Source organism: Bos mutus, chromosome 26 (assembly GCF_027580195.1).
Source record: "Bos mutus isolate GX-2022 chromosome 26, NWIPB_WYAK_1.1, whole genome shotgun sequence".
Taxonomy (NCBI): domain Eukaryota; kingdom Metazoa; phylum Chordata; class Mammalia; order Artiodactyla; family Bovidae; genus Bos; species Bos mutus.
The window spans coordinates 29020324-29597039 of NC_091642.1; the positions used below are offsets into that span (position 1 = coordinate 29020324).

The 576716-nt window shown below is 44.4% G+C and overlaps 10 protein-coding genes, 1 long non-coding RNA gene and 1 pseudogene across 40 annotated transcripts in view; 8 read left to right on the top strand and 4 right to left on the bottom strand.

The window, feature by feature from the left end:
* Nucleotides 1-23649, top strand: part of ARMH3 (armadillo like helical domain containing 3) — a 181447-nt gene extending 157798 nt beyond the window's left edge. For all 3 annotated transcript variants that reach the window (XM_005888075.2, XM_070363369.1, XM_070363368.1), the window contains 2 exons: nucleotides 19740-19856; nucleotides 22029-23649. In XM_005888075.2, coding sequence (XP_005888137.1) covers nucleotides 19740-19856; nucleotides 22029-22121 — 210 coding nt within the window. In that variant the 3' untranslated portion in view covers nucleotides 22122-23649. The remainder of the gene's footprint in view (nucleotides 1-19739; nucleotides 19857-22028) is intronic.
* A 1714-nt stretch (nucleotides 23650-25363) lies between these two features.
* KCNIP2 (potassium voltage-gated channel interacting protein 2) lies at nucleotides 25364-44307 on the top strand. 6 transcript variants are annotated; one of them, XM_005888076.3, is made up of 10 exons: nucleotides 25364-25700; nucleotides 39296-39391; nucleotides 40194-40292; nucleotides 40958-41082; nucleotides 41444-41513; nucleotides 41658-41728; nucleotides 41847-41954; nucleotides 42144-42248; nucleotides 42383-42445; nucleotides 42741-44307. In XM_005888076.3, exons 1-10 carry the CDS (start codon nucleotides 25628-25630, stop codon nucleotides 42786-42788), a joined length of 858 nt encoding a protein of 285 aa, XP_005888138.1. In that variant the 5' UTR covers nucleotides 25364-25627; the 3' UTR covers nucleotides 42789-44307. The 6 variants fall into 6 exon arrangements, with proteins under 6 accessions (XP_005888138.1, XP_005888141.1, XP_005888144.1 ...); XM_005888079.3 differs by lacking the exons at nucleotides 39296-39391; nucleotides 40194-40292 and having other exon boundaries at nucleotides 25364-29582; XM_005888082.3 differs by lacking the exons at nucleotides 39296-39391; nucleotides 40194-40292.
* Nucleotides 44308-48172: 3865 nt separating this feature from the next.
* Nucleotides 48173-77059, top strand: OGA (O-GlcNAcase). The gene is made up of 16 exons (XM_005888085.3): nucleotides 48173-48799; nucleotides 52123-52174; nucleotides 52606-52703; nucleotides 54238-54368; nucleotides 59934-60105; nucleotides 61255-61353; nucleotides 62210-62494; nucleotides 63538-63696; nucleotides 64149-64762; nucleotides 65432-65606; nucleotides 68965-69050; nucleotides 70018-70122; nucleotides 70959-71044; nucleotides 71330-71522; nucleotides 73420-73579; nucleotides 74940-77059. The coding sequence occupies exons 1-16, from the start codon at nucleotides 48601-48603 to the stop codon at nucleotides 75074-75076; spliced, it is 2751 nt and encodes a 916-aa protein (XP_005888147.1). The 5' UTR covers nucleotides 48173-48600; the 3' UTR covers nucleotides 75077-77059.
* Nucleotides 77060-78180: 1121 nt separating this feature from the next.
* NPM3 (nucleophosmin/nucleoplasmin 3) lies at nucleotides 78181-80419 on the top strand. Of its 2 annotated transcripts, none has more exons than XM_005888087.2 (6): nucleotides 78181-78337; nucleotides 78653-78738; nucleotides 78945-79064; nucleotides 79183-79276; nucleotides 79860-79981; nucleotides 80060-80419. In XM_005888087.2, the coding sequence occupies exons 1-5, from the start codon at nucleotides 78220-78222 to the stop codon at nucleotides 79970-79972; spliced, it is 531 nt and encodes a 176-aa protein (XP_005888149.1). In that variant the 5' UTR covers nucleotides 78181-78219; the 3' UTR covers nucleotides 79973-79981; nucleotides 80060-80419. The 2 variants fall into 2 exon arrangements, with proteins under 2 accessions (XP_005888149.1, XP_070219861.1); XM_070363760.1 differs by having other exon boundaries at nucleotides 78188-78285; nucleotides 78694-78738.
* A 5284-nt stretch (nucleotides 80420-85703) lies between these two features.
* On the top strand, nucleotides 85704-91531 carry FGF8 (fibroblast growth factor 8). Of its 4 annotated transcripts, none has more exons than XM_070363613.1 (6): nucleotides 85704-85735; nucleotides 85834-85870; nucleotides 86404-86490; nucleotides 86715-86895; nucleotides 90089-90195; nucleotides 91022-91531. In XM_070363613.1, the coding sequence occupies exons 1-6, from the start codon at nucleotides 85704-85706 to the stop codon at nucleotides 91310-91312; spliced, it is 735 nt and encodes a 244-aa protein (XP_070219714.1). In that variant the 3' UTR covers nucleotides 91313-91531. The 4 variants fall into 4 exon arrangements, with proteins under 4 accessions (XP_070219714.1, XP_070219715.1, XP_070219716.1 ...); XM_070363614.1 differs by having other exon boundaries at nucleotides 86748-86895; XM_070363615.1 differs by lacking the exon at nucleotides 86404-86490.
* Nucleotides 91532-115988: 24457 nt separating this feature from the next.
* Nucleotides 115989-155380, bottom strand: LOC138985795 (uncharacterized). 5 transcript variants are annotated; one of them, XR_011462762.1, is made up of 5 exons: nucleotides 155242-155380; nucleotides 150971-151019; nucleotides 133502-133681; nucleotides 132424-132578; nucleotides 115989-118197 (listed from the first exon to the last, which is right to left on the bottom strand). It is a non-coding gene; the product is annotated as an uncharacterized lncRNA (long non-coding RNA). The 5 variants fall into 5 exon arrangements; XR_011462761.1 differs by having other exon boundaries at nucleotides 115989-118200; XR_011462759.1 differs by having other exon boundaries at nucleotides 115989-123188.
* FBXW4 (F-box and WD repeat domain containing 4) lies at nucleotides 154494-238310 on the top strand. Of its 3 annotated transcripts, none has more exons than XM_070363514.1 (9): nucleotides 154494-155375; nucleotides 171960-172055; nucleotides 175133-175318; nucleotides 175752-175884; nucleotides 181676-181770; nucleotides 226608-226673; nucleotides 236236-236376; nucleotides 236881-237022; nucleotides 237227-238310. In XM_070363514.1, exons 1-9 carry the CDS (start codon nucleotides 154582-154584, stop codon nucleotides 237344-237346), a joined length of 1773 nt encoding a protein of 590 aa, XP_070219615.1. In that variant the 5' UTR covers nucleotides 154494-154581; the 3' UTR covers nucleotides 237347-238310. The 3 variants fall into 3 exon arrangements, with proteins under 3 accessions (XP_070219615.1, XP_070219616.1, XP_070219617.1); XM_070363515.1 differs by having other exon boundaries at nucleotides 154918-154941; XM_070363516.1 differs by having other exon boundaries at nucleotides 154987-155005.
* Nucleotides 238311-238435: 125 nt separating this feature from the next.
* Nucleotides 238436-260572, bottom strand: DPCD (deleted in primary ciliary dyskinesia homolog (mouse)). 2 transcript variants are annotated; one of them, XM_070363518.1, is made up of 6 exons: nucleotides 260442-260572; nucleotides 252842-252922; nucleotides 247014-247138; nucleotides 246564-246697; nucleotides 239293-239395; nucleotides 238436-238752 (listed from the first exon to the last, which is right to left on the bottom strand). In XM_070363518.1, exons 1-6 carry the CDS (start codon nucleotides 260503-260505, stop codon nucleotides 238648-238650), a joined length of 612 nt encoding a protein of 203 aa, XP_070219619.1. In that variant the 5' UTR covers nucleotides 260506-260572; the 3' UTR covers nucleotides 238436-238647. The 2 variants fall into 2 exon arrangements, with proteins under 2 accessions (XP_070219619.1, XP_070219618.1); XM_070363517.1 differs by having other exon boundaries at nucleotides 239195-239395.
* Nucleotides 260548-269000, top strand: POLL (DNA polymerase lambda). Of its 3 annotated transcripts, XM_070363512.1 has the most exons (11): nucleotides 260580-260655; nucleotides 260866-260981; nucleotides 261777-261917; nucleotides 262644-262938; nucleotides 263101-263263; nucleotides 263633-263738; nucleotides 263832-263950; nucleotides 264705-264878; nucleotides 265440-265568; nucleotides 267537-267705; nucleotides 268141-269000. In XM_070363512.1, the coding sequence occupies exons 1-11, from the start codon at nucleotides 260585-260587 to the stop codon at nucleotides 268503-268505; spliced, it is 1848 nt and encodes a 615-aa protein (XP_070219613.1). In that variant the 5' UTR covers nucleotides 260580-260584; the 3' UTR covers nucleotides 268506-269000. The 3 variants fall into 3 exon arrangements, with proteins under 3 accessions (XP_005888151.1, XP_070219613.1, XP_070219612.1); XM_070363511.1 differs by having other exon boundaries at nucleotides 260582-260655; nucleotides 263633-263950; XM_005888089.3 differs by lacking the exon at nucleotides 260866-260981 and having other exon boundaries at nucleotides 260548-260655; nucleotides 263633-263950.
* Nucleotides 269001-289521: 20521 nt separating this feature from the next.
* Nucleotides 289522-464149, bottom strand: BTRC (beta-transducin repeat containing E3 ubiquitin protein ligase). Of its 10 annotated transcripts, XM_070363961.1 has the most exons (16): nucleotides 463980-464149; nucleotides 458954-459061; nucleotides 407108-407215; nucleotides 369974-370051; nucleotides 352068-352157; nucleotides 317812-318043; nucleotides 312021-312207; nucleotides 307046-307142; nucleotides 306261-306398; nucleotides 305666-305784; nucleotides 303741-303990; nucleotides 303136-303254; nucleotides 301818-301928; nucleotides 300339-300417; nucleotides 296041-296233; nucleotides 289522-294144 (listed from the first exon to the last, which is right to left on the bottom strand). In XM_070363961.1, the coding sequence occupies exons 1-15, from the start codon at nucleotides 464025-464027 to the stop codon at nucleotides 296072-296074; spliced, it is 1926 nt and encodes a 641-aa protein (XP_070220062.1). In that variant the 5' UTR covers nucleotides 464028-464149; the 3' UTR covers nucleotides 289522-294144; nucleotides 296041-296071. The 10 variants fall into 10 exon arrangements, with proteins under 10 accessions (XP_070220062.1, XP_005888153.1, XP_070220064.1 ...); XM_005888091.3 differs by lacking the exon at nucleotides 458954-459061; XM_070363963.1 differs by lacking the exon at nucleotides 407108-407215.
* On the bottom strand, nucleotides 323045-323701 carry LOC102286525 (large ribosomal subunit protein uL6 pseudogene; annotated as a pseudogene).
* Nucleotides 464150-565661: 101512 nt separating the features above from the next.
* Nucleotides 565662-568102, top strand: LBX1 (ladybird homeobox 1). The gene is made up of 2 exons (XM_005888094.3): nucleotides 565662-566216; nucleotides 566907-568102. The coding sequence occupies exons 1-2, from the start codon at nucleotides 565892-565894 to the stop codon at nucleotides 567428-567430; spliced, it is 849 nt and encodes a 282-aa protein (XP_005888156.2). The 5' UTR covers nucleotides 565662-565891; the 3' UTR covers nucleotides 567431-568102.
* Nucleotides 568103-576716: the final 8614 nt, after the last annotated feature.

The following is a 576716-nucleotide window of genomic DNA, read 5'->3' on the forward strand; positions in this document are numbered from 1 at the left end:
TTTAGTTCTTTGGCCCATTTTTTGATTGGGTCATTTGTTTTTCTGGAATTGAGCTGTAGGAGTTGCTTGTATATTTTTGAGATTAGTTGTTTGTCAGTTGCTTCATTTGCTATTATTTTCTCCCATTCTGAAGGCTGCCTTTTCACCTTGCTAATAGTTTCCTTTGTTGTGCAGAAGCTTTTAAGGTTAATTAGGTCCCATTTGTTTATTTTTGCTTTTATTTCCAATATTCTGGGAGGTGGGTCATAGAGGATCCTGCTGTGATGTATGTCGGACAGTGTTTTGCCTATGTTCTCCTCTAGGAGTTTTATAGTTTCTGGTTTTACGTTGAGATCTTTAATCCATTTTGAGTTTATTTTTGTGTATGGTGTTAGAAAGTGTTCTAGTTTCATTCTTTTACAAGTGGTTGACCAGTTTTCCCAGCACCACTTGTTAAAGAGATTGTCTTTAATCCATTGTATATTCTTGCCTCCTTTGTCAAAGATAAGGTGTCCATATGTGCGTGGATTTATCTCTGGGCTTTCTATTTTGTTCCATTGATCTATATTTCTGTCTTTGTGCCAGTACCATACTGTCTTGATGACTGTGGCTTTGTAGTAGAGCCTGAAGTCAGGTAGGTTGATTCCTCCAGTTCCATTCTTCTTTCTCAAGATAGCTTTGGCTATTCGAGGTTTTTTGTATTTCCATACAAATTGTGAAATTATTTGTTCTAGCTCTGTGAAGAATACCGTTGGTAGCTTGATAGGGATTGCATTGAATCTATAAATTGCTTTGGGTAGTATACTCATTTTCACTATATTGATTCTTCCAATCCATGAACATGGTATATTTCTCCATCTATTAGTGTCCTCTTTGATTTCTTTCACCAGTGTTTTATGGTTTTCTATATACAGGTCTTTAGTTTCTTTAGGTAGATATATTCCTAAGTATTTTATTCTTTCCGTTGCAGTGGTGAATGGAATTGATTCCTTAATTTCTCTTTCTGTTTTCTCATTATTAGTATATAGGAATGCAAGGGATTTCTGTGTGTTGATTTTATATCCTGCAACTTTACTATAATCATTGATTAGTTCTAGTAATTTTCTGGTCGAGTCTTTAGGGTTTTCTATGTAGAGGATCACGTCATCTGCAAATAGAGTTTTACTTCTTTTCCAATTTGGATTCCTTTTATTTCTTTTTCTGCTCTGATTGCTGTGGCCAAAACTTCCAAAACTATGTTGAATAGTAATGGTGAAAGTGGGCACCCTTGTCTTGTTCCTGACTTTAGAGGAAATGCTTTCAATTTTTCACCATTGAGGATAATGTTCGCTGTGGGTTTGTCATATATAGCTTTTATTATGTTGAGGTATGTTCCTTCTATTCCTGCTTTCTGGAGAGTTTTTATCATAAATGGATGTTGAATTTTGTCAAAGGCTTTCTCTGCATCTATTGAGATAATCATATGGTTTTTATTTTTCAATTTGTTAATGTGGTGTATTACATTGATTAATTTGCAGATATTGAAGAATCCTTGCATCCCTGGGATAAAGCCCACTTGGTCATGGTGTATGATCTTTTTAATGTGTTGTTGGATTCTGATTGCTAAAATTTTGTTAAGGATTTTTGCATCTAGGTTCATCAGTGATATTGGCCTGTAGTTTTCTTTTTTTGTGGGATCTTTGTCAGGTTTTGGTATTAGGGTGATGGTGGCCTCATAGAATGAGTTTGGAAGTTTACCTTCCTCTTCAATTTTCTGGAAGAGTTTGAGTAGGATAGGTGTTTCCTCTTCTCTAAATTTTTGGTAGAATTCAACTGTGAAGCCGTCTGGACCTGGGCTTTTGTTTGCTGGAAGATTTCTGATTACAGTTTCAATTTCCGTGCTTGTGATGGGTCTGTTAAGATTTTCTATTTCTTCCTGGTCCAGTTTTGGAAAGTTGTACTTTTCTAAGAATTTGTCCATTTCTTCCACGTTGTCCATTTTATTGGCATATAATTGTTGATAGTAGTCTCTTATGATCCTTTGTATTTCTGTGTTGTCTGTCAGTTTTATAAAAAAGGCAAAAGTAGAACCTTCATTAAGTATCCTTGGTAAAGGTGGGACTCTAGTCTCTGAGCTTGGCAAATGATTTTTTGTCAAAAAAGTAACAGTGAAAGTCACTCAATCGTGTCCGACTCTTTGTGACACCATGGACTATAGCCTTCCAGGCTTCTCTGTCTGTGGAATTCTCTAGGCCAGAATACTGAAGTGGGTAGCTGTTCCCTTCTCCAGGGAATCTTCCCAACCCAGGGATCGAACCCAGGTCTCCCAGTCCCTCCCAGGCAGATTGTTTATGACTGACTCACCAGGGAAGCCCTGGTACACCCAATTAAAAGTGACAGTACACCCAGTTGAAAAAATTTCATGTGACTACTGCCCAGCTGAAAATGATTGCAAACACTGTTGATTGCTACGCAGAATCCATTTAGTTTGTCAGGGAGGATTGCCGTGGTGGAGAGGTGGCGAGAAGTAGCACAATGAGGGGAATCTTTGGAAAATATTAGGAACTGCTAGCTTATGGATACTGATATATCAGTCTGAATCATGCTTTCCCCAACCAAAAATGGAATGGCAAGACCAAAAAAGACTTAAGTTTACTGCTATAACCATGTTTGTTTGTTTTTTTTGCCTCAACATGAGTTCCTGGACTTTTAATTTAACTTTATTGAGATGTAATTAACATATAAGATACATTTATGTAATCATCACCATCACAAGATACAGAACATTTTATTTCCATAATCCATTAAAATCTTTGCTACAATTAGTCTTATCTGCAAATTTGGGCCCTGATTAGGTAACCACTGATTAGTTATTAGGAGACTCTGATGCTGGGAGGGATTGAGGGCAGGAGGAGAAGGGGATGACAGAGGATGAGATGGCTGGATGGCATCACTGACTCGATGGACTTGAGCCTGAGTGAACTCCGGAAGTTGGTGATGGACAGGGAGGCTTGGCGTGCTGCGATTCGTGGGGTCGCAAAGAGTCGGACACAACTGAGCAACTGAACTGAACTGAACCAAATTAGGTAACCACTGATTTAATTTCTATCACTATAGATTATATTTGTCTTTTATGAATTTCACATAAACTCTCTTGTGTCTAAGATTGATCCATATTGTGACACTTCTAGCTATTTACCCAAGAGAAATGAAAATATATATCCACCCAAAGACTTGTATACAAATATTCATACTGCTATTATTCATGATAACTCAAAACTGGTATCTGTTGTTTAGTTGCTAAGTCGTGTCCAACTCTTTTGTAACCCCATGGACTGTAGCTCGGCAGACTCCTCTGTCTATGGGATTTCCCCGGCAAGAATACTGTCATGGGATTTCCCAGGAAAGAATACTGGAGTGGGTTGCCATGTCTTTCTCCAGAGGGTCTTCCTGACCCAAGGATTGAACCCATGTCTCCTGCCTTGGCAGGCGGATTCTTTACTACTGAGCCACAATTAGTAAAACTAGAAACAACCAAAATGTCCCATCAGCAACTAAATATGTAAACAAAACGTGATGCATCCATACAATGAAATATTATTGTACAGCCATAAAAAGGAATGAAGTACTGATACCTGATACAACATGGGTGATTCCTGAAAACATATGCTAAATGAAGGAAGCCAGTCACAGAGACCATATATTGTGTGATTCCATTTATTTTAATGACCAGAATAAGCAAATCTATAGAGACAGAAAATAGGTTAGTGGTTACCTACAGCTGAGTTGGGAGTAAGTTGGGGAATGACTGTTAATTGTTATAAAGTTTCTTTTGGGGTTGGTGAAAATATTCTAAACTTAGATCATGGTGATAATTGTCAACTATGTGAATATACTAAAAACATTGAATTACACACTTAAAATGATTGAATTTTATGGTATATAAATTATATCTCAATAAAGATGTTTTTCAAAAGAAAGAAACTGTCAAAGTGTTTTCAAAAGTGGTTATACCATTTTTAATTCCAACCATCAATGACTAAGTTGTAGCTACTCCATATCTTTGTCACACTTGGAATTGTCTTTTTAATTTTAGCCATTCTAGTGCATATAAAGTGCTTTAGTAATACTGCATACGTTACAGTTCTAAAAATTACTGTTAATTTATTTTGCATGATGACAAGTGTTGACCAGCTGATCATTTGCCTGTTTTTAAATTTGATTATTCATGAGTTTCTGTATATTCTAGATGCAGGTCCTTTTCATATATATTGTGAATATTTTCTCCTATTTTCAGTGGCTTGTCTTTGCAAGTTATTAATGTGATTTTCAAAGTCCAGACATTTTAATGGAAACCAATTTTAAATTAATACTATGAACATGAAGTTATTAATTTTTAAAACAATTTTTGCCCTTGTGTTTTATTTAGTAAATCTTTGCTTCCTCCTAGTTGTGGAAATTTTCACCTGTATTTTCTTCTGGAAGTTTTATGGTTCTGGCTTTTACATTTAGTTCTATGCTCTGTATCAAGTTAATTTTTTTAATGGAATTATTGTTTCTTTTTTTTAAATTTATTTGTTTACTTTTGGCTGCCCTGGATCTTCATTGGTGTGTACAGACTTTCTCTAGTTGTGGCGAGCAGGGGCTAGTCTCTTAATTGCAGCACGTGGGCTTTTCATCATGCTAGCTTTTCTTGCTGTAGAGTATAGGCTCTGAAATGAGGGTTTAGATGGTTGTGGCGCACAGGCTTGGGCTTAGTTGCCCAGAGGCACGTGGAATGTTTCTACACCAAGGATCGAACCCATGTCCCCTGCACTGGCAGGCAGATTCTCAACCACTTAACCACCAAGGAAGTTCAAGTTAATTTTTTGTAAGGTGTTTGGTAATGGTAAACGTTCGTCCAGTTCCCATCCTGCAGTATCCTGTTGTTCCATTGTCATCTGTTGAAAAGACTATTTCTTTCCTCTATTGAAATCTTTGGCACATTTGTAAAAAATCAATTGACCATATATACGTGGGTCTATTTCTGAAATATTAGTTCTGTTCCATTGGTCTCATATATGTCAAAATTTATGCCCTACACTGTCTTGATTATTATAGGTCTGTCATAAATCATGAAATCAAGTAATGTAAGTCCTCTAATTTTGCTCTTTTTAAAAATTGTTTTGAATATTCTATGTCTTTTGCATTTCTGTTCAAAGTATAAAATCAGCTTGTCTTTTCTACAAATAAAACCTGCTAAGATTTTGATTGGAATTGCATTAACTCTGTAGATCAACTTGGGGGAGAATTGATACTTTAATAATATTGTTTTCAAATCCACGACCATGGTATACCTCTCCATTTATTTAGATCTTTAAAATTTTCTCATCAATATTTTGTAGTTTTTAGCATACTGTTTGGAGAAGGCAATGGCAGCCCACTCCAGTACTCTTGCCTGGAAAATCCCATGGACAGAGGAGCCTGGTGGGCTGCAGTCCATGGGGTTGCTAGAGTCGGACGCGACTGAGTGACTTCATTTTCACTTTTCACTTTCATGCATTGGAGAAGGAAATGGCAACCCACTCCAGTGTTCTTGCCTGGAGAATCCCAAGGACAGTGGAGCCTGGTGGGCTGCCGTCTATGGGGTCGCACAGAGTCGGACACGACTGAAGCGACTTAGCAGCAGCAGCATACTGTTTTGTACGTATTTTTTTCAATAATTTTTTATGTTATCTAAATGGTATTTGTATTCCTTTCCATTACAGTTTATTATAGGATATTGAATATAATTCCCTGTTGTATACAACAGGATCTTGTTGTTTATCCATTCTGTATATAGTATCAATAGTCTGCATCTGCTAATCTCAAACTCCCAATCCAACCTGTCCCCCACACACAGAATCACAAGTCTGTTCTCTATGTTTTTTATTCTGTTTCTGTCATACATAAGGTCATTTGTGTCATATTTTAGATTCCATAGATAAGTGTATCATGTGGTATTTGTCTTTTTTTTCCTAAGTTGTTTCAAACTAGTTTATTTAGGGGTTCCATTTTCGCACCTCACGAGATTTTATGGATTTCTCATGCTGCTTCACTCGTTAGTTCATCTAGTTCTGAAGGGTTACTCAGTGTCATCTTGACGAGTCAACCATCTTCGTAACAAGATTTGTTGACAAATCCTGGGTTTTCTGCTAGAGTTTCATTAATTTCAGTTACTTCTGATAAACACAGTAGAGTTCACTAGCAGCTATACTTTACAGTGCACCAAACATAATTTAGGGCTTCCCTGATAGTTCAGTTGGTAAAGAATCTGCCTGCAATGCAGGAGACCCCGTTTCGATTTCTGTGTTGGGAAGATCAGCTGAAGAAAGGATAGGCTACCCACTCCAGTATTCTTCAGCTTCCCTTGTCGCTCAGCTGGTAAAGAATTCTCCTGCAAAAAAAAAATAAAAAAATTAAAATTAAAAAAAAAAAAAAAAAAAAAAAAGAATTCTCCTGCAATGCGGGAGACCTGGGTTCAGTCTCTGGGTTGGAGAAGGGAAAGGCTACGCACTCTGGTATTCTGGCCTCGAGAATTCATGGACCGTATAGGCCATGGGGTCGCAAAGAGTCGGACACGACTGAGTGAGTTTCACTTTCAAACATAATTTACAGTGCACCAAATTCCTTGTTTGTTCAATTTTGTCCCAACTTCTGACAGACTACAGCAAACAACATCTCCCAAATCTTCCTGTGCAAAATTGCTGATTGCCACTGTTCTAACACCATTTTCTGTTGTTACCCATTCATGTTTGTCTGTGAATTTGTGCACGGACAGCAGAGTGGGGCAAGTGTTCAGTGCCCGGTAGGTGCCCGCCTACAGCCCCCAGAGCCCCGGTAGGCAGGGCTCAGTGGGTGCAGAGGTGGTGCACAGGCTGTAGGCCAAAACCTGCATGCTCCACACCACTCTCCTCTCTTTGTCTTTCTCATTTATTTTGCTTGGTATGATAATCTCTGGGTTCACCCATGTCGCTGCAAATGGCATTGTTTCATTCTTTTTAATAACTGGATAGTATTCCATTATATCTATCTACCATGTCTTCTTTATCCACTTATCTGTCAGTGGACATTTAAGTTGCTTCCATGTCTTGACTATTGTGAATAGTGCTGCTATGAACACAGAGGTGCATGTGCCTTCTCTGATTATAGTTTTGTTCAGATATATGCCCAGGAGTGGGATTGTGGGATTACATGACAATTCTGTTTTCAGTTTTCTGAGGTACCACCATACTGCTTTCCATAATGTCTATACCAGTTTACATCCCCACCAACTGTGTATGAGGGTCCCCTTTTCTCCACACCTTCTCCAGCAGTCATTATTTATAGATGGCCATTCCGACCAGTGTGAGATGATACCTCATTGTACTTTCTTTTGTAGTTTTGATGTTGTTTATTTTTTGGCAGTGCCAGATCTTAGTTGCGCTGCGTGGAATCTTTGATCTTCATTGCTCTATGCAGGATCTTTAGTTATGGTGTACGAGATCTAGTTCCCTGATGGTGATCGAGCCTGGGTTCCCTTCTTTAGAAGCATGGAGTCTTAGCCACTGGATTACCAGGGAAATTCCCTCATTGTAGTTCTGATTTGCGTTTCTCTGATAATTAGCAATGTTGAACATCTTTTCATGTGCCTCCTTTGGCTATCTGTATATCTTCCTTGGAGAAATGTCTGTTTAGGGCTTTTGCCCATATTTTGATTAGGTTGTTTGTTTTTTGATGTTGAGCTGTATGAGCTGTTTGTATATTTTGGAAATTAACCGCTTGATAGCTTCATGGTTTGCAAATATGTTTTCTCTTGTTCCATAGGTTGTCTTTTCATTTTGTTTCTGGTTTCCATTGCTGTGCAAAAGCTTTTAAGTTTAATTAGGTTCTATTTGTTTATTTTTGCTTTTATGAAATTTCACTCTTTGTTCCAGATAATATCCCTTGTTTGAAGTCTCCTTATCAGATTATTAATATAGCAATTCAATTTTGCTTTAATTAGTGTTGATACAACACATTTTTCACATCTTTATAATTTCAGCCTATCTGTGTCTTTATATTTTAGGTGGATTTCTTTTAGACAAAACCTGTAGCTGGACACTGATTTTCTACCCAGTCTGACAACCTCTGTCTTTTAATTGAAATGTTACATTTAATTTATTTATTAATATGGTTGTGTTAATATTTGCCATCTTGCCTTTTTTTCCCTTCTTTTTCTTCTGTTTGTTTTTTCCTTTTTCTGCTTTTGTTTGGATTAACTGAGTATTTTTATGATTCCATTTTATGTCCAATATTGACTTCTTATCTCTACCCCTTAGTTTTATTATTTTAGTCATTGCTCTAGGTTTTCAAACATGCATTTTTAACTTACTACAGTATACCTTCAAAATTTGTTATATGACTTCATGTAATGTGTAATACCCTTACAATAGTGTGTTTCCATTTGCCCCACTCCTGGTCTTTGTACTACTATTGTCAAACATTTTTCTTCTAGGTTTCTTTTAAATTTCACATTCCATTGTTATCATTTTTTGATTTGATGAGTCAATTATCTTTTTTCCTAGTTTTCAAATTTATGTGAAAATATTTTACACTTTATCCATGTATTTACCATTTCCAGCGTGTTTTATTCCTGTTGAAAGATCCAGATAATGTAACTTTCCATCTACCAGAGAGCTTTTGTTAACATCTCTTCTAATTGTAGGACTGTTAACAACACATTCTCTCAGATTGTTTGAAAAGGTCTTTATTTCACTCATTTCAGAAAGATGTTTTTCCTGGATATAGAATTCTAGGCTAACTTTTTTGTTTCTTCTGGCACAGATATCATTCCATTGTTTTCTGGCTTGTATAGTTTCTGACAAGTGTGAATTTTTATCTTTGCTCCTTTGTACATGTTTTTCCCCTGTCGAGCTGCGTTTAATATTCTTTCTTTAACATTGGTTTCAGCAATTTTATTGTGATGTGCTTATACCTTCCATTTTGTTCCTTATAATGTTCATGGTTGTCTTTAAGCACTTGAATATATTTATAATAGCTCTTTAAATGTCCTTGCTAATTTCATCATCTCTTTCATTTCTGGGTCTGTTTCTGTTCACTGATGTTTCTCTGGGTTATGAGCTACATTTTCTTGCTTCTTGACATGTCTGATAATTTTTTACTGGATATTGGGTATTGTGAATGTTATATAGTTGAATGCTGGATTTTGTTGTCTTTCTTTATTAAATAGTGTCAGACTTCATTGAGGAAGGTAAGGAAATTATTTGTGGAGCAGCAGTTTCCTTTCTGTAACGTTGTACAGGAGGCAGTGACCATAACCATCCCAAAGAAAAGGAAATGCAGGAAGGCAAAGTGGTTATTTGAGGAGGCTTTACAAATAGCTGAGGAAAGAAGAGAAGCAAAAGGCAGGGGAGAATGGGAAAGATATACCCAACTGAATCCAGAGTTCCAAGAATAGCAAGGAGAGATAAGAAGGCCTTATTAAATGAACAGTGCAAAGAAATAGAGGAAAACAATAGAATGGGTAAGACTAGAGATCTCTTCAAGAAAATTGGAGAGGGACGTCCCTGGTGGTCCAGGGCTAGGATTCCGAGCTCCCAATGCAGGGGACCCTGGTATGATCCCTGGTCAGGGAATTAGATCCCACATGTACAGCCAAATAAATATTTTTTTTTTAAAGATGAAAATTGGAGATATCGAGGGAACATTTCATGCAAGGATGGGCATGATAAAGGAAATGGTAAGGACCTAACAGAAGCAGAAGAGATTAAGAACTTCTTTGTATAAGAATTATACAAAAAGGTTTTAATGACCCAGATAATCACTCACCAAGAACCAGAGAAATCAAGTGGGCCTTAGGAAGCATTACTACAAACAAAGCCAGCAGAGATGACAGAATTCCAGCTGAACTATTTAAAATTCTAAAAGATGGTGCTGTTAAAGTGTTGCACTCAGTATGTCAGCAAATTTGGAAAACTCAGCCATGGCCATAGAACTGGAAAAGGTCAGTTTTCATTCCGGTCCCAAAGAAAGGCAATGCCAAAGGATGTGTACACTACCATACAGTTGTGCTCATTTCACATGCTAGCAAGGTTATGCTCAAAATCCTTCAAGATAGACTTCAACAGTGTGTGAACTGAGAACTTCCAGATGTTACAAGCTGGGTTTTGAAGCAGCAGAGGAACCAGCATCAAATTGCCAACATTTGTTGAATCGTGGAGAACACAATGGAGTTCCAGAAAAACATCTATTTCTGCTTCACTGACTATACTTTGTGTGGATTACAACAAACTGTGAAAAATTCATAAAGAGATGGGAATACCAGACCACCTTACCTGCCTCCTGAGAAATCTGTTCACAGGTCAAGAAGCAACAGTTAGAACCTCACATGGAACAACTGACTGGTTCAAAATTGAGAAAGGAGTCCTACAAGGCTATATATTGTCACCCTGTTTATTTAACATCTGTGCAGAGTACATCATGCAAAATGCTGGTCTGGATGAATCACAAGCTGGAAGTAAGATTGCTGGGAGAAATATCAACAACCTCAGATATGCAGATGACACCACTCTAATGGCAGAAAGTGAAGAGGAACTAAAGAACCTCTTGATGAGGAAAGAGGAGAGTGAAAAAGCTGGCTTAAAATTCAACATTAAACAACCGAAGATTATCTGATCCCATCACTTCATGGAAAATAAAAGGGGAAAAAGTGGAAGCAGTGACAGACTTTATTTTCTTGATGGTGACTGCAGCCATGAAATTAGAAGACTTGCTCCTTGGAAGGAAAGCTCTGACATACCTTGGACAGCATATTAAAAAGCGGAGGTATCACTTTGCTAACAAAGGTTCATATAGTCAAAACTATGGTTTTTCCAGGAGTCATGTACAGATGTGAGAGTTGGACCATAAACCATAAAGAAGGCTGAACGCCAAAGAATTTATGCTTTTGAATTTTGGTCCTGGAGAAGACTCTTGAGGGTCTCTTGAACTGCAAGGAGATCAAACCAGTCAGTCCTAAAGGAAATCAACCCTGAATATTCGTGGGAAGAACTGTTGCTGAAGCTGAAGCTCAGTACTTTGGCCACCTGATGCGAAGAGCCAGCTCATTGGAAAAGACCCTGATGCTGGGAAAGATTGAAGGCAAAAGGAGAAGGGGGTGACAGAGGATGAGATGGTTAGATAGCATCACCATCTCAATGGACATGAATTAGAGCAAGCTCTGGGAGATAGTGGAGGACAGGAGGAGCCTGGTGTGCTGCAGTCCGTGAAGTCACAGCATTGAATACAACTTAGCAACAGAACAACAATATCCTTTTGAAACTTCTTTTTTTTCATGTAGTGATCTTTCTTTTCCAGTGTTATTGAGCTATAACTGACATATACCACTATTTAAGTTTACCACAGTAGGTCTAGTTAACATCAGTCATCTCCTGTAGATGAAAAGGCAGCAGGAGGCTGGGGTGGTCCTTGTGATGAGAACTCAGGATTTACTGTCTCAGTAACTTCTAAATATACCATATGTGCTGTACGAAGTCATTTCAGTTGTGTCTGACTCTTTGTGACCCTATGGATGGTAGCCCACCAGGCTCCCCTGTTGATGGGATTCTCCTGGCAAGAATACTGGAGTAGGTTGCCGTGCCCTCCTCCAGGGGATCTTCCTGACCCAGGATCAAACCTGCATCTCTAGAGTCTCCTTCATTGGCAGGCAGGCTCTTTACCACTAGTGCCACCTGGGAAGCCCAAATATACTAAGGAGCAGTGTTAACTGTGGTCATCATATAGTATGTTACACCCCCAGTACTTATTTATCTTATAATTGGAAATTTGTACCTTTTGACCACCATGTATGAAACTCCTTATCTTTATTAAGATAGGTTTAGAGTGACTTTTAATTCTGTGTGTGTATCTGTGTGTGTGCGTGTTGATCGCTCAGTCGTGTCTGACTCTATGCAACCCCATGGACTCCTCTGTCCATGGGATTTCCCAGGCAAGAGTACTGGAGTGTGTTGCCATTCTCTTCTCCAGGGGATCTTCCAGGGATCGAACCCTGAGTGTCCTACATTGCAGGCAGACTCTTTATCATCTGAGCCACCAGGGAAGCCCCCAAGTTTAGTTCTGCTGTTAAGGTGTTAGTGTTCTGGTGCCTCCTTTGAATGCCCTACACATTCAACAGGTACTTTTCATTCTGGTTGGTCAAAATTCATACACCTCCCAATCCTGTGTGAGCTCTGGGAATTGTTCATCTTACAGATCCTCAGTCATTTTTCTGTGGAAACTGGTTGAATTTTCCGCTAAAAGTGTGATTCTTAGTGTTCAGCAACAGATTCAGTGGGAACCGTACATAAATTTCTAAAACCTTTTTCTTTGCTGAACTCCTTCCTTTCCAGTAACCTGCCTCACAAATGCCAGCCCGCTTTGCCTTTCCAAACTTTAGTGTATCTCCTTAGCCCAGCAAGATTTTCATGCTCACCTTATATTTTCTTTCTCTCAGGATTCCTGTCCTGCACTGCATTTTATACAATGTATAAAAAGAATTATTTCTTCTGTAGCTTTCAGTTATTCCATTATAAATCAAAGTGGAAGTCCTCAGCTACTTCAAAATATTAGAGTATACCCTGAGTTAACCTACCCAGCTAAATTTTTAAAATTTCATTTACTTTTCAGAGAACTGCCACTTGAATTAACTATTCATATGCATTGTCCATTTTACTTCATTTTCTTTCTTCCTTCCTTCCTCTTTTTTTTCCATTACGAGAGAAGAGTCTTGAATGGATTTTGGAAATAGGATGTTATAGTGCGCATTTTCATATATTTTTAAAGATAATACACTAAAAGATCTCTCTTCCCTTTCCCCATATTTTCCTTCTATTCTTGGGCCCAGGTCCAGCCTTTATATTGATCATTTACAAAGGTTCTATCCTCAAATCTCTCAGAACAGCAAGAATTGAAACATGAGAGCTCTTGGATGGCTGATATTTTGTCTGATAGTTAACTATCTGCTTGGAGACCATGAATCTTTTAGGCTATGTCCATCTCAACATGAATCAAACATTGTCCTGAATAAGAGGTTAAGTAGATGACATCTGAAGGAAGCTAACAGTTTTCTCTGGGTACTTGTTAGCCTTGGAGTTCATGGATCTAATTGTTTCTTCTCCTTGTCTTCTGAGATGCAAACCTGTTACTTATGCAAATAAGTGCTAAATATAGTTCAGCACGACTTTGAACCTGGCTATTCAAAGATCACTTTGTGTGTCTGCTTAGATTATTTTGGACAGTTATCTAATGAGTACACTGCACAGTTTAGCTGGATTGTGCAGTTGAAATTTGTTGCTAAATTGAACGCACCTCAAAGGGGCATCTCAGAATGGATCAAACCTGATTTCCAAAAAAGTTGAAACTATGGATTATGTGGAGAGTAAAGTGAAATCCTTTCCCACCCTTTCAACCTTTTGCTCATCTTTTGTGCAGGATTTATTTTTTTCAGCATCTGGGCAGAGCCTACCCTTCAAATAATAGACCCTGAAATCCTAAGCTGTCAGGGCCAGAGTCACAGACCTGTCAACTAATGGCCCTCCTGAGCTGCTATCCCAGGGGCCCTGCCACACTGATGAGAATTTTGCAGTCTGAATTAGCTGAGTAGGATTACATGGTAGGCAAAAGAGAAGAGACTTTGGATTTCTTAATTTTCCCTATCTTAAAAGGTATGCTGTTTCAATCAGACTGCCCATTCATTGATCAGTTAGTCAGCTGACTCCAAACCACTTATAGTTCTATTGGCTCAACTGTTTCTGTGCCTGTGTATGTAAGTGTGCCCTTCAGTCGTGGTTTAGCTTGATTCCTTATTGCTTGTTAGCTCCTTAAAGGTAGGACTTGGGCTTTAGAAGCATGTCAGAGCACTGTGAACAGTGCGCTGGCAGGGTGCACTGTCCAATTCTAATCTTATCACATCACTTTCTCTTTTTGCCAGGCTTTATGGCTAATAGGATCTCAGTTCCCTGACCAGGGATTGAATCCAGGCCACGGCAATGAAAGCTGAATCCTAACCACTAGACCTCCAGGGAATTCCCGTATGATGTGACCTTGATGAGAGACCTGAGTGTTACTAAATTAGTCCACAAGCATGTTGAGTGTTTACTGTTCCTCAAGACTATATTAGGGATTGTGGGAAATCTGTAATGTTGCACTGGGTCCCTTCCTTAAGGGTGCTAAGAATCCAGCTATGATGCAGTTTCAGTGAGGAAATCAGTAGTAATAATCCTTTCCTGCTTTACAGAAGAAATGGGACTGAAAAGTCATATTCTCCAACCAGTGAAATTAAACATCTGAAGTAGAGCAAATGGCCAGAGTCCAGTGGAGAGATGGATGGAGATTATTATGAAAATCCTCTAAAAAGCCTTTATTTTCTTTCCTTCTTTTACCTACTTTATCTCTCTCAAACTATCCAGAGATTAATTTTTCAATGATTAGGGGTTCAGCAGAGTTAAAGCAGGACTGCATGAAAATGAAAACAGAGTGGTTACAGTCTTTTTGGAAGAATGGAAAATTGGTCTTAAAGTAGGATCATTCATTGTAGAGGGATTCACTGTATCCTTTTAACACCCCACCCCAAGCCTGGAAACCGTCTGGTGGCTGCAGCCAAAAAAGCCCAATTAAACCCTAAAGATCAGGAATTCCCTGGCAGTCTAGGGGTTAGGAGTTTGTACTCTCACTGCCAAGAGCCTGGGTTCAGTCCCTGGTTGGGGAACTAAGATCCCACAAGCCGTGCAGTGCAGCAAACAATAAATAAAATAATAATAAACATTGAAGACCTTTGAATTTTAAACTTCTAAATGAGCATTGAGTAATTAGAATAGCAACCAAAGCCAGACTTTGCTAATAATGAATTTGGGGTAGTCTGTAAAGTTTTGTTGGTGGTTTACATTATCAATAGGGTCTTCAGCCGCTGAGCAGGGTCTTCAGCTGCTGTGAGTGCAAACTGACAAGATGTGGAGCCCCGAGGACACGGCAGTCATTAAAGCTCAGACATCAAACCAGGCCTTCACCAGGTTACATTCCCAGCTCTGCACGTGTCAGGCTTCCCACTTCTTGGAGTTTGAGATCCTTGAATCTTTATTCTCTGAAAGATCAGTTAGCCTGTAAACTCAACAACGTACCTCAGGCTAGACTAGCTTGCTAGTGCAGGAGGAGCACTGCATAGGGAGTCAGGAAACTTTGCTGTGTAATCCCAGCTTTGTGTCTTGGGGCAGTGTACAGCCTTTCAAGACGTGTCTTTCTTCATCTGTGACATGAGGGCCATGTACTCGGTAGTTGGGTGATTTCAAAGGTTTCTTCCAGAACTATAATTTTTATGATTTTCTCTCAATGGTAACAGTTTGGTAGAACGAGTTGTGGTTGCCTTTCATGTCACAATCCTCAGGTATTCATGCTATTTCCAGATGCTCCTGCCCACCATTTAACCACCTGATTTGTCTTAGTTTGAATATATCAGATACTTTCTTTTTCCAGTTTTCTTGTTTCCATCTCAGTAGCCTTCATTCATTTAGCACCCTTGCTAGATACTATCACTTAAATATTTTAATTTATTTATTTATTATTTATTTAGTTTATTTATATATTATATATTTATTATTTAGTTTGTTTATTTATTATATATAATTAATTATATATTATTGTTTATTTATATATTATCACTTATCTTCATAGTATTGTAAGAAAATATTATAATGGTAACTATTTTACAGACAAAGAAACTAAAGCTCAGACAGGTCAAGGTTATATAACTAGTAAATTAAGGTGTCAAGATTTGAACCCAGACTTTCCTGATTCCGTAGCCTCTTTCTGTTACACCCCACTGCAGTCTTGATAGGTTCCGTGTTTGTTTCCTATTCTATAAGACTTCTCAGTAGGTTTCTCTACTGGTATCTTGTGGTTTCATCCTCATTTGGCAGCCTGGTCTCTAAGGAAGGCCATACATGTTGCCCTGGCTGGAGTGGGCTAGTGTCAGACCTGTATACTTTCCCCAAATGGGTTATATACTTTAAATGTCATTTCAAATTGAGAAGAAGGTAATGAACACAAATTTGCTGTCAGGTCACATCCTATTACTTAGTTGTCCCCTCATTCTCATTCTCCCAGGAATTCAGTCCAGCAGAGATTTGGACTGAATCTCTGGACTGTCTTCAGAGCCCAGGAAGTACCTACTCCTAATTCAAAATGTCCCATCAGAGACCAGGCAGGTTTTCAGGCACAAGGTAAAGCCCTCTAACATCAGGACTAGATAGCCATCGCCAGGAACTTTTCTAGCTTGGCAGTCCTCCTTTGCTGCTATCTTCAGGCAAGACTTATTTCCCATTTCAAAGGTCTTGCTAAAAAATAAAAAGGTGGGGCACAGGGTACTGAATAGTCTTTTGGGAATGCCTATTATGTGTGCTAGAGGAAGAGGGTGTTTGTATGTGTGTGTGTGCCTGAAACCTCATCAACAATTTTGAACTACATTTTTGCTCTGGGATCTTTTTGCTCCCTGATGTGGCGAAGAGCCTCCCAACCTGTATCATGCAAGGCCAGGCCTCTGTTCAACTTGTCTTTAGTATAACCTGTATCTGCCTAAACTACTAAGATTACTAAAGTTGGCGGTGGATACTGGGCATTCTCTGACTTCTGGTTGATGCATTGTCAGTTACACTCAGGACATGGGGTCATGCCTGCTTTTCTATTGTATAGAGAATACTTTTCACCAGTATGTCCCATAAGCTAATGGAGATGTGTAAGGTTCCAGCTCCTTATTTATGGTTAGAACTACCTGGGGATAAGCAGAACTACTCAATGGCCTGTTGTCACCAGAGGAGGCTTTCATCATAAAATTAGTAACCTTTTATTGTTGTTATTAATGTGCCAGGCATTGGACAATCTTATCTCATTTCATCCTCACATCAGCTCTATGAGGAAGATAGTGTTATCCTTTTACAAATAAGAAAAAGAGATTCAGAGATTAAGTAGTATGTAAAGTTTACAGAGCTACCTGTGGTTGATCTGCGAGTAAAATTCAGGTCTTCCTAACCTCAAAGCCTATGTCTCCTCTGGAGACCTCAAGGAAGGAGTTTAGGTCCTCTCCCTCACTAATTTATTCTTCCCTCACCTGAGGCAGAGTGTTTCAAGATATCTAATGAGATCTTTGAAACTGAGGTCATTTGTGCCTTCCACTTAAATCCAGAAGATGTTCCTTCATGGTGAAGAGTCATTTATGCACGTAAGATCTTTGGGACAGTTTGAAATAGAAGTAGGTACTTCCGGGGCTCTGCAGCAAGTCCAGGAACTATCCAGGTTGCTGTATAGCCATTGGGATGATAATGTTTCCATCAGTTGTATGTTACTTTCAGGAAGTCAGAACTTTTATTCCCATGTCGTGTTTGGAAGGTGAGTTCAACTTTCACCTTTCAGAGAGAACCCCTCTTGAAGTTCCACCTCAGAGAGGTTAGGTGATTGTCTGAGTTTCCACAGTAAGAGTGAAACTCCCCAATTCAGTTTTCTATCAGACCTTTTTGCCAGGACCCAGGTTCCCATGGACTAAGCGTCACAGGTCGGGGAATAAGGACTCCTTAGAGAGCATGTGGCTCATAGGTGATTTACTGCCTTTAGAGCTACGTTGAACTAAGGTGGTGGTCAAGGTTCTAGGAAGCCCACAAGCCCAACAACTGGTGAACAAAGGTGGCTCTGTTAGGGTATAGACTGTACCTGATGGATTAGGGAGAAATGTCCATCTAGGAAGGGCCTTTGAAGTTGCCAGGAAGCCAGAAATTGATGTTGAGACAGCAAATTATGAGAAAGCCTAAGGCCTTTAGGCACAAGGGCTCTGGGAAATTGTCCTCTGTGTAACTACCACCTTCACCACATCTCAGGCCAGTGTTGAGGGTGAGGCCCAAATGGGACATGTTCCTAAAGTCTTGCCAAGGGAACCGACAAACAAAAGCGAAGAAACCAGGGTCTGTGGGACATAGTTTGGCGAAGTGACCTTGAAGACTGTGATGTCTGGAGGAAAAGAGCCTGAATCTGGACCAGAACTTTGACCTGATTGTCCTTCCCAAACTCAGGAACACAAGCCTGTGTTCTCCATCCCTACCCTCTCCTCAGGAATTCTTGGCAGGCAGATATATTTGCCACCAGGTGCACTCTGCCCTGAAATAAGACTGAATTGGTGGAGGGAACAGCCCAGAGGCACCTTTGTACCCCTCAGGAATGCATTCTCAACCCCTCTGATCAGTCCTGACTCTAGCTTACTCCCTTCAGCCCTGCCTTCTGTTAAAGCTCAGCCTCCCTTATCATACTCATTCCTTGCAAGACTCCCGGCTGAGCTGGGAGCTCTCCATGACATCACTACACTTCCCTCTCAGGTCAGACCGAATTGCAGAATAGCTATTGGCCAGATTGTCAGAGTGAAAATTTAGTCACTCTCCTGGTCTCTCCTTTCTACCCAGCTCACTTCTTTTAAGTTAATGGAGAAGATCTACATCTTCTGATGTAACTAATCATTGTATAACCCAAATATGATTATCTTCAAGCTGGCAAGGTAGTATTACACTCTCTAAATACTAGTCTGATCTTGCTAATAATGGGCATGATATATCCAAAATAGTTTTTGTTACAGGGAGTAGCAGGAGCCTGGGCTCGGTCACGATGTAACTAACTGTCCTTGCCTTTGATTCGTGGTCTAATAAGCCAGACTCACATCAGAACTGGCTTTGGTAATCCTTTCCTTCTGGAACCACAGAGATCCAAGGTTCCTGGAGTTAGCGGAAGTCTGAGTCCACCACAGAGACATAGTAGGGGGGGACCCCTCCTCAGAACAGAAGAGGATGAGATAAACTGTAGCTTAGCCTAGAAATGTCTCCTACACTCCAAGGCTTGGATGCTCAAAAGTTCCATCCAGGCAATGGATAAGAAGACTGAGTTGGCATTGAGAGATGAAAACAAGTGGCAGATGGTGCTGAGGAACATCCCAGGACTAAAGAAATGTGGTTCCCAGAAAGGGAAGAGGAGAGATATTGGCAAAGTCTTACTCAGCAACTGTGACAGCCTGGCCAGAGAAAGCTGCACGATACAGCTGAGAATGCATCTGTGGTATCAGGGATACTGAGGGGCTCAGACACTCACTGTTCTGTCACCTCTTCTCATCTCCTTTACCATACCCACAGTAAATAGCCCTGAAAACCAGGCTGGACCGGTCAGGAAAGGCAGGGGATGGAAGAAATTAGAAAGTGGTCCCAGCTACTGTATAGCATAGGGAACTCTACTTAGTATCTTATAATATCCTATAATGCAAGAGAATGTAAAAAATAAAATACACACACACACACACACACACATATATATATATATATATATGTATGTATGTATTTTGGCCATGCCACATGGCTTTTAGGATCTTAATTCCTCACCAGGGATTGAACCCATGCCCTCAACAGTGAAAGCGTAGAGTTCTAAACACTGGACCACTGGGAAATTCCCTATATATTTTATGTATATGTATAACTGATTCACTGTGCTGTATACCTGAAAGTAACACACCACTGTAAATCAGCTATATTTCAATACAAAATTTTTTTTAAAGTCTCAGAAACCTGAGGAATTGCCATGGCCAGGCTTTTTTCAGTAACAAGTAGTGACAGAGTCTCTTGGGTGTATTGTCCCAGACTGAATCCAGCCCAGTAGAGCAGCAGGAAAGGTGTGGGGGCCAAGTGACCTAGGGTTTGTGTGGCCTAAGCCCTGCTGGTTCTTGACTTCCCCAGGTGCTAGAGGTAGTGCGAGCCAACTATGACACACTCACACTGAAGCTGCAGGATGGCCTGGACCAGTACGAGCGCTACTCGGAGCAGCACAAGGAAGCCGCCTTCTTCAAAGAGCTGGTGAGTGAGCCTTGCCTCTGTCTCTGCCTATGTCTGTGGAGGGCCCTTCCCCGCCCCTGGGTTCTACTGTGCAGGTGGGTACAGGCTGATGAAATAAGATTGGAGGGGCCTAATTGGATTGGGTTTGCCACTTCTGTTCCACAACAGTCCAGGAAGGACCAGGTGGTGAGAGATGAAGATAATCACTGGGGTACTGGTGCCAGGCTGGGAAGGGTGAAAAGCCTGAGGCAGCAGTGCCCACCCCTCCTCTGCAGCCATGGAGATAGCCCTGTGCAGCTTAAGCTAGGCCTGAAGTTTGATGTGCATTCCCAGTGGCAGCTCTGGCTCATTGCCCCCCTTATCCTGCCTGTCCTCAGAGCAACTAATGAGAGTAATTGATTCTTCTCCTCCTTATGTAACCACTTTCCTAAATACCTAACTGGGTCCTGGTCTGAGTGCCCTTCCAATCTAGTTCTCCAGTCTTCACTCCCTACCTGCATTCCCACTCTCTAGTCACTCAGCTTCCTGCAGCTCCTCCCTTGGCCATCTGAAGCCAGTGAACACTTGTTCCGTCTCCTCCACCTCCTGGTTGACATCTCCACAGAACTGGACTACCCTGTTAGTGGTCCCTTTCCTGCCCTGCACTTAGAAGTTGCCCTCAGGAAAAGCCCAGTCACTCTGTATACTCTGGTCTGGGGCCTGAGACCTGGACACACAGGCCTCTGTACCCACTTCCCATGTCCTCAGACCTCCCACTGCCAGGGCAGAATTTGCATCAGCCCAGCTTTTTACTTAACCTATGCCTAGTCTGTAAGGAAGGTGCTAGACTTTAGGTCATATGTCTTGTGCTAAACCCAGCCCAACTCTGACCCCAACATGCCATTCCTGGGATTTTGGCCTTCCCCAGGGTGAGGCATATATACTCTGAGCTGAGATAGTGGGGAGCAGGTAAGCCACTAATGTAAGGAGATAGCAGAATACAGTACTTTTATGGAGTGGTCGGCAAGTCTTCAAGTTGATCTAGGGGTCAGGTCTTAAGAGATTAAGTTACTGGGAGAGGAAGAGGACTGAGGAGGAGAAACATCAAAAGCTGTCTTGAGGCTTTGGGGCACTAGTCTGTGCCTTACTTATGTCTCCACATAGCTGTACCACTGGCATAGGGGAGCTCAGAGAGTCTGGTTAGGTTTGGAGCTAATGAACTTGGGCTGCCTGCTGTTTGCCATACTGGCCTTTCCTCTGCTTCCTGCCTGATGACTTCATTATGTTTCCCATAGCACAGCAGAGATGGAAGAAAAGCTGCCTGGGCTTTGGGGCCTAAGACAGATACATGTTCTTTGTCTCCTTCCACCCCTGCTTTGTCTCTAGGCCAATGTTCACATCTATTTCCAATGAATGAATCCATCTGCTGATTACTCTTAGAACCCACTCAGATCAGGGAGTTCGGCCTTCCGACTCCTTTCCCCTGCTGACACAGACAGGACTTCCTGAAAGGTTCTCAGTCTCTGGGTAGAAAGCCGTCAGTAGAGAGAACGTGGTGAGAATACAAGCAGACTTTCCTCTAAAGTGGGCAGGCATCTTTGGGGTATGGAGAGTGCTGGCCTAGGAGCTAAGAAACCTAGGTCCTGCTCCCACAGCTGGGACTTGCTGGCTATGTGACCTGTTCCTGGCTGTTGGCCTCTTTGAGTTGTACTCCTGCCATCCGTGCCAGACAAGGGCTGCATCTCCAAAGTCCTTTTCCAACCAGAAAAGTAGATATATACAGAAGGAGGTTGAGGAGATGTGAAAAACGCCCACAGAGAGGGAGCTCCAGAGCAGGAGTTCTCTGGCCTCAGTTTCTCCTCCTCCATTAGACCACTGACTGGACCAGTCCCCCTCAGCCTGGCCAAGGCAAGGCCAGAGGCCTGACCTCGGCACTCCTTCGCTGTCTCTGCTTGTCTCTGCCTCATCAGGTTGTGTTCTTCTCACATCCACTCGAATTCTTTCTCTCAGCCTCTTTTTCCTTCCTGCCATCACAGAACTATTCGCTCATTTACCTGCAGGGATGATAGATGCTAAGAGTTCATTTCCTGAGAGAGAAATTTCTAGCACTGCATCTTGGCCTTGTGCTTCAGGCACTGTCTCTACTGTTTGTAATGGACTTTTTCCTGTTTTTTCTCTGCCTGTGCCCTCCCATCTCCCCTCACCTTTTCCCAGGTTCGATCCATTAGCACCAACGTCCGGAGGAACCTGGCCTTCCACACACTCAGCCAGGAAGTCCTGCTCAAGGAATTCTCTACTATCTCCTGAAGCTGCCACGCATACCTGAGCAGCCACTGACTGCCCTTACCCACGAGGCTTCTGGGCTGGAGGGCGGGCCAGGGGCGAGGTCCTGTTCCCAAGGTTGGAGAAAAACACAGACACAAGTTCTATCAGTGGAGGCCGCGCTTCACTGGAGCTTGGACAGCAGGGGCCAGGATGGGCAAGCTAGGGATAATCTTATTTGGGGAAAGGATGGGTGGGCACAGGGAGACACCTCCAGAAATGTGGGGATTTCTGGGGTGGGCTTTCTGGACAACCCCTCATATTTCCAATTGAGATTACAAGTTATGGCTACTAACTAATTGTCAGGAGCTGTTGGGCAAGCCTCAGGGTGATGCCCACATCCATGGGGTCAGTGGCTCACCTAGGCTTCTGAAAACAGACTAACTCTCAGATGTAGGTGGAGCCAGTTCTGCTTCGTTTGAGCCCAGGGCTGAGCCAGCCCTGAAATCTGTGTCCCATGCCCCACCGGCACTTTGTCCAGTCATTAGGACCCTTAGCTCAGGCCTTGGGTGGGATAGTTATGGGGTACCTTCTTTCTATTTTCTGAATCCAGAGCTGACTCCTCTGCTGTCTGGCCACCACTTTCTGCATTTGATTCTTGGCACCAGGAATACCTGTGAGTGTTCCCCTGCCTTCCAGCCCATTGACTCTTCAGCACTACAGGGTCACAATCTTAGCTTTTCATTTTCAATCTGGTTTAAACTGTCTTTAGGGTATGTGTGTGAAATAAACATTGACAGGTTTTCTGAAGCCCTCAGGTGCCTACTTTGCTGGTTCCCTTTCCAGCAGTTTCCCCACCTCCTTAGCCACCCCCTCCTCTGGGAGCCTCTCTTGCCTCTACTGAGCTCCCCTCCACGTGTTCCACCCCCTCACCCGGCTGTTGTTTACATCCAGCCTGCCTGAGAATTTCCTCTGGGGAGGAATCTGTTCCTGCGGTGGTCTGGTGCCTGCAAGGGAGAGAGCTTGCCAGGGCCAGGCTCTGAAACAAGCCAGGTGAGCATCATGGAGAGGCCGACCTTTGAAAAGTTGGCCTGTGTTTCCTCCTCTGGACAGCCTCCATGGGACTACTGCTGTAGGCTTTCCCTGCCCCACAGCTGCCTTTGAAGTCGCTGCTCCTCTGAGACCCTCCCTTTCTAAAGCACTTTTTAAAGCCTTCAGGATGGTAGGGAGCAAGCAGCATAGGAAGAATCTGGAAGTAAATGCCAGAATCCAGCTGGGAGAGCAGGTCTGGGACCTCCCAGGCTACTCTTCCACTTCAGGTGTCTTTGGGATACTTGCCCTTCCTGGGAACCAGAGTTCCAGCTCCAACACTGAGCAAGTTCCAGAGAATCCACATTGTGCTGCCGTGAATAATTGTAGATTCTTAAGATATCAGGGGCTGGGTCATCTCTGATGACTAGATGGATAGTTCAGCCTGGGGCATTTTAGTGTTTTCCACATTGATGAACCTCAGAGGAGCAGGAGCTGGAAGCTGGTGGCAAATTGAAGTTATTAAAAATTTATTTGTATGGGACAGACTTTCTAGTGTCTTTTCTACTTCTCCTTAATCTCTGTTACTCAGAACTCCTTCCTCAATGACAGAGTTAAGGTAATCTCCCAGGTGCTGGTCTCACCTGGCTAGGGAACCCCTTATAGGCTCTGTTCCTCAGTCTCCTAGTCTTAGTGGAAGCCAATTCAGTTCAGAAGTTGTAGCCTTCCTTGCCTTTTGAGTGGAAGAAGGAAGAGAATCCCTCTACCTCCACATGTGGTGGTAAGGAGGCGAACCAGCCTATTTGGGCTGCTTCTCGATTCCTTTCAGGCTTCCCTGTGAAGTGAATAAAGGCAGGTCCAGGGCATGGGGCAATAAACAGAGCACTTCTTGCCCTCCATTTTAAGGACCCATCTCTTGGCCCATTTAAATATGCCTATGCTCAGAACGCCACATAAGAGTCCCATCTTTTCCTGGAATTTAACCCCCAAAGGAACTGCCCATGCCCTGTCCCTGCACCCATGTCTGTACCAGGTCTGTGGCAGACCCTCCAGAGCCAGGGGAAAGCCAGGAGTTGGGCATTGCTCCCAAAATAATCCTTCCTTCAGCTACTTGTCCCTTTCTCATGCCGGAACTCTCACCACAATTCCTGCTGGGTTAATTGAATCAAGTGCTTGGAAATTAATCCAATTGAAAAGATTAAATGTGCTGAGGTCACTTCAGCTGAAGCTTACCGTCTCAGCAGGTTACTCCTCTGGGGGAGCAATTGGGTAGGCAGGATTACCTGGGACACTGCCATCATACCATGAAGACACATCAGACATTGCCCCCCACCAATTCTCATGGCATTTGGGGGGTTCATGGGGTTGGAGCCCAGGAAGCATTGTCGGGAAGGTCAGACAAGTAGGCTTAGCCATTCAGTCGCCATTACTGGCATCTGGAGATAGCCCAGCCCTATGCCTGCCCCTTGCTTCAGAAAAGGAGCTAATCTAAGGGAAGGAGCCTCATAACAAGGACATTGCCCCCACCTTTGCCTGCATCGCCAGACCCCTTAATTATTTCCCAGATCCTCTGGAAATCAGAGGGAATCTAGGACAGGGCAGGTGATGGAATAGAGCAGGGCAGGAAAGTTGAAAGAGAAAAAAGGAACAAAAGAGCAAGAAAGTCTTGAGAAACTGACCTGGTTCAGTCTTTATTTTCTTTTTCTTCCCAGTTGGCTAGCAGAGGTCATTAGATCATGGCAGAAGGCACCCTGAGAGCAAATAGGGCCCAGAGACAGGGTTCTGCAGTGGGTGAGGGTAGGGGTCCTTATGAGAGAAAACTATAGCCCACTGGCCTGAGATGAGCCTGCCTTAAAGGCTGGCTGACCTTTACATTCCCATTCCCCCTTCAAGCGGGCTGGGCAGTGGTGGGGGCCACAGACACTCACACGCCAAGAACCATAGAGAAAATAGGGGCTGGCCAGTGCTGAGGGTAGGAGCAGGAGTGCTGAGAATTGGCCGGGGAATCCTCACAGTGGGGCCTTTCTGGCCCTGCACCCTCCTCCACCCCCAAGACCCGGGGGTTCAGGTTTAGGGGGTAGTGTTGCCAGAGAGCTGGTCTCCTTCCCCGCACTTCTCTGCTCACCCTTTCTTTCACCGGGTGCCTCCTCCGAGCTGCAAAGAGGAGGGAGCGGGGGTAGGGGGAACCAATCCCGGCAGCGCCAAAGGGGGGAGGTGGCGGTGACAGCCGCGGGGAGGGGGCGGGAAGAGAGGCGGCTCGGCTCCAGCTCCGCGCTCTTCTCCGCTCTGCCTCCGGCTCTGCGCTCACCCACTGCCCAAGCCTGCCGCTCCTGCCCCAGTACCCCGAGGTGAGCCCTAGACACCGGAGATCCCCTGGCTCCTCGCCCCAGCCCGGACTCTCCGTACCCCAGCCCCCGAGAGCACGCTACGCCGCCAGGGGGCGCCGTGTGAGCTCCCTATCCCTGCCACCCGGCGCCCCCTCCCACGGCCCAGGTGGGGACGGGAGGGGGGCGCCGGGGGCCATGCGGGGCCAGAGTCGTAAGGAGAGTTTGTCCGATTCACGAGACCTGGACGGATCCTATGACCAGCTCACGGGTGAGTCGGTGGCTTGGGGGTCGGGGGCGGAAGAGGATAGATTACATCTCCCCTAACCCTTAAGTTCCTGTGACCCCTGCCAGGCCCTTACCCACACTCTGACCCATTACCAGGCACCCTCCCAGCAGTTCTGGGCAACAGGACACTAAGGTTCAAAACCTTGGGTTCCGCGGGGGATGGGGATTCAAGGGAGAGCAGGTGGGCAGAGGCAGCAGGTGTGGGAATGCGTGACACAAGGCTAGGAGGGGGTCTAGAGTGGGAGGTGTTACATGTGTGAGCACCTGTCATTCTGTGTGTGTCTGTGTATATATGTGTGTGTGCGCCTCCCACAGCTGCTTGCCATGTGCCCTGGGCTTGGTGACAGCCAGAGTTAGTGTGATTGCGTGTGACTGTGCAATTGTATGATCCTGTCAGATGTTTCAGTGAGGTTGTGTAGGACCCAGATTGTACTAATGAAGTTGTTTTGACCATGTATCTGTTCTGTGTGCAACTCTGCTTTGTGTGATTCTGTATGAAATGCCATGTGACTACCAGTTATGTGTCAGGTTTTCACTTTATGGTGGTATGCCTGTTTGTAAGACTTTGTGACTGTGAACCTCCTGGGACAAGCATGTGTTGAAGTGGGCTGTGTTGTTTTGTGATTGTGAGACTGGTTATATTGGTGTTTGATACTGATTGTGTACTTCATGTGGTGATGTCTGCAGTGGGGTTCTGTGTCTATGACAGATCTTACTCTTGCTGCCTCTCTGGCTTCCTAGTGCAAAAAGGGGTTCTTAGTGCACACCATTGCTTCTCCATGTTTTCCACAAACAGCCCAGTGGACCTGAGGAGGGACTTGCATCCATCTACCCAGCCTGGCTTCCAGGAGTGACACCCAGCTCCTGTGGGGAGGCTTTGGTTAATGCTGGGTCAGTTCCCCCACCCAAAGTATTTAGAGGTCATTCTTAACAACTGAAGCTCCTTCAGCCCCCAACAGCCCTCCCAAAACTTCACCCAAACCTGGAGGAAAACACACCCTCTTGCTTCCCCTCCAGACCCAGAGATAGAAGCTCTAGGCCTGGGAAGTGCCATGTGGCCTCTTCTTATAAGTATCTTCCAAACCACTTTGCTGCCCAGGCATCCTCTCTCTCCCACACTGGGGAGATATGTGAGACCAGTACATCTGTGCCTGTGCATATTCCTGGGTTTGGTAGGCAGATCCATGTGTTTGTGTGGGTGACTCTGTCACCTTGTGTACATTTCCATGTACGTGTGTTTCTGTCTCATTGTGCAGCCAACCCAAGAACTCCAACAGAGAACAGGAGGGAGACTGTCTCCCCTGTGTCTGAAGACAAGCTGAGAAGGTGAAGGGAGGCCAAGATCCATGCCTGTCTAGAGGAGTGAGGTTAAGACTTGGGGATGCCAAGAGGACTAGGTGTGACTCACCCACCCTAGAGAGGTTCTAGTCCCTAAGCCCAGACTCCCAGAAGAGGGAGCCCTTCCACTCAGGCAGGCCTCAGATGTGACCTAAATGAGTTTCAGACCCCAGTGGATTCCAAAGGTCCAGCTGACAAACTCTGCTATGAACTCTTGTTCTCAGTAGCAAGGGCCCCAGGGCCCTTATTAGCACCACATCAGTCAGTGTTTGCTTCCTGCTTTAACTGATTCTTCCGCTTCACTTGGGCTTCCCTGGTAGCTCAGTTGGTAAAGAATCTGACTGCAGTGCAGGAGAACGGGGTTTGATCCCTGGGTTGGGAAGATCCACTGAAGCAGGGATAGGCTACCCACTCCAGTATTCTTAGGCTTCCCTTGTGGCTCAGCTGGTAAGGAATCTGCCTACGATGAGGGAGACCTGGGTTCAATCCCTGGGTTGGGATGATCCCCTGGAGAAGGGAAAGGCTTCCCACTCCAGTATTCTGGCCTGGAGAATTCCATGGACTGTAGAGTCCATGGGGTCACAAAGAGTTGGACACAACTGAGTGACTTTCAGTGGAATCATCCCCTCCCCACTTGGCTGTTTGAATCAGAGATTAGGTAGAAGTGGGGAAGCCCTTGCACTGGAAGATGAAGGAATGGAAGTGTGAATGCCAGCTCTGTTTGACTTTTGCTCTCTGGGCCTCACTTCTCTCATCTGTAAAATGGGAAATACTACTACCTCCCTACCTCCCAAGGGAAATACAAAGTTCAAAAGTTGACAAGCATCAAAGAATTGTGTTCCACGTCAACATCCACACGACTTGGAAAGTGGGAATAAAGACTACCAGGAGCTCTCCTTTCGAAGGAGGGCTTATCTTTAGCAGGAGATAAATGGGGTTGGGAAGCCACTATTAATGCTTTGGGTGTCTGGAGACGCTTGAGCTGAAGCCCGAGGGGAAGTCGTTGTCCGCGGTGCTGAAGCGCGTGAAAGGCGGAAGTGCCTCACTGCTATTCGGGTTTCCAGTGTTCCTTGTGCAGGCGGGATTCCTTGGATCGAACCTGGGGGTGTTCTTCGATTTCAGTCATCCAAGCCTATCAGGCTGACAGGGAGGAGGGGGCGCTAAAATCATACCTCAAGGTATTCTGGGTTGCCCCAGCCGCTTTCCTTACCCCACCCCAGGCTCAAAACAAATCTGAGAGATACTTGAGGAGAAACCAGTCTGAGCCCCGCCCTGCATTCAGCCCCTCCAGTCTTCCCAGCCCATCAGGACCGTTTGGCAGTGCGACGAGGTGAGAAAAGGCAGTAATCAGCGGTCGTTCTGTCCAAGCTGGAATCAAGGAAAGAACTGAAGAAGGTGGGAGAGTTGGGACCTGGCTGGCCAAGGCCTGAACTCAGTCCCATTCTGAGATCTTCAGAGTCGCTTCTGTCTGGCCATAAATATTGTTCCGAGATTGGGGCGCCCCCGTGTGGTCTTAGTGAAACCATGCTTGCAGAGCTGATTCCAGATGGGGATGTGGCCAGATTAGGTTCCACGAAGTTCAGAGGTGACTCTCACCTCCTAAATGTAGGATTTTCAGCCAAAAAATTTGGAATCCCAGTCGGAGGAGTGGGATCTCCATAAGCTCTGTTAAATGGTGTTAGTGGACCCTGGAAGGGTTTACTTTGGTTATAACCACATAGGGGTGAGTCTAGGAAAGGGGTCAGGGCCAGGACTTTGGGTAGGGGGCTTTTCCTCGATGCATTTGGCTGACAATCAGCATATGATGGGAAAGTGTGAACCCGCTGAACCAGGACATAGCGACACAGAACAGTTCTATGCCAGACATTCAGAGCCAGAAGCCAGAGATAGTAGGGGCACGTCCCTGCCATCCCTCTGCCATCCCAATACACTGGGCATTTCCTCCTCTTCCCTCCTATTCCCGCACCCATTGGTCCAGGAAGTATGGAAGTGTGGAGAGTTGCCATGACAACTAAGTCCTCTAACCCTTCCCCTTCTCTGTCAAAAATGGGAAGAGGAGGGGGCGACGCGGCAATAAAAGATAATGTTTTCGCTCTCCGGATCCTTTTTCAAAAACCATGGGTGCTCCCTTCCCCATGGGAAATGCAGAAAATGTTCCCAGAGAAGGCTCTGAGGGACAGTGCGTGCTGCCCCTTTCCCGCCCCTCCCCAGTGTGAGAACTTTGGGGGCAGGTGCTTCAGACGATGGGGGCCAGGGTGAGTTCCCCTCTTATGACCTGGAGAGGACAGGAAGTGGAACACGACTCTACTGCCTGAGACTCCAGTCCTTGTGGGTTCGGCCCTCCCGCGCCGCCCACACGGGGCCCACCCCTTGGGGGCGGAGATCAGAACGCCCCGAGCCTTGGGGGCGGAGCTTGGCCACTGTGCTCTCGGCAGGACCATGAACAGATGCCCCCGCAGGTGCCGGAGCCCGTTGGGGCAGGCAGCGCGATCCCTCTACCAGCTGGTGACTGGGTCACTGTCGCCAGGTATGAGGAAGGGAGGAAGGGTCTGGATCCCTGAAAAAGTAAGCGAAGAAGTGAAATAGGAGCCTTACAGAGATGGGGAGAAAAAGGGTCCCTCGCAGAGATGGAAGGGGCAAGATCCCTCAAAGAAAAGGGTTTAAAGGACAACACACCAACAGAAGTGGAGCTTGGGATAGGGTCTCTTAAAGAGAAGGTGGGGGACATAGTAATCTTCAAAGGGGAAAGGACAAGAGGCATCACGGTTCCTTGTGGAGGAATGGTGGAGGAGGGGGCAAGGCTTTTCGATGAGAGCAGAGGTGGGGACCTCAAGCAGGTGGCTGTGGGCGATAAAAGGAGGGAGATAGGGATAAAAGGAGGAAGCTTTCAGCAGGCGGGGAAAAGGCAAAACCCTTTACTGAATTGCTTAGTTTAATGGGATCTTAAGATGACTAGGGGCAGCGTGCAGAAAGAAAAATATCCTGAAGTAGGACTGGACCAACGTGAACTCAGCTAGTTAGTTTATGCATGATGGGATGGATAGACTTGTGTGGCATAAGAATTTCATGTCACTGTTTTGTCTATCTCTGGGAATCTGAATTAAGGGGGTTTGTAGATCACTGGGGTTGTGATCACTGGGGCCATGCATCCCTGGGGTTCCATATCCCTGGGATTCTGTGACACTAAGACTGCACATACTGGAAGTCTGTGCTTTAGAGTTGGGTTAAGGGTTCCTGAGTCACAGTAAGTTAGTTGTGTAGACTTCACAAGGTTGTACCTTGGTGTGGGATTTGTGGGATTTATATGGCATGTGGATTGTGGGTATCATATAAAGGCACTGCTGAGATTATGCACACTGTGGGTTTAGCTGCCTGGGTAGGGCCCAAAACACCCAGCATCCCCTCCTCACCTAGCCTGGGGAGACCAAAACAACCTAGCCTGTGGCATTCTGGGATCTGTAGTTCACTGGCTCTTGCCACAGTATCCTCTTGAGCCCCTGGAGTATAAGCAGGCCTCTCCTTACCATGTGCTCCCAGAAGGAGGGGCCATGGGGCTGAGCCAGAGTCATACTTGGATGTCTCTTGGGGAGCATGTGTCCTCTGAGCCCCTGCTTGGGCCTGTCTCAAGTGACAGATGGCTGGAGCCAGGCAGAGCCAGCTCTCAATCATAGCAGGCATGACTTCCAGGCCCTAAAATAGCCCCAAGGCCTAGGGAGGTCATTAATCACCCGATGCAGCTGGGGTCTGCTGTGTCCTAGCCTGGCTGGGGATGGAGAGGGGCCCCTGGCTGGGGATGGAGAGCCAGTTCTTCACTGGCTGGGTCCTTCACTAGGGGAGAAAGGGCAGATAGGAAAGTGGGCCAGTTACCTAGTATGGACCCCCCTTCAGAAGGCAGTTTTTCTCTGGATTTGAACTTCGTAAAGTAAATGAGTCAGTAATAGGGATATTTCTGTGGTGAGATTTGAGGGACCTAAGGAAGAGTTCACCTAATGCTTCAAGATAATTTCCCTTCAGCCCTCACTCTGCCAGAAGAACTTGCATTAAGACTTCATTCCTCTGGATGAAGAGCCAAGTGCCAGAGGGATGCCTGGGGAGGACAGACCTGGGCAAGTTTCTCACAAGGCTCAGAGCCTTGAGAGGTCTCTGAGTAGGGGGAAGAGAGAGCCTGAAAAGCAACTTGCTCTTTCACTTCTACTAGGTCCTCCCACCAGAGGCATCTGAAGGGTGAGGGTAAGGGTTAGAGGGAAGAGAAAGGTCCATAGACAGGACAACTGGCTGAATGGTTGTCCATCTGTCCATCTGTGAATCAGCAGCAGAGAGAAGAGAGATGCTGCTATGCTGCCTCTTTCAATTCAAATAGTCTGGCTTGGGATCAAAGGCTTCATGGAATTCACCCCCTTTTTGGTCTTATCACTCATAGCTCCCCTAATACTAACTAAGCTGCAGTCACTCAGGATTCCTTGACCCCCATACACGTTGGAGAGACAGACTGAAGGAGCTGGCAGATCACTGGTTCAAGTCTTGGTCGATTTTTTGTCATCTGTATTGTCATGGGAAAGTCACTTCTCTTTGAGCTTCAGTTCCTTCATCTGCAAAATGGGTATAGTTCTACTCTATCTGACCATGTCAACTGTAATAATAGACTGCTAATAGGTCTGTTATGAGAACTAAATGAGATAATATGTGCAAAGTATCAAGAACATAAAGCATGCTCAGTAAATGTTGGGCCCTTTGTTAAGGCAGACTGCTGATCTTTTTAGCCATCCTTAAAGAACCAGCTCAAAAAATACCCTTTTCAGGTTTTTCCTGGCCTCCCAGTTAGAGCTCATTTCATGGTTCTTGAATAGTTCCTTGTGGACACACAACAAATATTTTTTGAATGAATAGTTGCCTTATAGTTCTGTCAATGGCTATCTCTCCCTGCCCAGGAAGCCAGAACCCTGTTTGGTTCACCTTTGTTGCACAGGCACTGGCTCAGAGCCTGGCATTCAATTTGTATATGTCCAATATTTTTAATATCATTGTCCTCTAGGAGCTGAGAATCTAATTGAGGAAACAGGATTGATCCAGAAAGACCTGAGTTCAAATTTGCAGCATCTTTTCTTAGCTAGGTGACCTTGGGTGAGTTCCTTTACTTCTCTGGACCTCATAGTGAAATGGGCACAATACTTTTCATCTGCCTACTTCGTGGGGTTGTCATGAGAAGCCATGGAAGTAACAATGTTTGTGGAAATACTTTATAAGTTGTTAAGAGCTGTAGAAATGTAAGCAGGGGGATGTCTGTTGTTAATAATAGCAGCAAACAATTATAAACAGTTACTCTGTGCTTGGAATTATTCTGACAGCTTTCCATGTATTAGTTCACTTAGGAGGGCCTCAAAACCATATGAGGTAGGAAACTGAGGCACACAGAGATTAAGAACTTGCCCAGTTAATTGCAAGTGGCAGATCTAAACCCAAGGAACCTGGCACCCTCACCCACACTATTTCCTACCATGCTATGCTGCCTCCGACTTCCCTGGTGGCTTAGACTGTAAAGCGTCTGTCTACAATGCGGGATACCTGGGTTCAATCCCTGGGTCAGGAAGATCCCCTGGAGAAGATCCCCTGGAGAAGATCCCCTGGAGAAGGAAATGGCAATTCACTCCAGTACTATTACCTGGAAAATCCCATGGACAGAGGAGCCTGATAGGCTACAGTCCATGGGGTTGCAAAGAGTTGGACACGACTCCTTTTACTGTTCCCACTAATAACATTACAGATTTAGGTTCTGAGTTTTGAGGGTCCAACAGTGAGTACGGTAGAATTTCAGGTAGCTAGGAGCCTGCTAAAATCCCATGGAAAAGGAAATGGCAATCCACTCCAGTACTATTGCCTGGAAAATCCCATGGATGGAGGAGCCTGGTAGGTAGGCTGCAGTCCACGGGGTCGCTAAGAATCAGACACGACTGAGCGACTTCACTTTCACTTTTCACTTTCATGCATTGGAGAAGGAAATGGCAACCCACTCCAGTGTTCTTGCCTGGAGAATCCCAGGGACGGGGGAGCCTGTTGGGCTGCTGTCTATGGGGTCGCACAGAGTCTGACACAACTGAAGCGACTTAGCAGCAGCAGCAGCAGCAGGAGCCTGCTGAGGGCTGGAGGTTCTGAAGAAAAGGGAATTTAAGCTGTCCCTAACAGACAGGTAAGAATGTAGGGCAGGAGAGCAGAGGGTGGGCATTCCAGGCAGAGGGACTAGCAGGAGCAGAGGTAAGAAACAGCAGAGTTTTCTGTGTCTGGGGGACAGTGAGGAGGCCAAGCTGGCTCAAAAAAGAGATCTGCTGATGAGAGTGGAGGAAGGGTATTAAAAGCCATCTATGGATTTTGGATGGTGAGAGGGAGATACTGAATATTTGCTCATTTTATCTGTAAACCCTTCAAAGGTGTGAGAAACCAAAAACAGTCCCTGAGTTGACTTCTTCCTGGAGGAAGGACGGGGGAGGGGCAAGCTCTTGCCCAGTCGTTCCCACACCTTCCCAAGGATGTTGGGAGAAGGAAGGGGTAAGATACATGGTGTGAGATGAAGGCCTGACCCCCAGTGGTGGCCTTGTAGAACTGCAGATCCGTGAACCTCAAATGAAGCAGTAAGGACTGGCACCCATCTCCAAGTTGAGTTCAGTCACTCAGTCCTGTCCGACTCTTTGCGACCCCATGGACTGCAGCATGCCAGGCTTCCCTGTCCATCACTAACTCCCGGAGCTTACTCAAACTCATGTCCATCAAGTCAGTGATGCCATCCTCTGTCTTCTCCTTCTCCTCCCGCCTTCAATCTTTCCCAGCATCAGGGTCTTTTCAAATGAGTCAGTTCTTTGCATCAGGTGGCCAAAGCATTGGAGTTTCAGCTTCAGCATCAGTCCTTCCAATATTCAGGACTGATTTCCTTTAGGATTGACTGGCTTGGTCTCCTTGCAGTCCAAGGGACTCTCAAGAGTCTTCTCCAGCACCACAGTTCAAAAGCATCAATTCTTCAGCACTAAGCCTTCTTTATGGTCCAACTCTCACATCCATACATGACTACTGGAAAAATCATAGCTTTGACTAGACGGAACTTTGTTGGCAAAGTAATGTCTCTGCTTTTTAGTATGCTGCCTAGGTTGGTCATAACTTTTCTTCCAAGGAGTAAGCGTCTTTTAATTTCATGGCTGCAGTCACCATCTGCATTGATTTTGGAGCCCCCCAAAATAAAGTCTGTCACTGTTTCCATTGTTTCCCCATCTATTTGCCATGAAGTGATAGCACCAGGTGCTATGATCTTAGTTTTCTGAACGTTGAGTTTTAAGCCAACTTTTTCACTCTCCACGTTCACTTTGAGGCTGACACACAGTCATCTCAGAGCTGTATAGGGAGGGAAGGGTTCTTCTGGGGTTAATCCTCCTACACTGGGCTTCCAGTGTGGGCAAGCTGTCTATGAAGGGAGCCACTGTAGAGTAGTGTAGTGTAAAGTGCAGGCCCAGTCAGGACGGCTGAAAATTGAAGATCTGACACTTACTGATCTTGGAGATTTGCTTAAACTCCTTTTGCCTAGTTTTCCCACCCATAACAGTACCTCATTCATAGGTTTATTGTGTAAATTCAGTGCAATGATGTCACACTGCACATTATCTACCACATACTGAGTGCTCAGTCCCTCACCAGATGTGGCAGTAGCCCAGAGGCTGGTGTCTTCTGGCTCCTTGGCTCAGCAAGCCTCTGTCCACCTGCTACCACACACCACCACCTGGAGGGAGACCGGAAGATGGGGGAGGAGCTCCAGGAATGCACCCGGGCTGGGTGACTCTCTTGGAAGGTTCAGGTTTCCCTCTAGCCCTGGGTTTCTCCTGTCAGCTCTGTGAAGATTCCCAAAGAGCAGGCAGGACTTTGGCAGCTCCAGAGTGAGGCCCCTGCCAGAAGGAAAGGGAGAGCACACCCTTCCTTTCCCGATCTTCCCAACCCAGGGATTGAACCCAGGTCCCCCGCACTGTAGGTGAATTCTTTACCAATTGAGCTATCAGGGAAGCCCTTCCTCTCCCAAGGAAGTTGATTCTCTGGGTCCTAAAGTCAGCTTCAATGAGTCCCCTCCCCAGAGGGTCATGTTAGGGCTAACCGGCCTTTTTCCCCTGCCCAGGCTATTGGACCTAATCCTCCCTCCCCTGGACCTCAGTTTCCCTGTCTGGGGGGGGAAGAAGATTGCTTCCCACCTCTTAGTCTCCATGGCAACCTCGATCAATGTAGGTGGTGTCCTCCTGACTGGAGAGGTCACTGCCTTCTCCTCCCTTATGTTTTCATACAGTTTCATGTGGATACAATTACACAACCACTGCAGACCCATATTCCTAATTATAGGATACATCCATATTACCAATCTTCAGACCCCCACATAACAACCTTGCTAAAATATAGATACCTCACACTCTGTACAAACTCAGAAATACTCCAACACACTCACACATACCACAGACACCCAGGTTACATACCCACATAGACCACACGCATCCCTAAGACAGGTGCACAATCGTGTAAACACACAGAGACATATATAAGAGGTACACATTCTCTGCACACAAACACAGGAATATATACACATGAAGACACCCAGACACCCATAACATATTCTTACGCATGTACAGTTCCTGGTTTCTCTGTCGTACACACACACACACACACAAACACACACACGCATGCACACACTGCCCACCCCTGACTTCTAAGCGTAAGTCTTCCCTCTGCCCCTTTCTTTGGCACAGAGTAGCCACAGGGTGTCTGAGGGAAGCTGTCCTCAGGGGCAGAGGCAAGTTACTGCTCCTCCTCTGGCCTGGCCTGGGCCGCATCCTTCACACCAGAAGCTCTGGAGGAGATATCAATTTATAGGCTGAAGTGGTCCCCGCGAAGAGGAAGAGGCTGTGGCTGGGAGGCCTGTGGCTGGGAGGCCTGTGGGGAGGCGGGGTAAGGGGGGAGAGGGAGGAGATCCGGGGAAGGAGCAGGAAGGGAGACTGCAGGCGGTCCTGCTCAGTCTGGGGAGCCTGAGGGGGAGGAAGTGTGAGTAGGGCAGGCCAGCCTCAGCCTGGAGGGGCCATGCCCCAGGCCCACCATGAACCTGGAAGGGCTGGAGATGGTCGCTGTGCTTGTGGTCCTCGCCCTGTTTGTCAAGGTCCTGGAGCAGTTTGGTCTCTTTGAGCCTGTCTCCTTGGAAGGTAACGTAGGTATCTGGGCATGTCTGGTCTGCTGGCTAGAGGGACAGTGCCTGCAGGGTTGGGGACTTTATGACTAGGGTGGGGGCTGCAGGGGTAAGCAGGTTAGTGATGGGATGGGGCATCTGGGGGAGGGGAAGAGAGAAGGTGGGGGAGTAGGACATCATGGAGAGGTAAAGAGGGGGACTCAAGGGGTGGATCTGGGGAGGAAGAGAGGGAATCTGGAGGACTGGGTGTCTCAGGGAGGTGAGGAAAGAGGGCCAGGAGGCAGGGAGGTGGTGAGGGGTACAGCATGGGGGTACGGGGACTGGGGATAAGGAGAAACTGGAGGAATGAGGAAAAGTCTGGAGACAGGCAGAGGTATCTGGAATAGAGGAAGGAGGTTCTGGGAATCCTGAGATAACACCAGACTTCTGTGGGGGCGGTCCCCTTTTGGGGTCATGGACCCACAGTGGCTCTGAAGGTGTGTGACTCTCCACACCTCCATCCTTGCAGGTTTGGGTCCCAGTATGTGTGGACTCAGTGTGTGAGAGATACAGGGGGTGGTGTGACTGGGTGTTCATGTGTGTAAGAAAGGACAAAATGTATGACTACTTGAACCTGTGTATGTGACAGGGATGTGATTGTGTCTGAGCGACAGTGTGTGTAGCTTTATGCCATGGCAAAGATACCTGAGGGGCACAGAGTGTGTGGCTGAGCCTCTCAGGGTATCTGTGTGTGTGGCTATTCCCAGAGTTCCTGAGGATATGCCAGCTCCATACCCAAGGCAAAGGATGGGACGGGTTCTGGAGGGACAGGAGTTGGGGATACTGTGACTGAAACATTCATAGATCAACTCTGGTAGGAGGGTGAGGGGTGGATCAGATCAGGGACCCTGTTTCCCAAGACCCCCTGCCTCTCCTAGGTCCTCTCAGGATCTGAGGGCAGAATGGGTTCCAGAGCCTAGACATTGTGGGTGGGAAGTCAGTTCTCCATCTGACCCCAAAGTCAAGTGGGAAGAGTGATACTGAAGGTAGAGAGGGGAACATGTTCTGCCTTCTCCAGGGATTTTTAGCCTCTCATTTTTCATACCAAGAACTGTGCAGCTTCATAGCATGGCTGTTCCCCAGTTCCATTATGGACAGGAAAACAGGCAAGAACCATGATAAGAGGACTGCAGGGTAGACACGTGGGAGAACTGAAAAGATGTAAAGGGAGTTGAGGTCAAGAAGAAGGCTCACGAATTGCCTGCTTTAGGGTTCAGAAAGAGCAGAAAAGTCTTAGTCTACCGTCCATCCTCTGCTGCATTTATTGGAGTGGGGTGAGGTGCAGGGATTGGTGTTGGATGCATTGAGATTCATTCAGTCCTGAAAAGATGAAGTCAGTTGGGATCTAACTTGCCATCCCCTTTAGACTGTTGGTGCAAGAAGGGGGTGGACATCCAAGGAAACGCAGGCATCCTGTCTGCTGAAGGCACCCCCTTTCTCCCCCCAGTTCAGAAGAGCCTAGAGGAGACTGAGTCCTTGAAGCAGGCAGGGGACCGGATGGGGGCATGTGTGAAGAGGGGGAGGCTGGGAGAGGCGTGGGAGCCATCCCCCAGTCCAGAGGCTACTATACTACCGGAGGCCCCCCCGGCACAATAGGCTTTGGGAAACCAAAGTCTGGGCTAATGGAGCCCTGGGCCAGGGGCCAAACCGCCATCAATCACCCACCCAGCTCACTGCCTCCCTCCCTCCGCTCCATAGCTCCAGGGGAGAGAGGACAAATGGGAGAGAGAGGAGGTGCCAACTTCAAGCAGTTCCCTCCTGGGAGCAGAGCGTCTTCCTGAGGGCAGAGCCTGGCTTGGGAGGTGGGGCCTGTAAGGGAGCTGGGGTGTCAACCTACCACTAAAGGAAGTTGGGTCCCTCCAGGAATGGACTGAAGCCAACTTCAGTCAGTGTGCTCCAGTGAGCTCTGACCCTGGAGTCTGGAGGTGGGTGCAGCCAGGAGACAGACAACAGGGACTTGCAGGGTCTCCCTGGGATACAATTGGAGCCACAGGATACAAATGTAAGTAAGGGGAAGTGAGGGGAACTGTGATCTGTGGACTCCGGATAGTCCTACATGACAACAAAATACTCATCTCCAAGGTCTGTCATTGCCTCAAAGTTTGCTATCATTTCACCTTCAAAGAGTAAGTCATACGGGAAGGGACTGGGAGGGGACACACTTTTAGGGTGGATGAATTAGCTGAGAACTCTACTCTGCTGGCATGAAGATTCTAGGTGCCTTGAAATGAGGGATTATAGGAAAGAAAGGTGGGTGTGCCCAGGGCAAATGCAGGTTCTGAGCGTAAGGTGCACCTTAGGTATCCGGTGCCATGGGCACCTAGGTCACAATATGATATGAGCAGGATGACCATACTGTGACATGATGCCCCAGGGTCATTGTGTGTTCTTTGTGTGGTTTGATCAATCATGCTGTGTGTAAGATGGCCTATATGGCCTACATGTCTGTCTGGTTTTTCCTGGGTCAGTCACATTTATGTATGTTTGTATTAAAGAGTAAGTACTAGGTCAAAGTAGGTGTGTGTGTGTGCATGTGTTGGGAGGCCACTGGGTTTGAGTGAGGTGCTGGGTATCAAGCTGTCCCTGTGTGGCATCCATCACTCTGTAATTTATTGTTCTATGTATACACACCTGTCACTGGATATGTGTATGTGTGAGAGAGGTGTCCTTGGGTTGGACATCATCCTCAGAGGTCCAGCTATATAGCACTGGAGCCAAGGACACTGGGTCAACAAAGACTGAGGCCAATATGCCACTTCTCCCTGCCCCCGCCATCTTGCTGTCCCCAGCTGTGTCTCTTTATACAAGGTGCCCGAGCCGTCTTGGTGGACCTTCCGTGCCTGTGAAACCCACTGGACTCCCCTAACCGGCCCCAGCTACTCTCTCCACCCCCCATCTTCCCCCAACACCCACCCCCAGCCGGGGTTGATTTGTGATGATGGGGAGGGTACAGGGAATGGAGGGACAGCGGGGTTAACGTTCCCTCCCGGGGTCTTCTCTCTTCCCAGGCCACCCTCCAGGGCCCACTAAAAAAGCGCTGAAGCAGCGGTTCCTCAAGCTGCTGCCATGCTGCGGGCCCCAAGCCCTGCCCTCAGTCAGTGAAAGCAAGTGCCTCTCCTGTGCTTCCGGGGGTGGGGCCCGTGTGTATCTGGGGTGTAAGGAGTGTGAGAGTGCGTGTGAGCGTGACCAACTTGGCAGAGGTGGGCTGGGCGCTGGCTGACGAGGGGGCGTGATTACCCAGCGAATGTGTGGGCGTGGTCAGCATGGAGGCGGGGCTTGAGTGTGTGGGACATCAGGGTCTGTGAAATGGGCGGGATCTGGATTTGGGGGCGTGGTCAGTGTGACTGGCTGAGGTGTCTCTGATACTGTGAGTGTGGCCACGGTGGCAGAGGTGGGACCAGGTGGCTGTGAGGGTCTGTGCATGGGGTTGTTGTCTGGCCGCCCTCCCCGTCTTTGGGCATGTTTTGGACTTTGAGAGGTAGGTCACCAGTGCCTTGACTAGACGGATACAAGTGTAAGGGCCGAGTCCACCTTCCTTCAGATACCAAGATACGGGAGTTTTCTAGGACCAGCCTGGTCCCCAGTTGAGTGACCTCGCTTTGTCTATAGACCTCAGTTTCCTCGTTTGGGCCTTGTCCACCTCACAGGATTATACATACTGCATTTTGCAAGCTATAAAGACTCGGTTTGTAGTCATTACTTGAGAATATCATTGTGTTTGATTCTGCTGGGTCCCACATGGGGGTAGATTCCGAAAAAGGATAGGTGTGATATGCATAAGGTCCGATTTGTGTTTGTGCTCATTCGTTACGCGTGCCTTTGCGTGCACGAGGAGATGGGGAGTGTGCATTATAACAAGCAGGTCTGTGAGATTTGCTGTGAGTGTGAGGGGCGAGGTGTGTGCAGTTGGCCGGGTCTTCCGCTTTCTCGGTGACAGTTCGCTCCCTTCAGCATTAGCCGCCCCAGCCTCCCTCCGCCCCCACAGACCCCGCCTGCTGGACCCAGGTGACTTATTCTCCTGGTGGGGGCGGGTGCGGGGAACTTTGGGAGCCTGGGTTGGGGGCATCTGCCTGGGGACTGGATGTTGGGAACTGGGGTGGGACTGAGATGGGCCTGGGGTGGTGGCCTTCTCTAAGGCACATACGGGTGTGGCAGGAGTTGGGCTACGGATGGGGCTTGGCTGGAGCTGGGCGGGGCATGGCTGGGCATGGCTGGGATAGCTGAGATGGGGCTTGGCTGGAGGGCTGGGTCTGGGCGGGGCAAGGGTAAGGCTGGGCGGATCTGAGTTTGGTAAGGGAAGGCCCAGAGTTCCCACCCTCAGAAGCCCCTTCTCCAACCCAGTTTTCCTGCTCCTGTCCTGGGATGAAGATGGGACTGGGGGCCTTCCCCTCCAACCAGGGATCAAGGGGCCAGGGGCCAGCGCTGACTCAGACCGCTGGCTCTGGGGCCAGGCCTGGCCCTGGACTAAGCCTGCTGATTAACTTCGAAGCTGACTTGGTGTCTTCTTTCCTTGCCTTGAAGTCCTTGGCTCGGGATCAGGGGAACTGGCAGGCTGGTCTCCTGCGTCGGAGATGGGGGGGTTGGATAGTTAAGTGATTTTGAAGAGGGGTCATGGGGGACAGGCCTGAGGCGCGGCTGTCCCCCTCCGCCCAACCGCCCCCACCCCGCAGACAGCGTGGAGGATGAGTTTGAATTGTCCACCGTGTGTCACCGGCCCGAGGGTCTGGAGCAGCTGCAGGAGCAAACCAAATTCACGCGCAAGGAGCTGCAGGTCTTGTACCGGGGTTTCAAAAACGTGAGTGCAAAACTCAGTCTAACTGGGGAGGGGCGGGGTCTGTGCAGGACTTTTCTCGCTTCTGGGAGTGAGAGCGATGGGGAGGGGAAGGGACAGCTCCTAGATAGGCGTGCCTGCCAGTTTAAGAAGGGAGCCTATAGACTGGCCTGTCTGCTCTGTGCTTTTTATTTGTGCACTTGGGAGAAGTCTTCCCTCCAGTGGAAGAGCTACATGGTGAGCCCCCTAGAGACGCAAAGACATCCCTCCTCTCTGGGCGTCTCTGACCACCGAGAGTCGGGTGGGAACGTGGGTGAGCAGTTGGGTGGTGAGTGGAAGAGGGTTTCTTCCTTCAGTCTGCTTTCCCTCCCCATCCTCCCCACAGGAATGTCCCAGTGGAATTGTCAATGAGGAAAACTTCAAGCAGATTTACTCTCAGTTCTTTCCTCAAGGAGGTAAGGAGATAAGTCCTTGGGGAGAGGTTCTGGAGGGGTTGGAAATGCCAAGTGAATGGGGTTGGCAGAGCCCCACAGAGGTAGGGAGGTAGGAAGTCTGCTCCTGTCTGGAAGCAAGCTTGCTCACCCACACTTATCCTACAGACTCGAGCACATACGCCACTTTTCTCTTCAATGCCTTTGACACCAACCATGATGGCTCAGTCAGTTTTGAGGTGAGCTGGAGGAGGTGGGCCAGGGAAGCATGCTTCCTGGGACATCAGGGCCAGGCCAAACCCAGAGAGGGTTGAGTGAAGGTACCTGAAGACTCATTTTCCCCTGCCCCCTTCCTAGGACTTTGTGGCTGGTTTGTCGGTGATTCTTCGGGGAACCACAGATGATAGGCTGAACTGGGCCTTCAACCTATATGACCTCAACAAGGATGGCTGTATTACCAAGGAGGTGGGGGGCAACTGAAGAGCTGGGGGTGGGGGGTTATATGTGTATGGGGATGGGCACAGGGCCCTCGGGTGGGCACGTGACCCAAATATGCGTCATCAGCAAGGGCTGACGTCTGCCCCAGGCCCCAGGCCTTCTAGTTAGGAGGCTGGAGGCTCTGAGGAGGGATCCTCTTCTCTCTTGGTCTAACAGGAAATGCTTGATATCATGAAGTCCATCTATGACATGATGGGCAAGTACACGTATCCTGCACTCCGGGAGGAGGCCCCAAGGGAGCACGTGGAGAGCTTTTTCCAGGTGCCTGGGACAGGGCAGGCTGGGGTTTGGAGTGAAAGGAAGGAGGCAAGGTCCCAGCAGGGAACTTACCTGAGTTCTGCCTGCCTCTTTCCTGTCATCTCTCCTGTTTTCTCTACCTGACTACCTTTTTGCAGAAGATGGACAGGAACAAGGATGGCGTGGTGACTATTGAGGAATTCATTGAGTCTTGTCAAAAGGTACAGGGCCCTGCCCTCTACATTTCCCTGATCTGGACTCAGGGCCTGATTCAATGATGTAGGAGAAAGCTCCTTTGGGCAAAGTACCATCTCCCTAACTACCCTCAATTCTGAATCCTTTTCCTTCATAACTTGGGGAGGCCTGTCCCTTCCCCACCTCTCTGATTGTCTCCTTCTTCACTGCCTCTCTCTGTCTCTGAACGTCCCTATTTCTGAATCAGTGTTCTTCTCCCTTTCTCTGATAAGCTCTTTTTCTTTCTTTCTCTCCAATTTGCCTCTCCCACCATGGCTACAGGACGAGAACATCATGAGGTCCATGCAACTCTTTGACAATGTCATCTAGCTCCCCAGGAGAGGGGGTCAGTTGCCCTGGGGGGACCATGCTCTAGCCCTAGTCCAGGTGGACCTCACCCTTCTCTTCCCAGGTCTGTCCTCATCCTAGCTCTACCCTGGGGGCTATAGGAACCCAAGAGCCTGGGGATTTGGTGGTCCATACAGCTGGAGCTGAGGAGGGTAGGGAGTGGGCAGAGTGTATCTGTGGGGGTGTTCTCGACTCCCAACAGCTCCCCCTTCCTGCCTGAAACTCAGTGCCGAGGTTGCCCTGTTATGGGAATTGAGTGGTCCTTCCCCTCCCACCCCCCAACTGAGAAACCACAACACTAGGCAAAATTTCTCCTGCTATGGTGCTTCCTCCATCCCTGATCTCATAAACATTTCCCCTAAGATTCCCTTATAAAAAGGCTCTTCTGTCCTTGCCACTGACTGGCCTTTTAGGCCAGGGCCTTTGACAGTGCTGTAGGAGGGGGTCAAGAATGTGGAGGGAGTAACCTTGGGCCTAAGCCAGTGGGTAGGCCCTAGGAGGCAATTGCGGTAGAGAGCAGAAAGGCCTGGGGATTGTCAGTGACAGCATACCAGGCTGTAGCTTTGAGCTCTACAGGTCTGCCACCCCAAGCCATCAGAATATGTGTTTCCAGGCTCTTCAGAAAACCTTGGAAATATACCCAGAAATTTTCCATATACTCCTCAGTATCCCAGGAGAACTTGGGATCTGGGTTTTGGCAGATCCCTGGAATTTCTTCCTCTCCTTCCTTCCTGTTTGGGTAGTGGTGGTGGCAGCAGGGGGAAGATGGGTGGGAGCTGCTTGACTGATACCTGCCAAAGTTTCAGCCTACCTTCTCTGATGACTACAACTTAAGATTTCATTTGCCATTTCCTCTAGACCTGGAGGCATGGAGTAAGTCAGGGACCACCCTGTGGATGCCTTAGGAGAAAAAGGAAGGAAGGAGGCAGACATAGCATTTGAACCCAGTGTGGGGGCATTTTTGAGAATTTTTGATATACCCAGGCTCTATTCCTGCCTCCCCACATAGCCTCCTCATAGCCCACTCAGAGTTTCCTCTTGCTCTAGTCAATCTACCCAGAGATGCCCCTGAGCACACCTTGATGGCAGGGACCATAGGATCCAGGTCCCACCTCACTGTCAGCAGCCCTGCCACACTGCTACCCTTTAATATATCTGCTTGTCCCATTTAGCTCACTTTCCCAGTCAGCTGTGAATTGAGGCAGAGGGCACCCAAGAAGCCCCCTTCCCCATGAGAACACTGTTGACTACTTTGCATTTTTGGTTCCTCTGTAATTTTTGTAAAATAAGAAATCACCAGATCCAATAAAACACAATGGCTATGCACAGGTTGCTGTCTCTGCCTTTTTGTCCCTCCTTCCCCACACATAAACTCACAACCCCTAACTCATACAGCCTTTTAGATCCCAAAGACAATGCCTCCTTTCCTAGAGTATGGCCAACCCTTGGCGGGAGATCAAGTCACATGTTCTGGAAGGGTTGGAAACCTCCTGGACCTTAGAGAGGCTCCTGAATCTCCCTCATCCTTGGAGGAGACAAGGAAGAGAAAGATGATTGATGTCCCAAAGACTATGCCAAGCCAGCTGTCTTTTGGCTAAACATTCTTTCAAGTCAAATCAAGAATTTCTAATTTACATATTAATACATCTTAGTTAATTTCAAAATGCTTTTAAGAGGGGAATTCCCTTTAGGTTCTAATGAAAGTTCCTTTGTGTAAACATTCCAGCTAGTATAGATGTACATTTGTGTCTGTACTCTAGCCAAGAATGATGGGGGAGCAGATGAAGCGGACCAAGGACAGGTCACCACGGAGCAGTTGACACAAAGGGTAATAGAAGCTCCTGTGTGGGGTAGGAACCTTTCTTTGTTCTGCTCCTGGAGAGGGGCTGCCAATGCTAAGTTCCTCCCATCCTTTCTCTAGGGCAGTGTTATGTGGTAACTAAGCTTTACAGTCCATATAAGGGGGATCAGGCCTTCTCTTCCAACATTGTACATGCACACATTGATAAGATCAAGGGAGGGGTGTGGTGTCTAAGAAACAAAACCTTACTTCCAGAGTTCTTCATTTTGTCATCTGTTTTTGCTGCTCACATCATCACACAGCTGTCTGCTCCTTAGGTCCTTGGGTTTCTTTGGGTCACAACCCCTCTGTAGGATCTAATTAAATTTGTGGACCTACTGTCTAGAGGAAAAAAATAGCACAGTTTTCCATATATTTTTGTGTCCCTGAAGCCCATCCATGGGCCCTAATGAAGAACCTATGATCTAGTCCACCTCTCAGTCTTCCATTGTACAGAAGAGGAAACAGGCCCAAAGAGCAGAGAGGACTTGCTCAAGATCAACCGATGAGTTTATAGGAGGGTTGATACTAGACTCAGTCCCCCAAATCTCTGTCCAGGGTGGCCTTGGAGCACAGTAAAAATTTGTGTGTGAAAGATGGATGCTATGCATGTCATGTATTATCAAGACAAGGTAACACTGACAGGCTGTCATGTTGCCCTATACTTTTCCTTCCAGGCACTTATCAGTTTGTAACTGTATATTCAAGTGTATTTATTTGAGTGATTATTTGTCTTTTTTGTTACATTGTAAGCTCCTGAGGACTCCTTGAGTCCCTGGACTAGGTTTTTTTCCCCCTTACCATCCTATCCTGGGGCCTGGCAAGTAATAGGTATTTCATAATTGTATGAATAACTGTATGGTTTGTATAAATGGGCATGGTAGGTGTATGTATATAATTGGCTTAAACATGGAGACGGTCTCTATATTTTAGGGTACATTCAAGCTTGAGGGAAGTTGAAGTCTGGAGCTGAGAATTTCTAGGAACTGAGAAGTACCCCAGAGCTAGGGCAGACAAATGGGAACCAGGGAAAAAAAAAAAAAAGAAAGGACAGGAGGTTGGGATCTGATCATTTTTTTCTGACCACTGATTAGATTCTGAATGTTGTTAGCTGCTCCATCTCAAAACACTCTTCTTTATTGTTTTTCTTTTGCCTTTCTGGCCATCCCTTCTCAGTCCTCCCTTGATAACTCATCCTTCTCATTTGGAATATTAAACATTGGTCCCCACAGCTCAGACCGGAGCCTCTTTTCCATAACACATCCAATCCCATGGCTTTAAACATTATCTATATGCAGGGAGACTCCTAAGTTTTTATCCCCAGAATTCTCCTCTGAGCTCCAAGACCCACATATTCAATTGCCTATTTCACATATTCACGTGGATCTATAATGGTCATACTTAACATGTTCAAAATGGAATTTTGACTCACGCCTTCCTAGTCTTCCCCATCTCAATAAATGACATCATCTACCTAGTTGCTCAGGTCAAAATTTAGGAGTCTTCTTTTCTTCTTCCACACTCTCCCTCTACTCTCCCTTAATTCATCACCAATCCTGGGAATTCCTGGGTAGTCTAGTGGTTAGGACTCTGGTGCTTTCACTGCCCAGGGCCAGGCTCAATCCCTGGATCTCTAGGGGACTAAGATCTCCACAAGCCATGCAGCACAGCCAAAAAAAAAAATCACCAATTCCACCATCAAAGGTTCACCATCTCTCTCTACTGCTGTTCCTTAGTCTAAATCACTATCATTGCTTAACTGTATTACTTTTCTTCCATCTGAAGTAGACCTTCCTTACTGTGGTTACTTTTCATCATATCACTAGATTTCCTCCCTTCATAGAACTTATCACAAACTGAGTTCCTGTGTGTATAACTGAATCTCTTTCTCCAACCAGAATGTAAGCCCTGTGAGAGCAGGACCCTATCTTGTCCATTCCTCAACTGTTTATCACAGGACTGCTAGGCTATGAATTCCTACTGTAGGCGCTGGGGGATAGAGGTGTGTTATGGAGAGAAAGGGTGTGGCAAGAATTGCCCTTTAAGCTTGACAAGTACAGATATGGAAGGTGTATCTTGCCTGGGTCACAGAGTCAGGAAGTGTTGACTATGGAGAGTAGATTTAATTATGGCTGATGACTTGCTACCAGTTGCCACAGTGTAAAGTGTGAAGCAAAGAGGAAAGTGTCATGAGACTGGGGGCTGGGGTCACCTGGAATGCCAGCTCCAAAATCCCCAAAGGACCACAATATCCAGTGAAGCTGCGATGGCCCCCCAGTGTCATCACAGGAAGTCCCCTAAGAAAATACTTGCACCTAATCCCCAGCTTAACACTCCAGGACTAAAAAGAGGGACTATAAGAGTCTGTGGAGCTACAAGTTGGTCTACCCCTGGAGGAGTCTAATATGAAACTGAAGTATAAGACGGACAATGTTAAGTGTTAATAATCAGAATGAGAAGGAGATGTTTATTTCACATTTAAATCACCTATGTAACCACGGATTTCTCAACTACCAAGTGCATTATGACAGGACCAAAGGGAGCCCTGAGAACAAATAGCAAGGAGACCCAGGCCCATCTAGGGCTCAGGGAAGGCTTCCCACAAGGAAATGATATTTATGCTGAGGCTCAAAGAGTCTCACTTCTCCCTTATACACACTTCACACTCCCCATTCCCAAACAGGCCAGGCCTTTTCACCCCTTCCTCCATTTGTACTCCCTTCCACTTGCCTAGAGTGTTCTCTTCTCTCTCCCCAACCCAATTTGGCTAACTCCTATTTATCCTTTATGACCCAGCTCGAAAGTGAAGCCATGGCCGCCGCCTCTACCCAAAGGAAGATGAAGTCAATCCCTCCTCTGAGCTCCCACAACACTTGGGTACATCATGTGGGGATTGTGTGTGTATTCGTTAGCCTGAACCTCCTTGCTGTGAGCTCATAGTGGCCCAAGAGGCAAGCAGGAGGCAAGCTCAATAGGTGTCTGCTGAAAGAAGGAATGATTTAGATTTTAAAGGGGGGTTGGGGCCAAGCTGGAGATAGGGGGAAATGTTTCAGGGCAGAGGAGTGAGCTGAGCTTCTTGGAGTGTTGTCTTCACAGAACCGAGCCTGGGTCAGGCTGATGTAATGAACCAACCTGTCAGAATAATCTCAATAGAAAGTAGGTCAGTTTCTTCCCAGCTCTTTAAGAACCAGAGGCTTGGTTTCCGCGCCTGCGCATTAAGAGAGTAAACACCTCTTTTTTTTTCACCCACTCCCGCCTGCCGGCCCTATCCACATGCCTATTGCCCCAACCCGCTCCAGCCTCCTCCCATTTTCCCCTTCTCCGGGTTGGTTAATGGTCTGTTCTTGGGAGTCTGGCTCGTTCTGGAGGGTGGCGAGCATAAATGGTACATTCCACTGCCTTCGTTACATTCCGCTTTTCGCGGCTTTTCTGTTCTGCTCCCCCCTACCGAATGAAGCTCAATAGACTGGCTCAAAAGAAGGAGGGGGAGCCGGGCTGAAGGGACCGGTCTGAGCCGGTCTCCGGCGCAGGCGCAGTGCGGATAAACAGGAAGCGGGCGGTAGAGGCAGCAGCAGAGGAGACCCAGGGGCAGCGGGAGGAGGCAGCGGGAGAACTAGGATTATCGGAAGGTCAACAGAAGCTGAGAAGGAGAAAAAGAGCCTTGGCCATCTGTCTCCAAAGAACGATACGTCGTGGACTCGATTTTAGGCTTCCGGCATTCCCCAGCTTAGGCTGAGGCAGCGGCTGACAAAGGGCTCGCGCCGGTGCCGCCGCCCTTCTCATCCGGGCATTCGGGTCCCTGCGGAGCGGGAGGGGGAAGGGCAGAGGGGGAAGGGAAGGAGCAGGAAGGGCGCGCGCTAGGAGCCGAGGCCCTCTCCAGGGCTCCGGGCCGGCGGCCCAACGGACGGAGGCCGAGGAGGACCTGCAGAGGTGGCGGCGGCCGGGGGCAGGAGGATGGTGCAGAAGGAGAGCCAGGCGGCGCTGGAGGAGCGGGAGAGCGAGCTCAATTCCAACCCTGCCGCCTCCGCGGGGGCATCGTTGGAGCCGCAGGCAGCTCCAGCCCCGGGAGAAGACAACCCAACCGGGGCCGGGGGAGCAGCGGTCGCCGGGGCGGCAGGAGGGGCTCGGAGGTTCCTATGTGGCGTGGTGGAAGGTGAGAACTGTGGCGCGGGCTGGGCAGGAGTGTCCTCCCCCCGCCCCACCCCAATAGTAATCTGTTCTTTCCTGGTTAGGCGGATGGCGGCGAAGCTTGGGCGGTGGCGGTGGCGGGCAGGGGGGAAGTGGGGGAAGCTCTAAAAGGGGATTATTCCTGTGGGTCTGAAATTTGACCCTGCTGGAACGAGGGAAGAGGCGAGAGGGTGGGCAAGTCTTCTCTCGCGTTCTGGAACGGCGTCGAATTCCCCTCTGGCTATTAACGTGCCTGACCCCACCCGGCTGGGCTTGGAGCCAGGCGTGCTCCAGTGGAGGCGGTGTAGGGAGTCTGGTCTTGGGCTCTTGAGTTTTACATCTTTGTACCTTGGGATCTTGTTTCCTAAGGTGGTTTGGGTTCACATACGGAAAGGCATGTATAGTACTGCTGCCCCTACCCTTTTGAAAGAAGACTACCCATCAGATGTGCTAGTTGTATTCCTGGAGTGAAGAGGAGCACTGTGGGCCTATAGTTTTACAAATTCCTTTTTGCCTAGAGGTGGTTTTTTTTTTTTTTTTTTTTTTGGTTTGTTTCTTTTGTTTATTCAGTCCCCAACTTCCACCCTTTGAATCCAATTTCTTTTGCAGCCTGGAAAATTGCCCTTTGCTAACTACTCTGCCTTGCCTTGAGGGATGAAGCTTTGATTTTAATAGTATTTGAGATACGGAATTTTTAGTTTAATTATTTCAAAAGAGGTTTAAAAATTCCTTTTCACCGCCTCCTTTCCCATTACCATTTAGGAATGATGGACTTTCTTTGGTGGTTGGAGAAAATGAGTAGAAGATTGTATCACAGTTTATGAATGTAATGGACAAATGTTCCACAGATGTGCGTTCTATGAAAGTATAAATCAATATCATTGCTCTTACCTGAAGTATAGCATGTATTCGAACTTTCTAAAGTATTTTGGCTGACCCAGGGTTTCCTAGCTTGTATACTTCATTAGTTTCTTTTACATGTAATGGTGTGCATAGGAGTAACAGTTAAATACTGGTCTTTATTAAAAACCAGAAAGGCATGGAAAAAGAAAAGAGGATTGTCCTCTTGGTTGAGAACTTCTGAACATATGGAGTATTCATTTGAAAGATGGGTGGTGATTATGGTATTTTACATAAAGTTTAATTGTAGGGGAAAACAAGACTAGTTGGCAGCTAGGGTTAGAAATGAAACGGTTCAGTGACGTTAACTGTTGCACAGTTTTGGGGAAAACAGAATGGAAAAATTACCTATGTGTTAGTCCGGAGTCTATGTTTATGAAAACATGATTGCTTTGCTTGACTTATCCATCGATGTATTTATAAGACTAGAATCTATCTGCAGGGAGATACTAGGAAAAGAATCTGTGTTTTGTGACCTAAGATCTTGGGATGGAGGGTGGGAGAGAAGTGCTGGACGATTAGAAATTTTAGAGCTAGACTAACAGTGAGTCGAAGGAAACTTGCCTGTGGATTACACCTTCTTAATAATTACAGAAAAAGTTAGTTGTGGTTAAGATCAGTTGATTTGTTTTTCAGAATAGTATTAAAAGGGAACTAGTCTACTTAAAATTGTTACCTGTTGTCTTTTCTCCTTCCCATTCCCTAGAATATTTCCTTGGTGACTGAGCTCCTGATTTTTTTTTTTTTTTTTTTTGGTGTTTGGTTTTTCTTTCCCTCACAAACCTTTGTTGATTTTATTTATTTACATACTTATGAGGTTAATTTGTGCTTTTATTTGCAAGTATTTAACTACAGTGGCCCACAAAATTTGTTGATTTTAAAAGTACATTTTACACCACAAACCAACACACACATATACATATATAAAAGTGAAACAAAAGTTTTGCCAAAAAGGTCTACCCTGAGTGTTAGTTTTGTTTTTGTTTTTTTTTTTTTTTTACGAGTTGTTTTTTTTTTTAAGCAAGGATGAACTTCACTGACAGTCACCAAAGTTCCCAGTTCTTCTTAAGGTTCACTTTAATGATGTGAATAATGCAGGTTTTGTGGACGAATCTGTGTTGATTTTAACTCGTGTAACAGCCCTCCTTCCTCTTTGTGGTGCCAGTTAACTAAAACCATGAACCTTACTCTCAAAGAGCAAAGTTAGGGTTTCTGAAGATTAAAATGTTAGACCCTTGAAAAAAAATTTTTTTTAATGCTGAGACAGATCTAAAGGAAAGTTTAATGCCTACTCTTTTAAGAGGTAATGATAATGCAAACTGTTGAAGGAAAGCTATAAAGACTTGTAAAATTCACTTAACATTTTAAATCACTTGTAAGAGAGTAACCATTAAATTGTCCAGATTCTACGTGCTACAGTTTCATGCGTTAGTACCTAATGAATTTTTCATTTTTATTTTTTGGTCTGTCTCATTATCTTTGTGCAGAGTAACTATTCTGTTTAGAGTAGAGGTTATTACAGTTCAGAAATTTTGGTTTTGAGTTTGTTAAGTTGTGTGTGTAAGGAGCATTTTCTGTTCAAAACAATATTTGAACCATCTTCATAATACTCTTGAGAGGTTGTCCTTATCTCTGGCAGATGATTAGATTGAGACTGGTGGAAAATAAAGGTTAGGCAAGCTGTAATACCGGTTTGGTGCTTATATCACGAACATCATCCATCTGCAGGTTTGTTTCTTGAATTACTAGTACTGTGCCCCCACATGGGGTACTGGAGTGAGTCACATTCTTGAATTTTCAGTTGTTTAGACATTTGCTCTGGAATTGAGATTGCTTGAGTTTCCAGTTTGGGCCAGTTCCGATGTTGAATTTGCTGTGAGTGTAGTTTAAGGCACTTTTTGAGTCTCTTTTACAATGTAATTTTGGGAAACAAAATCATAAAATTGGGTCAGTCAGATTCTTTACTAATTCTGTTCCTGATTTTTTTCCCTACCTTTTCTACCTCTAAAAGTGGTTTAACTCCCCTCCTAGATAGTACTTGTTATTAATAGCAGCTTGGGGTTACTAGGCTTGCCCTCTTCTCACTGTAAGACTGAGATAATCTTTCTAAAAAGTTAGGTTTAAATATATTTGGTCTTTTTTGACAGTGAAAAGAGATGACATTTAGCTCTTTTTAGATAACTATCACATAAGTAATTAGTGTTCATGGTAGAAAAACCAGAAAATTTGCCTAAGCAAAAAGGGAATTAAAGTCACTATATAATATCACCCCAAAACATGTTAATGTTTTACTAAACATCCTTCAAATTTTTGTATTTTTCACAAATTGACATCATTTGTATTGTAATCTGCTTTTCTCAGTACACAGTTTACCACATTCTTACAATTTCATTCTTACTTTGAATCTAGGATTTTATGGAAGACCATGGGTTATGGAACAGAGAAAAGAACTCTTTAGAAGGTAACTTTTTATTATATAAAGGAGAGTCTTAATTAATATTTCCTTTTGTTTGAGGAAACACTACCACTGAATAGGCCGAATACAGTTTGATGATTTCTCAGTTGCAGAAGTTGTTTTAACCTTGGTCTTCTTCCTCTTCACCTAGGCCAGTGGTTCTCAGACTTTCCTGGGAAAGCTGGAAAGGTTTTGGGCTTCACTTGCTTCACTCAGAGCTGTTGTATTTATATTTAAGACTGTTGGATATGTTAACATTGCTTATTTAATTTTTTTTACAACTCCACTGGACTTGAAAAAGGTTAAAAGCTACTGCCCCAGAATATTAGCTTTTTAAGAGATGGAGCTGCTCCGAAAAAAGGGAAAAAATTGAGGTGTATTGGTTAGGCATGTTGCCTGTTTATATATATATACATGTAATTTTCTTTCCTCTTAAGGCTCCAGAAATGGGAATTAAATACATATTTGTATGCTCCAAAAGATGACTACAAACATAGGATGTTTTGGCGAGAGATGTATTCAGTGGAGGAAGCCGGTAATCTTTTTCTTCTTAATCTGTAAATGTAGAGTATGTGAAGAAAACAGGTATATTTTAAATATAGTTGTACAAGAATTAAATATTCCACTTTCACTTTGTAGGTAGTTTTCTTTTATATAGTAACTGTGTGTGTTAGTGCAGATTGAAAGAATAGCACTAACAGTGTGTAGCCATGGTGTGATTCATGGGTTTGCCAGTCTGACTCCACCTGTTTTGTGGTCATAATGGTACTTTTTAACTTCTGCCAGTAAACAGTAGGCCATTGGACAAAGAGGTGCTGAAGCAAGGCTAGGCCTCGGCAAGGCAAGTGCAAGTTTTAAAGTACTTGGGTGCAAGTTTTAAAGTACTCCAAAAAATCAGTAATAAAGATAAAAAGTATTATCTATTTTTTAAACCAGAACTAATGCAAAAAAATCCCTGAACAAAATACCAAAATCTAAAATAAAGACAGGGTTGGTATTAATGATTGTTTTGCTTCAGGTTCAACCAGGTATGGCTTGGTCTTAACCACTTGATTACTAGTACTGGTCCTGTCTTTATTTAAAGTCAGAACGACCTTACCCTGGTTCAGGCCTATACTGAAGTGAAAGCCATCTCAAACTGTCCTTTCTGTATGTGTTCTTATGTCGAGTTAGCTACATAAAATTCATAAATATAAGTAACTAAGACAAATGGTGAAGTGCTTTGTGTACTTGAGTGAATGGGGGAACATTTTCATACCTGGAATTAAATGATAACTAACAAGTAATTTACTTAATACTTGGTTACAGAGCCCAGCCAAGACAGTGAAGGCAGAAAGTTTTCTTAAATTATGTAAAAAGCAATTAAAACTGCATCTAGTTTGTTGTTTACTACTCTGTATAACTTAAATGTTTCTTCAATTTGATTATTTTCTGGTGATGCTGGTAATGAAATTTAATGTGATCAAAATATAGTTAAATGACTATCTTAAGATACTACTGAAAGTTATTTAAAGATACATCCTATGGTATGGAATAGTATTTCGATTTACTTAGGAAAATTGTCTGTCACATTTTAGAAACTTAAAGCTGTGATAGATTTCTTTGTTGTCTTTACAGAGATGTCAAGATTGTTAAGGCCATCACTTAACCCTGGTTTTTAAGAACACATTTTTCTTTTCTTCTAAATTATAAAGTAGTTATATGTAGAGTTATTTATTTAGGAATTCCAGTCGTACAGAGACAGCAAAAACAAAAACATAACTCTCAAACACTTGAGAAATAAAATTGGTTTGCATTCAGTAAGAGGATTGATGCCTTAATTGAATATTTTTGAGAAATGTCAGTGGAAGGAAGAGAATGCTTTTATTGAGTTCAGGGTGATATTAAATTGTATCAAGTTTGTGCCATTATGTAAGGCCTGTTGTCACATTGGACATGACAGTTTTGTAAAATTGAAGGGACTTTTTTTCTTGACTTATTGAAAATTGGAGAAAAATGACCTTCAGTTTAGAGGTGAAGGCTCTTCGTTTTCTGTGCTGCTTTCTAAAGTCATGGACTCTGTTCTTTAGAGCAACTTATGACTCTCATCTCTGCTGCACGGGAATATGAGATAGAGTTCATCTATGCTATCTCACCTGGATTGGATATTACTTTTTCTAACCCCAAGGAAGTGTCGACATTGAAACGCAAACTGGATCAGGTAATTTCCTTGCTTTTTCATTATTTTTCCCTGAGTCAGCACATGAAACTGAAAAGTTTCTGAGTTGCTTTTATGATATAAAAAGAAAACAAGGTTCATAGTACTTCTTTGTTCCTGGACACATTTTTATTTTCTGTGCAAATTTTTTACTTTTGATAATATTTTCTAAAGAGTGAAAAGAGCTTTACTGGAGGTACCATTGCTTTACAAACTTCACTTTGCATAAGAACTGCCTTAAAAGAATGCTTAGAAGAAATGCTTAAAAGAATGCTCATAAGCTCCATTCCCATAGATTCTTAATGAAGACTTGAGGTGGAGACTTCCCTCACATTCCAGCTGATTCTGAGTCTTCCAGAGTCACATTTCCAGAAACTGTGTATGCTGTTGGGTGCTTGCTTGACTGAGCTTCTGAGTGAGGTTATAGAAATAGGATTCACTCGATTATATGGTTAAGAGACATAATTCAGTCTGGAAATGACTGGCTAGTTTCCCAAAATGAGAAGAAACACTAGGTAAACATGTAAGCTGTTGTTGAACCTGATTGGAATCTACATTCTACTTAACATAAAAGCTGCACATCTGTTTTAGTAAAGTAAGTGTACTATGTTTATTAAAAAAGTTTATATTGGACTTCCCTAGCAGTCCGGTGGCTAAGATTTCATGCTTCCACTGCCAGGGGTGTGGGTTCCATCTTTGATCAAGGAACTAAGATCCCACTTGCCTTGTGGTGCACCTTTTAAAAAGAAAAAAAAAATCTATATATTATTGGTGGTATTGGAATGGCTGGTAAGGAATTTAAAGTTATTAGGTTGTTGCAGAAGTAATTGTGGTTTTGTAATGTTGACATTAATACCCAGCTGTGGATGTGAATGGTGATAGAAGCAAGGTCCGATGCTGTAAAGAGCAATATTGCATAGGAACCTGAAATGTCAGGTCCATGAATCAAGGCAAATTGGAAGTGGTCAAACAAGAGATGGCAAGAGTGAATGTCGACATTCTAGGAATCAGCGAACTGAAATGGACTGGAATGGGTGAATTTAACTCAGATGACCATTATTTCTACTACTGTGGGCAGGAATCCCTCAGAAGAAATGGAGTGGCCATCATGGTCAACAAAGGAGTCCGAAATGCAGTACTTGGATGCGATCTCAAAAATGACAGAATGATCTCTGTTCATTTCCAAGGCAAACCATTCAGTATCACAGTAATCCAAGTCTATGCCCCAACCAGTAACGCTGAAGAAGCTGAAGTTGAATGGTTCTATGAAGACCTACAAGACCTTTTAGAACTAACACCCAAAAAAGATGTCCTTCTCATTATAGGGGACTGGAATGCAAAAGTAGGAAGTCAAGAAACACCTGGAGTAACAGGCAAATTTGGCCTTGGAATACGGAATGAAGCAGGGCAAAGGCTAATAGAGTTTTGCCAAGAAAATGCACTGGTCATAACAAACATCCTCTTCCAACAGCACAAGAGAAGACTCTCTACATGGACATCACCAGATGGTCAACACTGAAATCAGATTGATTATATTCTTTGCAGCCAAAGATGGAGAAGCTCTATACAGTCAGCAAAAACAAGACCAGGAGCTGACTGTGGCTCAGACCATGCACCACTTCTTGCCAGATTCAGACTTAAATGGAAGAAAGTAGGGAAAACCACTAGACCATTCAGGTATGACCTAAATCAAATCCCTTATGATTATACAGTGGAAGTGAGAAATAGATTTAAGGGACTAGATCTGATAGACAGAGTGCCTGATGAAGTATGGAATGAGGTTCGTGACATTTTACAGGAGACAGGGATCAAGACCATCCCCATGGAAAAGAAATGCAAAAAAGCAAAATGGCTGTCTGGGGAGGCCTTACAAATAGCTGTGAAAAGAAGAGAAGCGAAAAGCAAAGGAGAAAAGGAAAGATATAAATATCTGAATGCAGAGTTCCAAAGAATAGCAAGAAGAGATAAGAAAGCCTTCTTCAGCGATCAGTGCAAAGAAGTAGAGGAAAACAACAGAATGGGAAAGACTAGGGATCTCTTCAAAAAAATCAGATACCAAAGGAACATTTCATGCAAAGATGGGCTCGATAAAGGACAGAAATGGTATGGACTTAAGCAGAAGACACTAAGAAGAGATGGCAAGAATACACAGAAGAACTGTACAAAAAAGATCTTCACGACCCAGATAATCACGATGGTGTGATCACTGACCTAGAGCCAGACATCCTGGAATGTGAAGTCAAGTGGGCCTTAGAAAGCATCACTACGAACAAAGCTAGTGGAGGTGATGGAATTCCAGTTGAGCTATTCCAAATCCTGAAAGATGATGCTGTGAAAGTGCTGCACTCAATATGCCAGCAAATTTGGAAAACTCAGCAGTGGCCACAGGACTGGAAAAGGTCAGTTTTCATTCCAATCCCAAAGAAAGGCAATGCCAAAGAATGCTCAAACTACTGCACAATTGCACTCATCTCACACGCTAGTAAAGTAATGCTCAAAATTCTCCAAGCCAGGCTTCAGCAATATGTGAACCGTGAACTTCCTGATGTTCAAGCTGGATTTAGAAAAGGCAGAAGAACCAGAGATCAAATTGCCAACATCCGCTGGATCATGGAAAAAGCAAGAGTTCCAGAAAAGTATCTATTTGTGCTTTATTGACTATGCCAAAGCCTTTGACTGTGTGGATCACAATAAACTATGGAAAATTCTGAAAGAGGTGGAAATACCAGACCACCTGATCTGCCTCTTGAGAAATTTGTATGCAGGTCAGGAAGCAACAGTTAGAACCGGACATGGAACAACAGACTGGTTCCAAATAGGAAAAGAAGTTCGTCAAGGCTGTATATTGTCACCCTGTTTATTTAACTTATATACAGAGTACGTCATGAGAAACGCTGGACTGGAAGAAACACAAGCTGAAATCAAGATTGCCGGGAGAAATATCAATAATCTCAGATATGCAGATGACACCACCCTTGGCAGAAAGTGAAGAGGAACTAAAAAGTCTCTTGATGAAAGTGAAAGTGGAGAGTGAAAAAGTTGGCTTAAAGCTCAACATTCAGAAAATGAAGATCATGGCATCTGGTCCCATCACTTCATGGGAAATAGATGGGGAAACAGTGGAAACAGTGTCAGACTTTATTTTTCTGGGCTCCAAAATCACTGCAGATGGTGACTGCAGCCATGAAATTAAAAGACACTTACTCCTTGGAAGGAAAGTTATGACCAACCTAGATAGCATATTGAAAAGCAGAGACATTACTTTGCCAACAAAGGTTCATCTAGTCAAGGCTATGGTTTTTCCTGTGGTCATGTATGGATGTGAGAGTTGGACTGTGAAGAAGGCTGAGCGCCAAAGAATTGATGCTTTTGAACTGTGGTGTTGGAGAAGACTTGAGAGTCCCTTGGACTGCAAGGAGATCCAACCAGTCCATTCTGAAGGAGATCAGCCCTGGGATTTCTTTGGAAGGAATGATGCTAAAGCTGAAACTCCAGTACTTTGGCCACCTCATGTGAAGAGTTGACTCATTGGAAAAGACTCTGATGCTGGGAGGGGTTGGGGGCAGGAGGAGAAGGGGACAACAGAGGATGAGATGGCTGGATGGCATCACTGACTCTATGGACGTGAGTCTCAGTGAACTCCGGGAGCTGGTGATGGACGGGGAGGCCTGGCGTGCTGCGATTCATGGGGTCACAAAGGGTTGGACACGACTGAGCGACTGATCTGATCTGATCTGATCTGAATGTTGACATTTGCCATTTGATGTTGGAATACATTCTTAAATGTGGATGTATTATTCATCATTTTAATGTGCATTTCTCACTTTGTTTTTTTGCTAATGACTTATTACTTGCTGTATATTTTACATGTATTTGAAACTATGAAAATGATGTTAGACAAAAAAGCAAATACAAGCAGTTTTCTTACTCAAGTTAAAAAAATGGGTCATAAGACAGTGGAGACACAGCATCAACATTTGGCCCAGGAAGTGCTGATGAATGCACAGTGCAATGGTGGTTCAAGAAGTTTTGCAAGGGAGACGAGAGCCTTGAATATGAGCACAGTGGCTGGCCATCAGAAGTTGACAACGACCAACCGAGAGCCATTATTGAAGCTGCTCCTCCCACAACTAGACAAGAAGTTTAAGAATTCATCGTCAGCCATTCTATGGTTGTTCAGCATTCAAAGCAAATTGGAAAAGTGAAAAGGCTCGATAAAAGGGTGCCTCATGAGTTGACCGAAAACCAAAAAAATCATTGTTTTGAAGTGTTACCTTATTCTATGCAACAACGAACTATTTCTCAATTGGATGGTATCATGCAACAAAAAGTGGGTTTCATACTACAACCAGTGATGCCCAGCTCAGTGGTTGGACCGAGCAGAAGCTCTAAAACATGTTCTTAAAGCCACACTTGCACCAGAAAAGGTCCTGGTCACTTTGGTGGTCTGCTGCCAGTCTGACCCACTACAGGTTTCTGAGTTCCAGCAAAACCATTACATCTGAGAAGTATGCTCACATACATCACAGAACTGTGCTCACGATGAGATGGCACTGGAAGCTGCACCACCTGCAGACAGCGTTGGTCAAGTCCCAGTCTTCTCCATGACAGCGCCTGACCACACTCGCACGGCCAGTGCTTCGAAAGTTGAATGAATTGGGCTACAGAGTTTTGTCTCATCCTCCATATTCACCTGACCTCTAGCCAATCGACTACCACTTTTTCAAGCATTTCAACAGCTTTTTGCAGGGAAAACACTTCTAAAACCAGCAGGATGCAGGAAATGTTTTCCCGAAGCATAGATTTTTATGTTACAGAGATAAACTTAACTTTAGTTGGCAAAAATGTGTCGACTGCAATGGTTCCTATTTTAAGTAATAAAAGATGTGTTTGAACCTAATTATAATGATTTAAAATCAACAGTCTGAAATTGCAGTTAACATTCGTACCAACCTAAAAGTTTGGGATTTCCCTGGCTGTTTAAGGGTTAGGACTTGGTGCTTTCACTGCCAGGACTGGGTTTAGTCCCTGGTTGGGAAACTAAGATCCCACAATCTGTGTGCTGCGGCCAGGGGGGGGAAAAGTAATTAAAATTTCTGTGAATAAGCTCCTAGGAGGCTATTTCCCCGCTTGATCATATTCTGCTATTTTGGTCTTTCTGATTGATGACTTAGGTTTATGTGCAAAGAAATTAGTTAGCATCATTGCATCTTGACTAGAGCAAATGACTTGGATTTCTCATGTCTTGGAGTTTATCGTTCATTTTTTTTCTTCTGGTATGTATCTTCTGTATTGAAAGATGTAGAAGGATAAGCCACATTATAGAAGCTTTGTTAGACAATTTGCTTAGTGCATTGAAACCCAAATGAAAATATGGGTACTGAAACTGTAGCTTTTTAACACAGAAAATAGAAAGGGAGTAAAGGTTTGGTGTTGAACATTCTACTAAGGAAAATATTTGACTTTTAAGTATAACTATTAACTATATACTTGAATATTTTAAAGCCTGTATTTTTTACTCTTGAAGATGAGCTGGTAAAAGCATCTTGTTTTTTTTTCCTTTCCTAGGTTTCTCAGTTTGGATGCAGGTCATTTGCCTTGCTTTTTGATGATATTGACCATAATATGTGTGCAGCTGACAAAGAGGTATTCAGTTCTTTTGCTCATGCCCAGGTCTCCATCACAAATGAAATTTATCAATACCTAGGCGAGCCAGAAACTTTCCTCTTCTGTCCCACAGGTATTGTATATAATAGCTTTCTATTTAACTAGTCTTGAAATACGTAACTTTCAAAAGACCATGTATGAATTTTATTGTTGTTCCCTGTCCCTTTGGTATGTAAAGAAAGGTAGGAATTCTTTTTCTAGAAGATGTTTCTCCAGATCTTAAGTTGGAGAAATTTTAGGGATTAATAAATGACAACTGAATAGGAGAAAGATTTTGTGTATTTTTTGGTACTAAAAAGTATATGAACATTACCTTTTCTGGATTAGAGGAAGGGAATAGTATTATCAAAGTGAAAACTAGAAAAAAGCAAATTTACATTGCATTTAACTAAGTCACTTCTCATTTCCCTCCCACTTGTTACTTTTTTCTGCCCTTGCCTATCTGTATCCCTTTTCATTCCTCCCACTCCCATCTGGGCTCTTACTTCTAGTATTTATCCCCCTTTTCCTTTTTTCCCCCCCTTTCTTCTCCCTGGTTCCTTCCACTGAAAATATTTTTTCTCTCTTTTTTTTTTTTTCCCTCTCAAAATTCAGCCTACAAGAAAACTTCCCCGGGCTTGACTTCTTGTTCAGGAAGAGTTTAAATAAGTTCTAAGAAATTTTAGACTGTATTGATTTAACCGTGTGTTTGTCTGTCTTGTTAAAGTATTGTGAACTGTGAACCTTATCTCTTCTGATGCTACATGAATATTCAAGTAATGTTTAATAAGATCATACTTGGTAGTTACTTAATTCATTGTAAATTATAATCAGTTATAATTGAGTTCTAAGCCAGTGGCATAATTTTGCTTTATTTTTATTATGATATCAATCCAGTCTGTTTGGCCTCTGATTGAAACTGAGAAATGTAGGCAATTCAGAGTTTGTAGAAAATGCAAAAAATTCCAATTATTTATCTTTAGTAAACTTTTAGTGACCATAGGATCATAAGGATTGATCTGTCCTACTTTTGGAGGAGGAATATCAGGTTTTAAGAATTGATTTTTTTTTTAAATACATAAATGAGCTAGTTTGTTGACTTCTTTTGGGACATGAGATAGAGGCCTTTTATCATTTGGATGAAAATAGTTTAAAATTGATAGACATTTTTATCCCCATTGAAATACATACTCATGACTATTTCATTCTTGTTTTACTGATTAATTTCTCCCCCTACATTCAGAATACTGTGGCACTTTTTGTTATCCAAATGTGTCTCAGTCTCCTTACTTAAGGACTGTGGGTGAAAAGCTTCTACCTGGAATTGAGGTGCTTTGGACAGGTAAGTCTTAAAGATTTATACAGTAAAACTTTTACTTAACTAGGATGTAGAGAATTGATTGTATACTTTTAAAAAGCTGAGCCTTAATGAGATTCTCTTTCTTTTACACAGTATACATTCTTCACTTGGTATTAAGAATACTTTTTGAGGATTTTGCAGTGAGTCTGAATATCAAAGTAATTTATTAATTTTCATTTTCATTGTGGTTGCACTGCATCTTTGTTGCTGCCCACAGGCTTTCTCTAGTTGCAGCTGCGAGCACAGGCTTGTCCTTGCAGTGGCTTCTCTCATTGCAGAGCCCAGGCTCTAGGGCACACGGGCTTAGCTGCCCTGCAGCATGTGGAATCTTTCCAGCCCAGGGATGTCTCCTGCATTGGCAGCTGAATTCTTATCTACTGTATCACCAGGAAAGTCAAGAATGTTGTATTTTATGAAATGAAAGCCTTAATGCTAGATTGACGGCTAGTAATCGATGAGCTGTATTAGCTTTCATTCTAAGAATTAAGGGAAGAAACCCTCCCAGGATTTAGGTTAATGAGAGTTTGTCTAATTGAGGATATATTATATTGGAAAAAAATTATTTACATGGAAAATTTGTTTCTTACTAATGTATCATTTTGAGGAAACTTGCCCAAACCTTTACTATTTGTGCCTTCTAACCACTAGTTCTAGGAATCTACTCTGAGGAAATACTGAGCGAGGGGAATAAAGCTGAGTAGAAGCACATGTTGCTGTGTTGTTATAAAAAGAAAAATTCTTTAAAAATATAACAAAATAAAAAGTTACATGCAGTATATTACTATTTTGAAAAACCATGTATGAGAGCCTTTTAATAAATGATGGCCTTTATTTCTAGGTCCTAAAGTTGTTTCTAAAGAAATTCCAGTAGAGTCCATTGAAGAGGTTTCGAAGATAATTAAGAGAGCTCCAGTAATCTGGGATAACATTCATGCTAATGATTATGATCAGAAGAGACTGTTTCTGGGCCCATACAAAGGAAGATCCACAGAACTCATCCCACGATTAAAAGGAGTCTTGACTAATCCAAATTGTGAATTTGAAGCCAACTATGTTGCTATCCACACCCTTGCCACCTGGTACAAATCAAACATGAATGGAGTAAGGAAAGATGTAGTGATGAGTAAGTAAATGACTTAATTCTTGACCTTGGGAAGAGATTGGGGTTAACTAGAACCGTTAGTGAGTATATGTTCTTTTGTCATCAAGAATTTTTTTAAAGGTATTGTTTAGTCCTGTGAATGAGATGTAAATGATAGAAAAAGGGTTCCCTGGAGTGGCTTTGGGCAAGTTACTTAATAACTTTTTGGCCTCAGTTCTTTGTTTTTAAAATGTGACTTGGCCTTTGAAACCTGAGGAACTAGACAAAGTAGTCTTAATGTTCCTGTTACCCCTTGAGTAATTCTGATTGAATTTATGTTTTCAGATGATTATATTTAAATGGTGTATTTTAGATGGCTAGATATTCTTATCTGAGTTGCTTACTATGTAATTTCAGTTTAGCTTACATTTATGAAACATATTCTTATTTTAGACATTGGCTTACTGATTTTTATCTATGAAAAATTCTTAATTGAATTCCAGGTAAGAGAATACTGACTAGTTGTTTACTCATTAACATTTAGACACCTATTTATCAGACACTAAGGATTCAAAGAATAAAATAGTCCCTACTTTGAAAGAATTAGTCTGGTGTTGATAAAGCAGGCAAGGAGCTATACCATAGAATGAGGAGTACTGAGAATAATTATCTACAGAGTCCTAGGGGGAACACAGAGGAGGGAGTGATTGATTACCTCTCTTAAGCAAAAATGGGTAAATGACTTCATGGAGAAGGAGATACTTAACACTGGGTGAAAATATAAGTAAAGCCTTTTGGGCATTAAAAGATTGGTGGGCTAGAGATGAAAACACTATCAGTGGACATGTATCAGTGATTTGTCCAGTGATTCTGAAATTAGTGTTTATTATTTCATTTGGGATTTTACATTTGGCAATGCCTTTAGATGACTATTCTAGGTGAAATGGTTCGGTGAAGGGTCTTGGTTGTGTTTGCATTATTATGCTTAAAGTTTGTTCTTACTCCAGTTCTTCGCCTCTCCAGTTTTACTGTAAGAATTAGTGTTTTGTAATCAAGACCGTTTTTGTGCTCTTTCTCTTTTGCAGCTGATAGTGAAGACAGTACTGTATCAATCCAGATAAAGTTAGAAAACGAAGGCAGTGATGAAGATATTGAAACTGATGTACTCTATAGTCCACAGATGGCTCTGAAGTTAGCTTTAACAGAATGGTTGCAGGAGTTTGGCGTACCTCATCAGTACAGCAGTGAGTTTGGTCTTTTTTTGTAAGAGGGTTGGATTACATTGTTTGAGACATAAGAACATTTGTGATGTTCTATTACAGGCCCACCAAGCAAAATGAAATTTAAGAATCTAGAGAATAAGGTTTTTTAAATTTTACTTTTGGCCTTAAATAGGTTTTATCTTCTTGGAATGCTAATTTGTTTTTTTAATTTTTTTTTCAATAGTTGTTCAAAAATATAGATCTTCAAAAGAGAAGAAAATAATTAGGTGTTGCCATATATATGATCTGTGTTTCCCCTCTCTTCCCTTCCTCACATCCCCGGTGGTTTAGAGAAGTGGCACTTTTTCTTAGGGCTCAGATTATTTGGAATCTCAAATTGAGGCCTAGAGATACGATAAGTAGAAAACATTTCTCTGGATCTTATTTGTTCTGTTTGTCATTCTGATTATCTTTCTGGCAATTTGTTTTTATAGGTAGGCAGGTTGCACACAGTGGCGCTAAAGCAAGTGTAGTTGATGGGGCTCCTCTAGTTGCAGCGCCCTCTTTAAATGCCACAACTGTAGTTACGACTGTTTACCAGGAGCCCATTATGAGCCAGGGAGCAGCCTTGAGTGGTGAGCCTACAGCCCTGGCCAAGGACGAAGAAAAGAAACAGCCAGATGAGGAACCCATGGACATGGTAGTGGAAAAACAGGAAGAAACAGACCACAAGAATGACAATCAAATACTAACTGAAATCGTTGAAGCTAAAATGGCAGAGGAATTGAAACCAATGGACACTGATAAAGAAAGCATAGCTGAATCAAAATCCCCAGAGATGTCTATGCAGGAAGATTGCATCAGTGATATTGCCCCTATGCAGACTGATGAACAGACGAACAAGGAGCAATTTGTGCCTGGTCCAAATGAAAAGCCTTTGTACACTGCAGAACCAGTGACTCTGGAGGATTTGCAGTTACTTGCTGACCTTTTCTACCTTCCTTATGAGCATGGGCCCAAAGGAGCGCAGATGTTACGTGAATTCCAGTGGCTTCGAGCAAATAGCAGTGTTGTCAGTGTCAATTGCAAAGGAAAAGACTCTGAAAAAGTGAGTATACTTAATATACTTGCTTCTCTGGCCTGGATGGATCCCCATGCTGATGATATGGAAGAGGTCTTAAATGAGAATTGGCCACATCTTAGAGTGTGTTCTGTAAAGTAGGTACTGCTGCTGCTGCCGCTAAGTCACTTCAGTCGTGTCCGACTCTGTGTGACCCCAATAGAGGGCAGCCCACCAGGCTCCCCGTCCCTGGGATTCTCCAGGCAAGAACACTGGAGTGGGTTGCCATTTCCTCCAGTGCATGAAAGTGAAAAGTGAAAGTGAAGTCGCTCAGTCGTGTCGGACTCTTAGCGACCCCATGGACTGCAGCCTACCAGGCTCCTCAGTCCATGGGATTTTCCAGGCAAGAGTACTGGAGTGGGGTGCCATTGCCTCCTCCGAAAGTAGGTACAGACTGCTGAATCATGCGCTTCCATAGTTTGACCTTACAGTAGTTAAGAATGAAGGAAGGTCAAAGTTGATTAATATTTTAGGAATATTTGTCAGTTTGGAGAGACACAGACTTATATTGCTTATCTTTAAAAGTTTAAGCCCTGTGATTCTTTAATCTTGAGGCTAAATTTGCAGGTACTTGATAACATAAACAGTTTATAACTGTGCTTTAGATTATGTTTTTAAACTTCCAATTTTTTGAGTGTTGTTATTGATCCTCAATAGATTGAAGAATGGCGGTCACGAGCAGCCAAGTTTGAAGAGATGTGCGGACTAGTGATGGGAATGTTCACTCGGCTCTCCAATTGTGCCAACAGGACAATTCTTTATGACATGTACTCCTATGTTTGGGATATCAAGAGTATAATGTCTATGGTGAAGTCTTTTGTACAGTGGTTAGGTAGGTGCACCAGGAATAATCTCTTCTCAGATATATTGTCCCTTAAAAGAAAAAAAAATTATCCCACAGGGAGAAAAACATTTAGGGAATTGGTGAATTTCCAACTGTGTTTAAATTCCTTGCCTAGATTTCAAAGGTGTAGCTGTTGTTACAGACTTGAGGTGCAAGCCTCAGTAAACATAACGAGCACATTGATTTTTCTCCCTTGGGCTAATTCAGCATAAATATCTTGAAAATGTGTTAGAAAGTACTGACTTTAACTTGCTCTGACTGAATGCTTCCTGGATGGAACCATGTATACCACTTTGATCTGATTTGGAGATGAGACTCTATGAATTGTGACTGTGTGAGCTCTCTGCTGCTTGCTGTGTCTTGATAACATTAATGCTGTGTTTAACAGAACAATTGCTGAAATGACCGAAGGGGCCTGGAAAGAGGAAGCATCCTCCCAGCCCTGTGCGCATGCGAGCTTTAGTGGGAGGCTATTCTGGTGCTACCTGGTATTATTTCATAGGACTTTTTCTTTATCTCTCTTCCAAGTAATTGGTTTAGCAGGGGATAAAAATTGCAAACCCCTGAAAATGTTTCATTAAATGGAAGTTCTCCAACAGTGAATTTTTTTTTTTTTTTTTTTAAGTTCTCAAGCTTGGTAAAAAGCACCAGCATGGCCAAGTTTCTCCAGGGAATCTCATTTCATTTCCAGGTTTTCAGTCCAGGTATAAGGAATACGTAATGGACTTACGCATAGTACACAGCAGGCAGCAAGGCTAACTGACACGTCAGCTTTCATAGTAGTCACAAACACTATGACGGGTTACATAGTCTTGGTTGTGAAATAGAAGTACGAAACACTGTGAGCTTACAGTTACTCAGGAGGGTAGCAAAGAGATTTCTCACTGTGTATATACTTTCAGATTCTTAAATATATAAAAAAGTTTTCCTTTGATACAACTAAAAATAGCAGCTAAAAATAGAGGCTGATTGTTAATATGAAAATAGAGGGAATTCCCTGGCTGTCCAGTGGTTAGCACTCCACACTTCCATTGCGAGAGGTATGGGTTCAATCCCTGGTTAGGGCACTTCCCGCAGGGCATGGGCAAAGATAAAAAATAAAATAAATAAATTGGGAGAAAAGGAATATAGAGAACTTTGGGTTCCTGTATATACCGCACAACAGGTAGAAGAGAGAATTGTGACCTCTTCCTGTTAAAAGGCTCCAGGATACCTCTTCTGTGTGATACTTGTCTGCTTTTAGGCTTAGGAAAAACCTCTCTATTGTTTGTTGGAAGGTGGCATTTGCCTTCCAGGGGATATATTAACCTTTATAGGGATTGAAGTCTTAAATTTCCAACCTATAATTCAGATTATTGGGTTTGAGAAAGTGTTGCTTAAAACATTGGCTACTTAGCTTTCAATTCAAAAATTATTAAAAACTCTTGATTATATACAGTATTGTTGCTTTTTCCTCTCAGGCGTTTACCTCTGAACTGTGCAGTTCTAGGGGCAGCTTTCCCTAATTGTATATAGCTGTCATACAGTCTCAAGGTCAGAGATCTTAGAAGTTTTAACTAATCATCTTGGCATCCACATAGCTTCCACAACAGCTCACGACAAAATATTTTCATGGTTCTATAGTAATTTCAGGGAGTTACTGATTAGAACCCTTTGTTTTCCTCCGTCTCCAGTCCAGCTGGCATTCAGTCCTTTAAAGAATGTGGCTATGCAGTACTTTTGATTACTAACGACTTCTATTATCTTCTTCCCCATTGTGTACAGATGGGAGAATCCTCAGCACAAGTTCTACTACTATTGGATGGACAGCGGCAGATGTTCACAGCGCGTCATGATTAATTAGTTTAAATTAAAAGGTTCTGTGAGGTAGCTCAGGTAGATTTAAGGGCAGTAGGCATGAACTGAAGTCACGTTTGCGCAGCGACTGAGGCATTAACCATGTTTTCATTTATACAGCTCTTCGTACATGCAACTTTTTATTGTAATAGTTGGAAGTGCTAGTTATGTTGTAGTCTCAAAGTGGGGGGTAGGGGAAATTGGCCGTTCCTTAAAGTTTAAGAGGTATAGTTTTTTTCCTGCAGTGTAAATTTACACTGAGCTATGGAATGGGGCAGGTTCTCTTCATAACCAAAATTTTTACCCTATTTCATATTTATTTAACAAATACTACATTATATATATATATTTATTTAAGTACCCCTACCCCTGAGAAGTGACAACCCTGGATATAATCTCTTAATGGGTCTGAATTGTCAGCAAAAAAAATTGGTTTGCTTTGGGACTGTCTGACTAGCACACTATATATTGTACTGATGAGATTGTTAACTTGAACAGGAGGTAGAATGCTGTCTTCAGTTGGAAAAGAACTATATTGCGCTGCTTTATCTTGTCAGAAAACTAGGCAGGTGATTGTGATTTGGCCTCCAGAATATCTTTTAATTTTCTCTTATTACTAGCTTCCTTAATTGTCTATGGAAGGGAATTATAATTTGCTTTTAATTCTCTCTCATTATTAGCTTCCTTAATTGCCTGTGGAGTTGGTTAAGTGCTGACCTTAAATGCAGATTTTTGGACCTCAAAGCCTGCCACTCCATGTATGAGCTAAGTGCACCACAAAGATTATAGTGGTTGCTCAGAGGAGCCAGATACTGTCATACTTTTAAGAAAAGTATGTTTTAGTTCTGGACAAATTAGGAGCATCAGTTGGCTCTCTTTAGTTCTCAGAATCTGTCAGACTGGTATTGTTACCAGTTGAGCCAAGTCTGAATTTGGATTGTCCTTGTCAGAAAAAGTACTCACGGTTTTTCATTGTCAACTTACTGAGTAATTTCTTTTATTCTGCTGACCTTAGTTTTCTGACAAGATTAACCCCTTTTCTCCCATTTTTCCCTTCCCTGTACCCTTCCTCAAAATGTAAAATGTGACTTCAGACAAGTTTAATTCCTTGGGCTGTGATAATAAAATGTCATCAATTTCACTTTATTTCACTTTAAAGTTACTGTACTTTTGGTAGAGAGGAAGCAGCTGCCTTGATTTTTATATAGCTGTACCTATGGAATATATAAACATGACTTAGACAAACTTGACACTTTCCTTCCAATAATTTAATAAAGGGTAGAACTCTTTCACTAGAACAGTGATTATTCATTAATCAGAGGAAGGAATGTCAGTATTGAAATTCCATTACAAGTTAAGAAAAAAAATTATTATCACAGCCTTGTCCTGAAACCCTGGATTATTATTGTTAGAGAGCTGTTTCCACAGTGTTTGTTAGTTTGTTGGACATTTGAGACCCCAGGAAATCCCCTTTCTCGTAACGTTCTCCGCTTGGATCTGATCTCAACAGGGTGTCGTAGTCATTCTTCAGCACAGTTCTTAATTGGAGACCAAGAACCCTGGGCCTTTAGAGGTGGTCTAGCAGGAGAGTTCCAGGTATCAATATGAATTCACAACTGAATTGACGTTTTCTTTGTTTTATGAGAAACCTTATGTTGCGCATCAGATGGCTGGAAGGATTGGTCTGCCGAAGGCTTTCTAGTCCCAAATTCAATTTAGTTACATAGCTGGATTTTAAATCAAATTTTCCTCCTCTTTCGCAGTAATTTCTGAAGGAGATGCTGCCAATCCCCCCCGCGCCTGCGAAGCGCAGCGGCTCTAGGTATACACTTCACATTGTTTCTTTGCAGGTCGCACAGCATTTTAATCTGCGCCCGCAATGCACAATGCGCGCATGCTTGTCTGCCAGCGGAAACTCCATGAGCAAAAAGAATGAATAATTATGCAAGTGAATGGTGAAAGGGCTTTGGGGTATTTTCCCAATTATTTTATAAGTAAATTTTGTAGTTGAAAGAACAGTCCAGAAATGAAAATTTAAACAAAATGTGACTTTTTTGGTGTTGGAATTTTGTTCATGGACTTTTCAGGTGCTCTACTTTTCTCCCCCCAACAGGTGCTCTGCTGCGCACAGCAAACTGAAGCGCATTGCTTTGGGGATAAAGCGTCTCCTGGACAGATAACCCTCTTCAGACCAAACCTCTCCTCCTGACATTCTGTTCTGCCATCTTTTAGTAGAGAGATGGTCTATATAAGATTGGTTTAAAAAAATAGATTTGTCATAATTGGAATAGATTTTTTTTTTTTTTTTTTTTTACTGTAAATTTAAATCCCCAGTAGTATGCCACTAAAGCTATGTAACTCAGTTTGGGTAATTTCGATTCAGAAGCATTCCCCTCCCTCAGCAAAGAGGTGTTTATGTTAGTATAGCGTAGTGCTCCCCTCTTCTTTAGGTCTGCCTGCAGTAGCCAGTTAATGTTAAGTTGGTAATCTGCAGTGCACACTCATTAAAAAAAGTGAATGTCTTCCCAGCACTAATCTGTTTCCCTTTTTTTTCTTCCTACAGCGTTTGCTGCCAATTGATGGGGCAAATGACCTCTTTTTTCAACCACCCCCACTGACTCCTACCTCCAAAGTTTATACTATCAGACCATATTTTCCTAAAGATGAGGTAACTGTCTACCTGCCAACTTGGAGTGTGGTTATGGTGAACACTTAATACTTTCTTTTGAACTCCCTGATTAAAAAAAATCATTTTTGTGTCTTAAAATACAAACTTTAGATGGAGAAAGTTAACTGAAACTTTAAACATGGGTAGTTTAAGGAAGAGCCTAAGGAGTTTAGACTCAACATCTTGTGCTTAGTTTTTTAATTATTTATTTGTTTGGCTTCACTGGGTCTTAGTTGTGGTATGTGGTATCTTTAGTTGCAGTGTGTGGGATCTAGTTCCCTGGCCAGGAATCAAGTCCAGGCCCCCCGCATTGGGAGGGTGATGTGTTAGCCACTGGACCACCAGGGAGGTCCTGTGCTTAGTTTTCATCAGATGAAATGTATTCAGAGTTGGAATCCTGAACAATATCTGTGTGATATGTTGTTCTAGCCTGATGTTCTCCAATACATTTTCTGCAGTTTGTAAAGTGCTTCCAGGCTGTTGATAATCAGCTACAGAAAAAGGCAAGCCTGCTTAAAGAAAATCACGTTTTAAATATTTTGGGTGTATAGAAAGCTGAGAGAGAGCCTCATAGTTTGCTGAATTTTGAATCCACTACTTAGTGCCTAAAACTATCCCCTGCAAGGCAGTTCTGTTTACTGTAACCGAGCTGTTTTCTACTGATTTTACAAATATGACTCAATAAATAAATATTTAACAAAGCAGAGGTGATGTTTATGACAAGTCAAACATTTTGTTATTCCCTCTTCTAGAAGTCCTTTATGACTTATGAGTCATACTGTCAGATTCTGTTGCCATTTTTCTTGATGTGTTGCTTAATTAGATTGTATTTTCAGGCTTCCGTGTACAAGATTTGCAGAGAAATGTATGACGATGGAGTTGGTTTACCTTTTCAAAGTCAGCCTGACCTTATTGGAGACAAGTATGTGATGCAGTGTTTGTTGGATTTGGGAGTAGACATTTCAAAGGCAGGATTCTCTGGTTGTGGGGAGATGAAGACTAGAAATACAGATACAGTTTTTTAGAAGTCCTACTTTAGTTGTAATAAAATCTGAGTTATTAATATGTATAAATTTCCAGTTTTTATTTATGTCAAATGTAGTTTCCACACATTGTCAATTGAGTGTATCGGGCTTTATTATATCACTGATTTCTGAAGTTTTACGTTAGTAACTTAACTCATTCTGGTTTCTTTTCTTCTGAGCAGGTTAGTAGGAGGGCTGCTTTCCCTTAGCCTGGATTACTGTTTTGTCCTAGAAGATGAAGATGGCATATGTGGTTATGCCCTGGGCACTGTAGATGTGACCCCCTTCATTAAAAAATGTAAAATTTCCTGGATTCCCTTCATGCAGGAGAAGTATACCAAACCAAATGGTGATAAAGAACTCTCTGAGGCTGAGGTAATACACAGATTTAGAATTAAACAATGGTAATTTTTTAAGAAAGTAAAGTACTTACTAAAGTAAAAAAGCAAGCAGATATATCTTAAAATCCCAGTGCTTTCTACAGAGAAGAATTCTTAGGGCTTATTCTTACTGGCATGGCATTTTCCACTGTTCCCAATATCTTTTGATTTGGAGCTGTTGTATTACTTTCTCAAGTGAAAGCACAGTGTTGACTTTGAAGGAACCTTCTTTTTTCCCTTTCTTTTTTGCAGCACCAAACTTGTATGTTATGGTTTCTTCTTTGGGTACTCAGGGCAAGTTTAGTAATTAAAAATCTCATTTGCGTGCTGATGAAGCTAACATACTCTCTCAGTAACGCATTTCACATGGTAATATGAGTGAAAGTCGCTTAGTCGACTCTTTGCGACCCATGGACTATACAGTCCATGGAATTCTCCAGGCCAGAATACTGGAGTGGGTAGCCTTTCCCTTCTCCAGGGGATCTTTCCAACCCAGGGATCGAACCCAGGTCTCCTGCATTGCAGGCAGATTCTTTACCAGCTGAGCCACCAGGGAAACCCAAGAATACTGGCGTGAGTAGCCTATCCCTTCTCCAGGGGATCTTCCCGACCCAGGAATTGAAGTGGGGTCTCCTGCATTGCAGGCAGATTCTTTACAACTAAGCTATCAGGGAAGCCCTTACATGGTAATAGGAATGACAATAAAAAGTTTCTTCTGGAGGATAATCTTTACTTAAACTCAATAAATACTTTCAGAGAATATACTTGGACTTACATTTGTGACATTGTCTTTTTTCTTCTGTATTGCTCCTCCCCCTTTTCTGAAATTCTCTACCCCTCTTCCCCACACCAGTGTACTCAAATTCTATTACTATTTTTTACCTTTTGCCTCTAGCTAGATGGCAGTGTAATAAGAGGCTGGTTTGGAGTAGGCTCCTTAGAATTACATCAACATGACTGCAGCATGCTGGTGATTGAGCAGTTGATGTGTTGCTTTTCCATATCCAACGGTTCTCAGCCTAGGAACATATGAAGAATAACCAGTGTGTCTATTACAAACTTTTTTTGTAAAAATTGTAAAGTATACATAAAACTTAACATTTTAACCATATTCTAGGGTATAGTTCCGGAGAAGGCAATGGCACCCCACTCCAGTACTCTTGCCTGGAAAATCCCATGGACGGAGGAGCCTGGTGGGCTGTAGTCCAGGGGGTCACGAAGAGTCGGACACGACTGAGCGACTTCACTTTCACTTTTCACTTTCATGCATTGGAGAAGGAAATAGCAACCCACTCCAGCGTTCTTGCCTGGAGAATCCCAGGGACTGGGGAGCCTGGTGGGCTGCCGTCTATGGAGTCGCGCAGAGTCGGACACGACTGAAGTGACTTAGCAGCAGCAGCAGCAGGGTATAGTTCGGTCGTGTTAAGTACATTCACATTTTTGTGCAAGCAGTACAAACTTTAAAAACATTGTTTTATTTTGAATTATTTAGTTTTTATTTTGAATAATTTTAGATGTACAGAAGTTACAAAGATAATAGAGTTTAGATATACCCTTCACCCACTTTCTACATTTGTCCTTGTCTAAGAAACCAACTTTGGTGCATTATTGTAAACTCTTCACCTTACTTACAGTTTTTCCATTAACGTCCTTAATCTGTTCAGGATCCAATCCAATATACTACATTACGTTTAAACAAACTTAAAAAAAATGAGAACATGTCAGCCAGAATTATAAGCTAATTGATTTTGCATGTGGTAATTTTCCCATTACCAGAAGAGTTATTATTGAATACTGCTTTCCTTTTCCTGTTTCTAAGTTCTGTAGTTGGGATATGTAGATTCATAAGAAGTAGCTACTGAAAGTCAAGAGATTCATCCTAATTTTTACAGAAAATAATGTTGAGTTTCCATGAAGAGCAGGAAGTACTGCCAGAAACTTTCCTTGCCAATTTCCCTTCTCTGATAAAGATGGATATTCACAAAAAAGTAACTGATCCAAGTGTAGCCAAAAGCATGATGGCTTGCCTTCTCTCTTCACTGAAAGCCAATGGTGAGTAGATATTGTGAAGTTGCTGGTATTTGGGCTAGGTGAGGGCAGGACTCTTATTTTAGGATAAAAAAAGAAGTAAATTTACACTCCTTTCTCCACCACTGAACGGTTTTGCTTCTGAATTAGTGCTGTAAGAAATGCATGTGTATTAACCATTGAAAAATGCTGCTCTTTTATACTATGAATGCTTGTATTAAGCCCCAATTAAATGAGAAGTGAACACATGAATTTATGTTTATTTTGCCAGGAGATTTATAAATGATAGTTGAAAATTAAATGAACCTTGGGAAGATTTCATTTAGGAATGCAGAATCGCTGATACTTTGTCTTCTTTGAGTTTGTTTCTTAAATCTTCAAAAATACTTTGCCATACATTCAGTTCAGTCCACTTTGTCCAGCTCTTTGCAACCCCATGGACTGCAGCACGCCAGGCTTCCCTGTCCATTACCAACTCTTGGGGCTTGGTCAAATTGATGTCCATCGAATCCAGCAACAACCTTTAAAAACTTCTTAGCCTTTGGGCAAGACAAAAATGAACATACAGAAGCTGAGCACTAATTAGAGAATTGTTGATGAATGAGAATGCACTTTGTTGCATCTTTGTATCATTTGATTCAATGGTGTCCCCTTTGTGGGATCATTGAAACAACTCTGAGGAAAGTGTAATTCTCAGAAGTGTTGTGCTTGGAACTGAATGGTACAGGTGTGAGGTGTGTCTTAATATAAAAACACATTCTGGTTGTGTTGACTTGTGACATAGGTTGGAGTAGGCTCTGCTCTGTGGGTCCTTCAAAGGTACTTTGTATGTGTGTGTATGTATAACATTTATATATTCATCTATACATATTATAATTATACGTTCAGCAAACCTACTGTTTGCCTTGAGGTTTGTTCCATCCAAGGCTGGTGCCAGGCCCAACCCTACTTAGCTTCTAAGACAGGATTGGGCAAGTTCAGGGTGGTATGGCTGTAGACACTTAGGGTTTTGGACAACTTCTTTGCTAAAATATACTCTTTCTGAGGAAGAGTTTTACTTGCTGTTCAAAAAAAAATTTTTTTGACGTATATTTGACAAGGATTATCTGTATTTAAAGTGTACAATTTGATGCCTTGAAATACATTGTGAAATCACCATATTCAAGCCAGTTAACATACCCATTACTTTAAGATAGTTATCATTGCAATATTGATGAATTTTAATATCCATTGACTTTATATAAATTTTAAAAATGTGAGATTTAGGGACTGGTATAAATAATCTACTATGATCTATTTGAAATATGTAAAAATTAATCACAAGGTCATAATTCTACTAATTCAGTAACATTTATATTGTGAATGTTTTGGTTTTTTCCCCTAGGGTCCCGAGGGGCTTTTTGTGAAGTGAGACCTGATGATAAAAGAATTTTGGAATTTTACAGCAAGTTGGGCTGCTTTGAAATTGCAAAAATGGAAGGATTTCCAAAGGATGTGGTTATTCTTGGTCGGAGCCTGTGACATTTGTCGGCACTAAGAACTGTCGGAAAGTCTTAACTTCACCTGGTGGGTGGTGGTTGGGGTCTTCATCCAGCTCAGCCTCTGGAGCGGCAATGAATCAGCCAATTCAGATTGGAAACAAAGAGGACTGTGTAAAACTCACTCACTCATACTTAGAGACTACTTACTCACTGGTTGGAAGAAGATGATACTGCTGCGAATCCTGTAGGAAAGAGATTTGGGCCTCCTTGTTGGGTTTTGTGTTCGGTGCCAGGACCTCTTACACGGGCTTACAGGGAGGGGTCTTCAATAAATGTAGTCAGCACTGTTTTCTGCATCCAGTGTGGTCGCATTTCTCACCTAAGAGCAATCAATCATTGTCATCCTCCTTGGCTTATTGACTGAAATGCATCTCATGCTTTAGAGACGTGGCAAAGATGAGAAGGATTTGGGTTCAGAGGCCTCAGGGTGGAGAGTCCAAGTGGATGGTTATGGCAGTAGTTTAAGCTGAGGAAAGGATTTCAGTTTGGGCGGTTTTTCTGCTTTTTGTAAAGCTTTGGCCAGTTGTCTCCTAGTGACCATTGGTTCAGGCAAGTTGTGATTTGTAGGGACAGATGTGCAGTTGTTTGTGGCAAAAGCCTAAAAATGACAAACTTGTAAAAAAAAATTTTGTATATAAACTAGCTGTAACCTGACTATCCTTTGTTTTTGTAATTTTCCTTTGAAAATGAAAGGGTGCGGTTCAGGATGGCACTGTGAATAATTAATGTAAATCAGTGGGTTTTCTTTACTTTTGTCTTTGGTTTGGTTTTGTTTTCAAAAGAAGTTATTATTTTCAAAGTGCCTCCCACCTAGAGCTAGGCCATGACCACTTTGGGTACAAGAGCCTAACTTCATAGGATTCACAGTCTGTTGCAAAGTGCAGTCATTTCTGGAAATTAACCTCAGTGCAGGTCAGCATGTGAAATGTTAATTTTGACATCTGGCAACTAGGGTTTGGGGACTGATTGATCCCATTTGCCCACAGGTCAGTTGTCCTTTAATTTCAAGACGTTACTACTGGTTTTATTAAATCAGTCTTTAGTTCTTGCATGTTTGTATCTAATTTTTAAAAGAATGAGTACACTTTAACCAGTGACTTATGGTTACCCTTTTCTCTTTCCTTTAACCGCAGGTTCTGAAAGCTTCAAGTATTTTAATTTAGATTTGGTGTTTTAAGGGTTCTGAGCAAATGCTCTTGGCATTGAATTTTGCTCTGCAGGATTCATTTTCTTTTTTATCATGGCTTGCTGGCTTCTCTGTAACTGTTTTGTTACCTTGCTTCCCAGCAGTTTTGTACCAGCAGTTTAAGTTTGGGCTAAGAGGGAAGAAGGTCAAGAAGAAAATTTAAAACGTTTTCTTTCATAGATTTCCATCAGTGTGGCTTTGAAAAAAGTCTTTTAAGGGATTGTACCTCCTGACTTTGAACCAAAGCCTGTGAGTGTGCACTGAACAGGTGAGACGAATGATGGAGGATTACATTCGGGGTTAGAAGCCTGCAGCTGGCAGCGGGATATGGAAGATGCGTTGTGCAACTGGAACCAAGTTTGCATTTTCAGAGGCTGAGATGAAGGGAGGGTCTCTACTGGCTTAATGTCACTTGGTTTTTCTCTTTTAAGTGCATTTTGTACACTAGTGGACAGTTCTAGCATTTTATCTGGTGGATTCCATGGTCATCCTCCAGTGGAATCAGGATTTTCAGCAAGTTTGCTTGCAGCTTTATCTTTGCTTTTAATAATCAGTTTGGCTGGTGTTCTGATCACAGAGCTAGCTATGAAACAGAAGTCCAGGCCTCTAGGATCATAAAATGCTGTGCTGTCTGTCTTCTAATGGTTATGGCTATTTATTATGGTTGGGGTGATATTTCATTGATTGTTTAGATCACAGCTCAGTTCCTGTAGAAAACGAACTGTAAAACTATCTGAAGACCATACAAGAGGCAAAATAAAACTTGAAGTGAATGTGTGTGGTTGTGTACTGTGTAAATCTCCTCCTTGTTTCTGCCTCCTGCCTTCTTTCTCCCACTCTTGCATTCCCAAGCAAGTATTCCTCCTCTCCAAAGTTGTTTGAACTTAGGGACTGGGTCTTAAAGGCAGTTTTCTCCCACTTCTATCTCTAGTAAATGATTGCCTTCCATATTTTCCTCAAGGCAAGGCAAGATAAAAATAGACTCGTTTTGGCCAGGACACCTTCTTGACATAGTTATAACCTGGGGGTAAATGAAGGCAGCTAGTTGGAGTGAGTTCATGCCACCTAATAGAATAAGGAAAATTGCCTTATTCTTTGGTCAAAAGGTGAAATTTGAAGGCAGATCGCGGATTATGAGATGGGACTCTAAGGCGTCGGTGTTAGGCTGGACTAGCCTGTCTCTTGACAGGAGCAGCAAATTAGCTCCACACTATAGCTGTCTTTTCTGCTAGCAAGTGCCATCATCTGAAGTTCAGTGTAGGTATACAATCATGTGGATAGTGAGCCGCCGGGTCATTAGAGCAGAAGCATATCCGGGAGTGGACAGAGTGGTTTGGGTACTAAGTAACAGGAGCTCAAAGTCTGTCTTCATGCTCCGTTCCTTTGGAGGGACGGTATATCTGAGTGTATTCGCTTTTTTAAGAAAAACGATGCACATTATCTCGCCTTTGCTGGGAGAATTGGGAAGGTTGCATTTTCATGTATTTAATGAAAGCTTAACCTGGGGTGGGTGAGAGGATCACGTGGAGTACAGAACTAGAGGAAATGGAGGCAGGAGCCACCCTCAGAAAGTCTTGGTTCTTGAAGTGAGCAAAGACGTTAACATTAACGCCAAGCTGATGCTTTGCACTCTGCAAAGATGTGCAAAGCAGACGCGACATAATGCGAGACTGCTTGAGATGGTTGGATGGCATCACCGATGCGATGGAGAGGAGTTTGAGTAGGCTCCGGGAGTTGGTGATGGACAGGGAAGCCTGGCTTGCTGCAGTCCGAGGGGACGCGAAGAGTCGGACACGACTGAATTGAAGGAGATAAGGCAATTAAGCCCTGGACCCAGGGTGCCTCGCCAGCGTCTCCTTTAATAGGCGGGGCCGGAGCCGCTGCGAGTCTCAGGCTTTGTACGTGTCGGAGGCGGAGCCGCAGAAGGTCCTAGCAGCATGGCAGCTGGCGCAGCGGCCGCCTTGACGTTTTTGGATCAGGAGAGCCGAGTCCGAGCTGGGGGGGTAGGCAGTCTGCAAGTCCCGGCCCCGGTCACTATGGACAGTTTCTTTTTCGGTATTGAGGAAAGGAGAGGCTGAGGGTGGTGCTGGGGCAGAAGCAGGGCTGAGGAACGGGAATGCAGACATGTGCACGACGTGGGTGGGGGCGGAGGAGGGCCTCGCACGCGGCAGCCGGAGCCGGAGAGGAAAGCCAGGCCTCTGCCCTAGTTGTACGGGGTGGGCCCGGGCCAACCGCTCCAGTTGTTCCTGACACGTGGGCGTGTGAATGGCCCGTTAGTCCATGGCTGCAGGTGAACGGGATTTGGTGAAATGCACCGCCCCCCACCCCCACCCCCAACACTGACGCACACTCACAGTTAACCTCTTCCAGGCTGTGAGCTCTCAGGCCACACTCGCTCTTTCACCTTCAAGGTAGAAGAAGAGGATGACGCGGAGCATGTGCTGGCTTTGACCATGGTAAGGGGCGGGGTAGGGGGAGTGCCTGTGTATCCTCCTTCGCCGCTCTACTGGGAGTCATCTACTCTGCTTAATCCCCACATGGGGGCTCCCCTGGCCAGGCGATCCAGGGACCTCGGAGGCTGGGCAGGTTGTAGGGCAGATGCTTCCACTTGCGGTGTCCACCCTTACTGGGCGAGACTCCGAGGCCCTGTGTACCTTCCCAGCTCTGCCTCACCGAGGGGGCCAAAGATGAGTGTAATGTGGTAGAAGTCGTGGCACGGAACCATGACCACCAGGAGATCGCAGTCCCTGTGGCCAACCTCAAGTTGTCCTGCCAACCCATGGTGAGTTCCCTGGCCATACCTTGGGAGGCTGGGAAGTAGGAATTGAGGACTTCAGGACTTCTCGCAAGGTGGGGTGGACTGGGAGTGGGCTAGGCTTTCATCCTTGTCTTCCTCCCAGCTCAGTTTGGATGACTTCCAGCTCCAGCCACCTGTAACCTTCCGCCTGAAGTCAGGTTCTGGCCCTGTGCGCATCACTGGGCGGCACCAGATTGGTGAGAATTTTCTCCTTTGCTTCCAGTAGACTCTCCATCTGGACTCCTACCCCACCCCAGCCATATCTCCCAGTGCAGTTCCCATACAGACCCTGGATGCAGTGCCCTCCACTTTACTACTCTAGCTGTTCTTCACGCAACCTACCCCAGCTTATCCAGCTCCACTAGTGTGGACTCCTTTGAAAGTGAAAGTGAAAGTCACTCAGTCCTGTCCGACTCTTTGTGACCCCACGGACTGTAGCCCACCAGACTCCTCTGTCCATGGAATTCTTCAGGCAGGAATACTGGAGTGGGTTGCCATTTCCTTTTCCAGGGGATCTTCCCAACCCAGGGATCAAACCCAGGTCTCCAGCATTGCAGACAGACTCTTTACTGACTGAGCCACCAGGGAAGCCCTTTGACTCTTTGTTATCTAGTTTAGTATATGAAGTTTTTCCCACCTAGGCCATAAGCTTTGGGAGGTCAGAGTCCCTGCAAGCCTAGAGCCACAGGGCATTAATAAATGACATGTATGAAGTATGTATGAAGTATGAAGGGGGTGTGGCTTTAACTCCTCTTCCTCCCTTGACTGCTTGTGTACCAGTTACTATAAGCAATGATCTTTCTGAGGAAGAGAGCGAAGAAGACGGGAGTGAGGAGGAGGAAGCTGAGTTGTGTCCTGTCCTTCCTGCCAAGAAGCTGGGGCGCAGGCTCTAACCCTCCCTGGTGAGTTGGAGGGACCTGGGAGGGAACACAAGGAACATGTTTGGACCTCGATGCTGACGGGTGATTTGCTCTCTTCAGGTCAGCTAGCTGCCTGCCACATACACCAGGTTCCTGGACAAGTTTCAAGAACTTTGTATCTTCTCCACTGAAGAGGGTTGGGGCGGGGGCGGGGGTGGGGGTGGAGGGGTCTTGGTCTGGTGCAAGGAGAACGGGGGTCCCATTCTCCAAAGGACCCTGGTGTTCTAATCCTGTACCTCACCCCAAGCTTCCCTTTTCTCCAGGAGTGGGAGGAACTCTGAACTTCTATCCTGACCTTCTCTCCCCACTTGCCTATGAGGTTGCAGGTCAGCATCTGAAGCTCAGGACTACACATTTTTAATGTTTTTTACATTTTTGGATAAAGGTTGAAATAAAATGTGGATGAGGGTTTTTTTGCAACTCATTTGTGTGGCTTCTTTCCCTCCTGGGGTGGCATTCCCCTAGGGACCACCAGGTGGCACTGTGGCAGCACAGAGGGTGGCCCTGGACCTGGGGAAGGGTGAGGAAATGTGGGATCCTGCTACTCCCAGAGCGCTGTGACTGGCCCAGCTCTGGGCCCCAGCTGCCTTCCTAGATGAGGACCTCCCAACACCAAGCCCCTTCCCAGTCCCTTGGTGGGGGAGGGCCATCCCAGGAGGTTATCAACATCTAAACAAGGGGTCTGGGCCTCTGTCACCACTCAGGCTGATGGGCAGGGGGGCAGATAAGGGGGCTTAAGCAGCCTGAGGAATGTGCATCCCTGGCCCCATGAAGGGGGCTCAGGCCCCAAGAGGACCTGTGAGGGGTAAGGTAGAGGCCAATCTTTGCTCCTCCTACCAGTCATGCAGGCCATCTCTGAGCCAGCCTGGACCCTTAGAAACCTGATTCCAGGGGCCAGATGGAGGGGGCTGGCCAGATTGGGTGACAGGGAAACCAGAATCCGGGTGGCCTGGCATATGGGGGCAGAGAGGAGCCCCTGGGATTCAGCCTCCTGGGCTAAAGGGTTCCAGCCCCCTAGCCCTCCACCTGGTCTGGGGGTGGGGGGCGGACCATTCTCTGGTGCCTGAAATCAGGTGGTTCTGGGGATTGGCTGCTGCTGTACCAGGAAGAGAAAGGGATGTACCTAGTGTGAGCATGAGTGTGTATATGACCAAGTCTGAGGTCAGTAGTTCAGCAGCTGTGTTGATGGGGCAGGGGGTCTCAGTGCCCTACAAACAAACAAACAAAAGGTTACCTCCTGAGACAGCCTGGGGCCAGACATGCTGAGGAGGGACACAGAAGAGTGCCTGGTGGGGCCAGGCCCACTCCCTCCCACATTGGCTTCTGGGCAAATGAGTGAACAAGTGGGAGGGGTCCCTGGATAACCAGAAGAGGTTGGCATTGGAGCAGGTGTTTGGAAAGAGTGTTTCCACAACACAGAAAAGCACTCCCTTTTCAACACATCTCCGAAGGAGGTGCCCTTCTCCCTATGGTGAGGAGCAAACAGGTCCAGGGTTTAACCTCCCCTAGTTGAGGATAAAGGAAGATGATCCCTCTCTGCGTCGCAGTGATCAGGGTCGCAGGCCTCTCTCTTTGCTGCAGGACTTTCCTGAAGTGCTTCCACCAAGAACACTGGGATGGAGAGGGCAGCCAGGATGGGACCATTCACCAACCGCAGGCAAGGGGTCAGGAGACAGAGGAGAAGGTGGAGTTGGCGCCCTCTGGTGGGCGAGGTTGAAACCGCTTGTGGCTGTGCAGCTTCCCACGCCGCCTCTGTAGCGGCTCAAGGCCGGCGCCGCGGTGCAGGGGCCTACATGCCCCGCCAGCGGTCTGCGCGACTAAGGCAGACTTCATTCGTTGGTTCGTTCATTCATTCACTGGAAGGGTTCCTGTTAGAACCCTTCCCTTCCTCCTCTCGTCTATCGCCTCCAAAGTCCTCGGCACGTGTTCGGTTGAAGGCACGGTAGTCTGGCTGAGTGTAGGGAAAAGTTGGGGAATCCTTCCCAGCCGACACTTCTACCCCCCGCAAGTAGCCCCGCCCCAATATTTACCCTCCTCGACGCCGCTGATCGCTCATTGTGAGCCCTTCTAGTTTCTTGGCGGGTCTGCCCGCGGCCCTGGCCGGCGCCAAGCGCGCTCCTACCCGCGGTGGGGGCCCAATCCACATCCGCCTCATCCCGGAGTTTCTCGACCCGACAGGGCGCCCACGGACTGAGCCGGGAATTGTTTTTTCTCCCTCCCCTCCCTCGTCTCTCCTCGATCCCCCTTTCTGCCCTCTCAGCGCACAGTAGGAGCGTTGCCCATTCATTTCGGTCTCTGAGCCCTGAGGGCTTACGCCGGGGTTTGCAGACTGCTGGAGGAGGGGCAAGACTGTATTTGGGGGGCGAAGGGGGACGACCAGACGGGGCCTAAAGTGCTTAACACAGTCTATGCGATTTACATTTGAACAGTAGGCGGAGGGTCTGCGGCGCTTTGAACGCCTGGCGCAGGCTGCGCGTGTTGGAGCGCAGGCGGCCCCCGCCGGTTGGTGTGGATTTGAGGGGCCCAGGGTGGGCCAGGGGCGGTGGGAGGGGGCGACCGATGCGTTTGGAAAGAGGCTGAGCGTGTGTGTTTGGGCCCTTGCAACGGTGTATTTGCAGAGAGGGGCTATTTGTGTTGGCGAGAGGTGTGTGTTTGTGTTTGCAGGAGGCGAGTGACTCTGTGTGTGTGTATTTGTGTTTGAGGAGTGTGGGGACGGCCGGGAAAGGTGGCCGGGCTGTCACTCAGCGATCAGGTTGACAGGCGCTCCCTCATCAGGGCCAGGGAGCTCTGATTGCAGATTCGAGGAAACAAAATAGCAATTGTAATTACGGGGCTTTGATAAGATAAAGGAAGGAGCAAGCCGGCCGGGAGGCGAGTAAGAGCAAGGGAGGAGAGAACGGCCTGCTGGGGCCCCGATGGAGTATTTACATCTGTCATTCACGGGGGTGTGTCCTCGCAGTACCCGGCGCCTGATGCGGGGGTGTCCCTATTGACACCCCCTCCCCCATCTAGGGACAGGGACTTTTGGGGATATGAGAAGAATCTCCTCAAATGGACGAAGACCCAGTTGGGGGAAGTTCTCAAAATGTAGAGGAATTCTGGTCTGTATAGGCCCCCGGGGTAGAGGTTAGGGTGTGGGACTCAAACCCTGATTGATGGTCCACACGTTTAGGCCGGGGATGGCCCATCTCTGGGGGAGAGTGAAGAGGGTGGATTAAGATCATTGAGGTTCAGCCCAGCATCTTCAGAACCTTTTGGGGGCTCCAAACCAGGGTTGAACTCTGGTCTGAGCCAGGTGCTATAGTCTCCACCCCCCACTCTGGGGAAAGGCAGGTGCCCAGAGTGACTCAGGTTGTGACTCCAGGACTACACACGCTAAGGATGGGCTGGATGATGCCCTGACCCCTGCTTGGGTCCTGCTCCTTGCTGTTCTCATCAGACTGTTTTCAGAGGGCTGGTCCCTGGTGAGAAGACCCTTTTCATCTGCTGCCTCTCATCTCTCCACTTATTTATTAATGCATACAAATAATAAACATATTCAAGGGCCTCCTATGTGCAGGGCATGAGGTTAAGATGGTGAATATTTTGCCTGCTTGAATTAGTGTACCTGGGGATGTAGACACCCAACAACTTCTAAGACAGAGGAGCTCAAATGAAGGAGAAATGCTGGTCTAGGCAGTGGGTACTGGAGCCCACTTCACTTGTCTTCCCCCAGTGCCCACCTCCCAGTGGGGTTGAGAGGAGATGGTGCAGACAGCCTTTAGCAAATACAAGTGCTCAATAAATGGTGGTGCTTATGATTCTTATCTGTTGGGAGGGTGGTGAAGGCAAGGCCCCGCCTGCACTGAGGTCTAAATGCTCAGTCAGTTTCCCCATTATTCATTCATTAAATACAGAATTGCAGAACCCTGCCCTGCTCTCCTGAGCTAGTAAGATGTGGTCCTTGCCTGGAGGTCTGGGTGGGAAAGAGCCACTTGAGGGAACAGACTCAAGTGGGTAACAGGTGAGCTCAGGGAGTCTGCTTCTCTGGGGAGGGATGAGATCTTGGGACAAGTCTCCTGATTCTGTTTCCCCATCTAGACCTTGCTCAGTATTAGCACTATGGCTGGGAGTGGGAAAGGCAGGCCACAGAGAAAGGGGAAGAACTTGGCTGTGCTGCCTCTGGTCTCTTGGTTTCCTGAGGCCATCCCAGCCCCTCCAGCCCAATCCCCAAGGACATGGGGGCTGGCAGTAGGGCAGGGGAGGTCTTGGGCAAGGGCAGCAGCTGGGCAAAGCATCAGTGGCTCCACCTGCTCCCCAGAATTTTCTGTCTCAGGGCATCTCTGCCCACCCAAGCTGCTCTCAAAGAAGCACCACGCCTCGCGGGTTCCTGAAGCCCCTGGAGGAAGCAATGGGCGGCTGGGAAAGGCTTAGACAACTCACTACCTTCTTTGATACTTTCCCTCCCCCAGGGTTGACAAATCACCAGTCCAAGTTTACCACACAGTAGGTGTGTAAGTACCTGTTCATTGCACAAATAGTGGGACTCTGAGCGAAAAAGACTAGGCAACCTGGATCTAAGTCTCTTTCCCAGGAAAAGCAGCTGAGGTTATTTTGCGCCCACTGCCTGCTGCTTTGGGGAGAGCATGGTGGTGGCAGTGACTGGGGTTTTCCGTATGGGTGGGCTCTCTCCTTTTTGGGTGGTGTGGTCAGGCTTCAGTCTAGCGTGTTGGGGGCGGGAGGTCGGGGGGCGGACAGGAGCAGGGGTGATGGTGATAATGAGAGCAGGAAGCAAGAAAGGAGATGTTCCTCGATCTCAGGGCCTTCTTGGTGACTGAGCGATGCAGGAGAGACCGGCAAGGCAGGGTACTCAGCAGAAAGATGGGGGTGGTTGTCGGCTCCCGGTCGCACAGGCACGCACTGCCAGAGGAAAGCGCACAACCGTTCACCCCAGAGTTAGAGGCTACTTGCAGGCGGCAGCCCCAGACAGACAAAGCACACAGTAGGTGGCTCAGAGAACCGCTGTCTAGCTTGAGGCTTAAGCGGACCGGGTCCCACGGTGGAGACAGGGCGCCTTCCCACTCGGGCGCCGGGGGGTCCAGGAAGCTCCAGCAGAGGGTCTCGGGACTCCACGGGGTGGGCGGCCCGATGGGCCCCCATCCCCGCGTGCCTGGACCCCAAGAACGCGCAAGGGGACAAGTCCGGGATGCGGAGAGGCGCCCAGACGGGCCGCCCCCGCCCCTTGCAGCGGGTCCCCAGACCCCTCCCCTCACCCAGACCCCCAATCCCCGACCCTCCGACCGCCCCGCCCCGGTCCGCCCCGCCCCCGCCCCGGGCTGCGTCCGGGCCCCCGCTCCCAGCCGGGGGCTGCGGGCTCCGGCCGCCCGCCCCGCGCTCCCCCCTCGCGCCCGGTGCGGCGCCCCCCGCCCCCACCCCTCCCCCTCCCTTCCCACTTACCCACCCCCCCTGCCGGCCCGTTACCCTCCCTCCCGCTCCGGCTCCTCAGCAGCCAGCGGCCAACGGCTCCGGCTGCGGCGCAGAGGCACTCGGCGCGGCGCGGCGAGCTCGACATTCCCTGGGTCCCGCGGAGCCGCGTCCCGATCGCCCGGGCTGCCACCCTCGAGCCCCGCTCCGCCGCCGCCGCCGCCCTCGGCTCGTCGGTCCGCTGCCTCCCGCGAGCCGGCGAGATCCCGCCGGGGCTGTGCGTGCTCCCCGGCCGCGCGCCATGGGCAGCCCCCGCTCGGCGCTGAGCTGCCTGTGAGTACCGCCGCCCCGCGCCCCCGGCCGCGCGCCCGCCCGCCCGCCCGCCACTCACCCCGCGCCCCTCTCTCCCCGCCCGCTTTTGTCTCCCACAGGCTGTTGCACTTGCTGGTTCTCTGCCTCCAAGCCCAGGTAAGGCGCACTGCGCCGGGGCCGGAGGGGCACGCCGGGGGGCGAGGTCGGGCAGGCCGGGGCAAGGGGACTGACCCCGCGGCCGCGCGGCGGGCTGGAAGGGCTGGGAAACATCTTAGAACTGCAACCCTTAACTATCCGGAGGAGGGGTTAAGGACCAGAGAGGTAGCGCCGGCCTCAGGTCACACAGCCTGTGAGCGGCGCGCGGCTAGAACCCGAGGTTTCGGAGTCCGGCGCTGTCTCCCACGCCTCCCAGCCAGGTGGGGGTGGTTGGGGAACTCGGCGGGCAGCCACTCCCGGCCGCGCCGAGGAAGGGGGCATTCGGAGCCAGGGGGCGTTCGATGTCAGAGGTCCGGTTACTGCCTCAGGGACCCGCTCCGCGGCTCTTTGGGGAGACTTGGCGGCGGGTCTGGCCGAAAGATCAGGTGCCCGGGTCTTCTGTGGTCTCAACATTTGCTCCGTGAATTTGTCTTTATAAATGTCAGGGGTCGGGCCGCTCTGCCTCCCGACTTAAAAGCGCCCTGCTCTTCTAGGAAGGCCCGGGCGGGGGGCCTGCGTTGGGCAGGGAGCTGGCTTCCCTGTTCCGAGCTGGCCGGGAGTCCCAGGGTGTTTCCCAACAGGTGGGTCCAGATCCTTCCCCATCCCGGGCGCATCCATACTAGACTGGGTCTGTCCGACTTCCTTGGGTAGGGTGGGGGTGGTCCGAACTGGCATGTTGGGGGGACCCCAGCCCCTGCCGGCTGCCTGGGGCAGTGGAGGGAGGTGCCGGGTGATGGGGGCCACTCGGGCCCCTGGGCAGGGTAGCATTATAATGGCGTGTTGTGTATTTTTCAATTTCCTAAAGGTAACTGTTCAGTCCTCACCTAATTTTACACAGCATGTGAGGGAGCAGAGCCTGGTGACAGATCAGCTCAGCCGCCGTCTCATCCGGACCTACCAACTCTACAGCCGCACCAGCGGGAAGCACGTGCAGGTCCTGGCCAACAAGCGCATCAACGCCATGGCAGAAGACGGGGACCCCTTCGGTAAGGAGCTACACTGCACTGGGGTTAAGGTAGTCTGCGGGGCGCGCCCCTCCTCCCCAGGCTGGCCTGCTGTGACGGGACCTAGCAGTCGCATCTGCGCTGAGCTGAGGCCTGCAGGCTCCCCAGCTCAGAAGGGAAGGAGTTAAGCCGACAAAGCATCTTGGGGGTCAGCTGGAGAAGAGAGGGCTGGGGAAGGGACCCTGGGGAGTACTTGGCCCATAGGTGCCCTTTCCCTGCCCAGCAGATGAATGAAGCCAGGAATCTCCCTTTCCACCTCCCCCTCTCATACCCCTCCCCACTGCAGGTGGAGGCAGAGGGTTCAGGGGGAGGGGGCCCAGGTTTAAGGGAAGCTCTTGAAAGAGGATATGTCACCAGGGCCCACAAAAGCAGAGTGGGAAAGAGAAGGGAGAGAAATCCCCTCAACTCTCCCAGGTTTGGGGGGCAGTGTACTGCGAACCTTAAATACTTTGATCAGGAGGGTCAATTACACATGGGGACTAGGCTAGGAAAGGGGCCTTCCCCACTTCACTTGTCCAGGAACCCAAGCGGTTGGTCAGAGCGGGGCTCCTGGCTCCCGGTGGGGTGGTGAGTACAGGGAGCTACTGTGGGGTGGAGAGGCTGAGGACTGATTGATTTCTAAAACATTCAATATTCCTGCCTTGAAACAAGGCCAATTTCCAGAGTCCTGGATGTACCAAGAGAAAAGCAAGTCCTCTGGGCGGCTGGTGTTGTTTTTAGAGAGCGATTATTGTGAGTTTAAAAACCTTTAAATAATGACCAAGTTAAACAAGCATGAAAGGAGAGGGGAAGACTCTATTAAAATGTAATAAAAAGGTGAAGCATTTTAAGAGCTAAGAAGAAAGATGAAGAATGATATAAAACAGAAAAAGAACGAGCCTTTTTTTCAGATGTGGAGTTTGAAAGGAGTTGCAAGTCTGTAAATGTTAAAAAAGAGGTTCAAGATTGTTCTCTATGAATCTCTGGAGAGACCCCCGCGTCTGGCAGAGCGATTAAAACTCTTCTTACTTTCACCTTTTTTAACATTTCCTGAATACTTTCTCCTCTTCTCGAGCCAGTTTGGGGGATCGAGTATGTCTCGCTGCATTTTTTCTGCATCGACGTAGCTGACTTCCCTTCAAAGCTGGAGAAGGAGACATAATTTTCCTGGGATAAATCTGTCACTGGGGTGGAAGAATAGGTTTGAAAATGTTAAGCTTTCCAAAAGCCCGGTCGGGAAAGCCGCTGTAAACTGCCGCCCCAGCTCCCCAGCTCCATCCAGGAAGGAGAGTGGGGGCTTTCTGCAGTGGGGGTGGGGGTGGCCTGCCCGGTGGCCGAGCTCCCCTGCTGGGCTGGCAGGGCCAGCCTGCCGCCCCTTTGTCCCTTCAAACTGGCTGCTCGTTGCCCTTCTCAGCTTCCAAGGAAAGGGAATGAATGCCTGGCTCCTCCTGGGTTTGCTCCATTGGAGCAAATGGTCCAGCATCCTCCGGGTTTGGGGAGCGAAGAAGACGCTAAGCTGGTCATGGGGGGATTCATCTTCAGACATCAGAAGTCTGATGCCCACTTCTCTTCTTACAATTATATGAGGCTTCCCAGGTTCCCTGGTCCCTGCCTGGTGGGCAGGAGCAGGAGCTGGAGGGCCCAAGAGCAGAGGCTTAGGGTGTATAGCCAGGACAGGTAGAATCTGGGGAGAATGGCAGAGAAGTCTCAGGGGCTTCCTTATGGGTCCCAGGAAGGGACAGAGGGCTCCATTCCTGTCTGCCTTGTTTGGCAGACTCCCCTCTTCTCCAGTTGATGTCCTTCTTAGCCCTTAAAAAATAGCTGCTCCTTGCCCTGAAAAGCAGAACAGGAAAGGGATGGGCAGACTGGCTGGATCCAAGAGGAGCTGGGTGGGAGGGGAGGTGACAGCTGCATTTCCCTGGCTGACTTGGAGCCAGACTGGGGACTTGGCTACTGGGTCCCAGCTCTATGCTTCTGCAAAGGGAGGCAGGCAGTCACAGGCTGGGCTGTGAGGGCTGCCTTGCTGACCTGTGCCCATCACCTCCCATTAGTTTCAGGGTCAGAGAAGGTGCCACCTTGTCAGAATAAGCTGGGAGGTAGCCCTGGGAGTCACCAGACTTCTTTGTCAAGGAGGGAGAAGGCTGAAGGAGGGAGGGCAGGAGACCCAGCCCCTTTGGTTCCATCCCAAACAGCTAAGTCGGTCCTCACTCTCAAAGGGAGGAGTTGTACAGAGAGTGGGCAGGGGCCAGGGCTTCTGTGGCAAGCTGGCTGTCTAAGGGAAGGGGTAAGAAGGCACAGGATTCAGCTCCCTGTCTCCTGGCTCTTGAGTGAGAGGCAAGCACACATGATTTTCTCTTCTCCTCCCCTACAGAAAGTGTTTGCTCACTGGGGTAAGAAGCCCAGTGCTGCTAGAGGGGGTGCAAGAGAAAAGACTATTGAATTACTGATTTCTGAACACTGGAGCTGGGGTCTGGAGTGACTGGGAAGTATGGGGAAGAGACAGTATCCTCCTAGCTGGTGTCTGAGTTTCTAGGAAAGCAGCCAGCCATGGGCTGTGTGTGGAGGGAGAGCTGTCCTCATCCCTGTCACCTTTGCAGCAGAGCCGGGGTGGAGGGTGGAAGATGTGGGGTGGGGTGGAGTGGGTTGGGGTGGAGGGTGTCGGGGGGTGGCCAAGGCTGTGGGTTGGAACCCGAGGTATCAGAAGCAAGAGAGAGTGCTTTTATGTTTGACCTCAGGAGTGGAGGTCACCACTGCACCTGGATGTTTGTAATAACCTGTGAGGCACGTGCATATAATATTTTGAACTGGAAGAATCCTCATAGATCTTTTGATTGGTAGTGGAATTCTAGTCAAATTAAATTTTACTTGAAGCCTCAACACAAAAATCATTGCTGTCTGATTATAAAAGAGGGTCTTCAGTTTGATGGCTCTAAGACCCCTCTGCATAAACCAGTTCAGACACCATGATCTCATCCATTCCCCCTCTGTAAACCCAGGCTAGGGGCCTGAAGCCCAGAAAGGGGACTTGACCTTTCCAGGGTTGCACAGCATATTAGTGGTTGGAGCCCACAGCCTGGGCATCTGGCCCTTGGAGCAGCTGCTTCTGGGATGGGCCAGCTGGGGTAGGGACATGGAGCACTGGAGGTCAGGAAGCTGCCAATAACCACCCCCACCCCACCCCAACCTTTCCTGACAGCAAAGCTCATCGTGGAGACAGACACCTTCGGGAGCCGGGTTCGAGTACGAGGAGCTGAGACAGGCCTCTACATCTGCATGAACAAGAAGGGAAAATTGATTGCCAAGGTGAGGTCCTAGAAAGAAGGGAGGGACTGGCTGGGGCCTGGGGAGCAGGCTGGGCTGGCTGAGCTCCTCCAGGATACCAACTAGGTGGGCAGAGAGGCAGAGGGCCACCTTGGGGTTACCTAATGATTGGGTGGGGGGTGGAGGAGGTGAGGGAGGAGGTAACTGAGAGATGAAAAGCTATAAAGGCAAAGGAGGAAGAAGGAAGGCTAGGGAAGGGGCTGGGGAGGGGGTGTCGGTAAATTCCATATATCTTTTTAACAAATCACCAAATTGCTTTGCTATTATGTCCAATTACATGGTACCAGCATTTGGAATGTTCAGTAAGCCGAGGGCCCAGCCCCTCAGCCGAGCTCTGAAATGGCCCCATTAGTCACGGCTCCTCTCCAGCCTCGAGCTCCCCGCTTCCCTGGCTTCTGGGGCCCGGGGCTCAGCATCTCCTCACCAGCCTTCCCTCCCCCATAGGGTGGTGGCCCTGGGGCTGCAGGTTAGCGTCCTGAGATGGCTGAGGTGGGCAGGTGGGGAAACGGGTGCTAGCAGCTTGGGCCAGACTGGTGGGCAGGAGGCCAGGGTGGGCAGGGGCTGGGCCCCCTCTCTGCCCCTCTGTGTTGGGGCCCAGCCCCTCTGTAGACAGCCATGTGTCACTGCTACCCAGGAGGACAGGAAGTTGCCGGGTGGGCTGTGAGTTGTGAGGGATTAGAGAGCGGGTGCCCACCCTGCCATCTGCTGGGGTGCCCACCTGCTGTCTGGGGCCGCCTGCCCTCTGCCTAGGATGGGAGGGGGCTCCGGACAGAGCCGGGTGACACCGTGTCTGCCCCCCACCCTGCAGAGCAACGGCAAAGGCAAGGACTGCGTGTTCACGGAGATCGTGCTGGAGAACAATTACACGGCCCTGCAGAACGCCAAGTACGAGGGCTGGTACATGGCTTTCACCCGCAAAGGCCGACCCCGCAAGGGCTCCAAGACCCGGCAGCACCAGCGCGAAGTCCACTTCATGAAGCGGCTGCCCCGCGGCCACCACACCACCGAGCAGAGCCTGCGCTTCGAGTTCCTCAACTACCCGCCCTTCACGCGCAGCCTGCGCGGCAGCCAGAGGACTTGGGCCCCTGAGCCCCGATAGGCCCTGCCGGCCCCTCCCCGCCGCTCCCCCGCCCAGGCTTCCTCTTTGCAGGAGGAGGTCTGCGCTACTGAAGGCTGGGGAGGAGCCGGGAGAGCCCCGGGCTCTAGTTGTGGATAATTGTTTGCTGTTGGGTTTTTTTCTGTTGTTGTTTTGTTTTTTTTTTAAACAAAAGAGAGGCTCTATTTTTGTATTCCACTCAGCTGTGGTGTCTGACTTCTTCACTCTCACCTAGGCTGGTGAGTGGCCTAGACTGGGATTCTGGCGGCGGGGGGCGGGGGGGGGGGGTTTCCTGAGGGTGGAGGGCCTTTTCTCATCCCTCAGAGGCACTCCTGGGACCCCAGCAGCTGCAGGGCAAGACTGCTAGACTGTCGGGCTCCACTGTACCCCTAGGTGGGGGCAGAGAGGAAAGGGACTGGAACTTTAGGTCAGGTCTTTCAAGAGCAGGTGTCAGTGGAGGATGGTTGTATACTGCTGCTGCTGCTGCTGCTGCTGCTAAGTCACTTCAGTCATGTCCGACTCTGTGCGACCCCAGAGACGGCAGGCCACCAGGCTCCCCCGTCCCTGGGATTCTCCAGGCAAGAACACTGGAGTGGGTTGCCATTTCCTTCTTCAATGCATGAAAGTGAAAAGTGAAAGTGAAGTCGCTCAGTCATGTCCGACCCTCAGCAACCCCATGGACTGCGGCCTACCAGGCTCCTCCATCCGTGGGATTTTCCGGGCAAGAGTACTGGAGTGGGGTGCCATTGCCTTCTCCTGGTTGTATACTAGTTGCTATTAAATGACTGAAATATTTATTTAATTGAATTAAAAACGTGTGTTGGTGAGTGGGTCCTGCCGGGGTCAGGCCCCTCCCCCTGTGCTGCCCCAGGTGGCAAGTGGCTGAGACCCGCAGCGAGTCAGGCAGCAGCTCTGACTGGAGCTTCGCTTCCACCTAAGGATCCACACCTGTTACTGGAGGGGCTTTCCTGGGAGAACAGAAACAGAGAAAAGGGCAAGAAGGGGTTCTTAACTGGTCTTAGGGCCTCTCGGTCATGGACTCTTAATCGAAGTTGATGGTAACACTTCCCCAGGCCATCTCTGGGTCAGAAATGATGACTCTGCTAGGACTGGAGCTAATCATGGATTCAGTGGGTCCTTTAAAAAGTACCTTTCTGTGTGCCTTGGTGTGTGGGGGAGACAGGTCAGAGATGCCTGCTCTAGTTCTGAGTATCAGACTCCAGAAGATGCAAGAAAAGAGCAACTGCCAGGGTCCAAGGTGGGGGTATGTTGTGTGGGGGCGGGGTGGGTGGGGTGGGGCACCACAAAGCTGGTGTTGTCATTTGCAATCTGAAACAAAGTGTTCATTTTGGGATATTTAGTTAGAAAGCTGTGAAGGTGCTGAGCAGAAGGTGCTGAGTTCAGATGTTGCAAAAGAGCCCAGGAGACTGAGGTCCAGGGAGAGGCTGCCAACCTTGGAAGACCAGGCCTAAAGGGAGATGAACTGGGATTGTGGGGAAGGGAAGCTACAAACCTAGAGCAGAACTCTAGTTTGAGCAGAACTCGAACTCTGGGCAGGAGGAGAAGCAGCAGGTGCTGTGTCAGAAGGACGAGCCTGTGAGGAAGGAAGACCAGGTCATGCCATGGCAGTGGTAGAGCAGGTCATTCAAAGCAGGGTAAGAGAATTGGCCTGTGTGGGTGGAGGGGTGAGTTCTCAGAGGTGCACCAGTGAGATTGGCATCCCACCACTCTGAGCAGAGCCCAAGCCCAGAGGCAGCAGATCTCCTGAGGTCAAAGCTGGCTCAGCCATCATAACTGAGGCCTCTCATTCTGGCTACTTATGCTGCCCTCTTCGGGCTGGTCCCACAGCCCAGTTACTGGACCAGTCCAGAAACCTCTTTCTTCTGGGTCTCGGTTCTTTGATGCCTTTGGTTGGAGGGCAACCCAAGGCTTCCTGACCATGTGGGTCTCTCAGAGTTGCCTCTGCAAGTCCCAGGCTCAGGCCATCCAGGTGGATCAGGAATCCCAGGGCTCAGTGGGAAGCCTTGGAGTAGAGAGGCTGGGGTACCATGGGGCCTCTTCAGACCTGCTATGAGGGTGCAGGGTTCTGGATAGAGTAGGTTTCTCTCAGTGCACAGGTACCAGGGGCGTGGAGACCTCTCTTCCAGCTCCCTCAGCTCTTAGTGCCTCCCCTTCTGCTCTATCCCCTCCCCTCCCCCTTTAATTAATTCTGGGTGAGCAGCCTGGCTTTATTGTGCAAGGAGCTGGGGTCTCACTGTGGGAAAAGTCACACCTTCTGAGCAGCTTCTGATGCCATGCAAATGAAGAGACCGTCCAGGAAACGCTTTCATCTGCACGGCCGCCTGTCCAGCCCCCAGCCCAGTGATTGCCCACATTTCATTTGTTTGAGAGCAATTCCTGGGGGAAACCACAGGGTGGGAGGGAGTCCAGGGGGTGGATGAAATGCCAGGCTCTCCCTGCCTGTGATCCTGGGACGAGGATGGGCCAAGGTGGTCACCAGCTAGGCCAAAGCTACCCTGAAGCCCCCTGGCTAGGGATGCCTGAGTGCTCCAGGGTTGTGAGGTGGCACTGTGCATGGTTGTGACTAGGGAGAAGTGGGTTGTCCAGAGAGCTGGACCTGCCTCCTGGAGAAGGGAGAGATGACTGGTGGAGGAGTAGACGTGGACAGGAAGGTGGTGATCTGATCCTCGAGGTGGCCTGGGGCTTTGGGAAGGGGTTGACTCCCAGCAGGACCCCTGACAAGGGACCCTGGGAAACTGATGCCAGAGCAATGAGGGCAGAGATGGGCCAGAGCACCCACCACCTTGTTTATCTTTGCATTGCTGCCTCCACAGAACCCTCACTAATAGGGTTTTACAGCCCACTCAAGCTGCAACTGGCCAAGAATCAATCATTACCGGCACTTAGTGGTTTGATAGTTAACAGCCTGAACTGAAGCCAAACTGGTTGTTAACTGTGATAACAACTGATTTCAAGGGGTTATTGCCGGCCCAATATGCTCAGCCCATTTATTTCGGGGAAAACAAGCAGGGAGCTGTTGCAAGGCCCAGAAAAGGGAGGAGGAATGGGCTTTTCCGCAGCCAAAAGGCCTGATGCTGTCTCGGAGTGGGTGCTGGCTGTGAGAGCCCTGGGGCCTGGCTGAGGCATGCGTGGAGGCCTGCCAGCCAGAATTCACTGAGGATCTATGCATGGGTCTGGGTGATCCCCTCAGGTTCCTCCTTCTTTCCAGCTTTCACCTCACCCTGATTCCCCATGTCCCCTTTCCTCCTCTTCTTACAGCAGTGATCCCCATGAGGCCCTCACATGGACAGCTCTCCATGAGGAGAAGCCCAGGCCTAGTGGCCAGGCCTCTGCTTGTCCCCACTCAGCAGGCAGGGCTGGACCTCTTTACCCATTCCTTCCTACCTGGGGCTTCCAGAGCCTAGCCCAGTCCAAGCTAGAACTTTGCCTTTCATTTCAAAGCCAGTGTTGACTCCACCCAAGTCTTGACTAGAAAGGATACATGAGAGGCCTCTCCCCTCACTCCGCCAGGTCTTGTCCATCCCCACCTGCTACCCTCAGCTGAATGGCCACCGGTGAGGCTATGGCCAAGCATCCTTCTAGAAAGCTGCTGCAGCAAAGGACCCCAGGAGTTCCCCACCTTCTACATATAGACAACCTGAGACCCAGAAGTCACAGAGCCAGCGTGAAAACTAGTATGAAAAAGTCAGGTTTTAACTCCCAGACCCAGGCTGCCTCTTGAGGTCTGCAGGTCTTTCTCTAATTCATTTATTCCAGTCACTATTCATTGAGTGCCTATTACGTGCCAGGCTCTGTTCTAGGTAGAAGGGACAAAGCTGGAAATAAGAGACAAACCTCTGTTATTATGGAGCTTATAGTCTAGTAGGAGGGTAGAGGGTGGGGTAAGAACAGACAGTCTATAGTTTATCAGACCCTGACAACCACCACAGAGAAAACCAGAGGGAATGCGTGTGGAAGGCCGGCAGGGTCATGGCAATGTTAAGAGGGTGGTCAGAGAAGACCTCGCTCAAAACCTAGTGCTTAGGCAGACACCCGATGGCACTCAGACCTGCACCTATCTGGGGCGGAGCCATCCAGGTGGAGGGGCCAGCAAGCACAAGCTTTGAGCATTAGGGGGAGAGGAAGGAGGCCTGTGGGGCTGGAGCAGAGTGAAGGCAGGATACAGGTACACGTGTGGAGCGCGAGTGTAGTGGGGCAGGAGGATGACGGAAGCCGCGCTGAGACGTACAAGAGGTGGTGGTGAAGGCAGGTCACATAGGGCCCTTGAAAAGACTTTAATCTTTAGCCCACATGAGACAGCAAGCCACCGGTGGGGTTTTGAGCACTAGAATGACACGACCTGAATTTTTAAGAATACTTTTTATTCGGGTATAGTTGCTTTACCATGTTGTATTAGTTTCTCCTGTACAGCAAAGGGAATCAGCTATGTGTGTGTGTTAGTCGGTCAGTCTTGTCCGACTCTTTGCTACCTCCATAGACTATCGCCCGCCAGGCTCCTCTGTCCATGAAGTTCTCCAGGCAAGAATACTGGGGTGGATAGCCATTTCCTTCTCCAGGGCATCTTCCCAGCCCAGGGATTGAACCTGGGTCCCCTGCATTGCAGGCAGAATCTTTACCACCTGAGCTACCAGGGAAGCCCCTATGTGTATACATATATACCCTCTTTCTTATATTCCTTCCCATTTAAGTCACCACAGAGCATTGAGTAGATAGAGTTCCTGTGCTTACACAATAGGTTCTCATTAGTTATCTATTTTAAACATAGAATTCATAGCGTATGTATATTGACCCCAAGCTCCCAATTCATCCCACCCCCACCCCCTTCTCCCTTGGTATCCATATGCTTGTTCTCACCGTCTGTGTCTCTGTTTCTGCTTTGTAAATAAGAGACATGACCAGAATTAAGTTTTATTAGTAATAAGATTACTTTGGCTGCTGTGTTGAGTATAGATGGTAGGGGGGTAAGGGATATTAGTTATGAAGTTTTTGCAGTAATCTTGGCGAGAGATGATAGGGGATTGGAGGTGTTGAGAAGAGGCTGGAATTTGGGACTTTTTTTTGCAAGTAGAGAAGTGCTGATGGATGTGGTTTGTGAGAGAAAAAGAGGAGTCTAGGGGTTTCCAGAGTTTCTAACCTGAGTGACTGAAAGGATGGAGAGGCCCTTTATTGAGATGGAGGAGATTCTAGAAGGGGATGATTTTGAGAGAAGAGGAGTTTAGTTTTGGATATGTTAAGTCTGAGCTGACTAGGTAAATATTCACATGGAGGTGATGAGCAGGCAGTTGTATGCGAGTCTGGAATTCAAGGGGGAGGTCTCATGTGAAGATATAAAGTTGGGAGTATTCAACACACAATTTTTGAAGCCAGGGGATGGAATGGATTTCCCAGGGAGTGAGCATAGCTAGAGAAGAGGAGAAAGCCAAGTCTGAGCTGCGGTATCCTCCAAACATTTAGAGGTCAGTGTGAAGGGGAGAATCAGCAAATATTGTGGCCCCTGAGGTAGGTGGGAGGAAAACCAAAAGGGTGTGTGTCCTGATGAAATAGGAAGAGCACAACAGTTTCTGAGCCCAAAGCTTTAAGTGGGGTTTGGATAGAGTTTTTTGTCATCCACTCTCTCACTTCCCTCCTATCCCCGACCAGTCACAGGGCCAGGAGAAAGTGGCCAACCAACAAGAGGGTGTCGGTTTCACCTGGGGGTCTCCTTGACTCTTCTTTTGGCCTCCCACTGCCTCTCATCACACTGCCGTTACCTCCTAAACACATCTTAGAGCTAGCCCGTCTACTCTCCTGCTTATCCGCTGCCGCCTCCCTGCTCTAAGTCATCATCAGCTCTTATCTGGCTTACGGCAACAGCCCCCTAAATGCTCTCCTTGGTTCCTCTCATCTCCCTTCACAATCTTTTCTGTACTCAGTAACTAGAATTTCCAAAACACAAATCTGATCATGTTACTTCTTCCATATCAAGAATTGAATTCAGACTCCTTTCCATGGCCTTCGTGGTCTCCACGCTCTGGCCCCAGTCTATCTAGCCGAATGACTTAACCTTTCTCCCTCTCACCCACTGCATCCTGGTCACACCTCCCACTAGCTTCTCAAACAAGCCAGGCTCCCATCTGCCTCAGAGCCTTTGACTGCTGTTCTCTCTGCTTGGAATACTTCTCCTCTAGGTTACTGGAGGGTTTACTGCTCATTATATAGGTCTCTGCTGTCCTTCTCTGCTTTCTCTTCTTTATTACACTTATTACTATCTGACATTCTCTTGTGTTTTATTTATTTACTCACTTTTGGCCAGCCTATTCCTCCCAGGAAACCAGGGACTTTGACTCAGTTCATGATGAATATCTACTGCCTAGAACAGTGCTTGGCACATTGTAGGTGTTCACTTAACATTGGTTGAGGCAATCACCTAATAAAGTAGGAGGAGATGTGGAGGCTGTTGAATGGAGAAGGTGGGTTGGGGGTCCTCTGCATCCGGGACTTGAGTCAGGATTTAGGAAATGCCTGAAGGTCAGGGAGACCTGAGGATGGTCCTGGGACGGGTGACCCTCTGAGGCCATCTGGACATCATAGTCCTACTAAAGAGAGTCCAAGGCTTCCAGTACAAGCTCACCCCCATTTTCTCAAGCTGAAATGAGTATCTCCAGAACCTGACAAACGAGCATCTAAGGGGGCCTGTTGGGATGGATGTCTCAGAACCTCCCCAGATTCTGCTTCCTTCCCTGCTGTTGGGTTTCCATAGCAACCAGAGGATTTAAAAGGAGAGAGTGAAGGGGAATTAAAAGCCAGAGAGAGCAGAGGAGAGAGGAGGAGTAAGTGGTAGCAAGACAGATGGGGAGCTGGCAAGAACCCCAAAGGATCCCCAAGTCCCATGTTACTGTGGGAGATTGTGCTGATAGGGTCCCTTTGGTTGCCCTGCTTCCCCATCTGGATCTCTTGCTGACCCTCAAGAACTAACTGTCCATCTGGGAAGGCCCTAGAACTGACCCTCATGCATGCCCCTCTTCTCCTGGTTGGCAGATGCTAGAGGAAACCATGCAGATGACAGATGTTAGTGAAGCAAGTTGGGCTCACTGGTTGGGTTTTTGGATCTGCGTTCCTTTCCCCTCCCTTATGTATGCTAGGGGGAGGACGTTCGGGGAGGAGAGTCAGGGCATGATCCTATGCCAAGTGAGGTCCCAAGCTTTGGCACTTGGGGATTAAGGCCAGGTCACCCATCATGAAGAACCAGATGGGCTCTAGCTTGGGCCTGGCTGAAGATGCTCAAACAAGAGGTCAGCCTGGAAGAAGCCTGCACAGAACTCAGCACTGTTTGAGGCTCCTCCTACCTTGAGTTCAGAGGACCAGAAAACACCTGGGCCTGGAGCCTGGGAGCGGCGGAACGGTGAGCCCTCGAGGAGCCGGGGCACTGGGCCCTGAGACCCAAGCCAACTGCCTGGAGAACCAGCCAGTGACTTTCAAGGGCAGGAGTAGCCAGGGCCAACCCTAAATTCCAGCTGCCCCTCTGTCTGCCCGCAGGCACACAGCTCCCAAACAGCCAGGCTCAAAACTCTACCTTCTTGGACTCTTCCCTGTTTCCAGCCATCGACATTTAATCATTTCAATTGGACAGACATGAACATGACCAACTTTCGCTTAATCTTTCTTCATAGAGAAATCCCCATCCCATCATAACCTGCACTGGGCCTTTTCACCCCCTCCCACTTTCTCTCCCTGCCCAGCCGCTGCCTGGGTTTTCTGTATCATTCCCCTCTTCTGCCTGCCTCCTGCAGCCTTCAGTAATGAAGAGTAAGCTCATAAAACATTCACCGTGGGTAATACACCATGTAGGATCTGCCTGATCAAAGTTCTGATAGGATAGCTGGGTCAGTAGGATGCTGGGACTTAGGCTTCCGAGAGTTGGGGCAGACTTCTCTGCCTTGGGCTCAAGTTCCAGTCACTTCCATTAATCCAGGCTCAATCCTCCATGGTGGGGTGAGGGGTCCTGGGCAGAGTAGAAGAGGGGTTTCCTAAGAGGGAGTAACTTCTAGGGGTACTCCTGAGATAGGCATGACTGGTAGCTGGAGCTCTGGATAAAAGCTGAAGACAAGGTGAGCCATGACCAAAAGGCTAAAGGTTTGTGCTGAGTGAGGAGGGTCAGGGCCTAAGCAGTCAGTGTCTGGATGGTTATTATTGCCCCCCGGGAGCCTGGTAAGATGGGAGTGTGCACAGGTGTGTGAGGGTGGGGGGGGTCTGGTGTGGTGGTGGGCCCTTTCCAGGAGCCCGCCCAGGAAGCAGGCCTCCGGGGGGGGGCAGTTTCGTCAAAAGCAAACAGAGAGAAAGGGAAGGGAGCCTTCTCTTCCTCCCCTCAACACCCCTGGAGTTTGCACTGACCACTAACACTAATGAGGCACCTGCAGCCCCACCCCACAAGCCTCAGCACAGTCGGGGAAGGAATGTGCAGAGATGGCACTGGGACCAGCCAGAAATCAGCTGTGGTTTTGGAGTCAGATGGAGAGAAGTTAAATCCTGGCCTTGCTGCTCCCTGACTGTATGAACCTCTCTAGGCCTCAGTTTCCCCACTTGCAAAATGGGAAACAGGCTCCACCGTCTAGAATTGTCACTTGGAGTGTGTAAGGGGTCCTGAAGAGTGTCCTGATACATGGTGGCTGCTGTGGGGACGGGCTCTGGGGGAGGGCCCATTGGGCTAAAGTCCTAGGAGCCCAGATGTGCACCACAATGTCATCCAAGCAGCACCCTGAGGGGCTGGGGGGAGGAGGCAGAATCTACAAGGGCCCGAGATAGCCATGAAGCTGGGTGAGATGAAGGGTGAGGCCTTCAAGCATGTGCACCTGGCTTCGGTCTCCCTCTCACCGCAGCAGGTGTGCCAGGCAAAAGCCCGGGACAAGTGAGGGCGTAGAGACGCTGGTGTCCTGCAAGGTGGGGTGTGCTTCCCGCCCTGCTTCTCTGACTGACCTGGCCTCCCTCTCCCAAGCCCCAAGGCAGCAAGCTGGAGAGAGAGTCAAATCTGAGTTGTCTGGAGTTAGGAAGAATTCAAAGAGAAGCACACGGAAAACCCAGAGCGCCAAAAATCAAGGCTCCTTATCTTGGCTCCGGCCTCTTTCCCTCCCCAGGGCCTCTCATGGATACAGGGCCAGTCCACTGGGCACTTCCTCTGTGCCAGGTGTTAAAGCGAGAGTTGGGAGGCACTGGTGAGTAAAGTTTCCCTTCCAGACCCGACAGCTGCTATTAGACAGTCAGCCCCAGTGAGGTGTGGGAAAGGCTGAGATAGAGAACAGCGGGGGTTGGGCAAGGAAAGGGGTTCAGGGTGGAGGGCTAATGGTTCGGGGTTGAGGCCATGCTAGCTCGAGATTCTGATGGAGCTCAGCTTGACTCCTCTCAGCCCCAACCCTGTCCCATGCAGACCGACTGTTGAGTCGCTGGAGCTCAGAGAAGGACAAGGCAGCCCCCGGATGTTGGCGTCCACAGACAAGTAAACCTGGGTTGCCATATCGTGGGCTGAAGGGGGTCAGCACTGAGTCGTAAAAGGCCCACAGAGAACCTGGGAGCTGAGAATGAGTGTCTGTGGGATCCTCAGGGAAACTCCTCTTTCCTGAACCTTAATTTCTTCATCTAGAAGGTAAAGATTTGACCTAGATTATTTGTTTTCAAAAATTCTTTAGTGGCAGAACCTTATTTCCTGAGGAAAACCTGTATAGAGGCATACTCATAAAATGGGTGTAAACGATATCTGCTTTGGTCAGCTCAGGGGCTGGGACCCCCTCAGATTCCCCCTCCATACCTGACATTCCCACTGGGGCAAGTGGTAAGGGAGATGGGGGCCCTGAGCCCAGCAGGGTCCTCTGTGGCCTTCAGGGCAAGATGGTGGCAAGGACCCTCCAGAGAGAAAGGGCTGGGTGGGCTCAGGCCACCCCCTCAGCCCTGCTCCCCTCTCAGAGCACCTGGACAAGCGGGCCTGTTCCCACAGCCTCTCAGAGAGGCTCCTGTCTCTTCCTGCACTGACCACTCACACCCAGGGATTATCCCAACCAGAAACTTCCATTTGGAACAAAGCTCCCAGGAATGAAACCCGAGCTGCCACGGAGAGGCTCCCAGGCTAACCGGGAAGCCGGCCGGGGAAAGGGAGGGAAAACTTGCAAAGCACGGGGAGCCTCAGGGAGGCCGTGAAACCTGAAGACGAACGGCCAGCCAGCGGACTGGTGCTGGGGAGCTGCCACCACCGGCTGCAGAACCAGAGGTCAGGGAGCTGAGTGGGAAAACGAGGGGGAAGGGCACCCCTAGGCTTTCCAGGGGAGAGTAATTGGTGCACCTGTGGCCAGGGCCAATATCCCCTGTGAGGCCCTCAGGGCTGGCCTGCAGTTCCTCAAGCGGCCCCCTCCCCTCCCCACCTCCCCACCCCCCTCCCAGCTGCTTCCACTTACTCTAGGGGGCCGCTGGGCTGGTCAGTGGCGGGCTTGCCAGCAAACCCAAGGGACGGGAGGGAGGCGTAATAACCACAGTGACCATTTACTGAGCATCCATCAGGTGCCAGGGTGCTGCAGGTGTTACTTCTCAACCTCACGATAGCCCTGTAAGACCAGTATGACCATTGCCATTTTCCCATTAGGGAAACCAAGGCTGAGACGAAGTAAGCAATTGGCCCCAAGGGAAAGAGCTAGTTAGTGGTTAACCTAGGATCTGCCCGGGACTCTTGGACTCTGAGGTGCTTAAGTGCTTTCTGCCATACCAGGTTCTGAAGTCTTCAAATCTCTTGTTTGTTCGAGCTCAAGAACTCTGCTGCTGCTGCTGCTAAGTCGCTTCAGTTGTGTCCGACTCTGTGCGACCCAATGGATGGCAGCCCACCAGGCTTCCCTGTCCCTGGGATTCTCCAGGCAAGAACACTGGAGTGGGTTGCCATTTCCTTCTCCAATGCATGAAAATGAAAAGTGAAAGTGAAGTCGCTCAGTCGTATCCGACTCTTCGTGACCCCATAGACTGTAGCCTACCAAGCTCCTCTGTCCATGGGATTTTCCAGGCAAGAGTACTGGAGTGGGGTGCCATTGCCTTCTCCGGCAAGAACCCTAGTGAATTTCAAAATAAACTTTCTTCCCCCTGAAGCCACTGTGTATGATAGTGCAAATGCAATGAGAGGTCATATCTCCAGTTTGGATCCTGGTGACCTTGTGAAAGTGATTTCGCTGCTCTGGGCTCAGTCTCCTCATTTGTAAGACAGGATTCATAGCAGTGCCTACTTACAGGTGGAGGGCCAAAAGGGTTACACAGATAAGGTACTTGGAGCAGTGCTGGCACAGAGGAGACATTCAATAAAAGGCTCCTCTTGTTGTTAGGAGGATTCTTCCCCAGCTCTGTCTGGAAGCCCAGAGTCCTGAGGAAGAAGCCCTCAGTGGGCCGAGTGGATCATCGCAAGCTCACTCGCCTCTGTGCCTGTCTCTAAGGTTTCATATGTAGGTTAGAAGGCACCTCAGGGGGCCAGGGACTTGGCATGTTCTGGGAGCCAACAGGAGGTCTTTTCTCCCACCTCCAGAGCAGCTCCAGGCCGTCCAGTGACTGTGCCACCAAGTCCCTTGCAAAGGCAAGGCTCTCGGCTGAGCTACCAGACTGCCCTGGTGTGGCTTTGAAGGCTGACAGTGAATCCCAACCCAGCAGGATGTTTTGTTTTGGAGGAGCCTTGAAGTCCATCCAGCCTGGGAAAGAGGAAAAGGTAAGGTGGTTGGGCAGGGTTCTGGGGACTGGGTGGTTGTCGGGTACTGCCAAGTGGCAGGTAGCTTTAGGCTCTGAGCAGGAGTCATTTTGCTGTGCTGAAGGCCAGAAGCTTGGTCAGAGGCTGTGGGCTTGCCATTCACCTGCAGCCTCCCTAACTCAGACTTCCAAGATGACTGTCCTCTGGGGTCAACACCAAGGACTGGTTCTGCCCTGAGGTTAGAGAGACCCTGCTTGTTTCCCCGACATCTGGGCATCTGAAGGCCTGACTTCTGGCTGTCATTAGTGACTGGGCCTTGGGCTAAGATACTGTGTTCAAGGACAAACTTGAAGTCAACTTTTGTGATGCCTGTGTTTGAGCCTGTGTAGTCAGCAAAGGAGGCAACTGAGAATGGGTGGTGGACTGGGCCGGAGGGCACCTCCCAACCTGGGGACTGGCTTCAAGTGGAATGTGGGCCTTAGAAAGGATTATTTCCACTCCCTGGGACCAAGTCCTGGGCTCCACTCCACCGCTCATCCACAGGGAAAGCAATGATTTTGTTCCTGTTCCTGAGGACTTCATGGTCTGGTAGGAGAAACTGCATACAAACAATAGTCAGATATCAAACAAGCAATTACAAATGGGTGCGCTTTTCAATTTTACTCCAACTGTTCAGTGCAGATGAGTCAAGATAGCATCATTACCTTTTAAAGAGAAGAAAATCAAGGCATAAATATAAATTGTTACTGAGCCCATATTCATAAATGTTTTAAGATAACATATTCATAATGTTTAAGCCCACAGTACACTTGTGGGTGTATGTGTGTGTAGTATGTTCACATAAATATTCTTTCAGTTCAGTTCAGTTGCTTAGTCATGTCCGACTTTTTGTGACCCCCTGAATCACAGCACACCAGGCCTCCCTGTCCATCACCAACTCTCGGAGTTCACTCAAATTCATGTCCATCGAGTCGGTGATGCCATCCAGCCATCTCATCCTCTGTCGTCCCCTTCTCCTCCTGCCCCCAATCCCTCCCAGCATCAGGGTCTTTTCCAATGAGTCAACTCTTTGCATGAGGTGGCCAAAGTATTGGAGTTTCAGCTTCAGCATCATTCCTTCCAAAGAACACCCAGGACTGATCTCCTTTAGGATGGACTGGTTGGATCTCCTTGCAGTCCAAGGGACTCTCAAGAGTCTTCTCCAACACCACAGTTCAAAAGCATCAATTCTTTGGCGCTCAGCTTTCTTCACAGTCCAACTCTCACATCCATACATGACCACTGGAAAAACCATAGCTTTGACTAGATGGACCTTTGTTGGCAAAGTAATGTCTGTGCTTTTGAATATGCTATCTAGGTTGGTCATAACTTTCCTTCCAAGGAATAAGGGTCTTTTAATTTCATGGCTTCAGTCACCATCTGCAGTGATTTTGGGGCCCCCCAAAATAAAGTTTGACACTTTTTCCACTGTTTCCCCATCTATTTACAATGAAGTGATGGGACCAGAAGCCATGATCTGAATGTTTTCTGAATGTTGAGTTTTAAGCCAACTTTTTCACTCTCCACTTTCACTTTCATCAAGAGGCTTTTTAGTTCCTCTTCACTTTCTGCCATAAGGGTGGTGTCATCTGCATATTTGAGGTTATTGATATTTCTCCCAGCAGTCTTGATTCCAGCTTGTGCTTTTTCCAGCCCAGAGTTTCTCATGATGTACTCTGCATAAAAGTTAAATAAGCAGGGTGACAATATACAGCCTTGACATACTCCTTTTCCTATTTGGAACCAGTCTGTTGTTCCATGTCCGGTTCTAACTGTTGCTTCCTGACCTGCATATAGGTTTCTCAAGAGGCAGGTCAGGTGGTCTGGTATGCCCATCTCTTTCAGAATTTTCCACAGTTTATTGTGATCCACACAGTCAAAGGCTTTGGCATAGTCAATAAAACAGAAATAGATGTTTTTCTGGAACTCTCTTGCTTTTTCGATGATCCAGCGGATGTTGGCAATTTGATCTCTGGTTCCTCTGCCTTTTCTAAAACCAGCTTGAACATCTAGAACATGGTTCACGTATTGCTGAAGCCTGGCTTGGAGAATTTTGAGCATTACTTACTAGCATGTGATGCTGTTAAGTCACTTCAGTCGTGTCCGACTCTGTGCAACCCCATAGATGGCAGCCCACCAGGCTCCCCCCTCCCTGGGATTCTCCAGGCAAGAACACTGGAGTGGGTTGCCATTTCCTTCTCCAATGCATGAAAGTGAAAAGTGAAAATGAAGTCACTCAGTTGTGTCCGACTCTTCTCGACCCCATGGATTGCAGCCTACCAGTGAGATGAGTGCAATTGTGTGGTAGTTTGAGCATTCTTTGGCATTGCCTTTCTTTGGGATTGGAATGAAAACTGACCTTTTCCAGTCCTGTGGCCACTGCTGAGTTTTCCAAATTTGCTGGCATATTGAGTGCAGCACTTTCACAGCATCATCTTTCAGGATTTGAAATAGCTCAACTGGAATTCCATCACCTCCATTAGCTTTGTTTGTAGTGATGCTTTCTAAGGCCCACTGGACTTCGCATTCCAGGATGTCTAGCTCTAGGTGAGTGATCACACCATTGTGATTATCTTGGTCATGAAGCTCTTTTTTGCACAGTCCTTCTGTGTATTCTTGCGCCTCTTCCTAGCATCTTCTGCTGCTGTTTCAGTGAGGGCTCAATGTCTCAGGCACTGTGTTTAGATGCTTTATTTCAATTATTCTTTCTATTGACCTTCTAATGACTCGCTGTGTTAGGTATCAATATTCCAAATTTACAGAGAAGGAAATTAGAGTTGAGTAAGGTTAAATAACGGAGAAGGCAATGGCACCCCACTCCAGTACTCTTGCCTGGAAAATCCCATGGACAGAGGAGCCTGGTAGGCTGCAGTCCACGCAGTCGCTAAGAGTCGGACATGACTGAATGACTTCACTTTCACTTTTCACTTTCATACATTGGAGAAGGAAATGGCAACCCAGTCCAGTGTTCTTGCCTGGAGAATCCCAGGGACGGGGGAGCCTGGTGGGCTGCAGTCTATGGGGTCGCACAGAGTCGGACACGACTGAAGTGACTTAGCAGCAAGGTTAAATAATGTCCCCAAGCCACACAGCTGCTCAGTGGCTGACCCAGGATTTGAAGCCAGATCTGTTGACTCTAGTCTTTCCAATCTGCAAAGCACACCAATGACTAACAATGCAGAGCAGAACGTAATGGAAAAAGTGACTTAAGACAGGTTCCAACATGGTGCTAGGGAATTTCTGGGGTGGAAGAATTGAAGGTTGAAGGCAAGAGGCACTAAAGAATTGAGTCTTGCCCAAGGTCATACGTCTGATTGACCAGGAGTCTGAGGTAGAACTCAGGATTCTTGATTCTAGGATCAATACCAGTTTTGAATACTACTGACAATAAGAACTTTGAGAGGCATTCACCTCAACCCTATTTTGTTAACGATAAAATTCTGAAGTCTTCGAAAGTCCGTCAGAACCTGTGTGATATTTGGATGAACCAAAAGCATACGCAAAAAGTGGGGAGGAAACCCACTCCTCCTCCTCTTGGAATCCAGAGCAGCAGCAGGCCAGAACCCTCTACCCTGTCCCCTCATTCTGCAATCTTCCTACTACAAGGCAGCCAAAACAAAAATTTCTAAACAAAGCCAAAAATTGTCTCAAGTCACCTGCATGCTCAAAAATCTCCTGTTTCCACTTGCCCGCAGAATAAAATTCCAGTCTGACTACAACTTTCCAAACTTCTCTCTTTCCACTTTTGTGGGAGAGTCTAGTGATACATATTTTTTGACCATTTCCCAAGTCCTCCATGCTTTGCCATGCATTCATCTTCTCGCATGCTGTTTTCTCTACCTAATGAACTGCTCTATGCCCTTCAAAGCCTGAAATTGCCTCCTCCCTGTCGTATCTCCCAGGCAATCCTTTGTGGACTCACACATTATTCTGTTGATAACACGAGCTATAACTACTTATTGATAACTATAATTCCTTAATTAGTCTTGGAATATAGTAGGCGCTTCATAATTTTGGTAAATACATGAATGAAGTCCAACCTGGGTGCCTTAGTGTTTGACCTTACTGTTATGGGTCAAATAATAGGTCTATAAACATGAGGAGACTTGACCAACAATCTTGAGTTTTGAACTCTAAAGATTTAGAAGTAATTTTAGAAAAGAAAATAGTAATGATAACTACCAAGTTATCATTGATAACTAAGTGCTTACTATCTACCAGGGACTGTTTAAATAAGCCCTTTACATACCTCACCTCAGGGCTTCCCTGATGGCTCAGCGGTAAAGAATCCACCTGTAATGGAGGAGACGCAGGAAACACAGGTTCAATCCCTGGGTCAGGAAGACCCCCTGGAGTAGGAAATGGCAACCCACTCCAGTCTTCTTGCCTGTAAAACCCCATGGATAGAAGAGCCTGGTGTGCTACAGCCCATAGAGTCACAAAGAGTCGGACATGACATAGCGACTGAGCACGCACGCATGCCTCACCTCATTTCATCCTCACGACACTACTCTGCAGTAAGGGTTATCCCCAGGAAGATTTTATTCCCTAAATAAGTTACCTCCATTCTCCAACTGGAGAAACTGAGATTCAGAAAAGGAAGGAACGCCTTCCTTCAATTTAAGCCCAGGCTTGTTTGGCTTTAAAATCCAAGTGCTTAACTTCCCAGGTTTTCTGCCTCCAACTCCTCTGAGTGTGAACCTTTCTTCCGTGTTAGGTGGGAACAAATCCCATTGTTCCTTCTGCCTAGTTAGACGCACCATTGGCTTGTGGGTTCTGAGCCATGTGGCACAGGGACTAGTGTTACACATGCAGGCTATGAGTGATCAGAAGTTCCAGCTTGATGTTTGTGCTGAGACCTTGACATGCACCCTGGTGGGGGGGTTGCTAATCACTTACTGAGGACCACCCTGACACCCCTGGATTGGCCTAGGTTGAAAGCTAAAGCGAAAACATAGAAAAACAAAACAAAAAACTGACTTAGGATTGACTGGGGTTTCCCTCTCCTGGTTAAAGGCAATTTGTTAGGAAAATAAAACCCCTTGCTGGAAGCTCAGAAGGACTTCACTTTCAGGACTCAACCTGGGTTCTAGCCTGGCTTTTGTTATTAAACAGCTGTGTGACCTTGGTCAAGAGGCTTAACCTTATAAGCCTTTGTGAGTGGGCAGAAAAGTGGGCAAGAACACAATGCACTTAGGAAGGAAAGATCCAGATGACATCCCAAGAATGGGAGTCTGAGTTGGAGTTTGGGTCAACCCCAGGAGAGAGGCCCAGATTTGTGAATGATAGTGACCCAGTGTGCTGCTGGGGGCCAAGGCCCACCCTGGGGCAGCAACCAAGGAGAGGGGGGGATGTGGGAAAGGAAACCTAAGGCAGAAAAGGCTGCTTTCCTCATGTGGGGTGCCACATGCAGGCCCAACCCCAGTGCCTCTGGGGAGTCAAGTGGTGGGCATCTAGACACCCCCTGCTTCGGGAAGAGTTAACTGTCCCCTTCTTTGGGCCTCCTTGTACCCAATACATTCTTCTATCTCATGAGTGGTTCTACTTCCTTTCACTTTAATGTCAAGCTTCTCAGTAGAAACTGAATTCTTGGAAGCAGGGAAACTTGAATTTTTCATCTCTGTTCCTGGGTCGCGTTACTGACTGCCTGACTCAGGAGGTACCATCTAACTGATGGATGAATGGATGAGAGGATAAATCTTGGGTGAGATATCACAGTAGAGAAAACCTTTAAAGCTTATTATGAATGAGGAGGGACATTCAAGAAGAAACAGAATCTCAGATGGCCTAGGGAATTTAGGAGCAGAAAAGCTGAGAATGAAAACACCAATTCACATGGTCCGTGAGTGCGTGGTGGTCTAGGTAGACTCTAGGCCACTCTTAAACTCCTCGGGGAAGACGTAAAGGCAAGTGGCACCCAGAGATCAGGTTGATTATCTCTAGATGGACTGATAATATATCCTGGCTCATGCTATATATCCTAGAGTAGTTATTAATACCTCACAATGTCTTGACAGTGGTTTGGATGACAAACTCTCTCTTTTAGGCGGAGATATAATTTATCTTCCCTTCCCCCATCTTTTCTCTTTAGTTGAGATACAATTCATATACCACAAAATCTATCCCTTTAAAGCATACAATTCAGTGGGGTTTTTTTAATATATTATTGACAAAGCTGTGCAATTATAATCACTATCTTTTTCTATGGTTTTTAGTATATTGACAAAGTTGTGCAATTATTACTACTATCTAATTCCAGAGCATTTTCATCACTCTAGGAAGAATCTCATACCCATCAGCTGTTCATTCACTTCTTCCTCTCAACACCTGGAAAGTGATAACTTACTTTCTGTTCCTAGAGGTTTACCTATTCTTGACATTTCATATATCTGGACTCATGCAGTATGTGGCCTTTTGTGTCAGCCTTCTTTTACTTAGCATAATGTTTTCAAGGTTCATCTATGTTGGGACAAGAATTAGTACTTTGGAAAACAAAGTATTTGGTCACTGCACTCATAGATGTTAATACTGTAGCTATTGCATCGTGGGTATTGCCCTGGAGCCAAAGAGGAATTGAGATGGAGGATCCAGACTCAGATTTTCGTACTGGAAAGGCCATTCTGTGGACTCTAGGCACAGAAACACAGATGGGGGATAAAGCCGAGAAGGAGCCTCATTTAGGATTCTAGATTCTTGAGCTGGTATTTTTATTGGTTTTGGGCTCCTTGACTCCCTGACAGTAGTTAGAAAGAACTGGTGACAATCTCATCTATTACCAGCTTCTTGGAAAAAAGCAGAACTAGTCGGACACGACTGAGCGACTGAACTGAACTGACTGAATTAAAAAATTAACTGCAGGCTGTAGGTTTGAGTATTTCCTCAGCCACTGGCTTTGCTTGAGTCCCTCTGTGTCTCATCTCTGTACAATGAACACAGTGATAATAAGGAAAATCCCAAAGTGATTAGGTTTTAAGATGTTTCACAGAATCTTCCAGTGTTCTCTGAGCTGTTCTGCAGATGTGTAAGGCTAAGATCCACACACTAGGGCAGCCTGGACCTTTTGAAAGATTCATAGCTCACAATTATGTAGTTTTGAGCATTACCAGTTGGGTAGTTTGTGTGCTAAGCAGTTCGGCCAGGATAGTCTGGGTATGAAAGTTAAAGTTGCTCAGTCGTGTCTGACTCTTTGTGACCCCATGGACTATACAGTCCATGGAATTCTCCAGGCTAGAATGCTGGAGTAGCCTTTCCCTTCTCCAGGGGATTTTCCCAACCCAGGGATTGAACCCAGGTCTCCTGCATTGCAGGCGGATTCTTTACCAACTGAGCCACAAGGGAATCCAGTTTGGGTATACCTCACACTGTGTTAATGGCACGGCGTTAATAATGAGAAAATGTGATGGTTGTTTCTGCAGATACATGTCTACTTGTCTCATTTTCTCTGATGTGTTGAGTTCTCAGGGCCAATTTTTATATAGTTCATCTCTTGTACAATACCCAACCCAAGGCCTTACACATACAGGGGCCGTGTGTACTGGAGGGAAGGAAAGGGAAGACCAAGCAAGTACTGCTTGCTAGTGTGCGGAAGTATTTCCTCATCTTTAGGGGACTAATTAACAATCTGCCAAAGACTTGGGGGCCCCACCACAGGAAATCAAAAGCAGTCCTGGGGTGCCACCAGACTCTATACCAGGAGGCCCAGCACAAAGCAGCTGGGCCTGTGAGTTGGCAGACCTGGGGAGGCTGTCCTCAAGGGGAAAACTGAGGAGGGCAGGGCATGCGAGCCAGGCCTGCTGCGCTGAAAGCAGCAGACGGGTAATTTCCAAATGACCATTTCAAAGGAAGGTTGAATTTCTCCCAGATAAGAGGGAGAGCAGAGAGCATGCCTATATCTCTAACCCCCTGAGCTCACGGCCGTGATAACAGCTGTGGGGTTGGAAACCTAATGCTGATGAAAGAGTTAAAGGGTGGCCCGGGCAGCTATCGGTGACAGTGCTAGGAACTGAGCGCGCTCCTGGAGCGCGGCTGGGGACTGGTGTGACTCCATGAATAGAGGCCACTCTCAGGGAGTTTTTCCTGGAACAGAATGGGGTCAGGGAGCCGCTTGGGGAACAATGGTTGCCACCGACTAGCTGAATTTCTTACATTCACACACCATACCCCCTGATCAAATAGCTCCTTTGTCCGCCTGATATAAAAACATGTCATACAATGATGATTTGGAAGAATGACACGGGTTTGCCTTTCACAGAGATCAGAAGGGCTTGTTGTGCAGCAGGGGGAAAAACATCAGAGTCAAGGAAAACCTGGAGAATAAAAGGAGCAAATGGAAACAGACAGCAACAATAAGAAAGGGCTGGGTGGCTCGAAAGGCAGACAAGGGCTTGGTTACCAGCAGGGAGACGGGGCAGCTGGGCAGCTCCAAGGAAGGGAGAGCTTGCTGGCTGCCTGGTAACCAGATTCATAGCGCCCCCTTGAAACTCTTGAGAAACTCAAGGAATTAAAGAAATGTTCAGAGGAAGAGATGGTCCAGGGTGCTTGGTGTACACAGGGCTGTGTATACAGAATGGAGGGAACACCTGAGCGATCAACCTACTCATACTGTTATTTTATTTTATAGATGGGGAAACTGATATCTGGGGAAGTATGGGGGCTTAGTCATTTACTCAGATTGTCTAGATTCGGGTCTTGTTTTACAGCTGGTTTTCTTATTTTCTTGACTTTGAAGATGGAAATACAGGAATTTCTCAAGCATTCTCTGTTCAGAGAGTAGAAGAGATGAACCGGGACTCTTGCCTTAACCAGTGATTCATTATATAATGGAACTCATGCAAGGCGGTGTGTTTCTGTGTGCCTCTGTTTCCCTGTCTATAAAGAGAAGGTACTCTCAAGTCAGCCAGCCAGCCAGCCCTTAGTTCAGCCATTCTTTGTTAAATACCTTCTGTGCATCCCACCCTGGATGAGTGCACTAGAGAGGGGAGGAAGGGAGAACCTCAACGAAAGATAAGCCACAGTCACCCGACCTAGTTAGGCAAACTCTATCCAGGTAGACTGTGTGGACACCAAACCCTGCTTCTCAGCTGAGACCTGTAATTGAGGTGGGCAGGTTTCCTGTCTGTTTCAGGTAGGTCACACCGAGACTTTGTTGTTCAAAGCGAGAAGGCTCATATAGCAAGATTCCTGCAACTCCCAGTCATCAAGTAGGTTTACAAAGAAAATGACAATTGTCAGTGTCACTAATTAACATTCATCTTTAGTGCAGCAACTGTAAATGGATCTGAAGCCTTTATATTAGATTTCCTTAGAACTTTGTGGGGTTAAAAAGCAAAGACCATTTTGTGTTAATCTATTCTCTTTCATTCCCAGATCCTGAAATCCTTTACCAGTAGATAGCCAGCTCTCAATGCTTGCCCTGTGGGGAATGTGGCGGGTGCCACTCTCCCTGTTCCCCAGCTGGGAGGCTTGGGTCACAGAAAGGTTCAAAGCCCTGCAGTGGGAGATAGAAACCAAGGCTGTCACCTTCTCATTCACTGCTGTCTTTGGACTAAACAAGACACTGGAAAGTAAAACTGGAGGTTAAGCCAGCAGTGCACCTGGTATACCTCTGTTTATAGAAAAGCAGGAATGCTTTTATATTTTAAAATTTTAGTTCATTTGTTTAAGTAGCTAATACACATCTATGGTTCTTCAAAAGGTACAAAAGAGTAGGAAGTAAGTCTCCCCCTAACCTCTGTCTCTACTCACACCATCACCTGTCCTGGAGAAGACCAGTTACTGGGCTCTGAAGAGTTTTTCTATGCATTTATAAATATAGTGGAACTGACCTGCCAATGCAGGTTAGATGTAAGAGACATGGGTTCAGTCCCAGGGTTAGGAAGATTCTCTGGAAGAGGGCATGCTAACCCCTTCAGTACTCTTGCCTGGAGAATCCCACAGACACAGGAGCCTGGCAGGCTATAGTCCATAGTGTTGCAAAGAGTTGGACACAACTGAAGCGATTTAGCACAGCACATAAATATATATGTAAAATATTTTTCCCTTTCTTATGTTTGATATGTAAACTATTCTGCACACACAGGCATATTAAAATGAATGTGAAATTCACAGAAACTCGGGGTTGGAAGGACTATATAAACTCACAGTTTGTCACCAGGTCCTGGAGAAACTGCCCAGCAATCTCAAAGTGAGCTGCTGGTTTTCTGTCCTCAGAGAAATCTGTACATAGTGCCAGAGGCAGGTGTATGAGTTCCTCTGCTCTTCTTAAAGAGAACTCCACTAAAATGTGGCTAGCTGTGGTCCCACAGTGATTTTTTCACATTAAAAAAAAATGGAAATTTAGAGTTAAAAAATAGGAACTCAGGCATATCCCACTCCAGAGATTCCTCCTTCACATGGCACTGAGAGCCCTTTGATGTGACCTGTCATATACAGGTGTTAGAATTAATATTCTGAGTGCTTATTTTGTGTTGCTGCTGCTGCTAAGTCGCTTCAGTTGTGTCCGACTCTGTGCGACCCCAGAGACGGCAGCCTACCAGGCTCCCCCGTCCCTGGGATTCTCCAGGCAAGAACACTGGAGTGGGTTGCCATTTCCTTCTCCAGTGCATGAAAGGGAAAAGTGAAAGTGAAGTCGCTCAGTCATGTCCGACTCTTTGTGACCCCATGGACTGCAGCCTACCAGGTTCCTCCATCCATGGGATTTGCCAGGCAAGAGTACTGGAGTGCCTTGCCATATTTTGTGTTAGGCTCCTAAAAAGTGATACCTACTTTTAATACATTGTTTTGCTTAATCCTCATCACTTTATTAACTCTGCTGTACTTCTGAGGCTTAACTAATAAATGGCAGAGCGAGGAAGGCTTGACCTTAAGTCCATACTCTCTACCTTCCCACGTATTCCCCTGATAGACTTACCTCTGTCTGGTACCTGAAGAGTCAGATCCAAGCTCCCCAGCCTGAATCTGAATCTCCTCCAGCATCTGTACAATTTCTTTCATAGGCTTATCTTTTCTCACTCCTTGTCATGCACTACATGGTTGAGTCATACCAGATCCCTCGTGTTACTGGTCCTTGCATTCTTCCAGGCCCTGCACAGCCTGTTCCCTCCACATGGAATCTTTTTCTCTCCTCTCTGCCTGGCAAACGGCCAATGTGATTTTTCTAAACCTCAGTCTGACTGTTACTTCATTGTGTAAAACCTCTCTGTGTTTCCTCACCACCAAATGTGATCAAGACCAAGTTTCTCAACTTCAAACAGAGGATCTGCATGTTCTGGGTCCTACTGACCTCTGGGCTCACCTCTCCCACTTTCATCGCCTATTTAATGCTTCACCCCCGTGATCTACTTACAGTTCCCTAAGTATTTTGCACACTGTCGGTTCCAGGCCTTTGCACAGGCTGTTCCTTTTTCTTGGAACACTTTTCCTACCTTCTCCTTAGTCTTATGTGGCCTTTGGATCATTGATTGGGTCACACCTCCTAAGAAGGTGTGACCCTTTCCGTTCCAGTGTATCTGTTTATATATATATATATTTTTTTTTCATGCTATGAGTTCCTCAAGGTCAAAGACCAAATTAATATGGGCCTGGTTGCCCAGAGCCTCACATAAGACCTGATGCCCAGACTGTCTTAAGAAATGAGTGATGAGTGAAGGAGCTGATGCGTGTGTAGATGGATGAGCTAGAATGCAGAGTCCTTGCACAGGGTTTTGGTACTCAGGCTGGCCTTAGACCTGTCCTTTTTTGCCAGCTGTGGCCTAAGAGTCTTGTAGTGACTCCCATTATTTGGAACCTCTTCACTGCAGTGTGACCTTATTTACTCGCGTTTACCTCTTGGAGACTCAGTTTCCTCAAAAGTAATATGAGAAAGTAGGAGTACATGATCCCTGCTGTCCCTTCCAGATCAAATGTTATGTGAATCCATGCTGCTTGCAAAGGAGAAGGAATTTTCCAGGCACCGTGCGCGCGTATGTGGGGAGAGCGCCAATGGTGATGGTGCTTGCAAGAGATTTTCAGAGACTTCAGCTTAACTCTAACTCAGAAGTGGGTAAACGATGGCTCGTGGGCCGCATGCCTCTCACTGCCTGTTACTGTATGGCCCACAAGCTAAGAGTGGCTTTTTCATTTTTAAATGAAAAAAAAAATCATAGGAATAATACTTCGTGACATGTGAAAGTTACATGAAATTCAAATTTGAGCATCCATAAGTAAAGTTATGTTGGGATCCAACCAGGCTTATTTGTTTACACATTGTCTATATCTGCTTTTACACTTCAATGGTAGCATTGAGTAGTAGTGACAGAGACTGTATGGCCCTCAAGAACTAAAATACTTACCATCTGGCCTCTTACAGAAAACATTTGCCAACCCTTGTTCTGACTCAAACCCTCAATGGCTTCCCACTACTTGTAACAGTGCTGTCTGTTGTAATGTGAGCCACATATGTAATTTGAAATTTTCTAGTAGCCATGTTAAAAAGTAAAATAAGGTTAATAATGTATTTTATTTAACCCAATACATCAAAAATATTATTTCAATGTGTAATAAATTTACAATTATTAAAGCAGTTTTACATTCTTTTGTTCATACTAAGTCTTCAAAATCTGGTGTGCATTTTATTCTTACAGCGTATCTCAGTTTGCAGCAGCCACATTTTAAGCCTCATATGGCTAGTGGCAACTCTAGTGGACAGCTCAGGGCTCTAAGACCAAGTGTAAACTCTTTGACATGAAGTTCTAGGTCCTTTGTTATTGGGCCTCAGCTTTATTCCTAACTGCTTCCTTAAATGCCAGCCAGACTGATCCATACTATGCCCCCTACATCAGATACAAAATACTTCCACCTCTACTTCCTTGCTCTCTCCTTTTTCTTCTTTCCTTTCTTTTTCTTTATGGGAACAGCTTTATTCAGATATAATTCACATTCCATACAATCCATCCATTGAAAGTGTACAATTCAATGGTTTTTAATATGTTAAAATTAAATAGAGTCGTGCACCATCACCACAATCAATTATAGAACATTTTCATCACCCCAAAAAGAAATTCCATACCCTTTAACAATCACCTTCATTCCTCCCAGCCTCCCCCAGCTGGAGGCAACCACCAATATATTTTTTGTCTCTAGGAATTTGCCTATGCTTGACATTTCATAGACATGGAATCACACAGTGTATGGTCTTTTGTCCCTAGCTTCTTTCACTTTGCATAATTTTGCAAGATTCATCCATGTTGTAGCATGCAACAGTTCTTTCATTCCTTTTTTTTGTTTTGTTTTAATTTATTTTTTGGCTGTGCTGGGTCTTCGTTGCTACACCCAGGCTTTCTCCAGTTGCAGTGAGTTGGGGCTGCTCTTCACTGTGGTGGGCAGGCTTCTCATCGCGGTGGTTTCTCTTGCTGTGGAGCACAAGCTCTAGGCTGTTGGGCTTCAGTAGCTGTGGCTCATGGCTTAGTTGCTCCAAGACATGTGGGATCTTCCTGGATCAGGGATCGAACTTGTGCCCTGTGCATTGGCAGGCAGATGCTTAACCACTGGACCACCAGGGAAGCCCTCTTTCATTCCCTTTTGTTACTTATATTCTATTGCTCTTTCCTTTCTGGAATGCCTTCCTCCTCCAATAACTTTCCTTTTAGGGACTGAAGCCCAGGGCCTCAGCAAAAACCAAAAAGAAAAAGAAAAATCTGCTTTTCCGAGTTTACAATTTTAAGATCAAATGTAGGATCTGAGACACCCACAATAGAGGCCATGAGGAGTCTGACCTCAGTTCCAGTTTCCCTCCAACAGACACTTGGCTGAGCTGACTAGTCTGTTGACAGCTCCATAGGCAATGATCCCCACACTCCATACTTTCACAGCAAGGAAAAAAAAAAAAAAAAAACCACAAACACCTACTAAACTCCAGCCCTTTTCCTTCAGCTCCTAGGCTTATACTCCAGGTGATTCTGACTCCTCCAAGACCCTACCCCAATCCCTCTCCCCCTTCCTCTGGCTCAACCTTCTGTTCCACTACGGCTCCATCTTTTTTCCTCTCCTGGTTCTTCCTTTCCTATTGTTCCCCCTTACCTTGCCCCTTTCCTCCTCACTCCCCATCCTTTTTTAGTCTCTTATCTTTCCTATCCCCTTCCTGTTCTCTTCTTTTTCCATATCTTGGTTGCTCCCTTCTTCCCTCATCTCCTCGCACTGCCGTTTTTCTCCCCTTCTCTCCTCTCTCAGTGCACCCCTTGTACAGGTGTGGAGCTGGGAAGGCCCTTAGGCTCATCTCACGGAAGACAGCCAGGCATCTAGAAGTCAGATCTGAGGTTGAAAGTTGGCTGCATCAATTAATAACTGTGGAATTTTGAGCAAATTACTCAACCTCCCTTATAGGATTAAAGGTATGTAAAGTAGCACCCAGTGAGCTCTCAGTCACCATTCCTTATCCTTTTCAAGCTCACCCTGGAGAAGAGAGGAGGAGCCCCTTCCCCACAGGTTCCACAGAACCCCCAATCCCCTCTGTAATCTTTCCTTCATACCTTCTTATCTGGCCCCACCCATACCTCACATGCCATCGCTCTCATCCGGAGGCCACCTGATGCTGTCCCCCCACCTTTGCTGTCCCCCGATCCTTTCTACAGCTTTGCTACTCCTCTCCCCGCCCCACCCCACTTTTGCAACTCTTTTCCAGGCTTCTCCTCAGGGAAGAGCCTTACTGTGCAGGTACTGGGGCTTCTGTGTGACTTTAAGTCATGCAAATCCTCAGGGCCTGGGGTGGTCTCAGTGGCAGAAAGACCCAGCTCACCTGAGTGCCTTCTGATGGGCTGATTCTCTCAGATGGGGCTTCTGTGGTTCCACTGAGTCTAGTGGAACTTCCCAGGTGGCGCTAGTGGTAAGGAACCCGCCTGCCAATGCTGGAGATGTAAAGAGACATGGGTTTGACCTCTGGGTCGGGAATAGGGCAGAGGAGCCTGGGGCATAGGGTCGAAAAGAGTCAGACACGACTGGAGCAACTCAGCATGCACATACACACTATGCCTAGTGGGCAAATGTCACAGGCACGTCTAGTCCTTGGAGCCTCAGGACCAGTTCTTTCTGATGGGGCTGGGCTCAGCTTGAGTTTTAAAATTTCTCTTCTTCCTCCTCCTCTTTGTTAAGTTCTCCATGTTATCCTAGTTGTGAGAACCTGCTAAAGAAAGTTTTGAAAGTACATAAAAGTGAAAACAGGCAATTTCTTCCAAAATTGTGTTGCCCCTCTCTGACCATATGGTCTAGGTGAGAATGTGAGCTGCGCATTGTGTTGTTTTTAAAATACTGGAATGCTGCTCTAATGACAATGGAAGTAGTGATAATAGGTGAATCAACATTTTCTATGTGCACTATTCTAAATGCTCTTTATGTTTAGCTCTGGTATTATCATTATTTCCAGTAACAACTGAGAGACACTGGCCTTACAAAGGTTGAGCATTTGCCCTAGACCATGCTGTTGGTAAATACGTGGTACAGCCAGGATTTGAATCTGAGTTTGACTCCAGAGCTCCTGTACAGCCTCTCCTCTCTACTGGGTGTTCTTTACACGCAGTGTCTGTGTTCCCTCTGACTTGGGAGACTAGATCTCCTGTCATTTCATGGCCTCTATACAGCATTCTCCATTGGTGGATCTTTGCGTGCGTGCTAAGTCACTCAGTTGTGCTCGACTCTTTGCAACCCTATGGACTCTAGCCAAGCAGGCTCCTCTGTCCATGGGATTCTCCCAGCAAGGATACTGGAGTGGGTTGCCATGGCCTCCTCCAGGGGATCTTCCTGACCTAGGGATCAAACTCGTGTCTCTTATGTCTCCTGCATTGGCAGGGGGTTCTCTACCACTAGCATCACCTGGGAAGCCTTGGTGGACCTTTAGGAGACAGGAAACCAGTGAAGCCTGGGTTAACTCTTTGGGAAAAGTCCTATCAGGCCTGAGAGCCAGTCATCCTCACCTGTTTCTAGGGATGCTAAGGGCTGGACCACAAAGGGGCTGATCCTGAGGATGCAGTGTTCCTTCTGAAAATTAATAATTCTGCAGCCACAGCTGTAAGTATTCAATAATAACCACAACTATCTGTAGGGCTTGGACTAGAAGTCAGGCCTTCTTTAGACACTATTTTGTAAAGCCATTTTATTTTGGCTGCTCTTGGTCTTTGTTGCAGTGTGAGGGGCTCCTTGTTGTGGTCCAGTCTTCTCTCTTGTTGCAGTGTGGTCGAGGGTGCGGGTTCCCGAGGGTGTGGGCTTTCTAGATGTGGGCTTAGTGGGCCCACAGCAAGTGGGATCTTAGATCCCCAACCAGAGATGGAACCCACCTCCCCTGCATTGGAAGGTGGATTGTTAACCACTGGACCACCTGGGAAGTCCCTATAGAGACTTTCAGTGAGCCCCCACAATAACTCTACAAGGTGGGTGAAATGATTTGCCCAAAGTAAGTGTTAGGATTCAAATCTAGGCTTATCTGGGGCTGGACTATTTCCATCTTGCCCTTCTCTTTTCTGTAACAAGGGTAAACATTCACTAAGAGAGAGCCTGTGTCCTGTGCCGGGTGCTCTGCTGGAATTCTTCCATATATTATTATCTCCTTGAATCTGCACAGTAATACCTTCAGAGAGAGATGATAAATATTCCAGTTTTACAGATGAAGAAGCTGAGGTTCAGAAAAGTTGAACCCAAGCTCAAAGTTGTACTCAAGATTTCATGGCCAGTAAGGAGGAGAAACAATATTCACCCTCCCGTTGCTTGACTCCTGAGCTTATGGCCTGTTTGCAACCCGGGATTAGAGGGCAGAGTTTTTATCTGGATTGAAGGTTTGAACTACAGCTGGTTCAGCCCAAGCAGGCCCTTGTTTAGGGAACAGGTAAGGGCTGAGATCTGCCTGAAATTTCTTCAGGACCCCAGGTTCTTCCTCTGACACCCTCTATGGGGTAAATCAGAGAGGAGGCTGGCTGCTCTTTCTCTTTCTGTGAGGGGGTCATAAGGAATCTCTGTGATGTTTTCATGGTTGTGCTTTAGTCCCCGCATCCTGTACATCTAGTCCCTGCTGAGCTTTTGGCTTTCTTGATTTTGTTTAAAAGAAAAATAGCCCATGCCTGAGACTCACAGACTGGAAAGAACTTTGAAGGAGATCTACTCATGCAACCTTCCGTTTGATGCCTCTCCGCACCCCAGATTCTTCCTCTCTCAGGATTTCACATGGTCTTGGATAGGAGAGGGAAAAGAATGAAGGTGGAAGCATAAGGACTGGAATAAATCCTTCATGGTTCTGAACATTGTAGATCAGCAGTTCTCAAAGTATGCTCTGGGACCCCATGGGTCCTCCAGATCCTTTCAGGGGTCTGCAAGGTCAAAATTATTTTCATAATAATACTGTTATTTGCTTTTTTCACTCTTATTCTCTCACCAGTATATGGTGGAATTTTCCAGAATTATGTGATATTGCAACAGATGAAATATAAAAGCAAATATGAGAATTATATCTTCTATGAAGCCAGAAATTAGATTTACAAAAATGCAAAGCAATTCTACTCCTTTCACTGATTTTTTGGAAAATATTTATATGTAATGAGTTTATTTCGGAGAAGGCGATGGCACCCTACTCCAGTACTCTTGCCTGGAAAATCCCATGGACAGAGGAGCCTGGTAGGCTGCAGTCCGTGGGGTCGCTAAGAGTCAGACACGACTGAGCGACTTCACTTTCACTTTTCACTTTCATGCATTGGAGAAGGAAATGGCAACCCACTCCAGTGTTCTTGCCTGGAGAATCCCAGGAACGGTGGAGCCTGGTGGGCTGCCGTCTATGGGGTCGCACAGAGTCAGACATGACTGAAGTGACTTAGCAGCAGCAGCAATGAGTTTATTTATTTAAAACATGAGTTAACTATCTATAGAACTTCTCAGTTTCAATTTCTAATATGGTAAATATTGATAGCTATAACCCACATAAACAAAAACTCTTTGGGGTCCTCAATACTTCTCAAGAATGAAAAGGGTCCTGAGAGCAAAAAGTTTGAGAACTGAGCTTTAGACCATCACTAGCATCACACTGACATTATCTTAGGTCTAATTGTGAGTGGAGCAAAAGGTTTCTAGAATCACAATCCTGACAACTGGCATTTCTTATGAGAAGAGCCAGTAATAGCTAGGTCCTCTAACCCCAACAGGACCCAGAGATGATAGCATAAAAATCTGAACCAAAGTCAGGCTCAGTTCAGTCCAGTCACTCAGTCGTGTCCGACTCTTTACACGGACTGCAGCATACCAGGCCCCCCTTCCATCACTATCTCCCGGAGCTTACTCAAACTCATGTCCATCGAGTAGGTGATGCCATACAACATCTCATCCTCTGTCGTCCCCTTTTCCTCCCACCTTCAATCCCACCCAGCATCAGGGTCTTTTCAAATTAGTCAGTTCTTCGCATCATGTGGCCAAAGCATTGGAGCTTCAGCTTCAGCATCAGTCCTTCCAATGAATATTCAGGACTGATTTCCTTTAGGATGGACTGGTTGGATCTCCTTGCAGTCCAAAGGACTCTCAAGAGTCTTCTCCAACACCACAGTTCAAAAGCATCAATTCTTTGGCGCTTAGCTTTCTTTATAGTCCAACTCTCACATCCATACATGACTACTGGAAAAACCATACCTTTGACTAGACGGACCTTTATTGGCAAAGTAGTGTCTTTGCTTTTTAATATGTTGTCTAGGCTGGTCATAATTTTTCTTCCAAGGAGTAAGCATCTTTTAATTTCATGGCTGTGGTCATCATCTGCAGTGATTTTGAAGCCCAAGAAAATAAAGTCTGTCACTATCTCCGTTGTTTCCCCATTTATTTGCCATGAAGTGATGGGACTGGATGCCATCATCTTAGTTTTCCGAATGTTGAGTTTTAAGCCAACTTTTTCATTGAACAGTATGAAGAGAATCAGGCTAGGCCCTATAATATCAACTATATCAAAGAGTAAATACATTTGTGGAAATGACTTAAGAAATGAGATTTTTGGCGATATTTTTTCTTCAATTTCATTGAAGTACACTAACCTGCACATATTTAAAGTGTACAATTTGGTCAGTTTTGATATATGTGTACACCTGTGAAAATATCACCATAATCAAGATTACAAAGATTTCCATCACTCCCAAAGTTAGTTTATGCCCCTTTGTAATTCGTCCTTCCCTCCACCCCATCCCCAGACAACTGCTAATATGCTTTCTAACTCTATAGATTAGTTTGTATTTTCTGCAATTTTATACGCATGGAATCACACAGTAAATACTTTTCTTTTGGCCTGGGTCTTTTACTCTGCATTGATGATTTTGAGATTTATCCATGATATTGTGTTGGGGATGAGATTTGAACTCTAGTTCTGCCATGTATTAACTCCAATGAGTTTGGGGAAATTACTTAAACTGTTCTTCACAGAGGAAACAATAAATAAAATTCCTATCTTGCATAGTTGTGGAGATAAAATAAGTCAATATAAGTAAATAAAACACTTAGTTCAGTTCCTGGTACTTACTGGGTAGTTGATAAATAATTTTTTTTGAACATATGTCTGGGGTAGGAATTAAGGAGGGTAACTAGCACAGCATGGGGATGGGGGAGAATCCTGTTTAGACTAACTTGATTCATAGCTCAGGGGTAACTATTTGTTAAATGTTTCTCACTTGCACACCCCAAACCTCCACACGTGCCAAGTTAACCAGGAAATTTTCCTTTAGCAAGGGCTGGGAACATGGAAATTTGTAGCTTTGAAAGTCCTGCCAATTTGGAGTCACCCTGTTGGGGAAAAAAAGAGTCCCACTAGGTTGCTTTGAAATGGAAAAGGCATATTCCTTCTTCTTCATTGATTCCAGGTCCAACTGGCCTGATTTGCTCAAACTTGGGATGAAAACCCCTTGTCTGGAGATGGAGGTGGGCTTCAGAAGGTACTTGGCCAGAGGAAGTGGGGGATTGAGGTTTCTGTGTGACTCACTGCAGCTGAGCCTGAGTCGGGACAGAAGTGGTTGAGCTGAGGAGTTTCTCCGAGGATCCAAACGGGTTCCATTGCTTCTTGGCCTTTTAAGCGCCGCAATCATGTTGTGCTTGCTACTGGCAACTGAAGCTTGTGTCCTCATGCTACTGAGAATAACTGCTCTTTCCTAAGCCTGAAGACATAGTCTGAGAGGGGAAAAAAACCAAACACAAAGAGGACAAGAGAGAAGAGAGGAGGGCGGGTGAGAGCAGGCTGAATTGATCGATGTCTGTTCAGGTCTGGCTGGAAAACACAATGAAGTGAAAAGGCTTCTTGGCTGGCGTGCTTTTCTTCATCTTCTTCCCCCAGGGTTGGAAGTGGGAGGGAGGGATGGGAAAAAAAGAAAGGAAGAGGTGGAGGATTGGCAAGGCCTGAGCAGAAGCAGCGCACCACCCTCAGAATTGGGGAGGGAAAAGTAACTTGGTGATTCTGGAACCCTCTCGGGGCACCCACTTACTGGTCAATCCTTTCCTTCCAAAGGAGACTGTGACTCAGGGCAATGCTGCCAGGAGGGCATTTTGAATGATGGAAAGTTAAAGTATCAGAAGCCAGCCCATCCCTGCCCTAGAAAAAACACCAGATAATTCCAGTTGGGGGTGGGATGGGTGTTGATGTTGGTATTTTTCCAGTTTAGAGTATCTGCAAACTTTTATTGCGTTCTTACTTTGTGCCAATTCCTATCCTGAAGTACTTTGTAGCAGTTGTCTCAATCCTTCCAACAGCTTTGTGAGGTGAGGGTTGTGTTATTATCCCCATTGTACAGATAAACAGAAACTTACAAAGGTTAAGTAAAGAACCTAAGGTCATATAATTAGTAAGCGGCAGAACCAGGCTTCCTTATCAGGTCTGTTTGAACTCTGAGCCTGCATTCTTGAGCACCTCTCTGTGCAATATGTTCAGATATTGTTTCTTAAACAGTTCACAGTTTACTATTTTTCTGAGAGGAGGAGGCTTGGAGCTGGGAAGATGGTACCTGGATAGTTATGTGTGAAATTCGCTACAGTACAAAGTTGAAATAAATGCTTCAGCAGGCCAAAGAAGAGAATACTTATTTCCATAGGCCTGGGATGATGAAATTAAGGAAATCCTTTTACTTGAAAAAAAAAATTGAAGTATAGTTGATTTACAATATTATATTACTATAGTTTCAGGTGTTCAATATAGTGACTCAGTATTTTTGTAGATTATACTCCATTTTAAGTTATCATGAAATACTGGCTATATTCCTTGTGCTGTACAATATATCCTTGTAGCTAATTTATTTTATACATAGTAGTTGGTACCTCTTAATCCCCTACTCCTATCTTGTTCTTCCCTACTTCCCTCACTCCACTGGTAAACGTTAGTTTGTTCTCTGTAGTGTAAGTCTTTTTCTATTTTGTTATATTCATTCGTCTTATTTTTTAGAGTCCACATTTAAGTGACAACATATAGCATTTGTCTTTGTCTGACTTATTTCACTAAGCATAATACCCTAATACCCTCCAGGTCCATCCATATCATTGCAAACGGCAAAGTAAAATTCTTATGACCAAGTAATAGTCCATTTTAATATATATCACATCTCTATTTATCTGATGATAGGCACTTAGGTTATTGCCACGTCTTGGCTAATGTAAATAATGCTGCTATTTAAAATAATTTATTTTCAAATCAGGGTTTTTGTTTTCTATTTTTTTTAAATGTGTGACTTTTTAAAAGGTTAGAAGCTCAAGCAGCAGCGCTAACTGCCTGGCGTCATCTAGGACTGTGACCTTGGTTAAATCACTTGCCCTTTCTGAGATTTGAGTTTGTCATCTGGAAAATGAAGGTACATTCCTTAATTCAACAAATGTTTGCTGCTGCTGCTGCTGCTAAGTCGCTTCAGTCGTGTCCGACTCTGTGCAACCCTATAGACGGCAGCCCACCAGGCTCCTCCATCCCTGGGATTCCCCAGGCAAGAACATTGGAGTGGGTTGCCATTTCCTTCTCCAATGCATGAAAGTGAAAAGGGAAAGGGAAGTCGCTCATTCGTGTTCGACTCTTCCCGACCCCATGGACTGCAGCCTACCAGGCTCCTCCATCCGTGGGATTTTCCAGGCAAGAGGACTGGAGTGGGGTGCCATTGCCTTCTCCACAAAAAATGTTTACTGAGAGCTATTTTGTGTCAGGCATTGTCCTAGGCAACAGAAATGTATTGGTGAATAAGACAGACAAGGACCCTGCACTCACAGAGCTTCCATTCCTGTGGGGACCTACTTCTTCCCTGATCTGCTTGACCAAGTCTGTTTCCATGGGACCATGGGCCTAACCTTTATAACACTTAGCAATTGTTGTAGTTTTTTGACCAAAGTCTAAACTCATTGAGGGCAGGCACAATGTCTGATTTTTTATTTTGTTTTTAGCTCATCAGCCACTGGTTCATATTAGGCGTTCATTAAATACTTGTTGAATAAATAAATGAAATGAGATTGTGTATATAAAGGACCTGGCATAGTGAGACTCAGTGAAACATTATCTTCTAGTATGACTTGACATTTATGCTTCTCAGTTTGAAAAATGACATAAGCCACATCTATACCTACCTGCCTTTGACATCTAGTTCTGCGTAAAGGACTCTGCTGTTTGCCTACTTAACTGTCGTTGCCCTTTCTCCTTGTTGGCAGACCCCAGAGTTTTTGATTGTTCACCCTTCCTCTACCTGTAGATCTGTAAGTGGCACATCTGGGATTTGAATCTAAGCAGTAGGTTTCATGGTATGAGCTTTTAACCTTTAAAAAAAAAATCACATATTGGTAAATATTTGCATATCATAAATCTGACAAGGAGTTAATATCCAAAAAATATAACTTCTACAAGTCAACAACAGGAAAACAAACAACCCAGTTAAAAACTGGGCAAAAGGGTTTAACTTTCTCTAAAGAAGGTAAACAAATGGCTAGTAGGCACATGAAAGATATTCAACATCACTAGTTATTAGTGAAAAGCAAATCAAAGCCATGATCGGAATCTTATCTCAAACCCATTAAGATGGATATAACCCAGAAAATAACAAGTATTGGTGTGTATGTGGAGCAGCTGGAATGCTTGTACACTGTTACCGAGAATTTAAAATGGTACAGCCCCTGGGACTTCCCTGGTGGTCCAGCCATTAAAACTCCGAGTTCCTATTGCAGGGGGTCCAGGTTTGACCCTTGGTCAGGGAACTATACCGTGTATGCTGCAACTAAAGGTCCTATGTGCCACAAGTAAGACTCGGCACACACACACAAAATATCTGTAACTTGAAATAGTTTAGCCAGTAAAACTTTTTTTTTTTTTAAGTGATGCAGCTACTATGGAAAATAGTGCGATGGCTCCTTAAAAAAGAGACAGCATTTGATCCAGCATTTCCACTTTTGGGTATATACCCAAAAGAATTGAAAATAGGGTCCTGAAGAGGTATTTATATACCCATGTTTGTAGCAGCATTATTTGCAATAGCTAAAAGGTGGAATCAACCTGTGTCCTTTAGTGAATGCTTGTTCATTTGCTAAGTCATGTCTGACTCTCTGCGACTCCATGGACTGCAACACGCTAAGCTTCCCTGTCCTGCACTATCTCCTGGAGTTTGCTCAAACTCATGTCTATTGACTTGGTGATGCCATCCAATCATCTCATCTTCTGTCACTCCCTTCTCCTCCTGCCCTCAATCTTTCCCAGCATCAGGGTCTTTTCTAATGAGTCGGCTCGTCACATCAGGCCTTTGATGATGGTTAAATAAATAGTGGAATATCATCCAGCCTTTATTTTTTATTTATTTATTTTTTCTTTTTTTTTTTTTTCATCCAGCCTTTAAAAGGAAAGAAACTCTGATATATGCTACAGATGCATGAAACTGAAGACATGCTAAGTGAAATAAACCAGATACAAAACGATAAATAGTATATGATTCCACTTCTATGAGGTATCTAGAGTAGTCAGATACACAAAGACAGACAGTAGACTGATGATTGCTAGGGGGTTGGGGGTAGTTATTGATGAACAGGTACAGAGGGAGGGCAAACCAGGATGAGCAGCTTGGAGCTGGGCATGGCAGCCCCAGAGTGAATATCCTGTGGGGCTGACCTGCAGTGTCAGCAGCATGAGTGTCCCATAGCCCACCATGCAGAGATGAGTTCAGCCGAGGAGGCTGGAGGCCCATCAGGAAAGGCTCTGTAAGTGCCTGAAGAAGGGCCCTCGGCTGGGCCAGCAGCTGCCCTTGACTGTGGTGGAGTCCGTCAAAGTGCGTGCTGTGGAGAGTGGGGAGCTATGTTGGTCCCTCTCAAAAAAATAGGTGCAGAGCTTTTATTTTGTAAAATGAAAAGAATTCTGTAGATGGATGGTGGTGATGGTATCACATCAATGTAAATGCACGTGAAGCCTTTGAACTGTATATTTGAAAATGGTTAAGATGATAAATTTTATGTTATGTGTATTTCAATTTTAAAAAAGTTAATGATCAATTTTTTTTCAGCTAAGATTGTCTATTAGTATGAGGATTATATTTCAATATAACTGATGTATATATGTGTATATGTATATGATGTCACGACTGAGCGACTTCCCTTTCACTTTTCACTTTCATGAATTGGAGAAGGAAATGGCAACCCACTCCAGTGTTCTTGCCTGGAGAATCCCAGGGACAGAGGAGCCTAGTGGGCTGCTGTCTATGGGGTCCCACAGAGTCGGACACGACTGAAGCGACTTAGCAGCAGCAGTAGCATAAAGCCACATATTAAAAATGAAAATAAAAGAACTTTCTTAAGTTCATTATCTCAGGCCTGCAGGCCCACCAGGTCTGCAAGTTATGGCAATCACATTGGTGTTACTGGTGATGTGAGTACAAGTGGAGATGAGATTCTAGCCAGTGGGATATGAGGATAAGTCCACTGGGGGTAATTCTGAGATGAATTTCCTGATTAAAAAAGACACATGGAAAAAAAAAAAAAGACATGGGAAGATAGGGCCTGTCTGCTTCTGCTTCTTATGTCTTCTTATCTTGTCCACCTAAGATGCCTAGAACCATAGCAACAATCTTGGAATCATGAATGGTGCTAACGGAGACAACTGAGGATTTCAGAATTAAAAACTGCTTCATCCAAGATGGTGACTCGATGACATCATTTAATTCTAAACTAAACAACCCTGGAACCCTCTTTCCTCCAGACTTACTGTATGGTATTATAAATGTTCTTTATTGTTCAAGCCATTTTGAGTTGAGTTTTCTGTAACTGGTGGTTACAGGCATCCTAACAGATGCAGACTATTATAAAATCAGGCTTAGGGTTTTCTGGCCCTTTGATTGCTTTTCTTTTGTGCAACCTTCCCTGAGTCAGAATAAAACTCACTTTCCTCTCCCAAGGAAGCACTGTTCTTTGACAGCAAAAAGTCTTTGGTGCGAGGCTGGGAGTCTGTGGCAGTTGTGGAGGTGCACCACCCAGACCTCCCTTCAAGGAGGAACTTGCCGCGGCTGTCTTTTGGAGCCAAGTCCTCACTCTTCACAGCCCTGGCTAATGACTGAGGGTAACGGGAGTGTGAGGCCTGGCCACTTCCACTCAGTGGAGGGCTCCTTTGACCAGCGGTCTTTCCTCCAGAGCCTTTTCCTGCCCACTGCTGCTCTTCTCCTTTCACAGACACCACCGCCCCCCACCCCAAACGGCTCCCACACCTCACTTGGGGTCTGCTTCTCAGAGGACCCAGCTGGCACAGAGTAGATCACGAATAACTCCTTTTGAGGGGCTTGTCCAGCCTGGTCTGAAAATAGGAGACCTACTTTCTCCTCCTTGTCATTCTATCTTTCTAAACATATTCCTAATATCTCGAACAACAGATCAGTAGACACTCAATTATTTAGCAATGAAGTGCCTCTTAATGCCAGCTCAGCTTTGTACTGGAGGCCTTGAGTTCCTTATCTCAGGCAAGATAATCCTCAGGGAAATCCCAAGAGATGGGTACAGGTATCCTTATTTAACAGATGAGGAAACCGAGTCCTGAAATGTTAGGTGATGTTGCGAAGGTCACATTGTCAGAATGTGGCTGATCTCATTTTATTCAGATCTGGTTGTTAGCCCCTCAGAGAGCCCTGCTTTCCTACCTGGAGCACCTTCTCTACCTCCGTTGTTCCCTATGACTCTGCCCCACTTTACGGCTCTCAGAAATCACTGTTGTATTTGGTGTCTCTCTGTCTCTGAAAGGGAACCTTTCCATGGCAGCAGTCCTGTCTTATTTACTGCTGTAACCCCAGAATCTAGAACCATATCTGACATTAAGCACTATTCAACTAGTCACTGAGTGGATTAATAAAGGAAACTAAGCTCAGTATATTTATTTACATATATATTTACTGTGAGATAATGAGTGTTTGTTGTTTTAAGCCACTAAGTCATGGAGTAATTTGCTAAGGCAGTGAGAGAGAAAAACATTGTGCAGATATTTTATATTAAACATTTTAAATCAAGCCATTTCTGCCAGTTACTGGGAGAGCGCCTAAATTTGGAGTTGAAAGAGTTCCCCGGTGACCCAAGCCCCTGGGACTGCAGTCAGGGTAACCAAGTCCCAGCATGAGCTTGTCCCTGTGGGCAGGTTTCAGAGCAAGGTTTAATGCTGTGTGTGTTCACACACCAAAGCTATTTTCACACAGAAAGTCTAAATCGTGCTGTGGATTTCCTTGAGGGCCATCCTGAAAGACTAAGCTGTTCGAGGTTCAGCTGTTCAGATGGAAGGAGGCAGTACCACCAGATGCCAGAGGAGGGGTCATTTTCATTCATCGTTTTTCTTAAACTTGCCACTGAAGTAGGGTACCCGGTCCAGAATCAGCCCCTGTAAGTGGCCCACACAGGCCCCTTGGTGCCTGCTGTGGGAATCCACTTTTGGGCCAGCTGTCAGTCGTGGGGGCCCAGAGGCCTGCTCAGCATCACGGAGCTGCCATACCAGCCCAGGGTGACCCTCGACCTGGTGGCTGCCTGCTGAAACTAAACTCATATATATATGCGTGTGTGTGTGTGTGTTTAATTAATTTATTTAGGCTGTGTCGGGTCTTAGTTGCAGCCAGCGGGATCTTTCATTGCAGCCACGAGGGCTTAGTTGCCTCATGGCATGTAGGATCTTAGTTCAGCAACCAGGGATCGAACCCACATCCCCTACATTGGCAGGTGGATTCTTAACCACTGGACCACCAGGGAAGTCCCTCAACTCATCTTTAAGGCATGTTTATAATCACTGTTTTAAATAATAAGCCACCATATTTGAATAACACTCCATAGTTTACAAAGTGTTCCCATGGTCATCTCACGTGGTCTTCATAGAAATTGCTGAGGTAGAGCTGACATTGTTCAACCTTCAGGTTCTTCTCACACTTACTGGGCCTTCTGCCTGGAATTCTACCTCCACCCCATCCCCACCCCCATTCTTTGCCTCCATCCCTCTCTGCCCCCTTCTCTGTCACTTCCTTAGGAAGGCTGGCTCTGACCCTACAGCCCAGGTTATGAACCTGGTGTTACATACACTCTTCATACAATGGTAAACAGTTATGTAATTATTTTATGACTGGCTTCCCTGCTAGCTGAGGCTCGAGGAAGACAGGGCCTTGTTGTCCCTGGATAGGTCATATGCCACTGTGCCTGACACTGTGGTGCCCATTATACATATATGTGTGTGTGTATGAATATGACTGTCTAGATATGTATAAAATGAATGACTTTGATTCATTAGATGAAGAAATCAAAACCCATGGTCTAAGCCACTGTGGGAAGCTCTTTTGTTTGTTACCCACAGTAGGAAATTTTTATTTCTCATGACTCCAGAAAACATGCGTCCACACACACATACGATGGAGCTTAACTTATTGTGGACTAAACACTGATATTTTCTGTTCAGCTTGACTTCATTAAAAAATATTTAGTTCTAGTCTATTTCATTGATTTCATGACTGACTAATGTCTGAAGAACCTTGGACTAATGGACTTGCTCAAGGTCACCTAACTAGTATAGAGGTGGGATCAGAAGAATAATCCAATATTTCCCACCTATGACTCTTAAGTGGTTTTCTTGCGCTAAGGCAAAACTATCGCAAAAGTCTTGTGTCAGTTTTGATAACCAGAGAACAGATTTGTCCTTCTGATTGTTAGTTGCAGTTTAGGCAATCCTGGTCTCACTGTCTGCAGGCATTTCAGTTTGGTTTGTCCAGGCACTTTGGCTCTCTGCAATGCAGCTGTCCATAGGTTTCTTCCTAGAAGCTCCAAAGGGAGAGATTTAGCCCTAATGGGTGGCACACCCAGACTTGCTGGAATTCTCATCCGAACATGAACATATGGACAGAGGCACATGGCACATTAAATGATTTACTGGGGTCAAAGATCAAGTCAATGGCAGACATCCTCAGGGTCTGTAAGGCTAAGACACGGGGAAGCCCCCGCTAGGCAGGGCTGTCAGCCTGGACCTGGTCAGCCGTCAGCCAGTTAATCTACAACGGCACCTTCTTTTCCTACCAGAGGGAGGTTTGACTTGAACTCCTGGGAGACCTGCCTTCTTGGAAGCTAGATTTCTCTGCTTCGGAGTCTAATTTAGCTGGTATTGGACTCAGAAAGCCTAGAGAAAGCTGAAACTTGTTTATTTGTTCTTTTATTCCTGGATTTATAATTTGACCTAATATACTGTATGTCTGTACATGTGTTGATCTCAAAAAATGTTTGAGCTTGCCTGCTTCTCAGGCCATGTTGGCAGGCAGCTGTTAAAGCCATCAGTGATGTTTGCTTCCAGTTACAAAAGAAAACATTCTCTATTTGGGGCTATGTTGTTGTTTTTTTCTTTCCTGATTTAAAAGGGGGAAATATGTTTCCCAGTAGAGATGTAAGGCTGCCCCCACCCCCTTCTAGGGCCCAGAATGACTGAGAAACCTTTTCGGCACACCTGGTTCATCATCTTTCTAATATTCATACTCTTTTTCTCTCCCTGAGGAAATATTCTTAAGGGATTTGGTTTAAAATTATTTGAGCAACTGGGCAGGTTTCTATCCCTTCCCTGGGGACACCAGTTTATAGCTCAACATCTCCCTCAAACACTGGTGTGTTTCTAGCTCAGAATGAGCCAGGTTGTGTCCCATTATCAGCTGTACTGATGAAATAACTGCTGATGGGACCAAGAAAACACAAGTAATTCTAACCTCTGCCCAGAACCTTTGAAGGAATGCATAAAACCCTGACCTTGCTTTGGTGCTTTAGAGAAACCATCTGGGGAAAACTTCATTTCCCAAAATATATATGAAATTGAGAGTTCCACTGGCTGGGAAGTAGGAAAAACCATATGGCAAATGTGGGGTTCACATATGCAAATATTTGTTTCAGAGAAAACTAAACACGGTAAGTACACTGTTGAAGGACTGACCTGCACCCTGGGGAAGAGCATGAGAGGAGCTGGAGGTGGAGAAGAGTGAGGGATGGAGAAGCCAAACTTCAGCTGGGAAACAGGACACAGGGCAGGATGGCTTGCTGGAGGGTGGAGGTGCCTTTGGAAGTGCTGGACCAAAGTTCAGGAACCAGCTGGAGGCGAGAGAGGCAGGGAGATTTGAAAATGAGGAATGGGTGCCTGTGGGGAAGATGTGGCTGCCTAAATGAAAGAGGCTTGGAGGGGAAAAACGACTTGACAAATAGTGCCTCAGAGGAATCCAGGGATGATTAGAATCCCTCAAAGGACAGCTTTGACTCAAGATCGAAGATGAGATCTGGGCTGTTCCTTGAAAAGTCTCTATAACCCCAGGATTTCTGACTAAAGGACACAGTCAAGTTGAAATTGCTAAGCCACCAATTTAATGAGCTCATCACCTGAACCAAGGGACTCTAAGAAACAAGACTCTTATGTATTTATTTGTGGTTGTGCTGGCTCTTCACTGCTGCTCGGGCTTCTTTCTAGTTGCAGTGAGCAGGGGCTACTCTCTAGCTGTGGTCGCGGGCTTCTCATTGTGGTGGCTTCTCTTGTTGTGAAGCGTGGGCTCTAGGGCGCTTGGGCTTCAGTCGCTGCAGCACGTAAGCTCAGTAATTGTGGTGCACAGGCTTAGTTGCCCCACAGTGTGTGGGTTCTTCCCAGATCAGGGAGCAAACCTGTGTCTCCTGCATTGGCAGGCAGAGTCTTTACCACTGAGCCTCAGGGAAGCCCTGAAACAAAACTTTTAAATAGTATCTTTTGAAAAATTTCAGATTTCAATTGTTCATTCCTGGCATATAGGAAAGCAATTGATATTTTATACTGACTTTCTAAAATGGAATCTCACTCCATTTATTTAGATCTTCTTTTATTTCTTTGATCAGTGTTCTGTGGCTTTCTATAGATCCTGTACATGTTTTGATAGATTTTATACCTAAGTATTTGTATTTTTTTTTTGGTGCTATTGTAAGTGATAGTTAAATTTCAAATCCCAATTGTTCATTGCTGGTCTCTAGCAAAGTATAAGAAATTAGACTTTTACCTTAATTGCTGCTTTGAGCTTGTATCCAAAGCCACTCTGAGGGAAAGCTGGGGCAGGATGGGTCAGTAATCACAGCTGTCCCCTTCCCCATCTGTCTCTCCTTCCTCCTCTGTAAATATTTGTTGATCTCATTTGACTGAGTTGATGTTATGCTAAAGAACATCTAGGGAGGCGTGGGTACTGTTGAGAAATAAGGGGAAATGTGTAAGTCTTAAGGCTAGGATCTTTGGAGGAGAGATCTTTGAGGTCTTGGTTTTTGAGACAGAATGATGGGTGTGGGAGAATTAGAGGTAGCAGCATCATGAAAAGGGAGAGAGGGCTTTACCAGACAGTGTGGATAAACATGTAGGCATATTATGCCTGATGTTATATGTAACAACCTACCAGAATAGTATGTGAATTGAGATCAAACTCCTGTTTTTGACTCAGAGAAATTAGATATAATTAAGTCATTGCTGTGTTAATGTTAATGCTCCTGTTGGTTTCAGAAAACAGCAAGATTACAAACACAAACTGCCTCTGTGTGACTTGGGGTTCATTGCTGACTTGATGTTTGTTGGTTGTAACAAAGTGTGGCTTTCAGTGAAAACAGTGTTGAGAAAAAGATTCTAGCGAGGGATAAATTAGGAATTTGAGATTAGCAGATACAAACTACTATATATAAAATAGATAAACAACAAAGTCCTGTATAGCTCAGGGAACTATATTCAATATCTTTTAATAACTTATAATGAAAAAGAATATGAACAATTTTATATATATATATATGTATATATATAGGTCTCCTGCATTGTAGACAGATGCTTTACCGTCTGAGCCACCAGGGAGGTCATATATATATACATACATATATATATACACACACACATATACAGGTGTGTGAAACTGACATTGTAAATCAACTCCAGTTAAAAAAAAAAAATTAAGTGAGAAGATTCTATCCCTTATCTTTTTATCCCCTAGTGCCTAGCAAGGTACCTGGGAAGTAGTTCTCAATACACGTATATTGAACAAATCTGGAAGCAACTGGCAAATTTAATGCCCAAGTGCCCAAGGCAGGAGCAAGGCAGAGATGAGCAACTGCATTCAACATAACTGACGGAAACAGACCAATCAAGATTCATGTGGCTTCCAGGGATTTTTGCAATAAGTAGTCCAACACTCTGGATGGAAGGCTGTTGCTGACCTAGTGATGGGGTATTTTGAAGACACGTCTCTGCTTTGGATTGCAGGTAACTGGGGACTCACACTTTCCCTAAGTCTGCAGAATGTCTACTGAGCTGTCAGAGAATGAAATGTGTAGCTAGGGAGATATGCCGGTGTGCAGGAGGACCATAAAGTGATAGGATAGCCCTTACAATCTTTTCTAGTCAAGATCACCTGTGACTCCCTTGAGCAGAAGCTCTTGAACCTTGAGGGGTGGGGCAGGGGGGAATTAAGAGGCAGCAAGTGCAGTGGGGGAACCACTTCTAAGAGGGCTGCTCTGAGTTGCAAGTACTTGCTGTATGAGGGAAGAGATATCCTCCCACCAAAGTCCCAGTTTTCAGTCTGAGTCCCAGGGAAATAATTTATACAAAGTTTTCACCTGGGACATTTCCCTGAGAACTGGCATATCATGCACATGTCTTTCATGCCTCTGCAAACACTAAATAAATTTCTTTAGGTGGTTACTCTGCCCAAGAACACAACCATTTTCTTTTTAGGCAAGGACCTAAAATTCAACAGTAATACTACTTCAGAGAGAGACAAATGTCCATTAACAGTTAAAGAGATAGGACTGGAAAAGGTCAGTTTTCATTCTAATACCAAAGAAGGGCAATGCAAAAGAAAGTTCAAAGTACTGCACAATTGCACTTATTTCACATGCTAGCAAGGTCATGCTCAAAATCCTCCAGGCTAGGCTTCAACAGTATGTGAACCAAGAACTTCCAGATGTTCAAGCAAGATTTAGAAAAGGCAGAGGAACAGAGATCAAATTGCCAACATCCACTGGATCACAGATTAGGCTAAAGCCTTTGACTGTGTGGATCACAACAAACTGTGGAAAATTCTTCAAGAAATGGGGATACCAGGCCACCTGACCTGCCTCCTGAGAAATCTGTATGCAGGAGAAGAAGCAATAGTTAGAACTGAACATTGAACAACAACTGGTTCAAAACTGGGAAAGGAATATGTCAAGGTTGTATATTGTCGCCCTACTTATTTAACTTATATGCAGAGTACATCATGCGAAATGCCAGGCTGGATGAATCACAAACTGAAATCAAGATTTCCAGGAGAAATATCAATAACCTCAATAAGCAGATGACACCCCCCTTATGGCAGAAAGCAAAGAGGAACTAAAGAGCCTCTTGAGGAAAGTGAAAGAAGAGAGTGAAAAAGCTGGCTTAAAACTCAACATTCAAAAAACAAAGATCATGACATCTGGTTCCATCACTTCATGGCAAATAGATGGGGAAACAATGGAAGCAGTGACAGACTTTATTTTCTTGGGCTTCAAAATCACTGTGGACAGTGACTGCAGCCATGAAATTAAAAGATGCTCACTCCTTGAAAGAAGAGCTATGACAAACCTAGACAGTGTATTAAAAAGCAGAGACATTATTCTGCTGACAAAAGTTGGCATAGTCAAAGCGATGGTTTTTCCAGTAGTCATGTATGGATGAGAGAGTTGGACCATAAAGAAGGCTTAGTGCTGAAGAATTGACGCTTTTGAACTGTGGTGTTGGAGAAGACTCCTGAGAGTCCCTTGGACTGTAAGGAGATCAAACCAGTCAATCCTAAAGGAAATCAACCCTGAATATTCATTGGAAGGACTGACACTGAAGCTCTAATACTTTGGCCATCTGATGCAAAGAGCCGACTTGTTGGAAAAGACCCAGATGCTGGGAAAGATAGAAGGCAGGAAGACAAGGGAACAACAGAGGATGAGATGGTTGGATGGCATCACCAACTTAATGGACATGAGTTTGAGCAAGTTCCAGGAGATGGTGAAGGACAGGGAAGCCTGGTGTGCTGCAGTCTATGGGGTCACAAAGAGTTGGACATGACTGAGCGATTGAACAACAACAACAAAGAGACAGGATTTATTGTGTGAGGTCAAGGGCATGAGCTTTGTTTTTCTTTAAAAATATATTTATTTATTTAGCTGTGCCAGGTCTTAGTTGCGGCATGTAGAATCTTTAGTTGCAGCATGTGGGATCCAGCTCCCTGATCAGGGATCGAACCCGAGCCCCCTACATTGGGACTACAGATTCTTAGCCACTAAAGTACCAGGGAAGTCCCAAGGGCGTGAGCTTTGTAATCAGTCTAGTTGAGTTCCGTTTTTTCAGTTCTGCCTACACTAGCTTTGTGGCCTCGGACAAATTGCTTGATTTCTCTGAATCTCTGAGAAACAGGGATGATGATAACAATAATATCCATTCTGTTGACGTTATAGGCTATTGTTGTAGGCATAAAGTAGTATGCATTAATTATGATTGTTGTTGGGGCAAAATTGGCATCAGTAGTCCCTGAAAATTGCCCCAGGAGAGAGTCCATTTAGAAGCACTGACATGTGGAATGAATAGTCTAATCAGGGAGTCTTACCAGCTAAGGATTTTCATGGGAGGGCTTGCAAGAGGGCTAAAACATGAGTTTGCTTTGAGGAGTGGGTGGGATTCAGATGTGAGAGAACTTTTCTAGAAAGAGAATAGGTGGGAGCAAATGTTTAGAGGCCAGGATAAACAAGACATTTATGTCACCTATCAAATTCTGCCCACTCCACATTGCAACTTCTCTAACATGCTGGTATCTAGTTTAACATACAACAGGCTTTGCCATCCCTAATTTACAGATGGTGAAACTGAGACTCAGTAAGATTAAATGTGTTGCCCAAGGTCACCTAGAAAAGAAATGGCAGAGCCAGGGCTCAAATCCAGACTATCTGGGCCAAACTCAAAGGTCCTTCTGGAATATATGCTGCATGTTTGGAACACAGCACATAGTTTCAGTTTGGATGGAAAGGAAGGTTTCCTGCTTGGGCACTAAGGGTGGAGAGAGGGCTGGGTAAACCAGAATATTGAGTGCAAGGCAAAGGGGTTTGTATTGACCACAAAGCCTAGGGTGGCAAAGTATGTGAGCAAGCAAGCCACATAATCTAATATTTATCCAGGATTTCCAAGGCATAGGCTATACCAACTAATAATTAGGCAGTTCAGAAGGGAGAAAGCTACCCTTCGTCTTTAGTCCTGAATGATTCCTCCTCTTGAACTTATTTTCTTGATTGTTATTCCTCAGCAATTTCCACCCCACAGATAGCATCATATTTCAATAATGAGCAAGGTGAAAGAGATCCTGATTGGTTCTGGATCCAGTAGTGAAGTACAGTGATGAAAGTGCTCACACACCGACTATTATAGCACCCTGAGTACCACTGAATCAAGCCTTCCGTAAGAGCCGTCTACATTCTTTTCCTAAGCTGAAGGTTTCAGTGTAGGTCAATGGTGAAAGGTGAATTGCTAGAGAGCTAATAGACAATGCCCACTCCTTCCTTACATTGTGTGAGGGAATTTCTTAACTGATTAAGTAGAAGTTTGCTTGGGATCTTAAGTGTGTAGCTGCAGTAGCAATTCCTTCTGTCCTCCAATCCCTTTTTTTAAGGGAATTTTAAAATGAATGCTGATCTTCAAAGCTTCAACAAATGTATACGCCCTATGGCCACATTTTCACTGTTAGGAATTTATCAGCAAACTCAAGAATGTGAGTATGGTGTGCTCTTTATAATACCAAAACATTGGAAACACCTATTTTCACTACTGGGGACTTGGTTGAGTAAATTGTGGTCCATCTTACTCAGTAGAATGCTATGCAGCCATTAAAATGATATTGTTGAAGAATATTTAATGGCATAGAAAATGTCAACCTCCCGTGGCACATCAGCATTCTTAGGTAGAATTGATATAATTTGATCCCTTAGATAGGCAACCACATTGGCTCTGTCACCACCTGATCTTCAACTCTTAGCCTTACACTTGGGATGCTGGAGATGTTGGAATTAATGAGCAAATCAGCAAATTCCAGCATCTTCTACTTAGTGCCGTGTCATCTTTAACCAGTGCAACTGAGTGTAAAATAAGTTCTTGAGTTTGTTAAAATGAGTTACAACACAAAGGCTCTCCAGTTTAAAAAAATAAAAAAAGAGAAAGGAAGGAACTCCCCTCCTTCGAGCTCCCCTCAAGTCTCTAATCTCATCTATGAAAAAGAACTGTACTTTACTGTCCACAAAACAGTCTGTTTTCAAAGTGAGAGAACTGCTCTGTGAGGGGAGCCATCAGTAACTGCGGTTCATGAATTCCTGCTTGTTTATAGAAAGCAGGGGCTAAGGATAGACACTTTGAAACCACCTGTGAAAGAATTAAAGACCAAGGGGGGCAAAACCCCCATCACAAACCGAATCTCACTGATCAAGTGTGAAAGAAAAGGAAGAAAGAAAAAGCCAAGTAGATCTTTGCAGGCAACCACTAGATGGACATAGAATTCAAAAACATTCTTTAGTGAGATCAAGGATAACAGGCTTTGAAGCCTGGAGGGCTGGCGAGTCTCAGGACCAGCCTGGCCATGGCAATCCCCACACCGAAGCATCCACAGTCTTGCACTTGCTGGAGTAAAGCATTTAAATGGGAACAATGTCAAATTTCACAGCTATCTTATGGCCAGTGACCTTACGGGACCCCAAAGGAAAGACAGATAAAAAAATGATTGTTCTCAACAAGTTCTTGAAAGCGGAGAAATCACATAGACAACCTCGAGAAACAACTTCAAAATGAAAATGTCCACAAACTGGCAGGCAAACAGTGCTTATTTATTTATTCACCTATTGATTCTTTTTACCGAGGACTCAACCGTGTGTTCTGACTCTACAGAATACACACACAGATAAAGTCCATCACCACAGGTCATTTGTTTATGAGGATGATATTATTGTGGGAGAGGAAGAGGTCACAACTATTCTGAATTATTTAATCAATTTGAAACAGGTTTTATTGTTATAGAGACATAGTATCAGACCAAAAAAACCCCCATACATTAGGCGTGTCTTTTAGACCAGAATTTCAGTGACACTTCTCATGCCCTAACTATGTGTAAGTGAATCATCTTAATTTTTTAAAGAGAAAATTTAAAAGAAATAAACATTACACATGTGGTGAAAATTCCCTCTCATCATGGCCCTCCAAATCTCCCACCTTCCTTCCCAGAGGCAGCTATTACCATGAGTTTGAGGTGTATAATTCTGTTCCAATTTTTTACCTTTACCTGAATATATATGGTCCCTAAAGAATTATGATACTGTTTTGTTTGTAAATTTTTTGGTAAATGGTATCATACTATATATATTGCTCTGAATTTATTTTGCTAGTACATTCAACTTTATGTTTTTTCTACCTATCCAGGTAATTGCTTTATTCCTTTTTTAGACTTAATTTTTTTAAGTCTGTATTGAATTTGTTACAAATATTGCTTCTGTTTTATGTTTTGGTTTTTTGGCCAGGAGGCATGTGGGACCTTAGTTCGCCAACCAGACATTGAACCCATACCCCCTGCATCGGAAGGTGAAGTCAACCACTAGGCTACCAGGGAAGTCCCTGGACTTAAATGTTTTAGAGGAAGAAACCAAGAAGGAAGAAAAAGTTTATTCATACAGAACAGTTACATGTACCTATATGTTTCTGCCTGACTCTGACTGGGACACTAAAGTCGGGAAGACTTCTTGGAAGAAGGGAGGCCTACATTCAGCTTTTGAAAGAGAGAGAGGAAAAAAAAAACAAGTGGCAAAGAATGTCATAGTACATTTCAGAGAGACCCCTTAAAATAATATCCTAAACTAGGAATTGTTGAGGTTTGCTGTGTGATCTTTCTTTCACTATTTAGAATATGGGTTCTATGGCTTTTTTTTTTTTTTTTCTATTTTTACATTTTGGTTAGGTGAAAGTTTCAACTGTGAAAGTTCCTTTAAAAAGTAACGTAATACTAATCAAGATTTACTAAAACCAAACAACTTCAGAAATTCAATAAAACACTAGCACTGAAGTCCAACAGGTGACACACAAACCAATTACAAATGAAAGAGTCTTTGGTCAATGGGGTTGCTGGTGTGTGCTGAATAAAATACATTCAAAATGTATTTGCAGTGTGAGATAAAGATATGGAGGTCACAAGTAAGTGCTACTTGTGTTAGTAGTTTTAATTTTACCTTGTCAGCGCCCCATGTACAAAACTTGAGAAAGCGAGACTTTGATTTGTTCAGTTTCCTTAAGGAGGGGCCACAGAATCCTTGAAGCATGATTTGAAAAAGATGGATAAGATATTCCACCCAAAATTCAACATCACCTTTAATCTTGCCCTCTCCTCCTCTAATCCCTAGGTAATGTTTTGTGCTTCTTTTGCAGGAAAGCAATTTTGTTAATCACTTTAGCACCAATTCTTGCATCCCTGGCAATACTCAGAACTGCTTCCATCCAAGTCTTTGATGTGGGAAAGAAACACACACACTCTTTCGCATGTAATCTGAAAACAATTCACCTCTTGCCAATGAATGCACAGCACTCCACTTTAATAGAGAGCAAGTTCTGTGGAGGTTTCTAATCCTTTCTGCCAAAGAAGAGAAGAGAGAGAATCACTCAGGTAGCCCAACCTCATTCAGAAGTTAAAATCACTTGGAATGTTTTGTGGTGTGTTTGGGGCTTTTTAAAAATATCACTTGCTGAAGATTACTGCTCTCAGGGGAAATCAAAACAACTCAAGATCAAAAAAAATAAATAAAAAATAAAAAAATAAAGGTTCCTCAGCCCCAACTCAAACAGGATATTCTTCTCAACTCAGATAACTCTTGATCTAAGTGTATTACAAGAAACCTGCTTTAATCCCTCAAAGCAATGGTGTTATAGATAAGTAGCGGTAACATAGGTGGCTTAAATTCCAGAAGTGTACAAAAGACTTGGTTGGAAACAAAACTAAAAAAGAAAGAAAGCTCAATTCTGCATTGCTGTGACTTGAAGAGGGAAATTTAGGGCAGTAAAAATGCAAAGAATGACCCCTAAAAAATAAATCTCTATAAAAGTCTAGATTTGTCTTAATGGTCTTGTGTGTTGCTTACAGTATGTGTCTGAATTTGTGTGTGTTAGGGGTATGTTTGTGTAAGCATTTTAAGACAGGGAAATTGTTTTACTGATTTCTGGATCTGATGGGGTTCATTTGACAAATCTCTTTATATATTTTACTATGATAGTACCACATTCTGAAGCTTTGTTTCACAAAGGACTTTTAATAACTTAACCAATTTTAAGTTTAATTTAAAAATTTTAAACATTCCAGCATTTTATCTGTTTGGTCCTTTTTCCTAATGTATCCCTGCTTACTTAAATGCAGTGAGTATTCTTTTTCCTTCCATCAGTAATTGAAGTATTTTCACAATCTGGGTATTAATTTTGATCTACCTTCTGACATCCTAGTTAACATATCTTCTCCTCGGAAGCAAACACTGGTACTAGGTTAACATCCTAGTTAACATCTCCTCCTGCCCCCAACTCCTTCACTGTAGCTTTCTGAGGCAAGGTAGCAGTAATTTTTTCCATTATTCCCGAAATATGCTTGAAAATGTATAATCACTTTGCTGTATACCAGAAACTAACACAACACTGTAAATCAACTATACTTCAGTTTTTAAAAATCTATAATTTCTCAGGATCTCCATCTCTCATACCACTCAACAGAAGAAGAATCACTGTGATCAGACCCACAGCTTCCCTAGCTTTTTAAAAAGATAATATTTATTATTCAATAGGCAATCCATAGTTAATAGTCTAAAAATTCAAAAGGTATGAAATAGTGTATAGTGAAAAGAAACCCTATCCTGTACCCAACCAGTCCTCCTTGGAAGCAAACGCTGGCACAAGGCTTTGTGTCCTTGTCCAGAGAGAGCTGGCACCCAAAAAGTCGAAGCAGGCCAGCGTACTTTCCCACCCACCCCTCAGTGGTGACATGGATACACTCCTGCATTTTGCTTTTTCACTTAATGTTTATTAGCTACCCTTCTGCATCTGATCCTCCTCATTCTTTTTCACAGCTGTTTGTTTACTGTTCTGTTCTACGGGTGTTCGGTAATGCATTTAAACAGTGTGAAATACATTTGTCCCAAACATTTCTATTCTCTGTCAATAGCTTGTTTCTTCTCCGGTTGTTTCTGTGACTCTGCTGCGGGCACTGCTGAATAAGTAACATGGGTTTTAATTAACTGTATCATGGAAGGCTCTTGAAAAATGTTTATTTTTGAAAATCTTTAAAATTAAAAAAAATTTATCTAAAGGGATATGAGTTTATAATTTTAAGAAATCTGGACTTATGGGAGTTGTGTGATACCAAGACTTTGTTAATTTTCTTAACCTACAAAATGTTAAATATTGCTTTATATACCTTTAATTGAATACCAGTTCAACAGACTATCTCATATATGACTAAGGACTCAAATCAAGGAAACTGTAATGCAGTTGACTTTAACTCTTGGGAGAGCTAGGGAAGTTGTGGGTCTGATCACAGTGATTCTTCTCCTGTTGAGTGGTATGAAAGATAGAGATCTTAAGAAATTACAAATTTTTTAAAATTGAAGTATAGTTGATTTACAGTGTTGTGTTGGTTTCTGATATACAGCAAAGTGATTCATATACATATATATATAAAATATTCTTTTCTGTTATAGTTTATTACAGGATACTGAACATAGCTCCCTGTGCTATACAGTAGAACCTTGTTGTTTATCCTTTTTGTATATGGTAGTTTGTATTTCGGAGAAGGCAATGGAATAGAAGCCTACCAGGCTCCTCTGTCCATGGGATTCTCTAGGTAAGTATACTGAAATGGGATGCCATTTCCTTCTCCAGGGGATCTTCCCAACCCAGGGATTGAACTCAGGTCTCCTGCATTGCAGGCAGGCTCTTAACCATCAGAGCCACCAGGGAAGCCCAGTACAAATGATATCATGATATTTATCTTCTCTGTCTTACTTCACTTAGTATGATAATCTCTAGCTCCATCCATATTGCTACAAATGATGGTATGTCATTCTTTTTGATGGCTGAGTAGTATTCCATTGCATGTATATATCACATCTTCTTTACCCATTCATTTGTCAGAGGACATTTAGGTTGCTTCCATGTCTAAATAGTGCTGCTGTGAACATTAGGGTGCATGTATCTTTTCAAATTAAGAGCTTTCTCCAGCTATATGTCCAGGAGTGGGACGGCTGGATCATATGGCAACTCTTATTTTTAGTTTTTTAAGGAAGCTCCATGCCATTTTTAATAATGGCTGCACCAATCTACATTCCCACCAACAATGTAGAAAAGGTTCCCTTTTCCCCACACCCTTCCCAGGATTTGTTATTTATAGACTTTTTTGTGGGGCCATACCATGCAGCTTGTGGGATCTTAGTTCCCTGACCAGGGACTGAACCTGGGCCCTTGGCAGTGAGAGCACAGAGTCCTAACTACTGGACCACCGGGGAGCTCCCTATTTGTAAATTTTAAAAGTGTTTTATTGATTTGGCTGTGCTGGGTCTTAGTTGTGGCATCTTTAGTTGAGCAACTAAAGTGCACCATTTAGGTGTGCTCTTAGTTTCAGCATGTGAAATCTAGTTCCCTAACTGGGGATCAAACATGGGCCCCTGCATCGGGAGCGTGGATTCTTGGTCACTGGACCACCAGGGAAGTCCCTGTAAACACTTTTTTTTTTAAAGATGTATTTTTTTTTGGCAATAGTGGGTCTTCGTTGTTGCACGAATTTCTCTAGTTGTGGTGAGTGGGGGCTACTCTTCCTTGTAGTGGCTTCTCTTGTTGGGGAGCATGGGCTGTAGGCACACGGGCTCAGTAGCTATGGCACAGGGGTTTAGTTGTTCTGTAGCATATAGGATCTTTCTGGATCAGGGATTGAACTGGTGTCCTTTGAACTGCAAGGTGGATTCTCAACCACTGGACCACCAGAAAAGCCCCCTGTAAACTTTTAATGATACCATTCTGACCAGTGTGAAGAGGTACCTCATTGTAATTTTGATTTGCATTAAGAGATGATAAATGAAGGATCCTGGGTTGTGCCACACATCCGCTGAGATTGGTCATGCTTGAGGAAGGCATAAGCACCTGGGCAAAATTTCCTTTCCACTTCCTGTTGGCTCCCATAGCACCCGGAGGCCCATGCCCTGGCCAAGTGGGGATCTGAACTCCTCACTTCATCTTGCCAAGGCTGGTATCTGTGCAATTAATGTTTGGTTCTACTGTCAGACTGACTTCCATTTCAGGTTTTTCATTTGTCCATTTTACTCCTAATTTATGAGCTTCTAGCACATATATGAAGTTAAATTTCTCTTTCCGCCCTTTTTTTTTTTTAAATGAGGAAGCTCTTCTAGCGGAAAGCCTATCATCTGTTGTGAAGGAGAGCTGGTGTTGACTTGAGGCAACAGAGTTGGTGGTCCAGTGGCCATTGTCTTGTGTTAGAAGCAGGTGGTCTTGCTAAGCTTCATGTGTTTGGAAACTTCTCTGATTGGAGCTTGTGTTGTTAGAGGAGGAACTCAAGTTGTACTCCTTTTTCAGGTCAATCTGCTGAAATCCCCAGGGGCTATGGACTTCTTCCTGCTTTTCTCTCCCTGGTAGGTTTTAAATGTAGGGGATTTTTCTCACTCATCTTTCCATTTGAAAGATGCCATAAGAAAGGGGAAAACAGCTGCCACGAGAAAGGGCGAAAAGCAATTATATAGAGTATATAATTCTTTAGAAGTAGTGACATAGGTTCTCAAAAGATAACAGTTAAACATGGGCCTAAAAGTCATAATTCTCTTTACACAGTATGTGTATGTATATATATATGTGTATATGTGTGTGTGTGTATATACACACATACACACACACATTTTTAAAAACTAAAAATCCCCCAAATTAAATAAGACCAATATTTATTCCACTCACATCCAAACTTTTGTTTGTATTTAACAGCTGAATACAACCTACCATCTGTTCAAAATAATGTAACTGAATGCTATTTCAGAAAAGTTGTCTTTTGTGTTTTTCACATTTTTAACAGGACCCCAAACCTAGGACAAGATAAATAAATTATATCCTGTGGTTTTAGTTACTGTAATGAATGCCTCAAATGAAAAAAATTTACCTGAAGTTTAGGCATTCCATTAGTATAATTATAGAAACAGAAACAAGGTTATATTTGACCTTGTACTTTCTTCCAGAAGAGCTGAAGATGCTTAAGAGAAATTTTTTCCCTAGAACTTATCATCTTCTTCTTGAAAAAGAACTCATTTATATATATTCTATCTCAGTGGTAGCTTTATTTTTATTATGTATCTATGTATGTATTTGGGCTTCCCAGGTGGCGCTAGTGGTAAAGAACCTGCCTGCCAGTGCAGGGGACATAAGAGATGCAGGTTCAGTCCCTGGGTCGGGAAGATGCCCTGGAGGAGGGCATGGCAACCCACTCAAGTATTCTTGCCTGGAGAATCCCCATGGACAGAGGAGCTTGGTGGGCTACAGTTCATAGGGTTGCAAAGAGTCGGACATGACTGAAGCGACTTAGCATGCACAAACCCATGCATGCACATGTATGTATTTAAAGAAATTCCCAGAACATTTCACAAGATTTATGGTTGCCTTTATCTTCGTTTTGTATCTTTCATCATTTGTTGCCAAATGACTCAGTCTTCTGACAGAGATCAGAAAAATCACAAATTCTGATGTCAACATAAATTATCTTAGATCCTAATGCTGATGGTGTGCTCTCCATTTTGTTCAAAATTTCTTTGAACACCACTTATTGACATAAGAATGCTATCTCAGACTAACTAATGGTAGCATTACTGAACTGGCAAATCTAGAAATTTGCTTTCTTATTCCCACAGTCCCATTTGATATTTCTATTTTGCCCACCCCCTTACCTTACTTGCCATATGGTCCTCAAATTTTGTGTACATGTGTGTATATCTTTCACACATAAATTGGTGCTTGGAAATGTCTGTTTCTCACAGTTGTAAAGTCAGAACAGTATCTTAGAATGACATCTACCCTCTGGAAAATCAATCTTTTTAGTATAGCTATAAGTTTGGATAATTAAAAGTCTTAAGTAGTTTAAATTTTGTTGGAGATGACTTATGGGACATTATTTTTATGTCTTTCTTTTGCATTTGGGATGACAAGATAGGGTTTCATAATATCACAAATTTCTAACTCAGAAAACACAGCCTTCATGTGCATTACAAGTTTTGCCAAGATTTTCTCTAAAAAGTCACAAAAAGGTAAAATAAATTTACACACACAAAAAAAACACCTTTATTTTTGTATAATAGATTTAGATTTACAGAAAAATTGTGAAATCAGAATAGAGTTCTTACATACTACCATTATCAACATTTTATGTCAGTATTGTGCATTTGTAATGATTAATGGACTAACCAGATTTCCTTGGTTTTTACCTAATATTCTTTCTCTCTTCTGCTCTAGGATACCACATTCCACTTATTTGTCATGACTCTTGTTTCCTCTTGGCTGTGATAATTTCTCAGACTTGCCTTGTTTTTGATGATCTCGACATTTTTGAGGAGGACTGGTCAGGTAGGTTCATAAACCATCCTTCAGTTTGGATTTGTCGCATGTTTTTCTCATTATTAGACTGGGATTATGGCTTTTGGGGAGCATGGCCACAGAGGTAAAGTACCATTTTCATCATGTGTATCAAGGGTACCTACTATCCATGTGACTTACAGCTGATGATGTTGAACAGGTGTTGATCACCTGGCTGAAATAGTGTTTGTCAGCCTTCTCCACAAAAAGTTACTCTTTTTTCCTCCTCTTCTTTACATACTGTATTCTTTGGAAGGAAGTCACCGCATGCAGTCCTCTTGGGAGTATGTGTGTATGGTGGGGGAGAGCAGTTGTGCTCCATGTCCTCGAAGGTGAGGTATAACAAATTGTTTGGAATTATGTGGGAGATTTGTAAATGGACTTTTAAATAAAATATTAAAATTAGCTTAAATTGAATGAAATGATTTTGTACATTCAGGTACAAACACCTCTTAGGTTTTTTTCTTTAAAAAAAATTTCATTATCTATGTAATATATGTTCACTGCAGAAAACTTAGAAAATATAGAAAAGGGTAAGGCAACAGCAGAAAGAACTTTCCATAATTCTACCTCTCATCAGCATCCATTTCTAGAATTTGAACATATTTCCTTCTAGTCTTTTCTGCATAAAGTAACTATTTTTAAACAATATTTTAAATTGTTTCATATGAAATAAAAATATATTATCTTTGAATATGACAAAGACAGTGGATTCATAGAAAAACAGATCAGATCTTGGGGTTTCTAACAGGATTTCAGAATATAAACTGCCAACCTGACAGAAATAGAGGAAAACAATAGAAATAAAAACAATAAAATGGGAAAGACTAGAGATTTCCTCAAGAAAATTTGAGCAGATATCAAGAGATACCAAGGGAACATTTCATGCAAAGATGGGCACAATAAAGGACAGAAATGGTATGGACCTAACAGAAGCAAAAGATATTAAGAAGAGGGGGCAAGAATACACAGAAAGATATTAATGACCTAGATAACCACAATGGTGTGATCACTCACCTAGAGTCAGACATCCTGGAGTCTGAAGTAAAGTGGGCCTTAGGAAGCATCACTATGAACAAAACTAGTGGAGGTGATGGAATTTCTGTGAAAGTGCTGCACTCAATATGCCAGCAAATGTGGAAAACTCAGCAGTGGCCACAGGACTGGAAAAGGTCAGTTTTCATTCCAATCCCAAAGAAAGGCAATGCCAAAGAATGTTCAAACTACCACACAATTGCACTCATCCCACATGCTAGCAAAGTAATGCTGAAAATTCTTCAAGCGAGGCTTCAACAATATGTGAACTGAGAACATCCAGATGTTCAAGCTGGATTTAGAAAAGGTAGAGGAACAAGAGATCAAATTGCTAACATCTGTTGGATCATCAAAAAAGCAAGAGAGTTCCAGAAAAACATCCACTTCTGCTTTATTGACTAGGCCAAAGCCTTTGACTGTGTGGATCACAACAAACTAGAAAATTCTTCAAGAGATGGGAATACCAGACCACTTTACCTGCCTCCTGAGAAATCTGAATGCAGGACAAGAAGCAACAGTTAAAACTGAACATGGAACAACAGACTGATTCAAAATTGGGAAAGGGATATGTCAAGGCTGTATATTGTCACTCTGCTTATTTAACTTTTATGCAGAGTACATCATGCAAAATGCTGGGTTGGATGAAGCACAAGCTGAAATCAAGACTGCTAGGAGAAATATCAATAATCTCAATAGGCAGATGACACCACCCTTATGGCAGAAAGCACAGAGGAACTGAAGAGCCTGTTGATGAAAGTGAAAGAGGAGACTGAAAAAGCTGGCTTAAAACTCAACATTCAAAAAACGAAGATCATGGCATCTGGTCCCATCACTTCATGGCAAATAGATGGGGAAACAATGGAAGCAGTGACAGACTTTATTTTCTTGGGCTCCAAAATCACTGCTGATGGTGATTGCAGCCATGAAATTAAAAGATGCTCGCTCCTTGGAAGAAAAGCTATGACAAACCTAAACAGCATATTAAAAAGCAGAGACATTACTTTGCTGACAAAGGTCCGGCTAGTCAAAGGTACGGTTTTTCCAGTAGTCATGTACGGATGTGAGAGGTGAACCATAAAGAAGGCTTGAAAGTGAAAGTGAAGTCGCTCAGTCATGTCCAACTCTTTGTGACCCCATGTACTGTAGCCTACCAGGCTACTCTGTCCATGGGATTTTCCAGGCAATAGTACTGGAGTGGATTGCCATTTCCTTCTCTAGGGGATCTTCCCGACCCAGGGATCGAACCTGGGTCTCCCACATTGTAGACAGACGCTTAACCATCTGAGCATCAGGGAAGTCGCTTAGTGCTGAAGAATTGATGCTTTCGAACTGTGGTGCTGGAGAAGACTCTTGAGAGTCCCTTGGACTGCAAGGAGATCAAGCCAGTCAATCCTAAAGGAAATCAGTCCTGAACATTCACTGGAGGGACTGATTCTGAAGCTGAAGCTCCAAAATTTTGGCCACCTGATGTGAAGAACCAACTGACTAGAAAAGACCCTAATGCTGGGAAAGACTGAAGGCAGGAGAAGGGGATAACAGAGGATGAGATGGTTGGATGGCATCACCGACTCGATGGACATGAATTTGAGCAGGCTCCAGGAGCTGGTGATGGACAGGGAAGCCTGGAGTGCTACAGTCCATGGGGTCACAAAGAGTCGGACATGACTGAGCGACTGAACTGGACTGAACCTGACGTATAATTTCTGAAAACAAAACTTTAGACTCTATCTTTCTATTTATGTGATGCCCAAATGTTTATACATTTATCATTAGTCCTCATTTCTTCTTTCTTATACTCTAATTCGTTATCTTACTATTACATGAGACACATTTTAAATGAAATAAAATTTGAAGAAACTTAGGTGGCTAGTTAAAACTCTGGCAATGATCTAGGGTTCTCTAACTGTCTTGTTGCATGGTGTGTCTGGATGCATAACAACTATAACTTTATTTTGGGGAGACTTTATTGATTTCGTAAATGTGATCCATGCTTCTTTAAAAAAAAAAATCAAGCAATAGGGAAAAGTACAAAGTAAAATTCCATTACTAGAAGTAACCATTATTAGCATTATTCTACAAAGTCTCCTTTTGAATATATATAAATAGGGACAAATTTACAAAAAAGGCTCATATAATACATACTATACACACACTGTTATTTAACAAAAGAAATTGAAGCTGAAGTAAAATAATGAAATTACTAAACTTTTGTTATATGTTCTTTTGCAAGACAGTAGTTCCTACAAATCCTTTTAAAGTTTTGCAAAAAGATTATGAAAAGCATAAGAGGCTGTGGATTCTACATATTAACCCTTAGAAAGTATTAACAGTTGAGACAAGGACAGAATCTACTTTAATTGTTTAGAAGCAGCTTTTATTTAGATACCAGACCTGCCTGATGGTCAGAGGAAAAGTATATTATTAGGTGTGGCTATATTAATCGAAAGGGATCCTAGAAGACTCTGAATTCAATGCCTTATTCCTATTCCATTTTCTGTTGTGTATGGTGAAGGCTTAGGACTTCCCTTGTAGCTCAGTTGGTAAAGAATCTGCCTGCAATGCAGGAGACCGGGGTTCGATTCCTGGGCTGGGAAGATCCCCTGGAGAAGGAAATGGCAATCCACTATAGTATCCCTGCCTGGGAAATCCCATGGACAGAGGAGTCTGGTGGGGTACAGTCCATGGGGTCGCAAGACTTGGACACAATTTAGTGACTAAACCACCACCATGGTAAAGACACAGTTCAGAGTAAGAGCTTTGGGGTTAGAATGTCTAGATTTGATACCTGTTCTGTTATTTAGGAACGGTGTGACCATATGCTTCAGTTTCATCTTCTGTAAAAAAAAAAAAAAAAAATAGGTTAATCGTATCTTCCTTATGTGGTTATTGATAAGAATAAGTGAGACAATACATGGAAAGCTCTTGTAATAGTGCCTGATACACAGTCAGTGCTCAATAAATATATGCTATTATTATTATTATAAATTGTCATTCACAAAATAATCTCATTCTTTCTCATTCATCTCAGAATAATTCCCCTGCTAAATCTGCTTACTTTTAAAGTTAAAGGCTGGGGCCCTGAGGGCTTAAGAGGCATGCGGGCACTGGCATATTGGATGTGGGAGTAGTCTCCTGCCTAAGATTGTCATCTATGTTTACGAGAATGTACAGAACACACAGTTCTAGCCTTTTCACAATCCTAAACATATAAAATACCTATTAACAATAATTACTACTATGCAAGTCAGTTACATGGACATACACAAAGAACTTTACATCTGAACTTAAAAATCCTCTCTAAAAGTGAACTAATATTAGTATTTCTCAATTCCCAGTGAAATTCATAAAGTCTCATACATTTTACAGCATAGGAAATATAGGCAATATTCTATAACTTAAAATGGAATATAATCTATAAAAATACTGAGTCTCTGTGCTATACACCTAGAACTGATATTGCAAATCACCTATCTTCTATTTAAAAAGTAGAAAAAAGAAATTGAGTCTTATGTTTTAAAATATTATGAATTTCATGTTTTTGGCATTCTAAGTTAAAAGTAGTCCAATGCTTACAGTTTACTTATTATGCAAATTCTAAATTTAAAATGCCTTATAAAAACAAAGTAAATTTCAACCCCGCCCCCCCATAGTATTTCACTATGTTTCCTGGATTTGAACTTCAAGGGAGTGGATGACTTTTCTAAAGATATTCTGAAGTCCAGTGTACTTTTTATTTTCTTTTTTTCTAGCTATTAAGGTGTTTATTTTCTTTGATAATAAAACACCATTAAGTATTCCATGAAGATATGCATTTAGTTTTGTTACAAATCATTTTTTTCAGTCCCAGCTGATTTTTTATCTTTTTTTTGGCTGCACCGTGCAGTGTGTAGAATTTTAGTTCCTCAACCAGGGATTGAACCCAGGGCCTGGGCAGTGAAAGCACGGAATCCTAACCACTGGACAACCAGGAAATTCCCATCCAGCTGATTTTTTTAAATAACCTGTCTCCAAAAAGAATTTTAAAAGTGCTTGTTGTGATGTTTTTTTTCAAAGTTTTTTTCAAGTTTGTTTTAAATCCCACATTGGACTTTTTTTGCTTTGTTTTGTGAGGGAGGGAGGGTTGATGAAAAATTCTAGGTGCTTCTCTGAGTTGAAACTAAACTGTAGGGTTTTTTTTTTTTAATAGCTTAGAAATTTAGAGACACACCAAATCACCACCAAATAACAGAATATATGCCAATTTTCCATTTTGGCTTTGCCTTTCTGCATAGTGAGTATTTTGGCTTATTTTGGAAATCAGTAAACCATAAATTTTAGTTCACTTGATCTCCAGTTTGGGTGCAAAAGAAGGTGATATTTTTAAGTGATGGTTTAATTTCTCCAATAATGAGGGCAACATGGGATAAAGAATAAGTTGCATTTGTGTGATTGTGGATTTTAGTACTTGATTTAATTAAACAATTTTCTGCGCCTTCAAGTCCTCTACTGAAAACTAGGTACAGTGTGGATGAATTACTTAGTTTTACTCTGTGTAAAGAAATGGTTAAAAAAAAAGTCAAACAGTAAGAAATTACAAACATGTTTAACACAAATCAGAAGACAAAATGTAGGAACCATATGCTATATTCATCTGCTTTCCTTCCAGAGTGGCTCACAGTATACAACTGTAGCAAAATCAATAAATGTTGAGTTGATGATATTACCTCAATATTCAGCATTCCTACCTCAACAGCCTTCTAACAGTATGAAATAAGTAAATATCTTTATAATGATTTCTAAGAGATGGTCTAAATTCTTTAGTTGTACTGAAATGTCATGTCAAATATTGTTTTTAATAAGTAAATCACTGGCTGGAGTTTGGAAATCTTTTTCTACACAAAGCCTTTGTTGTACCTCCCCCCCCCCACACCTTTTGTAGGGTATTTTTTTGTAACAGGATTTGACCTGTAACTATTATTGAGAATTTTCTTAGAGGAGTTCAAAGCATTTTACAGGGATCATCTCATTTATCCCTCGAAAGTAAGGCAGAGGCATTATCTCCACTACAAACTGAGAACACTAAAAGGCCAAGATAGGTGGGGTTTTTTGTTGTTGTTTTGCTAAGATCAAAAAGCAGTTCTAGGGCAAAGCCAGATTCTGGTCTGACCTTGTTACATGATGCTTCTGCGGTGACATAATGCAATATCCTTCCTCTCTTGGGTCTCTCCTTATGCTACCTGTTGAATAATTTCCAGAGTTGATATTTCATTCATTCTTGCTTCTGAAAATGGATCTTAAGGTGTAAAAACAAAATAAACCCCTAAAACTTTTACTATTAGGGTTTGGGGCACAGGATACTTAGGGATAGGTATCTTTCTCCCCCACCTGCAAATCTTACTGCCTCCACCAGTGCTGTTCAATAGAAAAAATGTGGGCCGCAAATTCAAGTCACATGTATAACTCTAACCTTTCTAGTAGTTACAAAAGTATATTTAGGCCAATGTATCAAAAATCTTATCACTTCAACATGTATTTAATATAAAACTATTAATACGATAATTCACATTCTTTATCTTGCATAAGTCTTCAAAATCCGGTGGGTTTTCACACTTACAGCACACCTCAATTTGGACTAGTCGCATTTTCAATGCCCCTAAGCCATGTGTGACTAGAGGAGACAGTATGGGACAGCATGGGACTTCAGTAGACTTTTCTTAGCTCTCCCTTCAAAATGGTACCTTTGTGAATGGGATGGGGGAGCCTGGTGGGCTGCCGTCTATGGGGTCGCACAGAGTTGGACACGACTGAAGCGACTTAGCAGCAGCAGTAGCAGTGTGAATGGAATGAATAGTGTGGGGAAGGGCTCCTGGATGACCTTGGAGAATCCACTTGCACTTGGGTGGTGACTAATAGCTTTACCACTTGATTATCCATGACCAGGGAGTGGATGCAGGATCTAGAGGACTGCAATCTTCCAAAATGTCAAAAATACCAGCTCATTGCTAGAACTGAGGTATATACACCATGTGAGATCCCGGCCTAAGGAACCTGCCGACTTCTAGAGGTGCAGTTCGTGAGGCCCTGGTATATGGCCTGTGGAAAGCAGGCATCAGACGAGGTAGAAGAGGGGTATGAGAGGGGGAAGGCCACCCAAGTGAGCGCTTCTTGAGGGCAGGGCCTCAACCTAGCTGCTGCTTGAAGGCAGACGCTCCTATGGCCGTCCTAACCAGGCGCTTGGTGGGCCTCACGTGCTAGATGAACGCACGCTGTGTTTCCGGCACACACTCCGGGCGGCCCGGGGCATGGGAGGGGGGCGCTCTACGGCCCCCGCCCGCACTACGAAGCCGCTCCACGGCCTCGGGTGTGAGGGGCGGGCCCAGGCTTCGGCCCGCGCCGCCCCATGTGACCCGGTCCGGCATGGTGTCGCCTCCTCCCGGGGCGGCGGCTGTGGCGGCGGCTCGGGCTTGGCTCCGCGTCGGGCCGGCCCCGCGGCCGCTCATGGGTAGTCAGGGCGGCGTGGGGCCCCCCGGGAACGGTGGGCCCGGCGAGGGCGAGAGCGGGGAGACGAGAAAACTGCAGGAGGAAGGGAGAGCCGCGAGAGGAAAGCGGAGGAAGGGGAAGGGGAAAGCGGGAGCAGGGCAAGGCGGAAAAGGAAACGGGGCGGAAGGAAAGCCGGAGCCGCCACAGGCGAAGGAGGAAACGGGGCTGGGGGCTGAGGCGGGACCGAGTGCAGGCCTAGGAAAGGCAAGAGAGAGAGGCGGAAGCGTGAAGGAAGGGGTGAGAAGGCTCGTCAGGGGAGATGAGGGGAGCGCAGGGGCGCGAAAGGAGGCCAAAGGGAGAGGTGAGGGGAAGAAGGAGGAATGGAGGGTCAGGACTGGTAGGCGGGAGAGCGCCAGGCCGGCAAGAGCACAGGGACGAGGGGGTCAGGCTTGGGGCCGCCTCGCGGGGACACGGGCGGCCATGGCGACAGCGGCTGAGGAGGAGGCTGCGGCGGCCCGGGAGCCAGCCTGCCGCCCAGCCGCGGGGCCCGCACTCCTGCGCCTGCCGGAGGAGCTGCTGCTGCTCATCTTTTCCTACCTGGACATGCAGGCCCTCGGCCGCCTGGCTCAGGTGTGCCGCTGGCTGCGGCGCTTCACCAGCTGCGACCTGCTCTGGCGCCGGATAGCCCGGGCCTCGCTCAACTCCGGCTTCACGCGGCTCGGCACCGACCTGTAAGCGCCCGCCCGCTCCCCGCCCCAGGCCGGCCCGCGTCCCGGGAAAGGGCGGGGCGCCGCGGCCTGGTCGGCCTGGGGCCGTGTCGTACCCTGAATTCCGAGGTCCAAACCCGGCCTCCTCCGACCCCTTCCCGAGCACAGTTCCTCTCGGAGGCCTCCATGTGAGGAAACCTCCCTAGAGCATCTCCCTTAGTCAGCACCCTCTCTGTGGGCAGCTCCTCACAATTAGCCATCTTAAGCACTCTCTTCAGCTGTTAAATGTGTCTTTTCGCAGAGGTTGACTGCCTGGGTTCCTCAGGCGGAACTGTGGCTGGTCTGTGGCTTTAGAGGCCTCCTCCCATCCAGGTGTAGGACCCATGTCCCCTATGTGGTCTTTCAGGACGTTTTTATGGACATTCATCCTCTCACTCTCTTCTAAGGATCGTTAGGCTTCTGGGCTCTGATAAAATCAAATATGGAGAACAGGGCTCACACTCCCAAAAAAAGGTCCCTTGGTCCAAGTGTCAGCGATAATTTATGACTTGATGGAGGCAGAATGACACGCAAAAAGGGTACCTGCTTATGGCAGGGAGTTGGATGATGTATACAGACTGTACCTGAAGGCATGGTATTGTAATTTGGCCTGTTCTTGGTAGGATCTGAAGCCTGTGAATGCAGAACTTAATCATGTAAGCTGTTACATAGGAAAGGGAGAAAATGTGTGGAATTGGAGTAAAAACTTTCTGATAGCACCCAACTCCATCCAATTTGGATTAAAGACATTTAAAAAGATAGTTTTAACACAATATAGCAACATTAAGGAAAGTTGGTTTAAAACATAAAAAGTTATAATATCATCACCTCTAGGCAGCTGTTCAGTTTTAAAAATTGCTTTTCATTTGCACACTTCTTCCCCCACTTAGTTGCTATCCTACTGATCCTAGCAGAATAGGTACATAATGTTTGTGGGCTGTACTATGAGATTAAAAACTTTCCTCTAATATTAGACTTTCATGTTGTATCCAGCTTTTTGCTATCATAGACAACAAGGAAATGAATAATTCAGTGCATTTTTTGGTAACAGCTTTATTGAGATATATCAGAGACTGTATAATACATGTCTTTTTGAATTGGTTCCTTAGAATAAATTCTCAAGATTGGCATTATTGAGTCAAAGGTTATGGTTTGTAAAAAGGCAATGTACCAAGTTACAGTGGCACTAGCAGCGATTTCATATAAGAATTTAAAAAATCTTTGCTATTTTAGTGGACATATAATGATATCTCAAAGTTTTGTTATTTTGCCTTCCTTTAGCAGGATAAGTATTTTCCCCTGTGTTTGTTTCACCTATGAGATTGTCTTTTCCAAGTCTTAGTCCATTTATTATTGGGGTATTGACACTACTCTTAGATTCCAGTCCTTGTGGGTCATAGATATTAGGATCTAATCTGTCATCTTTGATGCAAATATCTTCCCCAGTTTGTTCTTTTTATTTCACTGTTTTTAGCCTATAGAAGTTTTAGATTTAAATATATCAGAATATGTCAGTTTTTGTGTGATTTTTTAAATCTTTCCTTCCCCTTCCAAAACTGAGAAATTTGTGATTTCTCCCACAGACATAATACATCTTCTCTTTGACATTCTGCTGGTTTTCCTATAATTTGATTTTTAAGAATTGTCAACACTTTCATCAGTATCACTTTTCTTTTGGTGTAAGGGCCCTGAATTCAACTTTCTTTTTTTCTAAACAGTTACCTAGTTACCACTAAACTTTTTGTTACGTAATTCATATCTTTCCCTTTAGAAAGACAAAATAATTTGTTTTAGAAAGCTTACTTTGTATGATACCATGACGAAAATCTTTCCTGAATTGTCTTTGTAAAAGTATTATTGAATTTTCAATTTGTAATTTCTTTTGAAAATGACCATGCTCGAATAAAAATGTAGCCAAACTAGAAAGCTTACTTTGACAGATATTAACTTTATATATCTATGTGTATATATAGTCACATATACATACATATATGTATGTATGTATATTGGGTCTAAATCTGAACTCTTATTTTGTTCCACTGATGTATTTTTCCATTTCCATTCTAAGTATTGTTGCCTTTGATAGAGTATAATATCTGTTAGGGTTAAATTTTCCTTGTTGGATTTGTGATTTGTGTGTGTGTGAGAATGTGACATCTCCATTCTCATTCAGCCCCCTAGCAAAAAAAAAATTCTGTGCCTTTTCAAAAGTTTCTGTGGATTTCACTGTAAAGTAACTACATATCTATTATTATTCCTAAATATGCTATTCTTTTTTTTTGGTGTAACTGCAATCTCTTTTTTCAGTATGTTTTCCAGCTGGGTATGATTAATAATGTCCAGGATTGCTAAAATCTTTTGGAAATTTTGAACCTTATTGTTTTAACTTTTATTATTTCTAGTATGATTTTGTTGTTGATAATAATGATTTTCTGGGATTTGGGAGGCATATAAGTCTTGTTACTTTCATTTTGTTAAAAGAATTTTTAAAAATATACATATATTTGTTTATTTTGGCTGTGCTGGGTCTTTGTTGCTGCATGGGCTTCTCCTGTTGGAGAGCACAGGCTCTAGGGCTTTTGTAATTGTTGCACGGGGCCTCCAGAGCAGAGGTTCAGTAGTTGCAGCACACGGGCCTTGTTGCCCTGCCAGGTTTGGGATCTTCCCAGACTAGGGACTGAACCAGTGTCTCTTGCATTGCAAGGTGGATTCTTAACCACTGGACCACCAGGGAAGCCCATCTTCATTTCTTATAACGAAAAACTCTTTCAGAGAACATAGCAGTTGACCTAGAAGAGCAGTTGTCTGAAATGCCTAAACCCAATCCAGCCACGGCAAAATTTGGCTTTCTTGCTCTCCTTATAGATGAGATTGGGCACTTTCAAGGTGGTATGGCCATAGACTGCTCTCCTTATAGAGACTGAATGAACAAATGAAAGAATTTATGTTTATTTTTCTTTCCTTTTCAAGTGCTCTGGGAGATAATGTGAATGAGTGTGCATTCTGTAAGTGATAATAACAAAATGAAAATGAGTTTACAGTATAAAGTGCATCGAGACTGCCAGGTGATTTGGCTTTGTTATTTTTTAGCCACATATTTTGATTTCCTGCCTGTGTCCTAGGATGTGGTATCGCCAGCCTTCTAGGAAGTTGTTTTACCATAACACTTGATAAAGAGCAGGGTCATGCTCATGTTTTCTGAGTTGAGGGGGAAAGTTATGCGTGTTACAGCAGGTGGAGAGAATGTTTACCAGTGTGGTCTGTTTTTGGACAGCTGCAGAGACATGATAACCCACCAAGAGGGGTGGTGATCATCCCTGGAGGGAGATGGCGTGTGCCCCAGTCATCTTAGGGCATTAGGGAGCCTGGGCCCAAAGTTCAGTGAAAGTATGGCTGTTCGGATTGTGGCAGGGCTGTAGTTCGTATTTTTAATTAAAAAATGTGCTAATTAACTGCACACTGGACAGTAGGACAAGTTTTTATAAGCACAAAACTTCATTTTATGAGAAGCCACACTTCACTGCCCCAGAGTTTTATTATCTATAAAGAATGAGAGTAACATAGCCAGTAAAATGAGGCTTAACCATTGTAATGTGTTAGTGATAGCACAGAGTTCAGCACATAGTAGGCACTCAGTAAATTGTTGTAAAATGGAACTTTCAAGTTGTGTGGCTTCACCTCTAGTCAGTCTATATTTAGCAAAAGTGGAGATGGTTTGACATAGAGAGGCTGCCTAAAGACAGAAGGTGGGGGGAAACACATACATGGCTGAATCTCTCTCACCTGTCCTGAATGTTTTTGGAAACATGACAGCAGAAGCTGTGGGCTTTAGGGTCTGCTCTCCCTGCCGAAGAGCCTCCTGAATTCTCAGAAACACAAACTGCTAAGGTTTACTGACCTTCCGGCCCAGGGCAAGTCCCATTCAGTTTGGCTCTTCCTAACTGATCATAGCTTTGTTGAGTAAGATGAACTGCTTTGGTTCCTTGTGATTTGTTAATGGTCTTATACTTGTGCTTGAAGGCATTTTGGCCACTTTGAAACCACAAACAAATAATTTGCTTCCCTTTAGGCCTCTTGCCCTACCAGTGAACACTGGGAGGTTTCCTGAGCTTTTTTTTTTTTTTAAGTGGACACAAAGACAGTTTAAGTCAGTCATCTGGTTTAAAATCAGTTTTATTTGAAAGTTTTATGAATCCTGGGGGAATAGAAATATCTTTAATATAAAAATCAAGGAAATGTTTCATATAGCAATCTTTTAAGTTTTCCCTAAAGAGTAGAGGCAAAACTAAGCTAGTTCAGTCTTCAAGAACAAAACAATGAAATTTAACTCTGTCAGTTTATAATATAGGCTAAATGCAAGAAGTTAGAAAGTATGACAGGTGGAAGAGCAAAGGTGCTAATTGTAAATTCAGACACTGTAAGTTAACAAAAGCTAGGAATGGAAAGAAAAAAGTATACCCGTGTATGTAAATTATTAAAAAAATACTTTTGCTGTCTTATATTAAATACTTTTACCTCTCTTGATCGTCTCTCTCCTAAAGTAAGTCCTGTATGTTTTCAAACTTGAGTTTTATTTCAAATATCCCTTGAGCATTACCTGGGTTCTTTCTTGCGTTTGCCTGTCATAGATTTGCCTAGAATTAACAATAGATGTTTAGGGAGTCAGGCTCTGAAGTGTTTGCCCTGGCATGTACACTCATTCCTTAGCCAGGGTCTTGTAGGCTTGGAGCTCTTTGAGGCCGAGGGACTGGGGTATCTATTTCAGTGATGATTAACGTCCAAAGTGGTGAGATGGACACAGATAAGCAGAGTGTGTTTGTTTGTTTTAAAATGATTGCACCTAAGAGCATTTTTTTGACCCAGAAAGCATAAAGTTTCCTAACTGAACAGAAAAGACATTGCTCACTGGTTACTTTCAAGGCCTAAACAGTGATTTTCAGAAAACAATTAGCAACTTAAAGTAACTTCAGCTCTCTCTTTCACCTTTCTGCGGTACCTAGAAAGCAATCACTTACTTGTTCTCCAGTTCACTGAAAGGTTTCATATATGAATGTATTTATTTTCAACTTTTTGGAAAGGCCTTGTTTTGAATGGTTTTGTGAGTTAATAAAAGTGAGTTCAGTTTACATATTTGAAATAAATAAAGCAATACACCTGTGGAAGCAGGAAATGGTCTAGTGCAGTCAGTACCTCCAAATGCAAACTGGAGGACTTTCCTTCAAGACTGAGAATATGGAAGCTGCTTATCTCCTTTCCAGTCTTGTAAGACTCGAACAGTAGGGGATGACTCTCCTAACTTTCAAGGCAGAATCATGGAGAATCCCAAAGTCCTCATAATCTACAAGATAAACAGTTCATGTTGGAATGAAATCTCTGCAAGTATTTCAATACTCTGTTTCTCACTTTCAGTTTTCTATGTCTAGCCCCTTCATCTTAGGTAAAGATTGTGCTTGAGCTGCTTGAAATCAGACTGGCAACGAGGTTACTGATGAAGCATACACATTTAAAAAAATTATTTTTAAGTGTTTGACATAGAAAGGAATTATCTTTGTGTGGCAGCTTAACTTTAACTCTGGAGTAACCCTGGCACTGAATTAGTTTCTGGTCCTAACTGAGAACCATGGAACAGGGAGAATTTCAGGTAGACTCTTCTTGAGGCCAGGCTCTAATAACTTTTGAATATTGAAGATGAGATTGACTGTTTGGAAAAACAAGGAGAAAGTTGAGTTTTGAATTTTCAGTGAAAATTGACATGCCCCCACACTCTGATCTACAGAAACAGATTTTTGATCAACTCCAGAATTTATCTCAGGTGTGCCGGCCATCAGATGAAGTTGAGAATCCAAAGATTCGGTTTATTCTTGAGAAAAGTCCTTTTTATTTAGCAGTCTTGCTCAGATTTGAACAAGTATTAGAATTTAAAGTGTAATCAGTAGAGGCAAGATGTTTGTTCTAATTAAGAATATGTTTATGAATTTTGAATCATGTAAAGGTTTCACCTGTATCTAAAACTGAGTATGAGACTGTCTGGAGAAAGAATTTATCTCTTGTTAGAGGTTTGACTCCCTTGTCTCAACTTGAAGTCAGTTTTTCATTATATCCAATTGTCCACATTGCCCTCCCTGAAAGTCTGGGCCACCCAATGGGCCCCTGTGTCTGGCCCTCTTTAGCCCACAATTAATTGCCAGTACATTCTTTCTTCTTCTCCTTCTTTTTTGGTATTTGACATGAGCTCAAATTGCTGAGAAAGGTGACAACTGTGAAATGAAGACAGGGCATGGAGACACCTTAAAAAATACATGCAAAGGCCACTAAATGACAAGAGCAGACTGCCAGGCTCTTTCAAAACATCACCACGTCTGTTGACTTTCCATTCCTTGTTCGCAGCACAAAATTGGAGGTCAAAGAATCATAGGAGTTAGAGATGGAAAAGACATTTGGGGTCAGCCAGTTCATGCCTCCACCTTCTCCTGCCCCTGATTCCAAATCATTCCTTGCATTATATTTTCTCCCCCAGCTCTTGTACAGTTTTCACGGTCTTCACTCAACCCTGGCTGTCACCTTTGGGGAATGATGCTGGAGGCTCTGTCCAGTTTCTCCTCAGCAGAGAGAGATATTGCCTGTGCCCCCAGTTGACATTCATGAACTTCTTTGTTGGTGGTCTCAGCTGAGAGGCTGAAGGCTAACTGGAAGTTTCTCTGCTGCCTGGCAAGGGGGCTTTTCTAGACAGAACTGAGGTGTATTTAGTGTAGATGACGTTGGGAAAGGGGAAAAGGGCTGGGGTACAGTGCAACTTTACCATTGCTGACTTTGTTCCTTGACTTTTTTGTAGGAAGGTTCTTGACCTGAAAGGAGATGTGTGTGTGTGTGTGTGTGTGTGTGTGTGCGCGTGCATGCACGTGTGCTGTATGCACACCTAAGGAATGTAGTATTTTGGAGGTGGACAGAGACAAGGATATATTACTGAGTGGGAGTTTGATAAGAACCCTAACTTGGATATTAGCAGGTTAAACTAGCCAAAAATGCTAGTGAAGAAGTAGATGATTATTTTAAGAACATGTTAAGAAAGAATTAGGTATTAGAAGTGCCAGCTTAAGAGTCAAGTTGAGGAGGACAGTTGGGCTGGAGACCAGTATTTTGGGCCAGGGAACACTTGCTTTTGGGATCTCCCCTTTAAGAAAGTAGAAAAAGGGCTGTCTTGTGTTCACTGACTGCATGGTTTGGCAGGGGGAATGGTCATTTTTAGAGGCAGCTTTGGAAGGTTACCCCCAGCTCCCCCTCTTATTCCAGCAGCTGTTGGGAGCAGTCCGAAGGGGGTATTATATTTCTTCTGGTAACTCTGCCAAGAATGAGAGGAAATCCACAATCTGTGGGCTTTTTGCGGGGATGGGGATGGGGTGGCAGGTGATGGGACAGGGAAATTAAATTGTTTTATAGTAAATATGTTGAGATACTTTTCCTGGAAAGCTGTTGCACTGAAAGGAAAGCTATTTCCCCTGCTCACTAGCTCTGTAATGGGTTCTTTCTCTGTAGAGAAAGGGAAATAGTCTTCTGCTGGTGCTGCCTTTTCTTTCTTCCCTGTAGATCCAGGGAATCGTCCCTGACCTCCTATGTTTCTTTGAATTTCATTTAGGAAGTCCATGTTGAAAAGGTGAGTCAAGATTCAGATACAGGTGGTGTGTGTGACTAACGGGCCTCCCTCCAGAAGTGAGTTACTAAAGGAGAGCCTCTCTTCATCCGTTATCTTGGCTGCGGTCTGACTTTATCATAATGGCCTAGCAACTGGTGATGTAAAAACATTCTGGGTGGCGTCTGGTTCATGTTCTCTCCATCTCTTCATCCAGGCTGCAGGGGCACCAGCGATTTTGAAGCCTGGCCACTTGGGCTGAGAACCTGTTTTGGTGATTAATATGAAACACAATCACAAGATTAAAAACAGTAAAAAAATAACCCTGGGAAGCAGAGCAGTATAATTATTCCTCGCATTTCAGATGGGGAGCCCAGGGAAAAGTCATTGTGATGATATGAGAACCAAGTTCACTTCTGAGTCTGGTAGTGCCTGATTCATGACTCAGAAGATGGCCTGTTCACAAAAAATAGTGGCATCTTTCTTGCTGTTGTTTATTGTTAGAAAGTGCTAGATCAGCCTTTCTGAAAGCTGTATTGTGGGATTCTTAAAAAACTGATTCTGTGATTAAATGAGTGTGGGAAATGCTGTGCTCCATATCCCCTCTTTTGAGAGCTCACAATGCCCACTGGTAAGTTAAAGGAAGTCCTGTACAAGAGAGACCTGTTTACTTTTGTTTCAGCATTGTCCAAAATGTTTTGGACATCAAATTCTTCTTTCTCCCGCTTAATATCTTCTAATGTCTTGCATAATACAAACACTGATCAAGTGCCCTGCAAATTTAGATTTTGACCAATAGCAGAAGGAAATGAATGTGAACACGGTCTTAAATCCTAAACCCACATAAAGAATCAGGGTTATGCCCATTGCTTTGGACAACTTTGACATGTGAGTGCCACATTAAGATACTTCATCTGCTCAGATTCCTTTCCTTGAGCCTCTCTAGCATAAGAATTTGGTGGCCTTGGTTGAATTTCTGAAGATGTGGTATTTTGTACATTTTTAGGAAAGGCCTTTGGAGCTTGAAGGTAGTGTGTCTAGGCTCTTGAAAAATCTGTAAGTCTTGTTGAAAGTGTGACTTGCCAAAGGGAGAACTGTACTTTTGAGAACTTGCTTAAGCAGTTCCTAGGCAGTATCTATCAAAATACCTATTATACTAGGAACAAGGTTCTTACCTTTTGTGTCTAAGACATATTTTTGTGTGATAGAACTTTTGATAGTACATTAAAGGATTAAAAGATGAACGTCTTCTTTTAAAAAAGCTGGCTTCAGAAAGTTGAAAAACCTGTCCATTTACTTGCTTTGGTATGTTAATGTCTGAGTAGAACTGTTTACTGCCCTGACCTTGTACTCTTATATCTTTAGAGGTTAAGTTCATGTATATTGCTCTGAACATGCAGTCTTTTTTTTTTTTTATGTAGCAAATTGTGTCATAAGCTGTATTGTGGCTCAGCAATTTGTCTGACAGATGTTTTCATAAAAATGTGGATCTTTGGTTGAGTGAAAATAAGGTCTATAAATCATTAAAAAATTTATAGCAGACTTATTTAAGGTTCCTGGTATATCACTGCTCTGAAGCATACTAGTTGAGATCCACTTTTAGAAGTACTGAGAGTTTTAAGACTCAATTTTGTGGAAATTATGACTGTGTTGGACAACTGAGGCATACAGCTATGCAAAGCTAACAATGCCATAGTTTACGGTAGGTTCAGTCTAAGGGTTCACATGAGAGAGAGAAGAATGTTGGAGGAGTCAGAGAAGTAGCGGCTTAAAGCTGGATTTTGAAGAATGAATGGATTTGACTAGGTCCCAAAGTGGGAAGTAAGCATTTGTTGGGGACAAAGGTAGGCTGGTCTGGCAATATAGGAGAAGATATGGGGATAGGAATGTAAAAAAGAGATATGGCTTGGTGGGAGTTCAGTTGTGGAGTGTGAAGCCCTGGGAGATGAGGTTGAACAAGTATGGGGAGCTGACACTTGGAGGCCTTTCAAGGGATATGTGGGTCTGCTCCATGCTCTCCTTGTGCTCTCTGTCCTGTCGTCGTGCTGGGCATGTTCTCTGTAATCTCACTTCACCTTGGGTCTTGAGGCTGTTCCCTATTCCTGGCCTGAAGGATAAGAGTTTAACACAATATATGGTTTTTCATTGATTTAATTTGAACCTTAATTATAGACCTCTGCTCCTGAGGCCATTGGAGGATTTAGTGTAACATATGTATGAAGGAAGAGTTAGAAGCTTCTTGTCTTGGACTGTTTAAATACTTGTGTATACATTAAAGCGAAAGTCTTAGTCTTGGTAGCAGCACTGGTAGGCACAGGCTGTATGGGGGAAATCTGCTTACCAGTGAGCAAAAAGAGCAAAGAATTGAGAAAATGTTGAATTAAAACTCCAAGCCCCAGGCATCATTTTGCATAGTCCTGTCCCCGCTCCTTAGCCCAGTGCCCCTTGAGATGGCCTTGTTCTGTGCTTGTGGACAGATACCCTCCTCTCCTGAATTCCCAAGGCAGCAAGATGTTATATTTATGGAAATCATGTCAGTCAGCAGCAGGTAGGTAGCATGCATGGTATCAAGGGGAATCAAACTTCCAAGGTGAGCCAGAGAGGGAAATTGATTTGTGATCCAGGAGGTTTCTGATCTCAGAGACTGTGTGGATATGACTTCTCTAGTATACTCACACCTCCCCCCTTCATCCCTCAGCCATTTTTCTTCAAATTCGGTTTATTTGTTTGCTTTTGGTTTGGAGTGTGAATGAGGAGAGGTGAAATGAAAGGGAACTCTAGATAACTGCCTAGATTAATTTCTGTCTCTCTGGACTCACTGTTGCCAAGATTCTAAGGGGCCTGATAGCTTACTGTGGGTGCATGTTGTGTTGTTTTTGTTTAAAATAGGTCATGCACCCAGGAATGCAGTCGAACTATAATGGTGACTAAGTGCCGGAAAGCTGAGAGGGAGGGGGGCCAAGTGGAAAAATGAGCCTGAGGCAAGAGAAAAGAGGGCTGGGAAAATGGAAGTTCCACCAGGCCCACGGGCCAGGTTAGAGATTTCTCCATGCATTAACAGCTGCGCCAGAGGTTTATTTACAGGGCACTAATCATTTTGGGGGGAGCACCCCCACTTTACACCACTGACTGTCAAAGGAACAGCCAACCGGAGAGCGTTTCTGGGATGGGAAGCAAGAGTCCCTGCTGAATTGCCAGGGGCACGTGCTCCTGTCTTTTCCATCTCTTTGGATGCCTTGTTCTACCAACTCCCTTTAACTAGGCTGTGATAGGTCCCCACAGGGAGGGAGGGCTACTTGTTTTCAGAGAGAGAAATTTTTTTTTTTATTCCTCCTGATTTTTCAAGTGCTAAAGCCAGTAAGAATATACATATGATTTGGCCACCAACTAGGTAGGGAAATTAACCATCAGGAAGAATCGAACAAACAAAAGGGATTAAAAAAAAAAAACTGTGTTAAGCTGCTTTTAGCAGAGTGGTACTGTTTCTCACTATTTCTCAAGTGAAAGCCAAGTGGAACATTTTTTTAGAGTTGAAATTTGTTTTGAAGGGCCAGAGCCAAGTACTTTGATTATGTTGTTGTTTGTGGGAGAGGATGCCTGCACCTGCCGCTTGATAGCAGCTTCTAAAGTTCAACTTTGAAATTCTTGCTGCTGTGATCAGGCCCTCAGGGCAGTGTTTTGTTTGACCTTTAGTAAAGTGTCACCAAATGGCATTTAAGTGACCAGGGAGATGAGAGAAATATTGTCCTTATCCTACTTCAGGAAGTATATTGATTCTTTCCCCTTTATTTCCTTCTTGTATGATCCAGAATATTCAATTTTTGGTTTCACCTTTACCTACTAACTTAGAGCTAAAACTGAGGACCATAAAAGACAGTTAACAGGATGGACCAAAACAATTGAAGTGTTAGTGAAAAAGATTAGACTTGCTGTTAAACTTTATCTCCAAGTCTGTCCCAGATATGAAAGAGGAGATTGTTCATGGCTAACCTCAGTTTTCTAACCATCTAGCAGTAGTGTAGATTGCTATGTAGAGACGTGAGACTGAAGACTGCGTTCACCCAGTGGAAGAACTCAGTAATATATTTTAGCTTTAACATGTGTGTACCCAAATCCTAATCATTCAGCCTGACTTTAAAAGAATAATTTCTAAGAGATGTAATTAAATTAGAAAAATAAATGATTATTAGATTAGCTATAGTGATGTTACCATTTGTCAATATAAACTACTACCGTATATAAAAAATAAATAACCTTTTTCATAGTGATTTGTAACTTATCTGTTATTTTGTGTTAGTTGTCATTTTAAAACATCACAATTGCATGAAATACTGTCCTTATTTCATATGTGCAGAAAATGGACAATAGAAAAATTAGGTAACCAAGGTTGTAAGAGGCAGGACTGGGGCTCGGGTAAGTTTCCTACATTTGCATACTGTGCCTGTCTCACAACTCATTTAATCTATTAGTTAAATGAAACTCAATAAAAAGGTTAAAGGTAAAATGAAAAGACCAAACTATCAACAGTTATGTGATGCATATTAAAAAGAAATACTCACTTCCTAAAACTCCATCTGTTTACCTCTTCTGAGCTATTTATGGATACATAGTTTTATGTAGTGTTTTTATAAATTAGACTTTATTTTAAAATTACCACTATTGTTATAGTAATATCCAAAATGTTTTGCAGTGTTCACATTTGTCATTTCTCATAGCCATATTTATTCTATTGCATTAGTATACCATTTTCCCCCACAGATAGACATTTGGGCTATTTCTAGATTTTAGCTATTTCTAGATTTTAGCTCTTAATATACAGCTATAACTACAAATATCTTTGTAAAAAATATTTTTCTTTTGAATTATTTCTTTGTGAGACAGTGTTGGGAATGCTGGGTCGGAAGCTGTCCTGTAACAACTTTTCTTGACAGAGTTCCTTTCTGAAAGACTGTATTAGCAAGCCACCAGCAATATGTAAACAAACCCAAACCCTTTTATCAAACCAAAGCTAGCATGTGATTTTTCCACTTAATAGATGTGAGGTGGTACTTTATTAATTGTTTTAATGTGCATGTTTGTAAACTCTTATTGTTTCAGGATGTTTCTGCAGTGTTTATCATGTGAACACTGTGTGCCTGTTCTTATCTGCTATTGGATATTGATGACTGGGTATCGGAGACAGGCTGTTATCCTGATAGATTTTTATCAGTCCCCTAAAAGCTTTAGGGATAAAACTTGTACTCATAGCATTAATTGTTAGCCTTCCCCTACTATGTTACTTTCATTTTGTTCTTTTTTTTCCTTCTTTGCAGTATGTAAAATTTAAATACTTAAAAACCTTCTAGTTAAAATCTTTTAAATTTACTCTTTCATTTTGGGAAAATATACATATGAGATGAGAATTTTTGCTCTATTGATATCTATCCAGTTTTATCAAGAGCATTATTATTTTAATGAATGTTTTTATCTTTACCAAAATATTACATTGTAGAAAAATTGGGAAATAACATAAAAACACAAAGAAAAAAGTAAAAACACCCAAAGTTGGCTACCCAAAGTTGACTACTTTGGAGTCTATTCTAGGCATGTATATTTTTCTTCTTTCCTTTCTTTCTAGTAAGGCTGGGAGATGTTATACAAACCCAACAGCCCTAATTAAGTAGTGATTTCTTTCCTTACTTTACTTTGTTGCATTATTAAATTCATATCAGTTTGGATCGTTTCTGGCAAAGATTGACATGAAATAATGGATATATAAAAATCAAAATGTCTACATGGAAAAAATACTATGAAGTAAAATAAAATAGTAAATTAGGAAAAGATTGACATCACAGAATATATAAAGAGCCTTTACAAACACACAAGTAAAAGACCATAAGCCTAATTGGAAGAGGAACAAAGAACATAGATGAGCATTTCGTAGAAGAAATGGCTTTCAGACATGACCAGATATATTCAGTCTTAGCCATAATTAGAAAAAATACATGTTTGAACAACAGGGAGGAATCTTTTTTTGCTTCTTAGAATGGCAAAAGATAAAAAGAAATTTTAAAAGTTTTAAAGGAAAGATATACACATCTGAATGCAGAGTTCCAAAGAATAGCAAAGAAAGATAAGAAAGCCTTCCTCAGTGACCAATGCAAAGAAATAGAGGAAAACAATAAAATGGGAAAGACAAGAGATCTCTTCAAGATGTTAAGAGATACCAGGGGAACATTTCATGCAAAGATGGGCACAATAAAGGACAGAAACGGTATGAACCTAACAAAAGCAGAAAATATTAAGAAGTGGCAAGAATACACAGAAAAACTGTACAAAAAATATCTTAATGACCCATATAACTATGATGGTGTGATCACTCAGCTAGAACCAGGCATCCTGGAATCTGAAGTCAAGTAGACCTTTGAAAGCGTAACTACGAACAAAGCTAGTGGAGGTGATGAAATTCCAGCTGAGCTATTTCAAGCCCTAAAAGATGATGCTGTGAAAGTGCTGCACTGAGTATGCCAGCAAATGTGGAAAACTCAGCAGTGGCCACAGGACTGGAAAAGGTCAGTTTTCATTCCAATCCCAAAGAAAGGCAATGCCAAAGAATGTTCAAACTATCACACAATTGCACTCATCTCACATGCTAGCAAAGTAATGCTCAAAATTCTCCAAGCAAGGCTTCAGTGGTACGTGAGCTGAGAACATCCAGATGTTCAAGCTGGATTTAGAAAAGGCAGAGGAACCAGAGATCAAATTGCCAACATCCATTGGATCATAGAAAAGGCAAGAGAATTCTAGAAAAACATCTACTGCTTTATTGATTATGCCAAAGCCTTTGACTGTGTAGATCACAACAAACTGTGGAAAATTCTGAAAGCGATGGGAATATCAGACCACCTGACCTGCCTCCTGAGAAATCTGTATGCAGGTGAAGAAGCAACAGTTAGAACCGTATGTGGAGCAACAGACTGGTTCCAAATAGGGAAAGTGGTACATCAAGGCTGTATATTGTTACCCTGCTTATTTAACTTCTGTGCAGAGTACATCATGTGAAATGCTGGGCTGGATGAAGCACAAGCTGGAATCAAGATTGCCGGGGGAAATACCAACAACTTAAGATATGCAGATAACACCACCCTTATAGCAGAAAGCAAAGAGGAACTGAAGAGCCTGTTGATGAAAGTGAAAAAAGAAAGTGAAAAAAGAAAGTGAAAAAAATGGGCTTAAAATTCAACATTCAAAAAATGAAGATCATGACATCTGGTCCCATCACTTCAGGCAATTAGATGGGGAAAAAATGGAAGCAGTGACAGACTTTATTTTCTTGGGCTCCAAAATCACTGCAGATGGTGACTATAGCCATAAAATTAAAAGACACTTACTCCTTGGAAGAAAAGCTATGACCAACCTAGACAGCATATTAAAAAGGTCTGTCTAGTCAAAGGTATGGTTTTTCCAGTAGTCATGTATGGATGTGAGAGCTGGACCATAAAGAAGGCTGAGTGCTGAAGAACTGATGCTTTTGAACTGTGGTGTTGGACAAGATTCTTGAGAGTCCCTTGGACTGCAAGGAGATCAAACCAGTCAATCCTAAAGGAAATCAGTCCTGAATATTCATTGGAAGAACTGATGCTAAAAAAAAAAAAAAAAAGAACTGATGCTGAAGCTCCAATGCTTTGGCCTCCTGATTCAAAGAACTGATTCATTGGAAAAGACTCTGATGCTGGGAAAGACTGAAGGCAGGAGGAGAAGGGTATGACAAAGGATGAGATGGTTGGATGGCATCACTGATTCAATGGACATGAGTTTGAGCAAGGTCTGGGAGTCGGTGATGGACAGGGAGGCCTGATGTACTGCAGTCCATGGGGTCACAAAGAGTTGGACACAACGAGCGACTGAACTGAAGATCATGAAAAATAAGGAAAGACTGAGAAACTACTGTTAGACCAGAGGAGACTCAGGAGACACAACTAGATACAATGTGGGTACTAGATGGGATCCTGGGAAGATCTGTCCTGTGACTAGTCTTGTGTAAGTCTTCCTGTGAGCATATGTTTTCAGTTCTTTTGAGTAATGGACTGTAGCCTGCTGGGCTTCACTGTCTGTGGAATTCTCTAGGCAAGAATACTGGACTGGGTAGCCATTTCCTTCTCCAGGGTATCTTCCTGACCCAGGGATTGGATCCGAGTATCCTGCATGCAGGCATTCTTTACTATCTGAGCCCCTATGAAAGCCTCAATTGCTAGGTCATAGAGTAGGTGTATGTTTAGATCAATAATAAACTGCCAGACCTTTTCCCAAAGTGGCTGTACCATTGTCATCTCTCACCAAGAATGTAGGAGAGTTCCTTGTTAGACTTCAAAATATATACATATACAAGGATATTTGGGGGGTATAGTCCTCTCAGTCAAATATATGTTTTATGAATACTTTCTCCCAGACTGTGGCTTGTGTATTCATTTTGATGGGCAGAAAATTTTAATTTTGATAAAATCTAATTTGTTGGATATTTCTTTTGTATTATTGCTTTGTGTGTCTTAAGAAACTATTGTCTACTTTGACTCACAGAGCTATTTTTATATTTTTTTCTCTGACAGCTTTATAGTTTTAGATTTTATGTTTAAATCTGTGATCTGTTTTTAATTAATTTTTTTGTATGGTGTGAGGTAGGGATATTTTCCACATGGCTAGCCAGTGGTGCCAGTCCTTTCTGTTACCCTTGCTCTGTTAGATTGCTTTGGCATCACTATGGACACTGCAGAGCACAGGCTGCTGTTCTCGGCTCTCTTGATTATCCTAATGTGGGAGAGAAGAGTTATCTCTTTCATATCTCCTAACCTCTTCACTTCTATCCAGATATTTTCTGGATGTTCCTGAGTCCTGACTCATAAGCCCAGGGAGTTTTTTGTGGTTGTCAGTGTAGTGACTGGATTATCTCCTCTGTCTGGACATAGGATGGCCAGTGTACCAGTAAAGGAACGAGTGAAGATATCTCAGAACTGGAGGTTGGGGCGCTGCCGAGAGGGGATTCTGCTGAAGTGGAGATGCAGGTAAGTGGCCTCTTGACTCCTTTAAAGCTCCCTGGGACATAAAAGCATACTGGGAATGAAAAATCTAGTCCGAGCTGGAGTATAAATGTGCCTGACTTGGGTGATGAGCCAGTGGTGATTCTTTAAACACCATGAAGGGGGCATCAGAAGGACAACTTTTTTTTTCACATTTGAAAAAAGATTACCCCCCCAAAAATGTACTTTAATTTAACAGAGCCTGTATTTTTATGATTATAAAAATAATAAATGTTTATTGTAGAAATTTGAAAAGAAAAGAAAAAGTTAAAGAAGAAAATAAACTTATCTAAATCCTACCACTCAGAAGTAACCTCTGTTAATACACCTCATCAAAAGAAAGAAATGAAGCCAATACTCCACCTCATCTTGTTTTATAATTTTTTTTTTTAAATGTTCTACTCTAGGGAGTTACACCTTCCCTCTTGGCTTCCTGTAGTGCTCTCCCTTACTTTTATTAAAAAGCTAAATAGGATCTGAAGGTTTGGATATATATGTTATAGGAGGCAGAGCTTAGGAAAAAATGGCAGGAGATTTAAATAATGGCTTTGGCACTGCTGATGCCACAGATTTTATACCTCACTGATGCTAAATTATTCCAGTTATTATTTGATTACCAAAAAGTACTCCTTGTTAATTGGTTGGAATGGACAGGGAACAGCATGATTCCACATTCCAGTTGACCTGGAGCTCTGCTCATAGGGCCAGGCAGGCTTCTTTATGTGATGAAGAAGTGTCCAGTTTTGCTTGTATCCAACTTCTGCTGCTTTCACTGACACGAGTTCCTGTGAATTATGTGGTAGTGGTGATGGTAAAGAAACTTGGGAAGAAAGATGAACTTGTATGAGAAAGGGCTTTACCTTCTGCTTCCTATTTGCCTTTTGTTGCCAGAAGGAAGAGTTTATTTCTCTATCAAGGTTTTGTTCCTGATGTCTTTTTGGGCTGGTTTCAAGCAGTGTGGCAAATAAATACGCAAAATGGTTACTAGGCTGCCCCGGGATTCTCCACTGTTCACCTGGCATGAACCTGGTTTCTTATTCTGGGCAAATGGCTATTTACCAGATGGCTCTAAACACATGAATTCCAAACCCTTCTGTTTGTTGCCCACTTGAGTATGCCACAAACTTGTGCAAGGGCATGTTGAAGAGGAATGTGCATAATGAATGAGAGTGCAGGCATTTGTACACTATACATGTTCCATATAATATATGCACACACTTGTTAAAATCTCATGTGCAGAAACTAGTTGCTACAAAGTCCAAGCTGCATTTAATGGTCCGTCAAGTCAATTTGCAGAACTTTTGTACATTCCCATGACGCTTGTATTAAGGAGTCCGGGGAAGAAACACAGCCCAGTTTGCTCAGACATACTTGGCAGTGGAAGATGGTTTCTCTATAAGTGGGGATGAATCATCTGTCCCTATGCTTTGCTTGGGACATGGTAGCTCCAGGACCCTGCTGTGGTGTAGGACAGTCTGTGGGGATGTACCTTGGGAAAGGAGCTTAGTCCCCACCAGAGAGCATGGTGTCTGGCAGAGTCCTCTTTGTTTTTAAGGCTTACTCCATGCCATGGGACTGGTCTGTGGCTTCCAGTGTTTCTTCTTCCTGCCAGATTGTGGTTAGAATCTTTTAACTGTTTGTGGATTTCTCTTATCAGCTTTCTGTGAGAGCCAATCATTTCTCTGTAGTCACTGAACTGTAGTACACTGCTCTGCAGCTGTGTTTTGCCATTGCCACACTTAGCCTCTAGTACAGAAACTTAGATATCCTCTGAGAGGATCTAGGTATTTAATCAGTACATTAGCATCCTTTCCTAAACGGCTTTATTCCTTTCACTTAAAAGTGGCCCCTTTGCTCTAGTAGGACAAGGGAATGGGGCTTCCCTAGGCTCACTCTTCTCTTTTCTCTATCACACCCTAATTGATCTATTGGGAAAAAGGTGTGTATGGGAGTCTTAGAATCTTGAAACTTACCAATTAATCTTCAGATCAGTGAGGACACAGAATGAAAATTATTTCATCTGAGTGGAAGGTTTCTTTTTGCTCTTCCCCACCCCTCAATTATTGCTTTTTTTTGGTGGGGGGGGCGGGGCGGTGCTCTGTCTACTCAAAAGAAGTCTGTAGGTAGCCAGTAATTCAAGTCTTAAACATTCTCCATTTATTTATTTAGACATCATGGGTAGCTGGGCTTCCCTGGTGGCTCAGACGGTAAAGAATCTTCCTGCAATGCAGGAGACCTGGGTTCCATCTCTGGGTCGGGAAGATCCCTTGGAGAAGAGAATGGCTACCCACTCCAGTATTCTAGCCTGGAGGATTCCAAAGACAGAGGGTCCTGGCAGGCTACAGTCCATGGGGATCACAAAGAGTCAAACACAACTGATCAGCTAACACTTGATTTTCACGTGGGTAGCTAGGGGGATAGTTCCCTGACCAGGGATTGAACCCCAGGGCCTTGGCAGTGAAAGTACCGAGTACTAATCACTGGACCACCAGGGAACTCCCAAGCATTCTCCTTTTGAAAGTGACTATTTAATGGGTCTTTTATTCTGACTTTGCAAAGAAGATAAGTAAGTAAATGAAAGTCGCTCAGTCATGTACAACTCTTTGCAACCCCATGAACTATATACAGTCCATGGAATTCTTCAGGCCAGAATACTGGAATGGGTAGCCTTTCCCTTCTCTAGGGGATCTTCCCAACCCAGGGATCAAACCCAGGTCTCCCACATTGTGGGTGGATTCTTTACCAGCTAAGCCACAAGAGAAGCCGAAAGAAGATAGGGTCACCACAAAGCTTAATCACTCTAGTTTTCTAGGGAGATAATGATAAAGAAGATATTTCTAGGGAAATAGTGATAAAGAAGATAGGGTCACCACAAAGCTTAATCACTCTAGTTTTCTAGGGAAGCCTAAGGGTAGGTGTTAGTTTTGAAGGAGGGGAGTGAGATATAGACTTAGCCTTACAGGTAAAGCTAAGTTGGGGATTGGTCAGCCTTTCTAAAGACTGAAGTTGAATTTTCCTGCTATATCTTGATGATCCTTAAATTTTGTTTTTCATCTCTGCAGTCAGATGCCCTGGATGCAGCTAGAGGGTGATTCTCTGTACATATCCCAGGCTAATTTCATCCTGGCCTATCAGTTCCGCCCAGATGGTGGCAGCTTGAACCGGAGGCCCCTGGGAGTCTTTGCTGGACATGATGAGGACGTTTGCCACTTCGTGCTGGCCAACTCGCATATTATCAGTGCAGGGGGGTAAGTGCTGCAGGCTTCTCCTTCCTTCCTCCTCAATATTCTTCAGAGACCTTCTGCCTGCCTCTGACTTTTCTGTCTCTACTCCAAAAGGATGAGTAGGGAGACTAGAAGAAGGGGTAATGTTTTTTTTTCCATTTAAAGCGGGTACTTAATAGGGTAAGCTGGAAAAGGAAAACAGGAAGAACCTTTAATGAAAAGGGAGCTGGCTTTGATACTCTCAAGGGGGAGATTTGTTTTGTCTCTCAGCTTTCTTCAGCCCCAAGTGTACTGAAGAAGTAAAGGTATCTAGAAACTCAGCACCTTATTGGGCTGAATTGCCTAAAGCTTAGCAAATTGGAAGTCATTGGAGATTTGGGCTGTTTCTATAGACTTGTTCTCTTCCTGCAGAGAAAGTAATTGGCTCTCAGGGGTTGGTTTCTTATTTTTCTCCTAGAGATGGGAAGATTGGTATTCATAAGATTCATAGCACCTTCACTGTCAAGTACTCAGCCCATGTACAGGAGGTGAACTGTGTGGACTGCAAAGGGGGCATCATTGTGAGTGGCTCCAGAGACAGGACAGCCAAGGTGAGAGCTCCTCCTTACATACTGCTATTCCCTCCTGTCTATAGGGAGTGGGGAAGGAGGGGGTGGATAGGAGCTTGAGTTTCAGGATTGGCGGAAGGCATTGAGTTGGGGCAGCAGGGGAACGGCACAATAAAGAACTCACTTATGTGCCTCTGGCATGCAGCTTGCCATGCCAGGCTGTGTCCCTGCCAGCTGGCCTGGGAAAGGAGTGGACAGTGGCTGGGAAGTTTGCCACTCACTTGAAATGTGGCGTGAACTCAAAAACACAGGGCCTGGCCAGCTTTTCCTCCCTGAGCTGAGTTTCCTCAAGTTTGTGGGTTGAGTTCTAACCCCAATATTTTATTTTAAAATCTCCCACCTTTTGCTCACTCTGTGTTTGGGAAGGTTAATTTTTTACCACCTTGTTTATAAGGAATCGGGCTGATAATTAAAATGTGTTTTTACTGCTTCTCTGGAGAGTGATGTGGTTAGTAAGCAGTGGAAAGACAATGAGAGGAGGGCATTGTTTGTTGTGTCATTGCCAAGTTGCCTGGTCTAAACTCAGACATCTGCCGAGGCCCAACAGAATGAGACTGATAAGTAGCATGACCCCTGCTTTATGGACTCAGCTCCTTCATGTCTGGGTTAAATAGGCTTCCATATGTGAGACAGAGAAGAACTTTCTCCATCTCTGTGTCCATCCCTTGCCAGGGCTCATATATGCCTGGTCCTTTGGGGAGGCTGTGGGAACTTTGCTGACAATTCAGGTGATGGTGCAGGAAGCTTGATAGGTTCTTGCTTGTGTGGTTTCCCAGCGTCTGGAGACTCCACATTGCTAACAGGAGCAAAATGCTTGTCCATGTCAGCTAATGGGGCTCTAAGACACATGGGGCAGAGGACTCAGGAGAGAGAAGTTGCAGTCTTTACTAATTTTTCTGACTCCATGTTCTCTTTACTGATTATACCTTCATGTAAAAATGTTGCTAATTTATGTAAAAAGGACTAAATATGTTCCTTTCTATTTATGGAAGTTTCTCCTCCCTTTGCTCATTTTTTTCTTATACTTTGTCTTCTGTCCGAGAAATGTGCTCATCAGCACAGGGAGCCTGAGAAAAATTCAGAAAATCTTTCAAACCAACACGGAAACTGAATTTCTTTTATACGAATCCTCCACCCCAAACATTTCACATTTCTGATTGGTCACCATCTTTGTACCATTCCTTGCAAAAAAACTAGCCTTAATTTTGCTATACTTCTCAGAAGACAGTTTTCTTAGAAACCTTTTGTACATGTGTGACCTAGATATTCTTGTCTCATTTTAGCATTTTATTGTCATGGCTTCAAGGTTCTCTGTGAAACCTTCAATGATATCTCTTTCTTCCATCCATTTCTCTGTAGTCTGCCACCCAGAGCAGTATACAACTAAGTTTTATGACCATATGTAGCAATTCATGGTATAGACTGATTACAGTTGAAGATTGACAGCAATTTTACTTGGAATATTGGGTTAGTTTCATGTTTTAAGTACAACTATTTAGTGTTTTAGAGTTTTTAAGCATTAAAATCAGTACTCTCTAATTCTCAAATTATCACTACAGTACATTCTTATTCCTTTTGAAGATTTCTTTTTAGTCAGTGACAGAATTCTTCCCTTGGTTCAACTCCAGGAAGCTAGTCGGCTATTTTGGGGGTTCCCAGTGACCTCTAGGCCAGCTCATCTTTTCTGGCTTTCAATAGCTGCTTCTGTCCCCTCCTTCTATTGTTGTCTTTGCATTTAGCCACCTTCATCTTCCTGGACCATTTTCATGTTACCCACAGTTAGCCTTTTATAACTGACTCTCCATTTCTTTTTGGTGACATCTGTAATTCTCCAGCTGCTTCTACAGGTTTCTAAAACCTGGACCTACATAAGAACTTAGTCATGTTCATCTGTAAACATCTGTAGACCCCTGACCCTGACCCAAGTTTCAGAATTACTGTGACTTAGCTTGGATTGCCTCTCTGGACTGACTTTAGTGAGACTGGCTCCATCCTGAGATGTGATAGAATGGTAGCTTACATTCCTGCTGGGTCTGTGCCAGGACTGATCATTTGTTCATTTTTTTCCCTTTTTTCTTCATTCTGATAAGTGCCTACTCTATGTGAGGCTTCAAAGGGGAAGAAGATAGTCTTTCTTTAAGGGGAACTGAGACTGCATGCACTAGCTATGAAGCTGGTTGGAAGTGGCCAAGTTTATGAAGTTGTAAGGCTCTGGGGAAACGGCCAGAAAGTTTTGAGTTTAGAGGGTTCACATCTGACTTGGAAGGGAAGATTTTATGAAGGAGGGGACATTTGAACTGTTGTTTTTATTTTTTATCTTTTAGGTATTTTTCAGTGCATAGGTTTGCTTTTTTTGTTTTATAATAACACAGAATGTACAGGTACTGTGCTAATAAGCCCTTTACATTTATTCATTTTCTCATTTTATTCTTTAGTGTAATTTTCCCCCACATAATTATGGTCATAATATATCTATTTTTAAAATTAATTATTATTGGAGTATAGTTGATTTACACTGTCATGTTTCTGCTGTACAGCAAAGTGAATCAGTTATACATATACTTATATCCCTCTTTTTTTAGATTCTGTTCTCATATAGGTCATTACAAAGCATTGAGTAGAGTTCCCTGTGCTATATATACAGTAGGCCTTTATTAGTTATCTGTTTTTCTTACAGTAGTGTGTATGTGTCAGTCCCAGTCTCTCAATTTATCCTCCCCTCCACGTCCCCCTTGGTAACCATTAGTTTGTTTTCTATGTCTGTGACTCTATTTCTGTTTTGTAAATAGGTTCATTTGTACCATTTTTTAGATTATACATACAAGTATTATCATATGATATTTGTCTTTTTTCTGTCTGACTTACTTCACTTAGTATGACAGTCTCCAGGTCCATCCAAGTTGTTGCAAGTGGCATTATTTCTTTGGGTATTATGACTGAGTAATATTCCATTGTATGAATGTACCACATCTTTATCCCTTCCTCTGTCAGTGGATATGTTGTCTATTGTGAATAGTGTACAGTGAACATTGGGGTACATATCTCTTCAAATTATGGTTTTCTCTGGGTCTGTGCCACAGTGGTATTGGTAGATCATATCATAGCTCCATTTTTAGTTTTTTAATGAAACCTCCCTACTGTTCTCCATAGTGGCTGAACCAGTTTGCATTCTTACAAAAGTGTAGGAGGGTTCCCTTTTTTCCATACCCTCTCGGCATTTACTGTTTGTAGATTTTTGATGACAGCCATTCTGGCTGGCGTGAGGTGGAACCTCACTTTGTTTTACACTCCTTCCCTGATAGCTGGGCTGGTAAAAAATCCACCTGCAGTGCAGGAGACCTGGGTTCGATCCCTGGATTAGGAAGATCCCCTGGAGGAGGGAAAGGCTATCCATTCCTGTATTCTGGCCTGGAGAATTCCATGGTCTGTATAGCCTGTGGAGTTGCAAAGAGGTGGGCAAGACTGAGCGACTTTCACATAGTGTATCTTATGTATACCCTGTTATGTCTACTTTATTTTTTAAGGTTTTCTATTATTATTATAAATTATTGGTCATCTTTAATGGCTTCACAATGGAACTTACAATTTAATTATTATTTTTCCTATTGGATGTTTATATCTAGCTTTTCCTGTAGTAATAAGAACCACCATTATTGATGCCTAATGCCTGCCAAATACTGTGCTTCTGTGCTAGGTGCTTTACACTTAGCTTCACTTTTCCACACTGCAACCCTAAGAGATAGGCATTACCTCCTGTTTTATACTTGAGGAAACTGAGGCTAAGAAGTTATAAAATATTCCTAACATCAGAGATACATAAGTAGCAACTAGGGTTCAAACCCAGATTTGTCTAATCCTAAAGCCCTTATGAGCTCTTCCTGCTAATGGAGCTGCAGGGAATATTTTTATCATTAGGTTTTTCTTCATTTTAGGATAATTTTCCTAGGATAGAGTCTCAGCATTAGAATTACCGGGTTCAAGACTTTGGTCCTTTTAAGGGTGTTTATACATATTGCCAGTTATTTTATAAAATGACTGTATATATGTCCACTTCCACTGAGTTACATCTTCTCCAGGGATGAGTCTGTTTGGATTTGAGCACTGAAGGTTAAGATGTGATCAGAATGCTCATGTTTTGGTGGATGGTGTGCTTCTGCAGGTCAAGAGGCCACTTTCCCTAGATTGTGCTTGAGAAATTGCAGCATGCTTCTAGAGCCACTCCTGGGAACCAGGAACTTTGTTCTGTGTTTTTTCACAGTGGGATCCATCAGCCTGTTCAGTGAAGGACTCTAGTGAATTCTGGCCTTGAGACATACTCATAGATTTTATAATCACAGTCTTTAGTGTCTCCCCACCCACCCCCAACAAGAACCTGTCTCCTCGGTAGTTTGCATCAGGGAAGAGGCAAACTTCTCTTCCAAGCTGAGCCAATCTGAAAGAGGACATTAAATGCATTTAGTTACTACCAAAGTGACCTGATCCAAAAGAATGAGCCAAAATCATGACATTCCAGGAAAAGTTGTGTTATTGACCATTGTTTTCTGCCCTTCTTCATTCAGTATCTTCTTATTAAATTTATTTTCTTTTCCCTATGTTGGGAAAAGTAACTCACACCCTCCTCCCCCTATCATAGACACACAAAACCTAAGAAACACTTTCTCCGTTTTAGAGAAGAGATACGTGATCCTAAGAAGTCAGGACCACCCCCACTCCATCACCTACCCCTTAAACTTAAGGAATGTTTCCTGAGAGTTCTTCCATCTAAGGTCCTGACTGACTTTCGTGTGTTCCCCTTATAGCACCACAGGGACCTTGAGAGGTCACTGATCCATCTGGCTGCCTCAGGATCCCTCCTCGGTTGCTGTCTGGGGACAGCCGTGTACATCTGAGGTTTCCTCTCTGTTTGGTTAGAGGCTTAGTCCCCTGTGTGTGTCATCTAGGGTAGGGTGCGGTGAGCGGGCCTTGTGCTTAATGGGAGATTTCTAAATGCACTGACCACTGAGAGGGCTCTGTGAGTGTTGATTAGAGTTAAGCCCAGAGTGGCTGCTAATGTACATTCCTGACTGATAGGGACCAGATAATGTGCTCCAAGCAATATTTTTAACCTGTAGGAGATATGGAAGCTTAAAAGAGTTAAGCTTTTTTGCTACTTTTGGTGACACTAGGTGCTAAATTCCCTGCTGACATGAATAGCACTGGATTCTGGGTATTATCAACAAACAAACAACAACACGCCACCTTCCCACTTTGAAGTCCTCTTCTTCCATTCTTCTTCCGTTGGATCTTTCTCTTTTATTCCTGTCTCTCTAATTCTACTCTAATTCTGTCTCTGTCCTCTCTTACTGGGCCTTGATGTTCTTCCGTCTGTCTACCTCTCTAAAGTAAAATCTTGGTGATAGATAGGAAAAGGAAAACCCACAAACACAGGGAGGTTACTGAGAGAGGTGAGCCTCCCCTGCTAATGCTTCTCAGTCGGATTCCAGTTGAGGAATGTGAAACCGATTCCCTAGTATAGAACTGGCTGCTGCTTAAGGGTTCTCAGGTGGAAGTGAGAGGGTGGTTAGGATTCGGAGCTGGTGTCTGTCCAGGTTAGGTAGGTAAGGCAGAAGCTGGAGAGGCCCCTCTGTGCTCCCCAGAGCTCTGTGTGTGCAGGACACAAAGATTCTCCATTCCCCCACCCGCTCGGGACAGGGACTCCACCTGGTGCATCTTTCCAGCCCCCCCACCCGATCCCAGGCAACGCCAACGAGAGCATCTCCTCTCCTGTTTCCAGGTATGGCCTTTGGCCTCAGGCCGGCTGGGGCAGTGCTTACACACCATCCAGACTGAAGACCGAGTCTGGTCCATTGCTATCAGCCCATTGCTCAGGTAAGGGAGATGTTTTGGGGTATGGTTTTGTCTTGTGAAATAATGCTTTTATTTTACAAGGCAGGTGGGCGTCATCAGGAGAGGCTTGGGGCCCATGTCCACTTGGGCTTGTGTGCAAAGTCATGTTTGTGGAGTAGATTCATTGACAACTGTAGCAGAAGTGCCGGTTTTGATGGTGGCTTTATCCTACCCTTTGGCCTAACTGGTGTTTGTCTAGTTTTACCCGTGACTAAGCATCCTGACTTCTGCTTTCTAGACTTTCTTAAACCGAGGCAGAGCCTCTCCCCAAGCAGGGTACATAGACACCCTATCTGCACCTGCTCTATCAGAGTGTTTACCTGGTGTCTTCTCCCACTTCCTTTACCCTTCACTCCCCTCCGAATGATCAATGGGACAGCTGTAGGGCTGACACCCTCCAGCGTCAGGTTTAAGTCAGTCACTTGTTTTAGGAGAGAGTTGGTCTCCCTCTTTGCTCAGCCCCCTTCAGCCTTTTTCTTCTCACCCCAAGGAGCCTGCACCCCTCCTCCTGCCCCTTCCACAGCTCTCTTTCAAACTTTTTTTCTTCCTAAAGAATTAGAGCCGATTAGCCACGTCATTAATTCTTCAATTTGACGGCTGATATAGCAGGACCTGAAACACATTGCTGACCTCAGAGCATGGAGACCCCGTTCCTTAGCATATTGATGATGAGAGAAGTTAATTAAAATTCCACAGAGCGAAGGTGTCGGCTAACCTATAAACCTGTCGCTGTTTGGAACAAATCATTCTAGCAATCCTCAGAAAAAGGGAAGGAAAGAGCAGCGGGGAGTAGAGAGGCCTAAGTGTGTGGGAGCCAAGGGTGGAAAATGGAGCTGCTGGGCTCTGGCCCCTCCTCAGTTTCTTCTTAACGCTGCCCCCTTTAAAGCCAGTTAGCCAAGCTTGTGTGTCTGTGGGCTGGATATTTATAAGGGCGGGAAGGGACAGGTGGGCTGGTGACTTCATCTTGGTGCTTACCTGAGGACTTATGCTGGCTTCAGTAGATGGGTGGGCTAGGGTGTGATTGGTGGTAGAGGGATGCTCTTCAGGATGGAGATGGCCCATGTGCTTCCTGCATGTGAATTCAGGCCAAAGACATGTACAGGCTCCTCAGCATCCCCATCTTCGTGTTCCTCTACTTCTGCCACCTCCTCTGGAGTGTGTTAGGCTACCTGTTAACAGGATAGAGCGTGGTAGCTGTTGAAGATGATGTTGATAAGAGAGGTTGAGGACAGAGTCTGCCTTTGTCACTAAGTAGTTTTGATCACAATAAACTGACTTTGGGTTTTGTTTTTGTTTTTTTGGCCACAGCTTGGAAGCTGGATTTGAGGAAAGATCTAGCTTCTTAATATTACTAGTTCTGCTGTATAACCACCACTGCTACCAGCAGCTAACATTCATTAGTCATGTGTTCTATGCCAGACCCTCTGCCAAGTCCTTGATAGGCCCCATCTTTGAAAACTGAGGTCTCATGTTTTCCTTACATTCTCCCTAAGAGTCTTCTTGGTGTCCTTACATCTTGTCTTCTTGGTGTGCTTTCTTGCCCCGGGATGATTCCTTCATTCACTATTGAGATGAACTTTTCCCCAAGTCCACAAATGATGTTTTGGACTATTTTAAAAAGTAGTTTGCATTTAGGATATTGTTGTTGTACTAAATGACCAGAGTATATGTTGGTATTCTCTCTGCTGCTTTTTGTCTTACCCCCAAAATATATTGGGATAGGGATTTTTCATCTTACATTAGATCAATTTCTTCTTACTATGTCAGTGAATCTGAATCTTTCAGTAAATTCATCCATTTTCCCAATCTGGAAAGACATTGCCTCCTAGGTGGAGGGCCTGCTCTGCGAATCTGGAATTCTGCTTTGCCACCGGCAGAGTGGCCTTGGGTAAATGCTTGAAGCCATGGTTTCCTCATCTGTTAAATATGAATACCATTTCTTTCATAATCCTTACTAGGTTATTGTGAAGATGATCTGAAATAATGAATGTGAAAATACTCTACAAAGCTTAAAGGGCTAGAGTCTTATGTCAGCCAGAATATCTCCTGCCTGGTAAAGCATTTATTTAGCGGCTTTGACTGCTCTCATGTCTCACCCTTCCCTTGGGCTTCTCCTGGCCCTCATGGAGTCACACTGCTCTTTTGCAGTCTTCTTAAGGTGACAACTCAGCAGGAATCTCTTTCCTCTCCTTTCCCCCCTTGAGTTCCTGCTCTCCATGGCTGCCTTCTGTTCCCCTCCCGGCCACCTTTCCTATTGAGTGTGGTCGTCAGTGTCACTCATGTGATGTGGCTATGAACCCCATGTGAGGAGCAGGTGGGCAGCAGCCGTCCTCCAGGACAGGTGCTCCTCACCTGCCTGACAGCGACTCATTCCCCCACTGCTCCTTGGTGTAGTGAGAAGGAACCTGGTCATTTGGGAGACCCAGCACATCTCATTCTCTTTCTTCTATTTAAAATAACTTGTCAGAGCTATTCATCATGTTTATCTTTGATGCTGGGACTTATCTGCCTTCTTTTCCTGTGTGTGTACTTAGAAACTTGTAGTATGAAATGTGAAACCTCAAGCCCTAGGCTTAATTTGAGGTGTTCATGCCTGAAAGAAAGCGGGTATTCTGTCCTGTGTCCAAATGTCAACGTCTCCTTCCTTCCTTGACATTGAGTTCTTGATTTGTAAACACTCTTGGAGGATGATATTTAATACCAGTCATGTGCTTAGAGCCACATTTAGGTACTCAAAAAACACAGAAGGAAAGCCAGTAGGCTTCAAGATGGTAGGCAAAGACCTTTCCCTCTTCCTCCTACATGCCCTCCTTGTACCAACATCTAATAACATCTTCTTGCACCAACACTAATGACTCTGTTTTTAGGATTTGTGACTTATAGATGGCAGCCCTCTTCCGGTAGAGGAGGCCTAGTCTGGAGCTGTGTGATGAGTGTGAAGAGGACAGGTTGAGATGGAACAGAAGTGAGATGCTGGAGGTGGAAGGGCATGTGTCTGGGTGTAATTGTGGGGCCCAGCTGGTCTCAGGATATATCTCCTGAGGTCACATGGAGTTCTGAGCACTTTGCCATGAGTATCACAGAAAAGCAGAGTTTTTAAAATGTGCAGTGCATTATATTGCTATTAAAAGATTATTTCTAGCTGGATATAGTAAATACTCAGAGTAGGGAAATGAATAACTGTTAAAGACTCGATTTCATCCCTTCTACTTTCCATCACTTTTTTCCTCACTCCCTTTCCTCTATGTGCCCTGTGTACAGACTGAACACTTGCTGTGGGGTGACTCTCCCAAGGATCTTACTCAGTAGTGGGGAAAGATGGGAACACAACTGCGATGGTCGCTTGACAATACTAAGTGCCTGAAACTAGTGTGTCTTGGTTGAGGAAGAGAGAGGGGCATCCCCTTCCTGGCAGATGGAGAAATTGAGGCTCAGGGAAGGGTGCATGTGGGATAGGGCTGAAGAGGCTCAGGTCTCCAGCCTATTGCCACATGCTGTAGTGCTCAGGGAGGGCCATGAGGCAGGCCCCTGGGTCACTGCAGGGCCTTCACCCACCAGAATCTTGCACAGTAGCTGTGGCCCTTGAAAGGCTCAGTGGGGACCTGGGAACATTCCATTTCTGGAGGCTAGAGTTGCGATAGAGAGGGCAAGGGGAGGAAGACAGTATGCAATCAAGGCTAAGCTCACTCACGTAGCTGTGAATGCTCACCACATCCCAGGAGTGCCAGTGCATGTAGATCTTCAGTGCGCAGGGCCCTTGCAAGCTGGCTGGGAGGGGCCTGGTAGTGAAATGAGTCTGGAGCCCTATCGCCCTGTTTGCCTAGGAGGGGAAGAGACAGGCTCCTCCTTCCTCTGCAGACACCATATTTGTTATTGCCCTCCAAGAAAACGGAGATGCTCAGCAGAATCCTTTCCCCATCTCCGAACAACTCTTGCTATCATGTGAGTGAGTGTGGTCAGGAAGGCTTCCCAGGACACTTGGGTTTTAATCCCTTCTCTCTTGTTTCTGTCATTAGGGAAACATATGAGTGGTATAGGCGTAGAAATTTGACATAGCTGTGTTATTAAATATACAATATAATTTTGTGTAACTTTGCTCGCTGTGGTGGCCTGTTTGTTTTTGGGGGGATTAGTCCAAGTCTGCATGAAATGTACCGATTCAAATTTGTAAAGTGAGTTGTGGCCTCTGGGGGCTTTTGATGGAGGAGCTGCCCCTTCTTGCTTCATTTCTCCCAGAGGTGAGGGAGAGTCTGGAAGGAAAGCCATCACTGTGTACTGTTCAGCAAGGGGGTGGATTTCTGTGGAGAGTGGGTGTTTGTTCTCAGTGGCTACAGGGTTTACTGTGTGTTGTGTGTGTGGCAGACACATTCACCAGCCTGTTGAAATACGCCCTTCTTTAGTGAAAGGTAATTGCATCTGGAGTTTCTCTGACAGAGAGGTTTGAAAGATTGGGAAAAAAAGGCAGCCAACTTTCAGTTTAGATTCTTTTGGTTCCCAGTGGTTCAACAATCCGTTGGCCCTAGGCTTCCTAACTCACTCAGTGATTTTAGGGGAAGACAAATCAAAAGTAAATGTTGTGTCCCTGAGTTTTGCTTTTGCTAGTTGGTGATAAAGAGCTGGTCCCGAAGGGGATCCCTAACCTTGCTAACCTGAAGAAAGACTGATGGATGACTTTGTTGTGTTTTACACTGTAGCTGATCATCCTGATGGTTTGGCCCACAGCTTTCAAGATCTCTCTCTTCCCCCTTCCCAGGGTCAGGGCCTTGCTCAGGAAAGGGCACCTTCTGTCAGCAAGGAGGAGCTCATTGTCCCCCTTTGCCAGGCTGAAGAGCATACTAGAGGGAGTCTCCTACAAGTGTGCCCTGGATGAGAATGTCAGGGACACAAAGACAGTGTGGACAGGCCAGAGCCTGGCATGGCTGGAAGGGGTAGCAGGTTGTCTGGAGAAAGATGGGAACTCTGTGATGCTTGGTGGGCCCACTGGTCCAGCCTAAGATGACCTAATATTGGAAAGAGATCGGCATAAGGAAACAACTGAATTGAAGTCTCGTCCTGCTGAATCTCAGGGCACTGCCCGCCACCCTAGAGTTCATTGCCTGTGCTAAGCCAAGCCTCTCCGACAGATATATCCATCAGTAGCATAGATGAAATGCCACAGGGGTGGGTTTCACTTCCTCATGACCCTGGATTTCTGCCACTACCCAGGGCATATTGGGCACAGAGAGACTCATGTGCTGAGCTGCTGGCCTGAGAGCAGCAACCCAACCAGCCCTGGCTGGCCCAGACCCCATTTGTGGGAGCTACTCCTTCCCTGGCCAGGAAGGTTGGCTCAGTTGTGAAGAACTGAAATGAAACACTGCAGCTAGAAGCAGAGGCTGCTGCAGAAAGTGGGGTGCTGTGGGTACCAAGCCGGTGCATTGAGACCCTGCCCCTGCTACAGATACATTTCCATCCCTCAGTCTCAGTGTTTCCATTCTTTCTTTCTCTGCTCTGTCTCCGTTGCTGTCTCTCTCCTGTCCTGATCTCTCTTTCTCTCCAGATACTTCTTAAGCATTATAGCGTGCTAGACCCTGGGGAAACAACAGTGAACTAGACAGCATGGTCTGATGGAGAGACAGACCAGTCCAACTTAGCAAAGACGGTGTGCCAAGGTCTAAGTGGGGAGCACAACACGTGGGAGGGATCAGAGTCTTCCTGCACTGCTACTGCCTGCAGCTCCCCACTTCAGCCCCTACCTGTACCGCTATTGCTCCTACCCTTCCTGCATCAGGGAGAAAGATGGCAATTTTCCTTCCTTAGCTGCGGCTGACTTTTCTGGGTTATGTGTGCAATGTGCCTCTGTTTTTCCACCTTTGATCAGTGTTCTGCCGACAGATAATTTAGCAATCACATCCCAAGGTGGAAGCACGGAGTTAATGTTAAAATTAGTTGGTTTTTTTTTTTTTTTTTTTCACTCTTTAAACTTCAGTGGGTGATGAGGCAGAGAGGGAGGCAGGAGGGGGAAGGGGAGCCATAAATCCTGGGGCTGGTGTTGCTGTTCTCTGAGCAGCCGGGAACCCTCTGATGTCCCCACAGCACTTTCATTAACATTTAAATTAAGGGTTTGTTTTCCAGTCTGTTTTACAGGCAGGGACCTTTCATGGCCCGTCAAATGCAGAGTTCTCCCCCACCCCCGCCCCCACCCCCTTGCAAGCAAGTTGTAATTGTAGCCACTGCTCTATCCTAACTCTGGGTTGCAGCCGGGAGTTCAAAGGGAATTCTTGGAGATGGAGCTCTGGAGGTACAAGGTGTAACAGTCAGGATGTGGGTGTTTCTCTTCAAATGAAGGCGCTGTGTAGGAGCTCTTTCTCCTCTTATCTGACCTGTGCTTTTTCTCTGCTCTTTTAAGGGATACACACTTCAATCTGACTTGGACCTCTCCCACCCTTCCTTCCCTGGGGCATGCTGCTGCTAAGTCGCTTCAGTCGTGTCCGACTCTTTGCGACCCCATAGACGGCAGCCCACCAGGCTTCCCGTCCCTGGGATTCTCCAGGCAAGAACACTGAAGTGGGTTGCCATTTCCTTCTCCAATGCATGAAAGTGAAAAGTGAAAGTGAAGTCGCTCAGTCGTGTCCGACTCTAGCGACCCCATGGACTGCAGCCTACCAGGCTCCTCCGTCCATGGGATTTTCCAGGCAAAAGTACTGGAGTGGGGTGCCATTGCCTTCTCCCCCTGGGGCATGAGGCAGGTGGAAAAGGGTGCATCCATCCAAGTGGCCTCTCCTTATATCACAAGTTGGGGCCTGGGACAGATCGTTCTAAGATAACAGATCTTTGGGCTTCTCTTCCTCCTTTTGATTTTCTTTCTTTCTTTTTTTTTTTTTTTGAGTCTCAAGAATACTTTCTCCTACCCCAGTAGACTTAAGAAGCAACAATATAAAACAAATTGCCTTCTGAGGAGAATATATAATATGGTCCATTGGTCCTGAAAAGTATGCTCTAGCATGAACAGACATGTGTACACACATCACACTTAGTCACTAGCTGTATGTGAACATGTGTTTGAAATAGTGTCCTGATTTAGATCATTTAAGGAAACTGTTCTGTGAGGTCTTGGCATTCAGAGGAAACTCTCCTGCACCCTCACAGGGTGAATTTATTTATGTCTAAGCTTCCTTCACATGGGCATATTGGTAGCATTTGCGGATGTTTTGAAAAGAAATCCCTCTTCTGTTCTCCCTCCCTCCTGTTGGTCTATAAATGATGAGAATGTGCCCCAAACATGAAGCATCTCATTAGTTCATAACCTCTAAGGGCTTAGTTCGCTCACCACTGGTCTCAAGCTAAATATTCTCCCTAGATAGTGGTAAGAGGGGGATTGAAATCTTTCTCTTCAGAGGCTGAGAATTTTCTTTCTCTTGGAGCCGTGACTTCACTCCTTGAGTCTCTGCATCTCTCTTCCTTCTTGCGCTAACTTGAACGGCCTGTGACTTACCTGTGGGGTTGAAGATGGCTAAGTGTCTGGCCTGCCTTTCCAGGTAGTGTAGTCAGCAGGTGGATACCTTCACGCCCTGGAGTCTTGCCTGAGGGGATGAGGGAGGTGCCAGGGTGACCCTGTGCAGGTGCTGCTGGGCTCAGATTGCAGCCTAGTGTCCAGGCCCCTCCTGGTGGTGATTAATCTGGGACACGGGCCGGCAGAGGCCCGGCCAGGGCAGCTTTGGTCCCTCACTGTGAAGACCTTTGGCTCGGAGACTGAACTGATCTCTGTAGCCTGCTTCGGCTTGAGTTTGATCTGTCAAGGCTAAAGAGGAACCTGATGGTAGGGCGGAAACTTCTAGCCCTTGTCTGACTTATAGCAGTGATCCGTTCCAGTGGTCTCGTCATGATAACACTCGTATATTTAAGATTTCCCCACCTGTTAGCTGCAACACTCAGGTCAGTCAAAAGAGGGATCTTCATGAAATATCTGTCCTTTTAGTTTTTTGAGCTGATGGAGCTCACTCTTGTAAGTAGACTAGGGGGTGGAGTGGGCTTTGCACTGGGTCTGAGTGAAAAAGGCAATGATGGGAGTGTGGCTGGATTAGTAATGTGTTTTTGTATATTGGGGGGGTCATGTCAGAAGTGGAGGGATTACCCCATCCTCCTGTAATTATTCATAGGTGGCAGGCCATTTGGGGCAGATTTCATTACATAAATTTGGAGTCAAGACTTAAGTTCCTTGTTTTCCTTTTCATTTTAAAGCATATTTTTTGAAAAGATATCTTCTCCCCATCACTTTTCCATCCACCAGAATCCCGGTCCCTGGGACTTCAGGTGGCAGTCCACATAGTCGGTTGTGTTTCTTTCCCTCTCTGAGTTCAGGACAGTCCCATGTGACTCTCCTTGGTCATGGGCTTAAGACCCAAGAACATGCATTCTGCTATCCATGACAGTTGCCAGCATCCGTGAGTCTCTTGAGTTTCATTATCAGAATGAACTTCATTATTAGAGCCCTCTTTGAGGGGTTAGGAGCCTGGAACTTAACTGGAATATTTTCCTCACACCATCCTGTGTACCACTAGCAGTGAGATATGTTGACAGTATTGATGTGGAAAACTGCTTATAAATATTCTATGATTCATGGAGTTCTCTGGTGGTGCAGTGGTTAGGGCTCCCCTCCTTCCACTGCAGGGAGTGGGGGTTCAATCCCTGGTTGGGGAACTAAGATCTCACTTGACACGCAGTGAGGCCAAAGAGGTTAAAAAAAAAAAAAAAAGATGCTATGATTCAGAAAGATCTGTGCTGCTTCTGAATTTTGCTCAGCTGAATTTCTACATAGGATAACAATGAAGGATGCATTTATACCTCAGCAAGCCAACAAATATTTTTGCTCTTCCTTCACACTGATACTAAAAGATCTCAGTTGTGTGGAATGGATATCTGCTAATCCCTGTGCCTCTAGTAGTTTCTTAAGCAGGACTTTTTCGAAGTTTCAGATTGTTAACTTTTGGGAGCAGGGTCTTTATTTCCTGTTTTACGTAAGTTATGAGGCTTGTACTACAGACGACACTCCTGTGCTTCTGGGGTGTTCTGTTAAGCTGACTACCCAAGATCCTTGCCCCCTTTCCCAGCTGGTTCTTGCTTCTCTGTCCGGCCAGGGCATTTTCATAGAGGGTAGCTTGTAGCACTGTCTGTGGTGCTGGTCAGATAGGCTTGGCTCAGGCAGAAGGTGCTGGCAAGGGAGGGGGGAGGTAGAGGAGAGGGTGGGCTGGTGGGAGGAAGGAGGGGAGCACGCACATGCAGGAGCCCTGGTAATTGCAAAGGGAATATCAGTCCAAGAGCTGCTGGCCCAGGAAATTGCTTTCTGCGGAAGCTTTCCTTTTTCATAGTTTGCAATGCAAATTTAAAACATGAATGGGGCACAAAAAAGCATAGGAGGAGCAAGTGGGGTGCCAGTTGGGATGTGATAACATCCAGAATCTTCAGCAGGGCCTTAATTTGCAAAAGAGAATTTCAATATTGAGAGAGAAGCTTTTAGGAGATTAAAATAACTATAAATCATATTTTGTTGTGATTTCCCTCCCCCCGCCACACCTTTTCCATGTTCTTGGATTCAGACTTGTCTCTAGCCCTGCTCAGCTGCACTGCTGTCTCCTCCTCTGCACCGTCCGACAGCAAAATCATAGTCCAGCTTTTCGAACAATGGTCATAGTGGTCACAGTGGAGTATTAATATTTTGATTTTCACAGGATACTGGAAGCAGCAGCCCTATCTAAAGTTAGTGCACTTTAGGCAGTGTGCACACCAGTCATGGAGCACAAAAAAGCACACCTACTGAAGGCAGGAGCTGGCCTGCTCTGAGGCGGCGTGAAAGCCAAGGCCCTGATCCTCTTAATACCAGGGGTAAGCTTGGTGACGCAGAACATGGGGTCCCCAGGCCTTGTTCTTTTCTTGATTTTCCATGCTTAATCTGTCCCATCTAGAGAGGTGTGACTTTTGGCTTCAGGATGGAGATATTTATGTCTGTGTTGCTTCTTGATGCTTCAGTGGTGCTAGAGGTGGGGATAGGCAGGTCATTATGCTAGCAAAGTGTGACGCTTCATACTGGCTTCTTTCTAGGAGCTGAGCTAGACAGGAAGACACAAAGAGAGGCTGGAAGGCAGTGTGGAGGATAAGCTTTCCACGTATAAATATTTCCACAGGAGGCCACTGTGCACCTGTGGGAGTTGCTTCTCTTCCTTTGTGTGTGGCTTGTTGCACATGTGACGTGTGTTGGTTGAACAGAGCGAGAAGGAAAAGCTGAAACCTGCAAGGTAAAGTGGAATGGACCCCTTTCTGCTTGAGGCCACCAGAAGTGGCCATCTCTTCTTTCTGTGTTGATTGGGGAATTTTGATAGAGATTATCTTGAGTCTGACCCTGGATGAGTCCTGTAGTGCCTGATCAAAACTCTGTGGAGTCTCAGAAGCACTGTTTGCATATGGGACGCTGTCCAGGTTTACTCAGCCATCGCTTAGCACATGCTCCTCACCCTGAACTCACTGCTCTGTGGCCTGCTGGGGCTGTAGAGGAGCCTAGCTCAGAGCATATGACCCACTGTCTCCGTTTCTCCTGAGGGCTCTACTCCTGCAGAATGCTTCTCTTGTTATTTTTTGCTTTGTTGCAGTGATAGCATTAGTTTTCCTGGCCAAGCCTGGGCCCCTTTCCTCTTGGTCCTGAATGAGAGAAGACCAGGTGAGGGACTGGAGTTGGGGTACTATGGTAAATGACCCAAGAGAAGAGAAGGGTCAGCTGGGCATGAAGGTGAGATTTGTAACATTTGCCAAGAAAGAGGGACACATGGGTTAAAGTGTTTGAAGCACTCTACTTTTCCTGGCCAGTTTGAGTCTCCGTACTATCCAGGGCAAGCTGTAGTTGAGAGTAAAAACAAACAATTAGCACAAAAATAAAGATTACTGAAAGGATTCTTCACTTATTAGAGATTTGTGGCCAAGAAAATCCTTCTTTGCCAGCTGGTAATGCCAGGTCTAGGGCTAAGGAGAGGAAAAGTTAGTTTTAAAATTACATTAGTTTGGGGACTTCCTTGGCAGTCCAGTAGTTAATACTCTGTACTTCCAATGCCGGGGGCATGGGTTCGATTGCTGGTTGGGGAACTTCGGTCCCACGTGCCACGTGGTGTGGCCAAAAAAAGAAAAAAAAAATACATTGGTTTGGCAGTATCAAAATAAAAATGTGGATACTTTTACATAAATTCCACTTCTTGAAATTTATCCTAAGGCAGTAATCAAACAAGTATGTAAGATGTATACAAAAAGATTTATATTAAGAACACATAAATATCTATTAATAAATGTGAGGTTGAATATTTTATGGTACATTAACCCAGTAATACTATATAGCTATTAAAAGGATGGTATAGATGAATATATTTCTTGACTCCCAAAGATGTCATAGTGTTGAATGAAAAAAAAGGTCACAAAGTAGTATGATAATTATTTGACTATCTTTTCAGTTATTTCTTATGTGGTAGATTTCTGCTAACATTTACTTTCTTTTTATTCTTTTGCATTAAAGTTTTTTTTGTTGTTGTTATAATGAGCCTAATAGAAAAAAACAAGTGGATTCTTTATCGTCTTAGTCACCAGAGAAGCCCAGAAAAAACATAAATTGCATTTAAATGTCTGTTTCAGTATCAGGTAACAGTAGAGAGAATCCTTCCTTTTCCCCTTACACAGTTCTTAAATTAAGGATGTATGAATCTGTATTTATTATTTTAAACAGTTTTATTGAAGTATAATTTACATACCATAAAGTTCACCCATTTTAAGTGTACAGTTCCATGAGTTTTAGCAAATTTATAGAGTTGTGCAACCACAGTCATTTTAGAATATTTCCATCTCCCTGGAAATGTCCTTCCTTGCATTTACTTTTGCAGCATTAAACATGGTTTCATACCTGGGACCTTTTGTGGGAAAAGAAATGTTAAGATACTGAATATTAAAAAAAAAACAACAGTGTAATATATATGGGGCTTCCCTGGTGGCCCAGCTGGTAAAGAATCTACCTGCAATGTGGGAGACCTGGGTTTGACCCCTGGGTTGAGAAGATCCCCTAGAGAAGGGAATGGCTACCCATTCCATGGAATACTGGCCCAGTATTCCATGGACTGTATATCAGTCCATGGGGTCCCAAAGAGTTGGACACAAATGAGTGACTTCCACTTTCACTTTCAGTATACGTATGGAATTTAGAAAGATGGTAATGATGACCCTATATGCAAGACAGCAAGAGAGACATAAATGTAAAGAACAGACTTTTGGATATGAGAGAATAGCACTGAAGCATGTATATTACCACATGTAAAACAGATGACCAGTGCAAATTCGATGCATGCTTTGGGACAACACAGAGGAGTGGGGTGGGGAGGGAAGTGGGAGCGGGGTTCAGGATGGTGGGATACATGTACACCCATGGCTGATTCATGTTGATGTATGGCAAAAACCACCACAATATTGTAAAGTAATTAGCCTCCATTTAAAATAAATTAATTTTTTAAAAAGTGTAAACTTGGAACTGTTTCTCTATGTAATGCATATCACTGAGTGTCCACCTTGTAGATGTATCAAGAATACTGCCATGTGCAAGATACATGGGGAACATGAAGCACAAGAAACAGTTTTTACTATTCAGGGACTTATATTCCAGTTGGGAAAACAATGCATGTACTCAGCAGCTTATTCCAGTATATATGCAGTGTGAGTGCCATCAACTGTCAAGATTATTGATAGGAAATCAGAGAAAAGCAGGAGCTTTTTTGTTAAGTCAGGAGAACTTCCTGGATGACATGGAGTTTGAAGTGGGATTTAACCAATGGCTGTATTAAGTGGCAGAAGGGAACTTGAGGCAAGGGGAGTGGTATGAGCAAAGACATAATCAGGGATGGGGAATGTCGTTCAGAGCAGACAAGTTTGGCTGGCTAGGGTGCAGGATTTGTGTAAAGGAGTAGTGGCTAGTATGGCTGGAGGGGAGCTTTGGGGCCTGGTTTTGGAGGCTTTGAAGAGCAGGGTTTAACTTTAACCTGAGGATAATAGGGAGCCATGAAAGATTTTTTGGCCAGATTGAAGCAGTTAAATGATTAATGTGGTGGTACACTGTATATAGGATGGGGCTTCCCAGCTGGCTCAGTGGTAATGAATCCACCTGCCAGGGCAAAAGACATGGGTTCGATCCCTAGGTCGAGAAGATCTCCTGGAAGAGGAAATGGCAACCCACTCCAGTATTCTTGCCTGGGAAATCCCATGGACAGAGGAGCCTGGTGGGCTATACAGTCCATGGGGTCGCAAAGAGTCAGTCGGGACTTAGTGACTAAACAACAACAGTGTATAGGATACTCTGGAGTGGGGGAGACTGAGGCTGTTTGAGTACTTTCTGGGAGTGCACTTTGTGAGCAGTGAGGGGCTGGTTTCCTGAGGACACTGAGAAGACACCCTTGGATTCAAGAGAAACAGGAAAAACTCTGTAGGTGGTTGTGACTGCTTGTGGGAGAAAGACCTGCAGGAGGACCTGATGGCAGGAGGGGGCTAGGGCTTTGAGAAGATGGAGTTCCATTTGAGGCAGTGAAGGGATAGTCAGTAGCCTTAGCCAGAGACAGCCAGGAGTGGCCTGGAGCTCAGACACAGGGTTAAGATGTGGGAGGCTTCAGCATGGAGACCGCAGTTGAAATAACAGGAGGGATTAGCACCAAAAGGGGAGCTCAGAGAGAATTAAAGACAGCTGGGCAGGAGGAAACGAAGAAGCAAAAGGTCTGCTCACAGAGGCAGGTGGAAAAGTAGGAGCAGAGGGAGAAGGAGCGGGACAAGGCATCCCCAAGAGTAGATGGTAGGCACCGGAAGGTTTGGGGGCAACTTCTGTAAATGCTCCATATCTCGCCTGTGATGCCGCCTCCCTGTTCTAAGTGACAGAGAAGAGAGAGAAGAGGAAAAGGCATAACTTGATATTGATTGATGGAGATTTGCAAGCAGTTTATTCTCCTTGCTTGATTTAAGCCTTTTGTAGTTTTCATCCCACAAAAAGTCCTAAGTTTTGCTTTCTCTCAAGTTCTTTCCTCCGGTTCCTGTTCTGTTCTCTATTGTTCTACCCTGTGGTTATGTTTTTTCCTTAAGGGTTGTCTACTTTGGGCATGGTAATATTTTTTATCTCATTTCACAAAACCGCTCAGTGTAAGCTGAGTTTTGGGAGGGTCAGCAACTGAGCTGGTGATGCTGAGTGACGTTGTGAGAGAGTATCCTGCATCCCAGTGTTTTTCTCCATGTGTAGTAGTATTCTGGGCAAAGCAAGACAGGCTGATTTGGAGAAAGAAGAAAGCCAGTCGACCACTTGGCCATTTGGAGAGATTTGGCATTAGAGCTATGGGGACTGCCCAGGCTCTGGTCTTGCTTGGGCAGCTACGCCTGTCCAAAAACTTTTTCTTTAAAGAGAATTAAATAGAAACTTTCAAATCCTCCTTGGGTTTTTGAGGGTAGTAATTCCAGGGGCTTGTCAGTTGTGTTTGAAGCTAGTGGTGAAGAGGGCGGAGTGAGGAGAAGCGAGGGGGTGGAGATGGGAAGCAGAGTAGGAATCAGAGAGAGAAATTTTATTGAGGGAGAGTTTGCTGGGTTTATGGGAGGGAATCTCTCCCCTCCTCCCCAGTCGGGTTTGAAAGGGCCGGTGAATCTTTGATTAGGTGCAGGTCAAAAGAATTTACACATTGTGACCTTAATAACTAGAGGTGATTGGCAGGCGGGCTGTGGGGAGGGGGCTGCGGGCCCCTTTCATCTCACTTAGCACAGAGGAGAAACAATGGGCCAGCCGATTTTCCTTGTTGTCCCTTGTTTGAAAAGGTCTGGTGTCTCTACTAGGTACCTGTGACATGGGGGTCTTGATTGGGGTCTCATAAAGGCCCCTGTCAGTGTGTCCAAAGGCCAAGAATACAAAAGCAAGCAGTGGGTGGGGGTCTCAGCTGACCACTGAAGAAGGGAGGGGAGGGCCCGGGAGTCAGTGGAGGGAGAAGCAACCCCCGAGGGGAGCCCTTATAGAAGGAGGGGAGGAGGAGGGTAGAGAAGGGCCATTTTTGTCCCTAACTCATCAAGCACATCTGCAGAATTGTCCAAGCTGCTGCCTCCCAGTTTCAAAAGAAAAAAATGATCGTTTGATAAACCGTCTCCGATTCACCACTTTCTCACAAGGGTGGGAGACCCAGCCCTGACCTCTGTATGATTTCACATCAGGACCAGGCTTTCTTTCCCCCACCCCCAAATTGCTAGAGAAACTTTGAAATGTATCCTGTGGCTTTCTCTCTCCCTTCTTCAAGCGCCCCCCCCACCCCCATTTCCCACCGTCTCCACCCCACTGGCCTCTGTTTTCTCCCTGGGTGCTCCGGAGTGTAGGCGAGTAATTAGTCCCCTCTTTCTGGGGCACAATGAAGCCAGGGTGTTTGGTGGGCCCCTTCCCACCGCTCGCAGGGCCGGGGGCCTAGGGGGAAGAACCAGGTGGCATGTGCAGTGTATTCCAAGCCTGTACAATCGTGGGGGCACGGGGCTGGGGGGCTCAGGGACTAGTGTGCGCCTGCTTCTCGAAGGAATGTGCAGAGGCGTATGCATTAATGGTCCCCACACAATGCTTGCATTTTTTTTCCAGGCAGAGGCATCTTCCCCGTGAAAAGGCCACCGAACCTGGAGCCCAGGCGGGCACTCAGGCTGCAGCAATGCGTTCTTTCCCACCCTGCGCTTAGTCACTTGGAGCTAACATGGGAGACCAACAGGCCGCGTCTCCCGAGAGCCCGATCTTTGTATCCGATGTGTGCTCCCCCTCTGCCCTGTCAGTTTTGTGTGTTCACGGAGTGTTGATTTTAATGCGGGCCTGTGTTGGGCTGGGAGGCCAGACTGGGGGGGGCTCGGGTCTTTGTCTTGCAAGGCCTCCTCTTCTTGGAGGGTCTTGGGCCCTGGAGGCTAGTGGCAGATTTGGGAGGTAGGGTGAGATGCCAGCTCTGGCTGGCAGAGGATTCCCCCATCCATGTGTCTGTCACAGACCACCGTGGGGTGCCTGGAAAACAAGAGTACAACGGGATGCTCAGGCACATGCTTGCTTGCCCTCCCCCCACCCCCAAGGGGGGTGGTTAGTTCTACCACGTAAGGCTGCCAGTTTGAAGTGAGTTATACCCGCCTTGTGACAGCCTGGCAGAAGCACAGATTGTGAGTCTCAGGGAGCCAGGGCAGGGCCATGTCTTCAGGGGTCAGAGGAGGTGGAGGCAAGCACAGGGGTGCTCAGAGAGCACCAGGCTGCTGCAGATGACGACCCAGCAATTGGGAAGGATCAGGGGCGAAGAGGTCTGGGCAGAAAAGAGGCAAAGTGTCTGGGGGAGCATCAACAGATCTCAAATGCTCATCTTCAGCAGTTAAGGGGAGAATCCCTAGAAACCAAGGACAGAATGGAGGCATTTTCTCCAGTGAGAGGGCCTGGGCCCTTATCACAGGTAGACGCCCTAGGGATGGTCCACCAGGATGTCTTTGGTCTTTACCATTTGCCTCGCTGAGTATAGCCAAGTGCCGGGAGCTGGGGGAGAAGGTCTTTACCCATTCTGGGCTCCTCACTTGGCTGGATGCCTATGCATAATGTGAAGAGAAGAGACTCTGGGAGCTCAGCCTGGTTGCGGCATGCTGTACTTCCGGGGAGAGGGAAACTTTGGGGTACCTTTGAGTCAGGGAGCTGGTGGGGGAGGACCTGTCCACCCCACACCCATGGCCAGGCCGTGGTCCTGGCATCTGGTATGGCCCTGAGGGTGTGGCCTTCATTTTAGAAATCAAGTTTTTAGAAAGGGACAGTGTCCTCACTTTCCATATGATCAGAAGGCAGAGATGTGGTCTGGCCACTGAGATGAGGTGGCCCTGGAGAGGCATCCTGCCAAGGTTCCCAAGCACAGGGACTCCTCTGTGCTACTGTTGGCAACCCATCGAACTGTCTCGGGGATTGGTGCCAGTCACACGCCAGGCCTGATGAGGGGAAAGAAGCTGGAGCTCCAAGGCCTTTGAGGGGCCTGAGTCCCAACGGGGCCCATCACTAAGGAGCTTTGGGTTACTCTGTGGCAAAACATTTATTTCATTGAGAAACAGACACTCACAGCAATACGTACCCCCTCTCTTTTCCTTTAACTCTTCTTTTCTCTTACCCAAATGCTGTTTTTCCCTTCCCTTCTCTTCTACTTTGAGGACAGCTCATAAAGAGCCTGAAGGAGACAGAGTGTGTGTATGGATGTGATGATGAAGGGAAGGGGTGTTAGGGATGGTCGGACTGGGGCTCCATGGTTACAGAAAACACAGTCACTTCTCCCAGGTTGTCCTGCCAAGGCCTGGCTGGGAGGCACCAACAGATTATAACCTTTAAATGCAAACTCGATGGAGGAGAGAGATGGAAGCATGGAAACAAATTAGATATATCTATAGGGGGTGTTCAGTTGGAGAAAATGAGCATTTCTTACTAATTGGAGCACAGGGCATTTCATTATTAAGTTTCATTATAAAGGGAAGAGTTGCAGCAGGCCTCTTTGGGGATTCCCTGGGCTGTTTTTTCCCCTTTAAAAAGTATAATTGTATTTAGGTTGAAGGCAGAGGCAAGAATTGCTCTTAATAACTTTATAGAGTGCTGGAATTTCAAGCAGCATTTGGAGCAAGGTGGAGGGAGAGATGGACCAGTGGAGGTTGCTCAGAGTCTTCCCTCATTCCTTGACAATATAAGGCAAAAAAGCCCTGGTCGGCGTCGGGACCTCAGTTCTGGAACTAAGACTGAAGAATTTGGAATGACAATAAAAATGTTGATCAGAAACCCTGCTGTCCTGGGAGACCTGATATTTGATCATCTTAACTTTTGTACTGAAATTACAAAATGGCCGAATGCAGATGCAGTGCAATGGTTTAACATAACTGCTGTTCCTAGAAAGCATAGACCCTTCCCCTCTGGGGCCAGGGAAGGAGTGGGTTGGGCTACGCTGGCCTTTAACTGGTTCTGGTTCGATGCACAGTAACTTCTGTCTAGGCAGGTCCTCCCTGGTCCATAGAGGATTATCTAAATCAGTCAGCTTGGTCTTAAAGTTCCAACTCCTTTTCCTACTGCTGCTTCCCCAGGGCTCATGTCCAAATTTCGATCAGTCCCCAAGAAAACTCTGGTCTAGGGTGCTTATTAAAGACACACCTTGTCTAGGTTCTGGGTAGTCAATCAGATTATCTGGTGTTCAGTGTCCTTAGGGAAGCTGAGAAAAGGTATTGTTGGTCATGGGAGACTTTTTCACAATGGCTGGGGTCCTAAGAGCAGGAGTACAAAAATCTCATTTAGAATCAATGCTGCTTGTGACTTCATCAAAGGACTAGAGTTTTTGCTTTTTTCCACTCAAACCATCTTTTGCTTTTAATCCACAGGTTTCTGCCTAAGCTCAACCTCCCTGAGGTTCCTGGGACTTTAAATACACAGGATGCCTTCCTGTGATGGGTAGACCTGATCCCTTTCTCCAGGTGACTGGATAATTTTTGAGCTCATTGAGCACCTGTAGGAGGCAGCTTATTTCTATCTTCTCTCCCCTCCCTTTTCCCCCATTCCTCCCCACGAAAAGGGAAAAGTTTCCCTCTGTGTACTTTCCACTTTTCCAAAGAAAAGGAGAGGAGATGATCAGAGAAATCAATTAGCCCTTAATGAAAATGAACTGAATAGTAGATAGCCAGTGCTAGGTTTTTAATTTTGGGGCACAGGTCCAGTGCCCTTCTCTCTGTGGTGCTGTTGTATACCTCTGCCAGCTGTCTCTGAGCCTGTGCATCTGTAAAGTGTGTGTCAGGGTGTCAGGCAGGTTCCCTGGTCTCTGGGAGCCCCCACCCGCAAGCACAGACCACCTGAGATGATCCATGGGGAACCGTCTGCCTTAACCTTCATTACTTTGTGTTGATGTCACTGCTTCTCCTGGGCCAGAGTCACCTCAAGAAGACAGCTCAACATAAGCGAGTGTATGTTTATGTGGATTCTGGTTTTAAAACTTTATTTTTGTCTGCCCTGGGTCTTCATGGCTACTCATAGGCTTCCTCTAGTTGCAGTGAGTGAGCGCTACTCTCTAGTTGCGGTGTGGTGGCTTCTCTCATTGCGGAGCGTGCACTCAGTAGTTAGAGGCACGTGGGCTTAGTCACTACATGGCATGTGGGATCTTCTCGGACCAGGGATCGAACCTGTGTCCCCTGCATCGGCAAGTGGATTCTTATCCGCTGTACCACCAGGGAAATCCTATGTGAATTCTTCAAGCCACTGGGTTTCATCCTTTTCTCTTCCTTAGAGCATCAAGGAGAAGCTCTGGACCTAGTTATTGAGTTTCTGGCAATCGCTGTGTTTCCTGAAGTTTTTATTTTTTTGTTCAGGTTATCTTTTGCCCAGTCTTTTTGTTGTGACTCTCCTTCTCTGTGAATTTTCCTTCTGTTGATGGTGGAGTGCAAGGAAATGCTGTTTTCTGGAAGAAGATGTGTGCTTCTCAAGCAAGTCACAGTGGATGCTTGTGGTCGTGTGGGAGAACACGGCTTGAGCACAGAAGAGGCAGGAGCTGTTGAAGTAGCAGAGGCCCAGGACTGTACTGGTAGCAGCTGACCTGAGGGTTCCAAGCAGCCTCATCAAAAGGGTCTAGACTCCTTGGCTGTTCCACAGAAGGAGCAAGGAAGGGGAGGGGAAATGGATTCTCTCGAAACCTTTGACTTGAGAATACCTCAAGTCAGCCGCAGCCAATAGTACCCCATATGTGGCACAGGTTCCATGTAGCAGTGAAAGTCTGAAGTGAGGTGGGTCAGCCAGCCAGTAAATCTGGAACCCATACCTCTGTCAAATGTGTTTGCAAATCTGTCTCTTGTCTTTGCATTCGTCTGAAAGGTTTTTGTCCCATCCCAAGTAGCCTAGTGGGAAAGAGGAAACTTCAAATCAAATGAGCTTTTTAGAATCCTAACTAATGTTTTTCCAAAGAGAAGAACCCATAGTTTTTATAGTTTGTGATTTCAAAAATGCATGAAAAAAACATGCCACCAGAAAGAAATCTGTTCCAAAGCAAGAGTTGGGCATGTGGTATGAGTGGGTTGAGCTTAACTTCAGGAATCGGATGGGATAGCAGGCAGCGGCTTGGGGAGGGGATTCCCAGGCCCAGTGTCTCCTCAAACTCCTGTGTGAAAAACTCTCCTTTGTCAAAGACCCAGTGAGAACAGTCCCTCCCTTCTAGGCTGTAGGACTAAGGAAGGCCTGGAGTCAGGACTCTGGGGCCAGGTGGAAGGGAGCCAGCAGAGGCAGAATGACCTGTGAGTGAGGGCTCCTTTCTTGGAAATAATGAAGGAAGCAGATAAGTTCAGGTCCCCATTGGAATCTTGAAATATCCTGTGTCCATTGCCCAGGCGTGGGGCCAGGAGGACATCATTCTTAGAAATAAGTGGGCTCTGCAGTCGCTGGTGTCATACCTCCACCTGGAAAGCCACGTATACCCTTGATTAGGAGGACTGCATGGGTGTTTGTGGACCTGGGGAGCTGAAAGTCCCCGAGTTTTGTAGTGGGGTTGACTGTGCCCCAGCCCTAACTGTGCCCAACCAGGAGGTAGAAAACATCCCTCCTAGCCTCTTGGGACCACCTCTCACTCCACTGGGACTTCAAGTCTCAGAAGAGGGATAATATGAATTAGGTGCTGTGGGATCACTGTTGGCTATTCATGATCTGTATCCTGGGTTTGAAATTAATTGGATCGCAGAAAAAACTTCTATTATTTTTTAAAACCACGTAAATACCCCCAAACCAAATTAACCCCCATACCTTTCATCCTTCTCCTTCTCCCTGTGTCTTTATTTGCTGGGTAGTGAAAAGTGCTTTCCCCAGCCTCCTTTGGGTTGCCATGCTGAACAAAGTGAGAAACCCAGGGAAGGAGGCAGCTGGTGCCAAAACGGCTGGCTGACCTGCTCCCCCCCAACAACCACCGCCACACACACACCCTGCAGCCCTGAGTCCCCTGGCCTGCCCCGACCGCCTCACCGTCTGGGCTGCAGCCCAGACAAGCAAAGGCGCCTTGACCAACAACAAGCCCCAGCTTTGTTGGGCCTGTGGGGGAAATGCTTTCTGGAGCTCAGGGATCTCCTCTGAGAACCACCTGTGCCTCCCGGCCTCCTGCCTGGCCTGGGCCTTCTGGCACAGGGGCCCCTGCATTCCAGCCAGGAGGCTGGTGGTAGAAAGTGAGGGGGAGCGAGGGAGAGACTAAGGGGGCTGTGGTCAGTTTGAGGGTGCACAAATTCCAATCCTTCCCTTTAAGGCCCCTGGTTGGATCAAGGTCTCCTGCTGCCCTGGCCAGGTTAAATTTTGTCCTGTCTGTCATCAGCCTTGATGGTAGCTTTCCGGGGTAGTCTGTAGGACAGGGACAGGGAACCGGAAGTCTCTCTTCTTACCCAGCCTCTGGTGTTTCTGGATGGAAACGATACAGATTCCTTTCATTAGGCCATTTCTGGACCAGGAGTCCCCAGTGCCTCTCTAATGCCTAGCTGATGACGGCGATAATGATGCAGACAAGGGTGACTGACATGCTTGCCAGCTGAAATGCCAAGCACTATGCCAAACACTTTATATCTCACTTAATCCTTCCAGATAGGTACTGTCACCATCATCAGGCAAGGAAACTGAGGCCTAAGAGAGGTTATTAACATGCTCAGAGTCACATCCGGTAATTAACTCAAACCCGGGTTTGAGTCCCAGCTTCTGACTCTGGAGCTCATGGCCTTTAACTACTCTGCTACCTTGTCTGCTTCCTGGCCCACAAGGATCTTGCTCTCATTTGGGATTAGAATTTGTTGATTGTCTTGAATTGTTTCCAATTTAAATAAAAAAGCGAACTGAAGACTTAACTCTCTGACTGGACCATAAGTTTTGGGTTTTTGGTTTTCTTGAACATCCTAACTCCTAGCACAGGGCTGGCTTGGATAGCCTTCAGGTAATTGTTGAAAGAATGAGGCCCCTATCTATTCCTGCCTCCAGCTTAGGAAGTGCCCATGCAAGGCCTTGTTGAATGAGAGTGCTGGTCAGTCTCAGGGCAGGAGCATCCATCCAGAGTGGGGTTGGTGGCTGTGCAGGTGGGACACCAGACTGATGCGGAGGAGAGGAAGATACAGAATCTAGGCCTGATGTGACTGGAGCTGAGCCAGTTGTTTTGCGGAAGAGGCCTGCTTGTCCCCTGTAGGTCATCGAGATGGGCTGCTCCCAGAAGGCGGAGGCTGTTGCAGGGGTGGTAGGGTGTGAAGAGGGTCTGCTTTCATGTTTCTGAACCGCAGGTGTTTGGACTAGCCACGCTTTGCTTTGGAGACTCCTCTGTAGAGAATCACTTGGAACTTCTTTCGGCAGGGCTGGAGGCGGGAGTGAGGCAGGAGCTAGCTCTAGTCCCTAAGAGCTAGTCCAGGCCAGTGAGGGAGCACGGTGGGGGTGGCATTTCACATGGTGGTAGTTTTTATGGCTAGGTCTCAACGTTGAATAAATAGGTAAAAAGTTTGACCTGACTGCTGCCTAGAAGCCACACGCTGAACTGCTCCAAGTGCCCCAGACTGATAGCCACTGAATGTAGTTTGCCTGGGTTCTTACAGGCTGTGAACTGAGGTCGTTGATGGCAAATCCCCATGGACCACGATCCTACTTCTGTGGGTATGACTGGAGGGAGCTGGGAGGCAGGGCCACAGAGAGCAGTAGCCTATGCTATGGGGAGCTCGTCAGTCCAAGCTCTGCTGGGTCACAGTGTTTGTTACTAGTGGAGGGTTCCTAGTGCAGCGGGCCTGCAGAGTATCTGGTTCTGGGATTTCCAGGCAAGGTTCTGAGGTCTGCATCAAAGGCAGGAAGGTTGGAAGCCACCTGGTTGAGGCTCAGCCCCTACCCCTCACCTCTGTTCAACCAGAATAGCTTCTCTGGTTCCTGTTTAATACATCTATTAGAGATGCTAACTCACAAACGTTTTGTGTTGCTTTTGTAAAAAGTTAAACACAACACTGTAGGATAACTGTTACCCATTTTACAGACAAGAAATGTGAGGCCTCCGGAAGGTACAGGCTTGCCGGGTCGAACAGCTGATCTGGTCCTGAATGCGGGCCTGCTCAGCCCGGCTCTGGCCTTTCCCCGGTCCCACAGCGCTGCCTGCCCTGGCCTGTGTGCTCTTTCCTGTGTGTATCGCAGCTCATCTGTCACCCAGACCTTCTGTTTCTAGTTTTCATTTTTTTTGTTCTTTCAAGGAGGACTGCTTGTCTCTCTCCTAGGTCTGGGGTCAGGGCTGTTTTAGGGCAGGTTGTGAGAGGCTGGCAGGCCTGCGTCGTTACTTCCACTGCTAGAGCCCACACTCTGGCCTTTGGGTACCTTGGCACTGAGCTTCTGCTTTCACCCTGTGCCTCCTTAGCCTCAGAGCTACCCGCAAGTAGAGGACTCTCTCCTCTGCTTAGCTGGGCTTGGGTAAGGGCTGCTGTGGCGGCAGTAGTGGGCCTGAGTGTTAGAGGGAGTCCTAGGCCTCCCATCTCCTGGAAGAGTCTCTCCCTAAAGCCGAGGTGTCCGTGAAGACCCAAGATCTAATGTGAGCTCCAGCCCCGGGCCCTCTGAGAAAGCCGGACAGACACAGCACTGCAGCCCTCTGGCCCCTCTTGTCCTGCCGCAGGTCAATCCACCACCTTTTTTCCTTCTTCTTTGCTTCATAAATGCAGAGCTGTGGTGCCAGTCTTGCATGCCTCTGCCTCCCAGAAAGCTACTTGGGGCCACTGGCCCTGACTGGAAGACACAGATAGGGTGGTTGATGATGTGGGTCCCTTGTCCAGGCCCCAGTCCCAGCTGCCCCCACAGCCCTGGTCTGGCTCACTGCGGGGCTCAATTCAGAGGCCTCTTTTGTTTAACTTGCACAGAGCAGCCCCAGCTCACCGTTCCCACATGCCGAAAGTTTCCCCACCATTCAAGGGGAAGGCTGAAAAGCCCTCAGCTAATTGCGTTGGGCTGAAAATTACCACTTCCCTGCGTTCCCCTGCTGCTGAGGACATTTGTGTCACTGCTGTATTTAGGGGGAACAAAGGCCCCCTGTGGGGAGAGCCCAGGTACGAATGTGGGGTGGGGGGAGTAATTGCAGTCTCTCCAGGTGAAAGCCCCTGTTAAACTTCAGTAAGTCAATTAGGCTGGGGGGGAGGAGGGCAGAGACCCCCACAATAAACTGTTCCCACCAAGCAATTAAAGAAAATCATTTTAGCTTTGAGGAGAGAAACTGCTTATTAGAAATTTTGTGGGTCCCCCTCCTCTCCTACCCCAGCCCCGCTTAGGGATGAAACAACAAAACGCCTTCCTCAATAGAAGTGTTTCTCCTCCTCCCACTCATTGTGTGGCCTGAAAGCACTTACCGTGGGAGGGCAGAGGGAGGGACAGGCCCAAGAGGGAAGAGAATGGAAGGGGCTTAACACCTGTGCCGCCTGAAAATCACAAGTACCCAGGAAGACTGAGGAGAGAGGCTCCTGTGGGGCGCAGTGGGCACACAGGGGTATTTGTATGTATGGGGTGTGCCTGTGCCCGTGGACCATTCTCGTCAGGAGTAGAAACACCAAACAGTGGGTGCAGCTGTGTGAGTATGTGTGCAGCATCTTGGGTGCCTCCTTACCAAAAGGAGCAAACACAGGCTGTGTGTGTGTCTGTCTGTCTGTCTACGTGTGTGTCTACCTCTGTTGGCAAGGCCAAGGCAACCCAGCTGGGCAGGCACCTCTTCCCAAGGCTGTGACTGGGCCCATGTTCTCTTTCCTCCCAGGAGCCAAATACCAGCACCTGGGAGTCGAGCCACAGAATAGCTTTCCGCCTCGGATAGTCGGATAGTCGGCAACTGAGGGCTGAATGGCCAGCAGCCACCCACTGGCCCTGGGCTAGTCAGAGCAGGTCAGAGCAGGGGGTGAGGGATAGACCCGCTAATCTCCTCAGTGTTCTTCCTCGAGTTGCTTGGGTGGGGGTGAGGTGTGGTGACTCAGCAGAAAAGGAATCGGTGACCTGGGCTGGCACATGCTTTCTGGGTATCTGGCTTGGCTGGTATGGCTTATAGTGGAGTCTCCAGGTGGCAAAACCGCTCCCCTCAAATTTCTTCTTCCAAAGGAGAAGCCCAAGTTGGAAAGATAAGGTGATCTGATCTGGGGTGGGGGGCGGGCAGCAGACTTATACATCAAAAGTGTGTAATTTGGTAATTTACAGGTGTGTGTGCACACATATATGCAGAGATTACGTGTGGCTTAAGTGGGTAGGTACTGTACCCCACATCTTGGTACTTTAAGGGCATTTCTGGTGGCGCTGATGGTGGGCATGGCGTTGAGTCAGGTACTGCCCTGGCCCCAGTGCTTCGCTGTGGCTCCTGATGTGTTTGGCCTTTATTCCAGTGTTCCAAAGAGGTGAAATGAAACATTGAGGGGTTGACTTTTCTCAGAAAACAAATATGCCAAGTTATTTGCCTAGCATGGGGCCTTAGGAAGTAGAATTTGGTGCCTAGAGGCTGTTGACAAAGTCCTAAGCAGGAGCATGGAGGTGAGGTCTATGGAGAGCCAGGGCTGGGTGGAATTTGGGGGTCTTGGGTAGGTGTGAAGTAGCTGGGAGAGGAGCCGGAATGAGAGGCTGCTCACTGTGTCTGACTCCACCCAGTAACTACCTGTAAGGAGATGGGTCTTTGGAGGAACCCGAAGCTCAAATGCTTGTCATGTTTTGCTTCAAATTTCTTATAGGTATACATAGAGAGAGTGAAGAAGGAAATGGCAACCCACTCCAGTATGTCTGCTTGGAGATATCCCATGGACAGAGGAGCCTGGTGGGCCACAGTCCATGGGGTTACAAAAAGTGGGACATGACTGAATGACTAATATTACTATATATAGAGAGTTAAATAGATAGATATAGATACACATAAACGTGCACATATGTGTCTATTTATGCAATATTTAGTGATGTTTATAACATTTTTATACAACGTATGATATCATTTATTATTTTATGCTCCAGAATGTGGTTGACCATGAATGAGCTTTGGTTTCCTGATATGTAATTTCTGACTAATGACTTCAAATGCCTTTCTAAACCTAGGGCTAGCTTCATTAAAAAGAGAGAGAGAGAGAGAGAGAGAGAGGGGAATTCCCTGGTGGCCCTGTGGTTAAGGCTGAGCTTCCACTGCAGGGGACATGGGTTCAATTCCTGGTTAGCGAACTAAGATCCCACATGCTGTGTGGCATGGCCAAAAGAAAAAAAGAGTTTTAGGAGGACTACTTTATGTATACGTGGGTTTAATTTTACATGTGTGAGTTTTCTGCTTGGTTCCTTCTTCATTTTTTGGAATTTGTCACTCAGAGGGATTTAACAGTGGAATATACGAGATTGCTCTTAGGGTCAGATTTATCTTTCCTTTGGTTTTAGGACTACTGGTCCTGGGTCAAGATGGGAAAGGGATTAAAAAAAGTTGTAACAAAGGAATTGCTGGTGGTTTCAAAGTTTTAATTATGGGTGTGTATATTTTTTAACTTTCAAAATTTCAAACATATACAAAGAAAATAGTAAAATTGACTCCTATATTTTCATCACTATTTCAGTCATTTTGTGTGTCTTTATTCAAGTCAGATAAGTGCTGGGAAAGTATTGTTAGATTGCTTATTTCTCAGACGCCTGGCCCCATAGTTGTTGAAAATGGAAGGGTCTGAGAGTGGCCCAGACTCTGTCCTGGCAGAGTGAGCCTTGTGGTTTCCAACAGAATTTTTACTCTCATCAGTTTGTAAAAAGAAATCCCAGAGGCCCAGTCTCTGAAGATAGGGCTTTCTTCCTTAGAAACTATAACCCCCTGCCTCAAGCAGTATCCTTGTTATCTGCTGTCATGCAGACAGTCTCCCCACCCACCTCTGCATGGAGTGTAATTTTTTTTCCCTGGCACTCTCTTTGGGCCTAAATGTAGGAAAACACGTCATACCCTTTCTGAAGTTCGAGGCCAGACTATGCTGCTCTGGTCATCTGCTCTCATAGGAGGCCTACCAGCTATTGATTTCATGGACGAGGCGTCTCTTCTTGGCTAGCCCTCAAGGTGTCCAGCGGGTGCCTGGCAAAGCCCTTTGCTTATTTGTCAGTGAGGACATTGAGGTGGATGAGAAGCCCAGTGGCTACTGAATTGAAGTTCTATAGCAGTCAGGATAAATTGTTTGTAAGTGACAGAAACCAAATTCCTGTTAACTCGAATAAAACTGGAAATGTTTGGCTCATAAATCCAAGGGCAAAGCTGAGCAATCAAGTAAAGGAAGAGCAGGAGTCCAGCATCAGGAGTCCTGGACCCAGAGCCCACAGTCTGCCAGCACTTAATGCCTCTAGTGCTCATCTCTGTTTCTGGATCTCAGCTCCTTTCTTTTTCCCAGTTGACCAGCTTATTCCAGAGGCTGCCAAGAGCTCCTGAGTTTGGCAGCTCATGGATTAAGTCATGGAGAAGGACTGGCATCCAGAAATCTCACTGGCCCTGCTTGGGTCAGCTGCCTACCCCTTGACTGGTTAACTGGCCAAGGAGGGAGATTATGTAAGAATATAGGAAGTCTCGGAATCAGCTGTGTGGAAGGAGCGTATAGGGCAGACAGAGCAGTTAGTGTCTGCTGTTTTCATAAAGGGCAAATTACTCCTTGACAGCCCGTCCCAAACGTCTAGGTGATGGCGCTAGTACGTATGTGGATGGTAGCAGCTTAGCACCTTGGCCGGCAGCTCTCACGGTCAGTCAGTCTGGAGGGAACTGTGGCATTATTGGCTTTCACCTCCTCTTTCTCACTTCATTACTGCTCTGCTGATTAGACATTCCTCCCTCTGTAAGCTGTTGATGGTGTCCTTAGAAAAATCTGCCACTTTTCTCACGTGTTCATGGGGGAAAAACCGGACTGCAGACACATGAGGTTGGACAAATGTGCAGTGGCCCAGGACCCTTCCAGTGGGGCAGAGAGAGACGGGAGCCGAGTCCTGGGATGGCACAGACCTGACTGGGCCGCCTCCGGAGGAGAACGACTAGCAGGCGGCCAGAATTAGACTCCAGGACTTCAGCGGAACAGGATGGAACACACAGACTCCCGCCTCTCTCTTCTCAGTGCCATTGTCTAGAGGGCAGGAAATCTTGGAGAGGAGCAGAGTTCAAGGTCAAGATTGCTGGTGCTGCCCACTAATCTGGAAATAAGGAAGTCCCTTGGGATTTCACCTTCCTGAGAAGCCCTGTAATGAAAGACTTGCAGAGAAGGACCTCAGTATTCTTACTTTTCTCCTATCTCTAGCTGTGTAATTTTTCCTCCTCCCCCTGTACAGTAAGCCTCAGTCTGTGCCAACCTGAGGACTCTGGGGCCCTTAGTGTCTCTCATCACAGGGAAGGAGTTGACATGAGAGTTATTGCTTAAATCTGCACACCAGGGTTTACTGGTGGACCTCCTCTACAATAGAGACTTTCTTGAGGAATCAGTTTTTCCTCCTGTGTACATAGACATAGTCCTCTCCTTTCTTCTTTTCATGGATCCCATTTCTATAGCCCTGTTGTGTATAGTTCATGATGCATAGCAGGCCCTACTGGTCTGTCCACCTCCATGATAGAAGGAAAATTCCCTTCCCACTCCTTGACCACTCCTCCATCACCAGTAGCCTTCGGGGGTAATGGTGGAAAATGCCACAGCAATCAGGCTAGGTGGAGGAGTACAGAGCTTCATCTCCACTTCTCCTCTCCCTTTTTGATGGAAGAAAAGTGGTCCAATGATGCAGATGGTAGTAGTGAATCCATAAATCAACTCTCACACACTCTGTCTCCCTTCTTCTCAGCTTACTTGATGTCACTGTGGGCCTCTCTTTGGAAAGTCATTAGGGCCTCTTTCGTTTTAAGCTCTGTCAGAGTTATGAGGCCAGGGGATGAGGAATGCCATGCAGTCAGGCGATAGGTAGTGTGGGTGGGCTCTCTTGCCCTTTGATTCCTCAGAGAGAGCCTCTTTCTAGAAGGTCTTGATTATACTTTGATGCTTGCCACATGAAAATACCCCACATTGGTGCTTATGTGATGTTGAGAATAAAAATAAGAACCAGGCCAATCAGTCTCTAGGGAATGCCATTGCTGGGCTTAAATGTGACCGTGGGTCAAGGACAACACCACAGAGTCCTCTTTGACCTGTCCTCATCTCTCTTCTCTCTTTGTGTTGTAAACACTTAATGTTCCTGCCTACATCTGAAGTAAGTCTGAGTTTCAGGGTCCCTCTGTGGTTTGTTAACATGGGCATGTTTAGGAAGAATCAGATTTTAAAATGAAACTGTTGAGTTGGTATCTGGTTTATCTGTGTAGCTCTCCAGTTGAGCTCTGTTTTCCTCTCTGGTTCTAGGGGTTCTTGTCTTCCTTCCATCTCATCCCCCTACTCAAATGCCAGCTACTTATGTTTATCAGTTAGTTCAGTCGCTCAGTTGTGTCCGACTCTTTGCGACCCCATGAATTGCAGCATGCCAGGCCTCCCTGTCCATCACCAACTCCCGGAGTTCACCCAAACTCATGTCCGTCGAGTCGGTGATGCCATCCAGCCATTTCATCCTCTGTGGTCCCCTTCTCCTCCTGCCCCCAATCCCACCCAGCATCAGAGTCTTTTCCAATGAGTCAAGTCTTCGCATGAGGTGGCCAAAGTACTGGAGTTTCAGCTTTAGCATCAGTCCTTCCAAAGAACACCCAGGACTGATCTCCTTTAGAATGGACTGGTTGGATCTCCTTGCAGTCCAAGGGACTCTCAAGAGTCTTCTCCAACACCGCAATTCAAAGGCATCAATTCTTCGGTGCTCAGCTTTCTTCACAGTCCAACTCTCACATCCATACATGACCACAGGAAAAACCATAGCCTTGACTAGACGAACCTTTGTTGGCAAAGTAATGTCTCTGCTTTTGAATATGCTATCTAGGTTGGTCATAACTTTCCTTCCAAGGAGTAAGCGTCTTTTAGTTTCATGGCTGCAGTCACCATCTGCAGTGATTTTGAAGCCCCCAAAAATAAAGTCAGCCATTGTTTCCAGTGTTTCCCTATCTATTTCCCATGAAGTGATGAGGCCAGATTCCATGATCTTAGTTTTCTGAATGTTGAGCTTTAAGCCAACTTTTTCACTCTCCTCTTTCACTTTCATCAAGAGGCTTTTTAGTTCCTCTTCACTTTCTGCCATAAGGGTGGTGTCATCTGCATATCTGAGGTTATTGATATTTCTCCCGGCAATCTTGATTCCATCTTGTGCTTCATCCAGCCCAGTGTTTCTCATGATGTACTCTGCGTAGAAGTTAAATAAGCAGGGTGACAATATACAGCCTTGACATACTCCTTTTCCTGTTTGGAACCAGTCTGTTGTTCCATGTCCAGTTCTAACTGTTGCTTTCTGACCTGCATACAGGTTTCTCAAGAGGCAGGTCAGGTGGTCTGGTATTCCCATCTCTTTCAGAATTTTCCACAGTTTATAGTGATCCACACCATCAAAGGCTTTGGCATAGTCAATAAAGCAGAAATAGATGTTTTTCTGGACCTCTCTTGCTTTTTCGATGATCCAGTGGATGTTGGCAGTTTGATCTCCGGTTCCTCTGCCTTTTCGAAAAACAGCTTGAACATCTGGAAGTTCACAGTTCACATATTGCTGAAGCCTGGCTTGGAGAATTTGGAGCATTACTTTACTAGCTTGTGAGATGAGTGCAATTGTGCGGTAGTTTGAGCATTCTTTGGCATTGCCTTTCTTTAGAATTGGAATGAAAACTGACCTTTTCCAGTCCTGTGGCCACTGCTGGGTTTTCCAAATTTGCTGGCACATTGAGTGCAGCACTTTCACAGCATCATCTTTCAGGATTTGAAATAGCTCCACTGGAATTCCATCACCTCCACTAGCTTTGTTCATAATGATGCTTTCTAAGGCCCACTTGACTTCACATTCCGGGATGTCTGGCTCTAGATGAGTGATCACACCATCATGATTATCTCATTAGGAAACTTGAAAAAGCAGCAGAGCTTGTTTGGCCTTAGTCTCCCCAGGAATCACCAGACCACGTGGGCCACCTAAGCCCAGAAGATGTTAGCAGCCTGGTGACCCTGTCCTGGAGAAGGCAATGGCAACCCACTCCAGTACTCTTGCCTGGAAAATCGCATGGATGGAGGAGCCTGGTAGGCTGCAGTCCATGGGGTCGCTAAGAGTCAGACACGACTTCACTTTCACTTTTCACTTTCATGCATTGGAGAAGGAAATGGCAACCCACTTCAGTGTTCTTGCCTGGAGAATCCCAAGGACGGCGGAGCCTGGTGGGCTGCCGTCCATAGGATCGCACAGCGTCGGACACAACTGAAGTGACGCAGCAGCAGCAGACCCAGTCCTTGGGCCTGACCACTACCATGATGACAAATGGACTGCCTAGAGGAAAGAGGAAAAAGTGGATCTGTTTTAAAGCTGGAAATAATTCTGTGCTTAGCTAGCCTTAGCACTGTTAGTCATTTGAGTACCTAGTAAGTACGGGGCACTGTGGTGGAGTAAGCCATGGCTTTGACCACTGATAGGCTCCCAGCAGAGTTCAGTAGCTCTCCTGCTTGAAGAAACTGGTTCTTAACCTCTCTACAGAGAAAGTGCTTGTAAAACAGAAGTTTAGGGGGTATATACTATTATATGAGAGCAGAGAGGAAACTGTGGAATTCTCATAGGCAACTGTTTCAGGCCTTAATCACTCAGAAGCCCTCCAGGTGAATGGTCCCTGTCAAAGGGCGTCAGCTAGGTTTAGGAAGGAGCCATGGGACTGTGTGGTTTGTGTGGGGTTCAGAATCACATTGAACTCAGGCACCAGCAAGATGCAGTCCTTTCAGGCAACTTCAAAATGAATATTCTTTGTTATCATCCTCCTTTTAATCTCTCATTTCCTATGTTATTTTTTAGATAAGTAATATATAAATATGTTCCATTTGTAAAAAGCTTAAAAATATGTAAATTATAAAATTATATAAAAATATATGAGAATATTAAAAAGGTTCTTTTTCTGTGGCCCTTCCCCTCATTCTTCTCCTTTTTGTAGGAAGTCTGTAGATGTCACTCCAGATCTTTACACAAATACATGGTTTTGCTCAGTTTTAGGCTCACAATATGCATGTATTCTGTAACTTGAATTCTTCCTCTGGGACCCATGTGGCTCAGAGGTCCTTTGATGTCAGAATGCATTCTTTTTACTGCTGCATTGTAATTCAGAAAAATATGGTTGCACCGTTGTTTACTTAGCCATCCTGCTATTGATGAACACTTAGGTTATTTCCAGTGGTTTGCTATTACAAATAGTGCCTCAGGAAGCATCTGTTTACTTGCCTATTTGTGCATATAGTAAGATATTTTTCTAAGGAAGATACTTAGGAATAAAGTTGCTGGATTGAGGGGTAAGTACATTTAAAAGTTTTTGGATGCTGCCTAATTGCCCTCCACTTGGACTGTATCAGATTCAGTTCAGTTCAGTCGCTCAGTCGTGTCCGACTCTTTACATACCCACAAACAGTATATACATATGTATTTCCTCTTATACTTATCAGTACTGGATAATATCAGATTAAAATTTTTTTTTTGTTTCTCTGGAGGGTAAAAAATGATATCCAGTTCTGGTAGTGAGTATAGAATAGTGATTAAAAACTGGACTCTGGAGCCCAGCTGGCTGAGATCAAATCACAAGTCTTCCCACCTGCTAGCTATGTGACTTGGTGAGTTACTTAACCTCCCTATTCCTTAATTTCCTCATCTGTGAAAGGGGGATGATAATGGTAGTACATACCTCATAGTGACTTAATTTTTTTGTTCTTATGGAAAATTTCAAAATATGCAAAAGTAGAATAATTAATCAATTCTTGGCCAATTTTGTTTCATCAATATTGCTCACACACTTTGCCCTCCAATATTATTCTGTAGCAAATATCAGGCATATAAGTAAATATTTCAGTGGATAGTCTAAAAGATAGTGATGGTTTTAAAATGTGATTATAATACCATTATCATATCTAGAAAAATATCACCAAAAATGTAGAATGTGGGTTTGTTGGGCTTTTTTGCCACCCTGTCTGGCATGCTGGATCTTTGTTCCTCTAGCCGGGGAAGGAACTCATGCCCCCTGCAGTGGAAGCCTGGAGTCTTAACCACTGGACCCCCAGGGAAGTCCCTGTAGGAATGTTTTGAGGGTTAAATGAATTAATTATATAGTACCTGGTGTGTGGTAAATGCTCTAGGTATTTGCAGCTATTTTTCATTGTTTTCTGATTTGCAAATCTTTGATTACTAGGAGGGTTAACATTACTGCATGTTTTTTTTTTGCCAGGTATATTTTTTTTGCTATGTATTACTTACTGAAAATTTGTGCTCATTCATCTGTTTTTTCCCTCTATGGTTTATAGAATATCTTTGTATTTTTGGGGTATTAATCTTTTGACTACTACATATATTTGGTAATTCCTTTCAGCCTGTTGTTTACAGTGTCTGCTGTTGGGTAGTTTTTTGTAATTTGGAGATTAGTTCTGTCATCTCTGCCCTATGGCTTCAGAGTTTTGTCTTATGAATGCCTTCACTACTTCGAGATTATAAAACTATTTTACCTATATTTTCTTCTAACACGTTTATGGGTTTTTGTGTAGTTTTTAAAAATGTTTATGTCCTCAATCCATCTGGAATTGATGTCTGCTGTGAGTTAGGGCTCTAATTTTATTTTTGCCAAATGCATGTCCTATGGTTTCTCTACCATTTATTGATTAGTTCATCCTTCATCCACTGCCTTTAAATGCCACATTTAGGATCTGCTGATTCCCTACAAATATATGGGTATGATTCTGGATTCTTTATTCTGATTCATTGATCTAGTTGTCTATTCTAGCACTGATATTTAGTCAAGTGATTTGTTTCTCATTGTTCTTGTAAAAATATTTCTTAGCTCTTCTTGTTTTCTCTTCCCTATGAATTTTAGAATCAACTGATTAAATAAAAAATCTTGTTTGGATGGGACTGTATTGAATTTATGGGCTAATGATGGGAGAACTGACAGTTGGAGACTTCTCATCCAGGAACATGATGTACCTCTCCACTTACTCAGCAATTCTGTGTCCATTAGTAAAGGATATAGTAGAGTTTTTTTCATATGGGGCTGTCTTAGTTTTTTGTTTCTTTTTGTTTCGCTTTTTTTGGTTAGATTTATTCTTGGCTATTTTACAATTTCTTAATTCTTTTTTGCAAATGGATTTCTAATTTCATTTTGTTTGGTGATTGCTGGTGCATAATAGTTTACATCTGTGGGGATTTGCTGTGTGCCATACATTGCTCTAAGCATCTTATCCCATATAATTTTCTCAGTAAGTCCTAATATTTCTGTTTTATTGTTAAAGCAACTGGGCTTTGTAGCACAGTTAGTTGCTCATTCAAGATCCCATGGTTACCAGGTGGGAGAGCCAGCAGTCCTGAGCCCCCACTCCTTTCTCTCTCTCTGTCTCTCTGTCTAATATGTATTTATTTGGCTGTACTGCACCTCAGCTGCGGCTCATGAGATCTTCAGTCTTCATTGTGTGCGAGATCTTTAGTTGCAGCGTGTGAACTCTTAGTTGTGGCATGTGGGATCTAGTTCCCTGACCAGGGACGGAACCCCGCCCCCCACAGCTGAGTTGTAGAGTCTCAGCCACTGGACCCCCAGGGAGTCCCTACTCTCCCTTCCACTGTCATACACAGTGTGCCATCCACCTCATCCTGCTCTGAAATTGGTTGCAGTACTTTTAGTTGAATCTTTTGGATTTTCTAGGTAGACAGTTTTAGTGTCCACAAATAACGACCATATGTATTTCTTTTTTTTTCATGCCTCTTGTTAGGTACATAGTTTTGTGGATCTATATTCATCATTTCTCAGGAAGTCTGACCCAGTTAGTTTTTCCTTTAGCACTGGAATATAGTGCCATTTCTTCTTGGGGGTGGATGGGAGGCTGTACAGATAGAAAAGAGAGTGTAGAAACGTCTCCAACGTGTCTTGTTAATAAATTCAGTAGATTGAATGTATGTTATTCCATTGTACTGTGAGTCTTTGTTTTTGATGTAGTTAATTTTTTCTGTTAATTCTGCCCTTCCATTGCTCAAGTTTGTAAGTTTCTGTTTCTTGAGTGGAATTGGTGCATTTGGGAAGAGCAGCCTCTATACCTCAAGCCTCCTCTTGTTTAGCCTGGGCCAGGGTCTTATATCCTTGGCCAGGCTGCCCTTTTACCACCGGTTAAAATGGAAAACGAGCATTATGTGTTTCCATAGAGGAATTTCCTCCGTGGGAAAGCAGAAAGCCTGTTCTGTTGCTGTTGTTAGAGTCTTTATTAGGAGGGTGAGCCTGGGGAGCCCCAGCCCCTGGACACTTTGCAGAGCCTGACCTAGGTGGCTTACTTGCACCATCCTATCCGGATGCACATGGGCTGAGAGGGGTCTGAGGGGTGTGTGTGTGAGAGAGAGGAGAGACACACAAGACAGGCAGGCAGATAGACACTGGCTGGGACAGGTGTTCCAGGCCTCTGCCCACAGTGGGAGTCAGGGCCAGTCTTGCTCTCTACTGGCCAGTGCTGAGTTGGGAGAAAGAGGCTAGTGGAGCCCCTCCCTGCTGACCTGCGGCTTTCTGTCCTAACCTTGGGCTACTGATCAGTTCCACAGCTTCAGCCCAAGGTGTGCCAGGGCTGCCACTGCTGACACCTGTTTAAGCAGGCAGCTCATTATCGGGTCCACTTGTCTTTGGCCATGAGTCAGTGGGCAGGAATGTTTGGTTATGTTGTGTTTTCTCTTATAAAATGTAAATAATATACTTTTCCCTTTAAAAAGTAGCACATACTCATTAAAGAAGATTTATAAAATAAAATTTAAAAGAAGAAAGAATTGCTAATTACTCTGTTGCCCACGTGCAGTCACTTGAAGCATTTTAGTGAGTTTCATTCTACTCCTTCCTTTTCTAGTCACAGGCTGTTTTTCTAAAAGTTGAAGTATAACGTTATATTAGTTTCACATATACTACATAATGGTTTGATACTAGAATGCAATGCAAAATGATCTCTATCATAAGTCTAGTTACCATGCATCACCTTACATAGTTACGATTATTTTTTTCTTGATGAGAATTTTTAAGATTTACTCTCTTAGCAACTTTCAGATATGCCACACAGTATTATTAACTGTAGCCATCATGCTGTTTATTACATCCTCATACTTTATCTATTTTATAACTGGAAGTTTGTACCTTTTGACTCCCTTGTTCCATTTCTCCTGTCCCCTACCTCCTCCCCTTTGGCAACTACCAGTCTGTTCTTTGTATCTGTGAACTTGGTTTTTCATTTGTTTTGTTTTGATTCATTTTGTTCTTTCTTATATTGCACATATAAGTGAAATCATATAGTATTAGTCTTTCTCTGTCTTACCTGTGTCACTTAGCCTAATGCCTTAAGGCCTGTCTGTATCACAAATGGCAAGTGGGTGTGAGTCGCTCAGTCATGTCTGACTCTTTGGAACCCTATGGACTCTAGCCTCTCAGGCTCCTCTGCCCATGGTATTCTCCAGGCAAGAATACTAGAGTAAGTTGCCATGCCCTCTTCCCAGTCCCAGGGGATCTTCCCAATCCAGGGATCAAACCTGGGTCTCTTGCATTGCAGGCAGATTCTTTACCATCTGAACCACCAGGGAAGCCTCAAATGGTAAGATTCCATACTTTTTTCTGACTGAGTGGTATTCCATTGTATATATGCACACCACATCTTTTTATCCATTCATCCACCAGTGCACACTTAGGTTGTTTCCATATCTTGGCTATTTTAAATAAGGCTCCAGTGAGCATGGGGGTGCATGTATCTTTTCAAATTATTATTATTTTTAAAAAACAAATACTCAGAAGTGGAATTACTTGATCATATGGTAGTTCTTCCTTCAAGCTAGGCTTCAGCAGTACTTGAATTGAGAAATTCCAGATGTACAAGCTGGGTTTAGAAAAGGCAGAGCAACCAGAGATCAAATTGCCAACATTCATTGGATCATAGAGAAAGCAAGGGAATTCCAGAAAAATTTCTACTTCTGTTTCATTGACTACATAAAAGCCTTTCACTGTGTAAATCAAAACAAACTGTGGTGGAAAATTCTTAGAGATGGGAATACCAGACCATCTTGCCTGTCTCCTGAGAAACCTGTATGTGGGTCAAGAAGCAACATTTAGAACCTTACACAGAACAACTGACTGGTTCAAAATTGGGAAAGGAGTACAGCAGGGCTGTATATTGTCACCCTGTTTATTTAAATTATATGCAGAGTGCATCACGTGAAATGCCGGGGTGGATGACTCATAAGCTAGAATCAAGATTGCCAGGAAAAAGATCAACAACCTCAGATACGCAGAGGATAACACTCTGATGGCAGAAAGTGAAGAGGAACTAAGGAGCCTCTTGATGAGGGTGAAAGAGGACAGTGAAAGCTGGCTTAAAACTCAACATTTAAAAAAATGAAGATCATGGCATCTGGTCCCATCACTTCATGGCAAATAGAAGGGGAGAAAGTAGAAGCAGTGACAGATTTTCTCTTTTTGGGCTCTAAAATCACTGCGGATGGTGACTGAAGCCATTAAATCAGAAGACATTTCTTTCTTGGAAGGAAAGCTGTGGCAAACCTAGATAGCATATTAAAAAGCAAAGACATCACTTTGCCAATGAAGGTCCATATTGTCAAAGCTATAGTTTTCCCAGTAGTCATGTACAGATGTGAGGGTTGGACCATAAGAAGGCTAAGTGCCGAAGAATTGATGCTTTCGAACTGTGGTGTTGGAGAAGACTCTTGAGAGTCCCCTGGACTGCAAGAAGATCAAACCAGTCAATCCTAAAGGAAACCAACCCTGAATATTCAGTGAAAGGACTGATGCTGAAGCTGAAGCTCCAATACTTTGGCCACCTGATGCAAATACTTTTCCACAGGTGCCTCATTGGAAAAGACTGATGCTGGGAAAGATTGAAGGCAAAAGGAGAAGAGGGAGGCAGAGGATGAGATGGTTGGGTGGCATCACCAGTTCAATGGACATGAACTTGGGCAAACTCTGGGAAGTAGTGAGGGACAGGGAGGCCTGGCACGCTACAGTCCGTGGGGTTGCAGAGTCAGACATGACTTAACAACCGAACAACAAATGGTAGTTCTATTTTTCACTTTTTTGAGGAAACTTCACATTGTTTTCCATGGTGGCTGCACCAATTTACATTCCCACCAACAGTGCATGAGGGTTTCCTTTTCTTCACACCCTCTCCAGCAGTGGCTATCTCTTGTCTTTTTGATGACAGCCATTCTAACAGATGTGAAGTGATATCTCATTGTGGTTTGGATTTGGATTTTTCCTGATGATTAACAATGTTTAGAATCTTTTGATGTGCCTGCTAGCTATCTCTATGCCTTCTTTGGAAAAATGTTTGGGTCCTCTGCCCATTTTCTAATCAGATTGTTTGGCTTTCTGCAGGGGAGTTGTGTGAGTTCTTTATATATTTTGGTTATTAGCCCCTTATTGGATATATGCTTTGCAAATACATTCTGCCATTCATTAGGTTGCCTTTTCATCTTGTTGATGATTTCCTTTCTTTTGCAAAAGTCTCTTAGCTTGATGAGCTCCCACTTGTTTATTTTTGCTTTTGTTGCTTTTGTTTTGGAGTCTCATACAAAAAATCATTGCCAGGAGTGGTGTCACTACTAGGTTTTCTTTTTAGGAGTTTTATGGTTTCAGGTCTTACATTCAAATCTTTAATCCATTTTGAGTTAATTTTTGTGTACAGTATAAGATAGTTGTTTCATTCTTTGGCAAGTGGCTATCCAATTTTCTCAACACTGTTTATTGAAGAGACTGACCGTTCTCCCATTGTGTATGCTTGCCTCTTTTGTAGTTAAAAATAATTAATTATTCTTTAGTTCGATCAACAAAGTTGTATTTAACTTCCCCACTCAGCTATTTTAAAATAGTTCCATTAATGCTGCTTGTACCCTACTTTTTTTTTCTTATAAAACATCTTGTCTATATTCTTTGGGAATATCATTTTAAATGTCTGTTTAATATTACATTAAGTAGATAGACCAGCATTTATTCAACATATTTTTGGTCTTGACCCCTTGAAGACAAGGCACATCCTTCTTTCCCTGTTAATCCATTTTGGTTCAATCACCCATGAAGTTGGGCTAACCTTCTTCTGAATTTTTGTTTTCTGTCTGAAGCATCTCTTTGAGGTAATGGTATGCCAGATGCTATGTGAAATGGACCTTCTTTTTATTTGCCTTAAACTTTACTCATTCAAGTTTCAGAGAGGCATCTTGGTCTTGTTATCCTTTAGTTTGGTGAACGAAGTTGTGTTTACCTTCTCCTCTGTGGTTAAGCTTTAGTTCTGGGCACTCCCTCCCCAGCCTTGATAGGCAGGCACTGCTATAGATGGTAGGCCCCACATTGTGCTTCTGACCCCATCACTGATGGGACACTCAGCCTTCTGGTCTGTAGAGAGCATTCAGGTGTATGTACCCCCACTGCAAGGTGGATGTTTGCTGATGAGAACAAGATTTCTTTGTCTCTCTTTTTTGTTCCTTCCCAAATAACATCTATTTCCCTTCCCCTGGGGTGCCCTGTTGACTGGATCTTGGGAACTGGCTGCCTCATCCTTCACCTGCCCAGGACTGTGTCTCTCCTCTTCCTGACTTCTGTTGACCTCCTGTTCCCACTCCGCTGGTCCCTCCCTCACAGTGCTGTCACTGCACTTCTGCCTCTGGCCTAGCCTCACCCGATGAGTTTGTGTGACCTTCGCACTGCATTCATGCTTTGGGACTTAGCCGCTATAATGATGTCCATGGCGCAGGTTAGCAGATGGCGGCAGCAGCAATGAGACCTGACATGTTCTAATGACTCTCTTCTTCCCACCCTTGCTGGCCGAGCTGATGGAGGGGCAGGGGTTTCCTTGAGGCGTTTTAGGAGGGGGCCAAGGGAAATCGGGGGGCACCCAGGTGCCGATGAAGCCTGTGACCTTTGCTGCTATAATATCAGTGTTTCACAAGCAGGGCGGTTCGGGAGCCCACTTGCAGCCCATCAAAAATTGATTTAATTGCAATTTTTCCTCCAATTAGGAGCACTGGAGCCTGACTAATTGGAGTAATAGAGAGTAATAAGGCTCAGATAAAAAGCCTTCCTCGGCGGCCTTTGTATCTCGTGTCAGTGCCTGTCAGAGGTCAGAGAGCTTGCATATTCTATTAGGCAGCCCGGCCTTCATTTGTACAAATTAGTTTACCCAACAGTAATTAAAATGCCAATGCGGGTTGAAGAGAACTGAATACACTTGATGGGCATGTTGGTGAATGATGTGACAGCTCTGGTGGCCTCCCTTGCCAAAGTGTGTCAGCCCAGCTCAGAGGCGGCTGGGGCCTGGGCCAGCTGGGCAGCTCCAGGCCAGCCACGGGGCACAGCTGCCGAGCACACCCTTCTGCTGCCCCTCCTCAGAGCCCCTCCATCGCTCCTTTCTTCTCCCAGGTGGAGTCATTTGTTCACTTGTCCATTCGTTCATTCAATAAGCATTTGAGTTGTCAGTATGTGGCAGGCATTATACTAGGTGCTGGGGAAAGAACTTATGGGGCACAGGGTGTAAAATCACTTGGGCTCTGGAATTAAGACTGCTGCTGCTGCTGCTGCTGCGGGTTCAAATTCTAGTCCCACTGGTTGCTCCATGTGTGAGCAAGATCAAGGTTGTTACTTCTCTGTGTCTCAGTGTCCTCGTCTGTCAGACATGAGGGAGTAGACAGAGTAGTGCTTTGGAGACTTTGTTTGCAGACTCTAGCACACAGAAAGTGCTCAGTCACTTCCTAGGGTAGTGAAGAGGGTCCAAACAAAGGCAGAGGCAGCATGTATATACCTTCTTTTCACCCTGCCCACACCTGACTGATTTTCCTTCATACTTTCCTCTCCTCTGTTATGTATCTTTGTTATTTTCTATTCCTCAACTTGACTACCAGAACTCCCAACTCTCTTGGTCTCTCTGATGTGAGGGCTCTTATGTCTTCTTCTTGGGCCTATGGATGATCTCTGTGAGGCCAGGTTTTCCTAAGTTGGGACCAGGGGGCCAGTAAGGTAGCTTGGGCATCTGGGCAGGGTGAGACTTCGTAGAGTGGATGAGAAATTGTAGAAGGCTAGCTTCTGATAAGGACTTTCTGGTCCAAAAAGAGAAGAGTTTGTGGAGTCAGAATGACTTTTAGACCCTCAGGGTGAGAGAGTGTATGCATTTGTGTAAGAGCATGTGTGTGTATGTGTGTGCTGACATTTTTAGGTATTGCTGGTTATTGTTACTGCTCAGTTGCTAAGTCGTGTCTGCCTCTTTGTGACCCAATGGACTGTAGCATGCCAGGCTTCCCTGTCCATCACTATCTCCTGGAGTTTTCTCAGATTCATGTCCATTGAGTTGGTGATGCTGTCTAACCATGTCATCCTCTGCTGGCCTCTTCTCCTTTTGCTTTCAATCTTTCCCAGCATTAGGGTCTTTTCCATTGAGTCGGCTCTTCACATCAGGTGGCCAAAGTATTGGAGCTTCAGAATCAGTCCTTCCAGTGAATATTCAGGATTGATTTCCTTTAAGATTGACTGGTTTGATCTCCTTGCAGTCCAAGGGACTCTCAAGAGTTTTCTCCAGCACCACAATTGAAAGCCATCAATCTTTGGCACTCAGCCTTCTTTATGCTCCAACTCTTAAATCCATACATGACTACTGGAAAAACCACAGCTTTGACTATATGAACCTTCGTTGGCAAAGTGATGTCTTTGCTTTTTAATATGCTATCTAGGTTTATCATAGCTTTCCTTCCAAGGAGCAAGCGTCTTCTAATTTCATGGCTACAATCACTGTCTGCAGTGATTTTGGAGTCCGAGAAAATAAAATCTGTCAACTGTTTCCACTTTTTCTCCATCTATTTACCATGAATTGATGGGACCAGATGTCATGAACTTAGTCTTTTGAATGTTGAGTTTTAAGCCAGCTTTTTCACTGTGCTCTTTTACCCTCATCAAGAGGCTCTTTAGTTCTTCACTTTCTGCCATTACAGTGGTATCATCTGCATATCCGAGGTTGTTGGTATTTTTGCAGGCAATCTTGATTCCAGCTTGTGAGTCATCCAGCCCGGCATTTTGCATTATGTACTCTGCATATAATTTAATAAACAGAGTGACAATATATAGCTTTGTCAATGCTCCTTTCTTCTCATCTGTTATCTGGTTGTGCTTCACTGTACAACTTCACTGTACCAACACTGTGTCGTGTGTTATTCAGGTCTGAGCTTGCAGATTTGGGAATTAATCCTCTAAGAAGCAGAAGGACCCCCTTCACAGCTCCTATGACTAGCTTCCTCTGCTGTGTTGGCTGTGAACTCTGGAAGGCCCTTTCAGTTGAAGTCTGTAGATTTGTTTTGGGCATCTCTTTGGTACCAGACACTGTGCTGGGCACTGGAATACACAAGAGCCACCAGACAGTCCATGATCTCAAAAAGAAGATGAGAAGACAACCCCTCAAATGCCATTTGTCTCGTGCAGGCAAGATCAGGGTGTGGCAGGACTTAAGAGGAAGGCCTGTCAGGCTACTGAGCAGCCAGCAGATCCTGCTTCTGCCTGTTGAGTAGGGCTGACCGTCCCTGTCCCTCAGGGGGCTGACAGTCCCTGTGGTTTGGATGTGAATCTTGGTGAACGTTCCAAGCAGGACCTGGCTCCAAATCTGCTTAACTGCTGCTTACATGGTTGTTTTTGTTTTGTTTTGACTGAGTGTTAAATTTGATTAAACTCTTCAGATCCGATCAGATCAGTCGCCTTAGGCCCTCATAAATGCCAGAGGGACTCTCTACTCTCCCTCCTGTATCTGCTTCCTGCTTTACATGGTTAAACAAGGGAAAAGGGCAGCTTTTGGAAAGAAATGTTCACAGTTGTTATATCCAGGCAATTAAGAAAGATCCTTATGGGCATGAAGGTGAGAGGCATTCCTCCTGGAGGCAAAGGGTGAGGGTCAGGGGTGGGTGGGCAGGAACAGAGGACAGGAATCCAGGGGCAGGGGTTCCCATCGCTGCTGGGAAGTCAGAGCTGTGGAGGCGCCTCCCCTCTTTCTCCATTGACTGACCTTGATGCTAATTTAGGCCTGTGGCCAGTCAGAGGTCTGCCACAGGCCTCCTTAAGAGTCTGTGTGTCTGTGCTGGTGCCCCTCACCTGGCTCCCTACTTCTCAAGTCTGGAGAGCCCTATTGCCTGCATGAATGATTTCTAAGGGCTATTATGTTTCCAACCCAAGGTAATTAGCTTTACCAGTTATTACTGGATTGCCCTCAAGAGAAAAATGTTGGTGGGAGAGGGAAGTGAGGATAACACCTCCTGGCTTTGTAGTTTGGGGCTTCAGTGTCCAGTGGCTGCATACCAGGCTGGGTGTCACCAGGAGCATGACAGAGTGACTGTTTTAGAATACCATTCTAGTTTAGTGGCTACTGGCATGCCTATAGGTTGATAGGAGGCTGGGAAGACTGAGCATGTCCCTAGAGAAGTCTTGATTTGAGGCATGGATGCTCCAGGGTGGTTTATGTGGCCTTTTTGTCTGCCTTGGGTTGAAACATAAACCCCTGCCCTGCAATTTTGATTGTAAATCAGTGGCTTGCCCAGTGCCTGCCCTAACATCTCCTCTATCAGCAACTAGCAGGCCAACCCCCCACCAAGCCAAAGCCATCGGCTTCTCAGAGCCCCAACTGCGGAAATCCATCTCCCCACTGACATGCTTAGGATCAGAGAGCCACAGGTGCTGGGCAGGGCCAGGGCCGATAGGCTGCTGCCCCACAGTGCTAACGTGTCATTAATATGTCCAGGCCCTCCCCCCAAGCCCAGACATGTAGGGACTTGGCCCTTCCCTGCCCCAGGGCTCCTGAGTGACATAACTGCTTTCAGCTCTCTTGTTCCAGTTTAGATTTTCAAGCCCAGTGTTCCTGCAGGCTCCCCCTCCCAACACCTTCCAAATCCTCTGACAAAGGAGTGGTCTGGCACATGGGTTCAAGTTCTAGTCCTAGGACTGTGGCCAGCCTGGCTCATTGAATGGATTCTTCTCACTGGGTTTGGGCCTCCACTTAAAATGAAACTGCAGATTATATATGTTGAACTTTTTAGGGGTTTAAGAGAGGCTCTTAAATATGGGCAATATGGTCAGAGTGTTCCTTCTCTCTCGCCTCTTGGCAGTGTCTGTCATTGTCCTCTAAACTCTGACTTTCATCCCACTCCCACAGCAGTACTGACTGCCCTAGGCCCTCACACTCCCTGCTCTCCCACCCTCACCTTTTCATGCCATCACCTGCCTTTCATCATTGGCCTCTTCTCACTTTGGTGCCTTTATGCCTGCCCTGTGCTTGTATCATGTTGCCATATTCCCCAGCTCTTACAACCTTCAGTAAAGCCGCCCAGCCTCCCTCACCGCTGACCAGGGTAGCAGCTTCCAGCGCCCAACAACCTGTTATGGGGAGAAGTTGGTGTTCATACAACTGAAGACCAACAGGCTTGCTCTCCCTTGGCCTCAGTTGCAAATCTAGAGATCCATTCTTATGCTGCCATTGAACCCGTGGGTCCTCTGGCCAAGCAGCTCTGGGAGGTTACAGCCGTCACTCTAATTCCATATGGTTTCCCACAACTTCTCTGATGGCTCTCCTGGCTGCTTCTCTCAGCTTGGCTTAACCTCATGGTACCCTGGAGAATGAGCACAGCACTTCCAATTGTGTAGCCATTTCCGCCACAAGTTCTGACAAGCCAGACCTGACTCTGCTCTCCTTTTGTTTGGCAGCTCCTTTGTGACAGGGACGGCTTGTTGTGGGCACTTCTCACCCTTAAGAATCTGGGACCTCAACAGGTAAGAGATTCCTGAGCCCACCATGGCTTCCAGGGTGGGTGGGGCTGGAACAGCTGGGAGGCCAAGGAAAGAGCTGCCCAAGCCAGCCCATTTCAGTTGCCTGAGTGGTCCAGGAGGAGGTTGAAAGTAATTAAAAAAAACTGAGAACGTGTGCCCACACAAAAGCCTATATACAAATGTTCAATAGCTTGATCCTCAACAGTCAAAAAACAGAACAGCCCAAATGTTCTTCAGTGGGTGAATTCTGACTGATGGGGAAAGAAAGTTTGGTATATGCATGCCAGAGAACACTACTGAGCAAGAAGGACAAGAACAGTACTGACACATGCAGCGACTTCTGCGACTCTCAAGGGAATTACGCAGCATAAAGGGAAAAACCTCCAAAGTCCGCACAACCCGACTGGCTCCACTGTGTCACCTTCTCACATAAGATCAATTGTTAGCTTATGGAAACTGTTGAAGTAATTTATAATAGGTGCCTAATTTCATGTAGAACTTATGATAACAGTTAGGATTTATGATACTTCTCTAAGGAGTGCCTTACTGTGTGGCTATAAAAAATTTTATCTATCCTTAGAGATGATTTTTCTAAAAGAAATTTTAGAAGTGCCCACAGATCCTTAAGAAGAACAATAAAGAACAGTTAAAATACACCTAGGTTTTATTTACAATTCTCTGCCTTGGCAGGCTTGACACATTCCCATCTGATTACCTGCTATTCTGTGTTTTTTTTTTTTTTTTAACTTTTCATTATTTTAGATTAATAGGAAGTTACAAAAGTAGGAAGGCAAGGTACCTGTGTAACATCTTATATAATATCAAACCTAGCAAGTTGGTAGGTACAGTTGGTACAGTCTACAGACCTTTAACTGATTCTACTTATTTTGTGTATATAAATTTCTTTGCAGTTTTATCCCATGTGTAGAATCATGTGACTACTGCCCCAATAAAGATACAGAACTGTGCTGTTCATTAGCACAAAGACCCCTCCTATACACCTTCATAGCTGCACCCATCCTCTGCCCCTCCCTCTTGCTCCTAATCCCTGGCAAACCACTTAGGTGTTCTTCATCTCTGTAATTTCGTTATTTTGAAGGTATTATATAAATGAAATAATGTATGTAGTATATACGTAATATGTAATCTTTGGAGGTTTTTCCCTTTATGCTGCGTAATTCCCTTGAGTCACAGAAGTCGCTGCGTGTGTCAGTACTGCTCTCGTCCTTCTTGCTCAGTAGTGTTCTCTGGCATGCATATACCAAACTTTCTTTCCCCATCAGTCAGCATTCACCCATTGAAGAACATTTGGGCTGTTCTGTTTCTTGACTGTTGCGGATCAAACTATTGTGTATAGGCTTTTGTGTGGGCACATGTTCTCAGTTTTTTTAATTACTGCCTGGGAATACAATTGCTGGGTCATTTGGTAAGTATGTGCTTAGTTTTTTTACCTGCCAGCCTGTTTTCAGTATCTTACCACTTTATGTTCTGACTCCAGTATCTGAGAGATCTAGTTTCTGCACGTTTCCAACAGCATCTGGTAGTGTCACTAGTTTTTATTTGAATTATTTTAATGGATGTGTTACTTGTGGTTTTGATTCAAATTTCCCTAGTAGCTAATGCTGTTGAACATCTTTTCATGTGCTAATTTGCCCTCTATAGATTCTCTTTGGTAAAATGTCTGCTCATGTTTGCCTATCTCTGACTAGATAGTTTGCTTTTTCACTGACGAGGTCACAGAGATAGGCATTTCTGCTGAAAGTCAGTTTTATTTAGTCACGTTGTTGGGTATGCTTGGCATCAGTACTGACCCAGGCCTGGGATGGTAGACGAGCTGGGGCAGTGAGGGTGTGCACCACCCCACTGTGGTCCAGCTGTATCCTGAAGGCTGAGTAACCTTTGAATGGTCTCTTCTGCCTGTGGTTGCCGTGGTGGGGGTATGTTGGGGCACAGATTAGTGGTCAGAATGGAGTTCTAAGGCACCAGCTCCTTCAACAGCATTCTCGTATGAAACCCCTAGACCTCACTAACACTAAACACTGGCCTTTATAGAACCCAGAAAGGACCCAAGTGAGAATGGGTACAAGACAGCTATGGCCTCAGTTCTCACTGGAGCCAGACAGCAAATAGCCACTGCACCCTCTGGCCAGCCTGAGGCTAGGCTGCCCTGGGCATTGCTTGGCTTCACCTGCCTTCTCTCTGGCTCCCAGACTCCTCTCCTCACCACTGAGGAGCCAGGCCTCACTTAAACACCTCTTCCGTCCTCAGGGAAGCTTGAGGACCAGTGGTGCAGGGACTGAAGGGGAATATGCCCTGATGGAGGCATCCACTTTTGGTGGGAGGAAATGGATGGACAGGACAACTGTCTGTAGCTTCTTTCCCAAAGAAGCCCAAGCAGATAATAAAGCCATGTAGAAAATAGGATTAAGGTAATGAACAGGCAGGACAGAGTTTGATCTTTCAATAACAGCAAAGCCTGACTGACAGGCCAATCTGGAAGGTGGAGCAGCATCGAAGGCAGGACTCGGTGGCGGGGCGGTGCTCAGTGCTGGGTGGATTCTTTGCTTTTAACCTGTCACCACTGAAACCTGAGGAGGGCCGGGATTTTCTTTTATGTGTGTGCTCAGCCTGGGGGGAGGAGCACTGGAGGGCAGTTTTGCTCAGAGCATGGCCCCTCCAGAGGCTGCCCTTAGGGTGGTGGTGGGGGCTGGGACACACCTCAGAGGCATAGGCACCTGCTGGGCACCAGCGTGCCCTCATCCATCTGTGCCTCAGGAATGGGTCCTCAGGCAGCCTAGGCTGCTTTTCAGTGTCTGAGGACCTCTTTCAATGTCATCATGGCTCCCTCAAGCCCTCTGTGCCTCAGGATTCCTAGAGCCTCTGTTCTCCCTCTGAGGGCACGAGGAAGCGAGGTGCTAGCTGGAGCATACCGGTCTGAGAGCGGCTGTGGGCACCACGACATTGCCTGGATGGCAGGGAGCTTGGCTGTCCCCAACTCTTCTTCCTCTCCTGCCTCTCTCTCAGAGCTGTGGACCATGGGCTGGGCCCAGCGGCAGGGGACTTCTAACCTGTGTAAACCAGATGGGAAGAAAGATAAGAGTCCTTCCCCCAGTTTGGATGTGCTGGCGTGTTCCTGTTTCCAAGGGTTGATGGTGTTCAGGCCATCCCTGGCCCCCAGGAGCTGTATCTTGACCCTGCCACTCACCCGCCACTGAGGTATTCCTAGTTAGGCCCTGCGGAACTGTGCCAAAGTCATCCTGTTCCTGACCTTGAGTCTGGAGAAATGAAGGCCCATGTAGTGTTCTCTGTCTGCATTTGCTAAGGACCCTTGGCTCTGCCCCAGGAATGGTGGTGTCTGTGTGGGGCACACCTCCTGCTGCTGGAAGACCCTGGGGTGGGTGGGGGTTCTGATTGGCCTGACATCACACACAGAGCTTCCCCTGGCTCTGTCCTTACCAAGGTGCATTTGAGCTGGATCTAGCCTTGGTGCCCTGAGATGAGGCAGTGGGGACGTGGGCACCAGAATGGAGAGGCCTGAGGTCTCACTCGGCTCTGGAGATTTCCCAGGGGGCCAGCTGTAGCTCCAAGCCAGCCAGGAACTGCTGGGTAAGGAAGAAAGGAGGGGTGGGTTTTGGTGCCTTGGCTCCTCCTAGGGTATTGAGGGTTTGAGTCCTTGGCTAGGTAGTGCACTGCTCAGTATGTGTGTGACTCACACCCCTGCATAATCCCACCTCATCTCCCCTTCTTCCCCTTCTGGCCAGCATCATCCCTGGTGCCCCATGACTCCTCCATTTCCATCCTAAAGCCCCTAAGTCTCCTCTTTCTCAACAGAGGCAGGGGCAGAGAAGCTTCTCACATATTCTGACAGACACCATGTATTTTTCCCTTGGGCTTCTGCTCTACTACCTGACCCCTGTGCCTGAAATACCCCCTCTCTGCCTACTGAAACACTGCTCGTTCTTTAGCATGAATAGACCTCTACCACGAGGCACTCCCTGATCCTCACCCCTGTGGCTGGAGATGGTGACCCTTAGAGCATTCATGGGGTCACCCTGTGGGCCACCACGTGGCCTGGAACTTATCTTGGAACCCTGGACCGAACATGGGAGATACATGTCACGGCATCCTACAGCATTGGAATGACAAAGGGTGCCCGGCTACACCCCTTTCTGTCTGCAGAAAAAACTGGGGTCCTGACTTCAGGCTGGGCCACTCTGAGGGCACTGTTAGTGCCCATCCCGCCCAGGTGTGGATTTGTCTCTGCCCCTGACCCTCCACCTGGGGCGGGGGGCCTGGTCCTCAGTCAGGGTGATTATGGGAATTGCCCCTCTTTAAGTATGTGCCTTCTCCTTTGAAAGTATTACTGACAGCTTTTTTCATTTTCTTTTTTCTTTACCTCTTTAAGGAACCCTGTAATTTCTTTCTCTTTCTTTCTTTTTCCCCCCACCCCTTTCCTTTTTCTTTCTTGTCCCCTCTGTCCCCCTGAACTCTTTGAAATTGGCTCTCTGCCTGCTGACACCAAACTGATACTTTGCGTTTCACTTCTCCTTATCCCTTTATGGCAACAGATGTTGAAATTTTGTATCCTTTTATCTGCCCGGCTGCCCCTTCCTGTAATTCCGGTCCTCTTGTTAGCAGTACAAAGTGGGCTGCCTGGCTGCCTGGCCTTTGAGCCATTGTGTCTGAACACGTGTGCGCAGGCGGGTGCTGGAGTTGTGCACGCGCACACACGTGCATGTGAGGGGCCTGTGCTTGGAAAGGGCCCTTCCCACTCACTGGACAGGGCTGGGGCCGGCGAAGCCTTAGTGGGCTTCTCCTGGTCTCCACGGTTCTATCTGGGACCTCGGTTACAGAACTGAGGTTGCCTCCTAAAGTCTCTCACCCTCCTCACCAGAGGGCTGGACAAGGACGGCCACTCCTGCCCCTCACCCTCCAGCAGTGAGCACCTGGAGGCCCGCGGTGGTCAGCTTATTCCCTTCACATACCCACACCTCCCGCCAAAGCAGGTGGCCCAGGCCTGCACCTCTGCAGTTGTTGGTCCTTCACCTGTGCCATCTCCCATCTTCTGTCCCTGCCGGTCACTCACTGCAGAAATGTCCTTTTATAAGTCCCCTTAGTAAACTCCCTTTTATCTCTCTCCTGGTACCAGCCAAGCCACCCCCTGTATTGTCAGTCGGGTAGATGAGACTTGTTTCCCTCCATGGAGGAAGGGAGCATGTCCCTCCCTGCCCAAGTCTCAGCTCACATCTCCCTGCAGTCTCCATTAGGCACAATGACTTGTGTACAGAAGGCGCTTAGTAAATGACTATTGATCAAAGAAAGGAAGAGGAGAGGGTGGAAAGAAAGGAGGGCACACTGTCCTATTTTCTCAGTGACCATGTTAGGCCCAGCTTGTATTACACCTTCAGGGGAAGCGAAGGTAAGGTAGACTGTCACTCTTCCATCCTTTCGTTTCAGAAGCCATTGTTTTATTTTTGTGGTTGCACATACTGGGTGAGGTATCCTCACACCCAAACAGATGCAGGAATTAACACCCACAGAACCTCCAAGGACCTGTGTTCTGTCTAGTCAAAGCTATGGTTTTTCCAGTAGTCATATATGGATGTGAGAGTTGGACTATAAAGAAAGCTGAGTGCCAAGAACTGATGCTTTTGAACTGTGGTGTTGGAGAAAACTCTTGAGAGTCCCTTGGACTGCAAGGAGATCAAACCAGTCCATCCTAAAGGAAATCAGTCCTGGGTGTTCATTGGAAGGACTGTTGCTGAAGCTGAAACTCCAATACTTTGGCCACCTGATGCGAAAAACTGACTCATTGGAAAAGACCCTGATGCTGGGAAAGATTGAAGGCAGAAGGGGACGACAGAGGATAAGATGGTTGGGTGGCATCACCGACTCAATGCACATGAGTGTGAGTGAAGTTCGGGAGTTGGTGATGGACAGGGAGGCCTGGCGTGCTGCAGTCCATGGGGTCGTAAAGAGTCGGACACGACTGAGCGACTGAACTGAACTGAACTTCCAGGGAGCAGCATCAGGAACCCAGTGTGTTAAGAGTGGCTGGAAATGGCGTGGGGGCCACGGGCATTCTTACATGTGGGTGAGGCAGTAGAGCCTGGGTGTCTTATCTCAGGGTGGTCAGCACAGGAGGACTTTGTATGGGTCACCAGGGAGGTGTGTGGAGGCGGGGTGAGGGAGAACACGGGGTGAGGCGGGGCACCTGGCTCCCTGGCCTGTAGGGCCCCGCCTGGGGTGGGGGGCTTCCAGGGACTGCCTCCCTGCGTCCAACTCTGGCCTGGCGCTCAGGGCCTCGCCCAGACAGGGCATCCGGTCTTCAAGGCTAGTAACTACTTCCAGTCAGCTGTCCGACAAAGATGGTGATGGGGGTGGTGGTGCTATTAGTGCCTTATTTAAATTTTTTCCTCCCTGTCAGGAAGTTCCTATGGTCCCTCTTCCCTCCAGCTTCAGTGGAGCTGCCTGGGCAGCAGGGTAGGTAGGGCCCTCACCTGAGCCCCGCCACCTCAAAGTCTGGGATCCAGCCATACTCTGCTGTTTTTCCTACCCAGGTACTCTGGGGCTCCTCTGGGAAGCTGCAGACAGCCCAGCCTGGGGAACAGATCTCCTTCAGGCAGCCCTCCCCAGCCTGTGTCTCATTCATCAGGCTCACAGGGGCGGCCCCATCTGTCTTTATCTTTCCCTGGATCGAGAGAGAATTGCTGGAGTCAGGCTAGGGGGAGGCTGGGGTAGAGACCCCCCAGCCTTCAGTGGCTCCTGGCAGCCCTGGCTTTGTGCACAGGAGCGGGAAGGGAAGGACTTTTTGTCTGGTGTCTATAGTGCAGACCTGGCCCTTGCTCCTGTCTTGGCCTGAGGCTCTAAGCGGCAGCCCCTTTCCCACACAAGTTGTGCGACAGCCAAGGCTCTGCACCCCTCCCTCACGCCCCCCACAGTGAGAGGCCGAGAGGCATTCTTAACATTCTTTCCAGAGAAAAGGGGTGAAACGTCTGAATTTGGGGGTCACCACGTTATACAAATTGCAATCTAATCGTTTTTACAAGAACACACTTGCAGTAAGAAAAGGAGCCCGGGAGGAGGGGCCCAGGAGACAGACAGCTTGTTTTGTCCCCCTTCCCCCCAAAGTTTGGGGCTATTGTGGTGCTCATCTTGCTCCCTCCACCAGAGCGGTTGAGCTAGAGTTTTCTAGTTAAATTGGTCCTGTGGTGGGGGCCACGAAGGGCCCATGGTGCCATTTCTGTTTGTTTTCCCAAATCAAAGCCCCAGCAGGGCTTCTATGGCACCGCTGGGCTGCTATTTGAAGAGACAGGGCCATTTCCCAGAGCCTGGTGTGTCAGTTTATGCTCTGAACTTAACCTCACGGGTACTGCACAACAGAGCCTGGAGCGTCCCAGGCCCAGAGGCAAAAGAAACTGTATCTTTTTATTGGCCCATTTAAAGTGTGTGTGGCCATTTCAGGGAGTCAGAACTAGTGTGGCAGAAACTCCTCAGGCCCTGACCAGGCCAGGCCGGCAAGACAGGGGCTTTTGGGCCTTGTCCTGGTCTCTGGGGGCTGGTGCTCGCTCAGCCTTTGGGTCTCCCCAGAGGGTAGGGTTGGAGAAGGAAATGGCAACCCACTCCAGTGTTCTTGCCTGGAGAATCCCAGGGACGGAGGAGCCTGGTAGGCTGCCGTCTATGGGGTCACACAGAGTTGGACACGACTGAAGCGACTTAGCAGCAGCAGAGGGTAGGGTTATGTGTTTCTTATTGCACAGGCTGGCAACTCGGTGTGGGTGTGGTCATTCTGCTGCCGACCTTCTGTCCACGGGTGCCTGGCTCTCCTTCATTCCGAACCCTGGGACCAGGGGTGGGCAGGTGGAGCCACGCTGGGCTTCATGCCCCCAGTCTCCACTGCCTTTCATCTTCTATTTCAAACAGACAAACATGAAATTACTTCTATAGATTAAAGGGGAGAGCTCCTCAGTCAGTCTTGGAGGCCTCACTAATGGAGGGGGCAGGGCCCCCAAATCTGGGGGGGCAGAACTGTGGAGCAAAGCAGCCTGGACCCAGTGGACGACAGAGACAGAAAGCCCAGGACCCCAGCCCCTCTGACTTGCCCAAGAGTGGTGCCTCATGGCTGGCGGGCCTGCTTCGGCACTGAGGTCCGTGATGTCTAGGAGATGCTGATGTGGGGAGAAGGCTTTCTGTCTGAGCCCTCAGCACACAGAGAGGAAGAGCACTTCCCTGGGAAGGAGGCTGGGGGCAGAAGTGCCAGCTTAGGGCCTACCCCCACCCTGCCCTGACTGGACAGCAATAGTGCTGCTTGCTGGGGGTCCCCTCACCACTCAGCCTTCTCAGGGAAAGGCAGAGTTGGGCAGAAAAGAACCTGCGGCTGCCTCCTTTCCTCCTCCAGGGAAGGTGGCGGCTCCACTGAGGAGAACGGAGGTTGAGGGTCGGGGTCTGTGAGGCGGAAGGACCAGAGCTAAGGCCCACGTTCACACACGTGGCTTCTGGCTGCTTTGGTGAAACCTGGTTGGCCAAGGCTGGGCTGGTGAGACCACAAAGTCTTCCCCAACCCATGCCGGGCCTCTTACCTGGGTGTCCCTGTGTAGTGTCCACGGCCCAGTTTTTCCTGTCACACCATGCAGGAGAGCCCAGCATGTCCCGAGTGAAGGTGAGGGGTCGGGCCTGGAGCATGCCCCCTTCTTCTTCATTGCCCCCATTCTGAAGAAACTCACCGCTTCTACCCATCCCATAGCCACAGGGATTAGCGGGTATACTTGATGTTGAGGGGTAGTTGCTAGGGCCAGGAGGCCCCCCTAGGTGGTTGCTAGGGGTCTGGCATCAGGGCGAGGGGTCTGCCCACTGCCGCGGTCACGGAGGGAATTACACAGTCACAAAGAAATTGTTCTTCTCAGTAATCTGCTCTTGGCCACCGGGAGGGGCGGCGGGGCAGGCTGGAGCCCAGCAGGCTGGGGGCTGTGATCACAGAGGCGTGCTAGCCCCAGGCCGGGGGCCAGCCGGGCCAGGAACACCAGGGACCGGCCTGCTAAGCTGCTTTCTCAGCGATTTCTCTCCCCAGACACAAAGGTGTTTACTTGTTTTAACATCTCCTGGGACTCCCCTTCTCCCTTTGTGTGGTCTTTATCCCCAATGAGGTTTGAGCCCCAGATTACAGGCAGGAATTAAGGCATTGGACTCAGGCAGCTCAGAACTGCATGACCTGCAGGATCAAGGCATATAAAGTAACCAAATGTGTGTGTGTGAGGGGGCCGACCCCTTCGGCAAGGCCCATTCATTGTCCCAAGGAGGAGTGGCTGGGTGGCGGGTAGCCAGCGTGCAGGTGTGATGGAGAGGCTGCTGATGGCTGACTGAGGCCTCAGCTGGGGGAGGGGCAGGGGCTGGGAACAGGGGAGAGGGCTGGAAGTCCAGGGCATCTCCTCCTTTGGCCCCTTTCCTCCGAGGGTCTTAATTCTGGCTCAGGAAGGAGCCCAGGGACTGATGCCACTTGAAGGTTAAAAGCATGTGTGTGGGCCAAGGCAGGACAACCTCTCATCCCCTGCCCCGCCTCTCTTCCCAGTGGGCAGCTGATGACGCACCTGGGCAGTGACTTTCCCCCAGGGGCTGGGGTGCTGGACGTCATGTACGAGTCCCCTTCCACGCTCCTGTCCTGTGGCTACGACACCTATGTTCGCTACTGGGACCTCCGAGCCAGTGCCCGGTGAGTGTGTGGGGCAGGACAACAGGCGGTGGGAACGCCGCCCCTGTCCTGGTGCCCCAAGGATAGGGACAGAGACCCCATAGCAGGGACTGGGAGAACAGCTGGCAAGGCCAGAGTAAGCTTAGACTCCCTACCTCGGCAGCCCTGGTCCCGTGGCCCAGGAGACTGTAGGCACCAGGCCCCAATAAGAGCCTTGGGAGCCATCAGGGTGCTGTCCTTCAGCATTCTGTCCCAGCTTTCTTGAGGCCTTCCTTGCCTCTGAAATCTGGTGACACACAGCAGCCACGTGATGCACAAATGAGGCATGAGCCTGCCTGGGGTCAGGGACTTGGTGAGAAAGAGATCTTTACTGAGGAGGCTTTCCCCCATTAAGTTGGTTTTAAAGGAATGTGGTGGTTTGGCATCTTTCTCCCAACTAGAATGGCTTCCTAAGGCCTCTGGGGAAGCTGGGGTGGAGGCGGAGGGCACCCCCAGACACCCCCTGCATCACCTCCTCCTGGACAGGAAGTGTGTCATGGAGTGGGAGGAGCCCCACGACAGCACCCTGTACTGCCTGCAGACGGATGGGAACCACCTGCTGGCCACTGGTTCCTCCTACTACGGTGTCGTGCGACTGTGGGACCGCCGCCAAAGGGCCTGCCTCCATGTAAGTGTCCTGCGCACCGCAGGCAGGCCTCATGGATGCCAGGGCTCGTTACCAGGGTCTGCACTGGGAGTGGGTGTGCCTGGGGAGGGCGGGAGGAAGCCTAGAGTAGCCCCTGTCCCTTGGCACCAGGCCGGGGAATCTTGCATTTGGGCTCCCCCCGCTCCCAGTGGGGATGTTTTTGCCACTCTCGTCCCTCCCCTGCAGGCCTTCCCACTGACGTCGACACCCCTCAGCAGTCCTGTGTACTGCCTGCGCTTCACCACCAGACACCTCTATGCTGCACTGTCCTACAACCTCCGTGTCCTGGACTTTCAAAACCCATGACAAGGCCAACCCAGCCTGTGGGCCAGGGAAGCCAGCTACTCAGGGACCTCTCCTGCCTGGAGGGTTCAGTGATACCTCCTCCCCGGCCTCCCTGTGTTCCTAGACCTGTGACCACAGTGCTCAGGCACCTAAGATAAAGGCTGCTGACTCCTGGGCACTGGGGTTACCCAGGGGTGCAGTCTCTCCCAGGAACCAATTGGAGAGATGGGACCTACTGCTTCTCAGCTGAGTTAACTCAGCTGGGCCTTGCTTCCCTGTCGGCCAGAGCAAGAATCTGGCCTGGAGACAGAGAGGCCCACCCCTTCTTAGAGCCAGGCCAGCTCAGCACAAGTGTGAGGTGAGGTGCTCCAGGCTTCCCAGGTGGCCCCTTCCCTAGAAGGACGGGGGTGGCTGCCAGTACCCTGTGGTACCAACCTCAACATCAGTCAGACCCCACCTTTGACCAAGGTCTCGGCTGGAGTACTACGGCCTGGTTTTGCTTTGAAACCAAGAAAGGACAAAGGCAATCCCCAAATTCTGAATTCTGAGCCAGCCCAACCTCAGGCTAGCTGTTGAGACATGTTACAACCTTCATTTTTATAAAAATAAAGCTCGACTCTTCACCAATCTGATTCCTCACTGGTTAGAAAGACCACAGGGAGAAGGAACAATAGACTCAAACTTGGGGCTGGGCATGCCAGGGAAGGGTGAGACCAGCCTCACGGCTCAGTGTCCAAAAGAGCAAAGGTTTCTTCTTCCAGGAAGGCCTTTCATCACCCCTCCACCCCTGGCCCTGGTGGTGGGGTGGGCGTCTTATGGTAGGGGGCCTGGAAAGGCTCCCGGCGGCTGTTGGCCTGCAGTGACTTCCTTCACCCCACTCCAGTGCTCTGCAAGCCTTATGCTGACTTTACACCCACAGTGTCATAATATCCTGGGCTGCAAACAGGTTGGGGCCCTGCCCTGCTGGCGTCAGGCTTCCCTGATCCTCCTCTCCATCTAAGACCCATACCTTTACGTGGAAGGTTCTACACTGAAGGTCCAGAGGCTAGCGAAGAAGGAAATGTCCTCGCCAGCCCTCCCTGGGGGCAGAAGCACCAGAGGACACGGGGGTAGCACACACAGTGACTCAGAATTGCTTTACTCAGGAGGGAAGACCACGACCTAGGGCTAGGAACGCCCTGAGGCCCAGTTCTTACAAAGCTTAGACAGCTCCTGGGAGGAGAGAGGCTGCCCCTGTGCCAGAAAGGCCCAAGCCCAAAGTCTCACAGGCCTACAGCAAAAGCCTCACCCACCCAGTGTCAGAAGTCAGGCTCAGGCGTCAGCTACTGAGTCTTGCAGTCCCCGTCACTGCTGTGGGCTGTCTTTACCTTCTTCAGTTCCTTCTGCAGCTCTGACTCAGCTACCAGGACCTCCTTTGGCTTCTGGTACTGAGGATGGAGCGAGGAGAAGACATGAATCAATCATATCACCCCTTTCAACACACAGCCTCCACCCAACACACTCAGGGCCCCCTGCCCCATTTCTGGCCAAACCACAAGGCATGTCGGATCTTAGTTCCCCAACCAGGGATTGAATCCATGCCCCCTGCATAGGAAGGCAAAGTCTTAACCACTGGCCCACTAGGGAGATCCTCCTTCTGCTCCCTTTATTCAAAGACGAGGGAATTGAGGCCTACAAGGTTGAATGATTTGCTTAAGGTCACGTGGGGGTACAGGTAGGCTTTTGGACCTTCTAGAGCTCCAGTTCTGTGGATCTCACCCCTCCCCATCACCCTCTACCCAGTTCTAGCTGTGATTTTAAAATCAGTCTCCTGAGCCCTCGCCTGGTCATCCCATTCTGTTGGAGAGGCCTGTTCCCTAGCAAGCATACCCCAGGAGTTGTTGGGGCTGCAACTGAGTAACTGGGAAGTGGGCAAAAGAAGGAGCCTTTCCCTGACACAGTGGCCAAGAAGTCTGAACGAATCTCACAGAGATAATGAGAGTGGAGTTGGCGTGAGCAAAGCTCAGCAAGGATTCATCCAGAGGTAGCTGGTATCTTTCTAGGTCAGGAATGGAGAACTTCTTGTAGTACCTGTGGGGACACCAAGAGGCCGTGAGAACACCCAGCATGGGGACCCCCACAGATGGGCATCAGGCCCTTTAATGCCAAGCTTCTATACAGTCCTCCCCACCCCCCAGCCAAAGAGGAAGAAGGGAAGCCAGTTAGAAGGCCAGTATTTTAGAGCTTAGTGACCCTGGAAAGAAAAGAATGAAAGGCCTTCTGGCCAGTCATAATTCCTTGATTAGACCAGGGGTTAGAGTGACTCATATTTCAAGTTCATCAATCCCAGAGACATGTGGAAGAAGCCTCCCGGGAAACACAACTGGGCCAGGCAAGCGCTACCTCCTCAGCACCCCAAGAAAACAGCTATGTCTGCAAACAAGGACAGAATAAGGACACCTAAGGCTGTCTTCCAGAGCTGGGGACTGACAGTGGCACTTACATGGCACTTTACTGAGGCCCTCTGCTACCTCTCCCTCTTTTAGGGTTAGCCTGACTCCACTTATAGGCAAGAGAGGGAAGTTAATCCACAAGGAGAAATCTCCCTAAGAGAACAAGCCGTGTGACTCATCACAGAAGCCCGATCTCTGGGGTTCTGGCCTACTTTGCTGACCATAAGACCCTACTCCATTTTCACATATCACACATGGTCCCCCTCATTTGCAGGTGCCAGTCCAGAGATTAATGATCCCTTTCAGTTCAGTTCAGTACAGTCGCTCAGTCGTGTCCGACTCTTTGCAACCCCATGAACCACAGCACGCCAGGCCTCCCTGTCCATCACCAACTCCCACAGTCCACCCAAACCCATGTCCATTGAGTCAGTGATGCCATCCAGTCAGCTCATCCTCTTTTGTCCTCTTCTCCTCCTGCCCTCAATCTTTCCCAGCATCAGAGTCTTTTCCAATGCGTCAGCTCTTCACATCAGGTAGCCAAAGTATTGGAGTTTCAGCTTCAACATCAGTCCTTCCAATGAACACCCAGTACTGATCTCCTTTAGGATGGACTGGTTGGATCTCCTTGCAGTCCAAGGGACTCTCAAGAGTCTTCTCCAACACCACAGTTCAAAAGCATCAATTCTTCGGCGCTCAGCTTTCTTCACAGTCCAACTTTCACATCCATACATGACCACTGGAAAAACCATAGCCTTGACTAGATGGACCTTTGTTGACAAAGTAATCTCTCTGCTTTTTAATATGCTGTCTAGGTTGGTCATAACTTTCTTCTAAGAAGTAAGCATCTTTTAATTTCATGGCTGCAGTCACCATCTGCAGTGATTTCGGAGCCCCCCAAAATAAAGTCAACCACTGTTTCCCCATTTATTTGCCATGAACGATCCCTTTAGTTGGGGCGGCGGCGGGGGGAACCCTGGGACTCACCTGGCAGTTTAGTGGTTAAGACTTCGTGCCTCCAATACAGGGGGTGCAGGTTTGATCCCTGGTCAAGGAACTAAGATCCCACATGCAGAGCAGTGCACCCAAAATTAAACAAAAACGACCACCCAGATAGTAACATCCAACCCATAATGTCTGTAACCGGATTTTGCAGGAAATTTGACCTCCTTTACCAAAGAGGAAACTCGGGCTCAGAGAGGTGAATTATCTTGCTTGGTTTCACAGCCAGTTAGTAGGGTCAGATTAAAGTTCCCCAATCCTGGTCTGGAGCTTATTACATTGGAGCACTAAGAATGGCCTCCTCATCTCTAGCAACAGGACCGTCTGGCATTTTCCTTGGTGGAAGTGTCACCTAGGCTCTGGCTGGTGGCTGCCAGACCTGTCACCCAGGCATGGCATCAGTGCTGCCACGAGGCTGTGGCCTGCGCAGAGAACACTGCAGACAGGCACAAACACACACAAGTGAGGGCCTGGAGAGGACTGGCTTTTAATACTTCAGAGGGGCCTGGTCCTATGGCAGCTCCCCCCAGTCCACTTCAAAAGCCCTGATGCCCTGGGGACTCAGAGTTGACATCAAGGCAGCATTTCTGCCCTGTTCTCCCTGCTGAAATCCCTTGTTCAGTGAGGACTCTCAGGGCCCCCTCTCCTCCCAGGTTCCTCACTCCCCGCCAAGGTGCTGGGACCCACGGCAGGAAAAGAATGTTTACTTAAAGGCTGACAGTTCAAAAGGAGTGGGGGTTGGGGGATCCTAATGGCACCACAAGTTTGCTTTATTTTCCAAAGCTCTGCCCCAGGGAAAGGCGATCCATCTGCCTGCAGACCGGGGTGGAATGTCGGCCTCATCCTCCTCCTAGCCAGCCCAGGCTGAGGGCTCTTCCTGGGGCCCTTGGTCTGGCCAGCAAAGGTGGCAGACACTGATAATAGGGAGGGAGTCAAAGGTTAAACAGCGGAGATTAGATGAACACAAAGGCTTGTTAGGAAGTGTTAACATCTTCCCTGCAAATATACACAAGCAGCAGAAGCGGGAGAGCAGCAGCCTGGCACACACGGCTCAACTGAACCCAGTGGGCCTGTGTAAGGCCTCGCTGTGCAGAACGTGGCATGTCCTCAATGCCTACCTGGCTGTGTGCTGGGGAGGGGGGACAGGGACACACCTGTGTCCCACGCTGTCAAGGCACATGCCCCAGGCAGGGGAGGTAGAGTCCAGGGCTTGGCCTCAACAGCAATGACAAGATCAAAGGGAACTCGAGTTGCACGACTTGCCTCAGCGTCCCCGTGGTACTCCCATCACCTCTCACATGGCAGGGAGGTGGTGGCAGAGTAGGTCTGGGGGCTCACTGTTTTGAGTCTATTCTAATGGATTTAGTTTATTGGTTGAGGTTAAACCCATCTTTTCAGGGGCTCCTGATGGGCAGCCTTCAAGGGAGCATGAGGCATCTGCTTTCTCTCCTCAAGAAACAGCTCACACCCCCTTATCTCTATCCCTGCCTTGGGATTTGCCCTGAGAATACCATGGTTCACCTTCTCACCAGCGCCTGGACTAGAGACGGACCCACTGTGCTTCCAGGCAAGTCCAAACGCCCAGCCTCTGGCAGCCCTAGGCAGGCAGCAAACATTTCTTAGGCATCAACTCTGTCCAGAGCTGTGACCTGGGGCTTTAAGGATGAAGAAGAAACAAGGCCATATCGCTGCCTGAAATCTTGTTTCTGCTGAAAGCTAGGCCTTTATAGTGGGGTAGTCCCTGGGCTTTTAGCTGATGTGCAACAACCCCCATTCTCACCTGCCTTCACTATCCTCAGTCTCAGCCACACAGTGAGAGGTGACATTTATGAATTCTAAATCCGTGCCGGGCACTGTTCACACACTGACTCCTGAAAACAGCGCTCTCAGGTTGGCTGCTTCTGTCATCCTCTTTTATAGAAGAGGAGACTGAGGCATAGGCAAGTCAGGTATCTTGTCCACGTCATAAAACTGGTAAAGGGAGATGCCCTTATTACAGTGATAATCCCCTCAATCTCCTGACTCCTCTATCGCTCTCCATTCTCACCTCAAAGGATCAGACCATCTAGGTTCCAAGGATGGGGCAGAGATGGGGGGTGGTCTCCCCCAGGATTCAACCACTATGCAGGTCTCCTGAGCACTCCCTCTAACACAGAGTGGCCTTCCTTTCTGAATGTAAAAGCGTGCAAAGATGTGTGTGGAAGTAAGGGCTCCCAGGAGGACCCCTGGCCCTGCCCTGTGACTCTGGGCAGGCCACTTAACTCCAGGATCTGTTTCTTCCTCCAGATTCCTTTCTCAAATAAAATAGCTGCCCCAGATGAACTTTTAAGTCACTGGGAACAGAACAGGCTAACCTGGTACCTGTCTCCAAGCTGTGCAAAAAGACAGCTCCTTCACTCTTTCAGAGATGACCTACAGCACTGCATCACTCTCTTTCTCTGCTATATTCCCTTCCCCATTCCCAGTCCTTTCCCAGCTTGTTCTCCCTTCGCATTGAACTGAGAAAGGGCACAAGAGAGCAGGCCTAGAGAGAGCGGCTCTGAAGGAAGCTGATAGTAGAAGCAGGACGGCTGTGGAGTCACATGGGCTGGGCCCACAGACCTCCCGTGGGTGCTCTGCACACAGGCTTGGCCAGAGTGGTCGAGGGAAGCCTGTAGTCAGTCTGTCCCTTAGACGATCAGTAGGCCCATCTTCCTTCTTGCTTAAACATCAACACTCCAGACAAACTGGTCACCTCTGCCTATAATGCACATTCACATATTTCAGGCTCTCAGAAGTCCTACCAAAGAGAAACCCATTTAATTCAGTTTCCTAACCTTATTTGACCACAGAATCCTTTTTTCTAGAGATGCCTATTAACACTCCCACAGAGTTAGTATTACCAATGTCAAATCAGCCAAACTCTCTTTAGGCTCTAATTTCCTCAGGCCGGCCACAGGGCTGAGTACAATATACAATTTTCTAATTCCCCAAACAATCTATGATGTACGCAGGAGTATTCTCCTGTGATAGATGAGGAAACCTTGCCCAAAAATGCCATGATTAATATGTAGCAGAGGCCAGATTCAAGCTGACATCCTCCTACTCCACGCCCAGCTCCTTCCACTCAGAGCTGCCAGCTTCTAAGGCTGAGGCTCAGAACCTTCTCTCTGCACAAGCATTCCTAACAGATGATGGGAACAGATGACGCCACAATCAGATCCCAGAAAAGCAGCTTCTTCCTTCCCTGGTTCATCTCTTGCTATTACCTGAGGCCAAGGACATAATTCACTGGAATCAATTCTATCAAGAAAAGTGGCAAACCCAGTTTTTCAGGGACTCTGGCTTTTACTGATGACCATATTCCAGAATATTAGAATCAGGGCAGACATGGAACCTTCAGGTGAAGGACATCAAATCAGAAAAGCCACAGTGTGGTGGAAACTGCAGAGGCCTGGGCATGAAAACCGTCACTATCCCCTCCAGTAAGTCAAGCGCATCACGCTGACTTTATAGATGCTCTCACGGAATCGTTCATATACAGCACGAGAATTATACATACCCTGTCCACCACTGGGTGGTATGATGATCAGAAAATAGTTTTACAGTACCTTGAAAAAGTTAAACTCTGCTCAAAGGAATAGCCACTGAGTTGTGTATAGTTAGAGGAAGTAAAGGTACAGGACGTGTTACTACTCCAAGTAGAAAATGAACATGCCACTAGGCTCAGGAGGAGCCGGTTGAGGGCTTAGCAGCCTCTCCCGCCTTCCTCCCAGCAGAGGGTCCCGAGGCTGTGCTGCGCCAGGCTGGGCCGCACTGACCCTGAGATCTCAGTGCAGGCCCTGAAGTGAGCACTCACATACTCTCCCCTCGGTGGGAATCCGATCCTGGTCCTGCTCCCTCTGGAGGCACGACTCCATCCCACCTGGCCTCACCGGGCAGTTCAGCAGCATCTCCCCTTGCCCGGGGCGCTGGAGTGGAGCGCCTGGCCAACAGTGCCACCTATGGTTGGATATGCGCAGGAGATGGGACCCAGAGGACCGGCCTGCAGATGAATTTTCTGGTGAGCTAGCTAGCCTCTCTTCTCTCGCTCCTTGGTAATCACATTTTTGCTTGATATCTATATTCGACAGTGACCTCTGGGGGACAAAAGGGAGGCAGCAGCCAGCTCCACAAACTGCTGGGCTGCAGATTCAAGCGCTATCAGAAGCACTTTTGTTCCTAGTTTGGGCCCAGGGCCTCTGACGCCAGGGAATGCTTGCTGAAGCATGGAGTTTGTTTTCCTAAAGGCAATTTCTCTGTTGTCTGAAATTGCTAAATTCTACTTTAGGCACTGACTCCTGTTAATGATGAGAACAATAACGGGAATAAACTGCCTTTTATCTGAGGGCTATAACGTGCTTTACAAACGCAAACCCTTATTATTATGACTTTATATTTATAGACAAGTCTCACTTTAGGGGCTGCTGGCTGCATGTACAGCAATAATCCTGAAATTAATTCATTCATCTCCACCCCTTCCCCACCCCTTAACCCTGCCAAAGTGACAGGGTGTGGGGGTCAGAGAGGAGGGTGAACCCAGGGTTGCACCAGGGGAGCCTGGGAGCCACACTGCTTCCCTGTGGCATCATGGACCTGAGAGAGATGGTGGGAGGCTGGCACCACACCGCCTGAGAAGATGGACCAATACTGGGTCCTCCTTACTCTAGGTAAACTGGAGGGGGCATCTCTGGCCTAAGCTGAGCACCCCATGAGACATGCTGGGTAGCTTCACCGTCTGTGGACTAGTAACTCATAAAACCTCCCATCTCAATGCCCTAAATCTATTTCATGGGAGTTGGTCCTACACTGCAATCCCTCTGATTCAGTTCACAACCAAGTCATTACGGGGCTCTTCTCTTCTGTGGTCAGTCAGAGTTCCAGAAACCCAAACGAGATCAGTGCATTTCCAAGATAATCAGCCAAGAAGCAGTCCCGCCAGGATCAGATCTCCACCTCGGTCACCTTCTGTCCCCTCAACCCAACTGAGCGACTGAACTGAACTGAACTGAGCAGGCCATGAGAAGAGGAGGAAAAGGGATGTGAGCACACTCTTTGAAACATCATGCAGGAGACTTCCAAGAAGCACTCACCCCCTGTCCCTCTAGGGACACCCCTACCCCCAGGGGGGTTGGATCAAGTTTGCTGCTCCCAGACACCTCTGTAACTGCCACCTCAGACAGGTGTGCCTTCCAGGCTCTGGCTCCCTGCCAGCTCCAAGCTCATCATGGACTGGAGCCAGCCAGAGGTCAAGGCATAGTAACCTTACAGCAGAACCACCTAAGATCGCAAGTCAGTGGCTGGGTGATTTCCTCATCCCCTCATTCATCCAACAAATGTTTACTGAGCTCCAGCATATGCCAAGTACTGGACCAGACACTCATTGTTCAAATTTCCCTGCCCTGATGGAGCTGAGTACAATATTCAAGCTGGTTCTGATTACAGTATTCAAGGGCCGAAGAGAGAAAGCCCTTCAGCTTTTAGTACCTACTCTGCTGCTGCTGCTGCTAAGTCGCATCAGTCATGTCCGACTCTGTGCGACCCCATAGAAGGCAGCCCAACAGGCTCCTCTGTCCCTGGGATTCTCCAGGCAAGAACACTGGAGTGGGTTGCCATTTCCTTCTCCAATGCTCTAGGGCTGTAGTAAAGCCCTTCTGCCCCTCTCAGCCCTGGAAGAGGAGGCTGCTCTACCCTCTGGGGTGGGGAACTGTCTGAGTCCTAACCCTAGGTCAAACCCCACCCCCACCTTGTTCATACACAAGTAGGCAGGTGCCTACCATGCCACTTACTTTTTGTTGGTTGTTCTGACAACAACACAGCGCTCCTTCTGGTCCACACAGACATTGTAAACATCCTTAGGGTACGGGAGGTTTCGAATTCGCCACTGGAAACTCATCTTGGTGTCTTTGCGCACGAATATGGGCTGCAGAAGGCAAATCCAATTCAAGGACTATTCTTGGAGAGGGGTAGGAAGGGATGGCTCCCCTCCACAAAGCTCTACCCGGGGACAAAATGGGAGCTCCTTAGCTCTCCTCTGATGCTTCCACTGCTGTGACCTACGAAGCCTGGAGCCCCTGCTCTGGGATGACTAAGCCAGAACCCTTTGGGTATCCATTCAAGGGAACTGCATCCAGGTGGGCACACTGGAGATGAGGAGGTGAACAAGACATGGTGGCTGCCCTTGAGGGCTAGCAGCCCACTCCCCCAGCCTCCCCAAGACACCTGACAGACAGACATACATTGGCATTGCTTTCCGTGATGAGTTCAGGCCCCAGGCTCCCTGCTCCTGGGAGTGCTGGCTCTCCCACCTCAATCTGCCACTGGCCCAAGGCTCCCAGGGCACTCTTCACACGCCACTTCCTCACTGAGGAGAGAAGGAAGCAGTGGGATTACGGGGAGGAAAGGTGTTCTGCTCTCTTCTGCTGAATCGTTGACATCACTTTAGGTACAGGAACAGGATAAAAGTGGGAGCGACAGGCCTTCATGGACTAACTTTATCCATCTGAGCAGGGACCTCACAACCCCTGAAATCTCAGGACAGCATTTTCAATATTAGACAGTTTGTAAACAACAGATCAGGGAGCCCAGACAAAAAGAATTAAAGCTATGAAAGGCACCAAGTGAAGTCAGAAACCCCCAGGTATGACTTCAAGCACAGGGATGATGTGAAGGTTGGGAAAAGGGTGGCTACTAGTAACAGGGAAAATATGGATCCCAAGAAGCCTGAGTTGATGTGCATTCTTCCTTCTAAAAATAGGCAAAGGAAGAATGAGTTAAGAGTGTGAAAGCTGATAAGCAGATTTGTCTCATGACTCAGAAGTCCAAATTGAGAAGTTTACTCATTTCAGGTGTACCTGGCTTAAAATAACACCCCCACAGTTGTATTTACAGGAAACGTGAGGCACACACCATATTTTAAGTGTATTATTTATAAAAGATCTAACATAAATTTCTTATAGAGTGGAATCATCCTTTTATAATGCAAATAATCGTTTCTATTTTACAGCCCAGATGTTTGCGTAAGAATTTTTTTTTCCGGTAAGGCCCACACTTTTATGGAAATTTTAAGTGAAAAGTCTAGTGCAGTAGACACTGAGAGCCCCACTGGGATGCTCAGGGACCCCACCCAGCCCTGTCACGGCCGACTGCTGTCAGCAGCCCGTGGCCACAAGGGGCTTTCCCAAGCGCGAGCGCTCGGCTCCTTCCCTCCCTGAGGCAATGGGGGTCTCCCAGGTGGCGGCTCAGGCGCTGCTCCAGGCCAGCAGCCTTCCTGGAGTGGCCGTGAGGAGCTAAACAACTCAGAAAGCACCCGGTGTCCTGTGGTGGTTGCTCCTTTTCTGGGCCGGGGGGTGAGTGTGATTCTCAGGATGGGTTTCTTCTGAGTAGCTGCGCCAAACCCCAAACACCCTCCCTGCTCTAAGTAAGGCACACAAGCTGAACACAAAAGTATGCTGTAAAATGAGGATTTTCCCTTGAATATGTGCTTTTATAAGGTCTGTTGAATTCTGCAATGTGATTTTATTACGTCTCAGGGCCAGAAACTCTCCCTAGAAACACATTTCCAAGTTTATAATGAAAATTAATAAGGAAGAGTAAAACTTGGAAATATGCTTTATAGGCAACTTTTTTTTTTTTTCTCACAAATACTTCTCTCTTAAGTGACTGGACTGTGACTAGAAGTACATCCAAATCTATTCTCGTAATACCTTGCTTAACTAGGAAGCCAGTCTTCTGGGTTACAGCCTTCACAGCTACAAATTCAGAAACGACAAACGCCTCTAAGCTGCGACTTACTGTGACAGACCCGTGTATCTCACTCTACTGTAGAAAAGATCACTCCCAGATTCTTACTCAGACACGTGTAAAATGCGATGTGTAGAATAAGGCAGGACATTATTTTTTCCCAGGCATACTGACAACAGCACGATGGGGTAGCTCACACTGAGTGCAGGGTCAGAACTAAAAAGCGTGTGGGACCATTTGGTGTGAGGGCAAACAAGCATCCTTAGACCCTGATGGGATCCCGAGGTGAGAACAGTCAAAACAGAGCTTAAAGGTGGAGGTTCTTTTAGAAAGCGTCCAGTCCAATGCTTGTATCTTTCAAATGAGAAATAGCATTCTTCCCTGCCTGCTCTCCTTCAACCCCTGCTACCTCTCTCCAAGGAAGAGTATAAAGAATTACCAAGGCTCAGAAAGAGACACTCACTTGCAAAATCCACAGGTAAAATTCATGTCTCCTAACTCCAAGACCAGAATCTGAATCACTAGTAAATGGCTAACTTGTATTCTATAAATATTTATCTGTGCTAAGTCTCTTCAGTCGTGTCCAACTCTTTGCGACCCTGTAGCCAGCCAGACTCCTCCATCCATTGGGATTCTACAGGTAAGAATACTGGAGTGGGTTGCAATGTCCTCCTCAAAAATATTCAATAGCATATATAATATTTTTAGTTTTTTTTTTTTAAAGCTCTATTTCTTTTTAAGATTTTAGCATTTAAAAGAAAAGCTTCAATTATTTGAAAATTTAATTTCTGAAAAACACTTAATTATTTGAGGCTGGACAAGTGAGGTGTCCGGTGATCACGGGCCTTGTTAAATCATGTGTCCTGAAGCACAGTGCCAGTGTGGCCAGGAAAGCCAATTTTGATCTACTCTTTTCTACTTATCTATGGAATAATTGGGTTTGGAACAGAAATGTTCCCCAAAAGGACCCTAAGGAGATGGAAAGTTAGCTACTGGTTTCCTTACTGCTGGCCTTAAAAGCCACTCAGGTCACAGAAACTTGGACCCTTGGCTGTTTCACCATTTTTAACACCTTGGGGTTAAATTCTTTGTTAGAATATGAAGAAGGTCTCTGTATTCATTCCCCTGTGAGATAAGAGCCAATAAATGATTTTGGTGAAGTCCTTATTATTTCTCCCATGGATGTGGGCATGGATGCACACATGCAAATACACGCTTCGTCTTGTCTTTCTTGTCCTGTCTTTGTTCCTGAACTCAAGGACAGCTCCTGCGGCAACAGAAGACTGTTTCCACCTGCTGTCACTCTGATTTGATTATATGTTAAACCCAAACTGGTGTGTGCAAGGCAGCTCCCCGGGACGCTGTCATATCTTCCTGGCTGAGCCAGGGCCAGTCCTTGGAAAGGAGACTTTCAATGACCCTGTAAAGGGTCTGATGGGGAATATATGAAGGAGGCAGCGCCTGGGGCCTTTTTCCTAAGTCAGCAGGAAGCAGGCTGATGTCCCTGACTGCTGAAAGGAGGCCCCATCTTTCAGGTGGGCTGGAAAGTAGAGGTCCTAAAGGCCTCCTTCCCCAGAGCTCCCAGCCCTGGCCCACTTCCAGTGTGGGTAATTACATTCCCCTTTCCTAAATACTCCCTGCAGCTTAAACTGGATGCAGGATTCTTCTTTTCTGCCCTAAAACACTGCAACATTGCTATGTGGCTATTAAACAGCTGCCACGTCCCATCCCTGAGGAGGCTGAAGGGAATCGAGTGGGTCATTTATAAAGCCGGTGAAGTGCTTGGGGATGAAAGTGCTCAATATCCTCCAAATGCAGCCTGGGGTGGTTAGGCTGGCGGTCAAATACCACAGCAGATTAAGCCGGTAATCCGAATGTAATCGCTGGGGGATGGCCTGCCCTTCAGCCTCGGCCCCCCTGGACATGCTGTGTTCTTCTAGGGCTGGTTTGATGTTCCGATCATTGTTATGGGGCCCTTCAGTTTTTTTTTCTCTATGAATACACATACAGCATTCATTGTGGGGGGTGGGGATGAATAGCATTGAGCGGGCAGGAAAAAAAATATGACACTACTATGGTTATTAACACCGACTGGAAGGGCTCTGACCCAGACAGATGCACTATTGGTAATTCTCTCTATAAATTACTTTCTGGGTTTTTCAGACAGAAAACCAGTTTGACCAATTATCCAATTTGTATAATTAGCTGGAAAAAAATAAAAAATGGAAACCATTCCCATTTACACCACAAAAACCCTGTCCATATTTTGCTTCAACGAATGCACAAGTGAAAGTCAGTTCAGGCCCTGGGATTATTTATACTTAAAAATTAAAAACAAACAGTATTTTGCAAGCTGGCCGGCATGGGGTGGGGTGGTTGGAGATGAATAAGAAAAGGGTCAGCTGTTCAAAGGGCCCACTGGTTTGAGTGGAGTGTTCCCCTCTGTCCTGCTCCCACCAGTCTCTACTTGGGCCATTCTGAGGAGAACAAAATTTAGTTAAAAAAACAAAACAGGATTAAATATTCTCAACTCCCAACAGTATGTTGTTGTGGATTAAAAGCACGGGCTCTTCATCACACAGACCTAGGCTTAAACCCAAGCCCTGTAACTAACCAGCTATGTGCTTCTGAGCAAGGTGCTTAAGCTCCTGAAACTTGCAGTTTTCCTGACTGTAAAATTAATGCAGCAGCACCTACCTACCACGCTGAGCTGTGACGGGGCTGGTTGGTGTAAAGCACTTGGCATGGCGCCCAATAAAAGGTACAGTATTACTATCCTTAGGTAGACTTTTTCAAACAACATTCTCCTATGAACCTCCATTTCTGCTTTTAAGAAAAAGGAGTTGGGAGGCCCCTGTCTAGTCTTGACCTGCCACGAGGGAAAGTAACAGGTTCACATGGGATGTTACCAATGAAGTAACCTGGGCTTGTTCTTCATTTCAAGTTTGTGTCCAAGCACAACCAAGAGGCCTTGGGGTTTACTTGTTTGTTTTTATAGCCACAGCAGCAATTGCTGTATTATTCGCTCTGTGAGAAGAAGAGAGTGCCACTGGGGGCTCAGCGAGAGGAGCTGTGGCGAGTCCTTGGCCTGGTGATGGTGCTGGTCAGCCCACGTGACCTCTGCTTTCATAAGCTCACCCCATTAGGCATCCCAAGGCTGTCACCCCCTGGGAGTGCTATAAATTACCATGCATTGTGAGGATATTACTACTGTACTGGTTTCCACCAAATCAGTGTCATATGCTAAACACATCAAGATTTTTTAATAGCACCATATTAAACCAATTGGGACTGGAACCCAAGCAGCTCATAATAAGGAAGGATCAACACTTCACTTTGCGGCTGAGCATGCGCAGGACACATGTTTTAAGACTGGAGATGAAGAGAATGCAAACCCATGTGATCCATGTTGTCAGTTCTAGACATTTATGAGCTGTCAGAAAAAGGGAAAAAGAAATTCCCTCAACAGTACTACCTGTCCATCAGGCCCAGGAAGAAATTAAAGTCAAGAATAATGACAAGAAAATAACCTAGCCCATGATTCCATCATTGGTCTTAGCATTTCAGGTGAAACTTAATAAAAAGAGACCAACTCCCACTGCTGACAGCCTCAGGCCCTGGGTCAAAGAACCAGCCACATAACTTCGGGAAGTCAGTTCATGCTGATATGCATACCTGAGAACAGAGAATGAGCAAATCAAATAATTTCCAGAAATCTGAGCTGGAGCCTCTATTCATGAGCTTATTCTTAGAGAAAAAGGGAAAAGGGCTGCAGGAATGAAAGTGATGATGCCGCAAAATCACCATTTCTCCTTCCTCCTCCCTTTGATTCAGACGTTCTCCAAGACAAGGGGTATATTTAACAGAGCTGCCTCTGAGGCAAGGTCAGAAGCTGCTGCCTCTGATTCTTGCTTGTTCCTGATATGGTTTCAGAAAACAAAACAAAAATTAAGCCAAAAAAGTGCAGGGAAAGCTGCCTTCACCATGACTTAGCCCACAAGGCTTACTTTCAATTCTACCTTCTCTGTGAAGATTTTCCCAGTGGTTTCTCTACACCCCCAATCACACCTTAGAAGAGTTAACTCTCTCATTTGCCTGGGGGTGGAGTGAGGTTCACTGGCCAAGTGGACACCCATTGCATCTCTGGTGTCCGGCCCTGACCTCGGGTTATTCTCAGGAACAATTCTGCCTCAAGGGCCTCAGTCTCGCCGAGCTCCCACGTGTACTGCTGAGCTTCTCCATGAAGCCTCAGCTAGGCCTGTGTACCTGTGCTCAGGTCACCCCAAGTGTTCCTAAGGGCCCACCGGGGGCCCCTGTCACTTACCAAGTAGTTCGTTTGTCTTCTCATCATACTCTTCGGCCATTTCCTTCCCATTGGGGAACAAATAGTGCACCTTTCTTCTCCCTGGGCACAAAGCAAAAGAGAGTCTTACCCCTGGCCTCCCCTTGCCATGGGCCTTCAGATCCAGAGATCTGCCTGGGAAACACTAACAGCCATGGGCATATTAAAAATCTTCCCAGAGCCTCCCACGAACTCCTTGACAACCATCACCCACCATTACTTTAAGACAAGTCCTGGGACTCATTTGCTTTCCCTGAACGTGTCTTTGTTCTGCTGATTATTCTACGAACAATAGCTCTAAAAAAGTGTTAGTTGCTTAGTCATGTCTGATTCTTTGTGATCCCATGGACTTGAATTCTCCAGGCAAGAATACTGGAGTGGGTAGACATTCCCTTCTCCAGGGGACCGTCCTGACCCAGGGATTGAACCTGGGTCTCCAGCGTTGCAGGCAGATTCTTTACTGTCTGAGCCACTCTTCCCAACTGTTGAACTCCTCCTTGCCCTTCAAAATCCAACTGAAATGTCACTTCTACTGGGAAGTCTTCCTAAAACTATCATTCCTAGCCACTTCGGCAAAATTCATCACTTATTTCTTTATGCCTTCCTGGTGCTTTATTCATGTCCACAGTGGAGCGTTTATCTCATAGTATGATACTTTTAAAAGTATCTGTTTCAAGAATGATATCATATTTACCTTTCTCTCCCCAGTTCCTAAAACCAAGCCCATGTGCTCAGATTACTGAACTGGGTTTCCCAACCAGCAACTCCCTCCAGCTGTGCCCCTCACTCTGCCTTCTTCTGCACATCTCTATGCCATTCCTGTCACACAGCACCTGACATGAGTGCCCACGTATTCTCCCTATGGCATTTTCCTTGGTTATGGTTTTACATTTGTGTGAATTCTGGATGATGAGTGCCTGTCTCTTTACTAAGATAAGAAGGATTTTATCCCCTCTATCTATGGTTTCCCAAACACTAAGCATAGTACTTGGCATATTTTAAGAGCTCAGCTAAATATTGATTGAAAGAATGAAAGAACATCACTTCATCTTTCATTGAAAGAAGAGAAGAAATGGATAAAGAAGATGTGGAATATTAATCATAAAAAGTAATGAAATTGGGTCATTTGTAGTGGCCTAGACAGACCTAGAGTATGTCATACAGAGTGCAATCAGAATTAAGAAAAAATAAATACCGCATATTAACACATATATGTGGAATCTGAAAAAACTGATATAGACAGTCTTATTTACAAAGCAGAAATAGAGACAGAGACATAGAGAACAAACATGGATACCAAGGGGAAGGGGGGATGAGATGAACTAGGAGATCGGAATTGACATATATAAATTACTGATACTATGTATAAAATAGATAACTAATGAAATCTATTGTACAGCATAGAGAACTCTACTCAGTGCTTTGTGGTGACCTAAATGGGAAGGAAATCCAAAACAGTGGAGATATAGGTAGCTGATCCATTTTGCTGTACAGCAGAAACTAATACAACAATGTAAAGCAACTACACGCCAATAAAAATTTAAAAGAAAACAAATGTTAAAACAATTTCATACTAAAACAAAAGTAATGTATGTTCAAAGGATAAAAAAGGAAAGAATTCAAGGGCATCTCCGAGACCAACTCTTCCATCTCAGTAGTATAATCCTAAGCATCTTCTTAAAAGTGGCTAGATAATTTCCCATTTTTACAGACAGGTAAACAGACAGGTAGGCTCCTTAGTGAGACAGTACCAATGCCCAGCAATCAGGTACCCAGCGTTTCCCTGATGAATAGAGCCCCAAGGCCCTTAATCAGCTGAAGGAGCCACTAGCCAACACTTGCAACTGCATCCAATCTACCAAGCCTTTTGCTGTCCACTCACTCCCCGAGACCTTGTTCTTCGCGTCATTCCGAATTTGTACTCTGGGGACACTCACCCCCAAATTTGCAGGGCCTCTCCATAGGCCCCTAGGTTACACCACCCTTAATCATTTGTTTGGCTCACAGAGCTGGCAGAGGCTGTCCTGTCAGGAGGCGGGTACAAGGGGCTGCCTGTGAGTAGCTGAGGGTGTCGGGCCTGACCGTCTTCTTCCCTGGAGTCTGGTCGTCAGTGCAGCAGGACACAGTGCTTACTATGGGCCAGGCGCTTTACATACTTTATTGCATTTAATTCTCACAATAATCCTCTGTGCCTCCAGTACTTGTCTTTCACAAATAAAGAAAATTGAGGCTTAAAGATCATGTAACTGGTTCAAGGTCATAAAAGCTAGGAAATGATAGCCTGGGCTTAAACTCACTTGAGGCCAAAGTTGAGGCTCTAATAACCATACTAGGGTATCTGTATGGCTTTAAGGTTATAAGGATGAACAGTATTCTAAGGGTTTATTGCTCATACTTCTAGTGAATTACATGTTTAGGCCTTAGCCTATTTTATTTCAGTATTCATCTTTTTCTTACTAATCTGATTGAGCTTTGTATATAGTAAGCACATGCCACACATGTTGCAAATAGTCTGTTTTAATTGCCTTTTTGTTTAAAGTAGATTTTCTCAAACAAATGTTTACTTTTTATATAGTCAATTATTTTTTCCTTTGTGGTTATTATCCAGAAGTTGTGCTTAGAATATCCTCCCTTACCCAAGATCATAATATTCATCTATACTTCATTCTAATACATATTTAGGGCTTCCCTCATAGCTCAGTCAGTTTTAAATGTACTCATGTATGTGTATATAAAAAAATTTAAGTATATTACTATGATATTTTGGTGAAAGAAAAAATGTATGTGTGTGAGCTTGTATGCATGGAAAAAATATGGATGTTTCTGTATGAAAATGTCAATTGTTATTATCGCCACATGGGAGGATTATGGATGACTTGTTTATTTATTTTTCATATTTCCACAATGAAAATAAATTATTTATGAAAGATACCACATAGCTCACAAAGAGTCAGTTTCTCTAGACCAATGATTGTCAAACTTTCTGAATGGGACCTAGGGTAAGAAATAAGATATAGATCACAATCCAGTATATATGTAATCGATCATATGTGTATTTGTGTGTGTCTATACGTATGTGTCTGTGTGTTGTATGTATCATATCAAGTCTCATAAAACACTGACCTCACATACAATGTACTCTTTACTTTTTTCTGGTTTTAATTTTTCTAAAAAACTTGTTAACATACTGATGTCCCCCTCCTGCAAATAATGGGATTACCAGGAATAGCAATCATTGAACAAATCAACAATTCGCAACAGAAAAAATAATGATTTATGAAAAAGTGTACTGAGTTGTCATTATCAAGAGAAGTGATTCTTGGTGGGCAGACAGCCACATTCTCTGCCCACTCACATACACATCAGGAGGGCAGATCTCCAGGAGTGGTTTAACAAGGCATAGTTACACATTAGGGTTTTTTGTTTCCTTTTTTAGGTTTTGATTAGGGAGAGAAAAAACTAACAATGTTGTTTTGTGATATCACTAACAAAAAAACTTACCAGAATCCTGGTTGATGAAGTATTTGTTTGAACACTTCCAAAGGAAGTGAAAGGCGGGGACTAGAATAGATACTTGCACATCTGTGTTCACGGCAGTAGTTATTTAGGGTTAAAAAAAAAAGCAGAAGTAACCCACTTCCTTGAGTAATAAGAATAAAAACAAAAATAAGAACAAAAACAAAAACCGAAATAAATAAAAACAAAAAGACCCAATTAAAATTAAAAGCTTTTGCACAGAAAAGGAAACCATAAACAAGATGAAAAGACAACCCTCAGAATGGGCGAAAATATTAACATTAGCAAATGAAGTGACTGACAAAATAACTCCAAAATATATAAGCAACTCATGCAGCTCAATAGCAAAAAAAACAACCCAATCAAAAAATGGACAGAAGCCCTGAATAGATATTTATCCAAAGAAGGCACATAGATGGCCAACAAACACACTCAACATAACTATGAGAGAAATGCAAATCAAAGCTACAATAAGATATCACCTCACACCAGTCATAATGGCCATCATCAAACAATAAATGCTGGAGAGGGTGTAGAGAAAAGGGAACCCTCATGCACTGTTGGTGGCTCAGAGGATTAAGTGACTGCCTGCAAGCCGGGAGACCCGAGTTCAATTCCTGAGTCAGGAAGATCCCCCGGAGAAGGAAATGGCAACCCACTCCAGTATTCTTGCCTGGAGAATCCCATGGACAGAGAAGCCTGGTAGGTTACAGTCCACGGGGTCACAGAGAGTCGCACACGACTGAGAGACTTCACTTTCACTTTTCATTTCATGCACTGTTGGCGGGAATGTAAACTGATACAGTCACTAAGGAGAACGGTATGGAGGTTCCTTAAAAAACTAAAAACAGAGCTGCGATATGACCCAGCAATCCCATTACTAGGCACACACCCGGAAAAAACTGTAATTCAAAAAGACACATGTACTCCAATGTTCATTGCAGCACTGTTTACAATAGCTAGTACATGGAAGCAACCTAAATGTCCATCAACAGAGGAATGGATAAAGATACGGCACAGGGGCGTCATTGGTGGTCCAGTGATTAAGAATCTGCCTGCCAATGCAGGGGACACAAGTTCGATCCCTGATCTGGGAAGATTCCACACTGTCGCAAAGCGACTAAGCTCGTGTGCTGTAACTAATGAAGCCTGAGGGCGCTAGAGCCTGTGCTCCACAACAGAATCTAGGCACGAGAAGCCTGTGCACCGCAACTAGAGAGTTGCCCACGATCGTCTAACTATCAACAGAGAAATCTCACGCGCGGTAGCAAAGACCCAGCACAGTCCAAAATAAATAGTTTCCAAAAAAAAATTTTTTTTTTAAAACAGATATGGAACATATATACATTGGAATATTAACCACAAAAAGGAACACAATTGGGTCATTTACAGAGACATGGATGGAGCTACAGACTGTCATACAGAGTGAAGTTAGAAAGAAAAAAATATGTATATTAATGCATATATGTGGAATATCGAAAAATGATATAGATGATCTTATTTGCAAAGCAGGGCTTCCCATGCGAATCAGTGGTAAAGAATCCACCTGCTAACATAGAAGACACCAGTTCAATCCTTGGGTTTGGAAGATCCCTGGGAGGAGAAAATGGCAACCCACTCCAGCATTCTGGCCTGAAAAATTTCATGGACAGAGGAGCTTGGTGGGCTATAGTCCATGGGGTTGCAAAGAGTTGGACACAACTGAGCCACTAAGCATACACACATGCTTTTGCAAAGCAGAAGTAGAGACACAGACGTAGGGAACAAATGTACGGATATCAAGGGGGGACTGGGGAGGAATTGGGAGGTTAGAATTGACATGTATATAATACTATGCAAAAATAGATAACTAATGAAAACCTACTGTATAGCATAGGGAACTCTACAGAATGCTCTGTGGTGACCTAAATGGGAAGGAAATCCAAAAGCGAGGGAGTACATGAATAGCTGATTTCACTTTGCTGTACAGCAGATACAAATACAACGTTGTTAAGCAACTATACTCTAATAAAAATTCATAAAATTAATTTTTTAAGAAGTGGAAGCAACTCAAGTGTCCACTGACACACCAGTGGATAAACAAAATGTGGTATATTCATACATACAATGGAAGAATGTTATTCAGCTTTAAAAAGGGAGGAAATCAAAATTTCCTCATGCAACAAATGACATTTCCTCATTTCCACATGCAACAACATGGATGAATTTTGAAGACATTATGCTAAGTGAAATAAGCCAGTCACAAAACAACGAATATCATATACTCCACTTATATGAGGTCCGTGCTGTAACCAAACTCATGAAGATAGAAAGTAGAATGGCGATTGCCAAGGGCCGAAGATAAGGAGACTGAGGAGTAGTGTTTAATGGATACAGAGTTTCAGCTGAGGAGTTAGTAGCTAATGGGTATGGAGTTGCAGCTGAAAATGAACCTTCTGGAGATGGATAGTGGCAATGGGGGCACAACCATGTGAATATACTTAATGCCACAAAACTACACTTAAAAAAGGCTAAAATGGTGACTATATGTTATGTACTTCTTCCAATAAAAACAAATCTCACCGTCCTATGAGATAATGTTCAAAATCTTTAGTTTGGCAAAGGAGATCTATCACAACTCCAACTTCTCTGCAATTTCTTTTCATGTTCTACCATTTCCCCTTAACACTCCTCGAGAAAAGGGACCTTTTATTCACTCTTGCATCCTAGCACCCAGGACCTGACAGAGTGTAGGTAGATATTAGGACTGACTGGGTAAAGGCTTGAACCTCACTAAATGTTTTGTTATGCCCCTAGGAATCATCCACACACTTTAACACCTCTGTGTCTTCACGTGTGAGTTACTCTTGGTGGAATAACTATCCCCTCTTCTCCACTTAGCAAACACCTATCTATCCTTTAGGGCCCATGAACATCACCTGTTCTGTCAGATCTTCCTGAAAGAACCATTTCCACCTCTGTGCTCTCATGGCATTCTATAGAAAAGTCCAACTTCTACTTAACACATACTCTCTCATTTATTTACCTTTTTTTTCTTGACCACTATGGGAACTCCTGAAACATGTCGTTTTCTATCTGCTCTAGCACACAACTTAACACACAGTAAAAGCATCCCTAAATGCTGCCTGAATAAAGGAGCAAATGACCAGCTGATTTCACTTTCCAAGCTTTCTTGACTGGCCTCTATCTGTGGATTTCAGTCCCTGCCAGTTTCCTGAAAGCTACAAGGAATTCAGACCGAATTCATTCTGGCTGCCAAGTGGGTCCAGGAAGGGACCGTCAAGCACTGGCCAATCCTAGGGTGTTAGAAAGTCAGAATTCCATACCCCTGTGTCTACCTCTTCCAGAACCAGCAGGAATGGGGGAAGTGGCGGGGGAGGGGGTGGGGTGGGGCGGGAAGCGTTGCTTTGTCTCCTTTAAAGACCCAAGGAACATGTAGAAGTTCACTTACAAACATAACATTACAAGTGCAAAGGACCTCAGAGATAACAGAGATAATCAATTCACCTCATTTTACAGATGAGGAAAGTGAGGTTCAAATATAAGAGGCCGACTGGGGAGCCCACGCTAAATTAAAGGCAAAGTCCTAACTACAGCGCAGGTGTCCTGCGTCTCTTATGACACATCTCCAGACTGGGGTTCATGGGATCCCAGGTCAAGATCCACTTTTACCACTGACTGGGGGAGCTGCAGCCAACCTAAAATCCTGGATTTCAGTTTCCTCTTCTGTAAAACAGAGTGGAAAACAGCCTCTCGGGGCTGCGGTGAAGAGCAAATGACATAGTGAACATGAAAAGAATTATTTATTAGTAACAGAACGCAGAGAGGAGCGAGGTAGTGTGGAGGAAACTAGGGGTGTTCAGAGAAGGGTGTTCCAGTCGCCTCATCTATATGAGCCTCGGTTTCTTCATCTGCAAATGCAGAACTTGCCCTGGCAGGAGGCTGCGACCTTCCAGCCTTACCCTCAGGGCTGGGCCCGTCCCGGGGCGCCAGCGCGGAGGGCTGGACCCTGGTGGAAAGGAACAAGGTGCTCGCGGATTGGGGGTGGGGGGGGGGCTCGAGTTACCGTCTTGCAGCAGCGCCGTCTTCTCTGCCGCCCGCAGACTCTCCAGCCAGCCGGTCACCGCCATCTTCCCTCCAACGAGCCGCGTGCCTGGCCACTGCCATGGCAACCGTTCCGCCCAGGGTCACTTCCGGATGACCCGGAAGATGTTCTGGGCATTGGCCTGTTCCCACCCCGCGAACCCCGCGCCCTCCGTCTGCTCTCATTGGCTGCTCTGGTAAGTAGTTTATGCCTGTCCATCCCCGGTGACCCGTCGGGTCCGGAGTTGACCCTATTCTGTACCAAATCTGGGGAGTGGGGAGGAATCCTCAGGACAGGATCCGGACAGTCCAGCGCTCCCCTAGCCCCACCCAGGGAGTCCCTGGCGCGCGGCAGCTGCGGTACGCGGCGGGTGCCTCACACCTGCCAGCGTCTTCTCCACCCCCAGCTGTGAGGCCAAGACTCCACAGTCCCGGAAGGCGCCCCACACCTGCTGCAGTCGTGCGTCTCCCTGCAGCTGCGGACCTGCGCGTTCCGGTGCCGAGAGGTCCAAGACCAGAGCAGGTGCAGGGCGTTCCTCACCCCGGCTCCCTAAACTCCACCAGCCACCCCAACCCTCCCCGTTTTCCTCTGCGGGCCTGTGATGCGGGTAGAGAAAGATAAACAGGTTCCCCCTCGCCCCCACCACCAATCCCCACTCCCTAAAGATGGAGCCGGTTCCTAGTCTGGTATCCCATTTTCGTAAAGCTTTTTGGAAGTGGAATGCAGCAGGAGCAGATACTGCACAGTTAATCTTCAAAGCAGCCCCCTGAGGAATGATACCCTTTGAAAGTGAAAGTGGGAGTCGCTGAGTCCTGTCTGACTCCTTGGACCCCATGGACTGTAGCCCATCGGGCTTTTCTGTCCATGGAATTCTCAGGGGAAGAAGTGGATAGCCATTCCCTTCTGGGGATCTTCCGGACCCGAGGATCAAACTCCCGTCTCCCACATTGCAGGCAGATTCTTTACCATCTGAGCCACCAGGGAAGCCCATGATGTCATTTGTTCCCCCTTCAAAAGTTCCCTGGATATTTCCACTCTTCTTATTTTCCCCAGTATTCTGAAAGACTGGTGATTGTGCATGCTAAGTCACTTCAGTAGTGTCTGACTCTTTGTGGCCCTATGGATTGTAGCCTACCAGGCTCCTTTGTCCATGTGTAGAGCTAGGCTAAGCCAAGTTTAGTTGGGTTTTGTGAGACTCCTGGGAACTTGGCTACTGTCCCCAAACTGTTGTCAGTAGAGACCCCACCTTCATAGAGGGGTTGGGGAGCCCCAAGTCTGGGTTGCACATGACAACTGCCCTGATCAACCTTCCAACAGAAAGGCTTGGGTCCAGCCATACCTCAATGGACCCCAAGGGCATCTTGAAGGCATTTCCCAAGCGGAAGAAAATTCACACCAATCCATCATCAACAGCTCTTGCAAAGATTCCCAAGAGGGAAGACAGAGAAGCAGCAGGAGGTGAGTGGACCCACCCTTAGGGCCCTCATGTGCTTGAGCCTCAGGCTTCTTACATCTTTCATGCCCAGAATCAGATACGACAGCTAACTCTGCCCACCCAGAGCCTGCAGGTTTGTTTGTACCTCCCTTGTCCTAAACTTGGTCCCCAGTCTTCGACAGGTGACTTGCTCTTTCATCTTCTACCACACGCCGAGGCCTCTATAAATCAGAAACTACCCCCTGGTCCCTAAGGAAATGACCGATACAATCCTTTCCTCTAGGAAGCTGCCTGCTGGTGAGGGGAGGGGATCCTTCTCAGGTCCCCAGAGTTATGCTATTTTGCAGCCAAAGTGACAAATAGATGGCAAAAACTTACATGGTAGGCTGGGTTGGGAGAGGGGAATATATTAGACTGTGAGGCCTACTATAGTAGCAAAGCATGTGCCTTGTGCCTGATACATAATAAGTGTCTATTAATATGTGTTGAAAGAATAAATGATCAAATGAAGTGATTTATAGGCTCCCTGCAATGTGCCAGACACAGTTCTAGGTTACATCAGGGAACAGGACGTATCAGAATCTTTGCCTGTTATATCAGGCGATGGCCCATGAGGAAATTAACTGTATACTGTGGTGGAATGCCCAGAAGGCAGGGTGGAGGAAAATGACTGGGGGAAGGGGACTGTGAAGGGTTCATTTGGATCATGTCTGAGTATGACAGCAGGCGTCTGGATGCCCCCTCCACAGAGTGGCTGAGCTCCGTGCGGGTGCATGTTCTGCCCACCGGCATTGGGAGAGCCCGGGCAGAACTCTTTGAGAAGCAGATTGTCCAGCATGGTGGCCAGATATGCCCTGCTCAGGCCCCAGGGGTCACTCACATTGTGGTGGATGAAGGCATGGACTGTGAGCGAGCCCTCCGCCTCCTTAGACTGCCCCAGCTGCCCCCAGGTGCTCAGCTGGTGAAGTCAGCCTGGCTGAGCTCGTGCCTGCAGGAGAGAAGGCTGGTGGACACAGCAGGATTCGGCATCTTCACCCCCAAGAGGTGGGCTGGTCCAAGTCTTTCCTCAAATGTTTTCTTGAGCTATTAAACTCTCATTGTCTTAATTAGACACATTAAAAAAAAAAAGATTTCAGAGTCGACAAGGATTGGAAACAGATATGTGGTGAGACTCTGGTGTCTTAACCTGCCATCACCATCCTGCAGGTACCTGGATCAAGCACAGCTCAGCAAGACAGACCAAGTCTCTTTTACGCCTCCTGGAGCTGGTGAGGCTCAGCCCAGGACAGCCCTGTCTCCTTCCCGACCTCCCACCAGACCTGTATCTCCTTCCTGGAGGGCAGATGCGGTTGCAAGCATCCAAGCCCAGGTCAGGAGTCTCCCAGCCCCCACGGCTCCCTTCTCCTGGGAACTAGATCACAGAAACAGGGAGGGCCTGGTGTTCAGAAAGTTTCAGGCCCCTGAGAGAGGACGGCTGTCTTTATTGAGAAGTCTTTTAATTCTTCCCAGCGTTCATCACTCCTGTATTTGCCTATCTACCACATTTCACTGGGGATCCTAGGGCTGGGCACTAGGGGAAGCCAGGTGGAACACGGCCCCACACTTAAGGAGATCCAGGTCTGTTGCAGAAAACCCAGCATCATACTTGGGTCTGACTAGGAAACTCAGCCCCCACCTCGAAGGAGCCCTCCTCATGGGCGGCATGAACTTACTGTCTCTTCTCCTTCCCTATCTCAAGACCAGCTCTGATGGTGAAGCCAGTGACGGGGAAGAGACCCAGGTTAGCGCTGCTGATCTGGAAGCCCTGATCAGCGGCCGCTACCCCACCCCCTTTGAGGGAGATGGTGAGCCTAGCCCAGCCCCCGAGAGCCTGGATAAGTGGGTCTGTGCACAGCCTTCAAGCCAGAAGGCAATCAACCACAACCCCCATATCACAGAGAAGCTGGAAGTACTGGCCAAAGCCTACAGCGTTCAGGGAGACAAGTGGAGGGCCCTGGGCTATGCCAAGGCCATCAATGCCCTGAAGAGCTTCCACAAGCCTGTCACCTCCTACCAGGTACCTGGGGGCCAGGGGAGGACATGTGGGGGGCTGGGTGGGGGTCTTCTGTAGTGGGGGTCAGGTGGAGGGCTTAACATTTTCTGATGTCTGGGACTTTCACAAAAGAAAACAGGGAGATTAATGAAAGCAGCTTGGCAAAAATCTTGATAATTACAAAAGCTGGGTGTTGGGTCTGTGGGGTTCAGTATACTCTTTTACTTTCGAGTTTTTCCGTAATAAAAAAGTTGCTTGAAAGTTGAGTCTCTGAAGATCAACAGGCCAGGGTTTGAATTCTGGTTCCCATTATTCACTAACTGCCTGACTTTAAGCCAGTTATTCAAATCCTCTGAGCATCAGTCTCCTCATGAGTAAAAAGGGACTAAGAATAGTAACAAACACAGTGTTCCCGTGAGGACTCAAAGGGATGACCCATGTAGTGCAGGACCCGATACAGGGTAAAGCCTCACACGGGCCCCCCTGCTGTGGTGATGCTGCCCAGTGTCATCACCGCTGCCCTTCCTCTGCTCCCTGTGCTGAGCTCCATCCTCTGGGAACCAGCAGACAAGTTACTCAGCCCACTCCAGCCAGACTTCTCATCTTCAGCTGTGCCCAAGCTTTACACAGCTATCAGTTGCCCACCAACCAGACTGGCTTTCACTCAAGACATCTGCTAAAGGAGTCAGTTTCCCCACTGCTGAATCTGCTCCTCCCATCTTCTCACCTTTCCTTCCTTCTCACCTTTCCTTCCTGCCTCTGCCTCCTCTTCCCCTAGGAGGCCTTTGGTATCCCTGGGATTGGAAAGCGGATGGCTGAGAAGATTGTCGAGATCCTGGAGAGCGGGCATCTGCGGAAGCTAGACCACATCAGCGAAAGCGTGCCTGTCTTAGAGCTCTTCTCCAACATCTGGGGAGCTGGAACCAAGACTGCCCAAATGTGGTACCATCAGGTCACATCCTGTCCTAGCCCCCACTTCAGTTTTACTGTATCTTAGAGCTCCTGTCCCACACTTCTCTCGCCCTATGCTTTGATGAGAATGAACCCAGACTAGAGAGGGATCACTTCTCAAAGGGACCAGGGCCCATGCAGATCCTCCCTTGGCTCTCAGAACTACCCTGTTTGGTATCTTTGAGGCTTAGTCTGTGGTGTAGGCAGAGATAAGAAGTATATTTCTCTGTCCCCCAGAAAAACAAGGGCCTTCCTGAGCAGACCAGACCTGGGGGCTGAGAATCCAGAACAGTGGTTCCCAAACCCAGCCATGCCCAGAATCACCCCCAGATTGATGAGATGATGAATGAGTGTTTTAGGATAGGGGCAGGGCTGGGTTGAGGTGTGTCTTCCATGCCCCGTGCCTTTCCCAAGTCCCACTGATTACAGACCCTGGGCTTGCTCCTGCCTCATGCTTTCCTTGGAGTCTAGAGATGATGAAAACCTTGTGTGTCTGCTTATTCACTGTCTCTTCGTTGGTTCTGGATCCTCATAGCCTTCCCATCTGGCTTCTTTATTTCAGGGTTTCCGGAGCTTAGAAGACATCCGAAACCAGGCCTGTCTGACTACCCAGCAGGCCATTGGCCTGAAGCATTATGATGACTTCCTAGACCGCATGCCCAGGGAGGAAGCTGCAGAGATTGAGCAGACAGTAAGCAGGTGTCCCAGGGCAGTAAGGAGAGCCACTGCTATAGGGTCAGGGCCTGGCTCAAAGCCAGGAACTCCTGATCCCTCAGTGGGGGAGCCCAGCAGGCAGAGGAAGCTGTGGGCCGCCAGAGACTGGAACTAGTGGGCAAAGAGCAAGTTGGCTTAGGTAGGGAAGGGTTGCAGCACTAGCTCTCTGGGGCAGGGGTCTCAGTATCAGGCAGAGTTAGCCCTGGCTTAGGTGCTAGGATGGTGTTAGGACTGGGTTAATGTCAGGGCTTGATCAGAGCTGGATTATGGTCAGAACTACTTGAAGATATTGGGATTTGAACTGGGCTAGGGTAGGGTGGATCAGGGCAGAGGTTCTTAACATTTTTTGACTCACAAACTTCTTTGAGAACCTAATGAAAATCATGGACTCTTCTCTGTCCACAATCTGTAAAAATGCACAAAGTTGTATATCTCTTTTCAGAAGTACATACCTTCTGCAGCCCTCTGAAGGCTGGTTCAAGGTTTGGGTTAGAATTGGTGTAAAGGCACAGTGCCAGTAGGATTAGGTTTGGGGTTGGAGGAAAGCTAGATCCAGAGTCAAGTTAAGGTTAGACCTGAATTAGTAGAGTTTTCTTAGTGTTGGATGCTTTTCGTTAAAATTTATGATTGTCCTAGAAATAAGGTTTGGCCAAGATTAGGGTTTGGTTTACAGTTGGGTTAGGGGTTAAATTCATGTAAAACCTAGATTAGAGGGAGACTAGGGTACATTTAGGGTGAGATGTATCATTTGTTCAGCTGGCATTAAGGTTAGGGACTGGTTTGCTCACTATGGCCTATGATGCTAATATGGCAGGACTCCCTGGAGACTGGCCCAGCTTAGCTAAAATCACCCTCCAGCTCTTCTCCCAGTCACGTGACTATGAGGCTGGTGTGGGATGGACAGGCAAGCGCCTTTGTCCACCCATCACTGGGCCTTAGTGCCAGTGATGACCTGTCTGTCACTCAGCCACGGTGTCTGGGCACAGAGAATGCCCCAGCGAGCCTCCAGCCCCAACCCACTGGAGCAGAAGGGTCCACTCTCCCCATTTAAGTTCTCCAGTTTTAGGAGGTTTTGATGGGATTATCCATCCTAGGCCTCCTCCCACACTCTCAAGAAGGGGGTTGAGGGGATTAGCAAAGCCTGCCTGTCAGGAGAATTGAAGTATCCAAAGTCCCAGAAATCTCAGTGTCCTGCGGTAGAGACTGGGAAGCTATCCGCATATGAAAGGCCTCAGTGTTTCTGGTGTGGAGACTAATGGGCTTAACCCACCCAGTGCACCCACCCTCGGCCCCACCCACTCAGTGCACCATGATCCCTCTGCCTCAGCTCCCTCCACACCGAGCCCCATTCCTCCAAGTAAGGATGTAGCCACTGGCTCAGATTTCCCTCCCTCTTTGCTCTCTCCTTTCCTTCCCTACACATGCAATTATATTTCTGGGTTCTGTCTCCCCAGAGGCCTGGACTAGGGGCACCCTGCCAACCACCTGTCAGGCTTCAAGCCCCAACTCACACACTCTGCATTTAGCTCTGAATCCAAAGATACCTGGGGCTGCTAAGACCTGGCTGAGGGCTCCTTGGCACCTGGCCCTCTGTACTCAGTGGAGCTTCACACACTTGGGTGTATGGGTTGGGGCAGACCCCAGAGAAGGTATGTCTGTCTGCTCTTGAAGAGCTCTAGAGGGAAAGAGCCACAGCTTCCCTCAGAATCCGAGCACAGCCTTCTCATCTCTCCCCAGGCTGCACCCAGTGGTGTGAGCGCGTTTTCTTCTCTTCTGTCCCAGCAAGGCACGCTCCCCAGGGTGGATGGAGCTCCTCTTCTGTTCCTTGAGGCTCTCTCTCAGGCTGGACCTTGCATCCAGGGATTGGCTTGGAACCCAAGGGGTGTGTGGGCTCCTGGGACAGGGAAGGCCCACAGCCCTCACCCTCCTCACTGTCCTCTCCCAGGTCCGGAAAGCAGCTCAGGCCCTCAACCCCGGGCTGCTGTGCGTGGCATGTGGTTCATACCGTCGGGGAAAGGCAACCTGTGGTGACATGGACGTGCTGCTTACCCACCCGGATGGCCGCTCTCACCAGGGCGTTTTCAGCCGCCTCTTGGACAGCCTCCGGCAGCAAGGTATAAGCCCCACCCCCAGGTGAGCAGGTGGGCAGGGGCAAGGTGGCCCCCAGGCTAGAGAGCCTCAAAGTTCCACCCCTAGGCAGGAAGCAGGGGAGGCTGCTCCACCAGAACCCACCTCTCCCCTGGGGCCAGAGCCACTGCAGGGAAGAGATGAATCAGCTCCTCACACCTCCCAGAGGTGCTACAGGTCAAGGGTTCATCGGATCTTTCCATGCCCTCAGTGTAGCGGGTGGGAGTGGGCCATAGGAGGAGTTACTATGCATATTCTATAGAAAAGGACACAGGCCTGAAGAAAGCCTGCAAATAAATGGACAAGCTGGGGACAGAGGACCCAGGGATAATCAGGAGAGGCCTGGGAGGTCAGACGGCCCTGGGCTGGGCAGCCCAGGCCCTGGCTCCCCACCCTGCCAGCGCCCTCCTGTGTTGGGCCAGGGTTCCTGACGGATGACCTGGTGAGCCACGAGGAGAATGGCCAGCAGCAGAAGTACCTGGGTGTGTGCCAGCTCCCGGGGCCAGGGCGGCGGCACCGACGACTGGACATCATTGTCGTTCCCTACAGCGAGCTCGCTTGCGCCCTGCTCTACTTCACCGGCTCTGCCCACTTCAACCGCTCCATGCGGGCTCTGGCCAAGACCAAGGGCATGAGCTTGTCAGAGCATGCCCTCAGCACAGCTGTGGTCCGCAGTGCCCAAGGCCTCAAGGTGGGCTCTGGCCAAGTGCTGCCCACCCCCACTGAGAAGGATGTCTTCAGGTTCTTAGGCCTGCCCTACCGAGAACCCGCCGAGCGGGACTGGTGACCTGGCTGCCCCTCTTGGCCATTCAGCCAGCCTCAGCAGGCTGAACCTCACTGCGTCAACCACTGGCTCCTCTGGGCTTGGGAAGGGCCAGCCTGGCTCCCAGGATGGCCTGGCGCTCTCTGCAGCAGGGTCAGGTGTTACCCTGTCTACCTCACCATTGCCCTCGAAGAGTTGTGCACATGGCCCCCTGCCCATTTTAGGCAGGAACTGGTACCTGGCTTGGGGCCAGCTTCCTGCTTTGGAGGCCCAGGCATCCCCACTTCTCTACCCCAAGGAGGGTCTAGCTACTGGGGGTGGGATGGGGGCTGCAGGGGAGAGGCACAATACTGTGGCCCAGCATCACCCAAGACCCTTCAGAGCAAACGAGCCGCTCCGAGATGCTTCCTCCACCCACCTCCCTAGCAGTGCAGCTGGCAGTGTGGGGCGGGGGCGCCCCAGGGTCAACGAGGACAGCATTTGAAGGCCAGGGGCCCAATAAAGTGCTCTTGAGATTCAGCCTGCCTGGTGTGTCTGTGAGCTGCTGTAGCCTCTGCCTGCCTTTCTCCTGGGAAGGGACAGAGACTGGAGGTGAATGGGAACCCAGGCAAGTTAACAGTTCTCCAAACGGGCCAGGCCTGAGTCAGCTCCTGAACAACTCAGAAAGGAGTAGGGGTGGACATTAAGAGGGAGGATTCGTGGAGCCGGGAATTAGGCCTGTCTACCCATCAGCATGTCCTAGAATAGGCAATACCTAAGGATGTGAACAAACGTAACAAGGCTCGGTGAAAGTGAACAGTTTCAAATGTAACAAGTGACCTGTGTGCCATTGACAGGGCTGAGACAGTCCGGGAACGCTGTGCTGCCTGGAGGAGGCAAGGGGCAACTTGGCAGGAAATAGCCTATTTGAAAAGGGTAAACCGTTCTCTTTGGGGATAACTAAACCTGCTTTAGAGAGGATGCTGTGTGCCGGGTGGGAATCAGAAGGCCAGGCTGGTAGAGGACTGAAAGTCGAGCTGAGGGGCTTAGTTTGAGCAGCTCGGAGAGGCCAGCTAGGGGTATCAGGGTGGTTTTGGAGGCCGGAGCTTACAGGACAGGAAAGATTTGGTGAGGGGAGCAGTCGGGTGGGAAGGTTTGGCATACCAAGTGTAATACGGCTCAGAGGCAAGAGAAGGTGGCTTCGAGGAGCCTGGGCCAGAGTTGGGATCCGCCAGAGTGTTGGCTGTGCAGCAGCGAAGGGGCGGGCCCCGAGTCCTGCATCTAATTGCAAACTCCTAGAGCTGGCGTTTATTGGCCTGGTCTCAGTCAGGGGATCCCAGCAAGCTTAGAATGGGCCCAACTCTCGCTCAGAGCCCTGAAGTCCAGCTGCTGGGTCATGTCAGGGAAGGAATCAAAAGCCACGGAGGCTGGGGGGCCCCTTTCACAGCTCAGTACCAACCAGAGAAGCCACATCAGAGGACTAGAAGGCTTCATAAGGGCGACTTCCCCAGTGGCTCAGTGGTAAAGAATCCTCCTGCTAATGCAGGATGCAAGTTCGATCCCTGGTTCAGGAATATTCCCTGGAGGAGGAAATGACAACCCACTCCAGTATTCTTGCCATTAAAATCCCATGGAGGAGCCTGGCGGACTGCAGTCCCTGGGGTCGCAGAGCACACGCACACAGCACAAGCGTTCGTGGCAGGTGAGCCTCTCGGAGCTTTTCCTACAGGGAGGTGTAGCTGCCTGGGCCCTGGAATGGACAAGAAGAGCTGGGACTCTCTGGGCCCCCCAGGTGTCAGGGTTGCTTTCGGCCCCTTAGGAGCTCAGCTAGTCTACTCTGGACTGGGGTCTCCGTGCCCGCCACTATCCCTAGCAAGGGGTGCAGCTGGTAGAAGCCCAAAGCCTGGGGTGTCTGCATCCAAATGTGGATGCTGCTACTTCCCTCTTGAGTGCCCCAGCCTGCTCAGCAGCCTCTCCAGCCCCAGAGGAGCAGGGCCTCCAGAACAAGGAGAAAGAGGAACCCGTGGGTCCCAGGATAACTTCCTGCACGCAGGAAGTCTTCAGAACCATAGGGAGGGATGGTGCTGGTTTCTGGGTCTGGAACCAGGGGCCTGGCCCCTCATCCTGCCATCTCTTAGAGGAAGGAAGGGGAGGTTCTCCCCCACCCCCAACCTCCCTGAGAGTCAGAATTCTGGAGACCACCTTCAAACCATGCAGATTCCTGGTCCTACATCCTGGCAAGGGCAACAGGAAATCATGGGTTAAAAAGAGTACCCACCCCCTCCAGAGAGACCCACCCTCAGGGCAGTGTCCTCTGGGCTTCTCAGGGACACTGGAGCCGGGGAGAATATCTAATGCAGGGACTCTGGTCCTGAGAAAGGCTGCCCAGTTAGGCAGAGGGGGAAGTTCTCTGAGTCCAAACTAAAAAAAGGGTACGACCAGCCACTTGAGAGCCTGAAATGGATTCCTGGGCAGACTTTCAACTCAGTGCCCCATCCTGCTGGAAGGGAGACTGGATTGTGGAGCCCTGGTGGGAACCGAGATACTGTCTTACAACTGAGCACCCCAAAACCACCACCCACTTACCACCTGGTCCTAATGAGGAGGAAGGGCCCCGCGGGCCTGCTTCCTGCCTCCAGCTCAGCTCATCATTGCTCTCTCCCTGAGCTTCAGTGGTCTCTGGCCAGACCACAGGTGTGGTTGGCAGGGTAACAGTCTCCCAAACTTATCCACAGTTTATTCTCTGGAACCTGTGAATATATTACCCTACTTGGTAAGAAAGGGATGTTGCAGATTTAATTAAGAATTTTGAAATGAGGAGATCAGCCAATAGGCCCAATCTAATCATGAGTCCTTAAAAGTGGAGAACTTTCCTGGCTAAGATTAGAGAGCTGTGATGAAGGAAGGAAGGTCAGAGAGATGTGATGTTTCTGCCTTTAAAGATAAACGGGGCTACCAGCCATGGAATGTGGGCAGCCTCTAGAAACCGGAAGAAGCAAGGAAACAGATCCTACTCTAGAGCCTCCATAACAGAACGCAGCCCTGCCAACACCTCAGTTTTATCCTGGGGAGACCTGTGTCAGACTGCTAAACAATAGAACTTGGTGGTGTGTTAAGCCATCGGGTGTGTGGAAATTTGTTACTGCAGTGATAGAGGACCAGTACACAGAGTGTGTCTTGTTCTTTCCCTGTACAAAGTGAGTGAAGGGATGGTGGGTATGAGCAGGCCCTGCTGTGAGGTAGAGGAGGTCCCTGGAAGTGCAGTAGGGTGTGGGGAAGGGGAGGGGCCTCCCCCCATGCCTGGAGTAGGGGAAAGGCAGGTGGTAGGCAAAGCTGGGGGCCCAGTCCTCATGGACGGGCTGCCCTGTGCTCAGTCTGAGGCTCCCAGTTTCCCTCTGACACTTTGAGCCGAAGGCACAATCCTCTCTGAGCTGCTTGGCCCCAACCCTGCCAACCTGGGAGCCTCATCTTTTCCTGACTTCCCTTGTAGCTCAGTTGGTAAAGAATCTGCCTGCAGTGCAGGAGACCCAGGTTCGATTCCTCGGTTGGGAAGATCCCCAGGAGAAGGAAATGACAACCCACTCCAGTATTCTTGCCTGGGAAATCCCATGGAAATCCCATGGACAGAGGAGCTTGGGGGGCTACAATCCATGGGATTGCAAGAGTCAGACACAACTTAGTAACTAAACCACAACCATCTTTTCCCAAGGCCTGGGTTGATAACATTGCCACTGAAAGGGGAACAAGACCAGGGCATACTTTCCTCCTGGGTTCTGGCTGTTCCTCATGAAGCAAATGTGGGCACAGGGCCAAGGTTTCCCAGGCCTAGAGTGGACATGGCGAGGAGGGCAGGCCCAGCTATGTCCTGTCCTCCAGGAGTAAAGGAATGGGAAACCCAGGCCCTTGGTCCTGCTTCACCACAGGGGAGTTATGAGTTCATGTCCCTTTGAACAGAATGGGATGCCTCTTGCCCAGACGAGGGACGACAGCTTGGAGAAGACGTTGGCCTTACTCCCTCTCCACTCCCCCAACAGGAGAGCCCCTTTCCAGGCCCTCCCCACACGGCAGCTACAGCTGTTGGGGCACCTGCTGCCCCAGGCCTAGGAGGGGCTCAGCCACCAGACCTTTAGCCCTCTGTTAGCTCTGCCCTTTAGTCCGGACTCCAGCCAGACAGTTTTCCAGAACACCTGAGCAGCCCTGCTTCTGAGCTCTGGGACTGGGGGACCCTCAGGCCTGAAGTCCCCAAACTGGCCTGAGACTCTGGGCCTCGCCCCTATTGTCTGAACCAGGGGTGCCAGCCTTGGTCCCCTAAGTGGGGGTAAGTACAGAAGCTGAGCTCCAGTGAAAAGCCTAGAGGGAACATCCTGAAAGACATCCCAGAGGTAAGGAGAGGACCCAGTGGTGGAGGGACTTTCGGCAGGGCTCTGGCACCAGGCCATGGGCCACTGCGTGGTGCTTGAGTGACTATGGAACCTCTGTCTGACCCTTCACTCTGCTGGACCTGGGGGCCTGGTGCTGATGGAGCGGGCAAATGGCCCCAGACATCGTGTTCCTCCAGCAGCAAGACACCCTGAGCCCTACCGCCCTCACCCACCGGGCTCTGTCTGGTTCCCTCAGCAAGGCTGCCACTGTGCCCTTGTCTAACTGCGGGGCCATTTGCCTGTGTGCCTAAAATACATCGCTGGGCCCGTGTTTGGGTGCTGCAGGCTCATGACTCTACATTTGCACATGTGTGTGGACAAGCCGGGTGTGTGTCAGTGTATCCACCAATCTCGACCTCGGTGTGCATGCCCCAGGGTCCTTAAAGGCTCTGGGCAGGGCTTGGGGCTGGATTGGGGGTCCCCAGAGTCCCTGTGGTGCTGGGTAGGGACTGCAGAAGGTGGTGGAGGCCCGATGGGCTCTGGACTCTGAGTTCTTGTGTCCTGGAGGCGGCCGCAGGGTGGGCCGCCTGCGTCAGCCTTGAGCGGCCATCAATAGCACGCGGTTAATTAATTTGATGGGAACAGCAGGGACCGCCGTTTGCATTTAGTGAAGTTCCAGGAACTTCCAACCTCATCTTCATAATTGGCCTCATAAATTGTAAGAAAGAGAGAGATCAGCAAAGCGGGAGGGAGGAGGGGCCGCTCGTCCGTCCTTATTTAATTTTATTGCTGAAATTCATCTTTTTAGCCTCCTCCAGAATCGGCTCTCCCTGCCGGATTTGCCTAATCATGATAAATTAATATTCATTTCCCCGCCTCTTACCCAGCTCCTGCGCTCGGATAGAGTTGGGGTGGGTCTCCTTCCAGCCCCTCCACCACGCCTTGGTGGGAGCCTGAGAAAAGAGGGGCTGTGTTACTACAAGGGGTGGAGGGTGTGGGGAATGTGGGATGATTGATTGGGCTCCTAGAGGACACACTCCTGAGACCCCAGACCCATCCCTGGGCAAGAATACTCCAGAGGGTCTGGGATGCTGGGATCAACTACCCCTGCCCAGCAGGGTCTGGGCGGGAGGGGCAGGAAGAGGCCACGAAGGCATTTTGGAGACCCAGAGGCTGAGACTGGGAGCAGTTAGGATGGATCTGGGAGGTGGATTCTGAAGGTCGGCACCAGGTGAGAGGTGGGGGGAAGGGACCTGGTCTTTGCCCCTCTTCTCCATCAACTAGGTGTAGGCTACCTTGCCCTGTGAAGACTCCAGGGGGGACCCACTCTAGTCTGTGGGGCTTCACAGACACCCATAGTCTCTGGCCAACAGAAGTGGCTACTTCCCAACAGCCCAGCCCAGCTAGGTGGCTGGGCCTCTTACACTGGGCACCTTGGCTCTGCTGTGTGTGCGTGTTAGTTGCTCAGCCGTGTCTGACTCTTTGTAACCCCATGGTCTGTCTGTAGCCCACCAGGCTCCTCTGCCCATAGAATTCTCCAGGCAAGAATATTGGAGTGTGGTTAGCCATTCCCTTCTCCAGGGGATCTTACCAGCCCAGGGATCGAACCCAGGTTTCCTGTCGTGTGGCTGTACTGCTTTTCCCAGTAAGGCCCTTTCGCAGACCTGCAGGAGTGTTTCTGGAAGGGTTAGGCAAATCCTGAGCAGTGGGGCCCCTGAAGTCCAAAGGGGCAGATGCTCTGTCTTCTTGCCTCATAATCAGTATGTGAGATATGGGAGGGATTTAGATTTTATCCACCACCTTACCCCATTTTACAGATGAGGAAACTGGACCGAAAAGAGGAGGTTACTGACCCAAGGTCTCACAGAAGTTGGGGCAGGGGGCTGTTTCTATCCCATCTTGCAAGATGGGTGTGGTGGGTAGGATTCTCTGAAAAACCCCAGTGACTTTTGCCCTTGTGCAACTGTCTCCCTTTTGAGTGGGAGTAGAGGCTTCAACTCTGAGGAGGTGCTACTCCTGCAGTTACGCTACCTCATATGGCAAATGGAAGACTATATGGGTGGGTCTGGTCTAATAATGTGAACCCTTTAAAAGGAGTTTTATTAAGCTATTAGCAGAAGGGGTAAAGAGATTCAAAGCATGAAGGCTCAGCATGCCTCTGCTGGCTCTGAAGATAGAAGGGGACTTGTACAAAGAGCAGGGAGCAGCCCTCAGCTGATACATAGCAAGGAAATGGGGACCTCAGTCCTACAACCGTAAGAAGCCAAATTCTGTCAACAAAGAGAATGAGTGTGGAAGCTGATCTTTCCCAGAGCTTCCAGATAAGAGCCCAGCCTGGTTAACACCGTGATTTAGGTCTTGCGGAACCCTAATCAGAGAATTCAGCTGAGCCTGCCTGGACTTCTGGTCTACAGGATTCTGAAATAACGGGTCTTGTTTTTAGGGGCTAAGTTTGTGATTTGTCATCACTTTTGTGCAGCAATAGAAACCTAATATGCAGGGCTTAGGGGAAGGGTATCTTACGAGGGTCCTACGATGGGGGAGGGAGATGAAGTTGGGGGAGGTCTGAGGCTCTATCCTAAAGCTACTTCCCTCTCTGCACCAGCATTCCGACAGGGCAACAATTGACTGAAGCTGCCGCCTAGTTCCAAAGTTCTCATAACTCCCTGTTGTTTCACTTGGGACCAAACCCTCATAAGCATTGAAATTTGTGAGTCCTTCCAGGTGGAGTCTGGACCCCTGTGTAATGAGGAGTAGCAAGTTCACCTCACAGGAATGGGTCCTCCTGTGAGGAGAACAGGAAGAGCCTCTATGGAATTGGTTCGGGCAGAGGCTTCTAGGATGTGGGTAGGGGCCAGCTGGTAATTTAATGCACTTTCAAACCAGAGTTCCTCTTCCCCCGAAACCAGTTTTCAAAAACTATCTATTCATGTGTCCTAGGTGGGTGCTGGCAAAAGATGGTTTTGATTCCCACTGGAAGATCCCAGCATCAGTGGATTTTGAGGAAGACCAATTGACATTTTGAAAGTTATGGAAAGTCTCCAGCGAGGAGCCCTGGGTTAGCTGCACCTTATTTCCGGGGTTATTCCAGCAGCATTTATTGATTAACTCTGAGCCTGGCCAGTCCACCCTTAACCCAGCCCTGCTTGTGGACTTCCCAATAGCTTCCCAATAGCCATATTGGTACTTGTATTATCTCCATTTGGCAGATGAGGAAAGAGAGGCCCAGAGAGATTCATTCACTTGTGCTAACTCACACAGCATTGAGAACAGCTGGGTTTCATCTCAGATCTCTGTGATCCAGGGAGCCCAGCTGGTTTTCCTGGCTCCCGCTCTGGAAAAAGTTCTAGCCCAGTTCTAACTGGACTGTCTGCTAGCTTCTCTCCCTCCTTCTCCCACATGCCCAAGGAGAGAGTCCTGAGCTTTTCAGAGTCTGTGGAGGTTCCTGATGCTTATATTGAAGGACACAGTCCCTAGCCCTGAGAACTGGAGTTTTTGACTTTTTAAAAGGTATCTATTTATTTGGCTGTGTCAGGTCTTAGCTGTCGCACGCAGAATCTTTAGTTTGTGGGATCTTTTATTAATAATTGCAGCGTGAGGAATCCTTAGTTGCAGCACGTGGAATCTAGTTCTCTGACCAAGAATTGAACCCGGGGCCCCCTGCACTGGGAACATGGAGTCCAAGCCACTTGACCACTAGGAAAGCCCTGAGAACTGGAGTTTTGAATCAGCAAAGGCCCACTTGTCCTGAGATGGAACCCCTCCCCCACAACATCCCACCTCCCTTAGGGAATTAGTAGTATGAAGACACTGACTCTCAAACTCCTGCCCTGCTAGAGGTGAGGGTCCTGGCTCTATAGCTCCCATCTATCCCTACATGCCCGGCCTATCCCCCTCACCCCCCAACACCGGACCCCTCCCTCATAGCTCCACACATTGGTGACTTATTCCCACATGACTCTAGGCAGGGCTTGACAGGGGCCAGCCTGGCTTGAGAATCTCCTCCTCTCTGCTCCAGGCTTCCTCTGTGGAATTCTCTCTCTTCACTATGACCATGGGCTCTGCTCTCCTGGAGAACTTCGGGGCCACTGTGGCAAGGGCCTCCCTACCTGCCAGGCCAGACACCCCATTGGAAAGTATCACTCACTGTCCTGCCCCTCTTCCTTGAAACTGCCTAATGGGGAGAAAGCCCAGGATCCTTAGGCTCTGGCTCCACGAGAGAGGGACCCAGAGGTCACGCCCTCTACAGTTCCACTCTGTGCCAGGAAACAGTCCCGGATTCCCACCTCTGGGGCCAAGGACTGCAGGCCCCACCTCAGAGCTTCTGCGAATTAAGGTCCCCCGACTTTGAGGGCCTCCCCCGCGCTCCCCCACCCAAGTACCTTTGGAAGTTGCAGGGCCAAGTGGAGGAGGGCTCCAGAGAAATGCCCTGAAGGAGCCCCATCTGTTGCCCCGTGAGGTATAGACTCGGACTTCAGATGCCCCTCCAGAGCCTGGCTCCACAGCAAGAGAAACGCTCTCTCCGCTCCAAGCTTCAAGTTCTATCTTGCTGGTGGCCCTCACTCCCTTCACTCCTCTGGATCTGACACACAGGCCTCTCTGGGATCTGGAATGGGAGCTGCTGCTCCGAAGCAGAGGATGGCGAGATAGAGGAGTGCTCCATGGCGCCTCCTAGTGGGCGGGGGCGTCACCGCGAACGGGTATCTGGCCGGGGGCGGGGTTTGGACAGGGTGGGGCCGGCGCCGCCGCCAGGTGTGATGGGCTGAGGATGGAGCGGGTATAGAGGCCGACAGGCGCTCTTCCCGGAAGGCGCCAGCAGAGGGCGCGCGAGGACCGGTCAAGAGGCCCGGCGCTTGCGAAGGCCTGGGATGGGGGTGTGGTAGACAAGGCTGCAGGTGCCCTGGAGGAACCGCCCAGGGGCTTCTCTCCGACTCCCCCGGGTGGGAGCTGGGGCTGGAAGTGTCCGGACTGCGCGGCCCTTCGCTCCTCAGGCAGAGGTGGCCGATGGGGATGTGGCCTAGAGTGGGAGGGTAGACCTTCCCTATTACCGGGCAAGGGAGTAGGGTCTGTAGATTCAGGACTGGTGACCTTGATGCTGAATCTGGTAGGACCCCCTTCCTCAGACACCTCAGGTCGAAATTCTGTGCCTCAGTTTCCCCCTGCGCGAGCTCTGTCCTTGTTCCCGGAAGCTCTAAACTGGGGCACCAGGTGGGGTGACCCAATGAAAGGAAATTAGTATGCCCCAGTTCCCGCCCCCCACCTCTTCCCGTTTATTACCCTGACCTCGCCAACCTTGAACCCAGAGCTTGGGGGAAGTAGAAAAAGATGGGAGAGGAGAAGAGTGAGTGATGGAAGAAGTGACACTGTAAAAGCAAATGGAAGGGGAGGATGGAGGAAGAGGAAGGGGAGGAAGAAGGGAAGGAGGAGGGCGTGGGTCGGTGGGTGGGTACGAAGAGGGGCTTAGCCCTCTTAGCGGAAGCTCTCCCGAGACGGGCTAACTGCGCCTGCTCTCAGCTGTGATGAGGCCTGAGCTCTCCGCTGCATCCCGGAACCATCGCTCTGCCAGTTGCCCGCCTCCAGCCTCCATGATTTATAGCTGGGCCAGGCCGGGCGACCTTGGATGGATAACTAATGAGGGGTCAATAACGCTACAGAAAAAGTGAACTGGTAAGGGAGGAGGAAGGAGGCCCGTTAGCCGCCCCATCTCTTTCCTCCCAGCATCTTCTCTCTAAATCCCTGGGCCTCTCATTCAGGCCCCTCACTGGGAGGGTTTCCCTAGGGACTCTTGATGGGGTCTGAGAGGCGATGGTTAACATAGCTGAAATAGGCCAGGTGGACCAGGACATACTGGAGAGACCCAAAGTGCCTCACATGAGGGAGAGGAAGTCTGGAAATGCCCCCTGCCCCCATTCGGTGGCCCAGAGACAGTCACATATTAAGGAGCCAAAGTTAGTAGGTAGGGTTCCTGTGGGGCAGAAGACAGGGCACCCTGGGAAAAAAACAGAGAGTAACCCCAGCACCCTCCATTCCCCCTCAGCCATCTGCATCTGGCTCTCTCAGTTCATCTGTATCTCAGGAAACACATTCTGCTGCTCTGCATCCAAGTTACCCAGTGTCAGAATGTTTACCTTAGCCGTCAAGGGCACCTCCTGTTTGGCCTCATTTGGCATTGGGCCCTGAAAATTATATAGCCAGTCTTGGAGCTAGGGATCTCTCAGGTTGATAGAGTAAGACAGAGGAGCAGGTGGGGGAAGAAGGCAATGAGTTTGGGGGATCAGGGAGTATATGAGAGTCTGGATGTGGAGTCAGGGGTTGAGAAGATGGGTAGTGTCTCCCTCCCTGGGGTGGGAGTTAGTGCCTTGCATATAGGAAGGTGGGTTGTGGGAGGTAGAGCCTGAGTCTCAGCATCTCCATCATCTGGCTCCTACTGAGAGGAGACCAAAACATCCTTCTTCCAGTCTGCCAATTCCCCTCCCCCTATTCAAGGTCACCTGGGTCATCCTCTGGATCCCCAGTCCATTTTTAGCACCACAGGGAACCGGAGTTGGGGGGAAGGAAGCAGCTCTCTCAGTACCTGGCCTAATTGAATGTATCTCCCTTAATTATCTGTCAGCATCGAGGTGCTGGCCTAAGCGCTTTTTCACCTTATAGTCCCATTTTGTGGATGAAGAGTTAAAGCTCAGAGAGAGGAGCAGTCAGCCAAGGGAGGAGCTGAAACTTGAATTCAGATCCTCTGGCTCCAAATCAGAGCCCTTCCCTGCCCATCATCTCAGGGTCCTAGGCTCACCATTAACTCCTGCCCAGCTCAGTCTGCAAAGAAGACATCCAGTGAGGGACCCCTGGAACAAGGGCACTCTTTCCCCAAAGTAGACATAGGGTGACAGAAAAACCCTGGAGGAAATACAGGGCAGTGGTAACGGGGTAGGGCACCATGTTAGGGCTTGATTGTAACCTCCCACCATGGTGGGGGACCAGATGCCCAGTGCACATATGTGGACTTGCATGTGCTCATTCACACATGTATTCACTTATTCTTGCAACAAACAGGTATTGAGTGGCAATCATTTTCCGTGCCCTGGGGATATGGAAGCAACACTGGGGATCTTATATTCCAGCTGCTGCTGCCAAGTCGCTTCAGTCGTGTCTGACTCTTAGGGACCCTATGGACTGCAGCCTACCAGGCTCCTCCATCCATGGGATTTTCCGGGCAACAGTACTGGAGTGGGGTGCCATTGCCTTCATCAAGCGGGTATAAAAGCGTGTTTCAGGAGGTACGCCTATGGCATGCGGCAGTGTGTAGACTCACTGCTGAGTAGAAACAAGCATGGGCAGAGGCATATGCAAGGCACTAACTCCCACCCCAGGGAGGGAGACACTACCCATCATCTCAACCCCTGACTCCACATCCAGACTCTCATATACTCCCTGATCCCCCAAACTCACTCACTGCTGTCTTCCGCCAACCTGCTCTTTCTGCCTTACTTGATCAACCCGAGAGATCCCTAGCTCCAAGACTGGCTATATAATTTTCAGGGCCCAAAGCCAAATGAAACTTCAGGCTCCTTATTATAAAAATATAAAGAATTTCAAGACAGAGCATTAAACCAAGCACACAGGGCTCTTCTAAATGCACAGCCCCATGGGCTGGCCCATGTCACACACCTAGGAAGACAGCCTTGCCTGGTACCTCTCATTCTCTTACTTCCCCACTCCTTGACGTCCTGGTCCTCTCCTTTTTTATGTCAGCAATTAGCTCAAGCCTCCTGGGTCTTTCAGGTGGTACTGTCACAGCCTCTTCCCTGCTCCAGCCTCTTTATAACCCCAGCCGTTCTGGGAAGTTTCATTCCTACCACGCTCACTCACTCACTGGGCCCCAAACAATCCCTACACTTTCCGGTTTCCATGCTTTTTCCCCCAAAATTCAATTCCTTTGGAAAATTTATTCTTCTTTTATTCACCTCTTCTGGGAAGACTTTCTGATTTTCCTGGAGGAGATCTCACACTTGGAAATTTCACATCACAAACAATGTTCTTGGGTCAAAACACAAATCATCTTCTGCCTTTGCTCACAGCCGTTTGTCTGCCACGCCTAGTAGACTTAAAATTCTAGAAGCCAAGGATGGTGTCATATTTGTCATTGTAATTCCACAGCACCTTGCTGACGCTAGCGTGGTAGGGGCTCAGTTAACATTTGTTGATGCAGCTGTGGGCATCTTTGGCACGTGGGTATGCTTGGAGTTATTGAATTGTGTGCACAGTGTAAGGGTTTATGTCAATGCATGAGCGTTTCTGCTTCTGTGTATGCATATTTTCATATCTATCCACGTGGAGGCATGTTAGCTGCATACGTGTGCACAGACATAGTGGTTTCTGTCATTGCGTACATGAACTGCTGGTGCACGGGTCTGCATGGCTGTGTGTACGTGGATTTGTGTTAGTGGGTGCACTTGGTTCTGGGTGGCAGACGTCTGCCCATGCACAGCATGAAGGCCATGACGTGGAGGCTGTGCCTAGACAGGAGCTGCAGGTGTACAGTGCAAGGACGCAGGCGGCTGGCGCGTGTGCAGACCATGTGTGTGCACAGCTGCGTGTCCTGGCCGCGGGCAGGCCGGACACCCCGTGCACCGCTTGCTTCCGCCGAGTGAGCCGCTTTGTTCCTCCGCCGCAGGCAGCCTCGTGGGCTCCCGGCTCGGGCAGCCTGGGCCTGGGCTTCTCGGCCCGTCGTGATTGGCGGCCCAGCGGGCCGCTCGACTCCCTCCCGGGCGGGCGGAGCCGGATCGGCTCCCGTTACCGGCGAAGGCGGGTAGGGGTGAGGCGGGAGGGGGGCGCTAGGCCATCCATCTTCTGTTATTACAGCGTAATGGGGCTGCTCCGGCGCCCGCCCATTTGTCATCGGCCTCGTTCGCTGATAACGGGCATTTGTCATCACTTTCCTCTGAGCCAATGTCATCAGCGCCGCTGACAGGCAGGGATGGGCGGGGGGGAGGAGGTGGGTCGCGAACAGGAGCACAGGCGCGCACACGTGCATGTGGGCCTGCTGGACACACACTCCTGCACATACACACAGGCACACCGAACCTGGGGAGACACATGTCCCTGTGTGTGGATTGAGGCTCCCTGGAGACGGACACACAGGCAGACACACGCTCAGAACAGCCTCATCTGTCAAGCAGATACTCCCAGCTGGAGATCCTCTTCCCCACTTGAGGAGGCGAGTGCTGGGGGGAGGGGCTGGTGTTCGTGGTTAATGGCAGCTCGAGTGCAGGTGGCCCTCTGCCAGCTCCCTGCGTGCACACGTGTGAAAGGAGCCACCAACATTTATCGAGCCCCCACAGGCTCTACAGGCTTACATGTGACTGTGCGTCCCAGTGGCAGAGTGTAGAGCGCAGGGAAAGCCAAATGGTCACACTCAGGCCTCCCAGGCCTCTCAGACACGGGACCTTGAGCAAGTCAGCAGGGCTGAGTGGTGGGGTCATGGGGTGGTAAGGGTGGTGAGTAGTGGGGTGATGAGTAGTGATCCCCACCATGCCTGCCTCCCAACCTTCCAGAGACAGTGTAGCCTGGGAATCTCCCTTCCACTCCTGACCCTACTCAGGCTCTGAGCCCAGGATGATCTGAAGCAAGAGGGACTCAGGAAAGACTTCAGAAAGAACTTCCTGCCTGGAAAGAGTATGAAGCAATTTGGGGTAGGGATGGCACTAGTAGCCAAGAGGGGAACTTGGAAGAAAGAGAAGATCCCTTGTTAGTGGAGTGTCCTGAGCCCCTTGGGCTGAGCGAGGTACCAGCCCCCCCGGGGCATGCATGACATGTCTTCCTGATGTTGCTTTCCAGCACATTCACTTCAGATGGCAAAGGGGACTCCGGTAGCCCTTATTATGGAGGAAGATCCCCCCAGCCCCACCCCGCTCAATCTGTTTATGGCTATCTGGCACTTATTAGGTGCTCAATAAATAACTGTTGAATGAATAAATGATTGATGACAGGGTGTGTGGAGGAGGGACAGGGTGGGTCTTTCTAGTCCCTCCCTGAACGGCCATCAGCCACTGATGGCCCAGATCTCTTGTCCTCCCCCAACTCCCTTCCTTCCTCCTTTGTAGTCCCCCAAATTCCTCTTCTCCCCCAGCCTCTCCCTCCTGGGCTGAGGGGGGATGGGTGGGGGAAGGTCCCCTGGCAGAGCGGGGCTCGCTTGTTCCTTGTAAATGAAGACCATAATTAACATTAAATTAAGGTAATACAAATGAAGGCAACATAGAGGCTGACAAGATGAGCGTTTGGGGAGGCAGTGGGGAGAAGTGATTCATATTTTTAATTTACTGTACGGATGGGCCGTGTGGCTGGGGAGCGGGCGGCTTGCATGGAGGGGGTGTCGCCCCGCGATGTTTGCTGGGCTCTGAGCGAGCACACAATGACTATTAAACTCAACTGTCCATATAATGGGACAGATTTGACATGACGCCCACCAGAGCACCAGGAGCTTGGCCGGCCAGGCTGTAAATCCTGTCCACACAGCACCCGCCTGCCCACCTGCCCAGCTAGTCCATTTGGTCTAGGACTAGGGTAGGGTAGGCACAATCCCCAAGGGGTCCATGAAGAGCCTTGGACTTCGGAAATGGGGGGCAACAAGAGGGTCCAGGCTTTTTGCCGCAGCTGAGCTCAGGATTGGGGGCCTTTGGAAGGTCAGGTCTCACACATGTAAGGGTGAGACGGGTCCTGGTCAGTGCAGGACCTCGGTACCAAGATAAGGAACTCTGTGACCCCACGTGTGGTGTGTTCTAGGAGTTGAAGACACTGGTGTCCCATTCCAAAGAGGGGACTGTCATCTTCATCATCATCACAGCTCCCACTTACCAAGGACTTGCTCTACACCAGACCCCACTTGTGACCCATTAAACTGAGTCCTCACAACGAGCCTAGGAGGAAGCTATTATCATCCCCATTTGCAGATGGGGAAACTGAAGCTAAAAGATAGGGAGTAGCTTGGTCACAGAGCTTGTAAGGGTATAGTGATCCACCCCGCTTCCATGCCCCAGGGCCTGGGGTGACCCCTTGATCCTATAAACTCTGTACATGAAATGAAGGGCCAGCACCCCAGGTGGCCTTCACACACTGGACCCTGAAGCCTTAGACACAAAGTTCTCTAGGGAACTTGGTGTATGTGTGTGTGTGCATGTACAGGCATGCGTGTGTACATCCTCGCTCCCTCCCTCCAATCTAAGAAAGGTGCCAACAAATCCCAGGCAGGCAGGGAGGGATCCCTGCTTACTCACTCTGCAATTGGAGCCGAAAGATGCTCATCCCTGGGATGAGAGACGCAAGTGTAATTTAGGTTTTGATATTATGAAAGTCTCGCTGCTCTAAAACAGCAGGGCACTCGGTGCCTCATTAATAAAGGATAAACTTGGAGTCTATTTACAAGGCGCTTTTTGGGGTTATTTACTCTCCAATATACATATGTAATGTTGCGCATACTTACCGCTAGGTACGGCTCATCCTTTCAGCCTGGGCCTTGGAGTCACCCTGGGGAAGGTGGGCCCGGTAGGGTGGAGAGGGTCACTGGGGAAGAGGGAATGCAGACGAGGTGAGCCCTGGAAGTGGGGAAGCTCTGTGGGAGATGACAGGGCCCCAAGGGGGGATCATAGAATTTTAGAGCTAAAAGGTAGAAGGGATAGAGGCCCCACCCTAGCTGTCTCCCATTTCCACCTTTCTGAAGCGCAGTTCCCTTAAAGATTAGGTACAGGCTAAGCTCCCCTGCTGGGCCTGCAGTCTCAGCCTCTCTGGCTATCAGGCTCTGAAAGGAGGTCAGCCAGTTCCTATCAGTATGCATGTCCTGTGAAACTACCGGGCACCTAATCTTACACCAGCCTCCTCACAGCCCTGCCCACCCCCGCCATTGTGCCCAACAGTGCCTGGAATGGGCAAGGCCTTCCTCAAACCAAGATGGAGGCGACCTCCCAGCTCCCAGTGCCGTTAGCCTGCCACAGTCAAGAGGGGTTCCCCTCAGCTGCTCAGCCCCTACCTTTCCCTGCAGCTGCCACCACCTTATCCCGGGCTCTTCACTTTACATGCAGTGTCTCTGGGAATCCGCAGACATCACACGAGGTAGGTACCACCCTCATATCTGTTCTATAAATGAGGAAACTGAGACTTAAGTGAGGAGACTCACCCCATGTCATACAGTCAGTCAGGAGGTGCCAAGCTGGGATTTGAACCCACATGAGGGTCTTACCCATAAGGCTTCCTAGAGGGTCCTGGGCCTTCACTGTCCATGCTGGCCCCTCTGCTCACCAAGGACTCCCACCAGCCCATGGCCTCCAGTGAGGAGCTCTGAGCCCCACCCTCTCAGAGCACATCTCCCTTCACTGATGGACCTGTTCATTCACTGAACACTGTCATGGAACAGCCACCACATGCGGATTTGGACCTGGGCCTGCAGCCTGAGTGGGTGCAAGTGTATGGGAGTGGAGATCTTGCCAGAGACCCTGGTTAATGCACCGGGAGCTTGGAGTTAGGGCCGCCCACTCAGACGTCGTACACTTAAAGTTGTGAGATTTTCTGTGCTTGTCAGCTCCTTGGATGAGGAGTGTGTGGCTCAGGGCCCAGCTTGGGGTGGTGATGGTGGCATGTGTGTGTATGGGGGCAACATTGGCCTGCCCGCCCTCCCCCTCCCCCAGCCACTTTGGGCCAAGGAGACATCTGGTGGTCCCTAGGAGAGGGCAGGTTCTTGTGCATCCTTCTCGGCCCCAGCACTGGGGGAGAGCTGACCTGGAGGGTGCTGGACAGAGGGAGGAAGGCAAGCAGGAGGATCTGATCCATCATTGTTGGTGAACAATGAGCCATCATCACCCTAATTAAAGATGTAATTACAGCAAATACATTCTGGGCTGAGAATGAATGACGGATAACAGGAAGGCACCTTGTAGGCATCAGTGAGGAGATGATGCTCTCTAAAGTTCCCACTCGGAGCTGGGGAACCCAGCATCCGGTCACAGGGCGCCTTGGTGCCTCCCAATAGGATGGTGACAGACAGGCGCTGGGCCTGTGGGGGCAGCAAAGGGCCAGGGCCTGAGGCTTTGCTGGAGGAAAGGGTGGGAAGGAGGCAGGGAGGCCAGAGTAAGAAGGACGGGCTGTTGTGTCTGTGTCAGGCGGGGGAGCAGGGCCAGTACAGAGTAGGTATCCCTGTGACTATATCACCAGAGCACAAGGCAAGGTTTCATAATACAACTGCTTTGGGAGTAACCAGGCTCCTGTGAAGGCCAGGACTGACTGACCTTTGGCCATAGAGGGTGAGTACAAGGGCCAGGCTGAGGTAGCTCAGTCTGCAGAGGGTAACCATAGCAGGCGTCTGGTGGAGATATGGGCTTTTAGGCCTGGCTCAGGCTCCAGGGATTGGGATTGTCCTGAGCGCTGGTTTGTCTTTACCTGGGGATTAGGGTACATGGCAGGGCACCGACCACATGAAGGGAAGAGAGATGGACCCTTCCCACCACCCTGGCTTCTGCTGCTCCCGCCTTCAGCAGGAAAGGCTCTCAGCCACCCCCATCCCTGTCCTGGACCCCCTCAAAGGTTGTGGGCTCTGGTTGTTCAGGGAGGCCTGAGCTTGGGACATCTTCCTCTACTTGAGATCTGAGCATCTGGATTCCAAGGACTGTTTGCCAGGGGCCCCCACCTCCACTTACCTTCAGAGACTAGGAAACCCTGAGCACAGCGTCAGGTCACTCTGAGGCCAGCCTGAGCTGTGATAATTCCAGGGCCAAGGCAAGAAGGCGAGCCTGGATGGGGAGCTTGGTGGCCTTAGCCTCTTGGCTTCATCTGCCATGGTGGCCTCTGGTGGTCCCTCAGGGTGTATGGGATGACCCCAGGGGAGAGAGGGCTGGGTGAGGGGCGGTGGGGAGCCCAGGCAGGCAGGCAGAGGGGAGGGAGGGAAGGCTACTGACAGCAGAACAAATGCTTGTAATTTTATAACCAATCTCAGTGTGTCCATGGGGGGCCGTTTGTGCCTCCACTCAGGACCAATCAGCCTGACAGAGCTATGAGTCTGCCTGAGTGAATGTGAGCAGCTCCCCTCCACCCCCAGCACCACTTACTGCAATCTCATTACCCACCCAGCCCAAGACCAGCCAGAGCTGAGGTGCTGCAACGAAAGAAGACTCAGCCCACGCTGAAGACGACCCAGGCCAGAACCAGGGCTGGGCTTGTGGCCAGGAGGGCAGCATGGGCACACCTTAGAGACTCAGGGACTCAGATGGAGGAGGCAAGGAGATGGGCCCAAAAAACGATAAACATTAAGCACCCTGGTTGCTAGGCATGCTGGATACAGGTAGGACACAAACCCCTGCCCTCAAGAGGCTTGTGGTCTGCTAGGGGCCAACAGAAAGGTTGCAGAGGGATGGGCCCTTGGGAAGGCAGAGGAAATAAATGTGATTGGAGGTGAGGAGGGGCAGAGCCCCAGAGCTGAGCTGGAGGGGTGGGAAGGAGAGGGTAAGAAATGCAGGGAGAATGAACCAGAGAAACCTCTGGAGTACATTTAGAGCCTGGGCAGGGAGATACAGGGCATGGGAGAGAAACACCCAACAGGGGAGAGAGGAGGGTGACCAGGGAAGGGCTGGCTGGCCAGTGGTGGATATTAAAGGATGGCCTTGCTGGATATCTGGCTCTGGGGATGGCTATGTGCCCATTAGTCTCTCTAATTGTCAAAAATCTAATTTAGTGTCTGAAGCCCGGGCAGGCCTGGGGTTAAATGGAAGGAGGCAGGCCCAGCCATAAATCTGCCCTCCCAGCTGAGGCTCGTGCTAATTCTGCAGTTAAGTGAGGGGGTGAGGAGGGCAGCAAGATGGGACAGGGAAGGTCCTGGCTAGGGGGTAACTCTGACCCTGCACACCAGCCCCTAGGTGCTAAGTCATAGCCAGGCCCTCCTCCTTTACTGGAGGAAGGAGACTTTCCTGGCACTGAGCTGGGCCAGGCAGGGTTAAGTGTCTCAGACCAGGAGTCTCAGGGTCTGCATGGCTAGGCTGGAAAAATCCTCAGCCCCTCTTCCTGGACCCACTCTGGGTCTAAGTGGGCTCAGCACTTGCAAAGTGATAGGAAGGTCACATTTCCTAGCCACCTGCTGAGACTTTGGTGAGGAAGAGGGCATAGAGAGTCACACCATGTGACCAAGTTAGCAGTAGTCTTGAGTGATGGGGACCCACGGGCCACTCCTCAGTGGGGAGAACAAACACAATCTGTGGGCTTCTCCTTTCTTGGGCCCTGACTCCAAAGCACCAAAGGAGGTACACAGGCACGTGGGGACTGGGACAGCCTCCCCTACCCAAGGCCTATTTGGCCTGAGGCAGGGGAGGGCTCTCCACCTGGGCTTGGTAATGACCTCACTCCCCTCAGAGCCACTAATTGAAAGCAAAGGGTGTGGCGGGCGCAGCGGGAGAGGCTGGGGGACCGAGAGGGTTCCCTGAGAGGCTCTGCTTCCGTCGGGGTGGGGAGGAAAAACGATTTCTCCTGGCTTCTGCTTCGTCTCACCAGGCACCCACCCGGCCTCTCCTGCTGCTAACAAAGTACCTTTAATTAGCAGCCTAAAAAAACGCTCTTAATTGGCAAGAGCCAATCAGGATGAAGAGAGGTCTCCTCTCTAGTCATTGCTGATGGTGGCAGAGCTTTACGTTTTGAAGGGGAGAGGGAGTCCAGACCCAGCACTGCTTTAGGAAACTGTGATTTCAGGGTGTTTTCCAAAGTGTGCCCTAGACCCGTCTTCCTGTGGGGAATGATCTGACACTGGCTTTCAGGGTGAGACCCATAATCCTCGAGGCCCAGCCTCTGCCTAATTCTGGGCTCAGAAGTCCAGCCTACAAGCGACCACTGAGCCAATGCCAGTGGCCCCAGTGGTCTCTGCTGACTCCTCCCCTTCTCTCTTCACCCTCAGGGAGGAGACTCCAGTGTGGTCTCGGCAGTGTGGAGAGCCCCTTTTCTTGTTCCTCACATTCCTCATCTGCACAATGTCAAGGTGCACCTGATGCTCTGTTCTAGCTCCTGACGTGCTCCTGTTCTAGCAAGGATAGTTCGGCACCAGGGTCCTGTCATCTAACAGCCCGAGAAGGCTGTAATGACCGCAGCTGTCAATCCAGGGACCACAAGCCAGGGAGCCTGGTCAGGCAGGAAGGATCACTACTAAGAGCCCATAGATAGCAAACAAGGATGGGTTAATTTTGCCAAGGTTCTTGCTTGTGACACCAGAAGGGAGGGGTCTAGTTGCAACCTGGTACCCACTCCCCTAGGTTTGATTCAAGCAGGGAAGAAGGGTGAGTTTCCTCCCTTCATTTTTATAGCTTGTTGGAATCTCTCTGGAAATTGGTCCCAAATGTGAGCTCTCCCATCTCAAAATTGATCAAATGGGATGCAGGGGAAACCCAAGTCTTTTCACCTGATAAGGAGGCAGAAGAAAACTTAAGCTCTGGGCTCAGGTTGGTTGGGCAAGGCTATGGTGACCAGTTCCCAAATTAGACATCACCTTGGCTTTAATTCAACATGGAACACTTAATTGTACGCCTGGGTCCCCACATTTACTCATATCATTTGGCCCTGACTCTTCTCAATGTTGTTTTTTCATATCAGATTTTCTTTAAAAGGTCTCTGTTTACTCCCTCAATTTCTATATTGAAAAAGTCATTGTCCTCTTGATGTTGGGGTAAAGAGACAAGACACCCAGAAAATTCACTTTAATCTTATATTTGTAATTAAGTTACCTTTTTTTTCTGAACAGTTAAAAAAAAACACACTATATTATCATGATTCTAGGTTGTGAACATATCGGTACATTGACTACACATCACCATGACATAATCACAAAAGTCAAAGCAGTCGTTACTGAAGAGTCTAGAGAACAAAGGCTGAGCAAAAGCTCTCAGGGAGGCTCCCACTTGTTGCCAGGCCTGCCCCACAGCTGGAGTCAAGTGAACATCCCTCAGAACAGTCTGCATTGGGCTTGAGTGATCACTGATTTGGGAAAGTGTTAGTGTCCTTAGTACCCAGAGATCTAACCTTGTATTTCCGCCCCCCCCCCCATCAACGTTCAAGAAAGGGAAAGGGACAGAGGGGAGGTGATGCTTTATAATGCTGTTTACTGCACTGACCTTTGAACACACAACCACAGAACCAATCGGAAGCTAAGGGTGGGCTGGAGAGATGCTGGAAGATGTCATCCACCTCCAGGAAACTTTAGATCATAGGTACTCAATTTCCAACAGAAGAGGTTTCTGGATATCAATGCATTAAGTTCCACCTGAAATCAGGTAGCCATAATCACACTTTTTTGGTTTCTCTCCTCAATTTCAAGGATTCTGAAGTCACAAATGAACTACAGGTAAAAACAACAAGAAGCAAAACTCAGCTTTATTCTACTAAGAGACGGCTGTCTTTTTGGCACAGATTATGTTGAGTCTATGGATAATGGAAGGGGCTTGTGGTCTGTCAGCGATCAGCTGTGTGGATGAAGTCTGGGGAGATGAACTCAGCCTGCAGGTTTGGGTACATTTGATAGAAGTGAGGGTTACTCTAGAAGGGAAGAGAGGAAGGCAAAGAAAAGCAAGGGCACCCTTTCATGTTGTCCAGATCGTGGGAAGTCTGTTGAACTCAGAGAAATGGAGGAGGAGATCAGAAATGTGGATTAAAGTCATATGGCAAACCTGATCATCAGACAGGTGGTGGGCATCTAAACAGCCCCTTTTACACCTGAAGTACCTTGGATTCCTCCAGAACCAAGTTTGCAGCCTAGCCTCTCTGGCCTGCACTATTCTAGGCAGGAAGGTGTTACCATGTAAGATGCCAAGAAGTTCAGCAGTACCAAAGTGTATAATTCTAGGGAAGAAAACGTTGCCCTAGTTATTAATATTCTATCTCCCCGACCACTCCACCCAAAGCCCTGAATTTCCACATATGACCAAGTGCTAAGTAACCACAGCTGTTCAGACCAGTGGGTACCAGGAAATGGCAGAGTGCATATTTTCTTCTCTTCAACTTTTGGTTTTACAAAATAAAAATAAAAAGGAGTTTTCTTACTCAAGCAGAAAACAGAATGATTTAGGGGTCCCAGGATCCTTCCCCAAAACAAGTTATGAGGGCCAGACTTTATTACTTGTCAGTAGAATTCCAGAGAGTCTGTCTCTGAAATTTCTGGTAAAGAGTCGTTGGAAAGAATTTTGCTAAGAGACAAGTGTAAAAGGCCTCCCATTCACAATTCATGTCCACTTTCAAACTGCACATAGGGAAGTAAAAGGATGTTCTCAGCAGTGGAAATACACACACGTAGCAAGGCATGCTGGTTTTGTCCAAGAAGCCCCAGTGTGAACAGAGAACTCACAAGTGCCCATAGAGCAACCGGGTGCAGGGGCATGCACATGCTCCTCACCTGCTTTTGAACACGATTCCTCTATCTTTATGAAATGTTTCTGGCAGGCCCACACTGGAATTTTAGTGAGAAGAGACTAATCTACAATGGGGAAGAGCCCAGAGACACCTTCACTTCCTTTTCTACCATTTCTTTGGAGGTGTTAAGACTTCTTTGTTTCTCTTTTCTTTTTAAAAAGGTCAAACTTTACATTTATTCTAGCCCAGTTGGGGATTAGTGATAATCAATTCCCACTGAAATCATGCAGAGATGGTAAGTGGGATTTACCTTCTCTGGAAATGAACTTCTACTTACCTGATTATTTCTTCTACAATGAACTGGTAAATGACCCCCAGAGCTGAGAAATGTGACTGACTCAAGTTTTTCAGACCACTTAACTCCATTCCCATTTCCAACAGGAGCAGAGGACAACTTGCAGAATATCCTTGATGGAGCTGATGGGCTTCAGACTGCAGGGTCCACTCTTGATCTCATTTATGATGTACTGGACAAGCTCTCAAAATGGTCTTAGAAACAACACAGCTTACACTGAACCTCTAGGGGCGAGCAAAACCCCGGGCACCAATGACTATTCTGCAGTTCCACTTCTGAATAGCAGCATATAAGAGAAGGGCTGGTAAAGTTATGGCTACTGGACAATATTTTGAAACAGTTCAAAATCCATTGCCTCTTTAGTGCCTGACCTGGGTGTTTTTCAGGGTGGTCAACCCTCTGCCTCATCTATAGAAAATCCTTAACCAATCAAAATCCATTAAGTCAAGACAATAGACAAGGAACCCTGATAGTGGCTAAATAGAAGACATTTCTCTAGCATGTGGGTAGTTGGTAAGGGTATTATACTCAGAAAATATTTCCCTGGCAATGACATATCATTACATTGGAAAATATTTTCTCTCTATAACCTGTTACTAAAAGCTTAAAAGCACTCATAAAGCAGGAAAGGACAAATGCATATGCACAGTCTGCCTCTCACTACACAAAAACATTCAGTCTGAGCACATTTTGGAAAGAGGATTCCTTCTGGCAAAGCAGAGGGAAGAGTGAGGATGGCTTTCTCTCTCCCCACCTCCCTTGCTGAACTAAAGTGGCCTGGCTTTGAGGTCACCTGCTACAGGCTCCCACTGAAATTTTACACCAGCTGGTTAAGAGAGGCTTTTCTTTTACTCAACTGCGTTGATTAGTATGGAAACAATGGGCCTGTCAACTCAGCTTCCAAGGGACCCTTGAGACTGCCCTGGGCCTTGCGGCTACTGATGGGTGTGTCTGTGTCCCATGAGATGGCTGGTGCAGGCCCACTCCTGACCTGGAAAACAAGTGGGGCACACGTGGATAGTACTCCCTGTGCTCCCAGGTTGGGGCACACATGCCCTCACCTGAAGCTCCTACTGGTCAGCCTTGGCCCTTGCTGAAGTTCATTTGTTTATGTTGTTCACCAACTGCCAGAGAAATTTTATTGGCTGGGGAGAGTGGAGAGTAAAATAAGGCCAGGAGGAGGAAGAAAAATAAAGAGAAGGCAGTTTCTGCACCATTAATAAACCCTGTATGCCAAACTTCACCCTGATTCTCTCTCTCTGGCAGCTTTGCCTTTTATATATACCAGGTTTGGAAAAGCAGAAGGAAAGTTCTGCAGTGCAAGGCTGAGATGATTAGCTTGGTTTTTGAGGGACGATATTTACTGGCCTAAGTGAAAAAGACATCACCTTTTAGTCCTGACCACCTGGTAAGCTAGTCTGATCATGGTCTTGGCAAAGAGACAGGTGCTTTGGGTACTCGCAGGCCCTGATGAAGAAATCAGAGACGCGAACCATTATGCAAAGTACCGAGCAACTGGCTCCGGCCATTTCAGTTCTTTCTGTAGGCTGAGCCTTAGCAGTGATTTAAGATGAAGTACAATGCTTTTTATTACACATCTAATTGTTAATGAGAGGAAATGCAATCAGCAACTCCTTTCCACACTCTACATGGAATCCAGGAGACTGCTGAGTCCAGAAAAGATGTGGCCATTGATGGAGCCCAGGAAATTTCTGCCGCCTCCCTTCTGGGGGTAGGGGTGGGCTGTGTAACAAGGGGAAGAGAGAAGAGTTGCAAATATGATGAGTCCCATGTTTGAGAATCCATTGCTGCCACAAAGGGTCACTTGCGGCCAAAGCCTAGGTTTGAAATTTTGACTGAAGAGGATTTTAACTCTTCTAAGTATTGCATTTCCTCATTTGCCTCATGATAACTGAGGATACTTTCTTCATAGTTGTTCTTCTCAGGTGGAGCAGAGAAACATGTTGAAGGCGAGTGGGGCAGCAAGGGGCAAGAGGGACAGAAACAGAGAAAGAGATGGAAGGAAAGAGGCCCAGATCTTCCAGGGCATATATTCTTGTTTTCTTTCTTTCTTGCCCCAGAGGCTAAACAGACAGTTGCCTCCTCCTAAGCACAGTGGGGCTGGGGCAGGTCCTGCTGGGTGCTGGGCATGCCTGCAGTTTACAGGGAGACACTGGGTGCTGTCTGGCTTGAAGCTGCGTTTCCTGTCCCCTAGAAGTGGCTCTCTCCCAGTAGGCTACACAGGGAAACTAGTTCTTCTGCTTAACAGCAAAGCAAGAGAGATTCTGGCAAAACACTAAATATATTTATAAGTCATCTTTGTCTGGAACCAAATGAGGAAAAAACAGGTGTGGAGGGGAGAGGAGGAGGGGAGGTGAGGTTTAAAAGTTCCAATCATTCACAAAAGATAAAAGACATCTTCTGATAGCAGCACGGAAGCAGTCAGCTGTGCTGAGTAGACCATCCTGGGTCGACTGCAGACCAACTGTGTCCCAATAGGAGTCTTAAAGCCCCGCTCCTCGGCTAGTCCGGGGAAAGTGGGTGGTGGTTTGATTGTTACTGTTGTTGCTCATCCTGGTATTGGCAGATATGTTAAATACCGCAACTTTAATGAGTCCTGTGTGAAAACAGAGCACAGAGTCATTAGTCCCTTTTCCTGTATTTCTCACTTTCTCTAAGAGAATATTAAAATAGCTGTCAATTGGGAGAAAGGCTCAGAGGTCCTTCCTAATACCTGCTCTCTGTCCATGCCACACAGGAGTTTCTGTCAAAGGCTACATGGCCTGTTTGGGGGCTCAGCAGGGCTCACTGACATGCTTAGGACTCTAAGTGCTCATGCAGAGTGACTCTGATGTCTAGAGATTAACAATGACTATGGTGGGTGTAGCACTGAGCTTTCACCTGATTCTTATAATGGTAGAGCAGGTGAGGACAGCTCTGAGTTTCTGGCCTTAGTGGCCATGAAAGCAGTATGCCACTGAAAAAAAGTGAGGGAGTAGGGGGAGGCTCTCTGGCTGCTTGGCTGGAGGGCACTGGTAGTGTAGATGAGGGGAGAGCCTGAGTGTTAAATGTGTGCTCCAGAAGAGCCCCTGGTACCGTCAAGGACAGGTGTGTAGGGAGTGATTGGAAATGTGGCCTAGAGATTAAGGCAGAGGTTGGGACTACACATACAAATTGGAGATGAGAGCTGAAGCTTTGGGGAGAGATAAGGAAGCCAAAGAAAGGAACTCAGATAAGGAAGAAAAGCCTGAGACAGACTCTTAGTGGATGTCTAAGTTTCAGGAGTGAGACAAAGAAGAAAATGTAAACAATCAGAGAGCCAAAATGCCATTGAAATCTGAGGAGGACAACATTTTGGCAAAAGGAGGGGATACCTATATGACAATTTCAATATTGATACTAATTAATGGTTACTTTTTTTTTATTGAGGGTCTGTTATGTGCTAGGCGCTGTGCTAAGCACTAAGATTTCTACGCATAACGTTTGATTCTCACAACAGCTCTGCGTCGTAGGTATTACAATTCTCAAAGAAACTAAGGCTCGGGGAAGTTGTTTGCCCAAGGGCACATGGCTAGGATTCTCATCAAGCCTGTCTCTGTGCCTTGGCTGAGGAAGCAGCACATCCTCTGTGAGAGAAGTGAGTGCTGAAGCTTGCCCAACAACACCCTATTCAGAAGAACCACTGCAGAAAGATACGCAGAAGAGTGTACCGAATGTGTGCTCCTGCCACAAGAACAGAGGCAAGTATAGGAAATGAGAAATCACAATAATGGCAATATTTCCCAGTAGCTGGTACAGTTTTTCCAAACTAGTGTTGACCTATATCTGATCTGCTCAGGACCATCAGGTATGATCTGAGTATCCCAGGGATATAGGTTAAGATGAATATTAGGATCTTCTTCTGCCCTAGAGACAGGATGGAGATTTGAGTGGGAGGGTATCGGAGTTCTCACCAACTCGAGCTACTTTCAAGGTCAAAAAACAGTTGGAGGGGGCAGGGAATGCAGATAAGGGGGACAGAGAAAAGCTACCTTTTATAATCAAATGATACTGATAAGAGCTATGAGAATGCAGCCTTGTGTGCTATTTTGCCAAGAGATTTTTTTCTTTCCAACATCAGATTATCTACTTGGGTTAAAGGGTCTCCATTGTAGGTACTAGTTTGATCTGGGAATTACAAAGCCACAGGCTTTGGGGTCAATACTCTTAGTTTTGAAACTGATTTAAATCTCATTTCCTTAACAATCCGACTAGGTGACTGAGGCAGGAATATTAGTTCTACTACACAAGGATCATCGAGACCTAGCTCAAGAATTATCTAAGGACTGAGGCTGGTTACCTCAGTCAAGGGCAGCATCCAGGGTGCAGCCCAGCCCTGTCTCGTGGTGTAAGTTTCTGTATCACAGGACTTGGAGTTATAAAGGGCATGAGAAGGCTCCATGAACTCACAATACCTTACCACCAGTGTTCCATCGCTTACCCTCAGTGCTATGTACACAATTCTTTTTCATACCTGGGTGAGTCTGAGGTCAGTGTATGAGTATTTATCTGGAGATATAGGTGTATGTTCGAGAAGGGGAGTGGGGGGGTTCAGCTTGGGCAGCTGGATCATTTAGGAAGTCCCAGATGAGGATTGTGTCATCATGTGAACTACTGACAATCTGGAATTCATCAAACTGGAGTCGGAAAACTCTTCCAGAATGCTCCTAAAGAAGCAGAAACAGAACTTTTGAACTATTCAAAATCAAAAGAACACAAATTCAGCAACATGTCAAAAGGACTCTATGGAAAGGCTAAAGCTGATAGTCTTCTTGACCATTTCAAGAATACAGATAAAAATCTTAATCTGGATTAAAGGCAGGATATAAAAGCCAAATAATGGGTAGTTGATTTCATATACAGTCAAAGTAATATTCCCCGGAGCTGACACATGTCAAACAGTACACGAGTTTCTCATTGCTAACTCTCCTAGACTTAGCCTCAATGAGAACATTCCTCAGTACCTCTCAGGCTTTATCCTCTTCTATGTATCTCTAGGATTCTATTACAATCATAGGCCAAGGGCTGATGAGCAATAAGCAGTACTGTGCTGGTATATATTTATCAATTAACTATCCCCAATTTGTAAAAGCATTTCCACATTTTATAGTTTAAAATTTTCTATCCTAGCCAATTTCAAGCTATCCATCTGAGTTCAACCAGCTTGCAGAATTCATGAAAATCTAACAACTGGTTCTAAAAAGCAGGTATAAACCTGTTTCACTTAAATAATGTCAAGTTTCATCTATGTTGTAGTGTGTGACAGCATTTCCTTTCTTTTAAGCCTGGATAATATTCTATTCTATTCTATTCTCTCTCTCTCTCTCTCTCTCTCTCTCTCTATATATATATATATATACACATACACACACACACAGGAACTGGGCTTCCCTGGTGGCTCAAATAGTAAAGAATCTGCCTGCAATGCAAGAGACCCAGGTTCGATCCCTGGGTTGGGAAGATCCCCTGCAGAAGGGAATGGCTACCCACTCCAGTATTCCTGCCTGGAGAAGCCCATGGACAGAGGAGCCTGGTGAGCTATATAGTCCATGGGGTCACAAAGAGTCGGACACGACTGAGCCACTAAGCATACATACACATACTGTTTTCCATTGAGGCTGCACTATTTTACATTCTTTACAAGATGTAAATGAGCTCATTAGATACATGATCATCTGTGTTCATAAGACATATTGGTAGACATATCTGTAGTTTTCTTATCTTTGTTTGGTTTCAGGATTACTGTAATGCCAGCCTCACATAATTAGGTAGGAAATATTCACACCGCTTTTATCTTCTGGAGGAAAGGATAGAGCATTGGTATAATTTCTTCCTTAAACATTTGGTAGAATTCATCAGTGAGCCCATATGGGCTTGGTGCTTCCTGTTTTGGACAGTTATTAATTATTTATTCTATTTCTTTAATAAGGTTAGGTCTATTCAGAATGTTTATTTCTTCCTAAGTTGTGGAATATTGTATCTTTCAAGGGATTGGTCCATTTCATCTGGGTTATCAGTTTGGAAGGCACAGAATTGTTCATAGCATTCCTTTATTATAATCCTTTTAATGTCTATGGGATCTGTACAGTTTAATATTCAAAACTCAATGTATTCAAAAACATAACAATTAACAGAATAAAGGTGAAAACCACACTGACCAACTTGACAGATGCAGATAAGAGCATTTAACTAAACCCTAATAAAAGCTCTCTATTCTAGGAACTGAAAGGAATCTCCTAATCCTAGCTAACATGTATCTATATAAAATGGTAAAAGACCAATAAGGATATCCATTCTTACCAACTGTTTTGAGCACTGTACTGATGGTCAGTACAACAAAATAAAAAAGAAAAAAGAAAAGTATGCAGATTGGAAAAGAAGTGTATCTATATATCTTGCAATGAACAATCCAGAAATGAAAAATCTTAAATATAATTTATAATAGCATTAAAAATAAGAAATACTTATGGATAAATATGACAGAAGACATATAAAATCTTTACATTGAAAGCTATAAAACATTGCTGAGAAATTTAAAAAGGCCTAAATAAGTGGTCTTTATTTAGAAGAAGATTCAGTGTTGTTAAGGGAAGGAGGGATTACTATGTAATTGTGGGCATGAGGATATAGTCACTCTTTGGTTGGCATGATGTCGCTGTTTTGTATATATGTCAAAATTTATTAAGTTGCATTTTACTTTAAATATGTCCATGTTATTGTATGTCAATTATATCACAATTAATCTATTAAAAAAAACAGACAATTCAATAAATAAATGAGGATGAGATTTGAAGACACTTCAAAAGAAGATAAGCACAGGAAACGATGTTCTATACCATTAGGTATCACAGAAATTCAAATTAAAACTACATACCCACCCAAGTAGCTGTAATGTTTTTAAAAACAGATAAAACCAAGTCCTGTCAGGGATGTGGAAAAATAGGTCATTCACACATTGTTAGTGGAAATGTGAAATGGGTTTACATTTGCAAACTCCCCAAGTGCTACTTTGGGAAATAGCTTGGTAGTTCCTTTTAAATTTCAATGTATATTCAGAAATCATACTTCTAGGTATTCACCCAAGAGAAATGAAAGAAAAAAATGTACACACAAAAGCCTATATTGGGATGTTTTCAGTATCACAAAGACTGAAAACATTCCAAAAATGTCCTTAAACTGGTAAATGAAGAAAGAAACTGGTTCATCTACACAAGGGAATACCACTCAGCAATAAAAAGGAACAAAGTATTAGCACATGCAACAATGTGAATCAATCTCAAAAGAAGTGAAAAAAAAAAAGAAAAATGCAAAAAGCTACATAAATATGGGCTTCCCTGGTAGCTCAGCAGGAAAGAATCCACCTGCCAATGTAGGAGACATGGGTTTGATCCCTGGTCTAGGAGATCCTACCTGCGGTGGAGCTACTAAGCCTGTGTGCTGCAACCACTGAGTCTGTGCCCTAGGGCCTGGGATCCGCAACTACTGAGCCTGCGCATGGTGACTACTGAAGCCCACCTGCCTAGAGTCCATGCTCCACACAAGAGAATCCACAGCAATGAGAAGCCTGAGCACCGCAACTGGAGAGCAGCCCCACTCGCTGCAACTAGAGAAAAAGCCCACGCAGCAGTGAAGACCCAGCACAGCCAAGATTAAATATAAATAGAAGTTTTTTCAAAAGCTACATTAATATAATTTTATATGACACTTATAAAACAGCAAAACTACAGGGATAGTAGCTAGGGGTTGAGGAGAGGGGATTAATATGAAGGGGTATCATTTTTAAGGTGATGAAACTGTTCTATATCTTGAGTGTGGGGTTTACAAAACTGCAAATTTCTATGCAAAATATATAGAAGTACATGAAAAAAAGGAACAAATTTTCCTGTATGTAAATTATAGTTCATATACATTAAAAAAAACCGTGTGTGAAACATGCAGGTAAAACAGGTCTAGAGCTAAAAGAATGAGCTTTACATCCAACAAGGAAGACAAAAGTACAGCTCTCTTCTCCAGAGCAGAGGCTGCCTAAAGTGCTGAGAGGCAGGATTCAGGATAGGCTTCAAATCCTTGCTCTCATCTTTTCCTGAGATGTGCAGAAGATTCTGTCCTCCATGATACCCCACCTACCTTTCTGTCATGGAAGCAGCTTTCAAACCTTTGGGCCATTTTCTGATCTGGGCCTTTGGCTAACACCATGATAAAGAATTTGGTGCTTTCGAGATGACATTCTTCCTTCTAAGTCATGTCTTTCCCCAAATGTCAAGATGTTTGGGCCACGGGGTATAACAGAATAAAAGAGACAGGATTCGAATTGCTGGAGGCAGCATTCCTTAAATAGGAAGCGAACTCAGGGGCGGAGCAGGGGGTTCATGCAGGCTCCCGTGGCACTTTTTGCAGGCACAGGTGTGCAGGTCCTCAGATTCTGGACAGGTTCCAATTTGAGTCATTATGTTCTCTCTCCCCAAGTACCCCCTACTGTTTCTAGTGGATACAGAATTCTTATTCACTTCCTGTACTAAACTGTTGTGTAGAGTTGCTGTGCAGCTGCTGAACAGCTGCCACATTCTTCTCCATATACAGTCTCTAAAGCACTTTTGGATGAAAGGCAGCTATATAAACATATTTTATTGTCAAGTACTGGTTGCCTTTCCACTTAGTAGTAGACTTTGTGAGGTTCTAACTATCAAATCCAGATCTGTATTCCACAGCACATCAATGTTAATTTCTTCCCCTTCCTGCTCCTCAAACCCCTCTAAACAATAAGGCTCTTACCACAAGGGTCCGTAGACAAAGAGTTCCTGCAGGCGCACGAGGGTCCAAGGCAGCTACAAGATCCCACACTTTAATTTTTCTAAAGATCAAAAAGGGGACCAAAATCTTAGTAAAAAGCAAAATTAAGGGGACACAAGAAAAATAGCAAGAAGTCACGGTAATAAATATATATGGTGTAGATAGTTTTATGATAAATGCAGCTCACAAGATATATAAAAACGTTTTTGATTTGGAGACTCAGTTCATGTATTCATCCTTGGGTAGAGGTTATTAGTCTTAAAAGGGGAAAATGTATGTGATTAACCTAAAAACAAGAAATAGGTTAGCTTTAAACAAACTGAAGAGAGTGAACAGTGAAGTCACACCATACGTTGGGGTCAAAAGGGGTTCTTATATATTAGAACTCTTAATGGTAGATGAGATCACTTAGACCTAGAAACCTGTAACTCTGAGGCATTTTTTTTCTGGTCAATTCTGACAGTGGCGCAGGTCACACATATCAGAGGACTGGGGTCCATGTAAGACTCTGAGTTTATATAAACAATATTTAAATAAGAAAAGTTTAGCCCTTCTATGAATCAATTGTATGTCCTGTCTCCTCAAGGTAAGTAACAGACAAAACCCAAGAAAAGGGTACATCAAAACCAGGGCAGTAAGAAAAATACAACCTTGGACTTAGCTGAAACATGTCGTCATACCCCCAACAACTTCCCAAGGGTCTGACAGTGATGGGTGACTCAAAGCAGAGGAAATGGGTCTGTTAACACTTACTGCTGCTTGAGTTGTCTTAATGAATCAAGTACAGCCAGCTCGTAAACTAAGAAAAAGTTGTAAGTTAGTTTCTCATATTTTTAAAAAGTTGCCAATATTTGAACTATGGCCTTCCCGTCCTCCACATCAGGCACCCTGATGAGAAGAAATGGCAGAGAGAATTTCATAAGCGAGTTCACTCTTGTAAGAATATACGATGTGCTTATTAGCGTCACTGGATGTGGGATCCATCCACAACATGAACGGAGTCTGTAACCACTGGAAAGTAGACTGAAGGAAAGTAAAGATTATTTAACGCACTGTGACTGAAATGCCAACAGTGAAGACAAGACCCTCCCATACTAAGCCCCCTCCAAAGATACTATCCTCCAACATTTCAATTTTATTAACAAGTCACTATTTTATATCCATATCCTGATATACTAGGGTTTATCCAGTTCTCTGCTTTATAGGGAAAAAATAAATATATGAACAAAAATCCAAAATACTAATGAAAATCATGAGCAAACAAGTATAATTAAATGACTGGAAGATTATTTGGAAAAGGGTGAACAAAAGAGATGTGAATATATGGATTAGACACAAGAATACTGTATCAGATTCTTTCTGTGATATCTATAATCTTATGGAGACAAGGAAAAGCTATGTTTAACATTCTAAGGCAGGGGGGATTAAGAGAACTTTTAAAAACCCTGTCAGCACGCTCACCCATCATAGGCTCCACTGACTATCCTCTTGTTATCAAATCGAATACAGCGCACCAATTCCTCATGGCCTTCTAACACTCGTAAGCATGCACCACATTCTATGTCCCATAATCTGAAAGAGAACATTGAGTTGAGTGAATTTCCATGCATTCTTTCCTAAGCTTGGAATGTTATAACATATATCATATGTCTTTTAAAATATCCAAAATATAAAAACCAATCAACACTCATATACAAATGTATTACTTTCAGTGTAATTTATTTACTTTCTGCCATATAAGCAGAAAAATGTACGATTTAAGTTCAAATATGTTGTGAATATTTTTAAAGCATCAAGCTTCATATAAACCTGTAATCAGGGTCACCAAGGAATATAAAAGATGAATTTAATGTACACAGTTGCCTAAGAAGGAAAGGGCCAAGCCAAGAAACACAATGTTTTCGGAAACCACAATTGAGTAAGAATGAGATGCAGGAACGGTGACATCCTGCTCTCACAAAATATGTGTACCTCTGTCACTGAGGACACCCTCAGCTTTCACCCCACTGTTCCGGACAGTTTTCTCATATAATAGAAATGCAAAGTAAGTTCTCAAACATTTTTATATACTAATTTGAATTATGTATGCCTTCTGACTAATCCACATGATTTCTAGGAATGCTAATCTTAGATATGACAATATCTGTCTGTCGTTATTTCAATGGCTTTTTCATTCCTTTAGTACTTGCTTTGAAGGAGGGGAGAGGGTTGATAAATCTTTCAAATTCTATGCATTTGTGCATCATTCATTTTCATGAAGGGAAAACACAACAAAAAGTACTTCAATTTATGGATTCTTCATAATTTGTTCATAATTTCAAAGACTGGTAGCTCCCTGGCCCATTATGTAATGCTAAAAAACCCAAAATTGTACAACTTCTAGTAGGGGAACAAATCTTTTTTCTTTTTTTTAAAACACTGGCAAAGAGAAAAGCCCTTTAGCTATTTATTAGCACTTATCAACTGCAGACAGGAGAAATTTAGGGAAGAGCCTTCAACCTCCATTTTTATTTCTCTCGCTCACTTCCTCATTCAAGCAGTTCATTTTAAATAGGTCTATCTGGTGATAAAACTATTACAGGAAGGAAACACATCAACAAAAGACTTTGCTGTGCTGTCTCTCTGCTTGGGGCAAACTTTTAACCTGTAAGAAGCCACAGAAAACTAAAAAATGTTTTATTATAAACAGAACACAGTCGACAATTCGTTTGGTCTGTGCACAAACAATAAACGGCAGGATAACAGTGATCCCTTCTGGGCAAGGGCACCTGCTGCTCACCTGATTGTGTTGTCAGATGAGCCACTCACGACCAGCCTGTCTCTGTACTGCAAACAGGCGATTCCACGTTTGTGTCCGTTTAAGGTCCGTACAAATTCACAAGTACTTGTGTTCCACACCTGAAACAGAAATGGCATTGGCTGTTGATTTGGTGCTTTTATTAGTAAAATCTATGGCAAGTGCAGTTTTAGGGAAGCAGGAAATGGGACTGAACTAGTAGGGGAAATTCAACGTCTTAAACCAATCCAAATCAAACCCCAAATGACAAGTTTAATTCACAGTAATATAGGGCTAATTTATAGCTGGTTGCTATCATATGAGAAATCCTCAGATTGATGTACTCTTATGGGGTTAGTCTCGCCTTGCAGACAAATCTTGAACCTAAAATTACCCCTGCCTTTTTCATACTCACCATTATTTACAGGAATAAAAACCTAACCCAAATTGTCACATGATCTATCTCATTCATTACATAAACTAGTATCTGATTTAAATAAATATTAAGTATTCTACAGTGAGGGTTAAATATAAAATTGTCCTTGAGAAGATATCCATATGAACTCCCCTATTCTAAGGTGGGGACTTACTGAAAAATGCCTCATTACCTTTATAGTCCTATCCCCAGATGCAGAAACGATGTACTTATCATCAAAGTCTACAACATTGACTGCAGCTCGGTGTCCGACAAGCACCCTGCGGAGGGTGATGTCAGTTGGGGAGGCCATATCCCATACTGCAATGGAACGGTCTTTGGAGCAGGTCACCATCATGCCATTATTGAAACGCAAGTGCAGAACTGCTTCACAATGGTGAATCAATGTGTTCAGCATTTCACCTGTATTTACATCCCACACCCTGGAACAAAAATATTACGGTTATCTGAGATTGTGGTGAAATTCATGCTACAATCTATTTTAAGTACTGGATTACCTCACTGCCCACCCCTTCCACCCTATTTCTCACAGTTAATGGTATACCTTACTCTCCTTTTGTAGCTCTAAAGTTGAGCTGAGGTAAAGTCTACTGATGGGCCATGGGGAAGTGGTAGTTAGAGGACTGGACTAGGAAAGCAGGAAGAGGAAGGGGATGGGATACTGCCAGTATGCCATCCTTAAGACACAGAACTTGAAATCTGGGCTAGTTGCAGGGTGCTGAAATGAGGGTGCAGCGACCATCACCAGCAAATTGGTCCCAAACTGCAAGATTATCATAAACCTTCTGACATTTAATCTGATACATTTTAAACCGGTGGGAATTTTGCTAATAACTGCAGCGTTGGTGGTCCCACAGATAGCCCTCGGGTCCTAGAACTGATTCAGGCCAAGAATTTTCTGTAATAGACTGACTTAGTACTGTGGATTTGAGCTTGATGATCTTGGGCCTTAGTATTCACCACACAGATCAAGGCGTAAAATTACCTAGACTCTAAACATAAGGCCCGATTTCTGTGCTCTGAATGAGTGTAGGGATCAAGACCAGCCACCCCAATATAAATACGGGCTTCACAGCAGAGTGCAGGACCCTTAGATAGCTTGAGAAATTTTTGTGAAGGTGTATTTTACTTTCATCACTCATTTTGTATACTTACTTTGTTTTTTTACAACATATTTTATTTTTTTCCAATTTAACCCTCTCTCTTTAAAAATAATTTTTTCCCTTGTCCAATAAATGATATTAGCCTCTACAATCTTTAAGCTTCCTTGAGGCACTCCACAAGCACCAATAAATGTTAAATGCTGATAACTCTATGAACTGAATTTGCTATGTCTTTAAGTCAAAAGACAAGAAAACGCGAATAGCCTTTTCTATTCACAGAGGATAATTCGGAATGGTAAACATTTAACTTCAGAGAATCTAACAATGCAGTTAACTGCTTTTTTTCTCCCTATTTTTTTAAAGTTACTTTTGATGCATTATGTTTGCTAAATCCTTTAGCTCAAGGCAAAATTCCTAACAGAGGTTTCCAGCAGTTCTGCTGGTACCCAGAACTCAAGCTACACTGGACTCCAGCAGCATAATGGCTGTGTCATCAAATCACTAACGCCTCTGGAAATTGAAGGCCCCTCCCAGAGTGAAGCTTGCAATTAAAAACTGCAGGGACAGCAGGGGAGGGGCTGGCAAGAGAAAGTATTGCTCACCTGTACACATTTTAAAGGAGATAATGCATGCCTGTACTACAGTTATAACCACCTGAAAGGAAGGCTTCATTCCATTCATGTCATTCCCCTGTGAGGTAGTTTTTGTAAAAAATGCAAAGTTTACCAAGTTTCTATAATACATAATTCCCCCAAACTAAAACAGAATATGTAGTTTCTTAAATGTACAAAAATGTAAACTTACCATAACCATTCCTAAATCAAGTCTTCCAGTTCTAGACTGACACAGTGATGGGGGGAGCTGATTGCTTATTCTTCTTTGGTTATGAAGTTTCATAATTGTGTTCATGCAGATACAAACAAAATCACTATCTAAGGCAGAACAGAGTGAATCTGATATTTCAGAGTTCAAAAGATCATTTGAAAGTTTCTACCTGACCGTGGAATCCGACGACCCAGTTATGATCACTCTCTCGTCATACTGGAGACACAGGACAGAACCTGTGTGGCCTGTGAGAATCCGCTTGCATTCCAGTGTGCTTTTATCCCAGATCTAGGATGGCAAACAAGATCCTTTTGATCACCATGATAATGGGGTGGTGCAGAGACTTGCAGGCCCTATTATGTATTTGATTCCCCCAAAGAATCAAAGCCCAGAGTAGTGTGGAATGCACTCTTTTCTGCAGGTAGAGCTAAACACTTCTACATATGTGGCTTCAGTATAATGCAGACTTGATCCTTTTCATTCAGGAACAGGGTTGGCCTATAATTATGTGAGGGCCCAAAAGAGTAACAGCCCATTCAGTGCACTTCAAGGAGAGAATTTAACCCTAGCACTATCCATATGTATGAGCTTCTGGGGAGAAGCAGGCATTTTTCTCTTAAGGAAATGATTTTGGCTTTCGGACTAGAAACAATCTAAAACTTTCACTTTCTGGAAATATCGTTTAGAGTTTTTGCTTTGGGTTGCTTTACACTGTGGTCATCCTTACCCCTTCAGCTACCTCCCCATAACTGAAGAGACCTCACCTTGATTGTGTTGTCTCGAAGGCCGCTTACTATCTTCTGATCATCATACTGTAAACAGTAAACTCCTTTGCTTGTTTCACTTCGGCAGTGGATTCTCTGTAAGCTATGTCTTCCACATCTCCAATTAGATTCTATTGTCTGAGAAGAAGGAATGGTAAAGAAGTAGTAATTAGGAAAGGACTAGAACTAAACTCTTTTCTGATTTTCATGGCAACCAATGATAAATGCTCAGTGCTTTACTGGATAAACAGAACTTAAGGCATTTTTTTAAAAAAGCTTCTATTTAATGTTTTAAAACATTTTTTCATTTGCAAAGTAATTAAAGATTTATTTCCTAGAACTCTCCTGTATGTAACTCGTTCGACTAAATAATAAACCTTCTGGAGAGAGACTGTTCACCAACAGAGGAGAAGCTATGAACCACATGAGGTTACCTACTCAGTGCTCATCTTACATCTGAGGTGGCATTTCTACCAGTGAACTTCCACAGAGACTCAATTCAGAAGATATTTGAATAATGGTTTATAAGTGCAACTTTTAAACATTTCCACTTCTGTTATCATATTTTCTCTCTTACCTATTTATCTATCAATAAACAATTTTCAAAAGCTTTAAATTTCTTTGCCTGGTTATTTACTATATTTTACCTACCCTATTCACTTGTAAAGAAATTGATTTTTAACCCACATCAATAAACCCTAATGGATTTGTTGTAACAATGCTGTTACTGAAGAATGTTGATGATTCTCTAGTATTTGCAAATACCCAAATATACAGATTCTTACCTCAATGTCTTGTATAATTTTAGGATAAAGTGCTCTATAAAAAGAGTTGGGAGGCGCATTTCCATCAGGAGGTTTGTTTTTGAACAAATACTGTCCCCTAAAAAATAACAAATATTTCTCAGTAAAAATCATATCCAACCCCCCCCCCAATACATTTACAAGGAACCTCCTATTTCTTCAAAGCATTTTCACAATTACCATTCCATATAATCTCCATAACTAGCCTAGAGAAGTGCGAAGTTAAACCTGATTTCAGGAGCAACTCCCTGAAAGTTGCTCCCATGTTAACGAGCAACTTTCTGGGCTAAACGAATTCTGCCAACACTGATTTGCTTTTGAGTAAAACATGATGATTTCTAGTGTAGGACATCAAAGTGTCAGGCCTTCAGGAATATTATGTCAATAGACAAATGGAATGTGTATAGTCACAATTCTGACTAACTGACTAACAGACCTCTGCAGAGACAGACTTATTGGCCTTACCTTATGAAAATTTTGTTAGTGGTGATAACTACAAACTCTGAACTAGGCACATGCCCCACAGACTTCCCTTCATTGAGTAAAGCTGTGCCAGTGTAGTGGAGCCTAGCATTGTGGGCAGCAGGAATGCCTCTGTCACAGAGTTAACTTTTACCAGTCTCCAGTTATATGTGGAAAGGTGTATTGGCGACTCAGGCACCCAGGCTGCTGGTATGTTTTAAAAGGAGCAATTTCAACAGAAAACAAAGGGATCACAGGAGTGTCCAGCAGCAAGTACGAAAGCAGAAAAAAAAAATAAAAGAAATGCCTGACAGCACTGTGCTGTCAAATCTAAGGCATAAAATCGACTTTCACAGGTGTGTTCCTGGCTATGTACATACATACATGGATTTTATTGCCTTTCCTTGACTCCAGTGAGCAACATTTGTTAGGATCTCCTTCCTTATGACAGCACATCTCTGGAATACTCATATCCCAAGCTAGATCTTTACTACAAAAAAAAAATCAGTAAATGGCAATCACTTCCTGCTGGGTAAAAAATTTAATTCCTCATCCTGAAGTTAAGAACCCACCAAACACGGTGTGGAAGCTAGTAAACCCCACTATGGGTGTACTAACTGCTGTTCTCACTGGCACTGTGCCTTGCAAAGTGGAGACAGGCAGAAATGCCTCTGAGTGTAATCCTGGCACCAGAGAAATCATGTTTTCTCTGGGCCAGTCATCCACGCCTCCCTCTATAGCTCCATTACAATATAATTAATTGTTCAATGTCTCCAGGAGCACTTCTCCCCTGCCCTCTTCCTATTATACACCTTGAAAATTAGTTGAGAAAATTTCCTATCAGGAAGGTAGCTGGCTCTGACTTCTGTGTTGATACAGAAAGGGAAATCCACAGCAGAGAGGCTAAAATAACTGTCTTTTTAAAGGGACTATAATAGGAGCAAGAAGCATGATACACCAACACAAAGAAAGGGACAAACAAGACACATTTGGAAATAATTCGGGCTTAAAGATACAGTTTTCTAAACAATAATTATTCTATAAATACATTGTAGGCAAACAAATTTTCAATGAAGAGGTCCTAAATCTGGTTATTAGGGAACTCCTTGGTGGTCTAGTGGTTAGGACTCAGTGCTTCCACAGCCAGAGGCCCAGGTTCAATCCCTGGACAGGGAACTAAGATCCCATAAGCCACCATAGCAAGGCCCCCCCCCGCTCCCCCAAAAGATCTGGTTAATAATTAAATTTAATAGTTTCAATGTTGACATCCTTTAATGAGGTTAGGAATAACTATATTCATTTGGCAGGTGAAGAAATCAAATGTCAGGGAAGCTAAGCAACTTGTCCAAGGTCACACAGCTAGTGAGAAGACCTAGGGTTTGAATCTAAGTCTGACTTCAGAGGTCACACTCTTAACTACTGTATTGTCTCTCAAAGCTCACCATTCCTCATTCTTATCCTCTTTTTAACCTCTGGCAATTGCACACAGGGACCCCAGGACTTTTTTTTTCACATACAATGAAACTATCTCTACATTCTAAGGAAAGAGAAATCATGTAAACCTCTGATCTCATTTTCTATCCCACAGTATTTATCTTGCCATGCTAAAGCATCTGAATTTCTTCAAGTTACAGGTGCTACAAAAAAGGATGGCTAAGTGTTGAAAACTGGTTTTTCAGTCTGTATCTATTTTATAAGTCAAAACCTTTCACGATAGAAGCTCTCTGACAACAGGGACTTCTATGTGAAATGCCTAGTACTTTTAAGAGTGTGAGGACATGATAAATGCTAAATATTAAATTCAGAATGTTATCATAAAATGTGATCTGCTGATTAAGAAAATGGACTTATCCCAAGTGGTCTTTTATTACACTTTAAGAGTTACCATTACTAAGCGGAGAGAGCATCTTCAGTATTATTCAAGAGAGAAAATAAGAGTTCATGTCCTAGGGGCAGACTGTCAAATTCATCTAGATATAAAATACAACTGTAGAGTGGAAATTAAACTCAAAGCTTTTTTAGAAAACTGTATTTATTTATTTTTGGTTGAAGGAAATGGAAGAAGTTCTCAAAGACAGCATTTGGGGAGAGGCAGTATAACAGAAAGGCTTTATTGACAAAGGAGACTTAGTAAGACAACTTGCAAGAGAAAAATGAAAAAGTGATTACAGACTATTGTTTTTTAAAGTGAGGAAGAACTACTAACACAGGAAGAAAGGCAACACGTAAACATAAGCAGCCACATACTGTCAAGGGGATAATAAAGGCAGTCTTCATGGGGTGAACAAATATTTGAAATCTCAGGGATCTGTATCAAGCTAAGGTGATATATATGGCCAAAGACAAAGGAATACAGTCAGAACTCTAAAGGATACTCAAAAGGGCAGGAATGGGTTTCTGTAGTTGAAGAAATAGGAGAAAGAGTGATAATTAGTGCTGATCCTAAATTATTTCTCAGCTATACCTTCACATACCCTTTTAAAAGGCCAAGAAGCCACCTGTTCGATGATCTTTTTTTTTTCTTCTGTGTAACTAATACAAGAGATCTTTAACCCTCTTTAAGGATTTAAACCCTCTTTTAGGGTTTAATTAACCCTAAGCATAATTCTGGAGCCTTTTATCTTTGGTATTTTCATACATATCTGTCAAGATTTGCCCATCTACTTCTTACTCTCCCTGCCTTCAAAAAGAGACTGTAAAGTCCCAACATCTGATAAAGGTTTATTGTCATTTACAGTCCAAATGGGAACAAAGTACATTTTAACAGGGAACAAAACCTTTATAAGCTATGAGAATGCATCTCTACAAGTGAAATTTTGGGTCAGGAGTTATTTGGAGAAGATTTTCTTTTCTTTTTCCCCCCCCTGAAGGGTAGAGGAATATTCCTAGCTGCCCTAAAATTTTCCCAAGCAAGCAACTGCCTCCTCTATTTCTAAGGCTAGTCCTAACATGCTTAAGAAAATGATGGACTTTGAATTCCATATATCTATATAATCTTTTACTTTATTATACAATATAGTTTATTTCCAAAGTATGAAATAAGTTATCAAAGATCAGGTTTCCATTCTTCCATACAGTGAAATTAGTGAAAGTAAGGGAAACATACTTGGAAGAAGAAATAATAATATATTTTCATTTATGCAATTTTTTATAGCCAAAAATTCCCTGGTATTTGCTTCCTAATTTAATTGAATTTGGGAGAAATTTTAAAGACCTTCTAATAGCCAGAATAACAGAAATCTCTTGAATTGCTTGGTATAATATTTGGAGGTCATTATATTTATTGTACATTAATGAATTGAAAAGATGCAAAAAAAGGGAGCCAACTATGCTTTTATGAAAAATTGTTAAGAAAAGCTGATCCTCCATTCTTAACTGTTCTGTATCTCTTCATGATCCAAGAAAAATGATTCATGAAATTAATTGCTCAGGATATCACTGAGCATACACATGCCTGCTGGTGCATCACTATCAACTAAAATATTTAATATGTCACCACCTTTATTTTATTTATGAAGTATTCACACCCAACTTTTTAAAAATGACATTATAGAGAATCATCCAAGAGAAAATTATATATAGAAGACCTCTTCCAGATGTTCTAAAGAAATGGTACCATTACATTAAAAGAATAAGAACAAAACTGGTAAATTCTGTTGCTCTCAGGCTGGTAACTACATAATGTCTTACAGGATTCAGGATTAAGCAGTAAAAAAATCTTGAGAAAATTTTAGAGTCTTAAAAAGAAACAATGATTTATACTAAATTCCAATTTCTTCTCTTTCTGAAGGCTTGAGTTCTTATTCTAGATGGGCATAAAAATAATTTTGATTAAAAAGTTGATAGAACACCACAGGCTAAGGCTAAAGACAAAAAAATCTGAAAAAGAAAATAGTCAAAGAGGAGGGCTGGTAGTATTTTTTTTTAATCATTGTTTGCAAAGCAGCATTAACACATTATTATATCACTTATGCAAGGAGATCCAACCAGTCCATTCTGAAGGAGATCAGCCCTGGGATTTCTTTGGAAGGAATGATGCTAAAGCTGAAACTCCAGTACTTTGGCCACCTCATGCGAAGAGGTGACTCATTGGAAAAGACTCTGATGCTGGGAGGGATTGGGGGCAGGAGGAGAAGGGGACGACAGAGGATGAGATGGCTGGATGGCATCACTGACTCGATGGACGTGACTCTGAGTGAACTCTGGGAGTTGGTGATGGACAGGGAGGCCTGACGTGCTGAGATTCATGGGGTCGCAAAGAGTCGGACACGACTGAGCGACTGAACTGAACTGAACTGGTATCACTTATGAGTGAGTGGTCAGAAGAAAAACTGCCAAGTACATGAACAACTATTTAACACTTTTTGCTATAAAAGAGCAAAATCAGTGTATCAAAAGATAAGTGGTCTTGCTGGTTCCCAATAATACTGTATTCCAGAGAGTGAAAGGCCAGATCCTGCAGCTCTCTAAAGAGTTAGAATGTTAAAAGGCTCACCAGCCTCTTCGTTCTGCCAGGCCTCTCCACAGAGAATCTGTCCTGACCATTCTTTCAATGAGCTTCTTCCATAACATGCCATCAGACGTCACTCGGTACCATTCTTTGCACACAAGTTCAGCAGCACATAGTGATCTGGCATCCAAGTATGACAGGATGTTCTCAGCAATGTGATCTAAACCCCGAGCTTTTGGTGGGGAGAGGAGGCAAAGAAAAAAAAAAAAAAGACATGGATGGTGGTGAATGATTTTTTTTTTTAACAGAAAGTCCTTTAAACAGGAACAGCATTTATTCCGCTATGAAGGCACATCACTGTCCCTAGTGTGGTCCAGTTTCTTTTTCAAACAGACTTGGCTAAAATGAGTGTCAATAATTTTTCTATAAGGTTACAGAAATGAACAGTATTTTCCATCTTCCTTTAGATAAGGAAGTGAAAACTAACAACCAGCAAACCCCCCAAGACATTAAAAATAAAAAGGATTCCAGAAAACAATTCACATCTATCTATATGGATTTCAGCACTAGGGGATGTTCTATGGATGGCATCTCAAACTCTGTGATTCAGACCCCCCCATCTCTACCCCAATTCTTTATATTAGGTCCATTTCTCATTCTGTTTCTATTACTGCTGCAGTTCCAAAGCTGTTCGGTAAAAGAAATATCCTTTAAATGTACTGTGGGAGAGGCACTAAGTCAGAATGTTCTGGACTATAGAATTCTGGGCATGCAGAAAGGAGAGAAAAAGAAAATATAGGTTGGTATAGGAACATCCCAAGAGGAATGACTGAGAGGTATATTCAAGTTCGAGTTTAATTTTAGATGTTTAAAAAAGTATATTTGAGAACAGTTGCGGCTATAAAGCCTAAATGACAGTTGGCCAAAAATGAAAAAAAACAAAACAAAACAAAACAAACCCCAGACCAATAGACAACTTAGAATTTCAGAGACTATTTTTGTAGGATATACAGAGAAAAACAGGGTAAGTAGATCTTGGATTGTGTAAACTGGGTGGGCTTCCCAATTAAAATTCTCTATCACCCAAATCTGTACTGGGGCCTCAGAGGAACAGATCCCATAAAATAGGATGTTCATATTAACAGACCTTTTGGCTGCTGTTTTAATTCACAGTGAGACAAAAAATATTCAAAGTCATTTCTCTTTACAGGTAACGTATCAGAGATTTGCTAAAGACTTAAATAGTGCAGAAAGATTCCTTGATACTCTGATTACCTTAGGCACAAACTTAACAAGCAAGAGAGATAATATCACATTTCATTTTGTTTCTTTCCCCTGAATCATACAAAGATACATTTGGACGCCATTAGCAACAATCTAAATGTGCTTAAACATTATTTTAATTATAAAAATTATATGGATGTCAGTCACATTCTTCAACAGATTTGGAAAAGAAAGCATTAAATGGATCTTGTTTGGCTGGCATCACATGTTCATATTTAAGCACAAGCAGATGGAGGCATTCATCACCTAATTCTTATTAAAGAAACATGACTATAAGCCAATTAAAGATATAATAATTAGTTTGTCATACAAAGTACAGTAATGGTTCAATTTCTCCATCTTTATACTGAACTTTCTATACTATCAGAAGTTCCCAAAATGCATTCCTGTGTTTTTAGTGGCCAGCATCAAATTGCTCCTGATCTTTCACTATGTCCCTATAATAAGTCTTTGGAAGTAATTTCACCTAACACTCCAAACAAACCCATTACATTAATGGATTACAGGCATTTTTTGAAGTAGTTTGGTTTACTAAATGTAGCCAGATGGTGTAGGTTCATAAGTTAAAGTGGCCATAAAGCATTAGACTGATGATTTAGTATCTTATAAAGTGGTCAGCAGATATACATCAGAGATCAGTATTAGGCAAAGAATACACAAGTCTAATCATCTCCTGCTCAATTCTTAGTGGTATATGCTAGAGATTGTAACATGTCTCAGTGATTGGGGAGAGCACAATAATGAGGTACACACAGATTGCACAAAGAAAACTGCTTGCCTATGGCTAAAATAAAATCCAATGAGTGAAGAATGGGCAGAAATCTATTCTATTTAACAAAAGATGTAAGTACAAATTCAGCTTAAAAATGTTTATTTCAAAGATATAAATAGGCATTTCTTTTGTTTTAAAGGGCAATTTAAATTCCAATTTTGGAAAAACAAATTTTTAAAAAGATATAATTGGCAAAGATTAAAAAAAGTGGTAAAATGCTTTGAGGGAGGGTTTAAGTTGGTATAGTTTTCTTAGAGGACAGTGTAGCACATGTATTAGAAGCCTTAAAAATGTTCGTAATTCTTTAACATAGGAATCCCACTTGTGGTATTTTTTTTCCTAGAATGCCCAAAAGATGAATAAGAATGTCCACTGCTGCTGCTGCTGCTAAGTCGCTTCAGTCGTGTCCAACTCTGTGCGACCCCACAGATGGCAGCCCACCAGGCTCCTCTGTCCCTGGGATTCTCCAGGCAAGAACACCACCACAGCATAGTTTATAATGGAAAAAACATTTTAAACTACCTAAATGCTCCAAAATCAGATTGATTATATTCTTTGCAGCCAAAGATGGAGACTGTATAGAGCAGTCTCCATACAGTCAGCAAAAACAAGACCAGGAGCTGACTGTGGCTCAGATCATGAACGCCCTATTGCCAAATTCAGGCTGAAAATGAAGAAAGTGGAGAAAACCACTAGACCATTCAGGTATGATCTAAATCAGATCCCTTATGACTATACAGTGGAAGTGAGAAATAGATTTAAGGGACTAGATCTGATAGACAGAGTGCCTGATGAACTATGGACGGAGGTTCGTGACACTGTACAGGAGACAGGAATCAAGACCATTCCCAATAAAAAGAAATGCAAAAAAGCAAAATGGCTGTCTGAGGAGGCCTTACAAATAGCTGTGAAAAGAAGAGAAGCAAAAAGCAAGGGAGAAAAGGAAAGATATACCCATTTGAATGCAGAGTTGCAAAGAATAGCAAGGAGAGATAAGAAAGCCTTCCTCAGCGATCAATGCAAAGAAATAGAGGAAAACAACAGAATGGGAAAGACTAGATATCTCTTCAAGAAAGTTAGAGATGCCAAGGGAACACTGTATGCTCAATAAAGAACAGAAATGGTAGGGACCTAAAAGAAGCAGAAGATATTAAGAAGAGGTGGCAAGAATAAAAAGAACTGTACAAAAAAGATCTTCATGACCCGGATAATCATGATGGTGTGATCACTCACCTAGAGCCAGACATCCTGGAATGTGAAGTCAAGTGGGCCTTAGAAAGCATCACTACGAACAAAGCTAGTGGAGGTGATGGAATTCCAGTTGAGCTATTTCAAATCCTGAAAGATGATGCTGTGAAAGTGCTGCACTCAATATGCCAGCAAATTTGGAAAACTCAGCAGTGGCCACAGGACTGGAAAAGGTCAATTTTCATTCCAATCCCAAAGAATGCTCAAACTACCGCACAATTGCACTCATCTCACACGCTAGTAAAGTAACGCTCAAAATTCTCCAAGCCAGGCTTCAGCAATACGTGAACCGTGAAATTCCAGATGTTCAAGCTGGTTTTAGAAAAGGCAGACGAACCAGAGATCAAATTGCCAACATCCGCTGGATCATGGAAAAAGCAAGAGAGTTCCAGAAAAACATCTATTTCTGCTTTATTGACTATGCCAAAGCCTTCGACTGTGTGGATCACCATAAACTGTGGAAAATTCTGAAAGAGATGGGAATACCAGACCACCTGACCTGCCTCTTGAGAAATCTGTATGCAGGTCAGGAAGTAACAGAACTGGACATGGAACAACACACTGGTTCCAAATTGGAAAAGGAGTATTTCAAGGCTGTACATTGTCACCCTGCTTATTTAACTTCTATGCAGAGTACATCATGAGAAACGCTGGGCTGGATGAAGCACAAGATGGAATCAAGATTGCCGGGAGAAATATCAATAACCTCAGATATGCAGATGACACCACTCTTATGGCAGAAAGTGAAGAAGAACTAAAAAGCCTCTTGATGAAAGTGAAAGAGGAGAGTGAAAAAGTTGGCTTAAAGCTCAACATTCAGAAAACTAGGATCATGGCATCCGGTCCCATCATTTCATGGCAAATAGATGGGGAAACAGTGGTAACAGTAGCTGACTTTATTTTTCTGGGCTCCAAAATCACTGCAGATGGTGACTGCAGCCATGAAATTAAAAGATGCTTACTCCTTGGAAGGAAAGTTATGACCAACCTACACAGCATATTAAAAAGTAGAGACATTACTTTGCCAACAAAGGTCCATCTAGTCAAGGCTATGGTTTTTCCAGTGGTCATGTCTGGATGTGAAAGTTGGACTATAAAGAAAGCTGAGTGCAGAAGAATGATGCATTTGAACTGTGATGTTGGAGAAGACTCTTGAGAGTCCCTTGGACTGCAAGGAGATCCAACCAGTCCATCCTAAAGGAGACCAGTCCTGGGTGTTCATTGGAAGGACTGATGTTGAAGCTGATACTCCAATACTTTGGCCACCTGATGCAAAGAGCTGACTCATTGGAAAAGACCCTGATGCTGGGAAGGATTGAGGGCAGAAGAAGGGGACGACAGAGGATGAGATGGTTGGATGGCATCACCAACTCAACGGACATGGGTTTGGGCGGACTCTGGGAGTTGGTGGCGTGCTGCAGTTCATGGGGTCGCAAAGAGTTGGACACGACTGAGTGACTGAACTGAACTGTTCAATAAAGGGTTTAAATAATATGTGTTTCAACCATCATAAATAATATACAATACTATAAAAAATTGTTTTTTAAAAGAACCAACACTTAGGAAAACACATTAAGAGGATATAGTAAGAATAAAAATGTTGCAAACACTTATGAGGGAAATATATACACCTAGGAAAAATATTAAGAACACACTAGTAGTTCTCTCTGAATGGCAGGGTTCTGGAAAATGTTTTTACATTTTGAACATTTTTGAATTTTATAAATTTCTGGTAAGTGCTACAATCAGGAAACTACTGAAAAAAAAAAAAAAGATAGACTATATTTTAGAAATTCACTCATTTTTGTACTACTTTTTTAAAAAACCAGACTTTTAACATGGGTGAGAATCTTGTATTTTCCTGATACATCATTTTCCCCAAATACTGATGCCTACGGAGTATCCCAAATCACCATTAAGCATTCAGTGAAACAACCACGGCACTCTCAAAAGTGTGTGTGTGTGTGTGTGTGTGTGTGTGTGTGTGTATGCACAAATACATTTTAAAAAACATACAATAAAAAATATGCAATAGTTTATAACAGCTATTTAGTTACTGAGCAGTGAGATTGTAAAGCCTGGAATTTACATACTTAATATCACAACAAGGCTCCTGAGATACACTTCTTTCTAAAATATTCAATAAAAAATGCTTCTTATTCATTCATGCAAAGTAAATATTCTATTGATAAATTCCCAAAGAAATTCAAATATGTTAACATACCTTAAAACTAAGACACTATAAAAGACACATCTCAAACCAGATAACACCTCAGAAAAGATGTTATTTAAACCTACATGTGAGTAAAAATAGGGTGAATAGAGACAGGGAGAAGAAAGGGGGAAAAGGAGTCTCTTTACAGACTTGGATTTTTTTGTACTTATATCCCAAGAAGGTATGATTAAAATAGTTCATAAAAATCAAGCCAACAAAGATTTTTTAAAGAGAAACAGAACTGAAGATTCAGTATGATTACTAGTGTAACATATCTTTCAGGCAAATTAACGCCTTACAAACACCTGTACACATACCTGGCAGAGCAGTTATGAAATCCCTCTGCAACATAGGTTTAAGATATGAGTTTATGTGCCCATGTTGGTAATGACACATTTGGGATATAAGATGTTCCACAAATTCCACTTGATCGGATTCTGACCACTGCTCAAAATATTTGACACACAGTTCCTTTTCCTTCTCATAGCTTGCTGAGAGTTTCCGTTGCTTGGGCACAATCATACTGGAAGTGCCATTGGCAAGTTTTGTCTGCAGAAGAGGTGGATTGAAAGAAACATATAACAGTCAGTATTGAAATAAGGGAAATTATATGATTTTCCAGTCTGGCATGCTATGTTATGTATGTCTGTTTGATGGAGCTCACTCTGTTATTTTATTAGTAACTGGATGTTTGCAAACAGCAATTATATGGAAAAAGCCACAGAAATAACCACAGTAAATTGGTAAATCAGGAATACTGTTGGATGACAAGGCATCCATTTCCAAAAGTTCATAGGAAAACATTATTTGGAGATATATAGATGAAAACCAATGAAAGCATGTTATGACTAGCAAGCAAAAAAGCTAATTTGCTTATCTTGTATATACCCGTTACTGTGCATTTATACAATTACTTACTCACAACTTATTTTTTAATAGTTAAGTAAGAAATCCTCCATGCAAAGAAAAGCCAATGAATAATTTGAGACCCGGGTACCTTTAGAGATAAAGCTTAAATAACATCAATACTCAACATACCCTTTTCTTCTCCCCACTCCTCCCAAATCCTGTTGTCATCAAAATTATATGCCATAAAGTCTTTAATATTAACTGGTTCATTCAATAAATATTAGTTGAGCATCTATAATGTTCTAAACATTGTCCCAGGTGCTAGGAATACAACACTTAACAAAAATAACATAGTTTCTACCACCAGTTATTCACAATACAGTAGGTATAGCAAGCTAAAAACATTACCATACAAATAATGAAGAAAAATAACACAGGAAAAAGGGATAGAAAAGATAATGCCATTTTGACAGGCAAAGAAATTCTTCTCTGTTATTCAAACCAAACATGTAGGTACTGCTGTGATTTAATTAAGGTCCCAAATCAGGACCTTAAGAGGGAGATTACCCCAGTGGGCGTGACCTAATGATATCAGTCCTTTAAAAGCAGACTTTTTTTTTTTCCCCACAATTGGTTGCAGAAGAGAAGGGGACCACCAGACTAGGAATTCGATCACCCTTAGGGGCTGAGAGCATCTCCCAGCAGACAGCCAACAAGAAAATGGTGACCTCAATCCTACAAAGGCAAGGAGCTGAATTTGCCAACAACAACCTGAGATTTCTTTCCCTAAATGAGAACTCAGCTCAGACCAACACATTGATTTCCGCCTTGTGATATTCTGAGCAGAGAACCCAGTCTTGCTATATCAGATTTCTGACCTAGAGAACAGTGAGCTAATGAACAGGTATTATTTTAAATTGTTAAGTTTGTGGTAATTTGTTATGTAGCACTTAAAAAAACCACAATGTAACAATTTGGTCACAAAGGACTCCATTCCTCCCTGAACATGAATTCTGTTTCTACCCCCATCAAGAAATAGTTTGTCCCAGCCTTTGAATCTGGGCTTTGACTAAAAGAATGCAGAGAAAGTAACATTCTGGGACTTCTAGGCTTAGGCAACTTCTGCTTACTCTGCCTTAGACCCTTGAGCCACTGTGTAAAAACTGAGGCTACTCTCCTGGAGACGATGAGAAGCTATGCAGGAAGAGATCACATGGAGAAGCGCCTAGAAGCCTGAGCATTTTATGATCTGAAACCTTTTAAAAGGATCATTGCTATGTGGAGAACAGACTGTAGAGGACATGAATAGAAATCAGGAGACTAATTAATTACCTGGCTACGTCACAGTAGTCCACGGAAGAGACAACAATCTTTTGGACTAAGTGGTAGCTATAGATGTGGTGAGAAATAATTGGGATTCAATGTATATTTTGAAGGCAGAGTCAAGTGAATTTGCTGATCAACTGGATATATAGGGTATGAGGTTGGGGTGGGGGGAGAGACAAAGATTATATTCAAGTTTGAAGCTGGGGAACACTAGGAGAAGATTCAGAAATCAACTGAAAATTTTGCTACTCTAAAGAAAGTTGATTTTCTTTAGAGGATAACCACAAAGTGGCAGGTACAGCTAGGTACTTATACTTTTCAAACTAACTTGATGGATCTTTGGCATATTTGTCTGAAGAAGTCCCAATGTGGCAAGAAGACCTGAGTTACTAGGGAGTTCTTGCCATATTGAATATGCCATCAAACTGTACCAAATTTGGAGAATCAACTTCTGCTATTAAAGGCACAGATTTGGTTTAATTTCTACAGGTTAACTCCTACACGTAGGCCTCTCTACAAATGATTCCCAATATATAGCTGAAAGTATATTTCCTTTTTTGGGGGGTCTAGATTATATTACTGATATATTTTAATAAACCACAAAGAACCACCACAGATTCTAGAAGCTGTCTGTCTGTGCTTAAATAAACATCTCCTGTAGCATCTGTTTTATTTTTAAATTTATTTATTTTTAATAAAACTTTTTTTTTTTAAATTGGGATACAGCCAGTTGACAATATTGTGATAGTTCAGTTGAAAGTATATTTTCAAGAATGGCATTAGCAGGATTTCCCCGGTGGTTAAGTGGTTAAGACTCCACATTCCCAATGCAAGGGGCCCAGGTTCAATCCCTGGTCAGGGAACTAGATACGACATGTTGCAACCAAGAGTTCCCATGCCGCAACTAACGATGCTATACACTGCAACAAAGATTGAAGATCTCTGAGTGCCACAACTAAGGCCCAGCCCAGCCAAATAAATAGAAAAATGTCTTTTTAAAAAAGGAATGGCATGAGCCATTCTATTTATACAGAAGGAACAGACACTATGAACAGCAAGCCCTGGTGTAGACAGAGCTGGATGTTTTCTAGCATAAATACCATTTTTATCTATGATATAAGACCAAAAATGATTAATAACAACCTTGTTGGACACAGGCATTGGGGGACTTCTGGGCTGTTTTGTGTAGGCTATTTGTTTGCATCTCAGAAAAGGAAAACTTGACCAAACACCACTTCTCATTCCAACAACCAAAACTTCTCATCATCTTTTATATATTTGTCTTTTAAAGGAAGAAATAGACTGGAGTTGGATGCCAGAGTATTGTATCCTGGATAAAGACCAGAAATGTCAGTCACAGAGAACAATAATCAAAAAGGTAATGAAAGTGTTCTATTTATACTGTAAACAAATCAGATATTACTAAAATAAGGGGATTCAGGCTTTGATCAGTGGCTATTAGACTATTAACAGATAAAAGTGCTGAAGGATTTCACAAATTGATTATCCCACTGCAGGAGTTAAAGCTCAGTCAAGACTTTCTCATACTTTCAATGATTCAATCATATACAGGAGATAAAACACTATTAGAAATGAACCATAAACTGAGAGTTCATGTATTTGCAAACTGTCCACTGGTAATACACTCCAGTCACCGCCCCTCAAAACAGAGTATTTCATTGCAGGCAGGCATATACCTTAGATCCATCATCACTTCAAATGAGTTACCCTTTACCACTACACCATACCACATTGTTTTAAGAGCACTGGCCTTAGAGTAGAAAGACGTGGCTTCAATTTAGCTCCCCAATTACCAGTTATGTGACATAGAGTAAATAACTTGATTTTTTCTCTGAGTCTCTGTTTCACTCATCTGTAAAGTGGGGCTAATTACAGAATCTATTCCATTGGGATTTTGTGAAGTTCAAAATCATCTACGAAAAGTAAGCTTAGTTCACCACATGGCACAGAGTAAAGTGCTCAGTAAATCGACACTCTTCATGAATTTATGACACTGCTGGACTTATGCTTTCTCTTTTTTGAAAATATATCATTCTATTTCACTGGGTAGTATATCTTTTCTATTTTAATTTTCAGTGAAGTATAATATATAATATACATAGAAGTACATAACCTTAAGTGTATAGCTTGATGAATTTCCACAAGGTGAGCATACTGTGTAACTAGTGCCTTGGTCACAAACTCTGCCTTGTGCTCCTTTTTTCAAGTCACTAGCCCCTCTAAGGGTAGCCACTATACTAATTTCATTAATATATATATATATTTTAAAAAACTGCCTATACAATTTATAGTAGCATTAAAAAATGTGTAATTCTCAGGAATAAATCTGACAACATACGTGTTGCTGCTGCTGTTGTTCAGTCGCTCAGTTGTGTCCAATTCTTTGCAACCCCATGAACTGGAGCATGCCAAGCTTCCCTGTCCTTCACTATCTCCTGGAGTTTGCTCAAACTCATGTCGCAAAGAGTCAGACATGACTGAGCGACTGAACTGAACTGAATGTCCATTGAATCCATGATGCCATCCAACCATCTCATCCTCTGTTGTCCCCTTCTCCTCCTGCCTTCAACATATCCCAGCATCAGGGTCTTTTCCAATGAGTCGGCTCTTTGCATCAGCTTCAGCATGGGTCCTTCCAATGAATATTCAGGGTTGATTCCTTTAGGACTGACTGGTTTGATCTCCTTGCTGTCCAAGGGACTCTCAAGAGTCTTCTCCAACACCACAGTTTAAAAGCATCAATTTTTCAGTGCTCTGCCTTCTTTATAGTCCAACTCTCACATCTGTACATGACTACTGGAAAAACCATAACTTTGACGATATGGACCTTTGTCAGCAAAGTAATGTCTCTGCTTTTTAATACACTGTCTACGTTTCTCACAGCTTTTCTTCCAAGGAGCAAGCATCTTCTAATTTCATAGTTGCAGTCACTGTCCTCAGTGATTTTGAAGCCCAAGGAAGTAAAAGTCTGTCACTATTTCCATTGTTTTCCCATCTATTTGCCAGAAAGTGATGGGACTGGATGCCAGTTTTCTGAATGTTGAGTTTTAAGCCTGCTTTTTCACTCTCCTTTTTCACCTGCATCAAGAGGCTCTTTAGGTCCTCTTCGCTTTCTGCCATTAGGGTGGTGTCATCTGCATATCTGAAGTTATTGCTGTTTCTCCCATCAATCTTGATTCTACCTTGAGCTTCACCCAGGCTGGCATTTCGCATGATGTACTCTGCATATAAGTTAAATAAGTAGGGTGACAATATACAGCCTTGATGTCCTCTTTTCCCAATTTGGAACCAGTCAGTTGTTCCATGTCTGGTTCTAACTCTTTTTTTTTCTTTTTCCAAATCAAGAGTTTTTATTGCCTCTTTAAAATATCACAACGGAGTCCACAGAACCATTTGCCATCTTTGTGGTTTCTGCAGCAGGATCACTGAGATCTTATTCATCAGCCTGCTGAACTGTTCCTTTTTCAGAAACATAGACACCATCCAAAATTTTTCTGATATCCTTGTTTTTAACTGTGGTGGCTTGCTGAATCAAAGCAGCTGAATTTGACACAAATGCAATGTCATTTCCTTCAAGAATCAACTCATCTTTCTGGGCTTGAGATACTGAATAGGCAACCCCTGATCTCATTCAAACCCTGCGTATGTATTTTTCACCCCCAAAATTTTGGATTTCCAAAAGAGAACCGTTTTCCTGAACAACAACATCGATGGGGAAGTGGGCATACACCGACCTCATCTTGTAACGGAAGCCCAGTGTAACACCTTGATCATGTTCTGTACGTGACTACAGATTGTGCGAACAGTGGCCAGTTCCTTTCTGTTTCCCCACCGTTTGTCAACATGGAGCCTCTTCTTTTTCTTTCCAAGGAGACTGAGTTCTACATTGATGTGATTGAAGTCCCCCTGCAGGGTGCCTCTGGGGCCCTTCACAATAATTGTCCGTCCCTTCAAGGTAATGTCAACATTTTCTGGGATGTCAACAGTCCGATTGCTGAGAATGGTCTTCATTCTCACAGTTGACGTGGCAAAGACTGGTTCTAACTCTTGCTTCTTGACCTCTATACAGGTTTCTCAGAAGGCAGGTAAGGTGGTCTGGTATCCCCATCTCTTTAAGAATTTTCCACAGTTTGTTGTGATCCATACAGTCAAAGGCTTTAGCGTAGTAAAAGAAGCAGATGTTTTTTCTGGAATTCCCTTGCTTTTTCTATTATCCAACAAATGTTGGAAATTTGATCTCTGGTTCCTCTGCCTTTTCTAAATCCAGCTTGAATCTGGAAGTTCTTGGTTCACATATTGTTGAAGCCTAGCTTGAAGAATTTTCAGCATGACATTGCAAGCATGTGAAATGAGAGCACCTGTGTGATAATGCCACACAATTCTCTGCCAACATTCTTTGGCAATGCCCTTCTTTGGGATTGGAATGAAAATTGACTTTTTCCAGTCTGTGACCACTCCTGAGTTTTCCAAAGTTGTTGACATATTAAGTACAACACTTCAACAGCATCATCTTTTAGGATCTTAAATAGCTCAACTAGAATTCTGTCACCTCCACTAGCTTTGCTCATAGTAATGCTTCCCACAGCCCACTTGACTTCACAATCCAGGATGTCCAGTTCTAGGTAAGTGACCACACATCTGTGGTTACCTGGGCCATTAAGACCTTTTCTATATAGTTCTGTGTATTCTTACCACCTCTTCTTCATGTCTTCTGCTTCTGTTAGGTCCTTACCATTTCTATCTTTATCATGCCCATTCTTGCATGAAATGCTCCCTTGATACCTCCAATTTTCTCAAAGCGATCTATAGTCTTTCCTATTCTACTGTTTTCCTCTATTTCTTTGCATTATTCATTTAAGAAGTCCTTCTTATCTCTCCCTGCTACTCTCTGGAACTCCGCATTCAGTTGAGTGTATCTTTCCCTTTCTCCCTTGCCTTTTACTTCTCTACTTTCCTCAGCTATTTGTAAAGCCTCCTGAGACAACCACTTTGCTTTCTTGCACTTCTTTTTGTCTGGGATAGTTTTGGTCACTGCCTCCCATACAATATTATGAACCTTCGTCCACAGTTCTTCAGGCACTCTACCACATCTAATCCCATGAATCTATTCGTCACCTCCACTGTATAATCATAAAGGATTTAATTTAGCTCATACCTGAAAGGCTTAGTGGTTTTCCCTACTTCCTTCAATTTAAGCCTGAATTCTGCAGTAAGGAGCTCATGATCTGAGTCACAGTCAGCTCCAGGTATTGTTTTTGCTGACTGTATAGAGCTTCTCCATCTTCTGCTGCAAAGAATATAATCATTCTGATTTTGGTACTGACTCTGATTTTGCTACTGACTCTACGGATGTCCACGTGTACAGGCATCCCTTGTGTTGTTGGAAAAGGGTATTTGCTCTAACCAGTTTGTTCTCTTAACAAAACTCTGTTGGCCTTTGCCCTGCTTCATTTTGTACTCCAAGGCCTAACTTGCCTGTTACTCTGGGTATCTCTTGACTTCCTACTTTTATATTCCAATCCCCTGGGATCAAAAGGAAATCTTATTGTGTGTGTGTGTGTTAGTTCTAGACAGTGTTCTATGTCTTCATAGAATCAGTCAGCTTCAGTTTCTTTAGCATCAGTGGCTGGGACTGATAGACTTAAGGATTACTATAATGTTGAATGGTTTGTCTTGGAAACAACTCTGAGATCATTCTGTCGCTTTTGTGGCTGCACCCAAGTACTGCATTTCAGACTCTCTTGTTGACTATGAGGGTTAGTTAGTTAGTTAAGTCGCTCAGTCGTGTCCGACTCTTTGCGACCCCATGGACTGTAGCCCACCAGGCTCCTCCGTCCATGGGATTCTCCAGGCAAGGATACTGGAGTGGGTTGCCATTTCCTTCTCCAGGGAATCTTCCCGACCCAGGGATCGAACCCAGGTCTCCCACATGAGAGGCAGACGCTTTAACCTCTGAGCCACCAGGGAAGCCCATGAGGGTTACTCCATTTCTTCTAAAAGATCCTTGCCCACAGTAATAAATATACTGGTCATCTGAATTAAATCTGCCCATTCCCATCCATTATAGTTCAGTTTAATTCAGTTCAGTTGCTCAGTTGTGTCCGACTCTCTGTGACCCCATGGACTACAGCACGCCAGGCTTCCCTGTCTGTCACCAGCTCCCAGAGCTTGCTCAAACCCATGTCCATTGAGTCGGTGATGCCATCCAACCATCTCATCCTCTGCTGTCCCCTCCTCCTCCTGCCTTCAATCTTTCCCAGCATCAGGGTCTTTTCTAATGAGTCAGCTCTTTGCATCAGGTGGCCAAAGTATTGAAGCTTCAGCTTCAGCATCAATCCTTTCAATTAATATTCAGGACTGATTTCCTTCAGTATTGACTAGTTTGATGTCCTTGCAGTCCAAGGGACTCTCAAGAGTCTTCTCCAAAACCACAGTTCAAAAGCATCAATTCTTCGGCATTCAGCTTTCATTATAGTTCACTGATTCCTAAAGATGTCAGTGTTCAATCTTGCCATCTCCTGCTTGACCACGGCCAATTTACCTTGATTCATGGACCTAACATTCCAGGTTCCTTTGCAATATTGCTCTTTACAGCATCGGACTTTACTTTTACCACCAGATACATCTACCATCAGATACATCCACAACTGAGCATCATTTCTGTTTTCATCCAGCCACTTCATTCTTTTTGGAGCTATTAATAATTGCCCTCTGCTCTTCCCCAGTAACATATTGGACACCTTTCCTGGGGGGCTCATCTTTTGGTGTCATATCTTTTTGCCTTTTTGTGCTGCCCATGGGGTTCTCCAGGCCAGAATACTGGAGTGGGGTTGCCATTTCCTCCTCCAGAGGACCATGTTTTGTCAGAACTCTTCACTCTGACCCATCAGTCTCGGGTGTCCCTGCGTGGCGTGGCTCGTAGTTTCACTGAGTTACACAAGCCCCTTCATCAGGACAAGGCTGTGATCCATGAAGGGGACAAAGGAACAGTACTCAATGATAAAAGGAGCAAACTACAGATATACCAAATGACAAGGATGTATCTCAAAAACATGCTGAATGAAAGAAATCAGACACAAAAAGAGTATATACTTTACATTTCTACTTATATGAAACTCTAGGATTAACAAACCTAATTTATAATGATAAAAACAGAACAGTGGTTGCTTGGGACTGGATTTGGGGATGGGATTGACTGGGTAACGGCACCAGTAAAGTTTTGAATGGAATGAAAATGTTCCATAGATTGACTGTTACACAGGTGTATACATTCACCAAAATTCATCAAACTGATTATTTAATATGAAAATAGACTTTTAAAACTTCTAAGTATAGGGTATTCCTAAGGATAAATGCCATTGTAATATTAACTTAATTCATAATGAAGGTATTATATTTGTAGAGAATTCTGGAGATAAAGGCCTTTGTTATCAAGCCTCCTCTCTCTCTATCACTCTCCCTTACAGATTTTTCTACTAATGCCTAAAGTAAATGCAGCAAAATTTCAATTTGGGAACCTCAGAAAATCCACAAGGGTACAGTGAAAAAGTTCAATTATTAAAAAATCAAAAGGTTGTATATTAGAGTGGGAGAGAGGGCAATGGTTACTTGTGGCAATAGAATTGATTTGGCTTTCCCAGCAAAAGCCTGATGACTCAACCACTACTGTTCAAATGTCTAAGAAAGCTGACAAACAATCTCAGTTTAATGGTAATACTAACTTTCTGCCAACCCTGCACATCTCCTGTTCTGCTATTCTGTTCACAATGAACAGTTATCTCCAAAAGAAAGAAAGAAAGAAGCTGTCAGGTGACAAGCACACAAAATGAAAGGACTTAAGTATTTATACGACTGTTCTCAGCTTAGTCCTCAAAGGCCAAGGGCTAACATTTCCTTCCCTGAAAATATATTAAAGCATCACTTTCAAAATTACCATGAATTTCTCTGAAGCTTCTGCCTGGGCCAGGAAGGAAAAATACACACTTGCAGATACCAACTAGCCTAACCACTGCCTTGGCAACATTAAGTGTGCTGACTTTGCTAACTGCACTGGGTGTGTGCTGGAAGATACAGCAGACTGGCTGAACTTAATGGTAAGATGACAGATGTTTTTAGTTTGCATGTAAACTAAACTGCTTTAATCACAAGGGAGGGTGTATATTAAGTAGAGAAAAGAAAATGTTTCAGTTATAGGACAACATTTGGAATTGTGGGTACAAGGACTAGATAAAGAGAATAACATTGACGACTAGAGAGATGCAAATGATATTTAAGGATTCTGTTTGGTCTTCAGAAGGACTCCAAGGACAGACTCTGGTATTGAAACCCTGGGAACCCTGGGTGGAGGGGTGGGTGGAGTGAGGGAGGGATATAATGATTAAGATGATGAATGAATGAATATAAGTATAAAGTGGGCAACAGTTGTGCTTGGGTTCAGGCTATAGCCTAAGAGGGACAGGACAAGAATTTTGACTAAGGCTGGAACTTCAGAGTTATCAATCAATCAACAACCTTTAAAAAAACAAAAACAAAAACAGAAAATGTTTAAAATTTATTGCTTTACACTTAAAACATAAAGAACAGAGTACCGTACTAGAGTTCCCTGTGCTATATGGTTAGGTCCTTATTAGTAATCTATTTTATATATAGTAGTATGCATGTATCGATCCCAATCTTGCAATTTATCTCTTTCCTCCTTTACCCCCCAATAACCGTAATTTAAACAACCATTTATTGGGTGACTGGTCTGTGCTGGGCACTTTTCTAGGTGCTAGCAAAACCAGTGAACAGGTAGACAAAATTTTTCTTTACTTTCTCTGGCAAGAAGTAGAGGGAGAATATGTAATACATATTTTAATCTTGAAACCAGTTAGTATTGTGAAGAAAACAAAACAAAGTAACAAAAAATACCCTAACTGAGGTGTTTATGCAATGACACTGAAGTAGGTAATGTCTGAACTGTGATTTGAAAGATGAGAGTCAAATCTTACGAAGATATAGGGAAAAAACCTTCCAGACAGAAGGAAGAACAAGTCAATGGTGTGTTCAAATGAAAGAAAGAAAGGCAGCTGGTATGGATGGGACAAACTGAATGAGGGAGAAAGTGGTGGGAAATGAGGTTAGTGAGGTGACCTGGGGCCAGATCATGTAAGGACTTCTGGGTCACAGGTAAGGAGTTTGGACTTCTTGTTAAGTGTAAAGGAGAGCCCCTGGCAGTTTTGAGGTAGTTAAATATGGCATCATCTGATTTACCCTTTAGAAATACACTTGGAGAAGGCAATGGCAACCCACTCCAGTACTCTTGCCTGGAAAATCCCACGGGCAGAGGAGCCTGGTAGGCTGCAGTTCATGGGGTTGCTAAGAGTTGGACGTGACTGAGCGACTTCACTTTCACTTTTCACTTTCACGCATTGGAGAAGGAAATGGCAACCCACTCCAGTATTCTTGCCTGGAGAATCCCAGAGACGGAGGAGCCTGGTGGGCTGCCGTCTATGGGGTCGCACAGAGTCGGACACGACTGAAGCGACTTAGCAGCAGCAGGTACCACACAGAGAAGGGGGCGGGGCATCTGGGGCAGTGAGGAGAGACTAAGAAGAGCAAGTTGAAAGCAGAGGAAGGAAGACCAATTAGAGCTGATAACATAATCAAGGCAAGAAGCAGTCATGGCTAAGGTTAGAAAAGGCAGATTAGGAAGTGCTTAGAAGAAAGCTATTTTACCCTTACAAGAGAGGAAGAAGGAGAAAAGCCCTGTTGAGAATTATAAATCTGGGTTATAATACACATTTACTTCAGTATAGTGATTTACTTCTTCAGTAGGGCCAATCCTTCAAATATTTAATCTGGTACATCAACCTGGATAGGAACAAAACCAGGGTTCTTGCTCCTTGTGGGCAGAAGAAACAAGATAAAAATAAAATAAATTCAAGAGTTTTGCAGGGGATGGTGGAGAGCGGGGGAGGATTTTTTTTTTTTTAAAGATCTATACTATTCTCTATTGGCTATTGCCAGGCTTTAGTTAATAAGGATATAAAAACATTGGTTTAAAGTTCTTTTTCTTATTGTTTTCCCTTGATTTCTCTGTAAAAACAGCTCTTAAAAAAGTCAACACTGTCTTGGTTAAATTAAGAGGAAATGATATTGTCTACATTTTGATTAGAACTGAAAGAATAAGTAAGTATACCTAAGGATGGAGATGGTGACAACACAGAGATCCACAACAGTTCTAGAATTTACAAAGAGCTAGGGTAGAAAACAGAAAGGGACCCTTAGAAGGCTCAGTAGAGCTCTCTGGCACTTGAGCATCTTTTAACAAAGAGTTTCAAGTGAAACGGAGAGAATCTGGCCATAAATTGAACATGCAGAGTAAAAGATAATGAATGCTCAAAAGTAGAACCATCACTTTGAACATTTCCACTTAAAAAAAAAAATCTCTATAACTTTCAGTGACCAAAGAAGTAGTCTACTATCTTTTGGGGCAAGGGGTAAGGGTGCAAATGAAAAGAAAATGGTGACTATAGGTACAGAATGGGACAAACATTTCAGCAGGAGTAAACATCACATTTCTCAGTAGGATTATTGCATTAATACTTTAACAGCTTCTACTAAATATGATTACATATTGGGTGAACTCATAAATATGTCAGATCTGATTAGTGAACATGGAAGACAGGAAGGGGCAGATTTGTCAGCAGAAGGAAGTTCACATTATGAATTTGACTGGTTTCTAATAACCAACAAGAAAAGCTTGCAATCACTCCAATTCTTTTAAATAAAACTCACCAGAAAATGAACTCACAAATGCCCCAGTATAAACGATTAAAGACTGGACACTTAGCAGTCTTTTTTTTCCCTATTAATTATAGGAAAAGCCATATAAAAAAATCTACCAAAACCACAACAAAGCCATTTTTATTATTTCTGGATTTCTGAGGAAGTTAAAGGGATAGGATAGTCACTTAACATCTTTAGGTTTCAAACAGGGGCTCTTGTTTCTGCAGTGGGTTCTCTCATGGAACTTCATAGCTTCCAGGGTGATAGGTTCTTTTGTTCTAAACCAAGAAGCTCACAGCAGTTTAATTTACAGCTGCATTATTATAGCTACTAACTACGCACACCTCCAAGGCTGGTAAACCCACTGATGTAGATAGTGCCACCTTAAAAGGATTTTTGGATGGGTCTTAGTGATGAGAGGGAAAAAAGGACATAATGTTTAATTATAAGAAATGATTGAAATAGGCACAGACATACCCCGGGTGCCTCTGCACTGCAGCAAGCTCTAAACTTGTTATCGTTAATGGTTTAAATTTCACTGTGCTAATCATTTCAGGACACAAGCCTTTCTTGATAATCTAATGAATTATTCCAACATCCTTCAGCAAAAAAAAAAAAAAACCTCCATGACAGCACTAATTACAAGACGTTTTCCCAGTGCTTATGTAAAATATGACAGAGCAGCAGCTTAGGGAATTGCAGAAAACTGCTTCTAATTTCCACTGAGAAACTGACAAACACCTCTCTTTCATCTCTCCCAGCTCTCAAGTAAGATTTAACTTTCTCATTTAGTTAATTACCGAGTGAGGATCATCATTTCCCCGGATCGGAGCGGCACAGAGCCTTTATCGTGTTAACTTGTGAACTTGATCGATGGCTGCTGCTAAAACTTAATAACTTCACCCCCTGGCAAATTGTAAGATAAATATAATAGGAGAAACTCTGACAGTAAAAACCTGCCAGAAATGAGCGCTGTGTTTATGTTTCTTCGCAGGCAGCAAAAAAAAAAAAAAACCCACAACAACCGACAGCTTATTACTGGTTGCGTGTTACTTATATTTAAAAGACTCCAGGCAGTTAACTTTCTACATACTGTTAAAACTTTGCTCACAAGATGGGGAAAAATGAGAAAAAGCCCCAGTGATGCAGACTTGGGGAAATGAGGGAAGAAGAAAAAAATAGGGAGAAGGGCAAAGCAAGGGAATATACTGTGTAAAATCTTTTAAAATGTCATGTTTATCATATAAAATGTTCAACCAGCACAAATAGGCATAAAATTCTTAAAAAATAATAAAACACTATATGAACTATATCTAGGAGCAAAGCGAGAGAATTTCATTCACTCAAATTTTTTCAATGACCATAAGTCCATGCCTGAAGAATCCAATTAACTGTAGAATTCCTAGATCTCTTCTCAAAAACCCCTGCAGCTAGAAAACCATTTACTAAATACACCATTTAACCCTTTCTGAAACAAGTACACTATAGCTAGGAAATGCATAACTCTGTCTAGAGCACTTCATCTAGTCTTATTCACCTTCCATACCTCAGCTAGCCAATTGAGAAGCAAACAGTCTGGATTTTTTTTTCCCCTTTTGGTCCAGTTTGAATTTGAATTTGGAATTTTAACATTTAACTGAGCAAATTGGTACCATGGCCTAGTACAGTATGAATTTTAAGCCTTTTATAACCAACAGTAGCAAGGAAAATAGACAAGGTATAACAATGAGGTATAACAATAATAGAATACCTGCTCATGAATGTCAGTCCCCTCTATCCCTCAAGACTGAAAACAAATCTGTATGTAAATTGCTAAGTCTATTATACTGACCACCCTCACATTACAAAAATATTACCAATAAAACAAAATATGAACTAAATTCTGGGAAAAGTAGAGAAAGGCACAAAAGGTCTTATAGAACTTATGAGTTTAAGCCTAACTTGTGAGATAGTTTTTAAAATCCATTATCTGATATGTTATCGCCAAGAGTTGAAGGCTACATGCTGCAATCAAGGGGCCACCATTTTGAAAGTTGAAAGGAAGACTGACATTAAAACGGCAAATTCACATTCAGCAGAGGATCAAATTTGATTCCTTTTTTTTTTTTGGTTTTTACTTTCTTTAAATAAGGATTATTGGGGTCAAGCAAAGAAAGACTGATTTTTTTTTAAAAAACAGCATTTATAACAACTTTAGAAAATATGAAAAATACAGAAGCACAGAGAACATAAAAACTGCCTATAGTTTCCATCATCAACAAATAAACAATATGCACATTTTGGTGGGTATGTATCTTTTCAGTCTAAAAAATTATTAGTGCATTATTTGATTGAGAGAGTGTTTCTATGTCACCTAGAGAATTCTTTGTCTATAACATCAAATCAATCAGAGTAGGCAAAATTTATCTCCTTTGCTGAACACCTCAGAGAAGTCAAGATCTGATCCCATAGGATACAGAATTGTAGTGACTACAAGTGTGGGAAGCAGGGGAGAGGAGAAAGAGGAGGCGAGAGGAGGGAGGGGTGAGGAGGAGTGAGAAGGATGGGGAAGGGTGAGAAGAAAGGGAAGGGAAGGAGGGAGACGAGCAAGCAAGGAAGAGAGGAAAGGTGAGAAAGGAGAGGAATGAAAGTGACTGGGGATGGGTAGAGAGTGGGTAGGAGAGAGGAAAGAAAAGGAAAGGTTAGGCATGGGTAGGAAGAAATGGCTAAGGGGAAAGAGATGAGGGGCTAGGGAAGATGGAGGGAGAGATGGAAGGTAGGGATGAGATGAAGAGAGATGAGGGGAAAAGGAATGAATATAACTAAATGCAAAAGGGGCCTAGCATTACCAAGTTCACCTGCCCTAAGAAAAACAATATGTCTATCAGGCAAAAAGGTCCTCTCCCACACAATAAAAATCAAGAGGCAGAGGGGATGAAAAACTATTTTTCTAAACCGCTACTTAATGTTTCAGGCAGAGTAATAAAGTTTAACTGTCTGGAATCTTGTTGCTCTTTCTGTAAACTTCCTCAGATAGAGGTTGCTTATCTGGATGTTAAATAATGTTAATAGTACCAAAACAAAATTTCTGTGATGGAGAAAGTTTTAACTAAGAGTCTTCTCCCTGACTTTCCCCTCATATCCTCCCTTTATTTTAGCATCAGAAAGCTAAGTTCTACCAATAAATAACAGGGAATGACAGAGGCACTGGCTGCCAGAGAGAAACACAGAAACACACTTAAAATGCAATTAAAAAGGACACAGGGAAATACAGTTAATTTAAAATAAAGAAGAAAAAACTATCCTCCTCCTCTTTGTGCACTAATCCTTACATTTTTTTTGTCCAATAAAAAGGTCTCAATGACTTGGTAAAACTTGCTCCTGAAGAAAGCCTTTGAGAAGCTACATCTAAAACCTGGATTAAGAAAATACAAGGCTTTTGGGGATAGGATCTCAAGAAGCCAACTCAGCTTTCTAGAAGAAATTCAACTCCTTCCAAATGCTTGTTAATGCACGTTAAATGCAGCAAGAAATAATCCTATGAGGCAGCAGCACAGGCCTCTCTTAGCTGCAGTGAATGAAGTAAATGACTTGTAACTTCTGGAAGTCTTGGTTATCTGCAGGTAAAACTTTAATAACCCTTGGAGCATCAAGGGACAAAAGACATTTCTCTCTGGAATATGTGGGTAATTGTCTTCTTAATTTATCCAGAAAAAGCTTAGTTTGGATGTAGCATCTGCTTTTTTTTTTTTTAAGCAGAGGTGATCAAAATAACTTGCTCAAATTCACAGAAGTTATTAGATTTCAGATCAGACTGCAAAATGCAGTTGTTAAGTGTATAGTTTTTCTAAACTGATATTTTGGACCTGCTCTTACCAATAAGAATGCTACTATCACTACACTGATGCTTTGCTGTAAGTACTCTAACTTTAATCCACTATTTTCTAAGATTAGTTTCAATATTTTTAATGTAAAAAAATACATAAAATATAACTGTAAAAATTCAAGAATGAGAGTAAAATTGAACTTACAATGAGTGACATTTAACAATTGGAGAAGACTGGAAAGAGCAAAGGAAAGACTTCGAAATATGTTTCATGATATGAAATAAAAGACATTTGAACATTTGACTTTTTTTTTCATTTTCAATCTTTCAGAGCAATTGCCAAAACATACTCCCACAACACTCAAATCTAGTGAGGGAAAAACAATAAGGAAGTTATTAGCATGGTAACAAGATTCTCAACACAGTACCCTAATTTTGAAAATCCACTTTTCTGATTTTTAAATACAGGATGATTCCTCCAATCTGTAAAGTATAGAGTACATTTTGCTTCCTTCAGACTTTGTACTTCATTTTAGTTATCAGCAAAGGCAGGGCAGAAACCAGATTGAAATTCCAGCTGTCATCAGCATTCACCCTCCTTTTCTTTCAAAAATTAGCAGAAAAACAATTACTCTTGTGATTTTGTCTGAAGGTTATTTATATTTCTCCCACATGGGCACTATTTTTATGGTGTTTCATGGGCCAGAGACTGCAGACTTTTGGTGTTCTGGAGAAAATACTGAATCTTGAGTGTCCCAAAAAATTCTCTTTTTCTAAATGGAACAACCCTCTACCAGGAATTTTGTGTTTGTTTACTAAGAGTGAAGGTGGGATGAGAAAATGAAAATCAGGAAGATAGTTACTTCCATACTGTTTACGAGCTTGTTTAAGAAATAGAACTGTGGTCTTTTCTTCGCAGAACTTGGCTTTTCTTAAAGGATGAAACAGTTTCTGTAAAGACACTTCCTGGTTTACTACCCAGTTTTTCACTTCACCTAGGTGTGGCTTAAGCTCACATGTAGCACCATAAATATGAAAACAACTTTTTACAGTGAAGTTTTCCTATGAGCCAAATACACTCTACTTCCATTTTCTGTTTAAGGAATAAACAGAGGCTTTGGAAATTTCATGCTTTGGAAACAAACCACTACAAAAAGTTCTCTTATAGTTGAGTCACATGTAAACAGCTCTACAGCAAAAGTTAGACAGCACGGTGGCCTAGTCCCATCACTAATTAGCTATGTAATCTTGGCTAAGTCTCTACTATTTGGGATCTCCTCTATAAAATGAGTGGGTGGATGGAATAATCTGAGGCTCAGTCTGGCTTTTATATTTTGAGTTTATGGTTCAGTTCCATGTAAATTAAAATAGAGCTGAGGGAATACATTTACAAAGAGAATCATTCTCCACATTTTCTTACTAGAAAATGAACATATTAGAGTTTAAGAAAACACACCTCAAGCAAAAAGAAGTATTTTTCATAATATTATTTGGTCAAGCAATATATTCCAAAATCCCAAGAGTAAGTCAAATTTTCCTGCAACAATTGAGCTTTTAATGCAAAGAAATGCTATCATTCTGACTGTAACTGTTACACAGGTAACATTACTATTCTTTTACTTTACTTAACCATAGTTAAGAATTTAAAACTTTATGGTATAACTTTTCTCAGGGCTGACACAGATCTGAAGACTTAATGATACCGTGACACTTTGTGTCTCAATGTGCCTCACTTCTTTCATAATTTACTCTCGTATTTCCCCATCCATCTTCCTCTATGCTGCTGCTAAGTCGCTTCAGTTGTGTCCGACTCTGTGCGACCCCACAGACGGCAGCCCTCCAGGCTCCTCTGTCCCTGGGATTCTCCAGGCAAGAACACTGGAGCGGGTTGCCATTTCCTTCTCCACTGCATGCATGCATGCTGAGTTGCTTCAGTTGTGTCCGACTCTGTGCGACCCCATGGACAGCAGCTCACCAGGCTCCTCTGATCCCGGGATTCTCCAGGCAAGAATACTGGAATGGGTTGCCATTTCCTTCTCCATCTTCCTCTATAGTTCCCGGTATTTACGGTGTTCAAGAAAATTGTAAATAAATAAATGTATCTATTAAAAATTCCTTTATTTCACAAGGAGATAAAATCGTTTATCAATTTAATATATCAATTTGTCTTATTTAGGGCCAAATCAAAATAGTAGGGCTACATGAAGAGTCTGCAAATAGATATGAAAAAATTACTGGGATCCTCTTAATGCTTTCTATCCAGATTATAGTGGTCATGATCTGATGGCTGCTGCTCTCTGCTGGTTTAATTTTCACCCTTATAGCCCACAGCCAGTTCTATCTTAGAGACCTTTTTCTGTTGGATTCCAAAGGCCATCAAGTGTCCTCAAGGACAAAGTGATATATTAGCTACTGTAATAAAGGAGACTATGTATAAAACACTAAGCACAGGGTCTGGTACATAAACGCCTAATAAAGGTAATCATTATCATTTGCTGGTATGTAGAAACCATCTCAGCAATTCAGCCTGTATCAGGACCCGCCCATTAAACTTTCAAAGTAAAATTTTAACTGAAACTCCATACCAAATTCCCCAGGAAAGGGAAATATGAATAAGAATATTTTAAAATATGCTAACTTGTCTGGCCACCATTAGCTGATGTGATTGGGGATAGAACTGTGAAGAAAAAAAAGAAAATTTAAGATGTGATTAGACTGTAAGAACAGCTCAAAGGCTCTGGGTGAGAAAACTACAACTTAGGGAATTTTTGTGTGTACTGAGTTATCTCATTTAAACAAATATATTGAGGACTTCCTATGTGTAAGTGCCTAACGGAACTCTCATTAACTGCTGGAGAGAATATAAATTGGTACCACCAGTCAGGAAATTCTAATTTCCCTACTAGTGACACATGCAACAGAATACATGTATTCATTGCACATACTGACCAAAAGATATACACCAAAAAATTTTGTAGTTATCAAAATCTGAATGGACATATATATTTGGTATATTTACATAATGACATACTACACATCAATGAAAATAAATAAATTACAGCTATAAGCAATAATATGATTCTCAAAAACATTATGTTGAGGGAAGTAAGTTAGATAGCAAAGAATATACACTGTATGATTCCATTCACACAAAGCTCAAAGCCAGGCAAAACTAACACATGATGTTAAGCAGTGAGGAGAATGGCTAGCCTTGGGAGGGGAATGACAAAGAAGGCAGGAGTGGGTTTCTGGTATGGGTTTTTTCCTTTCCTCCTCCTTTTTTTAATCTTGCTAGTGGTTACACAGATACATTCACTTTGTGAAAATTAGCTGAGCCAAACTCAGGGTCTCCTGAATACTGTATTGGAAACAGCTTATTGTATTCATAAAAAGAGAAATAAGAGTGGATAAAGTCCTGTTTGGTTACAGATACATAGTCCTAACCCTTATTTTCTGATGTAAAGGAAACAGGGAGTTCTATAAAAAAGATTTAAAATTTTGCCACGGCACAGCTTTAGCCTCTATTTTCACTTACGACCCTTTGGCCACATACAGACAACTGTTCCCATATGCCACTACTCTGAACAAGGTTAGAGCTCCCTCTAGCACTTTTAACTAAGTAAACATCACAGGCCCTTACAGAGCTGACACAGTTTGGTGCTGCCCACGGTTAAATGCAATATGGCGATTTTTATTTTTAATTTGCTTTAATTGTTGCTATGGTATGAATAATTAATAGGCTGCCTAAGCCAGTTTTGTAAAGTTCACAATACAGAAAGCCAGGAGAGAAATATCTACTTAGAAAGGAGGCTTAAAAATGGTTATAACTGCTATAATATTAGAGAATTTGGAGCATTTATTCATAATTTGTGGCAACATTTATGTCTCACCAACAAAGAAGCATGCTACCAAGCACTTCCTACTAAAAAATTCTTCTAATTTTCATCAATTTTTCTCTTCATGGCTTCACAACCATTGTATGTATAGTACCAAATAAGAGCAAAGTAGGTCAGTGTTAGGAGAACCTTGCTCTTCAGTGGAGGAGAAGAGTAAACAGAGTAAACAGTAAAAAGAGTTAAGTGTAAACACTTAACCTAGTTCCATCCATTCTAAAACAAGTATTTATTAGCATTAAATAACCCCCTGGACAATAGAGGCTATTCAAATTAGCCTGTATTCTTTTCCCATGCTTGTAAATTCCCTTCTCCACTGAGACCTTAACCAATGGAAATTATGTTATCAATGTTTCCACTCAGGAATGTCTGTTTCATGTTTGGATATGCCAGAAAGTATAATTTAGTTATGATGTTGCAATCCTACACATTTCAGGAGGAATTTGAGCAGTCTCTGAAAGTTCAATGATTATAATACACACCATCTGGGAATGTAGCCAGAAATAAAAGGGGCTTCGTTTTTCATTGTTGGATTTTAAATCTTCCCCTCCCTGAAAGAAACACTGCTTATCAACACTCTGGTTAAAATTAATACACATATAAAACCAGTTAATAAGTTCCTTGAATCAAGGACAGAGAATTAAAAAGAAGAGAATATAAAGAATTAGAGTAAACTCATTTTAGCCAAGACTATTATGTGTTATTCATTATTTTGCATACTAAAGTTAAGAAATAACATTTTTGAGCTATAATAAATAAATATTTCCTAGCAACCTTTTTTTAGCATACAGATCCCTCAAAAAGTATGTCTAAAGTCATAGGAAACTTTAGCAATTTCCAAGGGAAATTTTTATCATTTTTTTGGTTAGCATTTTAAATGGAGATTAATACAAGTCAGTACGACTTCCTCTCTCATGCTCTGGTTACACACAAGCACTGCTCTGCCAAAGACAGTAGTGCGGCATGGATGTCAGCACTGGATCTTTCCTGCACATACCACCACAAAGCCACGATGCCAAGTTACCACTTACTTTGGTTTTGCATCATGTCTGCTGGTCACATAACACGGCCACATTCACTCCAAGGGCAGCTCAAACTAGGGGTGAAATATTATCTGAAAACAGTGATTCATTAAGCTACTGAGAGCTTCAATCATGAGTTGTGTTTTTCCTAAGATAGGATCCACTACTGCTTCTCTTTTAATTCACCTAGTATCTGCTGGGAGCCATGTATCATGAACTAGAACAAGAATGACAGATCTAAATTAACACAACAGAAAAGCTATTTGATGCTGCCTCCTGGTTTCTGTGCTTCACTCTCTTTCGTGGCATCCAAAGGCTTCAGAACCCTGGCATTAATTAAGCCACAGTTTTATTACACACAATCAAAAGCCTGAAAAGAAAAGCTCAGATAGTAAGAGGAGATTACAAGGTTCACTTAATAGTTTTATTTTTTTTGTGGTTGCTAATTGATGTATTTTAAATTTTTATCTCATATGGAATGCTGAAAAGGAAAGTATCAGTACTGTAAGTGTAAGAGGAGAACACAAACCTAAAATGTATTACCGTATCATGATTTTACAGAACCAATTTGCATAGTTGTGTTTTCCAAATCATGGCTACTTGCTAATAAATTGCTAATACTTAGTAGGCACCACAGAGAACTTTTTAGAAAATCCCCACACATTTGCTTCATCTGGCCTAATTTCTATGTACTAAAACGCTAAACACAGTGACTGAAAACACACAGATATGGGGTCAGATAGTCTGGGTTCAAATTCTAGTTTTGCAACATATCTTGGGCAAATTGCTTAATACCGCTCAGTTATAGTTAATCTGTATATAAAATGGGGTTGTGTATGCTTAATGAGATCGTCATCTGGATTTGAGTTAGAGTGTATATAAAACCCTTAACCCTTAGTGTCTGGCACATCGTAAACATTCAATAAACAATGGTGCAAAAGGCTGTCAAATCTGACGACATAATATCTGGATTTTAATACTTTAAATAATATATATCAGACTCAACAAATATAAGTTGAGAATCTACCTTCCGCAAGTTAAAATTAGTTCTACTCAAACTCTACACCGATGGCAATTGATTTTTGCATACAATTTGCCTTTTATAGGTAACTTCTACCATATATTTTCAACCGAGGAGAAGCAGAGTAAAAGCCCTAAAATTCAAACTTCTAAAGTTTCAAGAGAACTAAATAATAGCATTAATTGGAAACCAAGAGTAGCCTAAATAGCTGACTAAAAGATTATTTGCATAAGCAAACAATTATATATAGAATGAATAAACAAGGTCCTTCCATATAGCACAAGGAACTATATTCAGTATCCTGTGATAACCATAATGGAAAAGAATATGAAAAAGAATGTATATTTATGTATAACTGGATCACTTTGCTATCGAGCAGAAATGAACACAAACTTGTAAATAAACTGTACTTCAATAAAACAAATTTAAAATATTAGTTATATAAAGCTCTCACTTGGATCTACTTTTATTGCATGTTCTCATGTTATAATGTTGAGAAAGTGGCTCCTACAGTGTACAAGCTAGATGTATTCAAATTTACATTTCTCAGTACTCAAATCTTTGTAAAACATCCCATATCCTTTTATTATTGCAAATGGAATCTACTATAATCTGTAATATGATGTCTACACCTATTCCTTATCAAAATGTAAAACATAATAAATAGTTGTATTTCTTGGACTTATATTCAGAACCTACCTCTTCTCTAGAATTACCTAGAGGAAAAAGAAAATTCCTTCAACCTATCAAATTTAAAGTAAAAAAAACAAAAACAAAAAAACACTATACTAATCCTACCAAAAAAAAAGCCCCAAACCCACACATATTAAGATTCAAGGAAACTGTTTTTAAGTTCCCTAATCCATCAGGTTTTAAGTATGCCAACTATAAGAATAAGAAAAAATACACAAACTGGAAATGAACCTCACACATAGATGTAAATAAAGCCACTCTTTAGGTTGCCCATTAATCCACAAGTGGCATATTCATCTTATTTACAGTATTATACCCCCTGCCATGATATTCCATTACAGAGTCACGCTACACACTCCATAGTTAACACTGTAGGAACCATCTCTCTTTAAACACGGTTTTCTCTCTATATTTCCCTTTAGGCTTGCTCCCAAGTTTTGTTTCTTCCTTCTTTTAATCTTTACAATTAAATTTCTTATGTTACTCGATATTCCAAGAAAATGTGGATAAAGTTAAAGAAGTGCTGTCCGAGGTATAAAACATAATTAAATTTATGTTCATTCTTCTAAAAGTATTTCAACATTTCTGTTTATCATGGCCCTAGTGCTCCACGTGACCAAGTGCTTCTTATATATATTTATATGTCAATCTTAACTATCAAAAACTTCTATCCTTTCCATCAGAGAATACCTAGGGAGATTTTATATACACATACACACACAGAATAATAGTCACGTTTGTTTGCTTTTTGCTTCATTTGCTTTTGATGAACCTGTTTCTTAATTACTCACTGTCCCAAGCCTCCTCTTTACTGTCTGAAACATACAAGAGATTCAAAGTCCAACTATTAATTCATATACCCTCATCCTGTCTTTATAATCACCCAACTGTCTAAAAGCATGCATGCTTACAAAAAAAAATTTACTGAAGTATAATTACACAAAGCCTGGCTTTGAAGGGACATTTTTTTTCTAAAACTGATTAAACTAATTACCAAGTTTAACCAGGAAAAATAAGTTCTTGGTGTAAAAGGACTGCCAATATATGTTTACACTGTAAATCCTGACGCAGAGATTTGGATGAGATTTGTATTCCAAAACAACTTCTATTGATAAAACAATTACTAAGGTAAGGTTACCACCTTCAACTGATTGTATCGGACTCATACTAAGGTTACCACACCGATACTAAGTCCAATGACATGAGCTCATCTTCAGTCCTTTAAAGACCAGTATTTATAAGGTAGGTGATTATTACTGAGTAATAAGCATTTACATTTGCATAGAGTAGTACAAAAGTAAAAATATCTTCATTCTGAAGACATAAGAAAAAGAAAATGTATCTTTAAAAACTCCTTATGTAGGAATAAATCCCAAACTAATAACTGAGGGTGATGAGGAATTCAGAAAAGCTTATCGTAGCATCAGAGATACAACTGGTTCCATACATAAGAATTTTAAATAAGGGTGTATCAGGTGAGCTCCAAAGGACTAGACTAATGAAATTTTCTCTAAAGCAAACCCTACTGATGAGATTTGGGATTAGTAGAATTTAAGGTGACTTGGCAACTCTCTGTAAGGAAATTAAAAGAGAGTTTCTTGGTCATTCAGTCAGTTAGAAATTTCTGTTATTACCAGTATAAACAAACAAAACAAGATGCTCTCAAAAAAAAAAATCTATTTTAACACTGATCTTAAATAAATCTTACTGGAAAAGAGCTCTAACAACAAGAACAAATATGGCAAGATCATTAGGTCAGATGGAATTCCACAATTGTAGGAAAATGGAAAAATACAATTTAATTTTTGTAGAAACTTAGTACAGTCATTTAAATTCATAGCTCATTTGCCTTACAAGAAACTGAAGTCATGACACAAGAATAAAATTTTGCATGTATGAATACTGAGCTCATGAGTACTGGAAGGTTCAAAAGGAGAGCTCGAGTTTCACAAGCTTTATAAGTGATCTATTTACACCATATGACTAAGAACATACTTATTCATGGAGAGCTTATGAACCTAAGGCTTCTGGAACTGTCAAACTAGGAGAAAGGAGAATGAAAAGCCACAAAAATCCATAAAACTATAATAAAAATCTCTCTTCTAGATTAAGGAATGCAGAAAAGTTATCACGCAAAATTCTAACAAGTGGGCTGGACATGAGTCTGGGTGAACTCCGGGAGTTGGTGACGGACAGGGAGGCCTGCCGTGCTGCGATTCATGGGGTCGCAAAGAGTCGGACAGGACTGAGCGACTGAACTGAACTGAACTGAACTGATACAGAGTAGCAAAGATCTCTTAGACAGTGAAGGGGGGAAGTTCTAAAGACTATTTAAATATTAAGCGACTAATCCTAAAATACTGATACATTTAAGTCTTACTGAATATGTTCAGGAATAGCTCATTATTGGTTAAAAAAATAAAACAAAAAACCAAGTTTCTGACAGAATTGCAAGAGCAGTACTGAAGATTTTTAGAGGGGGAAAGAAGGTAGGGAGATGGGTACTAGGAGGAAGTGAAGGGCCTTGTTTCATGAGTTTTGCAAAGAAGTAGAATATCAGGGACTCATTCTGCAAGTACAGTATTACAGGGCTGCAATAATGAATTTCCATTAGTTATATATATATTTTTAAAAGTCCTATTAACTACGTCCTAAAAAAAATTGTTTACGCCTAACCTGAATATTTCATACTATAGGCTCTTTTCTGTAAATTCTATACTCAGACGGGTACCTGTTAACTTGTTAACTAGTTTTTACGTATTATTACTTTAAATAAATCCCTAAAACAACTGACTATTACTATCAAGAAAACAAATTTATGTATCTTTGGGAGATATCTGGATTCATCTATATCGACTATATTACTTGCTTTTTACAGTAAACCACTAAACTTAAGATACAAATTCTAAAATACTGCAAATCCTGGTTGCCTTGTTTATTTTCCCAAAGTCAAAGCCTGCCAAAGGCGCCAAGAAAATGGGCGCTGATTTGGTAGAGAAAATATGGCTCATTAATGTCTTCTGTAGTCTTATACCATATTTCCTAATATTTCAGGGATGATTAGCAAGGTTACTATTTTAGTAAAAGTGAGAATTAAGTGGATGAACTAGCCTTTAGTTTCAGTTACTACCTGGATTTTTTTCTCCCTCTTCCTCTTATAAACACCATTCATTGATATTCAATTCTCAATTATATACATTGAAGTAACACAGTCCCCTACACGAAGATGTCAATGGCATAGTGAAAAAAACCAAATAGTGAATTTCCTAATAAACAGAATCAGGAAAGGAATAAAAATTTAAACATTCCATAGCTTACACCTGGATAAGGGTCCTCTCATAAACAATTAAAAATGACAAGTCCTCTAAATCAGAAAACCCATATGCTACTTGCAAAGAAAACTCTATATTGGAGGGGTGGAATGTTGGGAGGCTGACAAGGTAGACCTTTTAAGTTTTAATTTCTCTGGTTACTTGATTTTTTTTAAAAAAATCAAAGGTTAAAAGTCAGAGTGAAATGCCAGAGAAAGTGTACTGGTAATCAAAGTTCTCAACGACCCCTGATAGAATTACCATCTATAAATCATTAATATAGCAACCATATTTGTGACAATACTTTGGAAAGTAGGCAGCCTTTTCGTTCTTTCTTGGAGTTGAAGTAAAATTGGCATATACTATTATATTAGTTTCACATGTATAGGTAGTATTTCTTTAAGTTTGTAAACCAGCTCTAGAGTAGAAACACAACGCCTCTATATACTGCAACAAATGTGTGATGTAAAACCCAAAGTTTTTTTTTCATTTCCTCTTCAGGAATTGTGCCTGGCACTGTGAAGCTGTGGTGTTGCCTTCATCACTCCCTCGGTTTCCAGTCTTGCTAATTAAAAGGTTGATCACAGAACAATGCTCTTCTCATTAATTTCAGTGTTCCGATTGGGCAGGATCCCTGCTTACCCCACCTGATCTTTTCACACTGCTGAAGTTAATGTGACAGGAACCCGAAGATGGATTACCTGCTGCCATATTGCCCATCGCCTCCAATCAGGAGCTATCTGTGTAAACTGATTGTTCTAATTTGCTCTCATTATTTTTACAATATCAGGAGAAAATAACGCACACAGCTCACTGTCAAAGCCATGAAAATCAGCCATTAGTTAAACTCAGACACTGAGTGGCTTTATTAGAGGCACTGCAGTTTATTGATGTAGCTCCATTCAAACACGGCAGCATTTGCTTCACTAGAAGGAAGTGTTTATACTGAAAGTAAATATTTATTGTAATAATACCCACAGCAACATGATATTTTGAAGAATCCTGTACTTATTTCATAAGCTTGGTTTTGACACAAATTAACAACAGTGAAGAGTTGGGCTGGCACAAGAAAGTAGATAACATTTAATACACACACAGTATGAAAATCTATTAACTCGAATATGTGAGCACTCTTCACCCTCCTATACCCTGTATAATAAGAAACTCTATTCTGTGACTACAAATGCTCATCAATCAATAAATAATAGAGCTTCTACTTTGCACAACACAACAACAAATATTTTTCTAAAACAGTAATTTTATCACTTAGGAATCAAAATGATTTCTATAATGATCATCCAGGTATAGGTCTAAACAATAAAAACTATTCTTACACAATGTAAGTGTTCAACAAGAAAGATTACTAATCCTAGTATCACAGAAATTCACAATATATTTCAGAATTAGAAAATAAGAAGCATAATAAAGCCAGCTAAGCAAACAATTATCTGTGTTTTAAACCCTTCATTAAGAGATGTTTCTTAAAGCAGAAGACAGAATTCTGTACAAAGGTTTGATAGTCAATGAGATAATATCTTTAAAAGATTTGTCCTGGACATAAAGAAAATATATTTTCTGTTGTAAAGAAAATGCTAAACTCTAGAAGAAAATATATTTTAATTTGGCATTTCTAGGCTTGCCTAGCTAAGAACATTTTGTAAAAATGTTATCTAAATGCTGCCTGAAAGGCATTTGGTGGGGGGAGGTGCTAGAGAAGGAGCGTTTAAATAACAGAAACTGATGCCTTTTAAATAAAGGAATTTAATCCACACATTCTACCCCCCTCTCCCCCATTTAGTATTAGAAGGAAACATGGCCTCCTCCTGTTTTCTTTCTATACCAAGATTCCTAGGTAATGTGAAGGCAGGAGTATGCCCTTCTTGCTGCTCCCCTTTTAATGGCCACTTTTCTTTTTCTAAGAAGCGTGTGCCATGCTTTTCTCCTTAAAATTCCTGCACTAAAAGACTGCACCATACTGCACTCCGCAAAACGTGCTGATGGCGCCAATTACAAGCCCCCAGCCGAACGCTCCAGCCCCCACCATTCGGGCAGATTTATGCGGACTCTTGCCGACGTTATTACAAGTCAGAGTTTATTGGGAAATTGTTACATTATGCGGAGTGTCTAACAAATTGCTTATGCTGCTATAATTGGATTACAACAGCCGCTTGCTCCCACCGGTAAGATTAGGCAAGTAGGACTCCTGCCGATCTCTGAGCGTTAGCAGTAATTTTATTTGCCTTGCCTCTCTCTTTCCTAACAACATGCCTCTCTCCCTGCCAGCTGTCTGCTGAAAAGGCACAGGCTTGTTCCTTGGCCCTAACAATGCAATTACAGCCCCGCAGATCGCACTGTTTGTGCATTAAGTACAGAGCCAAAACGAGGCGAATTGATCGTTTGACTTTTGGAGAAGCCATGTGATCTCTCGGTGCGGGTGATCCGACATGCATCAGCAGGCAATACTGCAGTCAGTTCTTGATGAAAAACTTCCTTCCTTCCTCCTGCTCTCTCCCAACCTTTCCTTCTTCACTGAGGGAGACACTGACTGGGCTCATCTCATGCTAATCTAGATCAACCCACAAAGACAAACTCAATCTTATTAGCACCCTGGCTAGATAGAAATGTGAATACGTTCTAGCATCTTGAAGTGCCTCAGTCAGATATATCAGTGGTTCCCAACAGTTGAGCCACTGCTGCTATCTAAAAAATGGTTCATAAACAATTCACTGAAGGGAAAAAGTTTACAGAAACACTCTACTTCAAAAGAACTACAGAAAGCTTAAGTTCTGGCAAACAAAACTGCCTTGGAAAAGCTCTGTTATAAGTTCTGTCTATTCAAGGAGCCATCAAGAAATCGGCTCTTGAAACCCCTATCCTGCTTTTCTCTGCAGCTCTGCTCTGCTGAAGATGCTGGTGGCCGATGTGCAGAATCAACGCCTCTGCCTTCAGGCTTAAAAACAATCAGGCTGATCCACAGTCAGGGCAAAGTTTAACATATTTTGTTGACAGCTTTCAGTTTCTTTTTCTTGTGTGTGTAACAATGAGTCCAGGTAGCAAGTAGCTACTGTTACTCTAGACCATAATGCATGAAGATTCTCACTGGGGTCTTGACTTTTTTTCTTAATTAACTTTCTTGAAATGGTTGAAAATGACTTAGAATTTTACCAATTTTAATACAGATCAGGATTCCTGTTTACAGTTTCTCCTCCAGTGGCATATGCTACTTAGGATTCCTAAAGCTGATTACACAGCAAATGCGCAGTCAATCTGCTGATCCATTTTGGTGCCCTCTGTTTGTATTCTTAAATATCATGCACATCTAGAAGGTTACATATTCTCATATCTTTAGTCAGACCAAATACACACACTCTTTATCTATAATGAGGGTCCTTGATATCATTATTACTTCAAAGTGAGCTTGGAAAAGTCACTGTACTAGTATTTCTCAGCACTTCTCTGTCACCCCCATTAGCATTCATTAAGTTCATATAAATATTTAAAGACAAAAAAATATTACTTCTGAACATAATTCCTGCCTCTTTAAAACAGCAATGAGCCTAATGTGTAATGCTTATCCTTTACTTTATAATACTTCACTTATATGTATATCTTATACTTTTTCCAATCACATCAGCCTCAGTGATATGGTTAAATCTTAATATATTCTCCACAAAGCTACTCTTTAGACCCAACAGAGGAGCTTGTGCATAGAACAAACCATCTGACATGCTACTTGTGGAACAGTATATTAAAGAAGCCTGTTAACATGTAGTTTAAAACTCAAAAGAAACTCTGAACAGCTGAAATGCCTTATAAATAGCACAGACCCAGAGGAAGTGCAAACGTCTGCATTGTGAATTGTAGATCTTAATTACCGACAATGGCTGGTACAGCAAGTAGCACAGAAAAAAAGTGAAACAGTTGCACTGTTCATGGTTGGCAATAATTCTTCAGGAAAATATTTACTATCAATCAGTTATGAGAAAAGGGACTCGGTGCTCGTAAAACAGCACGTTGCTTCTCATACCAGGACCATTTTGCTTCAGCATAATCTGAATTTAAACAGCTTGTTTCCTGCGGATATAATTTTGGAAATAAATAAAACAAGTCTTCTATCAAAATCTGGAGTGAGTGGAAAGGAACATCACATTTTTCTGTCTCAGTCAGTTGCAAAAAGATTATTAGTCTGAAGTAAAAACAGTAACAAGAAACAACAACTACTATAATACAGAACACATCTACAAAGGACTGTGAAAGGGTTTATTTTCTAAATACAGAGGCAGAACTTCTCTGACCTAGGCAGAAATCTAGGCAGATGGTTCAAAACAATTCAGTTTTAACTGTATGTGTGTGTGGAAGGGTGTATTATGGAAAAGCCTGAAACCAAAAAATTTCAATAATTAAATAAAGTCAATAAAAAGATAAAAATTAATGCTCTTTATTTTTCCAGTCAGCTTTCTTTACCAATTAAAAAACACCACAAAGGCTGACAATTAGGTACAACATGATTATTGATTTTAAAGACTAAGTTGGCAGTCAATAATGACTGTCCATTTAAAGCTACAATAAATACAGAGCTTATCATGTTCCAAACACAAATCTCATGAACTACAGGGCTATAATTAGTAAGAAGGAAGGCTATGGAAGAAATAAAAAACATCTCAATGCCTCCAAATATTACTTGGATTGTTATACTATGAAATGTCTCTTTCCCCATTTTTATCTTAAAATATTTTCTTAAGACTCATTCTTAAGAGATTCAAAGATTATGATTAACCCAAAGTAGCTGTAGTTTGCCTTACAACTTTACTTTCTTGTATTCTAAAGAAGACTAAGGGTCTCTTTTCATAGACCTATTATAAAACATGTATTTTAAGATAGCCCTGGCAAAGAAGAGTCGCATACATAGGTTAGGTTAGGGGTCCAAACCTAACAGTATTGCTATATTTAAAGGGACTAACTGGTATTAATATCTTCTCTAAAACTCATATAAACAGTATTCAATAAGATCTTAGACTTCAATTACCATCTCCACCCAAACCAAAGTCACTCCTATCAGAATTAGTTGTTTTGAACTAGAGGACAAAAATGGTTAATATCACTGTGTTATAGCTGCTCTCCATGGAGATGACTGGACATTCAAGGCCACTGTGGAGCACAGTCTGAATCAATAATAGATACCAGTACCAAGTTAAAAACCACAGCCATATGAAGTACAGCAGGTGAAACTATCCAGTTAAGGGCTAAAGGTGAAGAGCATGAAATAGGGACAAGCTTACAGACCTACAAAAATAATGGTAACTCATTATTTTTCAAAGGGCAAGCAATAAATGAGGCCAAGAGCAGCAGCACAGAATCATGAGATACACATAATATATGTAAATAAAAAAGGGAAAACTCTTTTCCTATTCCCATGTTATTGCACCTCACTGGAAACTGCTGCAAGAAAGAAATTTTTTCAGCTACATGTTTTTATTTGCCTTGACCAACTGATTATTTGGTTCAAATCTGAAGCAATGAAACAAAAGATGAAGATGTGTGTCAATAAAAGGAACCAGAAAGTTAAGTGGGTTCCATCAGGAAATAAAGAAACCATTATTAAACCAGTATATTTAAGGAGATGATGAAAGGATATAGGTGGCAGAATAATGTTAAGAACAAGCAAGAATGGGATGAGAGGGTCACCATCTGGGAGCAACAAAAACAGACTGATGAGAAGCAATGAGCAAACTTATTTCCTCACCCAAGAGCATAGAAGAAATTATGCCATTGTGCCTATATGCACCACTGAAGTAGAGGATAGGAGTTGGGGGGAAAAACCATCATACAGACATACACCAACATAACTATGTAGCTTAGAGATCCTGGCTTACAAAGTAGTGAGAAAACAAAAGGAACAGATGCTCACTTGGCCAGCTCTCAATGAAACTCATTAAAATCATGACCCTGTCCTTGGATCATTGCTCATGCTAAGATTTTACCTTGTTTAGCCAGAAGTCACCCAGTTGTGATGAAAACTGAAAACACCATGGCCCAAAGATAAAAAGATTATTTTCAAAGGCCCAAATTATTGGTCCCCCATCTCAATGTACAAATGCTGGATATAAAACAGGGTCAATCAGCACTTGATGGCTGTGACTATATGACCAAAAAAATAAATATGTTAAACCGTAATATTCAGATTTTGAGGTAAATCATTAAGATGTTCTAATTTATGAACTTAACTGATTAATTCTACCTATTTCACCATAATTTTTAATAAATTTTGACATTTCTCTATGGATCATTCTCAAAGGTTATATTTTGTATGATATATTTCCAGTTGATAAAGTAGGTCCTTTACCAACTGAAACTACTTCATGTTTTAAGAAATAAAACAAAATAAAAAATATTGCCATCCTTCGAGTTTTGTAGCAAAGAATGCAGACACATGATACAAAGCCTGGCTCTAATAATAACAGTAACAGACAGCCTGAATGCGTAACACAATAGATTAAACTAGTTAAAGTTGGGAGTGTTGTAAAAGTGACAAATTCCTGAATAGTTATAAAAGGCAGTAATTTTGCAGATATACAGAGTAAAAGTCTGGAAACAGGGCCCATATGGGAATTTCACTTAACTTCTGGAATAAGCAAAATGGTTGATACCTAAATTTAGGTCAAAGTTCCTGAGTAATTAGAGATGGAAAACTTGAGGCAAAGTTGTTACAATTATTAGATTGTAAGATCTCTAATACCTAAGATTATTTTTTGTATCTAGTCTATTGATACAGCAAACATTTATACATGAGAAACAAGTGGTTCCATATGCATGATTAAACATACTTGTCCAGTCAGATCAAGACCTCCAAAGCAATATATTTATCAATAGCTACTCAATAAATATTAATAGTCAAATAAAATAACTAGATTTTCTATAGTATATTTCACAATCCTACAAAGGTATACTCTATACTCAATTACATTTTAAAACCACCAATGGACTTATGAAAATAATTGTATTTTTTTAAACACAAGTCTTTTTTTTTTTCTGGCCAAAGGTCCATCTAGTCAAAGCTATGGTTTTTCCAGTATTCATGTATGGATGTGAGAGGTGGACTATAAAGAAAGTTCAGTGCTGAAGAATTGATGCTTTTGAACTGTGGTGTTGGAGAAGACTCTTGAGAGTCCCTTGGACTGCAAGGAGATCCAACCAGTCCATCCTAAAGGAGATCAGTCCTAGGTGTTCATTGGAAGGACTGATGCTGAAGCTGAAACTCCAATACTTTGCCCACCCGATGTGAAGAGCTGACTCATTTGAAAAGACCCTGATGCTGGAAAAGACTGAAGGCAGGAGAAGGGGACGACAGAGGAGGAGATGGCTGGATGGCATCACTGACTCGATGGACGTGAGTTTGAGCGAGCTGCAGGAGTTGGTGACAGACAGGGAGGCCTGGTGTGCTGCAGTCCATGGGGTCTCAAAGAGTTGGACATGACTGAGTGACCAAACTGAACTGAACTGACACACAGAATGTTTAGTTCCCCAACTAGCGATCGAACCTGTGCCCCTTCAGTTGAAGCTTGGAGTCTTAAACACTGGACTGCTAGGGATATCCCACACAAATCTTATTTGTAATAAACCGTAATTAGTGTCAAGCAACAAATGTGAATTAGACTAAAGTGTGACCAGAGAACACAATCAAAAAATTCTGCTGCGACTGAAGAGATAGAAACTCCAACTTGCAATCTGCTTTGAACATAATGATGCCTGCTGTATTCTTTTTAACAATTCTATAATACTCTTTAGTTATTGAGTAAAGATATCTATAGATAAACCATTGTTATGATGTGACATAACATATATTAATGTGTAATATTACTTACTTTGGCCACACAATTTTCAGTCTTCATAGCAGTGCTTGCTAGACATACTGTCTCTTGATTTAAGCAGAGTCTGGCACAGCTGTTGTATGTCTGCAAAGAGAATTTTTTTGAAATAAGTTTAGGTACTGAAATACTGTCATGCAGTTTTCAAATTCTGCCCCATTTCTAAAAATCAACACACAAATAGATCCTATGTGTAAATTCTACATTTATGGGAGCTGAGGGACAAGGCAGACATGGGGAAGAAAGCGACAGCCCAAAAGTGCCACTGATGTGCCATGAACAAGTGTGTGAGCAGTAGTGACTTCACCGTATATATGAAAGGTAGAGGTGTCAACTATTCAGAATGGGCAAAGGACTTGAACAGAGATTGTGCTGTGCTTAGTCAGACCCCCATGGACTGTAGCCTACCAGGCTCCTCTGTCCATGGGGATTCTCCAGGCTAGAATACTAGAGTGGGTTGCCATGCCCCCCTCCAGGGGATCTTCCCAACCCAGAGATCAAACCCGGGTCTCCTGCATTGCAAGCAGATTCTTTACCATGTGAACCACCAGGGAAGCAAAATAGAGATTATCTGAGAAGATATACATATGGTTAAAAAGCACATGAAACGATGCTCAACATGACTGATCATGAGAGGAATGCAAATCAAAACTACAATATGTTACCACCTTATATCCATCAGGATAGTTACTAATAACAAAACAAAACCAGAAAACAAGTGTTAGTGAAAATGTGGAGAAACTGGAACCCCTGTGCACTGTTAGTGGGAATGCAAAATGGTATAGCCAAGGTGGAAAAAAAAAACAACAACAATACAGTAGCGATTCCTCAAAAAATTAAAAACAGAATTACCATATGATCCAGTAATTACAATTCTGGGTATATGAAGAACTGAAAGTGGAGTCTTTATGAGATATTTGTACACCCACATTCATGGCAGCATTATCCACAATAGCTAATATCCACAAATGTCCACTAACAGATAAATGCATAAGCAAAATGTGGTACATACATATAGTGGAACAGTATTCAGTCTTAAAAAGAAATTCTGACATACACTATAACATGGATGAAACCTAAGGACAGTATGCTATGTGAAATAACCCAGTCACAAAAAGACAAATACTGCATGATTCCACTTAGTCAAAATCATAGAGACAGAAAGTAAAATAGTGGTTTCAACTAGCTGGGAGAAGGAGGGAATAAGGAGTTACTGTTTAGTGAGTACAGCATTTCAGTTTTACAAGATGTTAAAAGTTATGAGGATGGGTGGTGCTGGCTATTATACAACAATGTGAATGTATTTAATACCGTGAACTGCATATTTAAAACTAATTAAAGTGGTAAATGTTACATGTAGTTTACCATAATTAAAAAAAAGCAAAAACGTTGGTTAGCAAAGCTTCAATAGTACATGAACCGAAAACTTTCAGATGTTCAAGCTGGACTTAGAAAAGGCAGAGGAACCAGAGATCAAATTGCCAACATCCGTTGGGTCATAGAAAAAAACGAGAGTTCCAGAAAGACATCTACTTCTGCTTTATTGACTATGCCAAAGCTTTTGACTATGTGGATCATAACAAACTGTGGAATATTCTTAAAAGAGGTGGGAATACCAGACCATCTTACCTGTCTCCTGAGAAATTTGTATGCAGGTCAAGAAGCAAGTTAGAACTGGACATGGAACGATGGACTGGTTCCAAATAGGGAAAGGAGTATGTCAAGACTGTATATTGTTACCCTGCTTATTTAACTTATATGCAGAATACACCATGTGAAATGCCGGGCTGGATGAAGCACAAGCTGGAATCAAGATTGCCGGGAGAAATATCAATAACCTCAGAAATGCAGATGACACCACCTTTATGGCAGAAACCAAAGAGGAACTGAAGAGCCTCTTGATGAAAATGATAGAGGAAAGTGAAAAAAACTGGCTTAAAATTCAACATTCAAAAAATGAAGATCATGGCATCTGGTCCCATCACATCATGGCAAATAGATGGGGAAACAACGGAAACAGTGAGAGACCTTTTTTCTTGGGCTCCAAAATCACTGCAGATGGTGACTGCAGCCATGAAATTAAAAGACGCTTGCCCCTTGGAAGAAAAGCTATGACCAACCTAGACAGCATATTAAAAAGCAGAGACATTACTTTGCTGACAAAGGTCCGTCTGGTCAAAGCTATGGTTTTTCCAGTAGTCATGTATGGATGTGAGAATTGGACCATAAAGAAGGCTGAGCACCAAAGAACTGATGCTTTTGAACTGTGGTGATGGAAAGGATTTTTGAGAGTCCCCTGGACTGCAGGGAGATCCAACCAGTTCATCCTAAAGGAAATTAGTCCTGAGTATTCATTGGAAGGACTGATGTTGAAGCTGAAACTCCAATACTTTAGCCATCTGATGCAAAGAACTGACTCATTGGAAAAGACCCTGATGCTGGGAAAGATTGAAGGCAGGAAAAGAAGACGACGACAGAGGATGAGATGGTTGGATGGCATCACTGATTCAATGAACATTAGTTTGAGCAAGCTCCGGGAGTGGTGATGGACAGGGAGGTCTGGCATGCTGCAGTCCATGGGGTCTAAAAGAGTTGGACAGGACTGAGCAACTGAATTGAACTGATACTTTATTGTAATACAACTGGCCAATATATTGATTAAAATGTTTCCTTCTAGTCTTATGTTTTTACTGAAAGTATAAGTCACAGCTCTCAAACATTAGTGCCCATGGGAATCATCTGGAGGACTTCTTAAAATACAGATTGCCGGGTCCCATCCCCGGAGCTTCTGAGAACTTGCATTTTTAACAAGTCCCCAGCTGATGTTAACGTTACTGGTCTAAGAATACTCTTTGAGAACTCTTGATATACACATATGTGTTGAAATTAAAGAGAAAAGTCTTAAGACACAGGTGATCTCATAACCAATAATAAGAAAATATCAATTTTCTAAAATTCTAGATTTATAGAACAGTTGCAAAATAGATATGAGTTCCTGTACAGCCTTTCCCAGCTTCCCTTTACATTGAAGACTTACACAACCAGAGAATATTTATCAAAATAAACCAATTAACCTTGGTACAATACAAAGTTAAGAACTTACTTGACTTTCACCAGTTTTTTCACTAACATTCTTCTTCCGTTCAGGATCTAATTCAAGATCCCATATTGCATTTAGTTGCCAGGTATCCTTAGTCTCCTCTAATCTGTGACAATTTCCCCGTCTTTGTTTATCTTTCATGATTCTGACACTGCTGAAGAGTACTGATTAATCTATAGAATGTCCCTCAGTTTGGGCTTGTCTCATGTTTCCTCAAGATCAGAATGAGGTTGTACATTATTGGGAAGGATACCATAGAGGTGAGGTACTGTTCTCAATGCACCAAACTGCTGAGTATTCAGAAATACTGATGTTAACCTTGACCATTTGCCTAAGATTGTGTCTAACAAGATTCTCTATCATTAGCTTAACATTTTTCGTCTAGAAATTACTAAATATACTGAGGAAAATACTTTAAGACTATGCAAATATTTTGCTTCAATTTTTGCTGCTTCAATTTTTGCATACTAATATTAGCATATTGTTAGATCTTGCCTATGGTCATTTTTACTGTTGCGTCCTAATGGTGTTCTCTTTCCTTCTACATTAATTAATTGGGATTCTTCTGAAGGGAGAGCTATGAGTTCTTCCGTTTATCTGCTTATTCATTTATGTACTTATTTATATTTGCAATGGACACAGATATTTTAAATAATTCATTTTTGGTCAACTATCATTCTTTGGAAAAGAGCAGATAGATAAGAATAAAATTTAAGAAAATAGAGAAAATGACATTATAAATTTGAGTTTCCATTTAAACAAGTTAAATTTTTAAAAATTTATCCACTTAATTGTTTTATTCTTATATTATTTAAGTTGAAATTATTTCAAACACATATTTTAAAAGAATAAACTGGATCATTTGACATTAGTGTACAGGCACTATTGGCACATGTACATCTGGACTCAGGGTTCAGTACTTTTTCACAATTGCTAATACCACAAACTATTCATGTACAGACAATACAATTTTTAAACTGTGTTCTTAAGACATTTATGAAGCAATTGGTATATACTAAATAAAATAAAACTTTAAGCCAAAGAGTACTAGTTCCAATAATGGCAGAGATGTTTGTTTGTATTAAATTAACTCTTCTCAGATAACAATTATAAACCATGGAAAAAATATTCAAAAAAAAAACAAAAACAAAAAACAAAAGCACTACAGGTTCACCAAAAGTAGGCAGAAATTGGGGGAAGAATAGGACTGAGAAAGAGGAGAATCACACTTAGTAAGATCCATGTTTACGTGCTTTTTCCATGAGGGTACTCACTAGGCTATTTGATGCAGGATGGCTAAAACTTCAATTAGAAAGACAGTCTATTGGCTTGGGGAGTTCAGGGCAGCCGCAGTGGCTCGAAATTGAGAAGAAAAATAGAAAACAGAAAGAGCCAGTCCTTCCTCTGGCAAGGAGGAAGCATCAAAACATGCATATAAATTTCTCTCAAATCTACGGCTAACCTTCAAATTACTTACACGAATGAGAGACTCCAAATATTCCAAAATAAAGTAATAGCTAGAAGACTGAAAGATATGAAAAGAGATTCCAGCTGCTGCCCATGAGGAGACACAGGGTTTTGAATGTGAGTTTAGAGGAGCTTCATAAGCACATCAAACTTTCTAATGAAAGCTTAGAAAGACCCTGCATTCAGACTAAAGAGTAAGTCTTGAGGACTAAGGGATAATGCCTCAGGACTAAGGGCAAAACCAAAACACACCTGCCCTAACAAACATAAAACCAGACTCTATGAAGTCACAGTGATCAGCCAGTAAGATAAACAGAGGAAGATAAAAGAAACCAGAGTCTCCACAATGTATTGTTTATAATGTCCGGTAAACAATAAAAACTACTAGACATGAGAAGAAGAAAAGGGAGCCATAGTAAAGAGAAAAAGAAATCAACAGAAAATGACCACGAGATGATCTAGTGATGGCAATCAGTTCATAAAGGTTCTACAGAAGCTATAACAAATATGTTCAACAACTTAAGGAAAAATACAATCACAGTGAGTAAACAGATGGAAATTTTCACCATTAAAATAAAATAAAATAAGCCAAACAAATTCTAGAATGGATGAATATGTTACCTGAAATTAAAAATTTACTGGATGAGCTTAAAAGCAGGTTGGAGATGGCACAAAAAAAGGCCAATGAACTTAAAAAACAGATCAACTGAAATAATGTGAAGCATAGAAAGGGTAAAAGCAAAAAAAAGAACAGAGTCTCAGTCACCTGTGGGGCAATTTTCAATGATCTAATATCATGGAATTGGAGACCCAGAAGAGAGGCAAAAATGGGGCACAGAAAGTTATAAAAATAGTGACCAACTATTTCTCAAATTTTGGTGAAAACCATTGGCTTGCTACTATAAGAACAGTAAACCCCAAAAGATTAAATACAAAAACCCCTAAATATCAGAAAATAAAACCTAGGTCCAAGACAGTCAAAACTGCTGAAAATCAGTAACAAAAACAAAACCTTAAAAGCAGCCAAAGAAAAAGGGGATGCCATATATATGGGAGCAACAATGTAAATAATGGCAGATTTTTCACCCAAAACAGTGAAGTCTAGAAGACAAAGGAATAAATTTTTTTTTTTTTTGCAGGGGGTGCTGCACCTCGTGGCAGGGATTGAACTGAACCCTTGGCAGTGAAAGTGCCAAGTGCTAACCACTGGACCACCAGGGAGCTCCCAAGGAACAGGATTTTTTAAAGTGCTAAGAGGAAAAAACTCAAACCGGGTTTCTTATCATTAAAGGAGAATTACAAATATGAAAAGGGAAAAACCTAAAACAAACCCTGTTGACACTGTATTGGAACTGGAGCTATCAATGTGAACTCATGATTTTCAAAATATATAATACAGATATAAAATAAAAGTTAACATTTAAATCCTGGCTTCTAAATACAATTCTGCACTACAAGGAGCCATAGCTCCCTGGAGAAATGGTTGATTACTGGAATGGACAGAATAAATACAAAACAAACCTGGAAATACTCAGGAAACGATGGACATATATCATAGGGGCACAGATGCCAGCCTAAATGGGCTCTCATTTGACAAAATGGATGAGTATTAAAATAAAATAAAAGATATTAATAGATTACAATCTGTTGAATAAAATAGGATACATTTCTTGAAAGATACAAATGACCAAAACTGACAGAATAAGAAACAGAAAATCTAGACAGTTCTATAGGGGCTTCCCTGGTGGCTCACTGGTAAAGACTCTGCCTACCAATGCAGGAGACGCAGTTCAATCCCTGGGTCAGGAAGATCCCCTGGGGAAGGAAATGGCAACCCACTCCAGTCACAGACAGAGGAACCTAGTGGGCTATGGGGTTGTAAAAGAGTTGGACATGACTTAGCGACTAAATTAACAACAGACAGCTCTATAACTATTAAGGAAGTTGAAATTATTAGAAACTATTACACATAAATGGCTTCCCTGGTGGCTCAGGCAGTAAAGAATCAGCCTGCAATGTGGGAGTCCTGGGTTTGATTCCTGGCTTGGGAAGATCCCAAGGAGGAGGGCATGGCAACCCATTCCAGCATTCTTACCTGGAGAATCCCCGTGGACATAGGAGCCTGACAGACTGTAGTCCATGGTGTTGCAAAGAGCTGGACATGACTGAGCAATTAAGCACAGTACACTACACATAAAATTTAAAAAAAAAAATCTTCCCACAAAGAAAACTTCTGGGCCAGACAGTGTTACTGGTGAATTCTATTAAACAGTAAGGAAGAAGAACATCACAACAAAGATATCAGAAAAAAAAAAAAAAAACTACAAACTAATATCCCTTATGGACAGAGACACAAAACTTCTTAACAAAGTCAACTGATGTCATTCTCCATATTAACAGAATGGGAGGTGCATTTAACAAAATTAAACACCAATTTATAATTAAAAAAAAAATACCTCAGCAAGCTAGAAATAAATGGGAACTTCTTCAATCCCATAAAGGGCATGTAAAAAATTTCAACTAACATCATTCTTAGTGGTGAAAGACTATTTAAAACTCTCACGCCTGGGAACAAAGCAAAGATGTCCTTTACCACATCTATTTGACATTATATGGAGGCCTTAGCAATTCAAATAAAGAAAAAAGAAACAAAAGGCCAAGTTGGAAAAGAAAAAAATTCTCTTTATTCATAAATGATAGGAAACAAAGACAACTGTCAAAAACCAACTGCATTTATATACTCTAACAACAATCAGAGAACGAGAAAAGTTTATAATAGCACTGAAAAACATTAAATACTTAGGAATAAATCTAACAAACTACATACACAAAATGTACACTGAAAACCGAAAAAAAAAGGCTTAGAAAAATTTTAAAAGACAAATGGAGATACAGACCATGTCTGCACACTGGAAGACTCTTATTATTGAGCAGTTAATTCTATGCAAATAGATATTTGAGTTTCAAAAAAAATCCAAATCAACACCCCACAGACTTCTTTTTAATAGAAATTCTAACGATTCTAAAATTTATATAGAAGTGTAAAGTAACTATAGCCAAAACCATATTAAAAATAAAAATGTGGAGGACTCACACTACCTGATTCCAACAAAGCTACAATAATCAAGACAGTGCAGAGTTCAGTGCAAGGATAGACACCTCTAAAAAACAGAAGACCTTGAACTCATCTTCTGTGTCAAGCAGGGACATGAAGTAGGAGTTGGTCAGGGCCTCAGCCACTGATACCCTTTGCTCTGCATACAGCAGCAAGCAGCCTCCTTTCCAGGAGGTTCAGAAATAGACTACATTTGTTCAGCCAACTGATTTCTGACAAAGGCACCCATGTAATTCAATGGAGGAAAGGAAAGTCTTTTCAGCAATGGTTCCAAAACAAGTGAATAAAAAAAGTATGGGGATTGTACAACACAGGGAATATAGCCAAAATTTTATAGTAAGTATAAATGTAGTATAACCTTTAAAAACTGTGAATCACTATACTGTACACCTGTAACTTATTATAGTATGGTATGAAATACATCAACTGTATTTTAATAAAAATATAAATAATAATTAAACAAATAAATACTAAAATCACTAGCCAAGCAAACAAATCAGAAAGTAAGTACACTAAAATGTTAATAATAAACTGAAGGAAGAAATAAACTATCTTAATAATTTTCAGTCCAAAAAAAGTATGGGAAAATAATGAGCCTCAAACTTTATCTCACAGCACACTTAAGAATTAATTTGAAATGGGCCAGAATTCAAGGTAAAAGCTAAATTTTATAAAGCTTCTGGAGTAAAATCTAGAAGGTACGGGTTAACTGACTGAACTTCATTCAAAAATCAGAAACTTCTCATCAAAAACACACCATGAATAAACAGGCAACATACAGATTGTGAGAAGATATTCAGAACACATATCTGACAAAGGTCTGTTATCTAGAACTAAGATAGACAAAAAAGATCTTCATGACCCAGATAATCACGATGGTTTGAACCTAGAGCCAGACATCCTGGAATGCGAAGTCAAGTGGGCCTAAGAAGCATCACTACAAACAAAGCTAGTGGAGGTGATGGAATTCCAGTTGAACTATTTCAAATCCTAAAAGATGATGCTGTGAAAATGCAGCACTCAATATGCCAGCAAATTTGGAAAACTCAGCAGTGTCCACAGGACTGGAAAAGGTCATTTTTCACTCCAATCCCAAAGAAAGGCAATGCCAAAGAATGCTCAACTGCTACTGCTGCTAAGTCGCTTCAGTCGTGTGCAACTCTGTGCGACCCCATAGATGGCAGCCCACCAGACTCCTGTCCCTGGGATTCTCCAGGCAAGAATACTGGAGTGGGTTGCCATTTCCTTCTCCAATGCGTGAAAGTGAAAGCGAAGTCACTCAGTCATGTCCAACTCTTCGCAACCCCGTAGACTGTAACCTAACCAAGCTCCTCCATCCATGGGACTTCCCAGGCAAGAGTACTGGAGTGGGTTGCCATTGCCTTTTCTGAAGAATGCTCAAACTACAGCACAATAGCACTCATCTCACACGCTAGCAAAGTAATGCTCAAAATTCTCCAAGCTAGGCTTCAACAGTACGTGAACTGTGAACTTTCAGGTGTTCAAGCTGGTTTTAGAAAGGGCAGAGGAACCAGAGATCAAATTGCCAACATCCGCTGGATCATCGAAAAAGCAAGAGAATTCCAGAAAAACATCTATTTCTGCTTTATTGACTATGCCAAAGCTTTTGACTGTGTGGATCACCATAAACTGTGGAAAATTCTTAAAGAGATGGGAATATCAGACTACCTGACCTGCCTCTTGAGAAACCTATACGCAGATCAGGAAGCAAATTAGAACTGGACATGGAACAAGAGACTGGCTCCAAATCAGGAAAGGAGTATGTCAAGGCTGTATATTGTCACCCTGCTTATTTAACTTATATGCAGAGTACATCATGAGAAACACTGGGCTGGATGAAGCACAAGCTGGAATCAAGATTGCAGGGAGAAACATCAATAACCTCAGATATGCAGATGACACCACACTTATGGCAGAAAGCGAAGAACTAAAGAGCCTCTTGATGAAAGTGAAAGAGGAGAGTGAAAAAGCTGGCTTAAAGCTCAATATTCAGAAAACTAAGATCATGGCATCTGGTCCCATCACATCATGGCAAATAGATGGGGAAATGATGCAAACAGTGACAGATTTTACTCTTGGGGGGTCCAAAATCACTGCAGATGGTGACTGCAGCCATGAAATTAAAAGACGTTTACTCCTTGGAAGGAAAGTTATGACCAACCTAGATGGCATATTAAAAAGCAGAGACATTACTTTGCCAACAAAGGTCCATCTAGTTAAGGTTATGGTTTTTCCAGTAGTCACGTATAGATGTGAGAGTTGGACTATAAAGAAAGCTGAGCACTGAAGAACTGATGCTTTTGAACTGTGGTGTTGGATAAGACTCTTGAGAGTCCCTTGGACTGCAAGGAGATCCAACCAGACCATCCTAAAGGAAATCATTCCTGAATATTCATTGGAAGGATTGATGTTGAAGCTGAAACTCCAGTATTTTGGCCACCTGATGCGAAGAACTGACCCATTGGAAAAGACCCTGATTCTGGGAAAGTTTGAAGGCGGAGGAGAAGGGGACGACAGAGGATGAGATGGTTGGATGGCATCACCCACTCAATCAATGGACATGAGTTTGAGCAAGCTCTGGGAGTTGGTGATGGACAGGGAGGCCTGGTGTGCTGCAGTCCGTGGGGTCACAAAGAGTCAGACACAACTGAGCAACTGAAGACAGACAATGCAATTTGTTTAATGCAAAAAAACCCCCAGATACTTAAGAAAATATATTAATAGCCAATAAATACATGAAAAAGTATTTAACACATGCTCACCAAAAAAACTTAAAGGACATTCATAACAACTTCATTTTAAAAAAATGAAAATAGCTCAAGTGTCTATCAAACGAAGAAAACAAAGTGTAGTATATTTATTCAATGGAATATATTGTACAGTAAAAGAGAATGAACAACTGGATAAACACAGCAGTATAGTGAATCTCATAAACATTATGCTGAGTGAGAGTGAGACCCCAACATGTATGATTCTATTATACACAATTCAAGCAAGGTGAAACTAATCTATGACAGGAAGCTGATCAATGTTTGATTCATTGTGGACAGGGAAACTGGTTGGAAAGGAGAATGAGGGAACTTTCTTGGGTAATGAAAATGTCCTATAGCTTGATTGGGGTGGTGGTTACATAGTTGAAAAGATGTCAAAAATTCAGTGACTTATGCAATTAATATATATGTAATTCTCTGTATGACATCTTTATTTCAATGAAAATACAAAAGTATGCAGTTAACATTTCGGGGATAAAGCACCAGAGGTTTGAACAGTTAATAAAAATGTTATTTTATTTTTCTGAAGAAGAAAAAAAAAAAGTCATGGCAGGTAGAAAACGAATTTTTCTCCAAAATTTTTTTACCCTCAGAAATGAGTATAATACAACTCAGGGGAACATTAGTTAGATTCAGGAACTTGTAGGAGTTTCCAGAGTAGGGATGTGCATGCATGCTAAGTCGCTTCAGTCATGTCTTACTCTATGCGACCGTATGGATTGTAGCCTGAGAGATTCCTTTGTCCATGGGATTCTCCAGGCAAGAATACTGGAATCTTCCTACTTCAGGGAATCTTTCCAACCCAGGGATTGAACCCATGTCTCTTAAGTCTCCTTCACTGGCAGGCAGGTTCTTTACCACTAGCGCGACCTGGGAAGCCCAAGGATATATACAGGTTTTTATTTTTTAGACATTTCATCTGTAAAATGGGTATATGATCTTCTTTTTCTCCAAAGGAAGTCACCTAGATTAGTAAACTAAAACTGGTCAGAGTCCTTAGATCAGTATGAAACAAAAAGGCCAAAGAATCAAATATTTTACTTTCAGTATTTTACTATTGTAAGACTCCTTTCAGCTAAAACAAACTAGTGAGTATAACAGCCACAGGCAAGATAGGTTCTATCTCCACACAACATCTGAAAAGGTAGCTTCATTGCTAAACCAGAGGCAGAGAGCTTTGCGTTGGAGTACTTTAATACGTTTTTATATAGCATATAAAGCACATAAGCATAAACCAGTAAGATGCCTTGCTGAAAACTACCTGCTTTGTAAAAGCAGGCTGTAATTCTGAACAAGTTTTCAATTTTCACACTGCTGCTAGGGTAAAACATTTTAAAGAGTTTAATTTTTTACAATGGATTCAATGACATAGGATTATCTAACAAAGTAATGGCTAATCAATAGAAGGTTTAGTTGTCAGGTGAAACATATAACACACTAAAAGGGATTGATGGCCAGACTTCTCCTTATTTACTAGAAGGTATATATTTAAAATGACACAAACTTGTTACCAGGCTGCATTTTTTTTAACCTTGCAAAAAGCTGCTTAAGAAATCTGTTCAGCAGCCCTATAGCAAAACAAGATATACTATAATGAACATGGCTAGTGACTGGGGGGTGGGAAGGAGTATACAGGGACCTTCAGATATATATATAGAAATATATATATATATATAGCACAGAGAAAGCAAACTAAAAGCAACATCTAGGAAAGGTGAAACTGAGCTTTAAAAATGCCACAATGATGCTATCAAATCTCATTCAATAGATGCAAAGCTGTATCTGATCTCATTCCATGTTGCTCTTATGGCAGATTTTTTTTTAAGGACTCATGCAACTGGGTACAATAGCCCCTCCTACCTTTTTAATGGTACATCCAGATTAAGCACTGAACACAAAATAAATTGGGCCCATATGGACTTCAACCAGCATATAAACTGTTTCCTTTATAATTTATTCACAGTATCTTATGTCTCTATATGAAAATATACTTTTTATGGTCATTGCAACCCAGGAGTTCAATAATATTTTTTCTACTAAGTCAGTGATTACACAATTTATCAAAGAATGATTACACTGAAATAAAAATAAAACAAAATGCCAACCCCCTATACAGTCTTCCTTCCTCAAAGTAATTTTAAGACTGCTGATTATTAAATTGCTTCTTTTTGAAAACGGGTTTTTGTAGCGAGACACAAATTGCAAAAGCCATGTTTAAAAAACAAAAAAGTTATTAGACTCTAAAGGATTCAGCCAAAGTGGGAAGTTAAATAAACAAATCACTTCATCAGACTTGGAAAGATGACTTTTGTCTTACTTAAGAGACCTACATTAATTACCTTTAAGGTCTTTTACATGGACTATTTAAAAGAAGTACAATTTATTTATTTATTTCAAATGAGGTGCTTCTTCTGAAGTATTAAATAATGTCTACAAATGCAAAAGCATTTTTATAAATAGGTAATTAAAACAGATGACTAAAATTAAGTCAAGCTGCAAAACATTACCCAGGATGCACTATGTTTTTGTGTTGTTTTTTTTTAATAAACATCTCAGGCAATTTTTTTCCATCCGAAGCCCAAAGCACTTCAGGAGAAAAAAAAGAAGTAGGAATTTCATAGGGGAAAAAACATACATATATAATGAAATAATGCCAAACCCCAAACTAAAGTATTTACAAGATAGTCCCTGAAGCACAGTTTGTCATATTGCAATTACACCTTGCCTACTGCCAAGCCAAAGTGCTTACTATTTCCACTAGAGGGAGAAATATCTTAACACAAAACAACGGCAGATATGGAATGGGTTTTCTTGAGCAATTATCAGAACAAAGCTCCCTTGGCTGTGTGTACCTTCTAATTACTCAATACAATTAAAATGACTAACCTAAAACAAATAGGAAAAAAAACCCTGCCAGCCTGATATGGGGGACTTCATTAAACCTTTCCCCCTCATCAATCAAATCAGAAAGAAGGGAATGCCATTACATATTATACAAACACTACAGAGCTATTAAAGGAAGTAAATTCAGTGAGTTTCTCTCTCTTTTTTTTTTATAAAGGAAGTGGCTCTCTTGAAAAAGAAATGTCGTGGTATTTACCCATCTGGATGCTGCTTGAAAACAAATTGTCCTCCTAAGAGCAGAAATACAGTATGTTTTCTCTCAGTTCACTGGCTTATGAATGACTTTTTGTTGTTGTTGTTGTTTTGTTCAAACACATGATAATGTCATTTTCTGTGTCAGTGATGTGCTTGTTCCTCCTACTCATCCAACTGTATAAAGGACCTATGCCAATCAGACCTCCATGCTTACACTGGATTGTTTTAAGTTCTTTACCGCTGGTTTCTGTGCATCTACTCCAAGTTAATGTTTAGAACAGCATAGGAATTTAGGGGAGGGGTGGGGTGGTAGGAAAACAGCTACTTATTCCTTCTAAAAGGCTTATGCAGTTCCTTTTATAAGGCCCAGTCATTAACAGAAAATGACAACAGAGTCATTTTTCTTCAGCTGACAATTGCGACATTTTTCCAGCAGCATGCAAGGTGTTGAAAACCTGGCAGCTGTTACCTCCTGGGATGAAGATACTTTTTTATCCTCCCTTGACAGTTTAACTCAGTGGGTCAGCACCTTTAAAGACTGCAAAGTATCCTTGAAGAGGATGGAAGCTTGAATTACTGCTCCCTCCCTAATCAATGTAAACCCTCACTGCAGGTGAAGCCTCCATCTATAGAGGTGCATGGGGGAGGAAAATGTAATGCCCTGAGCCAGATGGTTTTTATCTTGTTTTTAAAGAATAAAGGAACAAGCTAACAAGGGAGACAGCTACTTTGTTAGCTTCTTGGCCTCTCTCATGGCTTTGCATCCCCAGGGTTCCAGCTACACAAGAGAAAGAATACCGAAAAACGTAAACACTTAAAGAAATATAACTAGAGGGCTGGCATCATGCTGCTTTCAAAGAGTTGAGACGGCTCTACTCAATGCTTTATTTATCACTACCCACGTTCTCAGGATGGTAAGTGGACACATACACAAAAGGAATGGGGGATGGGGGAGGGATTAGACCGAGGTCACAATTTACTCAATTACAGAGAAAGGCAGGGTTGACAGATCCTATTAGCACCAATGTGAAGCTAAGAAGGAGTATGCATGTTGTAAGGCTATGTTTTCAAAAAGGAATGAGTACTTTCATGTATCCTCTCAGGCCTTTGCCCTTGTTTGCAGATATGGGTACTATGAACACAGTTGCTATGGTTTTCTGGGCTTCACATTCTAGGAATAAAAGTAAAAAGAAAACTGTAGCTACTCTGTACAACTTTTAAATAAAAGTTTACACTTAAAAATAACAAGAGATCAGAAGATTATTCAGAAATTTAGAAAATTAAAAGAATAATTACATCCCCCCACCCACCCCCCCACCTCCCAACTCTACTGCCTTCTGATGTTGGATATAAAATGGAAAAGCAGGTATACAAAACAACTTGGTGACACAGGGAGTAATGTCTTCCGACTTTCTCTTTCAATATTTTTTCTGCTAATGTCTTTCTCAAGTCTTAGAATTACGGTTATGGTAACCTCATAATACAAGTCAGGGAGTGTTCTTTTCTACTCTGTTTTCTATTTTGGTGTTATTTATTCCTTAAATGTTTGATAGAGTTCACCAGAAAACTATGTGGGCCTTTTGATAATTCAGTTTTTTCAACAGACATAGGGCTCTTCAAATTTTGTTTCACCTTGTTTTGGTATCAGTAAGTTGTGTTTTTCAAGGAATTGGTCCATATCATCAAAGATGCCAAATTTTTGGTATAAAGCTATTTATAATATTCCCTTTTACCTTTTTAATTTAAGAACTGTAGTGATAATACTTCTTCCAGTTCCTCTAACAGTTAAATAACTCTAAATTAACAGGCGTGTTCATATCCTATCAACAATGATTAAACTATACTTTAGAATATATAAGCTCTAAAATTAGTTTAAAACAACACTAAATTTATTAGAACATAACAGTATTTTAAAATCAGTGGTTAAAGAGTGGTAAACCCCATTAGAAATAGTATGCAAAAGAATGTCACGTTAAGGGACTAGGCCACATGATGCAAATCCTGCTTATATAGACCTGAGGTAAAAGGCAGCTCTGACATCTTTTTATCTATATAACTTGACTAAAGGTGGGGTAGGGAGAGCAAATGGCATTTCATTATTGTCCTATGCATGGAGAAAAGAGGGTGTTTAAACAGCTTCTATACTATACCCTACATTAAAAAACTCGGTGATGGGGTAATCAAGTTCAGAGTAGTCCTGGACAGCTGCCCTGTGACCCGCTTGTATTGACCCCTGTTATTCATCACTCATCCCTAAGATTGAGAGGGCAAGCTCCTAGGGAGTGACCACCACAATAGACAGACACAAGCCAACAGTAATCTGGTTCCAGCAAAAAACCAGATGGCACTGCAATAAATTTACAAATCTGCATTCATGGGGCTGTTAAAACACCCAGAAGCTAAAAGACTCTGAGGGCCCCAGGAGGATCTCTTACTTCCCCATTTCTAAAGGCCATTTCTCTTTCCAAGAACAGAGTTCATGCTCTTCACAAAGAGAATAGAGATAAAACCCTTTACAAAGAAAGAAGGGGGGAAAGCCTCATGACCTAATTAATCTCCAGAGCTTGGATCTCAACACTGAATGACATATATTAGAAAAATAATTTTGGAGTACTAGGAGGATAAAAACAAACCTAAAAAACGGTTGTTAAATTAAAGCAGATGGGGTAAAGAGAACCTGCTAAAAAAGCAATGAAAAAAAAATTAATTTTTTTTCAAACACTGCACAAAACAGATCTTGCAAGTAGAAAATGATTCAATAATGTATGCATTTATTTTTTAAATGAATCAGATTAGTCCCATGTGTGACCTGCTGGTCCATCTGTATGTGCTGGACTTAATAGGCACGATTCTCTCTCTTGCTTCAGTTTGAAGTATGAGAGAGATAAATTTAGTTTAATTTTCAACAGATCAGCCTATCCATTTTCCAAATGGACCATCTGGATCAGCCTATTAAAATTAATTTATAACTTTGCAGAGTGAAAATTCGTTTGTTAGCTTAAATAAAGTTGCCAAAACTTTTTGTCATGTCATTGTTTTCTGACAGTTGTTTCTGTATAGTGGGCAGAGTGTTTCCACTTCCAAATTTATCTTATTCAGTTTCATCCTATATATTTAGATTTACAGATCAGGTGTTTATCTCCAAGAGTTAACGCTCTAACTAAACAATATCAATGCTTGATGATCATCTGGCTATTTACCAAGGCTTCCTGAACTGATTCAATTCTACTTACAATTATTTTTATAAAAAAATTTTGCATCCAAAATTGTTTTAACATAAATAAAAGAACGATGTGTCACGATTTCAAATACTTTTCCCCTAAATTTACATTGTCTACAGATTAGAGGTAGAGGGCTGAAGTAAAAATGCTTTGGCAACACTGAGATCTTTCAAATCACTGACTTGCTAATTAAACAAGTCATCAAATCTTTCTCGGCCTCCATTTTCTTCATCTATAAACTGGAAATCATATCTAGCAACTTTACACGGTTCTTGTGAGGGTTAAGTAAAATTAAGTATCAGGTTCACAGTGGGCACGCAACAAATATTCAATCTCTTCTTTTTCTTAGAATAATGCCATAGATGCAAGTAAATTAAAACTATTTTTACTACTGCTGGTGCTCATCTACTCCAATTTTATATTTAAAATAAATATTTGTGCATACCTATTCTTTGGCAACACTATAAGAACTTGTTTTTGCTGCCAGTGGGAGATGGAAGATGTTAGAGGTTGCTACAGGCAGTGAGAAGAACCTATTTTTTGACCAAATGTTTTTTAACATTTTAGTTTTTAAAAACAGAGCACCACAGAATTGAACTTTCAAAGAATGTATGACCTTTGAGGAGTCGGGGCACTGTGGTGAGTAAAAATTATTTTAAAGTTGTCATTAATATTGTCCTTTACTTCCAGAAAAAGCAAACAAATTTGCTCAGACTTTAGGAGCTAACTTAATTACCGGTAGATCCCTTTTGGTTTTTATTATTTTTTAGCGTATGAAGAATCTTAATAAAAAAGTAAGGTTTAAACTATCTACTATCTGCATTTAAGATACATTTCAAGTTATTTTTCCCTGAATAAGAAAACTTTCCTTTGATTTTGTTTTCACTATGTGTAAACAAATGACTGCCCTGTACTTGTACAACTAGGATATTTTTTAAATGACTGGGAAAACAATGTTAACTGATTGAAATTGATGGCTTGAGAGCCAGACCAACTTCAGAGTATTCTTAATTTAAGCTCCAGTACTTAACAAATGGCAAATTGAGGGTTTCCTGTCTTTTGTTTTGTTGTTGGTAGCTTTTTATTTTAAGTAAGACTGAATTTCATACCTGTCTAAGTGAATTCTTCTCTGGTATTATCTTCCTAGGGGGTTCGCCATTATTACAGTCTTCTCTCTCTGAGGAATTCTGTGAAAGAAAGTAAGCTTTAATTCAGTTCTCATTATCTTCAATCTTATTCTGTGGGAGTAAACTGAATTACATTTCTAATTCTGTAAGCTAGAATACCGTGTATATTTATGTATTTGTTCATATGAAGATTTATATACATATAGACATACACTTATGTAAAGGAAAACATATGCCCATGTATATAAATAAATGTATGTAGGGACCTAGGTGGGAAAGTATTTCATCTATATTTAAGCACTGCCCAGCAGATCATATTCATTATAAGTCTAGTTTATCGTTCTTTAGAAATGCAGGTTGGCACTGGACACAAAAAAGCTCCAGAGGATAAAGCATCTGCCTGCAATCCCGGAGACCTGGGTTTTATCCCTGGGTCAGGAAGACTCCCTGGAAAAGGAAATGGCAACCCACTCTAGTACTCTTGTCTGGAAAATTCCATGGACGGAGAAGCCTGGTAGGCTACAGTCCATGGGGTTGCAAAGAGTCGGACACGACTGGGTGACTTCACTCATACTTAGCTGGTAACAACTTAAGCCAGGATTACTGCCTCCTCTTAATTAGTTTTAAACCATAGTAAAGTTTGATTGATCCAAGTTCTCAAAGTCAGATCCTAGAAAAAATTTAGTTATTTCTCTTCCTCTCTTCTCAGATTTGATTTTATTAAAAATAGTGCTTAGTTAGCTCAAAGCAATAAAATTTAATCAGGGTTTAACAGTTAAAATCCACTCTTGCCACTATAAACTCAAAAAGCAGTTAGAAGACCCTAAAATGTCAATGAGATGTTTAATACTTAAAAAGAGGGAAATAGATGCACGATACTGATACTGGATGCTTGGGGCTGGTGCACTGGGACGACCTAGAGGGAGGGTATGGGGAGAGAGGAGGGAGGAGGGTTCAGGATGGGGAACACAGGTATACGTGTGGCAGATTCATTTCGATATTTGGCAAAACTAATACAATATTGTAAAGTTTAAAAATAAAATAAAATTTAAAAAAATTTTTTTTATTTAGTTCTAAGTATTTAAAAAAAAAAGAGGGAAATACTAATTCAGTTAGAAGCAAGTTCAGAGTTCTAAATATCAACAGAGTAAAAAGGCAACCCATAAAATGGGGGGAAGATTGCAAATTATTTATCTGATAAGGAATTAACATCCAGAATATAGACAGATGTTGTAAAAACTCAACAACAAAAAACAGAACCACCTGATTCAAAAGTGGATGAAGGACTTGAATAGACATTTACCCAAGAATATATACAAATGGTCAACAAGCACATGAAAGGATGTTCAGTATCACTACTCATTTCACAAATGAACAGCAAAACTACAAGGTACCATACATTCATTAGGTAGGCTACTATCAAAAACAAACAAGCAAAAAAACAGGTATTGATGAGGCTGTTGAAAAACTGGAACTTTTGTGCATCTCTGGGGGGAATGTAAAATGGTATATCTGCTATGGGAAACATTATGGTTTCTCAAAGAATTAAAAAAGGAATTACTACATGATCCAACAATTCCATCTCTGAGTACATACTCAAAAGAACTGAAAGGGGAGTTTTAAAGAGATATTTGTACATCTGTGTTTGTGGCAGCATTATCCACAACAGCTAAAACATGGAAGCAATGCAAGTGTATGCTGATGGATGAATGGTTAAGTAAAATGCAGTATATACTTACAATGGAATAATATTCAGCCTTAAAAAGGAAGGAAATTCTGACACATATCACAAAATTGTTGAATCTTTAAGACATTATACTAAGTGAAATAAGCTAGTCATAAAAAGATAAATACAGTATGATTCCACTGACATAACACACTTAGGAGTATTCAAAATCATACATACAGAAGATACAATGTTGGTTACCAGGGCTATGAGAAGGAAGGAATGAGGAATTATTGTTCAATGGGTAGAGTTTCAGTTTAACCAGATAAAAAGAGTTATGGAGATGAATGGGGGTGATGGTTGCACAACATTATGAATGTATTTAATATCACTGAACTCTATACTTTTAAAATGGTTAAGATGATAAATTTTATGTGTATTTTACCACATTAAAAAACTGAAAAAAATCTGGTAATCAACACATGTAAATCACTATCTGCAAGGCAAAATACAGAAAACTGAAATACACACTATTTGGGCTCTATTTTCCACAATTACATGTATGAGTGTGTGCTAAGTCACTTCAGTCATGTCTGACTGTTTGTGACCCTGTGGACATAGCCCGCCTGGCTCCTCTGTCCATGGGATTCTCCAGACAAGAATACTGGAGTGGGTTGCCATACTCTCATCCAGTTACGTGTGTAATGTTAGTATTTTAGAAAGTGCAGCTGATTTACTCATTATATTACATATATTCATCATATTCTAACTGAGGAGTTACTTTCAGATCCAAAAATTATATCCAACATGAGTTTATCTGAAAAATTTCATACAAGTATGAAATTGAATACAGGATCATAATGGTGTTTTAAACTTAGATAGTATACATTTTTTGCATTTTGTATCAAGAAGCCCTCTATGGCTAACATCTGTGTGCCTTCTGTGTCACACCTTGATAGGCCAGCACACTAAGGTGTTCCTTCTGGCCAGAAATCTCCCATGAGGTTTAACTTGATATTTTACATTTGTAATGATCACTTTACATTTAAGGTCCCTAAAATCAATACAAAGAAAAAGAAAAAAAATGTTATGTTACAAGCTAGGGATAGAGGCTCAATAACTTCAGAATTCTAACTGCTTTAACTCTCCTATACAAATGAACTGTATTCAATTAAGCCAGTATTCAATTTTAAACTTATAATCTGTTAAGTAATTACTTCCCAGTCCATGAAGTTACACACCCTCCTTTAAATAAAATACCATTTCAGATAACCTAAACCTGTTTAATTCAACGTAAGGTCCTATATTTAAAATTAATTTTTTTAAAATGTCATCATAATAAAGTTGGAAGCTTAATTACTTTCTGGTGAAAGTCTGTTATACTGAAGACATTATAAATCACATTTTTACTCTACAGGTGCTTTGGATGAAACAAAATTGATGGCAAACTCTCTACACTAAATTACATAGCAAAAAAACCTGTGATCTTAACCTAATACGATGAGTCAGTTCAGTTCAGTTGCTCAGTTGTGTCCGACTCTCTGAGATCCCACAGACTGCAGGACGCCAGGCTTCCCTGTCCATCAGTGAAGCCATCCAACCATCTCATCCTTTGTCGTCCCCTTTTCCTCCTGCCTTCAATCTTTCCCAGCATCCGGGTTTTTTCCAAGGAGTCAGTTCTTCCAATCAGGTGGCCAAAGTATTGGAGCTTCAGCTTCAGCATAGTCCTTCCAATGGATATTCAGGACTGATTTCCTTTAGGATTGACTGGTTGGATCTCCTTGCAGGCCAAGGGACTCCCAAGAGTACTGTCCAACACCACAGTTCAAAAGCATCAATTCTTCAGTGCTCAGTGGCTATCTAGCCCAAATCAGCAATTTTCTTCCTCCTGACCCTCTATTTTTTTCTGATTTAGATGGGAAACTATTGAGTGAGCATTATAAGAATGTCTAAGGTATTAAAAGATAAAGGGAGCTAAAGGATGATTACTACCTTAGAGCAGAACACAGAGCTGAAGAGGAGCTCCTTTCCCTTCTCCATTCAATCAGGGCAAAGGATATACATATTATTTATTTTGTTGTCTAAAAAAAAAGGTAACTTTAACATTAACAAGCAAGAAAAGGAGAAAAACACTGTTACAGCTAGTTCTTTTTTACATAGTTTAATAACCCAACATTTTTTGCTCTTTTTCCCGACTTCTTTTAATCATTTTTTACTTTTACTAGACCATCCACCATGAGAAAACAAATCAACTGAATTCAGTCAATTCAAAAAATTCAATTATGTTGTTGCTTAAAACAGAGGTAGTGACATTAAACAGTCATGTTATCAGGAGCAAGGAGTAAGGTACCCTCCTCAAAGTGAAGAGGAGAGCCAGAAAGCCAGTGAATAAGAAATTAATATCTCTACAGTCTTGAGGATGGCCGGGAATGATTAAACAGCCAACATACCTGATAGTCACTTTGGTGGTTCTCAAAGACTGTGCTCTCCAACACCACCCAGTTCAGTAGCACAGTTATTCCTTGTATCTTTAACTATGATGCATTCCAATAAGCAATATTCACAACTGCCCTTGGTCATATCAAGCTAAATTATGTCCAATTCTAAATTATGTCCAAGTGTAAATTATGTCCAATCAAGCTAAATTAAGTTCTACTTATGGGTAACTAAAAGATGTGGGTAAGACTCATGATACAAATTCAGTTCAGTTCAGTTCAGTCGCTCAGTCGTGTCCGACTCTGTGACCCCATGAATGGCAGCACGCCAGGCCTCCCTGTCCATCACCAACTCCCGGAGTTTACCCAAACTCGATGATGCCATCCAGCCATCTCATCCTCTGTCGCCCTTCTCCTCCTGCCCCCAATCCCTCCCAGCATCAGGGTTTTTTCCAATGAGTCAACTCTTTGCATGAGGTGGCCAAAGTATTGGAGTTTCAGCTTCAGCATCAGCCCTTCCAATGAACACCCAGGACTGATCTCCTTTAGGATAGACTGGTTGAATCTCCTTGCAGTCCAAGGGACTCTCAAGAGTCTTCTCCAACACCACAGTTCAAAAGCATAATTCTTCAGTGTTCAGCTTTCTTCACAGTCCAACTCTCACCTTGCCCAAAACATATAACCTCAATCTGCTCATGAGAAACAACAGACTAGCCGGAATTGAGGGAAATCTTAGAAAATTTCTAGTCTGTACCTAACAAAAAAGCGTCAAGGTCATAAAATACAAAGAGAGACTAAGAAACTGTTACAGGTTAAAGAAAACTAAACAGACAAAACTGAATGCAGCCTGTGATCTGAAGTTATTTGGTGGGGGGAGGAGCTGAAACAAAATTGATGGTAAACTCCTCTGCACTGAATTATATAGTGAAAAATAAGTGATCTGAGCCTAACGGGGTAAGGACTATCGAGCCCATATCCACAATTTTCTTCTCCACCCTTTACTTCATCTGTTCTTGATAGGCAATTATTGAGTGGGCATTATGATACAAGGTTTGTATAAAGAACAATATCAGAATTATTGGAAAAATTTGAAACAAGTCTATAGATGAACTAATAAGATTGTATCAATGTTAATTTCCTGACTGTTTCTCTACTTTTAAAATTAACATGTGGAAAAACAAATTTTTGGGAGGGTATAGTTCTATTGAGTTTTGAGAAAACCATAAAGTTATATAACCACTACCACAATCAAGATGTAAAGCAGTTACATTACCTTCCAAAATTCCCCTTGATAGAGTAAACTCCTTTCCCTAGGGATCACTGATTTATTTTTTGTCTCAATAATTCTGTCTTTTCTAAGGCGTCATACAATGAATCATATAGTATGTAACCGTTTGAGTCTGTCTTCTCATCTAACATAAAAAATACATTCATTTGTGAGATTCATTTGTGTTCTTTCGTATTTCAGCAGTTCTTTCTTTTTTATTGGCAAGTAGTAGCACTGTATGGATGTACCAAAGTCTATTTATACACTCAACTTCCTGACTTCGACAGTCTGTACTGGGTTTTTTTTTTTTTTTTTAAACTGAAGTATAGTTCATTTACAGTGTTTCAGGTATACAGCAAAGTGATTCAGCTATACATTTATATTTACTCTTTTTCAGATTCTTTTCCATTACAAGTTATTATAAGATATTAACTATAGTTCCTTGTGCTATATAGTAGGTCCTTATGTTTATCTATTGTATATACGGTAGTAGTGTTAATCCCAAATTCCAAATTTACCCCTCCCCCTTTCCCCTTTGGTAACCCTAGGTTAGGTTTGTTTTCTATGTCTGTGAGTTTATTTTTGTCTTGTAAATAAGTTCATTTGTGTCATTTGTACTGTGGTTATTTAAAAGAATGTCCTTGGTCTTAGAAACATACAATGAAAATATTTAGGGGTAAAAGGACATGTGTCTGCAACTAACTTTAAAAGAGCTCAGAAAAAGTAATAAATAAATTGATGTTAATATATAAATGTGCATGCTAAGTTGTTTCAGTCGTGTTTGACTCTTTGGAACCCTATGGACTGTAGCCTGCCAAGTTCCTCTGTCCATGGGATTTAGCAGGCAAGAATACTGGAGTGAGCTGCCATGCCGTCGTCCAGGGGATCTTCCCAACTCAGGGGTTGAACCTGCACCTCCTGCATTGCAGGCAAATTCTTTGCCACTGAGCCATCGGGAAGCCCGTTAATATATATGTGTATGCCTGCAATGGACTGCAAGGAGATCCAACCAGTCCATCCTAAAGGAGATCAGTCCTGGGTGTTCATTGGAAGGACTGATGCTGAAGCTGAAACTCCAATACTTTGGCCACCTGATGCAGAGAGCTGACTCATTTGAAAAGATCCTGATGTTTGGAAAGATTGAAGGCAGGAGGAGAAGGGGATGACAGAAGAGGAGATGGATGGCATCACCAACACAATGGACATGGGTTTGGGTGGACTCCGGGAGTTGGTGATGGACAGGGAGGCCTGGCTTGCTGAGGTTCATGGAGTCACAAAGAGTCAGACACAACTGAGCGACTGAACTGAACTGATTGCCTGAAATGTGGGAGACCTGGGTTCAATCCCTAGGCTGGGAAGATCCACTGGAGAAGGGGTTACCCACTCCAGTATGCCTGGAAAATTTCATGGACTGTATAGACCATGGGGTCGCAAAGAGTCAGACACGACTGAGTGACTTTCACTTTACTTCACTTTATGTATAAACAGAGATCAAGCAAATGTGTTGACATATGGAGAATCTATGTAGAGTATAAGGGGATTTTATTTATTTATTTTTACTATTCTTTTAACTTTCTGTACATCTGAAATTATGTCAAAATAAAAATTAACCAAACAGATGAAATCCAGAAGAAAATATGTTAATAAATGGAAAAACAGAAGTCAGATAAATGAAAAATAAACTGAGGGAAAAAATTCCTTCAATAAAAATAAAAGTTGTATTTTACCACTTAAGCTTGAGCCAACTAGAAAAACCTGACTGCTCAAAACAACTCATTCACAACACTCAGATGGAACATTTCGTTATAGTAAATTATTTGCAGAATGTATGTGTAGCCCTGGAGTAACAATAGTGTATAAATATTAGCATTAAAATATTTCTACTACATAACTTGTTACCTTTTATATTAACTTGAATATTTATGCCTTAACCCAGCATTCACTAGTTTAGAATTTTTAAGGGCAGAATAAAAGCCTCACTGACAACTTTGGATTTAACTTCAAACTGGAAGCATTAGAGTTATAACAGCTGCAGACAAGCAGACTTAGTAACAGAAAGGGTAGGTAAAACAGACTTGGTAGGTAAAAGTCAAATGAAATACTACTAAAGCTCATGTGTTAGATCTCAGGGATGTTATGTATTTTGGATAAAATGTTTCCAGAAGTAACCCGGAGATGAATAAAAAAGAAAAAAGGAATCACATTAAAAAAAAACTGTCTCAAAATCAACATATCCAAATTTAAAGCACTCTTTACCATCCTCACCCATTTTAGGCTAGCTCTTTCCTTCTCAACTTTCTATCCCAGACTTAAATCCTCAGAGTCAATTTTACTCATCCCTCCCATCCCCACCTTTTCTTTTTTTTTCTTTAAATAGATTGAAGCCAATTTTAGGTCTTCAATTTTTCCTTTGAGTCATGTATTTTAATAGATCTAACCTTAGTTTTGCATTTTACTCTAATCTAGACCACCAATACCTCTTATCAGTGTTACTACTGTTGAGATCGTCTTCTGACCTCCTTGCCTAAATCTGTATCTGCTCCATTTCATATACTACTGTCGGAATCATTGTTCTAAAAAGACTACTCCTCTGCTAAAAACCTTTTATGACTCTCTGTCATCTACAGGATAAATCCAAACTTCTTAGTACAGATAGCATCCACAATTAGGCCAATTTCCATTAAAGTCTCCTGCACCATTTACATGTTATTTAGCATTCTTCAAAATAAGAAAAGCACTCAAATTAGCACTTTACTTCTATTTGGAAACACTGTTTCATTTCTCTGTTTTATCTCCATATGAACAAGCTTCCACCCCAGCCTTGCAGTGTAGGTTTCTTCGGGGCAGGGCCAGTTGCTTTTCCCCCTTCACTTTCCAGTAGTTGTTGTTCAGCTGCTAAGTCATATCTGACTCTTAGTGACTCCTTGGACTGTGAAGCATGTCAGGCTCCCCTGTCCTTCATTATCTCCCGGAATTTGCTCAGATTCATGTCTGTTGAGTTAGTGATGCTAGTCTAACCATCTCATCCTCTGCCACCCTCTTCTCCTTTGCCTTCAATCTTTCCCACAAAGCTTGAGAGCATAATATGAGTTTTTAAATGTTTATTAGATTGAGTACTATTGCCAGATTAATCTTTCTTAATCACCACTAATTTTTTCTTCAAAAATGTATAGTGGCTCTTGGTTTCCATGAAATCAAATATAAAGTTCTAGGCCTGGTTTTCAAGATCTTCCAGAATTTTCTGCTACATTATATCAAGTTATTTCCCTCAACGTACTTTTTTTTTTTCTGCCCTAGTTAAGCAAGTCTCTTCATAGTCTCATAAACATGATTTGGTCTTGAAATTTCCAAGCTAGAAGGATCTTTATTAACGCTAGTCTAGAATTATAAACACAATTACTTAATCAATTCAAGTCCTACCCATTCTTAAAATGAGTTTCAACTTCTTCTCCTCTAAGAAAGTATACAACTATTCCATCTTATCTTACTGGAAATTTCTTAACATTTTTATTTGGTCCACACAGTTTGGCACTTAAATAGATGAATGTTTGTATCTACTCTCAAGTACCCAATAAGACTGAAAGCTTACTGGACAGTCTTTGTGGTTCCCTCTACCTCCCAACACATTACATAATATACAGATAATAAGGTCTTAATAAATAACTGAAACCCTATACCCACACCATCCAGATAGCTTTAAAAATGGTTTCCACAGCAGAGAAACTTCAAAGTGAAAGCCAACTACAGTGTTATCATTCTATCAATTTAATGCCAGTATAATTTACAGGAGGAGACTGTAAGCCCCTGCTCTAAATAAAGTTTTATTGAAACTTGCTGCTGCTGCTGCTGCTGCTAAGTCGCTTTAGTCGTGTCTGACTCTGTGCGACCCCACAGACGGCAGCCCACCAGGCTCCCCCGTCCCTGGGATTCTCCAGGCAAGAACACTGGAGTGGGTTGCTGTTTCCTTCTCCAATGCATGAAAGTGAAAAGTCAAAGTGAAGTCGTTCAGTCGTGTCTGACTCTTAGCGACCCCATGGACTGCAGCTTACCAGGCTCCTCCATCCATGGGATTTTCCAGGCAAGAGTTCTGGGGTGGGGTGCCACTGCCTTCTCTGTTATTGAAACTAAGCCATCCTCATTTATTACCATTTATCTGTGGCTGCTTTTACACTGCAATGGCAGAGGTGGGTGGTCAGGACAGAGATCCTATGGACTACAAAACCTCAAATGTTTATTATCTGGTCCTTTACAAATAAAGTTTGCCAACCCTTCATTAAGAAGGAAAAGTTCTTTGGTTGGTAAAGTATTCCTAGCTTTTCAGAGGTTTATGGATGGAGCAATATTCTCCACTACCTAGTAAGTGGCTTATTTACTGTTTTCAGTTATCTATTCGAACACACAACTCCTGATGACATGGATAATTAAGAGTTGATTATATAATCAAATAAAAAACTAAACTAATTTACACAGTGATGAAAAGTCAAGCCACTCATAATGACTCATAATAATCTTTGAGTAAGCATCTTGCTCAAGGTTGGATGGTGCAACAGCCTAAGCCTGTTTGAAAAGACATCTGCTATAAATAAAATAACCAGCTCTAAAACTAGAAGTAATGTTTTCCACCTATGCCACAACTCTTCACTGGGAGAATTAAATGGTCTCTGTAGCCAGGAAAAATTGTATCATTTTAGCACAGCAGGCAAATTGTGGTGAATTAAAACTCTGATTTTGAATCAGTTGTTTATCATTATATAAAATGACAACCCATGTAAAGAGAAAAATCTTGAGGCCAATTTCTATAGCTAGTTGCAAACATCATATTATGCATGGGCTTGATCTGTAAATCAGTAATTGGATTCATATTTTTCTCATTACCTTATTATATGATTTGGAGCTAATTATAACCTCCAAAAATATATATGACCTGCAATTTTCAAAAATAGGAACAATTATTATTCTGCAAGTTTAAAAGGTGAGTTAGTTACACGGATAAAAATCTTTCAAACTATTCAATGAAAGGTGACAAAAAAGTGTGTCTGGGGGTGGGGGGAGTAGTGTGTATACTGTGTGTTTAAACAAATTTTAATTAATTCTTCTAGGATACAATGGAGAAAACTTAGGTCAAGTTCAGAAGTTGAAGAATACTATTCTAGGATCAGTTTTAGGGAGGGCCTCAAGTGTCCTCATAAGATAATATTCTCTGGCATGTTCTCACGCACATTGCTTCTCCAGCATGTTTATCATTTGACATATTCTATTAAACCACAGCCACCTCAAAGCCTCCCTATATTGCTCAACTTCAACAAGATCCACCAGTTAAAGTTTCCCAGAAGTGATATTTTCTAGTAATACACCAATCCAAGCACAGTATTAGGAACTGGATGGAATGGAAAGCACTCTCGGGGGCAACCAAACACAGAACTTCCATTAGTACCACCTTACTCCCTGTGACAAAAGTCCAAAAGACACCAAGTAGGTTTTCCCCTCTGCTACACTGTCCAACACTAATTATAAAACACAGATGCAGCCTTTCTCAAAATGCAAAGGGATTGTGTATATTTGCAAAGAACAACTATTTTTTTATGCTTCCAAATTCTTAATCCTGTTTGGAGCTGTCAGTGGGGGTTAATGGAAGCCTTGGATAGGAGAATTCCAATCTGGTTGGCAGATGGATAGGTTGGTTATAGCTGCATAACTATGTCTTGCCTGCAGGCACAATTCAAAACACTGTTAAAGCAATATAAAGTCTCTGTCAAGCTGAACCATTTGGATCAGTGGCAAGGAGAAATAATAATAAAAAAGAAGTTCATTTCTGGGCCTTGTGCATTTATGCTACTATGCAGAAACTGATTAATTGTCATAGTGTGCTGGTCTTCTATACCTCAGATTTCTACTTCTGGAGTAGATTTTGCATGCTAATATAATCATTCTCCCTCTTGAGACATTAGCAAATAATCAAATGAAAAACAGGATCATAATTTACTGAGATTCGAGCAATTCTCTATGCAAATTTGACTTGTTATTGCTGCTGCCTCGTTAATCTGAATGCCTTTGACAAACTCCTTTGATTTATGAACTCGTGACAACTCCAATGTGTATATATTTTGCTAGATTGACATTATCATTAAGAGTGGGTGGACTGAGCTCACATGAATGGCTGATTTTATTCGCTGGTGTCTGCTGCTCAACAGCTGAGCATCTCCTCCTCACAAAGCCCCTGAGCGTCAGGCTCTTCCCATCTTCCCATCCATTCATCATCTCGATGTTAATTGGCCCAGGCTTTAAGCAAATTTTCAACACGATTTAAAGGCACGATGACACTGATTACTGACCCTCTGCCATACGGTGCCTATTGATTAACCTGACAGAGATGATGAGCTTGAGGGAGACTAGGTGTGCGGGTACCTCAAGGGGAAAAATATATTGTCTATGCAGGCAAACACTTGTCATTACCTCACAAGCTAGAATTTGCACAGCTCACATTCTTAAAACACACTACTGCTTCAACACCTACAGCTAACGCAAAAAGTGCTTTCTGTATTCAGATGTTACAGATATGTCATGTCAAAGCACATGACACATTCAGTATTTAGAAGAACTCCTCAGATAGATGGCTGCCTTTCAACCAATTATGCTTGTGCTGGCTGATATATGTATATTTTAGGTAAAATGCAAAGAAAGGGCCGGGTAGCCTGGCAATGCTGTATCATATGAGAAATGAATTAGAACAGGGAAACAAACTAGGTTCTTGAAAACAGATAGATAGAGGAAGGAGAAAAGGAAGGAGTAAACTGTCTGCGGCCATTCCACCACTACTACAATAAGCTGCCATTCTATCGCTGTTACAATGTAAGGTACTCTTAAAAAGAGAATAACCACCTGATTTTACAAATTTTATTTTTCGTTCTTTAAATACTGCTACCTGATTCCAACCATCAAACAATCTCTGGCACAGAAATTACCAAGAACTGAATATTTTAAAATAAAACTATATAATATTTAAGTCTAATAAACATACCCCTTAAATTCTTGCTTGCCCATTTTCAACAATTGCTGCACAAACTGCTGTACTTAGGGAAAGTGTGCAGGATTATTTCAAGTTAAGCTTCATGAGAAAACTAAATGCTTCATTATTTGAGAAAAATATTAAAGTTCATAATTAATAGTTACTGAGCACACACATTAAAAACCAAAAAAGATCTGTTTAAAGATACACAAATTTACAAAAGCAAAGTCATGCCACACTATCAGGGACCAGACAAAAACCACCTTTAAGATAGGGAAAGTTCTTATTTAAAACAAAGCTAACAAAATATGTTGCCTCTGGCCACACACATCACCTTGTTTACTTACGAGTCCTGGAGGGACAGCCAATATATAATTTTAAACACGGAGATTTTGGAGCAGTTCTAACAGTTATTTCAAAGCTAAAATAATAGAAAACTGAACAACAGCCCAGCTGTAGTCCTATTACAGTGACATGGGCTGTTAATGTAAGAGATCAAATGTTTTTCAAGTCAAACAGCATTGGTGCCTGTTATACTGGAACATGCAGCTTTTACTCCCTAAAAGCCTGCCTCCTGCTCTTTTAAGATAAACAAGCTCAACTAAGCACTGAGATACTCTGATAAGAAGGATGGAAGAGAGAACTGCACCAGGGAGTGACAAGGCAAGGAGATGAAGGAGCAGAGCTGCTTTTGTTAACTTTCAAGTTACAGAATGTATCATAATACAGCATTTTAATATTTCACCATTAAAAGAATAGCTAGTATAGGAGGAGAGGTTTCTATCAATAAATGAGAAACAGGAAAAAAAAAAAACCAGAACAGTCCTGTTTTGTGAACAGGAGAGATATTACACAGCTGTCTGAACACATTCAGCTTTGTGACTTCTTAATCAAAGGTTTGAACGTTAACTTAGCAATAACTATGAGTACTATATAAAAGAGTCTGTAATTATGTTAATATGCTCCACATCAGAAGCAATAGTCCATTTAAACTCTAAAGGATTTTTTGACTCTAAAGGCCTGATTTAAAAACAAACAGAAAAACTTCATACCTTGCCTTTTCAAGTGATTTTTTTATACTTTATTCTGCTTAACATGCAGTCATCAAACCACATCTATTTCTAACAATGCGGCTTAATATTTTTAAAATCCCAATAGGCTTGCTAAGGGTGCATTTATATACTACTGCAACCAAGATGACTATCATTTGTTCAGAAAAAAATGAGTTTCATGCATATGTTTTTACTGTTTAAAACACAATGAAAAGGTACAAAGTAGCTAAACAAGTACAGTAAAATGAATAAAAATTCAGCAGGGGTATTTGGCATAGAAAGGCATATAATAATAATAATAATAATAATAATAAAAACAACCCCACCTATCATGGTGAACAAAAGTATAAACAGTTTAATTTACTTCTCTTACTTTTAAATCTACATGAATCTGAAAGAATTTTTTTTCCTTTTCAAGATAGAACCTTTATGCTTATATGTTTAGGACAGATACTTTCATGCCACAATTTTCTTTGCTGCCATATTTACACAACATTTCATCCAGAGACCCTATGCATATACTTTTGTGTGAATTAAGAGGCAAACATTTGCTTCTACTAATAAGGACATCTGGTTATTTTTGTAACTCAAGGACATCTGCATTCCGCAGATCTTTCTGATTTCTCAAAATGGGATTGAGAACTATAGAACCCTTACGATGTATGCCAAAATCCCTCTCTCTGCAAAGTTATTTCTGTCATTCCTGTTCCTGAGTTTTTTTCCTGCTAAATGACTTTCATCACCTTGGATGTCTTCCCTGTTTTAGTATATTCTCATTTTATTACAATTCAACAATACTGTAAAACAAATTTAGGGCTCCTTTAAAGTTGATAAACTGTAATATCCCCAAATGTCTATCCATTTTGGAGTGAAAATAAAACCATCCCAAGTATATAAGTAAATCTGTGGAAACCACAATGGGCTAGGTTAAGATTTATATTTAGGTGTATATTTCTATTGTGCATTGTCCCTTATTTAATCACTCTTTTTTCCCTTATTATTAAGAAATTATTATTATGTGGGTTTGTTATGTTGTGGGCTTTTCCACTAATTATACGAATGAATGTTCAGGTCTTTAAAATTACAAATATCATCTCCACTCATTGACTTATATAGATTTTTGGTTTCCAACGGTGAATAACATGGTTCAGCACAGGTCCTGAAGGGTATGCCTTAAAGAACAGAAACTAACCAATAAGAAATCAAACATCACATTTTGCTTTATAGCCCTTGCTTTCCTTTTAAAATGCCAAGTAGACAAACTATACTCCTTATTCGGATACTTGAGTTTAAGCTCTAACTTTTGTTTTAACTGTAAATTCTGCTTTTCATTTTCTGCTCATCTCCATTACAGGAATATATATACACACACACACATATATTAATATATAATGAGGAAAAATGTTTTTAAACAGAAAAAAACTAATATAATTTACAACAACTACCTTCGTACAGGTCTTTAGCCAGACACCAAGGCAGTATTGGTCTAAAGGATTTAAAATTTAAGTGAGAAGGCTTCTATTTCTGAAGGGTCAAAGGTTATAAACATCAATTCATGTCTCAGTTTTTTATTTGTTAATATTACCAAACAACAAAATAAAAAGCTGATTAACCTGGAGTGAGTACATGATAAATTTGGGAAGATAGCAAATTTTACTACCCCAGGGACAAACACATATATATATTGTTGAATTGTTATTGTTAGTGTTGTTGTTTTAAACAATGCTCTTTGATGTCTAACAAAATTTTAAAGATTTTTCTTTTTCTCCAATAGAAAACTATTCCTATAACAATGCAAATGTTCTCTACTTAAAGGATATGGTTATATGTTATTCTAACAAAATTATTTTCTCTTAAGCCTACGGAATGTTAGAGAATGGGGGAAAAAAAAAAAAAGTCAGAAACATTCATCTAAATGTTCCAGAATTATTCTGTCTTGGATCAGCATCTAAATTTTAAAAATCAGATAATCACTTAAGCATGATTTTTTTTAATTGAAGAGCAGTTGACTTACAATGTTGTTAGTCTCACAGTACAGCAAAGTTCTTCAGATACAGCTATAGATATATAAATACACACATATAAATGTATAGATATATATTCTCAGATTATTTTCCATATAGTTTATTATAAGGTATTAGATATAGTTCCCTGTGCTATATACAGTAGATCCTTGTCATTTATCTATTTTATATATAGTAGTGTGTATCTGTTGATCCTGAACTCCCAATTTATCACCACCACCCTTTCCCTTTTGGTAACCATGAGTTTCTTTCTATATCAGTAAGTCTACTTTTGTTTCACAAATAAGCTCATTTGTATCTTTTTTTTTTTTTTTTTAGATTTCACATAGAAGCACGATTATTTAATTGAATAAATAATGATTAACCGATTCAGACCAGGCTAATTTAATCAATGGTCTCTTAAATCTGTTATTAGTATTGTCAATGGTATTTTGTCGAGCTATGGAATGAAAAAATCACCAGAACTTCGGAGTTTTGTAATGAATAATTGATTTGACAAATACTAAACATTAGTTTTAATACTGCAGTACTTGTTCTTGTAGTACAGAACCAGTACTACTCTGTAAACCATCATATTCTGTATACTGAATACCATCATAGCCAACTTTGGTATTAAAGTTTGCTTGCCACAATTGCCCTTTGTGGAAACCAATGTAACTCGTGCTCCTGCAGACAAGGAAGGAACAACAGACTTCAAAACCAGCTGCTGATCACTGACTGCAATACAAAGAATATTCTGGGCAGTGATTGGTAAAGAAAGCACAGCTATTTCTAAATCCCGGTAGCTCCCAGAATCTCTTTTCCTTTTGAGTGGTATAGTCTGCAAGCACTGACTGGTGGGTCATTCGACCCACGGGGGCCTGGAAAGGTTTCAGGAATAACAGAGGTCATGTAATTGCCAAAAGAGCATTAGCTACTCAATCATAATGGATAATTAAATGACCTACATGATTCCTGAAATAGCTGTTCTATATTTGGTCTATTACTTGTGTCCCTTAAGATAAGCTACTCGTCTGGTCTGTCTTGACCTGCAAAAGTCCAAACTGCGCCTGAAAACTAGCTGCATGCTTCTGTTGCTCAGTAAATCCCACCCCCCACCGCCAAGTAGTCATGCCCCAGACTATGCTTTCAAGAGGACACATACACACACAAAAATCAATCTTGTATCCTTCTCCCTATTGTGCTCTCTGGAATACAAATGACTAAAGCAAAGAAAAAAATTAGTAAATTCCTGGCTTAGATCTTCAGGGGATAGAAAGAGGATACATAAGAACTACAAAGAAGGAAAGTCATGATAAAATTTTTTTTAAGTTTTGCTCAATATGCCTCCAAAGAATTTTACATTGATTACAAAGCTAGTCAGGAATTTTTTGTGGGCAGCAAGTCATTAAAACTCCAATTGCCTGAACTGCATTTTTGATGTGTGGACTATCAGAATCCTTCTTGGCCTAGATTTTAGTCCATACAGAAAGCAAACTGCTTCTTAACAGATAAAACATACATGGAACCAACTGTTTTATAATAGCAGTAGCAAAGGGAACAACAATCTATATGCTTCACATTTTCATCTCTTTAAATAGTTCAACAACCTCGCTATAATATTTGATCAGAAATATAACCAAATAGAACCCAACTGCATGAACGGCAAAAAATGTACTGGAGAATAAGCTTCTTTAGGAGCAAAAGGTCTGCCTGTGGCCCTAGAGGAAGCTGCACATGAGGCAAACACTGAAGACAGAGGCAAGAGACAAGTGACCAAAGACAACTCCACAATAATGGCAAGGGACAAGGGATGTAAGGGACAAAAGAGTTCACGTTTAGAATACCTTGGAGGCTACTAGGATTTTTCCGTTTCCATGGGAAATTATGTAGCTTGAGGCTACTGACTACCCTGGTCTCCTACTAGTACACGAATGGCTTATTAAACCTAGAACATATCTGTTTTAGTTAACTTCTGGGCAGGGGGGGTTAGAGTAGGAGAAGAGAACAAAATGTACTTAAATGCCGAATTTTTTCTCCAGGCTGAATGCCTTTCATCCAATAAGACATTCAAAGCAGTGACCCAGCAAATGGATTGAAAAAGCAATCTTCCATCCCAGTGCCACATTATCATTTCTATTCAGTATTCTCCATGAGATATCTCAATCAGCTGTGTGTAAGTGACAACGCAGCCCATTGCTGGGTTAATTAAACATTTGACTTTAACACCCTCCCCGTCATTAAGCAAATAAAAACAGATAATTCAAACTGCACTTCATCCTCAGGGTACACAACACACATGTCAAAATTAAGAGAGTCCAAGGCCTCTGGGGAATTCTGTTGGGGCTATAATCAGTTTAAATCTTATCTGGTTTATCAATTATTCTATTGATTAAACCAAAGCGGTTATACACAACTCCTCTGCCGCATGGGATTGATGTCAGCAGAGCAAGAAAATAACTCCAGGAGGTTCCAAACTGATTTAAAAAGAGACCAACAGACAGACCAATAATAGTCGATTATTATGTACCAGTGATCCATATACTGAAGAGTTGATTCTTAGTTTCATGCGGGTGAAGTGAACTGTTTCCAATCACTATATCCTCCTGCTATATACCTCACCACTGGCTTGAGTAAATTTATGTCTTGGAAGATCAACATATTTTCTACTGATTTAAACAGAAGCTAGCATGCTCAGTGATTGAAATATTTTATAGATACAGACCCTAAACTGTAACAGAGTCTCAAACAGGGAAAATCAAATTTTTTTCCTAAAAAAATCTTACCTGTCTGCACATCACTGGGAACATGCAGGGATGAAAGGGGACATACTTGAGAACTGATTCTCCTAAAAATATGTAATCGCACAGTTACTACAATGTATTAAAACACCAAATTCTTGAAAAAGAGAATCTAAGAAATCTGAGATCTTACCATAGATTCAGACTCATGACTCCTTTTATCAATTCTAAGGGCAAACATCTTCAAAACCGTTAATAACAATGAAAATATAGTGCTCCATCTTCAAACAAAATGTTGATATTCAAGCTCTAACATGAAATTCCTATTGAATTTTTTAAAAACAATTCTGATACTCTCCTACTCAATTCATTGTATAGAAGACTTCAAATGTCCAGAACCCTTATCACCTCAAGGCCACGCTCTACAATAATACATATAAGAAAAGCACTAATAAAGCATACTAACAAAAATGGGGGGATGGTGGGTAAAACTACTCCTCACTTTATATTTGTACACACATAGCTGTGCTCTTCAGAAACAGAATTTTTTCACTGCTAATCCTGGCACCACGTGTGCAACCAACCGTAATTTAACTTACCTCCTTCAGATTTTTTGTTTTCAGGCAGACTAAGTAAGAAACCTGCATTAGCATGCTGTATTCTACACTCACCACTAGAAATACTGAGGGTGCTATTTGTAATTGTATTCTTTTTAAGAGGTTTGTTCTCTGCAGCTGTTTTCTGCTTGCAGTGTATTTTGTGTAATCAGCACATCATCATAAATACATTGGCTGTTCCCCTGAGGGTAGCTGTCAGTGTTTAATTTACAGAACAACCTGGCCAATGTGAATTTTAACACTACAGTACTAGGCAAGGAGTTACCACACTCTGTGAAAAACAGGCTTCTATGAATTTTTATATCAAGACCTGGTCCCAGGACAATTTAAGTTCTAGAAATAGACTGTTTAAAGAAGCACTTTATACCTTGTATGCAACAGACTCTTTCCCACTTAAGGGCCTTAGAAGAAGCCCTGAAGTAACCAAACCACAAGTGAGCACTACAAATTCTAGAGACAACAGGATTGAACATCTATGATCTACCAGCAGGAGGCACTGTTATAAATGTTACCCATCTCTTTTTAAAGCTACATGTAAAGCTATCAAAAACATCACTGCTCCCTTGGAAGGTGTGTAAAGGCAGAAGAGAAAATCATTTAAGATGTCTATTTTTGCTGACATGAGCTATATCTGATATGAAAATAGGTATACTGCTTCCTTAGAGCTGCTACTAAGCCAGACCTTATCTAGCTCAATGAATGAGAAAAATACATGAAACAAATGATTATTCATAGCAGTGCATGCCATTAAGTCGCTTCGATTGTGTCTGACTCTTTGCAATCCTATGGACTATAGTCAAGTTCCTCTGTCCATGGGATTCTCTAGGCAAGAATTCTGGAGTGGGATGCCATGCACTCCTCTACGGGATCTTCCTGACTCAGAGATCAAATCCAGTCTCGTACGTCTCCTGCATTGGGAGGTGGGTTCTTTACCACCAGTGCCACCTGGGAAGCAGCAGTAGTCCCCACAAATTATACGCATAGTGCCTGGTACATAAGCTCTCAATGAATGTCTAAATAACTATAAGCTCCTTGAGGACAGGGTCTGAATCTTAATTTATGCCCAGCAATTTGCACAGTACCCAGCACACAGAAGGTATTCAATACATGAATTAAACTGAATTAAAGCTAGTTGTGAGTGGCAATGTTATTTGTAAAGATTTAGATCTACATGATGTCAAAATATATTTTCTAACTCAGTAAAATGCCCTTAAAAGCAGATATAGAGTGTCTATCATGTATTGTAGTCATTTTAATTAATGCTATTTGTATAGCTCAGAAACCTAAGTAGCTCAATCTTAGAGCTACTTCAATCTTAGCTCAATCTTACAATAAAACCAAGCTAGCCTACAAAATATTGGAACAGTAAAACTTACTTTTTGTTTTAATAATGAAGACCATATATAAGAGATTGAAACTTTTATATAGGAAACGTATCCAATAGCACTCTTCCACTGTTGAAGTGGCATTACAGGTACACATACACACTCTACAAATCAAGTGATCAAACATGTATTTCTGTGTGAGGCAAAATTGTATAAGTTAGAATGCCTAACAGAAATCAGTCCTGAATATTCACTGGACACTGAAACTCCAATACTTTGGCCACGTGATGCGAAGAACTGTCTCACTGAAAAAGATTCTGATGCTGAGAAAGATTGAAGGCAGGAGGAGAAGGGAACGACAGAAGATGAGATGGTTGGATGGCATCACCAACTCAATGGACATGAATCTGAGCAAGCTCCAGGAGTTGGTGATGGACAGGGAAGCCTGGCGTGCTGCAGTCCATGGGGTCGCAAAGAGTTGGACACAACTGAGCGACTGAACTGACTGATGCCTCAAGTTACACTGAATCAAAATACAGTTCATTCTTGCAGAGGTCTCCCCCGTGTATTTGCTTTATATAGTTGTGAAGAATTATATTTTCATGATGTTTTACAAAAATTAAATTGTGATTAATGAGTTCTTTGTTTTTAAAAAGGAAGAGAATTGCCTATTTCACTTCTGAGAATTTCAAACTTGCCCAAATTTATAATAAAGTTAAAATTTAAACAACTAACTAGAGCAGCACAAATTTGAAGAACTTACTCTGAAACTACAATTAAAATATTTCCTATAATAATTTTAAAATTTTATGTAAGCATAATTATATATAGTAAAATTTGATAACACCCTTAAATTGACTGACCTCAGTATTCTGACAACTGTAAAGAAGTTTTATTTAAGAACACAAGCCCTATTCATTACTTTCTATAATGCTTTGTGTGTGCTCAGTTGTTCAGTTGTGTCCAACTCTTTGCGACCCCATGGGCTACAGCCCTCCAGGCTCCTCTGTCTGTGGAATTTTCCAGGCAAGAATACTAGAGCAGATTGCCATTTTCTTCTCCAGGGATCTTCTTGACCCAGGGATCAAACCTGCATCTCTTGTGTCTCTAGTATTGGCAGGTGGATTCTTTACTACTGTGCACTGTACCACCGGGGAAGCTCCTCTGTTATGCTAAGACATTTTTAAAAGGTAATTCTTTTTTACATTTATGTCACATGAAAGGCAAACTGAGAAAGAACATGACCCACTGACTCAGGACGTTTGGATTTGTTTCACCAATTATATTAGCTTTTAATTCAATTGAATATTTGAGATAATATTTTGTAAAACAAACAAACAAACAAACTTTATGCCTAACAAATATATCTTAATTCTTAATAGGTTAATTAATCACATCCTTTCTTCTTAGATTAAGAACTACAAAAATACATCCTGGGACCTTCTGAACTAAACTGGATGGGGTTAGACTAAGGTCACGCTAGATCAGATGACTGCATTCTGTCTTCCCTGGAGACCATGTAGTAGTTCCATGTATTGCCATTAGATAGCAGCACAGTACACACCATCAGTCATATCTCACAGTCTCTTCCGTTAAGGTTGGAATTATCTTGGCTACACACACACACACACACACACACACACACGGATTCTAATTCAATTAGTGCAGTCGGCAACTCCAGAAAAAAGTAATTCAATTAGTGCATTGTGGAGCTCTACAATACCTCTAAGCAGATGTTCACCATCTTCAGGAACTGGAGCTAGGTTTAAAATACCTGTATCACTCAGATATGCCACTACATTATGTCATTTGTCAAAGTGCTTACATATGCTTTTCTGACTTCAAAGAAAAGGTGAGGAAACACACTCAGGCTAAGTTCCTAGAGATTTTTCCATTATCTACACCAAAGAAGTATATTCAATTTTAGGCTGCAGTAATTAAATTACATAATCCAAATTATGTTCAAACTGTATACTACACTATTACTTATTTTTGCAGTGCTGTCTCTAGTTATGCATGCCACACTGTTACGAGGACACTGTCAAGGTGGAATGCATTCACAAGGAGGGACAATCAGAATGATTAACACCCTCCCCATCAAAATACAGGGTTATGAAAATGGCAGGAATGATTATTAGCATTTTCCAAAGAAATGCTATCAGAACTGGGAATATTCACTCTGAGAACAGCAAACATAAGCAACATGATAGCTATCCTCAAACACAGAAATACATGAAGGAAAAAACACAGAAATACATGAAAAAAAAAAACACAGAAATACATGAAAAAGAAAACACAGAAATACATGAAAAAGAAAACAATTACTTTATATTATACAAAAGGTAAAATTAGAATCAGCAGGTGAACAAGAAGTTTGACTCCTTGAGAGAAAATTTTCTAACAGAACCAACAGTGAAGAAGAAAGCAAGATGACTCAAGAAATTCAGCTTGCCAATAATGGCAGTGATCAAGCAGAGATTAGATGACCCTTTGCCAAAAAAACTTCATAAAGGAGTCCTGTATGTGACTGGATGGTTTCCTGACCTCACTTTCAACAGTGAAATTCCATGGTTCTATGAATATACTGATTTTTGCTTATAAGGGAAACCTGGACTTTAAGTAATAAAGATAATCATTAAGGAGGAATGGCTATACAAAAGCCCATGGGCTGTGAGGCATTTTGATAGTGACTGCTGCATAATAATACATGGAAGGAAGAAGAAATTTGTTGTACTTTCTCTCTGCTAAGATTTAGGAGGTGCCATAATGTACATATTTCTAGTCTTATTTCTTAGCTAAGCACTTGCACTTCTCTTGCTCTTTCAAGACTGGAAAGAATGGTTTGTTTTTACTTATCCTCAGGAAATCAGCCAATGAGAAATCAATTTCTAGAAGACTGATTTTTTAAAAAATCCTCCATTGAGTCAAGATATTGGGTTCTCATAGCTTAAATGAAAATCTACATCAATATTTATGCTTTAAAAATACAGAACAATACTTAAAACAACAGTAAGTAATTCTCAATATCCCTCCCTTTTGTCTTGCTCTCTCTGCCCTGTACCTTGTGAAGACATAATTTTGGGTACAAGGGAGCAGGACATTATTTTACAAATATTATCTCCTCTCTTTTAAGCATGACCTCAAAGCAGGGAATTAAGAAATGTCAGGAATGATTGCCACCATTTTTCCAGAGCATTTCACTATGTATTCATGATAGAGAATAGCTCCTGCCTTTCACATCTGCATAGGGAGAGGACTAAGCTAAATGGCTGTGCTTTAAAAGCATCAATGAATTAATTCAAGTACTTTCCACACAAACTCCTACTTTTTCATATTCCACAAGAATTTCAAAAGGTCATTCTCACTTAAAACCTTACCTGTAAGGTCTATGTCCCCAAAACAAATTAAGATAAAATCACATCATGTATCTGTCAAAAGAGCTGCTTTTGTAGAATGAAAAAAAAACTTGTTTCTGTAAAATGTTATTTTAAGATATACTGCAACTTAAATAGCAATAGGAAACTTTCTATTAATAGAAAATATTTTCCAAGAAATCTATGGTTTGGCTTTTTCAACGAAAATTTTCTTTTCATGTGCCACTAACTTATTCTAATACAAATGTAATGGGCTCTTCCATATTATCCATTCATGAATTCTGCACTTAAAAAAAAAGAAAAGTATTTTCTTCTTCCCAAAAGTTTAAGGCTTCCATTAATGAACAAAAACTTCGGATAAACAGAGCAATAAATAACATAGCTGGGTTAATTTTTATTTGACCAGCAGTACTGCCATACAGTGGGCTATCAGCCTAACAAGCTATGTCACTCCATTTCTTATCTTTACACTACTACCTTCCAAACTTCCTGCCTCCACAAAAACAGAACCAGGACCTAAGCTGATTCCTCCTTAGAACTTAGTACATTCCATAAATCTCCAAATTAGTTAACTAACCCAACTCTAGTCTCCTTTGTCCACACCTCACAGCCTGCATTTATGTTCTAGTGTTAAGTTTATTTGTTGGCTCCATCAGCACCACTTCTCTTTAACATTGTCCCTTTTCATGCATTTAAGGCAACTACTTCCAACCCTATCAATGAAAACAGACAAATGGGGGATAAAGGAATGAACTGCAAACACCTCAAACAAGAAAGGTTGCTTAAAAAACCAAGTGTCACATTCTGACAGTTCAATATTTCATAGCCAATACAAGGAATGTGCAACGACACTGCAACTTTAAATCTTTTCCTCCTATGTCAGTCTCTCTTTCTCTCATTGTAATGCCAAAGGGAACAGCAATCAGAGTGGAGATGTTCAACGTGATAGAGGTCAGGACACCATCGGATCAACGTACCAGAAACACGACCTTGTTTATTTTTTTTTCCACAGTATTATTGTTTACAGGGTGCTTTGCTCATGTACCTTGTGGTTCTTAGCTAAAAGATGAAATTACAGCCCAGGATGAAGCGCTCAGGCACACATCCAATTTGTGTTTCCATCTCAGAAAACAAAAAGCTTCTAAGGCCCTCAGGCTGCCATTCAAACTTGGAGGCTGACATTTTTAACAGCATGAACCAGAGACTGGCAGAGAGAATGATCTAATGCATTTCTGACTTGTCAATCAAAGATCTCACCTCTGCTGTCTTGTAAACAGTTGGGGGCCATCTAACTACATTCATAAACCTAGGGAGAGCTTACTGCCAGCTGGGGTGCTGGAGCCACATGCTCTGGCTTCTATTCACCAAAATCATGATTCAGTTTTATAATCTCACTGTAAATAGTCCATAGGCACATTTCCAAGACTCCTGGAATAGAACCAGAATGGGGAATACAAAAGAGATATTGGTCAAATACTGTGTTATTTTCAAGCTGTTGGAATCCTGTACCCATTTTATCCTCATTTTACCAATTCTCCCCAAAGGACTACACTATTCTGCAACTAAAATGCTTAAAAAAATTAATGACCTGACAATGTAAAAGTCTAGAGGAAATATACTAATTTATACCAGAAATTTCCCTTGTGTTTTATTACCAGTAAAGAAACAGGCTCCCTAAACATAGCTCATGCAAAGGACAGAAACTGGAGTAAACAATAGCAACTATATTTTAGTAAAACTAATCATGTGCTTTCTTTCCAATATAAAATTTCTCATGTTCATATGCAAAAGCTTTGTATAAACTAGTTTAAAATACTGAAATGTATATTTGTGTATATGAAACATGAGAAGAGTAGTTATCCCTCTACTCCTTCTGTTTATGATTTCCAACATCCACAAAAATTAGACCAAATCAGGCTAAAACATGAACTTTTTGCTAAAGGATCACATATAAAAATAAATTTACTCTTTTTTATGCCAATTTTACTGCATACAGAATTCCAATTTAATTCATACCAAGCCACACATACTAGATTTGCAAGAAAGGTCTTGAGAATTTGAATGGTACACCTGAGAATGTTCAAAGGCAAGTGACAGATAACCTAGCTGGGGAAGGTACAATGCAAAATCCCATTTCTTGATGATCTACAACATCCTAGGCCCAAATAACTATTTCAAAATATAGACTTGGTTTCCAGAGGACTGGGCCAGAGAATATAGAAAAGCTCACAGCTACTGAACATCATTCTTAGGAAAAACAGAACTCATGGGTGTCACCGCCCATGAAGAAAGCACTGCAATTCTTAGAGGCCTGAGCAGCTAAATAGTCAAGAGATTGGTCTTTTTTTCCCCCAATGAGGCCAACACAAAATGACAAAGAAAAGAGTTTCTTAAATGATGCCTATCTACCAAGATTCCATATCCTGACAGTCTACACAAAATAGCAAACCTAGAAATTAACACAGGGAAGGACAGCAAGACAATAAAACACTACCACATAAAAAAAGCACAATGGTAAAAGAAGGTACAAATGGCTGTGCAGTCACAAAACCACCAACAATGATTCCTAAATAACATATAAAGAACTCCTATGGTACTTTGGCCTCTACTCAGCACAAAGATTGCAGGAACAAGAAAGTAATCTTGGAATATAAAGAAAGTAATATGTACCTCTCCAGAGGATACAGGTGAACCTTAACTGCCCACAGGAAGAATTTCTCTGGTAAGGACAGTACCTCCATAAAGGCTCCCATCACCCGTAGAAGTTTTCATCAATTTGATGACATGATCCTCTACACAGAAAACCCTAAAGACACCACCAGAAAATCAGTAGAGCTAATCAATGAATATAGTAAAGTTGCAGGATATAAAATTAATACACAGAAATCCCTTGCATTCCTATACACTAACAATGAAAAAAACAGAAAGAGAAATTGAACCATTCACCTTTGCAACAAAAAGAATAAAACACTTAGGAGTAAATTTACTTAAAGAAACAAAAGACCTACATATAGAAAACTATAGAACACTGATGAAAGAAATCAAAGATGACACAAATAGATGGAGAAATATACCATGTTTATGGATTGGAAGAATCAATATAGTGAAAACGAGTATACTACCCAAAGCAATCTATAAATTCAACACAATCTCTATCAAGCTACCAACAGTAATTTTCAGAGAACTAGAACAAATAATTTCACAATTTGTATGGAAACACAAAAAACCTCAAATAGCCAAAGCAATCTTGAGAAAGAAGAATGGAACTGGAGGAATCAACCTTTCTGACTTCAGACTATACTACAAAGCAACAGTCATCCAGACAGTATGGTACTGGCACAAACACAGAAATATAGATCAATGGAACAAAATAGAGAGCCCAGAGATAAAATTCATGCACTTACGGACACCTTATCTTTGACAAAGGAGGCAAAAATATACAATGGAGAGAAGACAATCTCTTTAACAAGTGGTGCTAGGAAAATGGTCAACTACCAACTAAAAGAATGAAATGAACACTTTCTAACACCAGACACAAAAATAAACTCAAAATGGATTAAAGAGCTAAATGTAAGACCAAAAACTATAAAACTCTTAGAAGAAAACATAGGCAGAACACTCCCTGACATAAATCACAGCAAGATTCTCTATGACCCACCTCCCAGAGTAATGGAAATAAAAACAAAAATAAACACATAGGACCTAATTAAACTTAAAAGCTTTTTCACAATGAAGGAAACTATAAGCAAGGTGAAAAGGCAGCCTTCAGAACAGGAGAAAATAATCAAATGAAACAACTGACAAAGAATTAATCTCCAACATATACAAGCAGCTCATGCAGCTCAATACCAGAAAAATAAATGACCCAATCAAAAAGTGGGCCAAAGAACTAAATGGACATTTCTCCAAAGAAGACATACCTATGGCTAACAAATACATGAAAAGATGCTCAGCATCACTCATTATCAGAGAAATGCAAATCAAAACCACGATGAGGTACCATCTCACACCAGTCAGAATGGCTGCCATCAAAAAGTCTACAAACAATAAATGCTAGAGAGGGTGTGGAGAAAAGGGAACCCTCTTATACTGTTGGCAGAAATGCAAACTAGTACAGCTACTATGGAGAACAGTATGGAGATTCCTCAAAAAACTGGAAATAGAACTGCCATATGACCTTGCAATCCCACTGCTGGGCACACAGACCAAAGAAACAGAACTGAAAGAGACACATGTACCCCAATGTTCACTGCAGCACTGTTTACAACACCATAAAACAGGAGACTATTATACAGAGTGAATTAAGTCAGAAAGAAAAACACCAATACAGTATATTAACGCATATATATGGAATTTAGAAAGACAGTAACAATGACCCTATATGTAAGACAGCAAAAGAGACACAGATGTAAAGAACAGACTTTTGGACCACGCAGGAAAAGGTAAGGGTGGGATGATTTGAAAGAACAGCATTGAAACATATATATTACCATATATACAACAGATGACCAGTGCAAGTTTGATGCATGAAGCAGGGCACTCAAAGCTGGTACTCTGGGACAACCCAGAGGGATGGGGTGGGGAGGGAAGTCGTACTGGGGTTCAGGATGGGGGGACATGTGTACACCCATGGCTGATTCATGTCAACGTATGGCAAAAACCACCACAATATTGTGAAGTAATTAGACTCCAATTAAAATAAATTAATTTTTAAAAATTAAAAATAAAAAGCAAAAAACAAACCTAATATTCAGGTGAACTAGGTCACTAACATGCGAAGAGTTGACTCATTGGAAAAGACTCTGATGTTGGGAGGGACTGCGGGCAGGAGGAGAAGGGGACGACAGAGGATGAGATGGCTGGATGGCACCACTGACTCGATGGACATGAGTCTGGGTGAACTCCGGGAGTTGGTGATGGACAGGGAGACCTGGTGTGCTGCAATTCATGGGGCTGCAAAGAGTCGGACACGACTGAGTGACTGAACTGAGGTCACTAACCTTGATACACCCTAGTTTCCACTTTAGGAAAAGGCAAATGTAAATATCTACCTCAAACACTGTTAGAAGGCTGGAAAGAAAAATATTTCTTAGTAGGGTATTCTACATATATCTTTCACTTTGGTACAGATTTATGTGACATATACTACTTACAATGAGTGAATTAAGGTTCAACTTAAAAAAAAGTTATCACTTTTTTTTTTGGCTAAAGGACAGAGGAGACTGGTAGGCTATAGTTCATGGGGTCGCAAAGAGTCGGACACAACTGAACAACTTCACTTTCAATAGAAATATTTGAAGGTACAGAAAACTCCACAAATCCCATTTGCTTTAAATCCATGTGCCCAGAGACTACATATAAAGCATTTTAATGTTTATCCTTGGACAATTCTTTGTATACTTACATTTGAAAAACAAAACTCTATGAAATTAAAACAAAAAAAAGTTTTCATCAACTTGATTTTTCCAGTCTGTGTTACTTATATTGGGGTGACCCCAGGCCTCCTTGGGTACCTATATTCTCCCTTGTGCCATGGGGTCATGTTGAAGTCAGGGCAATTAGGTAAAATCCAACATTATTCAACATAAAAGCAATAAGCCCTTTTGGTGGAATGAAAAGTTTAATTTTTCAGATGCATCAGGAAAAAAAAATTTTTTTAAGGAAATCTGATCATCTCACAATAAGATGATCTGGATTAGATCCCTGGAGTAGGAAATGGCAACCCACTCCAGTATTCTTGCCTGGATAATTCCACAGACAGAGGAGCCTGACAGGCTACAGTCCATGGGGGTCTCAAAGAGTCGGACACGACTGAGTAACTGAGCATGCACACATGCAAATACTAGACAATGCTGTGCATTAGCCTGTAAATGAACATTACCTGCATCACAAACATGTCAAAATACTTAGCAATGGAAGAATCCATTATTCTTGAAACAGAATATTAAAACAAACTTGAAACAGAATATTAAAAACAATCAAGTAAGCATCTTGAAAGACAAATCAGTCCTAATGGTGTCATTCTTCCCAAGATAGACTTTCTAGCATAAAGTAAAATACACCAAATTCAGGTCATCTATAACTTTTCTGAGTTATATATATATATATATATAAATTGAAAGGGCAGAAGGTGAACAATGAATTTCAAGGTCAGCTAAAATGTTTTAAAATTCATAATTGTACTTTCTTTTAAATAAATGAGCTTCAATAATATATAGTATAATAAATATCCAACACTTTGCACATACACTTTAATTTGTTCCTAATCAAGACTAAAGGGTCACTTTCAGTATTATCTCTAATGATTTCTATCCTTTCTGTAAACTATTGTTAATCCCTAACTATCATTTTAATTTTCCCTGTGTCTATTCTGGTATAGAATAAGGGTAAAATGCAATAAAATAGCCAAACAATTGTACAAACCCACACTGCTGTGAAGATAAAGATGCTGACATCACTGAAACTGAGCTCAGCTGGCTGGCAGTGCCAGTATTCAATAGCCTGAAATGTGCATTTTTGTCCATCAACAAGAGTCCAAATTCAGTATACAAAATCTAATTCAGAAGGGATCATCATAGTGTGAGTCATGTAAAAGTCAAATGTATAAAATCTGAGGCCTGCCCATAAATCAGATTCAACAAATTTTCCTTTATTCTGTGTAAATATGTAGTCTTTGGAATGACTGTTTAATTATCATAACTTCTTTTTGAATATAGAAAACTCGTGTGTATGTATGTACAGGTACTCTGAGCAATTCAAGGCTTTCTCTTTCCCATCCTATCAATGTTAGTTAATCTTTTACATTTCAAGTGCCAAGCACTTGATACTGTGCTTGACACTGGAAATGTAAAAATGAACAAAAACATAGTTGTACTCTCAAGAAACTGAACAATTACAATAGCATATCAGTGTTTATGACAGAGGTATCTATTGCATGTCCTTGGTACATATGCTCTGACTAGGTTAAGGGAGTGGGGAGGGGTAAAAAGATCAGTAAGGGCCTTTATTCTAGAGGTGAAACAACTTAAGCAGAACTGTGGAATTTAGGAATTAGCCAGGTTAGATAAAAGTGGGAGGCAAGGGGAAAGGGATGATAGGTGTTTTCAGTAGTAGCATTCTCCAGGTAGAGAAAGGATATGCCAAGACACAGAGCATGACACAGTACTGCTGGAGAACTATGAATTTGAAATGGCTAAAAATTATATGGAGTAAAGAGGGATAACGGAGAAGGCAATGGTACCCCACTCCAGTACTCTTGCCTGAAAAGTCCCATGGATGGAGGAGCCTGGTGGGCTGCAGTCCATGGGGTCGCTAGGAGTCGGACACGATTGAGCGACTTCACTTTCACTTTTCACTTTCATGCATTGGAGAAGGAAATGGCAGCCCACTCCAGTGTTCTTGCCTGGAGAATCCCAGAGACGGGGGAGCCTGGTGGGCTGCTGTCTATGGGGTCGCACAGAGTCGGACACGACTGAAGCGACTTAGCAGCAGCAGCAGCAGCAAAGAGGGATAAAAATTGATATGACCAGGTGACAAACATAGAATTTAATAAAGCATAGAACAGAGCTGAAAATCAGAAAGTAACAGTATCAGTAAAATAGTAATATCTGAGAGGACATTTAAAATAGATCCTTTCTTTTTCTATTTCTCTATATTTTTTATAATTATTAAATTTTTACTTTTATAATTTTATAATAAAGTGGTAATACTAAATATATTTTAAAACAAAATTATATTTGTCTGGGCATGTCTATGTGTGTGTGTGTATGCATGCATGAATGGATAAGTCATTCTAGACTGAAGGAACTAGCATGTTGATTTATGATTATCGCAGGAATATGAGTAATACTTTTTTGTTTACATATTTACCAAATAATTTATATATTCTACTACAAACAATTAGTTTTATTAGCAGACAAAAATGTAGGGTTCCCCCCCCACCAAACAAAAACATTTTTGATTTGTCACTATATGCAAATTCCTTATGTAAAGGGTATAGCTAGGATAAACATAGGTCATATGTCAACATATGCACTGAAAACAAAATCTTATTGTAGTTGATTTAGAATGTTGTATTAATTTCTTCTGTACAGCAAAGTGACTCAGTTATGCATATATATATTATTTTTCATATTCTTTTTCATTATGATTTGTCACAAGATACTGAATATAGTTACTTGTGCTATACAGTAGAACCTTCTTATTTATTCACCCATATCTGTAGTTTGCCTCTGCTAATCTCAAACTCCCATTCCTTCCCTCCCCTACCTACACTTCCTGGCAACCACAAGCCTGTTCTCTATACCTATGAATATGTTTTGCTTCACAGATACGTTGATTTGTATTATATTTTAATTTTACATATAAGTGATATCATATGGTATTTCTCTTTCTCTTTCTGACTTACTTTGCTTAGTATGATAATCTATAGGTCCATTCATGTTGTTGTATATGGCATTATTTCATTCTTTGTGATGGTTGAGTAACCTTCCAGTGTGTGTATATAATACATATATATACATATATATATTCTTATATACCACATCTTCTTACAATTCATCTGTCAATGGACATTTAGGTTATTTCCACACTTGGCAATTATAAACAGTGCTGCTATGAACAAAGGGGTACGTGTATCTTTTTGAATAATAGTTTTGTCTGGGTATATGCCCAAGGGTGGGATGGCTAGATCACATGACAATTCTATTTTTGGTTTTTTGAGGACCCTCATACTGTTTTCCATAGTGGCTATACCAATTTACAATCCCACCAACAGTGTAAGAACATTCCCTCTTTGGCATTTGTCATTTGTAAATATTTTAATGGTGGCCATTAAATGTGAGGTGGTACCTCATTTTAGTTTGATTTGCATTTCTCTAATAATTAGCGATATTTTCAGCTTTTCACCATTCACTCAAATACTGGCTGTCGATTTGTCATAAATGGCTTTTATTATGTTGAGACATGTTCTCTCTACACCAATTTTCATTAGAGTTTTTACCTAAATGGATGTGATTTATCAAAGGCAAATTTTTCTGTGTCTATTGAGATGATCATGTGGTTTCTATCCTTTCTTTTGTTGATGTGGTGTACCCACTGATTGATCAGTGTATGCTGAACCATCCTTATGACCCTCAGATGAATCCAACTTGGTTGTGGTTTTATGCATTGTTGGATTTGGCTTCCTAATATTCTGTTGAGAATTTTCGTGTCTATGGTCATCAAAGATACTGGCCTGTAATTTTCTTTTTTGATACTCTGTGTGGTTTTGGTATCAGGGTGATGATACCACAGAATGTCTTTGGGAGTGTTCAAAAGGAACTGAACTTTTTATTAAACAAAAATTGCACACTACTGAGATGATTTGTATATAATGGGGGGCATCAGTTATGATTTGATAAGTGAGCATTTTTGACATGGGGTAATTTTCCTATGGTAGTGTTTTGTAAAAAAAATTTGTGTGCTCATTTACATTCAGTGTGATAATCCATATTCCTCTAAAACCTCAAATGTAAAATAAATCTTCCATATGTATATATACCTATACTCTGAATAATGCTTAACTTCCCTAGCATTCTTCCATGTTAACACTTCACATAATAGATGGTAAGATTTAGTAGACTTCAAGTATTTTTCTTTTTAACTTTACTAAAGAATAATTGATTTACAATGTTGTGTTAATTTCTGCTATACATCAAAGTGACTCAGTTATGCACGCATGCATATATATATATATATATTCTTTTCCATTATGGCTTCTCATAGGATATTGAATATAGTTCCCTGACATCATTAAGTATTCTTAAACAGTAAAACACATTACATTATCTCTCTTGAAGTCAACTCTCAACAATTTCAACCTTTGGACACTAGATTTCAAATAATGGACACTAGATTAATATTAAAATATTACATGGTTCAAGCTCAAAAATTCCTTAAAATTACTAGCTATACGTAACACCAAAAACATTCTAAGGTCATATAAATCTACCTAAATTATTATTGTCAGAATTTCTCTTCTTCTTTAATGTCTAAAGAAAATAAAGGATCCGAATTACTCAGCTATTTTTAAACACTTGCTATTGCTCAGTCTCATTTAATAGTACAGATTATAAGACTACCAGGTGCTGAGGACAAACATGATTCCACAAAATACACCCACTGTTAATCAACAGAAATCCTCTTAATTACCTATAGACTTTCCAGGACAAAGCAAAATGATGAAAATGAAAATATGTTCAAACTATAAACAAGTCCTCAAAGAATCTACTGTATTTAAACAATATTTAGAGCATCTTTTCTGTAGTAATTTGAAATGTGTGGATTGGAAAAGTCAATAATCAAACCATATCAATGTTGCCATTTCCATCTGAGTTACTGAGGATAATCCAACAAATTAAGCAACAGCTCTTCCTTTTATATTGTCAAAGAATTTTGATTTTGAAGCTGCTTCAAATTTGCTAAAGGAATGCAATAATTTCAAAGAAAAAAATGTCATGAAGCTATTACTAAGTCACCTCCTCAAAGATGTTTGGCAACATAAGTAGAAATAAGTATTCCTACTGGGCAACCACTTTGAAGAATTACTTGAAATGCATCTCTTAAAGTTAAAAATACTCTACGACCCAAGCAATTCCACTCTTAGGTATTAAGCCAAGAGAAATAAACACCCATGTCCACAAAAAGATGCACAAACTGTACACCATAGCTTTAGCCATAGTAGACAAAAATGGGAATAATCCAAATGTCTACCAATAGACGAATGGAAAAACTGTGGTATATTAGTACAATGGAATTTATTTAGCAATAAAAAAAGAATAAGTTACAGATAAACATAACAAAATGGATAAATCTCAAAAACATTAGCTGATCAAAACAGAACAGATATAAAAAATGTATACTATATGACTACATTTATATGAGGCTCAAGTACAGGCAAAACTGATCTTTGGTGGCAAATCAGAACAGTAATTGCATATGGGATATGGGTGATAACTGGAAGGGGGTACAAAGGAACTTTCTCAGATTGTGGAAGTGCTCTATATTTTGAAAGTGAGGTTACACAAATGTTTACAGTTATCAAATTCATCTAAGAGTACACAAGATGTGTACATTTTACTGCATGTAATTTTTACATAAACAAAAATCTAAATAAGCAAATAAGGTAAAACCCAAACCAGAAAAATGCAAATGTACTGAGATTGTTATAGTTCTAGTAGTGAAAACAGGAAAGACTAGACTTAAGTCTATATCTGCCAATTAGTCAATCAGCAATTTGGAGCACCTGTGTATAATGAACCTGACGGAAAAAAACCACTGAATTAACAGAATGCCAGCAGATAACCCCATTTTTTTCCATTTTTACTACATAAAACTTAATGATTTTTCTGAAGATAAGAAAAGAAAAATAAACATTCATACTTATAGCAATACTGGGGAAAGCAAAGTTTTTCATCAATACCTGAACCCAGAGTAGGCTTTGCTATGATACAGAATTTGGTTAAGGCATGAAAAAAAAGTAAGATTTCATTTCACAGTGTAATGTTATATAGCAAGGTGAAACAGTATTTGCTGAAAGTTTCCAAACCTAGTCCTTCGGGCATGTTTCTGATAATATAGAACCCATTAATCTGCCAGACCCTGTTCAAAGTGAAACAAGAAGGAAAGGGGGGCAGGACACAGCCTTTAAAAGAATGACAGATATTAGGACATGACCAAAACTGATTAGAACTAACTAGATCCAAGATGGTGGAAGATCTGGTTCCCTCCAGATTTTTGTTCTATATGTCCCTTTTTTGGATAATTTTAACCTGTATCTCTTCCTTGTAATAAACCTTGAATATAATAGCTTTCAGTGAGTTCTACTGAGTCCTTTCTGGTGAATTATCAAATCTGAGGAGAGGAGCAGAGGGGGAGGTGTCCTTACAACTGGTATCTGATGTGACAGCAGTCTTATAGGGACTGTTCTCTCAGACTGCACTCTGGTGAAACTCACTGCAACTCCAAAAAGGTTTAAAAAAAGAATATGAGTTTCTTGAGAGCTGAAAGTTCATCAATGATACATAGTAAAAAAGAAAAAATATTTGAAATAGATACTCAGGATATTAATATTTTCTAACATTAACAGCAATAATGTTAATGATGATGAAGATAATAAAAACAGCAACTATTTACTGCATGCCCTAACTATAGTCTCCATTTATAGATGAATTTAGAATGAAATGACTTGCTTAAGATCATACCACTAGTGACAAACAGTATGTGAGTCCTGATTTAACTAATTTTAAAGCCTGTACAGCATCATATTGTATCTCATAAGACAAAGAAGTTTAATATATTTTGCAAAGGACAAACAAATATCCAGTAACTTCATCACTAAAATAGTATCATTAAAGGTAAGTAACTGTTTGTTAGCACTGGTCAGGAATGTAGAATACTTAAGTTCTCCAACCTTTAACTAAGACTCAGTCATAAGCATTCTGATACTTACAACTTGTCTTTGAAATTATTAATAGAACATGAGCTACATAAGTTAAAAACAAATTTAAATCACTAGTTTATTACATATTACTAAGTAAATGTTCATTGCTCAACTATGTCTGACTCATTGCAAGCCCATGGACTGTATCCCACTAGGCTCCTCTGTCCATGGAATTCTTCAGGCAAAAATACTGGGGTGGGTAACCATTCCCTTCTCCAGGGGATCATGTCAACCCGGGAATCGAACCAGGATCTCCTGCACTGCAGGCAGATTCTTTACCATCTGAGCCACCAGGGAAGCCCAAATGCTAGATACAAATTCCAAATACCTAAGGTAGATAAATGACACTTCTACCAAGAAAATCACCATGTATCATACCCTAATCTGTAAAGAATGGGCATCGAGCTCTGTCTTACATATTTCTCTACAAGTTTTCCTCTTTCCTTCTATAGTTTTCTCTCACATCCTGGAACTGCCCTAGTGGCCTCTAAGAAAGGCCAAAGGGAACTAGGATCTGATGGTCCAAGCAAGACCAGCTGGACTGTCTCAAGCTGAACACTATACTCAAAGGTCATGAAGGCCTTTCCACCTTGAAACTAGACCTTTTAATCAGGATATAAATAAACACAGTTCTTATATATGTAAAATACACACATACAGATACATAAACATATACATACACCCACACATAAATAATAGTATAGTAGCAAGGAGACACTCTGAATTGAGCACTTTATGTTTTTAGTAATCATAAGAAAAACATAAGAAAGTGCCCAGGCAACTGGTTGCAATTGATTGATTGATTATATTAATTGGTTTTATGTAGGTCCAGAGCAAACATTACATATTGAATGCTATTTATTGAGATTACTTTAAAACTCATTATCATACTTCTACTAAACATGAAAACCAACAAATCAAGTTGTGCTCTGTCAATTTTGGCAAACCAATCATAACAAAAATGTCTCAAGAGTGGATCAGTCTGGATCTACATTAAAAATTAAAGGAGAACTGAGTGACGTGAAATACAGGCAACACGAAGGAGAAAAGCGAACTTAAGTAAAGGATGGGAAAGAAGGAGAGACACACTAATGAACTAACACACACATACTAATGCCCACAAATAACCCACAGAGACAGAGAAAGTACCTGGAAAGCTGTGAGTGCGCCAGTCCCTGGGTTATACAGGCATCGCAGCGAAGGCATGCTGTCCGCCAGGCTGGAGCAGCCCAGCCACAGAGACCTGGGCATAGAGCACTGCAGAGAGAGGACAACTATGAGATGGGACAGCATGAGACAGGATGACACAGATTACAGGAATTCTCAAAGCTTGGCTAAATACAATATTCCAGTTGCAGCTTGCCTTTATGACAGAAACATCTTCAAGAAAATACTATTTACTAGTTCTAACCCCAGATGGAAACTCAAAAGGAGCACTAGTGCCCAAAAAAGGAAGAAAAAAAAGTTATAGGTCAAAAAGCAAAATATTTAATTTAAAAATTTATTCCTGTTCTTCTGTGTATGAAACTAAAGGAAATCTACTTCTTATTCCAATTAATCAATTCTTTTCCTCTACGCACCTCAACTCATCTCCCATAAACTCACCACAAAAGTGAAATATTGTGCAGACTAAGCAGAAAAAAGAAATCATTCATAGTAGCACTTCAACACTAGAAACGGTAAATTAGAAAACAAAATATCACAGGAAACTTAAAAGGATTTTAAGAAGGTGGGAAGAAGGAAAAGAAAAAGTATTATACCCCTACAGTTTGACAGCAACTAATGCCGCAAAATTTGCATACGTTTTATGTATCTTGTTAGTCTGCTATTCATTAACCAAAATGCATAAGTTACCATAGCAGCTGCCTCTTTATCTTTCCAGATGGATTTAGGGGGATGTGGGGGATGGCAGGAGGAGGCAAGAAACAATCCAAACAGAAGGGAAAACAACAACAAAGCAAGCAGAGACAGGGACAGAAAAAGAGGACCCCAAAAAGCTGCTGGTCCTAAAACCTTGTAAATAAACAAACAAGTAACGTGTAAGTGTAAATATACATACAGTATATTCAAAACAAAACAAAACAAAAGGTAGAACTTATGAGTTTTAGTATTACTAATTAAACAGTATTAGTGGTACTGCTCCTGTACCTTATAAACACTATATCTTTTAGAAGAATTTTTACAATCTTTAGATTTCCCTAAATGTATCCCAGGTTGAATCTTTGTCCATCAACTTGGGTGCTATTACAGTCTAGTAATACTAAAAAACTAAATACCTGATCATAGCACATATAAAAACAGAAAAACATTTTAAAGCACAACAGTCAGTGCACATAATACTAAACTTTGAATTATAAGCTTTGAACTATTTATTATCATCATGGGACTTTTTTCTTCTTAAAACACTTTAGTTGGGGAAATATTAAGGAAACAAAATATGGTATTCACTGTTCACTATCTATAACTGATACAAGGATGGTATACTGGAAAGGCCTTCAAAAATTGGTTTAGACTCCAGCTTTCAGATCATTATTTTCTTATTTTTTAGTTAAGGTGATTGATGCCCAGAAGAAATTAAGCATTTATCCATGATCATAGAATTTAGAAAGTAGAGAAGTAAGAACTAGAATCCTGGCCTACTGCTTTTCAGTTCAGAACTCTTCTTGCCTCTATCCTCCCCTAGGTCATAAAGTGGAAGCATCAGACTTCAAAAACAGGTATCTACTAAAGGCATCACTGGATAACTTAACAACCAAAACAGCTAAACTGCTTTGAACTACTACAACAATCACGTAATTTTTTTGTTTCAAAGTTTCTTCTCCTCAAACTACAATCCATTTTACAAACAGCCACTAAACAGAATTGTCTTCACTTTGTGATCGTGTCACTCTCGTCAATAATTCACAAGGCTCCCTAGAAATTCAAGCACTCTATTAATCTGACCTTTCCCCACTGCCTACATCAACTCACCCTCTCTGTCCTTCCAGTTGGCCCTGGAACTCTAATGAATTACCTTGATATTTTGTTCAAATATACATCTTACCCCCATACTTTTGAACTTGTAATTTCCTTCTTCCTTTCACCCTAACCATACACGTGCATGCTTTCATCTACCATTTACTTATTTGTCTCCTAAGAATTTTGGGGCTTTCCAGGTGGCACTAGTGGTAAAGAATCCACCTGCCAATGCAGGAGATGCAAGAGACTCAGTTTGATCCCTGGGTCAGGAAGATCCCCTTGAGTAGGAAACGGTAACTTGCTCCAGTAATCTTGCCTGGAAATTTCTATAGACAGAAGAGCCTGGCAGGCTACAGTCCATGGGGCTGCAAAGAGCCAGGCATGACTGAGCATGAACTCCTAAGAATTATTTAATTTCAGTCTCATCCAGTGGTTCTCAGTAGCAGATATTCTCATTTTGTGAGAAGGCAGCTGGGAGAAGAGGACAAGGAAGAGCAGGATAAAAAAAAAAAAGTTTCTTTCCCCTTGAGAACCACTGTTCTATTAATATGACTCTATACTGCTGCTGCTGCTAAGTCACTTCAGTCGTGTCCGACTCTCTGCAAGCCCATAGACGGCAGCCCACCAGGCTCCCCCGTCCCTGGGATTTTCCAGGCAAGAACACCAGAGTGGGTTGCCATTTCCTTCTCCAATGCATGAAAGTGAAAAGTCAAAGTGAAGTTGCTCAGTCGTGTCTGACTCTTAGCGACCTCATGGACTGCAGCCTACCAGGCTCCTCTGTCCATGGGATTTTCCAGGCAACAGTACAAGAGTGGGGTGCCACTGGCTTCTCTGGACCCTATACTGGAAGCACCAAATTCTTAGCCAAAATAATTTTTGTTAGGAAGATGACATTAAAAGTTTCTAAATCTAATGTTTTGGCCATTTATCTGACAAGTACTTGTTGAGTATCTTCTTTGTGCTGGGCACTGTCCTAGGCACTAGGGATAGAACAATGAACAAAAGAAACAAAAATACTTTATATTCTGGTGATAAGTCTCTCAGCCATAAATTCTTCTATATTTAAAATCTTTAATGGAAAAGAAATTCACTGGTAGTGACTTTCTCTCATTGTTAATGAGACAACCTATATGATTAATCAAGTGGTTAAAAGTTCTGTGTATCCTGGGTAGAACAATGTTCACGCTGAAGGGACTGAATTTGAGAAAAGAGAGAAATAAAGCGAGAATTTTTAAAAGCCAAAATGAAAACAGGGAAAGAAAATGGAGTAGGCACTGAAAAATAGCCTGTCACTTTTCTGACTTCCCTTCAGAAGAGGTAGATGGCTCATATACTTTTGGCAATAACTAAGTGCATGATCTCCACTTTTTAATTAAAATATACATTTTTATTTATATTTATGACTGCTCCCTGGTAAGCTTTTAAGGCATTCCTCTTTTGAATGTTTTGTCTCCTTCATTTTATATTAGGTTCTGCGTTATTTTTGCAGTATGTACTTGGTTAATCATTATCTAACTGTCCTTTCTGTTACTCATTCTAATGCCCTTCTCCTCATTCATTCATTCCTATCGTCCATCAAAACTCCTAAAAACTAAGAATTTGAAAGGGCTTTATCCCACCTCCCTAAACTAAAATTCCCAAATAAAACTATAATCAATAATAAGCCACATACACCCAGGAAAGTCACTAGATATACTGGTGTGATTTCTAAAATAGCATTAAATTGCAAACACCACACAGAGGATGCATTCCCGATTATTACAAGACAATTGGTGTGGGTATGATAACCACACTTGAATATAGTCTGATCTGCACATTACCATAAGATTTTATATATTATAGCTCAATTTAAAAACCAATTTTCAAATTGGTTTGTATTGTAACAATTAATCTTACCCATACTGGTAAATGCCACTTTAAAACACTGAGGAAAAAAGATATAATTACAAAATTAATGGAATAGGCTATAATTTCTAACTCTACCTCTTTCCCTTCTATCTTCACATTTAGCAGCATTTTCTAAATGAAAAAGGAAATCAAAAGAAATTTAGGCAATAAGCAACAGAGTGGAAAAGGGTGCCACTGCGGTTACTGTTCCTTATGTAGTCTAAACATTTCAGGGTCATCCTGATTGGTCAGTTTTCTGACAAAAATGTATGACTTTCTCTGTCCTTCAACAATGAACAAATAATCCTCCTTAAGATGCCCAAAACCCACGTAAGTTTTCTACTAAAAGTTGAGACAGTAAAAGTTTGTTTCTCCTTGCAAACTAATATGGGAATTCCTAAGACTTTCCTTCTACACTTAAAACAATTTTTTAATAAAAGTAGGTTCCAAACTAAACTGCAATCTAGCAACTATATTCTCACTTTTAAATATTTAACTTCCATTATCTGTTAAAGAACTTGTGAAGGACCTATTCCTTAAGTATTTCTCCTCTGCAATCTCAAAAGCTACAATGAAGTTTGAATCACACATGGGTCTCCCTCTAACAGAAATCTAGCCTTACATAGCACAGGTTTATTTCTTCAGCTCACTTTCTACTTAACCTCACCCCAAATGGCTCTCCACTGCAACTCTCAAAATAAGGTTGAAAACTACAATAATTTATTACAACTGAAGTTTGTTACTCAACTGAATGAGTTTACCAGCTTTTAAAAAACATACACAGCATTTTTTTAAATGCTTAAAACATGTTTCTACTACTTGAAAGAATCAAGAAAAATCAAAGAAAAAGAGATTGAAACGCTGCACAAGGGGCCTGCAGTGCTTTGAGGAGGAAGTGTCTAAGGTCCATCAGGTTCAACAGCACAAACTCATTTTCACAGAGAACACTGAAAATCTTGACTCTTCCCCTTATTTGGCTGCCTGGAAAAAGCCACAGTTTCTCTTCACTGATAGAACGCCCTGCAGGCAAAGGGCTGGCCTTAGCATTTACTATATGAAAGCTGAATGACAAAACCCCTTAAACTCAGGTCCCTGGTTGGTCAACTTCTAGGAGTAATAGAAGCTATAATAATCAACAGTAAAAAGATTGCTGCATTGAGAGTTTATGTATCCTTAAGCCATGAAATAGAATTCCCTTTTCACAACTATATCAACTAAAAAATTCAGGCCAAGAGAACTATAGTATTCCATAGATCATGTATATTCAGTCTCTACCTATACAAATTCATTGACCTGCCACTTAAGAATCCCAATTTAGTTCACTTACCAAAGTGTCATATATGATAATCATATCTGCCTACCCTTAATGCACAAGGTTTTGGTAAAGTTAAAATAAGGGATCTAAAACTTCAAGTACGAAAGAAAAAATATAAAGTGCATCATTACCAAGAACAGGATTCCATGAATGCCACTTGCATTTCAAAATGTTCTGAGAAGCCATTAAGAAGTGTAGATCATGGAATCAATAAGTTCACAAACAGTAACTACAAGGAAAAATACAATAATGTACTAAATTGTGTCACACAATTGCTGCTATATAAGTTTAAAGTTCTAATTTTTAGAAAAGTTCAGACACAGGCTTTAATTTTTTTGTAGAACTTGTTACTGTATGTAAATTTATTACGTTTGCCTCCTCTATCAGACTGTATTTCTTAGATATGAGTCATGTCTTTTTTTTTTTTAACTCTCCACTGTCTGATCAGAGTAGATGCTCAATAAAAGTGCTTTTAATGTCAAGAGATCAGCAAAAGCTACCTATCATAAAGAGAGAAGTAAGGAAACAGTTTTTGCTTATACAACAGTGAGAATACCGGTAAAATAACACTGGTTACTTTACTGAGATTGATCTTACCAGGCTGGAAGGTATGTGTGTTGGAAAAATCTCTTTCATAATTTATCATCTTACTCACCTGTAAGACAATCTAGTCAGCAAGTAAGATCCAGAGAGGTTAAATAAATTACTGAAAGTGAATGGGTATCACACAAGTGGTAAATATAGGATTCAAAGCTAGATACTCTACTAGGATGATGCCACACAAAAATGGCATTTAAAAAGTCAGACATGAAGTTATCTCATTTATTAAGAAATACAGAGCCAAAGGTGGGTTTCAGGGCACTGAAACTAAAGAAAAGGAGTCCCATCCAAGAGGCCATGGTAAGTAACAATGTGGTGGCCCCAACTTATATAAAGCAGAAGATCAACAGGACTTAACAACTAATGAAAGGAACGAAGAAAGTAAGTCAGAAATAAGCCCCTAGATTTCAAAGGAATGACTCGAAGAAGGATGGTAGCACTGACAGACACACATAAACTAAAAATGCTCTGTGGGTTCTGGGGTATTGGGCTGGGAATGGAGTAGGTAAGGTCAGAAAGCGTAAATATAACATGAAAATAAACCTCTTATATGTGAGTGAAAATATGGCATGGGCAGAAAGCTGTAAGTGCTACACAAATACAGCATCACTGGCTTCTGCATAAATTATAATCCACTAGGTTGCAAGCATTTGTTGTAAAAATACTAGTGAGACTTTTTTAATTTAAAAAATAAATTGATTCCTCTTACCCCTCAACTCCCTTCCTACCTGAAAAACTCAGTTCGACAGACATTGAGTGAGTACAAGCCAAGTGGGCATCAAACTGATTGGTATAAATTAAATGGCAACAATGGCCCAATACAGGTTTTTGGAGTCCAAGTGCGTGTGAGAGAGGTGTCCCTGAGGGGTAAGAGAGTTTCATAGTCCAAGTAGAATGAGGGAAAAAAACTTTACAAGAGACGGGCCTGTCATGGAGTTCTATAGCTCGAGTTGAGTGAGGAGAGCTTCTACATGGGGGACTGAAGTGGCAGTGAGCAAGATGATGACGTGTCCACATGACGGGGAAGGGCAGGGTAGTAAGAGTTCCCAAAGCAAACAGAAGAAGACATTCACAGAGTAGAGGGATAGTGGCCCAGCAAAGAGTTTCTGACTCAATGGGGAGAAAGGGTAGAAGGGGCAGTCCAGTGCAAATAGATTCCAAAAGGTTGGGGAAAGCATCCATACAGAGTATTGGGTGAGAAATGGAGACAGAGCTATGTCACCAATGGGAGATGAGTTATATGGGAAGATTCACTGAATCAAGTGGGTAGAGCAAATATTAAGGATAATAAGAGCAAATATTAAGGATAATAAAAAACCCAAACTTCTCATCAGAGAAGAGTTACAGATAAAGAAATGAAGAAAGCTAGAGTGAATACTATGCTGCTGAACTAGATATTATGAATCCAAAGCTTTGTATCAGAGACAGAGACAATTCTAGGTTAAGTGATGTATGTATAGGTATATACACATACATACAAACAAACATACCCCCTGGCTCTATCAAATGACAGGGTGTAGTAACAGTAACACCTTAATAGTAATGAGTACACTGATCACACACACACACATTTAGTGATTCTAAATATCACCCTCCACTAAAAAGAATCAGAGCTCCTTAGAACAATGGCTAATTCCAGAACTTGGGCAGGAAAAGTTTCAGATAAGTGCAGAGTACCTTATTGTGGTACTCAAAGAAAGATGGAGACATGGCAAGATGATACAGGGGCCAGTGCAAAGGCTCTCACAGGCTAATTCCAGGACAAACTGAACATCAGAACAAATAATGATGATAATGGATTATAATACTGGCAGATAATACCAGTATTACAACATGCCCCTCAATGATTCCTAACTCCTGATATTCATGAAACTTGTAAGTAATCCTGTCTCCTTGAGTGTGGAATAGCCTAATACCTTGCGTCTAGGTTATATAAGACTGTAACTTCTATCTTGCTAAGAGACTCCACTGTCTCCTTGGCTTGCATACTTTGATGAAGCAAGTAGTCACACTGGAGAGGTTCACATGGCAAGGAACTGAGGGTGGCCTCCAGTCAACAGCCAGCTAGGAACTGGGTCTCCAGTAACTCCCGAGGAAAGGAATTCTGCCAAAAACCATGTAAACTTGAAGTGGCTCTTTCCCCAATCAAGCCTTCAAACAGGACCTCAGCCCTGGCCAATACCTTCATTATAGTCTTGTAACGGATCAGATCAGGCATGCCCAGACTCCCGAACCAAAGAAATCATGTGATAATAAATGTGTGCTCTATGCCACTAAATTTGTGGTAATTTAGTATGCCACAAAAACTAATATAATAACACACTGAGTAAAACAGAAATCCAAATTAATAATACACAAAATAAACTGAAGAGTGTGATGGGGAATATGATACTTAAATGGTCTCAAAATATTTTCCCATATAATACTTATTTCAAAAGGGAAAACAGTAATTTTACAGTAGAAAAACCTAACACCTTAATCAAGTGATAATTATTGTTACCAATAATGAAACAAATTAAAATAATGTGTCACCTGATAGACTGCAATAAGAACACAGCATCACCTCTGTGATATTTCTGCCAGTGATATACAGCCTATATCTAATTATAAGAAAACATCAGAAAAACCCAAACTGAAAAATAATCCACAAAATAACTGTCCTGTAATCCTCAAGAATGTCAATGTTAGGGAAGTCAAGGAAAGACTAAAGAATTGTTCCCTTCTGAAGGGAGACTAAAGAAGACATGATAACTAAATCCAACATGTCATTCTGGACTAGATCCTTATGTATAAAAGGTCATTTATTGCAGTTGATAGAAAAACTTGGGAGTCTGTGGATTAGCTGGCAGTCATGTATCAATACTAATTTCCTTATTTTTATGGTTATTATTGGGTTCTACAGGAGGATGTAGATTTAGAAAAGGCAGAGGAACCAGAGATCAAATTGCTAACATCTGTAGGATCATCGAAAAAGCAAGAGAGTTCCAGAAAAACATCTACTTCTGCTTTATTGACTATGCCAAAGCCTTTGACTGTGTGGATCACAACAAACTGTGGAAAACTCTTTAAGAGATGGGAATACCAGACCACCTGATTTGCCTCCTTGATCTGTATGCAGGTCAAGAAGCAACAGTTAGAACTGGATATGGAACAACAGACTGGTTCCAAATTAGGAAAGGAGTACGTCAAGGCTGCATATTGTCACCCTGCTGATTTAACCTATATGCAGAGTACATCATGTGAAATGCTGGGGTGGATGAAGCACAAGCTGGAATCAAGATTGCCTATCAATAACCTCAGATATGCAGATGACACCACCCTTATGGCAGAAAGCGAAGAGCTAAAGAGCCTCTTGGTGAAAGTGAAGAAGCAAAGTGAAAAAGTTGGCTTAAAACTCAACATTCAGAAAACTAAGATCATGGCATCCGGTCCCATCACTTGAGGCAATTAGATGGGGAAACAATGGAAAAAGTGAGAGATTTTATTCTGCTGCTGCTGCTGCTCAGTCACTTCAGTCGTGTCCAACTCTGTGCGACAGTGGGGTGACTTTATTCTATTGGGCTCCAAAATCACTGCAGATGGTGACTGCAGCCACGAAGTTAAAAGACGCTTGCTCCTTGGAAGAAAAGCTGTGACCAACCTGGACAGCATATTAAAAAGCAGAAACATTAATTACTTTGCCAACAAAGGTCCGTCTAGTCAAAGCTCTGGTTTTTCCAGTAGTGATGTATGGAGGTGAGAGTTGGACCATAAAGAAAGCTGAGCGTGGAAGACTTGATGCTTTTGAACTGTGGTGTTGGAGAAGACTCTTGAGAGTCCCTTGGACTGCAGGGAGATCCAACCAGTCCATCCTAAAGGAAATCAGTCCTGAATATTCATTGGAAGGACTGATGCTGAAGCTGAAACTCCAGTACTTTGGCCACCTGATGTGAAGAGCTGACTCTTTTGAAAAGACCCTGATGCTGGGAAAGATTGAAGGCAAGAGGAGAAGGGAACGACAGAGGATGAGATGGTTGGATGGCATCACTGACTCAATGGACATGAGTTTGAGTAAACTCGGGGAATTGGCAATGTAAAGGGAAGCCTGGCATGCTACAGTCCAAGGGGGTGGCAAAGAGTTGGACACGCTGAGCAACTCAACTGAAATGAACTGACAGGAAGATGTTCTTGTCTATAGGAAACAAATCAAAAAATTTAGGAATGATTAGACATCATGTCAGTATCTCACTCTCAAACGATCTATGGAAAAAATGATATTTGCATTTTACTTGCAACTTTTCCTTAAGCTTTGAGAATGCTTAAAATAATATGAAAAATTAGTTAATGAAAATTATATTGGGATTTTTGCCTTTGACAATGATGTGGTAATTGCCAGACTAAATTCCATGCAGAAAAAGACAACTATAAAAGCTACGTAAATACATTAATAAATAAAATTTTAAAAACCTGAATACAATAGAGAAAATGATTTGACAGCATCAAAAACAGCAAATGCAGCCAAGAGTTTAGGGGCCCAAATTTTGAGCAGGAGAAAAATGTGGTTAACCTGACTCACGATTCCCCTTGAGGCATTTGCTGATTCCTAGGGTTTGCAATGCAAAGAGCCAGATACTGAAAAACCAAGTTGAAAGCACATTTTGGCAATCTCATGGAGCTAAGGAGCCAAAAATTGGAATACAAACCCCTTCAAGGACAAGGTGCCCTGGTTAAACAACAACAAAAAAAATTAGGCTTTCAGTCAATACCAAGAAGGGCAGCAGAAACAGACCTGCTTCAGTTGAATCAAAGGGATATACCCATGAAAAGAATATTAAACCCTCTCTGAAGGAAGATATCATCTAAATTCTGTATGATTCTCATTTTTAAAAATGTCTAGCATTCAATAAAAATAATTAAGAATTCCAGTAAAAAAGATCAAATGTCCCCAAGACAGGAGGGTGGGGGGAAAGACCCAAACAGCCAAAAAACCAGAAATAACTCAAGTGTAGTAATCAAATTCAATCGGGGGTGGAAGTGGGAGGGTGTTGTTTAATGAGCACAGAGTTTCAATTCTGTAAGATGAAAAAGTTCTGGGGACTTCTCTGGTGGTCCAGTAGCTAAGACCCCTGTGCTCCCCCGTGCAGGGAGCCCAGGTTTGATCTCTGGTTGGGGAAGTAGATCCTCCATGCCACAACTAAAGATCTCACATGCCACAACTAAGAACCCGGCGTAGCCAAGTAAATAAATATTTTTTTATAAAAGAATTATTCACATTGGTTTAGAGCAGATTAGACAATGGCACCCCACTCCAGTATTCCTGCCTGGAAAATCCCATGGACGGAGGAGCCTGGAAGGCTGCAGTCCATGGGGTCGCTGAGGGTCGGACACGACTGAGCGACTTCACTTTCACTTTTCACTTTCATGCATTGGAGAAGGAAATGGCAACCCACTCCATTGTTCTTGCCTGGAGAATCCCAGGGACAGGGGAGCCTGGTGGGCTGCCATCTATGGGGTCACACAGAGTTAGACACGACTGAAGTGACTTAGCAGCAGCAGAGCAGATTAGAAACTCCAGTACTGTTGCCTGGAAAATCCATGGACGGAGGAGCCTGGTGGGCTGCTGTCCATGGGGTCGCTAAGAGTCGGACACGACTGAGCAACTTCACTTTCACGCATCGGAGAAGGAAATGGCAACCCACTCCAGTGTTCTTGCCTGGAGAATCCCAGGGACGGGGGAGCCTGGTGGGCTGCCGTCTATGGTGTCGCACAGAGTCGGACATGACTGAAGCGACTTAGCAGCAGCAGAGCAGATTAGAAACAAAGCAAGTGAAAATTAGTGAACAGGAAGATAGGTCAGTAGAAAATCACAGAATTAAAGCAGAGATAAAGGACAGAAAAATACCAAAATAAGGTCAGAGATATAAGTGACAGAGTAAACATACATGTGTTTGGATTCCCAGAAGGAAAAAGAAAAAATGAGGCAAAAGCAACCTTAAAGAAATATTAAAATTTTTCAAAAACTGATACAAATCATCAAGCCACAGAATTCAAGAATTTCTACAAACATACAAAGCAAGCATCTTTTCTATGCCTGTCACTCTAAGTTTGGATCAGTTTTATCCTTTGCACTTTCAATGTTGTGAAATATGTCTGAAAGTTCCTTTAATGTAAACTTCTTTGCCCTTCATGTGAAGTTTTTCTCCTAGGACATCTTCATCTTTTTTGGCACAACTACCTTCCTCATTTATGTTGATAAGTCCACTTTCGCTATGTTCCTCTGGCTGCATATCTAGAGTTTATCAAATGGTGTCAATATCAACATTTCTACAGTCAGCTATTTCTTCTATGACTCCATTTACCTTCAACTCAAATTTCAACTAATGTCCAGGTTTCAGGAAGATGGAAAAAGCACACTCTTTCCTCTTATCTCCCACTGAATTTAACTACTAAAAATGGACAGAATGGATAGTGCAGCTATTTGAGGACTCCTTGAAAAGTAAACAGGAGTAGGCAGACTGGGGAAGATGACTTCATCAAGCACCGATCTCAACAATGAATTTTCCTTTAAAAATTTTTATTTCTCCAGTATCCATGAGCCTAGATTGCGTTCTGAAAACCAAAAGTAGGTTATTATTAGTGTAGACAAAGAAAGACCCAGGAGAAGCACTCTAGGTCTGGTCCAATAAGTATAGAAGGGCTATCCTAATACTCAGGGAGAGTAGTGGAAATCTTCCATTCTTCTTTCTTTACAGTTCTGTTCTCTCCAAGCAATACGATGATGAAAACCACAGGAGAAGCAGGGCCCCATAGTAGTCTAAAGTTGAGTTAAGAAAACTCTTTTTGATCAGAGGAGTTTTGATCCTAAAAGACTGAGAAAAAAACCTCACTGCTCCCCGACCCTACCACCTCCATCCTCATCAGTTAGGTTCAGATGCAGTAACATACTCAGGTAGAGAAGCTTAAATGAAGCTCCAGCTTTCTGGCAGGAGGACTGAAAAAGGAAATCCCAGAGAACCAGATAGTACCAGGGAGATAATGGAGAGGGGGCAGCTCAGAAAAACAAGCCCATAAAGTGCTTTACGAACTCCTGTGCTCACCTGCAAGCTTCACATACATGGACATGTGACCAAAACAGCAAGCCACAGACTCTAAGAAATGAACTGCAAGACAGACTATCATCCAGATCCCAGACTGGCCACTGAGTGAGTGGCACACGCATGGAACAGATTTTAAGAACAGTGTAAAAGCTTTAAAAATGGAAGAGATATTGAACTCACGACCCTTAATATGGCTATTTGAACTAGTAGGCTGAACTGAACAGGGTTGAGAGTCTGATAAAACAAAAATATCAATATTAGGATTTAAATAAACTCAGAGTCTTATAATATTAAAAATGTCCAAGATACAACCCCCAAATTACTAGGCATACAAAGAAGAGTGTGGAGGATCTCAATGCACATCAACAGATGCCAATAATAAACGACACAGTTGTTGAATTACCTTTAAAGACAAAGACTTTACATAGTATAAAAATGTTTCAACAACTCACTGCAAACACTAGAAAGAAATGGAAAGACAGAAAGTATCAGCAAAAAAAAATACATATAAAGAAGAACCAAATGGAAATATAAGAACTGAAAATAATAAAAATTTTAACTCATTGTATAGACTCAGTAAAAGAATGGCTATTAGCAGACCAGTATTTTCCAAGAAGGGTTTCCCTGGTGCTAAGCAGCAAAGAATCTGCCTGCCAATGCACAAGACTGGAGTTCCATCCCTGGGTCAGGAAGATTCCCTGGAGAAGGAAAAGGCAACCCACTCCAGTGTTCTTGCCTGGGAAATCCCATGGACAGAGGAGCCTGCAGGGCTACAGTCCATGGGCCGCAAAGTGCTAGACATGACTTAGCAACGAAACAACAAATTTCTCATGAATATATAGGCAAAAATCCTAAACAAAATACTAGCAAATAAAATCCAGCAACATATAAAAAGGACTAACATCATGCCAAGTGAAATTTATCCCAGGAGTACAAAGTGGCTGCCTTGAGCCCTAAAAGTGTTTCAACACTGGCTCCATATCCTTGTTGCACTTTATTCCCGTGAGCTATCTCTGTACCCTTAAAATAGGTCCTCCTTCTTGCTTAAGGACAAAAAGAGACAAGTTGTTACTGGAAACCAAAACTATCCAATGAAGACAAAAATCGATGTCTAAAATGAGTATTATCCCCAGAATAAACACCATGGGAAGCCACAGTTATTTCAACAATGCCATCAGTGCTCAAAAAATAATGTTTTTTTAATTTAAGCCTTCTAAAATGAAACTGGATTAACGTTATGAAAAGTGAATCCCTGCCTTAAAGGAGATTATAATCTAGTAGAAAATTTAGATTTAAGTGCTTAGGCACTTTTAAACATTTATAAACATTGAAAAACACTACATAAATCAGAATTTAAATGTAAAGTATTACTAGTCTGATATCATTATTGCTAGCCCATATAAACTCACAATATTCTCATAGTCTTTGGATACCAAGTCCACTGCCGAGTGCAACAGAAGTGTTCAAGAAATCCCTGGTGAAGTGAACTGTTGAATTATCGTAACAACTGAGAACAGGTGTGACACTAACTGAGGAATTAAGACATTAATCCAGAAGAAGGTGCAGATTCATCATCAAATCAATTGTAAGATCCTGAGCAGTTCACTTAATTTCCATGTGCCTCACTCAGTGTCTCCACTGGTAAAATGGAGTAGATTAAAATATTTCTACCGATACCTTGCAGCAACAAAATTCTAAAAAATTCTTTTATTCAAATCCATCTGCAACACATCTAAATATGGATTTTTTAAAAAAGAAATTATTAGTTTCACCACAAAATGTGGCCTAAAGGGATGGAAATTCCTTTAAACAATATGGTGAAGGGGGAAAGAATAAAGCGGCTTTGATGCTTATTTAGAACTATTAGGATTCAAATCTGGCTGCTTTCTAAAATAAATTTTATTCATTATTATTTATTAAGTATGCAATTACTCAAATATAACACTCTGATACACTAGAATTTTGAACAAACAAATGCTTTAAAATTCTAATAACTATGCATAAGCAGTAAATTAGTCTTACTTGAATTTCTACTGCTGTGTAGCGCAGGGTTACTAAGTACGTAATTACATAAGAGAGCCACCCAACTTCCAAAGGAGCCATTCCAGTGAATTGTGTAAATAATATGCTTTAAAAAAACATAACCTCCTCACATATGAATTTAGATTCACCAGATATGGAGTAGCTGTGTACCTGTGAGACTAGAACACAGTCTTTAAAAGGCCTTCCTAATTATGAATTTACCAGAGAGATTAGAATGACCCAAAGCAAATTAATACATACTTTTTTCTTCATAACTTTCTATAAAAACATTTTCACTATTCTGCTTCACTACAGAAAACAAAAGATCTTAAAAGCCACTGATTTGAGATAAGATCTCCAGAGTACAAGACTATGATCAAATTTCTAACATTGACATTCTGGTTTTCCTAATTACCAAATGCTTGTGTTGTGTTTTTCTTTCATTTGTATCAAGATAAGTCCTAAATATTTGGTCTATGGCTCACTTAACCATAAGATTATTGAATTTGAATAAGGAAATTTTCTTTTTAAAAAAATCACACAAAATATTCAACATTAGCAGGCAGCATGCTGCTGCTGCTGCTGCTAAGTTGCTTCAGTCGTGTCCAACTCTGTGCGACCCCATAGACGGCAGCATAGCCTCATAATAATACCTAGATACCACATGTTTTCTGTACCAGAAAAGTCATTTTTAATACCCATTACAGAAAATCAACCAACTTAGTAAACAAATTTATGCATACAGCCAGGTGGTATTTTTATTCTCCCCATAACAGTACAAAAAGTAAGGTTGTTTGCCTACATTTTCTTTGCTACATTATTAAAAATCACCTTATGCTAAGTAAGGAGAATTCCTACATTTTTGAAGTGCTCATTTATTCAGTAAGAATAAAACTGCAATTTTCTCAGATCAGGTTTTACAAACTCAATCTCCTATACCTGTACTTAAAGACCTTTTAAATCATGCCACAAAGAAATTATTTGGCTATACTGGAATTTTATTTTATTAAAATCAAGTCAAATCCCACTGCAATAAACTCAAAGGTACTGTCCAAATTCCTTTATTGCACTAGAATTTATTGCATTAAATATTATTTGAAATAACTAGGCCACCAACTAAGGCCTGGGAATCACACACAACAATTTTTGATGATATGGGGTTGGCCTATACAACGACTTCAAATGAGCAGAGTCCTCATTGGGAGTATTAGATTTTATGTATTTCTGAAAAAGGGAGGGAGGGAGAAAGAGAAAAGAGAGGAAAAAGAAAAAAAAAGCTTGGTTGCAACTAGAGGAGTAAAGAGAAGTTGAAGCAGTCTTCCGTTTTGATGAAAGGCATTTGCAACATTTTTTTCAATAGGAATTTATACATGTGTTCATAGCAGTTGCTATGACTCAACAGAGGCCAGTATCATGTCAATAATCCATATATTAGGGCAGACTGGCTACCATTTGACCAATCCAGTCTAACCTCTCCCTTGCTAGGCAAAAACAGCAAAAGCAGCCACAAAGTAAAATCGTTTGAATGGGAAGTAGGGGGAGAGGAGACAAATCTTCACACTGGACTTCTGGAACGTCCCCTTCTCTACAGATGTGTCTGCTATAGCAATGAAATCAGGAGGGAGTGCTATCTGGAGCTTTCTTCTTAAATGAGAGGGAAACTCTTCATGAAAAGATCCCCTGATATCAAATGGTATTTCAACTACTACAAACCAAGTATCACAGCCCTCCTTGCTGCTACTGCTGCTAAGCCGCTTCAGTCGTGTCCGACTCTGTGTGACCCCATAGACGGCAGCCCACCAGGCTCCCCCGTCCCTGGGATTCTCCAGGTAAGAACACTGGAGTGGGTTGCCATTTCCTCCTCCAATGCATGAAAGTGAAAAGTGAAAGTGAAGTCACTTAGTCATGTCCAACTTTTATCGACCCCATGGACTGTAGCCTACCAGGCTCCTCCGTCAATGGGATTCTCCAGGCAAGAGTACTGGAGTGGGTTGCCATTACCTTCTCCAATAAAAACCTCTAGTAAAGAGCAAAAGGGCAATGGCATTCGTGTACTCATGCTCAGATAGTGTTCAACTATTTGCAATTAAGTGTGGAAGAAATACGGGAATTTCAACAGCACAGTTTTTAGATCAACCTCTCAGTTTTATGGATATTTTAGCACGTGTCCAATCTTGCAGAACTCCATCTTCCTCTACTTTATTTGTAATATACACTGCTCTTAAACCACTTTAACACATTGTTACTGAGATACTTCTCTTACACAGTACCTACCAAGCAGTAGATCAATATTCTTCACACAGAGAGGCTGATTCCATTGCCACAAAAACCTGTGCAAACAGCCAGATGCTGAACAAAGAGCACAGCTTTCATTCCTAACATGTCTCCACTCCCCTGGGAGGAAATATTTTGCTACGGTGGGCAAGTAGAAGTTGAGAAAGAAATAATGGCATTTAAAATAATTAAGAAGCTTTGATTAGAGAGAAAGTTTGAAGGATATAGCTAAAATAAATTTCACCTACAAGATGCTTATCATTCATCAAACCCATGTGTTCACCTGCAGTCACAATGCTACATTTGATGCTTTACAAACTGCCATGCTGCTGCTGCTGCTAAGTCGCTTCAGTCGTGTCCAACTCTCTATGACCCCATAGACGGCCTCCTACCAGGCTCCCCTGTCCCTGGGATTCTCCAGGCAAGAACACTGGAGTGGGTTGCCATTTCCTTCTCCAATGCATGAGAGTGAAAAGTGAAAGGGAAGTCGCTCAGTCGTGTCCGACTCAGCAACCTCATGGACTATAGCCCACCAGGCTCCTCTGTCCATGGGATATTCCAGGCAAGAGTACTGGAGTCGGGTGCCATTGCCTTCTCCGACAAACTGCCATAACATTAGGTATTTATGTTGCACTTCAACACTTAAGACTAAAATGATACAGAAACAAAATAAAGAATTGGGTGAAAAATGAAGGAGAGGAGAAAACTGAAATATTCTACTGTTCCTTTAAAGCCACTTTCAGTTAACAAAATTTTGTGACTTCAATTTCTTCTTAAATGTACACCAAAAAAACCCTTTATTCACAAGCTTTTCATATGGTTATTTCATTTCTCTCTCCTTCATACTATTGTTATGATCTGAGGCAATAAAACTGAGTTGAAACATAATTAGAAAGGACAGAGATCTGTCTACATGCAGTGAGTGATACTAGCAACTTATGGCACCAGAGGGATTTAACTTTTGTCTAATATCAGTTCTCCCTGTCCTTTCTCACACTACTTACTTCCGATGGATTAGGCTGCAATACATCCTTTCTAGACCAGCTTTAATCATTTTCACAACTATGGCTGCTATGACAACAGGATGCAGCTTATCTGTGCTGTTTTCATTTTCTCCATTTGAGTTGCCATAACAACACAATCATTCTGCCTTTCTCCAGTATGTAACAACTTTCTCTAAGGATTGTATTCTTTTTTTTTTTTAATTTTATTTTATTTTTAAACTTTACATAATTGTATTAGTTTTGCCAAATATCAAATAAGGATTGTATTCTTAAGGACACTGGATTTCCCTATAAAGAAACTAAGCAACAGAATTTACATAAAAATGCTATTTAAACAATAAAACTCCAATTTTAAAACCTTTTGAGGGAAGAGTTATTTTTGATAGGAACTTTCATCATACAAAAAATAAACTTAACCCCCCCTCAAAAAAAAAAAAAACCCCGATACCTGAAACCTGAAATCCAAAAACTATCTACCATTAGCAGTGACTTACTTTTATACAGACTTACCGAAGCAAAAGATAGCAATATCATCATAATTATGAGCTACAGTAAAGTGTCCATTAATACCTGTCCCAAGTAGAACAATCAAGAATGAATACAGTTCTATACTGAATACTTTGCCATAGTAATCCAACATCATTTGTTAGGAATACCAGAGCTGGGAGTAGTGAGCTTTATATTAGGCAAACGCCATTTAAAAATTTAACCTTCAATTCAAGGCTTTCTATGCTAATAGAATCCTGAAGAAGTTCATACAGTTCAAATTCTCTTATAGTATAAATTGTGTATTTATAAAAACTGATATCCATAGAAAAGATCAAAGAAAAGCATTTATTGTTCTAAACAGCAACATAAAAATTTTTTAAAGTATTTTGGCTAGTGGATCACCATATCCATTACTAGGAACATCATGCCAGGACATAAGTGTGTTTTTAAAAAAAAAACTATCAACTGTTACTACTCCTCGTTGTACCAGCATTTGCAATAACAGGACTCTGTATATTCAAAAGGTTATCTTAACTTAATAGATTAAATAACTAAATTCAGATCTTTTAAGTCCTTTGATCAGCTGACTAAGCTACATTAAAATTTTTCACATAGTGGGGATTCCCTGGTGGTTCAGTGGTTCAGACTCTGCACTTCTACTGCAAGGGCACACGTTTGATCCCTGGTTAGGAAACTAAGATTCCCGCAAGCTGTGCAGCAGTGCAACTAAAAAAAAAAAAACTCGCCCATAATATAAATATCCATGAATACATATACATATTTATTGCTTACAAACAAAATATGGAAATATTACTATTTGAGGGGAAAATATGCAAATGTTAGTAAGTTCCCCCTTAGTTCCCTACAGGCATATAAAAGATTATTTATAATATTGTGGTATTTTTACAGGATTGAACTAATTTTCACATATTAGTGTAACGAGACACACTTTAATTTTAATCACAGTTGAGATAATTCAATAAATTTTGTAGTTTGCAGTGAACTGAAAAAGATGATTTATTTAACCAAACCTGAAGATCATAGCATGATTGTTTTCTTAAAATCCACTCTACCAAATTCTGAAATAACAGCTTAACAATTTAGTTTTTAGTCAGTTTTTTTTTAAGACTAAAGAGGAGAGGGTTGGCAAATATAAAGAGCTAAAATAATGACAGAATCAAGATCTTTTCTTTAGAATCTTTTCCACACAGGAAAATGAGAAACCCAAAACAATGATAATTTTTTTTAAAAGCAGCTAGAGCAAAAGGGTGGTTACACTATTTTTAGAGGAGGGATGAGAGAGGGGGAATGGCAACATAAAAGGTATGGACAGAGAAGAAGAGAATCTAGGACCAAATGGATTCCAATCCTGGGCAACCTGGATAGACACTCAAGTGAAAATGAAACCAACAAATGGGCTAAAATCATACACAAAAGCCCATCTCTAACTCTGCTTTCTTCTTTCCATAGTATTGGTTGCTGTTGTTCAGTCACTAAGTCGTGTCTAACTCTTTGTGACCCCAAGGACTACAGCGCTCCAGGTTTCCCTGTCCTTCACTATCTCCTGCAGTTTGCTCAAATTCATATCCACTGAGTCAGTGATGCTGTCTAACCATCTCATCCTCTGCCTCCCACCTCTTCTTTTGCCTTCAATCTTTCCCAGCATCAGGGTTTTTTACAATGAGGCTTCTGTTTGCATTAGGTGGTCAAAGTATAGAGCTTTAGCATCAGTCTTTCCAATGAATATTCAGGGTTGATTTCCTCTGGACTGACTAGTTTGATCTCCCTGCTGTCCAAAGGAATCTCAAGAGTCTTCTCCAGCACCACAGTTAAAAAGCATCAATTCTTCTGTGCTCAGCCTTCCTTATGGTCCAACTCTCATATCTGTTCATGACTACTGGAAAAACTATAGCTTTGACAGTATGAACCTCTGTTGGCAAAGTGACGTCTCTGCTTTTTAAAATGTTGTCGAGGTTTGTCATAGCTTTCCTTCCAAGGAACAAGCATCTTTTAATTTCATGGCTGAAGTCACCGTCCACAGTGATTTTAGAGTCTAAGAAAATAAAATCTGTCACTGCTTCCACTTTTTCCCCTTCTATTTGCCACAAAATGATGGGACTGGATGCCATGATCTTAGTTTTTTTAATGTTGAGTTTTAAGCCAACTTTTTTCCACTCCCTTCTTTTACCTTCATCAAGAGGCTCTTTTTTCCTCTTCACTTTATGCCATTAGAGAGGTATCAAATCTGCATATCTGAGGTTGTTGATATTTCTCCCAGCAATCTTGATTCCAGTTTGTGATTCATTCAGCCCAGCATTAGGGAACCTCGAGAAAATGCTCCTTTCTAAGGCCTGAAAAGGTGAAAGTGAAGTCACTGAGTCATGTCCGACTCCTTGCGACCCCATGGACTGTAGCCTACCAGGCTCCTTTCCAGGCAAGAATACTGGAGTGGGTTGCCATTTCCTTCTCCAGGAGAACTTCCCGACCCAGGGATTGAACCTGGGTCTCCTGCATTGTAGACAGACACTTTACCATCTGAGCCACCAGGGAAGATCTTCTAAGGCTTAAACTCCCAAGAAATTGCTACCTTGCAATGACTCCTCAATTAGCTGAAGCCACTAGGTCCTAGGCTGTAAGCAAGATGATATAATTTTATTATAGAGCAAAATGTGAATTTAGGAGCTAATGCTGTTGGAATCATGGAATCTTGAGACTGAATTTTTGTGATGCCCTTTGTTGACAGGACTGGTGAATTACCGGTGCATGTGTGGCCTAGCATTCTTGTTAACAGCTATGAGTCATCCAGAATACCCTTCAAAAGAGAGCCTCTGGCCTCATCATCAGGACAGTCTGTTGTGAGCCGACATGCACTCAGATCTATGCTATTGATGTCACATCTGCTGGAACTCACTGGTGGAACTACTATTCCTGCCCTCATCTGACATGTTTAGCCACACACTCCATTAGGGACTTGCAGGCTACTGGAACAAGCCCCTACCAACTCTTCTCAAGAGTATGTTACATCCTGTCCAAAATGATTGATTTTTAGGGTAAGAGTTTTATATATACACAAGAGAATTAAATGTACTTCTACACTCCAAGGTATAATGTACTAATTTTTAAAGATTGATTATATCAGTCATTGGTAATTAGATATGAAAGTTCCAATTACCAAAACTTTAAAATAATTTTATTGCTATTTGAACCATTTCAAGTTGAAAGAAAACATTATAAAAAAAAAAGTTATCAAAGAATCACTTTCTTTAGTAAGAAATTATAATGTATCTTTAGTCATCAATCTCCACCTCTAGCCCTACAAGAATATTAATTTTCCACAGAGAACTGACATGGAACTATTTGCCAACTAAACAATCCATACTTTATAAAGCCTTTAATTTAGCTACTAAAACCTTGGGATAAAGGAAGACCTAGGTATGGATTCCAGGGCATACATTTAGTTTTAGAAAAATATGATATACAGTATAAGAAGTCTGCACTACACTGGCTATGCTTGTTTTAAAGATTAGTTTTCTTATGTAGATGCCTTTCAATGATGTATGAAATCTGAAGAGAACGTGAAAAAAAGGCAAAGAACTCAATTCTACCAAAGGGCATCTTACTCCTATGTTAGACCAGTTGGTTTCCAAAGTGGGATGTAGGTATTACGCCAGGAGGTAGGTAAGATGATCCTTTGGAATGCCAGGAAAAAAATTAAACTTTTATTAAAATTAATTTCAAAAAGAAATTAATGTTTTCTGATTTTTATAATATAGATAAACACTGGTTCCCTCATTAAAAAACAAGTTCATTTCTATCTTTTTTTTAGATTCCACATATAAGTGGTATCATATATCTATCTTTCTCTGACTTACTTAGTATGGTAATTCCCAGGTCTATCCTTGCTGCAAATGGCATTATTTCCTTCTTTTAGTGGCTCATATTCCATTGCATATGTGTACCACATCTTCTGTATCCATGCATCTGTTGATGGACATTTAGGCTGCTTCCATGTCTTGGCTATTGTAAACACTGCTGCAATGGTACATTCCATGTATCCTTTTGGACCATGTTTTTCTCTGGATAAATGCCCAGGAGTGGGATTGCTGGATCATGTGGTAGCTCTATTCTTAGTTTTTTAAGGAACTCCATATTCTTCTCCATAGTGGCTGTACCAGTTTACATTCCCACCAACAATGTAGGAGGGTTCCTTTTTCTCCACACCCTCTACAGCATTTACTTTGGTAGATTTTTAAAATATGTATTTATTTGGCTGTGCCAGGTCTCAGGTGTGGCATGGGGATCTTTAATCTCTAGTTGCAGCATGAGGGATCTTTTAGGCATGCAGGATCTTTTAGCTGTGGCATGCAGGATCTAGTTCCCTAATCAGAGACTGAACCTGGGACCCCTGAATTGGGAGCGCTGAGTCTTAGCCAGCGCTAAACAAGGAAGTCCCTTGTTTGTAAGTTTTTTGATGATGACTATTCTGACTGTTGTGAGGTGATATCTCAATGTAGTTGTGATTTGCACTTCTCTAATAATTAGTGATGTTGAGCATCTTTTCATGTGCCTCTTGGCCATCTGCTTTGGAGAAATGTCTATTTAGGTCTTCTGCTCATTTTTTCATTGGGTTGTTTATTTTCTGGATATTGAGCTGCATGAGCTGTTTGTAAATTCTGAAGACTAATCTCCTATCAGTTGCATCATTTGAGACTATCTTCTCCCATTCTGTGGGTTGTCTTTTGTTAGTAGTTTCCTTTGCTGTGTAAAAGCTTTTAAGTTTAACTAGGTCTCATTTGTTAATCTTTATTTTTATTTAAACTACTCTGGGAGATGGATCAAAAAAGATATTGCTGTGATTTATGTCAAAGAGTGTTCTGCTTATGTTTTCCCCTAAGAGTTTTATAGTATCCAGTCATATGTAGGTCTTTAATCCATTTTGAGTTAATTTTTGTGTATGGTGTTAAAGAATAACTCCCAAGACTGAACCAGGACAAAATAGAAAATATGAACAGACCAATCATAAGTACTGAAATTGAAACTGTGATTAAAAAACCCCCAACAAACAAAAGTCCAGGACCAGATGGCTTCACAGGCGAATTCTATCAAACACTTAGAGAAGAGTCAACACCTATCCTTCTGAAACTACTCCAAAAAAGTACAGAGGAAGGAAAAGTCCTAAACTCATTCTATGAGGATACCATCACTATGATACAAAAGTCAGACAAAGATACCACACAAAAAAGAAAACTACAGGCCAATATCACTGATGAACATGCAAAAATCCTCAACAAAATACGAGCAATCCAAATTCAACAATACATTAAAAGGATCATACAGGTGGGATTTATCCCAGGAATGCAAGAATTTTTCAATATTCACACATCAGTGTGATACACCACATCAACAAACTGAAGAATAAAAACCATATGATCATTTCAAAATTCAACACCCATTTATGATACAAACTCTCCAGCAAGTAGGCATAGAGGGAACATACCTCAACATAACAAAAGCCACATAAGACAAATGTATAGCTAACATCAAACTCAATGGTGAAAAACTGAAAGCATTTTCTTTCTCTAATTCAGGAAAAAGATAAGGATACCCACTCTGGCTACTTTTATTCAACATAGTTTTGGAAGTTACAGCCACAGCAATCAGAGAAGGAAAACATAGAAAAGGAATCCAAATTTGAAAAGAATAAGTAAAACTGATGACATGATATACACAGAAAATCCTAAAGATGGTACCAGAAAACTACTAGAGCTCATCAATGAATCTGCAAGTTGTAGGATACAAAATTAATACACAGGAATCTGTTGCATTCCTATATACTAACAACAGAAACAGAAATTAAAGAAGCAATCCCATTTACCACTGCATCAAAAAGAATAAAATACCAAGGAATAAACCTACCAAATGAGACTAAGAAATTCCCTGGTGACTCACTGGTAAAGAATATGCCTATCAATACAAGAGACTGAGGTTCGATCCCTGGAGAAAATCCCCTGGAAAAGGAAATGGCAACTCACTCTATTATTCTTGCCTGGGAAATCCCATGGACAGAGGAGCCTGGCGGACTACAGTCCATGGGGTCTCAAGAGTTGGACACGACATGGTGACTCAATAACAACAACAAGGAAACAAGAGACTTGTATTCCGAAAACTGCAAGATGCTAATGAAAGAAATCGAAGATGATATAAACAGATGGGGAAGATATACCATATTCTTGGATTAAAAGAATCTACATGGTTAAAATGACTATACTACCCAAGGCAATCTATAAATTCAACGCAATGTCCTTATCAAATTACCAATGGCACTGTTCACAGAACTAAATCAAAAAATCTTAAAATTTGTATGTAGACACTATAGACCTCAAACTGACTTGATGAAGTAGGATGTGTGATTTATCATTACCCTCATTTTACAAGGTGAGAAATAGGAAGAAAGTGCAGACAAGAAACAGAACTAAAGGCTAAAAAAACTCCAGCATTTGTCTAAGAATCAAATGCTTATTAAATTATCTGGCTCAAGAGAGTGCTCTTTCATTATACACTACTTACTGCCTCTTAACATTAAAAACAAAAAAAAAAACATAAAAAAACAGAAACCAAAATCATTTTCCCTAGCCAAAGGTTTTCAAATTTTAGTATTTAATCCATGGTAGGTGTCTTCTTGGTGGGTCCTAGAAAAACTCTTTAAAGTATCTAATTTAAACTAATCTCCAAGAAATAAGAAAAAGTGGTGGCCTCTGGGGAGGGAAAATAAATGCTAAAAAGACGGATAAAAGAGATTTCTTTATATATACCCTTTTGTATTTTTTTAAACTTTGTACTGTGCTACATGTTTTACATATTCAAAAACAAATACTTTAAAAATAACCCCATGTTTTGATTTCTATCAAGAGTTAAATACTATATATCAAGGCTTATTATAGAGCTATGTGACTAAGGCTGCATGGTACTGATACAGGGATAAAGAGAACAATATACAGAATAATGTACCCAAAATCAAACCAACGCACGTAAGGACAGGATTTATGATGGAGGCAGCCCTGCAGATCAGAGAAGAATACATAATCTTTCAGTAGATGATGCTGGGGGACACTGGAAGTCCATACGGAAAAAAATGAAATGAAATTCCATCCTCACAAACACAAAAATCAATCCTAAAGTGAGGGAGACTAACATTCTAAAATGTAAAAGGCAAAACAATCAAGCTTCTAGTGGAAAACATGAGACTATTTTCATAAACTTAGGACAGAAAAGGCTTTCTTAAAAAAAGTCATTGGAATATTGAATATTCATTGGAAGGACTGATACTGCAGCTGAAGCTCCAATACTTTAGCCACCTGATGTGAAGAGCCAACTCACTGGAAAAGACCCTGATGCTGGGAAAGATTGAGGGCAGGAAGAGAAGGGAGCAATAGAGGATGAGATAGTTGGATGGCATCATCGACTAAATGGACATGAGTGTGAGCAAACTCTGGAAGATAGTGAAGGACCCCCTGGTGTCCATGGGGTCACAAAGAGTTGGACACAACTGAGCAACTGAACAACAACAAAGTCATAGATTAAACACACAAACACACTTCAATTTATCTATCAATCACATCAAATGGAAGAAACATAAGCTCAGCCACAAACAAAACAAAGAGTCAAAAGAGTACCAACTGGGGTTTGAATAGGGAAATGTGGGCTCTAGTCAACTGTAACCTTGAACAAGTTACATGACCTCTTTTAGTCTCAGTTTGCTCATTTATAAAAGCAAGAAGTCAGACTACAATCCAAACAAGGTCTTTTGCCCAAAGTGTATGACTACTAAAGTGACTGCAAACCACTGTTTCTTGAATGAGCTAAGTAGGCAGACAGATATCTGGTGTTGATACTTAAAAGGATGAAGAAAAAGGGAAAATGATATTTCCCAGCCCTCTGAGAACTGCAGAGTATAAATAACTAAACATGCTGACAGTGTTTAAGGTCCACCTTGATAGAAAAGAGTGTATTCCAAATCTACATGTAACGTGCACTTTCTAGGGCACACTGACCTTGCTGGGAATTTGCTTGGTCATGATATTTCTTTAAGAAAACTGATAAAAGTAGAAAGAGCCTGGGAACATCAGTAGGATAGCAATTAAAAGATTTAAGTATATCTATCCATATATCCTTGACAGGTAAAATTCCATCATCATAGACAAGGATAAATTGTCACTGCTTGTCTGGGTGGTTGGGGGAATAAGAAAATTAAGAACAGGAAATTCCAGTAGGATTTTTGATAACCACCAGTCAAGTCATTTCTGTACCATTTTTCCTAACACTACCAAATACTATACTCGATATTTCATTAGCTTCTCAAAATGACATTTTATGATGAAGCTCAGACCTGACAGTCACATCCTTATTAAAAGTCACAACTAGTTATGTTTAAATGATAATCAACAACAAATTTTAAATTAAAATACATTATGTAAAAATTAAAATAAGTCTAGATCAGGACACATGGATAGGATTCAAGGATGTCTGAACCTCTTGAAATCATGTAGAAAAGGTATATACATGTGTATGTCCAGGGGACTATCTCATGACATACAAAAGATTTTCAGTGAGATCCATGAACAAGAAAAGTTATGAAGCTTTCAGTCATATGACCCCTCCAGACACAAAGCCCACACAAATTTAGTGATATCTCAGCTAAAGCAAATAACTGAGCCACTTATTAAAAAGTAGAACTTTGCCTCCTTCTGACTGATGGCATTTTTTCTTAATCAAAGTTTAATAAAAGTCTCACTTTAAAATAAAAATATTTTAACTTAATGGCCTCAATTAAGCAGTTAAAAATTCAGTTCAATAGTGCCTTCCAATTTTAAAACTCAAATGTTAACTACAATATATTCTATTTCTCAATACAAAAGAGAATTTTTCTTCTTTACTCTTTTACACCAGGAATCACTCTTTCAAGATTCTGGGCACATTTTCACATCAACTGAAAATAAGATCTCACTCTTTCTAACCAGTTTACATAATTAATTAGAATTGTTAGTCCAAATTCATCAACCCTTCAGTTTTCGAAAAAAACTACTAGTCAAATCCTAATCTGGCCAAAGTTTGTTGACTGATTCCTACTCCTTCTTCATAAGCACATACTGAAAACACACACACACACACACACACACACACAAAACATACTAATAAGAACTATAATTTACTACCAACTACTCATAAGAAATTATAGCTCTGCTGACTGGCAAGTAATTTGCAAAAGCAGATCAGTTTAGCTGCACATCTACCTGCATGTACTAGCACTAATCAGGGCGTGAAATTAAACTTTTTATTTGGAAGGAAATAACTGCTTCAAGGCTGTGATTTAGTCTGGGAAGCAAATATTAAGGTCATCCTTTTATTAAGCTGACGTTTATAGTATTTCTAATAGGGGAAGAAAGGGAGGAGGACCATCTGGCCAAATTCTGTAGAAGCAACACTATCTCTATGACATACGAATGTGCCACTTGCTTTACTAATTGCACAGACTTAACAGGACCAAGTTGATGAAACGTATGGAGGGATCACTTGAGTCCTGAAAGCCCAAAATGACCATGATGGACATTTCATTCAGTCAGAACTAAGGAATCAGCGTTTCATTAAGTGAAGTGAAGAAAATTCCTACAAACATAAATGCCACAGTAAGTTTTAAAACAGCCTATAGCCATTTTCATTATAACACAATTTTGGATAAGTCAGATTAATGAGATCCTATTCAGTAAGATCACACTAGGACCACAGCCTTGTCTAACTCAATGAAGCCATGCCTGTGGGGCAACCCAATATGGGCGGGTCATGGTGGAGAGATCTGACAGAACGTGGTCCACTGGAGAAGGGAATGGCAAACCACTTCAGTATTCTTGCCTTGAGAACCCCATGAACAGTATGAAAAGGCAAAACGATAGGATACTGAAAGACAAACTCCCCAGGTCAGTAGGTGCCCAATATGCTACTGGAGATCAGTGGAGAAATAACTCCAGAAAGAATGAAGGGATGGAGCCAAAGCAAAAAGAATACCCAGCTGTGGATGTGACTGGTGATAGAAGCAAGGTCCGATGCTGTAAAGAGCAATATTGAATAGGAACCTGGAATGTCAGGTCCATGAATCAAGGCAAATTGGAAGTGGTCAAACAAGAGATGGCAAGAGTGAATGTCGACATTCTAGGAATCAGCGAACTGAAATGGGCTGGAATGGGTGAATTTAACTCAGATGACCATTATATCTACTACAGCGAGCAGGAATCCCTCAGAAGAAATGGAGTGGCCATCATGGTCAACAAAAGAGTCCGAAATACAGTACTTGGATGCAATCTCAAAAATGACAGAATGATCTCTGTTCGTTTTCAAGGCAAACCATTCAATATCACAGTAATCCAAGTCTATGCCCCAACCAGTAACGCTGAAGAAGCGGAAGTTGAACGGTTCTATGAAGACCTACACTAACACCCAAAAAAGATGTCCTTTTCATTATAGGGGACTGGAATGCAAAAGTAGGAAGTCAAGAAACACCTGGAGTAACAGGCAAATTTGGCCTTGGAATACGGAATGAAGCAGGGCAAAGACTAATAGAGTTTGCCAAGAAAATGCACTGGTCATAACAAACACCCTCTTCCAACAACACAAGAGAAGACTCTATACATGGACATCACCAGATGGTTAACACCGAAATCAGACTGATTATATTCTTTGCAGCCAAAGATGGAGAAGCTCTATACAGTCAGCAAAAACAAGACCAGGAGCTGACTGTGGCTCAGACCATGAACTCCTGATTGCCAAATTCAGACTTAAACTGAAGAAAGTAGGAAAAACCACTAGACTATTCAGGTATGACCTAAATCAAATCCCTTATGATTATACAGTGGAAGTGAGAAATAGATTTAAGGGCCTAGATCTGATAGATAGAGTGCCTGATGAACTATGGAATGAGGTTCGTGACACTGTACAGGAGACAGGGATCAAGACCATTCCCATGGAAAAGAAATGCAAAAAAGCAAAATGCCTGCCTGGGGAGGCCTTACAAATAGCTGTGAAAAGAAGAGAAGTGAAAAGCAAAGGAGAAAAGGAAAGACATAAACATCTGAATGCACAGTTCCAAAGAATAGCAAGAAGAGATAAGAAAGCCTTCTTCAGCGATCAATGCAAAGAAATAGAGGAAAACAACAGAATGGGAAAGACTAGGGATCTCTTCAAGAAAATCAGAGATACCAAAGGAACATTTCATGCAAAGATGAGCTCAATAAAAGACAGAAATGGTATGGACCTAACAGAAGCAGAAGATATTAAGAGGAGATGGCAAGAATACACAGAAGACCTGTACAAAAAAGATCTTCATGACCCAGATAATCACGATGGTGTGATCACTGACCTAGAGCCAGACATCCTGGAATGTGAAGTCAAGTGGGCCTTAGAAAGCATCACTACGAACAAAGCTAGTGGAGGTGATGGAATTCCAGTTGAGCTATTCCAAATCCTGAAAGATGATGCTGTGAAAGTGCTGCACTCAATATGCCAGCAAATTTGGAAAACTCAGCAGTGGCCACAGGACTGGAAAAGGTCAGTTTTCATTCCAATCCCAAAGAAAGGCAATGCCAAAGAATGCTCAAACGACTGCACAGTTGCACATGGGGTCGTAAAGTAATGCTCAAAATTCTCCAAGCCAGGCTTCAGCAATATGTGAACCTTGAACTTCCTGATGTTCAAGCTGGTTTGAGAAAAGGCAGAGGAACCAGAGATCAAATTGCCAACATCCGCTGGATCATGGGAAAAGCAAAAGAGTTCCAGAAAAACATCTATTTCTGCTTTATTGACTATGCCAAAGCCTTCGACTGTGTGGATCACAATTAACTGTGGAAAATTCTTCAAGAGATGGGAATACCAGACCACCTGACCTGCCTCTTGAGAAATTTGTATGCCGGTCAGGAAGCAACAGTTAGAACTGGCAATGGAACAACAGACTGGTTCCAAATAGGAAAAGGAGTTTGTCAAGGCTGTATATTGTCATCCTGTTTATTTAACTTATATGCAGAGTACATCATGAGAAACACTGGACTGGAAGAAACACAAGCTGGAATCAAGATTGCCGGGAGAAGTATCAATAACCTCAGATATGCAGATGACACCACCCTTATGGCAGAAAGTGAAGAGGAACTAAAAAGCCTCTTGATGAAAGTGAAAGTGGAGAGTGAAAAAGTTGGCTTAAAGCTCAACATTCAGAAAACGAAGATCATGGCATCCAGTCCCATCACTTCATGGGAAATAGATGGGGAAACAGTGGAAACAGTGTCAGACTTTATTTTTGGGGGCTCCAAAATCACTGCAGATGGTGGCTGCAGCCATGAAATTAAAAGACATTTACTCCTTGGAAGGAAAGTTATGACCAACCTAGATAGCATATTCAAAATCAGAGACATTACTTTGCCAACAAAAGTTCGTCTAGTCAAGGCTGTGGTTTTTCCTGTGGTCATGTATGGATGTGAGAGTTGGGCTGTGAAGAAGGCTGAGTGCCGAAGAATTGATGCTTTTGAACCGTGGTGTTGGAGAAGACTCTTGAGAGTCCCTTGGACTGCAAGGAGATCCAACCAGTCCATTCTGAAGGAGATCAGCCCTGGGATTTCTTTGGAAGGAATGATGCTAAAGCTGAAACTCCAGTACTTTGGCCACCTCATGCGAAGAGTTGACTCATTGGAAAAGACTCTGATGCTGGGAGGGATTGGGGGCAAGAGGAGAAGGGGACGACAGAGGATGAGATGGCTGGATGGCATCACTGACTCGATGGACGTGAGTCTGGGTGAACTCTGGGAGTTGGTGATGGACAGGGAGGCCTGGCTGCTGTGATTCATGGGGTCGCAAAGAGTCTGACATGACTGAGCGACTGATCTGATTCAGTAAGTTAGCCAATTCCCACAATTTTTCCAACATTAACCAAAATCAACTAAAACAAACTTCAAATAACTCCACTATTCTATATTCACACTACTCTCATGTCTACCAGAGAAAGCAAACAAGTGGGGGGAAGCCCAAATAATTACAAGCAAATTGCCGAGAAAGGCCTAAAGAAGCCACACACAGAAGTTGCTCAGTCATGTCCGACTTGTAGCCCACCAGGCTCCTTGGTCCATGGGATTTTCCAGGCATGAATACTGGAGTGGGCTGCCGTTTCCTTTCTCAACCTGTGATTCCAGAACCAGACGCATCATCTGAAACTAGTGAGAAATGCAAATTTTCAGTCTCTACCCCAGACCTATGGAATGGAAAATACAGGCCCTCCAGGAACTTCTGATACAGCTTTTATACCACAAGCCTTTAAAAATTAAACCCAATTATTTAAGCAGCTTTGGCAATGTTTTCCACTAAAGATAAAAATTACAAAGTATATAACCTATAAATTAGAATGTTAAAAGTATGTTTTAATTAGTCTAGGTTCAAAAGCAAAAATAAAATGACAAAGTTTACCCAACATCTTCTCAAAACAGGAAACGGTCACCATTTCAAACTCAAGAAGGAAAAAAAACCACTTAGATCTGCCTAAAAATAAATGGGCAGATTTTAAAACTTCTACAGAACAATCATCATCGGTAGATGCCATAACTATTGGGGGAAACAATATTGGAAAACAAGTTATTTACAAAATTTCCAAGTTTCGCTCCACTGGGCATTTATTAATTTCAAATACACCATTACAATGGAAAAATCTGGTGATTTCATAATAAAATGATCAAACAGCAACACCAATAAAGGAACAAAATGACATTGTTAGGTAGGTAGAATAGGGAAAAGGAGTCCAAAATGGCGGTAACACTTATTTGCCTATGAGTTGTAGCACAGTTTGTCCAAGACCTGAGAGCTGTGACAGGCCGAGGGTTTTAACGTCTGTCACTCCAAATCTTTGTTGTGACAAGACAAAGAAATGAGGAACATATACTCGCGTGACAACATCATGTACTTTCTGATGTAATGCAATGAGAAAGAAACCACATGTATTTCCTGCCAATTTTTTTTAACCTGAATCTAATCATGGATAACAATCAGACAAATCCAAATGAGAAACATTCTGTAAAACTAGCCTGGACTCTCCCAAAATGTTAATTTCAAGAATAAAAAGACAATTATACTCCAATTTAAAAAAAAGTTAAAACTTTTGAAAAAGAATAAAAAGACTAAGGAACTATTGTAAATTAAGAGACTTAAGAGATATAACTATATGTAACATGTGATTGGATCATGGATTTTAAAAAAGGAGGCTATAAAAAATGCTACTGAGACAGTGGGGGAAATTTGAACATAATATACTGACGGTAAAAGCAGAAGGGGGCGACAGAGGATGAGATGGTTGGATGGCATCACTGACTCAATGGAAATGAGTTTCAGTAAGCTGCAGAAGAGAGTGAAGGACAGGGAAGTCTGGAGTGCTGGAGGTCATGGGGTTGCAAAGGGTCAGACACGACTTTGTGAAGGAACAACAGCAAATATATTGAATAACAAAATGTTAAACTGTTAAATCACCTCAGTAGGGTGTTGCTAAGGTGCATTGTGGTCATGAAAGATAAATACTGTGTTCCAAGGAAATACAAGCACAGTAGCGACGAAATATCATGATGATATCTACAAGTATAGCTGTACAGAGAAGCAAAAAATGTGGCAAATGTTAACACCTGGTCAATCCAGGTGAAGGATATATGGAGGATCATTACGCTTTTCTCAATTTTTCTATGGATTTGAAAAAAGATTGATACCACTCATTCTACTCTTCAAAGCCATATTTCTCCAACTGTATGCTATTAGTTCAGTTCAGTCGCTCAGTTGTATCTGACTCTGTGACCCCATGGACTGCAGCACATCAGGCTTCCCTGTCCATCACCAACTCCCGAAATTGAGTAAAACTACTTAGCAGCAGCAGCAGCAGCATGTCCATTGAGTCGCTGATGCCATCCAACCATTTCATCCTCTGTCATCCCTTTCTCTTGCCTTCAATCTTTCCCAGCATCAGGGTCTTTTCAAATGAGTCAGCTCTTCACATCAGGTGGCCAAAGTACTGGAGTTTCAGCTTCAGCATCAGTCCTTCCAATGAATATTCAGGACTGATTTCCTTTAGGATGGACTGGTTGGATCTCCATGCTGTCCAAGGGACTCTCAAGAGTCTTCTCCAACACCACAGTTCAAAAGCATCAATTCTTTGGCACTCAGCTTTCTTTATAGTCCAACTCTCACATCCATATATCACTACTGGAAAAACCAGAGCTTTGACTACATGGACCTTTGTTGGCAAAGTAATGTCTCTGCTTTTTAATATGCCATCTAGGTTGGTCACAGCTTTTCTTCCAAGGAGCAAGCGTCTTTTAACTTCATGGCTCCAGTCACCATCTGCAGTGATTTTGGAGCCCCCAAAAACATAAAGTCTGTCAGTGTTTGCATCTTTTCCCTATCTATTTGCCATGAAGTGATGGGACCAGATGCCGTGATCTTAGTTTTCTGAATGTTGAGTTTTAAGCCAACTTTTTCACTTTCCTCTTTCACTTTCATCAAGAGCCTTGATTCATGGATCTAACATTCCAGGTTCCTACGCAGTATTGCTTTTTTACAGCATTGGACTTTACTTCCATCACCAGTTACATCCACGGCTGGGCGTTGTTTTTGCTTTGGATCCATCTCTTCATTCCTTCTGGAGTTATTTCTCCACTGATCTCCAGCATAAATTGGGCACCTACTGACCTGGGGAGTTCATCTTTCAGTGTCCTATCTTTTTGCCTTTTCATACTGTTTATGGGGTTCTCAAGGCAAAAATACTGTCAACCAAAAAAAGATGTACAACTTGAGAGTTGTGAGTTAAGTTTTATTTGGGGTAAAATGAGGACTGCAGCCCAGGAGACAGCATCTCAGATAGCTCTGGGAGACTGCTCCAAAGCGGCAGTGGGGGAAAGTCAATATATAAGGTTTCAGTGAAGAGGGAGTTCAATACCATGAAGCACTCATTTTACAAAGGTTTTTTGTTAGTCATGAGGATCTAATGTCACCATGAAGGGATTTAGTGCTTCTCTAGATATGAGGACATGAAAGGACTGAGATCATAAAATCTGTTTCTAAAAACATCCAACTATCTAAAGACCTGTCCCACCAGATTCCCTGGAGCAGAGTGCCTCACTCTACCCTGAACTCCCTCAGGGATTGTTGAAGGTCAACAGCTATAGCAGCATGGGGTTCAGTCTCCACAGAAAGTGAAAGTGAAAGTTGCTCAGTCCTTGTCTGACTCTTTTCGACCCCATGGACTACACAGTCCATGGAATTCTCCAGGCCAGAATACTGGAGTGGGTTGCCATTTCCTTCTCCAGGGGGTCTTCCCAACTCAGAGATTGAACCCAGGTCTCCTGCACTGCAGGCAGATTCTTTTAACAACTGAGCTATAAGGGACGGGTGCATTTCCATAGAGGCAGACGGAAAATGCCTTTGCTGTTCAGTCATTGGCAATGCTCTTGGTAAGTGCCAATTCGTAGTTGACAATACTTAAGTGGTTTGCCATTCCCTTCTTCAATAGACCACGTTTTATCAGAACTCTCCACCATGACCCATCCATCTTGGGTGGCCCTACACAGCATGGCTCATAGTTTCATTGAGTTAGACAAGGCTGCAGTCCATGTGATCAGTTTGATTAGTTTTCTGTGATTGTGGTTTTCATTCTGACTGCCCTCTGATGGAGAAGCATAAGAGGCTTATGGACGCTTCCTGATGGGCGAGACTGATTGAGCAGGAAACTGGGTCTTGTTCTGATGGGCAGGGCCATGCTCAGTAAATCTTTAATCCAATTTTCTGTTAATGGGCAGGGCTGTGTTCCCTCCCTGTCATTTGACCTGAGGCCAAACTATGGTGGAGATAACGAAGATAATTGTGACCTCCTTCAAAAGGTCCCATGCATGTACTGCTGCACTCAGTGCCCCCAACCTGCAGCAGGCCACCGCCCACCCACACTTCCACCAAAGACTCCTGGACACTCACGGGCAAGCCTGGGTCAGTCTCTTGTGGTGTCATTGCTTTTTCTTGGGTCCTGGTGCACACAAGGTTTTGTTTGTATGCTCTTAACAAAATAATTTAACATCTCTGTGTCTCAGTTTGCAGGTATATAAATCAGGGATAATAACAATACATACTTAATAAGGTGAGAGGATCAAATGAGTTAATGTATGTTAATGCTGAGTGCCTAGAATTGTACATTGTACATACTGAGCTCTAAGTGTTTTCTACCATTGTTGTTATTTTACTATTACTATTAATAGTACTACCAGAACTGTTAAAGAGATTAAGAAAGGTAGCTTGAATGTTCACAGTCTTATATATAACTTCCAAAAATTTTCACTGTGTGTAATTTCACCTAGTCCTCACAACAGCTTTTTGAAGCAGGAAGAGAATTATTATCACTAATTTCCAGATGAGGAAAATAAGACTCAGAAGTTAAGTAACTTGCCCAAATTTTTTCTGACTTCTAGAAAGTAGTATAAGTGAGATGAGAACTAGGTCTTGTTTTCACTATTGCACAATATAAAATTTACATCCCCATCTTAACTGATTAGAATGTATTTCAAAGAAAGCACACAAAGAAGACAGGTAGAACTCCTGTATTATCAGTTAGAAACAAAAGAAGTTCTCACTAGTCCATTCAGCAAAACAGATGTCACTTTGCAGAGCTTTCCTTAAATACCCTTGAAAACAAGGATCAAAAAATATGAACTCTTATAAAAAGAGATTTATTGTATTTTTATAGCTTATTACATACCTTGTAACAATCATTTTGTTAAATGTGAATGTCAGTTTTATCTTCTGTCCCTTTTTTCCTGGCTATTTACAAGCTTTGTAAGAATCGTTCCTTAATTAAGTCTAAACATAGTTTTATATAAATGGATTCCTGGAAATAAAACGTTCAGACTTAAGAAATGATTGTTACAGAGACTGTAACAGGCCGTAAAAAAAGAATGCCACTTTAAACAAAGATTTCTCATTTTAATTAAAAAGATAATCATCAGAACATTCCTACACTTAACAAAACCATTTAAAGAAGCTTCTTTGGGAAAAAAAACAGTATGTAGTATCTTATGCAGGCTTCCATATACAATTTGTAATATACTTAAATCAAAGTCTCAGTTGATCCTATTGTATGAATTCTTATTCATACCTACACTTTAAAGATACACTGAAAGAGAATGAGTTCCAAATGAGATAAATATCCGTTTCTAATTCTTTTTAGCATGAATGCTGTCAAAAGATTATGAGTATTTTTCCATAAAATACTGGTAAAAATATTTAAGAATATTTAAGAAACAATTCTTAACATGACCACATACAAACACATCAAGGATCACACAATTTATTGATGCAGCTGGTATGCATCAAGTAGAGGAAGATATCCAGAAGACTACCATATAATCAAAGATGATACATACCTGCATAAAAGGAGTTTCTATTCTCAAACTCTGATAAAAAATGAAACAATCATTCTTATTTTCAAAATGTCACACCTGAACATGATTGGACGGTATGAAAAACCTTTAGAAGCATGATTTGATAAGGCAAGATTCTTTTCATTTAATTCATCTAACTTTTATACTGTCCATTTCTAACCTAAATCATGTAAAATTTGTAAAGTTAAGCAAGATTCCAGGAGACAATGAAGTAGATCTTATAAGCTGTCACTATAATTAACTGCAATTTGAAAAAACAGATGTATCAATGTCCCTCTACTTAAGTCATCTTTTCTCAGTTACACTCAACACTAAATCTGAGTCACTACTTGACTATTTTTGCAGCATATATTACTAGAAACTGCTTGCAAGTGGACTATATTTTCCTAGGAAAACAAGTTCTAATCAGGAGGCTATTTCCTAACTGAGGATTTGGTATCAAAGTAAAGTACTGACTCACCTAGTATCAAAACAAAGATTCAATAATTATAAACATATATGGTCATTAAAAAAATAAAGAAATTACATTCCAGCTTCATAAAATGGGAGTGGCATGTCAATGATCAGTAAGTATGTGTTCAAAGTGTAAATAAAGTAACTCTTCCACATTTACTCATTAAACAAATTTGACCTTAAGCTAATAACTAACGAAAACACTAAACATTTTGGGACTTCCCTGGTGGTACAGTGGATAAGAATCTGCCTGCCAATGCAGGGGACATGGATTCGAGCCCTGGTCCAGGAAGATTCTGCATGCCATAGAGCAACTCAGCATGGGCTCTAGAGCCTACAATTGCAACTACCAAGCCCACATGTTGCAATTACTGAAGCCCGGATACCTAGAGCCTGTGCTCCACAATAAGAGAGGCCACCACAATGAGAAGCCTGAGCAGCGCAATGAAGGTTAGCTGCAACTAGAGAAAAGCCTAGGCGCAGCAACGAAGACCCAGTGTAACCAAAAATAATACATAAATAAAATTATTAAAATACTAAACATTTAACTAGCAATCATCTGCTTTGCTTCTTATAATACAAATTTCTGCTTGCGATGATTTATGAAAAAGGGAGAAAAAAAGTAGAAGGGGGCCAAACAAATACATTACTAAGGAAATGACCTTCTTTCCACTATCTAAATTATTTCCCTGAATAAGCAAGTTTTTCAAAATTATACCAAGAACAAGAGATCAGTAAATCTCTTTACTGATAATGACTGATAATGATCATGATCATCATGACTGTTTATCACTTACTTTGCTTTATTTTTTAAAAGTATATGGGGAGGGAGGTGGGAGGGGGATTCAGGATGGGGAATACGTATACACCCGTGGCAGATGCATGTTGATGTATGGCAAAACCAATACAATACTGTAAAGTAAAAAAAATAATAATAATAAATAAATAAGTATAGGGTAGGGATGTCTCTGGTGTTCCTACCCTAGACTCCACACTTTCACTGCAAGGGGCACAAGTTGGCTCCTGGTTGGGAACTAAGATCCTGCATGCCACAACTAAGACCTGACACAGCCAAATAAATAAATATTAAAAAAAAAAAAAAAAGAACTGAGGCATGCACTAGGGAAATGTAAATTAAAACCACAGTAAGATACTACTATATACCTGTCGGAATGGTTAAAACAAAAAATATTAACAATCCCAAATGCTGGCAAGGATGCAGAGCTAGAATTCTTATATACTGCTTGTGGTATTGCAAAATGGTACAGCCACTCTGGAAAACAGCTTGGCAGTTTCTTACAAAGTTAAACAAACACTAACCATATGACCCAGCAATTCCCCTCCAAATTTACCCCAGACAAATTAAAATTTATGTTCAAAAAATTAACAGCAGCTCTATTTATAATAATCAAAACCTGGAAACAACCCAAATGTCCTTCAACAGATGGATCAACAAAATATGGTACAATCCATTCAATGAACTACTACTAACCAATAAAAAGAAATGAACTATTGATACATACAACAGCCTAGATGAATCATCAAAAAGGCATTATGCTGAGTAAAAGAAGTCAGTACCAGAAGATTATATATTGTATGATTCCAATTAAATGGCATTCTCAGAAAAATAAAACTAAAATGAGGTAGAACAGATTACAGTTTCCAGAAATTAGGGAGATGGGGAGATAATACAGGGAGTTTTGGGGGAAATGATGGAGCTGTTGTATATCCTGAATGGATATACAATTGTTATGGATATACAGTGGTTATATGAATATGTATGAATCTACATGTGTTCAAATTTTGAGACCTGTACACTAAAAAAAAAGTTAATTTTACTAAGTGTTAATTTTTTTAAAGAAAGAACTAAGACCAAAAATGTTCTTTGGTCATACACAGCAGACATGAAAATATACATGTTTAAACAGTAAAATGGTATGGGGTAGAATGTATAGTCAACAAACCTTGGGAGTCTGTGTGAATTATTGTGTTAGAGTTTTGTGGTAAAAGTATCACTACCACCATATCCTTAAGGCCTAGAAAGTCCCTTCACATTTACTCCTTTACTTGTATCCAATTACACATCTTCCTCTATTTTAAAGATGCTGTGGCTGATGGTGCTTATAATCCAAGGGATGAAGATAAAAGGACATTTTTAGACAGAATTCCTCACTACTCAGCAAGCCTGTGGCTCTGTCCTCAGCCTGAGGACCCTGCTCAAAAGAATAACTCTGATCTATGTAACTGTACAAGAGACTAATGTTTCATCATAAATCTCCCTACCATTCAGTTATGTCTATTGCTTTAAGGAACACTTCAGTGATTCCTCAAATTTCTTCCTTCATTCCTTGACATTACCTCAAGATGTTATCTTAAGAACTGTATAAAACAGTTGTTGAAGTAGTCTGTTGTCATTTATCTTCACATGTGACAGGGTCATAGGATATTAACAATGAAAGTAATGTTAGAACGATCTACAACCAGTTTATTGTGATGTGATTTTAACATGCCTAGAACAGCCACGTTTGAGGATGTTGCTATTGTTCTTCTACTAGATATAACTCTTATAAACGGTATTATCTTGCTAATTTTTCTTCCCTTATGGTTCACCAACTACTCCAGCTGCAAACAGTACCCAGAAGTAAATTCTTTTTAGAAGCCAACTTAATACTAATCAATTAGAATTCAAAAAGATTTCAAGCCTCTACCATGAAGTTTGTCTCATTCTGTCTTCACTCTTTTTTTCCAGCTTTATTGAGATTTAATTGACATAACTAGAAAAGGTCAGTTTTCATTCCAATCCCAAAGAAAGGCAATACCAAAGAATGCTCAAACTACTGCACAACTGCACTCATCTCACACACTAGTGAAGTAATGCTCAAAATTCTCCAAGCTAGGCTTCAATAGTACATGAACTGTGAACTTCCAGATGTTCAAGCTGGATTTAGAAAAGGCAGAAGAACCGGAGATCAGGTTGCCAACATCCGCTGGATTATCGAAAAAGCAAGAGAATTCCAGAAAAATATCTATTTCTACTTTATTGACTACATCAAAGCTTTTGACTGTGTGGATCATCACAAACTGTGGAAAATTCTTAAAGAGATGAGAATACCAGACCACCTGACCTGCCTCTTGAGAAATCTGTATGCAGGTCAGGAAGCAACAGTTAGAACTGGACATGGAACAACAGACTGGTTCCAAATCAGGAAAGGAGTATGTCAAGGCTGTATATTGTCATCCTGTTTATTTAACCTATATGCAGGGTACATCATGAGAAATGCTGGATTGGATAAAGCACAAGCTGGAATCAAGATTGCTGGGAGGAATATCAATAACCTCAGATATACAGATGACACTATACTTATGGCAGAAAGCAAAGAAGAACTAAAGACCTTCTTGATGAAAGTGAAAGAGGAGAGTGAAAAAGTTGGCTTAAAACTCAACATTCAGAAAACTAAGATCATGGCATCTGGTCCCATCACTTCATGGCAAATAGATGTGGAAAAGATGCAAACAGTAACAGACTTTATTTTGGGGGGGGTCCAAAATCACTGCAGATGGTGACTGCAGCCATGAAGTTAAAAGACCCTTGCTCTTTGGAAGGAAAGCTGTGACCAACCTAGACAGCATATTAAAAAGCAGAGACATTACTTTGCCAACAAAGGTCCATCTAGTCAAAGCTCTGGTTTTTCAGTGATGTATGGATGTGAGAGTTTGAACTATAAAGAAAGCTGAGTGCCGAAGAATTGATGCTTTTGAACTGTGGTTTTGGAGAAGACTCTTGAGAATCCCTTGGACAGCAAGGAGTTCCAACCAGTCCATCCTAAAGGAAATCAGTCCTGAATATTCATTGGAAGGACTGATGCTGAAGCTGAAACTTCAATACTTTGGCCACCTGATGCAAAGAACTGACTCATTTGAAAAGACCCTGATTCTGGGAAAGATTGAAGGCAGGAGGAGAAGGGGACAACAGAGGATGAGATGGTTGGATGGTATCACTGACTCAATGAACATGAGTTTGAGCAAGCTCCAGGAGCTGGTGATGGACAAGGAGGCCTGGCATGCTACAGTCCATGGGGTGGCAAAGAGTCAGACACCACTGAGCAACGGAACTGAACTACAGAATAATTACCAGCTGCCTCCACACTTGAATTCAGTTAGCTCAGGTGCTTCCTGCTACGTTCCCCATGTACAAGGCTTCACCTTTTACGCTGGTTGTAGTCACAACATTTCCCCTACTGCCTCTGTGTTGATACACTGGACAGGACACAGTGGTCTGGACGTTTTGTCAAAACGTGATCAGAGAAATATCTCTATCAGAAACACCGAGATGCGTGTTAAACATGCAGATTCTTGAGGCCTACAAAAGTGGATGGAAGAGGAGCTGAGAATTTGCAATACATATTAACATACTCTCCAAATAATTCTTACACTTAATAAAGTATAGTGCTACTGCAGTGGGCACTAATGAGTAGGCCAACTTCTTCAGTTCCTTGCTGGGTATTCCAGTTCTATTTTTGAGCCCAAGCTTGAAAGGGGGGACTTGCTGCCTCTTTTCAGTACTCACTGATGCTGTCTGCCTATCTGGATCTCCCCAGACTATCTGTACCCAGATTCCTTGTCACTATTCTCTCCCTCTGAAATTACATCCTGCCCTTATAAACTTCCCTGGGTCCCCAGATCTGCTTCAATTGCCCACAGATACCATGTTCCATGTGTCTGGCTAAATTTCCTTTCCTCAGCTCCTAGCTATATCCAAGCACTTGGCCTACCTCAACAAGTAAAGCTTCCGTAGCTTTGTGCCTCCTTATCTGGCTGACTTTGATTTAAAATGTTATTCTCAGTACAACAGGCAATGATTATGAACTTACACGACATTTAGATGAATCCTGATCTTTCTATCATATAGGAATTTGAGAGGTGGTCCAGAGAACTTCAGTTCTATTTAGATACATCTTTCTTTTCTAACTTCTTCTTATGGAAAATTTCATATACTCAGAAAAGTATAGAACAGCATCAAGTAAACCCCATCATTCAACTTTCTACCTTCTAAATCCCAGAAATCGTATTATTTTGCCCATTTTTATCTATGTGAATATCTTAAATTTAGTCTCATTATTAAAAAGTGAAGGGCTACTCCAATATTTTTACCCACCAAAATAGCTGTTTTGCCATACCTACTGCTATGACAAGTCAAAGTGTTAGTTGCTCAGTTGTGTCTGCCAGGCTCCTCTGTCCATGGGATTCTCCAGGCAAAGAATATTGGAGTGGGTTGCTATTTCCTTGTCCAGGGGATCTTCTCGACCGAGGTATCAAACCCAGGTTTCCTGCATTGCAGGCAGACTGTTTACTGTCTGAGCCACCAGGGAAACCCAACCTTCCCTTTAACTAATCGCCCTAAATATACCTGAAATGAGGGCTTCCCTAGTGGCTCAGACGGTAAAGAATCCGCCTGCAGTGCAGGAGACCCGGGTTCAATCCCTTAATCGGGAAGATCCCCTGAAGAAAGGAATGGCTACCCACTCCAGTATTCTTGCCTGGAGAATTCCATGGACTGAGGAGCCTAGCAGGATACAGTCCATGGGGTCGCAAAGAGGAGCACAAAACTGAGCAACTAACACTGCCTGAAACAAGTCTTATTTTACTCTTCTCTTTTTATTCTTTTCTCCTATCCTACTCCAGGCAACCTTATTCAGTCTATCTCCAGAATATTCCTTGAATATCTTTCCTTCTTTCCATATTGACTGCCCCGGCTTAAGCCCACATAGCTTCTTGCCTAGACTATTACATAGCCTTTAAGTAGCCTCCTTGCCTGTTTGCTCTGTGTTCCTAGTCTGCTGCTGCTACTGCTGCTAAGTCGCTTCAGTCGTGTCCGACTCTGTGAGACCCCATAGACGGCAGCCCACCAGGCTCCCTCATCCCTGGGATTTTCCAGGCAAGAATACTGGAGTGGGTTGCCATTTCCTTCTCCAATGGAGGAAAGTGAAAAGTGAAAGTGAAGTCGCTCAGTCGTGTCCGACTCTTAGGGACCCCATGAACTGCAGCCTACCAGGCTCCTCCATCCATGGGATTTTCCAGGCAAGAGTACTGGAGTGGGGTGCCATTGCCTCCTCCTAGTCTAATCTACTCTAAGTCAAATAACTAAAGTGGTCTTCTAATTTTCTTTGCTGTATTACCCCCAGTAGGAATCAGATTCAGATGTAAAGTATAGACCTTTCAGAAAAAAGTACTCCCATGTGTTTATATTGAATGGAGGCCATGGACTTCAGATTTAAAAAAATTTTATACTCAGCAAAAACAGAAAATTAAATTTAAAAAATAGCATCTAAAAACACCAAATACCTAGGAATATGTCTAACAAAAGATGTATAAAGACCCCGACAGAGAAATTACAGATCCCCAAAATAGAAAGATATACCATTTTCATGGATTATAAAACTCAATAATGTTAAGATCTCAATTCTCCCCAAACTTATATACAGATTCAGTGAAATTCCAATGAAAGTCACAGGAGGATGTTTTGGATATTATGTTGATTCCAATATAGATGGACATGCAAAAGCTGAGGGACATTCCGTATCCAATATTAAGAACTGATATCAAAACAGAGTAATTAAGGAAGTATGATACTGGCAGAAGGATAATTAGACCATTGGAGCCGAAAAGTCCTGGAAACAGCCCACACACATATATAGACAGGTGATATATGACAAAAGTAACCCTGCAATACAACAGAGGAAAAACAAAATAAAACAGAATTCTATCTTCTACCTCATACCAAACACAAATATTCCAGACAGACTGTAGATCTAAATGTAAAAGGTAAAATAAAGCATTTCAGGGTCTTGAAAAGGTATTTGTAGACCCATGTTCACGGCAGTATTATTCACAGATAGCCAAAGGGTGAAAGTATGCCAAGTATTTGACAAAAGATAAATGGACAAACAAAATGTGATGTATACATACAATGGAATATTATTCAGCCTTAAAAAGGAAGGAAATTCTGACACATGCCTTAACATGTATGAACCTTGAGGATATTATGCTAAAAAAAATAAACCATTCACAAAAAGGCAAATGCTGTATGGTTCCACATAAATGAGGTATCTAGAATAGTGAAATTCACAGAAACAAAGTAGAATGGTGATTGCCACGAACTGGAGGAAAGGGAAATGGAGAGCTGTTTAATGGGTACAGAGTTTCAGTTTTGCAAAATGAAAAATCTGTATTCAGTTTAGTTAGGTTCATAAGATGTGATGGTGGAATCTGTAGTGACCTACAGAAGGATGTCAGAACCCCAGCAAGATAAAGAAAATGTCTACACAGGAATATGGCAGCTTTGGTAGCCCTGCACAGGGTGCTAGAGTCCAAATGGAGTGAGGAGAGCAACTTAGTGCATAGTACCAGAGCCTGAAATGAGAAAGGTGTTCAAACAGGGAGCTAGGGACAGCAGCCTAATATAGAATCTTGGAGCCTGATAAGGTAAGGATGGCATTCACATGATGGGTGTCAGTAACAGCAGCAACAGAAGAGATTGGTCACATACAGGGGAGATTAAGAAAATATGTTGAGGATAATGAGAGCCAACTTACTATCAGAAAAGGGAGTTACAATTATAGAAAGGAAATTATTGAATGAACCCTGTTGTGTTAGACTAAAATTGGAGATATCCACGTGAACTCATGGTTTTAAATATATAAACTTTAAAAAGCAATATAAATGTGTGTGCACATGTGTGTGTATGCATGTTTACACATACATATATTCCCTACCTCTGTCCAGTGAGAGGACTTGGAAGCAGTGACATTCCCACAGCAGTGTATATACCTAACACCCAGATACTGACTTCTGTATATCATTCTCTACTAAAAGAAACCAGGGGGAAAGAAGAGAGAAAACACTGATTTCAGGGCTGGGGCAAAAAAAAGTACAAGGTAAGCCTAAAATATCTTATATCAGAAAACAATGACATGCTCAAAGAATGATAGAATTATATCAAAAAGACAAAGAAAATAGTTTGAAAGCACTCTCACTGGCCAAACAGGGAACAATTTGTCAAAAGAAATAATGATAGTATTATAACCCATCAAATAAAACAGGAATTCATAAACCCATTCTGTTAGAAATAAATAGGTTGAAAATCTGATGAATAAGATAGTTACATGGTTTCAAAGTACTTTTCCCATAATATGCTTAATACAAAGAGAAAAACATTATCTTTAAAGAAGAAACTGCCAGAAGCCACTTTAATCAAGTAAAAAAAGTCAGAAGACAAACAAACGTTATGTGTCACCTGCAAGGAGGCCATCAGTAAAACAAAGCAACACTTCTGTGGTATTTCTGACAGAAATACAGGACCCAAATTTAATAATAAGGAAACAGCATCAGATAAACCCAAATTGAGGAATCATTCTACAAAATAGCCTATAATCTTCAAAAGTGCCATAGTCATGGAAGGTAAAGACGACAGGAACTGTTCCAAGACTGAAGGAGACTAAGACATGACAACTAATTTCAGTATGTGACTCTGGATCAGATCCTTTTGTTACAAAGAACATTATTAGAACAACTGGCAAAGTTTGAATGGGTCTAAGGGGTTAGATCTGCAATTAATTCAGAAATATATTAATTTCTGAATTTTGATGGTTGTGTTATAAAGAATGTCCTTGTTTGCAGAAAATATACATTAAGCATTTGGTGATGATGATGTGACAACTTACTCTCAAATGGTTCAGGAAATGTCATTTGTGTTGTACTTTAAACTTTTCGTAATTCTGAGTTGATTCAAAATAAAATATTAGGAGAAAGAGAATGAACTGCACTGGTAGTTAGCAAACACTAAAAATAAAGATAGTGGTATTATATATATGTATACATATATACTCTTGCCTGGAAAATCCCATGGACGGAGGGGCCTGGTAGGCTGCCGTCCATGGGGTCGCTGGGAGTCGGACACAACTGAGCGACTTCACTTTCACTTTTCACCTTCACGCATCGGAGAAGGAAATGGCAACCCACTCCAGTGTTCTTGCCTGGAGAATCCCAGGGATGGGGGAGCCTGGTGGGCTGCCGTCTATGGGGTTGCACAAAGTCGGACACGACTGAAGCAACTTAGCAGTAGCAGCATACATATATGGAGTGTGTATACACACACTCCAATTAGGGTAACTATCAAAGATGTATTCGTTTGCCGTGTGTGTATGTTTGTGTGTATGTTCGCACATGCGCACACTTAGTCGCTCAGTTGTGTCTGACTCTTTGTGACGCCATGAACTGTAGTTCACAGCTCTGTCCATGGGACTTTTTGAGCAAGAATAATGGAGTGTGTTGCCATTTCCTCCTCCTGGGGATCTTCCTGACCCAGGATTGAACCAGTGACTCCTGCACTGCAGGCAGATTCTTTAACCGCTGCACCATCAGGGAAGCTCCATTAGTTCGCCATGGCTGCAGTAAAAAATTACCACACACTGAGTGGCTTACTGATGCTGCTGCTAAATCACTTCAGTCATGTCCGACTCTGTGCGACCCCACAGACGGCAGCCCACCAGGCTTCCCCGTCCCTGGGATTCTCCAGGCAAGAACACTGGAGTGGGTTGCCATTTCCTTCTCCAATGTATGAAAGTGAAAAGTGAAAGGGAAGTCGCTAGCAACCCCGTGGACTGCAGCCTACCAGGCTCCTCCGTCCATGGGATTTTCTAGGCAAAAGTACTGGAGTGGGGTGCCATTGCCTTCTCCGTGAGTGGCTTAAAGCAACAGTAATTTTTTATTTGACAGTCCTATAGTTTTGAAGTCTGAAATGGGTCTCTGAGCCAAAAATCAAGGCCTCAGCAGGCCTATGTTCTTGTCTGGAGGCTTATCCTTTCCTGCTTCAAGAGGCTGCTCACATTCCTTGGCTCATGGTTCTCTTCCCTCCTCTTCAAAATCAGCAACAATGGATTGTGTTCTCACATATCATCACTCTGACCTCTTCTTCAGCCTCCCTCTTACATATTTAGGATCCCTTGTCATTACACTGGGTCCAATCTGGATTATCCAGGATAATCTCCCTGTTTTAAAGTCAGCTGAGGGACTTCCCTGGCAGTCCAGTGGTTAAGAGTCTTACTTCCACTGCAGGTGGGAGCACAGGTTGGATCCCTGGTCCAGGAACTGAACTAAGATCCTGCATGCCACATGGTATTGCAAAAAAATTAAATCAGCTGATTAGCAACCAAATTTCATCTGTTAAATCCCCTTTGCCCTGTAATTTAACATATTCACAGGTTCTTGGGATTCAACTGTTGTGAATGGGGGCTCAGGGGATGGGGCATTATTCTCCCTACCTCAGAGAGTTTCCTTTACTCTGAGATTATGTGTTTTCTATTTCTATGGCATTAAAAAGCTCCTTTTTTCATTTATAAAATGATGGTGCTGACAGTGGTGCAACTTTTTCAAGCACTGGTGGTACAGCGAAAAAAATTGGTAATTCTATAAATCCTGTGTAGATACTTTGTAGCCACAAAATCTTGTGACTACTTTTTCTTTTTTTTTTACTGATTCCTTAAATGAAAAAATTTGAAAACAAAACACATTGTTTTCCCACAAAAGAACCATATATTTGATGAAAGATCCGTACTGTATTTTCCAGAATATAGGGAATAGATCAATAAGAAAAAGGCAATTAAAAAGAAAAAATTAGACCAAGCCCTGAATAGACAGACCCAAAAGAGGATATCTGAACAGCCAATAAACTTAAAAAAGTTAAGAACCTTCTTAAATAATTTTTTAGGTACTTGACTACAGCAGCTATTAAAGAAATGCAAATTAAAAGTCTGACAATATCATTCACCTACTAGTATGGCTAAAGTGGAGAGAGACAACAGCAAGTGAATGTTACAAGAATGTACAGCAACTGCAACTGTCATATGGTGCTGCAGAAAGTATCAAATGGAAAAAATTCACAGAATCTAGTAAAGATAAAAATACCCTATGATCCAGCAATTCCACTTCTAGGTATATACCCAACAGAAATATGTACATATTTTCAAGAAAAGACATGTACAAGATTACTCACAGTAGCCAAAAACTGGAAATAACCCAAACGTCCATCAACAAGAGAATGGCTAAATAACTGAACTGAATTAACACAGCAGAACACTACAGAGCAACAAGAATGAACACACTACACTTAAGGTAACCTGAATGAATCTTCTTATGAGGGACAAAAGATGCCAGACTAGTATATACACTGGAAAGATTCTACTTATATGAAGTTAAATATCAGTAAAGGCAAAAACTAATCTATAGGTATTAGATAATTGTTATGCAGAAGTGACCACTGTGTAAAAATTCAATGGACTGTATTCTTATGATTTCTTTAAAAAGTGTATTTATTTTACTTCAGCAAAACCTTATACAGACATATACCAAGTACACTAGAATATTATTCTTGACTACAAACTGGATTCAATCGAAACTCCCTAGCCTCCCAGTTTATCTTTTCCTTCTTGTCTGCTATGCACCTTATGTTCAAATCACGTGTATCTACTCACTGTGCTGACCATCTCCTGATCTTCTGGCCTTTACCCAAACTACTCCCTGTTCTTGGAACAGCCACTTCAGAAACAAGTCTGCAAAATCTATATATTCCACAAGACCCAATATGAAGCTTTCTTCTTCAAACCTTCCAAAGCTCTTTCCAGTTAAGGCTAATTTCCCCTCCCTTAAATTCTATAGCACTTTGCGCCTCTACTTTGGCACTTACCAAAGTGTGCCTTAAGAGAGATTTATAAATGCTTGTCTTCTCAACCAACTGTGAAGTTCTAGAGAAGACAGACGTTTTACTTAACTTTGTGTCTTCATCTCCTCCTGCCCCCATAACCACCTCCCTCCACACGTAACATAATGTTTTGCACTCAGATTATGTTTATATTTTTATCAAGTCATGGTGCAGGCCAACTACCATGGCCTCATTTCCAGTTGTCAACTTTTTGCCAAGTACTTCTAAACAGGAAAATGCAGTGCTTCAACACAGTTGAGAACCACAGAGTTCTAAACTTCCAGTGAAAACTTTAGATACATACAGTGGTTTAAGTAATATAATTTATCAATTGTGTTAACATATTCATGGAAGTTTACAATTTAAAATGAGCTTGGGGGTATGGAATGGGAGAGAGAAAGATCCTTATTAAGTAGGCAAGTCCAACAGTTAAGACTTTTCAGTTAACAAAATGAGGTGAGTGAGATGTCTATTCAAGCCATCACTGCCAGTCCACTGGCCAGTACACCTGCTACACTGCGCTCCATGACAAAGTGCAGGTCTTCGTTTGGGGTACTTGTTTTATAAACATATACATTTTTTAAAGTTTAAACATAAACATTAAATATATTAAGTTTTAATTTATCTGATTAAAAACAATACATATTCACTGTCAAAATGTAGAAAACATTAAGGAACGTAGGAAAAAGAAAAACAACTAAGTAATGCTTTTTGTGCTGTGTGTTTCCTAATAGATCTTCAGATGCCATTAAATATTTTGAAATATTACCCATAATCCACCATTTCACAAGTAACCACATTAACAGTTTAGTGTCATACTTCCTGAGAGGTACAAGGATTTATGCATCCATGCTGCAAAAACATTATCCACACGCTACAACTCTGTTTCCACAATTTTTCAGAGAAAGCCTGAAAGTCTTCCAGACATCAGAAAATATCCTTGCTCCCCTAAGAGTAGGTGCAGAGAAGGGGTTATTAAGAGCTCTAAACCTAGCACCAAGGGAGTTGCTAAGGCGCTATGTATGACCTTGGTTCAAATTCTGTTACAGTTCAACTTCTGTTACAAATGCTGTTGGAGCCACATCAACCTTATCTTTCCCAAGTACAGAAAAATAGTATTGTGATACTGATGAACTTTTCAGGTTATCACTGTGGATTAAAGTCAAGATTCTGATTACTTCTTTTTTTTTTTTTTTCCCAGTCTCTGCTTTATTACAAACTCGGGCTGCGTGGTAGACAATACACTGGACACCGGGAAGAGCCTAGGCCGAGGAAGGGACAGGGCTCGAGGGGTGCGGGAGAGCATTCTGGGCCAAAGGCGAGGGGCTCAAGGGGAGGGCCTTGGCCAAAGGTGTGGTTGGGTTGCAAGAGTGAAGTGAAGTTGCTCAGTGGTGTCTGACTCTTAGCTACCCCATGGACTGCAGCCTACTAGGCTCCTCCGTCCATGGGATTTTCCAGGCAAGAGTACTGGAGTGGGGTGCCACTGCCTTCTGATTATTTCTTTTAACACTTTTTTTTTCTACATAACATAATACAGAGAGACACACTACATTAGGTGTCATTCGGCAACCAAAATGAGAAAGTGCTAGTCAGAATAGCACCAGCACAGTAGTTGTAAGAGTAAGCATTTTACCATTCTTCTACAAATCGAGTATATTAGATTATTATAGACTATTATTACCATAGTAGATTATTGTGCAAGTTGCTCTCTCTTCCACTCCTTCTATGGGCAACGTATACTTTCCCACCTCCTCACTTGACCCTGTGACTTACTTTGGTTAATGGAATATCAGCAGGTACCATACAACCAATGACTGAAAGGAATCTGAACCAGTGGTCTTGCTCTCTTGCGCCTCTACTATAGCTATGAGGACAGCTCAGCCTGGGAAGTCACTGTCTCTTCAGTCTCAGTCTCAGAAAAATATGTGAAACAGTCCTGAGTGAGCAGCCAAATCCAGAGAAACCCAACAAAATTCAGCCTATGTCATCCAATGTTCAGCAAACCCACATGTTCTTGAGAATAAATATCTATCATTATACTGCCATGACATATTGTGGGGTTTTATCACTCAGCAATAGCAATCGATACAATGATACTGTGGCAACTTCATTTCCTAATAATTCAAATCATCAGAAAATCTGTATATAAATCCGGACAGTAATTCTCCACTCTGGCCCATTTGGCCAGGAAAGAAATATGCCATCATATTCCACGGTTTCTCTGAGCCTCAAGGATGAAATACAGTGTAGGTCTCAAGTCAGACTGCCAGGATTTGATCTCAGGCTTCTTGCTAAGCAGAGTGACTTTGCACAAGTTACTTAACCTCTCTGGAATCAGTTTCCTTATCCAAATATGGGAGCAACAATAGTACTGAATCTACCTTACAGAATTATTGGGAGGATTAAATTAAACAACAGTATATGTAAAGAATTTAGAACAGCAACTAGTAAACACTAAATAAATACATATTAGCTATTCATAGCTGATCATATTTTTCAAAAACAAAGAAAAATAAACAAACAAAACCCTCCCATTTCTACCATGTTTATCCTATAATCGACACAGACAGAATCAGGTCACAAGCCTGGGAATAGGAAGACAAATGTACCTGAAGGGAGAGCCAAATCTCAGAAAGGAGAAAGAAATCAAGAAAAAATTCCAACTCAAAATGTTTACCTTAAGCAGCCAGGAATTCTCTCCCAGTTCTGTGACTTTTGCTCCTCTGCTCCTCATCCCCACCCTGGCCACGTACAAAGGCAATCCAGGAACTATGGTGGTATGGTACTGCCCCAGAGAACAAATCACATTCTTAGTTCAACATTACTCTCAGTATCTAGTCCACTGTTGCTATCTCTGAGTCTTCTATAAAATGTTCTAGTTTAGTTTCAATCAGACTTCAGAAAACTAAAGGAAATTATCCAGTGATAATTCCCTCAGCACAAGGTGAATCTAGTAGAATACTAGTTGAAGTGGTAAGATCAGGTGGACCTCTCCCATAGAGATGGTCTCCCTCCTCCACTGCTGATGTTAGGATGATGGATTTGATTTATGAAGAAGGCAGTTTTCTTTATAGTGACCAAGACTGTTAAACACTGGCAAATATTTACTACTTCATCCACAATGAATTCTTATTATAAACATTTAGAAAGCACTTTCATGCTATATTAAAATACTGCTAGAAAGCACATGGTATCTTAAAATATTTTATACCACAAAGATTATTTTTTCTTTATTTCTTCTTTTTATAAATTGTAATGCCATTTACCACAAATAATTTTATCTATACATGATCAAAATCTTACATCATGTCTCATTTCCCTTTAGAAAGGGAAAAAAATTCTTAACTGCTTCCTTCCTTAAGGATTTAAACAATACATAAATAATATAGAATAATAAGTAGTCTCCTTTGAAAGTTCACTTTCTAATTTAGCAATAAAAAATTTCTGGCATTCATTCAAAGTAGAAATTTTACTCCACATTTAGTAATTCACTTCCAGTAACTTACTATGTACATCTATCATAAACATGAATCAAGAAAATGAGCACAAAGAATTATCATTAATTTGTAATTTCATACTCCAATGCCTATATAAGAGTATTCAGAAAAGAAACTGAAGGCTAATTTAAATTGAGAACAGGTAAGAATCCACTTGGCAATGCAAGCGACACAGGAGAGGCAAGCTTGATCCCTAGGCCAAGAAGATCCCCTGGAGTAGGAAATGGCAACCCATTCCAGGCTTCTTTCCTGGAAAATTTCATGGACAGAAAATACTGGTGGGCTGAAGTCCATGGGGTCGCAAAGAATTGCTGAGCATACATGCAAGAGAGATTAATATACAGAAACTCTGACAAACTAAGAACTAGCTTCAAATGTTATCCAACCAGCTGGTAATCAATCTGATTTAAAAAAAAGTCCATCACAGTGAAAAATCTGAATACTTATTTTAAAATGCAATTTCTTGTTTTTAGATATATATAGTTCTCAAGCAAATAAAAGTTCCTGAATCATATCAATTCATCCAGTATTATCTCTACAGTAACATTATTAAGACAAGTCATGCAGGAGATCACAATAGTTTTTTAGGAAATTAATCTCAAAAATGAGATGTCTCCAAAGCATTCCAAGTGTTAATAGCCACAAATGTGGCTGATCCCATCTGTATTTTCAGCCTGAGCATCCAACTAGAACAGCATCTATGGTAGCCAGACTCAAAAGGTCCTGGCCCCCAGCAATTTCCTTCTCTCTGTTCCTGCATGCTACTCTTTTTGTCTACAGGGAGAGATTATTTTCCCTCCTTCTGACTCTGGGCCAGCCTTTACTGTCTCTGACCATAACAACATTCTCAACTTCCAAACCTAGGACTTAAGAGAATTGGCTGGCTTCTATTTCTTATCTCCTGGAATGCTCCCCTTCTTAGAACCCAGACACCATGCTTTAAGGAAATCCAAAAGAAGGCCATGTGGAGAAAGGAGGACAAGAAGGCCTTGGTGCTAGCTGAACTTGCAGACAGTGGCCAACGTGAGAAACTGGCCATTTTGGGCCAGCCATGAGAGACTGTGGCCATTTTGAACATTCCAGCCAACACCAAGCGAAACAGAAAATGCACCAATCAATGAAAGATTTATGTTTGTTACACAGCAAGTTAACCTTTACACTGTTTCACTTATCTATCAATAAAAAAAACTATTCTATACATCCTGAAATTATTTCATCCATGTGTCAAATTTCCCTAGTTCTAAGATCCTGAGACCAGTTTATCCTGTCCACTTAAAAATAAATTTCAAATCCATCCTTCAACTTGTCATATAAATAGATAAAATACAGAAGGATAGACAGATATAGATATAGTACAGATAGTCAAAGATAAAGTTTAAGTCTAGACCATGTGTGAATTATGGTCAAATCTGAATCGGTCTCACTGATAAGGTTTTATTATAAAAATTAATCAAATTACTACATCAATACAGTAATGAGCAAAATTCATAAAAGAGAATATCCATTTCATGTTATTTTAAACAAAATTTTATATTTTCTTAAACTGTAGAAATCAGGGCATCCTATACAAAAATTGTCATTCACACCTCAGAATTGAGGGAAAGGATAGGACAAAATAAAGCCAAATACTATATAAAAATTTCAATATGATTAAAAGGATAGTCTTTTCCATGTGTACTGTGCATTAATTACCAGGTGCAAGCACAAATAAAATATCTTCCTATCTCAAATGACTAAGTAAACAAACATAACAGGGTAAATGGGACCAAAGGCAGGTTGTGACTTAGATTCATAATAAGACTGTTACTGAGGTGAAAAGCGCTTCCCTGGTGGCTCAGATGGTAAAGGATCCGCCTGCAATGCGGGAGACCTGGGTTCAATCCCTGAGTTGAGAAGATCCTCTGGAGAAGGAAATGGCAACCCACTTCAGAATTCTTGCCTGGAGAATCCCCATGGACAGAGGAGCCTGGGGGACTATAATCCATGGAGTCTCAAAGAATCAGATACAACTGAGCAACTAAGCACAGCACTGAGCTGAAAAAGAACACCAAATCTTTAACTCTCCATTCCGTTTCAGTTATTAAGGTGTCATTCTTGGTGACCCTTTTCCAGTTGGCCTTCTCGCAAACAGCAGCCATTAACAGCAGGCAAGGTCAAAAATGAAAGTAACTAAAATTGAAGAAAAATTGGTTTCTCCTTATGGAAACTGACTCAACATTTAATAATGTGTGGTGTCCCAAAAGCTTCAAACTACTCATGGCCATCTCTAGCTCTAACTTTAACTCAATCAGGAGACCATTATCAAAACAACTCACTGGTACAAAGCAGAGATCAATTGGTTGAAAATGTTCCTAGGCTGAGGTCTATCAGGGAGTAAAGAAGATGATCTCATAAGGTCCCTTTATGATCTGTTAAAACCACATTATTCCATAAATCTGACATGTGTCAAGATTAGGATTGAGTCAACCTCTAAGCAGAAAAACAAAAATAAGCAGCTGTCACTTTTCTTACTTAAATCTAGAAGGTGGCTGTACATACAAAGCAACTTCGTCTCACTTCTGAAGTCCAAAACAATTTCGAAGCCTCTTAATATTTTAGAATTTCAACACTGGGCAGAAACTCAAGATCTTTCTTCAGGTCTAATAGTATTTTGTTAAAGATACACTTGAACGTTAGTTAGGCATTTTAGAAAGCACTAATACAAAATAAATAAAGTTATAGTAAATTTGACCAGACTCTTAAATTATATTCTTGTAAATGCAGCAGTTTAAACCCTAAATTCAATTAGGTTAGTGTTCATGGTTTGTTTACATTTGTTTTGGTATCTAAGGCAAGGACACAAAACAACTATCTAACAACAGAAATAAAGATTTGGAGTGACAGGTTACAATTACTTCTGAAAAAGCAAACAGACTGCAAATAATATCAATGGTCCCTATGGACACCAGTTAAGACAGAAAGAAGTCTATGCATCCCATCATTCTTTAGCTGTAACCACAAAGTCTGGTTTTACATCTGGGATATACAAATGAAGCATCAGATTAAATGCATCAAATAGCTATACAAATGTGCTAAACATACACATATCAAAAAAAGAAAAGCATGATACAAAGTTAAAGAACTAGACTCCCAAGGATTAAAACTTCAACCTAAAACTCCTAAGTAACTACTAACCCTGACATCTATTATTCTCCACTATCTGCATTCCCCCTTTTATCTCCTGAATTTCTCCAGTGATCTTATTACTTCTTATGGGTCTTTGGATGCTAATCTGCATAGCCTTTCCATTCCCAGAAAGTGATACTGCACCTGGTCTCCACATTTTACTGTCTCTACGATAATGCATTAAGCTTTGGTTTACACTATTAGATATTAATTTCGCCCCTAATCTCCTGTACCTGGATTTCCCTAACCAGTGAACCTCTTCTGTCTTCTTTCAAACTAGAGGGTGTATACCCTTTCCTGATACCTGTAATTCTGGCATCTATTCAACCTTTTCCCTTTCCCAAAGACTGTCATCACAGCCCTAGATCCCTGTCCCCAGTCCTTTCCTTCCTAAGTAAGGCCTAGTTCTTCCCAGAGTTTGTCAACATTAGTTTGGCCAAGCTGGGATTGTACCCTGAAGTCAAAGGCTCTCTTTCCCATCTCACTCTACAAGACTGCAAGTCTCCCACCAGTCCTCTCTCTGCTCTACCTTAGATTCATCCGCATCCAGCCTTGCCCGTTTTGCCCACCCACCTCCCACTCCCAGTATCTTTCCTCCCACTGTCCAGCGTTCCCCTTCCCCACTACTGAATGAACCTCTTCTCCAGGGCCTCACCCGTAACCCTCACACCGGCAAGGCCCTGCCAGCGGCCTCACGGCGTCTCTCCTCCTGGCCTCCTCAGCTCTTCAGTAACTGTCCCTACGCCCCTTACTCTCCAGGGCCCCGCGCGCCCCAGAGACCCCTCCCCGATTAGGCTCCCGCTGTCACTTGGCCTCTCATCCACAAGATGGCGGAGCTGCTGCCCCCACCCCCGGGTCCTCTCCGCAACCCCTCCTACCTCCCAGAAGCTCCCGTCCCGTCCCTCCAGCCGCCCCCGCCGCCGGCCTCGGCCCAGGGTCTCGCTGCGCCCTCCTCCAACGGGCAGGCAGCCCAGGCCCGAGCCTCAGGGACGCCGCCAACGCACCGCCTCCACAGTTCCCCGGCCTGCACCTTCTCCTCACCATAAACTTGAGCGCTTTTTCCTGCAGCACCGCCTCGGCCGGGTCCATAATCGCCAGGGGCCACTGGGTCTGCACTCCGCCGGGGCCGCCCCCTTGGTGCCAGGCCGCAGCCAACGCAGCGCCCGGATCCCGCCTCCTCTTCCTTTCCTCCGCCCTCTTACCTCTCAGGAACTGGCAGGGGGGGGCCAGGGAAGACAAGGTGTCCTTTGCGCATGCGTGTTACCCGCTGGCTCACGGGATTTGTGGTTCTGGAGCTTCCTGAAGCAAAACGTGACGCCACACCGCGAACTGCAACTCCCGCGGTTCACTGCGGTAGGGTCGCGGTGTCTCCCAAGCCAAATCTAGACAACTGACCGTCAAGTAGAGACGATCAGCGTATGGGAATCGTAGTTTGCAGCCTCTAGAGCTGAGAAACGGGAGGGGCATCGGTGTCTCCGTGGTTACCGAGAGACGCCAGTGGCGACTTGCCGGGCAATTGATATCAAGATGGCGACCAGTGCCTCACCTGTAGCCCAAATACTGGAAAAAGCTGTGAGAGGACAGAGACGTTAGGGCCTCCCTAACTGTTGTTCTAGAGAACTGGACGCCCCCCAAATTCCTATGTCTGGCGTCTGAGGGACGGATTTCGACTGAGACGCTGGACCTATGGGCACCTAGCAGTAGCTTCATGCTGAATTGCAGAGTTTCAAGGTCCTCCTAAGTCATCGCGCCACACTTCCACCTTATTCTAACCCACTATAGGTCAGGGTCTAATAGAACTCGACTCAGAAAATTCTCGGGTGTTTAGCACTCGGAAACCATCGCCGGCTACTGCTAACCCTGAGATGTTAAATGGGTACTTCCAAAAGGTCTTTAATAGTGGGATATAATGGCCATCCAGCAAATAAAGCATGTAATATTTAGTTTGGCCTTAAAGGGGACTGTACGAATTTATTTTGGAAATCAGCTTACCGTAAAATGCGAAAACACTAGGGTTGTGCTAAAGATGACAGGCTTGTACAAAATATCTGAGTTCATAAAATAGGGAAATAGCTTTTCGTTTATAGGGAAATCTTCCACTGTAAATCTTATTCATTTGTTCATTCAACAAACAGCACATATAACCGTGTGCAGATAATTGTGCCCAAGAGATGGGGATTCAGTAGTGAACACAATAGACCTGGTCTCACGGAACTTACATTTCTAGTATGTTGATACTTTGTCCTACTCATTCCTATGTCCTCAGAACTCAGCACATTACCTAATATATAATAAAGTTAATTAAAAGTTTAACTCTGGAATTTTTTTTTTTTTTTTTTTAAGGGACTTCCCTGGTGGTCCAGTGGCTAAGACTCCCCACTCCCAGTGCACTGAGCCCAGTTACCATCCCTGGTCAGGGAACTAGATCCTAAATGCCCCAACTAAGAGTTCACATGCTGTAACGAAGATCAAAGATTCCAGGTGCCACAACTAAGACCCAGTGCAGCCAAATAAATAAATTAAAAAAAAAAAAATTTAAGTTCTACTACTACTATTGCAAAATGAAGACTCAAAATTTATTCATGTGAAAACTACCTGCAACTTTTCATAGGCAGTATGTGATATGGTTGCCGTAAAAGCTAAAGTTTGAAAGTTAGGCAGCTTGAAGAGAGTAGTGTCTGGGGAATACAGTTTTATGATTTTACTCTGTTTTGAAGCCCTAAGACCACACCTGGAGCACTTTGTTCAGTTATGGGCACCGTGTTCTGTAAACATCTTATGCAGGAGCGCAGCCAAGGACAAGATAACCAAATAAATGACTACTCTGAAAAAAGAGCACTTAGGAATAACATGGCAAATAAATTCAAGTATTTTAAAGTATTGAAGTGCTAAGTGCTAAGTCGCTTCAGTCGTGTCCGACTCTGAGCGACCCCATAGACGGCAGCCCATCAGGCTCCCCTGTCCCTGGGATTCTCCAGGCAAGAACACTGGAGTGGGTTGCCATTTCCTTCTCCAATGCATGAAAGTGAAAAGTGAAAGTGAAGTCGTTCAGTCATATCCGACTCTTAGCGACCCCATGGACTGCAGCCTACCAGGCTCCTCCATCCATGGGATTTTCCAGGCAAGAGTACTGGAGTGGGGTGCCACTGCCTTCTCCGTTAAAGTATTGAAAGGCATATGTATATAGCTCTATAGGGTAAAGTAGGCCCACTGGATGGGATAATAATAGTGATGGTGGTGATGATGATAACAGCTGTCACTTTATTAGCTCTTTGTGACTAGGTATCTTATATTCATAATTTCTAATATAGGGTAACTTTGTAAAGCAGGTATTATTATCCCTAATTTACAGATGAAGTAAGTGAGACTAAGAGGAGATAAGTAACTTGATCAAGTCACCCAGCAAATTACATCAGGATTCTAACCCCATCTGCTTGACTGCAAGGCCTGTGCTATTTTCAATGAACTACACTGTAATGACACAGGACTCAGATTCATGCTTTCTAGTAATCAGAGCTGTCTTGACAGAGGAAACAGAGGCAGGATGACCATGTTGTCTGAAAATATAGAGGCAGGATTGTCTAGGAGAGTTCAGTTTGGGTGGGAGGTTAACATCCTTTACTGTAAAATTCTGTTGAGAAGTCATTTGTTTTATTTTACTTTAGGTATTAGTTACTCAGTTGTGTCTGACTCTTTTATGACCCCATGGACTGTAGCCTGCCAGGCTCCTCTGTCCATGGAATTCTCCAGCAAGAATACTGGAGTGGGCAGCCATTCCCTTCTTCAGGTGATCTTTCCAAGTCAGGGATTGAACCCCAGGTCTCTTGCATTACAGGCAGATTCTTTACTAACTGAGCCACCAGGGAAGCCCTTGTTATCCATAGAGGAGTGTGAAAATATTGCCCAATGAGATTGTCATTCTTTTGGTTTGTACAGTTTTTGCAAAATAGATATTGTTTTGCATGTTAAATTTTAAATTCACAAATGTAATATTGTTATGTGTCTCATTGTGTTTCATACTTTCTTCACCCAGTACCTGTGGTTTTACAATCCATTTACATTGCTATGTACATCAAACATGATGCTTCTAACTGAATAGTCTAATGGTGTGTATTCCCCACATTCTACCCATTTACTCTTCCAGAAAAGACTCCAGTTCCCAGGACTTCCTTGGTGGTCCATTGGATAAAGCTCCATGCTCCTAATGCAGTGGGTCTGGGTTTGATCCCTGGTCAAGGAACTGGATCCCATATGCCACAACTAAAGAATTTACATGCTTCAGCTAAGACCCAGTGCAGCTAAATAAACAAATAAAAAGACTCCGTTCCCAATAACACTGCAGTGATCAACTTCCTACATTCTTCCATGAATGAGAATGTATTTGGGAATACGCACTTAAGACCGTATTTGCTGGTTCGTAGGCTATTAAGGACACTTAACTGGGCTGCTGCTACTGCTGCTAAGTCACGTCAGTCGTGTCCGACTCTGTGCGACCCCATAGACAGCAGCCCACCAGGCTCCCATCCCTGGGATTCTCCACAAAAGAATACTGGAGTGGGTTGCCATTTCCTTCTCTAATGCATGAAAGTGAAAAGTGAAAGTGAAGTCACTCAGTCGTATCTGACTCTTTGCAACCCCATGGACTGTAGCCTACCAGGCTCCTCCATCCATGGGATTTCCCAGGCAAGAGTACTGGAGTGGGTTGCCATTGCCTTCTCCATTAATTGGGCTATGTAGAGCCAAACTGCAGTACCGAAACACCAGGACAGTGTACACCTCATCACACTACCACACTCAGGGTTACCAAACTACCAGCCCCCCTTTTATTTTGCCAGTCTGTATATTTTACTTTGGGCAACCTCCAACCCATAAGGATCATGCCCTTAGTTAAACTACTCAGCCCTTCTAACCCTCTGCAGTCTGTACTTATAACACATAGCAGGACAGAGCTAGAAATAATCTACACATGTCTGTGCTTTCTGTTCATCCCATTGCCATTGCGCTCTCAACCCTAATTGCAAATAAGAGTCATTTGAGGAACTTTATAAAAAAATAATGGTGGCCAAGCTTTACCCTTAATTTAATAAGTCTGTGGATGTGGAGAGCTGACTCATTTGAAAAGACCCTGATGCTGGGAAAGATTGAGGGCGGGAGGAGAAGGGGATGACAGAAGATGAGATGGCTGGATGGCATCACCAACACAATGGACATGGGTTTGGGTGGACTCTGGGAGTTGGTGATGGACAGGGAAGCCTGGTGTGCTGCAGTTCATGGGGTCCCAAAGAGTCGGACACGACTGAGCAACTGAACTGAACTGAACTGAAGCCCTTGGCAATGGTAATTTTAGAAGGTCCCCAGGTGGTTCTGATCTGCAGCCAGATTTGAGACGGCTGCCTTGGAGTCTGGATGCTTGCTCAGTGCCTTCTTGCTGACCTCTGCTATCCAGATTCCCCTCTAAGCCTACCTTGCCTTCCAAAATCTAGAATTACTCAACAATTCCCCCCCCATCACCACCACAATCCTCTGTTTTCCAAGGTTCCTCTGTCCATGGGATTCTTCAGGCAAGAATACTAGAGTGGGTTGCCATTTCCTTCTCCAGGGGATCTTTCCCAACCAGGAATCAAACCGAGGTCTCCTGCATTGCAGGCAGATTCTTTACCAACTGAGCTACAAGGGAATCCCTAAGAACAGCCAATCAAAGCTCAAAGCTGAATGGAAGCAAAGTGATCAACTGACTAAATATCCATCAACTACTTGAATATCTGATAGGCTTAATCCTAGGTCAAGAGGTCCTGTGGAGGTGGGAAGGTTATTTGTATTTCAGTTGGCAGGAAAGATACTGTTTTAGCTTGGAGCTAAATAAAGAATGTCCCCTTCCTGTCTCCACCATCATCTTACTTCCTTGTCCTCATAAAAGATCAACAATCAGTTCTCTATTTAGGAAAGTTTGCTAACCCCACTGAGGCTATATGCTTTTGTGCCTAAATAGAAGGAATCATTAAGAGTGTGGGTTCCCTCAACAGACATGCCCACTGCCACAGGCCAAAGCCATTCTTTTCTGGATAGAGCAGTCAATCCCTTTCAGGGCAGCTCTGTGGAGTGGGGATGGGGTGGGGTGATGGTAAAGCTGCTAAAAAGAGCATTTCAGGCAAAGTTGCATTTTTTTTAATTTTTATTTATTATTTATTTTTGGCCATTCTGGGTCTTCCTTGCTGCACACAGGCTTTCTCTAGTTGCAGCAAGTAGGGGCTACTCTTTGTTGTGATGCTCCGGCTTCTGATTGCAGTGACTTTTCTTGTTATGGAGCAGGGGCTCTAGCTTCAGTAGTTGTGGCACATGAGCTCCGTAGTTTCGGCTCCCCATCTACAACACAGGCACAATAGTTGCGATATGTGGGCTTAGTTGCTCCAAACCATGTGGGATCTTCCCGGACCAGGGATCAAACCCATGTCTCCTGCACTGGCAGGCAGATTCTTTATCATTGAGCCACCAGGGAAGCCCTGGCAGGTGGATTTTTAACCACTGGACCATCAGGGAAGTCTCAAGTTGCATTTGATGATGCAGTCTGAGAACCAAAACAAGATTAGGGTGGCTTAGAAGAAGAGTGGCACTAGACGAGAGTGCAGAAGACAATAGCACGGGGCTCCGTAGGCGAGCTGTTCAGCCAACAGACACTGCCAGGTGAACCGGCTGAGATCCTTTCTAACTGGGGTCAGTGCCTGTGCCTTAGCAACTATAAAATATCTTGACTTTCACTCCAGGTTAGATGCCAGATTAAGGAATTTGGACTTCATTGTGAGGGCTGCAAGAAACTACTGAACATTTTTTTAAGCAGGGCTGCAGCATGGCCCGATTTGTAATTTTAGAAAATCTCTTGTAGCTGGAGACTGGAAAAAGAATCATGAGGTTGCTGAAATCTTCCTGGGAGGAATGATGGAGGTCTGATGATGGAGGTGATGAAAAAAGAAAGCAGATAGATTCCAGGGATGTTGAAGAGATAGAATCTGTAGGACATAATGGAGATATGTCGTGGATGATGTTAAAAGGATGTGTCAAAGATGACTTCTAGGTATCTGGTTCAGGAAACAGGATGAATGAGGAGTGCTATTTTTTGAGACAGGGAACAGAAAAGAAGGAACAACAGTTAGTGGAAAGATAATCAGTTTTTATGTTTTTTTTTCTTTTTTTAGACAGATTGCTTCAAGATACCTGTGAGACTTCTACATGGATTCAAACATCAAATAGCCAGTTGGATATTCAGAACTGACACTGGAAAGAAAGTCCTGGACTATAGATAGGGATCTTCAACATATAGGTGGCAATTGAAGGAAAGGATGAAGTCATGCAGGAAAACTGCAAGCAGTGTGAAGAATAGTAGGTCCAGGATGAAATTCTGAAGAACGTTAAGATTTACAGGATGAGCAGAAGAAGAGCCAGCAATAAGAGCCCAAGAAGTGACCAGAGAGACAGGAGGAAAACCTGGCAAGTGTGGATCATGGGGGGAGGCAGATGCCACACTGCAGTGAGCTGAAGAGGAAAGGTGAGGAAATGGAGACTGCTGAGTCTCTTCTTGCAAGATATATGGCTATCCAGGGAAGAAGAGGAGAGATAGCACTGTGGTCAGAGGTAGAAATAGGAGGGTCTAAGAAGATATAGTGAAATCCAGATGCAAGGATTATCCTTCAGTGACAGAAATGGAGGGAGAGAGTATGGGTACAAAAGCAGGTGGGGTACAGAGCTGGAGGAGAAAGGTTGAAGAAATGTCTTTATAATGGATGTTGGAATAGGCAACCAGCAATCTCTGCCACACAGAGAAAAGAGACTTCTTTATGCCCTTCTGGATTACGTTTATCCCCTTTCTTTCATTCATTAGCACAAACAATCAAGAAGCAGCTTTACTTAGATTCAATTACTGTTTTTCTAGACCAGTGGTTCTCAGCTGGGGGCAATTTGTCCCCAGAGGATATCTAGCAGTACAGTATCTGTGTTCCAGGCCTACATCAGGGAAATGCTGTGAAGGACACAAGATACCTCCTCCTTTTTAAGGATATGTTCTAGAAGTCCAGTAACCATGTGACCTTGGGCAATTACTTAACCTCTTTATTCCTTACCAGCAAAATGGGGACCATAATAGTTCCTATCTCATTGGGCTGGCCTGAGGATTCATGGAAAATCCTTAGAACATCACCTGGCATGTAGTAAGTACTCAATAAATGTTAACAATTAATAGCTCTAAATTTCATATAATTTGCATATACAATCAAGATGGGCTCAGTTTGGACCTTCTTCCTGAACAATTTAGTCTTAAAACTATTACACAGGACAGAACAAAGTTGGTGTCTATGCTGAGAGATGATCTGGCATGGGGTGTTGGAGCCCAACTGATATGGTAAGGGCTTCCATGTGGAGGAAGAAGCTAGTAGCAGTGAAGGGAGACATTGTATACACACATCCCTAGCTCTGCCCACTGTGAGGGTCTTGGAGCAACAATGCTGCTGTGTTGTGCTTAGTTGCTCAGTCATGTCCTACTCTTTGCGACCCCATGGTCGGTAGCCCAGCAGGCTGCTCTGGTCATGGGGATTCTCCAGGCAAGAATACTGGAGTGGGTTACCATGCCCTCCTCCAGGAGATCTTCCCAACTCAGGAATCAAACCAGGGTCTCCCGAATTGGAGGTGGATTCTTTACCAACTGAGCCACCAGGGAAGCCCAAGAATACTGGAGTGTGTTGCCATGCCCTCCTCCAGGGGATCTTCCCAACCCAGGAATCGAACCAGGGTCTCCTGCATTGCAAGCAGATTCATTACTATTTGAGCTACCAGGGAAGCCCTGGAGCAGCAATACCCAATAATAGTAACTAGACTTAGCATCCAGATCTTCGCTTCTAAATACCATTCTCCACTAAAAGGAATTAGTGTTCCTTGGGGAAATAGCTAATTCCAGGGCTAGGACAAGGTAAAATCAACATGAAGCTAGAAAATTTTGTGCCAGAACACAAGGAAGTACTCAAAGAATAATGGAGATATGACTCCCGATATACTTAATGATTCGAAAAAGAAAAGAGTAACTTCACAGTGGGGAAGTCAGGCAGACATAAAGCAAGCGATCAAGGTGAACATCAAGAATTCTCTGGCCATCCAGTGGTTCAGACTCCACACTTCCAATGCAGGGGGCACAGGTTTGACCCCTGATGGGCGAACTAAGATCCTGCACAAGACATAGTATCCCCCCCCCAAAAAAAAAACCCAGTGAGCATCATCAGGAATGGGGCAAATTGTAATTGTGTGCCCCTGATAGTGATAGGGATAAAATAGGATAGATATTCAGATAGCTGTAGAAGGCTCAGTAGGAGTCTATAAATAGAGAGGGAAACCTGGGAAACTTTGGGAGACCATTGTAAATTAATCACTCAAGAAAGTTATTGGAACCTCGTGGAATGAAGCAAGCTTGTCTAACTATAGAGGGGCTTCCGTGGTGGCTCAGATGGTAAAGAATCTGCCCGAAATGCAGGAGACCTGGAAGCAATCCCTGGGTCAGGAAGGTCCTCTGGAGAAGGAAATGGCAACCCACTCCAGTATTCTTGCCTTGGAAATCCCATGGACAGAAGAGCCTACCAGGCTACAGTCCATGGGGTCACAAAAGAGTCAGACATGACTTAGCAACTAAACAACAACAGCAGCAATATGACAGTCCTCATTTGACCTCATAGAGTCAGACGTTCTCCTGCCTGATACAGAGGAAGAGCTAGTGATGTAAGCCTGATATCTACTCGAAAAAGGCAGTCTTTTCCCCTCTCCCTTTCCTTTGACTATTAAACTGTAGCCCACTTAATCCTCAAGGTAGAGCTTCCTCACCTGCCTGCTTGCATTTCTTGTAAGAATGCTATATTAATAAATCTATTTCTTGCTTCTCACTTTGCCTCTAACTGAATTCCTTCTGTGCTGAGACACATAGAATCTGAGCCTCAGTAAGTCCAGACATCAGGTAAGTGATTCTAATTAAAAGACTGTGGGCTAGAGTCTCCAGTAAGGTTTTGACTGGGTTTGAGTCCTGACACCCATGGGTTCAAGTCCCAGTCTGAAGTGAATGGTTTAAATAGAACGCTGTGAGAACAAAGGTATGGTGGTGACTACCTCCAAGATGACCCCCAATAATTCTTGCCTCCTGGTATTCACACCCCTCCTATAATGAATAGGACTGATTTATGTAACCAATGAGATATTGCAGAAATGATGGAGGGTGACTCCCAAGGCTAGGTTATACAAAATACTGTGGGTCTGCCTTACTCACTTGGAGTACTTGCTCTGGGATAAATAAGGCATTTAATTATAAGGAACCCCAGGCAGCCCTATGGAGAGGTCCATAGAGCAAGAAACTGAAGCCTTCTGCCAACAGTCAGCACCAAATAGCCAATAACATTTGCAAGCCGTCTTAGAGCAGATCCAACAGTCACAGTTAAGCTTTCAGGTTATTGCAAACCTAGCCCACATCTTGAACACAACCTCATGAGATGCTGGGTAGAGCACTCAGATAAACTGTTCAAATTCCTGACCCCTATGAGATAATAAATAATTACTGTTACTTTAAGCTGTTAAATTGGAGAGTTATTTGTTATGTGGCAATAGATAACTAATACAGATTCTCCTGCAGGTAGTCTAACCCACAGTCTAAATGCATTTATTAACAGTTCAGTTCAGTCACTCAGTCATATCCAACTCTTTGCGACCCCATGGACTGCAGCACGCCAGGCTTCCCTGTCCATCACCAACTCCCGGAGTTTACCCAAACTCATGTCCATTGAGTCGGCGATGCCACCCAACCATCTCATCCTCTGTCTTCCCCTTCTCCTCCTGCCTTCAATCTTTCCCAGCATCAGGGTTTTTCCAATGAGTCAGTTCTTTGAATCAGGTAGCCAAAGCATTGGAGTTTCAGCTTCAACATCAGTCCTTCCAATGAACATTCAGGACTGATCTCCTTGCAGTCTAAGGGACTCTCAGGAATCTTCTCCAACACCACAGTTCAGAAGCATCAATTCTTCAGTCCTCAGCTTTCTTTATAGTTCAACTCTCACATCCATACATGACTACTGGAAAAACCAGAGCTTTGACTAGATGGACCTTTGTTGGCAAAGTAATGTCTCTGATTTTGAATATGCTGTCTAGGTTGGTCATATCTTTCCTTCCAAGGAGTAAGCGTCTTTTAATTTCATGGCTGCAGTCACCATCTGCAGTGATTTTGGAGCCCCCCAAAATAAAATCTGCCACTGTTTCCCCATCTATTTGCTATGAAGTGATGGGACCAGATGCCATGATCTTAGTTTTCTGAATGTTAAGTTTTTAAGCCAACTTTTTCACTCTTCTCTTTCACTTTCATCAAGAGGCTCTTTAGTTCTTCTTCGCTTTCTGCCATAAGTGTAGTGTCATCTGCATATCTGAGGTTATTGATATTTCTCCTGGAAATCTTGATTCCAGCTTGTGCTTCATCCAGCCCAACATTTCTCATGATGTACTCTGCATATAAGTTAAATAAGCAGGGTGACAATATACAGCCTCGACGTACTCCTTTTCCTATTTGGAACCAGTCTGTTGTTCCATGTCCAGTTCTAACTGTTGCTTGCTTCCTGACCTGCATACAGATTTCTCAAGGGGCAGGTCAGGTGGCCTGGTATTTACTAACAATAGTATCCAAATCAGGAACCTTTGTCCAGAACAGACAAAAAGAGTATTCATTTGGTTATAAGAAGATAGTGTATGTGTTTATTGAATATTTTTCCCAGCTTCAGATATTAATCAGATTTTCATGCTGTAATTCCTTTATTTCTTTGCTTAAATTTGTTAGACACTATTTGACCCTCCCTCGTTTTATAGATTTTAAGGTTTGTATGGGTTGTTTTCTCTTCAACTGGCCTTTGTCCAGATCCCATCACTACCATTCCTTCGAGCAGATGATGTCTTTATCTGGCTGCTGTCATTTCCCAGAGGTGGGAATTCCACTATCCCAAGCTAATATCTTCCTCGTAGTTGTTAAGTGGACACATGACCAAATGCTACTACTCTCCAGTGTCTGTCAGAAAACTGTCCCAATCATGTCCCAAGCGTCAGAGGGCAAGGCATCTAAACTTTATCCCCCAGTTCCCTGGTTCTCCCTGCTGGTGCCAGTGCTAGTCTGAGGGTCTGCCTCATTCATAGCCCTGGAGGTTGACCCTGAGAATCACTGTCACGGTCAGGCTTAGCAGTCCAGGTTTAGTGGGACCAGGAGGAAAAGATGCACATAAAGCAGTTTGCCCAGGCCCTAGCTTATGATAGGAACTCGGTCAGTGTTAGATGGTGGTGATAATGATGATAAAAACTGGACAGGATTTTGTCAAGGACTGGAACACAAAGAGGACATAAAAAATGTGTATACCAAGACTTGGCTTTGAGGCCTTAACTTGGATCTCTGTATGGAAGAACAGTTTTTTGTTTGTTTTTCATTTAACTCACCTTCTCCAGGACATTGAAGTTAACAGAAGGAGGTGCTCTATCACCCAATACTGGAGAAGCGAAAAGGTCTGTAAAGCTGGGCTTTTGAAAGATCTAATTACTTTGTTATGAGGGCTCACCTCCCAACATTCTCCCCACTTCAGTCACCTGTCAGCGAGTCTGACTGAGGGAGTCCTTCAAAGATGAGTCTCCCAGTGATAACTGAGAGATCATGGCAGGCAGGATTGTAAGAGGATCTGAGGATAGGCTGGGGGGTGGAGGTGGAAAAGGAGAGAAGAGACTAGAAGAAGGACTTGCTCTGCCTCCCTCTAGGGTCAGAGGGTGCAGAGGCCTCACACTGACATGGGCAGGAAGAAAGCAGACGACAGAGCCAGAGGGCTGCTCTGGAATCCTCAGGTTTCTTTGTGCTTGTAACACTCTCATTCGAGTCATCGTTGTTAGAAGGGCTCGCAACCAAATCGTTTGGGGCACAGTCTGTACTGCCCCCTGCCTTTAATGCTAGGGCTATCGTTGATGGCAGCGTTAGCTCAGAAACAAAACAGTGTAGCTGCCAAAACTACTGATGAGACTTCTTGATTCTAAACCTCTGAGTTCCTGAACAGAACTCCTCTGTGACTCTCCCAGAGATAACTGTGAGAAACCAGAGAAAGGAGGCAACTCAGAGGCTTCCTGTAGACTTAGTTCAGGGACAACAGGATGACTGCGAGTTGATTCCAAAGAGTAGGTGGATAAATCCTGTTCAAACATTTCTGGAACCAGAAAAAGAAAAAAAAAATTGAAGTTCAAGTTCACATTCTTCCCCCCTTCTCTACGTCACTAAACAGTCAGGGTTTGGGTTGATGAACACTTATTATGCTATAAGAGAGAAAATGGTAGATTGTTCCTATAAAAAGAGGCAGACAAGGTAGAAAGCTTCTGGTGGAAAAGAAGAGATTTGTAAAGATGGGAGGAGAGAGCTGGAGAGGTCACCAAGAGAAAGGAAAGAATTCCTGCCCTGATCCAAGGTGTGTCCCACCTCAGGGCCTTTGCCCTTGCCTTCACATTCTGCCCTTTTCATTCATAGTTTGTTCAGAAACTCCTCTTTCCTCCTCCCCTGCCTCACCTCCTCACCCTCCAGGCACCAGAGCACCCAGTTAATCCCTTCAGAGCAATTGTCGCAATTTATAATGTTTTAAATTAATGTACATTTTCTTTATTATTTTCGGCCGCTCAGGGTCTCTGCAGCTGCACACAGGCCTTCTCTAGTTGAGTGAGTAGGGGCTCCTCTCTGATTGTGGTGCGTGGGTTTCTCCTTGCAGTGGCTTCTCGTGTTGCAGAGTTCAGGCTCCAGGGCAAGCGGGCTTCAGTAGTTGCAGCCCACGGGCTTAGTTGCCCCATGGTATGTGGCATCTTCCCAGACCGGGGATCAAACCGGTGTCCTCTGCATTGGCAGGCAGATTCTTAACCACTTCCCTGGACCGCCAGGGAAGTCCACAATTTATTGTTTCCTTTCTGTGTCTCATTTGTCTCCCTTGTGAGACTTTTAGTGCCATGAAAGCAGGACCCAGGGATATCTTGTTCATCATTATGGACCCAGCACATAATATGGTAGGTGCCGAATAAATACTTGTGAAAGGAAGGGAAGAAGGCAGAGAGATTTTGGTGGTGAGAAGCTTCTACAATCAGGTTTTAAGGAATGATATATGGTGGAATTTCCCTTTCCTGCTGTCCCTTTAAGAGACTAAAGACTTAAATTACCCTTCAGTGCTATTTAGAGTCAAATTTGTGTTTAAAAAGAGAGAGAAAGACTTCATGCTGGCTACACGGGTATATACACTTTGGAAAAATTCATTGAGCTGTAACCTTATTATCCTGAGCACTTTTCTGTATGTATAATACACTTAAATAAAAATTACATTTAAAAGAGAGAAAGGAAGAAGCCAAAGCAGGCCAGGGGCAGGTGTAAAACCCAAACACAGGTGAGGAGAGGAGGGGAGAGCACAGATGAGGTCAGGGACCAGGGTGGATTAGAATAAAGACAGGAGGAAGAAATGTAGTTGGCAGGTATTAAAGACTGAAGGTAGAGGGAGAGTGAAGGAGCTGAGGGCTGCTTACAGTCAGATTAGTGGCCTGGATGCCAGGGCACAGGGCTTGGCATGTATTTGAGGGCAATGTTCATAGTTCATGTCAATGGTTTTCCTTGCTTGGATGCATAATAATCATCTGGAGACCTTGTTAAATAGCAGCCTCACAAGCCCCCTATTCAGAGATTCTGATCAAGAAGATTGGGTGGGGCCCATGAATCTGCATTTTTAACAAGTTTCTCAAATGATTTCCTGGAGAAGGAAATGGCAACCCACTCCAGTACTCTTGCCTAGAAAATCCCATGGACGGAGGAGCCTGGTATCCATGGGGTCGCAAAGAGTCCGGCACGACTGAGCGACTTCACTTTCACTTCACTTTCACATGATTTAGTTTAAGATTATCCTCTGTTTCTCATAATTGAAGAAATAGAACACTCTCACTGTCCCATTTGTCCCAGGAGACTGGGTTCTTGTCAGATGTTTGTTTTTTATTATCTCTTTATTTAGCTGTTCCTGGTCTTAGTTGCAGCATACAGGATCTAGTTCCCTGACCAGGGAGCAAACCCAAGCTCCCTGCATTGGGAACATGGAGCCTTAGCCACTGGACCACCAGAGAGGTCCCATATATTTGTTGATTTTGATGAAGATCAAACATTGTATCAAAGGGAGTATGACTTTGAGGTTAGATGTCCTGTTTCTAATTTAGATTAGAATTTAGATTCTGCTGGGCCTTCCTCAGTGGTCCAGGGGTTAGGACTCTGAGCTTGCCCAGGTTCAACCCCTGGTTACGGACTAATATCCCACAAGCTTCGAGACCTGGCCAAAAATAATAATAATAATAATTTAGATTCTGCTACAGAAATATATTTTCTGTATTTGTAATTGTTCAGCAGTTTTCACTGGTTTTGTGGCAAAAAGCATAGACAAGCTCTGGAACCAAATCAGATCAGATCAGATCAGTTGCTCAGTCGTGAACCCCATGAATCGCAGCACGCCAGGCCTCCCTGTAAACCTGGGTTCAATTCCTGAACTGCTATTTAACTTCTCCAGGCCTCGATTTCTTCAGCTGTAAAATGGGGGTCTACTTCATAGGATTATTATGAAGATTATATAAATTACTGAGTGAAAGCACTGACCACAGTGATTGGCTCATGGTAAACTCTCATTAAATGGTAACAATGACCTTTATTCCCTTTGTAGACCTCCTCTCCTAGCCCTTTCTCCTGCTGTCTTCTTCTCCAAACTTGAGTAATAGAAATATCCAGAGAAGTAATTGGGCCTTAGCTTTGTAGACAGGAGCCAAAGCATCTTGCAGCCTGCTATTGTTTCCAATGCCCAGGCAACCTGGCGTGCTGAAGTCTAGCCTCCATAGACCTCAAGCAGCATCTGTGTGGGAGAGGGTTTTCATTGAGACTTGGGCCTATCCCCAGATTTTATTAGTGCTGGGTCTAGTTTATATTAGGCCCTGGATTTGTGACTCTGACTTAGTTAATGAGTTAATGTAGTTGTGCCTCACGAGAATATAGGTCTCCTTACCTTGGATTTTCTTTAGCAGGATGTTGATAGATCAGTGGAAACAAGGAAAATTCTTCAAAAGTGTAAGGAGGGCCAGAGTCAGGATTATCATCTTTTTAAAAAACAAAACCAACAAGCTTCACTCATTGCCCCCTCATCCGTGAGCTAGAGTGCCAGGGCCCTAGCGTGTTGGAAATCACAGGCTGGACCTGACAAGCAGGCAATGGCTAGACAATTACTTAGCGGCAGAACAACTCTTGCTTGCCATGGCAGGGCTTCAGCTAGCAGATCTGGCACTTTATTTGTCAATATTATTTGTTGTTAGCTTAATTGTAGGAAAATTGAAAAGTGTACTGCATAGCCGTGAAACCCTTAAGGCTGGTTATTCTCTTTGGATTGTAACCAAAGTAATTTTTATTAGCTGATCTCATCTTGATTGTAATATGCAGAGCCCTGGAAAAGTTGCTGAAGGCTCCAAGTCATGGTGTGCACAGGAAACCAACAGTCTCCATCATCTGCATTTTCTGCCAAGGAGCAAAAAGGGCAGAGGGGGCTGGATGAAAAGAGTTGGGTTTGAACTCAACAACAGATAAAGCAAACAACACAGTCGAAAAGTGGGCAGAAAACCTAAAGAGACCAGAGAAGAAGTACAGATGACTGAGAGGCACATGAAAAGATGCTTAACATTGCTAATAATTAGAGAAATCCAAATCAAAACTACAATGAGGTATCACCTCATGCTGATCAGAATGGCCATCATTAAAAAGTCTACAAATAAATGCTGGCGAGGGTGTGGAGAAAAGGGAACCCTCCTACACTGTTGGTGGGAATGTAAGTTGGTACAGCCACTGTGGAAAACAGTATGGAGCCACCTCAGAAAACTAAAAATAGAATTACCATATGATCCAACAATCCCACTCCTGGGCATATACACAGACAGAACTATAATTCAAAAAGATACATGCACCCCTGTGTTCATAGCAGCACTGTTCACAGTAGCCAAGACATGGAAGCAACCTAAATGTCCATCAACACATGAATGGATAAAGAAGATGTATACAATAGAATACTACTCAGCCATAAAAAAAGAAAACAATGCCATTTTCAGCAACATGGATGTAACTAGAGATTATCATATGAAGTCAGAAAGAGAAAGACAAATACCCTATGATGTCACTTATATGTGGCATCTAAAACATGACACAAATGAACCTATCTATGAAACAGAAGCCGAAATACAGACATAGAGAAGAGACTGGTGGTTGCTAGGGTGGTGGGGGAAGGGGAGCAGAGAGGAATGAATTAGGACTTTGGATTAGCAGATGCAAGCTGGTGTAAGTAGAATGGGCTTCCCTGGTGGCTCAGAGGTAAAGAATTCACCTGCCAATGCAGAAGACACGAGTTCAATCCCTGGGTCAGGAAGATCCCCTGGAGAAGGAAAGCAACCCACTCCAGTATTCTTGCCTGGGAAATTCCATGGACAGTGAAACCTAGCAGGCTTCAGTCCATAGGGTCGCAAAGGAGCTGGACACAACTTAGTGACTAAAGAACAGCATATATAGAAAGGTTAAACAACAAGGTCCTACTGTATAGCACGGGGAACTATATTCAATAGCCCATGATAAATCATAATGAAAAGAATATGAAAAAGAATGTGTGTATATATATATACACATATAACTGAATCACTTTGCTGTACAGCAGCAATCAACGCAACATTATAAATCAACTGTACTTCAATTAAAAAAAAGAATTGGGTTTGAGATACAAGTGGGGAGAGGAGAGCAGCCTCCAGGATGGACATGGAAATGATCCTGGCAACCCCTAAGGCCAAGCTGCGTTAGGTCCTGTGCCTTGTATGCTGGAGGTGTCAGGCCCAGGAGTGCACTGCAAAAAGCATTTGAATAAGGACTGTGGTTCAGAATTAGGATCCAATAGAGAAAATAGAGACAAATCCAAGAAGCCAAAAAGAACACCTGTTCTTTCCATCAGCATTGGTTTATTTGTGATTATTTGGAGAAACTCTATTCTTCAGTTTTACAGTTCAGATATGGTGGTGCCAAGAATTGGAATTATATCTGCAGTTTAAAATTTGTGAGGTATGATTCTAAACAGTCTCTGATCCTTCTCTAGACTTTCATTTTTCTGCACCAGAGACAGAGGAACACGTTCTCATCTGCTCTACTTTCTCACTGATACGTGAGGAGTCCTCCGTGTCTGCTTTGACATATCCAGGGAAGGAAGGGGCTTTGCTTTCTCTTGGGTATCTCTGAATACCCAATCCAGCAATGAGGCTTTTCAAAGGGTGAAGTTGGGGCCAGAAACACTAGAATTCTACTGACATTTGACTGATGCCTTTGACCCCCAACCATACACCCCAGCAAATGAGCCAGCAGCTTATTCTAGACAAATGGGGAGCCTAGAGGCAGCATGTGGGCTTTTTTCCCCCATAGCCCTTTTATGAATATAAATATTTAGTGCATGGTGTTTTGCAGAATTAAATCCTGAGCCTAGATTAGCCTGGTAATATCATTATGTAGATGCCAGGGATGAGCTACCTGTGACTGCTGTGTGTCTTCTCATTGAACGATGCCTGTGATGACTTGATGTACTTTCATTTGCCAGGGCAATCATTAATTGCATATGAAACAGTTGGTGTTTGGCTTTAAGGGAAGCTGATTGGGTCAGTCACCGAGAGTTTGGCTCAATGATCTACAGCTGGCTCTCCGCTCCTGCAAGCCTGCTTTCTTCTCAAAGCATTCTTACTCAGTGTTTCAGGGACCCCCTGAGGAAAAGGCTGTGAAACATAGGGGGTTTTAATCTGTGTTTTCCTTTGGGCATTATAGCTTTAATTTTAATATTTTGGATAATAAAGAATGATTTTAAATTAAATTTGCGAGCCGGCCATCTGTGATTGTTTGGACTTTTTCCTCCTCTCTGGCAGGTTTCTTACTTAATTCTTTCTGAACATTAGTAAGAGTGGGTTGAGAGCTGGAGAAGCAAAGGGGAGCAGAGTGCATAAGCCCATGGAACTTGGAGAAAAAGAAAAGGCTTTGATGTCTGACCTTTTACCATGGGGGTGGGTGGAAAAAACTTGATGACCTGAGTCAAAATCATAAAAGTTAATTTGGATGCAATTGTAATGTCCTGTCATTTCCTCTTGATTTGACTTGAGAAAGTGATTTGCCAAGGTTAGGCCTCAGTTTGCCCATCTGTTAAACAGAGAGGTGATTTTCCCCACGGGGGTGCCACTATAGTTTGGGGACAGTTCTTCATCAGAGGACAGCTAATGGAACACAAGGCATCATCATCCACCGAAGGCTGAAAGGGTCTGAGAGCTTATGTTTGTTTCCAAATCTAAATCCAAGAAACCTACCTAGAAATATGTCCTTCATCTAGTCAGTGAAATCCAGGATGAAGAATTTTCAACCTTCCCAGGGAAGTGAGGACACACCATCACCACCACTGCGGACCACAGCATAATGAGTCAGACAGACAGCGCCACTGAACACACAGACAAATGCTGAGCGAATGCCAGAATAAAATGAAAAAGTACCTGCCAGCAGACGAGTTGGTGTGATGAGTAGTTTAGCTAGGGAAGGCGGCAGGGGGAGGTTACACGGCCAGGCACTCCCTCTCCTCTAGAGAGTGGAAGGAGGCTTCTTGAAGGGGTCAAAATTTGCATTTCAGGAAATAGGGGCAGTTTGAGGAGCTGTGCAGGGAGAGTATTCCTGGCAGAGCGCGTGGGCCCTCTGAGCTGACTGCAGCAATCGGGGCCTGGAGGGGCTAAGAGGGTGAGTGGAGGGAGGTAGACCAGGGGATGGAGATACAGCAGGCAGGGGCAGGAAAGCCACCTTAAATGCTCTCTGGAACCAGAATGGGTTGGAAACAAAAACCCCAGGAAATTGCTGAAGGCCTGAAGCTGCGCGTGGGTCACAGCCTTTGTTAGCATCAAAATGGTTCCCTTTATATCTGCTCATTCCCCATGTCTCTGGTCTCTCACCCCGCATTCTGCTTTGATCAAATCAGGGTGGGGATCCGAGGCACCTCCCTATACAGAGAAGGGCCAGAGTCATTGCTGCATAGGTCAGAGGGCAAAGGTTATGAAATGACCTTGAAAGTATGCGAGGCAATATTCATGGCTCTGAGCAGGATAGAAGCTCAGGTGAACAAGTATTTATCATGTTTTTAAGACTTCACATGAGCACCCTTTGTCCCACATCACTCCTAGACTAAGAGATAAGCTTAGAATCTCCATCAATCTTTCCCTCTCTCTCTCTCTCTCTCTCACACACACACACACACACATACACAGATTCCCTCTCCTTCCCCTCTTCTATCCTCTTTAAAATCTCTGGTTCACCTAAATACAACCTTGGGTATCCCCCCAGTAGTAGAAAACAACCCCAACAAGTGCCTATGAAGAAAGCCTTTAAGACTCATGAATATTTAGCTCGTCCTCATGTAAAATATATGACTTTGTGTAAGGATCAGGCGAACGAGGTGCATGATTTTTTTCTGATTTATGGGCCTGGAGACGGATTATTCATAGCAGAGCAGCTGTGTGGAAAGATTCATCCGCTGCAAAATGTGATTGTACATCAGGCAGTGTGTGGGAACGGAGCTATGACTAATGGCTGCTTTACATATAAATGAGAAGGTTTGTGCTAGGAACTGTAAAAAAATACAATCACTCAGCTGACGGGCCGGCTCCTTATCGTGGGTGCAGGAGAGGGACCACAGGAAAAGACAGGCACGTGAATGCCTTGCCCCCAAAAGCTGAGCCCGTTGGGGGTTCGAGTCAGGGAGCAGCTGGGTGACAGTTTGGAGGGAATTTAGAGAAACGGCAGCTCTCCTAACTCAGGCCATCATCAGTTCCTGTATTTGTAACTTTCAGGCTTCACTATGACCAGAGAGCCCATCAGGGACAGAAAGGTGGCCCAGAGGAAGTGGTTGCATTCCCAACCCACTCAGGGATGATGGTCAGTTCCTGAACCCTCCAGAGCTTGGTGTTAGCTTCTGAAGAGTCAGATCCATTTCAGAAGCCAGCACGGCAGTCATTTGGGCAAACCTCTGCAGAGAAAAATTATGTGATTCTGAGATTTCCCTCTGCCACTCCTCATGTCTCCCTCACTTTCCCTCGTTCGTCTCTTCCCGTCTCTCCCCTCTCTTGTAGCTGAGACAGGCTGTCTAGACATTGCAGATGTGGACAGATGTTGGGTCTGTAATTTATAACAATGGCCTCCAGAAGGCAATTCCAATTTGTTTCGGTAAGGCTTTGAGTTACAGGCAGAAAAAATACCCTGTAAATACCGTTGACTTACATGGTAACTACACCAAGGGTTTACTTAGTGAACAATCACTAACTACAGCATAATTACACATCCCCGAAGATTACCAGAGAATTTAATGACACTGAGCAGGGAATGACCACCAAATAAAGTTTCTGGTATTGGGAGGGCCTGGAGAGCAAAAGAGTTGAGCCATACTTAATAGAATTTATGTCTATTTCTTCATCAATTAGTCTCCTTTCTGAGGGCCTTTGAGTTTTATCTACATACTAGACATCTCCTTGCTGTCATACTGAACTCCAAGCAGGTTGGATGCAGTGGTTACTTTGGGCTGACATAGCTTTTTGGTTCTGGGGACATGCCACGTGGCCTGTGGGGTCTTAGGTCTCTGATCAGGGATTGAACCTAGACTCTCATGGGTGAATGCCCAGATTCCTAATCACTGGCTGCTGCTGCTGCTGCTGCTAAGTCACTTTAGTCGTGTCCGACTCTGTGCGACCCCATAGACCGCAGCCCACTAGGCTGACAGTTTTGAACCATATGGTATCTGGAGGAACACACAAAGCCCTCAGACAAGCCAGGAAGCTGGACAATTATCTTCGCTGTTATCACAATGTCACAATGGGTTTTGCACCCAGCAATAGGGCTGAGCTGCACCCACCCACTTGCACTCTCTCCCGCTGGCTGGTGACTAAACAGCTGTCCAGGCCAACAGAGAAGAGGACTGGCCCACCCAAGATCCTGCTAATCCTCATGGGGACTACATTCTGATCTGGTAATTATAAGGGGAAACACAAAGGTGAATTTCTAGAATCGTTTTTCAAGAAATTCAGGATGCTTCTTGCTATCACCTGAGGTGGGGTGTGTGGAGAGGGGAGGAGGAGGCTAAGGCCAGTACCCAGAGAAGCTAAGTGATCTGTCATGATCAGAGTCTGTTGGTAGCAAAAGCCAAATTTGCACTTAGGGTCTGCCATCCCTGAGAACTTGACCAGCTGGCCTCTCTGGGTTTAGAGGATCAGAGCCGGCCAGCAGCTGGGATGCTCAGGCTTCCCTGGATATATAAGGTTGCAGTTGAAATAGCCATCAGGGTTTCATTTATGTCAGTCTGGGGGAAGGGGAAGAAGAGTGGGAATAAAAGGGGGGAGGAAAATGTGGAAATCAAATAAACACATTGACAGGGTTGGATTCCAATTTTTAATCCATCACCAACCTCCTCTAGTTTATGTGTTCCATAGAATCTTCCTTTCCCCTCTTGCTTGTACAAAAACAATCAAATAAGCCTTAATTCACTTCTGGTACAGACCCCTGGGTTTCATGGACCCTGAAAAGAATGTCTGATGCCAATTTAAGGGCAGATGATGTCCGGCAAATCCTGATTCTTTAGGATAGTTGAGTTCTCTTTCATCCCCACCCTTTCCAGCCTCTGCTACTGAATGCTCTGTATCCATCCAACTTGAATGATATCTTGCTTCACCTGAAGAAGTGAGTCTGGTTTAGAATGTCAACCCCTGGCAGAGCCACAAAACAGATCACTAGCTGGAAGGATAGGCCACTTGGGCCAAAGGAAAGGAGTTCAGGTTATCAGGTGTTATGATTACAACTGCTCCTCTCTGGTGGGCACTGGCCAGTGGGTCTGGCTTCAGGTCCAGTTTAGGAGGAAAGATGTCAACTGCAGGAAGATGGATGCAGGAAACAATTTGAGTCTTAGAAATTTAAGGTTTTGAGTTTTCCTGGCGGTCTAGTGGTTAAGACTCCGTGTTGCCATTGCAGGAGGTACAGGTTCCATCTCTTGTGGGAGAACAAAGATCCCACATACCAGGCAGTGCAGCAAAAGACTTAAAAAAAAAAAAAAAAGTTTAAGGTTTTGGGTGCGATGTCTAAAGATACTCTTGAAACTTATTTTATAGAAACTTAAAAATATGATTGAGTCCTGCCTGCCAGGGGTGTGTGAGATTTTTGTCCTACTGAGAGATATAGATGACAATGGCCTGGAGCCCTCTCACCCCATGAGGTCTTTGTAAGTGCACCAAGCCTCACACAGCTCCCTGGAAGGAATGGATATGGTTACTTGTACTTCCAGCCCTAGGAGGGCTGCGGGGAGAAGGAGGGACGCCCTCTGGTCAGGGAGGACAAATGAGCTATAATAATGTTAATAGCTAACATGAATCGAGAGATTACTGTGTGCCAGGCATATATTATCTCTTTGATGATACATCCATGCATTAGCTCTTTGATAAGAGATATTTACCCACTGCCAAGGAGCAGAACTTTCCTCAAAATAAGAGGAAACAAATGTCACACAATCCCACTCTGTGGCCTGCCATCAGCAGCTGGAAGGTCATGTACAATTTTCAGGAGTGGCAGCTAGAAGCAAGAGGGAAAGACAGCTTCAGGGACCCATATTCCCAGATGTCTTTTGGGGAGGGAACTTCAGGTTACAGACTCAGGTGTCTTCAAACAGAACAGATATCACTGGGATATGAGAGAGCTAATGAAAGAATGAGTTTACTGATACATGTGTATACATACATGAACACAGGTCCACACGCAACATCCCACATAGATATATATCATCTGGTGGGTAAATATCTCGGAATCAATGGAAAAGACAACACAGCTTAGGCACAAGAGAGAGAGAATAAGATGCGGTTGATATGTACACACAAGAATGACGTTTTAGCTTCCACAAAGATCCCTTCCTAGACTTTGTTTTGATCATACTGTTTCAAGGCTTTTTTTTTGGCCCCACCAGGTGGCTTGCAGGATCTCAGTTCCCCAACCAGGGCTTGAACCTGGGGCGCCCGGAATCCCAACCAGGAGGCCACAAGGGAACTCCCTCTTCCCAGACTTCTTGATAAGCTAACCTAAGCCTGTTGGAGGAAGACAGGGCAGGATCGGGAAAGGTTCACCTTTTGAGCATTTCCCTAGAGTCAGTAAGGTCTGGTCTTCTCTAAACCTAATCTTCCTGCCATGGCCGAGCCTGGTATCTGGTGTCATGTGTATCTGTAGGAAGGCCATGGATGTTTGGACTAGGGTCTGGGTCAGAAGGAAGCATAGATTCAGAGTCCAACCTCAGATTATTTCTCTAACACTGACCAGAGACTGATAGCCCCCAAATTTTGTCGCCTGAAATAAATAATAAAAAGCCCACGGGTTTCGGAGCCAGAAAGCCTAGGTTTAACACCTGTCCTTTCTACCTATTAACTTCTCATTCATTCGTACACTCAATAAATATTTGTTAAGCATTAACTGTGTGCCAGGTGTGTGACCTTCTACGGCAAGTTACTTATATCAATTGGCTTCAGTTTCCTCATCTGTGAATCAGGGATAATAATCCGTAGGAGTCACTGTCATTGTGAGGACTACATAAGATGACGTGCTTGGCACATAATTAATAAATGCTTCTTGTTGTTATTAGCACTGGTAAGAGAAATCCAGTTATGCCTCTTTAATAAATTTGTTTTCTTTTGAGGTTTTTTTTCCGCATAGATGTCTGAGCTGTGTCTAGGGGAAGTTTGGGAGAATTTTGTATAGCCCAGGAAGATCAACCCCTCCTCATGGGGGCTCTGATGTGGGCCCAGGACATGGTTGTCTCTGGAGTAAAGCAACACAGGACATGTTTAGCACCCTGGTTGCTTTCTGTTCTTGCCTGTCCCCCTCCCTGGACTGTGAGCTCCTCAGAGGCAGAGATTGTCTCTTCACTGGTTTAGCCTAGTGACCACAGTGCCTCTGACAGTGCCTGGCACTCAGGAGACATTCAGTACATATTTGCTGAATGAATGGAAGAAGGAAGGAACAGCGATTCTAGCCTGTAATGGTTGTGCAGGCCCCATATGCCTTCATTCTACAATACTTATCGAGCGGCTACAGTGTCCCTGGATGCTGTACCAGGTGATGGAAGCATAAGGGTCTCTGCCCTCATGGAGCTCAGAGTCCAGGCTGTAATCAGATGGTCACACAAGGAATCTTCTCTTTACGGTACACAGTCTGTATTGTACAGGAAGGAAATGATGCTAGGAAAGCCAAGCTGACCAAGTGTGGGTAGTCACGGGAGGCTTCCTCCAGGTCCCAACATTTTGACTGACATCTGAAGTGAAAGTGGGAGTTAAAGTCATGCAGGGGTGGTGCTGCAGCCACTGATGGGCATCTTCCAAGGAGAGGAAGCCTGTGCACGGCCCCAGTGGCTGGTTAGAACGCGGCACATTCAGACTATAGGAAGAGACAAATGTGGCTGGAGCACAGCGTGAAACTGAGAGTGTAGGGCAAAGTCAGAGACGTGGGTTCTAGTCTTTGTCCTAAGAGCAAGGGGACACCATAGTGGGGTTTCAAGTTGAGGGACAATAGTAGTGAGATGACCACTACCTGGCTGAGTTGAGGGGGCAAGAGGGCACGGGGGGAGACCAGTAAGTGGGGTGTTGAGTTAGGTAGGCAACAGATGGCAGTGGCTTTGGACTGGGGTGGTGGGGACAGAGAGAAAAGGATGGATGGGTGAAACACTTTAGAGTGGAGGTGAGAGCACTGGCTGCTGGTCTTGTCCTGCAGTGCACATAAGAAGCCCAAGGGGCCATGAATGACTCCTAAGTTTGCAAACTTGCCTCTGCTGTCTGTCTGCTACTTGCTTACCTCTATTAAAGGTCTCCTTTCTCACAAACCAAGAGTCTGATTCTGACAGCCTTCAGAAGTGGATGGATTTCCACCTCGAGAGAATGAGAGACTACTAGGGGCCCTGCAGTATCTGGGAGGCACCGGAGGGCCATTTTCCCAATGAACCATGTCTCTTTGCAAAGTCACCCAAACACACACATACTCGCTCAGATTCTCTGGCTCCCCAGACTCACACAGACTTCCAAACACTCCCCACAGACCACTCCATCCTACCCTTATTTAGCCCTGTCTCCCCCAAAGCCCTCCATTGGCCCCCTTTCCCACTCTCCTCCCTAGCCTACCTCTGCCCCACCTCCCTCTGCCTTCACTTCACCCTATTAAGAAACAGCCACCCCTAGAACCCCTGCCCCTGGCTGCTGCTCCCTGAGCCCCGCCCGCCCTCCCTCCTCCTGCTCCTCTCCCTGACAGATGCCTCAGAGCCCCGGGCCGCAGTTAAGGTGACGAGATGCAGCAATTCTTTATGAACATTTCATTCCTGCTCGCTACACGACGTAAATTAGATGGTGTGTTACATTCGGGCAATAAGAGAGATATGTCACCACGACGCTGGCCCATTGGATGGAGAGGGTAATCCTGCCGTGAATTTCATTACTGCTTTTATATAGACAGAATTAGCTCGGTGACAGCGAGCCTGATTGTCTTTCACTAGGGGTTTGGCGAAGAGCTGAAAGGATTTCACCCTGATGTGCACACTACTGAGTGACCCGCTCACCAGCGGCTCCGCTGATTGCTTTGCACCTTGCAGACCTGCGATTGGCTCAGCCTCTCTGCCGGCTCGCCTCCCTCCCTGGTCCCCAGCCCTCCCTGCCTGGCTTTTTCTTGAAGCAAGAAGAAAGGAGACCTAATGGAGGAGTCACAAGGTCATGAAGGGAAATGTGTGGGGGAAGGGCGAGGTGACAGAGTTTTTTAAGAAAAAAAATCAAGTCCCTTTCCGAACAGTCTCCTGGACAGAACTGTGACCGTTCACTCTTGCCTCCCAGAAAAGCAAGAATGACCAGGTCCTGGGGGCACATGCCCATGGCCCTCAGGGCAAAGAGCAACTGGGGACAGGCTGGCAGATCTTCGTGAGCGTCCCTGGCAGAAACTCCCAAGCTGCCATCAGCTTCCCGTCCCTTTGCCTCTTGCATCTCTGGGTCTTTCCAGTGATGGCTCAGGGCTCTTTCCCACCTCCTAGCCAGGGACACTTGTGAGAAACCATTGTCACTCACAGCCCGAAGACCCCTCAGTTCAAGTGTGCAGGTAAGGGAGGGGTGTGGGCTCCCTTCACTCTACTTCCTACACTCACCTGATCCTGTCACGGCCCCACCCCAACCACACGTATTCATAACACTCTTCAGAGACTTCCAGAATCCTCAGTGGAATCTAGATGGCCCAGCCCAGGGACTGCATTCCTTCACCTTGGTTCTGTCAGGATGGCTGGTTCTGAAAGTCAGTCCCCTCTGTTCTCTCCGCCTCGGTATCTCTCACCTTCTGTCACCTTGCCCACTCGTTTCCTCACCACTGTCAATCCCTCAGCAAACAAATGTCTTCTGCCAGGCTTTCCTGATACAGCTGGTTGGTCCTGGGGCTGAGGTTGACCATGACTCGACCCCTACTGACTGTTCTGTCCCCTTCTAGAAGCCCCCAGGGAGACCCTCAGAGATTCCATTCCTTGAGGGCCCAGAGACCAGGCATCAAGCAGACAGAATAATATTCTCAAAGCCCCATTTGTTTCTAGCAGCTCAACACAACTATCAGGAAGTTTCTCTCACAGCCCAAATCAGCCAGGTCTGTGACTTCTGTGCTAAGAAGCACAGCCTCCCCTTTCCAGGGGCTTCCCATGTGGCAGAGTGGGAAAGAATCCATCTGCCAATGCAGGAGATGCAAGAGACATGGATTCAACCCCTGGGTCAGGAAGATCCCCTGGAGAAGGAAATGGCAACCCACTCCAGTATTCTTGCCTGGAAAATCCCATGGACAGAGAAGCCTAGTGGGCTACCAGTCCAATGGGGTTGCAAAGAGTTGGACGTGAATGAGCACACTCAAGAGAGAGCTGCCCTTTCCAGAGAGGGAGGAAGCTACCCAGACCCCGGCAGAGCTGAGACCTGGCTCAGGATCTGTCTGCATCCTGACTCTGTCTGCCCAAGGACATTGCGGAGAGCTTTCCCTTTAGCCTCCCACTTCAGGAACCCTTAGCTCCAGTGGCCTGTCCTCCACGGTGCTCAGCGAGAGATTCCCTTAATGATTTGCTCCTGCAGTCATACAGAGGAGTTTTACACTGACATTTCTTCTCCATAAAGCCAAGACTAAGTCTACGGGGCTGAAACTAAACTCCAACCCTACCTGTACAACAGCAGTATGACTAGGCAGGTCATAACATCTCTCTTAACTTCCCTTTCCTCATTTTCAAAAGGAAAAGTGGTCATTGCTGTGGTGGAGGCCATGCTGCAACACCACACTTTCCTCAGTCCTCAAGGACTGTCTCCAGGTGCCTCCCTGGCCTGTCAGCTTTCCTCGGAGTTGTCTCTGCCAAAGAAAGCTGTCTCGCTTAAGGTCATGCCCTTCCCTGGGCAGCCTGCGTCCAGTGCCTGGTCACCCCAGCCATATGAAGGGCCAGCCCCCTCTCTCTACTCCAGACAGTTCTGAAGGGCCTTGCAGCCTCAGAGCCCTCCATGTGGTCGACTAAGGCCTTTTCTGAGTATCACGACCCAACTTCTCCTCCAGTTCAGTCCTGCTTCTTTCCAGTTCCTTCCCTGCACCGGTGATAATCCCAAGGGCTCCCCAGTGAAGCCCCTGCACAGCCATCTCCACCCCAGAGTCCAGTTTCAGACCCAACCTACAGACAATTCAACTTCTGCCTACCTGCCAACTGGCCTACCACAAGGAGGAAAATGTCAAGTGCCCTGAGAAACACAGCTGCTGCTGTTTGCCATCATCATCATCGTCGTCGTCCTCTTCATCATCTCCACAGCAGAGCCTGCCCAGCTGGTGTGATGAGGTTCACTTACTTCGGCCAGAAAGTCCAGTAAATGAACACCCAGCCTTCTTTTTTCTCCTAAGGACAAGGTCCTTTGCATTCTTTCTTTATATCTTCTGATTTGAATGAACTTCCCAAACAGACCAGACTCCCTCAGAAAGCTAGTCATGGTCCTAAGGATCTAAGAGGCTTAAATTGCTGTAGCTCTGTTACGTCTCATTCTCTGCACCAAGACTCAGAGAGCTAAGTGCCCACTGAATTCTTTCTCTGACACTCTCTAGGTGCCTTCATAGCTGGGCTCCTTCCTCTTTTATTTAAAAAAAAAAAATGTTTTTTTGGCTGCATTGTGTGGTTTGTGGGATCTTAGTTCCCCGACCAGGAACTAGTGCCTCTGCAGTGGAAGCTTGGAGTCTTAACCACAGGACCACCAGGGAAGTCCCTACTCTTATTACAAGTATGTACTTTCCTCCTGTAGACCAAAGCATCCATCCCTAGGGTATGATGACAGGTCTACTACAACCGAGACTTCCTTCCCTCTACGTCATGTTTACTTGTTTACAGCCCCCTTATAAAGAGAGCCTGGATCCCTCTCTCCCAAGAGACAGGCAATGGTCCCAGATCATTGTTAGCCTTCCAAGTATGCCCACACTGTCTCACTACTGGGCCCCCAGCCTTGCCAGCATTTTGGAGTGGAATGGCAGGTAGGGACACTGCCAGGTGAGTCAGATCTCCAAATCAGTCCCTATTTCTGGGCCCTGCCTGACCCAGAATCTGTGCTCCTCAGGAGTGTGGTGTACTTCATCTCTTCTGGAGCTTTCCCTGCAAGGCTGCAAGACTCTGAGCAGGGAGCCAGGGACATGGGGGATGGAGGTTTCTCACCCCATCCCCCATTCTGACATCACAGCCCTCATTTTCTGACACTAACTGGTTGCCATGGAAACAAGTTCCTTAAAGTGCACGATGACTTGAGTTGGGAGGGAGGGCCATAGGAGCCAGTCGTACCATGAGGAATCCGCAGAGCCCCTCAGAATCAAGTGGCCCGGAGTCCCTATCCTCTGCTGGTACATTCTCCTCACATATAGGAGAAAAGTCTATCTTGCCTTTGAGTAGGGAGATCTTGCTGCAAAATCAGAGATAGTGTAGACCAAAAAAAGCCAGCCACTTACCCTGGAACAAATGGATATTAGATGTGATGTGGGCCCCTCTCTTTCAGTCCTAGAGCAGAAGTCATCTATTTTAAGAAACTGTCCTTAACTATTCAATCTCCCAGCCCCATTCCCAATTCCATCACACACACACACACACACTCCCCTTACTACTTACTCACACTAGTGTTTACACCTTCTTTCAGTCATTCATTCATCAGGTACTGATGAGCCTCTGGTGTGTGGTAAACCCAGTGCCAGGCCCTAGGGATACAGCCAGGAGCTGACAGGGACCTGTCTTATGGGGCTTCCTGTCAACATCTTATACCACATCTTGTCCTTCTCACATGCTCATTCCTTTAATAAGCACCTCTGGGTTTTCTTTTTTCATTCCAGTTCCCCAAATGTGGTGTGCTCTCTGGTTGTTGGTAGGGTGGAGTACAATTTGCTCGTTATCCTGTTGTACTCACGGGCTTTCCAAGAGTGGAGACCTTAAACCTATGAATGTATTGATACATCCTTGCCTAACACTAAACTCAAGATTTGGGGCCCCTCAGTCTCTCATGTTACCCCACTGTTCCCAGTACCAGCCTTCCAAGGAGCTTGGATTCTTCAATTATCTTTCAAAGCAAAGGAGCTTTGAATGAATAGGACTTGATAGGAGCAGAAAGCTGTGTTTGCCGTGTGCCCACTGGAGCATATACAAAGGCCCCAGATACACGACTGGGCTTTCATGCACCTGTGTCCTGCCATCACACACGTGTGCTTATGTTGGCCCATATCTGTGACTTCTCCTAAATTGGCCAGTGCAGGGTATGAGCATGTGTGTGATTCCACTTATGAGCGTGAGTGACCATGTGTTCAGGGGAAGGGGAATTTAGGGATATGTCTCTATGTGTTTTTTCCAAATGCTTGGCTTTTTTCAAAATGGCTTAGAGCACTACTGTCATTTATGGGGTTTAAAATGTCAGAACAGGGCCCTCGAGGAGGCAGGGGAGATTAAACTGCAAACAGTGAAGGTTATAGATGACGTTTCTGATAGGCTGACAGGCAGACTCAAATGATGCCACACTTTAGCAATCATTTAAACACATACATTTGTGCGTGTGTGCACATGCACACACACACACACCCCCAGATCAATGCTCCATATTTTAATGGCATATTCTGAAGGCTAAAAACATAAAAGGCCAAGTCTAGAGAACCACAGTTCTGCTTTCAGAGCCCAACCAACTGCTGTCTGTCGTATGCGCGCGTGTGTGTATGTGTTCTCACTCAAGTGCCCCTAGTGTGCTAAGTGAACACCTGCATCTATTTGTGTCTATATAGGTTAATTCCACCTCACTTTTATATAATGCCCTATATAATTAACAAAATATACTACATTCAACAGTCTACCTGAGCAACATAACAATTTGTATAATGTAGGCAGGGTCAAGTTACTACTCCCATTTTATAGATGGGAAACTAAGGCTCAAAGAGGTCTGATGGACTATCCAAGATCACCAGCTACGAAATGATAAAGTGAGAGTTAGAAGCACTGTCTTGTTATACTTATCCAGAGCTCTTTTCTTGACGTTGTGGTTCTCAATTCTGGCTACACTGAAATCCCCTGGGGACCTTTTTAAATCTATCAGCGCCTGGGTCCTATCCCTGGAGATTCCAGTTGTTCAGAAGGTGGTCCTTGCAGTATGTTTTGATATTTTAACATGCAGGCTGGTTGAGAACCACTGCCTCCAGGCCTGGGGGAATCAGGCAGGAGCTGTGCAGAGGGGTGTCCCAGGTGTCTGACGAGGCTGATATTCCCTCCATGTGAACGTGGATTCCAGGCTCTTTTCCTCCTTAGTACCTATCACAGTATCAACTCCCCAGAAAGACTTACTTCCCAGGACTGTCAGAGCCTTTATTTCTTCTGTATCACCCCAACTCCCCACCCTCTTCCAGACTGTGAAGACCTCAAAAGGATGCTCAGCTCAGCATGATGAATGAAGAGGCTACCGGCCATGTGCTCACGGTTGTAGCCACCCAGTTAGGGGCAGACAGTGTGGTCTCACCAACAAAGAGGAGAACCAGCTCTACCTGGCCTGTCAGCCAGGGCAAGGCCAGAGAGACAAAGGGCAGCTGCCTTAGTGATGTAGGGAGGGATGAAAAAGGGAAAGAAAGACAGAAAGAGGGGAAGAGAGAAGAGAACAGTGGGCCCCTTGGAAGGCTATATGGACCAGCTAAGGGCTAGAACCCGGCAGTGCTCACCTCACTTCACCCTTGGCGGGAAAGGTGGGCTAGCAGTTAGGAGCACAGACTCAGTAGGCAGCTACCTGGGCTTGAATCCTGGTTTCTGGTTACTAGTAGTGTGACTCTGGGCAAGTACTTAACATCCCTGTGCCTTGGTTTCCTTATCTCTAAAACGGCGATGATAATATTAGCACCTGCCTCATCAAGCCTCTGGGAGTATTCAGTGAGTTCATGTCAAGGCCCCGACAGAGCATGAGTGCCAGGTAGGGTTCACCTGCTGTTATTCTGCATCATCTGATGCTTTGGAACTCTCCTCCTCAAAATCCTTTCTGAATATTCCTTCTCAGTCTTTGCCAGGCGTGTTCCTCTGCCCTCCCAGTCACTGGTTCGCTCCATTTTAGAATCACCTGAGGGACTTTTGGGCTTCCCAGGTGGCGCTGGTGATAAAGAATCTGCCTGCCAAGGCATGAGACCAGAAGACCCAGGTTTGATCCCTAGATTGGGAAGATCCCCTGGAGGAGGGCATGGCCACCCACTCCAGTATCCTTGCCTGGAGAATCTCATGGACAGAGGAGCTTGGTGGGCTACCGTCCATAGGGTCACAAAGAGTCCGATAGGACTGAAGCAACTTAGCACGCATGCATGACGAATTTTACAGCTCATCCCCAGAGTTTCAGATCTAGTTAGTTGTTCTGGGGTGGGGCCCAGACACTGGTGCTTTTCAAATTCCCTGGCTCATCAAAATGTGCTGCCAAGGTTGAAAACCACACACTCCTCTAAGTGTTGATACTCCCCAAGACTATTCTTGGCCCTCTTCTCTTCTCATGTCTTTCCCAAGTAGCTGACCTCCTTCCCATGGTTGTAATACACATCCATATACTGGTGACTCTCAAATCCATATATCCTGACAAGGCTTCTCTCTTGAATTCCACACACCCATTTCCAACTCCGTACCAGACATCTTCATTTCCAAATGTATGGACATAAAATTATTCTTAATAGCCTTATAACTTCCAGGGTATCTTTGCTGAGATGTACTCTGGATCCCCCAAGTGGGTACATGTCCCAGTCAGAACTCAGCATTTTTTTTTATTTTATTATTTTTTATTTATTTATTTTTTAGAACTTAGTACTTTGCCTTCGCCCCAAACCCCTTCCACTCCTTCTGTTCCCCACCTCCATCACTCCCAATCATTCACCCAAGGATGTCATCCAGGAATCCTCTCCCCCATCACATCCCACCTCCAACCAGTGGACAAAATCCTGTCCATACCCTTGTAAGGCTCTCCCCAGTCTCAGGACCCCCAACCCCACTGCCACAGCTCGGGTCCTCTTTGTCTCTCGCCTGCACAGTTGTAGGAGCCTCCTTACTGACCTCCCAGCCTCCAGTGTTTCTGGCTACATTCCCATCTTCGTTCTCTTCATCTTCTTCAGAGCTAGTTATCTGAAATGCAAGTCATTCCCCTACTAATGCCCTCCCCTATAAAAGCACAACTGCCCACGGCCCTTTACTATCTGTCCCCTGCCCCCGGCCTCCCCCAGAGTGACCTCTCCACCCCACCCTCTGTACAGCAGGTCTCCAAATGAGCCATGCTGTTCGATGCCCCAAGGCTTTTGTATATGCCATTCCCCTTGCCTTATGGGCCCTTCCTTCCCTTCCCCCTTCTATTCTGCCCATATTTACAAATTAGCTGAAGCACCAGCTCCTCTAGGAAGTGTTAGGTTGAACTGACCCCTGTTCTGTTTTTTGTCCTCACTGCAGCCTGTCGTTGTCTCTCACTCCTGTTTTACTTTCTTATTTTCATGCCCCCACTGGATTGTGACCATATGGATGGGATGGACTATGTCTTTTTTGTCTTTGAGAAGTGGGGTGAGGAGGGAGGAGACCAGACTCTTAAGCTCAAGTTCCCTTGGCTGAAACACTTGTTTAAGACTGCTTTGGCTTATGGCTCTGGATCTTGAAGGGTAGCTTCCTTCCTCCGGGAGCCAAGCAAAGAGGCTAGGTTTGAGCAAAGAGATCCAAATAACCCACTGGCCAGACATTGTGGTCCTAGGTTCCTCCTCTGGCTCTGCCTTTCCAGGCCCCAGAGCTGGGAGCTCTGATTGTCTCGCCTTCAGGGCCCAACGGAGGTGAGCAGAGTCTTCGTTCCCTTCTTGCATTTGAGATCAGGCTGGGAATGCCTCCATAGAAATCTTCAGGGAGAAACCAAAAATAAATAAATAAATTAAACAAAGATATGGATCCATAAACACTTAGAAACACAGAAATGGACAGAATGCAGATGTCCGATTCTAATTTGTCACCCCTTCCTTAAGGAGCGCGTCCCAGAGTTGCCTTCTGGACACTGTCACCCTTGCCTAAGACAGAGCATTCAAAAGCCCCTTCTCTCACCACTCTTACCTAGCAAAGGGGCTAAGCAGGAATTCTAGTCCCACTCCTCTGCTAGGTGGGCAGCCGAAAAGGTGCAAAATTTAACAGCCAGGGAAATTAAAGCAAACCCTCAACCTCCACAGAAGTGAAAGATCAAGACCATCAATGGTCTTGAGCAATAGAAAAGGTCAGGGCCCAGAGAATAAGCCACAGAACAACCACAGTGTTTGCCTCATTCATGGCTAGATGTGCCATGTCTGACCCTTAATCACTAATCCTTCTAGAGCCTGTGGATTACGTCAGCACTGTGCCAAGCACTAGATTAGCCCGAGTAACCCTTACAACAACACTATGAAGAAGGGACTATTATTACTGCTGTTACAGATGAGGAAACTGAGTCTCAGAGAGGCTAAGCGACTTTTCTAAGGTCACAGAGCTGGTAAGTGCCTAAGCTAGAACCCAAATTCAGTCTGACTCTAAAAACCCAGGCTCATAATTTCTATGATGTACTGCTTTATATATGTGGCATTATCCAGTAGTTTCTAATAGTAATAATAATAGCTAACATTTATTGAACAATGTGCCAAATACTGTGTTAAGCACTTTATACACATTATTTTGTTCACTAGATAGGTACTATAATTAGTCTCACTTTATAGATGAGGACACTGAAGCTTAGAGAAGTTAAGAGCATTGTTCATGGCCTCAAAGCTAGTAGGTGAAAGAACTGGAATACAAACCCAGGGGGATGGATAAAGGAACCACCAGCACAGACAACCCCCTAACTAGCACTACCACCATCCTAGAGAATGTCCACGAAGGCAAGAGAAGGCCTTTCCAGGAGCTCTGACAGGGTGGCTGACACCTTGATAAAAACTGTCTGTGGACTTTTTTTTTTTTACTTTTTGGCCACACCCTGTGGCAAGTGGGATCTTAGTTCCCCCGACCAAGGATTGAACCCACATCCCCTGTATTAGAAGGCAGAAGACTCTTAACCACTGGACCACTGGGGAAGTCCCCTGTCTGAGGACTTTTAACACATGTCCTGCAAAGGCAGCACTAGCCTGAATAGCCAAGTGCATGGCACAGGGTACTCAGAAGTAGCCCTAGAAGGTTGGGCAGGTTCTTCTTTTCCCCAGGGCTCTCTAGAGTATCCTCTCACCAGCTGGATGTACTTACAATAGTCTGGCACTTGGAACCTGATTGGGTTTGGGGCCCCCAGTATCCAGAAGACCGCCAGGACTCTCCTAAGAAGGCAGTTTTCAGCTCTCCTTGCTGGATGCTTCAGTTCCTGATGGGAATTCTCACAGACAGCCTTCCTGTTACCTAAGGAAAGAGAAAGAGAGAGAAGGGAGACAGCCAAGTCCTGGCCTCCCCTCCCCATCTCATCACCTTCCCAAAGCCTTGTAGGCCACCGCCACCACGTCCGATCCCACAGACTTTCTCACCTTCAGGCAAAGGCAGATGATGGCAGAGCTGGGGAACAGAACTTTACCGAGTCCCAGGAGGACTGCACATCCCTGTCTTTGGTATTTAGGGAAGGTGAGTCCCAGAGGAGAAGGAAGGAGAGACTGGGAGAGGAAGGCCGAGATGCTCAGAGATGCAGAGATACAGATGGAGACTGACACCAGGAGGGGTTTCAGAGAGAGACAGAAGAGGCGGGCGCCAGGGAGGGAAAGAGACTGAGGAGGGTGGGAGAGAGGCAGAGAAAGGGGGGAGGGAGGAGAGAGACAGAAAGAGCCAGTTGCTTTATTCATGGCTGGTGATATTATAGACTGAGTGAAAATCACATTATCGTAATGGGAAAGTTAGAGTTGCTGAGATGATGCCCTGAAGCCTCAGCGCTGATTGGGGTGTGATTGCTATCTGTATTTATATGTAGAAAGCAAAGTTCACTGCCAGTTCAAGATGGTGGCGGCTGCTTTATGCAACATAATTCTTCAGTAGGGAGACGCCCCGAGCAAGCGGAACCAGCCGTGCCGGGAGTGGGAGCCCGAGCCTGAACCGGAGCTGACGCCTGAGCGAGCGCTGGAGCAGGCGGTGGAGCCTGGGGTGGAGCCGCGCGGAGCTCAGCCTGCGGAGGAGGGCGGACCCCAACCGGAGTGGAAGCCCGGGCAGGACCAGCGTGTGGTCCCAGAATGGGGTCTGATGGAAGGTGGGAGGAGAGCGGGGCGCGAGAGCCTGGGATGCGGGCCAGGAGTCGCTCCCACATCCTTCATCCGCCAGGCCAGCCCAGAGCTAGGCCCGCCCTGGAGGGAGGGCTGGGCTAGACCTTCAGAGGCTGGAAACCTTGGACGGGCTCTCCAGTGGACCCCACCCCGCCCCCCATTGTATAATTCAGTGCGAAACCGGACGATAAATGTGAGGAGTTTTAATTTTTCCCGTGATGACTGCTTAAGCGCCTTTTTGCCGTCTCACATTTCTTGACATTTTAAATTTTAAATTTCTTTCATGGTTCCCGGCTGTGCAGACCTGTGGTCTGCCGCTTCCTACTGAGCAACCCATCAATTGATGAACGGGTGTGACCTCTGACACCCCCAGTGCAGAGCGGGTTGGGAGTGGGGCGGGGCAGAAGGTGAGCCCAGACTCCAAGCCCTGCCCTGCTCTGTGAGGCATCAGCGACAATCAGCAAGAAAGAAAAGGGCTGTCTTTGCAGCCTAAGCAGTCTATTAAGCTTAGACCACCATTTGCTGCTGTTGTTTAGTTGCTAAGTCGAGTCTGAATCCTTTGCAGACCCCTTGGACTAGAGCCTCCAGGCTCCTCTGTCCACGGCATTTCCTTTTACTTCAGGCCTGTTTCCCTCAGGGCTTCCTGGGGGACTGTTGCAGGTCCTAGAATTGCCAGAGAAAATGCTGGGTGCTCCATCAAATTTGAATTCAAATACACAACAAATTTAGCAAAAGTGTACCCATGCTTTCTTGGGTATTTATGCTTAAAACAAAAACAAAAACTACTGTTTATTTGAAATTCAAATTTAATCAGATTCACCACATAATAGCTGTGTGGCTTTTAACTTCCTAGATCTTCAGTTTCTTTTATCTGAGTACTAAGATAAAGTAAGTAATACATTCCTCAGAGGATGATTGAGATATAGTATGTAAAATACTCAACCCAATATCTGGCACAAAATAAATGCTCAATAAATAACTACAAAATACTTACTCCCTTACATAACCTCTAAGGCACCCTTTAGTCCCTCCCCATTTCTATCCTAGGCTTCTTGGAAGTCAAATGAAAGGCTTGTATCAGGATTCCTACTCTGGAAGCTGCTAGTTGAATGGGGGATCCCAAGGGTAGATCTGATGCTACTTTGGTCCCCCCAGGGGCCTTACCCTATAGGATCCACTGAGAGTTCTGGAAGGCTGATTACCAAGGTGGAGCAGGAACAAAGAGCAAGTCCTAACCCCAGACCCAAATCAAGCCTCACACATTCCCAGCTACCTCTTCTAAGCTTCGAGAACAAAAAAGAGTCTACCCTTCTTTAGGTCCCCAAGTTTGCCTGTCTCCCAGAAAGATGGAGGATGGAGCAGGGTAGTGATATGATACTGGACAGGAAGGGGGCCCTGCCTTCCTGTGAGGCCACAGAATGGGCTGTTTGAGCAATCAGTCTCCCCAACAACCATCCCATCAGGGTGTCATCTCAAACCCCCTCCATCCTCTGGCAGAGGCCCATGTCCAGGGCACACCAGCTTGAAATGAGTCCCTCAGGGTCTCTGTGTTTTTTTCTCCCTCGGCCTCTCTCATATCTCAGCTCTACCTCAGCTCAGAACTGACTTGGAAAAGGGAAGAGGCAGTGTGCAAAGAGTCCCACTGATGCAGCCTGGGTTCCAATCCCACCTATATAATTTTGAACCTCTCTCTCGTAGAAAGATGAGACTTGTTTCCTTCCCTCAATAAAGGTGTTCCTGACTCTGAAAAGAAAAAAAAAAACAAGTGGTTCCCGGTAACCCTCATTTCCAGGAAATCTGGTGGTAGTTGGATTCCAACCTTTGTCTCTGAAGGAGACTAATTATTCAGGAGACAATTCATGGACCAATAGTAGCATATCTCCTTCCTTTCAAGTGGTCACAGACTCAAGACTGCAGTACCAGGCAGATTATATTAATGTGAAGCAACCAGTGGAAAGCAATAGGGAGTGGTGGGATCTATGGCTCAAAGGCACTGCCTCTCCTAAAGGCATTCAATTTCATGTTTCAAATACTGTGCTCAGGAAATCCAAGGAAGTCTGATTTTGATCTATTGCATAACTCCCTAGTTTCTTGATCTTTCTGGTGACACACTTATCCCTAGCCATAGGGTCACAAAGTATTGACACAAGAGTAGAGAGACAACACATACAGAGACACACTAAGCTACAAAGATACATGGAGCCTTCTGTGTAAACACCACCATCAGGCCCAAAGGAGCAGAGCATAGGACACTCACAGAGGAGCTGCTCATCCTCAGCTTGCTTTCCTGCCCACCTCTTGCCAATCTCCCACTCTCTGCCTTCTCCTTGTTTTGCCCACTGGGACCCAAGTCTGTTGCTCACCCCGTTGCGCCCACTTCCCTCTCTCCCTGATGGTGCTGCTGCTGCTGCTGCTGCTAAGTCGCTTCAGTCGTGTCAGACTCTGTGCGACCCCATAGACGGCAGCCCACCAGGCTCCCCCGTCCCTGGGATTCTCCAGGCAAGAACACTGGAGTGGGTTGCCATTTCCTTCTCCAATGCATGAAAGTGAAAAGTGAAAGTGAAGTCGCTCAGTTGTATCCAACTCTTAGTGACCCCATGGACTGCAGCCTACCCGGCTCCTCTGCTCATGGGATTTTCCAGGCAAGAGTCTGGAGTGGGGTGCCATTGGATACACTGTAAAGCCCAAAGGGTGTAAATGGAAATGGTGGGGGAGCACACCACACAGTTGACCCCTATGGTAGAGCCAACACACATGTATCCAGGGCCCCTGGAACATCCCTCTTGCTTTTGACACTCACAGCAGGCCTATATCGGGGCTGAGGATTGACAAGCAGTGTCCACATACTCCTTGGCCTTGATATCAGGATGATGAATTACAATCCCAGTGGTTTAGGTCCCTGCTTGTTATGAACTCAATCAGTATACGTGGTGGCTCTCTCCCAAAGACCACTCAGCAGCTCTAAGCCTTCCTAGATCCCTCCGCTGGGGACTCAGCCATAAACCAGAGGCTCCCGGCACTCAGGCCATTAACCCTGGAAGGGTTCTGAGAGGAGATGCCAAGTCTGGGACTTTTCCACACTCCTCTAGTCCATTACATCTTTGGCCATCGGTGCCAGAACCTAGGCAACCTCTTCCTGGGCTCAGTTATTTCAGCAAAACAGACTATCGATCCATTGTAATAAAGAAAATAAATTAAAATCAAGTGCTCCTTCAAAGATTCTTGAGAACTGATTTTCAGATGATTCACTGGAGGGAATTGTCTGTGCTCCTGTCTCCTTCCCTTTCAGGATTATAAATAACATTGATCATCACCAGCATCTTATCAAAGCTGGGATGTCCACATCTTTGGGAACAATTACCCAAATCACAGAAGAGGCAGGAGAGGACTTACTGAATAAGCTTTTGTCATCTTAGAGGTACAGGGGCAGTGGGGAGGGGGGAGTCCAAAGAGATGACCTCTGTCCTGTCTTAGAGGATGAAAGTGAGATATCTCCCAGGGCAGGAAGCTTGGCTGGCAGTTCATTTATTCAGCTTCCTCTGAGGTTCCTATTTTACATCCCTCTGGGCTTGTGTTTAAGGAGCTATGTTGAGATTTGCACATATGTCCCTGATCCCTAGAATGACCCAGCAAGAGGAACTGAGGTTTGGCAGAGGACATTCTGCTTGTGGTAGAGGGAAGAGAAATGAGGCACCTGCCCCAGAAACCATGCGCCCTCCCCCCTTATCAAGGAATAAAGCAGAAAATCAAGCAGTACCCCTGGGACAGTGAAAGGGGCTAATCTGCTCAGAAGCTGGAGGCCGGATAAAATGACCCTTGCCTGAAATGGATGTCAGAGGAATGTCTCTAAGGAAATGTCATTCTACTCTCCTTGGAGGGCACTAGATGTAGCTGGTAATCCACCCCACTCCCCCCACTCCTGACCCCTCTACACACACACACACACACACACACACACACACATAAATCTTAATTGTGTCCGGGACTTTTTACAGCTCTAATTAATCATATTTAGGGCTGTTTCCAGCTGTTGCTGAGGGAAAGAAGGTCCCACACGCCTGTGACTTAGGGTAAATCCAATCAGATGGAGGAATTCTTTGATTCCGAAGAAGCTGAGCATGGGAAAGACCCCTCTAATCCCAGAGCCTCTCAGACCCTGCCTGCCACCTCTTCTCCCCCACATCTGTCCTTGGAAGCTGATCTGGGCTGGGGAAGGGGAGGGGCTAGGGGTGGAGGGGAGGGACCAAGGAGATGGGTGAGGGAGGCACCCCACTTGAGATGGGTTGACTGGAATCAGGACCTAGGCCCAGTGCCTCGCTGACTTGGAGCTTCTGCCCTGTACTTAGGCCATTTAGTGGGCTCAGGGGACCCACGAGTTACTACAGGAGACTGGGCCTGGACTAGTCAGACTAGTGGGTGGGCAGCACTGACCTAATTACAGCTCTGTGTAGCCAGCGTGGCCTGAAAAAGGGCCTCACCCAGGCCTTCTGCTTTCCTGTGCCTTCTCCCCAAGCCCCAGAGGCATCTCTGTCAGCTCCCTTAGGCTCTCATACGTCTCTCCTTTTCTGGGTGTGTTTCTCTCTCTTCTTAGGGCTGCATGGCATGATTTCAATGTCTTTCCCTGATGCCTGTTTCTTTTTTTGGCTGTGATCTCTGAACTCCTAGGCCACACTACCTCAGATCTTCACAGAGATGCGCTGAAAGATAGACATCTTAAGGGGAGAGGGTCAGAGCCTGGCTGCTGCTAATACCTCTTCTTTGGTTTACGCTGGTAGTCCATTAGGTACACAGGTGGAGCCAATATGGATGGAATGAGAGATAGGGAAGGTGGGATGGAGGGAGAAAACCTGCTGCTGAGTAGTGGGTGGACAGCAAGGGGCTACCCCACCCCTTAGAGACCCAGATGGGAGAGGAAGCCTTCCCCGGGGTGGAAAGTGAGGGTGCAAGGCTATAAGAAGGCCAGACAGAGACGAAGTAGTGGTGACCCTATTCTCCCTGCTATGATGACCCCACCTCTGCCTGCCCCCTTGTTGAGGCTTTCTGGGTCCTGGCCTAACTGGGCCTAAATAACTGAGAAGCCCGTTACAGCCTTGCTGTTTCCTCACTGTCAAGTGTAAACGCTGCACTGGTCGGTGGGGAAATGGGGCTAATTTGAATTGATAATAGAAACGCAGGGAAAAGTCATCTATAGTGAGTGAGGAGCGAGCGATCCCCGAGCAGATGCTAAATCTTGTATAATGAAAGAATCTGCCGATGTCAATTATGTACGAGCGTCTTTGCAGTGGTTGGAGGCGGTGGGCGGGCGAGGGAACGGAGGGCTGGGTGCATCCCATAAACCCAAACACCCATCAAAGGCTCATACATATGGAGCGGCGGAGATTACGGCATAAATTTGAATGTTATGAATGTGCATGAGGGACAGGCAGGAAGCCTACCTCATAAGAGGGAAGGAAAGGGACTGTTTTTCAGTGCGTGTGTACAAGGGAGCTTTTGTCCTTTGGGTCCCTCAGCTGGGTCTCCTCTATCTTAGCTGTGTCCCCTCTAAACCCAGTTATGTCCCAGGATGAGAAAAAATGTCAGAGTCTAAGGGTGCTGGGGCAGGGTAAGGTCTGCTATTCTTTGGAGGCTTTGGGTCTAGCTGCCCTTGACCCAGAGTGTTGCCAGGATGGGATCTAGAGACTGATGCAGCCAGAGACCCAGAAGGCTATTTTGAAATATCTGTGATGTGAACATAGCTTCCGCTCCTGCCTAATGGAAGATACAGGAGAGATAGCGATGCTCACCATGGAATGGGTGGGGTGATCCTGGAAGACAGCCTGGAGGAAGAGGTCACAAGCTGTGCTATAAAGGGGGCCAACAGCTTAGAATGACAACACCAAGGACACATCTTCCTGTTCCTGGGTACAAATCCACAGCACAGATAGAAGTGTGTGCTTGTGAGTGCACACACATGTGTGTGCATATACACACACGCATGCACACACACACACACACATACAGGTGGTAACAGGGCCCAGACCCCTCCATCAGTTCCCAACCTGCAGTTGCTCCCTGAGCAGACTCTGTGATTTGTGGTACAGGCCACCCAGGGACTTTAATCTTCACCGTGACAAATGCAATAAAAGGAACAATTTGGAGATCAGAGCTAAGGAAGACACATTTACAAACCCTTCCCCAAAGGTTGGATGGGGCTGTCACCATGTGATTTGTGCTGGAGATGAAGCAGGGAGGGGTAGAGGGGGAGGCAGAGAGCTGGAGAAGGCAGACTGGGGAAGAGGAAGCCTCACCACCTCCTCCTTACCCTCTCTGCTGGATCCCAGTGGGGTGGGCTAAGGCAGCCTGTGCATGGTGGGAGGAGGCCTGGACCGCAGGCAGCCACTCCACCCCACCCCCATCACGACCAGGGACCACAACTCAATTACCAGGAACACAGGCCAGAACCACGAGCTTCAGAGATTCATCTCAGCAGTTCAGGGGCTCTATCTAGGGGAGGGATTGGTGGGGTAGTGGGCGGGGGGAGAGAAGGTAGGAGAAGAGAGAAAGGAGGAGAGGCAGAGGCAGAGTGGGCAAGACATTTTAACATGTCAAGCTGCAGAGGGAGCCCCAAAGAAGCCCCAGTCTGGAAGAGGAATGAGAAGGGAGATTTCCCAACCAGGGCTCCTTGCTCAGCCAGACGTGGAAGGATCTGGCTTCCTAAACCTAAAGCAGCAGTGGGGTGGGTGGGGCAGGGGGCACCCACCCACCCATTTGATCTGGGAACAAATCTATGGGAAGGTAGATCAGCCTGGGGTTCCACCGGATAAGTTTATCTGGGGTCTAAGAACAAAGCTGGTAGATGGCCAAGCAGGACTGAAGACACTGGTACAGTCTGGGAACTAGGGCCTCCCTTTCCTCTCTGAGCTTCTCCTTCCCTGTCTGAACAACAGGTCTAGGCTAGGAGATCTGTAAGGTGCCAGCTGCCTTATATCATGGGCGCTCTGAGCCCCAGGTTTCCTAGAACCAACAACAGGAGACTGGGTGAGAGAGAAAAGTGCCATTCTGCCACACCCCCACTTTGCCTCTCTGTTGCTGGACTGGTTTACAAACACATGCGCTCCTGTTGGATCCCAGCTCCACTTCCCAGAGTTCAGGTCTTCAATTCTCTCAGGCACCCATACCCCAGAATAAGGGTTCAAAAGTAACTCTTTGGCCCTCTTTCTTCTTGAAAAACCTGGTCAGTCTTACCTTCCTTTTGGATAAGACCATCCTCAAACCAAGGCCATTTTGTCTCTAGCTCCTTCTACCCCATGCCCAAGTGGCCCCTTAGGAGATGTTTTCTCTGCCCCAGGGTGTAACTTTGAGGCCTCTGGGTTCCTTCTAGTTCCCTAACTTTAAGCTCCCAGCAACTGAGATGTTAGTTTCCTTGATCAGTGCCCTCCCCACCCATCGGTGCTCTGTCCCCTGCCCCCAGCTTCCAACCAGGCTGAGAGATGCCATGCTGGCAGGAGGTTCTAGCCTGGGAGGCTTTGGTTTTTCATCTCACTCAAGGTCACACCTGAGATTTCCTCCACTTAGCTGCTGCCCTTGTGCATCTCCAGGTTGACTTGGTTCTCATATACAGGTAAGTGGGCCTGGTGAGTACCTAAATGTGGGTAGGAGAAAAGAGACTTTAGGAGTGTGTGGGCCTGACCCTCATTCAAAACTCCCTAGGGAAGACTGACACTCAGACTGGAACATCTGGTCATGGCCCAGCAGGCTCAGAGAAGTTCCCTCAGCTAGACTGGGCCTCTTCAGGGTGGTGACTCAGGGCTGGATCTTGGTCTCCAAGGGCGGTAGGGAATTGGGGAGGTTGAGGAGGTGGAGGAATGAACAAAGGTATTTTTTCTAAGCTCTAGACAAGGAGGAGAGGATTCCCTGCTTAGGAATGAATAGAGGGGCTTGTGGGCACCAAATCAAAAACAGGCTGACATCCCCAAATCTCTCTCCAGCAGAAGGGCATAGACTGGAATTGTACAAACTCCATCTGAATGAGTCCCTTGGAATAGGGTCCATGATGGACAGGAGACACAAAGGGAACTGAACTGCTGATTGCTGGTTGGGGTAATTCCCATGGTCCTCTGCTGCCTCCCTCTGGGAGAGGGCAAGAGGACGAGCCCTGTCCTCCTCCCAGCTCCTCCTCCTAGCTCCTCTCCACTGAACCCCATATCCCCACCCAGGTCCCTGATTTCTCCCCGGGTCCTTGGACACTGTCCTCACCCCCGACCTCCATCTCCCAGACTCCCCCACCCTCACCCCACAGAAGGCATGAGAGAAAAAGGGGACTAATAGGTGAGCAAAAAGGGACTCTCTGGAATCTCTTCCATTCCCTGACTCCCCTCTTCAGAGGAAGAAAGGACATGACTTGGTTCACTCATTCACATCCCCCGTGGGCTGCAATGGGAAAGGAGGACAGAGGAACAGGTCTGAGAATTGGCCCATACCCCAGGACATCTTCTTTTCCCTGGAGTCTTACTTTACCCAGAGACCAATCCTTCTCTGAGGCCAAAACCAAGGCCAGGCCCAGGCGGGAGTGAGTCCACATTAACTGATGGTTCATTATCTTTCAATGCCCCTCCCACTGCTGGTGGGTTGATCCCAGCTGGGCAACCCCTGACCCCCAGCTCTGCTTACCTCCCACCATTTTTAGTCCAGTCCTGAGGCAGCTGAGCCCCGAAAGGGTGGTGGGGAGGGGAAGGCCAAAGCAGGATCAGAAATGGCCACAGGGTCACATGGGCTCTAAGGAGGCACTTCCCCTCTGAAAGCCCTCAGATTTATCCAGCAGACCAGAGATTGATGAGGAAATAACAAAACAGTTGAGGAGAAGGTCATTTTGGGTCTCTCTTCTCCTTCATGTTCATACCCATTCGGCCTATGATTTGCGACTGTCCACTTACCCAGGACATCCTTATACTCACACACACATGCACACACATGCACACACACAGAGCTGAGCTATGTCCAGCCTCCATACTTCTGTGATAAATCATGGGGTGAAGACTAGTGCAAAGGGCTTGAGGGGGAGGGCACATCAGGAGGCTGGGATAGCAGAGGGAGCAGGGTTGGCAAGCACAGTGTGGGGTACTTTTAGGGGACGCAGTGGGGGGAGAACACATGGTGGGGCTGGGTATCAGGCAATGGAGAGAGACAAGAAGTAGACGGTCAGCCAGAGGCTAAGTAGTGGTTGCCTCTAAAGGGAAGGCTTCAGGCCATTCTGCTTGAGCAGAATCTCATGGTGATCAGAGGCCCAGGTGCTGGTAGACCAGCATATCCTGTCCTCAGTGAGAGGTGGGCTGGCTCAGGCCTTCCAAGGCCTTCCCAGAAGGAAGCCAGTGGCCAGGAATAACTCTGAAAGTGTTAGTCACTCAGCTGTGTCTGACTCTTTGGGACCCCATGGGCTGTAGCCCGCCAGCCTCCTCTGTCCATGGAATTCTCCAGGCAAGAATACTGGAGTGGGTTGCCATGTCCTTCTCCAGGGGATCTTCCCAACCCAGGGATCGAACTCACATTTCAGGCAAATTCTTTACTGTCTGAGCCATCAGGATTTTTCTTCTCTTCTGATGTTAAGAGGATGGGCAGGTGAGAGTTGGGTGGCAGAGCTCCTTTCTCCCCTCCCTCCCAGAAGGCTAGATTCAGCCACTCTCTCCAAAATCAGTCATCCCCTGATGAGATCCACCCTCCTATCCAGAGCTTCCCAACGACCTCCCAAAGGGAAAACCAAACCAAACAGGTCCTCTCTAACTTGCTTGCAATCCTAAACTGAACCAGCTCAGGGTAGGAAGAGGCAAAGAGGTGACTGTGTCTTTCCACGCATGGCTTCTTTGCCTGAGCCTAGTCTTATGACCTCTTGCTCTTTAGTGGAGTGTAAGGTCAACAGGGTTGGGAGGGTGGCCATTTTGACCTTGAGAGGCCTGCCCCTGTCTTTATCCATGCCCTGCCAGCATCCAGTGCCCTTTGGAGGTTTATAGTCACATAAATTGCAGAGTCCCATGCCGGGCTTGGAGCCTGCAACTATAAATAGGCACGAGGTAAACAAGGTGGCAGATGCAGGGGCTTGGGACTAGACAGAAAATCTGCCCCCCTTTGCCTGGGCTGGGGCCAAGGCACATCCGTGGAAAGGGATATCTTTCCTCCCCTCTTCTCTCTCCTCCCCTGCCTGCTGGCTCCTAGCTTCCTGTGCTCTGGGCTTCTAGTCTTTTCCCCCTGGGGATTATCTTCTAAAGCGCCTTTCTGCTGCAAAGCTTCCCAGGTCACCTGTCCTGTTTCTTCCGAGTCAAGACGGGAGGGGGCTGGTGGTGTATCCGTTACTTATAGTGCCCCCCACCGCCTCTTTCCAGTTGCTTCACTTTGCCTGCAGCCTCTGCACCGTCTTGAAGCGGTACTGCTGCTGCCAATCACCAAGCTCTGCCACTAGGGGCGCCCTGATCCCTTCTCTATCCTAAGCTCGTGCGTGCCTGCGTGCTAAGTCCCTTCAGTCGTGTCCGAGTCCTTGCGCTGTAGCCCGCCACGCTTCTCCGTCCATGGGATTCTCCAGGCAAGAATACTGGAGTGGGTTGCCATTCCCTTCTCCAGGGGATCTTTCCGATTCCGGGATCGAACCCGCGTCTCCTGTGTATCATCTGTTGGCCGGCGGGTTCTTTACCGTGACGCTCTAACAACATTTTTCAACTAGGAAACTTCATAGTCTCAGAGAAACTATGTAACTCCAGAGAAACAAACTAACCCTTTACCCTCTAAAGTACAAAACATAAAAGAGTGCACAGATTCCTGTCATTTGAATTAATAGCTTCCAGGTTACTTGGATCTCTGGGCTGTACCAGCTGATTTCTAAGCAGAGAATTGGCTTGAGACAAATTTAGGGGGCATTGCTTTCTGGATCTATCCCTGCCTCCCCTCTGCCCAAACCTGGTCCACTTTCCTGCTCTGTACTTGTCTTGGCTCCAACAGATTCTCAACCCCCAAAGAGTTTTCTGAGCAATTTCAGACCACTGGCTCCACAATTATCTTTCATTATCCCTTTTGTAAGTCTCAGTCTTTAACTGTGAACTTCCTTCTTTCATCCCAAGTTGGGCTTTCCAAACATATTCATTCACCACTTTAGAATCAGAAGTTATAGCTGAAATGGACACCCCCATTTTTTTTAACCAATGGGAGATCTGAATTCCAGAGGGTTTAGGTGATTCTCATCACAGTCGCATAGCTAACACTGGCTTTGTTGCTAAGGCTGGAAACGCACTTTTGTGAAGCCTGGCTTCTCCAACCAGACCTCCTCCTTCCAGCTCCTAATGGCTTCCTTTGCCCCCTGGAAACAGGCTTTCTCTTTTTCGAAGGTCCATTCTCCTTTGAGCCCTGTCTCCAGCTGCCTTCTCACATAGGGAGAAGGAATGGACAGGCTCTGAATCACAATGAGTGGCTGAGTCTTTACATGGCTATTTCCAGTACCTTCTTCCCTCCCTCCACCCCATGTCACTGGGTCCTCTCTGATGGCTTACTGAGTAAATGATCATGGAAGAATGACTTCCCAGAATCTCATTTGAATAAGGCATGCAGGACTGAGAGGCATCCTTCCTGCTGTGGGAGGTTACTTCCCTGGTTGTTCCTTCATTTTCCTTATGCATGTCAGTTCCCTAATTTGGAAGGCAGGGTGGTACCAAGTCCTGCTCCATGAATGATGTCCCCTGTGCCCTGGGCATGCAATGACCAAGTGAGCACAGGTACATGCACACACACACCCCCTCATATTCTCATCACCAACCTATTCAAGGGTTTCTAGACTAGGAGTAAGACCAGAATCTCAGGACACAGAATCTTTTGTCAAATGAGTCACAAGCAAGGGAAGACAAAACCAGGATCAGATCTGCGGGGTGGAGACATGAGTTCGTGTGGTTCTCTGAGACCAGAGGTGAGGAGGAGGTATAAGTAGTGCTGGTAAGTGGGAGCAGCCTGGCTTCCTGATAGCTGGGAAGGGTGTCTGACTCAAGGCTGTCAGAGTGAATGTAATCCACAGGAGAGAGGAAAGAGGCTAATAGAAGTCAGACAGGAAGTGCAGTTACCCCAGAGTACTCCCATCCTAGAGTTGGACTGGAGCTCCCAGATGCCATGTGGAAGTGTCTAGGATGTGTGTGGGGCAGCTGGAGGGATGGCCATGATCTATCCAGCACCTGTCCTGCCCCTGCAGGCTGATGATGTAACAGTAGAACAATGTGGCTGCGGAGAAGAAGGGGGGCTTTGGAATCTGGGGGAGGACTGGTCCAGTTCTCAGCGGTGTGGCTGGGATAAGGCAGCTGTCGTCTCTGCTCTGAGCCCTGAAGGATCCCTTGGCCCGTTGGTGATCATTTAGCCTGGTTATACTCACCTTAATACCAGTTCTTCAATCATGGGTTGGCTCATGAGCTCTTCTTTCAAGAAATGAAAATGATTTGGGCTACAGCTGTCAACCACATAGACTCTAATCAGAGATCAGACCAGGCACAGAAAAGACCCTGCCCATGACTGAAAACAGGGGCCTTCCTATGGGGACTGGGGCATTCAAACACTGGAGGATTCCTTATTCAAGGCCTCCAAGCATCTACTCCCTCCTTCCCACACCCACATCTCACCTCCCTTGTTGTCTGATGCCCACCCCCCCACCACCACTGGCTTATGTACCTTCAATTTAGGTCTCCCACAAAGGGTTTCTCACTCAGGCCCTCTTCATGCCTTGCAGCTGGTCTCTCTGGAAGGCCTCACCTTGCTCCTTGATGATCTATCACCCTAGCCCTCTGAAGGATTTCATCAGATTTCCTGCAAACATTTTGGATGTGAACTTGCCTATAGATTTGGTGACTACAGTTGTCTAAAATGTTCCCAGAAACTCTGCTGACCAGCCCAGGACAGACAGACTGGAGAGCTGGTAGGACTCTCCATCCCCCAGCTTGACCCGCTTCCCTTCTGCTTCTTCATCCAGGCTTCTCAGGTGATTGGATGATCAGAGAAGTGATCTCAGTACCCACTTCCACACCTTTCCCCTTCCTTGTCCCTAACCTGAAACCCCAGGTTGTCATTCTCCAAACTGTCCTTGAAATCAGCAGCCATGTCTAACATACTCATGTGCCCCAAACACAATTTCACAACTTAAGGGTTCAATAAATATTTACTGAATCAGTCCTCAAACTTCTTGAGTATATTTCCTTCTTTTCTCAGTACATGGTGCTGTCAACAATTACACACTTTTAAAATTCCCAAGGCAGTTTTTGAGGAGCTGTTCAGAGGCATTAACCTCTTTTAGTCTCAGATGCTGAGGAGGAAATGCGCGGATGTCCAGGTCTGGGACCCAGAGCTGAGCACATGGCCTGTCTGCCTCCCCTGAGCCTCCAGGCCCCAGGCGGGATTGTCTCGCCTCACTCATCCTTGCCGCCAAGGCCTCCTCGGCTGTATTTATATACACTAAAGCCTCTGCCCGAATAAAACATCCATGTAAAATCCAATTTCCTCAGAATCTCTTTTGGAGCCTGGGCCTGAGATGGAGTAGGTAACCCCGGCCGTAACTGCCTGAACCACTCCTGCTGGCTGCAAAGGTGAGGCCCATTTTTCAATTATCTATCTGCTCTGACAGCAGCGGTCCAACCACCCAGCCAGGGAAGGGGGAGGGGGAGGCAGAGCTGGGGAGAAGGGAGAAAGAGGGCAAGGGCACGGTTGGGAAGAAAGAGAGAAACCTAGAGACAGGCGCGCGGGAGAGACCCTGCACGTGGCACCCAGTAGGTGCTCAAGAATTATTTGGAAAATGAGCGTCTGGAAGAGTGAATTGGGAGGGTGGGGGAGAGGCGAGGAGAGAGACAGTGGGTGGAGAGAGGGAGAGAAGGCGAGGGAGGGGGAGGAGGAGGGGGAGGGGAGGCGAGCGTGGATGGAGCCAACAAGAGGCTCCTGTGTCAATCCGTGGAAACGGGAGGCAGAGTGATGCGGTCACAGCTCCTGCCATCAATATCCTCTAATATAAATGTCAGTGATGCTATTTTCCGCGCAGTCATTTCGCACACTGCTGATTACATTAACGTATAATGGAGGGGCGCCGGCTCCACTGCTTTCTCCCCTAACCCTCCCCCCGGTGATGTGTCAATAGCCGCCTCCATGAACAAGTCAATTTTCTGCAGGCTTGGCAGCGGAATAAATCTGCCCGGCTATGGGGAGAGCTGGAGATATTTATATACCCGGCTCTTGCCTCCCGTGTGCGCGCGTGCGTGTGCGCGGCGGGCGCGGGCGCGGGCTTGCGGCGGGCTATGGGGTGGGGAGGGTGGGGGCGCGCCGCCGAACTGAATGATTTCCAGCCCGGACTCAATAAGAGGAGAATTTAGAGCGGTCCCTGAGCTGGGCTCCCAGAAACAGCCTTACACGTTTATTTTCCTTAGCTGAACAGGAAAGGCGAGAATTATATGTGGATTTATAGGGCAGGCGCAGCTCAAGCCAAATGCTCCCGCTCCGGGGGGCGGGGAGCGTGGGGGCGGGAGGGAGACGGCGGGCAGGGGGCGGACCGCTGAGACCCCGGCTCCAGCCTGTGCGGGTAGGGGCTCACCCCCCTCGCTAGTCGCGTTAATTACATTTGTTCTTGTCCTTCGTGAGGGCGAGACTTCGGCGCAGCTCGCGTGGGGGTTTGAGTGGAGGGGAAGGCACAGGCCAGGACCGCCTGGAGTTGGAGGGGGGGCGGACAGGAATGGGGACGAGGAGAGAACGGGAAGGGGGTGGGGGGCTGTCAGCTTCAGCTCAGAAGCGGATCAATAGTACGAGATCTAATGGGCTAACTGCCAAGCGGGCGCACCCAGGCGCTGCCCCGCGGGGGCGGGAAGGGGCGGGCGAAGGACGAGAGAAAGGAAGGGGGGTGGGTAGGAGAGGGGGTGAGGACGGGAGGGGGAAGGGCAGGAAGAGTGGGCGAGATGGGGGGAGAAGGAAGAGAGATAAAAATCGAGAAAGGGACAGAGGCAGAGCGGAAGTGAGGGAGGACAGGACAGTCTTCGTGGGGGCGTCTTTTCAACATCCTTCCCCCGCTCGTCTCTGGAAACAAGGAACCTGTCCCGGAGCGGCCAGACCCCCGCTGCCGCCCGCCCCTAGCCTCAACTCTGCCACTGAGCCGCCAGGGGGCGGCGCGACCCTGTGCTGTCCCCGCAGATCTCCGCGCCACCTCGCAGGGGCTCAAGTGACCCGCCGCCTCCGACGCACGGTCCCCGCGCGTTGCCCTCTGTCCTTTCCCGGAGGCCTCCCTGCGAGGCCGGGTTGGGAGTAGGGCAGCTCGGCCCTTCCCGGGGCCCCGAACAGAAGCAACTTTCTGATTTTTACAGTGCCCAGCATGGCACGGGGAAGTGCCTCGGGGGCTGATCACCGGACCAGGGGCTAACCAGGGTTCCCCAAAGATACCCAAGGCTGCAGCTGACACGGCTTCGGAGGCGGTGTGGGATTTTTGGGTCTTCGCAACCCAACGGCGCAGCGCAGGCGAGTCTCTGGGACAGTCCCCGCGCGAAGGGTCCTTCTGTGTGTGCTGTGCGGGCGCTAACGAGGCCAGCCAAGGTCGCCGGGATCAATGCCCAGTTTTAACTCTTTCAGTTCCTGGCCACTGTTTGGCCCCTAATCTTCCGGCTATAGGCGAATTCTTTTCTCAGCTCCTGCCTGTCCCTTCCCAAACTGAGAAAATAAAATACAGCCTCACACCCCTACTGGCAAATTCTGCCACCCAGTAGAGGGGAGCCTGGTTCAATGGTTCTAAACCTGGGGGCATATCAGAATTCCTTGAGGGAGGTTTTCATCGTAAACCTGTGGATCCACATGTACTCATATTGTAAGGGGTGTGTACGGGCCTGCACGGGTTCCTGGAAACAAGCACTTTGTTAAAGCTCTCCAGGTAATTCTGATATATTCCCATAGGGGCATTGCCCGAAGAAAGGAATGACTATTGAACATTTTTTTCCTGTTTGGTGTGGTAGCTCAGCCTGGGCTCTTTGCCCTCATCAAAATGTCTCTATGTGTCTCACTGTGTGTGTTTGTCGTTGGGTGCCTGTGTCATCGGTAAGCATTGTTTTCATGTATCTCTTTGTGCGTCCTCTATGTGTAGATGTCACGTGTTGTCCTGTGTGTCATTGATGGTATCCTCAGCGTTGAGAGCCCCTGTTGTGTGTGTGTTGTCGTACATGCCTGTCCTGATGAGAGCAAGCGTGGGTCTCGTGATTTGTGTTGAGGACATCTCTGTGGGCTCCATTGTGGGGCACAGCCATTGTCTCCACGTCATTGACAGTGTGGGCTGGCAAGAGCTCCTGACACAAATGGAACGAAGCTGATCTGCCCCAGAAGCAAAGGCAGCAATGACCTTCTTTTTCCAATTATATCCTGGTCAGAGGTGAGCGACCTCTCCCCACTGAGGCCGCTTCTTGTCATGCAAACTGAGCAGAAGGATGGAGATTAGAGGAATGTGACCGAGTCACGTGTGAAAACAATCAGCTATCAATGAACCCCGATCAATGCCCCAGATTACAGATGAGCCCAGGGCCAGCAGCCACTTCAGAGTTTTTCCCAAGGAGAAGAGAAAGTGTAGTACACAATAGCCATTCCCAGAACACTGTCACACACAAGTCCCACACCCAGAGAGACACCCAGGCATTTATACAGTCTGAGTACAGGTAGGAAATGCCTTGGGGAAAGCTGAGCAAATGAATGGCCATAGGTGCTGAATTGGTGGGCAACTATTGTTAGTAATAGGCGGTTATTGTTTTTGCTAAGGACATAGCCTTTATTCAGCTGGTAGCGGGAAGTGTACAAAGCTTGTGTTGAGTGTTTTCTATTTTAAGTCTGGAGAGTTAGGATTCTAAGTGGGTCACGGGAGGCAGTGTGGGGATTTGGAGGAAATGCTCACGTCAGGAACAGAGCAATAGAGGGCTGTGTTGAGGGGGTGGCAAAGGAAAGTCTTTGGTCAGCTGTGGGCAGGGGGCAGGTGTGCGGCGGATGGGCTCCTGGGACCAGGGCATCTGTCCTTAGGACAGCTTGAAACCAGGCTGCGGTGTGAAGGAGCTAAGCTTCCCAAGGGCAGGGCCAACCCTCACCACAAATATGCTCCAGAACAAAAGGCAGAATGGAGAGAACTGGGCAAAGGGAGCCAAAACTTCTGAAGGTCAGGGCCATGAAGGGTCCTCATGACTAGTCTTTGGAGGGAGGTAGAGGCAGGAATTTGGGGGACTGTGCGGACTTAGAAGCCAAGACTAGGTCAGTATCTAGAGAGTCAAGGGAGACCAGTGAGGCAACGGGAAGGGTTACGGAAAGGCCTGAAGACCTCGTCAGACCTGGCTCTCCTATTGGCTCAGCCTACCTCTGACTGGGAAGGCAGCGTGGCTGATCTAGCACCCAGGACAGCCAAGGTTGAGAGCATCAGGCCATCTCCCTGTGGGGTGTGACAGGCAGTCCTCATGGCCTTTAATTTTCTTAGAATTCCTTGGGTGCACTTTTGTGGAGGTCCCAGTATGTTTAGGGTTTCCTGGGTGACCCTAGTGGTAAAGAATCCTCCTGCCAATCCAGGAGACATAAGAGACACAGGTTTGAAGATCCCCTGGAATAGGAAATGGCACCCCACTCCAGTATTCTTGCCTGGAAAATTCCATGGACAGAGGAGCCTGACAGGCTACAGTCCATGGGGTTGGAAATAGTTGGACATGACTGAGCATACATGCACGTGTACCCTATGTTTTACCCTATTATAAGAATGTAAAGATGGGCAAGAATGCCCTTAGGGAACTTACAGTCCAATGCAGAATAAAGCATTTGAAGATTTTCTTTTTTGGGGGGAAAAAGTAGTGTTACAAAAGGGCAAACTGCCTAGATTCAAATCCCAGCTATGTCATTTCCCAGCTTCAGTTTATGAGTTACCAGGCCCTCCTTCCCTCCCTCTGTAGAACAGGGGTACCTATCTCTAAGGATTGTTGTGCAAGTTTTAGGCAAAGTCCATAGAACAGTGCCTAGACATAATAGTTAGTTTTTCTCATCTTTCTTTCAGTTTTCTGGTATAGTGCCTTTGAAAAAGTTCTGTTCTTATGTCAGTAGAATTAAAGTGAAAAATGACAAGGTAAGTGGACAGTCAGAAGACTCTGAGAGGGATTTCCTTGGTAGTCCAGTGGCTGAGACTCCAAGTTCCCAATGCAGGAGGTCCAAGTTCAATCCTTGGTCAGGAAACGAGATCCCATATGCCAAGCAACTGAGTTCACGTGATGCAATGAAGCCTGAAGATCCCACTTGGTGCGACTAAGACCCAGTGCAGCCAAATAAATAAATATTTTTAAAAAAGAAGAAGATGCTGAGAGGCTGGAGTGTGTTGGGGTGGGGCAGTGGGGCCTGCTAGGGGATATGGGTATCCTGCTGTAGGGTGGATGGAGTAGCTGAGATTCTCTTTCTAGAATACTCATAGGGCAGAAAGACAAGGAGGGGAGGTCCTCTGTGTAGAGCTCCACAGTTAGGACAGTTCAGCAGGGCTAACTCTGCCCCTCCCCCTCCCCTGGGAAGGGCACCCTGTGCTGAGGCAGCTGGCCCATAGACATTGCAGGGGGCAGGGGGCACGGGGAGCCCTGTGGAACACTTTTTTGCTTTCCTGGGATAGGCACTTCCAGCTTCCCTCTCCCGCACTTGACCTCAACTACAGCAGCCCCCTCTGCTGGCCTCAGCAGGCCTAGACCTGGGTCCTGCCTTCGCTGATCTCCATTCCTTTCAGTGAGATTGAAGCCAGAAGATTCCTGAACTGAGCCTACTTGTCTACCCAGACTCCAGTAGCACTGGGAAAAGGTCCAGGCAGAAAGCTCAGCCAGATGGTTAAGTTGTAGGCTCTGAAAAAAGAGTCTGGAGTAGAAGTTTGAAGCTTGATTCTGCCACTTACTAGCTGAGATGAACTTGGGCAAGTCATTTCATTTTAGTCTCAGTTTCTTCATCTGAAAAATAGGAGCAAAAATGCCTACAGGTGTGGTTGTTGCGAGGATCAAATAAAGTAGTGCACTTTATAAAGCGTTTGACACACATCGCTAAGTAAGTGATCAACCAATTCTCCAGCAGTTTGCCCAAGAAGTACTTCTTGTTCATGGTAACACTGGCTTCTAGGGGTCTTAGTCCTTCTTAACTGTGGGCTTCTGGGGACCTCACTGTCTCAGATTTGTTTTTTCAAACCCCAAAGCACTAAATGGCTAAACAGTTGCCAGGAGCTGCTGCTTCTTTATAGGATGGGGTCTGGGAATTCTGGTTCAGTGCAGGGGATAAAGGGTTAAGGCGGGTGGGGGGCTGCTGGCGTGGGAGTGGGTCACCCCTCCCCTTCCATTGATTATTCTCCTCTCCAGGTGTTTTTGTGGCTTTTTTCCCTCCCTTGGGTGGGAGTGGGGGCTGCTGGGTCCACTTCGGGCTTAGTTATTGTTTTAATTTTGGTGCTGGCTCCCTGGTGCCCAGAGCGGATAATGAAAGAGGAAAAGAGAGGTCAGGGTGGTGCCCAGGCAGCAGATTTCTGCCCGTCAGACTGGGCCTGGTCGGGTGGGGAAGTGGGGGATGTGTTAAGTTAGTATCAATAAAGCAACTGGAGTCTCAGAAGTGAGGAGCTGCAGAGCCAAGCACAATATCTTTGTGCTCTGGGAGCCTAAAGGGGCGCTTTGCCTGTACACAGCAGCTCCTCAGAATGAGGCTGGCCATGGGGGTGAGGGGACAGTGAGCACGCAGGCTGGACAGGTACAGCAGGGAGTGACAGTGGAAAGAGTGAGGACCTGGGCAGAGAATGAGAGTCTCAACTCTGGCTTTTCCTTCCCCATTGTCCTGTGCATGTGTGTGTGCTAAGTCACTTCAGTCGTCTCCAACTCTGCAACCCTATGGACTGCAGCATGCCAGACTCCTCTGTCCGTGGGATTCTCCCGGCAGGAATACTCAAGTGGGCTGCTATGCCCTCCTCCAGGGGATCTTCCTGACCCAGGGACTGAACCTGTGTCTTTACCACTAGCGCCACTGGGAAGCCATTGTCCTACTATATGTCTGATCTTGGGAGTGAGCTTGGGTGGGGGAGGGAGTTGTATGTGCTGTGGGTGCTACTGGAGATGGAGACAAATACAGAAGAGAAAGGAAGCAGCAACGTGTAGAGGCCAAGAGGATAAGCTTTGCTGTCAGACAGACCTGAATTCCTGGCCAAGTTCTGCTTGCTGCCTGTGAACTTCAGTAACTTGCTGGCAAGTTACTGAATCTCTTGAGCCTCAGTTTCCTCCTCTGTAAAATGGCACCAGTAGTGTTGCTAACCTCAGAGGGTCACTGACATGATATGTAGAAAACTCCAACCAGGGTCTGGAGGACAGTGAGTACTCAGTACATGCTAGCTGTCCTAAGCAAGCCTGTTTTCCTCAGCTGTAAAATGGGGATATCAGCTGTAACTTCCCTATAGAGGCCTTCTGGGGAACAAATTAGATAAAGCCTGTAAAGTGCTTAGCACAATGTCTGGTACATAAATAAGCCTTCAATACATGTTAGCTGTTGTTATTGTATTATTTTTATCTTTATTATCCCCTGCTGCCTTGGCACTGGTGATTTAGTTGAGGAGACTGAGGCCAGGCCACTCCCTTAGCCACCTGAGGTATTTGGCTCCTTTCACAAGGGCTTTTGAAGCCCAGCCCTCTTGGAGAACCCTTCTGGTTTGTCTTTTATAATTCAGGTAGACAGACAGAAGGTTGCCAGGAGCTGAGATGATTGCCGGACTTGCAAGAGAACAAGACCGCCTTGACCATGTCTGCCCCCAGGGGAAGCCTGTCAGCAACTGTGGCCGTTTGTGGGAGGGCTGACTGCAGCCTTACTCCTGTCCCCCTGAAGCTCAAGAGGCGTGTGGGCTGGAGGAGGGTGCTCACCTGTTTCCATCTGGGAGACTCTGGGGGAGAACACAGGTCTCAGAACACCCCTATCCCTCTCCCATCCATGCTCCTCCAATTCCTCTCCATCTCTGGAGGTGGGGGTGAGGGGTAAGCAGATCAAAAAAAGAGGGTAGTTAATGTTTCCCACTTGACCTTTCTTTCCCCAACCCCCCTACCCCTGCCCCCAGCGGGCGGGCAGGCTGAGGGGATGAATGGAGTAGAGGGCACGATTTTCACATTAATGGCAGCATATGTTGTGTTTATTGACACCGCAGGGTCCGTGCTTGTGGTTGTGTTGGGGGGGTGCTCCTAGGAGGCCAGTGGCAGGAGGGGCTAGGGGGAAGAGGAGATGGAGGGGAAGGCTGCCTGCGGGTGGGGAGGGGGAGAGAGAGGGGAGCCTGGGGCCTGGAGGGAGGGAGGCAGGAACAATATTGTTGCAGGAGCACACCAGGTGCTCGCTGTCAGCCCGAACAAAAAGGAAGAGTCAGCAACTCTGGGGGTGGGGGGGGGGGGGCGGGAGCCACCGCCTGCTCCAGTCTTGCAGCCTCTCCCTGTTAACCCCTACTCTGCCACGCTGCTGAAGAGGGGAGGGGCTTCCGGGGTCTCCCCTCAGCTCAGGTCTATTCAGAGATACCACATTCCTGTTGGTTCTCTGGGAGACATGGTTCCCTCTGCGGTTGGTAGTGGCAGGTCCTTCCTTTCCCTTCCTCAAAGCCTGAAGGGAAAAAAATCCCCCTGTCTGTTCCACTCTTTCCATAATGGGGGCGAGGAGGGGAGGGTGCATGATATACTCCTTGGGAAGTCAGTAAACTGAAGTGGCAGGAGTCAATGACCTTGGGCTTCTGAAAGCAGCTGCAGGTGGGGGCTGTGTGAAAAAGGGATTTAAAAAGGGGATGATGGACCCTCCGATGGAGAAAGCAAGGCCCCCCACAGTTCCCCTCTCCCTGCCATGGTGGCAGATTCCTTGCCTCCTGGAAGTCTTCCCAGGGTTGTCTGGCCTTGGGCTGGGGGAGCAGGAGGAGAAGGGGACTTGGCCTGTTCTGTGAAAATGGCCTGTTCTGTGAAGATGGCTCTCAGTTAGCTAGGAAGACTGGGCTTGCTCACTCCTTAGTCTGAAAAGCACTGGGGCTCATCCTGGAAATCCCTGGATGGTAAATAGCAAAACGGACTCACCACCCTGGACCCCGTTCTGGAGGTGTGGGAAGGGCTCCCAGGTCCCCAGCCGGGGATTAGAGGTACAAGTGCTTCACTGCTCCCTTGCCTCTGTTCCCATTCCTGCAAAGCCCAAGGGAAGCAAGGTGCTTAGTTAGGGATGCTGGGGCTCCGCTTTCAACATGCTCATTGCTTGGGGCCCTCCCCTAGGGTTGGCAGCGGAGGGGAGGTTGCCAGTCATCTCCTGAATTCTGGCTGGTGTCCTCCAGTCTGTGACCTAACATTCTGGAACCTTCCTTCTAGATGGTAATTCTCGTCCTGGCTGTTCTCTTCCAGAGACCGCGTCTTGGTCACTTTGGATGAGTCCTAGATCCCCAGGCACTGGAGCAGGGGGATGGGAGGCACTAGAGGAGAAGGGTGTCCTTTCATGTTCCCACCTTCTGGCCCCACCGCTGTCCGTCACCAGGGGTCTCAGAATATAGGTGCATAGGCCTCTGGGGATGTTCCCCCACCCCCACCCCCGCCGCCTCCCCGGGGATGTCCCCCACCCCCACTCCCCGTCCCAGGGCTGCACTTGAGGCGGACACTCCGGCCTGGTACCCTCCTCGCCACCTGCCCCTTGCAGACAAGCAGCTCCAGTCCTCGCAGCTCGCGCTCCACGACACCCTCTCCCGCGCGGCCGGCACCAAGGCCAGCGCAGAGGTAGCCGCGCGCAACACTCGCCCTCTCGCACCCCTGCTTCTCCCGGGGGCTCCAGGCCCGGTCCGCGCCCCCCTCCCCGGCCCTCTCGCCGGGCTCCAGCTGCGCGTGGAGCGGTCCCGGCTCGGCTCCAGCTCCTCAACGGCCCCGCTCCCCCATTACCCTGATGTCGGCCCCTCTCCCCCTCGGCTTTATCGGCTCTCAGCCGGCTCCGCCAGGGTAATGAGGGCCCTCCTAATTACCATCGCACAAACTCCACTTACATTAACAGCTCCATCCGAGGAGCGGCAACATCTGCTGTGCGCAGGCAGGCGCCCCTCCCCCGCCCCGCGCTCCCCTTCCCTCGCCGCTCCCCTCTTTCCGGGTCCTCTCCCCCTGACCCTGTTCTCCACCCTCGCTGGCCTCCTTGCCCATACCCAGCTCTTCTAATCTCTTCTCTCTGCATGTTCTCCCCACCACTCTGCCAGCCAGGCCCTTTTCAACTTCGGCATCCCAGGAGCAGAGAGAGATCCAGGCAGCGGCAGGGCCGCAGAGGTTCTGAGCGATGGAGACACTCACAGAGGCGGGGCCGGGCTCCAAGAGACCCATAAACACAGGGTCCCAGAAACACAACCAGGAAGCCCAGGAACAAGTAGAAAGTGGAAGTAACAGAGATTGTGAAAGAGATGGGGTGTGGGGTGGGCCAGACTATCTATGTGGAGCGCCGGCGGGGGCTGTCTTGTCCGGGGGCAAAGGTATGTGACATTATGCACACATGTGGACACGTGTCATGCACTGTGCATGCTCATTTTATTCAGCATCATGACTGAGTATATGTGCACATGTCAGTGTATGTGTGTGCATCTGTATGCATTCATGAGTATGTCTATTAACCTATTATGCATCAAGTATGTAATTATACTTGCCTAGATGTATCTCGGTGTTTGTTTTTGCGACTGTGTATGTGCATATATTTGTCTATCATATATGTGATGTTGCATGCACACATGTTTGTATGGCTTGTATACATGTAGGATCCATGTTCAAAGTCAGGTGTGGATTCGGGTGAGATGCCTGTGTGCCGCTGGGTGTGTTTGCATCTCTGCATGCATGCCTATGCATGTGTGTATCATCTGTGTAATTATTTGATGAGAGTGGGAGCATGTGTGTGTTTCTGCTCCATGGGGGATGACAGGCAGTTGGGAAGACGCTGAGCCCATTTTATCTGAGGTTAACAGGGGTCACATTTCACTCCTGGAAGTCCCCCACCCTCCCCCCACCCCATACAATTAAGCCTCAGTGTGGTGGAAAGACTGCCAGCAGACATTAAGAAAGGTCAACAATATTATCAGCTCCTAATCCAATTAGTTACTGTTTATTTGGGAATCCAGCTCCAGGTCAGCTTCTGGGGAGGAGGCCTGGGAGAGAGGAGGGCATGGGATGGGTACAGGCTGAAAGAGACTATTGAAGGTGGCCAGGGCTGTATCCTTGTGGTTGGATGCTGGAGTGGGGGACAGGATCCCCCAAACACTGCCAAATAATGTACCTTCCACTGGCTACTTGGAAGCTGGTGGTTCTGGGGAAGGACCTGCACTGCACAGGAGGGGCTGAGACCCCAATCTCATTTACAGAGATTGGGGTGTAAGAGAAGAGAGGTTGTCTCTGTCATCTGAGAGGCTGTCTGCCTCTTTCCAGCCTTGGGATCCCTAAAAGGTGCACTGGGAGCCAGACAGCCTGCCTCAGAGCTGTGGCCAGTTTCCTCCTGGATGGGAGTCAGAGGAGGAGATGTTGGTAAATGCACTATTAGCTCTTGAAGCCACTTCATTAATCCTGCCCTCTGTTTTATTTCCTCTTTTCTCTCCCACATCCTTCTCTGAGCCTAAGCAGGACCTCCTCTCCCTCCCACCCCAGGATAAGCAGGGCCAGTAGCTTGGGCCCATGGGGTCCCCAGGGTCCCTCTCCTGAGTATAAATAGTGGAAGAAACCCAAAATGTGGACTGCTTGCCTTGGACAGGGAGCAGGTCAATGGGACTGAGGGCCCTAGGCAGGAGCAGAGTAGGAGAGGTGGTTTTCGCCTTGCTCTGACCCTCTCTTACCACTCAAGTATGGACAATATCCTGGGTGCACAGGATATGCAGAGGACTAACAGGAAGAAGGATGGCTGCTGGATTCCAGGCTAGATTCCAGGCCTCCCCAGCTCGGCGGTCAGGGGCAGGCAGGGCTGACACTGTGGCCAAACAGGGTGATACTCAGACCCCAGCTGTGGCCAAATTAGGGTGACAGGAACAGCCAAGCCCCAGGCTTGGCTCCTTTTTGCTTGTTTCTTAAGGATAGAAGTCCATGGGCCTGAGCACCCCTGAACTTGACTGATTCTTCCTCCTGTCCCTAGTGCCCTCCTCTCAATATAGAAACCCTGCATGATTGGTTTTCTCCTTACTGCCCTTTCCAGGCATATAGTCTTAAAAACACATGCACACCCTAATATACACCCTCACAAACCTGCCTTTAAGACTCCAGACTAGAGATGGCCAGGGTATAAAGACACTGACAGTGTTCCTCATCTAAGGACTTAAAATGGATCACTGTGCTTTACAGAAGACTCTTCTGAAAGGAGTCTCCCCATTTCCACCCTCCAAAAGAGAATAATAATAATAATAATGCATATGTTTACCCTGGCAATTTTTATCCTTAGCCAAGCCCTGGAGTCACCCAGAGAAGCTCTTAAAAAAATGTATATGCCCAGCCTCCACCCTGGATCAAGCCAATTTGTATCTCCACAGTTGAATCCTAAGTATCCATGTATTTTATAAAGCCCCATAGATGACGGCTATGATTTAAAATTTCTATCAATTTTTAACATTGCAGTTTACAAACACAATACCCTACCTCTTGTTCTCTCACTAGCCAGAGCAGTATTATTATCTCCACTCTATAGATGAGGAAACTGTGGCCCAAGTTGATTAAAGGTAGTGATTTTTCCTTCCTTCTTCCCTCTTTCCTTTGCTTCTTTCCTTCCTTCCATTTTCCCTCTCTCTCTCTTCCTTCCTCTCTCCCTCCCCTCTTCGCTCCTTCTTTCTCTGTCTCTCTCTTTTATCAGGGAACTAGGTTTCCTGACTCCAAGGGCAGCCTGTCAGATTCCAACAGAATCCGATCAGTCACTGGAGTTTAGAATACCTAGATGGCTCTTCCCTAATGCAAGAGCTCCACCTCTTCCTGCACATCAGTTCCTTTAATTTAACAATCCCTTATTAAGCTCTTACTTGGGCACTACAGAGCACATCTCTTTGTAGTCTTGCTCTCTATTATGTGGCAGAAGAGAAGCAACATGATGTATCTGGACCACGGGGACTTTGGTGTCAAGTAGTTCTGCATTTGTATTCTGTTTCTCCTGTGGGTCATCCCTGTCATTTTGTTCAACTCCTAAGCCACTCAGAGCCTCATCTGTAAAATGGTGATAATAATACCAGCTTTCTAGAGTTGTTCTATCTAATCAATAGATGGTAAATATGATTACTGTTATTTGAAATATAAAAATATAAGTATAATACCTGCCTGAATAGCTATAATTAAAAATGTTGACAATCCTAGAGCAACTAGAACTCACATAGATTTTTGGGAGTGTAAGTTAGTAAAATCACTTTAGACTAATGTTTGACTGTACCTGCTGAAGCTATGTATATCCTCAGTCAGTTCAGTTGCTCAGGCCTGTCCAACTTTTTGCGACCCGATGGACTGCAGCACACCAGGCTTCCCTGCCCATCACCAACTCCCAGAGCTTACTCAAATTCATGTCCATTGAGTTGGTGATGCCATCCAACCATCTTGTCCTCTGTCATCCCCTTCTCCTCCCGTCTTCAGTCTTTCTCAGCATCAGGGTCTTTTCCAATGAGTCAGTTCTTTACATCAGGTGGCCAAAGTATTTGAGTTTCAGCTTCAGCATCAGTCCTTCCAATGAATATTCAGGACTGATTTCCTTTAGGATGGCTGGTTGGAACTCCTTGCAGTCCAAGAGATGAAGTCCAAGGCCAAGGGATGTATATCCTACAACTCTGCAAATCTACTCTTGGGTGTATGCCCTTGAGAAATAAATGCTATGTTATGTAAATGTTATGTACATGAATGTTCACAGCAGCTGATTTTGTCCCAAATGGGAACAACCCAAATGTCCATCCACGAGAGAACAGGTAAATAAATTTGATACCATCACACAATGGAATACTACAAAGCAAGGAAAAAGAATAGACTACTGAAACATTCACAGATGTAGATAAACCTCACAGGTACAATATCGAATAAGTTGGACACAAAAGAGTTTATGATGTACGGTTCAGTGAAATAAGGTTTAACAACAAACAAAATTATTCTAGGATGATAGAAGTTAGGATAGGAAGTACTAGGGAATGGGGCACAAAGGATTCCTTTGGAGTGCTAGAAATGTGCTATATCTTGATCTTAAAGTTTACGTGTGTGTATTTGTTTGGGTGTGTGTATGTAAAAATTCATTTAAAATTCACTTAAGATTACTACACTTGACTGTATATAAGTTAGACTTCAATTAAAAATAGTTATGCTGTCAGGCTGCCTAAGATCAATGTTTTGAGAGGAATAAAAAGGACTATGGAACTCAAAGGAAGAGACAGATCCAATGGTCATCGTGCTTAGGAAAGCAGTCAGGAAAGATGTGTAAGAAGAAGCATATATTATGGGACTTGAAGAAAAGATGGTGCATTGGTAGGTGGAGAAGGAAAGAGCTGTTGAAAAAAAGACATTTTCCCAGTTGGGATGTTCTCATGTGAAGGGTGAGCTGGACGAAGAAGGCTGCAGAGACAGTTTGAGATTAGATCAGCAAGACCCTCCCTGAACGCCAACCAAGAACTTTGTACCTAACTGGGCGCCACAGTGTTTGAACAGTAAGGGACTTAACAAAGTGTGCTTCAATAAGGTTCATCTGACCACAGGTGGATTGGCTGAATGGAGGGAGAGAGGCAAGGTGTCCTGGCAAAGTGGCCTGTGGGCCTGCTGCAGCCCCAAGGGCTGTGGGGTTCTGCTCTTCGGGTGGCAGGGCTGTGCCCTGAGAGGAGCCACTGTGTGGTGATGGGAGTCAGGAGAAGTGGGCATGAAGAGATGGCTCAGCTGAGGCAGAGTCCTCCTCCCCAAGCCCCCGCTGGCCATCTGCTCCTCCTTCCTCTGTATTCCTTTGCCACTGGCCCCAGAACACTGAGCTCTGGCCTTTGTCCTGTGGAACTACTGGAAGCTGGGCCTAGAAAATGCTCCTCTGTGCTGTCTCCTGTCTTCCAGCAGACCCCAGCACTGTGCCAGATATGGAGAAGATAGTAAAACATTTGTAAACTGAAGGCCAGAGTCTGGTTCAATGAAGACTGCAGAAATGTCCTCAGAAAATGGACAAGAATAGAAGGAAGGTATAGTTTGCCTGAGTTTGCATTCTCCGTGGATCACTTACCAGTGGTGTAATCTTGAATCAGTTACCTTCTGTGACTTGGCTTCTTCTAGGCAGTAGGGACAATAATTGTGCCTGTTTCCCAGAGTTATTGTGAAGATGAAATGAAATAAAGCATCCAAAGCAATTGGTATAAGGCCTGATAGCACTGGAGAAACATTAGTGATTTGTATCTTTGCTTCTGATGGTGGGATTAAAGGTTTTCTTACTCTTGTTTCTTTATGTTTACTTTCCACAATAACCATGGATTACTTGGCTAAGCAGAGAAAAAATTAAGTGAAACAGGGAAGAAAAAAAGGAACCGGTGACAGAAATATGCTTGAAAGGGCATCCAGAGAAACAAACACTTACTTAGAAACATTTTTCCAGCCAAGAGCAAGGAGAAGAGGCTGCCTCCGTAGGCCTGGCTCAGCTCAGAGGCTTGAATACAGAAGGAGGTTGTGTTTGAATCTTAAAGAGTAGGAGAGGTTTAGATTGATTGGCATGTAGATAACTCAGCTCTACAAACAAATCCAACATCTTTAGTAAAAAGTCATTATTCACTGAGTGCTTACTAGGTCCCAGAGTTTTTATATATTGTACCAATCATCACCACCACCTTGCAAGGTAAATATTATTACCCCAGTTTTTAACACCCCTCTGAGAAGTAACTTGCCCAAGGTCCTACTTCAAAGTTTGAGATTTGAATCCAAAGTTGAGATGACTTCTTTCCACTAAACTTCCAGGCCATATTCCACATATGAGATGCAGGAAATACCTCTAAAAGAGAGCATGCTGGGTGGCCAGGCCCTCAGGCAGGCCTGGCTCCCCCACCCCAAGCAGGACTGGCCTGGACTGGGTATATTCCCTCTCCCATCTATTCTCCTCCTCCAGCTTATCGCAGAGAACTGCCAGTCTTTGGGCTTGTCCCCAGACCTCCTCCCTAAAGACAGGCACTGGTCCCTGTCCCCAGTCCAGTCCACATTGCCTCAGTCTCCCACCCTCCCAGATGGCTGACTCCCCTTCCCCTGACACCCTCTTCTCCCATACCAGGACTCCCCTCCACTCCTCCTCCAATCTCTCCGTTGCTGGACACCCGCTCCCCTCCCCTCCTGCCAACACCATCCATCAGCAGCACTTGCAGCTCTGCCACAGCCCCTCGAAGTTGCTAATCCCCTATTTGGTTTAGTTCCACTCCAGCTTCCTGCACAGAGGGACTCGATGGGATGTGGGGAAATTATACATGTAATAAAGAGCTGATGTGCTCTGATAATTCTGATAACGATACACACCTCACACCTCCCCATACGCACACATTGCCATCCATATACACATCCACATAGCATACCCCACACTTCCCAATCCACATACCCACCCAAACACATGCCAAGCTGTGGATGAGCAGCTCACTTCCGGGAGACACTCCCCTGACCAGCATCTATATTCACCCCACTAAGGTACCCACTCCATTCTCTGGAAGTGCTCTGGGGCAGCTCTCCTCTTCCAGCTCCCATATACACTGCACACCTTCATCATGGCATTTACTGCCTCTGTCCTGAGGCCTGTCTCCTCTGAAGCCCATTAGACTGTGAGCAGGAGTAGCATCTGTGGCTTATTATTAAGCAAGCACACTGCTTGGGAAACATGGTGGCTCCCTCATAACCTTGTTGAGTGAATGACTGACTGAATGAATAAATGATAATGAATGAATGAATAAATGAATCACTACATTCATCCCCTCAGAAACACAGATCACATTTGGAATATCCCCCATCCTTACCCCCCATCACTCCTCTTGAGTTGCATCTTTTACTTACAACAACACGCACACCAAACACTATGAAGGCATTCACTTGTGCTAATGGGTGCTGGTGACACACACCCCAGCTGTCTGTGGTGGGGAAGAAGGGGGAAAGGATGTGTGTATATATGTGAATGAATGTGCAAGTGAGTGAGTGTACACATGTGTGTACGTGCATGCACGGGCACCCAAGCCTTGAATTCCCCACACTTACTTTATTCCCCATCTTCTTAAAAATCTTGACAAGAATCATGGGGCTCTTGTTCAGGTTTCCTTTTCTCCCTCCCTCACCTAAAGTCTGGCTCCTTTTGGAGAGAAATTTTCTCCTCAGTTTCCCTGTTTTTCTGCAATTCAAGGAGGCTTAGAAAGGATGAGGGAATGAGGGCTTAAGATGAAGGGGTCTCACTTCAGGTCAGCTCTACTACTGCTGTGATCCCTGCTTCCACCTGCCCTCCACCTCCACTTCCTGCCCCCATTCGTATCTAGGAGAAAGCAAAAGCCAAAACACAACAGCCTCTGCTGTCTGAGGACTGGCAAGCCCACAGCCCCCAGAGCCCTCCAGGCTTACTTATTGCTCACACTGCTTGGGGCCACCTTTCTGTCCCCACTCATGAATCCTGGCCACTGTGGCTCTGTGCTCTTCCTGGTCCCTTCCTTGCTTCTAACATGGTTAGGTTAGGCTCAACCATCACCAGCCAGCCAGCCCCCAACCACCGTCCCTGGCTCCCATTCCTCCAACTGAGGCAAGGGACCCCCATGCCCCACCCTTGCACGGCTTCTCTAGGGAACCTCAGAGATCCTCGGAACCATGGAGATGCAGCCATTTTCCCAAGGTGGAGCCCTCTCCTGGGGAAACATAGTCACTGCAGCAGCTTTCCGCTTCTGAGGGTGACTTCAGCCAAGCTCCGGCCTCTCCCTTCACTGGCTTCTGGCCCCTCTCCATGCCGCCTCCCCCAATCATGCAGGTGTCCTTTGGCCCCTCCCGGACTTATCTCCATTTGATCCTCACAATCACTGCCTCCCCCTTGGTACTCCTTCACCACCAACCCGGGCTCCCTTCAGCCTCCTGCAGCTCTCCTTACAGAGCCTCCTAAAACCCGGGGGCTGGAGGGCTCTGGGGCTGGCTCTGAGAGGGACACTCAGAGTCAGCCTGTCTTCCTCACATGTACCAGAATGTTTGATTTTCTTTCCTTTTTGAAGAAAAAAAAAGCACTGATGCAGTCATGTCACAGCCCTGTCGATGGCTCCCTATTCTTTTAGGATAAAGGTCCCAAGTCTTCCTAAAAGCTGCTGGTCTCTGACATAGCCTGGCCTCTCGGTCTCTCATCTTCCTCTTCAGCATGTTCTCCTCACCCTGAGACCCGGCCACAATGACTTTCCTCATGAGCTTTCCACTCCTGGGACTCTCCAGGCTTCCTCTGCAAGCCACAGGGCTTCAGACATGTTGCTTACTCTGTCTGAAGTGTTTTTCCCTTTTCTCTTTACCTATTCAACTCCTTCTCATCCTTCTAGCATCAACTCAGATATCACTTCCTCCGAACAGCCTTGCCCTGCCTCTTAAACCAGGTAAGCCTTTCCCTACTACATGTACATGAGGAACACCTGCTTCGTTGGGTTAACTACATTTTTAATTTTACATTTATTTATGTGATTATTTCTTCAATGTCTGGATCATCCACTAGAACTCTGGAGAATAAAGAGTATGTTTCTGTGTATCACTGAATCCACAGGGTGGTATTGGGTGCGTGAGAGGCCTTTGATAAATATTTGAGGTATAAATGACTTAATCAGCAGTCTCTGGATGGACAAAGGAGTTTCACCAAAAATCTGGTAGTACCTGCTCGGGGTCTGAGTCATGTCATCATGTCACTTACCCACTCAAGAACTTTCTATGGCTCCCTGTTACCCCACAAACTTAGGTCTAAAGTCCTCTTTGGATTTCTCAGACTTTAATAATCTAGCCTCCTCCACTCAATCCAAATTTATTGTCTTTATTTTCTATCACTATTCTTTGCTTCTACCAAGCAAACTCAGTAGCCTGTCATTTCTTTTTAATCTTCACTTAAATCTTATTCATTTTTTAAGGCCAAGATCACACCCCAGTTCTTACACAAAGCCTTCCCTGACCATTCCAGCACTCACTGAGCTCCCATGGCCTATACTCTCTGTATATCCAGAATATCAGAAACTGTCAGCCTTAGAAGAGCCACAGAGATCACAGGTTCAACCAAACTCTGATCAACCTCTAAAATCATATTTTCCAAGCTTCAGCATTCAAGTACCAGCTTCACAATTCACTCCATATCCATATACCCCCAATAATGTTATTTACTTGATATTTTTCTTTAAATCAATTTATGATTTTTTTACTTGAGTATGTTTATTTAAAAAAAAAAAAACCCTAGAGCACTATAACAACTGGAAAACCAATCATTAGTTGTCAAAAATAGAAAGTAATTATAAAAATTAGTAAAATAAAAAACAATGAAATTCAATTCTAGCTGGCTACCACTGCCTGCCGAGAACTCTTAAGCCTAGGGTCTCCTCTCTCTTTGTTAAAAAGGAAGGGAGAGAAACACATGTCACAGAAGTATTGAAGACACACCAGCACCAAACTGAGACTTTCTCTTTGATAAAACTGGAATAATCAGACAACCCAAATGTCCATCAATGGGAAAGCAGTATCTTTGTGTGTGTGTATGGTAAAATGTACGTAATATAAAGCATTATTTTTGTTTGTTTGTTTTGGCTGCGCAGCTCAGTTTATGGGATTTTAGTTCCCCAACCAGGGATCAAACCCAGGCCCTTGGCAACGGGAGTGAGGAGTTCTAACCACTGGACTGCCAGGGAATTGCCAAAACATTACCATTAAGAACATGGCTATAAGGAGAGTGATATCTTCACAACAATCTATAGTATCCTCACATAATGGAATGTTATTATTTTTAACTTTTTTGCCTGTACTGCATGACTTGTGGGATCTTAGTTCGCTGACCAGGGATTGAACCTGGGCCCAGGGCAGTGCAAGCACCGAGTCTTAACCACTGGACCCTCATGGAATTCCCACAGAGAGTGGAATTTTATACTGTAGCCAAAACAAAGGAACTTAAGTGACATGAAACAGTTGGTATAGATGACTCATTCAATACAATATGTAAGATGGTCCAAGAAAATTATATACTATATAGTCTGATACTATTTTTTAATAAAATTAAAAACAGTTTAAAATTTAAATATACTTTTCAGGAATACATTTAGGTATAAATATATTAAACTATATTTACTATACTAAAAGGGAAGCAAGAAATGATGAATATGGGATTCAGAATGTCATTTGCCTCAGGTCAGAGGCAGGGAAGGGAACACAGGGACCATTTAGTTAGTACTGTCAAGGCTTGAGATTTTGTTTTGAGTGAAAAATTCATGGGGTGTCTATAATATTATTTAAAAGCAACTAATTAAAAAGCTAACTAAATATATATAATATGGTGGTCTGTGCAAGGACTAAGATGAGATTATGTCATGAACAGAGGAATGTGATTAACCTAGTTCTGTGAACCCAGGATCTAATGGAAAAGAGAGGAAAAGAAAGTAACTCTCTCACTATGGGATTCAGTATGATTTAATGTCTTGTCAATGCACCATTGAAAGCACCTGGCATTCCACCAGAGGTCTACTTTCTGCACTTGCAGAAACAGCTCTAGAATATCTCTATCATGAGGCTGCTTGCTTCCTCTGCCCTTTTGCTTACCTCCAGCTTGAGGGAGCTTCATGGACTTCCAGAGAGACTTACCTGGACAGATCCTTTTGTCTGGAAATATTCCCTGGTATGGAGAGAATTCAGCCTCCCTGCAATCCTGCCCACTGTCTTGTTCTCACCTTGGTGCCTGGCATGGGCTGGGCACATAGGAACCCAGAGTTTCCATATTGATTGCTTCATGCTTGAGCCTCCAGCCTTGGAGAAGGAGCCAAGTCAATGTTTCCAACTGTAAGATGAAAAGACACCAAACCTTTCTGTAAGAGAGCCTTTTTGCTCAATATAATCCATTTGCAGGGGCGGGGGTGGGGGTGGGGAGAAAACAGCATTCTGAATAAAAACACTCAAACTTTTCTGATAAATTTTAAGCAGATGCAGATTTCTTCTTAGAAGTCAGTTTCCCATCTACCTCTACGGTTGTCAGTGAGAGTTTGATGCATTTTATCCACGACATCATTTTTGTATGTCCATTTAAACAATGATGCTAACCACTCCTCTTTCCTCTAAATATGTCTACCAAGAGGTAATCCTTGAATTGGCCTCTTAAAGGTCTCCTCACTTGCAGCAAGACTGAAATAAAACTTTGACACATGCTCATAAATAAATGGTCTAAAAAGCCTTTTTTATGTGGGTTTTTTTTTTTCTTTTTTCTTTAACACAACTGAATAGTTGAAGGTAGGCTAGAATTTCTTAGCCATATTTTTACTAATCCCCCAGGCTTGGATTAACTGAGACTCTTTGGTCCAAAACCCCTCAGCCAGATTCTGTGGGGCCCCCTCCCAGCTTTAACCTGCCATTCTTTTCCCCAGACAGAGTCCATGGCCTTGGGAATCCAGAAGCAGGAGGGAGCTGAAGCCAGGGAAAGGGGTGAATATAGGCCTGAATGTATGTCCATAAATCCAGGTTCTCACTGAACCTCAGAACCACAGATGAGGCTCCTTTAATCCCTTCTCATATAGCTGAAAGCCAGGCACTGGAGTAGGGAGTGGAGACCCTTGGGCAAAGGCTGAAAAGGAGTTATGAATTACTGGTGCCTCAGGTAGCTGATTGGCAAGTTTGGTCCCTAAAACCTGGCTCCTGTCCAGCTCGGAAATGAGCCCCCCTTCCCCCCTCCACCCTATCCCATTGGACACGGGATTGTCTCCAAGCACAGCTGACTCCCAGCTGCTGGGCCTCAGCCCCTCCCCCATGGGCTGCCATAAAAGAAGCCGGCCCAGGATCACCAAAGAAGACCCAGGGAGCAGGCAAAGGGCTGCCAAATTCTGGGTCTGCATTTGGGGTGCCAGCTTGACTTCAGAGTCATCTTCTTAATCTTTTTCGTAACTTCTGAATTATAAATGTATATGTTGGTGGTAGAAATTTGGAAACTATAGAGAAATATAAAGAAAATCAAATCACACGTATTCTTACCACCTAGAAACCATCACCGTCTCTACTTTTGCTTGTTTTATTCTCATCATTTTGTTTAATCTATAAAATTTTTTTTGCTGCATAAATGGGATTATTCTGTACCTAATACTTTGTATTCTATTTTTTTGCTTATCATCATCTCCTGTGAATATTCTTTGTGCAACTTAAAGTTCCTTGAAAATCTGATTTTAGTGGGTATGGGTTAGCATAAAGTCTACAAGCTCCTGTCTCCTCCAACCATAATCCCCTCTTCACTCCCCAGTTTTCAAGAGGTCCTAATACATGGTCTGTGCAATTATAACTGTGGTAACTTTTCTAGGCAGGGGCTTAGGACCTCTCTGGGGGCAAGAAGAGGACTAGGCTGGGTCACAGGGATTCTCAGACCCCTTCTGGGGGTCCTTTAGCTCTGGACCCTGCCAAACCCACTTACCACTCCCCACACACACCAAGCACAGAGAATTGGAGAGGAAATTTTGCTTTGGGCTCACCCTCAACCCTAGTCATGCTGGAAGTCAATACTCTGTCTCCCCTCACCTCTTATTGCCCTTAGAAGTGAGTGTCCAGGGCTTCTGAGGGTGCAGGCCACTCCTGGTCACTCTGAATAGCTTCAACAATCTCAAAGCACCTCCCTACCTCCCCTGGGTTCAGGCAGCCCTGGGCCTGGGCTCCCTTCTCCTGAGAACACTCAGTGGGAGGTTGAGCGGAAAGGAATTGTGGGCGAGGACCAGAAGACAAAAGAGGACCTGGAGCTAATATTTGACATTTGGAGTTACACCACCCACACCTGGAAAGTGTCCAGGAGCCTCAGAATGGCCCTGCAGTGACGCCAGGGAGCAGAGGGTTCGCTAAGGCCTGGGGAGAAATGGACTGTTCTTGGTGCCTGAACTTGATCCAGCAGGGACAAGGGGTCCCCGCCCTTCCCCTCCCCTTGAGAGATGACTCCTCTCCCAGCCCCCTAACCAGCCCAAAGGCTCTCCCAGGATCCCTCCACCTTGTGGAGCCTTGGGACACCGGGGCAGCGAAGGACCAGCACAAGCTTTCTCCTCCATGAGGGAGTCTTGAAGCCCAAACTCCAGAGGCAGGTCCAGCGACAGATCCCCAGCCTCAGGCTTAATGTAACCTGGTTCAGCAACATCACAAAATGCTGAGAGTTGTCCCTGGGTCTTCTCACCCTGACCAGCCCGGTAAAAAATTCTATCAGTAGCTCACTTCGTGCAGTACTTTAAACTGGGCGTGTTCACATACACCTTCTCATTCAGTCTGCTTACACTGCTATCAGGTAAGTAGGACTGGTCTTATTTTCCTCACTTATAGATGAAAAAACTGAGGCCTGAGGTCAGACCGTTGGGGATATCAGAACTTAGGCCCCCTGATTTGTGGACCACCCTCCTCCCCGACCCCACCAAGGCCTCCTTCCTCTCTGCTCAGCTCTCCTGAGAGATCAAGTTCCTTGTCTTGGCTTTCCACGCCTGCAGACTTCAGACGGAGGCAGGCTCTGGCTCTTTGCAACCTACAAGCTCCCAGGTCTTCACTCAGAAACCCTTTCTCTGTCCTGGCATTTGCTGGTCTCAGTACATTCCCCTCGGCGGACGGTCACTGGGAGGAGGGAGGAAGGCGCTCCTTATTTTGAAACCTCTCCTAATTGATTTCTCTCTGATGAGGTGCTGTAATCCTTTTTGGCTGCCCTCCCCGCTTCTCCAGTTTCTTGAAACAGCCTCTCCATACCCGTTCTTGTGGCCTCCCACATATCCCTTGGGCTCAAGATATCTTTTTTGATATTTTTCTTGGCAGCCCTCATCCATGACAGGCTTATGACCCACATGTCCCTCAGGAAAGCCTGCCTCCCAGAGCCCTCACACAGGTGCTCACAGGTATACACATGCGTGTGTGCGCACACACACACACACACACACACACTTTGAGGGGAGTCACCACATTCTGCTTCGCCCTCTCTGTTCAAGTCAGACTATGGCGGATCAGCGACTTCAAGGACGGATCTGAAGAATTCAGCCTGAGGCAAGACCTTTCTTGCCGATCTATCAATGGCTTGTTGGGGGTTGAGGAAAGGTGTGAGACCTGCTATTCGCTCTTTGCTCAGCCTTGAGGCAGGGGAGACAGGTTGACCTGGTAAATCTGACCCTGTGGCTAGGGAAGACACAATCTCCTAGACTGTGGGCTTCCTCTGCTTTCAAGACCACCAGCCCCTTCACCTACCCCCTCACCAAGAGGAGAGCCACAGAGGCCAGGAGTGCGGAAGCAGATGCCTCTGGCCCCAAACCTCTGGAGACTGGCTGGACCAGAACTCAAGTCTCCCACCTGATTGTTCTTGTCCCCCCTTTTCATGCAGCCAGTTCTGGGGGAGGGAAGGAGATGGGCTGGGTGCAATGCAGTGTTTCTGGGGACTGGTGGGGGGGCAGGGGAGTCCATTCAAATTGACAAAAATAGAACATCAGCCTCATATCATTTTTCTCAAAACAAGATTTATTGAAGTTCTGTCGGTGAAAATCGCTGCTGTGTGGAACGCTTAACTTATAGATTAGATTACTCAGTCGTGCCTTACTACATTTTTCATTAGAAAAATATTGGCTGGGAGAGTTTGACCTCATAATCTCTGCATTTTAAACAATAACCAGAGGAAAACCAAATAGAAGGCACAAGTTAACGGGTTTTTTCCCCCTCAGCATTTCCCCTGGGAGAGATCAGAGCGAGGGCCAGGAAGGGAACAGGAGCAGAATCTGCTGCGTGAGCAATTCACCGGCTTCAGCCCACTCCCCAGGGGCCCCCGGGAGGCAGCTGGGGGCGGCAGAAGGAAGCTGGGCTGCGCTGAGTCCTTGGGGCTCAGGCCCTGGCACATCCCCTCTCAGGTGGCTGGAGCTCTGCAGGGCCCCAGCCCACGGAAGAGCTGTTGTGGTTAGCGTATCCACCCAAAAGACAGGACCCAAGTTCTGAATCCTAGGGCAATGGAGGTGCTCTGTCTGGGATGCTGGGGTGATGAGGAGAGGGCTTGACTACCCCTTCATCCCCCACACAAGGGAAAGTCTGCCTCCTAGAGGGTTTTATGGAGGAAGGAGGGACTCCAAGACTAGGCCTGCTGCGACAGTCTGGGCTGACCTCAAGCATTCTGCCCATTCCTCTGGACCCAGCAACAAAGCCTCCTAGGGGATCCTAGGCCTGAAGCCCTTGGGCTGATGGTGAGCATGGGGTACTGGCTGGCTTGAGAGGAGGGGGCTGCCAGCTACAAACAGATCTCTGGCCACTTTATGATAGCTGATCGGATTCCTTGGAGGACAAGCACCCCGCCCCTCTCTGTGTCTCGGTTTCTACTTTCTGAGGCTTTGGTGATTTCTAAGCTTTGACACAGTCATTAGTTACAAAGAGCAATTATTTTTTTTTTGTCATTAAGTCATTTTTTAAATGGCTCCGGGCGACATCACAGAACAAAGAAACAAAATATCCATGAAAAGACTTAATCACAAATTACTAATTATTTCACCCCCTCCTCCCTCCCAAAATCGTGAAATCTGAGCCCCATGAAAAGGGAGAAGGTCTCCCCAGCCATGAGCTTGCCATGGCTCTTAGGCACCTAATCCATCATGGCGGGGGGGCGCGTTTCCTGCCCTGCTCTGAGCCCCAGGGGAGGGGGTGGCAGGAGTCCCCCATCCCAAACCTTTGAAGTTATCTTCTCCCATAGATACAGCTCCTCAGTCAGTGGTAGGGGATTGGGAAATGAGTGGGGACCCCATCCAGAGCCCTACACCTTGGGCCCCTCCCCCCAGGCCGGCAGTCTCCCCAGCTGGCATTCCACTCTGGGTCCTTTGAAGCCTCCTGGGCCATAGCAGAGGAGCCACCCCCCTGCTGCGGGGCTCCTAGAGTCTCCAGCTGGAAAACAAACCAGAGGAGGAAGTAATCCTGGAGGGGAAGCCCCCGAGTCCCCAGACGTGAGGAAATAAAATGTGTTTGACAACAAGATGTATGGGAGGAGGGGGAAGTCCAAAGTATGGGCCCCTCCAGCCAGCCAGGCCTTCTCCTAGGGCTGACTGTGGTCTCCTTATCTGACCTGCACTGAGTGGGAAAGTAGCTGCCCAGAGGAGACAGCAGTCATGGAAGCCCTGTCTAAGGGGTTTGTTTCCAAAGACAAAGGGGGGTCTGCCAGGGAGGTGCGTTCTGAGGCAGAACAGGCCTCCTAGGAACAGGCCACACCTGTCCCGTCTCTACCTAACATGCCCAGTTTCCAGTGAGTAGCCCTGAGCTTGAGCCATCAGTTCAATAGTCACAAAAGGAAGATCCCAGGAAGGATGATGGTGTAGGACCAGAGACAGGGTCACTGAGAAAGATGGGGATGTGTCCAGGGTGGGGGACAGCTATGGGGTCTCCAGCCTCAAAATCCAATGTTCTCCTAGGCTGTCCTCACAGCTCAACTCTGGACGTGACTCCACACTGAACTCGACCCAAGTGCTCATCCAGGTAACACAACGCTTATCAAACTCTTAGTCTGTGCAAAGCAACAGGACTACCTCAGTTGCCAGGAGAGACCTAGACCCTCCCTTCCTAGAGACCTAGTTTACTTTTCTTGAATATCTTTTTACTAAGAAGACCTGGAAAAAAAAGAAATCCAGTGTCCCACTGCAGCCTTTGCTCACTCCTTGGTTGTTTGGATGGTGGTCCTTTATTATTCTGACACCCCATTCAGACCAGGTTTCCCTGGTAGCTCAGATGGTAAAAAAAAAAAATATGTCTGCAATGCAGGAGACCCTGGCTTGATTCCCTGGGTCGGGAAGATTCTCCTGGAGAATGGAAGGGCAATACTCCAGTATTCTTGCCTAGAGAATTCCATGGACAGACCATGGGGTCACAAACCTAACTGAGTGACTAACACACTTTCAGATTGCTCCCTTAAATACAGGCCTTGTGTATCTCCTGGGTCCACCTCCTTGCCAGCTCTGGGCATCTGATAGAGGTGGAAGTCATAATAGGTGGAAGGAAAGAGGGCAAGAAAGCAGGCTCTGAATAAACTGAGCCAACTTACCAAACATTTGCAACCATTGTTCCTATGTCATATGACCAGTGAAGACTTTGAGTATAAATATCCAAATAATTGGAATCATAGGCAGTGTCCCAGGCAAGAGAGTGTAGAATTTAAATAATCATTGCAGAATACTCCTGCCTCTTTTTCTTGTCAAACTGTCCTCTTCCTTCCCTCTCTTAAAACCTTTCTGACCCAGGAACATCTGGCAATGTGCTGGGACCTCAGCTGCCTTTATCAAAAGCATTTCTTTCAAAGGAGCAGGTTTTTCTTGGAGGTTACCAGCTCCATTCTCCTGCTGCCCAAAGCTCTAGCTCAGTGGTGCTAGGCACTCCTCAGACCAGTAGAATATGTGAGCCTGGTGGTATAACTCCTTTCTGGGTATAGCAGAGACTGCTGGTTGGCCTCCAATATCCACCCTCCCATTTTAAAAATAATACCCCCCACCCACCCAAGTTTAGCTGGAACCTAGCCACACAGTTTGGAACTACATTCCCCTGACTCCCTTGCAGCTAGATGTGTCCAGTTAAGTAGATTCTGGCCAAAGAGATACAAGCAGAAGTAATGTTATACCTTCTGGACTCTGCCCTTAAAAAGGAGGCACTGACCCTCTACATCCTCTTTTCCTCTTTTCATGGGTGTGAAATGGACATGGGAACTAGAGCATCCATCTTAGAGTTCAGGATGGAAGCTATGTGTTAAGGATGGTGAAGCAATAATAAAGAAGCAGACGGAAGCCTTGACACTGTGGGATGGAGCTGCCATATCTGCTCTGCTTAGACTTTATGGGAGAGAGAAACAAACTCATTATGTGCCTAACTCACTGTTATTTTGTAATTTGCTTTGTTTCTTTCCTCTTGCTTTCCTGAACAAAGGAAATGCAATGATCTAAGGCAGCACTGTCCACCATAATGTGAACTATATGTGTTATTTAAAATTTTGTAGTAGATACATGTAAAAAAAATTAAAAGAAACAGGGGAAATTAATTTTAATAATATCTTTTATTTAACCCAATATTTCCAAAATGCTATTTCAACATGTGATCAAGATAGACAATTATTAAAGAGATAGTTTCCATTCTTTTTCTCATTTTAAGTTTTCAAAATCCAGTGTATATTTACATGCCCATCTCAATTGGACTAGCTGCCTTTCAAGTGCTCAGCAGCCACACTTGGCAGGAAGCAACAGGATTGACCAGGACAGGGTCAAGAGAGCTGTTGGAGGCTGAATTGGTTAGGGACTGAGGACCAGCTCTGAATTAAATATAGCAGCTACAGTAACCACTTCTCTTCCTGCTGCAAGGAGGGCCTTTTGGCCATTATCTCATCTCCAGCCAGATGTCTGGCACACCCATCAGGCTCAAGCTCCAGCCCACAAGGAAAAACCTCTGTGACTTAGTTTCTATATTGGACTCTGGAGAAGGGTTATCTTTGGAAACAAGTAGAAACCTAGGAAGATGAAAGGGAAGGGAAAGGTGGAGTGTGGCTTACCCTCCAACCTCTACTCTGTCTGTAATCAGAATGGAGTAGAACAGGAAAGCAGTGCATGTCTGATTACAGAGGCATTTGGAGAAGGAAGTCCTCCGTCCCAGCTCAGGGAGACCCGGGGCCATGATGTGTCCCTCCTTATCTTGTGTACAGCGTCAGGCTCACTTCATACACTTACTGGGATTAAGGCAAGAACAATGCCACATGAAGAGCCCATATTTACCAAAATAATCCTTACTACAAATTCTCTCTGGATAACAATTCAACAGCTCTAGCGTTGTCTTCCAGAGAAGGCAATGGTACCCCACTCCAGTACTCTTGCCTGGAAAATCCCATGGACAGAGGAGCCTGGAAGGCTGCAGTCCATGGGATCGCTGAGGGTCAGACACGACTGAGCAACTGCACTTTCACTTTTCACTTTCATGCATTGGAGAAGGAAATGGCAACCCACTCCAGTGTTCTTGCCTGGAGAATCCCAGGGACGGGGGAGCCTGGTGGGCTGCCATCTCTGGGGTCGCACAAAGTCAGACATGACTGAAGCGACTTAGCAGCAGCAGCAGCATTGTCTTCTTCACTTGTGACCATAATTACTGTCACCATCATCTACCAATACTACCATCACCCTCCAAATTATTGCTCCTGTCACTGTGAGCTTCAATATCACCACTTCTGTCATCGTGAAAACAATTTCCATTACTTACTCCCTTTATCACCATGGTAGTGATCACTAACAAATCATAATAACATCATGACCACTCATCAGTCCATTCCTGCTATTACCATAATCATACAAGCGCTATAATCATCAACCTCACTATAGTGTTATAACAACCACTTTTGCCATCACCACCACTAGTATTGGAACCTCCAACATCTCCTTCATCTCATTTTATAAAGTCGCCCCAAGCTCTCCTTGTCCTATCTAGAAGTCCTCAGAGTGTACCGTGAATTCCCACCTCTTCAAAATAACCTCTTGTAGGCACTGGGTCCCAGCATCCCCATGACTCATCAATTCTTGCCTCAGGGTCAAGTATTCATTACCTTATATGACCTTTTAGATTCTAGACTCTTGCCTCCCCTGCCCTGTCCATTGAAACCTGAAGTGCCTTTCTGCCTGCTTGGATTCCCTGGCTTTTGGAGCCCTGGTTTATCTCTAACTCATGGCCACTTAACCCTGGGCATTCTGCCATCAGTTACAGAGGTCTTCTGGCCAGGCCTGAGGAGCTTGGTATTGGCATGCTCTCAGGGGACCAATATCCTGCCAACATCTTTTCTTGGATTTCTGCTGAGTGAAAACAGACTGGATTTGTAGAGTTGGTCCCTAAAGGCTGGTTTGGTGACTCCCACGCCCAGAGGAAGCTGGGAAAGGGTATTTCCTGGCAGGACTTACCAACAGAGAAACCTGGTATATAAAAAATGTCAGAGGAAGGAGAAAAGATTGTGGGGAGGGGACAAGCTCTTTGCTCTCCCTGGTTTGTTTAATAGAGAGCACAGCATGACCATTGTCCTATGTTTCTCTGGTTGACCCCAGAAATAACAGGAATACTGCTCTTCTATGGAAAGCTGCTGTAGATAAAGACCCTGGACATCCCATGTCTCTTCCATAGAGTGAGATCGTGCGTCTGAAGCATTTGGGAAGAGGGGCCTCCTCTGGTATTACTGACGGTGGTGGCCGTATAGGAGGCAGCCAAGAGCTCTCATCTCTGCCCACGCCTGCATTCTGGCTACTCACTCCAGTTGCCCTCTTAACGCGCCCAGGGAGCCGCAGGTACCTGGGTCTTCTAAAGCAAGCAGTCAACCCTTCCACTCACATGTGGTCCATGGGGATAGAAAGAATGGGCATCTGGATTGAGTTCTGACCCCCAAGTACATCTCTTGCTCTGATCATGTACCCAAAAGGAGTGGATTTTCAATCTCTAGAGCTGAATGTCATTGATCAGAGGGAACCAAGAAAGAGGGAACTAAATCCTCGTTTTATACATTTTGAGGCCAGACCCCTCCCCAAGGCCTGGCATAGGGCTTTGCCCAAGGCAAAGGTGATTGATTTACTGCTTGCCTGCAGAGAGAGTGGGTTGGCGGCTCCGAGGCATGTGAGCAAGGCCGCCTACACTTTTTTTTTTTTTTAATATTTATTTATTTGACTACACCGGGTCTTAGTTGCGCATGCAGGATCTTTGATATTCATTGTGGAATGTGGGATGCTTTTTAGTTGCAGCAGGCAGCATCTTTAGTTGTGGCATATGGGATCTAGTTCCCTGACCAGGGATCAAACCCAGGCCCCCTGCATTGACAGCATGGAGTCATAGCCCCTGGACCACCAGGGGAGTCCCCACCTACACTTTGAAGACATCCCAAATGCTCATTAAAGTGACAGCCTCCCTCCCCAGATGCTGAGAAAATGGATTGTGAAGTGACTCAGGTCAGGGAGGTGGCCAGGTAGAAGGGAAAGAAGCAGTAGCTCTTTGCCACTACAAGTAGACCCTATGGAGATAATAAACACAGGTAATATACAAAACTTCCTCTCCATTATTATCAATGGAGAAAAGGGGGAATTCATTCTCTACTCTTTCATTCATTCATTTGTTCTACATTCTTATTGACCAATTACTACGTGCTGATCACTGAGCTGGACCTTGGAGACACAACGATAAATAAGACTTGGTTCTTAACGTTAAGGAACCCATAGTCATGGGTTTTCCTCCATGAAAAGAGATGAAGGAAAAACATGTCCCTGTCCTCTCCAGCTCATCAAGGGTCAACCACATGTCTGAGCTGGTGCCCCTGAGAGGGCAGTGGGTGAGATTCCATCAGGTAAATGGACAAGTGCAGTTATACCCCGACAGGGAAATATCCCCTGCAATTGGTTCCAGTTATCCATGAAGCCAAGCAGCTTTGAAAATGTGGGGAGAATAGTAAGGGGGAGAGCAGGCCCTAGTCTGTTCTGATCCCCTCCTCCAGGGAGAAGCAGGTTGTGGTCTCCTAGGGCCAGTGCAGAGCAAATACCTTTTACCTCATCTCCTGGCTAGGTTGGTCTCACAAGTTGGGAACTGCTCCCAGTGGAAGAAGCACTGAGGGTCCTAGGAGAGAGGGCAGAGGTCAGAGGCAGGGGATGGTCTGCTCCTGAGGTCAGATTCCAGAGCAAACAGCAAGCTATCTGCCTTTCCAGACTCTGAAAAGTTGGACATGGAGGCAGGAAAGAAGGATAAGAGGTTAGGGTCCTCATGGTCTAGAGAAGGGGCCTCTAGGGTCTAACAGGCACCCCTGGGACATTGTGTCCGAGCCTTTGCTGGAAAAGTAGAGGCCAGAGGCAGCCCTGAGACCAGTGAGTGCAGCCCTGAGATCTGGCCACACAATCAGAGTTCCAAAGGCACAGTCTGAGCTGGAGGAAACCTGGCAGAGCATATGGTCGTCCTCTCTCATTTAGAGGAAACTTAAGGCTCTGGTAACGTAAGGACAACCATCAGCTCGGGTCTCTTCTGTCGGATTGCTTGGTGGTCTCTCCTGCTGCTCTGACACACACCATCTCTCCTCCAAGGGCCTCTGAGCACAAGTCCTCAGCTGGGCAAGTCCCCTCCTCCATCCCTAGGGTGCTAGTGTGAGTGGACCTTGGGAACCATTTCAGATTTTAGGGGGAGGGGTGGGGTTAGCTGTGCTGATGGCCACCTGCACTCTGGTGAGCTCTAGGCTCCCTGCATCTTCTACTCCCAACCTGCCCTCCACAAGAACACTCCTGGACCTCTGTCCTGAGCCATTCACCTCCTCTTGGCCCAATCTTTTCAGCCCACTAGAACTTTTGAGTTTCTGCCCCTTCATGCCTTCTGAGCTCATTTCTTTCTGCTCTTTTGCCAGCCTCTCCCAATCCACCCACCTTGACCTTTTTCATCTCTAGACCCACCCCTGTGCACACCTCCCTCAAATATGGAGTCACTGGCTTCTTCTCAGGACCTAGGCCATGCCCTAGGGGGTGAGGCTAGTGTGACCCTAGCTACTCTGTTGCCTTCAGGAGGCAAAAGAATCCTGTGTCACTTGAGTAAGTCACGTGGGGACCAAAGCAGGACTGGTGGTCTGAACCCCAGGGTAGGGTATATGGTGTGTCAAGGGCTGGCCGGGGACGGGGGCTTGCACAGCCTGGATGGCGGTTTTTTCTGAGTCCAGCCCTGGGAAGATTTCTTGAGCCTCAAAGGGGCCTGGAAGATGAGGCAGGAGAGCATCCAAGGGCATGGGTTAGGCTTTGACCCTTGCTGTCCCTCTAGCCAATGAGCCCAGTCCTGCTGCTCCCTTCACCCTGGCCCACACACAGTGCAGACGTGGGGCTCCTCTTCAAGTGTCCTTCTGTCTCCAGGCCACTCCTGTCCTTGGCCGATTTGGGAGTGAGGTTTAGAAGAGAGGAGAAAAGCCTTCTGGGAATGACAGTGACGCTCAGCCAGCAGAGGCACACACCTGGCTCAGGCCCACACTTCTGCAGGCTGATTTACACATGTGAACACACTCCCCATGTCCTGGTTATTTCTTTAGTCATCCAGGAAACGTTTATAGAGCAACTCCTCTGCCTCAAGCACTGGGCTAGATGCTGGCGTTAGGACAGCAAACAAAGACTTAAACAAGTGGTCCTCACCTGTGCAGAGCTTCCAGTCTAGCTGGGGAAAGGCACATACTTTGACAAACATGGTAAAGACATTACATCGTGATAAGTGAAATAAGACAAAATTCCACTGGATGATAAGAAAAGAGAGTGGGCCCCCACTTGGAGAACTGCAGACTGCACTCTGTTCAGGAGAGCTGCAGAGCAGCACGGTTGGGGGCTGTGCCTTCATGGAGGAGAGGGCAGCTTTTCCCAGCTCTCACAAACATACTTCAGGGGCTGGCAGTGGCCCGAGACTAACCTCACCTGGGGTCAGTTTCACATCTATCACCTCATTTTCAATCTCATGATGTCTCAAGGCTCAATGTCATGTTCACAGAGTGCACAGTACCCTAGCATACACTTGCACCATCACACACAGGCTCACAGGGGCTCCAGCACCTCATTACAGACTTGACTTTGACACACACTTACAGAGCCCTCACAGTCACACACAGACTGTCACACTTGAACAGTCACATGTACAGTTACAGTCTCACTACAGTCACCCACCATCCTTCACCTCCTGTTACACACATGATTTCTCTCACACCGTCACCATATACCTATGGCTTCACTATAGTTGCAGAGTCCTTCATACCCTCTCTCTCTCTCACACACACACATACACACTCTCTCGCACACATAGGCAGCCACGCTCCTGTTAGGCTTCTGGAGACAGGCGTGTGCAGCCCCTGATCACAGCTAAATGTCAGCGAGTCCCTCTCCTCCCAGTTAGAGATGAATTGTTGCTCAGGAGATATTTCATCCTTAATGCCTCCTGCTTGAACTGGAGCATGCGTCTCGAGGAGGTTACGTTTTCCCAATCCGTCTGCTGCCCCCCTGGCTGGCTCAGGGAGCTGCCCTCCTGCCTCTCAGCTTTCATGGGGGGAGAGGAGGGCTCCCTCTCCCCTTACAGCCTCTCCTCATCCTTTCCTCCCCGCCAGCTCAGCTCTTGGCAAAAGAACAAAGCCCAGGCAGCCGCGCAGGCCCCCTCCTCAGTTCCCTACACAGGAGGTGTCCCCAGAGCCCAGGGGCCATAGCCTGGCCACACCCCACCCCCACCCCAGCTGCTAGCTGCATTCAGGGCCGATGTGGACCCTGTGGCTTAGAGAAGAGCAGAGCAGAGAGAGGGGTATGGCATTGAGGGACAGCCCATCTTAAAGGTCTTCTGTATCTGCCCCCTCCCCGTCATGAACTTAAAAAAAAAAAAAAAGGCTGAGTGACGCTGCTGTGAGGGTAAACGGGCACCACCTTTCAGTAGGCCAGTGGGGTAAGATGCATCCACAGCCTCTACAGAACGTATGCCTTTTGCCCCGCAATACCATGTTTATGAATGTATCAGGAGGAAATAAGCAGGCGTAGTCCAGACGATTTAGCTTCAAGGGGCTCATCCCAGCCTGGTTCATAAGAGTGAAAAATTGGACAACCTAAGCATCCCACAGTAGGGATTGGCAATGGCACAGCCATCAACAGAAAACCACGCAGCCATTAAAATGATGGTGTGGAAGAATGTTAGCATCATTGAAAGGTGTTCACACATAATGGTAAGTAAAACAAGCAGGTTGCAAAACAGTATGCGTACTAAACGCGACGTGAGAGCCTGGATGGGATCCTGGAGTAAGTAAGACATTAGTGGGAAAACTAATGAGAGCCAAATAAAGTCTAGAGTTAGGTTAATAACAATGGACCAAAGCCGCTTTCCTAGTCCTGGAAAATGTACCATGGTAATGTGAGATGTTAGCATTAGAGGAAACAGGGTAAGAGACATATTGAAACTCTCTGTACTATCTCTACAAGTTTTCTGTAAATTTAAAATTACTCCAAAATTAAAAGCTTATTTAGGAAAGCATTAGATATATATAATGTGATCCTCTAGTTTGGTTTTTTAAATATATATGTCAGTAAAAGAGATAAGCAACAAGGATTTACGGTAAAGCACAGGGATCTATATTCAATAACTTAAAAAAAAATAACTTCATAATCTGAAAATAGATATACATAACTGAGTCACTTTGCTGTATACCTGAAACTAACACAATATTGTAAATCAACTATACTTGAATTTTAAAAAATAGTATATATATCAAGGTCTAGAGAATAAGCACCAACATGTTAACTTAAGTAATATCTGAGGGGTGGGATTATGAGCACTTATAATTTTGATCATTTGAATGTTTGTTCAGCTTTATTGATGTTATATTGACATATAACATTACACATGATGTACAATGCATTGATCTGACATACGGATATACTGCATGCAACTTTAGCTCTACCTCCATCACATCACACAATTACCATTTCCTTTTTATTCTCACATTTACGATCTACTCCATTAGCAATTTTCAAATATACAATATAGTACTGTTAATTATAATCATCATGCTGTGCATTAGATCCTCAGATCTTTTTTTTTTTTCAAATAAAGGAACATGTACCAACTGGTGAAATAAAAAAAAGGTCAAACCTGAAGTGTCCCTGGGGACTCTGAAAGCAGCTCAATTCCCAGTCAACCCACCCAGCCTCCTTAGTCCTCTGAAGGTCTTGAACTCAGCCATTATGGACAGTTTCCTTTACTTCTAATTCTAATTGGCATGACCACCCCTCACCTCTGGAAACTCCAGAATTTCAGGATCTGAAATTCTCTTCTTTGATCCTAATCTCCTATGCTCCAACCTCACTCATTCCCCCCATTCCTACTGGCTCATTCTCTGGTCCCTTAAGGCCTCCACCTTCTCCCACTCCATTGCCCCCAGTCTGGCCTTTCTTGCTCCTTTCCTACCCTGGCTCCATATCCATTATATGAACAACGTGCTTCCTGCCACCCTGTTAACCCATCTTCAGCCTTAAGCTGCACTGCCATCTACTTTTCTGGCTCCTACTCCTGGACACTGTGGAGAGGGTGGAAAAAAACCCAGCCCATTCATGTGGCCTCAACTCCTCCTACACCAGTATGTTCAAAACAGAACAAAAATTTTCTCTTCATCTATAATTAACTCATTACAGTTAAACAACTATTACAAATTTCTCTGCAAGACTTCCACTCTAACTTATCAAGAATACTTCGTATTACCAAGAATACAAAGCCCATTCTTCAAATAATATTCCCCTCTCCACCTACCCCAAACCCACCAGTCCACCCTAGAATTTTCCTGGATAATCACTTACCCTTTTCCCCCTCTTCTTCTCCTTACTGAGAACCCAGTCACCCCAGCCTCTTCCCAGAATTTTCTCCATCGAGCATCTTCCACATATTGTCCATTTTAGCTCTCCATCTTTCCTCCTTCTCCTGGATAAACTTTATGAATGAGAAATCACCCTCATTACTTCTAGTTCTTGGTCATCAACTCTTCCTGCGATATCCCACCACTCTGTAGTCACTTGTGGTTAACTGTGGCCTGAGAATAACCAAACCCATTGGCCACTGACTCTGTCTTCCTCACTGATCACGCTTCAGAATTTAATACCAGTTTCTTTCCTAGAAACTTCTGTCGTCTCCAGGCCACTAACTCTTTTCTTCTCCTAACTTTTTGACTATTCCTTTTTAGTCTTTCTGATTTCTTTCTCTCCTTCAATTTTCTAAGTACAGGAATCTCCTGGGATTTATCAGGTTGGCCAAGAAGTTCTTTCTGGTTTTTCTATAAGATGGTATGGGAAAACCCAAACAAACTTTTTGATCAACCCAATAGTTTTCATCTTATCTTACTCCACCTCCTGGTCCATTGCAGGCAAGCTCAGCACTCCCTTGGCTTCCACTAGCCATCTCTTCGGAAGAATCCCTAACTTACAGCTTCTGCATTCCCAACTAGAATATCCAGCTTCCTGCTGAGTATCTCTGAGTGGACGTCCCAGAGCACCTCAAACTCTCTGTAACTACAGTCATATTCTCTGTCCCCTATCCCTGACAAACCCTACCTTCAAACTTCTAGTGTTCTTTCAAACAAGCTGAACATCTGGAAGTCACGTGGACTCTACACTCCCCCTTCCATATCTCTTCCATATCTTCCAAATCCATTCACTGGTCAGGTCTGGGAAATTCTACCCTAGCCCTGTCTCTTGCTCACAGCCTTTTGTTTTCTGTCTTTTCTGCCCTCATCTGGTTCTGACTTTCTTTACCTGGACTATGGCAACATCCTCATCCAAGACCATCCTGCCTTTCATCCTGCCCCATTCACCCAGTCCTAGCAGAGCAACAGCCTATAGCCCTTACAGCTGGGGCAACCATAGACTTTATTACCCAAACTAGGATGCTTTTAAGAGTCAAAGGGGACTCTGTAAAATAATAATAACAATGGCAACAATGAAAAGTTAAGAATAAAAATTAGCAATGACAATGGGACAACAGACATAAATTGGAAATGCCCTGGGTATATGATCATCTTACCCATCTGATCACACTCCTCTCTTGCTCAAAGACCTTCCATAAATCCCACTAAATTTAGATTCATGCTAGCACTCAAGTCCTACATTTCCAGCTTCTGTCTCATGCACACCCTTCTTCTAATAAGAACTACTCACTGGCCCTTGAACATGACTCATGCCATCCCAGTCACATGCCTGTGTTCATGTTCTGCTTTCCAGAAATCCTTGCCTTTAACCCTGCCCCCCAATCCTATTCGTTTTAAAACTGAAACCATAAATGACCCTCCATGAAGTCTCCCCTCATCCTCTTCTTGCACCTTTCCTGTAGCACTTTGCATTTCCTCCTTCGTAGAATATTATTCCTACTCTTGGCTCTATCAAAAATGCCGAATAGTGGCTGCACATGGCTTCACTCCCAACCAGCTCTTTGCCTGGGCAAGCTGTTTACAGTGTGGCCTGGCATTAAAAGATGAGCTGGGCCAATCCGACGTCCTCTCCTGGGAATTTGAACTATGAAATACAGAGAGACTAGAGCAGTTAGCAGAGGTGATGTAGAGAGAGACTCAGAGAGGCCGGCTGGTCAAATGCAAGTCACAGTTATGAGAAATTATGAGGATACCCAGGAAGCTCTCGATGCTGCACGGGGGTCAGAAGCAGTTATGAGCTGGGGCCCTGGGGGCCAACCTGAGTGGGAATCCTGATTCTTCCACTTCCTGGCTTGAACTTGGGGCAGAGCACCTAACCTCCTTGAGCCTCAGTGTTCTCACATGTAAAATGGGGATAACGAGATTAGCTGACACACAGTTCTTAAGAGGATTAAGAAAGAAAGAAAACCAATCTGTCTAGCTTTCAGTAAGTGTTCAGAACTTGTTAGCTGTCACTCCTTCTCCTCCTGTAACAACAGTTTAATGAACATTAATGAGGAGAGACAAACAGATAAAAGAAGACCCAGTGGGGTGCCTTTTCACCTTACCATGAGGGAGAAGTCAGTGCCAAGAGCTGCCTGGGGCCATTGCTTCCACAGAAAGACCTTCCTTTTTCTTTTAAACTTGAGGGAATCTGTTTCTTGTAAACAGAAGGACTCCTGCCGAGACAACTGTCTTTCTCTTGGGTTACAGTCTTGGATGATACTCCTGCCTGGGCCTTGAACACAACTCATGGTCAATGCTTAGTGAACAAATGAATAAGATTCCAAGTCATTTCTAAGGAACCTACAAAAAAGCTGTTCTTCAGGGACTTAGAAACGCCAGGGGTACACATCTGGGAGAGAGTCAGCCCCCTGGTTCATGGCCTCAACCCTCAAGCTAGGGAAGAAGGCAGGCCAGGACCAGGATCACTCTGGAGGACCGATGCTGAGGGGTGTCCTGAGTTCCTGTCTTGCCTGCATGCTGCTAGGCCTGGCCTCTTCCTTTCCTCACTCCCTCTGGGCTCAGGAGGAGGAGCTGCAGGGTCACAGGAGGGGCAACTGGGGGAAGAGAGTCACTGGGTCAGGTTGCCAGTCTGCTGAAACAGGGCCAAGACCTCAGCTACCAGCCTCATCCCCTCCCCTCCCAACCCCGTACCCAACTCCAGCACACTCAAATCTATTCTGACCCTTCCCTTCACCACGCTCTTTCTTACTATGTCATTGCACATGCTGTTCCTGCCCTCTCAGATACCCTTCCCTGCCTGTACCTTGACCAAAGCCTCCTACCAGTCTTTGAACACTCAGTTCAGAGCTGGCCTCCTGCTGGAATCTTCCCTGGATCTCCCAGATAGGGTTAAATGCTCCTGCTCTGTGCTTCTGTGGTCCTTGTGGAGACTTTTATGAGCCAAGGCTCATCACTCCAGTTATCCACGTACTTGTGTGTCTTTCCCCAAGAAGGTCTCAAGGACAGGAATTTTGTCCTATTCATCATTGTGTCTAGCAAAGGATCTGGCACATAGTAGGCTTTCACCAAGTGTTGACTGGATGAATGTATGAACAGGGTAATGGTTTCTTCCAGCTGGATCCTGTTTTCTCTTCTTCCCTGGATATCTTGACATCATCTGCAGTTCTGTGAACTGTTTCTCCCAAAGGTACTTCTATCTACCCACAGTCCCAAGCGACATCTGGTGTCTACAAGGTAGGACACGGCAGGGTTAAGGGTCTGGAGTGTTTGGGGGTTAGAGATCTGGGGCTTAGGGATGAAGCAGGGACCACAGGAGAATGAGGGCAAAGTGGGGTGGGCTGGGCGCTTGAACGTCTTTACTGGCCATTTGGGTCCTGATGGGTAGGCCCAGACTCTCTCTCCCAGACAGGCCTCTGACTGGGCTCCCAGGCATGGCTGCCACTCTCCTGCCCTCCTACCTCCCCAGGCCCACGGCTGAGCGGCTGGCAGAGGCAGGACTGGGCCAGCCCGAGCAGACAGCCTTGCGCGATTGCTGGCTCCAGGCCTCCCAGCCCAGCTTGTAGCTCCCCCCAGAGTGGCGGGATTGATTGGCTGCAGCCGGAATGGGCACCAGTCTCCCTGGCTTGGACAGAAACGGGGCCATCTGTTACACCTCTAGTTAAAAGTACATAAAGTTGAGCATTTGTGCGCCGACAATACCACCCCTGACACCCTCCACGCGGCACAGCGCTCCGGCTCCTTGGCAGGCTTGTGCTCCATGACAGGCCGGCACAGCAACGCCTACACGCTGGCTGGCATCACGGCTCCACCCCCCAGCGGCCTAGCCCAGCTGGGTCCAACCTAGAAGCCCTAGATTCTACCTATATCAGAGGATGGAGGAAGGAAAGGGGACGGGTGGAAGGGTGTATACTGGTGGGTGACTCTTGGCCCAAGCTCGGGGCTCCTGAGTGGCAGATGATGCCAGACTTAAGGTCTGATTTGGGAGAACCTGGTACAGCTACTCATGCCAGTCCTAGGGCATGGGGCTTCAGGTGGGCCTAGGCTGGCTCTGAGCCCACACCAGGCCTTGCATTTCCTGGGCCAAGCCAAACAGAAGAGTCCATCTTGTGACCCAGGTCACTCATGCCTCTTGAGTTTGGAGCCCATGATGGCATCTCACATCAACCCAGAAGACAGTTCTGTTCAAGGCCGAGTTCTGGACTGTGGCTTTGGGCTCGGAATTCTAGACTCTGATTTCTGAACCCCAACTTCTGGTCTCTGACTTTGGGTCAGGACACTCAAGGCATTCCACAGACATCTTTTCCACTTATGTCCTCTGGTGCTCTAGCCAGGCCAGCCTACTGTCTCCCAAAACTGTTACAAGGAGTCCCGCCTGCCTCTGTCCTTTTGCCCATGCTTTCCCTCTCTCTAACCTGGAATACTCGATCTCTTCCCTCTAGCCTCTCAGTCCTTCCCATCTTCCGAGACTGAGCTCTAGTCCCAGCTCTGCCAGGCAGGCTTCTCTGGCTACAGGGCTTTTGCCTGCTCTGATCTCCCAGAGGCCTCCTCCCCAACCCAAATGGTTTCTTCCAAGGCTTGTTCAGTATGAGACTGGACTACTCTGCACAGGTGGAAGCTGGGCTGGCCTTTGCCTTGCCCACAGACTAGAAAAGAGCTGGGAGTGTGAGTGGGGAGGAGGCTTTATAAGTGCCAGCCTGAACTCAGCTCAGTTGCAGGGAAAGGGGGACAATGACTGCAGAGGTGGTACTGGCTCTCCCAGGGGCCACTTCATAGCTCTGATGGGCACAGCATGGAAAGCGAATGGCCAGGTAGACAGACAGCTTTTGACTACTCATGTGTTTTTTTTAGTACACATTTATTAAACACATGCTACATGCTTAGTTCTGTGTGGATCATGGAGGAGAAGGAATAGTTTAAAAAAAAATGAGATTAGACACAGTGCCTGCCCTCAATGAGCTTACTCATTAGGAAAGGCCACAAGACAAGTTCAAATAATAACTATAATTTGAACTATAATTAACTAACCAAAATCAACAGAAGTGTCCTTTATCTTGTGCAACAATAGACAGTCAGAGATGGAAAGGATCCAGAAGGTCAGAGACTTTAATACCCATCCTCAGCCAAAAGACATTTAATACATTGCTTGAGATAATGTGGGTAAAGCTCTTACTTGGCACAAAACACACGATGGAATTGAGTTGGCCAAAGTTTGTTGGGGTTTTTCCGTAAGATGTTATGGGAAAACTGGGATGAACTTTTGCCCAACCCAATAAAATGATGAAGAATATGATGATGGCAATAAGACTGATTATTTGCCTTCCAGCTGGTTCGAAGCATACTCTACCTGTTGGGAAAGCTCACTGCCCTCCCCCCACCCCTGGCAGTTCATTCCATTGTTTACACTTCTACATATTCATTCATAAGGGTAAGGTGAAATCATTCTCTGTCCCTACTGCAATTGTGGTAATTCCAGCCCTGGGGCCACAAAGAGGCTGGGACTAGGATAAGACAAGTGAGATGCCCAAGCACAAAATTTCAGGGGTTGTACACAGCACTGAGAACAAGTACTTCCTTAAACTGTGTGCCCTAAGCACCTTATTTGCCTCATCCTAGTCCCAGACCTACCGCACAGTGAGTGGGTACCCTTCCCCAGCCAGCCCCAGGCTGGGAACTGTCAGATTTCTCAAGTACCCTTAGCCTTCAAAGAAGCTCCTACCAGAAGCCTACATGAGGGGGTGATAGGGGCAGATGGGGACTGAGAATTCTAGGAGGGTGTTAGTTCCAACTAGGGGGACTTATCTGCCCATCCCAATCCTTTCCTGCACCACACCTCCTTTTGGCCTGGCCTGGTTGCCCCCAACTCCCACAGCCCTGGAACAAGGGAACAAGGGACTAAAGGAAGGCTGGTGTGCCCAAATCAGTGCCGGAAAAACAAATAGGAGGCATGTGGGTTCTAAAGTACATTGAGCAGTGAAAGTCACTCAGTCGTGACTGACTCTTTGTAACCCCATGGACTGTAGCCCACCAGGCACATCTGTCCATGGACTTCTCCAGGCAAGAATACTGGAGTGGGTTGTCATTTCCTTCTCCAGGGACTCTTCCAGACCCAGGGATCTTCCCTGGGGGATTGAACCCAGGTCTCCTGCATTACAGGCATATTCTTTACCATCTGAGCCACCAGGGAAGCTACTGAGCAGTGGGCCTGGATAAGAAAGTCATGTGACTGTTTCTTCTTCTCACAGGTATCCCAGGTAGGAGATGTATGTGTGTGTGTGTGTGTGTGTAAAACAGAATGGGAAAGCTTACATGCCATGGACAACTCTGGAGGTCTGGGATGAGGGGACATTGAGGGGAGAGGTGGCAAGCAGGAGGGCTGGGGGAAGGGAGAAGTGGAGTCTAAAGACAGGTAGATCTGCTGTGCTACTTTCCAGCTGGATTCCTCAAACAAGCCACTTGAACTTCTGAGTCTCAATTTGCTAGCTGTAACCTGAACTTCAAAGACTGTTATCTACCTACAGGGAAGACCATGTCACCTACTGTGACATGCCAAGATCCTGACTCCAGGGGGAAAAAAAAATGCTGATTCCGGTCAGTCACGTTCATCAGGCTCGGGGTGAGGCCCAGGCAGGCCAAAACCTGGCCTCTGCTCAAACTGGAGTTGCACTCTGCTCCCCAGCCCGGGCTGGGATTCAGCCTGGGGGTCTATTTTGCCTAGAACCACTTTTTGTGGCCTCCTTGTTTCTCTCTATCCCCCATCAACCCCCGTGCTGACAAATCCTCCTCTTTTTCCACTCCAGCTTATAAAGTCCTGTTTACCCCCGCGGCTTCTTCAGCCTCCCAAGACAGAGCCCTGAGACGCAAGCGGCTATAGGATTTGTCTTCCCATTTTCATAGTCGCAGACCGAGGCCCGCAGCGAGTTAGAAACGCTGGAGGGAGCTTGTTTCGGAGCCCCTCCCCCAGGCTGGGGCCCGAGGGGCCACTGAGAGACCGCGGTCTGGTAAGGGCACCGTGTGCTGGGGGTGGGCGCCGGCGCAGCACCCAGGGCCTGCGCTTCCCCCCGGCCGCCAGCAGCAGGCGTTGCGGCGGAGGCGCCCTCCGTACCCGAGCATTAACTTAAGAATAGCTCACACTAATCCCTGGCTGTGTGGAAACAGCGTTTTATTAAATGCTTCACACAGATTTGGTATAATAAAGATGAATATATTATATCCTTTGCCTCCCCCAGAGTGAGACAATAATAAGAGAGGAGGAAAAAAAAACAATAAAGTGAAACATAAATACAATGTAATGGGACTTGTGTCGAGGGACACGTGGCCTGTCGGGGCTGCCATGCTGCGACCTTGCAGGGGGAGCTTGGGACAGGGTCGCCTGGATTCCAGCCTTCCTTGCCCAGCCAGCGGTCCCCTCCTGCCTCCCTCCACTCCCCCCAGCCAATTCCTCTGCCGCTAGGAGGACCTTCCCTCAGAGAGGCGCCCCTGGAAGGGGTGAAAGAGTTGGGCGTCGTCTGGCCATACCTGTACCCTGGAGGGGGCCTTGTGCCTTCTCCTCTACCCCACAAGACCTGGTCTTCTGAAGACGTGGGCTACACAGGACAGACTGAGCAGATGGATAAACTCAAAAGAGGAAAAATCCAGGTGCGAAGGCTTCATTCAACCTGGGCTCTGCTTGGGAGAAGAGCTGCCCTCCGTGTCCCGCCCTAGGGGGCTCTCCCTCAACAAGCTGGAGGTCCCCGCCGGGTGTCCTTTCCATCCTTCCCGGGGAGTGGCCAAAATCGTTTACCTGAAAAATTTTTCAAAGCTTTCCCGGCACACAAAAAAAGAATGCTTAGTGATTCAGCCTAACCCCTCCTCACTCAGGTGGTGGCCAGCCCTGTGAGGGCTCGATTTGCCAGTCCAAGGGAGGCTGCCTGGCTCAAATTTAGGAGCGACTCCTAAACGGAGGCAGGTTCGAATCCCACCTGTGCAGTTGACCAGCAGGACGCAGTCTTAACCTCAGTTTCCTCTTCGGTAAAATCAAGATGTGGTGAGGACTGGAGAAGTTTCTAATGCCTGGAAACCCATCAGCTGTAAAAAAAGAAAAATAAGCAGCTACCAGCTGCTCTTGAAATATTAGTTAAAATAAATGGTCGTTTCGGACCTAGTATTCTCCCGAAACTCACTCCTCAGGCCCCAAAGCAGGCAACCCCTTTTCCCAAACAAATCGAATGACTTAGTCTCTCATCCATCACTCTCCCTAAATTTCTTGACCTTTGCCCCGTAAAGGCTCAGAGAGGTTAAGAGACTTACCCAAGAACACACTGAGGGGCAGTGGTGGAGCCGTCTGGGGTCCAGGTGCCATCAGTCCTCACTTGCCTCTGCAAAGACACCCCAGCCTGCCTCGTCCCCAGCGGCCTGGCCTCCGGAAGCCCAAGGAACCCAACCAAGAAAAACAAATGCGTAGAGACGGAGGAAGTGGAGGAGGCAGCGGCAGAAGACGAGGATTCTGCTGGGATGGAAGGAGGGATAAGGCAGGGAGGGAGGGACGCGAGGTGCCTTCGGCCGGACTTCTCGTCGGGCTGCCCAAGACCTCCGGAGACCAGACGGGGGCCTCGGTCGAGCCGGCCCCGAAGGGCCACTGGTGTCAGCTCGAGGGTCTCCGGCGGCCCGAGGTTCACTTCGTAGGAGTGGGGAGGCTGATGGAGAGAGGGCGGGGCCGACTGCCTGGAAGTGAACGGTTCTGGAGAAGAGCCGGAGGAATCAAGCGACAGTGGATGTTGGACGGGATGAGTGCAAACCCTCAAGATCAGAAACCCAGGGGCTGGTGGAAAGTGGAAAAGCCAGAGGAAGCTGGCTCTGCTCAAACGAAATAAGGTTGAAGGTGGTGTGCATTTAGACAAGACCCGATTCTGGGAAAGACTGAAGGCAGGAGGAGAAGGGGACAACAGAGCAGGAGATCGTTGGATGGCAACACCGACTCAATGGACATGAATTTGAGCAAGCTCCAGGAGATGGTGAAGGACAGGGAAGCCTGGCCTGCTGCAGTCCATGGGGTCGCAGAGTCGGAGAACAACAGGCCTAGCGGCCTCCGGTGCTCCTTTCAGCGCCGGCTGACGCGAGGTGGGGGCACGAGGGTGGGCTGCCGCCTGGGTCTATGGGTGGGTGGGTCAGTGGGGGTGGGGTGGGGGAAGAAGCACAACCTGGGGATCCACCGTGGGTGAAAAGTCCCTCAGCGTCCCTGGAGCTCCATTCTGAGCACAAGGAAAATCCCGGCCCAGACGAAGGCAGCCCCTGGGCACCCGGGCTCTGAGCACAGGAGCCCACCTTCTCCTCTTTGCTCAGAGCCACTCCGCCCACGTTTTCTGCGCGACTGGGCATTGCCGCAGCTCAGTTGCCCACAGGTCGGGCCCCTTCCTCCCCTATTCCGGCCCTGGTCCCGCTGCCTGTTTTCTCTTGCCTGGGATCTTAAGAGCGGCTTCACTGGGACAGCCCTGCCCAATAGGCGCCCTCTTACCGGTGGGGCCGGAGGGATTCGGGGGACCAATGAGTCTCCTGGGATTGGGCCGGGCAGAACCCAGGATGCTAGTAGGCAGGAGTCTTCTATCTGGCTCCCTCGTCAAGCGCGTTAGTGACCCCCCTCCCCGCCTTCCCCTCAGCCGGAAGGTGAGGCGCTAATGCAATGAGCCCCCGCGTGCTGGTGCTGAATTATTCACGTGCAGTTTATTATGAGAAGCCTGACTCAGGCCTTTCTGGAGCCCTCCTAACCACGCTCGCTGGCCGGCTCCTAGGTCTCCTCCCCCCTCACCGCTTAGGTTCCTCCCCCATCCACCTGGCCTGGCCCAGGCTCCTCTGCCTGGCGCCCTCCCACTGGCAGAGACCTCTGTGGTAGCCTGACCTTTAGCGGTTTGGGGAGCTCAAGGACCCAGGAGTTAGGTTTAGTAGGCGATCAGTTCTTGGTGCTTCCGTAGATGGCATAGTGGCATAGTGAATGGAACCCCTATTGTGGACCCAGGACCGGCAAGGACTGGGGTGCAGCCTGTCCCCAACTCCCCCCTGCAGTCCCAAACAACCATCCCAGAAGCCCATCAGCCCATGCCCCAGGCTGCAGACCTGCTGAGGTGCACAGCGGACCAACCAACCTCAGCAGCTTGATGCCCAGGCCAGGGAGTGAGGGGCACTCTTTCTCCCCTTCTGGGTTGGCACTTCTGGCCTCCTGCTCAGCTTTTCTGCTTACCAGGAAAGTGGTCCTCACTTCTGCACCTACCCCAGTGCTTCTGGATTTTCATGGCTTATTTCAAATGCTACTCCCCGTGGGACAGAACCAGACACTACTCCCCCCACCCCACCACCCCCGGCCCCTATCCTTTACCCTCTTCATAGTCCCTTGGGCTACTGGGGAGGAGGTGTATTTCCTGCCACTCCTACTGGCCCATCTCTCTCCTCCTTCTGTCTGTTCTTCTCTGCTTCTGGGCTCAAAATAGGATGGGAGCCTTTTTTTTTTTTTTTAAAGAGAGAAGGTTAACAAACTCCATTCCTGAGTCAGGCCATACCACAGCTGGGTCCAGAACTTAGGACACTCCCCACCCCCATGGCCAAAAAGCATTAAAGAATGAGGTCTCTGTGCCCCTTCATGTATATTAGAGGTACTAGCCACAGGAGTGCCTCACACATCTGCATGCAGCTGGAAAAACAATGCACCTACCCTTCCCTTACTCCCTTCTTCGTCTCTGAGGGGGCACAGGCAGAGGTCCCTGCCTAGTTCTCCCTTTTATCTATTGTTCATTTAGTTTATTCATTCAACAAATGCATAGAGAGTTCTTCATATATGCCAGGCTGACACAGGTTATGGAAAGGAGTTTCAGGTTCCCAAGTTCACAGCTAGGTGGAGAGAAGTAGAAGGACAACAACCAGCAGTTCCTGGCAATCTGACAATGTCTCCATGGGGAATGTTTGAAGGGGCATAGAGGACAGAACAGGCAGGAAAGTTTCCCCAAGATGAGTTGAGCACTAAAAACAGCAAGAAGTACCAGGAGGGAATTCCTTGGCAGTCCAGTGGTTAGGATTTCGCACTCTCACTCTCAGGCCCCAAGTTCGATCCCTGGTCAGGGAACTAAAATCCCATAAGCGTGCAGCATAGAAAAAAAAAACAAAAAAAAACAAGTGCCAGGAAGGGCAGCAATAAGATTTACTTCTGGTCTCAGGGTGAGGGAAGCAAAGGCCTGGGACCGAAAAGAGGGCTGCAGGAATATGGTCACTTGGGTCTTGAGCATCTTTCCTCATCTCTATCTGTCTGTGTTACTCAGTGGTCTGTTGATCCCCCTACACTTTCAAAGGGCAATCAGTTACCCCATGCAGGACCAAAGGGCCAGAAAGAGGTTGACTCATATGGTGGGACCACCTGTCACTAGGCTCTAAAGGAGTTCAGTTCATGAAAGAAGTTGGGGAGGTGAGAAGAGAGAAGGAAGGAAGGGTGCTCTCCAAAAAAGTGCCCTGGTCTTAGAGCCTGCCCCCATCTCTCTTTGCCAGAAGAGGTCCCGAGAGCTGGTCATGGTCAGAGACAGCAGGGCAGGTCCAGAAGCAGGCTTGGAGCCTGGCATGAATTTCAGAGCAGCTGGCTCCCTGCTCCCCAGGCCTGCAGAGAGGCAGCTTCTCTCTCCCTTCCCCTATTGGCCTGCTTCTGGCCTTAACCTTTTCTGGATCTCCAACCCCTTTTGAGAATCCAGTGTGTTACATAATATTGCCCCTGAAAAAATATGAACACTTGGGCTCATACATAATTTTACACACAATTTCTGGAATCTGCAGAGCCCCTAAAGTCCATTCAAAGAAACTTTGGGCTCCGATTTAAAATTTTATGGTTCTAGGATTAAGATTTGAGTCAGGGGGAAAAAAAAAAAACAACAGTCTTTAAGTCCTAACTACTCCCAAACAGGCTGTGTGACTTTGGCTGTGTTACTTAACTTCTCTGGGCTTCATTTTCCTTATATGTAATCAGGGTAATAGCAGTAACTACCTCATAGGGTTGTGAGTAATAAGTGAAATCAATAAAACTCTTAGTCGGAAGCCAAGCACATGGTAAGGGCTTATGGTGTTTATTGTCATGGTTATTATTGTTGTTGTTACTGCAGAAGGTGGCCCAGGGCAGAAAATAAAAACCAAGTGGGCAGTTCTGGTTCCGCCAGGGTGGCAGGAGTCTGCTTCTACAGCAGAAGAAACACTCTCTGAATTCCATGAGGAGTGTCACAGTAGCAGGTCCCTGGGGGACAAAAATGATCGCACTTGGTGGTCAAGTTAACTCATTTCCAGCAATGTCAGAACTTTTTTTTCTCAGGGAAGCTCTGGCCTGAAGGCCAACATGATGCTTACACAAATAATCTGGAAATGAATGAAGCTACCAAGACAATCTGGATTAAAGCTGACAGAGCCTTTGGGGATTTATTTGAATTACTCTCCCATGCCAAGGAATAACTCCTTGTGTGTCAGTCTACAGTTTCCCCTATCCTCACAATTCATGCAATGTCCTTTCCCTCCTCTTTGTCTGAGGAGGGAAACTAGGGGAAAAGCAGATCTGGGGCAGAATAATCCCTTCCCCTTGCAGTGGAGCTGGAATAAGGCTGGAATACCCTGGTGGTATAGACAGTAAGCAGGAATTCGGGAGTCAGGATGCAATATTGACCAGGCTCTGAAGACGGGCATTCCCTCTGTGGAACAGACTCTGGGACCAACTCCAGGGGAGAAGACAATGGCCCCGCTGACTGGAAGCTGGGGAACCCTATGGAGCCTTCCAGATCCAGCATTAGGTGCCTGGAAGGGGGTTGAGCAGAAGGTGAGATCCTGGAGCAATGACATATTCCTTCCAACCAACCCCTACCCTACCTGTCTCTGAGTTACTCCCCTTTCCAAATCTCACGATCTCCAAAACTCCTCTGAGGTGGGACCACCAAAGCCCAAACCTTTCCCCTCGACACAATTGTCTATACTCCATTTGCCTGACAAAAACTCATTCAACCAATACTTGAGGGTGTCCCCCTTCTTGCCTAGCCTGTGAATGTCTGAAGTGGACAACCCCCACATCAAGGGCCCTGTCCAAAGGGATCTCCCATTCTGGCAGGAGAGGGAATGAGGCTGAGGGCAACCCCCAACACAGCCCCTAGCTCTGCAGATGGGTTTGGGCTCTGCCGGTGGGTTTGGGCTCTCATGAGTTCAAAAGAGTCCACCCTTCTACACATTGGGGTCTGGAGTGAGTTGGGGGAAAACAAACCACACAGTGGACTGGCTTTTGAAGATAATCTCAATGAGGTGATGGATTTAGGGGACCCTGAACAAAAATGGGCAGGTGATACCATGTGCCCCCTGATTCCCCAGCTATGCTGGCCAGAGCTGTTTGGCCAGCCAAGAGTACAACCAATTAGGCCAAAAACCCCAAAACCGTGGGATTGGACAGCAGGTACCTGCCAAGAAGGGAAGATGATTTGGCAATGGTGGTTAGAAGGGGTAACGTAGCAGATGATTTCGGAATGTCCTGTGTACTTTGACACAACGTGGCCATAAACTAAAGGTCCAGGGAAATAGGGCTCCAGGGGAGGCACTCTATGCTGCCCCTCTGCTCCCCAATTCACATGCCTCACCTTCCTGGCAACCTCACAATAATCCCGAATTCTGCTGGTCCTGAGGGGCTGGGAGACAGGAGGAGCAGGGTTGTCCTTGCGATCCTGTCTTGTAGACCAATGTCAGGTGTGGAGAGATGAACAGACTGGAAGAATGGGGGAGGAAGAGTAGAGGTGAGAGCTCCTCCGGAGGATAAGGACCAAAGAGTCCCCATTCCCTGATGTGGAGGGGCCTCCTCTGGATATGGCTTGCCTGAGGCTCTGGGTCATGGCTTTGGGGGTTATGGCAGGAATGGGCTGTGGGCGAGAGGTGAGGTGGAATCCTAAGAGCAGGAAGTGAGAGGAGAGAGCAGACCCCTTTCCATCTCAGAGCTTCCAAGCCAGCAGAGTTCAGCTCCCCGGAACCCTCTTCTTCGGGTCCCTCTTCACCATCTCTGGACTCTGACCCCAGGCCCAACCTCACCTCATGGCTCCCAGAGTAACACTGATGCATCAGAGACTGGCCTGCCTGGGGGATAGTTCTGCATCTCTGGGGGAACATTCTCACCATTCCTGCTTCTAAAGTACCTGTGCTTTCCCCAAAATGCAGGACAAAGACAGGGAGAGGGTAAATAGCTCTTCCCAACACTGCCAGGCAGGCCTGGGGCAGTCACTGGGGTCCCAAACAAGAATCCTCTCTCCCTACACTGTCCTTTTAACCGGGAGATAAAGACACTGATCTCTGATGCTCAGAGGTCCCTATGCTAGAGGCATCCAGGAAAAGAACCTGTTCCCTGCCCTGCAGCCCAGCTTGGTCTTCTCTCTGGAGCAGGTAGGACAGGGCAAGAAGCCCAAGAGGTCCTATTCTTCCCATCCCAGCCTCTGAGCTGGGCCACGGTCCTCTGCACTGGCCTCTCTGGAGCCGTCTCTGGACCAAGCAGGGCTGTCAGACTGCGCTGCCTGCCCCGGAGTTTACAAACAAAGCCAGGGAAAGGGCTGGGGCCGTGTATGAGGACAGCAGCTATTCCTCCCTCAGCTGCAGCCAGTCCCCTCCTCCCCTCCTTTCTACAGGGGCAGACACAGAAAACTAGGGTGGCAGGGCAAGTAGCTGCATACAAACCAAAGGAAGGACTCAAGAGAAAAAAAAAACAAAAACAAACTAGGGGCACAACCCCCTTGGATGCCTCAGGGGAATGAAAAACAGGCATGCCCAAATACCCACAAGTTCACATACGTTTACACAAATATATCCGTGGAGAACCACACACATATATACATATCCGAACACATAAACACATTCAAATACCGATGCACACAAATGCTCGCTTGATACGCAGAGTTCGGGCCATAGGATTGCCAGAGTCCAGTCTCACTCGAACCCCAGCTCCCTGCGGGTTCCTGAGAGCGCAGCCCCAGCAGTGACCCGGCCCCCTCTGGGCCCCCCGCCCCGCATCCGGAACAGCTGGAGTCGGCCTGGTGGTTCACTCAAGCCGGGCGCTGGGCTGGGCGGGGCCGGCAGCGGGGCCCCGGCCGGGGCCCGGCAGAACGCAGCTGGGAGGCCCTGAGCCTGCCCCGTTAGCCCCGGCACCCGGCCTGGCTACCTCGGTCGGACGCCGATCACCAGACGGGCCGTGGCCCCAGTCGGCCCGGAGAGCAGAGGCCGGAAAAGAGTGTGCAAGATTGCGAGAGGAGGTAAGGCTGTCGCTTCGGCTCCGGCCAGTGGAGAGGTGCCTAGAGCCATCAACAACTACCCCCGCTCTACCTCTCCGCTGGGTAAGGCTGTGTCCTCGGACTGGCCTCCTCCCCCAACCCCTGGGACTCCTCCACCCCTGTGTCCTGTGTCGCTTCACCCAGGGCTGCAGAACCTTCTCGGACCTACCGCGGGCCACCCCGAGGGCTCCAGATTCCTTCCGCCAGGCGCGTCGCCCAAGGCCGTGGGTGAGGGGTAAGTGGGTCTAGGGGTAGGGGCGCTGTGTCCTTGATCTCAGCTCGACAAAGTCTGCTCTGGGTGGCGACGGGGCCCACCCAGGCTCCCGGTCTTACCTGGCCCGCGCGGCGGCTGCATACCTCCCCGGCTGTGCTCTTGCCGCCCTTATCGGGCGCCAAATCCAGGGTTGGAGAGCCCGAGACCTCCGGGCCAGCGCTGCCATCACAGCCAGGCCGGCGGGAGGCGGGTGCTCCGGGAGCGCGGCTCGCAGTTTGGGGTGGGGGCGGCGGCTTTTCTGTCGCCGGAGGTTCGGGTGCAATAAAGGCGCGGCTAATGTAATTTACAAACAGCTCGGGCCGAGCGCGGCGCAGCGCCCGGACTGACAGGCGCATTAGGCAGGCTAATTCCAGCCGGCTCCTCCTACCCCAGGCCCGCTAATTAATGAGCTTCCCAACTTAGAGCCGCCTGCATTGGACAGAGAGTGAAAGAGAGGACGAGGGAGAGGGAGCGAAGGAGAGAGACGGGGGGAGCAGAGAAGAGAGAAGAGGGAGGGAGAGAGGGAGGGAGAGAACGGGAGGAGAGAACAGAGAGAAAGAAGAGAGAAAGACGGAGAAAGAAAGAGAGACAGAAGTGCCGCTGCAGATAATTGATTACTCCTCGATCAAGGCTAACTTGTTAGCAATAGTCAATTGCCCCATCTCTCCGCCTCCCCTCGCAGTACGGGATCGGCGCCCTCGCCTCGGCTCTTCCAACTGCTGCCGCCAGGACCGTGGGCCAGGAACCGCCGCGGAGCCACCTGACACCTTTAAATAGCACCGGGGCTGGCGAAACTGGAGCCTCGCGCGGCGCGCCCCGGCTCGGGCCTCGGATTGCTGGAAGCCCCGGCGGCGGCAGCGCCCGTGTCAGCGCCCTCCTCCTGGGGCCCCGTGCGGCTCTGCTCGCCTCTGCTGTTGCGCTAATCGGCCCCGAGCCCGGCCCGCGCCCTGCCCGGCGCGGCCTCCTTCCCGTCTGCTTCCCGCCGCGCCGTCCGGCGCCCGAGCTGCCCGCGGGCTGGGTCCCCGAGGCCCGAGCCGCCCGGGCCGGGCCCCCAAACGAGGCCGAGATGACTTCCAAGGAGGACAGCAAGGCGGCGCCGGGGGAGGAGAGGCGGCGCAGCCCGCTGGACCACCTGCCGCCTCCCGCCAACTCCAACAAGCCGCTGACGCCGTTCAGCATCGAGGACATCCTCAACAAGCCGTCTGTGCGGAGAAGTTACTCGCTGTGCGGGGCGGCGCACCTGCTGGCGGCCGCGGACAAGCACGCGCCGGGCGGCTTGCCCCTGGCGGGCCGCGCGCTTCTCTCTCAGACCTCGCCGCTGTGCGCGCTTGAGGAGCTCGCTAGCAAGACTTTTAAGGGGCTGGAGGTCAGCGTCCTGCAGGCAGCCGAAGGTAGGCGCCGCCACTGGGTTCCCCCGCGCCCAGCACCCCGCGACCTGTTCCGTGTGTCCCACGCTTACTGCCCTGTGTCTCTGCCCGCCTCACCCCACACGCCGGTCGTCAGGGCCCTCCAACCCAAGCCGCTGCCACTGGGAGTGGAGATGCGTGGAACAGGACCCAAACCCTGTCTCCTAGGGACCTCGGGATAGGCTAGAGTCGAGTGCCGCGGAGGGGAGGCGGGAACCCAAGATCTCTCCGCAGTCTGCCTGGCTTCCTCTCGTTCTCAGTGGCCTGGTAACTCCTAGCCCTGTTCCTGGGGTGCAGAATGGAGAGCCTTTGCTGGGACCTTTTTGGTAGCAGTAGAGTCGTGTTGATTGCGACGAGGTGGAGAGCCAACATTCACACCCAGTCAGAGCATCCCTGTCTGGCTCTCTTATGTTCTAGCGACTTCGGTTCTTTCAAACGAACTCTCAGGTGACGGGGCAGAGATCAAAACAATTTTTCCTAGGGACTTCCGGTAGACGAGAGATGGAGGAAGGGGGCTTGCCATAGCCTAGGCTTGCCCTAGTCCAGGTGGCCGAATCTAATCCGAGAAGGGAACAGCGGCAGACTGATGGCCGGATGGGTCTAGGTGGGGTGAGTAAGAGCCGGGGTGGGGTCTCCTTTCCCCGTGCGCAAGACTATACTCTGGTTTCCTCGCAGGCCGCGACGGGATGACCATCTTTGGGCAGCGGCAGACCCCCAAAAAGCGACGAAAGTCGCGCACAGCCTTCACCAATCACCAGATCTATGAGTTGGAGAAGCGCTTTCTCTACCAGAAGTACCTGTCCCCCGCCGATCGCGACCAAATTGCGCAGCAGCTGGGCCTCACCAATGCTCAGGTCATCACCTGGTTCCAGAATCGGCGCGCCAAGCTTAAACGGGACCTGGAGGAGATGAAGGCCGACGTGGAGTCCGCCAAGAAACTGGGCCCTAGCGGGCAGATGGACATCGTGGCGCTGGCCGAACTCGAGCAGAACTCGGAGGCCGCGGGCGGCGGCGGCGGCGGCGGCTGCGGCAGGGCTAAGTCAAGGCCTGGCTCTCCGGCACTCACCACAGGCGCCCCGCAGGCCCCGGGCGCTGGGCCCCTGCAGCTTTCGCCAGCCTCCCCGCTCACAGACCAGCCAGCCAGCAGCCAGGACTGCTCGGAGGACGAGGAAGACGAAGAAATCGACGTGGACGATTGAGCAGCGCCCAGCACCTTCCACCGCCCCCGGGCTCCGAGCGCCGGATGCCCGCCGCCTCCCGGACCGGACCGCCGAGGGGAGCTGGGACCTCCTCTGCAACTCCCGCCTTCTCCCCGTCCTTGGCCCGGACTCGGCTCCCGGCAGCCGCCTCTTCCCTCTCGAAGCAATAAACCCGGGCTGGCCGGCGGAGCCGGTCGCCGCGCGCGGCCTCCACCGCCCCGGGAGCCCTCGCCGTGCAATTCTGTATGGCTTCTGTATAAATATTTAAGCCTATATACCGGGTTCTTCCCACCGCAGCCTGACTTCTTCCTTTCTTTCATTTGTTAAAGTTTCGGAGATTTCCTTGATTTCAAAGCTCAGGCTGCCGGCTTTGCTGAGGGCGAGGCAGAATCGAGGGTAACAAACACTTAACCTCGAGGTCTGGGGGAGGGAGCCGCCCCGACTTTTTTTATTTTTCTCTGCATGTGGCGAATGCACCGGCCCTCTCCCTCCTCACCTCCCTAGACCTATTGCAGCTGATTTCTTTTATTCCCTTCTGCGTTTATTTCCCCCCCGCGTGGGAAGGGACTGAGGGGGACAACCGGGTCCTGACTTGCAAGTTTCAAATCAATGTTTTCTCCCCCAAACCTCCCCCTCCGCGAGAAAAGTCCGTTTTCGATGCCATTTCTGCCTCCTAATGCCCAGAAATGTTATTTTAAAGATTCCTTCCCACCCTCTCTTGGTTGCCTTGGACTGACTACTGGGGTCCGGGTCTTAGGGACAAAGCAGGGGGAAATCCAACAACCAACCAACGAAAACGGAACCCAAAGTCCAAGCATTATTTTTTACTCTTTTTAGAATTTCTTTGCATGTGACAGAGACTGAGAGGAGGCCCGCCTAAACCCTCACCCACCTCCTCCACAGCTCTGGGTCTGTCTTGCAGTCTCCAATGCCCTGCTCCTAGCTCGTCTTGGCCAGACAAGGGTGGCTGGATGAGGGTGGGTCCCGCGTGCCACTCCCCTTCTCCTGCCCTGCCCTCTCCCTCCCGGACTGTAACTAAGGCCTCTTTCTCCGATAAATAAAGTCTTTGCCATTTTACTAGAACCGGCGGTGACCGTGTCTGAATGAGTGGACCTTCTTCAGTGAAGCCGCGGCAGGCTCGATGTCTCTCGGCTCCTGCTCTCGGGCTGCCTAGGCCTTGGCGATTTGGAGGAGTTTCGGGGCGGGCGTGAGAATGAAGGGTGAGGGGGAAGTGGTGAGAGAGAGGAGGCGCTTGTTGCCCACGAACACGCGGCAGCTACCAAATGGTGAGGGGGCGAGAGAAGCGGGCTTCGCCAGGTCCGGGTAAAAAGTGAGGCGTACAATACTGGGAGGAAATCTGTGCGTACTTTGAGGGCGCCACGGGTGCGAAATTAATTTATGTGGGGCAAAGGCTGAGGGTAGGGGCACTTGCCCTGGGGTTCGTGCATCGCAGCCGGGACCCAAGGGTATTCTTCCTGCGCTCCCCGGGACACCGGCTAAGCCTTGGGTGGTACAGCTCAGTCGGACAGCGGGGTGGAGCCTGAGGGCTCCCAAGTTTCGGTTCGCCAGAGGGCCTCAGCCTTGAGGGAGGGAAGAAAATAAAGCCAAAGGCACGAGGGCAGACTAAATTGCTGACATGGGCACAGGAAGATGTGAGCCCGAGGCGTCTGTGAGTTGGGATGGATTTCTGGTAACGCTCACAAATTCCGGGCCCCGAACGCTGCTGGGGACAGAGACATAAATCTACCAAGAACTCTGCGGGGGGTTGGTGGGGGGTGTCCCAGCGTCCCGAATGCGGCTGGGGCAGGAACAGGGGCAGCTTTCACTTTTCCGAACGGACCGGGTTTCTCTCTGGGCTTTTGTTATCACTGGGCTGGCGAGTGGCCGCTGTCACTAGAGGAAGGTCCCGCCTCCAGGCCACTCGGCTCTCTTTCTAAGCAAAATTGATGTGAGAAATGCGCATCTGTTCTCGGGCAGGCGCTGGGGCCCCCGGGCCTGAATCCGAACGTGCGAGTCCACGAGGAAACTAAGGGAGAAAAATAGAAAAAGGAGAACAGAAAAAAACACTTCAAAACCTGATCGAGAAAGTGGAAAGCCACAGAGACGAGGGGAGAAAGAGGAAAAGCTACACACGGAGAAACAGAAACACAGACGGAGAGAGAAAAAGGGAATGGGGAAAAGAGAGGAGCGGCGAGAGCGAAAGAAGGAAAGAGGCGGCCGGGCAGCCGGGCCGGCGTGAGGCCGGTTCCTCCCGGGCGACATAAATCGCCCTCTCAGGATGGATGGGTCTGTAATTCGGAGCGCGGACCATGAAGGCCGGGACGAATGGACCCGGGCGGCCGCTGACAGGCGACAATAGCCGGGCCCAGCCCCCCGCGGCTCCGGGTGCGGGCGCGGCCACGGCCCTCCGCAGCCCAGAGCGCGCCGGCGCTGGCGACCATATGGTTTTTGAATTTTCTTCACAATTTGTAGACAATTTGATGGATTAGGTCCCCGCGCGCGCCTCCCCGGCACAAAGACGGCGCAGGGACCGCGGCGCGGCGGTCACTCGGGCATCTGCGCCCGCCGTGCGCACCCCGCCCCCGCCCGGCCCCCGCCCCGCGCCCGGAGCCCGAGGCCGCCCGCCCAACACGCCCATGAATCCCAATGAAGCGGCCCTGGCACCTCCGGCCGCTCCCCGCTTCGCGGCCCCGGGCCCGGCCCTGCTGGGTCCCTTCGGGCTGGGGGCGGCGGCCCCGGGGCTAAGCCCACCCGAGCTGCGGGGCCCGCGGGGCGCGCAGCTAAGCAGGCGCATCGGGGCTGAGGAGAAACGGGGCCATTTATCCGCCCGTCTAGTTAAAGCGGGTTATTTGTTTGCTTCCCTGGCCTCCCCCTCCCCTCCCCCTTCCCTCCTCCCCCTCCTTCCCCTTCTGCCTTTTATTCTTTTGTCTCTAAATGGATTTAATGAGCCTGAAAAACATGACAATTGAATATAACCAAGAAATAAAAAATAACGAGGGAGGAAGGAAGGAGGAAAAGAAAGAAGGAAAGAAGGAAGGGGAAGGATTAATAAAATAAAGGGGAAAATCCACTCAATTCAGCAAATGTTTGTTGTGCATCTTTTCTGCACCAGGCCACGCTGGGGGCTGGGGAAATGCAAACGAATCAGATCCAGTTCCGGCCCTCAAGGAACTCCCAGTCTAGCGGACGGGGCCCGCCGTACCCCAGCGAAGACAGAGGAGACTGGGCCGAGAGGCAGGGAAGCGCCTTTTGAAGAGCTCGGAGAAACGACTTTGGGCTCGGGGTAGAGGGGGCTTCAAGGAGGAGGTGGCTTTGGACCCAGGCCTGGAAAGACGAGGAGGAATTCGTTGTTTCTATAGGCCAGAGAGAAGGCGGGCGGAAGGAGGGACTGCAGTCGTCGGAGGGAAGGGGAGAGAGGCGAACGCTGAGCCCTGGGCTGAACCCAAGGAGGCCCGGGGAGAGCGCGCCGTGAAGGGTCCCACACCATTTGGGGAGCGGATTCAAGCCGCCCCGGCTCAGTCTTCTCGGCTGCGCTGGATTCCATGCCTCCGCCAGGCTGTCCGTGGACTTCCGGAGCCTCGCTGACAGCGCGCGTGGCCTTGGAGGTCCGACTCGTTCGACCGGGCAGCGTGGTGCGGGGCTAGTCTCCTGGCTCCATCGCGCAGGGAGGCGGCGGCGACCGAGGGCAAGGGCTGAGGGACTTGTCTGGGGACTGGAGGGAGGAGCTAGGATCAGGGAGGCCTGGGCTCTAGCTCACCCTCTCCCAGGCAATCCTGCCTCCGACGAGAGCAACTACCCGCGCGCCGCCCCGGGCGCTGGGATGGCCTTGGCCGAGCTTCGGGCGCTACAGCAAGAACCTGTGATGTGAGAGGCCCTCCAACCCAAGTGCGGGCCCTGGTCTCCTCGCAGGCGCCGGCCCGGCGGGCCTCGGGTGCGGCTGTGCGTGGCGTGTTCACTGCATGTGTGCGCTCTGTGGGGGCTGGGCGCGTGCATTATGTGTTTATTCTCGGAGAGTGAGTGTACGTGCAAGTGTGGCCTGAATCGTGTGAGGGGCTGTGGGCCCTGCGCCCATTCTCGGGGCGAGGTTCGTTAAGGTTTGGGACCCTCCAGGCCGCCAGCCCTGTTGCCCGAGTTACTTTACCGCCCCGGGCCGTCGCGGGCCTGCGTACTCAGGATTCTGGCCTCTCTGCGGACCCACTTTCGCTTCCCCGCTGCCCTGGAGAAGCGACCTGGCTCTGCCTCTTCCTTCACGGCTGGGTCTGGGGCCTCGGCCCTGTTTGCCAAGTCCCGGGACGCGGGCAGGTTCTGCTCTCCGGCCCGGGACCCCGCGGTGCGCGGACAGGCTGGGCCCCTCTGCGCTATCCGGCTAGCTCTGCTTTCCCCGCTCCGCCTTCCCCGGCCCAGGGGGCCGGCGGGCGGCGCCGGGTGAGACCAGGAGGCGCAGTTCCTTATTTTACGAGGTGTCGGGCCGGTGTCAGACGCAGCTCCGATAAGTAATACTCCAGTCTGAGGGACCAGAACGTGGTAATTAATCCCAAAGACTTAAGTGTATTTTAGTTCAGGAGAAAAAAAATCACTAATTCAATCGTCCGGAAAATTGAAGTTTGATGCATGAGTCCCCCCTGAAAGGGACGGGCTGGGGCCGCGCGCCTCCCCTCCGCCCCTGCCAGTCGCTGCGGGGACCCCCTCCTCCCCACCCTTCTGAGCCTCCAGGTCCAGGGAAGTCCACTCACCCCGCCCTGCATGTCTCCAACAGCTAGAACCCAGGGGCACCTTGATTTTGCTCCCTACCCCAATAACCAACCCTTTTTCTGGGGCGCAGAAAGTAGTTTGTGCTGAGAATACAGATGTTCCCCTCACACACACACACACACACACCCACACCCCTGGGAAAGGGGCCTAAGGGAGCGCAAGTGTAGGGGGAGTGGTTAGATAAGGGGTCCAGAGTGGACAGGCGTGGGGGCTGCACGATATGTGGGTGAGGGGACCCGGAATCTGAGCAAACTGGGGTCACGAGGGTCAGCAGGTCGGAAGCGGCAGTAGTAAGGTGGAGAGGACCCTGGTCGGCTGTGGGAGGTGTCTGTGGGTGTGCTGGGTGGTGATGGTTAGGCTGTAGAACTATGGATGGTTGGTTTGTGTGGTAACTGGATGCCTCCCTAGACTGTGCGCCTGTGCCAATGAGGTCCTGGGCAGAGGTCAGCAGACCTGGGGGAGCTGGGAGCCTGATCCTGGGTGGGTTTACAGTGTCTGCCAAAGATGGGGCTCAGGACTGGAGCAAAGGAAGGTGGTGGTCCTGGGCCTGTGCATGTGTCTGAGAGGGAAGTGCTTCTCTGGATGGAGGAGAATTCCCACCTGAGTTTCCCTGAGGCCCCACTTCTGCACCCCCAGATTCAGGGCTGCCATCCGCAAGTCACCTTGGTGACTAACAGCTGCCAGTCCAGGAGGAGACCTTGGGGCTGAGGGTGTGTGTGTGTGTGTGTGTGTGTGGCCATGTTCTCCAGCATCAACAGGGTGTGTCACTGAGTGTGTCAGGAGAGCGTATGCAACCGAGAGACTAGGCATGTCCAGCTGTCTGATGGAAACGGAGCATGTGCAACTGGGGGTGACTGAGTGTGTGCTGCTGTGTGTGACTAGGTGTGACTAAGTTTATGCAATGGACAGAAAAGAAGTAAAGCTGTCACTGGGGTGGGAGTGACCAGTGGGTGAAGTGCTCCTGTTCTGGGTGTGCGATGTGTGCAGGGATTGAGTGTGCAGATAACCAAGAGAATGAACACTGATGTGGAACTGAAGCTGCAAACAAACAGAATCCTAGCGCCAAACAGCTTGACAAGCTGGCTACTCAAAGTCTCAAATTTAGAGTTATTGGGGGGGGCGGGGGGATGGGGGGGTGGGAGTGGGGGTGGGGAGGAATGGAACACATGATCGGAAGGGAGGGGGGCTTATGAAAGGAGTGGAGAACCTCCGTCTGAGCCTGAGTCTACTCTGAAGGCAGTTGAGGCAGTGAATAAACACTATAAGCACAGGCTCTGTTTTTTTGGTTGTGGGGGGGGGAGGGTCGGGGGGGAGTGTCTTCTGTATGCTGTTGGGTAATGGCTAAGATACAGCCTGCCCCCTCCTACTCAAGTTGGTCCCCAGGCTGAACCTTAGTGCAATTTGGCTTTGGCTGTACCAGTCCCAGGTTTCCCTGGATGTCCTAGCTTCCCCCAGCTAGGTTACTCCTCCCTGTGGGGACTCCTTTATGTCCCAAATGGGGAGGGTACAAATGGCAATGTTGATGTGTGTGTATAGTGGATGGTGGGTAAGTGATGCTGCTGGCAGTCTCGGGACTGAATGAGTTCTGCCTGCTTTGGAATCTGGTGTGTGTGTGTGTGTGTGTGTGTGTGTAATGTGTGCAGGGATTGCTGTGCATTGGTGTGTGCAAGTAGACATGTGCAGGCTTCCTCATGGAGAGCTGGATGTGGTTAGTTGTTTGTGAGGAAATGTGGATGTGGCAGGGAAGGAAGAATAGTCTCCTGTGAGTATCCTGGGGCCTCTGTGGGTTTAATTATCAGCATGTACAGATAGAGATGAGAAGAGTTGTCACCACATCTAGGTGTGGTTGTGCCATCTGAACCCAAATGTGCTCAAAACTCAAGGACTCAGGTCGGAAGCAGTGGGTTCTAGGGCTCTGTGGGGAGGGATCTAGGGCTGGGAGGCTCCTCTGCCAAGAAATAGACCTTCCCTGCTTCCTTACCTTTCCCCTCAACATAGAGCCTGGGAGGGAGGGTAGAGTGGAGAAGAAGTGACCCCTCCCATGTCTCAGAGGCTGCTCAAAGTGAAGTGCCTGGGTCACAGGGACTGTTCCCTCTCTCCTGACATCTGTGATGGCACTTATTGATCTGGTTGCCTGTGGACCCCCTGGGATCACATGCCCACGTGAGAGGAGTGGAGAACCTCAGTCTGAGCCTGAGTCTACTCTGAAGGAAGTTGAGGCAGTGAATAAACACTATAAGCACAGGCTTTGCTTTTTTGGTTGGGGGGGGTGTCCTCTGTGTGCTGTTGGGTAATGGCTGCCTGCCATGGCAAATCCAGGGCACATACAACGCAGACACACACTGTCACACAGACATCCTAGAAACAAGGCAAACACACAAGGCAGGCACTAAGTTGCACAGACTCCTAATGCAGAAACCCAAAACACACCCACAGGGACAAAGACATATGGAATACCCAGAAACAGTGCAGTCACAGCACATGCATGGACATACAGGTAGCCAGCAGCACACACAACAGTTAAACAGAGAGGCCTTTGCTGTGAAACAGTTACTCCAGCCCCACTGCTATACACACAATACAGACAGAGGCACAGCCCACAACTACCACAAGCACATATGTGCCTTCAGACATTCTGTGCAACCAAGTTGTGGAGAGGGAGCTAGCTGATTTAGGCGACTTTGGGGGAAAAGCTGCCAGGGTTCTGACTGTTCTGAGCAGAGTCCAAAAGCGCCTGAAGAGAGCAAGTCACAGACAAAGGTTGTGGGCAGGGAAGCCGAGGCTGCCAGGGAGGGGTCCCAGCCCTTGGCCTAGGAGAAAACCAAGTCCCCAACCACTCCAGAAATGCAATCAAAGCTGCCCACCGCCCACCCGCCCTGCACAATGGCTCTGGCTGGAGTCGTTATCATTTTTGTTAACTTTTTATCGACTGTTTGCTAGATGGCATGTCAGTAAAGTGTATGATTTGAGATGAAAAATTAGGCAGATTAACCTGAGGGGAGAGCCTGATTGATTACTAAATAGGATCAATTTGAAAGTTTTAGTCCTGGCGTTTCTGCAGAGCCTCTTAATACTTCAAACTTCAATTTTACGGGCGATTGAACTAAGCATGTTTCTGACAAAATTGATATATGTATTAATTTGCTTTAACTGGTGATTAATTACTCTCCACTGAAAGAATTATATGGAGCTGTTTGCCTGCGATTTGCATATTAATCAAATTCTAGTTGATAATTCCACTGGTGGGGGGGTCAGGGGCGGGGCGTGGGTCGAGAGGGTGTGAAGGGGTGTTGGCGCCTGTGCAGGTGCCGGTATGTGTGCCCCAGTGTATGTGGGGGGTTCCCCACCCCCTCTTTGCTCGCTCCTGCTTAGCTGCCAGTTTAGTGCATTAAAACCAAAGATGCAGAACGAGTTTGCCCGGCTATTTGGCGGGAGCAGAAATTGCCTGTCCGGTTTTATGATCTGCTCAGCCTGAGCAGCCGGGTCCTTAATGTCCCCTGTCAAAGTGTCCGCGATTTAAAGGGAAAACGGCCCCCGCTTTAGCGCCGAGCTAGCCTGACAAGGGACGAGGCAGGACCGAGCACCCCTTTAAATAACTCCCCTTCCAGAGGAACTGTGGTTTCCAGATGGCACCCTAGCTCTGGGGACCCTCAGAAACCGAGCTACGTCCTTGGAGAGGTCCTGGCTCCTGGGATGCTGTAGCCATGAAGCGTGCCCCCTCGACGCATACACATGGGGCCACATACAGGCACAGTGGAGACCCTGAGACATGGTCAGACACTGTCACTTGAGCTGATGGGCAGGAAGCCACCCTCTTAGACACGCGCAGTCACACTCCTGTTCACTTAGGCCCCCACTCTGGGACCTGTCCATAGACACACTCAGCTACCCCCACACACACCCAAACACAGAATGCCACACAGGCGGGGAGCACATATAGACACCCAAGTCACGTCCACACGGCCTTTAAAGCACACATGGTCACACACAGACACGTACATTTTCAGATCCACAGGCAGACCTCATCCACACACACAGCCAGGCTTGGAACCCTCTTGCATGGGGAATTCGCAGGCAGCCGCATACACCCCAAGGCCTGCTCCCATCTTCCCAGGCACTTTGCAAGTCCCCACCGCCCCCTCCTGGTCCCCTTGCCCCGCCCGACTCTTTAAGCTAAAGGGGGCGGCGCCACTGAATCAACTTTTCCCATCTCTGGATTCAAAGGGTAGGAGTGTAATTAAAACCAGATAATTAATGAGACAATATTCCTCCAGCTACATCTTTAATGAACAAACCCCTTCAGGGCAGCCTCTTCTTCTAGGCTCATTAAAGAGAAGAAAGTTGGGCGGCTCGCGGACTTCCCAGCGCGTTAATAACCAACCCGGAGTGGGTGCCTCGGATGAGAGCTAGGGAGCCGCCCGGCGCTTCCTGGCCACCGTCCTCCCACCACCACTCTGCACCTTGGCCCGCCCCCACTTCCATCCCCTCCACCCCCGATCCCCACCTAGCCCCAACCTCTCGCGCCTCCCCAGAG

Bases quoted from the DNA above. Each gene is read 5' to 3' on its own strand.
- KCNIP2 (XM_005888076.3), top strand. From the start codon at position 25,628: ATGCGGGGCCAGAGTCGTAAGGAGAGTTTGTCCGATTCACGAGACCTG. The intron at 25,701-39,295 runs GTGAGTCGGTGG...CTCTCTTCCCAG, and splicing joins ATCCTATGACCAGCTCACGG to GCCACCCTCCAGGGCCCACT. The intron at 42,249-42,382 runs GTGCCTGGGACA...ACCTTTTTGCAG, and splicing joins ACGTGGAGAGCTTTTTCCAG to AAGATGGACAGGAACAAGGA.
- OGA (XM_005888085.3), top strand. From the start codon at position 48,601: ATGGTGCAGAAGGAGAGCCAGGCGGCGCTGGAGGAGCGGGAGAGCGAG. The intron at 52,175-52,605 runs GTAACTTTTTAT...TTTCCTCTTAAG, and splicing joins AGAAAAGAACTCTTTAGAAG to GCTCCAGAAATGGGAATTAA. The intron at 63,697-64,148 runs GTGAGTTTGGTC...TTGTTTTTATAG, and splicing joins CGTACCTCATCAGTACAGCA to GTAGGCAGGTTGCACACAGT.
- NPM3 (XM_005888087.2), top strand. From the start codon at position 78,220: ATGGCAGCTGGCGCAGCGGCCGCCTTGACGTTTTTGGATCAGGAGAGC. The intron at 78,338-78,652 runs GTATTGAGGAAA...AACCTCTTCCAG, and splicing joins TATGGACAGTTTCTTTTTCG to GCTGTGAGCTCTCAGGCCAC. The intron at 79,065-79,182 runs GTGAGTTCCCTG...TCTTCCTCCCAG, and splicing joins AGTTGTCCTGCCAACCCATG to CTCAGTTTGGATGACTTCCA.
- FGF8 (XM_070363613.1), top strand. From the start codon at position 85,704: ATGGGCAGCCCCCGCTCGGCGCTGAGCTGCCT. The intron at 85,871-86,403 runs GTAAGGCGCACT...CTGCTCTTCTAG, and splicing joins TTCTCTGCCTCCAAGCCCAG to GAAGGCCCGGGCGGGGGGCC. The intron at 86,491-86,714 runs GTGGGTCCAGAT...AATTTCCTAAAG, and splicing joins CCCAGGGTGTTTCCCAACAG to GTAACTGTTCAGTCCTCACC.
- FBXW4 (XM_070363514.1), top strand. From the start codon at position 154,582: ATGGTGTCGCCTCCTCCCGGGGCGGCGGCTGTGGCGGCGGCTCGGGCT. The intron at 175,319-175,751 runs GTAAGTGCTGCA...TTTTTCTCCTAG, and splicing joins CATATTATCAGTGCAGGGGG to AGATGGGAAGATTGGTATTC. The intron at 175,885-181,675 runs GTGAGAGCTCCT...TCCTGTTTCCAG, and splicing joins CCAGAGACAGGACAGCCAAG to GTATGGCCTTTGGCCTCAGG.
- DPCD (XM_070363517.1), bottom strand. From the start codon at position 260,505: ATGGCGGTGACCGGCTGGCTGGAGAGTCTGCGGGCGGCAGAGAAGACG. The intron at 247,139-252,841 runs GTAAGTGACAGG...TTCTCTCCTCAG, and splicing joins GAAGACAAACGAACTACTTG to TGAGGAAGTGGCGTGTGAAG. The intron at 239,396-246,563 runs GTAAGTGGCATG...GTGTCCCCACAG, and splicing joins GTCAGAACAACCAACAAAAA to GTACTACAAGAAGTTCTCCA.
- POLL (XM_070363511.1), top strand. From the start codon at position 260,585: ATGTTCTGGGCATTGGCCTGTTCCCACCCCGCGAACCCCGCGCCCTCC. The intron at 260,656-260,865 runs GTAAGTAGTTTA...CTCCACCCCCAG, and splicing joins TGCTCTCATTGGCTGCTCTG to CTGTGAGGCCAAGACTCCAC. The intron at 261,918-262,643 runs GTGAGTGGACCC...CCCCCTCCACAG, and splicing joins AGACAGAGAAGCAGCAGGAG to AGTGGCTGAGCTCCGTGCGG.
- BTRC (XM_070363961.1), bottom strand. From the start codon at position 464,027: ATGGACCCGGCCGAGGCGGTGCTGCAGGAAAAAGCGCTCAAGTTTATG. The intron at 370,052-407,107 runs GTACTTTCTCTG...TTTCTTTCACAG, and splicing joins GCGCACTCACAGCTTTCCAG to AATTCCTCAGAGAGAGAAGA. The intron at 307,143-312,020 runs GTGAGCCTTTTA...GTTATTTTTTAG, and splicing joins CTGGCAGAACGAAGAGGCTG to GGGACAGTATTTGTTCAAAA.
- LBX1 (XM_005888094.3), top strand. From the start codon at position 565,892: ATGACTTCCAAGGAGGACAGCAAGGCGGCGCCGGGGGAGGAGAGGCGG. The intron at 566,217-566,906 runs GTAGGCGCCGCC...GTTTCCTCGCAG, and splicing joins CGTCCTGCAGGCAGCCGAAG to GCCGCGACGGGATGACCATC.